Raw genomic sequence first — 558,824 nt, forward strand, 5'->3', positions numbered from 1 at the left:
GTTCGTTGCGGGCACAAGTGTGCCGAGATAAACAGTTTGCTTTCAGAGCCTTAATTAAGTCAGCGTGCTGTCCCTCATGTCGTCACCACCGCGTGACACCTGCTACACTTTTACTGTCGGTTAATTTAATCAAGCGCTCAGAGTGTGCATGTAAAACTCACGCTGCCAAGTGCTGACGAATTGGAAACGCTCGAAGAGCAGTCGACCAGCAAGTCGAGCCGCGTACTTCACCGTCAGATTTAAAGCGGCGTGAAAAGGAAAATTATGAAAACTGAGTAATGAGAGTTCTGATGCTTTAATTCAATAACGGTTAATCGATTAGCCAACGGCAAGATTTTAATCGAGCTGAGTATTGATCACCTTCATGCCTAAGTAACAAAAATTCTTGGGCATTGATGAATGGCGCAGGTTTTCCTGTTTTGTTTGCTTTGTCATGAATTGCCTACAGTCATGGAGAAACGAATGCAGCCGTGGCGTACGTCCTGTCATGACTCACGGCCGCACGAGCAAAACAAAGAGGCTCTAGTGTGTTCCATCTGCCTTTTTTTATTCATGACACATTTTATATATTTATTTCATGCATTTGGTATATAACACAGAGTAGATCATATAGCACGCATGCACGGAAGTCGCACTGATGCCTTGAACTCTTCCAGCTTGGAGTTTATTCGCCTGAAAAGAGAGAGAGAAAAAAAAAAAAAACAGGACAGACTGTTTTAAGCATCGTTGCATATATAAATATACTGCGGGCGTGTTAAAACGCAATCGTCATGTAATGAACTCAATGAGAATGTCATAGAAGCCAATGACAAAGTAAAATGCCAGGCTTTGTTCGTTCAGATTTCGCAAAACTTCGACGACGTTTGTCCGCTCCAAAATGATGGAAAAGGCCGAAAGTTTTGAAAGCGGTTTCGTGACCAGGCTTTCCAACCTTCAAAGCAGTGGTTTTAGAATATATGTGCTTTGTGTTTTAGAATATATAGAACGGTGCTTTAGAATAGATCGTAGTGAAATTAGGTAAAACTTCAGCAGAAAGCGTAATTAAATTAGGCCCAGTAGTTTTTTAGTTATTGCTGTTTCTAAACACAAGAGGAGCTGGAGTATTTAATCCATAGGTTGTACAGGAGGATCGAGTAATGCCGTGTTTCACTTTTTTGTGGCTAATGTTTGCCACGGAGTTGGAAAAACCTTCGGGAATTGTCGTTCGCTTTCCACTTTCCGCTGCGGAAGTGGGTGGGCGGTACCACTGACGTCATGATTTTGCCATTTCCTGTTACCTGCGCAGTCGAGTGAAAGATCTCGGGACGCTCGACGCCTCGTCTTGGACAGCGGTTTGAACAATCGCTTCGTTATGCTTCGACGTAAGCCGACCAATGAAGAAAGGCGGCGCCTAATAAATACCGCTCATTCTTTGCGTGCTTGCTTGCCTTGTGTTGTCACTCTCATTGGCGGCCTACTTTCTGTACAGCGTTCTTGTAGCACAAGTGAGCACCTTGTGCGTTTGCAACAGCCACCAATACCTGATTCGCATATCTTGAACGTTCCTCACAGCGTTCCTTCCTGCATTTTTTAGCAATGAGAAACTTCAGCGTATTTCGAAAAAAAAAAAAAAAACTGAGAAGGCACTTAACCTCCGCCTTAAAGGTATGACGCGAGAGCGTATTTGGTTGATTCCCATATATGCCGCACGTCATTCTCTAATTTACATTCATAGATCCCTGGGAGTCCCCATACCCCTCCTGGCACAGTCGTGCATCGGTTAAGCGATGCGCCACTGCCCTGCGATGGCAGGTGCTCCCAGCGGTGGGCCTTGTGCGGCCTAGGCTGCTCTTCCCGAGCGACCAATCATTAACTGCTACCTGCCACGGTGGGCAGTTTGCTCACAATCCGGTGGGCAGGTTGTGATGACGTCACAACATCACGTGACCCAGGTGGCCCACCTGCCTCCTAGGTTGCTCTCTGGGCACCACCTGCCGGAGTCATGCTCGTGATTTTCCGCTCAGAACGCCGATACCGACAGCGCCGACACCGTATTTTCCGGAGCGTCAAATATTGTTAAACAGCGTTAAATATCTCGTTAATATTCGAAGTCCCAATCCAGTGCAGCATGGTGTGGTTTGATGTTCGGAAGAATGAGATGTTTTCATAGCGCTCACAAGACGGGCGTAAGTTAGAATGGGCAGAAAAAGGAAAGAAAAATAAAAGTGGCCAGCCCAGTCCCCAAGGCGGACCGGAGGAGCGCACCTGTGCCCCTTCTCGCACCGCCCGTGAGCCCCGCAGAGCGCAGGAAAGCGGCCGCTGCCGAGTAGAGCCCGGCCACGAGGTCGCTGGCAGAGAACAGCGTCAGTCCGAGCCACATGCCGATGTGGCCCTCCAGGTACGAGAACAGCGTGTCGCCCTGCGGACAGAACGTCGGGGCCATATGAGTATTATTTGAAAGCCCAGGAACCTTCAGAATGTCATCATTATAAAACAGAAGGTACTGGCTAGTAATTGGCGGCAGTAGGATTAAAACAATGTGAGCATCTATGCTCACGAGACGCTTGTAGCTTGCGTAAGGACATTCCGCATGAGCAGTCAGTTTGGCTAGCAAATCTGACAGCGTTATTGCGGTCTTGCACAGTAGCGTCACTTTCTTTTATTCCGCGGCAGTAATGAACAATTAGGGTAGTGATGATGAAAATTTCTGGGCGCGAACAAAAAAAGGACAGCGAAGAAACCACAGGACAAGCGCCTTTTTCACAACTAGTGAAAAGCGCCTTTTTCACAAAGGCGCTTGTCCTGTGGTTTCTTCGCTGTCCTTTGTTGGATGGATGGAAACAACTTTATTACACCAAAAAAAATCTTCCAGGGTGGTCCCCTACTGGTCCAGGAGTCCACGGGCTTGCGCTTCACGTAAAGCCCGATCCACTAGCCATTTCTGGCCGGCGGGCTGAGTGGTCCGTAAAGCAGCCTCCCAGGAAGAATTGTTCGCGCCCAGAAATTTTCATCATGAACAACCTACAACTAGCCCAGCTCTCCATTCTGTTAGGGTAGTGATCCCTGCTGACAACACATTTTCATTCGGGTGGAACAACGAATATATAATAAACTTATTGCTCGATCACGATCTTTGAAATTTTCGCCGGTCGCTGTGACGAATTCCGAACAAGCCTCATAAAAATGGCGCAGAGTGCGCGTTCAAAGCGTGGTGAAAGTTCCTACAATTTGGCACCAATATTTTGACAATGTTGTCTTGATTGCGTGCTAACTTGACGCAACTGCATCGCCACCGTCGTGCTTCGTTTCGCTTCCACCATCGCCCCCTGATGAATGAAACTATGCGCACGTCAGTGGAGCTCTGACACTGTATTCATTTAGCCCAACGTTTAAGGGACCCCCCCCCCCCCCCCCAAGGCGGAGTAGATTTGCATTAAGGGAGTAATTACTCACTGGCATCCACCCACTGGCATCCACCCTTCCTTTGTAGCCATTCGGCTACAAAGGAAGGCTATACAGCTCCCACAGAAACTAATGAAAAACTCGTTCTGGTCCAGGACTCGAACTCGGAACCAACGCCTGCCCAGGGCAGTCGCTTCACGATCTGAGCTAACCAAGGTAGCTAGCAGACGGTAGCCGTGCAGCTTTCCTCTGTGGGCGTATGGCTGCGTTTGGGTGTATGCTAAGGAGTAATTACTTCCTTATTGCAAATCTACTACACCTTGGAGGATTCTCCTAAAAATTGGGCTAACTCTGTTCCCACTTCGAGTTATTGATCAATTCGCTTGCTCCCTACCATCTGTTAGTCGTGCTGGCTAGCTTCGGCGGCCAGGCGATGATACTGGGTTCGAACTCCAGTTCAGGACAAATTTTTGTTAGCTACGAAATTTCTGTGAAAGCTGTACAGCTATTTTTTTTTGTAGCCGTATGGCAGCGTTTGAGTGGATGCTAATCAATAATTGCCCCCCTTATTACTGCATTTATTACTGCTGCTTTGTTGAAGATGACAGTGCAGTAGTTGTCATATTGAGTCATTCCGCAACAGGGAATTTAACAGGTAAGCAAATGGATGTCAGTACGGTTACGAATCTCACAGTGCTTTATCTGGCGCAGGAACAGAAGTCTGTTTACCTTTCTCGCCACTCAATCTTCCTGCACTGGCTCGGCCTGGGGGAGAATTGTTATCCGCACTTAGTAAGAGCACTAAAGCGCTCTGTAATTTTCTTTATCCGTGATCAAGAGATTACAAAAATTTTCAATTAACGTGGCTTTGGCTCCAAATTGGCGCAGCTTCTAAACATGACAGTGATTCTTAACCGGATAAAGAAATTAAAGAAACAACAAAATTCGTTCTGCCTGGTCTATCGAATTGGCACAAAACCTGTGGCAGCGGACAAAAAATAAAAACCGGAAAGCCGTGTTCGTCGCTGGCACTCTGCGCTCTACACTGTGATACCGACACCTTTCAGGTGCCTGCTGAGTAATTATTCGCACCTCCACAGATCTGACTCGATAGGCGAACAACTAGGCATGGCGCTCACCTTGGCAAAGCACTGCGTTTCTTCCGCTGGTGTGTATCCCTCAAGATATTGCCCTTTCTTTCCTTACTGCTCTCTCTCTCGTTTCTCGGACGCACGCAGAAAAAAAAAAAAAAGAAATGCACGGTGTTTCTTGCACGAAGCCAGTTTTCTGTCCGCGTCTGATTTTTCTATTCGACACTGCGACTTGGTGACACTGAGACCGTTGCGTTAACATATATATAGCCCCGCCGCCCACTATCAAGCGCATTGCTAACGCTGGCGTCGGTAGTCAACGGAACTGCGTTGCGGGAACGCCGAGATGGCAGATTAAGCTTACACGTGCATGCTGCGCAGCGCGAAAGCTGCGCCCGTGTTTACGGTGAAGGCTGACCTTGCTTCGATTACGCATATGGCGATGGCTACACTGATAGCGGTGTGTTAACTGACGGCATCTGGATGGGTGGTCACCGGACACACCTTGTGAGGACTAGGTTTGGATTTACAGTGCCTTGCTTAAATGAGAGAAACGCTAAAGGACATTTACGTTCCTCCAGAGGTGGGCTCAGGAAAGGGGTGCGTGCCGCGCACAGTACATGGTTTGGAGCTATTTCTATCACCTTGGGTTTTTTAACATTGACCGAGAATCTCAACACAGGGGCATTTAAACTCTTCAAGGCGCTCTGTACACAACTGCAGATATTGCAAGTACGCAGCATTTTTTTTTTCAGAGCGTGCTCTAGCTAGCTGTAATATTTTCGTTTCAGGCGAAATTAGCATGCTTAACCATTAAAATAGGGCGCTTTTTATCACAACTAGCCAACGCAGCAAAATATATTTCACCATACAGTGCGCTTTTTGGCTCGCCTACCGCCATTTTCTTATTGACAAATTTTGTCATACTAAAGGTATTTTTTTTTTCTGTATCTCTTGCGTCATGTGCATCTTCGAAGAACACCATGATTCCACGATCTATAGAGTGCTGAGTTCATAAATCCTGGTGTTTTACTACAGTTTTCAGCTATTTTGAGAGGTGGTCAGAAGTTTTGTATTTCAGATAAATTCTACCATAGGCACTTTCCTTTACAGAACTAACGAACTTGGTTTCTTGAGGCCTGGATATGCTGTTTAGGCTGAAAAATATCTGTCTTGAGTCGAAATGATAAACAGAGAATAAAGGGGTTAGCATGAAGCGCTTTTACTCCCATTCTCGGCAAATTAAGGCGCACATGCATCGTCAGAACATGAAGCCGAAGTTAGGGGAGAACCTGACGCTGAACAGGAGGGCGAACTTATCCTTTATATTTCGAAACCTTCCGTCCGAAAGGTATCCATCAAAAAAAAAAAAAGATCACCCCGAGTTGGATTTAAACCAACAGTGGCGCAAACAGATTAGCTGCGGTTATAGTTGCCTTATGGCGCATTCCAATCGGCGATCTGGTCTCAGGATCCGCGAAGGAGCACGTGTCTATAGGTAGTCTGGAGACCATACCGTCGCGGTTCAGTCATGACAAAGAGTCTCAATCCAAATCGCCCATATAGACACGCTCTTCGCTCCAGATCGCCGATCGGAGTACGTTACGTCATAGGCCACTCGGACATCGTCAGAGTCTCTCGCGCCTCGTGCTTAACCGGCAGCATTTCGTGCGGTGATTTTGATACAGTCATACGATTATTATGCGAAGCATACTAGCCGCACAACCGAGCTCTTCCTTGCTGCGCCGCGCGCGGCCGCGTAGCTACCACTTGACCTACATCGGCGCACCACGTGATATGACGTCACAACAGCTGTGAAAGCTGGGGCTCAACTCGTGTGCTCGCTTGCGGACGCGCAGCCTCCACCGGCGGCTTAACTCCCGCTCCTTCCGCTAGGGGCGCTGACGTCACAACAGCTGTGACGTGACAACAGCTGGGGCAAAAGGACGAAGAGACGCCGGGATAATGAAACATAGGGCATTATGGGGGTACAACAAATATGAAGTACTAAGAGGTATTTGGAAAGGAATAATGGTGCCGGGACTTACTTTCGGCAATGCGGTTCTGTGCTTAAGGGCAGAAGTTCAGTCGAGATTAGACGTAAATCAGAGAGCTGTTGGAAGATTAGCACTAGGTGCCCACGGCAAAACCACAAACGAGGCAGTACAAGGGGATATGGGCTGGGCATCGTTCGAGGCACGGGAAGCTAAGAGTAAAATACTATATGAAGAACGCCTGAGGAAATTGGACGATAACAGATGGGCAGCTAAGGTATTTAAATATTTATACAGAAAGAACGTTGACTCACAGTGGCGGAAAAGAACTAGAAAACTAACCAGTAAGTATGCCGGTCATGAGGACGGAGAAAGAAAGAGCATTAAACGACAGGTTAAAAACGCGGAAGTTAAAAATTGGATGAATTCAATGGAAAAGAAACATAGTGTAGAACTATATCGATTCTGGAAAAAGCAGATCAGGAAAGAATTTTTCTATGATAACTCAAGAGGCAGTGCCCTACTTTTTGAAGCTAGATCAGGTTGTCTTAGAACGCGCAGCTACAAAAAGAAATTTAACGAAGAAGATGACACATGTGCAGTGTGTGGTAGATCTGTGGAAACAATTGAACACCTCATAATCAAATGTGATGGTATCCATCCGGATGTCGATGCAGGCACAGTCACTCTTTCTGAGGCCCTAGTGTTTAAAGATAACAATGGTCATGTAAATAAATCGGCAGTGGAAGTCAGCAAAAAGCGATTGGAGGATTGGTGGCTGAAAAGCAGAGATGTGGCATAAGGTTAGAATAGTAGGAAACCGTAGGAAAAGTTGATGGAGAATCTTAATGAGAATTGCCAACACAGTAAACAAAAAAAAATAATAAATAAAGAAAAGCTGAGCATGGTGGCAATTGCCACCACCCCGTTTCAAAGGGGGCGCTCCTATCCATCCATCCATCCATCCTGTGAAAGCTGGGGCTCAACTCGTGCGCTCGCTTGCGGACGCGCAGCCTCCGCCGGCGGTATGCTTCGCATCCTAGGCTTAACCATAAGCTAAGCCAGGCCATTTTTTTGCATACAGATTTGTAGCTGCCGCGGTGGCGCAGGGGTTACGGCACTCGGCTACTGACCCGAAAGACGCGGGTTCTATACTGGCCGCGGCGGTCGAATTTCGATGCAGGCGAAATTCTAGAGGCCCGAGTACTGTGCGATTTCAGTGTACGTTAAAGAACTCTAGGTGGTCGAAATTTCCGGCGGCCTTTACTACGGCGTCCCTCATAGCCTGAGTCGCTCTGGGACGGTAAACCCCCATAAACCGAGCGCACAGATTTGCAAATATTCGACCAACACTGTTCTCACTTCCAGTTATGATCGGTCCGCTCTCGCCCTACCATAAGCTCGCCGTCCCGGTTAGCTCAGTTGCTTGAGCGACTGCTGCGGTGAAGCGGGGGTCCCTGGTTTGAACTGCGGACCAGGACGAACTTTTCTTTAACTTGGTTTTTTGAGGAATGTAAAAACGCATTAACTGCCTCATTTCTTGGTGGACACCTCGGCCGTGCCTTGAGAGAAGGAGCGGAGGAGGGAGTTGAAGCAGGAAGAGAGAAGGCACCGTAGTGGAGGGCTTCGTAATCATTTCGACCACCTGGATTTTTTTTACTCTGCACCGACGTCGCACAGCATAAGGGTGACTTTCGTATTTCGGCTGCATCCAAAAGTGTCCGCCGTAGCCAGAAACTCGTCTTACTGAGAAGTGTTGTATGTTGGGCGGGTTGTGTAGTAGTAGTAGTGAAAACATTTATTTTCTTTTTTTTTTTTTTAAAGGAAGAGTCAGTTTATGCGGACGACATCACAGTGTGGACGACCAAAGGGTCGACGGGAAACAAGCAAGAAATATTGCAAAGAGCGGCGGATGAGATCGGTCAATTTGCTTTCTTTAGCGGCATGCAGTGGGCGGGTTGGTGTTTTCTACTTTTGGAAATATTTGCGCGCACACGACACAGCACATGAAGAGAGACACACGCACCGCAAAAGGCGTCCACGGGCTCGACAGCCGAACGAACTAATCACTAAGCCACGGCGGCGAGTGCCGTTAAACAAATTGTTTCTTTTTGTGTGTGTTTGGGGGGGGGGGGGGGGGGGGGGGCTGGAGGGGGGGGGGGGATAAGAAATGGTGTAGTAACTGCCCCACATCTCGGTGGATAAAGGATAGGGTAAAAAGGAGGTAGTGAAAGAAAGAAGGGAGAAAGAGGTGCCTTAGCGGAGTGCTCCGGAATAACTTCGACCATTTGGTTATCTTTAACGTGCGCTCACATCATACAACCAACGCCTGTTGCGTTTCGCCGCCGCGGCCGGGTTGGAACCCAGGTACTCCGGATCAGTAGACGAGTGCTGTATCAATGCCGCACTCAGCCGACGAGAGAGTTTCCCAATCTAATCTATGTTCTTAATCAATCTACTTGGTGCTCCTTCAGAATGCAAATGCATGCTGTACGAGGAAGACGTTACTTAATGGAGTTTTGTGTATGCGTTTTAACTGAATGTCTTAAAAGCCGATCTTGGCGCAGTTTCGCCATGATTCGAGTGGGCGCGTAGGATTCGTCGGAGGAGGCCTACGAGCGTTCAGTGCTGTTCGGTATAATTAATTGCCACTCTTAATGATACACGCTGCCTCGACAGCGTGCGTATAGACCGCTTCCATTTCTCTTGTCTCTTTTGCAAGCTGTATTACGCTAATGGTGTTGCGTTCTGTCGGCCTGGTTGATTCACGTACTCGACAGCTTCGTCGTTACCGCTAAGGGCGTGTCAGGCTGACAGCGTGCGCAGAGCGCTTTCGAAGGATTTTCGCTTCTAAGCTAGTTGTTGCGTTTTCTTCTCTTTATTTTATGGCGGGATGTACGGATTTTTTATGCACGTGTCTCGTGTTTAATGCTTCGTTAATGTCTTGGTGCAGTTCTTAGCATCATGACGTGAAGGCAGAATACGTTGGGTGACTTTTTAGTTTAGTAGCAGGACTTGCACGAAAAAGATTGCATAAAAATATTGCCTGCATTTTCTGCAAAACGACCTAGCGTAGCCTGTACACAGTAGCATTTTTATCCTTCGGTTTATTTCCGAGGGATATTGTGGAAATAGGATGACAAAAACACTGCGCCAAGAGTACAGCACAGAACGCACGGTAAGTAAATATCTCCCCACCCCCATGGCCCCCTCCTTCAAAGATTTACCCTAAAACTGAATTCTTTCAGCATCAGGGTTGCTCCGCGTGGCTTAAATGCTCAAGGTGGCAAGGAATTATCACGCCCTGAGCGGGTGTTTGTTTAAACAAAGTGGAGTCCAATTGTAAAGGAACGACTGAAGACTAAATCACTTGCTCAAAATCCAAGGCGGTTGCCTGCAATAGTCCTACACTTTGATCTTAGCCAAAAGTACCTATCGCATGGTTCGGGCCTGCCCCTCCAACCCCGCTATTCCCCCCATCCCCAACCCAACCCGGGAGGACTGGGAGGCGACCCTGCTCGGCTGCCACGACTTACAGGCCCAACAAGCCTTAGTCGGGCGCGCCCGGGCGGCGGCCACCGCCACTGGGGTCCCAGACTAGGGACCTCAACCTAGTGTTTGTAAGGATCGGTCCCTTACGGGCTGATCCAAACATACCTCCTGTCCCTTCTTAATGTTTTCACCACCACCACCAATAGTCCTATTTGAACAGGGCTGTATAGAATCGCAACGTCCCACCTACTGTCTACGGGCAAATGCTACCTCCGAATTCCCCTCTGCCGTGCGCTGGTGCACCTCTGGCATCGGCGGGCTCCTTCTTAGTTCCCTTCCTGCGCTGGAATGGGTTGCATGCGGCCGCTTCCGGGCGCGCCCCTCAGGGCGGAGACTACTGCACCCACAATGCCACGCACTGGGCGAGAATAAAAGGCCGCACCGAAAAGGAGCGAAAATGACCCCGAGGAGTCATTTTCGTGAGACAGAACGCGGCAAAACGCGGGCCGCCTCGACCGGTTCAATCCGGCTCGTGCCGGGCAGAGCGGACTCAACCGGTGTCGTCGGCTTTCTTCCTGTCGGCGAGACCGTGTCCCCTCTCCTGTCGGCACGCCGCAAGGAACCGTTAGCCACGCGCCCCTCGAGCGACGGAAGCGGCTCTGCATAGGTGCGCAGCTCGGAAGAAGTCTATACTTAATGGAGCAGGGGACACACTGCGCGCGAAGAAGTCGTGCCTGAGCTGACTCGACAGGCGCAACTCTCTCGTCCTGCGCCTGCGCGTGACGCGTCGTCAGTGGCGTTTTTAATGACACCCCATTCAGTGCATTCATAAGCAAGTGTTTGCGTTAAAAGGCTGGCGAATATGCAGCGAGCACTCCCGTGAGAAACTGGGCAGAAGAGGAAGTCGCGCATGGATTACGGCGACTGAGTGACTGCGACGACTGTGGCGCAGCTAACTCGAAATTCTGTTGGCATTCAAGGCTCATGATGCAGCATCATGGTGCCATTGCACTTTGCTTAACTGGATGTAGCGATTGTTGAAGAATGATGCATGTTAAGGAAGAGTTTTTTTCCCAATGTGAAGGTTTAACATCTTCCTCTAAATACTGCAGCTGACTCTCGACAACTCGGTGTCGAAGAAGACAGAATTTTAATCGTGTTATGCAGAGTTCGAATTAAGTGGAGCCCTTTTAATACAACTGATTTTGACGGCGTGAAAGCGTCAGTTATAATTAACCTAGATCAAATTGACTATGTTCCACAGCATACAGGTTTTCCTTTTTGTTTTTCCAGCTGCTGCGGCTTCTGAAGTTCGATCAAATTGTTTAGTGACCATAGCACCTTGGTAAGCGCGAAGATCGCACAGAAATGCGAGGTTACCTTTAACGTTTAATGTTGCACGCCGTGTATTGCTACATGGAGCTTGCGCACAAAGTTTTATGTCAACATATTTTCCGTAAAACTTGAGTTGGGCCTTGTTTTCCGTAACCAGTGTTTTTTCGATCAAAATCTTTCATGTCACTGAGCAAGCTGCGTAGCGAAAAAGGTGGCGCGAATGTGCTACTTCCAGCCAGCGTCCAATAAAATATCGTTTCTAATTCTGTGACAACTGTTGTGAAAAAATAGGAAGACATTTGCCTTACAAACATTTTCGTACGGTCTCTGGGCCTTGGAGCTGGATCAAGACCTTCGATTTCGTTTTTGGACACTTCGGACTAGCTGCACAAGACAGACCTAAAGCTAATTGTTGATAATTGGCAACAGACGAATTTCTCAAATTTTAGCGCCGCTAACAAAAGCTGAGGGACATTTAAGCTCCGCCTTGATGGTATGGTGCGACAGCGTTAATGGGTCCTTTCAGAGGCCTGCATGGGGTCCTCTTTGCTTATCACTTCACAGACACGGATACTGTTATTGATTTCACTATCTCATAACGCTTAACCTCCCTTCAGAGTACAATGCGATAACGCTAGAGACCCCTTCCACGTAAGTACCCCTTCTCTGTCGCCTAGATTTTGCCTACATGCCCATATATATGGAAGTGGTCATTCTCTACACTATATTTATAGATCCCCGGGAGTCCTCGTACCACTCATGGCGCAGTGGTGCAGCGGCTAAGCGATGCGCCACTGCCCCGGCAGGTGGCTTTTCAAACACAGCCACCGGTGATTGATTGAGTGATTGATTAATTGAAAACATCTTTATTTGCTCAATACTCTTAGAACATGCGGGTGGGCCGCCTAGTCCGGTAGTCCACTGGCTGCTGCTGCTGCGCTTGCCCTCCCCACCAGCCAGTGCTGACGGTCAGGATCGTCGCTAAGCAGAATAGCCTCCCACTGCTCCTCCGAGGGGTTTGGAATGGGGTCAACTAGGAGATTAAATTTGCATGCCCACACCATGCGGTAGAGGTTAGCTACCTCTCCACAGTGTGGGCACTGCGGAGAGTATAGTGTAGGACACCACTGGTGTAATTTAACTGGCGTTGGGTATGTGTTGGTTTTTAGTCTCCCAATGGTGTTGTCTCCTAACTTATTGAGGGATTTATGGGGTGTTGGGTACTCCTTTCTGGCTGTTCTGTATGGCGCGAGGTTTTCAGCATACACTGATAAACCTATTAGGTCGCGGCACCCTTCATGGATTCCCAGAACGCCTGTCGCAACTTCAATAACGGATTAATTCACAGGTCAGGGTTGTCATTGCTGACTAAGCATCCACCCAACCAAGCCTCAGTCATCTGGTTTCCCGGTCACCTGGAACTGCCAGGAGGAAACGAAGCCGCTCACAGGCATGCCCGAGCTCTTCTAAACCGGGCGTCTCCCCCTGATGACCATGAAGGGTGCCACCGGTGAGGATTGTGAGATCTAGGTTGCTCCTTCCCGAGCACCGTCACGGGACGAATCTTTAATTTTAACTGCCACCTGCCGCGGTGGCATTTTGCTCACAATCTGGCGGGCAGGTTGTGATGACGTCTGAAGGTCACGCGACCTAGGTGTCAAATGGGTGACTTTGCTTCTGTGGGGATATTTCGCTCGCGTCGCCGTCGTCGTCATGACGCTGGGATTTTGTTTGGGGATGACGTCACGACATCGGGTTTTCCGCTGAACGGCACCCGTAACGCTATGGTGTTAAAAATCTGCTATTAGCTCATGAGCGTGGTTATAGTGGTTATATTAGCTAACATAATGTGGAGGTAAACATTTTTTTCTTTGCATCGTTCGTGACTTGGATATTATTTGGATTTCGACGCCCAGCAAGAGCGTAAAGGCTGGTTCACATGCAAGCGACTGAGCGATTGAGCGGCGCGTCGCAGCGAAAATTTCCGACTTGTTGGAACCTCGCCGCTCACCGCCGCGACGACTCAAAACAGGCTTTTGCGCCGTGGCGGCAGGATTCGCCTGCATTTTCGCTTGCATGTGAAACTTAAGACAAGCGACAACGGAAGAGATTGAAGGTGCTTCTCCAGGGTATGAGGCACTTCTGCAATCGTCCGAGGCGGTGAAAGCCCCCGAGGAAAGAATAATTAAGACATTTTTATCTGATATCACTGTTTCGGATATGCACTTGGCATGTTCCCAGTTGTTTCAGCCTTCGTCACTCAAGGTATCTGTGAGGTAACTTTCCTTACCGGTTTCAAATGGGATGACGTACAGACGCTGAAACTGCCTGAAGATAAAGCGCATTTCGCACGCCACTCACGAACAAAATAACGCCGCTACAGTTGTCCAGATGACGGTTCCGGCTCTCCGCTCCAGAGCGAAAGGAAATATTTGACAATGAAAGGAAGAAACGCAGTCGGCTTCAGCTATGTGGCATCGAATCTTACCGTCAGCATGGCTGTCGACTCGATGATCTTCCTCCGGTATGATCCGAGCATGAGAACGACGTAGATTTCATGCCTGTGAGAATTGAAGAAATTTAAATTAAAATGTTTGGTTCGTACTACCTTGCTACCTTGCACAATGTCTCCTGCGAATTGTAGTTTTAACACCGGAGTATGTCTGTGCTACGTGGCGCTCAGGCCTCGACCCGTAGCTCATGCTCCGCACTTTATGGTTTGGGAAGAAAAGGGAATGAAAAAAAAGGAAGAAAAAAGGGAAGGAGGCAAGGAAAAGGGAAGGAGGGAAGACAGGAGGGAGAGAGGACGACGGGAAGAAAATAACGGAAACAAGGAAGGAAGGAAGGAAGGAAGGAAGGAAGAAAGGAAGGAAGGAAGGAAGGAAGAAAGGAAGGAAGGAAGGAAGGAAGGAAATAAAGAAGGAAAGAAAGAAGTAAGGAAGGAAGGAAGGAAGGAAGGAAGGAAGGAAGGAAGGAAGGAAGGAAGGAAGGAAGGAAATGCAGTCTATAAACGGAAAACTGAAATCTTCTATGGGCGGGTGATTATCACGAACCTCGCGTCGTCCGCGAGGGCTCCAAGGTGATGCAGTAAGTGAAAAGCGTTGCTTTGCGCGCGACTTGCTGCACGGAGGTTTGGTGAACCTTAACGAGAAATGGCTTTGGATTGATTTACTTTTCTTATGCAAAAAAAAAAAAGGAACTTGAGAGAAAGCCTCCGCCCTGGGGTGAAACCGCTAGTTCTGCGACTTCGCAAGAACGCAATAATGCAGAATAATATTAAGCGTCGGGAACCTCTTAAATTTTGCAGATTTGCTTCAAGCGCTTGATCCTCGGTTTTTCTGGCCCGGCAACCGCAACCATGGGAAGCATCATAAACATGATTCTAGCATTTAGTTACAGCATGCTTTTCTGCGGTTTCTATCTGTTATTTATTTTTATTTCACCCAAGAAGTTGGGAGAACCAGTAATGCTCCACGCTGTAAGCGATGATTCCCTCAGTTAGGCCTTTCAGATCCTTTTTCTTTGTAACAGCTTCTCAGGCAGTTAGGAAAAAGACAGCTTTGGCTCTTCAAATTTGTTAAAACATCGTAAAAATTTCCGTTTCGCCAGATTTTACTCTTAAAATTTTCTAAAAACAAGCAGGAAAACTTACCGAATGGGACGCCACTGGGGAAAACGAAACTTTGTTTCCCGTACAGCATTATCTCTCTCTCTCTCTCAGTTTGTAGAATGACTCTGCAAACTGGTGTTTAACTTCCTGAACTGTGAATCGTGTTTTTTTAATGTTAATAATATTTAACGCTATACAAGTTTAGAAAACAGTTGTGGCCGTCAAGCACCCCTACAAATTCAGCTGAAGAGAGAAAGATTGCATTGATGATGATGATAATTATGATATCGGAGACAAGTGAAAGCGCGTGAAGGAATCGAGTAATTGTACTACACGTAAAAAGAGCAGCGCAAGCCATTTTTAATTGCCAGTTTACTGTGCTAAACTACGCCCACGTGTCTATTTGGCGGTCTGCGCAATTTCGAAGTGTTGTCGAGTTAACCTAAGCATCTTTTGTTATCATCAAAATTCTCAATGTAATTTTTTTCCCCTGCACTTGTACGAGGTGGCGGAGTTTGCAAAGGAAAAAGAAGGAAAATCTTCATGATTATTTATTGGGAGTTACCTAACGTGGTCGCGCCTAGGGAATATTACTCGGATGGGTGGTTCGCTTTTCCTGACAACGCAAACTGCGTGGCGCCATTTCCCTCTTACCACCTATCGTGTGCGGCAACTCACGGTTCTGCGTCCTTGTAGTCGCTGCCAAAGATGTTCGCGGCATACACCGACGTCCTGCAAAAGAGACAAATAGATGGGGAGAGAGAGTGTTTATTGCAAAAGCGGACAGCTCGATTGCGCAAAGGAAGGCTGGAGCTGTTCGAACAACGCGCAAACGCAGTCGCGATAAATCCTAGGAGACTTTCACTTCGCCCTGCGTTCATTTTACGTGCACGCACGTGTCAAGCAACGAGAGCGTATATCTTCACTCTGGAGAAACTGGTTGGACTGCGGCCAATCAGCTTCGTAATTGGCAGTGTCACAAAATTTTGCACGCCTACAAGTAGCGCGCTTTGTCGCATGCGAATAACGCGTACTGGAGAGTGCTTCTCGAACAAAGCACACGTAGAGGCAGCGAAAACCCTGCGTTCATCATTTTCTTTTTTTTCATCTGATGGTACCGTCGGTGCAGACGCTGTTCCCGCCTCTGAAGTCTGCGCCTAAGCGGCCGTTACTCGTCGATATCTTTTGGAGTGGCGGTATTTCATGGTATTGCTCATTACAGACATGGTATTTTTGCAGTCATGACTGCGCAGAATATATTTTCACCAGAATAAGTGGAGTCACCGGCGTCGTCGTATGTCGTCGTCTAAAACTGCCATGCTCAAATCTTGGCTAAAGAGAATGCGACGTTTCGGTCACGTGATATGGGCGGGATTGAGTATGGACGTGGAAGTGAGCTGTGGTGCAGTTGGCACTTTCACTTCCCTCGGCCTTGAAGTCTGGGAGTTGGTTTATATATGTTCTTTACGTGGTCTCTCGGCACGCAAATAGATATAAAGCGCCGAATTTCTGCCAGTAATGAAGCGAAAGTTTTTCATTTACGTTATTAGAACCACCGGTAAAGCTTTGTCCGCGCTGATCTAGCCACCTCTACTTCCATGTATGCTTTTATATTGTGTGTGTCGTGTGCAATTTTCGTGATTCACGCTCCTTGCAGGGAGGACCCTGGTTGCACTCTGTGAGATCAGTGAACTGCTAGGATGTAGCCACGAAACAATAACGCCGTTGAAGGAAATCGACAACGACGTGACCATTACTGAGGAAGGACATGGGCAGTAGGAAATGAAGGCTCACCCGCATGGTCGACGGCACTTGATGCGGCACTCCCGCAGTTTCTCCTTCCGCGACACGTCCGACCAGCAGGTGACTGCGGTCACGAAAAGAGGCTTCGCTGTGGCACAGGAGCACCGCTACAGCGCTGCGATAGCCGGCGCCGGCTATGGGAGGTCTGACATTTGCAGACAAAGAGGTTCCTTTGGTTCGCCCTTTCGCCCTGGTATCTTGACATGAATGCTAAATACCTGACGCCTGAAGGCCAAGAAAAGGATGCATTCATTCGAGAAAAACGGACGAATTCATGGATTAGAAATAGCGAGGAGAAAACACGGCGGAAGACTATCACGGTGCGGATGCATAAGTATAAAAGTATATTTGCTCGTTTGTTCGCATATTCTTGTACCGGTTTGCTGCGGTAGTGTTAAGGGTCCCGTGCCGCAGAAAAACTGGCGTCGTCGGCCGTGAGCGAAAATCAAAGAAAATCATGGCCACAGAAAACTTCCCAGAGAAGCAACCTAGGTAGCAGATGGGCCACCTCGGTCGCTTGATCTTGTGGCGTCTTCACAACCTGCCCACCGTAACAGGTGGCAGTTAATGATCGCTAGCGAGAGGCTGCTCGGGAATAGCAACCTGGGTCGCACAAACCCCACCGCTGACAGCACCTGCCATCGCAGGGCCATCGTTTAACCGCTGCACCACTGCTCCAGGAGCGGTATGAGGGCTCCCGGGGATCTATGAATGTAAAGTAAAGATAGACCTATTCCGCATATATGGACGTTAACCCATTAATGCTATGGCGTCACACCGTTAAGGAGTCACCCTTCATTTTTGCCTTGCATGTTCGAAAAAGCTCATCAAGAACTGCGTCTCACGCCTTGCATATAATCGTGCACGCCACATGGTCTGCGAATGAAGGGGGATTTACATACAAAATAGCCCTACTTCCCGGCCACGTTCGCTCCGTAGTCAAATAATTGTAATGTCCAATAAGCAACGCAAATGACGGTGAATATACGTTTCAGTTAGTGCCGACACTGTGGCGTGAAAATAAGTTTTGAAGCAGCAGCGCGTAGCGGAAACAATCTCAAGTGCGGACATATAGATGCAGGCATCGTCTTCGAATCTAAAAAAAAAAAGAAAGTCACGAGGGTACTTGAAAATGTCGCAGCAAGAAACTGCTTATTTCTTTTTGTTTACTTTTTGGCCAAGGCAGGAGGAAATTTACTCGTAAAATTATTATCATTCATTACCCATTAAAACTCTTAGCCATTAAATTGTCCGACGAATACTTCCGTTCTGTTTCATTTTTTATTTTATACCCCCAGCTGTATCAATCAAGTCCCCCGGTCTCGCGTCGTCGTCGTCGCCCCGTTCTCATGCCACACTGCGGAGCAAAACAACTACGCGAGTGCATATTTACACATCTGCCTGCTTGTTGACACGGCCACTTTACCCTGGTCTGCATCCTCCGGCAGGGCCCAACTTCGGCAACCGAATTCGAACTGGAGGCGCTTCCCCAGACCATGATGCAGAGCATACTGCCCCTCTGCGACAAATCTGCCCTATCACTCATGGGCTTCTGCGGTTACCTGCGTTTTTTCAGTGGCAATTCAGTGGCATGGTAAACAAGTTCAGTCGGAGCGGCAGTCATACTCGCTTCATCATTGAGTTGATCACGTCGTGAGCCAGCCGGTGCTGGTCACTCCTCGTCACACTGATGACTCTTCGTCTCTAAGAGGCATATATATATATATATATATATATATATATATATATATATATATATATATATATATATATATATATATATATATATATATATATATATATATATATATATATATATATATATATATATATATAGTGTCCCCCTCGCGCAAAAGCCTTGGGTGCTCTAGTGGTCTCTTGGGACGACACCCTTGTAGGACAGGTGTTCGATCCTCCTCCACCTGTCGATGCGTCTCAGGTGTGGTGTCGGAAAGTGTGGGGTTCCACCTTGTCTGTCCTTTTTCTGGTGGTTAGTGAGGACCTCAGAGTAGCTAGGAGCTGCTCGGTTGGGATACTCCACGGTGGTCCGGGTGTAATCATCTGTTTCTGGCAGATGATCTTGCCACTCTCTCAGGCGATGCCGATGGTAGTCGACGAGAACGTTGTAAATGTGCCACGCCAACACCGAAGCCCCACAAAAACTTGGATGCACTCCATCTGCAGGCAGTACACTGATTGGGGGAAAGACCTCCGGAGAATGGTTCAGGAAAAAGACAATGTGGTCTCGATGACAAAGTTCAACAAGTTGACGACTGAATCTCTCAGCCTGACGATTGAATCTCTCAACTGAGTGCCAGTTACTAGAGCGTCGCCGGTGGTTTGAGGCACGTGGTAGACCCAACGTTGCATAAATTACTTGCATTTCAGGCCACTCCGTGCGGATGACATTGAAAGCTTCTGCGTACCGCTCAATCGTAGCATGGATGTCGTCGCTGTTCAGGTCCTTCGTCCCCAAATGGAGTATCAAACCGCTCACTTATAGAGATACGAAGTCCAGCAGGTTCCAAAGGTTGTTGATCTTCGCACCCGGCTGAATAATGAAGGCTGGGGAGCACCGATTCGAGGGATCGAAATGGTTGAACAGGTGTTTCGTCTGGGATTCTCCAATTACTGCCCATGTTGGCGGATGAAGGGGATATTTCCAAAAAACTGTTTTAGAAGCGTTGCTAGCAGCCTTCGAAGAGATGTAGCACAAAAAGATAAACGTACTTGATTGCTAGAGGTAAAATGCGAAATTGAGAAACGCTTTATTTAGGTAAATATTTATTGCGGTCGACATTTCGGACAGGACAGGCTCAGTGCGGAACGTCGACTCGCAATAAACGCTTACATAAGTGAAGCGTTTCTCAATTTCGCATATAAATAAAATCACCAGAAATTGAGAAACATGCTTTAATTTGCGACGTTTCGGCTGGAAGACCAGCCTTTTTTGAGTGTACTACAGCATTCGAATCACGCTGGTTTTAAAGCACGCGCCAGGTACTGGAGTAGCGTAAAGCACCAGGGAAAGCAATTGAGGGGGAGAATGAAAAAGACGAGAAAGAATTGATGACAACTTGAAAAGGTGATCCCCTAACGTGGATGCAGGTGTTCGGGAGGAGCGAATGACAGAAAATAAAAGGGGAAAATTCCTTTCCACACCACCTCATTGCTTTCTCAGAAAGGCAGGGGAGTGACCTTCGAGATATCGCTCATTACCGCATTTTAGAGACAAGCGTGAAGCGCTCGACCTCTGCGCAAGGAGGAGGCAACATTTCAAGAGAAACTAGTATGGATGTGGGTGAGTAGGAATGCCAACTCGGAAAAGGCTGGTCCTCCAGCCGAAACGAAACGAAAATCCTGTTATGTTTTTCAGTTTCTGGTAACTTTGTCTTATAGTGACAATCAGCTGCCAAGAAATGGCTTGTGTATATATATATATATATATATATATATATATATATATATATATATATGACAGAAGCCAACAGCCACAGACACCAAAGGGCACAGGGGTTTTTAATTTCTTTATTTTATTTTGTGGTGTTGATCAATTTAGAATATTACTGATTATGTTATCGCTTAAAGCTAATTGATTAGAAAAGCAGAAGAAAAAACAACCACATGCCGCCGATGGGATCCGAACCCACGACCTCCGAATTACGCGTCCGGTGCTCTACCTCTGAGCTACGACGACGGCTGTAAAATCTTCTGCTTTCGGGGGTATTTATGTTTACAAGTAACCTAACCTTGAGAGTGTTCATCAGCGCCACCCACGTTCATAAGCGGCGGACGCAGAACGCCCTGAGCTACCCCATGTGTGACGTAGAACGTCATCGATGGGAGAGGGTGGAACGGTTCTGGCAGCCTTGACGCCATAGGAAGCATAAGAGGGTTCTCACGCAGCTTCCACCCTCTCCGTTCGATGACGTTCTACGTCACACCTGCGGTAGCTCAGGACGTTCTACGTCCACCGCTTATGAACGTGGGTGGCGCTGATGAACACTCTCAAGGTTAGGTTACTTGTAAACATAAATACCCCCGAAAGCAGAAGATTTTACAGCCGTCGTCGTAGCTCAGAGGTAGAGCACCGGACGCGTAATTCGGAGGTCGTGGGTTCGGATCCCATCGGTGGCATGTGGTTGTTTTTTCTTCTGCTTTTCTAATAAATTAGCTTTAAGCGATAACATAATCAGTAATATTCTAAATTGATCAACACCACAAAATAAAATAAAGAAATTAAAAACCCCTGTGCCCCATGGTTTCTGTGGCTGTTGGCTTCTGTCATATTGTCACGTTGTAGTGACGGCAGTGCAGCGGTCAGGAAGACACCAACCAGTCTTGGAAACGAAGCTCTTTATTTGGGCTCACTTGCGCCCGCAAAAGCACTGAGTCACTCGGCGGCGGCGTAAGCATCAAGCGTGCTCCTCGGTCGTCGAACTACGAATGTCCGCCGCTCCCGGCATCGCTCAATTTAAAGCCGGCAAGGAAACTTCCAGATAACAAGACAAGATCATCTACAGAAATCTGGAAAAACCTAGATGCAGCCTTTGATGGCTGCGAACAATCGAGATTAGTCTGGTCGCTTCTCGCGCCACGAACAAAAGTGATAACGACCCTTTCCTGCTGCCTTGAGCGTGAACGAACACACACTGCAATGATACGTGGCATTACCCCCCTTCCAAAGAAGCATCGTCTCGATGCTTTAAAATGAAAATAAACACGGACAATGAAAACTTCCAGTCCTTCAGCGTTCATAATATGGCTTCAGGCGTACGACATGTACGACTTCCGGGCGTGTGCGGCGTCGCTGAGATGCTGTCGTGCCGTCGGGGATGACTTCGTAGTCGAGGTCACCGATGCGACGGAGAACCTTGTACGGGCCAAAGTAGCGTCGCAGCAACTTTTCACTCAATCCACGGCGGCGAACTGGCGTCCATATCCAGACACGATCACCTGGCTTGTAATCGGTGTCTCGTCGGCGCAGATTGTAGCGTCGGGCGTCGGTGTGCTGCTGGTCTTGAATGCGAAGCCGCGCAAGTCTTCGGGCTTCCTCGGCGCGATGAATGTAGGCGGCGACGTCGAGGTTGTCTTCGTCAGAAACGTGCGGGAGCATTGCGTCGAGTGTTGTCGTGGGCTTCCTGCCGTATACCAGCTGGAATGGAGTAAACCTGGTTGTCTCCTGGGCGGCAGTATTATAGGCGAAGATCACGTAGGGCAGAATAGAGTCCCACGTCTTGTGTTCGGCGTCGATGTACATGGAGAGCATGTCTGCGATGGTCTTGTTCAGACGCTCTGTCAGTCCGTTGGTTTGCGGATGATAGGCAGTTGTCCTCCGATGGCTTGTCTGGCTGTACTTTAAAATGGCTTGCGTCAGCTCCGCTGTAAATGCCGTCCCTCTGTCTGTGATGAGCACTTCGGGGGCGCCGTGTCGCAGGAGAATTTGTTCGACAAAAAATTTTGCGACTTCCGTTGCGGTACCATTAGGCAACGCTTTTGCTTCGGCGTATCGGGTCATGTAGTCGGTGGCCACGATGATCCATTTGTTACCTGATGATGAAGTCGGAAAGGGGCCGAGGAGGTCCATTCCTATTTGCTGAAAGGGCTTAGTTGGAGGTGGTATGGGGTTCAGGAGTCCGGCTGGTCTAATCGGAGGCGTTTTGCGTCGCTGACACTCACGGCACGTTTTCACATAATGGGAAACGTCGGTAGCTAGCCGCGGCCAATAGTACTTCTCCTGGATGCGGTGCAACGTGCGAGCAATCCCGAGATGCCCTGCAGTCGGCTCATCATGACATGCTTGCATAATTTCTTGCCTAAGATTCTTGGGCACGACAAGAAGATGTACTGTCCTGTTGGGCGCGAAGTTCTTCTTCAGGAGGACATTATTGTGAAGGACGAAGGACGACAGTTGGCGCTTGAACTCCCGGGGAGGCGATGCGGTCTTGCCTTTCAAATAATCAACTAGGCTTTGCAACTCAGGATCCGAGCGTTGCTGCTGCGCGAAACTGCTGGCGCTTACCGGTCCTAGGAAAGCATCGTCGTCTTCTTCTTCCGGTGCTGCGTCTACGGGGGCTCGCGATAGGCAGTCTGCATCGGAATGTTTGCGGCCAGATTTGTAGACTACAGTTATGTCGAATTCTTGAAGACGCAGGCTCCAACGGGCAAGGCGGCCGGAGGGATCTTTCAAATTGGCTAGCCAGCACAGAGCATGGTGATCGCTCACAACCTTGAATGGTCGTCCGTACAGGTAGGGGCGAAATTTCGACGTGGCCCAAATAATGGCGAGACATTCTTTCTCGGTCGTCGAATAGTTGGCTTCGGCTTTCGACAGTGAACGGCTAGCGTACGCAATAACTTTTTCCTCTCCACCATTTTTCTGAACGAGCACCGCTCCTAAGCCCACACTGCTTGCATCGGTATGGATTTCGGTTTCGGCGTTTTCATCAAAGTGCCCGAGCACAGGAGGGGACTGTAAGCGGCGCTTCAGTTCGTTGAAAGCTTCCTCTTGCGGCCTTTCCCATTTAAAAGGCACGTCAGCCTTGGTAAGTTGGGTCAAAGGTTCAGCGATGCGAGAAAAGTTCTTGACGAATCGTCGGTAATAAGCGCACAATCCAAGGAATCTGCGTATAGCCTTCTTGTCATTAGGCTGTGGAAACTCTGCGATGGCAGCCGTCTTCTTGGGGTCTGGGCGAACTCCATCCTTGCTTACGACGTGACCAAGGAACAGCAGCTCCTCGTAGACGAAGTGGCACTTCTCTGGTTTCAGTGTCAGGCCTGAAGACTTGATCGTTTCCAGCACTATCCGAAGCCTTCTGAGGTGGTCTTCAAAGCTTGAGGAGAAGACAACAACGTCATCTAAGTAGACTAGGCAAATCTGCCACTTCAAGCCTGCGAGCACCGTATCCATTACTCGCTGGAACGTCGCTGGGGCAGAGCAGAGGCCAAATGGCATCACCTTGAACTCGAAGAGTCCGTCTGGCGTAATGAACGCAGTCTTCTCGCGATCTCTTTCGTCGACTTCAATTTGCCAGTAGCCGCTCTTCAGGTCCATCGATGAGAAGTACTTAGCGTTGCACAGCCGGTCCAGTGTATCGTCGATGCGGGGGAGGGGGTAGACATCCTTCTTCGTAATGTTGTTCAGGCGGCGGTAATCGACGCAAAAGCGAAGGGTGCCGTCTTTCTTTTTCACTAGGACGACCGGTGCTGCCCAGGGGCTCCTCGATGGCTGTATGATGTCGTCACGAAGCATTTCCTCAATTTGCTTGCGGATAGCTTGGCGTTCTAGCGGCGATACGCGGTAGGGGCTCTGTCGCAGTGGTCGTGCGTGTTCGTCTGTGACAATGCGGTGCTTGGCAAGCCGGGTTCGTCGCACATTCGATGCTGATGAGAAGCAATCGGTGTACCTTTGAAGAAGACTGCGAATTTGGTCTTGTCTGCTCCGGGGTAATGCCGGGTTGATGTCGAACGTGGGTTGATGGCCTTGATCAGATGGTTCTGCGGGTTGGTCGGGTAGGGCAAATACGTCTCTGATGTCTGCCAGCTTGTCGAGGAAAGCGACCGTCGTACCTTTGTTTAGATGCCGGTATTCTTCCGTGAAGTTGGTTAGGAACACCTGGGCTTGGCCATTTCGGATTTCGGCGACTGCTCTCGCGACGCCCAATCCTCGATCCAGGAGTAACTGGGTGTTCCCCTCGATAACACCTTCGGCATTTTCGATGTCTCCAGTACCTATGCGGACGAGAACACTTGATCTGGGCGGCATGCTCAATGCTTCATCGAGGACGTTTAAGGCAACGTGATTAGTCGCGCCCGTCGCAACAGGTATGGCTTTTTCCGTGGAAAGCTTGATCGACTTAGATCGAAGGTCGATGATCGCCCGATGTTCGTTCAGGAAGTCCATTCCCAAAATCACGTCTCTCGAGCATTGCTGTAGGATCAGGAAGGTTGTCGCATAGGTTCTCCCATTTACAGTAACTCTCGCGGTGCAGCGTCCTGACGGCGTAATCAGGTTGCCACCTGCGGTGCGAATCAGCGGGCCATCCCAGGTTGTTGTTACCTTCCTGAGTCGGACAGTGAGTGGGCCACTCATGACAGAGTAGTCAGCTCCCGTGTCCACCAAGGCAGTAACCGCGTGACCGTCGACCGTAACTTCAAGGTCACTTGTTCGCGTTCTCGTATTGTACGTTGTCTTCGGTGTCCGATCTCGGCTTCGTCGAGTAGTGAGGCTGCGGTGGGCGTACTGCGACGTTACTTCACTGGGCAGCGGTAAAAGCTTCAAATCTCGCCGCGTCGTCGTCGTCGGTGTCGTCGTCGTCGTCGGTATCATCGTCGTCGGTGTTGTCGTCGTCGGTGTCGTCGTCGTCGGTGTCGTCGTCGTCGGTGTCGTCGTCGTCGGTGTCGTCGTCGTCGGTGTCGTCGTCGTCGGTGTCGTCGTCGTCGGTGTCGTCGTCGTCGGTGTTGTCGTCGTAGTTGAGGCATGGTCTTGAGTACTCGTCGATGGAGGATCTTTGTCATTGCGCTTAGAAGCAACCTCACCTCCAGAGGCTGCTTTATTTAGTTTAACCTTCGGGATTTGACATTGGTGAAAACAGCGCGAAAGAAGAAGCCCGAAGGCGAAACGAGGAAGTGACAGGAAAGAGCGCTGACTGACAACTGAATTTATTGAGCGAAACTCGCGCAGAATGGACCAACTAGCCCAGCAAAAAGTTCTGCTAGATAACCTTCGGGGGCTGGGGGAGCGTCCACGCAAGGCGTAACCTCGGCTAGGAGAAACAAAGCGCGGGGACGATGGCGACGGGGAACGTGATAGGCGGCTCGGCGATGAGTATTCTTCCCGACGCAAAAACTCCTCGATTTCGGCTGGTCGCTGGCCGGGTCGGGGTCGTGGAGCGTCGTAAGAGAACCCTCGGATGCCCAGTCTTCTGTATGGGCAGTGCCGGAGGACGTGACCGGCTTCGCCACAGTGGAAGCATAGTGGGCGGCGCTGGTCGGGAGTTCTCCACTCGTCGCATTTCCTCGGCTGCGCGCGTCGCTCGTAGGACGGGCGGGTTGGGGCGAGTGGGCGGCGGTCCAACGCAGCTGGCTGAGGGCGATAGGGGCTTGGGTCCCGTCGTCGAGGGGCAGGACGGCGCACAGCTGCGGCGTAAGTCATGGCTGGGGGTTGCAGAGGCTGCGTGGGTGTCGGCGTCACACCCAAGGCCTGTTGAACCTCGTCCCGGATGACGTCAGTGAGCGATGAAATTTGCGGCTGCGTTCCCGTTGGCAGCAATCGTCGGAGCTCCTCTCGCACAACATGACGTATAACATCCCGCAGGTCATTGCTGTTAGCGGTGTCCAGGCAGCTTGCTGAGAAAATGCGCTGCTGGCGGTCATACTTGCGGGCTCGGGCATCCAGAGTTTTTTCCATCGTGGATGCCTCTTCTACAAATTCCGCGACAGTTTTCGGTGGGTTTCGGACGAGGCCGGCAAAGAGTTGCTCTTTAACTCCTCGCATGAGCAACCTTACTTTTTCTTCTTCCTTCATGTTTGCGTCGGCACGCCGGAAGAGACGCTTCATTTGCTCAGTGTACACAGCAACGGTCTCGTTTGGGTGTTGTATGCGAGACTGTAGCAGCTGCTGGGCTCTCTCCTTTCGCACAACGTTCGTGAAGGTCTTTAGAAGCTGCTCCTTGAAGGTTTCCCAGTTCGTGAGGTTAGCTTCCTCATTCTCAAACCAGACTTTTGCTGGTCCCTCCAAGGAGAAGAAGACGTACCTAAGTTTCGTAGCATCATCCCAGTTGTTGAAGGCAGCCACACGGTCGAACTGTTCCAGCCATTCTTCGGGGTCGGTGCCAGGCGAAGCGTCGAAGGTTGGTGGCACCCGGGGCTGGTGAAGAATGATTGGAGCCGTCGGCTGGGGCAAGCTCATGGTGAACGTTCCTGCTGGTTTCGTTTCCGGGTAGGGTCAGGCAGAATCCCGAACTCAGGTGCGTCTCCTAGCAGACGTCGGCTTGCGCGGTGGACTGGACTCAGGTCCTGCGGTGAATGACTCGAAGGGCTGGCGTCACGGCTTGTAGGGGGTGTCCGGAACATGGGAGGCTACCCCGCACCTCCACCAGATGTCACGTTGTAGTGACGGCAGTGCAGCGGTCAGGAAGACACCAACCAGTCTTGGAAACGAAGCTCTTTATTTGGGCTCACTTGCGCCCGCAAAAGCACTGAGTCACTCGGCGGCGGCGTAAGCATCAAGCGTGCTCCTCGGTCGTCGAACTACGAATGTCCGCCGCTCCCGGCATCGCTCAATTTAAAGCCGGCAAGGAAACTTCCAGATAACAAGACAAGATCATCTACAGAAATCTGGAAAAACCTAGATGCAGCCTTTGATGGCTGCGAACAATCGAGATTAGTCTGGTCGCTTCTCGCGCCACGAACAAAAGTGATAACGACCCTTTCCTGCTGCCTTGAGCGTGAACGAACACACACTGCAATGATACGTGGCAATATTTATAACGAGCCCCTCATTCCCCTATATATATATATATATATATATATATATATATATATATATATATATATATATATATATATATATATATATATATATATATATATATATATACAGCGAAGTATGCGCTTTGTTAAAGGCAACATTTATATTTATTTGAGTCGACGTTTCGATCAGTCTTTGGTTAGAAACAGAAATAAGTAGGTAAAAGTAAAAAAAAAATATACATTTACAGATAAATGTGCAAAATGTATATCTTTTACTTCTATCTACTTATATCTGTTTCTCGCTCACCTGTTCTGTTTCCAACCCCTATAAAAGGGGAAACACCGGCGAAGACAAATCATTCTTGAAAAAGATCGGTCTTCGTATCGAAACGTCGAGTCAAATAAATGTTTCCCTTAACGAAGCGTATACTTCGCTACATACTCCTTTAAACAGTCAAGTACTTCATGCTTTCGCAACCTATATGCGAGATTCTGTATTATATCCTTGAACTTTGTTAGCAATAGTAGAATACGGTCTCTTCTTGCGCGTCTATCGCTTGACATGTCTTTGCAAAAAAAAAAAAAATGCGGTGACAGCACACATTTTTGTTCAAAGGTATTGCCAGAGCAGGACACGTATACCTTGTGCCTGTTTATTTTCTAACAAAAGCCCTTAAGCTCCGGAACTGCACCAACAGACAAGCAGAAAGCACGGCCCAACATGACTGACGGGGATGGTCCTGCACGGCCTTGGCGTTAAACCTGGTCCGCAATTCTATGGGCAGATGGATCCCGCATTAACGAACCGCCAGCAACGCAGCACGGAGACCTTCAACGTCTCGTAACGCGACGTCTTAAAGAACGACGAGGTGGGGCGGCCTGGCTGCGGCTCTTAATTGAAGCCCTTCACGGACGCGCGTTGCATAACGGCTCGGAGGAAGGGAAGAAAGCAAAGGTCACGGCGGAAGGCGTGACAGCGAAGCGCCGAGATTACGGTTCGCTCTGGGCGCCGCGGACTTCCCTCAGCAGTGCATCAGCGTCCTGGCGCTTCTAGTGACTTCATGTGTGATGCGGTGGACACGTGGCGTCCACGACAGCCGGTAGTTGTTTTTCTCTGCATAGCGTCGTCCGTAACCGTGTGTTGCAGAAATGTAAAAGGCTGCCATGGCCTTGTCCAACTCGGTCCCGAGGCCGTTACTTTTTTGCCAAAAGGATGTTGACTTGGGCTGGCTGATGCACACTGAGCTGGAATGGGAAAACATCACGAGAACAACAGGAAGATGATGACAAACCGACCAGGCGGGTCTCTTCCTTAGCTCCTTCAGTTGCAGTTACTTTTATGCAAGGCATCTCCTTTTCTTCATCCGTTATGTTTACACATGCGTACGTGTACTACCATCTTAAAATATAACTGGAGATAAAATAGTTTTCAAGTTTTATTTTTTCAATAGAGACGTAACGCACTTAGCTAACACCACATATAGAAGAGAATACACGAGATAGGCGTTGTTGGCCACGCTTAAGGTCGTACAACAATGCGAGGTTTTAAGAAAATAAATTTTGATCAGTCTTACGTGCTGTTACTTTGGCGGCTGATTGGCGTATACACGTTTTTAACGTGCAACATAAGATGCACCGTCGTGCCTCCAGTTATCGCTTAACCTGAAAGTCGCACCGATAAGTGACTCTGGTCATGTCTCCATGTTTTCTATTAGGAACTGCCATGTGTCGCCGTCATCATCTTCACCTAATATGTCTTCAAAAGCCCATCGAGAAGTCCATCGGGAAATTCCACCCGGAAAAGAATTATAGTAGATGGACTCGCCACACGTGGGGTGCAACCGCTTAAGAAACGCATTCTAACTGACCGCGATCACGATTGGAGACGAATTACTGCACCTTTGCTCTCTAATGCAAATGTAAATAGGTTTTTGAGGAAAGGAAATGGCGCAGTATCTGTCTCACATGTCTCGGTGAACACCTGAACTACCTGAACGGCGCCGTAAGGGAAGGAAGGTGGGAGTGGATCACTTCCTGCTGTTCTGCCGCCGATTCTCTTCTTTGAGGAGGCGCCTATTAGAAAATCCGTTTCACCAGCTGGGTCTGCCTGTGTCCTCTGAGGTTGTTCTTTCCTTTGGCGCTACTTCGCTTGGACGAAGCAACAGGAGTGCGCGCTGTGCAGTTCAAAAATTTCTTTTAGAAACACAGCGACTCCCATGCTAATATTATTTTTTTTTCTTTTTCTATTTGTTTTCATTTTTCTGATTCTCAAACTTTTAATTTATTATTATTATTTTTTTTTTTTCTGTCTCTCTTTCAGTCAATACAAAATTGAATCATTCCATATGTTGCATTCAAATTTGCACATAATGCCGTCCTCCCATCTTCGATCTCCCTGCTAACAGGTCCCCTTTCGTTGCGTCGTCCAATCTGTCAGCCTATACCCTATTAATTCTCCTTTACCTCTAAAACTCTTAATCATTCAAACAGTTCACCGCCTGTGTCTTGGCCACTCCCCCGTAGTGGGTATGTGTCATTCTACTAGAGGCCAACCAACCAAAGTTGCTATAGGGTCGTCCCCTTCAGTGGAGAACCCTGCGCAGTTCGCATCGTCACCGGTACGTGCGGAAAAGCCCGGTAGGTCTAGAGACTCGTGAGGTGACATTAAGCTGTGGAGTGAAACGCGTTTAAAGCACTTGAAAACTAATGATTGAAAGGTCGCAACATGAGTTAAGCGTCATTAGGACATGTAATTATGTAAAGCAGATAGATGCATTGCGCTGCAAAGAAGATTGCGCTCTCTATTCTGGATTCAAACACAGACCATTGGGTTGCGAATCAGACACGCTACCCCCTAGGCCACGCAGAAAAAAATTGTTTTTTTTTTTTTTTGAGGAAAGGAAATGGCGCGATAATTGTTTCACATCCCGGTGGACATCCGAACCGCACCGCATGGGAAGGGTGGTAGGCGGGAGGGAAAGACGAAATAGAGAAGGAGGTGGCGTTGTAGAGGGCTCCGGAATTGTGTCGACCACCTGACGATCTTTAACGTGCACTGACATAGCAAAGCACACGAGTGCCATTGCGTTTCGCCTCCACCGAAACGAGGCCGCCGCGGCCGGGTTCCCAGTGTGAGCTTTAAAACACGGGGGTGAGCTTTCTTGTTGTCAAAATGAGCTTGAACCTTAATTGTTATTCATACGAGGTTCATTGCTGTGCAGTGCTGTGCAGTACGGACGCAAGAGTGAGCAGAGAAAATCTGGCACGGAAGACCCAAACTGGATTTCTTCATAAAAAAAAATTCACTGGGACACACAGCTATTTTGAACATCATGAGAAGCTGTTCATGCCTGTGTCAGAAGTGACGAAACTTCCGGTCTGGTGACGTCACTTATCTTCAGCGAATGGGCGAATTTTATGGCCGACGACATATTTCTTTTTTTTTTTTTCCCTGATGAGTATTGTACTGCAATCGCATTGAGATATATGCAAAGACTGCACTCGCATCGTTCCACGGTGGAGCAGACCGGTGCGCTGATGGTGTGTCTCAGCATGTAGTTGGCGCTCACGCAGCCGCACAGCTTCTCCCACAGGTGCTGGATGCACGTCTCCTCGCACTCCTGCGGAGATATGGGACCACACACCAGGACGCTTGCACAAAACGACAAGCGAGTTGATCACACAGGTACTTGACACTCTTTAGTCCATGACGAAATGCGCATGCACATGCTGGTTGATTAGTTTTTTGGGGTTTAACATCCAAAAGCGACTCAGGCTATGAGGGACGCCGTTGTGGGGGGCTCCGGAAATTTCGATCGCCTGAGGTTCTTTAACGTGCACTGACATCGCACAATAGACGGGTCTCTAGAATTTTGCCTCCATCGAAATGCGACCGTAATGCATACTTACAACAGATGGAATTCGCTAAAGATGAAAACTAAACAAGTCAGCAGAAATTGCAAGAGTCGAATCGAAGGCGGTCGTGCAGCACAAGTATGGTATATTTGATTTCATCATAGCCTGATTGCTTTGATTAACCAGCTTCAGGGTACTGACAACTAGAAAAGGCTAGAAAATGTGTTACACTCGTTGCGAGCGTGGAATGGGAGCAGTATGATTAGTCGCAGCGCAGCACAAGTTGCGGTACCTTTCAATTCATTGTTGGAATAGCCCCGTTATTGGAATGGTAAAGTTCCTAGAATTAACTGCTGCTCATTTGTCAAGGTCAACAACTTCATCAGGCTAGCTAAAGCAGCGGCAAGAGAAGTGCTTCTTCCATATCTCCTCTCCAATTAATCCTGTCCTATGCCTGCTGTGACCACATTATACCCGTAAACTTCTTAATCTCATCCGGCCACCTAACTTTCTGCTGCCCCTGGAGTGCTTGCCTTCTCTTGGTATCCAGTCCCTTACCCTTGACGGTCATCGTTTATCTTGCCTTCGCGTTACACGGCCTGCCCAAGCACATTTCTCCCTCTTGGTTTCTACTAGTATGTAATTAACCCGTGTTTGTTTCCTGATCCCCTCTGCCCTCTTCTTGTATATTAACGTCACACCCATCGTTTTACTTTCCATAGCCCAGTGCGTTGTCCTCAATTTCTATTCAACCCTCTCCTTCAGCCACCACGGTTGGGTCCGATAGATGAATACCTATAAGACACCGCTGCTATACGCTTTTCTCTTGAGGGATACTGGTAAACTGCTAATAATGATCTGAAAGTACCTGCCAAATTCGTTCCACCAAATTTTTATTCTTCCGGTTATTTCGATCTCGTGGTCCGGGCCAGCGGTCACTACCTGCCCTATATAGATGTATTACTCCACCAATGCCAACGCTTCTAAACTGCTGTTCGCTTCCGATACTGTTGAACATTACTTTGGTTTTCTGCATATCAATTTCTAGGCCCACTGTCCTGCTTTGCCTGTCTAGGTCATTGATCATGCTTTGCAGTCCGTCCCCTGAGTTAATTAGCAAAACAATCTCGTGAGTGAATAGCAGATTACGAAGGTATTCTCCACTTGTATTCCCGGCTCTTGCCAATCCAGAGCTCTGAATGCCTCCTGTAAACACGCGTCGAAGGGTACTGAGGAGATCGTGTCTCTCTGCCAGACACCTCTTTTTGATTGGGATTTTATCACTTTCTTTATGAACGACTATAGAGGCTGTGCAGCAGACTGGAAGCTTTAGAGTATCTAGGACTTGCAACGTTGGAAGCTTTGTTGGTGAAGGTTCCTTTCTCCACTCTAATCACTGAGCCGAAGAGGTAAAATATATTCACTGCGGCAACGCTTGTTTTTTTTTCAACGTACGGCAAATGGCGACGAACCCTTGCTTTCACTGACATTAACGCCAGTGTTGGCGCAGTCTCAGTCGCTATCGAAATGTGCGACCATGAGCAGGCATTAGATGCGCATTCAGAGTTATGTGCGCTTTGTTCGAACTTCGGAGGGTGACGGGAATGTTCAAATGAATCCGCTGTTTAAAGTAATGGCGCCAGTTGCGTTTTGAAGCGAAAAGCTTCACTACGAGAGTCGAAGCTGAGCTTCGCGTGAGCCGGTGCACAGATTTGCCAGTTCTGCGCATGCGCGAAACCGAGTGACGTCACAAACGGTGCAGGTGGCGGCAGCCGTCGCCGTCGCCGCCGACTCCGTCGCCTGACCTTTCGCCGCAGCCGCGCGCTACTGCGCATGTGCGCCGCCGCTACCGCTGCGCGCGCTACTCCTCTTCGCCACCGTTTCACCTTTCAATGCGCTACTGGGCTATAAATGCGCTTGTCAGAGAATAGGCGATCGCACTCGCCATGGAAGGAGAAGCTACCCGGACGCGGCTGTAGAAAATCTACCGATCCAGAAGTGCTAGTTTGGGAGTTGGCCGAAAAGCAGCGAACAAATGAAAAGCGCAAAGCTAAACGGATGGCCGAAACGCCAGAAAACCGGGCGGAACGCCTCTCAAACCAAGCGTAAATGAAGATTTTCGCTTGTATATTCAGGCTTAACCAGAGCTGAGCCACTGCCATTTTTTTTTATAGACGCTGTGCAACTTAACAACCTAAAACCACAGTGCCCAAACAAAATTACGATGAAAGACGCGAGGACGCGGGGCAAGCGCGGTCTCGTCTCACGAACCAGTTCTCTTCTTTACTACCCAACCTTTTACGGATTTAAAATGGTTGGAAGGTAATTATTCTTCATTAACTAATTGTAGGAAAGGCACATTAAGAAGCGCAAATGATAGCGGTTAATCGACACAAAGACGAAAGCGTGAATTGCAGCGCTAACTGGAGTTTATGATGTCCTAGCGAAAATAAATGGACCAGGGCAGGACATGTGGTGGGAGGAACCAGATAGCGGGCGGTCCATTAGGGTGACAGAGGGGAGCGCAAACGATGAGAAATGTGTTGCCAGGGGTGGCCGAGAGCCACATGAGCAAGGTAGATAGATTAGATCGGGAAGGTGTTAGGATGGCGGCTGACGCCGGATGGAGCTAATTGGATTTATGTGGGAATAGGCCTCTGTCCTGGAGGGGGCACAACTAAGCCGATGGTGGTGTTTATGATTAAGATGTCAACTATACTGTGGTGTTAACTGCAAACCACTGCAGCTACAGTCTTGGTCAAAAGTCCTAAGGCTATAGCATTCACTAGTAGTGAAATGAATGTCCCTAGAATGTTCCGTGTAGCGGATCATCCAGAACACAAGTCAACCAGGAAGCTTCTCTACATCCAGAAGAAACCTTATGCTAGCATTTCAAGGTTGTTCGGTCTTTAATAGTGCTTTGATGGCTCTATTATGGGGCTGACCAAGACTGTACGTGTGAGTTCGTCCCACTTTCTTTTTATCGCGCTGGATGCTGCGAGCACTCTAACTTAATGGACAATATGTTCATCATCTTGGGTCCACGAAGTCCACTGCAGAGACCGCCACTTACTCCTGTCCCGCGGCAGCCGAAGCGACACTGTGCCAGTGAATTTATTTAGCTCATCACTACATCTGACTCTGTGCCGGCCGCGAGCACATCTTCCTCGCATCCGTGCTCGTACTCATGATCAAGTTGAGCACTTGTGGTGCTCGACCATACGTGCTCAGTGCGCGGCAAGGTGCCAGCAGTCACCAGAAAGCCACGACTGCTTTTCGGTAAACGTGGCTAGCTCCCCCGCCTGACATCGCCGTCAACCGGGCCATCGAAAGAGCTCGGATGGGGCGTGAAGACAGTTGGCAAGAGCTACACCGTCCATCTATGCCAACTGAGCACCCGGACTGCCTAGAATTACGAGCTAATCTATACGGATACATCGTGAAGTTATCGCTTCCTCTTGAATTTTAACCCCACTTGTCTGCGTCATCGAGAAGCCGGACCATTGAAAATGATGAGGAGTATATGAAATTGATAAGACCCAAAATTTATTCCATTTATTAAATACCTTCTGAACACAAACTAAGGCTGTAGATGACAACGTAGCCGCAAGCAAACGCGTTCTGCTTTCCTGTTTACAGTTATGGGCGAGGCCGCTGAATAAGCCAATAAAAAAGAACAGACGAGAGTTATATTTGGGAAGAAAGCGAACTAAACGCTTTCATCAAACTTTCCCTGGCAACAGCTCTGTCTCCATATTTGTGCGTTAGGACTTTGCAAACGACGTCTTACAAAACGCAAGGCGTATTCCCGCGCTTCCGGCAGCTGTATACGTTCCTCGGAAAGACGGCGAATATTCGTGGCGTTTCGTTGAGACCTCCTCTCTTTCTCGCTGTCGCGTGCGTTCGCCGCCCGCGGATATAAATACCGCTACAAGAAAGTTGTCCGTTTGGCGACAATAACTGAGACACACCCAATCCGATTGCGGGCTGCTTCGAGCGAAAGCAGCAGCTGCTATTACAGCTGGTCGAGGGGCGTGCTTGGATGGATTCCACGAGGCGGAGGGTATATAGTCGCGCAATCAAACATAATTGCGCGCGTCGATTGGCTGGTCGCTTGCGGCGCTACTCGCCTGGGAAGAGAGTACTGTGGAGACTGCCGACCGCGTCGAATCCGATCGTGAAAATTAGTTATTGCCGCCGTTATTTCCAGAGAAGTTGAGTTACAGAGGTAGGCGTTCGTCATTCGTAGGCGTCATGAATTAATGTGACCTTCTTTTTTTCTTAACGCCTTTTTCTTTTGAAGCTCTTTGGTACTGATGTATTGGGAAGGGACGTGCCCCACCCCGAAGTGCAGGAAAATACGCGTTGCTGGGCGATGCCCGCAGCTTCATTAGCCTACGCTTTGTCATCACTTCGTGTATCCACGCGGAAACGCCCGGGAAACGCGCGGCTTGTTTTAAATAATGTGTAAGAAAACGTTTTAGCAATACCAAAGCCATGGGCAGTGAGAACAATTGGAATTCGTATGATTACTGTCTTAATAATGAAGTTATGTGGGCGACTGATGGTATAAATACGCCGTGCACACATGACTGAGGAGTATTTGGCAACGTGTACTGATGATTAACCTAGCTTCCTCGGAGCATAACTCTGCTACAAGGTGTTTTGCCTGCTTCGGTATTCCGTCGTGACTTAGCTAAATCAAGACGCTAACTCAGGCGCACAATCAGGAGCACATTCCACCGCAGTGAAACAAAGATATTGCTAGGGTATCCGATATCCGACAACTCTGGACAAAAATGTTTGTGAGCGGGAAAGAGTTTATGAATGCATTTTTGTTTCATATATGTAAGATTTCACTACAAAAATCAATATATCCGCAGATCTCCCTTCGACAGTTTTTGCTATTGTGAAAAGCGTTCCCCATTCGTTTTCTATGGCAGTCTTAACTGCTCCATGCGAGCGATGGAAAATGTTTAAAAGAAAGATTTTGCTACGCATTGAAAGAACCAACCACTAGCTTAAATATTTCCATATCAGTAACTTACAATTTTCTAGTATTCAGAATTTCTGTCCAAGAATGTTGGACATGCAGCGCACTGGCTTCGATTGACATTAGCTTGCAATCAAACCTACTTTCGTGGCTTTTGGGTTTGAATTGCTGCTCTTTCTTTACATTAACATTGATAGCGAACCAAACAGATAGGTACACAGGAGAGAACAGCACACACGCGCTTGCTTGCTGTTGCGTTATGAGTGTTAACGTTGAGTACCCACTAGCCTGAACCTTCACACTACTCGTTCGCATTCAGCTGCTATCGTCTCATCGAATGGTGTTTACCTTGTCCTGGGTCTTCGAGAATCCAGTTCTCGTCTTGGTGTCGTTGAGTCGGTGGTAATCTATGCACGCTGTCTCGTAGGGCGGGGGCAGCGTGAACACGTCGGTCTGTGTCAGCAGAGAGGGAGATAGACAAAGCGTCAGTGCAGAGCTTGGGGCTACAGCCTAACGCGATACACCTCCCTGACCTCAGTGCATCTCGCACATTATGGGCTGCCATGAAAACTGGCCGCGTTTACATGGCTGCGACAGAAGCGCATCTCTGTAAATGCGACGTTTGCTTGGAAAAACAGTTGTTTCCTGGTGCGTCAAAGCAAGGACGTTTCATTGAACTCACTCACATTCAGCTGCAACGCAGTGGGGTGCCAACACGGCGGGCTCTTCGGTGTTCTTATGGAACTCCAGCATGTTGAAAGGGCTTTTTTTTTACTGACTGCATATTTTAAAGATGAAGTTGTCAGGAGAGCAGAATGCTGCGAACTAATGAGCGCGAGGAGGTTTAAGTATAGTGCCTAGAGTACATTCTAGGCACTATAGTTTAAGCGCAGCCAGTGCCATTTGCCAGGAAAGGGCAGCAGCAAAGCGAGGAGAGAGCATCCGATGAAAGCAGCTCAACAGAAAGCACGTCGGGAAGTTTAAAGTTTAATCGAAAGGGGATGTTAAAAAAAAAAGTAAAGAAGAACATGAAACGTTCGAAATGTAGCGACGAGGTGACGGTGAGCTCTCTACAAAACAGTAGGGCAGATGTTGCTGCCAGAAAGCAGGGGGCAGGTGGTGGCATTCCTTTCGGCGTCAGACGCACAGACGGTGTATCGAAATCGCGCAGAAATACAAGCATACACAAAGGTTTACTGCATGTGCCTGACCAATCAACAAATTTCGCAGAGCGGAACGCTTATTCGTGTCTTCTCCCTACGTTCGTCTTCCTCTCTGTGTTGCGCTAACATCAGTCCTTACAATTATTTCGGAGGGCATCGCAACCTCCTGAAACCACCGTGACACGGCTTTGGTTGCGGAGAAAGAGCGCTTGATGGTGAGGCTCGAACGGTGTGTGCCGCCGGCTCGCTCTGCTGGCCGCGTGCTTCCCCTCGCGGCTGGCCCGTCAGCGATGAGTACGTTCGCAAGCGGTCACCTGCTTGGCCGAGATGACGTATTTGTGGGTGGCCGTCATCATGATGGTCCTGGGCAGGCCTCCCGAGAAGCTTCCGGAGTCGTGCACAGTCGCCATGATGGCCTGGTTGCCCCCGGGGTCGCGACCGGCATGCACCGTCATCTCCAGCTCTGGGCGCCACCGCCGCCAAGGAGATAGATGCAGGATGGGAGAGAGGGGAGACTCTTAATGGCGTCTTTCGCAAAATGCGGAGTTTTAGTCTGGAAACAGGAAAACGGACCACACTGAGGTGCTCACGGAAAAAAACGCTCCTTCCTTTCGGGACCTTTTCGGCTTCTTTATGAGGAACGCGTGCACGATTTTGCTCTCCGTCGAGGACGCGTCTCCGAGCAGGGTAGGACTGAAGGCCAGCTTCTCACGAAGCTGCCCTTGAGTGACCTCTTTCAGAATAGCTTTGACTTTCTTATTAGGAATCGGTTGTATGCTCCTGTTAGATTGTTTGAATCAATGGACTTTGGCCCATTCGCTCTAACCGTAAGTCTCAGAAAAAAAGCAGATTATTCGACTTTGAGGCACAAACTGCGAGCCTCAGTGCTGAATATTGTTGAATCGATATTTCGTCGTTATTCCATCTAGGCATTTCCGTCATGATTAACAGTATGCGCGATAACTTTATTGCCTGGGCGTTCAGATTTTGGATCAAGAACTGTTTATTAGTCAGTCTGGTCAGACGTTTCAGGTCAAACTCGCGCTGCCTCGTCCGTCTGACACCGGCCACGCGCTTACTAATTCGTCAATCAATTGCCTCGTAGTTTTCGCGGTACTAGCCGACCGTGATAAATGATCTGACGTTAATTGAAAGCAACAGAGAATATAACGCGCTAGAGGTCCAGACAGAACTCATCCCTCACCCTGACGCTTCCGGGACATGCACACTACCGGCACAGGCGGCGTAACTCACTGTATTTCCAAGGCTCGGGACATTCGGCGAAAGCCGTTTCTGCTTCTTTGAGCTCGGCCGCCAGGTCGAAGTCCATGGAGTAGCAGACAGTGTGCAGCACGTACGTGTATGCGACCTTCCACCTGGTAGAGGGGAAAGATAGTATATAGGTTAGGTTGGGCTCCCAGAAAAGAACTAGAAGTAAAAATGCTTAGCCCGCGCTGCTTATGCCACAATGGTCTTAAATCAATCAATCAAACATAATGAATAAAAAAAATCAATGAAGTCTTTATTCAGTAAACATGGTGCAGTTCCTCAGGGGGCTAGCAAAAAAACGGCCTGGGGGACATGGATACTGTTTTTTCTTTCAACATCGCATAACGCTTAACGCTGAACCCTTAAGAGTAGAATGCGGTAGAAGAGTAGAATGTATGTGTGTGCGCCGGTGCAGGTGCAGCTGGTGCAGGTGCGATGCGCCACTTCCCCGGCGGGTGGCTCAAACACAGCCACTGGTGGGGCTCGCCAGACCCAGGTTACTCTTCCCGAGCATTACTGCACCCTGCTACGGTGGGCAGGTTGTGGTGACGTTACAAGGTCACGTGACTTTGTTGGCAGGTGGGCCGCCTGCTTTTTTTGCTCACCACGCCGACGACGACAACGATGACGCCGGAGTTTCTGCAGAACGGGAACCTTAACGCTACCGAGTTGAAGAAAGGAATAAAATATGCGGGAGCAATTGATTTACCACCATTGATCTATCCACTATCCCCAAAGGGAGGGCCCAGCTCAGCGGCATTTATCATGAGGTATGAGGGATACTCACGTAGAAAGAAAGGGAGGAAACTTATTGCGACGCTTTTAGAGCAATGAATCTTATCCTGACAGAAATGCGGGAGCTCAGGCGCAACTGAAGGCATGCGTGTAGAATGCGCTCAACGTGTTCTGGGTTGGCGGTAGAAAGCACGCTGTTGTGCCGCCTTCTGTGGTCGCAAACGCAATGCGGGTGACCGCGGTGGGTGTGCACAGTGTAAGCGGAAATCTCCTTGTCAATTCTCTATGCAGACGGTGACTCGAATCGTGGCCATAAAATTGCTTGGGCCGCCGTTTATAGCTGCCTTCGTTTTTGTAAGCATGCGTTTAAACAAATTTAAGCAATCTTTTAATAGAAAATCACATTTTCCGCTTGTTGCAAGCACTATAGACAAAGCGGTACGAAGCAATGGTTTCGCGTTCTACGCATAAAATGCGGTCACTTTTGGCATTAGTTAGCAGCTGTCGTGTCAGCACGACGTTATCACTGATGTTGCCAGCGCAGGTCGTGAAGCAAAGTAATTGGTAGACGCTGATTATGCGCTTCGTTACAACGCTGAAATAAATTTGCATGCAAATGAGGATTAGAGGTGAATGACTACGTATTCTAAATAGGCATGTCGTGGCTGGCGTAAGAGAGGAGTAATATGGATCAAGGCTGTTGTCATGCTGTGTGTGTAATGGGAGTCCTCATACGGATGGCGATGACGTAATTACGTGCTTTCAATAGATATTGCTGCTTTTGATGGGGATATATCCATCAACGCGGGTGTGATCTAGGCCATATAACATGATGAATGAACATGCATGGTCCGTAGGGTGTTTTCATTCCGAGGGATACATATATCGAAAACCTCCATGGAGGAAACCTATGCGGCCAGCTTTTAGCGCACAATAGATCAAGGCGTTAGCTTTATTACGTAACAGCAAGTAACATCTCTTATGGCAGCTTCGCTTTTAAAAGATGTAGGTGATGTAATTGGCTACACACTAACAGAACACCGGCAGAAAATTAAGCCATCTAATATTTTTCAGGGTACAAGCAAGAAGGCAACAGCCTCCAAGGATTTATACAAACGGCGTTATCTCTAACGCTCTTGTCTGTCCTCAAGCTTCCCGACAAGGCTCAGCACGTGTCGCCGCCGGGAGCTTGTTCGTAATCGGTGTTATTTTATGCGGACAGGGAATTCCTACGTAAGGTGATTAATCATGCTGCTTAGCCACACTGTAACTGACCTTGGCAGGGGTATATGACAAAACGGAGTGCTGAGTCGAAAAGAAAAAAAAAAGAGAGAACGCCGGAAAGCGGCGATTGGGATGCCCTCGTATGACTGGTAGCGAAGTAGGGGCCACTTAATGACCATTCTTGTTATTATGCGCGCGCTTATAATTGCCGAGACTGTAATTGCGCATGTCCCTGCGCTGCTTTTTCCGGCCCTCTGACGCAACTGACGCCCTTTGGTGGAAAGCTGCGGCCTGATCGGTGTGGCCATTAAAAGGCGACTGAACTGTTTGTGGCCACATAGGGAACGGCACGAAAACGAGCACTTCTCTCTTCTGCGTACGCACGTTCGGTTTGCTTTGCTGATTTCCGCATGTTCACTTCCCGTTCCCCTGCAGATATCTCGTAATATTGCCGTCACCCAGCGTACGACTCGCATGCCTTAAAGCAGTTGTGTTTCATGGTTGCGTCCAGTGACCGTCAACGGAGAGTTCTTGATTCTTAGATACGTGTCTACGTTCTTCCTGGTATATTTAGAGCTGCTGGAGTGACGTCCTACAGTTTGCAAGGACAGGCTGATGGAACTTCCGACGCAGTTCGAGCTCCCTCCCTCCCTCCCTCCCTCCCTCCCTCCCTCCCTCACTCCCTCCCTCCCTCCCTCCCTCCCTCCCTCACTCACTCACTCACTCACTCACTCACTCACTCACTCACTCACTCACTCACTCACTCACTCACTCACTCACTCACTCACTCACTCACTCACTCACTCACTCACTCACTCACTCACTCACTCACTCACTCACTCGCTCACTTACTCACTCATATATAAATCGATTCATTTGAGCTATCAATCCATCACTGAAAGACAGGAGTGATGAGACATAACATCCATAACAGTACTGCATGAAGAAAATGGCATTGTGCGCGGCACAGTGCCGGAAAAATGCAATCCAAGATCGTGGGTCAATATCGGCCCCACCCCCTAAATCCTATCCAGCGTACGAGGTGAACATAAGGTTGCCGGCCTGAGGCATGTGGTGGGCGCGCATAGATTCTAAAGAAACTAGCAAGGACAGTTAATACTTTATTTTCGTGGTGCCACGCAACTACATAACCTGAGCACGTTGCTATTCATATTTGTCATCGGCGGCCAATCCGTTTCTATTCGAAACGCAAACTCGCTCGTGATTGCAGCAGTGCACATGAACGGACTGTTACAAGGATGGTAAGCGGCGAATTTTTTATAGTGTCCTCATTCCACCTTTCGGTGAATATACTTGCTCTGTAAAGGAAACTCTGAGACAATACTGAGTTTATAACCTGAGTAGCTACACAACGAGCTATGAACTACAGGAGTTGCCGTTGATACAGTTTCCCTGCTGGATATTTTTATCACAAATATGATGTCTCCTGAAACGGAGGTTGGCCTGTTATCTTTTGAAACAAGTAACTATATCCCGCGCCGCCGCGGTGGCTCAGTAGTTAACGCTCGGCTGCGATTGTAATATGGCCTCCTTTCATTCCCGGGTCCAGTTTCTTTCTGCCTCGTAGATCACAACCGCGAAGTCCAAATGGACCTTTCGGTGTAGCGACCACGTTATTAGTTTACACTGCGCTTTGCTCCAGGCTTGTAACGCAAAGATGCGCGTTTCGCCCCGCTTTTTACTGAAGGGAGCTTGCGTCCAAATAGCGCCTCTTCGTCAGATTCTCTAACAATGTTGTCGCTGGGTTCGTCCCTGTAATACCTTGTGAGGCTAACCGAATGAACCCGAAGTTCGCTCAATGACGCCACGCGCCTCAGAAGCAGCGGTGTTGTTGTGCCTTCATGGCTTCGCACGAAGGCAACAGCTTCGGCGTGGCCTACTACACGCAAGCGCCGGTCGTCACTGCAATGAATGACTGTTATCGAGTGGTGTCAGAGCGAGAAAGACGAGCGGTTAATCTCTGGGAACCTCGTGGACACACTGTTCGCAGATAAGGGAACCGGCGGAGTCCCCCACGCTGCAAGGTGTCCCTTATCAGCGGAGCGTGCGCGCCCTCGTAATTGAACGCATCACACCCTCCTCCTCGTGGCCTAGTTCGGTAACGTCGGCACCCCAGACGGCGGCGGCACCACTTCTGTCGAGGTGATGGTGCCGTCGTGTGACGGCGCTGTCGAGGTAAACGACCTGCGCGCAGCCGTCGTCCGCTCCGGTCTCATCCGAACGGAACCGGAACGCGATCCTTCCTCAACAGGCTCTCGCTGTCGCGTCGGCTACTTCGTGTCCGGTCAAGCTTGCAAGCACAAGATGGCGCATTGATCGAAAGCCGACCACCGCTGTTCTGGGCTCTTATCGGCTGCGGGGGGCCAAAGTTTGATTGTGACGCGCGTTTGACGCGAGGGAGGTGGTACTCTGAACCAATCGCGCGCGCTTATCACTTCGCTGACGTATGGCTCTCAGCAGGCACCCACTCGGGCCTACTTTGCGTTCTCGCGCATGCATTGTATAAACAGCCTGCTTAAGATGGGCCACGACTCGGCGGCCAAAGACCGCACTCAAGGCCGAGTGGTAAAAGTGGCTTTAACCTGAGTTACCTAGCCAGTAATGGCGTCTCGAAACCCCGCGTGAGAGCACAGGCGCTCCACTGACAGCGGATCTTCTTCACTGGTGTTGCAGCGAAGGCGGCGTAAATAATTTAACATAGCCCAAAGGCTTTCAAGCATGGTTACTGTGGAAGTGTCGCGGTCTGTTGGGTCATTTAAAACGAAGCCGCTTAGATGGATGCACATGAGTAACAAAATACATGGACAATTCCTCTTTTCAAGGAATTTATAAGAACACACCGGGCGAATGTGGACAGGGGGGAAGTGCGTATCACCTGCACCACGATGCTGGGATTGCCGACCACGTTGCATAGTCGCCTAATTTTGTAGTCTTGTAGAAGTAACGTTTGTGCGCACTTTGAAAGAGCCACATCTACAAGAACATCGGAGGAGGCCTCTTCATTCCATTTAAGCACATTAAAAGCTCTTTTATCTCGCAGCGGCGAATTCTACGGGACAAGTTCATGTTCATTGCTGTAGCGCACTGCGCTGTCGTGATATTTTTCCGACTGTCCCAATTATCTTTCTGCGATGCAAACCATACCCTTGTAACAAAATGCTTACGTTTTTCTCACGAGGTGGGCAGAGAACTGACGAGTCTTTGTCCAAATTATAATTTGCCAGTACCAAAGAGTACTACTCTAACTTCATTTCAAGATGATGTTTAGCTTGACAGGTGCGCTAGTAGAACTGAATAAGCAACGTTTTGAGCAGCTCAGACATTTCATCAGGTTTCGCACTGTGGGACGGATGGTCTTCACTCCAACTTTTCTTTCACTACTTCCTGTCTATAAAAATATCCACGTGCATTGTCTTTACATAAGGGAGAGTGTCTAACTTTACTCCGTCATATGTTCGTGTGCGTATAGTTTCGGAAAAACAAGCACGAGCAGTAGGGTGAGATGTGCTCACAGTTTTCGGCACTCGAAGTCTCGGCACAGGTCCGAACGGGCCTTCATGCGGCAGTCGAGGATCATGTCCTGCGGTGGGAATGCCTGCTCGATCAGGTTCTTCAGGTGGTCGGCGTTGAACTGCATGGTCGCGTCCTGCGATGAACAAGAGCGAGCGCCCCGCAGCTTGTGTAGGGACCCTATTTGCTAAACTTTTATACGACATCCAAGTAGACGCTTCACGCGTGGCAATCAAATGCAGACTCTGTTAAAGACAGTTGGTGCTTGAAGCACCAGCGGCCAGAGCCAAAACGAAAGGAAGACCAGAATGAAGACGAAGCTGGCGAAGCTCGTGCTCGCTACACTGGCTTCGGAGCGGCAACGCTTGAGCAAAGATTGTGTCCGTCCACACTATCTGATTCGCTTCATTATACTTGGTGGAGGTGCTTACCTACGTTATACAAGACGTAAGGTAGATACAGTGGGGCATCATGCCGTTGCCTACTGTCTCCACTAGGAGACCTCTCCTTCAGAGCCATGGCGAAGACAAGTATTAGCGTTAAAATGTCGGCTCCCCTTTTTGGCCCCTTCATCCAGGTCACTACAATAGTCCACTCGTGAAGTCAGCTATCTGATGGTGTAGATACAGTATTCAGTCTTAGCGGCATAGCGTCAAGGGAGTCAGGTTATTGCGGCAAATATTCCGGCTTTGCCGCCAAAAACTTGATGAGGACCGAGGGTTTGACCGCGAGTGAGTGAGTGAGTCCGCGCGTGCGTGCATGCGCAAATTTTGCTTGAACAAGCAATATTTAGACAAGAACATTTTTGCAGTATCCACCTGGGCCGCTTCTAGCATTGAGCTGTAGCTGCACTTCGATAGAGCGCCACTTCGATACAGGCTCAGCTATACCAGTGTCTGACTCTTGACCCTCATAGACTGAGTTGCTTTGCGCGCGCGCGCGCACGCACGCACGCACGCACGCACGCACGCACGCACGCACGCACGCACGCACGCACGCACGCACGCACGCACGCACGCAGCCGTCTTTCCTCGTAATAGGACTAGTAATGCTTTCGCATTAAAACCGCCAGATAAATAAGTAGAAACTGGACGATCTCTTGTTCCACATGTGCCTGAAGGTACTGAGGAATATATTGCTACGTGTTTTGTTGACCTGCTTAACAGCCTTGATGATTCGACTATCGCAGAACATTTTGGGGATACGCAGGAATACCCCATCCCCCAGCAACTAGCGTGCGTATTGTTCAGGCGACATTATGAGCGCGCCGTTCGGGAGGTTTGCAGAGGCGGAGCGTACACGCTGCCTTTGACGCCGCTGATGTGACGCCACTGAAAAGGCCTTCCCTCTTTCTCCGGTAAAACTTGAGACACCTTCTCTGCATAGCTCGGGTGGAGCTCGTTTCTTCCGAGGCGCTCTTGTCTTTTGGCGGGAGCTGTGCTCGTGCACGATGAAATGATCAATCACTTATGGCAACCTGCTTGCGCTTAGCACGCGCATGAATCGGGCATCTGCCAGCGGGACCGCAAAACGTCACGGAATCGCTCGACTATCGCGCTCGACCACTGATCTCCACAAGGGAGCTGGATGGCGCATCGGGTGCCCGAAAGTGAAGCCACCGGAAGTGAGCGGCCTTGTCCCGGAAGTCAGCCTTTGGCAGTGCACGAAATTGGACCTCAGCGCGGTTTTTCAGTTTCAGTTTTCAGTTTCAGCATTTCGTCTTTTCGCCGCTCTCGTCTTTTTCCATGACAATGCCTACCTGTTGGGCCGTCAACTGAGCGAGGAGATCAGCAAAGTCTTCGGGAAAGACGTTTAAAAAATAAGGGTCCATTGCATCGCAATGGGACGACACTAGCAGACGACAGGACGTCGCTACAGGCAGCAAGTATGGAGCCTTGTCTGCTCAGCTCTATGTCCTTCCGTGGCGCTAGCGTCGCCAGTTCTGTTCTTTACTGTTATGCACGTTCCCGCGCTCAAGCCCAAATTGTGCTATCAATTCAAGAAAGAATAAGTGGAAGCCTTCACCAGGCAGCCGACTTTGCAGTGACCATTTCACATAATTATGTTTAGACCGAACCGGAGCGAGGGCGAGTCTACTGTCTGGTGAGTTGCCGGCGGTGTTCGGTTAGTTCACATTGGCACCTCCAAAAGTTATGGTACTGCTTTTTCGACGGAGCGTGTCATGTACTGTTTCGTACTGTAGCAAGTTATGCCTTAATGGGCTTTTATTCGTGATGCTTGGTGCAGTTGACTTCTAACAGCGCTTCTCATGCGCTGCAGCATTCTTCTTTCTCGTCAGTCGTTTCTCTCATAATGTGCATCTGAAACGTGGCTGTGCTTTGGAGTTAGGTTAAAAGCATGTCTGGAAGGTAAATGACACCCTAAAGCTATAAACATCACCTGCCATCGATGAGAAGAGTCACTGTCCGCCACCAACTCGAAACTGAAACTGCGGCAGCTGTATAACGAGCAGCCCTTCGAGGGTGAGGTTATCCGCGCCATCATTCGCCTTTTCTTTTCTACACGAAAATTCGGTTTCAAGATGATCAAGCCTCAGTGTCATTCCACTACATTTCCTTTACACTTGGAAGACAAGAACCAGATGAGAACATATTGTTTAATGTACGTGTCCCTTTGCCGCGGCAAGTCTGAGACCTGCATGCTTGTTTCCTTCGGTTTCTCTGAAATTGTAAAGCTCTGCACACAACGCTAACATTTTTCGCGTTCAGCTTGCTTGTTCCTTTCATACGACAGCAGACATTACACGAGAACAACGCAAAAAACTGAGAACGAAAGTGTGAAAGACGCGACTTTTTGCATTGAAATACACAGCAGACATACGACTTCCGGGACAAGCCGTCCAACTTCCGGTGGCTTCACTCGGCTCATCTCTGACAGCGGGAATGCGGCACCCAGCCACCTAGTGGAGATCAGTGTGCTGACCGACCGCCGCGGGCCGTCTCTGAGAGGTTTCTGGTTTGCTGGGTTGTTACGAGAATGAGCCTCGCAACGTGATTCGTTGAATCCGGTTTTAGATTGATAAAAAAAAAAAATGGCTGGCGCTTTAGCATGGCTAAGCACGAAATATTGTGCGAAAGCACAGTTTTGCAAGTGGACACTACTGCCATGTACCTGAAAGCGCGATTGAGGTGGCCACTCACCCAGGGTGCCATTCATGCGCGTCTTCAACTTTTTTCATCGCCAATGCCAATTTAACTAATGTACACCGGCGGCCTATGCTCCAGTGCCGCGCTTCTGCAGCAATGTTGCCAGAGCCAACGCGTATTGCTCTGGTGCCGTGTTTCTACCACAGCGTTGTCCACGCCAACGCGTGCAGCGCACATCTCTCTGTCACTACTGCCACATAGGTGAAAGTGCGAATATTGGTTTGATAGTGGTATTAGTTGATGAAGACGACGATGTGCAATGCAGAGAGCGAGAGTGTTGCAGTTTAATACGAGGCTTGTTCGGCTGCGGTGATAGCCTAGTGGTCTCGCGCAGCTGACCTGTTCGCGCCGCCGCGGGTTCGAATCCCAGTCGCGGATATTTATTTGCTGTGTTTTTATCCATTCCTTTCACTTGGCTCAGACCCACAAACATCGCAACATCTTGCTTGGTGTTTACCCATCGGAATAGTGCTCTCTCACCAAACTGCATCAGGAGGATCGCGCTGAAGATAGGGGAAACGGCACGCCTCGTGCAAATTTCTTACTCGATACTGGGCGACCCCGCCTTACGTCCTAATTCTTCCGCAGTTCCGTGCGCCATTTTCAACGATAAGTACGCTAAATAAAGCAATTTGAAGATTAGCTTCAAGCCTGCGCTGCAATGGCAACTATGTAAAAAAGGAGTCGCCGTGTTGCGCGGCTCAGCTTCCTTTTCCGTTCATGTAATGCGCCCGCTTTTCTCCCGTTATCTCGCTCTTCGCAATACGAGTGCGGTTGCGCGTTCCTTCCTCGATTATGGCATCTGCCGCCGCTATCATACCCGGGAGTCCGTGTAACCGATGTACGGAGATGCTGTTTGCGCGTCGGACACCGGATAGCCTGGAGCTCTTCCGCCTTCGCCGGTGAACGCCTGCTCTCCCACACAGAAACACAAAGCAACGCCGCGGCCTACTGGGAGCGCGGGAGGGGACGCGCGTCCCACTTGAACGCGTAGCTCAGGCGTTTCGCTTCGCTCTTAACCACCCCAAGGTCGGTCCGCCCAGGAATGTGTCGTCAAAGGCGCGCAGGCGGCTGGCTGACTCCAGACATGCGCGGCAATCACTGCGACCCGTGCAGCGAACGCGCGGCGAACGGCGAAGACATATAAACGGGAGAAAGCTTTCCAGCGTTAAATGCTAGGCGACAAATTGTTATCTGTAAACAGCGCCGTCAGCGAAGTGGTGGGAAAGAAAATGAATTAAGCGTGTCAGGCACGCCATCGGCTTTGGGCCAGCGCCTAACTAATAGCGATAATATACACGACAGCTGTGAGTAAACCTGTAAAACAGCCCGCCCTGTAACGTTCGCTTGGCATTCATGGCACACCACGTTGTTGTGACGCGTAAATAAGCTAAAGCGACGCAACGCAATACAGCGAAGTGTGTGCGATGGAAACCCGACTAGCGCCGGAGGTGTACCGATAGAACAAGCTGTCAAATAAATTTGAAAGACGCGCATCATTACGAACTCAAGTTCACTGCCGGGTGGCACGTTCCGTGCTGTAAAATTGAGGCCTGATTCCTCCATAAGCGTGAACTTGATGACCTAATTCATATGTAATATGACGACATGTTTAATATCTGTGGACAGGGACCTCAGAGATGAGGGCGCCATCGAGGGGGGTGGCGATAGGCGGAGGGGGGACTCTGGATGTGGTGCATCCACGGAGTAAGAGGAGGTTGGATTTATGAGGGGAGAAGGCCAGACCGTTTTTGAAGGCATGAAGGGCAACTGCATCCGCCGCCATCTTAAGGGTTTCTTCGATGATTCCATCATTATTCGCGGTGATCCAGGGGCAATGTCATCGGCGTACAGGAAGAAGGAGAGGTTGGGGATGTGCGCTAGGGTGGTGACCATAGGCAGGAGGGAGACGTTGAGGAGGAGGGTGGAGAGGACGGAACTTTGATGGGTGCGGAAGCCTAGCATCGTTTGTGGGAGGGTATGTATGACTGTCTTCGAGAAACGGTTACAGGCTGTTGAGGATGACGTTTTCCATGCGTTTTCTAAGGCAAGCTGTTAGGGAACATAGGTATTCGAGTGTGGTTGGTTTCCCAGGTTTGGAGGTAAAATTAACTGTGGCATGTTTCCAAGAGGAGGAAGTTCTCCTAACTGCCAGTATTTACTGAAGTAGTCTGCTAGCGTTGGATAGACTGGGGATCTAGATTTCGGAGGGCATTGTTTGCTACTCCATCCATGCCGTTTGCGGATTGGGAGTTTAGTTTTAGGATGGCGGCGCAGACCTCTGAGAGGGTGCATGATGTTTCATCTAGTGTTGAGTCTGTGTGTCCTTCATATTGCGGAAGGGGGTCGTCCAAAGGTAATTGGCGTTGAGGTCCTGCAAGAGAGCGGCGTCTGAGAATAGGCAGGAATGAAAAAGACGGGTGCGTTTATCGGAGTGTGCCGTTTTGGAGAGGGAGGGATCGAGGAGGTGAAGGAGTAGATACCAGGTGGCTTTGCTGCCTAGTTTGCCGAAATACATCCGGTTACAGAGATTGTGCCATTGTTATGCACGGGTTGGTTTTGGGAGAATTAATCGATCTTAGCGGCAAGGTTTGCAAATTTTACACCATGACCCATGGGCAATCTCGCCTTCGCATTACATGCCCTGTCCACACCCATCTCTTCTTTATTTCGGCTACGATATCATTAACTCGCGTCTGATCCCTGACCCATTCTGTTCTCTTCTTGTGTCTTCAAATTACACCTATAATTTTTTTCTTCCATAGTTCGCTGAGCTGTCCTCAGTCGAATTACAAGTATTTGCGGTATCCTCCGCGTTTCCGCCCCATAGGCGAGTGCTGGCAAGATACAACTGTGGTATGCTTTCAACATGAAGGATACTGATAAACTGCTATTCGCAACCTGAGAGTATACTTGTCGAATCCCGTCCAACAGCATTCTTACTCTCCTACTTATTTCACTCTCGGGGTTCGGATTTACAGACACTATAGTTGGCTAAAATAGACGCGTTTCCTGACTACATCCGATGCTTCACTGCCTGTCGTAAACGGTCGTTCGCTTTAGAGATTGTTTTAATTAATTTGGTATCCTGAATAATAATTTTAGTCCCACTGTTTTGCTTTTCCTGTAACCCATTGTGCCTCCAGCATGTATTGCTCGATAATCAACAAAGAATAAAGAGTACAGGTTCTCAAATTCTTTTCCCGAGCCGCTTAACCGAGCTATTTAACAAAAAAAAATGTGAGGTTACCGGGGTGTCATTGACTCTAATCCCCAGCTCTTCACAGTGCAACCATCTGACTACCTCTTGTAAACGTATCAGGGAATGGCAGAGGAGAGACTGTGTCTGCCTGCCTGACACCGTTCCCGATAGGTATTCTATCATTTTCCAGTGGCGGACTATGATCCTTATGCAGTCCCCAAATACATTTTCTAACACCCTTTAAATATGCCTATGTAACGCCTTGCTTGCGCAATTCCTAGGTTTCGTAGGCTATTATGCCTGGTTAACTTCCCTCCACTTCTTTCTAATCTATCTTTTTAGCTAGTTTGATACACCAACTGGACTACTGTTCAACTCTGTAGCGACCTATGTTACCTCAAATAAACATTCACAACTAAAACAACAGACCTTATAGTGAAATAGCTGCCGTTGTCCGATGGGGATACTTGGCACCACCATGCTACGGATTCCAAATTACTACATACTCGTCGACCAATCACCACATTGCAACGCTTCTGGCAGCCCATATCTCCCCATCAGCTCCTACCCTGTGGTATTCTGAAATGGAGTTGGCGCAGTTCGGTCAACAGGCACGCAAACTTCTGCAAGATACTCGTTCTTTGGGGCTGAGACCGGGCTGCTTGAGCTGAAAGCGGTCCAAGGTGGTTTGACTAGCAGAATTCGCTTTCGCCACATGTCTCTCCCATCGCCGAGCGCCACTTCCTTTGGGAAGACGGGTCCCAGCGTTGCTTTTTGTGTCTTTTGGAGCAAACTTCTTTCGGCTCCCCGCGTACTCCACTAGACACAGTGTCTTGGTGGAGGCACGTTTATCCGGTCATGTGACATCCGGGCAGAAAAATGTAAGGCGATTGCGGATTGGGGCACAGTAAAAATAGCGGCGCTTGCGTCACGGTTCGCCGGCGCGCAATCGCAGAAACCAGGGAAAATTGGCCGGACATTTGTTCTTCGCAGAAACGGAAAATTGCTGGGAGAGAATACAGGCGGCAACGGTGGAAAGTGAAACAGGTAGAGAGAGGGTAAAAAAGAAAGAAAAAAAACCAAACAAACTAAATTTCCAGCGAAAAGGCGTCGCATAGCTCCTTAGCGTTGAGCATTTGTCACGTGATAAGCCGGCAAGTCCTTGGCGCAGCGCGGCACTTGGAACGGCACCAGGGCGAACACGTGACCCGAGGGAAGTGAAATTCGCAGCGCCGGCCGCGTGTCAGCGAGAACGAAACGACGACAACTGTGCCCAGCACCTTTCCGCCTCAAGGTAGGATTCGTCACGCTATCGCGCAGTGTTATCGTCGCCGTGACCTCGCCCGGTTGCGAGCGGCAGCTGTGTGCTGCTGCCATGCTTCCCGGCCTGCGTCACGTGACTGCGGAGCAGCCTGATTTCGTTTGCCCAGAGAGGTCCGGAGAGCGCGCGCTTCCTGTTGATACAGTGACCTCGGCCGGACCAGCCAACCGCGCCCGAGCGGGGGAGGCCGAAAAACATGTAAATTGTACTGACAGGCCGGCTATTTTGTTTTGCTCCTTGCCGCCTTTTTCCTCCTTTCTCTCGGACGTGTTTGTGTCCCGTGTGCTTCACGTTTGAGGGGGGGCGAGAGTGTGCAAGGAGGGCAGGCTCAAGGTGCAGGCGACATTGTTTGTTCCTCTCTCCAAGTGAGCCATTCATGCCCGGCATCCAATGGCGGCCAGCCTTTCTTTAAATGCCATCCCCAGATACTAAGTGGCTTTCGGCAAACAAGCAAATATTGGGCTCAGTAAAGTTATTGCACGTAGCAAACAACAAAGGTTTCTTCCTTTGCTGCTGCTACTGCTGCTCACTCGAAGAAATTGTGTGCGTAGATGACGCAATGCTCGTTCATAAGACTTATTTATTTTTATTTTCTATACCTCAAACGCCCCTGTGAAGGGTTTTCATCAGGAATATTGTCTCTTATAGCGGAAGGCTATGAATGTAGCTTCCATCTTTCTGAAAAGTTTTAAGGCTTGAAAACTATATTAATGTGCAATATGTTGTGTGATCTGCTATTTTCTGCAAGTTTAAGACACAGGGTAACGATGTAACATAATTTGCAGCCATCAGGAGATGCCTTGTCATAGACGCTGCTTAAACATGTGTCTAGGGTTAATGCAGCACTGAAAGCGCTGTGGCCGTCGTGTCAAGGCATAGGTTCGTAAAGAACGACTGTTTGTTTTCATACACGAGGAATGGCAGCATAGCGTGGTATGTGCTGCTCGAAAGTGGACTAAAACTACCAGCGTGAAATGTCTAATTGCGCTTGTTAGCAAGTGCGGTCTTGTCGTTAACACTCGGAGAATCAAACCATTATTTCAGTTACAGATTAGCACTGCAAAGTTATAGCGCGGAAACATTTCCGTGGTTCTAAACAATCGAGTCACAGCAACCGGGAGTGTTGCTCATCCAGGGAGCTGAAAAGCGCAGCTAGTCGAAAAGCCTTGTGGTGGGCCACGTTGGTTTAAAGAACATAATTTTTTATCGAGGAGGCTAGGTTAGGTTAGTTTAGGTTTACTTTCGCTGTCCAGCCTTTAAATTCTGCATGCGGTGGAATAAATAGTCCCTTCGCAATTATCTCTCCGTTTCTCCGGAGGGGAAAGTGGTTTTAGTGTGTCCGCAGTATCGATCTATTTCAGCCAACGTGGTGCGTGCGTGCGTGCGTGCGTGCGTGCGTGCGTGCGTGCGTGCGTGCGTGCGTGCGTGCGTGTGTGCGTCTCGGGGAACCCTTCGGTGGATGGACCTGCGGACACCCACCGGTAAAAATGCGCCTACACCTACTCCTCCAGCCTCCACTAGCCCGCCTACCCTCCAGAAGATCCTCCCACCCATACACATATGTGCCCACACAGCAGCGGCGGCCCAGGGATTTGAACATCCACCTCGCATGCGCTAGGTGTGAGATTCGATCGCCACTGCCGCCGGGTACCCAACAGTGATAGAATGGGTACAAGCTTTTCCATGGTCTCGCGCTCTGCTTCTTTGGGCTGAAATGTCTGGAAATGGCTCTTCGACGCCCCCGTATGTAACGAAAATACCTTGCGTCATGGCGCTCGTTGGCCAAAGCTATCTCTGCGCCGTTAAAATTCAGCACCATCATCACATCTACCGTTCTCTCACTTCCACCCTCCATTAGGCCTCCACCCATTAAAGTCCACGCCACAGCTGAACGAAAAAGCGACGGCGAAATCAAAATCCAAGGTGCATTGTGAACGCGGTCAATGTAAAGGCGAAATGGTATGAACGCCTGCGCATGCTTAAAGCGATAGCGTTAAGGCCCCCGCTGTGCCAAAAAATCGGCCGTCGTCGTTCGGCGTTGTGAACGAAAGATCCCTGGAGAAGCAACCTAGGTGGGTCAACTAGGTCACGTGACCTTGTGGCGTCATGACAGCCTGCCCATCGCACTGTTTGAAAAGTTTGAAAAGTATTTATTCGAAGTGTGTCTCATACACTTCAGGAAGGAGGCCAAAAGGCGTGCTGCCTGACGAGGGCCTTCCTCCCTGGGGTAAGCAAGTTGTATGCAGAATATATACACACAAAATAAACAAATACAATAAATGTAGCGGTTGCCATGACACTTGCTGGCATGTTAAAAGGAAAAAAAAACTGTACAACAATGTTAAGGTAGCTTCAAAGTTGTTCAGATGCATGCTGTTGGGTTACAGGGAATTATAAACTCACCACCGTGTCAGGTAGCAGTTCAATTAATGATTAGTCGCGAGTGGTTGCTGGGGAAGAGCGGCCCGGGTCTCACAAGCCCGGCCGATGGCTGTGTTCGGAAACATCTATCTGATGGTGCACTGGTGCATCTCTCAACCGCTGAACCACTGCGCCAGGAGTGGTAGGAGGACTCCCAGGGATCTACGAACGTTCAGTCGAAAATGACGAATCTCGCGTGTATGGGCATTAATACGTTAACGCAATCGCTCCGCACTTTTAAGGCGGAGTTTAGGTATCCCCTCCAATTTTTTATTTTTTTTTCTTCAGAGGAACCCACTGTTAAATGACCAAGTTTGCCTTTCTCGCTGCAGCGGTCGAACTGCTACATCAAGACTGACAATTTATGGAGTCGCGCCTGCTGCCTCTGGCGACACCACAAAAAAGATTATTGGTCGCTTACAAACATGAAATTATCAATGCACAAAGGGAGCCACTTCATGTTATTAAGTATCTGCTTTTAAGAGGCAGTTTGTAAGCAGGTCAAATGTTAGCTGCAAACACGTGTGACACGTAGAAACGCTACTACCTTGAACAGGCATGTCGGCAGTGGCCAGCGAAGCTGTCTGTTCGCGTCGCCTCGGTCAAAACCTAGTCGTAGCAATATTTATTTTTGTGCACGTTTCTGAGAGGCTTTACACCGACATCGGCTTTTCTAGCATTGCTAGTAAAGTAGTGCTTTCGCACTGAAAATTATGTGCAGGTGTCGCCTCCAGCGGTCAGTTTCGCAAGTAAACTTCGGTGCGTCAACCCAGTTTCCTTGGGCGCGAATCCCAGAGGCTAGGCTTCACGGCCCTTCACTTCATAACGGCAATTACGGTGTCCGTTTCGATGTCGCCGTCACAATTCTGAACTGAGTGGGTGGGAAATTTTTAAATGCAGTTTTCTAAACCACAACTGCGCCTTCTGCTGCTGGACAGACACCAACATATCCAGAGAGAACCAAAGAATGAGAAAAAAAAATAGATTGACTTGTCCTTAGTGCCCCTTTAAGTGGTTAACGACTATGCTGACATTGAGAAAGTGTCCCAAATCAGCGTAAGACGAGACCGAAATCTACTCCTCGCATTGGCACAGCACACCGGGGCTCATTGTTGTTGACACAGATGCTGGAGGAACTACACAAGCAGCGCTCTCAGTGTCACAGGGGCCCTGGCGATTGTGCAGCCTTGGATGCGAGCAAGGCCATCGTCTTACGAGGCATGTCGCCTTGGGGAGCCCCTGATAACTCGGATCTGAGGTCTCGGTGTCGCAGAGTGAGCGTTCCTTGCGCAACCTCTCAGCCTCCGGCCGCGCACACGCTTCCTTCCCTTGTTTTGTCACCGTACCGAGACAGCGGCTGTTTCTCACTCCTCCTCTCCAGCGACACACACGTGTCTTAACCTCGGAGGCCGACCACTTGGGTGCGTCTCGAGGGCTCATTTTTTTCCACCTCAATATATAGCAGGTGTCCTTCACCGTCAAGCTCGAATCATTGCCGCCGAGCCCTTGACTGTCGCGACACAGGCGGTGCAGCTGCCCTAGAAAGAGTGCCATTTTGTGTCACTCGATGAAAGCCCATTTCTCCTTGCGTGGGCCGCAAACAGGCTGGCATCAAACGTGAGACAAAAGGCGCCTTTTTATAATTTTTAAGCAGCACTGGAGACATTGCTGACTACAAATAAAGCAGTTGATATTTTCTCTACAACCAATACAGGAGAGCACTTGTACCGAAATTTAAACAGGCCGCCCCTTTCTTTCTTGATTCTATGGGGAATTTCACGCCAGCAAGCAAGTGGCTTTTTTTATTTTTGATAGAAATGGAAAGCCATGAAAAATCCCGGAGACACACTAGCTAAAAGTCTTGTCAGCGCTTTTGTGGTGATTTAACATTTATCGGTCCTCTAAAGCAATCATTAAACTCTTTTATGGTCAGAGCTGCTATGGTGCTTGTTGGTATTCCGGGTGTAAATGATGATAGAAACAGAAGGTTACAGTAATGAACGTTGATGAAGCCTAGTAATTTCTGTGCATGTCTCTTCCTGTAATACTCAACGGAGTAATTGCACCATCGTAAATAGAGAGGTAGCCTGTTTTACGAATCAGGGGGAAAAAAAAAACTGCACTGAAGCTTTGAAGCGAGATTGTTTCTCTGTGCATAAACTGGTTAGAGATAAAGAAGACATGCGCCAGTTTTGCGGACCTTGACAACGTCTTGGAAGCGCTGAGATTACACTGAAGAAATTTCCCTAAAGAAATTAATGAAGTGTCTGAAACCCCAAATTTGCATGCTTGGACACCACCGCCAGTGTTTTATTTTCACTGTCTTTCTCGCCCTCTATTCCCTTTTCAGTTGCTGTTTCCTGTATGGCAACAGCCATATTTCTTTCTTTGCTGCCGCCTACTCGCAGGACAACGCACCGCTCACGTTATTTTTCACCTGCAGATCATTGCCGTTTGCCACGCACATGAACGAATGAAAAAGAAAAAAAAATTTACGGCGCGGGATCAGAGCTTGGATTGTCTTTCTGTCCCGAGCGCCCTTCAGCCCGGTGTTAAGACGATTAAACTACAGGATTATTCACACGGTAAGGGCTTGTTTGAGCTCGTGGTGTGAGTAGAGCTTGCCTCGTGGGCGACAACGATGACGCTGGTGTTGAACGGGAAGAGTGTCAACCACTGGTGCAAGAAGATTTGTCGTCACTCTGTGAAAAATGCACGCTTCATAGCTGAAATGAACCCCTCTCCTCTTCTTTAACCCTCGCAGGTGCCGAGAAATAAAAACAGGCGGAAATGGACCCGCTACGTCAAGAGGGCAAACGCTGAGACTGGGTTCGAAAAGGTGTCATCTGCGACGCCGTAACATGCTCAGCTTTCCAAAACGTCTGCTCGCCTCCAGTTTCGAACACAGCTTAACTCAATGGGGATATTTTAAGCTTCTAATTTTGAAAGGGTTCCGAGAGATTCTGCGCGGGCATGGTGATTATAATGGCCGATTCTCCCTCATCGCGGCAAAATTTGACCGATAGAATGCTCTTGCACTCGCAACAACTATTTATCACGGCCATAAAAAATCGATTAAATGTATCGTACATTCGAAACCCCTGCGAAGATTGTTGAGAGTGCAGCGCCACGCAGCACGCGGTGGCTGAGTGCAAACCGGAAGCGTCTTTCCAGTGAGGACGATGACGACAGCACCAAAAAAAGTATGTGTGTGGGAGGAGGGGTGGGAGGCTTGGCAATGCCACGGGTGGCGTCCTCAATCGGTGTACAAAGCGAACTGATTGAGCCTCCGTTACAAAATTGCTTTAGCGAGCCAGGAGGTACCGCTGGCAGACGACTGCAATCTGCGCGATGATTATATTTATATTGCACTTTATAAACGCGTCCACATGTTCTTATGCTCATGGTGTCACGACAATTGGAAGAGATTTCTCGGTATAATTGATAGCTAAGTTGCGCGGCATTTACAGTTCTGGAGAGCTTCATATACTACCATTAAAATAATAAAAAAGAAAACAACTAGCCGACTTACGCAATTCGATGTCTTTTAATCCGCCTTTTCGCTTACCTCGACCCAGTTGATAAGTTCCCACTTAATGTTTTTTTTTTTTTTTTTATGGAAATAATGCTTAATGCTTCGAGTTTACATTGAAACGTAGCTCCGTGGGAGATAATCGCCGACAGGTGGAACAATAGCACTGCGCTGAACATGTTTACTAAGCGGTTATAAAAAGTTCGAAATTTGGGTCAGTTGTTAGGGATCCATTAAGTTCGAGGAGCACCACAAATACTAATCACACCGAAACAGGAAGCACAGGACGAAGTGCTCAAGTGCATTTCTTCCCGTTCTTCCTGTTTCTTTGTAATTTGTCTGTGTGGTGCTCCAAAGTAATGGAAACCAATTAACTCCTCCAGTCGTAGAGCCTGCTCCTGCGGGCCCGGTTTATTTCAACTGGACCCGCTGCATGCAAGTCCGAAAAATGTCGCTTCCATGGAAAACCACGGAGACAAAGCGACAAACGCCCAGTACGAGCGGAATAGACTCACAAAGAGTGAAGAGGGACTTGCCACTGAGCAGAGGAAAACGGGACGGACACTTCATTTCGCGAAAACAGAGTTTTGTTGATACGCCAAGCGCACAAATCCGTCAGTCTACTGGAACGTTATAACGATTTGTGACCGGCCGGTGCTCTCTGACTGTCGTAAAACCGGCCGCTGTAATGGCATTAACTAATCACATGCAACTTTTTTTTTTTTTTTTACAGAATGCTTTGTACATGGCCTCATTCGAAAATTAGGCCCCTGGATAGGTGGTGTTTGGCGCAGAACGACTGTAATAATAATTACGCTGAAAACCTCTTTGCCACGACCAATCAATGGTATAATTCAGTTTTAGGAGGTCGCTGACAGTCGTGTACTACGGCACCTCCTTCTGTACTAATCTGGTTGTATTCACTATTAATAAATGCAATAAAGAATAAACTTGAACATCCAGGAAGAAAAGATTGCTAAATCACTGCCTGCACTAGGGTACGTAGAGCGTCGTTAAACGGTGCTTTGATGAAACAGTGCGGCCAGAGACGAAGATATCCAGGCACCGAGACCAATTACAGGTGACGTGGTAGGTAACCATAAACGCTCAGGACAGCTCTGTGTGGACGAAAACAACGTCGACCAGTCTTTATGCTGCAAACCTTTTTTAAATTCTTTTTAAAACAGGCGAAGGCGGATGCTGACAGCATTTGCAAGCATTTCAAGCCAATAGCGATTTTATTTGTTGAAAAATTCTAATGCACTTTTTAATTGGAGCTTCGAGAACTTGGATAGATTTTCCACTTACTAAGAAGGTAGGTTAAAAAAAGTTGACATAGTGTCACCCACTGCGGCGGACGTTCGACTGCTGAGGCGGACTACCCGGGTTCGAACCCGACCGCGGCGGCCGCGTTTCGATAGAGGTGGCAAGCTAAATGCGCCCGTGTGCTGTGCGATGTCAGTGCAAGTTAAAGAACCCAACATGGCCGAAATTATTCAGGAGCCCTCCACGGCGCACCTCTCCCCCTCTTTTCTTTTTGACTCCCACCTTCCTCCCCTCCCTCACGGCACGGTTGAGGTGTCCACCGAGAAGTGAGACAGTTACTACGCTTTACCTTTTCTCAAAACCAATTTTCAATTTTATGATGGTGGCAAGTCACAGTTTGCTTCACCACATAAAGGGTCTTTGTGCAGTGAAGCACCCGAATTGCACCAGCGTTTGTTTTATGGGCTGCAGGCATCTGATGTTGAAAATGGCGCTCCCGCTCGCATTTGATATTTATCCAAAAAGCAGTTGAGGCGACCGTTCGGAAACTTGACCGGCAACTGGTCGATGCCATAGACGCATGCAATAGAAGAGGAAGGAAGATATGCCTCAGCGTCGAGCCCGAACCGCCAAGGACATTATTCTTGGGCCCAACGCAGAACATCATACCAGCTCGATCACATGCGCACACAAAAAATACAGCTTTGATTGATTTACTTCAGGAGTACCGGGTCTCTTAAACGAGTGCGCTGTCGTGGTAGACTTACTGAATATGCCAATAATAGAACGGTTGGAGGCAGAATCTGCGAGTGTTGCTACCGCAGTGTTTCACCGTTGCCCTCATTTTTTATTTGGTTCGCATATGGTACTGCTAAAAGCAAAGGCTGAGTGTTACTAACCAAAAACCTTGCTTTTTCTCTTCTATTTTGGCAGAACCTACTCTTGGATTCCGGAACTAACTACAAAAACTGCGTGAAACGGAGCAGCAAAGAACTTAACGTAATTCCTGTTGCTCCGGTGAAGCTGCAATGCCAAGATTGCGCTTGATTTCTAACTGCGAGTGGTTGCTGTCTATCCCTGGCCTCACAGTAACCATGTGAGCAGCGCAGCTGTTGCTTACCTGCGCTGTTTATCATTTGGCTTCCGCTTGTCTCAATTACCTTTCTGCAAGATAAACGCTACACTGGAACACTCAAGATGCTCGTATTTGAGATGTAGATACTACATAGAATGTGGTTTGCCTTTCCTCAACGATGTCTCCTTCCGACGCAAAGAAAATGTTTCGCAACAGAGCTTGCACCTCGCATGTAAATCCACCTAGAGAACAGCGTATTTATGAAAAACTCACTCACACATGGGCACTCACATAAGAGCATTCGCTCAAGGGCACTTACACACTAGTCTAGACAGCAACGGCCCTTTTGTAGCCTAGTTGGTTACTTGTAGTTAGTTTGATTACTGCTTCATAATAAAACCGCGCTTTTATTTTACTTCATAATGAAAGTTTGAAGAATAAAGTTATCGCACTTATTATCAGCTTCCTCGCTGCGTAAACGTGCACTTCCTTCTTTTGTTTTTTTTTTCTGTTACAAGTTCTTAACACCGGAAGACTGCATCTGGCTTAACAATTAGGTGCTGGTCCAATTCTCTCAAAGCCATTTCAGTGCTCTTATACTCCAGAAGCCGACAATTCTAGACAGGGTGAGTGTTAGTAAAACTTGCGAGTGTAGACTACGCATTCCTTAGCCTTGTGAGTCGGCTTGTGCATGACACCGCGACATTCAGGAACGAGCAATTTAATCTGCGCGAGATTCGTCCTGATGCTTCGCGCTTTAACGCTTCGCTGTTCTCTCCTCGTCGCCTTTCGACCTCATTAACGACACTGTACTGTTCCGCACGCAGCCTTGTATCCTTTGTGCAAACCGCACTCGCTCGCAAAACCGCACTCTTTAAAAAGTTTATCCACGAGTCTGTCTTATCTCCTTACAACCATACCGCCATGCTCTGGCCACCTGTAGAGCGAGTCAAGATATCAGCTAGGACGATGTATTTCATCATTCTTGCCGTCTTCCGGGTTGATTCGATGAACGACAACTAGGAGTTGCGACGGTTTCTACAATATCATGCGCGGGAATGCAGCTGACCTTCTTCGCTTTCTATTATGGATGGCAACGTTTTTTTGCACCCCCCGCCCCCCTGCGCTGCCCTCTCTCCTAACTCACTCTCCATCTTTCTTGCCTCTTTGACCTCTCATTATGCGCAGGCTCTTTTTCATTAGTGCATATTTGATAACGTCGCGCTACTCACCATCCCTGTCACCTCCGTGACGTGATTTGTTTTCCCAAGATATTTATTTGTTGCTTACAGTGCGTTTGGTTTGTTAACTCGCTGTGGCTGTTCGTCCCGGCAACTTGCTGCTTTCGACACTATTTGTGAACGGGCTGCAATGAATCTCAGCTTTGCTTTGCCTTGAACCTTTGTATGTACCGGTTCGATGCATAATTTTTGTCTTCGCACTTAATATGTTTCTCTGCTTGCTTACACCTCAGCTACAAGTCAGCGCTTACGTTGCGCCAGTCTCTTCCTTCGTACCGTCTCCGCGCTGTTTCCTCAACAAGACATCTCTTTCCGCTCCATCACCGTGAAGTGCATCCATCCACAGTCGAAGGACGGCAGATTGGCAGCTGTGCACATGCGAGGTCCAAACACGCCGCTTTCGACCACTCGGTGAGAGCCGTTCATCTGCCGCTATCAATGGCTTCGGGATCAGAAGCCGTGTCCTGGAGGTCTCGTTGTTGGGGGAAGGGGGGGGGGGGGGGACGTGTTTGTCGAGCTCGAGTGCTTGCTCTGTCAACCCTCGTCCCGCTCAGCTAAGAGCAGAGGTTCCTTCATTGTCCGCGCGTATCGTTGTTAACGAGAGTTGATCCTCCGCGGGCGCCCTCCGGTTACTATTCGAAGCGGCGGGCCCGCGCACGGATGGCAGCCGCTCAAGGTCGCCTCGCGAGCGGCAGCTGATAGGCGTTGTACGCCTTCTGAGAAAATGATATGCACCGGACAAAGGGCCGACCGCAACGGCTATATATGCGCTGTAAATGCGCTGTAAATCTTCTTTTTGATGTCACTTTCTCTCTCTCTCTCTCTATTTCACCCTCTTCTTTCAGCCTCATCTGGAGTAGCATGCCAGGCCCATAACCAGGCAGACCTCTCCATTATTCATTAAAGTCTCTCTCTTCTATCTTCTAGCAGGAGTTAACACTTTTTATGCACTGAAGAACAATGCGAAATAAAACGCACTCACCGAATCGTGCATATACTTTTAGTTTATAGGGAACAGTCTATAGTGAGTGAAAGGCGAATACTGGCTGCGAACAAATTAAAAACAAATTAAATGTACGTTAAGAGGCTTATGTGCGGGTCTGACAAAAAAAAAATACGACATTAAAAAAATGCTGTAAAAGACGAAAATTCTCTTGAAAAAAGAAGAAAGGAGCAGCCGTGAAGATAGCTCGTTACTAATTGTTGCAGTATATCTGCCCACCTATCCTGTATACAAGAAGCCCTTTGTATACAAGCAGGAAACACGTCCTAGTGTAAGGGAGTACCAGGAGGAAAGCAACAGAAGGCTTTAATCCAACAGTCCGCCTCAGGGGAAAGTCCAAGTCCGTGCATGTACTCGTCGATCATCGTGTCTCATTTAATCGACGATACGGGCGCTTGACGATCCGGGGCCCACAATCAATCTCGGAGCTTGTCCGCGCTCCCCCACAGAACGGATGCACTCGCGCAATCTTGCAAAACGGCTCCCGGGTGGAAGAGAAGGAAATGAAATGAACTCGGCGCCAATCGCTCGTTTGGCTGCGAATCTGGCGGCGAAACGTCTGCCAGCGGCCACACCTGGCATAATCGCACCGGGAGTGCGTTCAAAAAGCGGAGAGGACATCGCGCTGCTGTCGCTACCGCGCGTGCCTGCAGGGCGTTCCGAGGCAGACCCCCGCGGGCGCATGCCTCGCAAATGGAGGGACGCCCACTGAACGCCTCCGACGAGGTCGTCCCCCGAGGGTCGTTCGACAACGCGGTCCAAAGGCCCGCGTGCGCATGCTACGTAGCGCGACTTCCCTGAGAGGACGGTCAAGGCGAACGCGCACTGGGAACGCGTCGCTGGCTTCTATTAACGGCGCACAGTTGAATTGGCTGGCGGTGAGTGTATGATAGCCACAATACAGAGGCTCGCTGGGTGGCACTACTGTACGGCCTCCAAGCGACTATTCATTAGCCCGCTGACAATTGTCATCGCGCCTATATATGGAGGGAGCTCGTAATTACCTCTCTAGAACTCGGAGAGCTACACTGTACCCTGTGTTACGTCTCGTTAAAACGGCGCAGTGAATGACGGGCCGTGTCCTCAACCCTGTTAGCATGTCAGGTTCAATCGAAATCGAGCGCAGCGAATGAGAACCGTCCTTGCATGTAGACCTTTCCAAAAAGAGGAGCGCCGCCATATTGGGCACTGGGCTGTTCTTGTAGTACAGGAAAGTGTTGAGGATTAAGATTCCCCACGTTCCCCGTACAGCCCAGAAAACCTGTTTTCCTGAGGGTCGTGAAAGTGTGTATACATGGCGTCAGGGCCACACGTGGGGATATTTGAAGTGGATTGGAACCTCAGTACGCAGGCTTTGTTGTATTAGTTTGCATCGATCGAAATGCAACCACGGCTGGAGTCAGACCCCAGTCAGAAGCCTTGTCTGCAGTGCCTCGGTGTCAGCACCCAAACGGGATAGCCGCTGAGCTGCTGCGACGGGTCAGTGCCAAAGAGGCCTTGAGCAGGGCTTTCTGGCTCTGCTTTCGAATTTTTCAATGAATTCTGTGTTTCGTGTTGTGTGTAAATATCCTGAAGACAGATAATTCATTTGTGTTGAAGTACTCGATAAACAGTATTCCTTCGAGGGTTTTCATGCCACTTCGGTGCCCTACTTTCCTGGCGCGCTCGCACTAAGACCCACACTCACCGATTTCGCCACTCCGATTTCGTTCCGCCGGTTACCCACCTAGATGGCCCCCTTAGATGGCAGCTGGGTCACTTAGGTTACTTGACGTTGTGACATGTGTTGACCTTGTGTTGTGGCGCTGCACCGCTGCGCCAGGGGTGGTATGGGGACTCCCAGTGATATGTGAATGTAAAGTAGAGAATGACCCATTCCGCGTATATAGGCACTAACCCATTAACGCTATTGCATCGTACCTTTAAGGCGTAGCTTAAGTATCCCCCCCCCCCCCCCCCTTTCTCAGTTTTAGAGGACTAATGAACAGTTGGTCGGTCTCTTGACCGTCCGCCTATTAACCGTCCGGCAGTGTGCCACTGGCTACTGCAAACGGCGCTCGCGATTTCCGTTTGCACTAGCCCTTCTACTGATAATTGATTAATAACGTAGAAGTCACAATGCATCGCTGCACGGTTCGACACCTGTACCAGGTACAGCTATTTAACAGCTTGGTATATGAAACTAGTTAAGCGTATCAACACACTGCCCTCTGAATTCACTTGCTACGTGTAAAAACCCGTACTCAGAACCGAGCTGGCGAGAATTAAATTTACAGCGTTTTAGAGGAAGAGAAAAGTTGGATTTGGTTTACACAACTCGCAGTCTTTCGGTCTGGTCCAGGCACGTAGCCAGCGGGGGCCCACCTCCTGAAATCAAGTTCATTCACCTCCCCTCCCTCCTGGCACTGTTCTTGGTGGGCGTTCGCCGCACAGCGTCCCCTGCACCCTCAAACGAGATATTAAACAACCCTGAGCACCCCTGAAAAAAAAATCTTGGCTAAGCATCTGGTCTCGACATAGCGGAAGATGCAGACCATTGTTCATGGCACAGAACACCAGGTCGAGTTTACGCAATTACCTTATTATGGTAGTTACCCAGTTATGGTAAAAAAAAGAAATTAAAGAAATCTCGTCTGCGTGCCTCGCCTGCCAACTTAAAATGTGTTCATAACCCCTCCTCAAGCATCCAGCTTTATAGCTATCACAAATTCTATGGATTAAATGCTTCAATTCCAAGCATTTCATTGTGTTCCCGCCCGATTCGGTCTCGGTTGTTCATCTAAGTCCCTTCCTATCCGCGGCTTGAGACGTTAAAAAGACGAGGAAGAAAAAAAAAGATCCAGCAGACACAAGCCTCGCTTTTGCACTGCTCCTGACAACATTAAAAAGAACAGTTGCAGTTCGATGAGCCTAAGCACTCCTGGTATTTGAACTCTCTCAAGGACGCTTTCCACTGCTTCGGAGAACCAAACACCCAACCCGACACTTCACAGCCTGGGAACATGTGCACCATGCGCAATCCTGCCAGCCTTCCTCCCTCGGTGCAACGACGGGCCTTGCGCGCATGGACAGGTGGGGACGTTTGTGCACTGGGAATTCCAGTCTCGGCGTCGAATTCAGTCGTCTACGCGTATTGCAGTACGCATTGAAACCAGTTGTGCAGTCGCTTTGGACACAAGGGCGTTCCCCTTCGCTTTATCTTCCTGTCTGGTACCTGTCCGCCTTCCCTGGTCATGAAGTCGGAATCAGTTAAGCGCTGTTCTCTACTGGTGGCCGCTAGGTGACGCTAGTTATTGTACGTATAGGAAACCCGGGTATGAGAGTGAATGGAGTAGGGTGTGTTCCGGCTCATTCAATCCGCGCATGCAACACCATCGCATTGGTGCGGTCGGCGCGCAGTTGTCAATCTGTTTTTTTTACTTCGCCTTTTGGAAAAATCTTCCCTTCAAACTTAACGGCTGCCCTGAATGCACTCTGTCAAATTATACCTGCAATTGTTTCTGTGGTAGTTTCAGTGGTAGCTGTTTCAGTGGTATTTTGTGAAGTGTTCAGCGCTGTCACAGTAGTATTAGCAGCAGTAGTTGTAGCATAAGTAGCAGTAGCAATAGTAATAGTAGTAGTAGTAATAGTAGCAGTAGTAGTAGCAGTGGTAATAGTAGTAGTTCTACTAGTAATAGTAGCAGTATTAATATTAGTAGTAGTAGTAGTAGAAGTAGTAGTAGTAGTAGTATATTAGTAGCAGTAATAATAACAATAGTAGTATTAGTTGCGGTAGCAAGGATTATGGTCATCATCATTATGAATTTTAATGGCGCATGGGCAGCTTGGCCAAAGAGCGCCATGACACAAGATGTCTTGGTCTACACAAGGTGGGATCAATGACCCATTTCCATGCCAGGGGAAAGGTAGTATCCAGTGGAAAACCGGTGGGTATCCGGCGGCAGTGGGGATCAATAATTCCGCGCCTCTCGCATACGAGTGGCCGTAATGGTGGTGACAGTAGTAGTGTGTCTGTCGTAAAGTGTCACCACCAGATCCTGAAATCATGACTATAGTGAGGATAGTGAACTGCTTGCTGGCTAATGAGAACGTACCAGCTGTGGTCAAGTTATCAGGTTCTATAGACGGTGGACCTGGAATCTGGCCCTTACAGAATGCGGGGGAGGTTGGGAGCACACTGTTACGGGACAGTTGCCGCTGCTGGCAGTTTTTCGCCCCAGCGCAAGAATGCCCTTTCTTTCACATCCTCCACGCTGAAAGGACGACAAAGGCTCCTTTAAATGGATGCAATGCATAAAAACCACTACACTCTTTACGATTACGTCACTGCTCCACGACTTCTGCGGCGAGATGCAGCCCTTCGTTTGGCGAGCATTCTGGCACTATAATCTCAAAGTTCCACTTCACCTGGTCTTCTTCCTCATCACTTCTTTACTTGACCTATCTAATGCACAACATATTGCATCGTGCCCACCTGTGACCGCTCGTCTGCGTGGAGAGTCGGGAATTTCCGGCAGCCACTGACGGCGGCATGCAAGCTTCATTTCATTCCCGGTACGGCTCCATGACATGATTCCTAGTGGAACAGCCCAACGGCACGATGCCAAAAGGAGAATACGGGATGAACCGCGGCGCTGGCCTCGTGCCGCTGCGCTGTTCTACTAAGAATTATGTCTGACCGACTCGCCCACCAGTTCATTTTGTACGTCCATGGCATGGTATCACCAACAACGATTCTTGCGCGAGGCTTATGTGGGCTCATCACTTGGGACCTCATGGGGAACGAGGGAGCAGCGTCACTCAAAGGCGTCACTCCGCCAACCCAGCCAGTCCCCGAGCAGGAGAATTTCAACAAGAACGGCCAGCCGAAACCCAGGACAGAGCTGCAGCAAGAGAGCACAAAGTCTGGAAACGACAGAGGACCAGCCCGCTAGAGACTCCGCGCCGCACCGCTACACCAAGCCCAGGCGATGATGAGCCTCTCTGCAATCCCGTAAGCGACAAGCGAGGCTGATGATTTCTTTATTAAAGAGGCGCAAAATCATTAGCGTGGTCTCCTCTTTCATCTCCTCGTGCCCAATGAGAATCCATATTCGATACAAAGCAAACCGGCTTAGCACACACCCTACATCCCTCCTCCTGTTTTCTTCTTCGGCAGTTATGGTGTCTGCGGCACCCTTTGTTTCCATCAAACAACCGCTACTACCGCTATTAACGGCGCGCGCTAGACCCGGCTGTACCGCCAGCGCCGACAGCGCGGCTCCGTCTAGCTATATATACCCGTCGCGCGCGCCTGTTTTTCCGGCGTCGGCGTCTCGCGCGGAGCAAAGTGTGCCAAGGCCGGCCGACGGCGCCCCTTCCCTCCATCCCCGAGTGGTGCCGTTAGCCACGCGCAGTTGCGTCAGCGCCCAGGAATGACTGCCTGGGAGGAGGAACGTCGCCGTTACGCGGCGCCCGCTTCCCCCTCTTCCTCATCGTATTTCGCCGGCGCCGATTGTTGGTGGTCACAGTGCGGCGGTTGACCGTTAGCGTAATCGAGGAGGAAAGCCCGTGCGCGACGCTGGGAGGGGCCGCGCACCCCGCCACCTTTTTTTCCTTGTTTACACACACACTCCTGAGCAGAGAGGTCTGTCTGGTGACCTCCATCGTTTTTATTTATCGTTTGCTTATTTGCTTGCAGCACCGCATTCACCAGCGTGGGATGACTGCAGCGAGAGCGTAACGCGGAGGATGGCCAACAAATACACGTGTAACGAGAAACTGCTCTCGACTAGCTTTTCTTTAATGAGTGCAAACAATGGTGCAAGCAGAGAAACCGAAACGAATAAAAGGAATAGAAAGTACACAGAAGAAATAAAATATTGATGACTAGAACAGAATATGTGCATATTTGTTTCCGTTGTCGCTTTAATCCTTCCCTTGGAAATTCGATGATTTTTAGTTCGCACAGCGAACTCGTATATTCCATGGCAGTGTTGGATAGTCAGACCTAAAAATAACGGACAAGCGCATTTTTTCAATGGGAAGTCGTTTATGAGCGCAGTTTTTCGCTGATCGCAAGGATACACCCCAGCAATCAATATAAGATCCCCTCCTCGGGGCGCTTGTAGTTTTCTTCTGTTTATTGTCGAAAGCGCGCAGCATTGGTTTTCTATGCCAGTCTTTGCTCGATGTGAGCTCAGGACAAACTTTAAAGCCAAGATATCACTACATAACGTAACATTAGATCATTCCCACAAATGAGTTCATAACAGTATTTTACAATATTCTACGGTTGCATCAAAATTGTTGCCAAGAACGCATCCCACTGGTTTTCTATGACAGTCTTCGCTATTCGATGCGAGTGCAAGACAAACTTTAAAAGCAATTTTTCGTTTAGACCATTGCCATCAATTTGTTCATAAGAGTACCTTACAATTTTCCACAGCTGCCTCACAGTATTAAAGAGACGAACAAGGAATGTGGACCTGAGCAAGGCAATGACAATCTGCTAACGATAACACTTCTGAGAAGAGAATAAGAACAGAGGAAAGGAAGGGTGCGCCTTAGTTTGCGTTGGGGAGGAACTCCCTGCGGTAGGAGCTGCGATGGAAGAAACACCGACCGACCTCAAGAGAGAGAGAAAGAGAGACAGGACGGATCGGGGATGGGAGCGGATCGCGGCAGAATGTCCGGTTGGATGCTTGGAGAACACGAAAATTCGTGGTGCGGTAAAACGCACGCATTAGCGATTTGTAGTCCTATTAACGAAAAACAGATGTAAGCAGGAAGGTGGACATGAAAGATCACTGTGCATGTCGGTTAATATAGATCTCATTCTACGTGCATGTCGCAGCGATAACAAACGATTGAAAAGCGATGCTTGTTTACCGCTGTTCCGCCGAGTCCGATTTCAATGGTAGTTTCGACCTCCTGGCGGACTTCCATCCCAGATTTGTTGTAACTGCGAGAGAGAAGAAGAGAGGGAGATACGCTGGGGGTGAGGCTGTGCGCTTCCTTGAGCATGGTGATCAGTATGCATCCAGAGCAGGCTTGAACACACAGTTGTATGAGAAGCTCGCGGCTGCTTTGAGCGTTGCCATGAATGTTGCGCAACACCAAGCATCACAATAATTGCACAAGAATGGTGTTGCCATTCATATAACATATTACATATTAAAGCTGCCTCTTTAGCTAGCTGTTGGCGGTTACACGCCTCGCTTAGTGTTATTCATGCACGGAGTGGCATTCACTTGAGCACAGGAACTCCGAAACTTTTTTTTTAGTGGTGGGTAAGGACTTTGATTTATGGTTTTGTCTATGGGGTTTGACTTCCCAAAGCGACTCAGGCTACGAGGAACGCCGTAGTGAAGGGTTCCGGAAACTTCGACCACCTAGGGTTCTTTAACATGCACTGACATCGTACAGCACGCGGGCCTCTAACATTTCGTCTCTATCGAAATGCGACCTCCGCGGCCGAGATAGAACCGGCGTGTTTTGGGTCAACAGCCGAGCGCCATATATAATCACTGAGGCACCGCCGCAGCCTTCAGGATTTTGAGTTTGTTTAGTTACGTGTTTATTTATTCCATGTTTTATTTAAATATTCAAATTAATTTACTTTATGCTTGTATTTTTGTATTTCACTCTTCAGAAATGTATTTGTTAAGGAACCCCTTCCAGCAAGTGGCGTCGGCTGATTCTCATGCGCCTGGTAGCGTGACAATGGAGGAAGCGGCTCTACAATGCAGGAAGCTATCCCCTTTCGTCTGTCACGCCTTGCATTGCCACACTAGCAGGTTCATGAGAATCCGCCGACGCCACTGGCTGGAAGGGAGAAAGCAACTTCATTATTGAGTTGTATCCGACTGTAGCAAGGAGGAGGCAGTGAAGAAAAGAAAAAAGACGATAACGGTCGCACTCATGGTGGACACGGCGCCTCTAAGCCGCACTGTGCTCGAGGGATGAAAGTGGTGAACGGATGTGGGAGAGAGAAAAATAAGTGATGGTCAACACCACCGGCGTTCCAGTGCAGCGTGGATCACGCACTAGCGTCTGCGATAGCAGCTTCAAAGACACCATAGACCTTCATAGACCGCAAATGCATCTCCAGGCAGTCTTTCTATATGAAACAAAATGATACGTTTAATTATTTTATATACGTTTTTAAATGTTCTAGTCTCATGCAGGAGGATGTTGGTAATGGCACAGTCCTGTACTTGGAAGCAAAAAAAAAAATACAAAACTTTTGGCTTCAAGTCTAGTTCATTTCAGCTTTTGTCATACAAAAACCGTGGGTGACGAAAAAAAAAGCGGTTCGCAATGACCGCTTGATAAGCTTCATCTCCCATAGAAGTTGGCAGCATTAGCAGAGTCGACAGGTCATTCTATAGGAAGCAAAAATGAGAAAAAATAAGCAATTTCAAATTATAGCCCCTTTTCCTATTCCAAGTCTGACAATGCGTGCGAAAAAGCATCCAAAGATGTGCCGGTTGCAAAACTTCCAGTAGATTCCAGTCTCGGATGGTTTGCGAAAAGAATGAAATGTGTTTACCCGTCGGGGAAGCAGAGAGTGAGCACGGGGAAACGCACGTCCTGGTCCTCGTTGTACACGACGGCCGCCGGGAAGCGCCAGTAATGGTGCACGTCCTCCAGAGAGTTGCGCACGCACAGCACCAGGGACCCGATGCCCACCACCAGCCGCAGGAAGCGGGCCACGCTGGACACCCTGCGGGATGTGCAGTGAGCACCAGAACTTATTAGACCTCTTTAGCATACCGTTTATCGTGTTACCGTTAGCGTTATAGGAGTACCAATTTTCTGCGCACCGCCACTACGCACGCGCTGATTGGTCCCGATGCGGCAGGCGTGCGTGCAGCTGCCAGGTACCTGTCGTCATCTGGCGCCCTCGAGGCGGTCTGCGCATGCGCACTGGTGGTGAGCGCGCTCCCGGTACTCCGGTAACGCTAACGGTAATACGATAACACGGTACGCTAAGGGTATCTATTGCCGAAATCTGGGGATAAAGTGCTACGGCCATTTATTGGGAGCTAGCAAATGCTCTCACCGCCCATATCCGTGGAAATCTGCTACAACCAGTGCCACGAAAGTTTGCTTTCTCCACCATGTCCACGCTTTGAGTACTGTTTGAATGCCGCAGATGGGCAGATAGTCGGCCAATTGCCGAGATCCTGATAAATCAGAAGGCCAGATTTTGATACTAAGGCTTTCAGGAAAGTTTCTCCGGTGGTGTGATCGAAGAACTGTGTCACGTGGCAATGGTACTGAAAATCTATAAAGAGGTCCACACGTAAGGCATCCAGGCAGTACGAAGCGAGATGTTGACGATGGAATAGTACGGCTGCAAGTGCACGACATCAACAAGGCTTCTCCTCCACTCACTCGGCGGCGGCGTACTTGGAGCGCTGCAGGCGCCGAAGACGCTCGAAGCACCAGTCGATCAGGATGATGGTGAACGTGCGCAAGGACAGACCCAGCCAGATGCCCAGGTATCCGCCCACCAGCGCCAGGATCTGGGTAACCTGTCGCGGGATGTCAACGTCACTTTTTCGTGCTGCCAGCTTATTACCAGGGACTTGTCATCATTGTTCTCGCTCAGCCTGTTAACCGAATGTATCAGTCTCATGGTGTTCTTCTTGCTTAAACGGCACTTCTTAGGGAACCGCACTCTAGAGGCATTGTGAAGCCTATTGGGGATCTCATTTGGCTATCGCCATGTTTCGTACGAACTGGCCAAGGCGCCGAATTTCTCGTTGCGATCGGACAGCTTCCAGCCGTGTCTCTTGTGTCAATGGCTCAGGACTAGATGCCGTAATAGGGATTTATTCGCGGAAATCTAAGAGTTTTGGAGAAACTTTAGAAAGGAAAACAGAAAAAGGGGATAGAAATAGGGAAGGGAGCCGTAGGTGCATTGGCTAAAAGGTGGAGGGTAAAGTTATAGTCGCACACGTTCGGCCTGCACTCGGCATTCCATAGAGCGATGATTTAGCGCATTACTGTACAGATACGGGGGTCTATAAGACCCGTTGTTGGGCTGGTTGTCACCTATTATGGCAGTAAGATCGAGCATGACAGCGCTGATTTGCACATCGCCATCATCATCAGCCTGACTACGCCCACTGCAGGGCAAAGGCCTCTGCCACGTCTCTCCAATTAACCCTGTCCTTTGCCAGCTACGGCCACAGTACCCCACAAACTTCTTAATCTCATGCGTCCACCTAACTTTCTGCAGGCCCCTGCTACGCTTGCCTTCTCTTGGAATCCACTGAAGTTATCTTGCCTTCGGATTGCAGCCGCCGCGGTGGCTCAGTGGTTATGGTGCTTGACTGTTAACCCGAAATACGCGGGTTCGATCCCGGCCGCGGCGGTCGAATTTCGGTGGAGGCGAAATTCTAGAGGCCCGTCTACTGTGCGATGTCAGTGCACGTTATAGAACCCCAGGTGGTCGAAATTTCCGGAGCCCTTCACTACGGCTTCTCTCATAGCCTGAGTAACTTTGGGACGTTAAACCCCATAAACCAAACCAAACCAAACCAAACCAAGGATTCTGGTTGCATGCCCTGCCCAAGCCCCTTTATTCCTCTTGATTTCGACTAGGATGTCATTAATCCGCGTTTGTCCCCTCACCCACTCTGGCCGCTTGCGGTCTCTCAACGTTACAAATAATTTTCCACTGCATAGCTCGCCGCGCTGTCCTCAATTCCGGATTGGGGACCGCGTCTTATAATTCCTGCACAAGCGCGCACAGAGCGTCCGAGAGGCGTTTCGAAGTGCTTGGCGGTGTCTAACGACCGTGCGTCCCACCCAACGACACCGAGTGACGCACGAGACGCAAAGCACGAATTGCGCGCTCGGGTCGGTCACCTGATCTCGGGGGGAGATCTATATGCAATCATGTGATCACTAGTGAGCGCTTACCTCGCTCTAAGTCGACAAAAGTAGCCCAAGGTGCTCTTGGGGGTTGTCACGTAATTGTGAACAGACGCACGCGTCGACCTCGGGGGACATCCTCTTGTACAGCCCTCGTTGTTAAATGGTATGGTATAATGTGGCGTTTAACGCCACCAAAACGACACGGGCAATGAGAGACACCGTAGTGGAGGGATCTGAATTGGTGTCTACTGCATGGGGTTCTTTAAAGTGCACTGACATCATACAGCATGCGCGCACCTTTAACCGCCACTGAAACGCCACCGTCGTGACCACGATTGAACCTGCATCCTGGGGCTCAGCAGCCGAGTGCCTAATGAAGGCAGATAAACGCAAGCTTCAAGGTATAGGACGAGGGAACAGCTACGAGAAACTTTGAGAGAGCGGCATGCGATAGCCGACGCGAGAATAACTCACGCAACTAGGTTAGGAAAAACGAGGGTCATCAGGCGAATGAAATGTGTCGTGAAGACTATTTCCAAAGGAATGGTAACTGCCGTACTTATACACTGAAAGTCATTTTCTCTCGTCACACATACAGTCTTGCTACGTGCTCGTTTAAAAGAGCACACACGATGAACGAAATTTAGAACGGCCAGGTAAGTACACTGACTCGAAAGGCAGCCTGCGAAGAAATTTCCAACAAGGAGTATTGCGAAAAATCGTCAGACATAAATCTCAAGACACAAGCCGTCGCCCGGCCCTCATCCTTACTAGGACACTGAATGGTGAAGATGTCTTCGAAGTTTTCTCGTTGAATCCCACATCTTTAATGAATAACGGCGCGTTAGTTTTCGCGTACGCTTCCTATGCATCAACATTATTTTTTCATGTCCAAGTAGGCTCACTGTTTGCACAGCTGGCTCACAGTTTCTGTGTCGTTGTGGCGCCGTATACTATATACTTCTTCGCAGGTAGCATCTCACACTGGAATGATCACATGCGCCACATTGCGATTAAGTGCGGGACCGAGGATGTTAGCAGCGATTTGCGCCCGCTCCACTGTCACCGCGCCTTGCGATGGAAAGCAGTGGACTCACCTGCAACTTCTCGATGAACATGAGGACGTTGACGCTAGTTGACGACATACTGAACTTGACGGATACCATGTGGTAACCTCTAAAAATAAATAGGAATGAAAAAAATTGTCAGAGACTCCTAATTACGTTACTTGTTGATAAAATAGCACTAGAGGCTGTTGATGCCTTTAGGAGTTTTCGTGTCATTCCTGCATGTTGATATTTGCGGACCCCGCCTGTCTACACGCAACCAGGCAGCCCTTCGGGTCATCTAGCAGGTGGTTAGTTTCGCCGCAGCTGTCTGTAGGTGGCGACAGGGACCTATAGTTGCCACTTCCGGTCTGGTGACGTCAATTCCAGCCAGCCAGTGAATTTTACTAACATTTTTTTTCCCATTGAAGCTTCTAATTCTAGCGCATTAATATAACTCAATAATGAAAGCATGGAGCAGGCTTTGAGGAAGATTTTGATAATATGACTTGGATCGACCTCACCCGTCTTCAAGGATAAGGCCAGGGTCTTCTCTCTTCACTGGGTTAGCGTCGTAGAAAACTTCGCTGCAACGGGCAAAAGATGAAAATTATATCTCCTCAAATCAGATGCCAAATAAGAGCATTGATGTTGTCGTCTGTGGTCTAGGCAATGCAGGGGGCATAAATTGTAATTCTGTTTCATTAGCTGGAAAACTGGTGAATGCCTACTGCAGCAAGGGGCAAAGCACTCGCACTGGCTTCATGCACCAAAAGGATGCAACTGCACGTTATATGCCCCTCGCGACAGGTGCAGTAGTGAGTCGTTGCTTCCTTTATTCAATTAACTCTAACAAAAGGTTGTAACTATTCATAACGTGAATGTTAGGTACAGCGGACAGCCTTTGGACAGAGAATAGACGAAAACAATTCTAATAACGTGACATGGAGTAACACACTGCGTAAAAGCCGGTAATCTCGGAGTGAACAGAGGATTACGAATCCGCAAAAAACAAAAAAAGTTCCCGAAGGCAAGGAGCAACGAGGACGGTGCAACAACGACGTACAAAAACGACGAGGTGCAAAAAAACAAAACAAAAAAAAAAAACAACACGGTACAGAAGCAACGCTGTCACGCAGCACTCACTCGCATGGAACCCTGCAGCCGGCCGAGCAGACTTTCTCGTACGACTGGCGCCACCTGGAGGTGCACGCTGGTGTGAGAGAAGAGCAGAACCGCCGTGTCAGGAAGTTTATTACTCTCTCTTCTTATATTTTAGTGCGATAGCACTACTTCTCGGGTTGAAACCCAACTAAGACTCTTGTGGCGTTCCTGACCTTGAGGGTGTAGAAATAAAACAATATTGCCGTGACTACGTTTCGAACACGTGGCGGCACGAACATATCAGCTTCGCTGGCCACTTCACGAGAGCACCCGCATGAGATGAGTCATTTCGACTCACGGCTACCACGGGGTCAGCTGCTTGTTACAACTTATAACTCATCTGGACTCACTCATCTCGACTCACACATTTCGCTTCACGACTCATCTGTACTGACTCATTTCGACCCTTGAATCATTTGGCCGCACTCACTCAATTCACGACTCATTTGGGCTCACTCACTCGTTTCCACTGAAGACATACATGGACTGACTGATGCGCCCAAGTGATATGTCCCCAAGCCGACGACAAGGGACGCCCGCCTCTCGTACAGAGGCATGGTGGAACTCAGTCAAAGCTTCCGACACATTCCCACGTGGTTCATTACCGCATCCGCGTAACCTAGCAATGGAAAAGGGGCAGAACGTAATCTTCCTCGCTTCCGCGGAATCCTCTTCTGCGGTTTCCCACAGACGTCGCCAAGCTGCCACGGCCTCAGGCGTCCTTAGAAGAGGCAGTAAATCTTTTCTCTGCTCCGCTGTCAGCAAACCAGGAAGAAAAAAAAAATTAGCTAAACTAGGCAATGGCCCAATTAAGCAATCGGCGTGAGCCGGTGGCTTGGCGGCGGCTTATTCGCACCGACGCTTCCTACACTCTCGCTCCAGCGTGGTCGTCCTACCTCGAACATCGTCCGAGATGGCAGTTCTGGAAGTTGAAGGTTCGCCTTTAACGCGTTGACGGCGCTGCCGCTCTCGCTCCAGCGGGGTCTTCGTCGACCACCATTTCTCGCTCGGCGGAGAGCACAAATGGGTCTTGTCGACGGCGAGCCTCGCGATCGTCCTTCGCTAGCAATGAAGCACGGCAGCTACTGCGCCATCCGCGCGGGCTGGTTTTTCGATATGTTATTTTGTTTCTGCGGCAGCCTGCAGAGGAACTCTTGACTGAGCTCCCTCCCACCGAGCACTTCGCTTCAGAGATGCAGTCGCTCGTGGGGAGAAACACAGAACCGACTAGACCAGCTCACGGGGTCTATGGGCTGCGCACGCTTGAGATTCAGGTCTTTCTATTTCTGTTTCCGCAACCCTTCATTTCCACCTCTTCCTTGTCTTCTTTCTCCCTTGGTCTCTCTCCTGTCTCTCTTGACCAGTGTTTTTTATCTCTTCTTTCAACCACTCTGTCGGCAAGAGCTTCCCTTCATTTCCTCCCCATATTTCTTCCCTTCTTTCTTCCACTGCCGCCCCTCCATTCGTTCTCATCTTTCTGTCCTGGCAGCTGCTGTCAGGGACCTTGCACGGACTTGATCCACGCGACGGCTCGGGGTGTGCTCCGAATAACGGCTCACGCCATAAAAAAAACTAAGCGCCCACCACCGTCGCGAAAACACAGACCATGATATGGGCCTGAGCCTGGACTCACGTTTCAGATCATGATCTGAATGAAAATCCGCGCTCATTCACAGCTCAAATATTGATCTGATTGTGAGTCCGCACTCACTCACGACTTAGATCATGATCTGAATGTGAACCCGAGTAAGCCCGAGTGAGTCGACTTATGAGCTTGACCGCCAACATATGGCAGGATGCCGTTTTTTTTAACAGAACCTGCGATGGGCAGTTATACGAACACGAGTCCTGTTCTTAGCACTGGCCGGCCTCTCTGTCCTCTGTAAATAAACTTCTCTATCTCTGCTCTGGGTTCTGGCGAGGCAGGGTACTATATAGGAAGAGTTTTACTGCTTAGTCCCCGATGGAACGCACCGCGCTGGGAATTCTGGTTATTTTTGTCCGCCCTCCCCCAAGGAGCTAGAATTTATTTGTTTAAGTTTGATGGGAAGTCATGCAATGGTCTGTGACTGCTTTCGCCTCACGGGCGGCTGCTAACACAAAGATGCGAGAAAGGCAACGGCCACTGGCCGCCTACCGAGGAGCTCGGTGCTCGCGCAGAACGTCTCGTTGAGGAATCCTCGGAACGGGTAGTCGGTAGGTGTGCAGCCGCAGTGGCTCCTTGTCTCGTTACGAACGCAGTCGGCGAAGCACGTCTGCGAAGCGCCACCAGGGAAGACTCATCTATACCGAAAGAGTCCAGAATTGTTTTTGAGCGCAAAAGCACGAGGACAGTCTAAGTTAGACTAAATTTAAACACCACGCCAAAGTCACATTTGTCAGGTCACAGTCAATCTTTGCGGTTGCGCACCTGATTCTTCCACGCTATGACAGAATTGCATCCTGTCATCCACGTCTTTCAGCGTTCTTTCATCATTTTTGTTCTCCTTTTCCATTTACATCTCCCTTTTCTCTTCCCTATCGAAAAGTAGGCATATGGGACACTCTTCTCGTTAATATGCCTGCCTTCTTTTCTCTCTCTCTGCACTCTCATGAGGAACATTGACAAACGCACCCCGATGGAGGTTTTCTGACTGAGCGCTGCTGAAGAGGGTGTGGACTTTCTATTGATGCTCAGTTGCCCACACGTATGCGTATGCACGACCTGTGCTACCTGTCAGCTCGGCCGCACTTATTTGTTGTTCATTCTGTGTTTTTTTTTGATGACTGAAATCCTTTCCATTTTCTTATCCCTCAGCTAAAAGACAACGCCCCCTCTTCCCATAATTTGTCACCGCCTCTTTGCGCTTGAGGAGCGAGCATATACTGGTCATAGTTTCGGCTTCCACGCTAAACCACCGCGGGCTAGGCATTGACAAATTCCCCTGTAGGGATCTCTTTGAGGCTGCCCAAGTTATCTTTACATGCTCAAGAGTAGACAAAAGCAGCAATTTGTAGCCCAGTGCAACTCCTTCAGTTCAGGGTTAGCCGGGGATGGTCTGTTCGTTGTTATACCTGGTAAGACGAGTTAAGTGCGCTTCATCGGCCTCTTTGCAGGTTTTATAGTGCAGCGCAGACTACCACTGTTGCAAAGAGGCTACGAAATCCACATTATTGATTTATTTATTTATTTATTTATTTATTTATTTATTTGAAAACAATCATTCATTTTACGTCCATCGAGATTAATAGCGGCACACACATAGCTTTAAGCGTGCATATTAACCCTGACATAATAAAATATTTCTCACTCGTTCATTTTAAGCGGAAGGGTGCACGCCATTTTTTTCCTCAAATAGGCCGCACGCGTAGGCGCCCCCCCCCCCCCCCTCCCTCTGTCACTAACATATGTGCTTACTTCCTGCGTGTGATAGGCCGGGTAATGGGCCAGCTTGTCCAGCTTCGCATAATCGACGCAGTTGGTGTCATATGGAAACTCCAGCCTCTTGAGCATCCTCTGCAAAAATGAATGAATGAATGAATGCATGAATGAATGAATGAATGAATGAATGAATGAATGAATGAATGAATGAATGAATGAATGAATGAATGAATGAATGAAATTAACTCTAACAAGAAGAATTATAATCTAGTTTTCGTTAAAGTTTCGAGGTGTCAACTTGAAACTTTTTACCCAATTCATCCTTACCTGGCTTTGCCTGCGTTGGGTGCAAAAAGCTCGAAAAAAAGAAAAGATCGCTCGCAAGATACAAAGGTAAAATCGTTAGCCAGGAGGAGAAAAACTATTGATCCTTTGCGTCAGAACAATCATCGCTTGGTTCAGCACTTTCACCGTTGGAAGGGTCAGGAAGAAAGTTTGGGGGAGGGTATAAAGGAAAGCAAAGGCGCATGTGTAATTCTTTCATGCGTAGTGGTGGGCACCAGAACCGCGCCTGAATGTACAACACTAGGAAAGCTACCCTTTTCAATGCAGATTCTCATAACTTCTTCGCTTCCTACAAAACTCTGCATCTTCTCTCTTCTTGTTTCGATTAGGTGCACTAAATGAAAGATGGCCTTTGCGTTCAGTTTTCATAAGGCCTCTCAACAACTCGGGTGGCCGCTCCTTCGACGCCACTATTAAGCCCATCAACAGAGAAACAACTACTGCGAAAAAGAGGGACGTTACTGGCAAATTCTACCTTTTTACCTGAAGAGTCATGTGGTCTTGTCCGCTGAAGAGCTACACTATTTGTAGTGAAACCTTCCGTCACTCGTTATTTTGACCGTAGCTCTTTTTCTTTATCGACATTATTTATTCTCGAATTTCAATTGCGTTCCTTGTGAAAGCAACTTTTGTTACTTCTGCGTCTTCTCCTCGAGTGCACGTTGACACATTCCCCTGTCCCACTCCTGGGCGTTATCTTTGCCGCATTGCTTTGAAGCTTTGCGTCCTTGCAGCTCTCCGTGCAACGCACTCGGTTTCCTCCTGACGCGCAGGCAACAAGCGCAGCGGCATAGCGCCGTCACAGCTGCCCGAAAAAGTGGGTCAGCGAGCATCGGCCGCTCTTATGGGAATCGCTCGGGTTGAGCAACCAGGCTTATCTGTCCTTCGCGTCCATGTACCGCCTCACGAGGAACTGCTGAACCGATAGCGACAAATCAGATTCCCGCTGCTCACGTCTCTCGGCGATGGAAAGGAATGGTGGCGCCATCTTTCGAGCAGCAAGCGAAGCGTTAGCGCGTATCAGAATTTATGGTCAGCTACACTAGAGCGGGTGTTCGCCTATTTTGCGAGGCCTTGTTCGATAAGGCTATCCCGCACCAGCCCAGCATAAATCTCCTGTCAGCTCTGCGCTTTTGGCATCAAAAAGATGCAAATGCAGCACAAAGATGAGGAAGGGTTATATAATATTTATTTCAATATGCTGGAATTGCAAAATATACAAAATATTACTGAGCAGTACTTTTTATTTTCATGGGTCACTTCGGTATATTGGAAGGCAGTCCCTGCGCCGCTGAGGCACCATTGTAACAACGCGCTTCCGAAGGAATTTTCATTCTCTCTAAACCGTAGAAAATATACGACAAATCTTCCCCAAGTAACCCGGCAAGTAAACAGTTCTTGGAATGCAAGATAACGGGTCCTCGGCCGCCAGTATCGTAAAAAAAAACCGGCATGGGCGCAACACTGAACTGTAAACAATGACGGGACAGTCCCGACAGTGTAAAGGTATGAGGCACATTTGGCGCTCCCCTTAGATGACCGGGGGGAGGGCAACGCACACCCACCCTGTCTGTGGGCATGCCTAAGCTTAAACCGATACACCAGGATAAAAGCGCATCTTCCTCGCAACCGGAACACTGAGACCGCTTCAAGATACTGGACACGTTATCTGTACATTATACACTGTTTTGCTTACGTTCAAAGGTCTCGGGGTTCATACGCATTTGCATATCCCAGACCTGAGCTGGGGAGGTCTCCTTTCAAAAGCTACACGATCGATCACATACGTGGAAGAACAATACGAATTATAACCCACCGATCTGGTGTTCTATTCGAGTGTGGGTATAAAGCGCAAGCCTCCGCTCCAGTGAGGGAAATGTATCCTTGACTTGGGAGGGTTGCGTTTGCCGTGGCTGTCCCGAGGAGGCAGCACCTGTCGCGAGCGTAGCGGTCGATCGGCTCACCTGCTGCAGGCTGTACTCGTAGCTTCCCGAAGGCCGCAGCAGCAGCGTGTGCTTGGTGGCGGCGCTGATGCTGTCCACGTGGTGGAATGTCATGTCCATCTCGTAGCGGGACAGAGCCGGGGACCCAGTGGGGTACCAGAGCACTATCATGCTCATCTCTGCACGAGGGCAAAAGCAGCCGCAGGCAACGATGAAACGCACGGTACAGCTCCAAGGGATAATTGAAATGAGGCAGTATGAGTAGAAAGACCTAATTGCTCACCTGCTCCCCTTCGTAAGTGCTTTCCACAATGGCGGTGCCCTGTTTCGAACGTTTGCGCGCGAAGCTGCCAAAGTGACTGAGTTTCGGGGGACGATATGTTCCGGCTTAAGGATATATGACGCGATAGTGTCAATTCCCATATATGAGGAATTGGTCGGTCTCTACTTTACATTCATAGATCCCTGGGAGTCCTCATACCACTCCTGGCACAGTGGTGCTGCGGTTCAGCGATGCGCCACTGCTCTGCGATGGCAGGTGCTGCCATCGGCGGAGCTTGTGAGACCCAGATTGCTCTTCCTGCGAGCAGTCATCAGGGATTTTTATAATAGGGTGACGCTATCGGTTAGGGGCACAGGGGAATAGCGGGGGGGGGGGGGGCAGTGGGCAGGCGCAGGTCAGTAACCGGAGGGAGGGGCACTGGCCCCCCGCTCTCCCCCTATGCCCCTAACCGATAGCGTCACCCTATTCTAAATGTCTTTATTAATTAACTGCCACCTGCCACGGTGGGCAGTTTCCTCACAATCCTGTGGGAAGGTTGTGTTGACGCCACAAAGTCAACTGACCTAAGATGATGTGACAAGGTCACGTGACCGGCCGATTTTTCGACCATGGCGGGTCGCGTGAGGCCGAGCGGAATCTTGTGCCCCAGGTTGGCCATAGGGTGGCTGCCGTGGATGGATAGGGAGGCCACCTGGGCCGCCCTACTCCGAGAGATTTTTCGCTCACAACGCCGACGACGACGCCGGATTTCTGCACAACGGGAGCCATAACTTTGTCGCGTTAAATATTTTTATACATGGAAGAAAGCGAAAGAACGGCAGCAGGCTGTACCTAACCGAGTGACCTGTGGTGGGTGCGATTTGCCTGGAAATGTTGAAGCAGGGGCGGAGTAATTGATGAATAATGGAGGGGGGGGGGGGGGGGTCCATTTGAATCACGTATTTTTTGAACTTTTATCGCTGAAAAAATGCAGTTCACCCCGATTTTCCTGCGTAAAATTTGTCGCTTGGGAATAGGGTGTAGGGGCGACCACCCTTGCCTCCTCCCACCCTCTCAACCGTAAATCTTTCCCAGTGTTGAATCTGTGTTAATTAAGCCGTGGTCCAGCGGTTTGGGGTGTCTACTCTTCCTGCGCCCTTCGCCTTCGTGCTCGTACCATGTTTCATCGTATCAAAGACGACTATAACTGCCCCAGCTGTGTGCTCTTTGCCGCTGACGCGCGTGAGTGCAGTACAGCCGCAGCTGCTTTCTTTGCGAGAAAACAAGCTCTTGTTCGCGCCATTATAAGAGCGTGATGGAAAGATGTAAGACTTGTTGCAGGCTTGTCATCCGTGAGAGTTGCTGCTGCCGTTGTAGTACTCCTCAAGCGAAAGCTGTCGCGACATCTGATAGCCAGTATATTATCCTGGCCTATCTGAGAGTGGGGTCTTTGAAAAGTGCGCCTTGTGCAGGTTATGCCGTACAAGTGGACGGGGCGCACGCATGTCTTGAAGTGGATATTCTCGTGGAATTACATCATCGCATGTTTCATCTTCAGGAGCGATTAGCGCTCCACAGTGCACTTATCAAGGCGTGTCTCACGAGCAGTAGGCTTGCCGTAGGCCTTCGTATTAATCGGTGCTTACAGGCAAATATTTATCCTAATGCAGCGTTTTACAGCAGCCTGCTTTAAACAGAGCTGCACAACAACAACAACAACAACAACAACAACAACAACAACAACAACAACAACAACAACAACAACAACAAAAAACTTGAGAGGACACTTAAGCTCCGCTTTAAGGGTATGACGCGATAGCTTTAATGGGTTAATGCCCATATATGCAGAATTGGTCCCTCGGAATTGTAACCGGAATTGGAATTCTCGACTTTACATTCATAGATCCCTGGGAGTCTCCATGCAGCGGGTGCAGCGGCGAAGCGAGGTGCCACTGCCGTGAGATGTCAGGTGCTGCCACCGGTGGGGATTGTGTGCTCTTCCCGAGCTACCAACTGCTCCCTCCCACGGCGGGCAGTTTGCTCACAATCTGGTGGGCAAATTAGGATGACGACACAAGGTCACATCACCTAGGTGGCCCACCTAGGTTGCCGGAGTGGCCGGTTGCTCCGGCTGCGAGGCTTCAACTGGTCGGCAACGCCAACGCCGGACAAGTTTTTCAGACATGCTGGTACTAAGGCTGTCGCATCGGAAAATAGTAATTCAGCATTGTGTTGTTAACTACATATATGCAAACGCGCGCCGTCAGGGCAAGCTTAGGGCGCTTATCAAAACTTGTGGTGTAGTTATTCGCGCCTGGAGCCATTTACACTGCGACGCGGCCCTACTGTGTTGCTTCTTGGGCACACCGCTTTATAGGACTCCGGAATAATGTTCTTGCCGCGCGCGAGCATTTTGTGCAATGACGAAGGTGAGCGTCCCCCTGTGTTCTGACTTCTTTCACGTTAATGGAGCGGTCAATACATGGTCTGTTCTGAAAGTAGTAGGACTGATTTTTTTATTCAAGAGAATACTACAAACGATTACCATTTTTCAAGGTAGCACCCTTCCGAACCTACACGCTGCTGCCTATGAGTTTTACATTTTTTGTACGCCTCCAGGAACGCCTGGACCGGAATGCTGTTTAGCTCCCTCGTCACGGCCTTTTGAACCACCTCTACCGATCCGTGATGTTTCCCCTCGAGCGTCGATTTTATTCTCGGGAATAGAAAAAAGTCTGGCGGGGCCAAGTCGAGGGTGTAGGGGGGCTGAGGCAGCGTTGCCGCCTTGTGCTGGGCAAAAAATCGGGGTCCTCATTCACATGATGAAGAAGATCCTACCGGTTGGCCTTTTCCTCCTCTGACAACACTCCCGGTACCAACTTCGCGCACGCTTTCCTCATGGATAAGTTTTCTGTCACGATCTCAAAAACGTGGGTTTGAGGAATACTGAAGTCATAAGCAATTCTCTGATACTTATTTTACGATCACTGTTAAGTAAATTTTTCACTCGCTACACATTTTCGTTGGTCTTGCTTGTCGAAGGGCGTCTGGAGCGGTTGTCTTCCTCCACTCTTTCCTTACCTTCTCGGAACAGCTTGTGCCACTCAAAAAACATCTGATCTACCCATGGAAGCGTCACCGTAGGCCTCCTTAATCATATTGTGAGTCTCTTTGCCCATTTTACTAAGATTTACTCAAAATTTGATCGCGTATCGTTGATCGAGCAAACGCTCGACTATTCTGCGTGACGAGACGTTTCGACAGGGGTTCACAGTACAAGCGACCTCCTCTCTTCAGCGGCCGAGAGCCTACTGCCGATTTTCCCCAGCATTCCCAATATCCCCCTTCAACGCTCCTGCACGCGCAGACCACCTCTCGTCCGCCCGTTCGCCCAGGAAAAAACCAGTCCTACTACTTTCAGAACAGACCCTGTATGTATACTGATTGGCAACACGCAAAGCATCAACTCTAACCACGGCTTTCACGGCTTTAGCAGACTAGGTAATTTTATTTGCAGATATAAAATGAACATTGCAACTGCATCAAGGCTAGAACCTACGACACAAAGACTCCGGACACAGGGTGTACCATAAAGCCCACACTATCGTAAATCTAGCTTTTTTGGACATCACTTTTAATTGTTGTGCGACCGTAGAATATTGTAAGATACTGTTACGAACAAACTGATCAGAATGACCTAATCTTCTGATGATGAGCAAATTCTTACTTTTAAAGTTAGTCCTCCACTCGCGCCGAGTAATTAAGATTGCTATAAAAAACCAGCAGGATACGTTTTTGATAATAATTAGCAGAAAACATCTGGTGTCCTGAGAAGGGATCCGCTGATATATTGATTTTATGGTGCATACTAACGATATGCGAAAAAACTTCGTTCGTAAACAGCTTATTATTGAAAAAAATGCACTTGTCCAGACTTTCCGGATATGAATGCAACTCTCTAAACTTTTTCAGCGCTAGCTCTGTTAGCCTAGCTCCTCCAGTTTCGTCTCCTCGTCGTCGTCGTCCCGTCCCCAAGTCCCATACCTGCTAGCATAAGAAGGCTCACAGCAAAAAGACGGGCAACTGTATACACATGTACAAAGCTGCCTGCTCGTGAACGCTGCCACTTTACCCTGGCCTGCTTCCTCCGGCAAAGGTCAGCTTGGGCAACCGATGCCACCGGACGCATAAGCCGGACCATGGTGCAGGGTGTACATTTCCCCCTGCCGCAAATCTGCCCAGTAATTCATAGGCTTCTGCGGCTACCTGCGTTCGTTCAATGGCGTGGTAAATTAGCAGTTCTGCGCGGAGTCATCACTGCGTGAACCATCCGCGGATCAGCGCGTACCAATCGTACCTTGTTGGTCAGCGGCTGAATTTTTTTTTTTAATCTGAATGTTGTGTTTTTCAGGGCTATCATTTTGAGGAAGTTAGGCCCAGGAGGGAAAACTTGACTGCATCTTGCCTCTCTCAGAGGCGAGATGCAGTCTCTGCATCTCAGAGGAGCTCGAAAGCTTGCAGGTAGACGGCTACTCACCGTAGGTGAGGGGATCCTCCTTGAAGTTGGCCAAGCTGTTGCTGCCTCTCCAGTCAAAGGTGTAGCACATGTAGTACGGAAGCCTGGAGAACGACTGCACTAAATGCCTGCATGGGAAAGGGAATTGAGCGCACATGAGGCTTTTGTAACCGCCAGCGCGTGACCCTGCTCCTATTATCTCTCTCCGTTTCACTGCAAGGGCACTGGACTCTAAGTTTCATTGATGTTCCCCATGTCAGAGAAGTACACAGAGATAGACAATGTGCGTGACCGATATGTGCATGACATGCTTTTTAAAGTTGCGTACGCAAGAACTGCATGTTATCAAAAATTTCGTATCAAAATTGTGACGCAGCCGTTCGTCGTACGCCTTTGCGGGTGGTGCCATACGATTTCTCGTTGCGTATAGCATACACCTCTTAGTGAGGTTGGAGGCTAGCTCATGACAGGTATTCGAACCGAGTGTCAGAGTGCTTTACTTGGACCTTTGTGGATTCCGTGCTTGTGGAATCAGCATTTGGAGGAGTGTCTTCGTTTCCTTTCTCAGTGCTCAACCTGAGTCGAGGTCGAACGCTCACGATGTCACGCTAAGGCTTTCGCATTCACAGCACGTAAGCAGTGTTAAGAGGCCTCTGAATTTTTTCGTCTGCCGCTTTAGTGCTGTACTGCCAAGTCCTAAAGGGGGACAGGACCTCTGTCAAACTTGCGAGCTTTAGTCCTGTCTCCTTTTCCATTTTAGAGAAAATGAAAGTTTGCTTGCTTGCTTGCTTTATTGATTGATTGATTGATTGATTGACTGATTGATTGATTGATTGATTGATTGATTGATTGATTGATTGATTGATTGGTTGGTTGATTGATTGATTGATTGATTGATTGCTTGATGCTGGAATGCTGGCACTTTTGTATGCCCAATTCCGCAGTCTCATAAACGACATGCGTTGTCTATTCATTACATTAAGCCACATTCAAATAACAAAAAGGAACATTGTTATGGGGGATTTAACTCATATACATAACAAAAAAGCAAAAGCAAACAAGATGACATATATCCATTCTGTGTGTAACGTATCCAGATATAATAAACACATACTCATACGTACGATCGCATTGTTCCTGCGACAAGTAATGATCTCATTATGGGAAAATAGAAGCAGGAACAGGTGATCTCACTGCTTGGCGAAGCCGCTGGGAAATATGGACATGCCGGGATTCTCCATGACCACCTGCAAAATGGCGTCGCTGTCCATGGCCACCTCTCCCAGGTTGCCGGCCGTGTCGAGGAAGCGCAGCAGGCGCTGCTTGTCCTCCTGCAAACAGAACGAGGCGAGTGCAGGAGCTTGTCAGTGAAGCCATCGCAGTTTAATATAAAGTAAAACTTCCAACCATTTCTTCGTTCCCCACCTCGCGGAAGCGACAACGCTAGTTGCACCGCCGCCGCGTCCCACCTGGGTCACAGGGCCACGGAGAGACACACGTGGACCGACCACGTGTACACTACGTGCGTATCGTGGCCCTCTAGAGGGCACCCGGGTACGAGTTGAGTACAAAGCATTCTCATCGACCAGTAGCTGAGCGCGGCAGTTTTGGGTTACAACATACGACGACGATGGAGGCGATATGCCAGTCAGCTCGGTTATACTGAGATTGCGAAGCACCTTGAAAATCCCGAAGTGGCCATCATTTACCTTCTTTCTTCCACCACGGCGTGCCTCGTGACCCACTGCGCACCAATGGCACATTGGACTTAAAAGTCACATCTGATCTGAAAGTCCAGTGTGGTTCACAGACACCAAGGGGATTAGTAAAAACCAAAATGGAGCTGCGCTACGTTTAACAGCCGGTATTAGTCCCTGATGCAAAGTGGTGAGAAATACATTAAATATCACCTATTGCAGACAGCAAACGCATGCTCTAGACGAGGCGTTGATCACACGCACGTGTTTAAAACCCATGTTTATAAGCAGGAAACATTGAGAAATTTCACGGACGGTGGAAGTCATGATTCAGCTAACCGTCACGTCAGTTCCAAACCAATGTCAGATAACCTTTCACTGGTAAGGTGTATTAAATAAACAAGGAGACGGTATAACATAAATTTAGGAATCGTACTTTTCGGTTCAGACCGAAATAAACAAAACGCAAAAAGTACGCCTTACTCAGTTTAAGAACTTTGGTTCTAACAGAAAAAGGTGAGTATTTCCCAACAGCATATAGGACACTGACACGCAACCGTGCATGGAAGTATCATGTTATAGCTACCGCGGCGAGTAGCGGTAGTTCCATCGCTACCATCAACACGCAGACCACGTGATGCCTCACCCTTCCCAACCTAACGACAACCTAATGATGTGTAAACCAATTCTTACTGAGAAGCAAACTTTGAATCGTTTTTTTTTCTGCCAGCTGTGTGACTTGACTAGAGTTACTTTTTTGATGACGACGACAATTCCTTCTGGAAGCACAGCTCGAAATACTACCATTTCTGCGTTAATTACTGGTTAATAAACTGTTCATGCTAACAAAAACGCCTAGACAGACTCTAAGCCCCTTTTGACCACATAGCCTTAAATCAACAAACAAGTCAGCAATTTATTAGTGGAAAATAATATTCGCAGGAAACAAAATTTACTTGCGGTCTGAAGCAAACACCGAAAAGTCCTCTGAAGTTTAAAAAAAAAATAAAAATCGAAGGTCCAAAAAGTGAAAACCCAAAGCATAATCTGTTGAAGAAGATTGCGACACGTTTCAATCTGAAGAGAGAGAGAGAGAGAGAGAGAGTGTGTGTGTGTGTGTGTGTGTGTGTGTGTGTGTGTGTGTGTGTGTGTGTGTGTGTGTGTGTGTGTGTGTGTGTGTGTGTGTGTGTGCGTGTGTGTGTGTGTGTGTGTGTGTGTGCGTGCGCGTGTGTGTGTGTGCGTGTGCGTGCGTGCGTGTGCGTGCGTGCGTGCAGCCCATTTGTAATTCAATCGTAATAACACACTAATTGAAGGGGGAAGATTTATCTCCTCAATAATTTTGTTTTTGGCCGAACACAAAATACCTTAGAAGTCCGTCGCAAAGGCTGCGGTCCTATAAAAAAAATTACATTACTACGTATTGTCCGGAGCCTCCCTTCTGAATTAGAACCTTCCCAAAATATAATTTCCGACTTGAAACTCGAAAAGCGATCTTGCCCCTGTCCTTGCCACAGGCTAAGCAATGCCACCAACGGTTCATGAGGTCAGAGCAAACAAAAGTTTCTCATAAATTAGCAGTAGCCACGACAAGTGTATCAAGGCATTAATAAGACGGCCAGCTAACGCTTAATAAAATAGCAGACAGTCTGCCAAGATTGGAAGAATGGCCATGAAACAGCCCCTCACATTTAGCCGCAGTGTGTTAAACGCCTCTTGCGTTTCCTCATCTGACTGATCTTAGATATGATAGAAAAGGCACGTATAAGTTTAGTACGCCTATTTCTCATTGTGCGAATCATTGCCTCATGAATACGTATCTTACGATATTGTATAGGCACCTGGAGCGAAAAGATTAACAAAAGTAAGAAGAGTTGTAGGAATTTCGAGGTAGTCGTCCGTCTGCAGAGTTCAGCGGTGGTTCTACCATAGAGCTGGCTGCACTCCACACGATTGCCACCAATGTTTTCTTTTCTCGGCGCTCGACAAAATTCGTTTCGAAAACAACCACTTGGAATATTGCGTGGTATAAAACGAGCTTGAAGTGCCTGAGAACGGAGCCGCGACAAAGCAGTTTGGAAAAAGATGAATGCCTGGTTCTGTTGATTAAGTGCAGGCCCGTAGGTGCTCTTCTAAGCATTGTCAGAAAGCGCAGATCGTTTCACTCTCGTCTGAGCGATGCAATTCTGTCGTAAACGGAATTTCCTGCCAGCGAACTGGCGCCTTTGTGCGCTAGTGTGTGTGCGGGCTTAGGGGGGGTTCGTGCGTTAAAAACGCTGTGAATAAAAGTAAAGTTCGATGCTTCCTCTCTTCAACTGCATTTCCGCCTCAAGTAATGACGATATTGATGCTTTCAGTTGCTCGCGACGCGCCTTACTTCGTAAAGAGCGCACTGTATAGAGAGCAAAAGCAACCTCGACTAACATGTTTTTCGAGCCTCAACTCCAGCCCGAAGCAGGAGTGGCTCCCGCCAAGTTCAGTCGTGGAAAAAAAGAACATCAGCACGGCAGTGTAGTACGCAAGCGACAGAAAGAAACTAGAAAGAAGATTCAGGTTATGAGCGCTAATGGCTTGGCTAGTTTTCAATTACGACTCGCGATGCTCGGATTTTTATGTCACTAGACGAGTCAGATCATTGTTGGCTCTTAGTAAGGCGAAGTCCTTGCTTTGTCTCAGTGGGGGCTCATTCACTACACCACGATAGCATGTCCGGCCCATTTTCTTTAGGGGAAGACGACACCGAGCCATCGAACGACTGGGTTTACTTGTGTGGCTTCGCCGTTAAATATAGAAAACCCAAAGGAGCCTTTGTTTCTTGCCCTGTACGCGCGGACAGTACTTCTCTGGTTTGTGTTTTGTGTTCACTATTCGTGCTTTTCAGTCTTTGTAATCACGCTATATTTCTTTCTTTGAGTGAAGGGGGGGGGGGGGGGGGGGGGCACGCCATCAACTAAATAATTTCGAATGAACAGCTCATAAAAATGGGCAGAACCAGGAATGATTCGGGCTAAAAGAAGAAATCGCACGGTTGCGAAATGATGAAAAATACGGGAAAAGTATCGGGCAGTTATACATCGTTCGGCGTGGAACTCAGCTCGATGAGCAGATTGTGCTTCTTGCTCCCGGAGTCTTTCTCTGGATCGCCTGCAGCTCGATTTCCAAGAGCGAGTCAATTCTGCGCAAATTCCGACGGGGGTCATATTTTTTGAGTGCGATGGACGGTTTGATTATAACAGCGCTGCGAATGCCCCGAGGAAAAATGACTGGCTCCCAATTTACCCGGTCCCATCTACGTTTTATGGCTGCCGACGTCATCAATTTCCCTTCCCTCTCGCGCAGACGATACGTTTCGGCGGGAGGCTTGTTATACCGCGAGGGGAACTTTTCATTTCTCGCTTTCCTTCTTCACCGCCTTAAGCTCTTACTCGGCTGTAAAATAAATAAAAGAAAGGAGGGAAATGGGAGGAAACACTGGGTCCTGCAAGTTGCTGTCTTTTGCTAAAATAAGCGATATTCTTCTACAAGCTGCTCATGCGTTAGGGAGTGATAAATGAGGGAGAATGTAGGAAGAAAGCCGATTTCGCAGCGACCTCTACAGCCCCAGGTTTTTTTTTTTTTTAAGCGTCTTTGTCGGACCTCTTTCTTTGTAGAATCTCAAGTTCCTCCTTATACTAGGTGATTCTGTGCCAACATACTCACCGCGCAATGTGATATAACGCTCTTAGTCAACATAACATAATGGCTGTTGTATTTCCTTTTAAAATTCCTCGCCACTGACTGCTCCTCCGTTCGACCGGCTTCCTACGCCATCTTCATCCGGAATATTTTTGTCATTGCTCGCTCTTGTTGCATCCTCATCGCCGTTAACATCAGCAGTGAGATTACATCCACTGCAGGACAAAGGCTTTTTTCTCTTTTCTATTGCTCAGTCACCCTTCGCTTTACCCTTCGTCAGTCGCAGCCACTCTACCCAAGCAAACGTTCATGTACAACCATGGTAAAATATCTGCCCTCGTTGACTGTACATTTATTTTAAAATGCCATGCGGTTCCTATATATATATATATATATATATATATATATATATATATATATATATATATATATATATGGACTCCGCACGTATCATTTCAGATATATGTGGAATCCAGAAACAGAAACACGGCAGCATTTCTGACCATTTCGTTCACTTAGTGATGCCTTTCCACAGATTTCAAGAACTCGCTTACAGACGGCTTTCAAACAAGCAAAAGGAGACATTGCGTTAACAACGTCTGGTTCAGCAATGGGCGTGCACCATTAGCTCGTGCCTTGCACCATGAGCTCGTGCCTTGCATCTAAATACCTTTACTTTCTCTCGTCGTATACGCCGTTGGGCGCGGAAGATCCGTTGCTTCAGTGCGTTCATCCACGCTTTCCGCCTGAATTCCAGTGAACAAGCGCGCATGTTGGAGCCAACATTCAAGAATCCAGACTCCAACACTTGCAGAGTAATGGCGATGACAGCTTGGCAAATAAATTATTTCCGTACTCCGCACTAGACGCCGTACTCAGCACGTGCCACCGCTAGTCTTTTCAAGAACACCAATTCGACGTCAGTAGATTCGTACAATAAACGTTACGGTTTTGGGACCAAAACAAAACGATCCAAGCAGCATTTCCTTTCATACAGCTCGATTTCGGGCCCTGTTTTTCAACGCGATGCGCACCCTTCAGATGGCCGCAAAGGCAAGCCAATTTACGAATCACGCCTCGGCGCGAGCATTTTGACCCTGATGTACAGTGATCCAGTTGTTTAGAATGTTGATTTCTATGTGATACACGTTTCGCATAGTAAAATCATGCAGAGAGACTGACCTCGAAGATGTGCGTTCATGTGCTTCCCAAGAGAAGAATTTTTTCTCACCTCGCTGTCAGTGTAGTTGCAGAACTCGGGTTGGCGAGCGCATAGCTTTTCCTTGCTGATCCTGAAAGGAAAGCGCAAAAAAAAAAGACCAATGAGATTAATGCGGAGGCATGTACGAGTTAACATTAGTGTTCCGCCCGGACAGAGCAGTCACTGCCGCTGACAGGTTCAGTCCATGCTAGCGGGTGGCGGGATCCAGTCCGTCAATCACCGTGTGGAACGCCATATCCCCGCTCCACTCTTCCGATCCAAACCAGCAGTCACAGTGGCACATGTCGTGTCATCTCTCCTCTCTCCCTTTGTCTTCATTCTCCTCTTTCACTCTCCCTGGAAGAGGATTTCCCTCTCTCCACTTTGCCACCTGCCAACCGAGGCTTGGGACGGATGGGCAGACGGTCGGACAGATTTCGCCAGCATGGGAGTGCTAATGCTGACATATTAAAAAAAAAAAAAAGCACCTCGGACATTGAAAAAAAAAATTGGTTTTCGATGAAAGGAAATGGCGCAGTAACTGTCTCACTTCATGCTGGACACCTCAACAGCGCCGTGAGAGAAGGAAGGAAGGCGGGAGTGAAAGAAGAAAAACAGAAAAAGAGGCGCTGTAGCGAAGGGCTCGGGAATAATTTCGACACCTGGGGTTCTTTAACTCGCACTGACATCGCATAGCACACGGGCGCCCTTTGCGTTTCCCCTTACACAATTTTTTCTATACACTGTCTATAGACTTCTTTCTATAAAGTCTAAAGACTCTATAGACTAATCCTAGAGAACAGTCTCTGGGTAATATAAATGCTATAGACAATCTATAGATAATCTATAGACAATGTATAGATTAATGGGTGTACAGTTTTAGTACACTTTTGTCTATAGACGATGTATAGACTATGAGTGAACAAAAAGAAATATCTATACGAAGGCAACAGAATCTATAAGAAGTCTATACGCTGCCTACAGACCATTTTTTATCCTCCATGGAAACACGGCCTTTGTTGACAGATCTGTACAGCGTCCATCTGGAAGTCACTGTGTTCTGTGAAAGGCTGTGTGGAATAATATTTTCTGTAAGATCATATTATCAATTTGGACTACCTAAGACAGTCCCGTTGTAGGTGTCACTCTCAATGGCTGGAGTGGATGGGGGTGAAGCCGTTGTTGTCGTTTCTCTTTTCTACCGAAAGCAAAGGGCTGAATCCTTTTAATTTATACTACACAATCGAACAATTAGCTTTGTGCGAAAGGAAAAAAGTTTGTTTTATAACTAAATTTGGTGAAAAATTGAGAGCTAGAATGGGTGAATATGGAGTATAAAAAGAGTGCCTTTTAAAACGACACTTGCTGAAATCAACGCGAACTGATGGTTTATGCACATAGGCTGCATGTGTATCATCATGATCGTAATAATTTATTCACTCTTAAGAGGGCCTAACGGTGTTTTTACTTAAAGGGGGCTAGAACAAACGATACGGTGCGCAATAAATAAAACACCTAAATATGAAATAAATCACAGACACTAGTAAAACATAGTTGTGCGCATTGTAACAATGTAATATAAGATTTTCACTAGAAAAACAAAGAAGCAAGTAAATAAATGAATAACAGGATTACGTCCGATTGCTGACATATTGAGATCATCTACCGCATGAAAGGACGAATTTAGCAATTCGTCCTTATCGCCGCGTATAGCCTTTGTCAACTCCCCGGAGCCCAGGAGGTTTGCTTCTGAGCCACACCTTGCGGCTCGTAATTTCATCCCCAGCATTTCAAATCTCCTGAAGGTAAGATCTCAGGCTCTGCCTCCTGCAGTGTTCATTTTGAGTAACAGTGCGAAAAACCGGACAAAAGGAAGACAAACAAGACGGACACAGCGCTCGTGTTGTCCGTATTACTTTTGGCCCGTCTTTCGCCCTCTTTTTCAAGGTGAGCTCACACCAACTAGCTCCATTGTCTATGTTCCTCCAGTGGGTAGGATTTCCAGGAATGCTACAGGAGCCCCGCTACAGGGCTTAGAAGCGAACTCCCTGGGCTGTAAGCTCTCGGCAAAAGCAGCAGTTTTAAACATGAGCAAGCGACGTCGTTACGACCTGGCGGCAGCGTTGGCGGTATCGCATAACCACGGCGCCGCATTCCGGTGTCGCTCATAGCGTCGGCCGCGAACCCGACAGCGCGTAGCACTTGATTCCTTCCGCGTACACGTGCACAAACGCCCGCGTGCAGAGCGATCTTCGCTTTTTTGAAGCGCCGCTTCGAGAGAGAGAGAGAGAGAGAGAGAAAGCTATTTACACATCCCCTCCCACGTATGCAGACGAAGCGGTGAACGTGGGCTCAACTTCGCCCCTGCATTGAGCGCTGAATCTTCTTGGCAGGGGGAATCGGGGGCAATTAAAAAGTGCGCGTACAACCTGTGCAGTGAACGACCTTTCTCCGCCCCTTCAAGTTACGCGCGCTCAGCCGAGAAGGGTGGTGTGCAGAGCGGTGAAGGAGCCTCGAAGAAGTCCCGTCGTCGTCACGGGAGCGCTAAAGAGCTTCGGCACTATTAATCACCAGTTTTCAACTCCTGGCTGGCTCGGTGGGAGAACGAGCTGCACTCGACACCAACGCTTTGCAAGACGCCGAGTGAGTCATGGCTCACTTTTGGGCGTGGCAAGCCAAGAATGAGTTCATCCGTGAAAAGGACTTCGCCGCAAGGGCGTGACGCCTGCAAACCCGCTACAGTTATGTTCCGGAGCTTAATCTTTATTGCATTATCGGAGTTGTATTTATTTTCTCAAGTTGGACTCCTTATGATCATTCATATTTTCTTATCCTGAAGATGACTGCAATTTACTGAAACAATCTTGTAAACAAATAAAAAAAGTTCTGCGAAACAAGCCCGCCGCGGTGGATCAGTGGTTAGTGCGCTCGGCTACTGAGCCGGAGTTTCCGGCTGCGAACCCGGTAGTGGCGGCCGCGTTTCGAAGGAGGCGAAACGCAAAAGGCACCCGTGCGCTGTGCGATGTCAGTGCACGTTAAAGATTCCCAGGGGGTCGAAATTCTTCCGGAGCCCTCCACTACGGCACCCCTGTCTTCCTTTCTTCTCTCATTCCCTCCTTTATCCCTTCCCTTACGGCGCGGTTCAGGTGTCCGCAGGGGTGTGAGACAGATACTGCGCATTTCCTTTCCTAAAAAAAAAAACAATTACAATTACAGTGCTGTAGCAATCGTGCACTTCATGCCTCCTGATTTCAGATCGCTCAGTTATCTTGAGTGGGACGAGCTACGCCCAAAAGCGCAGTTTCGGTATACAACAGATGCTCTTGCCCTGATATTAAAGGGATGCGTAAAGAGCACAAATTTTTCAGGGATATTTTAATGATAAGATGAATCGTGATTGGCAGATCCAAAGGCTATCGCGATAACCCTATTATTGAACCCAGTTTGCGCACAGTTGATCGGGAGCACCTTCTCACTCACTAAAACAAAGGAAATACGCAATTAATTCGGTACCCAGCGCCGAAACCGGTGAAATACCAGCACAGCTAAATAATCTAAAATGGAGGAGCCTTTACATTCACGAAGCAGCTAGTCTACAAGAATGCAGTGAAAAGCAGAGCCGCTACATAACGAGGAGGAGGAGGAGGAGGAAGCCGATTTCGCACCCTGCACTGAGGAAAGCGATGAGGGGATATGAAGGTGAAGGACAAAGGTGGTGGTGGTGGTGGAAAACATTTATGTACAGGTATAATACAGGAGGTTATGCATGAGCTGACCCAGAGGGGGCCAGCCCTTACAAATACTAGGTGGAGGTCCCTAGTTCGGGACCCCAGTGGCATCGGCCGCCGCCCAGGCTCGCGCGACCAAGGCCCGTTGGGCCTGCAGGTCAGAGCAGCCGAGCAGGGTCGCCTCCCAGTCCTCCCGGGTTGGGTTGGTGTGAGGGGGGATAGCAGAGTTGGAGGGGCAGGCCCACACCATGTGGTAGATGTCCGAAGACTTCTCCGCACAGTGCGGAATGCTGCCCGAGAAAGAAGGGTCGAAGTGTTTCAGAGCTGCCGGGCACAGCAAAGTATTAGTATACAGGCGGAGCAGAAGCCGCTCCTCCGCCTTTGACAGACCTTTACACGGGCGGGGATAAAGACCATGACCAGATTGATAGAGTAAAACGATGTCTTTGAAGGTGTAAGCTGGAATAAATTCGAGTTCCTGATCGTCAGGGTCGGAGGGGAATGTCCGGTGAGAGAGCGCGCGGGCGGCGGCGTCAGCTGCCTCATTTCCCTCAAGGCCCATGTGAGCGGGAGCCCGAACGATACGCCGGTGCGCGGGGTCACCGGTGTAGACGCTGTTTTGAAGAATGCGGTAGGCTAGATACGGTACCCAGCCCTGCTCGACGTTCCGACATGCCCCTCGCGAGTCGGAAATAATTGTTTTTGAATTGGAATCAGATGCAGCCAACGCAATGGCGACCTCCTCCGCGTGTGTTATGTCACGGGCTCGGAAAGTAAGGCCGTTCACTGTTTTGGATTGGTGGACGACTGCGGCTGTGTACCATCCCCCATGGTGGGGGCCTGAGGCATCCACGTAGAATACGCCGGGTTTCGATCCATAGTGGCGGGCCAGGGCTTCCGCCCGCGCCAGGCGCCGGCCATTATGGTCCTCACGGTTCATGTTCGCGGGAAGAGGGCGCACGTGGAGGGCGCATCTCCACTGGGATGGAATACGTACGCGCTCTTCCATGAGAGTGGTATGTTGGATGTGTAGCCGGGCAAGGAGGCGGCGACCCGACGATGTCTTCGAGAGACGTGTGTATTGGTTAGTCAAGTGGGCTTCCCGGAGCTCCCGAAATGTGTTCACCATGCCTAGGCCCAGGAGGCGCTTGTTGGAGGTGGTCACGGGGAGGCCTAGAGCCCGCTTATTAATTTTGCGGAGGATGACTTCGAGTGAATCCTCGTCTTGCTTCCGCAGGTGGAGGTATGGAGTCGAATATAGAATTCGACTGGTTACAAATGCATGCGCCAGCCGCAAGGCGTCCTTACATCGTAACCCCCCGCGCTTGTTAGAAACCCGGCGGACCAAGCGGCCCACCTGGTCCCCCACCTGACGGAGTTTGGCCAATGTTGTTTCTGACCGTCTGTTTTGATGTATAAAGAGCCCCAGTACCCGGACTTCGATGTTTTCAGGGATTGGACCTGTCTCAAGAGACAATGAAATTTTGGCTGTGCACTTTGGTGAGGGGCGTATGTGCACAAATTCAGACTTTTGGGTGGAGCATTGGAGGCCGCATCGGCGAGCATAACGGTCCACTATGGTCGCCGCCTCCTGCAGGTTAGCCTCAATGTCTGCAAGGGAACCGTGCGTGGCCCACAGGGTGATGTCATCAGCATACAGCGCATGCTGCACACCGGCGACAGCATCCAGCTGGGCCGGTAGGCGCATCATAGCCAAATTGAATAAGAGAGGAGAGAGCACCGCGCCCTGGGGTGTACCCCTGGTTCCTAAATGAAAAGGGCCATGTTCTTTATCCTGGATCCGAATGTAAGATTGTCTGTCGGTTAAAAATTGCCGAATGTATTGAAAGGCATTTCTGCCGCAGTTAGTTTGAGAGAGGTGGGTGAGAATGATCTCGTGGGTAGCGTTGTCGAATGCACCCTTCAAATCCAAGGCGAGTACGACCTTGTCATTGTGAGGGCATTCCACGGGGTCGAGGACAGCCCGATTGAGTTGTAGCAGGACATCTTGTGCAGATCTGTGTGGGCGAAATCCGAACATGGTGTCTGCGAAAAGGTGTTTGGATTCCATGAACTCGGACAACCTGTCACGTACCATCGTCTCCATGAGTTTGCCCACACAGGAAGTCAGAGAGATGGGGCGGAGGTTGTCCGTGTTGATGGCCTTGCCAGCTTTAGGAATGAAGGTGACCAGGGCGGTCTTCCACTCGATGGGTAGTGGCACTTCCCCAAGCCAGATTGAGTTAATGTAATTCAATAAAGACATGTATGCTGGGTCGGGGAGGTTGGCTAACAATTTGACTGTAATTTTGTCCCGACCCGGAGCGGTGCCGCGTTTCATTTTTGCCAGGGCCGCCTTCAGGTCGTGGAGCTGGAACGGTTGATCCAGCTCAACGTTCTCAGAACCTGCATAAGAGTACGCCGGCCCGCGGGAGTCCTGGGTGGTGCACAAGTACTGGTCCCGGAGCTTGTGCGCCAATTGATTTGTGTTGCCCTGAAAGCTGTGTATTGCTCTTTGGAGGTGTTTTTGAGTTTCCGTGCGTGTTTGCGTTGGGTCAATTAGGGCGCGAAAGAGTCGCCAAGTGTTCCGGCTGGACATTTGCCGCGCGGCCGTATTGCATCGGGACACCCAGTTGGAGTCGGCGAGTTGGGCCGCATACTCAGCCGCTCGTTGAGTGAGCTCGGCGATGCGAGCTTTAAGTTTCCGGTTGTGCTTTTGCCGGCGCCACCGACGGACGAGGCAATGCCGGGCCTCCCAGAGATGGAGGAGGTGGTTGTCCACATCCGAGACCGCCTCTGAGAGCTGAATTTGAGTTTCGGAGGAGCGAAGGCCAGAGACCAATTGTTGTGACCAAGACTGGTAGCCCTGCTCATGTATGGGTGTGACATTGTTATAATTCTGCCTGAACTTGGTCCAATCTGGGAATCGGGCTTGTGTTGTTGGTCGCGCGAAAGGAAGGGTCCTAATCGTAGTATTCAGGAGGCAGTGGTCGCTGCCGAGGGTTTCCTCGGTGTTGACCTAGTCTGCATATTGAATGTTGCGGGCGAAGGTCAAGTCCGGACATGTATCCCTAGTCACAGAGTTGCCTATACGAGTTGGGTGGACTGGGTCAGTGTGAAGAGTGAGGCCCAGCGTTGACGCAAGCTCCGCCAACTTGCGTCCCCGCTTCTCTTCACGGCAGTAACCCCACATCCGAGCGGGAGCGTTGAAATCGCCCACAATCAGGAGGGGGTCTCGACCCGCAACTCTCAGTGCGCGGCTAAAGAGGTCCGCAAATGATACATTCGGCAATTTCGGATTGCAGTATACATTGAGTATGTGTAGCGGTGGGTCCTGTTTGCGGAGTGGGAGGAGGGTCACCATTACATAGGAGTATTCAAGTTGAATGTCTAAGTCGACCTGGTTGGCTGTATAATTTCTATGGACTAATAGACAAGGCGAGGGGTCCTGCTGGAACGTCGTATAATTTGTTAGTACGGCGCCTTTCCCTGGCTCTTGGAGGGCAACTACGGCAGGCAAATGCTGAAAGGTTGAAAGGAAAAGTCGGAGGTCGGCCCGCTTGGAACGGGACCGGAGCCCCCGACAGTTCCATTGAGTAATCGTAATGGGGGAAGCCGATTTGGAAAGAGGGGAGCGCCTACACCGGTGGTGTCCCGCCATGCTCAGATTTAGAGGTGAGAGGTGGAAGTGAGGTTGCCCCCGAGCCAGATACCAGGGGCTGAAGCTCAGCAACTGGAAGGGGGCAGCTATCTTCGTCATCGTCAAGGTCATTTACTCGGCGGGACAATCTGGAGGGCCGACCAGATACGTCCTTAAGAGGACCGGTTCTTCGAGAAAGGCGGGTGTTAGTCGCGACGTGTTGAGCGATCATAGAGGGGATGGCCTCCATGACTCTAGCGATGAGGCGTTCCATCGCAGTTTCCAATAGGGTGTCAAATTACAATTCTGAGATTGTCACAGTGCACCAATATTTGCGCACTATTCCGGCCTGCAGTTTGTGTGGAACTGTCGGCCATCGGGCGGACACTTGTCCCAACCCAACACAAGACAAGTGTGGACAGCAGGCACCCATAAAAGAGGGGGTGCGGGCCCCTCACCAGTGTATGCCAAAATGTGCGGTTTGTGGTGGTGGCCATGCCACGAACTCGCGGGACTGCAGTGCTAAATATCGGCATACCAAACCAGCCGCCCCTAAGGGCGGGAAATCCAGCGTGACGGGCAGGCAGCCACATCACCCTGGTAGCGTCGGCACCGACGCTTCAAAACGACAGACGCCTACCAGCGGGAAGGACATCAAGGGCTGTCAAGTGCCACCCCCGCCCCCACACGGCGGCCAGGAGAAGCAAGCCCGCTCCCAAGACAAGAGTGGCGCGGCCGGTTCCTGGGCCAACGCTGTCAAAAATGGCAAACAGGTGAGCGGTTCAGGCAGGGTGGCCTCCTCCTCCCACCCCCTCTCCCCTCCCCCTCGCTCGGCGGCTGACGCTGAGCTCCACAACCTTGTAGCTTCTCTCCGGGCACAAAACGAGATGCTACTTGCCAAAATTGAAGCCTTAGAAGCTAAAACAACTCCCCCTCCCCCTAGTACCCCCGACACGGACGCTATGGAGAGCGAGACGGCGGTGGCGCCGGCTCTGGAACCTTCCCTTGCCGAACTCGAAGGACAAAGGGCCGTAACAGGAAAATTAGGTATTGCGCTACAAAAATACTGCGCTACAATACCACTACATCTTTTGTAGCGCAGACAGAAGCACGGGACGTTAGCATGAGAACCAACACATAAGCGCTATCCGCCTTTATGTCCTGTAGCGCTAATCCTGTAGCGCTTATGTCTTGCAGCGGTAATCACCTCCCCCAAACCATCGTGCTTATCGGGTAATTGTTCAGTTTGCACTGAGAATGGCAGTAAGTGAGCGATATATTTTTTGGGCATGAAAACCAGGAATTAGGCCGTAGACAGCTCATGCATGCAAGCTATGGACGGTATGGTACGGTATGGTATGGTGCAGTACAGTAAAGTATGGCACGGTATGGTACGGTACGGTACGATATGGTATGGTATGGTATGGTATGGTATGGTATGGTATGGTATGGTATGGTATGGTATGGTATGGTATGGTATGTAGGATTTAACGCACCAGAGCGACACATGGACTACCATGGGCGCGATAGTGAAGGGCTCCAGATTCATTTCAATTGCCAGGGATTCTTGACGTGCACTGAGACCGAAAAGCACTCGGGCCTCTTGCATTTCTCCTGGAAACGTGACCGCCGTGGCCGGGATCGAACCCGCGTCCTCAGGATCTGCTAGCAGCCGAGCGCTCTAACCACTGAGCCACCGCGGCACGCGTTGCTACCCGGATTTCCATATGCTTTCAGCGACTCTAAGATTACAGCGAGAAAGGCTTTTGTTTTGGGGACGGATTAAAGGATAAATGTATGTAAAACAATTCAATGCAACTACCCATGCTTCTATTTTTATTTCACGCGAAGTTGGTCCATTTTGGCGTAAAGACTAGAATTTTCTGCTGTAAAATAAGGCGAAATGGTGGTGTTGGAAGGCAAATAAATATGTGCATACTCTGAAACTTTTTCGCTAAAGATTAGAATTTCAGAATGGCGTCACATACGATCCGCCAAGAGCTGACAGTTAAGCCTCGGTTACACAAACTGAATAACTCTTTTTTTTTTTGTTTCGAAGAACTGGGCAGAAAGCAGAGCATAGGAACCTGGCATGGTTGTAAAAGCTTTCCTCGTGGAGAAAGAACGACGTTGCATTCAAAAGTTATGTTTCGGCTATTTGATGATAACATCGAGGTCTGTTGAGGGTTCCCTTCGAAATCGCGCTCTCCACCCATCCCCTGATACAATTTAATGCTTTGCCACCCTCACCCCTGAAGATGAAAACAATTCTTGCTATGTGCATACTGATATTTTTCGTCGGCTATTTGAGAACTGGCATTCAGTTGTTCGGAATCGTTTCCGAGCTGTACGAAAAAATACTCGGCAAGCGCATTTTTTCAACGGGAAGTTGTTTGTGAGAGCAATTTTTTCGCACATTCCGTAAGAATGCATCATAACAATCAATATATCCTCATATCCCTCCTCAGGGCGCTTGTATATTTTGGCTATCCATTGTCAAAAACGCACTCCATTAGTTCCCTATATCAATTTGGACATATAGTCCAGAGTTTGACGGAATACCGTCTGGCTAAGAGCGAACATGTGGAAATAACAAACATAAACTCGCCAACAAATTCTTCAAAATCAGTCTGGGCTACTTGGTGCGAACGCAGGGCAAACTAAAATAAATATTTTGCTACGCATCGGAAGATTAGAGCATTCCCATCAATACGTCTACATGAGTATCACAATATTCTACACTTGCCTCATAATAGAATGTGATGCTCATGAAAGCTGGACTTGCGTTCTGCATTTGTTTGACTTCAGTGTTCTCTTATGCCTCATCTCCTGAGCTGCTTTCTGGAATACTATCCTATCTGTCGACGACAACTATGAAAGCTTCCACGACGCGCTGAGCTTCTGCACCGTATTATGGCACCCGCGATTGTTGCACTCACCAGTTGGTGAGGCATACGGAGGCAGCGGGCATCTCCAGATGCTCGGGTCCCTCGACGCGCACGTCGTTGGTGGTGGGGTAGGTCAGGTAGTTGACCACCACGTCCGACGCCTGGTACAGGAAACCCAGCACCAGGCCGAGGTAGACCAACACGCGCAGGAATCGCAGTCGCCGGCGCCCGGCGGTCGTCTGCGCGCCGTGGCTGGGAACGTGGCTGCAAGAAGACACGGTCTCGATCGAACTGCCGCACAGGCTGGTCGCCATTTCGACCTGATCGCAGTTTGAAAGCGTTGGGTCTTTCTTGGGCAGAATTGTCCACTCACTAGGCCGCCTTACTTCAACGCTTTCAGAAGTCATAAAGTCTTCCAGCCACCTAACACCGCGTATTCGGTTGCACAGCGAGCAAATTCAGTTACCTCTGGACGGCTCAATGTGGCCAAGCCATTCGACCGAAATTAAACTGGTATCTTTGATATAGTTATTATATGTATCACGTTTTTGCGTGAAGGCTTCATCTATTTGTGTATTTAAATGTGGACAATACAAACGCCTTATTTGCTCTGTAAGTACCATAAGTGATCACCTTTGGTACGACTTACTTAAGACAGCATGCTATACTGTGGACAGTGCGCAGCTCACAACACTGGCCAGAGCCAGATTAAAAGCATTATGGGCGGACAGCACAGCCGATTGACGTAGGAAAATGACGCGCTGAGAGAGAAGTGGCATAGGCGTTGGTGGAGCACTGGACTGGTGTCTAAACCTTAAAATAAGACTCTTTGTCTATCTTCGAATGGGCAAGGCGGCACGAATGGGACTGCGGATCAGTGCCAGCATCTTGAGCCCTAAGACAAAGAGGGCCGGAACACTGCAGCGATATTAGTTCAGTGATATTAATGCATCCATGTTTGCTTTCACTGCAGTGCTGTGAAGTGACCCATCGTACTGGTGCACACACTGTGATCCGCTCCTGCTTGTGCTGTGTTAGTCCTTGTGTCGTTGTCTGTGCTTGACGATGTAGGGACATAGACGAGAGTAGCGAACGTTGTTTTTAACCTGACAGGCATCGCGCCGTGCTTAGACAAGCGTTCACCATACTTGCTCCTCCTCTTTGACCCAAGATGCGTGCACTAAAAAATGCGTCTCCCGCATCGTGCGTCGACGGACTATCGTCAGCATTTGGTGCCACAAGCGCACTAATGGGTGAGCGTTACAATAGAGAAAATATCCCCCAAAACGTAGCCTTTATAGTTGCAGTACTGCTGCGAAGTGATCCATGCTAGCAGAGGATATTTCTTCAAGCAGAAACTTGAACGGGAGCCCCAGTTCGTTGACAGATGTTTCGGGAAAAGCATTTTTCTTCTACTGAGGCCAGACGAGCACAGCGGCTCAAAGTGATCAGGACGAAGTGATTAGCGGAATGAGGCTTCTCTCCTTGCCGCTGTTCAGGTTCGTTCTATGGTCCAGGTTGGTATACTGTTCAGCTCTCATCGTTTTATTTTGATCGCGCGTCTGTTCCGATTTTTGAGTGTCAGGAAAAAGATATTTCGTTTTATGCGCAGCCACCGTCGTCCAATTCCCTCTCTCCATTGATCTGCTCATGCTTCAGAACGAAGCATTCCTGTCTCCATCTTGCCTAATTCACATTTCTTCCAGCGGACTTCCGAGGAACATTCAGACTAAATAAGGTTTGGTTTGGTTCATGGGGTTTATCGTCCCAAAGCGACTAAGGCTATGAGAGACGCCGTAGTGGAGGGCTCCGGAAATTTCGACCACCTGGGGTTCTTTAACGTGCACTGACATCGCACAGTACACGAGCCTCTAGAATATCTCCTCCAAAGAAATTCAACCGCCGCGGCCAGGATCGAACCCGCATCTTTCGGGTCAGCAGCCGAGCACCATAACCACTGAGCCACCGCGGTGGCCCAGACTAAATTAGGATACATAATGGAGTCCGTACGCTGCATTCATTGGCTGTTCCATAAACCATTTTGCGCCGTGAAGTTTTGTAGAATGAGGTACCTAATATGGGCAGTAGCGGGCTTCTCAGCGAAATATCGCAACTTTACCTGCTTCACTGCCACAAAAAAAATGAGAGAGCAATGTATTTTATTCTAAACAAATTGTGTTGGTGCAGAAAACGTCCCCATGGTGAGATGATATATAGAGTTATAATGGTATACCAAGCGCAGAACTGCCTCTGTAGTTGCAGTTTCGTCGGTTACTCTGCGGTACAAGATTCCGCCGATTGGTTGTCCTGTGATTCAGACGTCAACAGGACTCTGCCATGGGTCCCGACCATGCACGATATGGTTCTTCATTTGACTGTACTGTGGTCAAGCTTTGCGGCACTAAATGCTGTCTGGTTGATACCAAGACAGCTTAGTTGTGAGTCAGCGCTCGTTCTGTCCATCTTTCTTCTTGTCCGTCGCTTTTTGTGCTGTTTCAGCATCATGAACCCATACAAACTCGCCCAGCTCAACGTTTCTCCAAGACAACCACTTTAGTATAAATTCAGGTAAACAGGGAAAGTTTTTCCGCCGCCACAGTTATGATAGGTGATTCGGCTCCTAAAATAACAGTCACCTTTATGCTGCCTACTTAGCAATTTAAATATTTTGTTTCGCAGGTTTGGTATATGTAGACATATATGTCCTCTGCACTGATCTTGTAGTCTCCATTGTTTGGTGCCCGGCGTTGATGAATGACTATATTGCCTTTGACGTCTACACTGCATCAAAGCGGGGTAATACTTCGTGTAATCCACAGAGCACTGAAATTGTACCCACGTAACTGAATGGTCTCGTAACTCACTCATTTGTCGTCGGCATAACCTTCCTGCGTCCAAGGCTCTGGTGCACTTGACAGCACGAACGTCGTTCGCGCGAATGAACACGCAGATGTATGGGCAGCGCCGGGCAACTGTTGCATAGGTCGCTGCCGTCGCGACGACGAGCCAAGAAACAAAAGTGAAAGAGCTGCACCATCAAAAAGGCATATGTTGAGAGGACGACGCACTACCACGGATTGCTACTAGTATTCTCGCAGGCTGTGCATCAGCGAAATTAAATTGAACCCCCGCATGCAGTCTTCATGCGTACGTGGAAAACGAATCTCCCTGATTGCAGTGTTCCAACAGGTTTATAGCCTGCTTGCGTGTTCTGCTGGCCTTCGTCTGTGTAGCAGCACGCCAGGAAAAACAGAAGGAGCGTGCGTGCTCGCGCGTTATTTCGCATCGTTCTTTGTCATAACATTCACCTGCTTACGCGTCTCGTGCGCAAGCTATTGACGCGTGTGTCATGTTTGACGGACGCATGTGCCAGTGTTGGCACATGCACACACATTTAATGCTGACAGCGGGACAACCAAACACACACAAAAAAACTATCCCACATGTAGAGAGCAAAATCGCATGCTATAGAAGCAGGTGTGAGCGCCGGCAAGCGCACTTACGAGGAAAGCCACAAACGCGTCATCGAACGTTAAAGAGAATGCATAACAGAGAAAGACTCTGCGCGCTAGTAGGATGAATGGCTGTCTTTTCATTAAATTGAAACCGACAATGTTAAATTGCTGGCATCTCACCTCCAAAATAGAGTTCGAATGCAGCTTTGCTCTAGGTGCGTTTGGCCTGCCGTCGAGCGACAGGGCGTTGGCGACGTTAACGCTACTGGTAAAAGGCAGAGACGGAGAGAGAAGCACGTCATTAAAGAGCGCATATTAAGCGCTCAAAAGATCTTTGGCATGGAGCACCAGGCCACGCTGGTCGTCCAGTTGGTCCGACGCCAGCCAGGTACTGCAGTCAGGATGGGGGACTGGCCACTGAAAGGGACAGTGCACCAGGTTGGCATAGGAGCAGGAGGGGTCAGTCTGTATGCGAAATAGGTGCAGTTGAGCTGTAGTGAAAAGGGTGTTGGTGTGAAGCTTGCGGAGAATATGAGTCTAAGCGACGCTGAGTTGAGTGTGGGGTATGGGGGGAGTGTCCGAAAGCCCTCTCCGAGCTGTATGTAGTGTTCCCTGATGGTACCTTCGTAGCACGAAGCCTCGTCACAGGTCGGAAGGCTTGACCAGGGGACCGCAGGCATCCAGATAAGAGCTTCCTTTTTCCACAACCAGACGGCGGCGTACGCTGACGCTGCGGTCTCGGGAACACATGCAGGCACTGCAGCGTATGGCATCTACAGCCACCACACCCTCTCGCCTCACTTGCACACTTCCGGGCCATACAGTCAATCTGCTACCGCTTTCACGCTGGAAATTGTCCCCATTGTGCATGCCACCATGTCGTTCACTCAGCTACTCCCCACACCAGTATACACAATATACAAGGACTCAATAGACACCATTCGCAGAACCATACAAGCCCTGCAGACCTCCACGAAGACCTCACTGAGGCCCGTCGTGCCCTCTACATCTTCACGGTAACAATTATGTGAATAGCTGGCCATGTTGCAGGATTGCAGGTAATGAGCTGGTCCACAGGCAAAATATCTGCTCGAGAAAAGGTCGCTGTCACAGCTGGGCTTGACGTCTGTTGCTGCAGATGCGGTAGAAGGCAACGCGACTGGTGCTAAGCCGGCTGCGCCTCTTCCAGGCCGTGTTGGCTAACTCTGGGTTGAGAAACCCTGTAGAGAATTGCACAAGCGTCTCTTTTCTCGTGGCGTTCGATCTATTCCTCTTCACGTCAATGATGATGACGATGATGATGATCATGATGATGATGTCTTCAGGCTTAATGGCACATACCGACGGCGGGGGATTGGCCAGGGTGCATAGCGGATACAAACGCACACATGTACAAGTAACGGAGTATTTTGATAATTTTGGGACGTAGAGCTAGAATCTGTATCTCTATATCTCTTTTATGCATCGACGTTTCCTGTCTTCTTATATTATAACAACTGGCCATTTGTAAAACATCCGCGGAGTTACTGCGGCAACTCGCAATGAGGAATTAGCATCGACAATGGCGTATTGCCTGAGAGCGAGTACACAAATTACAGCTAAAAATGATAGCCTACCTTCAAATGATGACACATTTCAAAGGCTTTTCGCTATACGCAGGAGAGCTGAAAGGAAAGCTCTGTGCACAAAAAGCCTCGATGACCTACGTGCATGCCGACGGGCACAACGTCACATTCGACGCTACATGGATGAACTCAGTCGGCAAAAGTGGCGTGACTTTTGTTCTACGCTGGATGTGCGCCAACCAGTAACCAATATTTGGCGGATAGTTAGAGGTAAGCGCACGCCAATTCAACAACTCCACCCCTTCGCTGCACTCTCCCTTCACGAGTAAAAATCTATAAAAGAAGTCTCAGAAGAATACTGCAGGCTACTGTCGGCAGGGTCAGGGCATTCGACACTCTCCGCAGATTGTCAACCAGGCATCCCAAAGGCGACAGACACACGTCTCCGGGTCATGATGAGGTGACCTATGACGCCATTGCAAAGCTACCCCACACCTCATGTCTTCGACTCCTGGAGTATTACAATTCTTCCTGGATGGCTGGTGAGGTCCCCACGGAATGGAAGCTGGCGAAAATTGCGCCCGTTTTTAAAACCCTGTAAGCAGCCAACAAGCTACTCCGGCCCATTGCCCTACTGAGCTGCGCAGGTAAGCTCATGGAGCGCATGATCTGCAAATGCATAACTTGGTTTCTAGAAAGCCGAAAGGAGTTCCCCCAAGAAATGAACGGGTTCCGTCAAAACAGGTCTGCGACTGACAATATCATCGCCCTCGTCTCATCACTTGAGGAGTACCTTCATGCTGGGTACATCCCGACAGCCGTTTTTCTAGATATCAAGGCCGCCTTTGGCTCTGTCTTTCACCATGAAATTCTCGTAGCCTTTGCCAGTCTTGGCCTTGGAGGAAAGCTATACAAGTGGATTGGGCATTATTTAAAAGAACGACAAATTTTTATGCCACTCCAAACGGTCCAACACGCTTTCACGCAGTGGAGAGGGGCGTACCACAGGGAGCGGTGCTCAGCCCTCTCCTGTTCAATATTGTCCTTATACACATAAGAAGAAACCTTCCGCGAGTGGTCCGCATAACAATTTATGCTGATGATATCTGCATCTGGACTGCATCACGTTCGCGCTATATTACCCAGCAACGTCTTCAGAGAGCGCTATTGCGCATTTCGATGTACCTGGCTTCCAGAGGTCTTAGTCTCTCGCCAGAAAAGAGTGTTGCAATGACGTTTACAAGAAAAACGATGACCCGATATCCGCTGCTCCTAGGCGGACGATCGCTACCATATGTACGATCTCAGCGATTCCTGGGTGTTGTAATCGACAATAATCTGTCATGGTCCCCTCAGATAAAAAAAAACTCCGCGAGAGGATCACTGCAGCATCGCAAGTGTTCAGGTTCATGGCGGGAACAAGGTGGGGTAGCAACTGCCGATCAATGCTTCTGCTTGAAAAGCCTACGTTGAAGGAACCTTGCGCTACTGTCTACCTGTGCTTCAAAGATTATCTACATCAAGCAATAAGACTCTCGTTGCCGCACGGAACAACTGCCTGCGAATATGCCTTGGCCTCCCAAAGGGTTCCTCTGCATCAGGAACAGTAGCGGAGGCAGGATGTCTCCCACTAGAGGTGATTGCCGCCCAGGAAACTATGCGTACCCATCTCCGCCATGTCCTTCAAGGGAAGAAGCACTTCCTGCACCGTGTCCACCTAACTCACAGTAACTCTAGCTTTGGCCAGGCAGTACAGCTTCTGCCCCTCCCTACTATTAATCAGCCACAGAAACTACTACCTCTGGCCTTTCCTCCATAGACACTGTCTCCTCTAAAGGTGAAGAAGTTTGTTCCAGGTGTGAATGCAAAGAGCCGCATGCCACAGGCAGCGCTTCTGCAAGCTACTCTCGTCTACTTAACGGAGGAATATAGACAGCACACCCATATCTTCACCGATGGTTCAACTACTAAAGAAACCTCTTCTTGTGGCCTTTATGTGCCCTCAACAGGCCATGCCCTTTCTAACCGGCTGCAGCGGAGGACATCCTCTACGACAGCTGAGCTTCACGGCATTGAGGAAGTTGTTTCTTTCATCCTGCGCCGAACCGCCGGCCGTTGGGTTATCTTCACCGATTCAAAAGCATCTCTGCAGATCCTGGCCAACCTGCTGAAGAAAACGAATCACCAGCCAGTTTCCCTGGACATCGGGTATCTACATCATTTAGCTATTGCCGCAGGCCACTGCATAACATTTCAGTGGGTACCTGCTCACCGTGGCATTCAGGCTAATGAAAAAGCAGATGAAGCGGCCCGTAAGGGCCATCAACATCGGAGATACATTCGAACTTTTTTCACGAAATCTAACGCGTCGCAAATGGCTAAAAGTTTTGCTTCCGAAGAAACGTATCGGCTTTGGAGTTTGCCGACACATCAGTACCAATTTCTTCACTCAATCGACCCACATCTTAGATCAAGACTCTCAGCCAGAATTCCTCGACATCTGGAAGCACTTTATCATCGACTTCGTCTGAAAGCTGCATATACAAACGGCTTGCGATACCGTTTTGGACAAGTTGACAGTCCGCATTGTGACAACTGTGCCTCGATAGAAACTGTGGAACATATCTTGCTTGAGTGCCCTGCGTATGCTAAGGAGCGTGCGTACTATGAACATTGCATGCAGAAGCTCTGCTCAGTGCCCCTAACAATGGACAAAGTTTTAGGGCCCTTAGCCTGCCTTAGGCAACAGAGACTTGCAATGAATTTTCTATTTACATATTTAAAAGACATTGGACATCAAGATAACCTTTAAATTCACTTGCACGTTACCTTCCTGCATTCTTCATTCAGTGAACTTCGTCAGCCCATTTGACGGACTATGCACTCCATCATTCCATAGGTTACATCAATACTCGCCATTGCATCCTTAGTACCCATTTCATGGCCGCATTTTATCTTCGTTTTTTTTTTACCTCTTCCACACTGCTCTCCTTCTGTCTTTATCTCCCAAATTCCCCTCCCTACGCAGAGTACCATGCCAGTGATTTTTAAACACCGGCTAAATTCTCTGCGTTTCATTAAAGAGTTTCTCTCTCTCTCTCTCTCTCCATGCCATCGTTTCCTTATTACGTAGACGGAGATACTATATGGAAACATCAAACGGAACCCTTGCGGCAGTGGCCGAGTGATTATGGCGTCAGCCTACTACTGTTGGGTAATTTTCTTCTGTTTATTTTATATTTAGCGAGTTTTCAGTGGTGTGGACGGAAGAAAACTGGACGGACAAAAATTTGCGAACAAGGGAGGTGAAAATGTAGCCCTCAAATGCATTCCTGCATTAAAAACTGGACTAGTCCTTGCACTACGGTCAACTCCAAACCTTAGACGTAAACGAAAAGTTTCGTGAATGCAGATAAACTAAAGGCGTATTTTTCCATAAATGTAATAAATGTAATGATTTACAGCAGGGCAATCCAAAGTCTCGAGCCAAAAATAAAGCTCTGCTCGATGGAAACAAGGACAAAATAGGCGTCGTCATGGCCTGTTAATTTATTTCGCCCAACTTCAGCGGCCTGAGAGTATCTGTTGATAGGTCAGAGACCCGATATCCTCACCACAATAACGAGGTTTCTTTTACCAACAGCTTGCCTGTATTTGGTCAAGTAATTAACAGAAAATTGTGATTCCCTAATCTCGCTGGCTTTCCATTCTTCACGTCTCTCTCTCTCTCGCCGCGCTCATATGTTGGTGCATATTGATTATAAGTTGTTAGCGCAAGCCGGGCGCAAATCTTAAAAAAAAATTGTTCCGATTATTACTAAGAAGCCCACAGCACCCCTTCCCTGCTAGGGCGTTCAGACATAAAATTGATAGGAGGATCACGTTGCGAATGAGTACCCTCGCTGAACAGCACCATGGCGAGCGCCCGTCACCGCACAAGAAAGCATAGATACGGCGACTACGAGTATTTCGGAAATATATTCAACCGCAGGACAAACATGGGCGCACGACCATCTGCTGTAGACCAAACTTCTGCCAATCGTCAACGTACCGGAAGGAGCGGCCGTGGATCAGCCTCTTGTGGACAAACCTTCTGCCAAACGTCGACGTACAGTCGAGGACAAAAGTCTCCGGACCACGTGCTCCTCCAACGAAGCCGATAGCTGTACTATTAGTCGGCGGCTAGAGACCACACTTGTGGAGGTAAAAGATAAATTTTTGTTCTTTCATCTCCACAAGTGCGGTCACCAGCCGCTGTCTCATAGCAGAGCTATATGCTTCGTTTGAGGAACACGTGGTCCGGAGACTTTTGTCCCCGACTGTACCAGGAAGGAGCTGTTGTCGACCAACCTTACCTAAATCATCGGCCTGTAGTCAGCTCTTGTGGACCAACCTGCGAAACGTCGACGTACCAGGAAGGAGCTGTTGTGGACCAGCCTCACCTAAATCATCGGCCTGTAGTCAACTTTTGTGGACCAACCTTCTGCCAAACATCGACGTACCAGGAAGGAGCTGCCATGGGTCAGCCTCACCTAAATCATCGACCTATAGTCAGCTCTTGTGGACTAATCTTCTGCCAAACGTCGACCTATCAGGAAGGAGCTGCGGTGGACCAGCCTCACCTAAATCATCGGCCTGTAGTCAGCTCTTGCGGACCAACGTTCTGCCAATCGTCGACGTACCAGAAAGGAGCTGCCGTGGACGAGCCTCACCAAAATCATCGGCCTGTAATCAGCTTTTGCGGACCAACCTTCTGCCAAACGTCGACGTACCAGGAAGGAGCTGTTATGGACCAGCCTCACCTAAATCATCGGCCTGTAGTCAGCTCTTGCGGACCAACTTTCTGCCAATCGTCGACGTACCAGAAAGGAGCTGCCGTGGACGAGCCTCACCAAAATCATCGGCCTGTAATCAGCTTTTGCGGACCAACCTTCTGTCAAACGTCGACGTACCAAGAAGGAGCTGTTATGGACCAGCCTCACCTAAATCATCGGCCTGTAGTCAGCTCTTGCGGACCAACCTTCTGCCAATCGTCGACGTACCAGTAAGGAGCTGCCGTGGATGAGCCTCACCAAAAGCATCGGCCTGTAATAAGCTTTTGCGGACCAACTTTCTGCCAAACGTCGAGGTACCAGGAAGGAAGTGTTATGGACCAGCCTCACCTAAATCATCGGCCTGTAGTCAGCTCTTGCGGACCAACCTTCTGCCAATCGTCGACGTTCCAGAAAGGAGCTGCCGTTGACGAGCCTCACCAAAATCATCGGCCTGTAATCAGCTTTTGCGGACCAACCTTCTGCCAAACGTCGACGTACCAAGAAGGAGCTGTTATGGACCAGCCTCACCTAAATCATCGGCCTGTAGTCAGTTCTTGCGGACCAACCTTCTGCCAATCGTCGACGTACCAGCAAGGAGCTGCCGTGGATGAGCCTCACCAAAAGCATCGGCCTGTAATAAGCTTTTGCGGACCAACTTTCTGCCAAACGTCGAGGTACCAGGAAGGAAGTGTTATGGACCAGCCTCACCTAAATCATCGGCCTGTAGTCAGCTCTTGCGGACCAACCTTCTGCCAATCGTCGACGTTCCAGAAAGGAGCTGCCGTTGACGAGCCTCACCAAAATCATCGGCCTGTAATCAGCTTTTGCGGACCAACGTTCTGTCAAACGTCGACGTACCAGAAAGGAGCTGTTATGGACCAGCCTCACCTAAATCATCGGCCTGTAGTCAGCCCTTGCGGACCAACCTTCTGTCAATCGTCGACGTACCAGAAAGGAGCTGCCGTGGACGAGCCTCACCAAAATCATCGGCCTGTAATCAGCTTTTGCGGACCAACCTTCTGCCAAACGTCGACGTACCAGGAAGGAGCTGTTATGGACCAGCCTAACCTAAATCATCGGCCTGTAGTCAGCTCTTGCGGGCCAACCTTCTGCCAAACGTCGACGTACCAAGAAGGAGCTGTTGTCGACCAGCCTTATCTAAATCACCGGCCTGTGGTCAGTTTTTGTGGACCAACCTATTGCCAAACGTCGACGTACCAGGAAGGAGCTGTTGTGGACCAGCTTCACCTAAATCATCGGCCTGTAGTCAGCTCTTGTGGACCAACCTTCTTCCAAACGTCGACGTACCAGGAAGGAGCTGCCGTGGGCCAGCCTCGTGTGCATCGTCGTGTGCAACGATCAGCCCCTGAGGACCACCTGTCTGCCAATTGATGGTGTACAGTGAGATGTCCTGGACCAGCCTAGTGTAAATCGTTGGCGCGATCAGCTCCTGTGGACGAACCTGCTGCCAATCGTGTGCAAGCAGCTGCCGCGAACCACCCTCGGGTAAAACATCGGCGCGCAATCAGTCCCTCTGGTCCAGCTTTGTGCCAGTTGTTGGTGCATATAAATCAGTCCCTGTGGACCAACCATCTGCTAATCGCCGTTGTACAGGAGACAGTTGTTGATAAGCCGTCTGCCAATGGACGGCGCACAAGAAGCTGTCGCTGTTTCTTTCCTGGTCGTTAGACTGAGTCATTACATGCCATATTTTTCAATACTTTCTATTTCCGAACTTTTATTCTCTTTATGCAGGCATTAACTTCCTTATATTCCAGACACAACGAACAAAATATGGATTTTACAAGCCATATCTCTCTCTCACTGCGTTATTTTTGCTTCGCTTCCTTCATGGCAGAAACTAAGTGATTACTCCCGCCTCGCCAAACGCGCATCACTGACTTCTAAGTCCTAGCTCCCGTCTTTCCGACACGCGTCTTGGTCTAAAGCCTCCTGCTTATCTTCACGAAAATGGTAAGCACACGGAGCTCATTCAATAGCCGCAAAAACCCTATACCTCCCAACTTGACTATACAAAACTTGCGAACCAACCGTCCCGTCCTTTCCTCGAGTTCAATGCCAGGCTGGTCAACTGGCTCCACTCAGAAGCCGTATGCGCAACCAACGGCGGCGCCTGCTATATGCGCGTAAGAAAATATTGCGTCCTCCATATCGAGGCGACGCTCAGTGATTGCGAGACGCTTGTCGGCTGCAGATACTAGTTGAATACAGAGCAGGCGGGTGTGCCCTCTTGCTTCACCCTTTTGAGTGTCTGCTTCTTGTAAAGGTTTACTACAACGTGATCTGGCGCGCATCGAATGTTTTAATTAGCCTTGGCCGTGCCACCATAAAACGATGCCGCAAGCTCAGAAGGCTTTTCGGTGTCGAGACGTACACTGTTGCACAATGGCGCTCTTCTGTGCTCACTTGTTCAAGTAAATGCGTGCAGGGCTGCCGAGTGCTGGCGCGGGTCCAATCTGAAAAGAGAACACGACCGGCCACTGTAGCACAACGTGGCATCGTGAACCAGTGCCTGAGACACTTCGCATCGCTTGGATGGTTAATTTCTGGATAGCGACCCCGCGAATACATATATCCTAAACATAGTGTTCACGGATTCGGTATAGCGAAAGCAATGCTGTGCCGTTCCCGCAACAACTCGGGATTGCCGACAGACGCCGGCTTTCTTTTGAATTTCTTCTCGACGAAAGGGAGGCTGTTGACATACGGACGTCATTATCCGCGGCACATCAGTCACTGAGGCACTCGCCTGCGCTCGAATTGTGGCGGCACTCACCGCAAGGCTTAACCTCACTTCGCGTTGCACTTATCCGTCGGTCTAAAAAGGGTGCCCATTCAGAAGCGTCGATACGGGCCGCGGCGGTCCTCCAAGAAACTCACGGTTACCGCAACGATAAACTCGCTAGCGCTGTCGCTTTTTTCGTGTTCATTTCTAGGACACCGCTGCTGCCTGTATTAAATGTGACCGAGTTGGGTATTTATGCTTCTCGCAGTGATACTAACTGAAGGAATTTTGTCGACCCGAGAAGTAGCACTGGTCGAACATGTTCACACGAAACGTCACTTAAAAATATGGGTACATGAAACCCTAATCAAGTAAACGTGTTGTTGGGCTAGTTGCTGCATGCTTGTAGGAAACGTACTACCGCCTGGTTACGTGCGTCTTGTGTCGGGATAACTCATTACCTAGAACTGAAAAGCTGGTATGTCTACAAACACTCGGGACGCGACTGTTATAATGCAATAAGAGCTCGTACGCAAACAGACTAGTGATCACACGGCAGCGATCTGAGCCGAACTCCGGGTACTACAATCCAGAAGCAAAGCGTACACTCGACCTATGCAAACACCAACAATACGCATGTTGTACATTATACATATATCCGATTCCTTCCACCGGGGCCCTATTGCATGGTACTGCTTCCGTGAATACTGCGCGTGGTTCGGTTAACGCCGTTCGAGACACACCCAGCTTGCGCGCCGATGCACCCAATAAGCTGCGCGGACGGCCGCTGAGCGTGAGAGCAGCTGCAGTTCCTCACACGGTCCGGCGAGGCGTCGGACCACACAGACTGGCCGGGCGCAGTGACTCCTCTGTTTGGAGAAGCGCCGACGGGGACCGAAAACCCGAGCGGGTGCCAGCGGAGCGCACTGTTTGCTTTCCTTCCTTGTCGCCTGTCCCGACGCGCAGCACGAGTCGAAGGAAAGAGAGGGGATCCAGTATAGGCTGATCCCCCCAGTTCGCGCTTTCAAGGATCGGTGTCTTTGCTGGCGTGTTTGTTTGTTTCTGTTCTCATCCGAATATACTGAGACAGATTGTAATAGGGGGTAGGTTTTACTGATAACCAATCGCACGCTGTACAGCTTGGCTGCGCAATGCAAATTGGGTGCCGATTTATTGAAGCAATTATGCTATTCCCACATTTCACTAGCTGAAAAAAAAAATGTTGAAATTAATATCTGAAGCCGTTATCATTATATAGGCAGAGGGCTCTTAAGCCGACTGCCTTGTGGAGTACTAAGATCGTGATTTCTTGTGATGTTTAGTTATCACTGTTTGTTGTTTTTTCCAGGCGTATGCGACGTCGTAGGTACGGCTGAGGTCTTGCGTGCTTGAGTGGGTTCTATATATAATCAGCTTGTAGGATCTACCCGATACCCTTCTCATCCATCCAATACTCGTTTATTCGTTGTCTGAGTCTCTAGATCTCTGCCGGGGGCTACATAGGGCCGTGTCCAGTCTTGTGCACGTTGTAAAGAAAAATAATATTAATAAAAAATTGGCGAGGGGGGGGGGGAGCACTTAAGCTACGCCATATGGGTATGACACGATCGTGTAAAGGGTTAACTCCCATATATGAGGAAGGCCATTCTCTACTTTACATTCATAGATCCCTGGCAGACCTCATGCCCCTCCTGGCGCAGTGGTGCAGCGGTTAAGCGATGCACCACTGCCCTGCTGTGGCAGCTGCTCCGAGTGGTTGGCCTTGTCCAGCCCTGGTTGCTTCCCGAGCAAACAATCATTAATTTAACTGCCACCTGCATGGTGAACAATTTGCTCACTATCGGGGGGGGGGGGGGGGGGGGGGGGGTAGGCTGGGGCGGCGCCGCAGGGTCACGTGACCCAGATGGCCCACATGCCTCCTAGGTTGCTATCTGGGCACCACCTGCCACAATCATGCTCGTGATATCGCGCTCGCAACGACGACGCTGGATTTTCTAGGTAACCGGGCCTTTAACTCTATCGCGTTAAAATTTAGGGGACACTTAATTACCTTACGTGTTGAGAATGCGATAGAGTTAACGTCTGCAGTCCATTCGGCCTGCATCTTAAATTGCCAACAAATTGCGCTCGCATAAAAGGCAGACACAGAAGACAAAGTTCACGGGACTGGTGCAAACTTGCAACTGACCAAGTTTGCGCCAGTCCCGTCAACCTCGTCTCCTGTGTCTGTCTTTTATGCTAGCGCAATTTGTTGTCAGTTCGAGAGCCATTCGCTGGCTCTCGAATCAGAAGCGGGGCTGACCAATGGCAGTCAGGCAAAAGAAACGGACCGGGAAAAGAATATTTAGTCTCTGGTCACCGTTAATCTGTGTCGGCGTTTTGTCCTTCACGCTATATAGACGTGGGCTCTCGGTTCTACTGGGTCCTTTTAGCCAGGGCGAGGTCCTAAGGTCCCGTCTCGGAAGGCTGCGGCTGTGGCTTGACGAGGAGGCACGGGCTTCCAGGATCTTCGAGGATTTTACATATTTACAGAAGTTCGTGAGAGATACAAGCAAAAGTCAGAGAGTAATTCGCTTCTAGCACACATGCCGGCCAGCTGCTTAAATACAGTTCGAGATCCCGAGATCCCTAGCCGATTAATCTCTGTATTTGATCCAAGCCCAATCAAGGCGTATCTCAAGATGTCTTCAGGAGCCGCCCAGGAGTGTCTTGTGCTGCCATGGAGATTCAGCACTATGGATAACAGACCCTGGTGGCACCGGTCGTTGACCAGGGTTGGCCAAAAGTGCTGCTTGCAGTGAGGTCACCAACTTTGAATCCAGGCGCTTCGTGGAGATGTAAGGGGATTGCCGCCATCGTTAGTCACTTCACGGAAGAGGGATGATCGGTTTCCAGACAGGTCGGACCAACGTGCCCTGTGGAAACGTTATGATACCCTACTTTCGCCACTACCAGTCCGCACGGGGGAGGTGGTTTCTGCTCCGACAACGCGATTAGCCCCGAGTGGTCGAGTAGAGTGGCAAACTGGGCTAGTTAGTGGAAGTTCAACTTGTAAAGCGGCTACTGCGCTAACGAACAAGGACAAAGGAAGAAGATGGCAGGACGCGCGCAGAATCACAACTGAACTTTATCGGATGAAAGATGACATATATACAGTGAAAAAAATTGGAGAGGATACTTCAGCTCCGCCTTAAGACGCAATAGCGTAATGGGTTAATTCCCATATATGTAGAACAGGTCACTCTACATTAACAGGCCCCTGGGAGTCCTCATACCACTCCTGGCACAGCGCTGCAGCGGTTAAGCGATGCGCCACTGCCCTGCGATGGCAGGTGCTACCGCCAGTGGGCCTTGTGCGACCCAGGTTGCCCCTCCCGAGCTACCAATCATTAATTTAACTTCCGCCTGCCACGGTGGGCAGTTCACTCACTTTTTCTCAACCCTACTGCCTGGTACCCACCGGGCGTCCGGGCGCGGGTAAAAACACCCCCTTAAGAGAGGTCTGGCCCCTCTGGGCGGGAATCAACGGATGGGGGAAGCTCGCTAACTCAAATTTCGATGCTAGCTGCGGCACCACGGGTTCCCACGATTGAGCGCTAGGGGAGGGCGATAGGCTGACAGCTAAGTCGTGGAGGTGCATCTGGTGTCTATACGTGCAGATATACGGTGCATGTAAAGCACCTCACGGGAGGTTCCAAGTGAAAATTTCTCTCAGGTTGGTGGTTTCTGTTGAATGGTACTGCAAAACAGCGCTGACGGACGGGACGGAAGAAGATGAGACAAACACATGCGCTGAACTAACAACCAAATGGTTTATTGCGAAAGAGGGGTGCAATATAAAGCATAGAAGGGAAAACTGCGGTGTAAACATGACAAGGCATACATTCGGGATATCATCAATGATTAAGAAAAGCGATCTCCTGTGGGAATAGAGCCACCGATGGTTGGCTTGCACATGAGTTACCTAATGTGTGAATGTGAAAGGCCTCCGATATCATTTGGTTGTTAGTTCAGCGCATGTGTTTGTCTCATCTTCTTCCGTCGCGTCCGTCAGCGCTGTTTTGCCGTACCATTCAACATAAACCAACCAGCCCGACTCAGCCCTCTCCTTGGTGGTTTCTGTTCCGAACACCCAATAGAAATCTAGCCCAATGAAAAAGCCATAATGCAAGCTAACTCTACTAACTTCTGCTTTCAGAATCTAATCAGCAGAAGATAAGCGTAATGTTCCGCCTACTTCCAAACGCACCCACATTCTGCCTTCTTGCTGCTAGAAAAACGCAGTTCATGCCTGCTTTGGAGGCGTTATTTAAGGTTATATGAGTACTATTAGTGTTGCCAGGTGTAGCAATTCTTAAGCGGCTATATACATTGTTTCAAGTTCCCATCCGCTCTATCTCTCTTCTGCAGTGGTATTTCGAGTGTCGTAGCTCTTCGATGGCTTTCGCGTAGCCCTACTATCTGCGCTCCTCCATGTATAGTGCTGTTTCAGCAGCATAAAACAAAGACCTTATCCGTAGGCCGTTATCTCGCACGATTTCTGCGACCCAGGCACAAGGTGGACAGATATGTACGGCGGCTGTATATACCCAAGTAGAATAATAACAGTTACCCTTGCTGAAACAAGATATATGTATATACGCTTCCTATACCATATGTTGTCGATTGAAAAAAAATTAAATACACCTGGGTATATATTAACCTCACGTTATACACTAACGCGACAGCCTTAAGGCTAGTTTTCGGCATAAAATTCTGCGTACTTGGCGGTGTTGTCGTCGTCGTCGGCGGCGAAAAAGCAGGGTCACCTGCCACCGAGGTCACGTGACCTTGCGACGTCATCAGAACCTGTCCACCATGCCAAGTGGCAACCTAGGCTGCTGAACCGGAAGACGCGAGGTCGGAGGTATTCATCACTCAGTGCGCCGGGCCAAACGGGCAGAGGCGCTAGAGAAACGCTTCCGCTCATACAAAGACGAGGACGTGGTCTACGTGGATGCAGCTGAGTATGGTAAGAACACGATGACTTTCGCGGTCGTCAATAATAAACAACTCCTCAAAATAAGTGCCTCCATACTCTCGGGTAACCCAGAGGCTGCAGAGGAAGCTGCCATAGCACTGTCTTGTGTAGGCACAAAAGCGAGGTACATCATCAGTGACTCCAAAGTTGTCATTCTAAATTTCAGCAGGGGCCGGGTCTCCCCTCTAACGAATACAATTCTAAGCCGTCATGTAATAGACAGGAAAATTACACTGGTCTGGACACCAGCACATGCATCCCTGCCTGGTAATGAGACGGCCCACGAGTTCGCCCGAGGCTTTTCCTTCCGGGCGGACCCGAGTGAGGTGGTCTTTACAGACAGGGATCGCATGGTGACCTACAGAGAAATTACACAGCACTATCGTTTGCAACGAGCTAGACTTCCTCCAGCGGATAGATCCTTGTCCAGATACCAAGCCATCAACTGGCGCCGGTTACAAACTTACACCTTTCCAAACCCGGCCCTCTGGAGTCTTATGTACCCAGGGCAATTTTCAGACAAATGCGCAAACTGCGAACTTAGGGCCACCTTGGACCACATACTATGGGAATGTCCTCATGCCCCCCGGGAGAGACGAGGTATAAACACAAAAGATCAATGGGAGACCTTACTACTGAGCTCCGACCCGGCGACTCAGTTACAACTCGTCCGACTGGCCGAAGCCGCCGCCGAGAGTCAAGACCTTTCGGCCGTCGTCTAGGCGGGTAGCCCTCTCGCTACCCTCTGTCTGTTGGACATTAAAAGTTTCCTATCTTATCCTATCCCCGCCGCGACGGTTGAATTTTGGTGGAGGTGAAAATCTAGAGGCCCGTGTGCTGTGCGATGTCAGTGCCCGTTAAAGAATCCCAGGCACTCGAAAATTCCGGAGCCCATCACTGCGGCGTCCCTCACAGCCTGTTTCACTTTGGGACTTTGAAGCTCCATAACCCATAAACCTAACACTGGATTGTCAGCAAACTGCCCTCCGTGGCAGGTAGCAGTTAAATTTATGACTGTTCGCGAGAGGTTCCTCGGGAGAGTGACCTGGGTCTCACAAGCTCCACCGGTTGCAATGTTTGAAAGAGCCGCCTACAGGGGCAATGGCGCATTGCCAAAAAACTGCTGCACCACTGCGACAGGATTGGTATAAGGACTCCCAGGGATATATGAAAGTAAAGTAGAGAATGGCCAGTTTCGCATGTATGGTCATTAACCTATTAACGATGTCGCGTAGGCTCTTAAGGCGTAGCTTAGGCGTTTCCTCTAGTTTTTGGATATATCAGAACTGTCACAAAAGTGGTACGCATTTGTATATTCTCAATTTCGGGTAATTAAGCATATGTCAGTTCTAGAGTTTGTTGATATCACATGTCAATGTATCCTGTATGTCTGTGCCTTGGTCGATCGTCGCAAAAGCGCGAGTACGTGCGCGTCGTCTTCGCGTGTTAGTTTCCGTCCAGTTAGGCAGACCCCCCGCAGTGCGCGAGCGGGGAAGCACACCCGGCTTGTTGTGTATATGTGTTAGGTTTTCGAGCTCAAAGTCACCCCTAACAGGCCCAAAGCTTTGGGCTTCCTTTTCAACTTTTTAACTTTCCTCGCCTGCAAGGTGCCCCCTTGCAGGACAGAAGATGTTGGCGTACGTGACCATTCTTTTGGTTGTCCTACTTTTTTTTTCACCCTCAAAATGGCGGCCATGCATAGTGGAAGGAGCGGAGCCTACGTGCTCCGTCCTTTGTGTATCGACTGCATGGTGCGCTTATGGGTATTTGTTTTATGGGGGCTGTCCCTTAGAGTGAATTATTGGATGGGAGGGAGTGTCTTGTGCGTTGACAACCGACGGCTGGACAAGAACCCGAGTCGGACACAACAGTAGTGCGCCTCTCGCCTCCGAGCACTCCGGACTCCCCGAGCCGCCGCCGCATCGCACTCCGAAGAACGCCACAGGACTCCGGAAGGACCGTCACCTTCGAGAGCTCCCCTTCTGCGTCGTCTTTGTGAGTGGACTGCCGCCGCGCTCGCTGGACCGTTTCCTAATTGACTGTGAACTTTCCCTTCACTCCTATTGTGTAATTTTCGATATCTGTGTGCAACCTGCATGTAACCTGTTAGTTAAAATTTGACTTGTATTGATAATTACTAGTTTTCTTGTCCGTTAGTTATTGTGCTTTGTTACTTTCACTTTTGTTTGTAAATGCTTGCTTCTGAGTCTCCTGCAGTTGATACTGATAATACATCTTATTTTCGGAGACTGACTTCGTGGTTCTGTCCTCATTCACGACGGTGAACATAAACCGGCTACCGCTGGGCGTCAAAGCTCCAACCCCTTTGCCTCGGTTCGGGAAGGTGCCTCGCGCTCCTTTCGGAGCCGTGACAAATTCTGGCGTCCGCGACAGGACTTTGACGTAATGAGTAAGCGTTGTGGATGGTGACCGAGCCTCGAATTACAAGTGATTTCGAAGAGTGAGTGAGTTGAGAAGTGTGCATTGCTGATAGATGGTTTTTCAGTTTTGGTAGTTTGGTTTGTCAGTTTTTGATTGTTCCTATGCTTTTGTGAACATGGAGCTAGAGAAATTAGTATCCATAGGTGGGCAGTTAGGTCTCTCAGGAGTGGAACTGAGAAAATGGATAGAGGACGAGCAAGCTCGGCAGAGGGAGGAAAGGTCCATCGCACGGCAAACCGCAGAACAAGAACGCGCGGCAGCAAAAGAGGCAGGTGAGCTCGAAGCCAAGCTTCTTCAGCTAAGATTATCGCTTCGACAGGCGGGAGACGAGTCCGTGGTAAGGGCCGACGGTCGCGACGTGGTAGCAGAACCCAGTTTCCGACTGAACCCCAGCCGGCTGCTTGTTTCCTTTGACGAGAGGAAGGACGACCTGGATGCCTACATCAGGCGGTTCGAGGGCATAGCCCGTAGCCAGAAGTGGCCTGAAGACCAATGGGCGACGGCACTGAGCACATGCCTAAGCGGGGAGGCGTTGAATGTTTTCGGGCGACTTACACCTGAAGACGCCTCCGATTACAAGAAGGTCAAGGCGGCGCTCTTGAAGCGATTTCGATTTACAGTCGACGGGTTCCGAGAGAAGTTCCGGGGCGGGAAACCAGCCGACGGCGAGACAGCCGCACAATATGCAGCGCGTCTAAGCCATTACTTAGACCGCTGGGTGGAGCTGTCTGAAATCTCCCTTGAATACAAGACGCTTCGCGAGTTGTTCATTAAGGAGCAATTTCTGAGCAGCTGTCACGCGAGCCTGTCATTGTACTTAAGGGAACGGAAGGCAGGAACACTGCAAGACATGCTAAACCTTGCTGATCAATTCTTGGACGCACAAGGAGGTGCCAACCTAGCGAAGGGAAGGAAAGAAAGCCGGGAGGAAGCAAACAAAGCGGGAGGCGACGAAAGAAAACCCGGCGAGAGGGGAGCGTCGAGATGTTATCTCTGCGGCCGGACGGGGCACACTGCCGCGCAGTGTCGGAGCCGCGTCCCTGCCAACCACCTCCCCCACTGCTTCAAGTGTGGCCGAAAAGGGCACAAAGCGAATGCGTGTCGACAAGGCGCGCCTGAACAGAACCAGGCAGCCTGTGTGTACTCCCCCTCGAGGGAGGTCGAAAAAAACATTTGCGACGGCTATCTAGAGTTGAAGGATGGTAGCCGTATTCCCGTCGTCAGTGCGGTGCGAACAGCGCGGAAGAGGTTTTTGGTGGAAGGATTACCCGTAGTTGCGGGAAGTTTGAACGGGAGGGCAGTCACTGTGTTGCGTGACACCGGTTGTAACACCGTGATTATCCGGAAGGATTTGGTAACCGATGACCAGCTAACGGGTACGAGTAAACCCGTGTACTTGGTCGACGGCACAGTGAAGATGCTCCCAGAAGCGCAGGTGCAGGTCCGGACCCCCTACTACAGCGGAAATCTCGTAGCACTGTGCATGCAGGACCCTATATATGACCTTATACTGGGTAATATCGAGGGTGCCAGGGCTCCTGATGATCCCGTTGAACCAGTCGAAGGGGCTACTGTGGAAATGGATTTAGTCGCCGAAACCACCGCCGCCGTAGTAACTCGCGCTCAGGCCAAAAAGGGGCCCCCGAAATTCCAGAAACTCGGCACTCCGGACGCGGAAGGACAATTCGAGGATGGCGAAAGCTATGCAGCCGATCAAGAAAAAGATCGAACGCTGCAATCGTGCTTCTCACAAATCGACAAGCAATTAAAGTGTCGGGATGGTGAGAGCAGTATTCTGTTCAAGAAGGAAGGCGGCCTGTTGTACAGATGCTACATGGAGAAGGACGGACGACAGGTGCGACAGCTGGTCGTTCCCGAACGGCACCGGGAAACGGTGCTCAAGATGGCTCATGACAGCATGATGGCAGGACATCTGGGTGCCCAGAAAACAAAAGAGCGGATTTTAGAAGAGTTTTTCTGGCCTGGCATCACGGCGGATGTCAAGAGATTCGTGGCATCATGCGACATTTGTCAGCGAACCACGCCGAAGGGGAGAGTGCCACGCGTTCCCCTTGGGAAGGCACCAATCATTGACACCCCCTTCAAACGGGTGGCTATTGACATCGTCGGGCCAATCTACCCTCCGTCCAAACAGGGCAATAAATACATCTTAACGCTGGTCGACTATGCCACCCGTTACCCGGATGCAGTGGCTTTGCCAAGCATAGAATCCGAGCGTGTTGCCGAAGCTCTGGTGGCGATGTTTTCGCGATTCGGTGTCCCCAAAGAGGTACTCAGCGACCGTGGTACAAACTTCACCTCAGAATTGATGAGGGAAGTGGCCCGACTGCTTTCCATCCGTCAACTTCACACCACTCCATACCATCCCATAGCTAACGGGTTAGTGGAGAAGTTCAATGGCACATTGAAGATGATGCTGAGGCGAATGTGCGCTGAGAAGCCAAAAGACTGGGATCGGTACCTATCCCCTCTTCTTTTTGCCTACCGGGAGGTTCCCCAATCCAGCCTGGGTTTCTCGCCGTTTGAGCTCCTCTACGGCCGACACGTGCGTGGGCCACTGGCTATCCTAAAGGAGGTGTGGACGAACGAGAGCCTAGATGAAGAGGCAAAGACCACTTACGAGCACGTACTCGACCTTCGAAACAGACTGGAAGAGACGTGTCGTTTGGCGCATGAGGAACATGAAAGAGCAGGTACTCGTTATAGGAAGTTCTACGACCGTAAGGCGAAGGACCGGAACTTCGAACCTGGCCACAAGGTGTTAGTGCTGCTCCCAACTGATAGCAACAAGCTGTTGCTGCAGTGGAAGGGCCCATTCGAGGTCACCGCCAAGAAAGGAGACGCAGATTACGCCATTCAGACGGCTAGCGGGTCAAAGATTTTTCACGCAAATATGCTAAAAAAGTACGAAGAGAGGGGAGACGCACACGCCAACAGACTGTGCCTGGTGATCAGCAGCCTGATTGAAACGGATGAGGACAGTAAGCTGCCGGTTCCAGAGTTTAAGAAAACAGAGGGAGTGGCAGAAGTGAAACTGTCCCCACACCTCGATGCCGCGAAGAAACAGCTCCTTTTGTCTACAATGGAGAAGCACGCGGCTATTTTCTCTAATGTTCCCGGCAAAACTGAATGGATGGAGTGCAACCTCCCGCTTACGACAACCACACCAGTTCACGTCAAGCAGTACCCTCTACCGTTCGCAACCCGGCAAGGTATCGAGAGCGAAGTGCAAGAAATGGAGAGGCTGGGAATTGTTGAGAAGTCCGTGTCCCCATATAACTCTCCCGTACTCCTGGTCAAAAAACCGGATGGAAGTAATCGCCTTTGCATCGACTTTCGGAGGCTGAATGACGTTCTCGTCGGAGACTCGGAGCCTATGCCCAGAGCCGATACCGTTTTTGCCACGGCGGGAGACAAGAGATATTTTTCCAAGGTGGACTTCGTAAAGGGATACTGGCAGATTCCGCTGTCCCACGACGCCAAGGCTAAGACAGCGTTTTCCACCACGTCGGGACTCTACCAGTTCCGCTTCATGCCGTTCGGCATCAAGACGGCGCCCGCAGTTTTCGCCAAACTGATGCGCAAGGTGGTCGGCGGCATTCTTGGAGTAGAACACTACTACGACGACATACTGGTCGCCAGCTCGACCTGGGAGGAACACATTACCGCACTACAACAACTTTTTGGCCGAATCAAAGCAGCCGGGCTCACAGTGCGACCCAGCAAGTGTGAACTGGGGATGACCGAAATTGATTTCCTCGGCCATCGAATCGGAGCAGGAAAGCTGGCGCCCCTGGGAAAAACTCTGGACAAAATACAAGCAGCCGAGCCACCAAAGACAAAGCGCCAGGTGCGAGCTTTCCTGGGATTGACAGGCTATTACAGGGAGTTTATCCCCAACTATGCAGAGATAAGCGCACCCCTCACCCAGCTGATCCGGAAGGGTAAAAGTAACGCTGTGAAATGGGAACCCGAGCACGAGGAAGCCTTCCGCAAGCTCAAGCACTGCATCTCTAATCCCCCTATTTTGCGGCTGCCGAACTTCAAAGAGGCCTTCGTGCTGCGCACCGACGCCTCCGACACTAGCTTAGGCGCTGTGCTCCTACAGCAGTACGAGGGAATGCTACACCCTATCGCGTATGCAAGCCGAAAGTTGCTGGCTAGAGAGGTAGCCTACAGCACTATCGAACGAGAGTGCCTTGCTTTGGTCTGGGGAGTCCAAAAGTTTTCGACCTACCTATATGGTGTCGAGTTTCTTGTACAGACAGATCACCAGCCGCTGGCCTATATCCAGAAAAGTAGGCAATTGAACAGTCGAGTTCTTCGCTGGAGTTTGCTCCTCCAGGAGTATAATTTCCGCGTACAACATATTAAGGGTAGTCAGAATGTTGGGGCGGACTACCTTAGCCGGTTGTAGATTTCATGTGATTTTGCTTGCATCGTTGAATATCGTGTTATACTCCTATGTGTTGTCTGAACTTCGTTTTGTTTTGTGTTGTGAACTTTGTTTTATGTGCTACTTATGGTATATTGCATCTACATGCATTGTGTTGGCCTGCGTGCCACGTTTTGTTAGTTAAGAATATTATTACATAATATTCTGAAAGTGGGGGGCCGTGTCACAAAAGTGGTACGCATTTGTATATTCTCAATTTCGGGTAATTAAGCATATGTCAGTTCTAGAGTTTGTTGATATCACATGTCAATGTATCCTGTATGTCTGTGCCTTGGTCGATCGTCGCAAAAGCGCGAGTACGTGCGCGTCGTCTTCGCGTGTTAGTTTCCGTCCAGTTAGGCAGACCCCCCGCAGTGCGCGAGCGGGGAAGCACACCCGGCTTGTTGTGTATATGTGTTAGGTTTTCGAGCTCAAAGTCACCCCTAACAGGCCCAAAGCTTTGGGCTTCCTTTTCAACTTTTTAACTTTCCTCGCCTGCAAGGTGCCCCCTTGCAGGACAGAAGATGTTGGCGTACGTGACCATTCTTTTGGTTGTCCTACTTTTTTTTTCACCCTCAAAATGGCGGCCATGCATAGTGGAAGGAGCGGAGCCTACGTGCTCCGTCCTTTGTGTATCGACTGCATGGTGCGCTTATGGGTATTTGTTTTATGGGGGCTGTCCCTTAGAGTGAATTATTGGATGGGAGGGAGTGTCTTGTGCGTTGACAACCGACGGCTGGACAAGAACCCGAGTCGGACACAACAGTAGTGCGCCTCTCGCCTCCGAGCACTCCGGACTCCCCGAGCCGCCGCCGCATCGCACTCCGAAGAACGCCACAGGACTCCGGAAGGACCGTCACCTTCGAGAGCTCCCCTTCTGCGTCGTCTTTGTGAGTGGACTGCCGCCGCGCTCGCTGGACCGTTTCCTAATTGACTGTGAACTTTCCCTTCACTCCTATTGTGTAATTTTCGATATCTGTGTGCAACCTGCATGTAACCTGTTAGTTAAAATTTGACTTGTATTGATAATTACTAGTTTTCTTGTCCGTTAGTTATTGTGCTTTGTTACTTTCACTTTTGTTTGTAAATGCTTGCTTCTGAGTCTCCTGCAGTTGATACTGATAATACATCTTATTTTCGGAGACTGACTTCGTGGTTCTGTCCTCATTCACGACGGTGAACATAAACCGGCTACCGCTGGGCGTCAAAGCTCCAACCCCTTTGCCTCGGTTCGGGAAGGTGCCTCGCGCTCCTTTCGGAGCCGTGACAAGAACACATGTGAAAAATGGCTATATATTAACTGTTGAGAGTATTTTAACTAACTACATGTTGCTATATTCATCCGAACATCAAATTCGTTATGAAGAGCCCCAGCTAATACCGATCTTGAACTTCTTCCTATCAGGCAGTTTCTTAGCCAAGTGATTATGCCGGCAGCTCACTCGCACTTAACGCGTTAACAGCGATTTATCGTAATAAATTACATTTTCTTAGAATTTTGTAACACTATGATTACTCTTTGTAAGGTATAAAGCTCTCCTTAACCCAATTAATCTAATATAGTGAAATTAACTTATATTTTAATGACACGGAAATTACCCGCGTTAAGGAACAAAAATTCTTAGGTGTATGGTTTGATGAACATATTTATCGTGGGGCTCACATATAAGCCGGTTATGCAATGATCTTTCTAAATCCGTAAGTATTATTAAAAGAATAGTCCACCTAACTCGTCTTTGGTTCAAACAGCAGTTATACAATGCCCTTTTTTATTCAAAACTCTGCTATGGGATCTTGGTATGGGGGACAACAACAACAATGAACTACAACAAGCTAATTCTTTTACAAAAACGCATCCTTCATATATACAGCAATTACCACGGCCGTTACGCAGAACTTGCAACAGCTCCATTATTCCAGCGTTATTAACTTCTTCGCGCCGACAAAATTTAGTATAAGAAGCTTCTGCTTACAGTACACAAACAGAAATTATTCTCTAAAACATCAAATCCAGATACTTCTCGGCACATTCTACGGCGAAACATCAGACACATGCCGAATACTAGAATAAATTGCGGAAAGCAAACATTCTTATATAAGTCAACTGAAATATTAAAAACAAGGTTGAGGAACTGTTAGATTTTTAGCGCTTCATTGGGTACTTTCAAAAAAGAGCTTACCACATTGCTACTAGCCGATGTCCTTTCCTTTTCTTGATCACTGTCATTCTGTTCTTTTTCTGCTTGTTTGTACACGTAGTACGTATATCCATCCACAAAATGAATATGTAGAGTGCAGTTGTGCTATGTGAGCATTGTGGCTGTGTAATGTGTATTATATACAAATGTAATGTGTGTGTACTTATGTAAGTTCTGTACTTTTGCTGTTTATATGTATTTCCTTCTGATAGCACTGCTATCGAAACTGTTTACTGTAGGGGGCTGGGACCTCTCGTCAGGTACTTGGTACCTTTAGTCCCAGTCTCCACTCGCGATGACGAGAAATGAAGTTCAAGTTCACTTGCTTGTCTCAGTAATCGGTACAAGTAATCAGTTACTTTCTTATCCCAAAAAACAAATTATAATTAGTGGTACAAATTCTAGAATCTGAACTCGGTCACCAACACTGCATGGTACAGCACGGAATTCCCTTGCGTTGGAGCGACAGCCGAGCTTCAGAGAAACGCGCATCGGAGGATGTCCACACATGCATGCAAACCCGAGCGGGTCCGCATATGACTAGCCCCGTGTTCGGCGCTTCGCATTTCGCATTCCACCCCGGCAGCGCAACGGAATGCCATGTTTGGTGAGCTTGCGCTTTCTCCCGTCAAAGCGTGAACGCAAGTGCAGCGCGAAGCTTTGCGGAACTTCGAGGTGTTATACTCTACGTCTTTGCATGTTAAAGCAACGCACTTCCCACCGGCGCGTACATCGAGATTCGTTCCAGTGTCGCTACTGATGTGTTTACAAGGAAACATGGAAAAAATTCCAGAGAAAATTTCCAAAAACAACTGCACGTAGGTGAAATTACCAACCTACATACTGCAACAGGCTATAGATCAAGCAAGCCGCGCCAGCTCATTCGCGTCCGTGTATATTAGGGGCGGCAGAAAGTTAAGTGGGCGGATGAGATCAAGAAGCTTTGCGGTGACAAGGTGGCAGAAGCTGGCCCAGGACAGGGTTAATAAAAGAAGGATGGTAGGCCTTTGTCCTGCAGTGGACGTAGTCTGGCTGATGATGATGATGATGAATAAAAGTGGGATGAAAATTAACGTTTCAGTAATTGATTACTTCTCTGTAATTGTCCAGCTACATTTCATAGGCTGTAAATGAGTATTCAAAATGAGTCGCATTTCAGAAGAAATGTTGTTTATAATTGTCTTTCTTCTGTGCCGTGTACAAGACTAGCCTGCAGTACGATCGAAGTCTTAACCCCCGCTCGGACCTGATGATAGGTTCAGCCATAAAACGCGATGAGCTACGACACCAGCACTGGGCCAGCACCAGGAGGCCGGCGCGGCGCACTGGCGTCGGGGCATCTTTAGACTGGATATACGATCGCGTTTTCCAGTTAGCAAGCACAAAAAAAAATTACCGAAGACACTTGGAAATTCTAAAGTGTGCTTGGCGAAAACCTTGTGGTCAACCCACTGCCGCTTCCCACTACCGTTTGGCGCGGAATCACTGGGCCACTTCGGAGTTCGACTGCAACGAGACGTCTGGAGAAGGAGCGGCGGCGCAGCTGCCATCGCCGACGCGCGCGCGCTCGTTCTACCGCTACTGTGTGACGTCATGGTTGCTATGCACAGCTGCGGCCCCCACCGGCGCGCCGGTTCCTGAGGAGGGGAGGAGGTTGCGCCGTTGCGCCGAGGAGAGGCTACAGTTGGCACGATTCCAGCGCACGCAGGGACACCGCGAGCATGGACGGACACCGCGAGCATGAGCCATTAAAGGCTTTCGCCTTAATATTCGGTTTCTTAGGACCAGGAAGCGCTGTCAAAGTTTCAGCGCGCACGCGAAAACGCCGGCGTTCGCTACAGTGTTTTGCTTCATTAGGCTCATCTGTATGCAACATAAGGGCGCCGGAAGTGCGCCGTGGACGGCCGCGCGCTAAGTGGGACAAGGACTGCTCGGCAAAGCAGCACGCAGCGAGCCTGTGCGGTGAGCGAAAAGAAATCCCATCGGCCTGCCCTTTCCTACTGCAACGTGTGCCCCGTGTGAAATACAAAAGGGAACAAGCATTTTGCTCGAAAGAGCGAATTTTATGGTTATATCTTCTTTAAATCTCAGAATGACACCTGGATATTATACGGCGAGGGGAAAAGTACTTTGAAAATAGGAAAAGAGAAGTGCTTGCCGCGCATAATTTAGGAGCAATCAATAAATGAATGCTCATACTTCATTTCCTCTCATATTGCACAACCCCCTGGTAGCGCTGCAACAGGCTGTCGCGTTCCACTCCTTGGGTGCAGCTTAAGCGTCTTCCAATTTCTCTAGTTCGCGTTTCATTCGTTGCTGATAACAGAGGTGGTCTATGTTAGTTCCAAAGTTTTTTATCTTCAAGCTGGTTTCGCGCCGCTTCTATGCACCGCTGCAAACACTAATCTGCCCTTTCCTGGCAAATAGAATCACTTGGCAGAGATAGTCGATGTTATCCTAGCTGTAACTAAGTGTAGGAAATGAACTTAGGCGAGGTGAGGTATGCTATGCGATAAAACGGGGATCTTTTAGCGTATGGCTGTCGAGTGGAATATTAGAGAAAAGAAGGATAGCCGGGGGTCGTCGATGAACCAGGTGTGGAGGAGAGATGAAGAAACTAGGACATGGTGGTAGCGGTAGGCTTTGGGTTCGGCTGTTCTGGGATAGTTCCTCACTCTTGCGTTTACGTTACCGGGCTGGTGATGACCATGATGAGTAGAGCCCATTTTCATTCTAGTCCAGTCCGGTGTTGTGCAATCTGAGAAGGCGGGCGGAACACCTCGCCGCTATCACTGCTGGCTGTTCAATGAAAGTACGCGGAATCAGAGCCTGCGCGGAATGTGTAATGGCGCACCACCCCCTGGCGACGGAGTCGCGCCGCAGGTGATTTCCGCGTGTGCGGTTGAAGGCGCCGCAGCGTGGTACATCCGGCCTCCGCGGATAGTGCCGACGTTTCTCTGCAGGAACCCCTTGAGTGCCGCTACGATTCGCCGGCTCCCGCTCGCATCTGACCTCGCCATCGCACGGATGCACGTGCTGGGAGCTCGCGCAACAAGCGCTGTGTGTCAGTTAGCAGAGCAACTCCGAAGCGACAGTGATTTTTCTTCCGAACGACCTTTAGACGCCCGCAAGTTTCTTTCTTCAGTTATCTTGCTACCGTCGAGGGCAGCAGTCACCCACTCGAGTGCAAACCCATTTCTCCAGGAAAGGGGTTTACGCAGCAAATGTGGGAATAGAACAGATAAATTCGTAGAGAACAAAAAAGCAACAACGGCTCTTACAGCAATACGAGTTACACAATATATGTCTTGACAGTAATCGTACAAATTCAGTTAAAGGCGTGCCAGAAAAAATGCACAGGAAAGCATGCAATAGAAAATGTGATAGGTTTTAGGAAAATATAATGCAGCTGTTCTAAGCGGAACATCATCAGGAACTTGGCCTTATTTTTGTGGTGATCTGAAAGAGGACAGCTTGTACAGCGTCGATGCGAACATGTTCGATGCAAACGCGTACTGCTACGGTCACCGGCACATATGCAGGACGAAAGCTGGTCTATATATATGTCTCTGGTCTATGTTTGTATTGGGCTCGACCGCAGGCAGCGTAGGCGTGATGAGAGGACGACCAAAGGGCAAGGGTTGAGCAAGAAAGAGACACTCGTCCGCATCTGCGGTTCATGATGCTGTCTATCATACGTTAACATTCAATGTTTGGTACTTCAGAAGCGCGGCTTCCGTTCTCTTTCCGAATTCCGAATAGTTGTGCATGTGTTACCTGAGTAGGGGGGAAAAATAGTTACCATTTTACTGTCCACCTAATTTTCATTGGTTTATTTTAGCATTACTCGTTAGTATACGGCCACTACTATGATGATTACAGCTGACATCAAGCGCGTATAAACATGTGTAAGTCCACTATTTGGGAAAATTTATCCCATGGTGTGGCAAATGTCAAGTGCAGAAAAACTGGTCGACAGTGGCCTCCTTGGGTCGACAACGCGCTTCGAACGAGCCTGATATCACCTGACTGATCGAGAATTTCGACAGCGTTCTACCGTTCAGCATTCGGTTTCAGAGCACCTTGTGCAGGAGAGGGAGGCACAAATACATTAAATGGTTTGGTTTGGTTTATGGGGTTTAACGTCCCAAAGCAACTAAGGCTATGAGAGACGCCGTAGTGGAGGGCTCCGGAAATTTCGACCACCTGGGGTTCTTTAACGTGCACTGACATCGCACAGTACACGGGCCTCTAGAATTTCTCCTCCAAAGAAATTCTAGCCGCCGCGGCCGGGATCGAACCCGCGTCTTTCGGGTCAGCAGCCGAGCACCATAACCACTGGGCCACCGCGGCGGCAAATACATTAAATGACATGTTCGAACAACGGGGGAGCGGTGTACCTGCTAGTTGCTCTGGTTGCAAGTTGCAAGCGATGTGCCTCGCTCATTGTGCTTATAGATGACGTTGAGGTCAGTAAAGGGGAATGGTCCACCTCTTTCTCACCCACGGCATCGCTAAGCTGGCGCGTCGGGTTAGTTGGTGTGACATCGCAAGACATTGACAGTCTAAAGTCACTGTAAACTTTCATAATAACCCTCGGTCAAAACGCATGCGAAATAAATCCCGGGGGCTTAGCGACTCAGCAGCTTCTTTCCAGTGCGCTCTCCGAAGCGGAAGATCCGGCGAGCACTCCCGGGTTAACGTTGCGCACTTCGGGTTGACTCGGCCTCTGCCACACTCGAGTAGGATGTTCCAGTCGTGCCTGCTGTCGTTGCCGGCGTATTCGCCACCCCGACTCTCTCCGCAGGGCCAACCGGTTTCGCTTCTCCGGCCGGACTCCCTTCCCCCAATCTCTCTCTCTCTTCGATCCCGGTCCAGTGTTTTCTTTCGCATCTTCTTCCCCAGCTTCTCCGTGACAAGAACGCCGCTCCTGGGATGGGAGGGGGTGCGGCGGGGACTTATCAAAACACACCACGTAGCTCACGTGTATAGAGCGGCCATTAAACACCGGCGGTAGGTACGGCAGAAGAAGACGCAGAATAAACAGAAGAGATAGAGTAGAAAGCCGCTGCGTTTTAGGAAATAAGCGCGCGTGCTGCGATAATGCGAAGAGGCGGAGGCGGAGGAGGGGGCCAAGAGGAGGAAAGGCACCGGCAGCGGCCGCTGTATTTGACGGGACGGTAGGGGGGCGCTGTACGCGCCGGCGTGCTCAGAGAGGGCGCGAGCGCGCCAAAGAAAGCGCTGGTTCAAATCTGTCGGCGGCAGCTCAGCGGCAGTCGGCGTGGTGCGTGTGTCGACGCCGGTTCAGCCCGCATTCGATGTCCCACGATGGCATCGCATCGCAGCCTGCTATTCCTCGGGCTGTTGTTGGTCGCCGCCGCCTGCCTGGCTCTCGGCAAACAGGTGAGTACAGGGGTTAATCTCTCATTCGTTTTATTCTTGGCCATCCGTTTCTTTTCTCTCCCGTTCTCGTCCCTTTGCTGTCCTGCTTCTTGCCCGCTTTTCTGGTCTTTGCTGCTGCGGGACGTAAACTCCTTCGTCCGGATTCCTGCACCAGGCAGCCCGCGGGTTTTCGCTGCTGCGCGTGAATAAAAGTGGGCGTGTTTTGCCTTGCACGTGAGGGGCTCGGTCTTTGGCGTCGACTCGGCGCTGGCGTTTCAAATGCGTGCCACAGGCTTGGTCGGCTAGTCGCGTACTACAAGATAACGCCCACGTGGCGATTCTCGGACATGCGGCTCTATCGCTCATTCGAAGAGGAAGCGGTCAGCTTTCTTCGTCCGTTCTTTTTTGTGGAAGGCGACTGCACGCGTATTTAGGCGATTGTTTAGAGCATAACTGGTACACTAACCGGACGTACAAAACCGCGCAGGTGACGCGGCTTCCGTGGTTGCTGAGCAATTTTCGGGACTGAATGAGAACTCGCCGCAGTCTTTCGCTTCCGGTAGTAGTGTAGTTAAGGTCAGCGTTGTAGTGCCGCCAAGTATGAGGCGGAGCGAGAAACGTCCGAAGACCGCGCGCGGCTTTGGCTCGTGTCGGGGACGGGCAGGTCGGGAGCCTTTTTATTTTCTTAGCGCTGCAACAGCGCTAGTACTGAACTCGTACGTAATTTTCGCCTCCTGGCGGTGAAGGAAAAGAAAGCAATGGCCCTGCTCGGAAAAGCGGCGACCGCGCCGGCTAGACAGACACGCGCCCCGCTCCCTCCGCCGCGAGCGAACCACGCCCCACGTGCTCCCTTGGTTTTTTAGGAAAGGATCTTGTTTCCGCGTCCTCCTCTCTGCCGCTCGTTGCCGCCGTCGCGCTCTCGCCCTCTCTCCTAATGCCCCGTACGCGGCTTTTTGCTGACGTTTCTCTAAAATGTGGTTGTGCTCTTTAAAACAAGCCAGACGCGTGTAACTGCCTCGGCGGCGTGGCTTGCCGGCGCGTTAATTCTCCCCGTTCTCGGCGGCATTACGCCCAGTCACTCGGGCCGTTCTGCTGCTTTCGCCGTCCCGTTCCTGGAGGCGTAGAACTGTGTGCCGCCTACGAGACAGACGAGCTTCGTTTGCTCACCAAGCGGAGCTGTTGAGCGCGGGTGTGGCTGTGCCTTGAACTGTGGTTTTGCTAAGTCATAGTTAGACTCGGAAGAGCCGGCACATGTCACCTTTCGAAACGTCACAGTCGACCCCTTTGCTTGAAATCGTTGCATGGATGGCGTTGAGCACGCTTTTCGCGGACAGGTGACATTGGCTAGCTTTAGCAAGGGATCTTCGTCAAGCGAAAGGGAGCTGAGGCTTTGTCAAGCTCTATCTAACAGCTTTTTTTTCTGCATCTTATCTATCCTTCCTAGGCAGAAATGAAGAAATTTAAATTTGATTGTCTGCGCGGGAAATCAACGTATGCAGTTACTATCGGTCTTGGCATAACTGGAGCGCGGGCTACGGCGCCCGTTTAATCTGACAGTGCCACCAACACTGAGGTGCACCGCGACATTCTTTCCCCTCTTCCGCCCCTGTGTAGAATGCCTGCTCCGTTAGCGGGCCGTCGATGCATCACCTTCTTGGTTCCTTGCCCGCTGCATTGCTTCCGTATTCGGAGCCCCTTCCACAGCCCGCCTTCAGTCTTCCTCCCCGCCTGTCTTTCTTTCTCGAGGGTGACAGCGGTTCGTCCGTAATCGGCCATTTCTCAGCACGGATAATTGGGTGCCTTTTCTCAGCGTTCCTCCGCAACCTCCGTGTTCGCCACCGCTGACGTGACAAGCAGCGCGCGTGTCGCACGCCTGCTTTCCGCGCGTTTCGTTCCCTCGACGCTGAGTTCGCTGCTATTTGCGCACCTTAGCACACTGCCACGTGGAGCCATATTCCTAGCTGCGCCTGCTGTCCTGGTTTCGTTCTATGTAAACGGAGTAGCGAGGTGCTGGAAGTGGTAAGGAAATGAGTCTACTTAGGGCTGGTAGTGACCGCAGATCCGGGTCACGAGTTAAATAACTAAGAATATGAATGGAGGGCGGGGATCTCTCGGATAATGAATGGCAGTTTAGCAATATCACTCAATAGAAAAGTGTACAACAGATGCATCTTACCGGTGCTCACCTATGCATGGGGCATAAAGGCGGAGGCTATAGCGACAAGGGTTCAGCTTAAGTTAAGGACAGCACAGTGACCTATGGAAAGAAAAATTATATTCGTAGCGTTAAAAGACAGGAAGAGGGCACAGTGGGTCAGTGATCAAACACGGGTTAATGACATCCTAGTCGAAAGCAAGAGGAAGAAATGGTCTTGGCATGTAATGCGAAGGCAAGATAACCGGTTCTCCTTAAGAATAACGGACTGAATTCCAAAGAAGGAAAGCGTAGCAGGGAACGACAGAAGGTTAGGCGGGCGGATGAGTTTGTGGGGATATGGTGGCTGCAGCTTGTAAATGGCAGGGTTACTTGGAGTTATGGGCCTGCAGTGAGCCTAGTCAGGATGATGATTGACAAGAGGGAGCAATATGAAAGGGAGAAAGGGTCTGCGCATTGGCAGGCAGTTAATTGCTTCGAAAGTAGCGAAAAATGCATTTATTCTTTCTAGGTATTTTCTTCTACAGTCGGGTACAGCTCCAGAACGAAGCGGCGCAGATGCCACTCAGAGGCCTCCCAGCCAATGACGCTGACAGATTTTCGTGACGCCGTGGTTAATCACGTCGCATCTGCCACCCTCTGCGATGTCATGCATGCTAGCAAGTCCAAGGGGATTCAACACGACGTCATGAGAATCGGTCGACGCCATTGGCCGGACGTCCTCCTTTGAGGGGCATCTGTCGCTCCGTTCATGAGTTGTCAGACGGTAGGAGCATCATCAGCGCGATTTCAAGTTCGACGAAGAAATAGAACTAAGTTTGGTCGCTGTGGGCTATGTGTTCCCGTCTATACTGCTCGCGCCTGTATGTGTGCGTATGGGTGAGTACAAACTAGAAGCTCGCCACCGAACGCGCCCAAGGTCTGAAGAAAGTCGAACAAACACAACTGGTGGACGACCCTGCCTTTGTGCACAAACCTTGTTGTAGCCAATATACGAAATGCCGGCAACGGAGCCGCACTCTACAGTACGTGCCTCGACAGGGGCCGGGGGCTCGCACACTCAGCGAGTTGATTGTCAGGTGGCAGTTAATATGGTTAAGACGCGTTAAAAAAAAAAAAAACTTTCGCTGCGACGAATCAAAGCTCCTTTGGTAATTTCGCGGCTAGACTCTACACAGCGCTGTCGGTGCTCTTGAGGCCACACCCAACTGATTAAGGATCGGAAGAATTCTGTACCGCTCACATGGCGTGGTACATGGAGTTCTCTGATCGTTCGGGAATAGTCGTTCAGAAACATAACAAGGGAATTGAGCCCATGATTAGCAATGACTGTCGCTATTGCCTTCAGAGAAGCTTAACTGGACTCGCTGTTAATAACTAGTGCTAAGGCTAGTGACACCGCAAGCCCGTCCTGGAGAGTTGGTAACATGTGGAGGCATGCAAAGCTCAAGCGCCATTCGAGTGAGTCGTTCTGGATGCAGTGCGAGTATCGATACCGAGAAGCGAATGGGCCATTCATGCGTCGCCCTTCGGCCGATAATCGATTCGCCGGCGCGATACGCAATAGTACACTAGTGCAACGCGATGCGGCTGCGATCGCGTATGGTGCGGGGCTCGACGCCCAGTAACTCGAGACAAGTATATAGCCTCCGGGACTGCCCCCTCATTACGCAACACGGTCGCAGGCAGGCGGGCTGAACTGGCTGCAGCTTCCTACCTTATTACAGGGGGTGCCTCGGACGGCTACACAGTTTTCATTCGTGTGCGAGCGCCGCCGCGTCCTCTGCGACTGGGCGCGACGTGGACGGTCGGTCGCCGCACCCTACGCGATGGTGTGTACTACGACCACCGGTCATTTCGTATGGACGTCACGAAGCGGCGTGTTTGCGGAGAAGCCAAAATATTCTCGGGCCTCGGTGTCGTCCGTACAGACGACGGCGGCCCCAGCGACCGCTCTTATGCTGCGCCCATCGCTGCAGCAGCTCTAAGCCGGTTCTTCTTCGCTCATCTTAATGTCTGCACTGGATACTCCACCTCCCCTCTCCGCGCTTGTGCTTTTCTTTTACTCTGTTTCAAGTTTTCTTCGAGACGCAAGGCTTGCGTCATACGCCCCTCGTCTGCTCTTTCATGCGGCCGCGTCGACCCTGGTTTTCTTTCTTTTTCGTTCTTTCGTGCTGGCGGGCGGGTTTGAAGAGGCTCTTCCGTGACTCCGCCGCTGTCGATGTCGCTGGCTGGCGCGCAACAAGAGGCTTCCGAATTTTTTTTCCTTTCGCGTCTCGAAGGCGCTGCTTCGCTACCGGAATCCCGTCGCCTCTGGACCCGCTCTACCTCTTGGTTTGGTTTTTGTTTTCTTCGCCAGCCCGACCGGAGCCTCGCAACGTTCCTTGTTCGCACCCGATAAGCCTCGCGACGCGTTATCTACAGCTCTATGCTCCATTTTTTCATTCACTTAGAGCTCCATTTGTAGGACCTTTACGTAGCCGGAGAGGCTTCATTTGTTGGCGTACGCGGTCTGTAGGTGCCGCTAACTGCGACGCTTTAAAGCAGAGTGCTTCGTCGCGCCCTCTAGCATGCTCCCGGAGGAACGAACGTGACCGAAGGGACCAGACTTGCTCTTTTAGACATTGCGTGTGGTCTGTATTCGTTCAATAAACCTGCCGGCGGCGTCCTCCGCATGACCTTCAAAGGCGCAATAATAAGTTCAAAGCATTAACAGTAAGTTCAAAGAACGAGCGCTGCTCTCTTCCGTGTTGTAGGCTCCTTCCATCCGCAATTTGCTTTTGCTGAGTACAGGAACTAGCACGAGAAAATCTCATTGGAGTGTAGGAACTTTTCCCAAGGGTTCTGGCATACCAAGCTTCTCCGCAGGTCTACAGCGCCTTGCTTTTACTTTATTGGGTACTGGATCTTGTCCGAAGCGTGGCAAGCCGATTGGGACTAGTCGCATTAGTCAACTGTCTTATATACGCGTAAATATGCTTCTTGAATGCCACTGAACTTGAAGGAAGACCGTAGCCGCGCCTTGCACGTCACAACAGTCGCGGCACTTGTTCGTCGTAAATTCCTCGGTTTACAACCAGGTTTATCACGTACACGCCTGAGTTGGAAGGGCGTTCGTTGGCCGAGCAGCGTCGATATGCAAGCCGCTCTGCTGATTTCGCCTACGCGTCTCAGTTGCTCTCGGGCCGGCCACTATGCGGTAGTCCTTTTGTTAGCACAATATTAAGGGCTGAGCGTGTCGCTGGTTTGGAGAATGGGAACTATCTGATCGTCCCAGACCGACGTCAGCCAAGCGCGCCAGAAAGGATGGAGAGGTGTACGGAAATATCTTGACTACAGACGGAACAGCAGAACGTCGTAGATGAAATAACATTAAGGTATAATGGGTCTATACGCGGGCGGTGTAGGCAAAATGAGCGGAGTTGGCGAGTTTTGTATTTTGCGAGCGATGTGTGATTCGCGTGTTACACACCGCCTTGGCTCGGAAAAAAGCAGAATTGAACATTTCGGGGAAGGGTGCTTGACTGATGTGGTGCGGCCGGGCAGTCGAGGAACCATCGACGTGTGGACATACTCGAGCAAAGTGTTTTCGAGAGCAAAGCAGTTGGGGTCACTTCAGTCGCATTGCCAAGCCCGAGTCCTGGCGGACAGAGCAATAGCAAGGTTCGAGCCAGCGAGTCGGCTCTGGAACGACGCAAAGAGCTCCATATTTCGACTTCATGCCATTCGGCCACAATACCGGCGCAGGGAAAGCCCACAAAAGGCATTCGAGTGCTTTACGTCGACTCTCGTAGAGATTCCCGTCTCGTGAAGCAGCTTTGTCCTGTGTCCACTCCTTGCACCGGTATCTCTGACCGTACGAGAGTTCCTCCGCCACTTTTCTTTATTCGTTCTCGCCCCGCGTCCTCCACATTGCCTCCTCTCTCCGTCCTTCTGGCACGCCGACGATGCAGGGAGCGCCGCTGCGGCGGGCAGCTCCTCTCGTAACGAATGTCCCGCGTTATCTTATCACGGTCGCAATTGAGCGGCGCAGACCCGCACTCGATTCCACCTCCTGGGACGATGGCAGCATTGGCGTGCCGCCGCCGCCCTCCTGGCGGCGACATTGCTTGTCCCGCTGGGGACCTGGTCCGCGTTCCTTTTATGCACACTCATTTCGTGTGCCGCGGATGCCGGAGGTTGGGGAACTCGTGTGACAAACACGGCGCAGTTCGCACGGGGCGCAACAAGCAGCAATTTCTCTTCTCCCCCGCCACCGAAAGGCTTGTCGTGTATCTGCACTCTTCGCAGGAACACTCTCGTGTGTCCCTATCTGGCTCTCTGTCGAGATTGAGGGGCCTCTTCAGTGTGGTTTCGCTTTCTGGACTCCCCGACAAGAAAGTCATTGCTAGTCTTGGGGCAGCAAAGAAAGTATGTCCACAAGGAACTCCTTCAGTGGCGTGCGCGCTGCGTTTCTTTTCATACATCTCTTCTGGCCGTCTACGCGACGATTTGCCTGATCCTCGCCATCTCGGCACCGGCTCGTCGTCTTGTCATCCCCTTCCCCCCTCCCCCCCCACCTGGAGCGCGCTGTCCGCGATAAAAGGGCCTGGGCGGCGCGTCAAGGCGCTCGCGCCGGATGCTGCACGTAGTACACACAGCGTGCCCTGGTGCCTTCCCGTGGCGGTCACGTAATCGCGCGCCGGCACCTGCGACGCTATATCGCGCTGCCCGTGAGGTACCTCGCATACACTGCTTGTACGCCTTATCGTCCGCCACTTGTCTCCGAAGGTGAAGGCTATAACTATTCACCTTCGGGGCGTTTCGCTTCTTGCAGTGTTGCAGTTTTTTCTTCTCATATCACAGCGTCTTGCGGTGAGCCTCGATCAGTGTGATAACTGACGCGCAGACTTGAACAATCTCATCGCGTATGCAACTTGAAGCTCGTGATGAGAAAGTATCGGTCACGTCAAAGATGACCCTGAATGCGAGATTCGTAGCGTGCACATTCCGGTATATAGCTTTCTTATCGCCGATCAATTGAGAAGACAAGGCTGGGGACATGAGCGCGTTTGACATGCATTTCATTTGAAGGAAGCCAACAGTCACAAAAACTAAGAAAGCAGAAAGAATTTTTTTTTTTTTTACTGCAATAGCAGTAAGAGTGGCACTTGACGAAAATGCCGGCGTTATCTGTATCAAGACAAATTTTCTGTGAAGTCTCCGCCATCCAGAAGCCTACTTCCAGCCTCCACGAGTACTCTGCCCGCTCAGAAGTGAAACAAAAATGCGGCGGAGAAAACGTAATCAGAGGCTCGGTGGGAAAGTCAATTGCCCTCCAGAAGCGCGAGCCACCTTCCAACCCCACTCCACCACTCCCTAGCTAGAGCTGTGGCCACCGTACCCACATTCACCCTCTAAGAATATTCTGTTGGTGTGAAGCCTAGGATTACAGTAAAAACATTCAGTACAGTAAGGATCACACTGCTATAGCAGCTTTCGTGATCACGCTGTCACTATTTAATTTGGGCGTTGATAAATGAAAATTTAAATATTTTTTCCCTGAAAGATAACAGATTATGAAGCAAACGGATAAAATCTCTTAATACGATTACCACTATAACGCGTGATTCAATATTTTCATTTCGCGCTATACTAAACGTTGAGCGTTGAGGGCGGCACCTGTGCGAGACCCATGTTAATTATATTCTTTTTACTGTTCCTGATTTTTTTTTTACTTTACCATCCGTTATCTTTCAGGAAAAAGACGTTAGAATAATTTCCTATTCACCATCACTAATATTTTAAAAAAAAAGAAAACATTCCCCTGTGCTTTCTTCGGTTTCCATGACTGTTGTCTTGCTTGAAATGTATCGCCGGGCAAGTTACACTGGCATCGCGCTCTGGAGTGCAGACTCTGCCTTCTTTCCTTACTATAGCCTCTCGTACTCCCGGGTGTTAACTCGCTTTTCTCGGAAGTCTTCGGAGAAGCTTGAAAGGGTAGGCTGCGTGAAACAAGGTGTGCGCAAGGCTCCGTCTCGTAGGCGCTCCCGTAGGTCGGCTGCCTAGCATAACCAGCGGGCTGCTTGTGAGGTCGCGGAGTCCGCATCAGAGCACATGATTTCGCCCATCTCCACACGTCGGTCCACGCCACTTACTGCACTCTTGAGGTATATATCGCGAATAAATGGAGGCGGTATAGGACAAAAGTCGCTTACAGACGGTTCTGTTCTATTCTAAGCATCTGACGCGTCTCCAGTCTCAATGCCAGCTTGTGGCTTCAGAGCAGGAGAGCGAATCTCCAGGGTTTCCCTTGAATGCCGCCGGGACTGTCGGTAAACACATGCAAGTTCTGTGCCAAGTAGTAGGACATGGAAACTCGCGCCCTTTGAATGTCTCCTAGTTCTTCACGGATTCGTGCACAATGGGCTAACTGATGCTGGTTTTGCGTAGATTTTCTAGTTCCTCCGTGGGCTGTACAGTCGTGAGCAATTACTTTAATTTCTCCGAATTAATTAGCACTTTGTTTTGCATTCTGTGTTATCCTCTTATCGTATTGTACCCAAGTCTCAAATATAGGGGAGAAATAAGAAAATTCACAATTCTCAGCAAAACCTTTATTTCCTCTATTATTGCCCAGGACTGTACACATGTGCGTATCAGTGCGAAACGCCACCGCTGGGAACTTTTCTCTCGCCCACGCAGGCCCTCTCAGTTTGGTATTCGAGCCCATTTATGTCCGCACGGGGTGTATATAGCTTCGATTCCCTCCGAACGAGACGCGGCTCCTATAGGACTTCAATCTGCATCCGTTGCGGCACGGTTCTCGAGCAAGCGAACCTTAAAAGGACCGCTATAAAGGCCCGCTTTGTAACGGACTATGCACTAGCCCCGCTCGTGGGAATTGTTTCTCTCCCTCGCTTGCTCTTTAAGATCAGTGTCCGCGTATAATTGCGTGACGACGCCGGAATGGCGGGCGCGCATTACGATAAACGCGTCATCCTTATACCTGCGGTGTTTTTGGCCGGCATCCTCCAAGTTGAACGCGGCGGTGGCTTGGCTCGGGGATTGAAACGTGTGGGCGCGCTCTCTCTCGTCGCGGGGACGATGAACGAAGCTCTCTCGCAACTACGCGCCAGTGGCGACACGGTTCATGCATACGCACAAGGCACCACCTCGAGAGGTGCAAACTCGCCGAGCCTACATAGCGTGGCGTATAATTGCGCGGCCGCGGCGAAACCCGCAATTATCCTACGTTCTCGCTCCCGCGGTGACTTACGCGCGGCGCCGCTCCTCTATAGCGGGGGCCACTCGCACTCTTTGCCCGCGCCTGCGGCTGTATAACGTTGCGCTGCGCTCTTCTGTTCATTAGGCCGTGCCAAGTTTCCATTCTAACGCCGGGTAAATGCGCCCGCGCCTCCTACCTGCCGGGGCGTGGGGGGCACTCCCATTGCGGGTGTCGCTTGGACTCCTTATCGTTGTCCCTTGGAGCTGGTTTGTCTTTCCTTGCTTAATCTAACCGAATGGAAGGGGAGGATCTGTTTATTTACTTGTGCGAGAGCCAGAAGTGCGATTATGGTCTCGCATTTGGTGCGCATGATTTATGTGTACTCGTGCTCGCTGCGTGAATATGCTGCGAGGCATACGTTGCAAGAAAATGGCGCACTTTATTTCTCACATCACTTGGGGAAGACTAAAGACGTTCTGACGACGTTAAAGTTCAATCATTTGGAACGACTCCATCTTAGCAATTTCGACGAAGATCACGCTTTGAGTCGAATAAATATCGCAGCAGACGCACTTCCAGCAGCATCCATATATCGACGGCGGTTGTACGCTGTCGCCGTGGGGTTTTGCTGCTTGGATGGAAAGGATGGGATCAGAACGACGGCCTCGGTGCCTACCAAAGAATTAAGTGGCGGGTTAATGAACCACCTTTGGCGACACGCGGGAGAGATGTTTTTGAACATTCCGGGCCCTCAATTAGCCGTAGCCCGACCAAACGAGACCCACGACGACCTCGCATGGAAGTACGAAAGCAGACGCGGCGTTCGTGTAATGGCTGCTGCAAATGAGCCCGCTGCGTTCGGTCGGGGCTGCAAATGACCTCCTGCGTGGCGTATATGGCTCGCCCAATCGGCGCTTTCCTTCTCCATGCGTTGCTGGCGATGGGTCGTTTGTTGTGTAGGTGCACGGGATCTGATCGCCAGGGAAATCCTCTGTGGGCGTTCACAGCGGACACGACGAGGTGCCGGTTACTTGTTTTTTGCGTGGATTAATCAAGACTATAGGTACTGGTAAGTTCAGCTCCCCTGCATGCGCTATCCTTTGCTGAAGCACCGCGTATCGGCAGAAGCTGGTCGAATTCGATGGAAGCGAAATTCTAGAGGCCCGTGTGCTGTGCGTTGTCAGTGCACTTTAAAGAACCCCAGGTGGTCGAAATTTCCGGAGCCCTTCACTAAGGCGTCCCTCATAGCCTGAGTTGCTTTGGGACATTAAACCCCAATAACCAATAACCAAACCAGAAGCTGATCATCAGTTTTAATGTGACTGCTCCAAAACAAGGACAGTGCTTTCCCATGCATGTTTAGTTTTATCCTTCGTTTAGTCATGTGTACAAGCATCGGGTTTCCTTCGTCGCAGTGTGATATGAATTCTCTCCTTTTGAAAAGTTTGCGGGAATGGTATTTGTTTACATTTCGAGACACTCCATTTTCCTTTAATGATGATTAAATCGTTAGATTTGATCGTATTTTATCATTTATAGCTGAGGCAGTGTTCATCTGCTGTTTATCACTATTCACATTTTGCGTATAATTACTAAAAGATTAGGGTTCTTACATATGTCCAAAGCCGTAGTCCCCTTGCTATAGTCAGGTGGGCAATAAGACAGCTGGTCAAGCAATTTTATTTCACCTTCCCGTCTTTCCTTCATTGGTTTAGATTGCTATGCCTACGCACCAGTCTGCAAATGGCTTTTACAAGCATCATATTCGTATCATTACCGCTGTGTAAACCACACATTAGCCATGGCGTCCTCTGGCCAAGCTGTCCTGATGCCATTAAGATTAATTCACCGCTTTGAGATGAATGGGATTTTTGAAGCAATTTATGCCACTCCTGGGGGGATGTAGCTCTGCAGCGCTGTTCGGTACGCGTTTATTGCACGCTCAGATTAAGATCCTTGCTGCAAGGCGCCTCGAGAGCTCTCGGACGTCGCTGAACAGTGCGCGAGATGCGCACGGAACAGATTTTCTCCAGTTCTCGTGTATACCTGAGCGACTTCGTGAAACCACGACTTGTTACCGCTGTTTAATAAATCACGACCTAGCCCTACCTGCGCTTTTTTGGCATTTCCTTCGTTTCCCTCGACCGTAGTTTGCTCCCTGGCTAATCTTTGATGCGTAAAAACCTAAGTGAATAATGGTAACCTCCAAACGTACGGCAGGTCGCCATCGTGAAGTTGGTATTCCGCACGCAAGTCGCTCATGCAGCTATACCGTCGAAAAAGGTCTGCTTTGAAAGTGGTTGGAAATAAGCGCTGCTTCCTTAGCGTGAAATTAGCATGTCACATCGACGCTCGTTCTGTGTCTGGTCAGTGCCAAGCAGCCGATCTGCGCCTTACACTTGATCTATCCTCGTTTCCCAGCATCCATGTCCCAACTAGTCGGAGACGAACTACCTCCGAACATGGCTTCGTTTATTTTTTTCGTCCCCTTCCAACGCGTTCTTCAGTGTCCCGTTAAAAGAACCCCCTGCGGGTTCGCTGGCGTTCGAGTAAATAAACCGTCCGACGCTTGTTTGGAGAGGCTGTCTCGACGGCGGAGCAACCCGCGGCTCCTCTGGCCAGTTGTTTCGCTTAGCTTGCACAACAGCCCTCCGAACTTCTCGCCGCGCGGCTCGGACTCGCGTCGGGGCCACCGTCTTCCGGACCGGCGAGGAAAGGACCGCGTCAGCGACCGGTCTAGTTAAGCGCGGACACTTGACGAATGGCAAGTTGAGGCGCTTCTCCGCGGCCTTGAGCTTGTGCGAGCGGTCAATTTTAAACCGCTGACGTCATGGCCGAGTCGGTTTGTCACCCAGCCTTCACGGTCCGAGAAAGTTTTCAGCGAGGCCCTTCGTCAGGGTGCAGCCTGCCAGTTTCTCTCTGTACTTGAGCGCTTTCCACCCCTTTGTTGAAACATTTCACTCGGATGTGCGGAGGATGCATCAGCTGTGTTGATTTCACAGCAATGTTAATGAAGTGACTAGTTGCACCCGTCAATGTTTTGTGGAAAGCCGAATTTTCTGTCAGGGGCCGGATGAGCAAGCGGAAAGTTCATGCATGTATGATCATTACAAAAGGTGAAATGGAGAAGGAACGCGCTTGCTTGCTGGGAGGCGAATCTGGGCCTAGCTGTCACGCCAGAAGTCTCCTTCGAGGAGACCAATGCAGTTCAGTCTGGGTCCTTTCGGCCATCGGACTGTTCTCGCAACAAACATCCGCGCCCATACGCCCCTCATTGAGAATAGAGGTCACCCCCCTACGGCCCTCGGGTGGCTCCCCTGTCCGTGCTGGGGAACGGAGATCACGTTTTTGACTGCGCGTTACGAAATTTCCGTGGGAGTATTAACCTCCAGCGCCCATTACGAGCCAGGCAGCATTCATCCCCCCTCCCTCATCTCCCTCCTTCAAAACGGTGCGGGTTTGCGCCGCCGACAGGCCTTCGCGCTTCCCGCGAGGCCCCGTGTGCCCCTCGTTCCACGATTCTCCGAGCAGTCAGTTCCTCCCTCGCGTGTGCCTTTGGCGAAGCGCATATGGCTCAGGCTCAAGTTTGTGCGTCCGAGTTGGCCGCCGGTTCCGGCGTTATTCCGGTTACGAGCTTCTTTCTCTGGGTGGTTCGAAGTATTCATTCATGCCAGAGGCGGATGCTATACGTTCGAACAAGATACTTTGTTTCCGCTCTAGCCGGCTATGCATATAGCCTCTTGTCCTTGAGTTGCTGAGCCGCTCGACTGACTGAAAAACTTTATATTGAAAATATGTACAGGGAGCGAGTGGAGCGGTCGTTAAGGAGCCGTTCCTTACAAACGCTAGGCGGGCTGTTCATTACAGGAGTCTGTTGGCTGTAGCTGCTGCTCGTGCGCTGCCGACCAGGGCCTTTTGGCCGCTCGACGCATCGCCATATCGCAGCGACTTTTTCCCCGCTGAACGCTTGCGCGAGCGAATCTTTACAACCTTGATCGATATGCGAGGCGGTGTAATCCCGTATTTGCGTTTGCCAGCAAACACGATCGACGTAATTCCCATAGTGGAGCTGGCACGAGTGCGGAGATTCCGAAGCCACGCTGTGGTATTACCTTGAAGTAGAGCACCGTCCCGCATAACATTTTGTAGTTTTTTATTTGTTGTTCCAACCCCAGCTATGTCGAGGTCAGTTTACGCTCTCACCGTAGTTCCTGTCTTATCTACATGTCGTAAGAGAAACCGTAACGGCGTTAGCTTTCGTGGATCGCGTGATCACTCTGCGATGCCGTGTTCACATGCTGGCCGATGAGTACATCCACCGGCTGCGGTCAGTGTGTACTTCACTGACCACTGACATGGATCATTCTCGCGAAAGGAGGGTGACCGCTATCACTGTCGCATCTCCATGTTTTGTCGGTCTCTGCGATTTTTCCAACGCCCGGGGCACATTAGTCTCCGTTTCTCTGGCGGGTTGCTCTCACTTCGGGTTCGATCCCGGCCGCGGCAGTGGAATTTCGTTGCAGGCGAAATTCTAAGGCCCATGTACTGGGCGGTGTCGGTGCACGTTAAAGAACACCAGGTGGTCGAAATTTCCGGAGCCCTTCACTACGGCGTCCCTCATAGCCTGAGTCGCTTTGGGACGTTAAACCCCGTAAACGAAACGAAACTTCGCTTGGTGCTGTCCATTGGCACAGTGAGTGTGCGCCGTCACGGCGAGGGGGAAGGGCAGCCGAACAGCACGGCAGTGAACCGGCTACGGACGGACGCTCGCCTGTCCCGAAGGAGTCGTCCGCAGCCAGGAGGCCCGGGTCCCCCCCAGGGCTGTGGGAAGGAGGAAGGGGATGGGCGGAAGCGCACCGGAGGTGGGAGAGGCGAGGAGGACAGGCCCGGCCAAAAATAAGGGTCGGCGACGCGCCGCTCCTCTTCTCGTCTCGGCGGCCGCTGCAGCGCTGCACGGTGGCAGTGTGCTAGCGTCCCCTTATTTTCGGCGCCGCTGCAGTGGCCGTGTTTTTATTTGGTGGCGCCGGCGGAACGGTGCGATCACGGCGCGCTTTAAAACCACTCGGCGTGAATGCGTGAGCGCGCGTCCCGAAGAGCCGGGCTCCATTTCCCCTGGCTCCTCTCTCGAGCCCAGGCGGGCGGTGGCTGTCCGGCCCTCAAGGTACGACGGCGCCGGCGTTGCCTCCCTGGCAGCGAGCCCAGACGCACGTTGTGGACGGTTTATGGCTTCAATTAGGCTCCGACCAACTCCGGACACGCGTGGCTCCTCGGTGTGGCTCGTTACGTCATCCCTGCTCATTTTATCTCGCTCGGTCACAGCGGTTCCGCGATCTCCGGAACAGGGAAACGCTGTTTGGTTGGGACTCGGTCATCACAAATCGATACAACGCCGCTTTTATTTTTCAGTGTTTTAAGGCTGAAGACCGATGATTTTGACTTTGTACATTTACACTCCGAAGGAAATCCCTTTCTCTCTCTCCTTTTCCGAAACGAGGAATAAATTTGAGGAGTAATTTGTTTCTCCGCAACTGCGTTGCCCTGTTGCATAGCAGATTGCTGCGAGTAGTCTGTTCTGCTACCCCTCTATTAAAGAGCGACGTTTCTGCTGCTACAAACGCAAACATAGTCTTTGTCAAATATGCAAGCCACCGAGTTTGCTTCTGAGCTGAGATGCGTTACTTCTTTTGCGTCGCCAGCGTTCCATATCTGAGTTCTCGTCCGGGCCATTCCGGAGCATAGAGGACTTTTGTGGCTCCTGCGAGAGCCCAAACTCCGCGGTTCAGAAACTTGTTACAACCTTCTGCATATGTCTGACAAATGCTGCGCACTGTACCAGGTCTTTCATCCACATCGCTCGCTTCTCTTTATTTCCTGTCTAGCTTCAAGCTTTGCTGCTGAAATCCCTCTGTCACCGGGGAAGTCTGGTTATCTTCGTCGCTCTGGCGATTTCCTTATGTTAAACATGCCGCTTCGCGCTGTTCAAGAACTTTTTGTTTCTCGTTTCTTCCCTGTTGAAAAAAACAACAAAAGAACCGTGTAAAAAATCTGAATATTTTGTAGTTTTGTCGTAATGAGGTCTTTGCTGTAATACTTTTCTATAGATTCAAGTTCTGTAGAATTTTTCTCTAGTAACGAAACAAAATTGTGTTACTGCAAACATTTGTTCTCCCGTGTCCGTGGGACAAAACATCACAGAACTGTTGTGACGACACTTGTTTTTCGACTGGGTTGCTTCTTTCTGTTCTCACCGTGTGTCCAGGACAGAAGGACGAATCGTTTCTGCCTAGCGAGAGCATCGTTAACGCCGTGAGCAGGTTTTGCTCCGTGCAATCAAGCTAATCCGGAAGTGGGTTGCAAATGTCTGAATGCTTTGACGACGAGCTCTGTGCCTGCTCCCTCTTATCTCCGAGTCAGCTCTGTGCACTGACAAGAGCGATGAAGCAGCTGCTGACGCATCGGAGATCCTATTACGTCTGCGCTGTTCTTCCACTTACTGCCCGCGTTTACAACTGATGTCACCCGACAACTTTCGCCTGAAGTTGACGCTACGTAGCTCTATGTAGCCTTGGTGTTGAAGCTGTTACAGATCTCTTAACGTTGTCAGTGGCTTCGTTTGAAGCCTGTCATGCTGTTTGGCGCATGAGCGGGCCTTTCATGGAACGTGTACATATGTTGCTTGTGCAAAATGGTCCTTGCCAACCTGTTGGATGGCTGAGTTCATGGAAGAACTGTAGTGAAACGAAACACTACTCGCAGTGACAAACACGGACAGCGCGGACGCTATCAGACTTTTCCAGTGAGGGATGAACGGAGCCCGGAGCGGGGGGCGTGCCGTAGTCAGCGGTGTCAGCGGGCGTTTTCCTTTTTACCGATTCAGACCAACTGGGACCGTTGCTGCTTCCTGAAATCAAAACCGGAACTCTCTAACTCGTCCCGGCTGCCAGTAGCCTGAATCGGATTTTAAACTGTGCGGCAGTGCAGTTCGCGTATTCTCTGGAACATTTCCCTTCAACCTCTGCCTTTATCAGCCTCCTCCGATGAATTACTGATGACACTACGTGCGCTTAAGCGCTTTCATTTGCGCTTTGACCTTTATCTCGAGGACGTTAAGCCCCAAGTCGAGCTTGTCTTGCGAGTTCTGTCGTTAGATTCTTAACCGTGCTGACTATAATAATCGGCGGCTTCGCTTTTCTCCTAAGATTCGCGGGTCGTAAGCGCTTCAACACTTCTTCAGCAGACAGTGCGTTTGCACCGATCTTCCTGCGCCCCTTATGTGCTCAACTTCGCTCATGTGCAAAAGAAAAAAAAAAAGGCGCCTGATTTCTTTGTACTGCCGAGCTTTAGAAAATCGCTTTTTCTTCGCTTAAAAAAATGTTTACCATCTTCATGTCTGTGCACGCTTCGAACTCCCCATTGTGACTAACCGCCAGACTGTGAATTTTTTTTTTGTTAATTAGCTAGCTTATGGTTATTTTATAGTGAGTGACGGTCGTTGCGGCTGACATTTTGGTCCTGAAAATATTCTCATTCTCACCGCATATTTATGATAGAGGGCTGGAAGATGGACCTCTTGATAACGCAAGCCAAAGGAAGAAAGGGTTGAGGGGGAGTTTCGGGCTAGCGGGCTGAGGCTCCGTTTGAACCCTTGCTGACTTTCGTCTCTCTATTTACAGGAATCTTGGAGTTCTCGCTGAAACACCTGATATTATAGGCACTCGCGCGCACTGTGTTCCCCCTGTAGCTGAAGCGCTTTGACACAGGATGGAAAAAAAGTGCCAAAGGAGTCGGTCCTCGTGGACTTCGTCGGTTCTGCGATCAGACAACTTCAGCCTTTCGTGCCGGGTCAATTGCAGAACTGACGCCTTTTAGTTTTACCGGCATTATTTCTTCACCCACGATCACAGATGATCGGGGCGAGCACAGTTCACAGCTTGTCCTCTATCGTAAAAATAACTCGTCGCACACGCGACCGCGTTGCAATGAAAGGAGCGCAGGCTTTTAGGAGCGTTCGACACGGGTTTCCTCAACAATACGGCATACTGCGCAGTGTTTGCAATTTGTCTGTACGCTCACCGCGAATATGCCTGGCCGTGTTACGACAGTCTGTGTACTGTTAATTTTATCAGTGCGCGCTTTCAGTACTCAGTCACTGTTCTCTGGCCAGAACAAAAAAAAAAATTGTCTATACTCTCCGTCACCACCCATGCACTGCGCGACATTTGCGTCAGTGCCCTCCTTTGTGAGAAGGTCTAGCGTTGCTTTTCGGGCAACTCTGATGGCGCAACCAACGCCAGCGACGTACGTCACCTCAATCGATGGCACTCGCGTGGGGTGTTTATATCCTCCGTCGGTACTCCGAATGAAAGCCATGTTTCTGTACTTCTATACCCTTCTTCGGTATCGGGGTTAACGGTTCTTATGTGCTGGGTTTTGCTTGCCGCGCATGCGTACATGATATGGCGTTACGCAAAGGCCGCTGTCGTCGAGAGCAATTGTAACCGCTGTTCCTTGTGCTATGAATCTTGGTGACGGTGATTTCTCGTATATTTACGCCTGTTCCCCCGCCTTGCGCTATGAAAACATTGAGAGATGTATAGAGTTGTATATTCGTCTGTGACGGCTGTGCGTCCCACCCTACACACGGCACCGTTATCGTGCAACAGTCGTCTCGACTCTCTGGCGCCTTGCTTCTTTCGGGACCAGCTTCAACGGCTGCATCTTCCAGGCTGGTTGCTGCCGAACTTGCGCAAAAAAGCCGCCGCATTCAAACTTTTTGCATCTTGTTGCAAAGTCCTGTGTGCATAGTGGTAGCCAGTTGTGCCTTAGGCGGTGCTGGCTGGGCAACATTGTTTCTTTCTTTTTCTCTGCCCACACTTATATGTATGCGTAGAGGTGTGTAGATGAGGGGAATTTTCATCGTTTGAGATTCCTCTTGTTGTCGCCCCCCTTTAAGTTAAAGCGGTCTGCTGCTTCACTGTATCAATCCATTCTTTCAGTTGTTGTCGCACGTAACATTTCAATTAGGGTTTATCTCACTAGTGTGCGTATGCTCCAGCTCCGAAGTGCGTTGAATTTCGCGCAGTTCACATATTTTACCGCACAAAGGCAGCTTTGAACACTCAGAAAAGCGGGATCGAGCCAAAAATCTGCGTATCTGAATAGAATTTGCACCAATCGGTGGGTTCGGTTTTGGGGAGGGGACCTGAGTTTTTTTTTTTTCTTCGAAATTTTAAATTCTGGCTCCGGCCATCTTTTCAATTCTTCCGCAGCCTGCGATACTGAGGTGCAGCAAGGAACTCACAGGTCATTTTATTCGCTTGGGATAATTTCTTTCGGAGCCTTAATCACTCAGGTCAAAATCTGTTGTCCTGATCCACGGCACTCCGCGCAATCCCGTACCTGCCTCATGATAGTGGTTCCTTCCGAGTTTGGCGCCCTGGCGCGACACCCAAGCGACGCAGCTTCGCGAGACACGTGGCCTGCGGAGTGTGTATACATAGCGTCAGGGGCTGAGGATGACGGACGTGCCTGCTGGAGCGTTTTCTCACGCTCCGTCGCGGCGTCTGCTATTTTATTGCGACCACCGAGAGTGGCTGCTGGCGTCCTTGGGAGCGCCTGTCTTTGTCACCCGCCGGGCACACCGCACCACGCCCTGGAGGGGACACCGTACCGTTCTCGTCGGTTCGTGCCTGGCGCTGCCGGCTGTTCGTCGCCCGGTTCTCCTTCCGTTAGAAGGACGCGTTCGCCTTCAACCTTGCCTTGATGCGACTGTTCGTCTTCCCTCCGAAGCGAGCGCAGCGTGCGGATGGCGCCGATGTCAATGTCAGGGCGCAGCTAGCGAATTGCGCAATCCGTCACTATACTTGGCGGTTCCGTGTGGCCCATCTTTCCCAGCTTCGCGCGTACACATAAAGCGTGCGACCTCTTGACGAACCGCCGCCGACGGGCCTTGCGTATTTCGCAAGCGGCGACGAGGCCTTCGTAGCAGGCCCGCCAGTCTGCAGCAGCTGCGGCGATGAAGCGACGGGCTGGCTGGAAGCAGGAAGTCTGATGCCTTGCGGGGTCTCCGCTATACCGACAACGAGCTGTTGAAGCGAAGAGGCACAACTCTCGGGATGTACACGCGGAAAATTTTCGCTGCATTCTGACTGGGAGCCGGGGGCGCCGTCAACCGACGCGTCGACCCCTTTTGAAACTTATCTCCATTAGACTTCATTGCTGCGCCTTAAACAGTGCATATGCTAGTTTGTGGCAGCGGTTCGGTTTAAACTGTATTCTGTTCTTGATTCTTTTAGTTTCTCCAGATAGGCCAATAGCCATGGGCCTATTGCCGCTGTTATGAGTCGGTCACTGAGACTGTTGAGAATGAAATAGGATAAATGAATCGTTGCCAGTCAGCCCTAGGCGGCAAGCTGCGCTACTCCTGCTATGCTCGCCGGCGGGGCTTGTCGCGATGAGACTGCGATGGGGGCCGGAGGCGGACCGTGTGAAAGCGCGCCGTGGGTCGTGGCGTAATCTTATCCCGCCGGCCGACTCCTCGCATCGAATGTTTCGGTGGCGCCGCAGCAGCTCGATGGACGGTGGGGGGCGAAGGACGTGTATCGACGGTCGTGCACTCGGCGCCCGACGAGCATTGTGCGAACGGGGCCCCACGTCCTCCTCCGCGGGCGCCAGCTGACTCGCCTCAGCGCCGCCGGCGCAGGACCTCGGGCTGCACGGCGTTTAGCTGGCAAGCGAAGTGCAGAACTCATGAAAGCTTCCCAGGTCTCTGAAAAGAGAATGCGCAGAGGAAGCTTGATTAGAAAGTAGAGGGTTCAACCAATGATCGGAATGTTTGCGATCGGGGGCTTTATCCGCAGGTCCGTTCGATGCGAACAGTCCTAAGAGACGTAAGAGCGAGCTGAAAGCGACAGTGAATACCGCACAGAATGAAACAACTTGTGGGGACACTTACGCTTTAAGGGTATGACGCGATGACGTTAATTGGTCCCTTCAGCGGCGTGGGGTCCTGTCTGAGTCTGGCTACAGACAAGGACAGTCCTATTTCTTTCACATCTCTTAACCTGCCGTTAAGAGTTCAGTGCGGTAGCATTAGAGATCACTCCCGCAAGTACTCCTTCTTTGTCGCCTAGGCTCTGCATACATGCCCATATATGCATGATTTGTCATTCTCTACTTTGCATTCATAGATCACGGGAAGTCCTCATACTGCTACTAACGCAGTGGTGCTGCGGTTTTCAGCAATGCGCCACTGCCCGGCAGGTGACTGTTTCTAACTCATCCACCAATGGCGCTAAATAGTAAGACCCAGGTCGCTTTACCTGCGCAACCTCTCGCGACCAATCATTAACTGCCGCCTGCCATGGTAGCCAGGTTGAGAAGACGCCGCCAGGTCACATGACCTAGGTAACTGCTTTTTCGCTTAAAACGCCAATGCTGGGGGCCGGATTTTCGGCACAACAGGAGCCTTAACGTGATCGCGTTAGAATTTGTTTTATACGGGAGCTACGCTAACAAGCTCGCGCTGTATTTAATACACATAGTAAATGCGTACGAAACTGTCGTGTCCGGTCGCTGTGTTGAATGCAGCGAAAGACGCACACGGTACTTTTAGACTTCGTTTATTTAAAGCTGAAGAGGGTGCGACCAGCGTCGACCGAGGCAGGAGCCGAACTGGCCGCCCGAAGAAAGGAGGGAGTGGAGAAGCGTCCACGGCAGGGAGTGGCTTCCCAGAACAGGAGGAGGGTGCGGGGGCGCACCGTGGGGGGGGGCATACTGTCGACAGCGTGCGACGAGGGGCAACTGTCGTGGTCGTTAGGAGGAGGATTGAGTGGTCGTTAGGAGGAGGATGCGAACTGTCGTTAGGAGGGGAATGCGAGTGGTCGTTAGGAGGGGGCGCACACACACAAAAGCGATAAGGGGACACAACACTTCCTTCCCCCTTAGAAAGTTGCCTGGTATCGTGCAGGGGGTCGGCGCTCACGCGTGGAGGCGCGCTGGCTTTGTGCGCTCGGGGGAGAAACACTTGTAGGCTGGCTGTTGTTCGCTGTGTCTCCTAGGTCTGTCCTGGGCGAAGTCTCTTCTTCCGGGAAGAGGTGCCAGGCTATGTGGGAAAATGGTGCACGTGTTCTCTCCGCTGGCGGACAGCTCTCAGACGGCGTCGTAAATCTACGCAGCTGGTTGAGATGTCGGCGTGCTACTGTGCCATGTATGTTGACGAGCCAAGAGCGCAGGCCTATGCGTCTGACAATTGTAGCTTCCTCCCAGCGTGGCTTTTTCAGAAACTGTCGGGCGAGGACGCGCTGCCCCTCATTAAGCGTGCCGCAGCGCGGAATTGCTTTTTCTTCCCGGAACGTCTCTGCCTTTGGCTCGGGGAGGATGGCTGTGAGCTGGGTTCGCATTTCACGCTCGAACATCATTTTCGAGGGGGTCTCGCCTGTTGTGCTCTGAACCGTCGTGTGCTGCTTGAAGAGAAAGCGCGCAAGGCGGCGCTGCAGCGAGCCTGTCTGATCTCTTTCAAGGGCGCGTTTTAGCTCGGCTACGTAGCGCTCGGCTTGTCCGTTTGTCGCTGGGTGGTAGGGGGCCGATGTAACTGATGAGATCCCGTTGTCGCGATAAAACTTGAGGATCTCCGCAGACACAAACGGTGTTCCGTTGTCCGACACTACCTTGCGCGGCAGGCCGAACGTTGCAAATAGTGATCGGAGGTTGTCAATGACTGCTGCCGAAGTCGTCTGTCCCATTTGCCTTATCTCAAGCCACTTTGTGTAGGCATCTACGACCACAAGGAAAGTGCAGCCCTCAATTGGTCCTGCAAAATCAATGTGCAGTGTGTGCCATGGTGTGTCTGGCTTTTCCCATTCTGGGACAGGAGCTTTCGGCGGGGCGCTCCGGCTGCTCTGGCAAGGCTTGCATTCTCGCACCACTGTTTCGATGTCGTTGTCAATGCCAGGCCACCACATGTAGCTTCTGGCACACTTTTTCATTGCAACGATGCCCCGATGTCCGGCGTGGATGAGAGACATAGCTTGTGCGCGTAGTTCTCTCGGCATCACAACTCGGGACCCAAATATGATGCAGCCGCGATGGGTGCTCAACTCTGTAGCTCGCCTGCGGTAAGCGTCGAAGTTGTCCCCTTTGAGTTTATGCACGTTGCCTTGTTGAACAGCTGTGTAAACTAGCCGGAGAGCTGCGCACTTCTGCGTAGATGCTGCAACTGTGCCTGCTGTAAGCGGAGGTTCTGGCAGTGCTTCGAACATCAGAACGTCTCCTGGTGGAAATGGTTCGTCAACAGTTGCGTCTAGTGGCAGACGGCTTAGCGCATCGGCGTTTTGATGTTTACTCCCATTGCGGTAGACCAGAGCGTAGTCGTACGCTGAGAGTTTGATGCACCAACGTGTCATTCGCGGAGACAAAGTTGGTGGCATAGGCCTTTGTGGTCCCAGAATGCCCAATAGCGGTCGGTGATCGGTTATAAAGGTCACCTTCCGGCCGGCAATGTACTGGTGAAAATGTGTCGCCGCGTAGACGATGGCTAGCCCTTCTTTGTCAAGTTGCGCGTAGTTGCGTTCTGCTTGCGACAACGTACGCGAGGCGAAGGCGATGGGAGCTTCCCTTCCTTGCTCGTCAGTTTGCGATAGAACCGCGCCGACTCCGTACGGTGATGCGTCGCAAGCCAAAAGCAGAGGCTTCCTTTCGTCGTAGTGGCGGAGGACTGTACATCTTCGAATCAGGTCTTTTAGGGCATCGAATGACTGCTGATGGCGTGGCGACCATGTCCATGTCACATCTTTCCGAAGGAGTTGGTATAAGTCGTTGGCCACGGTAGCTCTTTGTTCCAAGAACCGGTCGTAGAACGTCAAGAGTCCGAGAAAAGCCTGTAGCTCCTGCTTGTTTGTTGGAGCTCGTGCTTCTGTGATCGCTCGCACTTTGTCCTCGGTAGGGTGAATGCCTTCCGCATCAATTCGGTGTCCCAGAAATTGCACCTCTGGCACCGCAAAACAGCACTTCGATTTGCTTATGCACAAATTAGCGTTTGCTAGCCTTTCGAGAACGAGCTCTAGGCGCACTGCATGCTCTTCAGTGGAAGTGCCACTGATGATGACATCGTCAAGGTAGACACAAACTCCTGGGATGCCCTGAAGCACTGTCTCCATGAATTTTTGAAATATGGCCGGGGCTGCAGCTACGCCAAAAGGCAGTCGCTTGACTTTGTACAAGCCTTTCAGTGTGTTAATTGCCAATAATTCAGCAGTTGACTCGCTCACCTTCAGCTGCTGATACGCCTGGGTGAGGTCCAATGTGCTGAAGACTCTTGCGCCACGCAGTACACTGAATACTTCTTCAGGTGTCGGTAGCGGGTAAGAGGACGCTTTAGTCGCAAGATTGACGGTGCTCCGGTAGTCTCCGCAGAGGCGTATGGTTCCGTTCTTCTTGCGAACTACGACAAGTGGTGTGGCCCATTCTGAATGCTGCGTCGGCTCGATGACACCTTGCTGCTCCAGTTTGTCCAACTCTTTTTCAACTGAATCTCGGAGAGCAAACGGCACCGGCCTGGCCTTCAGAAATTTGGGTTGCGCGTTGTCCAACAACTCCAGTGTGACCGGGGGCCCTTCGTTTCCTGGAATCTCTTCCGAGAATACTCTTTTGTATTTCTCTTGCAGTTGCTCAACCATGTTCTGGCTCGGCGTCTGGTGTATGCCGCATATCATCACGCCTAGTGGAGAAAACCAGTTTCTCCCTAGAAGGCTTGATCCTGTGCCCTTCACAACAAGCAGAGGTAGCGTATGGGTCTGGCCGTTGTAGTTAACCTGCACGTTGGCAGAGCCCAATAGTGGCAGATTCTGTCCTGACCACGTTCGCAGGTGCGTGTCGTCTTGTTGCAGGGCGGGTGCGTCAGATGGCCATGAAGTTCGGAACGTGTCCTCACTGATCAGAGTACAGGCTGCGCCGGAGTCCACCTCGAACTTAATCAGCTGGTGATGTACGCTTACTTCTGTAAAAATCTTCGGTCGCGTGCCGAGATTCATGGTGTTCAGGTCGTACAACACAGATGGTGTTGCTGATGTTGTTCCATGGAGATCAGATAGCGGCGTATTCTCTGAGGCGTTGACGCTGTGATTAGGCTGGGAAGGTGACTTTATCTTGGCAAGTCTCCGTTTCGTAATGCATGCTCTTTCGATATGCCCTCGCTTGTGGCAAAAATTACACGTGGCTGACTGGAATCGACATCCCTGGGGGTTGTGTTGGTCGTCACACCGCCAGCAGCGTTGTGCCTTTTTGACCGATTTTACAACAACAGAAGGCTTGCGCACCTGGTTGCTTGTCTGGTGTACCGGCTCGGTGTTCCGGCGAATCCCTCTCTGCTGGTGACCGGCGCTCTCCGCTCGAACGGCGATGTCGTAAGCTTTGCTGAATGTGAGGTCCTTCTCAGCGAACAGGCGCTGCTGCAGTGACTCGTCACTCAGTCCGCACACAAATCTGTCGCGTAACATCACGTCCAAGGGAAGCATGGTGGTGTTAGCAGAAGAAGCTGCGTCTCCCTCCTGCCCGGTAGCTGTTGTCGACAGCGTTCCAAAATTGCAGTCGGCAGCGAGCTTCTTGAGCGCTGCTACGTAGGCGCTCACTGTTTCTCCTCCCAGTTGATCTCGTCGTTGGAAGCGAGCCCGGCTGTAGACCTCGGATGGCCTTGGGTCGTAGTGCTTTTGCAGCGCTTTTACGATGTCGTCGTAAGACACTGCCGCTGGTGTGCTTGGCTGAATAAGGGCGCAGACAGTATCGTAGGTCTGCTCCCCGCACAGCGTCAGCAGGTTGGCCCTCTTCAAGGCTGGGTCTGTGATGTTGTTAGCTTCAAAGTAGAACTGAAGGCGTCCAACCCACGATGACCACGATGAGCCGTTGAACTCTGGTATCTGATTGGGAAACCCTCGCGTAGCCATGGCTTGTCAATAGCGTTGCGTAGCGCGGGTCGAATCCACTTTCTCGTCGCCACTGTCGTGTCCGGTCGCTGTGTTGAATGCAGCGAAAGACGCACACGGTACTTTTAGACTTCGTTTATTTAAAGCTGAAGAGGGTGCGACCAGCGTCGACCGAGGCAGGAGCCGAACTGGCCGCCCGAAGAAAGGAGGGAGTGGAGAAGCGTCCACGGCAGGGAGTGGCTTCCCAGAACAGGAGGAGGGTGCGGGGGCGCACCGTGGGGGGGGGCATACTGTCGACAGCGTGCGACGAGGGGCAACTGTCGTGGTCGTTAGGAGGAGGATTGAGTGGTCGTTAGGAGGAGGATGCGAACTGTCGTTAGGAGGGGAATGCGAGTGGTCGTTAGGAGGGGGCGCACACACACAAAAGCGATAAGGGGACACAACAGAAACTAAAGACACCGTGGCGAGTTTAGTGCCTGCTGTGCTCATTCATATTCGTGCTAGTAGCATTTAAACCCGCACATATCAAAGTCGTGTTCCATTTTTCGGCATGAATGATGCTAACCTTCGATCAAAAATTTTACCGCTGAATGGAGCTCGGGAAGTACCACGGGACCGTGCGTACGTGGTCAGCCACGTCACATCCGCTGGAGGACGAATAATTGTTTTATACGATTTCCGACTAGTCCTGTAGTACGCCAGCCGAGGCCAAATCTATCGCAGAGAATTTCTAGATACGTGTCAGCTCCGATAGTCTGAGGGCCTACGGTTAATCTGCTCTCCATTGCTCGTCTCGACGGCGTCCATTTCCTTCTGATTTCAATTAAGATAACCAATCTTATATATTTAATTCTACATCTATGCTCTCCCAACAACCCTTCTATCTACCTTTCCATATCTTTCAGCGCACTGGAATATAGGCTTGCTTAACTATGGCATGAAAACTTTAATACATTGCTAGCGGCTGTCTTAAACCAATCAGACTGGTCCAATATTACCTAACCCGAGGATGGACATGGTTGTCATTGCGGGGCCAGTTTGCTATGCGCTGGTCAAACATGCAGTTACAAATAACCAGGATGTAGTATTTCTTGTCTATAATCACCCCATTCCACTTCATCAGAAAAGTGCGCAATTTTCTGAGGAAAAAGGAACGCGAATTGTCTACTGCCGCACAAACTTCTGGACTGGATTTCTTCCGAATGATTCTTCCCGGCAAAATTCTGCGTTTACTGGTGGCATCACCGTCTTCGGCTGTCTATACTATCGACGACGCCTCTTGATTCGTACGGCCTACCCGACGGCATGTCTTTTCTTTGTGCTCCTCCTCCTCCTCCGTGTGGCCGAAATCGAGGACTAGACGCGTCGAATGACGACGCCTACCCGCTGCGCGCAGTGCTTCCTTCCCAGAGGCTGCCGTTTCCTGCCTTCTGTCCCCGAGCGACCGCATCAGTCTGCTGCTGCGCGGATTGACGGATCGCCGTCCCCCGCGCGTGGTGTGATCAAGTGATCGTCTCTCGCGCGGGGCCCTCCGCGAGCGGCTCGTCTCGTCGGGGCCACATTGGCGCGTGGAGAGAGAGGTCGCCGCGACCTCCAACTATAGCTCATCTTCCGGCGGGACGCGCAGCGTGTGTGCACCTGCATCTGTGGATGTCTGGTGAGCCCTCGCGTCTGCTCTGCGCGAGAGCCAGATGCCGGCGCGAGGTGTATTACCCACGCGAAGCATGCATCTTCCCGCAGCGGCATCATTGCAGCATTCCGAGGGCATAAGGGGCTCGACTGTTGAAGGGAGCCTCGGTTACGCGTAGGCCTGCTCCCCTGCGACGGGAGAGACTATTTCTAGCCTCCATCAGACGTAACCTTCCAACAAATTACACGTGCGACTAGAAGACTAGGCTACTGTTTTTACGACGGGCGTTATGAACAAAATGTCCACGCATCTTTTCGTAATTCCCAACGTGTATTCAATGCAGCTAACATGCGTGCGGGTTGACGTCGCCGCCACTTGGTGCCTCGCGCTAGCAGACATGGTCCTCGATTCGCGCCTCTTCCAACTTGTGCCATATGCGTGCGTCGAATGATATTCTATGCCGCAACCAAAAATTCCTCGAATGGAACGTCATTGCGTGCTTCCGGCAACCCGGCCCGCCTATCTTTCGTCTTTTCGTGACACGCGCAGCACTTGCGAGGCAGCTTTCTCCAAATCTTGTTTCTGGGCAGAGCCGCGCAAGAAGTCTGGGCATCAGTGCCGGTGAAACCAACAGTTGCCGTGCAATGTGCATTCTTCGTTCACCACTTGATCAAAAACGAGTGTGGACAGCGCCTATTGTTGCCAAGTAGACTCGGTATTCGCCTTCGCTATCATTTTCTGATATACCAGCTCGCCCACCAAGGCTGCGTTCCCCGTGGAGGCGCTTATCGTCAGCCCACCGAGTCGTCGTTTCAGACAAAGTAACGCATTACTGGCGCCACTGTAGCACGCATACCATACAGCACTGTCGTCCAAGGCTGCGTCGGCCACGATCTGCGCCACGCGCGAATTAGTACCATGAATCGACAATGGGCCGATAGCTCAGCACGCTAGTGTATTCGATGACCTGCTTCACCCGCAGCCTGACCGTGGAGGCAGCGGATGGAATCCTGCCGACTGACAGGTTCGCTTTATTATACGCAACGTGTTTGCTTCGCTTCCCCACTCTTCGCTCCCTCTCGCCACTCCTCCTCAGTGGCCACGTGGTGTGCCTGAAGCACTGTGCCGCCCCACTGGGCAGTGTGGTTGTGCAGTGGAGCCAGATATACATTTAGGCCCAGTTGTTTCCTTTACCACTCTAAACTTCTTCCGCAACGAAAAATCCGCTACAGCGTCCTTTAGTAAAACATTCTACCACGTGAAAAAAAAAAATCTAGAGCAGACGGCGCTTCTAAGGCGTACAGTAGAACTTCGCGACGTACATCTTATTTTTGTTGTTTTTCAATAGCGATCGTTTTCATCGGCACGAAATTAATACCGTTCTGTCCAGCAGAGATTTTAAATCTAGCGAGAATCGCGAACTTCATGAACTCGAGACACTTCAACGAAAAGTTGGACAAGTCGAGTCCGCAAAACGTGGACAGTGGTTCCGCAAGGGGTGAATACTTGAAAAACGTCAAATGCATAGTCAGTCGCAGCAAGTCGCCCCCAAGAGCTGCGCTGTAATAACGCATTACCGAGTATTGCAGTCGTCTTGTGTGTTTTCTCCTTTTACCCCCTCCCCACGTTGAAAGCAGCCTATTGCACATCATTCGCTGTTAGCCTCCCCGTCTTTCGTTTCCTGATTTCCGTCTTTCCGCTTGCTGTCAGCCTTGTTCGCCTTGCACGATGCTGGGAAAACGCCACTTTGTTGTTTTTTTTTCGCGCTCTCCGCAAAAATCACTCGCCGGGGATCTGGCGGTGGCCTCGGAAGTTTCTCTAATCGGCGGTGTGCGATTCTGCCTGATTATCGTGGCTGGCCTTTCGTATTGCTTCTCGCGATGTGTTCGCTGTCTGCTCTTGCTTGCAGTGTGTGGCCGTCCGTACCTGCACTGTGCGGCCTTCGATATCATCCTGGTGTCTTTCCTTTCTGGTGAATATATTACACGAGTGACGGACGGGTACGCCGACTAGGCGCAGTTTCCGATTTGTTACTTCGGCGACACTTGGGCGCCTTGTAAAGCGCAGGGCGAAGCGAATATCGGCGATGCAATTCCCATAGGGATGAATTCGGCGCTGCTTTTCAGTGCCTGGAGCATACAAGCACAGATATCAGGGAAAGTCTTGCGGCTATTTCTGGTTGACTGTTCTGTATAGCACTGGGGGCCCGATTTCACCCTGCTATGTCGCCAACGAACCGTTTGTTTGCTCACTGGTGGTTCTGCTGGCGCCTAAAGTGGCCAAGATGTGCGTCATCCAGCGCTCCTCGTCCGCACTAGGCGGCGTCGACAGAGCATATTGTGAGCGGACGCTTCATGCGGGCTGCAAAAAAAAAAAAAAAACATAGCACACGATGAAAACGGTGTCCGCATCATCGCAACGCCGACGGTGGCGCCCTCCTCTCGGTGCCTCGACCGGCGCATGTATAAGTAATGGCCCCGGGGGTCAGCGCTGTGTTCGGACGAGCCTGCCTATACACTGCGCGACGCGAAGCCTCTGCGGGCACGCCCGACCCTGTCGTATACGTCCACGGCGTCCCTACGCGTTTGTTTGAGCCTGTCACGGCTTGCAAAGCGACGGGTTCTTCTGCACGGCGATTTTTTTCGCCCTTTCTGATTCCATCTCGTTTTGCATGAGCGCCGTGTGGTACGAATCCATTCTCCTCGAGCGCCCAGATAAGGTATGCAAAATGGACGCCGCGAGGCATTAATCATCGCCTACCGACGCGGCGTCTTTTCGATCACTTTTTGCTTACTTCGTCCTTTTCTCGCAATGCGCAGACCTCTAATTGAGGACGGAACGTCGGACGAGTACGGAACCTCTTCTTGCACGAAACGTGACGTCCTCGTTGGCAAATTGCATTACGGCGCCGAGCCGCAGCGAGTTTGCGCTAACTCTTCTGGGGTTGCCCTGCATTTTCACTTTAATCTTGCTTCATCGCTGCTTTTGCCCGTCGCCATAGCGGTCCGCCTGAGCTTTGTTAATTCAGGAATGCAGGCGCTGTTCGCGGTGGTAGCAGCATTTTGGGGAACTGCTGTAAACGTAGTCTTCTACAAGAAGGCGGCTGCTCTTTGAGAGATGGTTTGGCCGCAGTCGCTGGTTATCGCCCCGAACTGTGCGGTACACCTACAGGCTTCTCTTGGGTCCCTGGCATTACATGTCGCTTGGCTGTCGCTATAGCGGCGACTACAACCGGCGCTTGATGACGTCCTGTTCGGAAGTGGACTGTACAGTTTTAAAGCGTTGTTATTAGCTAACACTATTTTACGGTTTCATTGTCGCCGTTGGCGTCCTCACAGCGACCGACTTGCCTGCTATGCAGTCTTCAGCGTCCACAGGTAAACGGTGTGGGAAAAAAAATGCTCTTCAAAACTCCCCATTCAAGCTTGCGCCTCCACCTCGAACACATTGCGAACAACGGTTGTCTAGTCCAGCCGCTGCTGCCTCTGTTGAGAGTGTTGCATCATCAGCCTGCCAGATGAGTGGAGCCGCGTGGTATACCGCTCACTTCACCACCTAACCTCACTGCCACCTACATCCAACCACTTGGCTGGCCTCGCCAAACTATCTGCTGCTGCTGCTGCCGGTGGCCTTTCTCGAAAAAGCCTGGAGGGGAGGAACGCCGGATTGAGCGTTTTTGAGCTAGTTGTTCTCTGCCCCGGCAGAGACAAGGGCGCAGCTCGCAATCCGGTCGTCTGAGGGTGCACTGCGCCAACGCTTAAATCCGATTATGCCCGCGGCGCGGCAGGAAGCGCAGCGACGCCGAGTCGCAGGATTCGCGACCCTCCGAGGGACGCTCGTTTGCCGTCTGCTTTAATTCGTCTTGCTCGCTGGCGAGGGAGGCCTTCCCTTCCCTTCTTTCCAGCACTTTTCCTTTTGCCTTTCCGTCGGAGCGCGGCACCGTTCTGCACTGCTAAAGTACTTCCGGTTCCTCCCTCCAGTTTGCCTCTGCAGACTCGGCGCCTGCATTGCTGGTCCGCCGCTACTGTGCCCCGTTCAGTGCAGCATTGCAGTGGTGGTAGGGGTTCGAAGCCACGGATGCTATACTCCACAGGGCACGCTGCGTTAATGAACACGATTCCCAATCGTGGAGCTTAACTGGAGCCGCCGCGGTGGCTCAGTGGTTATGGCGCTCGGCTGGTGACCCGAAAGACTTGGGTTCGATCCCGGCCGCGGCAGTCTAATTTTGATGAAGGCGAAGTTCTAGAGGCCCGTGTATTGTGTGATGTCGGTGCACGTTAAAGAACACCAGGTGATCCAAATTACCGGAGCCCTACGGCGTCCCTCATAGACTGGCTTATGGTTTATGGGTGCTTAACGTCCCAAAGAGACTTAGTCTAAGTAAAAATCGATGGTTTTATTTTGTTGCTCTGTGTTCGGTAGACCAGTCGGTTACTGCTGAGAAAATAAAAAAAAATGAATATTCTTGGCCATTTGTGATTGGCGGAGTCGCCAATGCTCAGAGTCGTCTATGTGCTTCCTTCTTCGTGGGCGTTCGTTTCCGTGCAGTTCGCGCTTCCAGGTAGCGACGGCTCGTCCGCGAAGCGCTGCAGGGAACTACAGTCGCTCAGAACTCGGTCGCATGGCCTAACGTTAAGGCCGAGTTCTCCACTGTTTGTTCCGCGCACAGCCTCACGCGCTGTCGGAAGGACGACTATTTGTTTCCCGCAAACGGGTCGAAGACCTACAGGTTAGCTTGGCGGCTGGGGTGAACTCGGTCGCAGTTTAATTTTCTTTCGTTTCCGGCCTAGTCTGCTGGCATATCTCCTCTCATTACGTCTAGTTATAGCCGGAGCTTCCGCGAAGCATTTTCTTCTTTTAGCTGCCTGTTTGCCAGGGCACTTCGGCGGAGCTCTATCGGTCGTTCAGGCGCGCCGTGAAGACGTTCGTACTCGTCGCGTTAACTCGCCCTCCGCCCTCTTTGATCGGAAAGCGTCCAATCTTGATGGGTCGCCAAGACAAGTCAGTGGCACCTTCAGATGGGGCGTCAATACCTTTATGCTCGTTCGGCCCAACCGTCAAAACTCCAGTGCGGCAAGGAATGAATGAAGTGGAGCGCAGAAAGTCGTTGGATTCGGACTTGCAGTGGCTACTGCTCACGCGTTGGTCGTTATGACCGGAAGGCACTGGTGATCACATAAGCGCCAGCCTTTGCTTTCGGATGTAAAAGCGAACATTGCCATAAAACGAATATTGCCATACTGTTATGCATGTATGTCTGTGTTTCGCTTCACGGTTTTTGCTGGGCGTTATGGCTGCGGACAATAACCCGAGAGCCTTATTGCTTCCCATCTTTGCTCTTCTTTTAAGGAACAAGACAGAATGAGCCGATTGTATGCCACTCGGCGTTCACGAATCCCACGGCGAGCTTGTGACGCAGCATGGAGGCCAGACGAAACTGGCTCGTCGCTGTGCAAAGAATCCTCGTCACTTGCCTGGGGGGAAAAAAAATCCCACAACCCCGGGGGCTTATCCCGAGGCTTGCCGGTCCGGTATATTAAACCCGCAGAGGATTAAGCTTCTGGTCCGTGCGAAATGTCTGTCAATAAACAAGCAGCGCAGCTGTGCGAGTTCGGCGTTCCGTGTAAATGCACCATTTTTCCTGATAGCGCAGGGGGCTCGGCGTTGAGCCCCACGGAAGCGGCAGTCTCTCTCTCGGTGCTGGTCCGTACTGCAATGAAGCAGCAGCCGTTCCAAGAGGTGGGATTTTCAGGACCCGTCTCCGCCGAGGAGAGACGTGAAAGCGTTTGGGGATGGTGTACACCATTCACGTGCCCAGCGAAATGAACAGCGGGCCTCCCCATTCAATTCCCCACTGACTCGTTACGTCGAAGCTGGCGCGTCCGTGCCCCCAGCGGCAGTGTATTTCCTGCTCTCACCTGGGCTCTTACTTAGTTGTTCCAGCCATTGAGCTTCATACAAGGCTGAATGCTATCCTCTTCCGCATTGGCTCCTGGATGCCGTCTTCCGGTTTAGGACTCAATGTTTCTTTATCTCATTCCCGTTTTCTCTAGACTGCTTTTTTTTTTTTTGCTGCTGGCCGTCCTTTTCGTCTTTGGTTTCAGTGGTAGCCGTGATTTTAGGTGCAGTGCATTATGGGAAATATTTGGCTCTGGCGTCGTACTGTAGTATATACGTCGCTTTGTCTCGTTTTTCCCTCAGTGGAAGAGCTCCGGATACTTGCTTGTCGGTCGAAATGGCCGCAGGCGTTCCGCTTTGTGCCGCTGTGAGCAGCTCAACCGATCACTCTGCCGATTGGGAGCTCTAGGTAACGCTGCTTCCTGGAAGTCGCTGCAAGCTCCCAACGGATGCGAAGGCTCCTTATCAGGGAATAAACGCGATGTGCATGGTTAGAGTTGCGCAGAGAAACTGCAGCCTAAAGCCGTGCTGTTTAATAAGAGGTGAACAACGTCCCACATCTCCTCTCATTCATACCGCTAAATGCACTGGTAGCTTAAATTTAGCCGAATTAGCTTTGCTTACGTACGCACTGGCCCGCTGTTCGTATCCCGCGCGGCAAACAAAAAAAAAACAAAAACAAAAGCCCAACGCAAAGGAAGTAGCGGCGCTCGTGCAGTAGCGTCTGTTTCCACGTGCCACGTTCGACGTGTAGTGGCGCTTCACCGCCATAGCGCGTTGACCATGCAGCACTCTGTGGGGCGGACTTGTTTACAGCAGAGCTATATGCAAGGCGCTGACCGCATGGGCTTCCCGTATTACCGTCCTAACGGCTCTCTCCCATTTCGCGTTCCGCGTTGGCCCTCTAATCCGTTTAATGGCAGCGCGTGTCAGCCATTGCGTTATGCCACGTTCCGAGGGATGCGGCCGCAACACAATGCTTCGCGCGTTCCGCATAGGCCGCCGACTGCACAGCCATGGTTCTGGGGCATGGTAGGCAGTTGGGTGCGTATCTGGCGGAACATCAAAATGAACTGCCACGGGAACTTCTTCCAGGGCAATATTCGCCCAGCATACTAGAAAAACACATAACGTTAATAGTGTTCGCACGTGGAAATGAACGAAACTTGCTTCCGTTCCCTGCTCGTTGCCCCAGCTAAGCCTGTGAGGTCTGAGTTATTGAATGGCTGTGAAAGCTTTCGGGAAAACTAATTTTGAACTAATCGCACACACTGCGTTTGCATTCCTGTGTTAATTCCGCCGTGCTGGTGCGCAAGGCTTGATATCTCCCATGTCTCGCCTTTGACGGCTTGGCGGGAAAATAATTTGAAAAGATATAAAAAAACAAGAAGCTGGTTGCTTTCGCAAGATTTGTGGCTTACACAATACCGCGGCGCGTTTTTCCATGGCTCTTCTCCTTTTATACACAGTGCCTGTTTGCTTTCCAGGCCCCGTGCATTATTCGGCTAACTGCATTTTTGACTCGCAATAAGCTGGAAAGCTTTTGGTCGCCTCTGCTCGCACAAACAAGCTGCCAACTCCGTCTCGTGATTTCGGGCTTCTGACAGCCCGAGTCGAGGCACGCTGCGGTCGCCTGACCTTAAGGCGCGTCGCCCATTCCTTGCCCTCCTCCGGCTCATCTGCAACCACCACTGTGTGTGCACGCCCGGCGCAAAGCGGGAGCACTTTCTCCGAAATTAGGGCCCTCAGCTCCCCGGAACCTGCCGGCGTTTTCCGCGTAAGCCTGTTTATCTTCCCCTTGAACCGCTCCAAGTTCGCGGCCAGCAAAGTTTTTAGGCCCCGTGCACTTGGGTCTAAGCCGTGCGCGCTTCCGTCCCACCTCCTTCCCCCCCCCCCCCCCCCCATCTCAGGGTTAAACAAACGCTGCGCCGCCACCCCCGCTTCCTGCCGCCTGTTCGATTTTGTGCCAGACGGGAGCCGTCGGTTTGCTGTACTGAGAGGCTTTTTTTTTTCGCCGAGTTTACGTGTGGTAAACAAATGCCGTTACTTCTGTTGCGTGAAATATTGCTTCGGTTTAGCGTGGCGGGGTTGAAATAGCGACGGGTTTCAGCGACACTCTGCAATGCTGCATATTATGACTGCATTGTCCTTGGACGTACTACAGCCTTTGTCAAAAGTACGCAGACCACCCGGTTTGCATACTGGCGTACAGTAAGGCTGTCCTGTAACACCCGCAAGCTCCGCATGCGTAGCGGGTTTCCCCTTCTCCTTGTGCGGTTAGTTCTGGCTGCGCGAAATGAGCACTATACTACCAGGAAGGAACCGGGTGGCCTTGTACATTTTTGACAAAGGCTGGAACCACTTAGCTGTACGCGGTATTGACGTCGAGGTACACTGCCATTCCCGCTGGGTTCCAAGGCCCTTGTCGTGCCATTTACTCACCTTTTAGCATCGAATCCTCCGTCTTTTGTACAGTGGGAAAAAAAATAAACTCGATTGGCGTACGCGCCGCACCTGTCCATCGTTTTCATGGTTGCAAAATTGTATAAAACACAAAACGCTCATAAGCCTTCGCGGGTATAGAGCGTGCCCTTATCGAATCCAGCTGGGTCTTGCATATGTAAATCCAGACTCGTTTTCTGGCCGACGCCGGCTGCACTGACAAGAGGCCGTGTTGAGTTTCCTCTAGGGGTCGCGAGCCTACAAGTCGAGCATGCTTTCGTTTCGTTAGTGCGTTCCATTTTCCTTTTTTTTTTTTGCATGCTTGAAGCTTCGTTTCGAGGCCATGTTGAGCGAGATGTAAAGCCACGTGACCTCTTAATGTTCAAGGCACGTTCAGAAATATGATGCGGTTCGACTCCCGAAATAACGTTTCCGGATGAAATGCAAAACGGCGCGTGGTTTCCACAAGAGCAGCAATGACGCCAACCGCCGCAGCGGGTGGCCGCTGCTCTTTGTTACTTCGTGCAACCGAGCGCTCTGCTTTCCTTTCCCTGGGCAATGCTTGCCAGTAGCCGCAGGATGTTTCTCTTGGCTGGACGGAAGCATTTTTCTCCTGTCAATGCGTCTGCTAGTTATAACGGGCCGCCTACTTCGCAGCAGTCGGTCTCTTTTCCTCCTTCATATATGCGTCACCAGTCTGGCTACTTCTGCTTCTTTGTTACAGTTTAAGAGCCGTTGCGTAAGGCTTTCAGTGTGGGATGGGTCGCGCCACACGACCGCGTCAGCGGGGCGCGCCTTTGCCGATCAGATTTCACCACGTCGAGAACTGCCGCCTGTCGCCTTTGCGAAGGCGAGGTTTTTGTTTCTCAGAATGGTCTGCGTCGAGTTGCGCTTACACTACAGCCAGTTTTCCTTGCAGTGCGTGCGTCTAAAGAAATTCGCTGTTGCACTGACCGCTAGCGAATTGCGACCACCGGCGACTTGACGCTGTGCACTAATCTGTCGAGCCAGTTTCTGTCGAAATTTGACTTTACTGTACAGGGCCGTTGCAATGCGGGGGAGGGTAGGAGGAACACTGCAGTTAAATACAGATCTCTCCGCGAACTCTGGCCATCAGAGCCGACCCGCCAAGCTTAGGGGTTTCATGACGTGTGTGCATATGTTGGCACCGGGCCCAAATTGGGTGGTCGAGGCCAAACTCTCGGTGATACTGGACGCACCTTTAACGACAGCTCGTATACGCTGTTTGTGTACTATGCATCGCTTTTCATGAGCATGTGTAGTTTGTTGGGTTACGACTTTAATATCGCTGCTGTTATCAGTGTAGTGCAGACAGAGGCCGCTCGTAGGCCTCAAGCCACATTCTGTACTGTTCATTGCGTCCTTGGCTGAGTAAGTACAAGCTGGTGTCTCGCGCGTGATGTACAATTGGATTTATCGTGCATACGCGGGTATTCTTTGCGGAACGTACTATCCATGTCATCTCTGATCATGTCTATTTGATCCATGTCTTGAACTCTCGTGTCACAGCGTATATCTTTCGTTTTGGTTTGGTTTAGACTTGCGAGCTCAATGCTGGCCTGCTTTCAGGACGTTTTTATTCGTACGCGTTTTTAACTACTTCACAGTTCAGTGCTCTTAATGCTGTTAAGAAGGCGGCAACATTTTCCAACTGGCGTAGGAATTCTTTGATTAGAAGGACGACGGTATTAACGCCGCGGGCAGTACCTGACGGCATGGTGGCTGTCTTGTAGTCGGACGGTGCTCTGGCTAACCATCTGCGTTGCAACACCGGACATACCAACGCGGGCGCAAGTTATCTGTAACGTGACGCAACTTGGCACTACCGCTTCATTCTGTTCGCGCACGCACAGCTCTCGGCGGGCGGTTGGATCCCACGAGACACGAGTCGCGCTGCTAACCGACCGCGATGCTATCGCGAATGACAAACGGCGATCGGAGCTGCATGACTGGAAAGTGTCGAGATTTTTCCTCGAGGCACTACGCGCGTGCTAACTCGACTGTGTGGGTTTAGTTGTCGCGTGAGTATATGATGCATGAACTGGGTGGATGGTTAGCCAGGGCCGAAGAGTGTTCGAACAGACTACGCAATCGACAAAAAAAAAAAAGTTCAAGTATTGGCATTAACTGCACCTTTGCGCTGTTCTCTCACCGGCGATCGCCTTTTTTTTTTATTCTGTGCCTTGATAGGTCAGGTGGTGCTTCTTAACTCATGTTTTACATATGGCTGGCGCGTATTGTTACGACTCTGTGGTGTCTTTTTTTTTTTTTTTTTGCGCGCGCATCGCCATAAGACCACGCCACACACTAGCACTTTGGAAGTTTCAAACGCTGGCACTTTTTAAATGATCTTTCGGAATTTCAAACGATCAGGACCACAGAGCTTGGCCGAACGTTTGATGAAACTCCGTCACTTATAGGCTGCTGGATGAAGGGAATTGAAGGCCTCGGTAGATCTAGCTTAGGCTATTGTCATTCGTCTGAGTTACGGTAGAAATTACTTAGTCGACATGCGGCTCGTTGTCGACGTAGTGACATTTTTTGTTCTTGTTTTGGCAGGTTCAATTAGAGCGTCCGCCGAAGGCGTGCCTCCTTAATCGATTCAACGCGCTGAGGCTGACCCGATCGAAGGCTAGCCCCGGCCGGCAGTAGATTCTGAGCTAGTAATTCTGTCGGGGCGCGCTATCGAGCTAGCGTGCAAACACGGCGTGTCCTCAGCGGGCGCCGAGTGGGTCGCGTTTTTTGCTGTGCTTAACGCGGACACCGCCTGGTCACTCGTGCTCCGGTGTGGCTCCGGTCGATGTTGCCGGGTGCTCCCGCTTCGCCTCCAGTACAGGCGCGCAGCAGACAGAGCGGAACGTGGTCCTGTTGGTCTTCAGTGCCCGATTCTCGCACTGCGCAAAAATCTGACTATGCACCGATTTTTGTAGAGCTCAACGCATTTATGGTTTCGGAATTTAAACAGAAACGAGTGTTCAGTAGGAAAATCCTATGCAGTCACCTCAACTCTCGAGTCGCACCGAACTGCGAGCCGATGACGTCCTTTTTGTCGGTTCAGTGCTGTCTCTAAGCTCATTCTACGCGTGGTACTTGGAGAACTCTGAATCGAGCTCGGCGCAATGTGCCCTTACCGTTTTTGCATAATGTCTCCCTACGCAACGTTTTTTGCGCAGGTAATGTTTGTCTTGAATCCTGTAGCTTCCCATAGTTAGTCTTAGTTGGCACAGTTGCCCCGTCCTTCTTCCACGCGAGCAGGCGCGTGGAAGCTCTTCTCTTGAACTCTATTTCTGACACTTCGTACATGCCGAAGCAATTATCTGGCTGTGAGGAGTTTCCGATCGTCGCTTCTATTCATTGGTCACTTCTGATAGTCTAAGCTAGAGTTACCAGGACACAGTCGCACGTCTGTAGTTCCAGTAGTTTTATAGCCTTGCACATCGTACTGAAACTGTCGCTTTCGCTGTGTGACGCTTTCGCTGTGTGACGCTTTCGCTGTGTGACGCTTTCGCTGTGTGACGCTTTCGCTGTGTGACGCTTTCGCTGTGTGACGCTTTCGCTGTGTGACGCTTTCGCTGTGTGACGCTTTCGCTGTGTGACGCTTTCGCTGTGTGACGCTTTCGCTGTGTGACGCTTTCGCTGTGTGACGCTTTCGCTGTGTGACGCTTTCGCTGTGTGACGCTTTCGCTGTGTGGCACTTCTGATCGATTTTTATTTCCCAGCCGTAAAGGCGCTATGGTAGAGTTTGCAAAGTTTCGGAACGATCGACGTTCAGTCGCAAGGCCAGGGCTTTACACGTCCTGCATATCAAAACTTTGGACCGAAATGAACTCTCACTTCGACCCATCAGTAATAAGACTTTAAGCGGCAGCAATCACCGCCAGATCATTTTTTCCAGGACGCTGTTCTAGCTAACGCCCGCGTCTTGTTTCTTTTCATTGTTAGCGTGTCCGGCGCAAAAGTTCTCGCGACCTTTAATGCCGCATATTTATCGGCGCGCTTTCTGTTCCCTCTAACGCTGCTCCGACAAGCGCTAACTTATCGCGGTAAGAATGTGGGAGACTGGGAAGGAAGGGGGGGGGGGGGGGGGGGGGTGACTTTCTCTTTCGCAGCTGCTTGTGTGTGCACGCGACTTCGTGCCAGTTTCTGCCGGTGAAAAGCTAATTAAGTGAGAGCCGTGCTTTTAATGACTCTCGCCTCGTTGCGACCAAGTGTGTGTGCGTGCGTACTCCGGCACCCCAATGCTCGAAGGGCGTATTCGTCGCGTACATTGTGTTCATGATAATGTATAATCTAATACGTTTATCTAGCGTTCTTGCAACGGAATGGAGGCGGCTTAATTAAAAATTTCGCTCCATTCCATACCCCCCTCCCATCCCACTCCCTCGCTCTCCTTCGTTCGTGGGCACGCGCACGTGATTTTTCTTTAGCCGTTTTCACGTACCACTTAATCGAGAAGCCAGGGTGCAAATGACTCCAGAATTTCACCGTCGTAACTGCAATTTCATGACGTTCTTTCTGAGCAAGCTAAAGTTAGAATTAGTTTTTCAGAGGGACGTCATAAGCATACAACGGGCAATTCTTATAAGAGAGCTTGCTTTCCCATGTGGTGTATTTATATTCCAAACCCTGCCTTGTCAGAAAGTTAAATCTCGTGTTATTCTCTGTCGTTCAGACCAGCATCTTTAAGCGCACTATGCGATATTTGCCAGTTTTTTAGTCGAAAAGAATGCATGTGGGAATTTTCTACTGCGGTCATTGGAGTCATATCTTAATTTGCGTATCGCGTTTTGGCCTATACACTGCTTTAAAATGTTTATTTGAAATGTAATGCAAAAGGAGGCGACATTTAAAAACAGTTTATTTATGCCACCACGGTTTTGTGCGGATATCTGTTGCCATCAAGTAATTTTATTCTCGAAAATTTTTATACTTGCGGTCTGTTTTCAGCGAACTTCGGTCAGCAGGATTATGAAGCACCTGTGCAGTTTCCAGCTTTTATACTTTACCCTGGTGTGTTGAGCGATTTGTCCTTGCTACTTTATGGCGTTGCCATCATTGCCACACTAACAGTCACGTAATGGCGCGCACCGCGCAGCGCCGAGAGATGATTTTCGTAGTTGGCACATGTCGAGCAGTTTTATGCTTTTTATAGATTTCGAAATTGTTTCTCTGTGGCCTATCTTCCGGTAGTGCCTTCTAAACGTAGTCTTCGTGCGGATATAAAAAGAGGGTGCGCGAACTTGCGCGTGTTCTGCGTCATGAAATTCTTCAGAGGAGCGCAAAAATCTTAAAAGGGCGAACTAAAGTAGCAAACACTTAGTACACCTCTTCGTCCTGGAGTTAATCCCAGAAAAGCACGAAGTAATCAGTTTGCCCATTTCTTTCTGCCATGTTTTGGCGCCTCTTCGATGATATGCTGAACCAACCTGCCTAATGTGTTGTTGACCTGTGTCGCGCAGACTGCGGCGAATGTTGACAGTATGTCGTCTCGAATCGCGTCGCATGTTCAGCAGTTCTGAGCTGCAAGGTCGCGCAAGTTCTAACAGCGCGCGTACTATGCATTTGTTCGGTGACGCGTCATTAGTGCGACCTTTGGCCCGACCTATGCTGCGACGTGATTGTGCTCATGCTTCCTTTTTCTTTTTCTCTATTCCAGGTAAGCGAAAAGGAATCCTCCCTCTTCTCCGTGCGTCTCTTCCCATGGCTGTCGGTAAGAGGACTGGCTCTCAAGGATACCAGACTCGTTCGTTTCCGATGAGTAATGGCTTCCTCCTCCCGCTAAGGCAGGCAGACATTAATCGCCTTCCCGCAGCGGCTACAGAGGGCGCTTCTTTCCCCCTTTCGTCCCGCGTGCGCGTTGCTGCAACGCTGAAGGACTCCCAACAAATGAGCCGTTTTTAACGAGGAGCACGCTGGGCTTTTGTGGGCCCTTTCATTCGTTTTTCTAGTCTTCCAGTCTACTTCAGTTCGCGATTTGTCGGTTGCTGGCAAGGAACATTTGCTGCTCCCTGCGGCTTGCTTGTTCGGCGGGGAAGTCTATCTGCGCTGCCATGCGAGGATGCGTTGTTTTTGTTTTAAACAAGTCCGTCCGTGTTTTGCTTTTGAAATGGTCGACATTGTTTATCGAGAGAAATCTTAGAGGGCCGCGCGCAGTTTTGTTCTCTGCAGAGTGGGAAAACTGGTCGCGTACAGCCTTTGTCAAAAGTTTAGAGCCCAGAGGGGGTTTGCTTCTAGGCCGTGTAGTGCGGTTTTTGCAGTACCCGTGGAAGTCCTAACCATTGGAGGGGGAGGAGCAGAGTCCCTTTCACCTCGAAAAGATTTGGAGTGCTCGGAATTCCTAACGAGCCACGCTGCGTGGCTCGGAAGCGAGCCATCGGGGCTTTACTTTTACGTTACTGCAACTGCATAACATTTTATGTTGCACTGGAACGTTCCATTAATGTTAAAACTTGACAATGTTACGTTTTATCGGAAACGTTGTTTTAAAGCTCCAAATTACTGTTTTCGTATCTTTTCAACGTGATTGTTTGTACCATAACTAAATCATTGGATGTATTTAAATCAGTGGGCCCAAACAATTTTCCCAGCTGTTATAGTAAACGTTTTTTAAGTAGCAGCGCTTCGCTAACGAAACCTTTTAGATTGTGACTGCCATAGGTTGCGTTCAGAGCCCTATTATTTCGTCACAAAGCTGTGCTTATTATTCATTCGCCATTATCATTTATGGGACACTGCTTGGCTATATAAGCTATTGTATATAAGCTAAGGTGAGTGTATTGGGACACTCCTCGGCTATATGAGCTATTTTATGTAAGCTAAGGTGAGGGTATTGGGTACTCCTCGACTATATAAGCTATTGTATATAAGCTAAGGTGAGTGTAGGAGGTATATGCTGTGCGGCATTGTGTGGAGCTCCAGTGTCCCCCTCTTTGTTGGCGACCTTCACTGGCGGGCCTGCATGCTCGTGCAGGGTTGCTTTGCATCTTTGAATTTACATTACAGAAGCGTTAGGAAAGACATTAATAACATTGAAATGACGCTTGACCAAAGCAAGTTACTTGTTCCCACGTGCCTCTCAATTGTGCTTGTTTCCGCGATCCAGTAAGAAAAGGCTGACAGGTACATTTGAGTACCGAGAAAAATTATAATCGAGTTCATAATGAGTTTGCAGTTCCCGTGGCGTATAGCCGCACGCAGATAAAAGAAAGGCGCCAAGAGACAGCAGCAGCTACAACTTCGGTTTGCTTCGCCGCTAGTCGTCCACACTGCGACCTCTCGAGCAAGAAAGCTCGAACTTCAGCGCCAGTTCAAGCGCACACTTCACTGGGAGGCAAACTTTCGCTTTTCAAAAACCGACGGGCACTTTATTCGCGACAGCTTGGCGCGAACTGAAATGCGCACGAACTGAGGCGAATCTTTTGTCGTCCCAAAACTGCTTCGCTTTTCTCTCTCGGAGAGTCAATATAAAAAAAAGGCGAACAAAGGCAAATGCCATTTAGTGGTGCAGGCGTTTCGCACGCAATTTCTGGTCGTACATTTCTTTACCGTCACAGTCCGTCTGTTCCCTACGCTCTGGTATCGACGTCCTTGGGAAAGCGGGGAGGGGAACATTTAAGTGACCCATCCCGTACAGAAGTGGGTGGTCGCTCTCTCTCCACACGGGCTCCCGGTCGCCTGAAACGAAACTTCCGAATGCGCAGAAGAAAGTTGCTGGGTCCGCGACACCCGCACCCCCCTCGCTTAATGGAGAAACTGGCGCGCGCCCGTCCGCTAGAACTTTTCTTCCTTTCTCGGCGCTCGTTTCTTCGTCCTTAAGCGCTCCTCTCCGCGATTGCCGTCGTGTTCCGTTTTTTCCCCTTCCTTACATTATATCTCGCTCCTTCTTTTATTCGCCCTTTCTCGTTCCTCTTCTTGGCGGCACGGCACAATTTATTCCGATTGGGCGCGCCCTAATCGATTCGCCTGTTCGTCGCGCGCGGCAAGTTTCTCGCGCGGTACCGTTTGTTGCCGCCAGGGTTCCTCTCCATTCATTCTCTCCCTTCTTGGCACTCCTCCTTTCAGCTGTGCTGTCACCCCGTGGCAACCCGTGGCCTGACTGCTACAGGCGAAAAAAAAAAATCAAAAGAATGCAGTGGAAGTAGAAGTAACGGTTCTTTTTTTTTTTTTTTCCCCGCCGCTCGGGTCGTTTCGAATGGTTAGGCAGAACACACGGGGAGGCATGTCTTTGTGAGCGTGAGCTTTAAACCTCGGAACTCGCGCATGAACCGGGCGCAGTCCAGCTTTACGCGGCGCTCTCCTTGCGCCCCACTTTCGTGCCTCAGCGTTCAAAAATTTCTTGCGTTGCCCTGATCGATGCCTAATCGCTCATTTCCAGGAAAGAGAGATCTTTCATTTCCGGTGTAGCTGCCTGAACCTTTAGTTTTGTTTCAACTTCCGACGTTGGCCCCTTCATCAAGAATGTGTGCGTTAAGCCGTATCCCTATTTTTTTTTTTTTTCCGTCTCCTTGGTTCATCTTGGAGTACGAGACTTTCAGACCGGCAAAAATGTTCTGGGTATGCTCCTAGATAGTTTCAGTCGTCCGTGTTCTTTGCTGTGCGCAGTCGTGCGTATGTCATCCCCTATTCGTTCTCAAGAAATTTTGATGCCGTTTAGTTCTCGCTGTGGAAGATATCTTTGCGTTCCGTTCTCGTCTATCGAACCATCCGCGCGTCTGCGATTTATTTATTTTTTTTTTTGTCATGTATGCTAGTTTGAGTGCAGCTAACGGATTTTTTTTTTTTTTTTCAAGTATGTCTCGTCTCCTCTCGCGCTCATTGGATCCGCTCGAGTCCACTTTTTCCTTTCTTTGTATTTTCACTTTCTTCCTCTGCAGATGTACGCGTCACAACCGCAGTGAGAAGAACTTGTGCGGCGCATTTCACAACTTTGTGAAGCGCGTTCGTTTTCTTTTTTTTTGTGTCTTAGTAGATATAACGGTAATTTTCCCCGCTTCAAGCTGCATTGGCGTTAGCGTCGCGACGCCATCGTAAGAGCCTTGTCGTAAATAACAAATCTTGCATTGGTTCTAACAAGAACGCCATCCACTTGTCGCGAAGAGTCTTTACGGGTCCACCTTCTCGCGTTCTTTCGTAAGGAACTGTATACCAGCGTTAGACGCCAAACTTGAACCGCTGTAGTGATTTGAGTTCCCGCAGCTCTGTACCTTCCCCGCCTCCTTCCTTCCTTTCTCGAGCAGCGGCGAACGTCGTAATGTTGCGAGGCCTCTGAAAACAAAAAAAGGGCAATTCCGGACAAAAACTGCACGATTTTTCCCCCGAGGGAGGGAAAACGAGAAAAAATCGGACAGGGCCTAGAGGGCTCAGTAACTGAGGTATTTCAGTTGTTCCAGTTAACATTGGAAATGTGAAGGACAGCTGTATCAAACAAAATCAAAATTCGAAGAACTGGGTTTTAGGGGGTTTAACGTCCCAAAGCGACCCAGGCTATGGGGGGCGCCATATAGTGCAAGGACTCCGGAAATCTCGACCACCTGGGGTTTCTTAACGTGCACTGACATCGCACAGTACACGGGCCTCTAGAATTTCGCCTCCATCGAAATTCGTCAGCTGCGGCCGGGATCGAACCCGCGTCTATCGGGTCAGCAGCCGAGCTGCATAACCACTGATCCACCGCGGTCCGACGTTAAACCCCCATAACGCCCAAAATCTACTTTATCGCTTTTTATTTTCTTTGATACATCTCTTCACTAATACAATGTTTGTTTCAAAAATTGCGAAATGTTAAAACTGGTATCCTTAATCGGAAACTGTCTCCTAGCTACTGCATATCGATGGCTAAAATTTTGCTTCCTCAGTGAAGAGTTTGTAGTCTTTTTTTTCTTCTTCTTTCGGTCTTGCAGCATTACAGCAGTAGTTCTTTCTGAAGAGAAAGAAAATAATTGTCGTCAAGTGCTAAGCGTGATGATGGTAGCGAAGCCAAGTGCGATTACATCAGAGTACTCTCTTGCACTGCAACTTTTTGCTACGTTTTGCGTCAAGTTTATTTTGATTTTTTCCTACTGCTTCCCTCATCACCCTGTCAAATTCGATCATCGAGAATCGGGCGCTTAGCGAGTGCAATTGACGGCAGCTCGAATGCGAGCCGTCGAAGCTCGAAGGCATCGGTTCTTGTCAAGAAAGCTGCCCCACAGGTGTGTATCGTCTGTCAGCGCCTCATCAAGCATCTTCTGGCACTGTGATGCAATTTGCTCAACATGTTCTCAAACCTTAGGGATCGGCTTGTCACCTTTAGTCTTTCTCTTGGTGCAGCCAGCTTTGGACATTATACTCCAGAATCTCGCAGCTTCATTACACTGGCTTCTGGAGTGACTGTAAAGGGGTAGGATCCTCGGAACACCATCATGTATAGACTGATCAGACGACCCTCCGGTGGCCGCTTGTCGCACCTTTCAGTGTTGATTCGCATGCGCCTTCTTTGCTTCGCCATGGCTGTGAGTGCAGACACAAGTATACACCATCGATATTGCAGACCAGCAAATCTGTAGCCTTTGGGAAGCAAAATCATTTGATGCAGCATATACAGTCAAGCCTCGTTACAACTAAACGGTTTATAACGAAATAATGCGTATAACGGAGGAATGATTCCCCTAGGAAGCTCGGTCATCAGGGGCTATGACGAAGATACGGCTATAAAGATGTAATCGCCGTGCCCCTTCAACTTGTTTTAAAGAGCTTCAGCTGTATGTGAACAAGAATTCATGAAAATGCCTTCGGTGTGCCACATCGGGTGTATCTGGATATAAATTACCTAGGTAATGTTCCGAGTACCTTCCCATTGTTTCAGACATTTGTGGCGCTGCTTTTTTTCCCTCGTTTCTTTTTTTACATCGCCAGAGCGTGGCCGTATCGGCAGCCGATGCCCGAAGAGGGCTTCGCACACGGCACCCCGCGTACACGTAGCCAACCGGAAGGCGCGTAAAGTGATCGATTCCCGAAAAACGATCGGCTCCGTCGGACACGGCTTCCGCCGGCGGCCGTGCGCAGCACCTCTCCCCGCGTCGCTCGGGGCCGCGGTGGCGTCATCGACGGCGGCGGCTCGCGTGAGAGCTCGCTTCGCTGTCTGGCGGGGCTCAATGAAATTTGAATACCTGGCCGCCGCCGGGCCGCACCAGACGGCGGATGCGCGAAACGGGAGGCGAGGCAGCAGCTCTCTTCATCATCGCCGCCGCTGCTGCCGTCTCGTGTTCGGCTACGTACGTGCGTGACCCGAGTCTCCACATCGGCGGCGGCTACCACTGTGCGGGACGGCCGGCTCGCGGTTTGACGGCCGCTTTCCCCTCTTCCACTTGCTGCTCCTCCTTTCCTACTTCTCGCGCGACGAGGCGACGATCGTTTCTGTGCTCCGGTTTTGCACCATCCCATGCGCGTTATTTTTGTTCGCGCCCCTTCCTCTCCCCCTCTTGTTTCTTTTTTTTTTTTTTGTGCTTGTCAGTCCCCGTAGGTGCTCTGCGTTCATTGACTCCGCGTGCACCGCGCTGCACCTACGGATTCATCTTGTGTCTGGTCGCTGTGATTGTGTTAAATTATGAGGCCGGGTGGAGCGAGGGGATGATTTGTTCACAAGCGCAGAGAAAAGGGCTTGCTCGGCCCTCTCAGCTATACAGCCTGCATTTTCGTTTAATTTCTTACATTCGACAGGAAGAATTGGGGAGGCAGTGTGCCTTATCCTAGCCTCGAGGTAATGCCGCATCCAAAATACATATAGGTCAGTTAGGGCAGCGGAGGAGTGGATTCCGAAGGAAAAGCGTGTAGGGAGCACCAGAGTCGGGTGAATGGGTACCAGAATTTCTTGGATAGGGTGACCATAGCTGGCAGATTACAGGCCTAATGTTCACTTCAGGCGCCGAACATTACAATCTGCCTCAACGTGCCATAGTAGATTATTTACCGAGGTTCTCCTTGCAGCACTTCTGGAAGTCCTAATCTTTGGAGGGTTGTGGGAGAGTCCCTTTCACCTTCAAGACATTTGGAACGCTGACGCTGCAAAACGAGCCACAATTATGCTCCAGAAGGAAATTCGATGAGTTTATTTTTTATGGAGGCGGGTTGTGAGTTCGCATCGTCTTATTTTAACGCGACAGCGTTAAATGACCCGTTGTCCGGAAAATCTAGTGTCGACGTTGTGAGCGAAAAATCGCGAGCATGATTACGGCAGGTGGCACCCTGAGAGCAACCTAAAAGGCAGGTGGGCCACAAAAGTCACGTTACCTTGCACTGTCATCACAACCTGTCCACCGGACAGTGAGCAAACTGGCCACCATGGCAGGTGGCAGTTAACTACTGATTGGTCGCTCGGGAAGAGCAACCTAGGCCGCACAAGGTCCACCGCTGGAAGCACCTGTCATCGCAAGGGTGTGGCGCATCGCTTAACCGCTGCACCACAACGCCGGGAGGGGTAAGAGGACCCCCGGGGACCTGTGAATGTAAACTAGAAAATGAGCTTCTGCATATTGGGAATGAATCATTGCAATACACTATCGCACCCTTAAAGCAGAGCTTTTTTTGAATTTTTTCTTTATTTATTCTCAGAAACAGTACACAAACTGTCGTTTGGACCCATAGCCTTTACGGCTAGTGAGGGGTCCAAATACAAAACAAGTACAATATTACTGCAGAACGTGTAAAATAAAAAAAACTTCAAGATTAACACGCACAATTGAATTCATTCCTACATTTCCATGGAAATTAAATAGTGTTTTAAAGATGCCGAAAAGTTATTTTTTCTTTAACTTCATTAGGGATTTCATTCCACACATGGGCTCCGTTGTATTCTAGGAGTCTCCGGCCGTACATATTGTAACAAGGTGGTAAATTAAATAGATTGTTGGTTGCAGCTCTTGTCTGTTTCATTGGTAATCTAAATAAACTAAGGGGCAGGGAGTTGTTAGATTTTATTACATTGTTTACTATTTCAGCTATCTTCAGTTTATATGCCAATGATAGGGGTAAGATACGAAGCTGCTGAAAGAGTGGCCTGCTGGGGTATGTATTATTTGAATAAGTTATCATACGAATAGCTCGTTTTTGAAGGCGAGAAACAGGATCTAGGTATGTTTTATATGTACAACCCCATGCTTCCAGGCAATAAGATAATTGACTGTGCACAAAGGCGAAATACAGAATGCGTAGAATTGGACGATCAAAGCAGTCCCTGGCCTTTAGTAAAATATGACAACCATAGGCTAATTTGGAGCAAATATTATTAATTTGTTCTTTCCAGTGCATATCAGACGCGAACAGGACACCAAGATACTTGTATTGAGGCACCCTCAGCAGAGTCGTGTTGTCGATAGTTAGAGATATATGTTCGTAGTTCATGTTCTTCCTGCGCGAGTGAAACACGGTGTACTTTATTTTCACAGTGTTAAGGGTTAGCCGATTACTTTTAAACCACTGCGAAACTTCACTAAGCTCTTCATTAATTATACATTTAAGTGCCTCTAAATTTTCCCCTGTAAAAAGTAATGCAGTGTCATCGGCATATATTACAGCTTTCGAATATTTCAGCATTGATGGAAGGTCATTAATATACAGGGAAAAGAATAGCGGCCCAAGCACGGAGCCCTGAGGCACACCTAGATTAATGCTTTGTGGTAGTGAGGCTAAATTGTTCACGACAGCATATTGTTTCCGTGGCCTCTTAAGTGCTTAAGTGGCCTCTCTAATTTTTGAACTATAATCGCCTTGCATGCCTTTGCTTGGTAACCACCTTCTTGCAATGAGGGAAAAGTGAGCTTTCCCTCGTAACTTGCAATACGTGGTATGGGCGCAGCATGAAGTTTGCACGTCTAGTTGTACGCAGTTTTCGAGCCCGTCTGTCGCAGCACTCCACTTCTTACGCCGGGCGTCAGAAACGTACCCCGTTGCGGCATGCGATGTACCGCGATATGCAAACGGCGGAGCTTCGTACGGCAAGTCTTCGCGCGCAGCGCAGCAAATCTCCCGCTTGTCGAATAAGGCCGTTATCGGCGTATCTGTTCTGTTCTTGCATCGAGGCGTCGGTACACCTCGATAATAGCGGAGCTGAAGTGTCTCTTTAAACCCGGTATCAACTTGACCTTATCTCGCTCTGTCTTTAGCGGCGCCCGCGCCGCCTAATCTAAAAGTGCTTTCTTTATGCGCCCGGCTGACCGCATCCTTTTTTGACTCGATGTAGCGAGTTGTGCTCGGCTGGCTCTCACAAATGCGCTTAAAGGTCAAGAGCCGGTGCCGTTACGCGGGCAGATAGAGCCGCGGCTTCGCCCTTTCGCGAATAGCGTCCCGTGAAAGGGCGCTCCAGATGCGTCATCCGGAGTTGCACCTTGGGCGGATGTCTCTACTCGAGAGCAGCAGACACCGCGATAACTTTGTACTGCTGCTGCTTGCTCGGCGCGCCGTTTTGGCCAACCCGTTCAAAAGAGCAAACGTCGTCTACTTTCCCCTCGGTTTGTGATGCTGTCTCACTCTCTCCCTTTGTCGCTCAAAGGGTCTGTTGGAAAAGAAAGCGGAGATTGGCCTGGCGCGCGCATTAAGTTCCTCTTTCAAAGGGGTGCATCAAAGACGATCTCCTAGAACCGCTGGTGTTCCAGAACGTCTTCATCCACAGCCGCGTGCAAGTGGCTTTGTTCCAGGCGTTCGTCTGTACGTGCAGTTCATATGCCAGACCCTGTTTTCGCGTCGTTAAGGGGCCAGACAAGGCTTGCTGCGCGTAGGGAGCAGTGCCCGACCATTAAACGCTTCTGTGGCGAAGCAGAAAGGATGCAGCATCTACATGGATGGGTGAGGGTAAGGGGATGACACGCGTCATTCCATATAAACCGGCTGTCTGGAACTTTTTTTTCTCTCATAGCGCTGCAGCCTAAACTAACACTCTCAAATTACGTCAATGTTCGTTGACCCGCTCCCTCCATTATTGCCGTCTGGACTCTTGGAGCTCGAATTAAGGAAAGGGTAGACGAGCATGATTCTGGCATGACGTGTGCGCAGCCTGCACACCCACCTAAGGGACGCCGTGATTGAAAGCAGCTGACTCAGGGACGACTGCGCTCTCCGTCCCTTCGCCGCGCAGCGCCCCGGATGAACGCGAAAGCCTTGTCGAAGCCGCCTTTCAGCCCGGGGCTCCAACTAATTGTGACTGATCGCGTCCCGTCGGCACCTTTTTAGCCGCCGTCCCACGCTGGAGATGGGACCGCGGCTCTCGGCGCACGGCCGCCGGCTGGGCTTGTTTCCACAACTCTCATTACTAGGCGGAGCGCAAAACATCCCGACCGCTGGCTGATGGGATTGTGATGGGGAGGTCATTCTTTTTCGCCCTTTCTTCGGCGCTCGATACGCACGAAACCCCTGAAGACCGCGCTCTACGCGGTCATTGTCGAAGAGGCGTCACTGCACGAAACCCTGCTGTCGTCTCGTCTTCTATTTCAGTGAAAAAATGTCAACTTTTAGAGTCTTGTGAGAATACAACATTGTGTATAAAAACCAATGTGGTTAATTCGATTCGCTTGATGATCTTGGGTACGGCACAGTCTTGCGAGTCGCAGATTCAACTCATGGCTTTGCTGGACGCATCTCTTACAGCTAGAGCCGAGAAGAGTTCGTGCCCGTATTTTTCGCTGCACGTTACTGAATTCGGGGCTGTCGAAATCCTCCACCTCTGCAGATAGCGTGGTTCACTCACTGCGGTCCACAAGAAGCATGAAAGTATTGCGAAAAGTTCTGATCTTGGTGACCTCATTTCTTCGGTTCTCCGCTGAAATCTTCATTTAAGCGTCGCTTGCAGCTGTGCCGATGCCGTGTACATATGTGGCCTCACTGCTTTTAGTAAACCTGTCCAGCGCGTTCTGCAGTACACATAAGTAGTTTATGGCGAACTACTTTTAGTATCGTAAAAAAAAATGCGCGCTCGCAGACCAATGCTAGAATCATCAACATGAGCTCGATGGAAGAGGTGGTTTCATCCTGGCCTTTGCTAAAAACTTAGAGAAGTGCTAACTTCAGGAGAGGTGAGCTTTTCTCGACTTCAAGAGATTTGCGGCGATGAGCCCCGCAGGGTGGCCAAGGAGCACATCCTTTCTCTTGTAATGTACACCCCCCCCCCCCCCCCCTTTTTTTTTTGTAGAGCCAAAATGATGTACATTAGTGAGGCTACGAACTCGCGTAGCTTGTAATCCTAGCGGCGTAGTTTATTGCAGCTGGGCGAGGTAGCCGAAGCACAAAGGACACACTACAAGCGCTTGTCGTCGTTATGCTGGCTTCGCGCTGTCCTCAGAACCTTCGCGTGAGTGCCGAACGCGCACTATTTCAGGCTACGACTAGTGTCGGTATCCACTTGATTTTCAAACACTCGCCATTGCATTTTGGTCGACACTGGTTCCTTCCTCGCTGCGCGCTCTCATCCGGTCATTTCTTCACATCGAGCACCACTATCGTTTCATCGCGGTCTGTTCTCGTAAGATTGGTGCATTAACGCGTATGCGGATCGCGAGAATGCTGACATCTGCTTTGGAGTGCGCCGAGCCGGAAGCGCGCGCACCCCTCGGCACCGGCCGTTGCAGAGCGCGCTCGTTTCGGCGCAGACCTCGTGTCGTGCCCTTGTCGCTGTGTGTCGAGACGAAACAAGAGTCCAGTCCACCGGATCACCCTGCAACCAGTCTTCACTCTTCTTGGACACTGTATTCACGCTGTGACCCGAATTGCTGTTACCCCCTCTTAAATGGAAGACGCGTTCGTCGTCTGGCGCTTTGAAGCTTCGGAGGCAGCCTTAATTCCCGCCCTGGCTGCCGTAGTTCGCAACAGCTTGCTGCTTCTTTAGTAGAGCGGTGCGCGGTCTCGATCCTGCGTCCCATTATGGCGGATCCCGCCCGAACAGCAGCCGCCTGCTGTCTTCGCGCCGCTGTCGAGAAAGCGAGACCAAGAGAGAAGCACGACATCCGTCGCCTACCGCTGCCAGAGAGCACTGCCGCTGTTGCCTTGAGCTCCGACGTTGTGTGTTTTTGCTTCGCTCCCCCTTTGCCAGCGCCTTTCTCTCTCGTCTCGTGCGATGGCGGGGCCGTCGTTTGTGTTCATTCGCGGCCCGTGTCGTTTGACCGGACGGTTTTCGATTTTTCTCCAACTCTCGCTTCGTCCGCCGTCTTCTCCTTGTGAGGCGGGGGAGACTCTTCTCAAGCCGGCCATTGTCGCGTCGAGTCTTTGTTGCCGGAAGTTCGGCGGGGCGTCAAACATTTCGAAGAAACGTCGGCGAAAATTTTGGATCGATGCCATCGCGGGATGGGGTGGTAGAGGGCGGGGGAGGGAGGGGGGTCGAGGGGGGCGTTGCTCTTGCTGCTGCTGCTGCTGCGCCGCGTTTGGAGTGCACGCAGCTTGCCCCCCTTCCTGCCGCCTTCCATCCCAACGCCGACGCTGCCGGGGCAGCCGCAGCCGCCGCTGGCCTACTTTTCGCTTGGGGCGCCTCTCCTATATCTGATCGGCGAGTGCCCTCCTCCCTTACCCTCTGTGTACGCGTATATAACGCAGCGTCATCTCCGACGATGACTTTATCCCCGCATTTGGTGGACCCATACGAGGCGAGTGTGCATTGCGCCAGTCTGTTTCGCCGTCCGGATTCTATCAGTCACACGGGGAGCGCTTGTATACGCCGGCTGTGCTGCGAAGGCGATTCATTTCTTGTAGCTTTTGTCGCCACCAGCGCTCGCTGAATGGGGTTGGTCTCATTAACTTCCCATACTGGTGGCGAGACGCCCTGGAGCGATGAGCTCTCGCTGCTGTCGGAGCTGTGTTGCGACCAAGGAACCTCGACATTTTATTTGACTGTTAACCCTTGCTTGAGCTTCTTCACAGCAAGGAAATACAATAAACAAATTTTACACTTAATAGCCTCAAGGTAATTTAGACGCCCCCGTACACGAAATATTAGTCGAACATTGCCTTGTTCCGCTGAGCCGCACTTGCGCTGTAGGCGTCGGGCGTCCCGGCAACATCGGGTCGTTCTCGGACCAATATTGGCACTTCCCTGGCCGGCTTCTGCTAGCCGCGATGCACGACTGACATATGGATTCAAATAAGCATAATCCTGTGTTCATGCCTTTGATAAGAGACAAGAAATAAAAACCAGTGAAACTGAGTACGAAAATTTGCGTCCTACTTTTTTTCAGGCATTCCCTAGATAAGTTGTTTTTTGGAAGCTAACGCCGCTTGAACTTGCACGGTGGCGGCGCTCGATAGCGGAATCAAAGCCCACTGCAACGCAAAACGCGATTAGCTATAGACTCTCTGGCACGTCTGTGGCATGAGTCTTGTTCTGTAGATTGTCTCGAACTGTGGAGACCGACAGTCAATGGTGTATGCACCAGGGCATAGTTCTGCATCTTTCCACGCCCTTAACTTCCCCCATAAGCCGGATGTTCGCCAGTACTCCCGCACGCTCCAGGTAACCACTCAAAACACTTTAGGGGAAATCCCATATGTGTCACCGTGACCTTTTAAGCACTAATGTAGGAATTAACAGACGAAGCCGCCCGCTCTCCAAGGTGTGGCGCTGAAACCGAGTGATATTTGCTCAGTGTGAGGCTTTCCTTTGTTTCGCGTCTTCGAGGGAGTCGATTTCGCAGGTTGTCGAGGCAACAAAGGAAATAAGAGGGAAAACCGGCAATGCCAACAAGTGTGCCGAGTGGTACGGTACTACAGACGGCGGTCTTTGTGGCTCGCCGCCTTCCGTCGCCTCACCTTGAGACTACGCGGCAGAGGCGTGCGGAGAGCGTCTTCGCGTAAGATCACGTTGTCGGCGTCGGCGCGTTTGAGCGAGCAAACGTATCCTTTCCTGCCGGCACGCCCTTGCCTTAATGGATGCCGCGACGACTTGCAGCGCAACTCGGCTCAGCGGCTCGTGACGTCGCATTAGTCAGCCTGGTTACGGAGTGAAAGTTAAAAGCCTGTTCTTGCAACTTCGTGCCGGAGAGTGTCCTTGCACTGTAAATAACTCGTTTGGAGAAATTCCAGGCCCCTGCTAAACCAGGGGGCGCGATTCCGAGGTCGCCGAGGATCGCTAGCTCGCTCAAGACAGCTTGTAAAATAAAGAGTGTCTGCATTCGCTAATCGGCCCTATACGTCACCGGGCCTCTCCTAGCTCGCTTTCTTTGCTTACATTTCGGTGTCGTTAGGTAAAACGAACTAGCTTGTCTTTCGGACATCTAGTGAGAAAAGCAGTGGCGTATGAGCTGTAATGGCTCAGTTCTCCACAACTCCGTTTTATCGCCACTGATATAGCTTCGCGATAAATGAAAGGCGGATAAATAAATCTGTTTCATATTTGCAAATTCATTCAAGAACTCTTCGCGCGCGCACCACAAGAATGACGCTTGCTCAGGAAACTAAAGTGAGACCAGAATTTGTTTACGGCTTCACGTTCTTGGCACAAATCCTAGCGCAAACCGGGCTTTGAAAAGATAATCGGGAAAGAGCCACCCTCTTACGCGTAAAACCACACAAAACAAGTACTCCCCCCCCCCCCCCCCCCTCCTCTCCTAATCTACTGCTACCCAAATGCAAAGCTGTCTAATTCGTATAGTACTCTCATCAAGCTGAGATGCTCACGCAATGTCTGCTCTAACGCCTTGTTTTGCCCGCCAGGAGACTCTGCTTCTGCAACGACCTGACGCACTGATTTCTTGCGCAACGTCTCTCGCCCAGGTTTATCCATGCGCGCAGTCACGTGAATCACCTTGCGTGGCAGCGGTCTCTCTGATCCGTTTGCATTAGACTCCCCCTCGATGAGCTCCCACTGCTGACACGCCGGCGGTGGGCGAAAGGTCTGCAGACTGCGTTTTTAGGGCCCCCCTCGTAAATTCTCGTCGAGCTGGTATAGCGCTGGGGAGCCTGTACCTGTTCTCGTGTTAGCCCGCTAACACCGTGGGAGCATTTGCGAACACTGCCCGGAACGGGGACTTTATCCCTGTCCAGTCATTCTTTTTTGTCTCCTCTCGGCGCAAACTGAAATTTAGCCGCAGCCACAGGGATTACGACTTGTCGGCGCTACATAAACCTGGACACTTAAGTGCACCTGCCAGGCAACGGGGATGCCGAAGCACACAACGGCCTGACACACCTCGTTCTGGCCGGTAACGGTGCACATCGTCAGCAGGGAAGGCTTTGGAAGTCTGTGAATGCAATTAAATGCTGGTTCTCTCGCTCATCGTCATCCTTGATGATCTTGTTATCCTGAAGTCCGAAGCAGTGCTGTCTTAAACCGACGGTAAACCCCTACGATAGTTGCGAGCAGAAAGGATAAAATACTAAAAGCCCGTATACATGGGTTTAGAAAAGACTTATTTTCACACCGCCACTCCCAGTCGTCTATCCTACTGCTCTTCACCTGTACACCTTTTCAAATTTGCCCTTCTGGGTGGAGCCATATTGCCTCTGGACCATGGCAGGAGCGGTCAGATTGGCGGATATCAGAGGCAGCTGACGGCGCATGCGCGGAGCAGTCTTGTACGTGCGCTGAATAAAGCTGCAACTAATGAAAAAGTCTACAGTCTGTAAGTGTCTTTCAGCAAATTATGTAGGACGAAGTGTCAGTGCTGTTTCACTTTACTAATCAGAATTATTTTCTTTGAGGCTTCGATGATTTTTGCCTTCTAAACCACAGGCATTTCACAGCTGGAAACTGGCCAACGCGCTTTCAGCTGACGGTAACCCATTTATTACAAAATTATGAAGTAATCAGATCATGGCCTCCGCATTATGAGAGTGACATTCAGAAGCCAATGATTTTTCTGAACTTTAGTAATTCAGACATCGATATGTCTCCAATTAACAATTAGCATTTGGTCCAAATAGTGTACCTAGCTGAGTTACGTGAAAGATGGCAATTTTTTTATCAAACATCTACCTTCCTATTTCTCCCGCCAATGTAGTCACAAAATTATACTCGATAACCTTGGACGCTGGCTGGGAGTCGCACATTCATGGCCCGTTTTTCTTCACCCAGGTTTCTCACAGTAACGCCACATTTAAACCGAAAAGCTCTGAATAATGAAAAATATACGTCAAACATTGTATGAAAACTCCATTTAGTGGAGTACACGACGTCCAAACGGCATGGCGCTACAGGGTTAATTTGTGTCTTGAAATTGGCGAGAAAGCCACCAAAACCTTAAGCCTTGCGTCACGAATGTGTTTTAAATAGGCCAAGATGAGTGCGCGTACCTGCGTACTACGCATGCGCACCTGCCACCTGAACGGTCCGAGGCATGTTTGCTCTAGATCAGAACCCTATTGCGCTTTTCCCATTTTCTGTGTAGCAGCACCTCTCTCTTCACGCATTATTCTTAGCTCCTAAACAAGCGCACACGCTACTCACCGATAATTAAACGCGCTGTGAACCGTACATTCGAGTGTCGTATCATGAACGGCACGACCACCAACTGCTGGTGTCGCAGCGGGATCATCCCAAGCCTCTCATCGCACACTGCCGCCGCCACCCGGAAGGCCGTAATTCCCGTCCGGCCGTTGCTTCCCTTCTTTTCTCCGAATGGACCTCTGATCGTTTTAATTAGACTAATTGGGAGTTCGGCTTTCTTCACTCAACGCCCACTGGGAGACCCTTCTCTCGACGGCAGCGCGAGAATCTCTCTGCGCTTACGCCCCCCCCCCCTCTCTTGCTTCCTTCCTTCCGGTCTCTCTCTCGCTCCTCCAGGCGCTCGAGTTTCGCTCCGTTTCTTTTTTTTCTTCCTTCCCTTCACGCAGCACTGGCAGCGCTCATTGAGAATGCTTCGCACGTTCTCACATTCTGACGTTGGGTGCCTTGTTTAACACTTGCTGGTCCACGAGGTGTCTGTTGGTAGACACGTGTACGTCAGATACGTAAACAAAGAAACGGCCATACGCCAGTCTCCAATTCGCAATAAATTCATTGAAGCAGGGATCATCTTTGGAAACACGCCTCCCTTTTTTTGAAAATTGTAAAAAAAACAAGCAAATTATTTGAATTGCTAGTGCAATCGCAGTTTCTTAAACTTTATTCGCGTGATGCAAACTTCCTTCGATGGTAAAGTTTATGTGCGGAGAGAAATGCACTGACTCCGTAGTAATTAAGTCGGTAGCGGAGAGCCTCCTTCAAGCAGTTGAGAGCACTACAAACGCAGTTCGCGCAGCAACTCTCGCAAGCACCTGAGGTGTTGCAGCATATCCAAAGTTTTAGAAGTTGGGGAAGTTGGGTTGTTGCGCTGTTGCGAACTATGGGTATCCAAAGTTTCCCACAACCTGAAGGCCCGCATTTCGAACTAGCCTTTTCGTTGTCGTTGGCTGCGCTGCACACATACTGCGTTCTGTAAACACGCAACCCGCAGGGCACCCTTGCGAACGACCCAAAAGCGCGCTCTTCGTGGGCCGTGAAACGGGCTTCTCTGCATCTGCAGTCGTCGTTTAGTTTGGCCCCACGGGTGCCATGCTCGCGTCGCAGTGTTTGGCGTTTCGCTCGAGGATTTGTGGGGCCGTAGTTTCCTGCGGACGATCCGCGTGCTTGCGCGTGGGGCCGCAGCGCCTCGAGACGGCGGGTTAATTTATTAGCGCCGCGCTCCGCTCCAGCCTCAAATATCCCCGAGTAATGTCCGCCGCGTATCCTCAAACATGCAGGAGTTACGGCGATACAGTGTGGCCCATTCGTCACTTTTATTTAAGGCGAGGCTACGTAACGAATCATTGTGGAGAGCTACGCGAGATTTTCTGAGAAGTAGCACAAGTTAGAACGGTGCACAGAACGCTGAGCACCTGCGGCGGCTTCAGTGTTGTGGATATAAATCCCGTGCGCTGCTTTCCTGAAAATTCGGCATGAACCATCAGCTACTCCGAACCTATAGGTTGTGGTTTACGTTAAACTTTGTGATGTTGCTCGGCTCGACGTTTCGACGCTCTAGGTGTGTTTGTGATTTGCTCAGTGCTTCGCAAAGCTAATGGGCATGCAGTCGCACCTAAGCATCCCATAATGCGCAAGATAAAATGCTGAATGCGGAGCGAGGCTGGCAGTCTTCGCTCTCCGCGCAGTGGGAGTCGATGGTTGCTAATGTCATGCCGTTACGGAGTTGGCTGGCTGCAGCACCCTTTCCGATATATGCACGTACTATGTGCAACTGCTACTGGCCATAACAGCTCATGTATGGACACATTTGTTTCTTGGTTGGAGCGGCAAGACAGACATGAAAACGTTAGTGGCACTCGTTTTGAAAGTAATTATCGGTGGGAATGTAACGCGCTCTATGTGAGCTAATCAGTGTTGGGGATAAACGAGAAGAGTGCAGCGTGTGGAACATTGCGCCCTGTTTTAAGCGAAGGCGACACGGCTGTCATCATTTATTCCGACGTTGTGGGGAAACTGGCAGCCTATTTTTTTTTTCATCGCAACTATGTCACTACAGTTTAAGCATGCGCCCACCACTTAACGGGCCCCCCAAAATGTCGCCAGCTTGTAATGCGGCATTTCGTACTTCATCAATCGATCTACCACGAGCGCGAAAGCCTGTGAGGTTTCTCCCCCCAAAACAGCAAAACAGGATTGGTGAAGTTGGCTTCTCCTGGCATTAGCGGGCACTGCAAGGAAGCCCGCAATAGGCACTAAGAAAATGCGCGGTTCGCACTCGCATTCCCGTCAATGATTGGCATTATTCTGTCGTATTTATTTCTGAAGTCCAATACCAGGTGATTGTTCGCTAACGCATACGATGCCGTTAAAAGCTTGTTCAGTTGGAGCAAATAGTGCTGCCTTCGTGCCCCTTAGTCTTACAGCGCTCGTGTTCCGAGCCTCTTATCTATGCATGAAGTCTGATTGAAACAAGACAACGGTTGTTTTCGAAAAATTTGTCGTTCACGAGCTAAACGAAAGTATGGACTTCCTCGGAATCTGCTGTATTCGCATGGTTTTTGAGGCGCCTTACTTGGCTTGCTTGTATCAAGGCAGAGCCATGCAGGTCGATTTTTGTCCTAGGGAGCAGGGCTCAAGTGCTTGCGACGGATGGTACAGTCTTAAATGTGATCATCAAAAATCTGAGGCTGCGCTCAAACAGGTTCGAACATTGTTAAAAGGAATATCTTGATTGCATTCAGCCAATAACTTTCTCGATGCCTAGCTGAGACCAGTGCCCCCATTTTATGTCAGCAGTTTTCCCCTAGCTTACTCCTTTTATTTTTCGCGTTGTATGCAGGAGTAAAAAAGAACTATTTTGTGAACTTCCTTTTGTATAGTTGCACCTGCACAAAACACAGCCAATCCGTCTTGGCCTGTGAGGCTACGTAGGTCGCCCGAACGTCTTTTCCATGACAGAAGTGACTAAACGTTATTGAGATTCAAAACACCCTCGACCTACTGCTGTATTCAGGAGCCACTGTTGAAACGCTACGGCTGGCAGTCTGTCGGAAAACGTTCCTGCGAAAAAGAGTGGTACCTCGACACTTCCTTCCACTTCTGACTCACGCAGACTCGGTTCAGTTTACGCTCGTCCGCTTTTATTTTACGGCTCTGGTAGCGACGTAAACTTTACACAAAGGAAAAACTTTGTGCCACCCTCTTCTGAAGCGCTTTCCTTTCTCCGCTCTGTACATGCGACCATTTGGAAGCCGTTCAAGGTTGCACCGTGTTTATCCTTTGCGCCGCTTGGAGTTTACTTTTCGCTCGTCTCAGACGGCGGCATTCGAGGAAAGGAAAAGAGTCGTGGCCATTTGCGTTTCCCCTCTTGTTGATCTTTTGTTTCTTCTCTCGCTCCGGTACACTCTAGAAAAATAGCTTTGGAAAGGAGGAAAGTTTCAGTGTCAGAGCCACGCCGAATCAGTTCGGCATTTTTTTTCTCGCTCGCTCTCTTGGCTTTCTACTCTATGCCCTTCTCTAGCGCTATTTCGAGCTCCATCTTTTACCACTGCTGCTTTCGTGGAGGCCTTTACGAAAAAGTCTCCTCGGTCGGCGCTTTCTCTATTTTCTTGTCTATCATCCGTCCATTCGTCGCCGGTATTTCGTCTGGTGCTGGCCTGGCAGTCACTCTCCCCTGCGCTCGGCGTGTTTCGAAACAAAAATGGTTTCGCAGCCCCCAGGTGCGGACGCGCGGCGCCTGTCAAATAGGCGCCCCCGTAACGATGTCAGAGTTGTCACGCGGAGTCTTGGACGGTATTTCAGTTCGTAGGCGGTGAGCTTTGAAGTAGCCGAAAACTTACTTACCCCATGGCTTGTTATGGTAGCATTGGTGCTTGCAGCTAATACAAGGCTGACTTATCGCTTGCCTTCGGGGCACGGAAGTAACGGCGATAGCAGTTAACTGTTGTTCCAAGTGTGCCAGCGTACGTCTCGCTTCTCGCTAGTGTGTAAACTTTTACGCTGAGTCGCTTCTGCGAGGTGCATCTCTCTCGGTCGACACCTGGCCTGACCTGGCCTCGCCACGAGGAAAGGTTAGTGAGAGGGTAAGCGCAGGGAGCGTATTTGCGTGCTTCAAGGATTAAAGCGCAGGGGTGTTGGGACCTCCAGGCTTCCCCTAGCCACCATCGCTGCTAAGATGGGTGTGCTCCGAGTGAACGCACGGACATTCGAAGAATTTTAAGCCCATTTTTGGGGCCCAGGTCTTGCTCCACCACTCGTTTTCCTCTGAAGAACGCGTTGATCCTCTCCACGAATCATTCCTCTCAACCTCTGATCTCATCATTCATGTCAGCGCCTCTTTCTACTTCGTGTAACTGTTTTTCTTAGCCCCAGCTCTAGATTTATTTCTTCCTTAATGATGCGCTCTCCTCTCGCCGCTGCCTGCTCCCCGTGTCTCCTCGGGCCGACATTTCACTTACTGGGCGTTTCAAAAAAAAAAAAAATCCCGTCACGAAGGCTGCGCCCGCTCCGTGCCTTCGGACCGTGGCAGCCCTTGCCGGGCCACCGGCCCCGCTTCTGACACCGTCGCCCAAAGGAGGAGAGCCGCGGCGTCGGCGTTTTCGCGCGCGAGCCGTGTTTTTCTTGGCCGACCACTTTGTTTGTGTCTGGCGCCTCCCTGGGTGCCGGTGGTGTTGGAAGGAGGTGGCCCCGCGGCATGGTCCCTGCCTGCGCGGCGCGGCCGCGGATGACGAGCGCGGCGTGCCACTCTTCTTTCTGCAGGGCGAACAACCCCGGCACTCCTCGGCCTAGCGCCTCCTCATCCTTCGCCTCGCCGTGTCTTTTCACGTTTCCCTCAGCTGCTCTAAGTTGCGTCCGACACCTCTGGCCCTTCTCTCTCCTTTGATTCCCAGAAAGGCGGCGCTGAAGTTCTCCTTGGAGGAGGCCCGGAAGAGCGACGTTCTTGTGCTCAGCTTCCTATCGGAAGTGAATCTAAGCGGAACTCGGCCAGAGATGTTGTTTCCACCGGGCCTGGCGCCTTTAATCCGCAAATAACGCAACGTGGAGCCACGCTGAATTAATCTACTGCGGCAAATTTTATGCTGTGCGATTTGCGCGACAAACGAATTTTATATAGCATATTTCCCTAGCCTGGTGGGGTGCCCTACGGGCAGTAGTTATAGCGGCCGGACGACATGCTGCGCTCGCCTTTCGTGAAGAGGCCAGCAGCGCGAGCTCTAATAGTGCGCACTTTTCTGCGCATCTTCAGCGGACAGGAGGGATTCGCAGCCGACGGCTCAGCGCCGCTTACGAGCGGACGCAACAGCGCGTCGGAGTTGACATGATGTAGGGCAGTTTTTAAAACATTTATTTCACTAGTTGCTGGTGAATAAATGCATTCTCCTTTCCTATAGTGTAGTTAGCGGAAGCACGGAAGCGACGAAAGATCGGGGCTCCGTCTGTCTTCGATTTGGTCACTTATCTGCATCTTGGCCCCCTAAAGAGCAACGCTCAGACGTGTCCACATCGCTTGTTCACACTGCGGGCGCCTTTTACGGCATGGGTGGCAAACGACTTTGTACATATCCCCCTTCCTCCTCCTCTAGACTTGCACCTATCGACCTTCTTGGGCGCGAGCAGGAACATACGTCATGCCGTTGCAGACGTCTTACGCAAGGTACCTCGCGCACGCTTGCGACATTTTGTTTATATTCCCGGCCCGTATTCTCCCGCCTGTCTTGCGGAAACATTAAAACTAACGTTCGTTTCCCGCGGCCATAAATTCCCCCCCGCGCGCCCGAGTTCCGTGGAGGACCTCGCGCAGCCGTTATTCGGACCGGCACCGGTTTTATACCCGACGTGCTCTTCCCCCACCACCCCGTTCCGCCCTGCTCGGATCGCACCACCCTCCGGGGCTCCCCGACTTCCTTTTTCCAGACTTCGACGGCGCTCCATAAATCAACGGAGCATTCCGAAACGCGAGTTATGACCTCCGCGCGTGACACTTCGCCCTTCGTGGCGCGGGCGCTTTTCTTTCCTGCCCCTTTTCACGCCTTCGTTCACTCCCGTTTCAATTCTTGCTCCTCAACGTCCGGCGCAGTCTCCGTCGCTTTTGGCGACCCGTTCGTTTTCCCTCTTCGGGTTGTACACACTTCTGCATTGCGAGGCGAGCCCACCTTAAAGCCCGTAACTGTGAAGAGGGAAACAGAAGAGCTCAAGTCCTCCATATCCTCCTCTAACTGGCGCTCTTCGGCTACGTTCGATCGCCTGGCACGGCGATTTCGCCACCCTTCTGGCGCGCTCTTCGAGAAAGGAGCTGGGCAGCGGAGGACGCAGGCACAAATCAGCCTGGCTTCCTCGGCCACCCAATAGGGGTGTTCTCAACCCCCCACACCTTCCCCTCTTTGCTGCCTGTTTGTAATACACGCCGTTTGCACACGGCGGCACGACGTGCCTGCCCGCGCCATCGGAACAAGTCTCACATCCTCCAGTGTGTCCCGCGCAGGGCCGGTCGTGCGATAAGCTGCGGAGCTCGATACAACTGCTTTCTCCATCTCGAGTGGCAATAAAACCAGCCGGCCGTTTTTCTCTAGGGTTTGTGCCGCTAAGATTCGTATTATGTTCCCAGGAGGCAGGCAACAGCCCTGCTCTATCCTCGTGATTATTATTTTTTTTTTACTTATGGCACTGGCCTCTCTCAGGTCTGATCTCGCAAGGATAGCATTCGGGTTTGAGACTCTACTGTGGCGCGCACTCTGTTCTCCCGGTTTTCGTTTGTTTGTTTGCTTTCGCTAGCGGGCCACATGCTTTCCCCGACTCCCACATAAAGGAAACGGTGGATTCGGGGCGGCTAGTAGTGTGTTTATTTGTAGCATTTCAACGCTGTGTAGGTCGTGTGGGAAACGGTCGAGCCGTTCCATTGAGAACTTGCCCCTTCTGAGGCACTGAGGTATGCAGGTTGGTGGACGTATTCATGACGTTTCGCCCCTGCGAAGTGTGATGTAGCTCGTCAGGCGTCCAACTTTTCTGGCTTCCATCTTCCTGAACGCAATACAGGTAAAGTCGCTCCGCGGTCACACTACTTTACCTCGACGGTTAACTAATAATGGGGTGTTTTACGCTTCGCTTTGTTTCAGTCCTTCCCCAGTAACGGCAAAAGATTTCGCGAAATAAATGCCCTCACAACACGCTTCAGTTTTTTTGCTTTGACCTGCCGAGGTGACTTATAGCTGTTATTCAGCTGCTGAGTCGCACTGTCAAGTGCTGACCGAAGCGGCCGCATTTATATGTAGGTGAAGTGCAAACACCTGTGCTGTGGGATACCAGTGCACGTTACACAACTCCAGGTGGTATAGATTTCGAATTTTGGGGAATTAGCCTTCAATTCCGCCGTATCTCGTAGTTGAGGTACTTTTCCTCCTCCTGTACCACGCAATACCGCTGGCTTCTCTAAAGCGTCGTAGGTGTCCGCCGCTAATCTGTATTCCATTCACCAGCGCCGTGGCAAGGACGAAGCTGCGAAAACTCGATGCATGCAACTGAGTTTGTCATTTTACAAATAGGCTCCTGACAAACGACCTAAAATTCGGTTCTTCCAAATTAAGAGTTCGATCCGACGTCGTTACAATTGCGCTCATGTGCACGTACGCGCAGGAACAGGCCCCCGCAAGCAGAAGCCGCACCCGCCCCTAATCGACTTTTTCCCTTTCGCGCGAACTCGTCGTCGCTCGCGGCCAGAAGCCAAGTGTGTGCGCCATAATCGAGGCTCGCTTATTTCCTTTGCTTTTGCGCCCGCACAGCAGAGCCCAGCTCGCGTCACACGAGGCGGGAGCATAAAAATCGCAATCTCTCATTATTCTTTTCGAGGCCAGCGTGCGCGCCTTCGTTAGCGCAAGCGTGCAAACAAAAGATCGCATTGCGAATTCCGCTGCGGACCTTCATATGCCGCCTCATATTTGCGTTTGTGCGTTCTCCCCGACGCGCTCGCGCGCGGAAAGCCAGGCTGGCATGCAGGCCTGGCGATGCGGCGAATTATCGGGCTGTGTGGCGCAGATAAGCGCGCGCTTTTCATGGCAGCGCGCGGGCGCTTTTCTGCCGGCCAGCAGCTGCCGTTCATTTCTTCGCGCGTCTGCCACCGAACTGCTGCTTTGCGAGCGCATGCGATCGAACGTGCAGCCGGCCCCGCTGGACTCCCGGACAGTTTTCTTCTCCTCCTCGTTTTCACCGCCCCATCCCCGCCTCTGCTGTTTCTGTTAGCGCTCCTAATAGCGGTTGTAATTCAGATTGGGCGCATCTTGTTTTCACGGTTTACAGCTCCGCTCGCTGCGGCCTGCCACTGCGGCTGCTCGGGGGCGTGCTGCTTGCCGCGGTGCGGCGAGAATTAATTCCGTGCACCACTGCAAAAGCTATGGCTCAGCGCTGTGGACGGAGGCTGCATCAAGTAGGGCAGTAATAGTTACAGCCTAGGCGTGTTGAACGCAATTATTTCGCGCTGAACGCATGCAGTCAACGCGTATGTCTTTCCAATTCGCATGCTGGCCCCGGTTGAGGTCGCGATAGCGAGTACAGCAACGCTGCCCCGGCGGGATTGCTTCCTGTTGAGTTCGCAGTATCTAACTTTGCCCGCTATTTAGGTCGCAGAGTGACAGAAGTCTCGTTATGGTGTGATATTTTACCCTTCATATGAAAGCCTGCTAAGCCTGAGCTTTCAAAGAGAATCTGGCTTCACAATGGTGCATACAAAGCTGGAGGGAAGTTTGAGCCCTGAGCGCCTTTGGAGGAAAGAATGGTTTAGGCCATCGTAGGGGTGAATTTTGGCGAAAGGTCAAGGGCGGTGCAGTCATTTACACTTATACCACTAGCGTGCTAGGAGAAATACCCGAATTTTCCCAGCCGATCTCTGGGTGTCGCATGGTGACGCAACACTGGTGAATATTTGGTGCCCTTTGGTCTTCAGTGGTCTTCAGATGGCCTCGCGCTGTAAGAGAATAGTCCAAAAGATCAGGCCCGCTATGATAAATTGGCTTTCTGAGCCCTTCTTCCCAAACCTTGATGGCACTCCAGAATTCAGTGTTCCTGAGGTTTCGTCTGATCCGTGGCCAAACTGCGTCAACGAGTCAGCACTTCCTTTCGCCGACAAGCACCCGAACCGCACTTTGTTATAGAACGTAAGGCAATCTTTTTGACTGGGGAGCATACGCACTGTATGTGGTAAGTATTGGATTCAAATCCTCGACATCGGTAGTGACTAGCCGGCTTTTGTAGTGGTCTACCTCGGCCAGGTGGTCGGATTTCGATTGGTGCAACGCATTTAAAAGGTGCCGCCTGGCTACTAACAAAACTGTTCATCGGGTTGTACAGTTCGCGCCAAAAATACTGCCTGTGGGGTGTGCTTTTAAGCCGTGTACTAAGGCTCTCTGCACCCCCGGACATCCTCATCCACAGAGGGGAAAGACGAAGGCGATCCAAATCAGGTCAAAACAAACCTTCATTTTCAGGGATTCTACTTCCACAGCCACAGTCGAGGGGCATTTCTCGCCAGCTGCTGAGTGCTTCTTTCGACGAGCGGACTTGTTTCCTTCTGTTATCAATCAGGTGCAAAGCGATCATTTGCCTCCTTTGGTTTATCCTTTTCAAACCGCCACTGCGACAACACCGATCGGCGTTCGCGAGCGGTGCGTCGTCTTCTTCCGGCCAGTTAAGGGCGGAAGGAAGAGCGAGAAAGGGGTGAGCCCCCTCAGCAGCGCCCTTTGAGCGCGCCGTCCTCTCTCGGTGGACCCGTTTGTTTTGTCTGCGCGGTGTTCTTGTTTACGCTGTGATGAAGTATAGCCGTTGCTGCTGCCAGCCTAGCCGGTCGCCCCTCCTCCCCCCATCTCGGTTTGGTTGTAAGCCCCCCTTCCCCTTGCCGGCATCTCCGCGGCCGCACCGCTGCCCTCGGCGTGTGCTTTGCGTTCCGCTAGTCTCCCGCGTAGTCTTGTTTGTTTGAAAGGCGGCTGGGCGTTGTTTGCTGGTGTTCCGCAAGATGGCGCCTCATCGAGAGGTTGAGCGGGGATGAGGAGAGGCGGGTTTAGGCGAGCAATAATTCCTCTCTGGGTTTCTTTTCCGGGACGCTTTTCGTTCTTGCCCCGGAAAATTGGGGCGCCTCTCGCTGCTTTCAATTGGCGGACAGCTTTTTTACGTTACCATGCGTGGTTTGCCCGGAAAGGCCGCTTTTTCTGGTTAAATAAACCTAAAGCACTATGGCATTTTTCCAGAGTTCGAGACTGAACTCTTTCTGCACAAACGTTATCCCTGTATTTGTCATTTTCAACCGAACTTTAAATTGTCACGCTACATGTACGTTTTCTCTTCCACTTGTTTTTGTTAATGTCCACCTGTAGTCCCATGGTGTCCTTGCGTTTAGTTTCCTCCAGCCAACTAGAAACGCGCTCGTTAGAAAAAAAGTGGAATTGCGTAGAAAAAATCTTGCTGCTTTCACGGTTCAGACAGTCCGTGCGTTAAACTAGGTCCATGGCACTGCTCGTTACTATGCCGGCTTCAACCAACCAGCAGCTGCCCCTAATTGACCGACCTAACCCAGACCGTGTGGGCCAGTTTCTTTCACTACACGACTGCGAATCCGAAGCTCGAGAACCAGTGGACGCTTACCTCGAATTGCATGAATTCTCTCGATCTTGAAAAGCGTACGCCCGTGGCAGTGCAATTTATGACTGCATTACGGCAAACGTTCGTGTTTTTATTTGTATAGAAATCTGGGGCACACTTCAGTAATCTCCTCGCATTCTCCGCTCTTTCCTCTTGGGAACACTTGTATCCCTTTTGCCAATTTTTTTTTTCCGCCACCCATTGTGGCTTGCCACTTTCGATGCAGTTCCAACGAGTGATTCATGAAACTTGATCCCGGCATTGGCGTCGGGATTATGATATTGAATATTCTTTAATAAAACGTTCAGTTGCTTTTACAGCCCATCCTGTCCTTCCTGAGTCATCCTGTGTTTCTGTGCTAAGCACCCATATCAAACCGAGTATTTCCGACGCATTGTACCGGAGTTAAGTATTTGATAATCATACGACGCCATCTGTACCATCAGCAACGAATAAACTGAGGTGGCAACACAAAAATTCGAACATATTAGCTCCTGGAGAGGAAATACTAGCGAGGTTGATTAGCACTTCCGACGAACTCTTCGCGCATTCGAGGTTAAAATAATCCGAGCCAGTATTGAGCTTCCCGTGGCTAAGAGCGCCTTATTTTATAGTTCGGGTCTCAGCTCTTATTCGTGTTTCATTTCTTGCTGATGATGCGTTCTGTAGAGCTAGCGTAGTGGCGTCATCTTCAATGTGGTCCCTATTCGAGCAGCCACTTATAGTCAGGCGAGCTAGTTTCGAAAAGTGAAACCTGACTAACGAGCTCACATTTTACTATTTGTCCCCTTTTTGTCTCCCTCCGAAACAAGAGGGAGCATCGCGTTTCTCTCGTATGCGCCTGTACAGACTACTGCTTGACCTTTTCCTGTGCTCTTCCCTCCACTGCGCCGTTTTCATGGTCTTTGTTAGGTAGTTCGTTTGTCCGTCCCAGAAACTGCCGTACGAGAATAAAGACTCGGAGGAGTAGGGGCGGCGAAGTGCGGATTGTGCGGATGCGATAAACAGATCCCGAAAGGGGAGCAGCCGGGCGGCCCGCGCATCCCGAATAGGGAGAAACAGTATGGATCGCGCGCCGCGTAGATGTATCTCGAGAGGAAGGAGGGAGGAATGGCGGTGGTGGTGGCGTAGGATCTCCGTGGTGTCCGTCGCGGCCCAACTTTATTTCAAGGCCCTGCGGCGGCGCATCCCCATTCGGGACCCTTTTCTCTCCCCTCCTCGCCGTTCTCTCTCTACGCCCTCGTCCCTGTTTCCCTCCATTCGGTTTTGTCTGGAAGTGGGCCAGTTCGGCGCCGGAATGTCGCGGGATTTTCTTTACTCCCTATTCGTTGCCATGGCGACCAGACGAAGGGGGAGAAGGAACTTTGGAGAGGGCAAGGAGCGGGCCATGGCTGCTCGTTCGGGCCGTTCCCTTTGGGTGTGAAGGACACAGCCCGTATGTAGGGGGAGAAATTTAGGACCTATGCATATAGCTGCGGCAGCACTGCCGCCTTCTGACCTGATGAGTTTGCCACTTGTTTTTTTTTTTTGTCCTCTCCTTGAGTTCGCATGGTATCGTTCCTGCCCGTCAACAAGACACTTCAACGCCGCTTTACTGCTGAAAATGAGTAAAAGCCAGGTGCTAGTCGTTTTCTGCGCAGTTACCTCTGCCGCCATGTCTCAGTGACGTACTAAACCGCAAAAAGTTTGCATCAGTACGCAGACTCAATATGCCCCGTGTCTCCATCACTTCAACTTGATATGCGTGCCGCAAGTGACTCACTACCATTAGGGTGCACTCAAGCAGGCATTACACGGGTGTGGTGGGTGAGAGCTCGGAATTCAAATAGCACTACAGTTGCCTATTATATGCATGGCTTATTGCCTATAGCGTACCGCTTTTTGCGCACATGTAATTTGTACAGCCTCCTATCAATCAGCGATCCGTTGGTCGCGGCCCTCCGCATCTCCAAAAAACTGTGCAGAGGTGTTTTATATATATATATATATATTTTGCTCGTGACACGATTGTCTTTAAGTAATTCAGGGGAAGCGGTTCTAGGGCAACTGTAATATTCCTCGCTCGGATATCGGGCTGAGTTCGAGAACAATCTCGGTGTGTATCTCAAGTAGTTCGACTATGTAGCTGCAAGAGAAGTGGGTTGTCTATGTCGACGATAGTGCGACAATACACAGCGTTATCTATCTGTTGCGGTGACGTGGGGTTTTCAAGTATTTCGGGAAGTTGAGTATTGTACTCCACCTCAGCAGATGCGACGCAAGAATTTGAGCTCTTGTGCAAGAGCTCAAGTGTACAAGAGCTCAACTTCTTGCGATACTCGAAAACGGCAATCACCGCTACAGATAGACCACGCTGTATATTGTTGGTGCGCCACAGAGCGCGCAGATGCCCCGCAAAGTGCGCCGTATTCTTGGTTAAATAGTGACATTCAACATGCAGTATTCATTTAAGGCTAGGGCTGCTCCTCGACGTCTTTCTGCAGATTCTGAGCGAAAGTCTCTGAAATCTGTCCGCAGCTGTCACCTTCGCCTCCTGCACAGGGTCAGTGTTGCATTGATGGGCCTGAACAACAATAAACATGTGTACCTGCAATGGGAGCTCCCGATAGTGTGCCTCCCGGTGTGGTGCGGTCCAGGTCATCCTGGGAGTTCGTGCACTTATGGTTCCAGTCGGTAACGTGGGCGCTAATCAAGTCAAGGTGGTTATAGCTAAAAAGCCCCTTTTGACAATGACTTGTCAGCCTCGGACGACGATAGACGGCGTATAAAATTCACGAGGTAGGGCAGGCAAATGCGTTCTGCAGCCTACGGAATCAGCTGTAGAGTAACGAAAAGGAGTCGTCTGATTTTTGGTCCTATATAATACCCACTATTATAGTATATAAGTTCATAATAACATGCAATATTCAGTAAATAATAGTCGAATCTTTGCAGTACTCGCCTGTAGGGCAAGTAACGATAAAGCTGGAGTTCAAATTTCCTGCAGCGTCAGTGAGCTGTGGAGATTAAAATTATAGGTTTATCTGAGAATGGCAGAGAGGTCAGCCTAAGGGTGGTTACTGGCCTGCTACTCGTCACTGGTGAAAAGGAAGGGATTTGTGATGGACGTCGTGGATAGAAGAGATGGAAACGTGTGGTTTGTACGTACACGAAAATGGTAGGTGTAGCTTTAACAGGAAGGAAGGTAACTAAGCATTTTAGAGAACAAACGAGAGTTCATTAAATCCTTCAGATGAAATCAAGACGAAATGAACAATAGGCAAGCAATACAATGCGGAGTAGAGATAACCGGTGGTCCCTTGTGGTAAAGGTGTGGATTCCATGAGGGCAAGCGCAGCAGGGGTGGCGTCGAGTCGGGCGTCTCGACGAGGTTGCGAAGTTTGTTGACAACGTGGCCGCTGCTGGCGCGTTACAGGATTAAAGATCAGTAGGGAAGACCTTTACCCTACAGTGGTCGTAGTTAGGCTGACAGGGATGATCTTCACCCAACAGTTTTTGTGGCTGTGCTGAAATCTCGCCTTAAAAGCTGTTTTTTTTTTTTTCTGGTACCCTCCGTCGTACTGCGCACACCAGAGCGGGCCTGCCGCCCGAAACCGGTCGATGCTGCGTTGCGGCCTAATCGGCCGCTGCGCGCTCCGCTCTGCTCGACGCAGTGCGGGCACTACGGGGTGTACGCGTCGGCCGCTCTACACTCCGCGCTTTCATCTTTTTCTTTCTTTGTCGGCCGCTTGTCGTCGCCTAAATAGGGGTCGCTCGCGCGCCCATCGGAAGCGAAGTGCGCGGCCTTCAGCCTCGACAGCGGCCTTCCGAAAACAATTTAGCTTGTGCGTCTCTTCCGCGTCGTTCATTATTTTAATTGCTGTCCCCGCTTTTATACGCGACGGTATTCATATGCCTCGCCGCCGGCAGTGCTTTAGTTCTCCTCTCCTACCCCCTCCCGGAGAATGCGTACATGCCACGGAGGAGACAATCCGTTCGCGGATGCGTCGCCGCGCTCTCTGCCGCGTCTTTTTTTTTTTCCTCGTGTAGGCCGCCGCCGTACACGTTGTTGGTGTAACGAAGTCGCATTGTTCGTGTCCCCTGCTTCTGCAGTTTTGCCCCGGAGCGCTTGTTAACAGCACTTCGGCCAGGTCGCGAACAATGGCGCTGTGCCGCCTGAGTGGCATCCGCTGTGTCGAACACGCGCAACCGCCTCGAAAGCACGCATAATTTTTGGATAATGAATACTTTGTTAGCGACACATTCAGAAGAGGAAAGCGCCCTTGCCTTCCTATACCATAACGACCCTTCGTGCTTTGTTCGGAGACTTTATGGCGTCGCGTTGCGCTCATGTGTGTAAACGGCAGTCGCGCGACGCAGCGTAAATGCTTTCCTGCTCCGTCTCGCCAGGCAGGATGTTGCAGTGTACCTGTTCGTTTCTTTTTAGGGCACCACGTGCGCGTTTCTTGTGGTGAATTAATGCCTCTTAGATACCTGGTCCTCCTTTTTTACAACGGCGATATTTCGAGAGCGTCAATTTAAGGCTACTTTCGCCTGCTATGTATTCTGTGCACGGCGCGAGGAGTATAAAATTTCACTTCTCCGCTGTACTCGCAAGTGCTCGCTCGAGGTTCGGCGTTACGAAAATGAGAGCGTTTGCAGTCCACTACACTGTCCGACATGTGCTGCATGTTATATGGTTAGCCTTGTATTGAATGCCCTTTTGTTTTCCTGTTTTTTGCAGGTAAGCAAATGTGTCCCGGTATTCGTGGGGCGCACGGGGCTCATCTGGATGACCGTTCACGCAAGCCCGTCGAAAGACCCAAGGCGAATGTCGCGGGTGTGTTGTGAGTGGATCAGCGGGGTTGTTCCTGCGGCTCAGGTTTCTTCTTTTCTAGCTGCGTTCTCAACTCTGAAGAAAACTCGCCTCGCATCAAGTTAAGCACTCGAGCCAATTCTAGTTCTGAGCGAGTAATTTTGATAAGTCTTTCCATATCTACATTGGTGATCGCCTCAAATCTAAACTGCTTAAATCGCTAGTATGTATACTACTAGGTCCTGCGACATTTATCGACGTCGCTGTAACCGTCCTTGATCTAACGTGCAAAGAACCCTTGCGAGAACGCTTAAGGCACGTCTCGAAAATTTTTAGTGTATATTGATAAAGGCCTTGATAGCGCCAAAGAAACCTCTCCTTCATCTATGCAAATTACGTCCACATGTACGAGCGCACGAAAGGGTCCCGTGATCAGTTGAGAGTTGTATTTAAATTTATTTATTTTATTTATTTGGAATACTGCCAGTCTCTGGTTGAGACCTTAGCAGGTGGGCATTACATGTATCATACATAGTAAAGGATAACATTTCTAAAAGCGGCTGCGCAAAGGAAAACTATAATCTAGACAACTCATAGCACAGAAGAACTAAAAAGAAGTTTGACAGATTTCCACAAGTAACCTAAAGAAAAACATGCTAGTTCAGAAACATAAACATAATATAAACATGGGCACAACACATCGTATACTCCTTGAAATAGACAAAAATTTAGAAAAGTTTTCTAACCACAACTCTAGTTTTAAAACGCGCCTTCTAGTTCAGAACAAAAATTTTAAAATGAATCGACGTTAGTTATGGATGCGTCAAGACGGTTCCATTCTCTTGTTACTAGCGGGAAGAAAGAATCTTTGAAAGCGTTACTGTGATAAGGGTATTCGGTTAGCGTATATGCGTGCTGGTTTCTTAATGCACGTTTTTGTGGCAGCGAAGTGTACTTTGAATCGATCTTAAAATGTTATTAAGCTGATAAAGGAGCCCGGAAATTACAGCTAGTTGTGTTGGTGAGTCAGTTTTTTTGTACCTGTTGTAAATAAATCTCACTGCTTTACGTTAAATTCTTTCAAGTCGTGAAATATTGGTTACACACTGAGGAAACCAGTGTTAGCCTATTCTAGAACAGGTCTAACAAACGTTTTGTAAGCTAAAAGTTTAGTTTATTTTGGCGCAAGACGAAGACACCTTTTAAGAAAAACCAGCTTTCTTAATGCAGTTGGAGTGATGTTGTCGATGTGTTTGCCCTGGCTAAGATCGTTAGTTAATGTAACTCCTAAGTGTTTATGTTCGTTTACGAAGGCCAGTGGAGTACCATTGATGTTATACAAGAATTCTGATGGTTGCTTTTTTTTCTAGTTACTGCAATTGCTAACGATTTCACCTTTTTTATTCACATTTTCCAGTCATTACACCAGTCCGCAAGTTTTTGCAGTGATCTTAGTATGGCATGATCTCCATGGTATCTGATTTCTCTTTAAATTATACAATCGTCTGCAAAAAGTTTGATGTTACAGGTAATGTCGGGGGTTAATGGCGTTAATATGAGAAACAGTGGCCCAAGGACAGAGCCTTGAACTCCGGATGTGACTGTTCAGATTGAATGTTATGATACAAAATTCGGCCTCCTATCGCTGTACACCGCACGACGGAAGTAATTGCCCTGAAATTGGTTTCCACCACCAGCGAGTTCCTAGAGTTGCATCAAGATCTTGAAATCGATGCATATCTGGAGTCCCGCGCGGCCGCGAACATCGCGTTCAGTGCGCTCGCTCGCTCGGAAATGGTCTGACGGTCTGAGTAAAAGGGTGAGAATGGGACCATATTTGCTTTTAGTTTCGTCGTACCTGCAAGCAGGCACTGTGACGTCACTGCAGGCGAACACCACAAAGCCTTGCTTTAGGCGCTTCGCTTGGTGTTCGTTCATGTGGTTCGTTCCACGCGAACAGTGCCGCCGCTCCTAGTTGTCATTGCTGCGCTTAGGGTCTTCGTCTTCGCAGTCGCCGCGGGGATCAAGGGATAGCATGAGTGTTGGATTGCGGACCTGTTTGTCCGCCGTGCCTGTGTTAACCGTCGCTGTAAGTGCGGTCAAGCACACGCATGTCTTGCCGAATATTCGAAGCCTTGTTATTGCGGTGTATGTGCCCCGTTCCTTGGAGTTCTCGAGGGATGCTATAGTTCGCGCTAGGGAGCACACTTGAAAGGAGCCGCTCGTATAGGTTCCCGCGTTTTCATTTCGGTGCCAGAACAGTGTTGCAAAGCAGTGTCCTCGACGAGCTTTGTTGGCGTGTTGCAGGACGGCAATAGTGTGTTGCGGGAAGCGCGATTCACGCCTGAGTTGCACAGCGATGCGTCGTCGCTCTTAACGTGCGTGCGTGTGTGCAACCCTAACTTGTCGCTGGCAGCGTGAGGCTGCCGACTGGGTGTCAATTAGGGAACAGGGACACTTTCCCACCGACGCTGCCGCTGCTGCTGCGTCGGCAGCCGGCGCTAACAAGGGCGCGTACGGCGGCGCCTTTTAACAACTTGGCCCTCGGCCGCGCGCGCGCAAAAGCTGCAGCAGCAGCATCAGCGGCATTTGCGCGCCTTTTGTCGTTGTTACGTTTCAGCGTCTGGCGCAGTTCGTTTTCGCTTCGCGGCATTTGGCACTGCCTGTGTTCCCAGTGGCGCGACGATGCGTGAGAGCACGTAGGCCAGCCCCCGGGTGCGCGACGCGAGTCGACACCCAAATGCCAAAAAGCACGAGTCGAAACGTGGGCATTCCTTTTCGGTTGATTTTTGTGACCTTGCATGCGTGCCTAAAAACGTGCGCACTTCTTTTTTTTTTTTCATCCTGCTGCGCGGCGGAAACGACCGAGTTCTGTCTTGGCAACGCTCGAGTCGTGTACCGTTATGTGAAGGCGTTGTGCAATATGAGGTCTGACAGGCGTGGGCGCAGACGTTTGCAGCTGTCTCCTTGGTTCCTCTTCTACGTGGGAATTGACACGCTTATTAACGACTTAACGAGGCCATGACTAGCTTGCAGCGGTTCATTGCACATCGTTGATCGCATGGTCCGTCCCTCACTTTCTGAGGTCGAAATGTTAACCGGTGGCATCTCGACATACAGCCTCATTGCCTGTCACTTGACGCTGGTGCCTCCGAGCATTTTGGCCGGCGCCAGCGCATCTGTAGAGCCTGTTTCGTCGAGTCTCGAAACCGGAGGGCGGGTGCAGGACCTCCTGGTCGCTCGCCTTGCCAGACACCTCGTTGCGTCCGATTACGCAAGCGTGTAAAGGGCGAAGCCGCCACGGTCAGACGAGACGCGGAGGGCGAGGTCTTTCTTTCTTCGCGCGTTCCGTTACTTTGTTGCTAATTCCCGCGAGCTCCCCTGCCAAGTATAGTATACTTCCTTCTGACTGAGCAAACTTGCGCAAGAGACTGGCTGCTTAGTTATACGCCGTATAATTGACCCCAGTCACACGCAGCCCGTCCTTCCGCGTCTGGAGAAATGTCTGGAGCTCCAAGAGCGCTTTTTTTTTTTTTGTTTATCGCCGCCGCCTGGCGCCTCCGTGACGCGCCCGCAAGCGGATTTCACAACTTTCCTCCGGAGCTTCTCGTCGAGAGGGCTGCCTGCCCCGTCCGTCCGTCCCTCCGTGTGCCGCCGGTCTACGCGCGCTGCTCGCCGTCGCCGACGCCGACGCCCATTCATCTCTCGTCGCCGGTGCCGCAGTGGCCCGGCGTGTAGCAGCCAGCGACGAGCCAGCTGCGTGTCGTGGACTCAATGGTGTTAATTGGATCAGCGATGTGCGGCGGGCCGGTCGCGGAAGCGGATGCTGCGCTTGAACTGCCTGGCTCGACGCCCGTGCGACACCGCGCCGCCGTAGTCGACGCTAGGGGCTGACGTGTCCCCGCGGGGGGGACCTTGAGCTTGCTCGTTGCGTGATGAATGGCCTCAAGAGCGGCGAGCGTCCTCCAAAACTTGCACTATATGCTGGGCTCGCCCCCTTACTTTTAAAGCATGCGGTCTCCCACGCGGACAGCCGAGTTGGGCGAGGCGCGCGACTCTCTAAAAGCCATATCTCGATCTCGACTTCAGTGAAAGTGGCAGCCGAGTCCGCATCGTCTAGCGAGGGTGCGTGCACGTCACTGCGCACAGGGCTGTCCACGAAGGAGTATCGTGGGCGGGCGCTGGAGCGAAGCCGTTAAGGACGCCATCGATCAGAGTGCGCCGAAGGGAGCTCTGCCTGCCGAAGGTATACACAGCCCAGCGAATGAGGCGCCTGACACTGAAGCCCTCTTATGAGCCTCATTGTCTCGCGTGCCTTACCCTCCAGGTCGCTTTCTCGCGTTGTAGCCATCCCCGCGTTATCTCCTACCGTGCCCCTCGCCGGAGTCTCGCGCGCAGTGTTGGCTGTGTTCGGTGCCGCTTTGTCGGAGCCGTTATTTGAAGCACAGTGTGCGGCCCTCCTTTCCCAACTCCTCCCTCCTGTTTTCCGCGACCTTAGTCGATGATGCGCGGATGATGCATTGCGCTCCTACCGCACGCTTATTTTGGTGGCGGCTATGGCTGTGCGCAGCCATACGCCACGCGAGCACTGGGCGTTCTTCTCCCCCGAAAACAATTCGTCTGAGTGCTCTTCCCTCGGCCTCTAGTGTGTGCGCATTATTTTTCTTTGATGTGTGTCCCTCTTGTTTTTGCGCGTATCTTCTTCGTCGCGGAGCGTCAGGCGAGATGACGTGAGAATGGACGTGCGTTCCGGAGCTGGGGCGACCCGCGGTTTTAACGAGCCCGGCAGTGGAGGATGCGGCGTTCCGCTGTCTGCGGCCCGTCGCCGTGGCCGACCACTGCTTGATGGATGGTTCCCGCGCGGCCCATCACCCCCACCCCCTTTTCTCCTCTTCTGGTCCCCGGAGTCTTCGCACGCGACGCGAGCGTACGGCGTGGCCTGTCATGCAAGGTTATATACTCCGCGAATCTTCGGGAAGCAAGAAAAACAATGGCGGGTATCTTAAGTGCGGTTCTCGCCAAGGGGATGGAAAAACAGATGGCCCTAGTCAGCACACAGCAGCGCCACTCACTTGCTGTGCCGATCAGTTTATTTGTAATAATTTGATGCATTGCAGGAACAGTTTCTCGCCATTGCTGAATTTCTGAATTTTGCTTTGGCTGTGTTCGGTACATCGGTGCAGCCTTAATCTACAACCTATACATAAGCGCTTGCGGTCATTCCCTCCGAGCCATGGCTTCTGCAGCAGCCTGATTATAGGGGTTCTCGGAGCATTGTTGAAGGTCGCCTGGTTGCTACGAGCAGTGTACAGGCGGCAGCCTACAGACCTTTTCCTTTGGTGGCACTGATGAGAGTATAATTGGCCTTCGCCTCGTTCAGTGTCTTCGCGTCCATCTACCCCGTGGCTGGCAGCTCTGACAAAGGCAGATCACAACCCAGTACCAAGGCTTGTCTCGAAAAAAAATCGTGCCCAGCTTAACTCGTTTCGTAGTGGCGCCGTTCCTGAGGGCTTCCACAAGATCTGAGGCCGTCGCGTCGCAACTCTTTCCCCACCGCGTCCTCCTCTCCTTCCTGGTACGCCCCTTTAGAGATTTAGATAAGGCCTCTTGTTCTATGTAAAACGGTGCCTCGCATGCATCTTCTGTTTTCTGTGAACTCTCTTTCGCTCCGTCCTACTCGGCGTCGACTTTTTCTTCTTCCCGCTAGTCGCCTTGGCTGGTTGCTGAATGGCCCCCCGCGGGGCCTTGTATCGCATTAACGCACGCACATTAGCGAGGAAGGCTGACCGAGGATGGTGCGTGATGCTAAAGGAGCCTGATCTATGGGAGACCCCGTTATCCCAAGAGTTGACGTCAGCCTGCTTAAAAACGCAGCCTGTTTCGGGGGAAGGAGTGGTGGTGGCGAGAGGCGCGCGCGTGTTCTTTTCAAGGTTGCTTTGCTGGGAGGCATACAAATCCACCTCTTCATGGCGTGGGGGCTGGCTTCGCTATGGCGAAGAGATTCCCAGCCGGCTTCGTCTGGCGCCGCGAGCCGACGCTGGGTTCTTGCGCCAGCGCGCGTTAATGTGACAAGGTGTTGCTTTTGCCGGCGCGCACGCTGCGGATGCATCCTGCGGCGGCTCCTCTGTAGCAGATTTTTCTTTTCTTTGCTTCCTCTCGTTAGCGCGCGCCAACGCTTCAACGCTGCAAGGGAGAGCTGCTTGCTCCGCATAAATGTTTTTAACAAGGCCCTGTGCGACGAGCAAGCGACTCCATGCACTGAGCCACGATCATGTCTCGCTATTATGACTGCTTAGGTCCGCTGCCGGCCTAGTGGCTACGGTGGGTTACACTTCAAGATTCACGACAGAAAAACGCAGCTATGGAAGTTCTTGGATTAAAAAAAAAAAAGTGGCACAAAGTGATTTCGGCGTTAGTGCTCGTTGCAGCGCAGTTCAGGACGTTGTGATCGTGCTTTCTGAGCGCCAAGATGCAGACGCGGCTGAGTAACTTCGCCAGAAGTGAACCGGTTGGGTCGTAAACAGCTCTACGCGGTGTTCGCAACGCTTGCGAGGAGGACGGTGTTCTACTGAGCCTTTTTGTGAATAGTCATGAAGCGGGTGGGCACAAGGGGTGTCATTTAATTGAAAACGACTTTTTCTCTCCGGTATGTCGTGACGCCACTGACAAGTTTCGTTTGTGTCGAGGTCTCCCTTTTTTGGCGAATTAACTTTCGTCACTTCTCCGAGAACAAAAGGAGTTGGTGTCTGCGCTGCTCCTGAAGCTAGATAGCTGTGCGTCGATAGCTGTGTGTTGGTCAAGTACTGCCGGAGTCCGCGATGAAAGGTGACCGAAGGGACTGGGCACCGAAACGTGCCTTTAATCATAACATCCTCTGCAGCCCCGCGTGTTTCTACCGCACACGAGTTACGGTTGCGTGTGCATTTATGGCGGTGCCGTTCGTTTGGCCTCTGTTGCGAGTAGCGCGGTATCCCGCGAACGCGTCTGTGCATGACGCGAGTTGCGGGGCGACGGGTAAGAAGCCCCGCGGCACGGGTGGCGACGTGCGCAGCAGGCCTGCTTCGGGGAAACCCGTCAGGTGCAACGCACCCGGTCTCTCTACCGCACGAATGGGCGCGCCGCTGCCTTAGATACCCCGCGGCGGAGTACTACTCGCTCGTCTACTACGCGCGGCCCGGTAATCCCGCCCTCCGCTCCTAATTGAAGCTGGAACGCAGCTCCCTCCTCCCTTTCGCGGGTAGGATGCTGTGGTGACGAACTCGACGGAGAATGCCCTGCCGACCGCGTTCCTTCTTGCATACCGCGCCGGTGTAACCGGAGGTCGTCTTGCGAGGCGCGCAACCCTGCCAGCATTGCGGGCGGGGCACCAAGTGTCAGTGGACCATGCGCCGTCGCCGCCGTAGCAGCTGCGGCCTGGATGATGTTTGCTCCTGTGCTCGTGAACTGCCTCGTTCTCTCCCCCTTGCGGTAGCACCCTTCGTTCGTTCCGCCCTGCCCTTTCCCTCTTGCGGCTAGTTGCAACGACCGCTGGGTAATGAGTGGCCCTTTTGCCTGTCAGCCCTGCGAAGTCAACCCACGTCGAAGCCGTGACTCATACGGCGAATTGAACTTGCCCGACTATACTCTTTATTTATTAACCGGGGAATGCCGGCCCACAAGCCCTGCCATCCGATGATCAAGGCCGCGCTTAGAGCGAATGAGAAGCGGCACCGATCAGGTGCACTGCGAGATGGCCTCTGACCGAGTCCACCGCTTGGCTTGTTACGGAGAGCGAAGAGATAAATAAACTGAGTAGAAAGCGGCGGGACTGTTCGAACGTGACGCCGCACAGTCTGTGGACGGCGTGCGTTGCAGCAGTGTTGCAGGCCAGCGGCGTCCTTGGCAGCAGCAGCAGCCGTGGCGGGGAGCCAACGAATTCGGGAGCCGGCGGGCAGCCCTCGGTTACGGCGGCGGCCAGACGGGCTCTCTCGTCTGTGCCGGTCAGCGACGCTCCATGAATAGCAATGAAGAGCCGGGCTGTTGGCGGATCGCGTGGCGGCGACTGCAACACGCTGGTTCTTACGGGATGGGAGGGGAGGGGGGGGGGGGGGGATATTTTCTCTTTGTGTTTATGTGAGGTCTCCCCCTCATTTGTTCCCTCTCACTCGTTCCTGTCGCTCGGAGCCCGTGTTGGATTGTGTGCTCTTCAAATTGGGACGTTGCCGGGATGGGCACACGGATGTTTTGCTCTCCTGGAATGTTCTTTGGCTGGTTAACGAGTCCGGTTTGGTTATTCCCGCTTCGCGCGCCTGCAAGCTTCCTCGCCCTCGTGGGCAGACGCGACGTGCGCGCACGTTCTCGATAACCCTGTCGATTAGGTTATGACTAGAGGCCGCAGTAACTGTGTTACTCTGTGTACCGTAATCTGCGTCGCGAGGAAAGGGACAAAGGAGATAAGGGAGAAGGGCAAATAGTGATGCAACCTTTGTCAGATATACGGGCCAAAATGTTGTTTCAGGACAGCGCCTTGGGGTGGCTATTTTAGCGCATTTTGAGTTCCTACACACTCCGGGAGAGATTCGGAGCGCTGACGATGCGGAACGAGCTATGCATCATGGGCTACTTGCGTGATGCGTACAGTCGTGCGCAATATGAGCGGGGAACAATTCGAGCATTTATTACTCCATAATCATGTTTCTTTTTCTTTGTCACTAGGTTTCATCTTGGCGTTTAAATTTCCGAAGCCCTTCACTACGGCGTCTCTCATAGCCTGAGTCGCCTTGGGACGTTAAACCCCAATAAACCAAACCAAACCATCATCTTGGCGTTTGAGGTCCAGTGTCATTTCCATATTTAGTGGACAAATAACCAGAAAATTCTCATTTTTTTGTGTAAGTATGGTCCCTCTTACTGCTGACAACTGCACATCAGTGAAATTATTCCACTGACTTCTGTGATCACATCAACGCCCTGCGACTAGCGACATCAGCACTGACTGCAAAATTTAGCTGTGTAAGCAGCACAGCTGTTTTCGAGGGCGCGGACTATTCAGTACACCCGCACCGCACCCGTTAGCCCACTCCATGCACTATAAAAAACAGCCCAGGCTACCAGAACAGGCAGTTCGTCTACAGTTGTACGCTGGTGTATAAATCTACACGAATGAAGCAAACCATCACGTGGAACTAATAAGCGAACTTCACATTTTTCGTTTTTTTGCTAGCATTAAACCTGTTCGTCATCAAACCTAAAACCCTAACTTTTATACTATAACCTAGGAGTCAACGCGTCAACAGGTTGCGCGCCGTGGGAGTGACCGGATGCGCAACAAATTCCCTTTTCGCGCTTTGTGCATAAAGAGCCATCCGCCGTCTCATGTGTCGCGCCGCTCTCTCGCCCCTTTGACGCATGTCGCAGAGCCGACTATTGCCGCGGCCAGCGGTCTCTCGTAACCACTTTCACCCATTGCCTTCGTCCGTTTACTCAGGATTTCGCGCATGGCGTCTTTTCCAGCGCAACTACAGCGATTGTCGTTTGAAAGCAGCTACCGAGAATTTGTCTTCTTCCCATAATATTAATTAATTCGTAAGTCCAGGTTCCACTGCCAAGGTTCGAGAACTCAAATACGTTACAAAATGAACACGGTGCTACATGTTAAAGAACCATCGAAAGGTGGGCAAAAATGTACGCAGTGCACACAAATAAGTTGGATTTTTAATCTGTTGTAAAAAATTGCTGCGCTTGGGCGACATGTTTCAGGTGGCTTTTGTTTTAAGAAACCAAACAGTCCATTGTGTATTTCCTGCGTGTGTGCGGACTGGTTTCTTTGCGCACACATAATTAGTAACGCTTGCATTGCAGATTTTCATCCCCGGACTCCCGCATTTATATTTATGCGCTTTATTCGTTCGCATTCTCTTCCTGTTGAGTCAGCCCGTTTCACCGCCTTCACGCGGCCTCACGCAGCGAGCAGAATTTAATCGCCAAGTCGTCGTCGCAAGATTTTAAACGCCAGGGGAATACGACAGCCAATTTCGTTGCTGCTTTGGCGCATCGCTGCCTCCGCGTTACTCCCTCGCGCCTTTCTTGTTCGCTTTTGTGACCTGTGCCCTTTCTGTCGGCGCCGCAGCCGGCTACTCATTTCCTTGAGCTCGCGTCGCGCTTAGCAGGTTTCTTCGCCTCCACCTTTAGCCAACGAGCGGGGGCGACGTTTCGCGTTGCGTCACGGCAGCGGTGGCGTTTGCAGGCTCTTCCCTTCCAAGGCGCTGCCGGCAAGTGCCGCTTGACCCTGGTTGTCGGCGCATTTCCGCAGACAGCTCGCGAAGCCCTTCTAGACAGGCGGCTTACTGGCGCCAGCAATAACTGCTTTTCTGCCATTGCGCTTCTTTGGCTTCACGAGCATCCAGGTTCTGGGTGCAGCTATACACTCGCGGACAACTTTCTGTGGCACAGCAGCCAAGGGAGGAGGGCCGAAGCGCAAGTGTCAGCCCGCGTAAGAATATAGCCCCGAAGACTATACGGGGTCGACGACGAGAAGTTCACACAAGTTTCTACAAGTCTGTTCATGAATGAACGAGCCCTCGGGCTGCCCCTCGCAGTCGTGAAATTAGGTGGATGGAAAGAAAGCGGGGGTCAAGAAATTGGGTTGGTGACCGAAGACCGAACGTTTCCGCTTCGGTGTTAGAACATCGAAGAAAACGTTTTTATGGGCCGGACTACTTGACGTAGTGTCGTGTGGGCACAGGCCAGTCTTTCTGCCTTTCCCGCCTAGCCTCGGTTGCAGCGCCCCAGAAAAATTGTTCCCTAGTGTAGCAAACCTGAACGTTCGTGCAGGAAAATTGCGCAAACAATCGGGAACACGAATATTTTAGACCTCTTAATCCCTTCAGCGCTGTTTTATATATACTGCTGTGAACGCTACGGATTAGGAGGTTCTGTGTCGCATCCCTTTCTTCCCCAGTCGCACGATCAACTGCCGCCGTTCGGCTTGATGGCTTTCATAACGTACTTGAAAAATGAAAGGCTAATCCGCTAGCACATACCACCAACGCCGGGGTCACCACTCACAATGGCACCTGTATTCTGTATGCCTGTCTCAATCGAATATTCGTCCACAAAATTCTGTGAATGTATTTGTGCTGAAATTTCTGCCTGTACTGCGAGAAAATATAACGCTAGTGGCGTGCCTTGCTCGCCTGTGAGCTGTTTACCCGCATCTGGGTTTTGCCGCAGCGTCGTCCGTCGCGGTCGGCACATTTTAGCGTGTGCCGCCAGTGTAGTACAGCGGCGGCGTGACGAGGGCGTAGGGTGTCGTCGCTGGGTCGCCCCGACGGAGGCGAGGGTTTCCTGTGCCTGGCAGCGACGTCTGCGCGAAACAAAGGAAGAGGCCGATCTGTTTGATCGGCCGCCGCCGCCGCGGCTCCGCTGTCTGCGGGGTGCGCGGCGCCAGCAGTCTCCAAGGTTGTGACGTCGCTCGCAGCGAGTGTTCAAAGGGTGAGGTCCTCGCGGGCGCCCAGCGTGAAGCTCAGAGCGCGTGTGGACACTCGTAATGCAAAGAACACAGCCGTGAGGGACAATACGGGCGGAATAAGGTGCGACTACTCCTCCCCCCTTTCTCCGAGCGAAAAATTTGTGTGGAAAAAACTTCAGCGTGACATCGGAAGGCGATCACACAACAGTTAACGCGGTGAAGCAACGAAACTCCGCCCACATTCGGGACCGCCGCACAGAATTCTTCCTCGACAAACTAGTAGTCCGTAGTTAAAACTTTTCTTGGTACCTAAGCAAGAAGCTAATCACAAAAAAAGGCAAGCTCTAGAATTCTGATATCTCGCTTGTTTATAAAAGCTACACATTAAACAGCTAATTTCGTTTACTGTTCTGATTGGCTGGCGGAGTAACACAGGACTGCTCGGACCGTGACCCACTGTTAACTGCGGGTTTTTTTTTTTTTTTAGTTGTAACCTTTTATGAGTTGCATGCGGTAATGATTAGGCTAAGAAAGATTCAGCCCGTGAGGAATGCCCCTGCTGAGTCCCTGCGCCATTCTTCTCCTCCCTCCCTTCACGCTCGGCTTCAAGGACGCTTTTTGGCGGCGGCGACGACGACACACGCTTTGTCTGGAAACCTTCACGCTAACAGTCGGAGCTGTATAAAGCTCTAGAAATGCATTGCGTACGAGCAAGTAATCACGCACACGCAAACTACGTCGTCCCCGCTGTCTTCTAATAGCTATTCATTTTTGCATTGTCTCTCCAATCCGCAGACATCGATTGGTTCATTCTGCGGACTACGACTGCTGTTTTAGCAGCGCCACAACTACAGTGTCGGCAATTGACTGATTGGGCACATCAGCGGCTTCTGAAACTTTTGTATCAAAGGATTCTTAGATATGAGACCAGCCTAGAAGGCATACCGGCCGGTTCAGTTACACAAATTGCGCAAACGCACGCAGAGAGCACGGCTCACTCGAGGCACGAAAGAGGCGCAGGATGTCACTTCCGTATCCGCCGTCTGTCCTTTCGCCAGCGCCTTTCGTTGCGCAGTTCGATCGCCGTACAGCAGTAAACCAAGTAGCCCGAGAAGTAATACCGAGGCGCGTGCAGTTTCAGGTCAGAGTAGCGCGTACTGCAAAGGCGCCAAACGAGTCCGTCTCTAGACGTTCCCGCGCGTCGACGTTGCTCGCCAAAACTGGCAGCAGCGATGGGGAGCCCAGTCTCCCCCGGGCGGTAGTGCGCCCACGACGGCTGCAGCTCCGCCGGCGTGTCGTTTTCAATTGGAGACATTTGTCTCCATGCGAGGCAGCGCGACCCTAATTCGGCGAGCAGAAAGCGCTCGACTGACTCCGGGGACTGAGGCAACCCCCGCGTCTCGGGGGCTGCCACCGCCCGGGTGACCGCGTCTCGTTGCGCCGGCCGAGAGACTGCGGTGACTAGGTTGTCGTTGCCGCGAGCACGGCTCTCGTTCCGTGAAAACCGGGCGCCTTCCTGGAACTGCCACTGTGGTCTTGTCAGTTATCGTTAGCGCCGTCCTTTTCACCCTGCGCTCCCCGCCGCGTGTGTTATGTGCTCGCTTCTCTGTATCTCGCCTTCTTTGTTGCGTGAATATAGTGTGTCGTGGTTGCGGCGAGGCGCCCGGATGAATTTGTTTTTGACGAAGCGAGTCCACTCGCTTAACTGGCGCCGCGCCCCTTGCAGGAGGGTTGCTTAGCAGCGCGGCGGGGGTTAACCACGTACAGCTTGTTGGCGTTTGTTAACTCCGTGGGAGGGCGCCCGAGATCATTCGGGAACAGCTGGCCGGTCATGACCGCAAGAAAGGCCGCGGGTGACGAGTAGGCCGCGCAGCCGCTTCATTCCCAAGAAGAGCCTCCACTATCCGTCAAGTGCGCAAAAGCTATGTTCTGCCAAATTTACTTTACCCTGCTTACCAAAGACCTGACCAGAAGGCAGGTCGCTCACTGCAGTTCTAAGGCGGAAACCTTTAATGCCTCATCGTTGTGAGGAGGGGTTGTCGACAGAAACGTCACGCTTTTCAATTGGTCGAAATGGTCTTGACGTCACAGTCCGCGAATTTCAAACGGGGCCAATTGTACTTTGGCTAGTAACCATGCTCTCCGCGGTCTCCGGTGCTGAGAGCCGGCTGGGAGGCGCCCCCTCCTAATTGCTGCGCCCCGACCGTGAGGCCCCATGATGACGGAAATAAAGTTCATTCATTCATAACCATGCAACCGATTAAAGGGATGGTATACTGATGCTCCAAGTGAAATAAATAAATAAATAAATAAATAAATAAATAAATAAATACAACCGAGTAGGACATTGGTCGAGTTGGAGAATCAAACAGGGGTCTCCGGAGTGCGAGACGAGCATGCTAACCACTACGCCATGCCAGCTCGATGGTTTGGAATGAACAAAGGCGCGTCTAGTGAATACGGTCTCTTCGTTCGCTCCCATCTTCCTACTTCCCTTACGGCGAGGTTCAGATGTCCACCGAGATATGCGAGACAAACATTTAATTTCCTCAAAAACCAATTTACCGACGAGCAAGGCGAAGAACCGAACGGGCGGTGGCGTTCATGTGGACTGCCTGGCAGCGTTGCAAAACGCTGTCACGTTCCACTCTTAGAGGCGAAGCTTAACATCTTAGCCACACATCAGTGACACAAGAACCAACACCGCGCTTAAGTCTAATCGCCCGTTAGGTCAACAAAGCGCCCCCCTGAGTATTTTATCTCGTGAAAGTCGGAGTAAACATCCATGCGAATCGTCAGGGCCCTTAACATTATCAGCTGCACTTGGACATGTCACATATGTAATAAGTACTATCGCGGTGAAAAGAAACGCGAACTGCGGAAAGCGTGGCCGTCCGCACAATCAGCGCAACGAGGATCCGTGCGCAACTGCGATATGCCTTGGCTGTTACAAGGCAAATCGGCGGTTTCAGTCGGCGCCGCCGTGGCGCTAGAATCTTGCTCAGGGCCGGCGCTATCGCACCGCGTGGATGTTCCGAGCACCAGGCCTGACTGGCGGATGGTAAGCTTTCCTTGGCGTGCAGTGTTTCACTTGCTTGGCGTAATGACAAGGAAAGCTAATCATCTGCTAGACACGCCTGGCACTCGGAACACAGGCGCGGTGCGATAGCGCAGGTCGGAACTAGACTCTAGCGCCACGGCGGCGCCGACTGGAAGAAGCGACAGCCAAGGCATATCGCAGTTGGACACGGACCCTCGTACCAGCGGGCCGGCGCTAGGCTGCGCTGATTGTGCGGAAGGCCACGCTTTCCGCTGTTCGAGTTTCTTTTCATCGCGATTGCACGTAAAACAAAGCTATGCAATAGTTACACGCACAGTGGAAAAAGATAAAAGCTAAATGCACATAAACCAACATTTATTTATAATGGCGTAATTTATAAGGCCGAATTTGTAGTTCTATTTTGCTTCTCAATCTTGCTGTCGAAGTGGTCTGGAAAACGAGCGTGATGTCACTAGCACTAGTCTATGTACCAGACTTGGTTCTACACGAATACCGGACAGGTTGCGTACGGGTATGGCCAGACGGGCTGTGGACGGGCATCGGGGTCAGAGCCCGTGGGAGCACGAGCACCAGGGCACTGCGAACAAGTTGTTGTGAGGCGAGACTTCGTTGCATAACACGTGCGAGCAAAGTTTGGCTGAACTTCGAAAGCTTTGCGGGGTCTGCGATGGCGCTTTCTGCTCCAGGTCGACAGGTCGATTTAACATGTTTTCGCGCTCCCTCGCCATACGTAAGAAAAGCGCGAACCCATGTTCGGGGTTTCGCTGCCTGGAACCCGGCACTTCTTTTTATAGCGGAGGCCTTTGAGCGGTCGCACTGGCGCCTTCGCTATGTACCGCGGCAGGCTTCTCCTTTTCGCGCGCTGTTCGACGCGTGTGTTTGCTTGCTTCCAATCGGTTCTCTCCGCGTTGCTGCAGCGCGGCTTGCGGCCGGGGCGCGGAGGCGACGGAAAACCTCGGCGGCGATGTTATTTTTCCCGCCGCCGCGGCTGGGTGAAATATGGGCGGCAGCGAACGTGACGCGACGACAAGGAAGAGGGGAGAACCCCGCGCGAAAGGCGTCTCGTAGGCGGCGGCGGCCAACCCTGCAGCCCGCTCTGAGAAGTCGGAAGAAGGATTTGTGCGCCGCTGTCCTTGGCGCACGCCGGCCTTTCGTGCGGTTTTTATTTCGCCTCTCCGCATTGCGTGCGTGCGTGCCTACTATTCGCTGTGCTCGGCTCTTGTCTTCGAACCCCCCTCCCCCGTCGCATTCGGCGCGTCTCTTGATCGCGTCGGTCGTCCTTTTCACCGCCTGTCCCGTTTTCCTCCGATCGAGCCGGCATCTCGTCGAGGTGCCTGTCCCTTTCCTCTTCTGGCATAGGCAGTCCTCGGTGCGTTTGGCTGCGTTTTGTATGAGGAATCTTCTCTAAATGGAACATTAATAGTAGCTGCCGCTCCGTGTCTTCGTTAGGCGAGGGTGGCATGCATTGGCATGTGCTGGATTCCTTGTCTACGCGCGACTAACGCAACGTTAGAAGTGACAGTATGTAAGTACATCGCAGTCGCAGCGAGAGTTTATCGTGTCACGTTGAGTCTGTCGCGACCGTTCACTTTAGTGGGGGTAATCTTTAACCCAGTATTGGTGCGATAGCACTACTTGCCACACCAAAATCCTACCGATGCCCTAAAATTGGCTGGTTAGTCGAGAGGTCATGTGCTCTTGTCACGTCATCACAATCTGCCCAGCGGGTAGTAAGCAACCCTAGTTTCTAGACCGCAGCTTAGACAATCGGAATCAAAAAGCGGGAAAAAATGAGACGTATGCAAATGTCGGTACCGTCACAGCATAGCGAATACCTGCTACTGCAGCTAGCACTCCCAATATGGAGATTGGGGAGCTTCATCTGAAGCTCGCGCCACGTCGTGGCGTCCTCGCTTGGTATGATGGGTGGGGCGGTGGAAGTGTTCTTCGTTGGAGTCTGTAGCATTCGGGTCTGTGCCTCCATCACAAGCACTCCTTCTTCCAGCCACAATACCCCTCACACTGCCCGTCAAGCAGCAGCGCCCAACCGCCCAACCCACTCTATACCACTCCATGTGGGAATTCTGGAATTCCCTATCCCCCTCCCACGACAACCAACTATACCCCGCCCTACTACCTCCTCATGAGAAGCTGCTCTATCCAAGTCTAGACCGCAGGATAGCAGCAGCTGTCGGAGTGCTGTACCACGGCCGCTTGATGCATGCAAAGCGAGCGGCCGTGCCTGTACTGAGGATCCCGCTCACGAGGACGGGTCTCCCACTCACCCTCTCTGGTTTTCCTCTTCCTCCTCCTCCGGACATGGTGGTCGATGTTCCGACAATTGCAAAGGAACTGCGGAAAAAACGGAAGCTGCGGCAAATATGAAATCGTATGCTACCTAATTCCTCTCTTCAGGTGACGGAAGTGACCCCACAGTTTTTCTTACTCCCATCTGGCAGCACATTTTCAGTTTGTGCAGCGGCGTAACGCTTCTTACTTTGCATTTACTCAGTTTTCGTGGACAGCAAGGGGAGTCGGAAACGCTGGGAACTCGCTTTTTCGTCGCACTGCGTTGTAATATCAGTACAATCCAGTACACGGAGCAGTATATCAGGCACTCTCGAACGCACCGCCGTCCTCTACACTTCAAGCCATGTGCGCCATGACACGATGCTTGCGCCACGTACATTATGAACAGTAGCAGCTCTTCGACCGAGACCGCATCGAATGCATTTAGATGCCAAAGCACCTGCTATTTGTGCTGTTTCGAACAGGTGCACAGTTCGCGCCAACGACCTTGCGCCGTGCTTGCACTTGTGCACACTACAGTCGTCCGGGGAACTGGTATTGGATGTCGTATACTGGCAAGGCGAGCAGAACGAGCCCGGCAAGTTAAGCGTATGCAAGACTCCAGCCAAGACGCTACACTTGCAAGCTCCTGTCAGTCTCTGTCCGTCTAACCTAAGTAATCTCCGGCAGGTTCAAGGTTACGGCTCATCAAATGCTTAGAAAGAGCTCCATCACATGTTATAACAGCACCGTTCACGGCAGTCTCATTCGGAATGCAGATTTTCTGTGAATCTATTCAAATCACTGTTCTGTTGCCCCGCTGTCTTCAAGGGGTTTCTGAGATCCAGGCGGTCAGTTCCGTAGGCTACGGCGATTGAGCACCGTCGCTGTGTCCGAAGTGGCACCGTTTTTTCTATCGTGCACCCGTGCGATTCCCCCGACGCGGCTTTTCAGGTGGAGTCAGATGCAATGCCGGTGGACATCTTCCGAATCACTTCCTCAGGCTGTCAGGTGGAGATTGAATGCGGAACAAGATTTCTTTCCGCTCGGCGTACGTCGTCTAGTGAGTATTTCTCGCGAACGCGGCGGCGGCGGGAACTTGCAAAGCGGGGGGCTTCCGAGTGGCGTCCCGGCTCTTGAATAATATAGCACTCCCCGCTCTGGGCGCGGTTGCTCAGATTGGATGGGCGGTTTCCTCGAGTGCTCTGCCCCTGCAGCTGAGCGCTGTGCCGCCCGCCGCCGTTTCTACCACTGATGAAAAGTAGAGGCGGGGGTATCTTCGTTCGAGCCGACGTCCGCGCTGCTGGCCCTTCGCGTCTTGTCGTGCCCGACGCGCGCCGTGGGAACGTTTTGCCCTCTTGCGTAACCTTTCTCGGAAACGAGAGGAAGGGATGAGAAGAAAGGGCTGCGTACTCGGAGCGGTCGATGCCGCCTCGTGTTTCGCGTTTCCAGGCTGGCCGCTGCGCTGTCGGCTGATGTAAGCGTATGTCTACGACTGCACGGGATGTATCCACGCGAGATCGGAAGGAGGACGGATGTTGGCGTTTCTGCACCCCTGGTGGGAGTGTCAAAAAACAAAACAAAAAAATTAACGCTTCGGAGCTCCGGGTCACTTCAACGTACACAGTGAAGTCAGAACGCGACTTAGCGCTGCCTACTAGCGTGGGGCGCCCGCGTTGCGGGATGTATCGATCTAGTGCAACCCTCTCCGGAACGGTACTTGCACCACATGATTACACGAATGAAATCTATGTGGCGTCTCGGGTTCAGTGCGTGGGTGCTTCTCGGAGGAAGAGGTGGTGGTGGTGGTGGTTGCGAAGAGAGCAGAAGCTCTGTCTCTGTCTCGCTTGGGATGCCTCATTGGCTCCATTAACGGATTTAAGGTGGCATAACATGAAATTTAGACCATACACGACCCACTGTACACGCAAGGGGGATCCTGCTCGCATATTCTCTGGTTCTAGCGGAGTTGCGCCTAAGTTGGGCGGGCTGGCAACGTGTCCGAAGCCGGCAGGCATTCTTTGGCTTTTTACCCGTCTTTGAGACGAACCAGGAGCGCTAACTCTGCTTTTTTTCCAAAGCTCCAAAGCCAGTGTTTGCTGCTGGACTGTGCCGAGGCGCTCTAATAGCATCAGCTCTGACTTCGTTCTCGGTTCCTAGTAGTGTGCGCTGAATGCACGCCTAAATGTAATCGTTACGTGCCTCGCTGACACGTTTCAGCGGTGGGGCAGTACTTGGGCCGTTGAAATTGCGAAACTGCGTATTGCGCTCGCATGTATATGATCGCGCGCACCTGCGTTGCTTCGCGACCTCACGCTGCGGCGAACAGGCGTCGACGCAGCCGTCGTCTCTGGTGTGTCCGTTTGCTGCTGCATTCCCGTATTCTCTTGACCGAAGTTCAAGGACATTCTCTTCTCCGCTCAAAGGGTGCCCTCGGCCAGTCGCACCGCATCCACTGCTTTTCCGCTGGGCCAGTTTCCTGCCTGTTTGCTCCGAGGTTTGGTGGCCCACTCACTACAGTGGAGCGCGGACGGGCTGCCCTGCAGTGGTGTGGGCGCTGTAGTACCGGTTGTTGTAAGATTCCTATTGTTACGCAACACTCAGCTTTCGCATAAAGCACGGTCGCCGCGTGATGAACAGCCATGTTCTTAGGCCTAGCGTTAACCTCATTCGCGCGGATTAGGCCTGAAATACGCCACACATCCAAAGTTTTTTGTACAGTCGTGGATGAAAGTTTACGGGGTGCGAGTTCGCGCAGTACAAGTTCATTCTGTAAAGTGTTGTAACGCACAATAAGTACTGAAGCACAGGGAATCATGTATGCTCTAACATATGGAAGAGTACCAGCTGACTGGCAGGGCAGAATTTTTTTTCTGTGAATCTGCATTCCGCATACTTGTCCATCACTGTATACATTTAACAGGTGGTCAAAATGTTGATGCACATAACGTGCTTCCAGTCGATATTCTCGCGCGACATTTGCGACATTTTAACATGGCCAAATAGGCATATAGTGCGCCGTAAAAGTGCGGATATAGAGTCGCGTCTGGTGCGGAACTTGGAGTATACCGCACCGCATGTGGCAGGACTCGCAAATCGCAGCTGGCCGTCCGACAAGTTCAAAGCCATGCCAGAAGAAACTCCGCCGGTCATTTGTGAGCGATGGGTGAGCACGGTCCGACGGTCGATGCGTCGTTACTGTGCGCCGCGGTCGCCGGGCGTATATAGGCGTCGATTAAATCGATGCTCCTTAGTCGTATCCGTCTTTTCACTAAGCGTTTTAAAAACGCCTTCGGCACGTGATTTCCGGCGAACCTTAACTTTCCCTGCTCCATGAAAAGGAGCTGCCACTATACGCCGGTCGTTGCCGAAGGCGGCTTCACCTCCCCCAGGTTTAAGATGGATCGCCGTCGCTTCTGCTGTGCAAACCTTTCAACCTTAACGCCAGGCGAGAACGCCGCTTTGGTCATTAAATTTCTTGCATGTCGCTGTCTTCGACTGCTGTGCTTTTACGTAGGAGCCTTACCCTCGGTGCGGCCTGCGATGGGAAAGCATTATCGACGCAATCCTATCTATTCCGCTTCATCGCCCCGGTCTTAAGCGGGCCGCTCCCTCATGCCCCCTCCTGCGCTTCTGGCCTCATCGGCAGCTATCGGGTTCCTGTTTCGAGCCCGGTTAATTAAATCTGCCCCTTGGCGGTGCCACCGGCCTCCTAGAGGTCGACCCGTATACGTGCGGTCGTAATTTAGATATCTCCTCTCCCCTCCCCTTCCTCCTTTCCCGGTCTTACTCCGCACCAGTTGACTAATCGCCTCGGAAGCTCCCGCTGGTCTGCCCAGCCCATTCGTTCCCTCCCCCTCCGACGCTGGTCGCGTTCCCCGCGCCACGCTCTCTCTCCGCGCGTGCAGTAATAGTAGTTGTACGAATGGCTGCTCGCGCGATAAGCCGGCTTCCTCCTCCGAACATGCCCCCCCCCCCGACTGTCTCGAGCGAGGTCTGCGGGACAGCGCGGCTAATCGGCCGTGCTGGACGACTCGCCGCAATGTCGTTAGCCCATGCGCCTCCCGCGCGTACTTCGTCCACTGCGATGCCTTCTCGCGCAAGAACAGATTCGGGGAACGTATTTCATAGCGCTACATGCACAGGGTTTCATTTTGTTAAGTACGAATATATTCGTTAATTCGTATTTAACTAGTTCTCTTCACCTCAGTTATTATCTAATTAAGGTATCCGCATGTCCGTATAACTGTACCTCAAAGAGGTTGTGTGTAAATATCATATATTTGCCGTAGCGGGTGGAACGAAATGCCCTGCATACACCAACGCCAGTTGGTGTATTATGCCGTAGCCCAAAACTTTAATCTTGCCGGTAGATGAACCTGAGCGGTGCGGGATGACCTCGGTTCTGTTCAGAAACGACTTCCAAGAACTCGCAGTTGCGTCTCATCGGTGAGACAAGGAAAGCGGAACGAGACGTTAGCGTTTGATGTGCGGTAGCCGAGCTGCTCTAAACCTGCACTGCTCCTTAGAGCAATCAGCGGTGGAGGAGTAAACTTCGCCAGTTATCAAAGTTATCTAGGCTTGTATGCACACGGAGGAGGATTAAACCGACGTTCTCTACTACGAAGCGTCGTTTCAGTCGCAACAAAATACGTCGCTGATGTAATAACGCATCGCTACTGTTTTTGCCTCGTGTCGGCGTAACCTGTACCGGAATTTTTACGCTGGCATGTCCCGCTCTTTTATCAGCAGAAGAGGCTGATTTCTTAGCCTTTTCGTGCCGCCTCCGTCCTCTCGTCTGAGAGCTTGCAAAATTTCCGCATCACCGGTCGCTCACCGTGGAGCAGCGAAGACGTGAGACGTAAAACCCGCCTTTGTTCCTTGATGGAGCGCTCTTCTTTGTCTCAAGGCCCACCCGTTTCGCCCAGCTTCCGCTACCCCCCTCCCTCGCGCCGCTCCCTTCTCGCGTCGGGAACAGACTCGCTCTAATCTGCGCACTAACAAAGCGTCGGAATTCTTGCAACCACGTGGACATTTTCTTGCGTTCAGCGCGGGCGCGCGTACCTGCTCCTTTACTTACGGACTTCGTGGCTGCAATGCAAGCCAGTAAAAAATCTCGGGCCTTTTTGTCTTCGCCGTATATGCAAATTGGTGGCGTACACGTCTGTCCGTGGCAAGTCTCGCCTCGCCGAGAATCTCTGAGGCGGGGTCTCGTCTCGCTTGGCTGCAGCTTATCAGGCCTCGCGAAAAGCACACCGAGACTGTCACCTTAACAAGCCTGTTCCCTGACACTCGCATCCGCGCCACGCGAGCCGTGAACGAGACGAAGGCCTGGCACTGGGCCTTATACCTTGTTAGCTGCTCCGCCTATGTCCCCCCCCCCCCCCCCCCCCCCCCCCTTTTCTTGGTTGTGTGCGTGTCTCCAAGAGGCGCCGCTGTATGGGAGCCCGGCGCTCTTGGGAAGCGTACGAATGCGCTCTTCGGAGTCGCTGGAGCGGCGCCTTCTTGTCGTGCGCGCGTCAAACTCCAGATTTATTTGTTCACGCCTTGTCTACGGCAACTGCGGGAGCCCGCCGATGACTGCAGGCGCAACACGGCTGAAGCAGTAGCGCTTGGAGTGACATGCGGCCTTGTGACGGTTGGCGCAGACGGTAGGCCCGCCTTGTGGGCTTTATCGCCACCGAGTTCAGTTTTTCGTGGGTGCAGGTGAGCCCAATAGCTTATTTGGCAGCCTTTCGCTGTATTCCTGCTCGTCGCACTGCTGTCACTACACTGTGACAATATCACTTCATAGAATTCCGTAGACGTGATTACCCTCGCCTCTGTGGCTCAACAAATTTTGTCCGTCACGGGCGCTTTTCGAAGATCGCGCGTCTTTGGCGCGCGCATACCGCGGCGCGCACAAGTTGATCCAGTCTCATCACGTTTACTCCGGAGAAGCCAGCATATCAGCTCAAGCGGGAAAGAGTCACGGGGCACTTCCGCCATGAAGTGACAAGCGGCCCGCTCATGACTTAGTCGGCGATTTCATGAGATATGAAAAATGTCTTTCATCACAGTCCCAGCTTAATTTTCACTTCCATCCTTTTGTGGTGCGGGTGGAGCATAGAGGTCGTCAACCTGTTTCTTGGTGGACTCGTCTGCGGGAGAACGGGCTCTGCACCATCGCGAAGTAACTCCTGAATCACTCGACTACTTAGCCTTCATGCTTGCGCCACACAACCCTCCATAACTTTCCCTTTACCGCGCCAGGAATAGTCCCTGGGCGCAGTTTACGTCGAGCATCTGTTACGAACGTATAGCCGGCTTAATCAATCAGTCTTGCTGTGGCTGACGGCATCGCTTAGCGCTGCTTTCGTCCTCACGACGCATGATGGCCTTCCTCCGGCTGCTTCCATGCGCTTCCCAACTTCTCCGAACCGTCACTGCAAAGCTTCTTAATAGGCGTTTGACTTCCCTTGCTGCGCGCTTGGTTGATTCATTCCTTTGATCAGCGTCGTTATTTGACCAGGGCCAACCCTTCACTGTGTACCTTAGCGACCCCTCCTTCGAGAGCAAGCGCCGACATGTCGGAAAGAAAACTGGGCTTTAGTTTACATTCTCGAGCCTTTGAAGTGCCCGCTGCGTGTTAAGAAGACGTATGTGTTGTGGCGCTCGAGCTTTCGTATAACGCAGGAACGCACACATAAAAAAAACAAAAGGACCAGCGCTGAATGAGGCTTTGCAGGGCCCTCTCTTTGGAAATAGGTTCGGCGTCGCTCGAGCTCCAAAGAGGGTAAACTAATTAGGCTGAAATATGACTTGCGGCTGGCGGGGAGCCGCTAGGTCCGCACGCTGATGAACAGCAGGCCTGCGGCGGTTCCGCCTGAAACGTGTAAAATGTATTGCCGCTCCCCACTTTCCAGCCGACGTTGTTTGCTAAACTAAAGTCCCAGCCATAACATTTAAGCTCGCTCGTGCTTAGCTGCTAGAGGTCGCGGTCATGAGTGCGCCTCGGCTTGTAAATATTTCTTTCTGCTTTTGCCGTCGTGTTTCGCTCACAAAAAATAAGTCCGTATTATGGGGTTTATGGCTTACAACCGACAGGCCTTGGTTTCGTTCCCTCCCCACCCAGTCTTCAGGTTTTTTTCGACTGTTCTCGTCGCATTACGGTCGCGCACTTGGCTGACTTTTAACGTTGATGTGATCAGCAAGGGTAATGAACGCAATTTTCTCGTGAATATGCTTGTGCACCTATGCCCCTTACTGACGGTTCACCCGAAGCGCGCTCCAAATACGCGTAGCTTAACCGAAAGCAAGAAGGCAGACCATATTGTAGCGAAGCGTAAGTCGGGACGGAACGGTGGCTCCGCCGCATCGAAGAAGGGGACCAGCAGGCGTCGATTAGATGCATTGGCCAATTTAATTTATTGAAGATAGATGCGAATCACTGGTTAGACTTGGAAACTGAGACAAAAATATAAGAGGTCACATAGTAAAACAGTCAGTCATACCCCGGGGCGTGCAGCATCTTTGGAGCGGAGGTCCCGAGCAGCAGCCGGGAGGCAGCCGTTCCTCTCTCGAGTCCCCTCTTCGCGCCAAAACTCCGCTCTTAAATACGTTTGCCCAGGATTCTGGGGACACTTTTAGTAGCCAATTGGAAATGCTGTTGTCGGGGCCAATGACAAGGATTTCTTTAAAACAGAAGCAGCCAATAGCACGCCGGTGCCCACGAGGCTGTTTACTCGAGAGCACCGCGTAAAATTCCCCGAAGACGTGCGCATTTCCACTCGGCACACAGATACAAACACACAAAACGACACCCGAAACGCAGGGAACGCAAACCTCGCAGTCGGTGCACCACGCGACCCGCCGTCCGCGCCTTCAGCCCTCGCGGCTCGTCTCCGGCATATCTGGTCCGCCGGGCAGTGTGCCGCCCGAGGCAATCACTTCGCGCGACTCTCCTGCAAACCACAGGGGGTCCGCGCGCCCGCTCTGGTGGCCCGGACGCGGCCGTGGGCGACCTCTTCCCCTCGCAGTTTACTGCGTTTTACTCTAACTAAACATTCACACAAGGCCGGGGAGGAGACGCACAATGCCTGCTTACAAAGAGCCCCAGAGAAAACGGCTCTGCCAAATGTCGGAGTGTGAGCCCCTCTAATGGCTCCTCGCACAGCAGGGAGCACACGGACAGCAACAGTCGCACGGCGGGGAGCAGAACACATTCAGCTTGTAGAGAAACTGGCGCGCGAAACCTGCGAAGCTCGCTACGCGACAATATGATGGTTACGCCTGACCGAAAATTCGTTGTCCCTTCCCTTCATAATATTTCTTCTTAATAAAGCTTCTTAATATTTCAGCTCGTAAGGTTTTTGGAATGACCATTGCGTCGTAGTCTTCCTCGAATCCATTCGCCCTCCTGTGCAACACACCGTCGATTATTCGAAAACACCGTGCCGTTCTTCTCAGCGTTCTGACAACGGGTGAATCCGGGTTCTCGAGGTGTTGGATCATCTCCTTCATCCAAGGGTCTTCCCTCTGCTTCCTACCTATATCCACGCGACCCAGCACAAGCAGCGGTGCAAAGTTTTCTTCACTAACCGGTGCCGGTTCATGTGGCAGGCGAGAAAGAGTGTCGGCATTTGCATTCTTCACACCAGGGCGGTGTTTCAGCGTCATGTCGAACTCTTGTAATAGCAGGGACCATCTCATGAGGCGTCCGTTCGGATTCTTGACATTCATCAGCCATGCGAGGCTGGCTTGATCGGTGACTACGGTGAACTGGCCTCCCAAAATGTACGGGCGGAACTGCTTGCAGGCATACACGGCAGCCAGGCATTTCTTTTCTGTTGTGCTGTAGTTGGTCTCTGCCTTGTTAAGATGACGGCTGGCGTACGCGACGACATGCTCTCGACCGTCTTCCCTCTGTACCAGCACGGCACCAATGCAGTAGTCGCAGGCATCGGTATGGATTTCGACTGGCTTGCCGGGCTCGAATTGACGTAAAACTGGCGATGTAGTCAGCTTTTCTTTGAGCGCTTTCATTGCCGCCTCGCAGGCCGCATCCCACTCAAACGGAACATTCTTTCTGGTCAAGTTAGTCAAAGGCCGGCAAATTAGAGCAAAGTCTTTGATGAAGCGTCTATATGAATTGCAAATTCGCAGGAAACTCTGAACTCCTTTCTTGTTTTTCGGGGCTGGGAGCTTTTCGATCGCGGTTATTTTCTCCGGATTTGGTCCAATATTGTCGGAGCCGGTGTCAATCAAGTGGGTGGTCTTCGAGTTGTTAACCTCGACTGGGACTGTGAGAAGCTGTTGCTCATTCATCACACATACTGACCGGCTGGGCTGACCATCTAGGCCCGGCCGTTCCCGTTTCCCGAAATGGGTGCTTGATCGGCGCGCACATTTCTTTGCTCGTGGTCTTCGTCCCTCCATCGCTGGCGACAGTTACGAGCTATGTGGCCGCTTCGGTTGCAGTAGTTGCACCGTGGTCGCTCGTCGTCGGCACGCGGCGTTCTCGGGGGCCGCGGGGCACGGGCACGAGAGAGTTCTTCCTCGATCCTCGTTAACCGCGCGGATAACGACTCAAGGGAGGCGGCAATTGACTCAAATCTCTTCTCACCTGCGTCCGCTTGTTGTTGCCCGTTGGATGTTGCGGTGAAGGTGGGCAGCACGTGAGGCTCTCCGGAGACGGCGTGTGCTGCAGGGATGGCCAATCCCCAAGCGTTATGCTCGGTTGTCAGGTAGGCGGCGTTGGCTTGGGTCGGCAGTCCTCGAGCAGTGAGTCCCATCAGCGCAGCTTGGCTGAGGCGCTGCAGTGTCTGCAAAAAATCTGCGCATGTGCTCGGGTTGGCGATTATCTTCTCCATGGTCGCCGGTTGGAGGCCCCGCAGCAAATGACGCAGTCGATCCTCTTCCGGCATCTTGGCGTCCACCCTCGCACACAGCTGCAGAACGTCATAAAAATACTGCTCCGGAGACTCTGACGGCAGCTGCACTCGATTTTGCAGGCGCAAGTAGGCGATTTCCACAGCGTGGCGGCTGCTGAAGCAAGTTTTGAGCTTCGCCGCCCATTCGATCCATGAACTTGGCGCACCAGTCAGTAGTTCCGTAGTGTACCATTTTTTCGCATCGCCGTCCAAAGAAATATAGAGGAATTTCACCTTTGTGTCGTTGTCCCATGAGTTGAGCGAAGCGACGTGCTCGTAGCAGGTCAGCCATTCCGCCACGGACTCCTCCGGGGTTCCCTTGAAGACAGGCGGGGCGATAGATGGTCTCGGTTGGTGGCTCGTCATCGTAATGAAGTCTGCGGGCTTCCGGCTTTGCTCACTTCTCAGATTGGGGCGCATTTCGAGTAGAGCGGGGTCTTCGATACCTCGCAACCTCCACCACTTGTAGCGAAGCGTAAGTCGGGACGGAACGGTGGCTCCGCCGCATCGAAGAAGGGGACCAGCAGGCGTCGATTAGATGCATTGGCCAATTTAATTTATTGAAGATAGATGCGAATCACTGGTTAGACTTGGAAACTGAGACAAAAATATAAGAGGTCACATAGTAAAACAGTCAGTCATACCCCGGGGCGTGCAGCATCTTTGGAGCGGAGGTCCCGAGCAGCAGCCGGGAGGCAGCCGTTCCTCTCTCGAGTCCCCTCTTCGCGCCAAAACTCCGCTCTTAAATACGTTTGCCCAGGATTCTGGGGACACTTTTAGTAGCCAATTGGAAATGCTGTTGTCGGGGCCAATGACAAGGATTTCTTTAAAACAGAAGCAGCCAATAGCACGCCGGTGCCCACGAGGCTGTTTACTCGAGAGCACCGCGTAAAATTCCCCGAAGACGTGCGCATTTCCACTCGGCACACAGATACAAACACACAAAACGACACCCGAAACGCAGGGAACGCAAACCTCGCAGTCGGTGCACCACGCGACCCGCCGTCCGCGCCTTCAGCCCTCGCGGCTCGTCTCCGGCATATCTGGTCCGCCGGGCAGTGTGCCGCCCGAGGCAATCACTTCGCGCGACTCTCCTGCAAACCACAGGGGGTCCGCGCGCCCGCTCTGGTGGCCCGGACGCGGCCGTGGGCGACCTCTTCCCCTCGCAGTTTACTGCGTTTTACTCTAACTAAACATTCACACAAGGCCGGGGAGGAGACGCACAATGCCTGCTTACAAAGAGCCCCAGAGAAAACGGCTCTGCCAAATGTCGGAGTGTGAGCCCCTCTAATGGCTCCTCGCACAGCAGGGAGCACACGGACAGCAACAGTCGCACGGCGGGGAGCAGAACACATTCAGCTTGTAGAGAAACTGGCGCGCGAAACCTGCGAAGCTCGCTACGCGACAATATGATGGTTACGCCTGACCGAAAATTCGTTGTCCCTTCCCTTCATTGAATTTTAATCTGGAAAACGAGGGAAGGGAGGGGGATGGAGGGACTTTCCTTAACGCCGAAAGTAACTGGCCCTATCTGCCCGCAGTGCAGATGCTGCGATGTAAACACGCGCCCGCTTCGAGATCTTCAGAGTCCCACTTCCAACTTTCTGGCGGCCGTGAGCGTCGTGTTACGCGTTCAGCGGCTCGGCAGCTTGCTTACTTCAGCTGAAAGTGTACTGTCGTGTTGCCGTAAGGAAGCATCGTAATAACCTAGCTGACAGTGGTCTGAGTGCTGCTCTCTCCGTACATACATCAATCATGTGCCACGCGTTGCCCGCAGCTAATCGATCACTGCAGTCGCCGTGATGGTGGCCTCACACGCGCTCGCGGCAACACGTGCGTGTAGGCGCTTTCGGGGCAGTGAGCAAAGGTGATCCAGCTCTGGCTGTTCGCGGCCGCAGCCTTGCGCCGAGTTTCTCGCAGCTAACTTTTCCGCGCCTGTGTAAGTGCTAATCGGGTCTCTTCTGCTGTTTCTCCCCACATCACTTCCTCACGGTGTTCCCGAGTCCGTCTTTTCGTGTTCCATTATACCGTGTCCGATCGATCGCTGCCGCGCCTTCGCATCGGAGGATGTATGGTTTTGTTTGTCGGGTGATCCGCGGAGACTTCCTCCGTCTCTCTCTCCTTCCACCACTAAAGGGCACCGGATGGAGCTTTGCTTGCGGTAATGACTGCCGGGATTCGCGGGCTCCGTTTCACCGCGCTTTCACCACAGGCGTCGTACTCTCCAGACAGCTTGGAGTACCGTAAGAGTCCTGGTGTGAGTAGTAGTAGTACGGGGCGCTTCGTCTAATCTGGCCTCCTTTCTTCCTCCCCGGTTTCTCTTCTCAACGCAATTGCGTCCCTCGGAGCCCTTCTCTTTTCTCGACTCTTCTCCCCCGGTTCGATTCCGCCCCGGTCCTTCGAGGCCTGCTGCTTCTCGCGCGCGGACCCCACCGAGCCGCAGCTTGGCGTGGCCGCGGTGATCTCAGAATAACTCTCCCAGGGGCGCGTTGCACTTACTCGGCGGGGAATAAGGTCTGCGGCGCCGGTGCAGGAAAGGGAGATTCTGTCAGATGTGCGTGCCCAACCCAAGCAGACCACAGCGGCCAGCGACGAAGACAAAGCAGCGCCGGCCGGGGGGGTCTCAAAACGAGATTCAGCGAGAAACGTGCGTCTTGGCCGCGCGCGTGCGTACGCTGAAGCGCTTAGGCGGAAAGAAAATGTGGGCGAGAAAAAAAAACGCGAACGAACAGCGAGCGCGGTGGATATCTAAAGTTTGTAGCCCGTATGGGTGGGTGGCGGCGGCTTTTTCGCTCATGTATTTTTTTTTTTTTATTCCCCTCCTGCGCTCGTCCCCTTTCACCCCTGACTCTAACCTCCGCTGGAAGACGTGCCGCTGCAGGGGCAGAGACCACGGCGCGAAGGTTTATGGTTTCTACCCGCGGCAGATTGTCCGTTTTTCTTTTATTTTTTTACTTTATACTAGTTTCAACATGGGGCGTGCGTTCATTTCCACCAGTCCCGGGGAAAACAAAGTTGATACCGCGCTTCTTTAAACTTCTTCGCACTCGTTGCTTTTGCGGGGAGGGGCAGGAGGTGCGCACAAGGGAGTCGTGTTTCGGGCGCGTGCCCTGCTCGGGCGTGTTTCCGAGGCAGGCCGGGGCCGCCATTCGTCGTAACTCGCGCCCCCTATATAGCTCGGAGGTTGCGTAGAACGGCCTCGCTGGGGGAGGGGAGCCCGTGTTTCGTTTCTCTTCCTATCTTACTTTTGTTATTTCTTGCTTTTCGGTTTCTACCGTCTGCTCAAGTGTGCGCGTGTTTCACGTTGGGCTTCTCCGCTTTCCAAGCAGCGGAGTTGCCGCCCTGGAAACTTCTCTACAGAAAAGTGCGCGCACAGAACAGAGCACGGGGAGTACTGGATTAGATTGCCGGCTGAAAGGGGTCGCGTTCCAACGTCCGAGGACCGAGTACGTGACAGCTCTGCAAAGAGGCCAGGGATTTGCGGCGGCCGCCAAAGTTCTGGAAACTCTTTTAGCGCTGAAACTGTGGCAGGTGCGTTGTAAATGTTTACTTTCGCCAGGAACGGGGTTTGTGGATAGACTCCGCGCCATGCCCGGCACAGCAAACCGCGCAGTCTTTGATTAGTTTGTGCGCAGAGAGGCCCGAAATCTGCGTGTCATTAAAACTCTTCCTCGCAAGCTATTCATTCGGTTAGAAAATGAAGACGAACGGAACCGCGGTACCAGGAACGCAATCCTAAAAGGGGCTAATTAGTTACCCCGTTTTTTTTTTTTCCGGTTGTGTCGCGTGTATAGTTTCCTTTGCCAAACAGTTCGAGTCTGGAAGGATTAACGTTCCGCAAAGCCTCCTAATCCTAGTCCCACCGGGTCACCTGCTCCGAATCCCTTATTTCGCATCGATATGAAATATCGTCCAGTATTAAACGCGCGTTGAACATATTTTAGGTTTACAAATTTTTTTTCGTCGGTACTATGACTGCTCTATTGGGCTGCCTGAACGAATGGTTGAGCATTTGAAAAATTGTTGTGCATGAAATTGGCCTAATGCTTCTGAATGCTCGTAGCAGCTAAGGGAAACATTGGGTGTTGTGCGTGAGTTTTGAGAGCATCTTGCCAGCCCGGGTTTGCCTTATTAGCATGGCTTGTTATGTATACGTGATGTGGATAGCGTTGTCCGCTCGACGCAGCTTGGGTTATTCCGTAATTGCAGTTTCGGTGCCGTAATTCAGGCCGCAGGCTTCTAGTGATGCAATGCACTGACCTTCGACAGTGATCTCTCTTGGAAATCGCACCTTTCTTTTGTTTGCCAAAGGCTTCGTGCTGTATCGTGTGTCCTGTATAACATTAGATATTTTATGCCTTTTTCTGTCCGTAAATGTGTTGTACATGCTCTAGCCTATAGTGTACTTAGGTACGGAATTACTGTTTATGGTCACTGCACGGTTCGCTGGCAACATAGGGTGAATTCGCTTTTGCGTTTGCTTCTAAAGAATATTGCTTACGAGCTGTCCATTGGTAATGACATTGATATTTTTAGAAGACTAAAGCTTCCAAGTTTTAACTCTTTATTAACAGAAACTATTGTGCTAAAACACTTCTGGTACAGTCAGTTCACCGTTCCATATGTCCCTGCTCGGGATTTAAGACCAAAATACCGCTACTGCATTCCTCGCTCCTCAACCCGGTACGGTAAGCGCACACGTCATTACTATGCACCTGCCTGTTTCAATAGCTTGCCTCCTACTGTACTCCGCATGAAAACTAAATACACCCTGAAAAAAACTTTGCGGTATGTCTCCGTGTTGCTTCCTGCCCCGTAGATATTTCAGCTATTTACTGTATTAATTTCAAATCACTGTAATCTTTCTTGATGTTGTAATAGTTATATATTTGTTTCATTCTGTTTGGTGACCATTTTCTTTTTTTGCAAAGTTCATTGCAACGTCTCTATTTTCCTTTGTTTTGCCAATGTTAGCTGTCTGCCAGGCGCTGCCACTCAAGCCCTTTGAGGCTTTGGTAGGCCTGATTTATGTTGTCTGGCAATTGACGTGAATAAAAGTTCTATCTATCTATCTATCTATTTATGTATATATCTATAGCAGATCCAAACACTGCGATAATTTCTCCTTTGAAAATGACAAGGCCAGGTTCCCAGATTCACGCAGATTGTACAGCACAGATGTGCGACGCGAATAAATTCAACCTCCTCGAGTGCCCTGCGTATGCTGGCGATCGGGCGCATTGCGAACATTGCATGGAGAAGCTCTCTCCAGTGCCTCTAACAATGAAGTGCTCTTGGTCCCTGCCTTAGGCAACGGAGACATGCATGGAACTTTTTGTTTGCATATTGAAATGATATTGGACATCTTGAAAAGCTCTAATTTCACCTTGCATGTTAGCCTCACGCATTTTTCTCGCAGTGAACCTTGTTAGCCCATTTGTCGGTCTATGATCTTCATCGTTTCATGCGTTAAATCGTTACTCGCTGGTGTATCTTCATACGCATTTAATGGCCGGATTTTTTCTCCCATTTTTATTTCTTTTGTTTTACCTTTTCAGCACCGCTCTCCTTCAGTCTGTCTCCTGAATTCCCTTCCCCATGCAGAGTGGCATGGAAGTGATTTTTAAAAGCCGGCTAATTTCTGATTTTCATTAAAGGGATTCTCTCTTTCTCATCTTTGTTTTTGTATTCAGTGAAAATTACTTCTTGTCGGCGTAACGCCACAGCACCAGTTGTGCTGAGTGTAGTGTTGCGCTTTTTCCCTGACAATTCAAACAAGCGCATAAGCGATCCACGGAGCTGCTGCTCAGATACATGTCGACTATACTACTATTTAATGGCTTATTCCTACTGGCGATTCGGAGCAGCTGTCCGAATCCGCGAAGTAAGATATCCGTCCCGGTCCATTCAAAACTCATAATCTGAATGAAAATCACTCTCTGAATCACGCTCTTTGGATTCACGGAGTAAGAAAACATGCTGCTAATCGCCGGTTGGAATTCACCGCAGGTGGAGCCGGCAGCTCATCCAGAGCATTCGTACGCAAGCAAAAGGCGGGCTCTTGTCAAGAGCGTTAGCCCTCCCTAGTCACACTGGTCAAACAAAGCAATGGTATTACCGTCTGCTTAATTACTTGCATCAAACTGCTGCCTCTGAGCTTATTCTGATTATGAGCGCTAAATATTGCTCATAATCAGCAAAACGGCTGAATGAGAGCTAAATAACTCGAGTTGCTCGAATTCACTCTCTGCCTATCATGTGCCAGCCGTCCCGGTTAGCTCAGTTGGTAGATGACTGCACCGGCGAGGTGGTGGTCCCAGGTTTGAACCCCGGACCAGAACGAATTTCTCAACGGTGAAGCTCCTGTGGAAACTGTATGGCTGCCCTTTGTCCGTATATGGCTTTTTTGGCTGGTGCTAATGTGTAAATACTTACTTATAACAAATCTGCTTCACCAGGGGGTTCCCCTAAAACGACTAACGACTACTTTTATCTTTGTTTACTTCACAGCTCGAAATACACAAGGATGATAGACATAAAACGAGAGGGTCTCGTCCTTGTGTACTTCGCGCTGTGAAGTAACATGAACGGTCACCAACTCGTCCAAACGAGAATACTGATCCAGCATAATTTTATCTGCTCTCTTTCGCGCTATGACGTAGTAATCAATCGCAATGCTATTTTTGGTCTTTGAGGAAAGGAAATGACGCAGTATCTTTCTCGCATCTCGGTGGACACCTGAACTGCACCGTAAGGGAACGGGTAAATGAGGGTGTTGGAGAAAGAAGAGAGGTGGCGTAGTGGAGGTCTCCGGAATAATTTCGACCACCTGGGAATCTTCAACGTGCACTGACTTCGCACAGCACACGGGCGCCTATGCTAGTTCAGCCTCCTCTGATTTTATGCCTCGCCAGCTCAGTTGTTGCGTTTTTAATGCGCGTTCTCCCAGCGTATACGCTCTCCGAGATGCTTCTTTTATAAGTACTTAATCATAGGCACGCGACGCGCCTGCATCGCGCCATGCTCCAGCGGCGATTCCGTTTAATCTTAATAACGGGTGCGCTTCGCGCTAGTCGTCTGTCTGGCTGTTGGCGACGTCTCGGCTCCCGTCCTTAGTGCATTGCAATCTTCGGAAGCGCGAATACTGCGACTGCCATCAATCACCGTTCGCCCCTCTTAATCGCCTCTCAGAATGTGCTAGCATCAAAAGTGCGAAAGGCTCGCCCACGCTCTCCTCCGTGGCGCCAATATATCTCCCCGCGTTCAACGCTTGGCCGTTATGGCGCGCGTTGTTCCACTTCCTGGGCTTTCCACCGAGGAGTTCACTGGCCTCGGCTGGTGTACGTTTGTGCTTTGTCGTGTCGTTTTCGTGTCGGCGCGTGGCTCTAGAGTCGCGCTGACTGCCTAGATGGATTGGCGAAAGGAAACTAACAGCCTTGACAGGTTTAAATTAGGCTTAGTAAGCGCCGGCCTCGCATTGTGTTGATTGATCATCGCGGTCTTGTTCAACTGAGACGGGGGACAGCTGGGTTGTCCTCGCGTTCGTGGCCCTGTAGACTTTTTGGTATTAGAGGAGGCAGCAGACAGGGTTCGACCTCGGCTTTTCCAAACTCAGTGGTGGCTGTCTAGCGCAACACATGCGCGATTTGCCAACGGTCCAGCTGACGCGCTATGCGGTCAGATGAAACCAAGGATCCAGTGCGCCCTTGTTCAACCCTTTCGGTAGCGTTTTCGGCGTCCAAGCGTGAAGCGGCGCGGCGAAAACCGCGCAACGCACGCCGATGTCACCACCTGTCCTTGTGGCGCCCCGTTCCCCTGGACTCTTCTGCCTTTCTTCTTTTGTGTGTGTGCAGATGTGTGTTCGAGAGAGAGAGATGCCCGTTTTGACTGACGACTGTTCGTGATTTCATGGGAAAACGTGGCACTGCCGGGAAATAGCGTTACGTCTTTTCAAGAGCCTTCACCCCCCACCCATCATCCTGCCGTCGCTTCGCCTGCCTTTTCTATAGATGTAGCCCTTGCAGAGCGAGTGGATTCTCCTCTTCGACCTTATTTTATTCTTCTTCCGTCTGCCCCTGTCGGCGTCCTCATCGAAGCGCTCGTTAGCGGCGCGGGCTGGCGGGCCGGATGTTTGGACTGAGGTCGACGACTTCGAGAAGTACTCCCTCGCAGCAGCAGCAGCAGCGGCGGCGGCGGCGACATCGTCTCGCCAACACGCCGGTGCCCGCAGCCCCCGCTATAGGCCCACGCATGCGGCAGGGGCGGCGCGTCCGTTCCACTTCCTTTTTCCGCCGTCGTGGTTTCCCTCCTTCGCATGCGCTCTTAATTGATCTTTATTCCGTTTTTCGAGGGTTGGGCGTCGACTGATGCCGCCGCCCCGAGTGGAGCGGCCTTAAAATGTCGAAACGATGTTATGCCTCTGATTTCCTGCGCTTTCCGTCAAGCTGTGCGATCAATGCAGAGAGGAGGCACCGCGGCGGTGGCTCAGTGGTTATGGTGCTCAGCTGCTGACCCGAAAGAAGAGGGTTTGATCTCGGCCGCGGTGGTCTCATTTCGATCGGGGCGAAATGATAGGCCCGTGTACTAAGGGAGTAATTACTCATTGGCAGCCACCAAAGCGCAACCATACGCTAATAGCTTCCGCAGAAAGTTCGTAGTTAGAGTTCTGCTCCACCTTGGGAGATGCGCCTAAACGTTTGACCAGACCCGTGCAGTATGAAATGTCAGTTCGCCGTAAAGATCTCCGGGAGTTGAAATTATCCGGCGTAGCCCTCCACAACGGCGCCCCTCGTAGCACGAGTCGCTTTTGGGCATTAAGCCCATAATCCAAACAAATGTTCAGGAGAGGCCACCGTAAGCTGAACTTGTTGGCGCATATTTCCCTTCTGAAAGAAATTTGGCGCTAAAAGCTCACTCGGCATTCTTGCTTTCTTTCATGCGCTACATCTGCGCTCAGTTCCTTCCAAGAAAGAGGCCATCTCCTCGCTTGCGTGTCGTCTTTGCGTCTGTTCTGGGCGCTCGCGCGTACTTTGATCACAATACGTCGACTCCGGCATCAAGTGCTCAGTGCTGCTTTAGCGCTCGGCAGCTTCGCCCGTCGAACTTGCCGGTCTCCGGCAGGCGTTAAACTGCCATACTGGGGAACACACTAGGGTGGTACAGCGACGCGTCTCGTGTGGAAGGTCTCTCTGCGCCAGTGGTGGCGACTGCGACGATCAGTTAACGTCCTTTAATTGAAGGGCGGGCTCTCGTTGGCGGGGGACGCAAGGCCCTCGCGTCCACTGCCCGTGGAATGCCGTGCCCTCGATGAGGGCGCTTAATGGTCCGTGTCTCCCGGTTCGCGCTGCTCGTCACTCGCAGTGCGCATCGCCCGCGACGGAGCCCAGTGGGTTCGCTCTGGGGCACAGGGCCAAATTGTTAACCGCACTGGCGGTGGTGTGTGGCGCAGACGTCGTCGCATGGCCAGTGTATCACTCCGGGCAATCTCGGCCGGATCGTTGACACTTCGCCCGGCAGAGACGCATGTTTCACCCCCTTCTACCTCCCGTGCCTCGGTTCGGGGAGAACGTACTCGCGGTTTCGAGAGCGCGCGGCGGCAATTATCGCGTAGCCTGCGGCAACACGCCACTTTGGTCTTGCGTCTGTGGTTCAACCCGTTCCCCCCTCCCCCTTTCCCCTTCCCTTTTTCTTTCTGACTCTGCGCCAAGACGTCACTCGGTGTTCGCCGCTGGAGCAGTCTGTCTGGCGTGTTCACTTGTAAGCCCTAATGACAGCTCGTCTGAGCCGGGTGGGCCCCCTCAAGAGATCAGTAGGCCGAGCGATACGTCGCGGTTCCTGCGATGAACTCCGCGAAATTGGTGCCCTGTGGCCGTAGACGCAGCAGTCACGTAATCCAAGTTTCTGAGAAGGCGAACTTGGCGGTGCAGAAAGTAGCAACTTGATCATTAAGATAGCAAACGCTATAGTGCTTCAGACAGCTGTCCTGGTAGTTTAGAGGCGGTCACTTCTGCAAGCACCACACTCGGGGCGCTTCATCACGCTATGTGCTCTGCGGGATGGATTGATTTCCGCGAGTGCAGCGTGCGCTTCTATTTTTCTGTGCCGTCAGGGACGTTAGTCCTTGTGGTAATCGTCGCAGACGTGCGCGCGCACACATATATACTCTGAAACACCTGTTTCATTCAGCAAAGAGGACACCCTTGAAACCTGACTAACCTGATGGCCAACTGCGGAAGACTCGTGCTGCCAAATGGTTGGTGTCCAGACCTGGACAACAACAACAAAGGATGTTAAAGGATGAGTACAAAGAAGGTGCCGGCACAAAAAAATAAAAAAGGTAGATCTTTAGGCTTTGCGTTTGGTTGGAGTTCGTGGTTAGTTACCGAAATCTGTAATGTTCGGTTCTTGGCAGTAGTTTCTTTCGCAAGCAAGATGTATTTTTCACGAACATAACCTTCGTTACATTTGTTTCTGGAGCTGGCATGTGTGCGATTTCAACGTTTCCGTGTCCGCCTATTCGTTTTCGCCTCTTCGAGACGCACTCCTGAGCGCCAGTGCTTGACAGGACCTCGACAGACCCGGTTAGCGTAGTCCCGGCCAATCGACGTTCGTTGGGCGGCACGTGATCTCGACGTGGATACGTGATCATTCGGCTCTTCCGGCCTCGCCCATGTAGTGTATACACTCCGTCTACACGAGCGAGCATTTATTGTGGCTGCCCGTGATGTGCCCTCGAGTCCTTTCGGCTTGTACACGCACACTGGCGCACTTCACTCGACCCAGCTCCAACTCGAGAGCTGCGGGCGGCAGCCGTTCTCGCGTCGCCCTTTTCAGCGGCTCTCTCGAAGGTACAGCCTACCTATCCGGGAACGTGACTGGCTAGTTCCGAAACTACCCGGCGGAGACGACCTCCGGCCACCGCACGATCCGAGACCGCGGGCCAACTCTGCTCGGCAGCACTCGGGTCGCTTCCTCCTCCTCCGCTGCACGCACAAGGGCTGCTCGAAAGAACCCAGCCAGCTGGCAACTCAAGAGGGGGGCACCAATTAGCTCAATCCACGTTAATTAGGGAGCGGTTAGGGTTTCCATTAAACCAATCCTCCCCTCCTCTCCTACTTTCTATTCTCGCTCTCGGTGGAGAGCTGCCCGCCTGGCTTCCTGCGCGCGCTGGATGCGCGGTCTGCATAATGCGCAGCTGATACTGGGTGGCCTGGCGCAGTTTTTTCTTCTCTCGTGGTGAGGTCGGCGGCGGAGGGGCGCTTTGAAAGCGGTCCGATCGTAGCAGCTCATTGAAAAAGCGCGCGAGCGCGTTTCGGCGTTCCTTGGGCTCAAAGCCAGCTCCTTGTCGTTCCGTAGGAAAAGCGCGCAGCTTCTGCTACATTCGTCGTCATGGGCCGCGGGCGAGTAAGGCCGGCGCCGCGGTTAGTGAGCCGCGGCTCTTTCCTCTGAGCTTTCCTGAACGCGGCCGTAAATACGGCAGTTCGGGCCGGCCGCACGCTGCTGCCCTACATACATGTGCGCGCTTCAAAGGAAGCCGACTGTTTGCGTTCTGTCTGGCGTTCGGCCCCGCGAGCTGTGCACCGCTTGGTCTCGTCGTTGTGGCGCGCTTCGCACAAAGACTCTATGGTCGTTTCTTTCTCTCTCTCGCCCTCTGGTGCAGTGCAGTCTTTGTGCGCCTTGCTGGCGTTATCGTTAGGTTCGCTCCAACGTTTTGCATCTGTCATTCAGCGCCGTCTGGCGGTGGCACGTTTTTTTAGCTTGTGAATCGTTTTTTTTTCTTTTTGTTTAATTTGTGGCATGTGAACGAGCAGCCGAAAAGCGTTCCGCGGTAAGCAGAGAGGCGCTGCGCGTTTGAACATTTGTTGGTAGACATTTAATGAGCGCGGCTATGCAATTAAATGGGGGAAACTTGCCGTATCGTGGCTCTAGAACGCCTGTGCGCAGCCTACGTGTGTCAAGGACCGTGCTGTGTTGTGCGCAGGCGATGCGACGTTATACGGCCTCCAATCGCTGTAAAGAGCACAGTGTGACCTTTCGTAATGTCGTGGTATTCGAAGAGGTGCTTCTCGAACTTATGCGCGATTATGTGTAATCTTCAGAGCCGTGCGTAGGACTGCAAAGGCATGGAGGTTTACCTGAATGTACTAGCGTCATATTAGCTTGCTGCCAAGAAGTCTTGTTATATTTGCATATCGAGCATCTACATGGGAGTATGTAGCAGCAGCACAGCTCGTGTAGCGAACCTGGCAATTGAACCGCCTTTCGTTAGGCGTGTTGTCCTGGGGCTATGGTGCCTATGGTGACGGAACATTTCTACAATGTCATATTTCGAGCTCACTAATTTTCATTTCTTTCAATTTGCCAACAGCCAGCAGCCAGAGGACCTGGCCTCGCGCCCCGTGTGTGGGGTACCACCATCTATGTGAGCCGTCTTTATCTGAGCGATGCCTTTCCACATGCTCTTGACGATGACGCAGACCGCATACTCTGTCCAGATCCTGTGGGGGAACATTTTGCACAGATCCTTACGCCCGCTTTCGTTCGTCGGTCTCGGGGATGCGCGCCAGTTTCCCGCGACACGTCTGTCTTGCGCAGAAACGTGTTCCTTGGACTGAAAGAAGCTCGCTGTGTGCGTCAGCCAGCTCCGTGCCACACACATCCCTTCGCGTCGGCGCGGATTGCGAAGCCTGCGCGAGCAGTCAGATACCCGATACACGGCCCCCTCGGCTCCATTGAGACCGCTTTTGTGGCCTTTGCGATTCGACCATCGCGCAGTTCCAGTGCGAAACCTGAGTTGCGAAACGATGGAAGAAAAGAAAGCGGACCGTCGTTCCTCGCACGGCTTTGATCAAATCCCTTTGGGAGATGGGCGAGGATAGCGTATCTCTTCTGCGGGCTGTCTGTTTTTCTGTTGTCGATTTGAATGCCGTCTTCGGAAAACCAATCGCCTGGATTTGTCTCCCCGTCTGGCGAATCTATAGCCGCGCCTCTTTTTCTCATTTGCTTTGTAAGGTACGCCGTTCTTTTGTTGCGGCAGCACATTGACTATGATCGGCCTCTCTCATGACCCTTTTCAGATACGATGTATGTTTGAACATCCTTGAATCTTTTGTGCGGCAGTATTGACGCTCCCGTTCATCAAGAAAATCGTTCATGATTGGAAGGCAAGTTCATCGTCGGGCGGTTTGTTTCACCTTCCCGATGAACGCGGTTTCCTCCTTCGCATATGATACGGGCAATCTCAAATCGCCCTGCGTCTGCATATCTTGTGGGACCGCTGAAACGTGAAGGTGGGTGTAGTTTTATCTTCAGCTAATTACTTTGCGATCGCGCAGTAGTGGCGGTGAATGAAAGAGTAAATGCTATCGGAAGAAAAAAAAAATGGTACATGATTTTACTCAAGACTTCACTCGTCGCCATGTATCAAACTATTTTGCATGCCCTGCCTGAGTGCTACGACGCGGTATAGTATTATTGGGTCCCTTCAGCGGCCTGGGATCCGCTTTGCCATATCACTTGGCACACACGGACACTGTTAGTTATTTTATTTTTATTTACCACAAGAAACGCAAGGCCTCGCTTAACCAAGTCTTACGAATGTTCTCTGGCGTTCGAGGGGTAGCGCGCCTGTCTCACGACCCCGAGTCTCGGCTCGACCATTTTTTTTTTCTGCGCAATCTCTAATTTTTCTTCAGAGGCATTACATAATAGTATTGAAATGACGTCACGACCCTGTCGACAAATAAGAAATTATATAGTGACGTCATCACTGTTGTACTTCGTCTCAGACACCGGGTTTCAAGTCGAACGGGAGGTATTACCCTATCGCGTTAAAACCGTCTTGCAAGCCGGTGAGGGCACTAAACGTTGAATCCAGCTTGCTCTGAGATAGCCTCGTAAATGTACATACAGAGGGGGACGCGAGGACTACTTGATTTTCTGGATTTTTCTCCACCTGTACATACAATGTGTCCTTAATTTGAATGCGTTTTGTTAAGCGTGATGCGTACGCTCAAAAAATAACCCTCGATACTATCGGCGAGTAATCATGGTCCACATGGAAAGGGTGAAATAACGGCTTCAGCGAGGTTGCGCTTCTTACTGCTGCTCGCGCTTCTAAAGCATCTGCCGAGACATCTACGCTTCACCCCGGAGGAGCGACAGCTTTTGAATCCACACGCTCGTCACGGCTTATCTTTCTTGCACAGCTGCAAAGGCGTGGAGGCGCGCTTTAGTTGTGAGTTCATGGCACGTAGACAGCTAATGACGTTGACTGCACGCTTGATGCCTTTGCAATGACTTACTTTAGCTGCATTCTGCTTGCAGCCAGCGCGAAAGAGAATCGGGCGACAAATTTGAAGGGAAGCTGAAATGTTTTGTTGGTTTTTTTTTTTTTAGAATTGGGGTTATTCAAGAATTCGAATGTATCAGGCTTCTAAGTAAATTATGCCAAGTAGTTTGAGCTATCGTTTTTACTGGCGACATAATCCCCAATTAAAACCACGACGATGTTCAGGCTTCTCCTCACTGCTACTGAGAAATGCGGCGAAACACTTGATGACGTCAGTATTGCCGAAATTTCAATGTCCGCCCACATGCTGCCGTGTGTCGTACGATGCCGCCAAACAATGCTTCGTGGGCTTCACCTTCGGTGTCGTTGGTTTGCTTCGCTGGAAACGTAGCGCCGCCGTTCGTGACGTGGTCATTGCGGCGCCTCTTCCGTTCGCTGTGCACTGCAGAGAAGCCTGAACGCCGGCGCGTCTTTATTGTGCGATTACGTCAGCATTTCAAATGCTAGTGCAAAAATACTTCGCATGCTTTATCTGCAAGTTCCACACTCCACCCGTTTAAACTCGTCGAATTCTAAAACCTCGTCAGTCGTCCTTTAAGTGACCGAGCGATAGTCTCGTTGGATGGGCGCTTCTCGGATGTATTTTTCACTTCAGTAAAAGAGCAAGCTTCGCGAAGAGTAGGTGTAAGCTTTCACTTGCCCGCCGCTCTATCCCTTTCGGCCCTGAATTTTTTATTTCGGCCGTAGATTTTTTTGCTCCGCGTTTTTACGATGCCTAAGGCCCCATAACCACGCAGTAAAAATTTAAAGCTTGTGGTGCGAGTATTAATCAATTTACAGGTATGGTGTCAAAATCGGACATCAGGGCTCAATGGGTGTAAAATGCTAGTGGGACCGTTTTGGTAACCGTAACCAACAAGGAAGAAATTAACGAAAACATTTCTTATTTTGCAGTGTGGAGACCTATAAAGAAACTTTTTTTACTTTGTAAGGGATAGATAATCTCGCAGTTTCCACAAAAAACTTCGCTAGCTCCTGTTTACCTTGCGTTTTGTATCATACCTCCACGTTCTTCTTCCTGCCAGGTTTGTGTTCCAGCTTGTGGAAGTCACGTCAACAGCTCACATGTTCAAAACTTGCGCAGCCTTTCTGGAAGGCGACTGTGGTCAAGATAAAGGCTTTCCTCGAATCTGTAACGACCTCCTCTATCGAGCTTCACGAAGCACTTCCGTAGCGCCCAGCGCGAAGGTCGGCAAATCTAAGTTATAAGCTTGCGCGCGGCACACTGCATCTCGCTTGCACTTGTTTTCAAACCAGCTGCTTGCCATAGAAGAATTCATAAAGTGGAACAATCTTGTCGTGTCTGTGCCTTGACCGAATGCTGTTCCCTTCAGGTGACAGGAAATTCCCTCTCATCCATAGGCTTATGAGTCCAGGATATCTCTCGGCCGGGGAGAAAGCAGAAGCTAATGTTCAGCACACCAAATACGCTTTCTCAAGAAAACACAGCCAAACACGCTGCATTGATCCGAGCGTCGAGGGCGCGCCACACGTGCTGCAAGAGCGGCAGAGCGCGAGTTTCAGTGTAAATACCCCGGTCGCTTCTTGAAGCTCAGTGCCGATGCTCACAGGAGGAGGAGAGAGGTAAAAAAAAAGGAATAAAAGCGCAAGGTCAGGCGTGCATTTGCTCTCGCTATTCCTTGGGTCCGGTTGCTGTTCGCCGACATCCGCATGGTTTTTTCCAGGTTCAATCCGAATATTCACTATGTATGATAGCGAAAATTTCCATTTCTCGATCAGAAAGCAAATTTTAAGATTTTGTCCATTTTCTGTAATGAACATTCATGTCAGCAGTCCAAAAAGGCCGTTAGTATAGGTGCATCTGCTAAAATACTAGCAGATTCTATTCTACAAAGATAACCTATCATCACTCAATGGCCACCGCTGGCAACCGTTGAGCCCTGATGGTGTCAAAATCGCACATGTCAAAAATGTGTTCAAGCGCAGCGTCTACGCATTCAGTAATATTTACGACGGGGATGTGAGCGTGGATAGGCGTTTCACACAACATATAAAAATCTGAGCGCAGAAGTGCGAATGGTTAGTGAGAAAAAAATGCACAAATTTGCTACACCTCGGCTTCTTCACTCCATGCCTCCCATGCCGCTACGTCTTCTTCCTTAGACCTCACAGCTCAAGGGAAGTCCGTGAACAGCGATATCAATAGCAGCAGGGATCCCTAAGGAACTACTGTATTAAAAATTAATAGTATTTTCTTCTGCTACTGAGGCGTGAGCGTAATATTTGTGTTGTGGTGTCAATTGACACCGCCAGGGCCGAAAGGGCTATTCTGAATGTACACTGACCAGCTAGTCTCGCTGCGAGATTGATTGGCTGGCGTCTAGACGATGTTCCGGGGAGCGCCGTCGGGTCACGCGTCGCCGCTAAAAACGGCCGGCCGTGCTGAGTTGCCCGATGCGGCCGCAACAACCCGGCGGGAGACGCTGCCCGCATTTGCCTCGGGACAGGCACCGTTTGAGTGATGGCCGCAGGGCCTTCTTTCGGCCGATAAGCCTTCTGCGGAGGCGGAGGATGGTCTAGACCGGACGCCGCCGCTTCTGCTGCTGAAAGATGCGGCTTTCTTTCTCGGGCCTTAAGTTCAATGCGAAGCGAAGTGCGCAGTGAAGGCAGCTGCTTGTGTGTCTCTGGACTTTCACGGCGAGAGGGGACTTCCTCCGCAGTTAACGGCGTCGTAGAATGTCGCGACTGAGAGCTCTCCCGTTCTCCGGCTGGTTAGTAAGTTGCAAGCAGGCCCGGATACGGGTGCTCTCAAAAGCGCGTCCTGTGCCGGCGGTCCACCTAGAGCGACACTTAGTGCGTTTTTTTCTACCACTCCCTCCCCCACTGTCTTCCATAGGCGTAGTATTAGCTTACACTGGCGTACTATACCCGGTTGCTGCTGCTCCCATTCACAACCGTATTTGGTTAGTTTCGGCTTTCAAGGATGCTTTCAAGGAATCTGGAAAATGGAGTGACACCGGATGGAGTGATGTTTGTATCGCTTTTATTTCTCAATTCCTCAGTGAAGGGAAGGCCGGGAAATTGGAGGGGACACTTTAAGCTACGCCTGATGAGTGTGACGACGCGATAGCTTCAATGGGTTCATGCCCACATATGCGAAACTAGCTATTCTCTACTTAACACTCGTAGATCCCTGGGAATCCTCGTGCCACTCCTGGCGCAGTGGTGCAGCGGTTAAGAGATGCACCACTGCTCTGCGATGGCAGGTGCTGCCGCAGGTGGGGCTTGTGTGGCCCAGGTTGCTCTTCACGATCAACCTCTCGCGACCAATCATTAATTTAAGTGCCACCTGCCACGATCGGTTCCTTCTCTGGGGATTTTTTGCCCACAGTCAACGGTGCCGATGCGGGCTTTTCTGCGGCGCTGATTTTCTAAGTCACAACTTGGCAAATTATAAAACGAAATTGTAGGCATTGTAAATTGCGGTACTTGCAGAACGTCACGAGGTACATTCTTTGTGACTGCCCTGCCTACAGCGCCGAAAGGCGGTCTCTCAGCCGTGCGCTGGAGCGTCTAGATCCACGCCCACTGACGGAAGCGAAGATTCCCGGCCACTGGCCGCGGCGATCGTCGGCGGTGAAGGCAGGCCTCCAATGCACCGCTCCGCTCTTCCGAACTTCTGGCCTGCAAGATGTGCTGTGACTTCAACGAACACTGACTTTTTATAGTGACTTCAATTTTCTGCGACTCTCCTTTCCCTTTTTTTTTTATCCCCTCACTCCTTTCCACCTGTGTATAGGGTAGCAAACCGATTATTCTTCCGGTTAACCTCCCTGCCTTTCCTCTTCTACCTCCTCCTCCTCCTACATTGAGCGCGCCGCAGCTTTTCTGGACTCGAGGCTCAGCTGTGAACGGAAGTCTCGGCGCGTGGACTTTCACTGAAAGGCGAGAAGGGGAAGTTTCGGGGCGACATCCAGCCATGCATGCCAGTTCAAGTGTTAACGCCGCCTCTCCGCACCCGACAACAAGCTCATCCGTCTTTCAAAGCGCTTCCGGGACGGACCTTGACACGCTATAGGAGACTTGACGAGCGAGGGCGCGATATCGATGTCCGTCGAAGGGAGCACCCACTAGGGTTGCTGTAGTTTTGGCTTCACCCCTCCTGGTCTTCGCACTCGTAGACTTTCAGCAGCTTACTGATTTTCCGGGCTCGCGACCCCTCCGCGAGTTCCTGAGGGCGCGAGGTTTCTCCGGGGAAGGGCAAGCTGCTCACTTTACCGCCCCTTTCCTCGCCATATCGTCGAGAAAGCGATAGCAAGACTGAAATACACAAGGGCGTGAGAAACGGTGCTCGCAGCGCAGTTCGGTGACCCAATTTTCGCCCCGGCCGTGTGCGGGAAAGATTTTTGTTCCAAGGAAAACAGTGGACTCGCAATCGAACTGGTGCGGCTACCCCAAAACGATAAAGAAAAAAAAATGCACAGGTTTGCGTTATACTTGTATAAGAGATCGTATTGGCCAGTGCCATAATGAACTTTGCGCCAGATCCTTTGCAGTCTTTGTGAAAGCGAGCTTGGCAGAGGTCCCACGAGGTCCCAGTAGGAACTTATGGATCGTCAATTGGGGTTCCGTGGTGCTATCGCGCTAACCTGGTTGCTGTGAGCGAAATCCGGAGCTTTTCATTGATCGGTGAGCCCTGGAAGCGCGGTTTCTTCCAGTCGATAAAGAACTTCTGCGAGCCTTGGGAGGCGTAGTGAATCGTATTAGCCCGACTGCACACAGAAAGTCTGTCTGCTTGCACCCAGCGTTAGCCTTTTCAGACATAGCGTTTGTGATTACTGGGTCCTAAATCTGTTCATATCTCGACCGTAGTGAAGTTACCGCCAGTTTACTCGGTTACTCTACGCCCGGTACTCCCTGAGGATTTATTCATTTCGCGAGTGTAGCTGCTCGGGCGTATCAGTTCAATTGCAAAACGAAAATTCAAAGTATAGCTGAAAGAGTTGCTCCTTACCGCATTTTTAGTACTTAGCTGCTTGCTTCTGGTTCATCGAAAAGTGGTTGCGTGCGCACTTGAACCAATACACCGGGTGTTTCAGGGAAGAAAGCGACTGTCTTTTAAAATGCTTTTCTGAGCTAAAGAGAAGCTTTCAGCGGCATAGTAATACCAGTGTTGGCGGACGTCGGAAAACAGGTTAATTACTTGACAAGTTAAAATGATTAGATACATTCCGATAGTTAACTTTTTAACTTACCGATAGGCGCCTGATTTAAATTAATTTCCTAGCCGGCCGTTAGCAATAGCTAATTCACTTTTTAGTTTCAATAACACTATTACGCTGGCCGCCGGGACTCAAGAAATTTGGGTCATTGTTCATGCCATTCGAAAATCGTGCCCCTGCATTGAGCACAAAGAGACGTCCATCAAATCGCGTCTCTCCGTGGCGGCCATGTCACTCGCCATTCGCTGCCGTGCCTGCGCTGGAACAGCGAAGTGGCGAGAAACGGAGCACACCGCAGTGGGGGCGGGACAGACGGTCACGTGGTGCATGCGCCAAGGAGTGACGCGATTTGATGGACGTCGCTTTGAGCTCCCCGCAGGGGCGCGGTTTTCGAATGGCACGAGAAATGGCCAAAGTTTGTTAAACCACGGCGGCGAATGTAATCGCGTTTTCGAATTCTAAAAAGTAATATGGCTATTACTTACAGCTGGCCACAAGGCTACTTGTAGTCCGGCGCCCATCGGTAACAGTAAAAAGGTAACGATCAGAATTTAGTTATTCACTCTTAACACACACAATTTTCCTGTTTTCAGACATCCGCGAATACTGGTATTACTATGCTGCAGAGACCCTCATCGGAAAAATCCTAATTTTTAGAAATTAGTGGCGGGCTTCACTGAAACGCATGGTGCATAGTACAAGGATAGATGCTTGGGCATGTTGGTGCATACTGGACAAACATATGTAGCACGAATAGGACAGAAGTAAAGTACAAACAAGCGCTTAGTACGATCATCATTTGTCTTCTTTTTCTCGTTTCTAATCAGGCGTTCTCATGGCTTTTGCCGTGAATGCAATGGTTACGTATCGGAGAACACGCCGCAGCAAAAGTCTGTGATAGGCCCGGCGGATTTAAACTGAACTTAGGACTAATACGACGAATTACGCTCGAAAAATTGGAGGGGAAACTTAAGCTGTGCCTTAAGGGTATGACGGAATAGTGTTAATAGGTTAATGCCCATATATGCGCAATTGGTCATTCTCTACTTTACATTCATAGAACCGAGGGAGTCCTCATACCCCTCCTGGCGCAGTTGTGCAGCGGTTAAGTGAAGAGCCTGTCCTGCGATGGCAGGTGTTGCCACCTGTGCATCTTGTGCGACCCAAGTTGGTCTTCCCTAGCAACCTCTCGCCATCAATCGTTAACTGCCACCTGATAGGGTGGTTAGTTCGCTCACAATCCGGCAGACACTTTGTGATGACGCGAGCCGCCGCGGTGGCTCAGTGATTATGGTGCTCGGCTGCTGACCCAAAAGACGCGGGTTCGATCCCGGCCGCGGCGGCTAGAATTTCGACGAAGGCGAAATTCTAGAGGCCCGTGTACTGTGCGATGTCAGTGCACGTGAAAGAACCCCAGGTGGTCGAAATTTCCGGAGCCCTTCACTACGGCGTCCCTCATAGCCTGAGTCGCTTTGGGACGTTAAATCTCCATAAACCAAACCAAACCAAACCAAACTTTGTGATGACGCGACGAGGTCACGTGACCTAGGTAGGCCACCTGGGTTGCTTCGCTGGGGGTTGGCCGCCTGTGCTACCCTACACCGACCTATTTATCGCTCACTACACCGCCGACGCCGCCGGATTTTCTGCGCAATGGGGACCTTAACGCGATCGCGTTAAAACGTACGTACTGCAATGCGGACCAGCGTAGCCTAACGCGGAAACCTCCACGCCACGATTTCCGGAGGCGCGAGACAGGCAGGCAGGCAGTGCAGGCGATAATGAGACTACCGCAACATCGTGCGTGTACTGTAAGGCAGCCTGCTTTCCATGCAAATCACGCCCCCTGCGCGTGAAATAACTCGATTCTCCGTTCCGCGGGTGCCGACACCCGCTCGGGACTCGAGCTGCGCTGCTCTACTTCCCTCTCCCGCGCGTACGGCACCGCGGGTTGCATCGACCGCGCAGCCGCTAACGCTAACCGCTCGACGCGCGCGCGAGTGGTCTGCGCCTCGAGCTTGTTCGACGCGGTGCGCCGCATCCGTGATTAGCATGCTAATGAGCGATGGAGGGGAGGGAGGAACGGTTTCTCGGCGCGATGCTCTTCGGAAAGTGAGCCCACCTGTTGGATCGGCGCGCGCTCATCGCGAACCATGCGTTCAGCACGCGAGAATGATGGAACCAGCTAATGCCGTTGCAGCTGCTCCTGCTTGCTATGGCGCTTAGACTACAGTTTTGCTGTGAATCGCGCACGAGTCATGCGTGCTGCACACGGCGTGCTTTGAAGGACGAGGCCGTGGTTGACTACGTGTCTTCGCTTGGGCCGAGTTAGGTTGACGCCTGTCGCGGATGTCGCCTCCAAGCCCCGCGGCGTTTTCTCGCCGTTCGGGAGGAACGGGCGCGCTTCGATGCGTCCGATCGCCCGTGTGCGTGAGTTCGTGCTCTCGTGCGTGCGGTATTTTCGACTCTGACGTGGCCTGCCTCCTTCGTTGGCGCGCAAACGAGGAAAATTGAATGCAATGACGCGTCTCCGCTCGGTGGAACTCTCTTCATCCAGTATATAATAGACGCCCCCGTAGCACATCGACTGTGGGGCGTTCTTGTACGCGCAAAACCATTTTTCGAGGATTGTGCATGTAGCCTAATTCTGACCTATTTTTTCGGCATATTATCTGGAAAAAGGTTCCACCGGGCTAAGGAATTGGAAACGGTTTAGTGAGATTTGTGCGTTTCTTTATACTCCAGCTGTCGGGGTACGCTTTGGATTGCGATGAAACTTGCGAGTCCCTGTCCTTGCTATTGAGCGCTTTGAGTTCCGTCGCCATCTTGGATCCTGATTACAAAATGGTTTTCTTTTCCGGATACTCGGACAAAGAAGCAATTTTTCGACAGTTCGCGTGCGTTCACTCGCTTATGCTTCGGTCGTTCCTTTAATCTTCATACCATTTGGCTACCGTAGTTTCCTGCCTCTCAAAGTGTCGCAGTATACCGTGGACTGCTCGAACGAGGAATTGCCGAGCGCTTAGGCTAAAGGCTCCCTCCTCCGTGCTCCATCCACTCCGCCGACGCAATAACGCGGCGTGTGTGGTGCGGGGCACTTCCTCGTCGCCGACTTGTAAACGAGGCACCGCAGGTGATGAGTCAGCCTGTCGTCGAGTGGGTGCTCGGGTCCTCTGCTTCCCTCTCCTTAGAACATATTGGCGGGCAGAGGAACACTCGGCCGGCGTGGGCTCCGCCGTACATGGTGCACCGACGTCAGCTTTGCCGCGCACTTGACAGCGGCCGGCGCCGCCGCGGCGCTATCTTCGCGCTCCGGGGTCGTTAAGCGCGCCGAGGTCGAATTCGAGCTCGTCGCCGCAGACTTGGTGTTGACGACGAGTCCTTGCCGCGTGTGCGGGCCGCTAATTTAAAGCGCGAGTAATTGTGGTTGGCAGGATGGCCGGCCTGGCCGGCCCCAGCGCTGGCACCGGGCACAGCGGGATGGAGATGTTAATGAATCGCGTCTCCCGCGGTCGCCGGCGGCGCGCCGCTGATGGGGCGTGTGCTCGGACTCGCGTGTGTTCGCGCGCGCCGTGCGTCTGGCGTGTGCTTGTCGTAGGAGTGTTTATTAATAGCTTGGCGGCCGTGATTTACGGCCGGGGTGGCCGCCGCGGGTCGCTTCTTCGTGCGGGCCGCGCCTCCCCCCCTTTTGTCCCGTGGCGGGCGTGTGTTTCTGGGACGCACGGGGCGAAGGCTCCGGACGTGGACTGCTGTTGCCCAACTCGCCGGTCGCTGCAGGGCGGCCAGGTGAAAGCGGCGTAGCTACAGAGCTGTCGAGACCCGATGGTGCTTCCTTTGTGAGGGCGGTCGATTGAATGTCGCACAACTTCACTGAAGCTCAGTGTGCAAGTGGCATCCAGAAATTAAAGTAACGCGCTTTTAAGCTTGAAGCGGAAACTGCTTCCACTTTTTTCACGAAAAAGTTCGAAGCTTGAAGGACGTGCACCCATACCGCGCCTAACAATGTATCAGGCGCAACACTGTTCAGGAGGCGAGCTACGAGCCCGAGTTTCGCTTTGCAAAATGGCGTAGTTTGACCACGGAGCCGTGCCCCGTTTGCATTTGGTTCCGCGCGAGGAAGCTTCTGCGCGAGCTAGTTTGCTCATATGCAACGCGGTCACTAGCGGCTCAGTACCCTGCGCCGGGCATCACTGGAATCTTGGGCCCTACGGTGTGGCGTTTGCTATACGTATTTTACTTTAGCTGTGGTGCTGCTTCATCGCGAAGGTGTCGGCGTACGTTCAAACACGCCAGCATTTCGGTACGGTCTGACGAGCTTTTCGATAAGCCGGGCCGCCCCATGTGGAACTTAGCTCGGTCATAAAACTGCAGCTACTCAATGCAGGTGTTCTGCGGCATCATGTTCACGCTGACTGCTGGGAGCAATTAGTGCGCATGAGCTGAGAGGGCGTTTCAAGACGGGCCCGTAGCTTAACAGGTTGTATTCTCGCTCTCATCTCTTCATAAAAATACATCAGGCATGTCGGCTGCCATAAGATGTCCGAGAATTCTGCGCTGCCGTAGGTCTCTGTTTTTTCGGCGGGTAGAGTTTTCCGTGTTTCCTCTACCAGGGAAATGCGCGGCTTGTTCCCGCTCAGCCCAGACGGCGAGAATATTCCACCAGCTGCCTGCTTCACCGTGGACCTGTTTCCATCTCGAAAAGGATCCGGGGTTCGCAATTTAGCGCTGTTGTCAGAATTTATCTCCCAGTGTTAGGGCGCGGGAAGGGAAAGAAGGGGTTCTGAAGAATCAAAACTTAGCGGGGCACGGAAAGGGCAGTAGATGTCCTCCCGCCCCACGCGTATATGGATTGAGAATCGTCTCCTTCTTTCCCACTCAATCTTGACTTGCTGCGGGTAAGTTTCTTCTTGCGCTTCTCTTTTCCGAGTGCCATGCGGAAATATAAAAAAAAAGCATAAGAAATCTCCGACTTGATCAGCGAGGCCTCGAGAGAGGTAAACGATGAGAACGCGAAAATATTACTCGGCGACTCATGCCAGGCAGGCACCGGAGCAAATACGGTGTCCAAAGATCTGCGGGAATGGCTTTCCTTCAGCGGAGACGCATACGGCGAGAATACCGGCTGACAAGACCCGCGGAGAAGCACCAAGGAGTAAGAGAGGGATGGGGGGAAGGAAGGGGGGAGGCGGTGCCGCCCAAGACAATGACGAACAATGCGGTGTAGGTAGAACGGCGAACAGCGAGAAGATCTCACGTCGCCGTCTTCGGCGGGGATTTGATTATAACGGGGAAGCGAGCGCCCGGCGCCGGCACTCCTCGCTCCGTTGTTACCGGCTCTGTCTCGATTATTCTATTCCCTTCTCCTCTCGAGCCGCGCTGCGCGTGTAAAACTGTGAGCGCTCGTGTACATATGTGCGCGGGCGCGAGGAAGGTTCGCCTTTCTTCGTGGCCGGCCGACTCCCACTTCCCGGCGTTCTGAAACATGGTGCCCAGAAGCGATTGCGAGATGGCGACACCGACCTTGCATGTCGCAGATAACGAGGTGCCGTAGAGGTGGAGGGGAGGAGAGATGCTGATAATATACATTCGCCCTTCTCTTCGCCCACGCGTGTGCGAATCCGTTTAATTTTCGTTTCCCTTCCCCACGCCGCTTACTCTTTTCGCGGTGTGAACTCGAGCGTGTTATTGCTGTACTGGTTTTCGTGATGAGAAATGAACGTGCACCCGTCGCTGCACCCTCTCTCGTCTCCACAGTTGCACAACCGAGCGGACCGCATGGCTGCGTAACGATCCGTTCGCTGGCTCGCGTGCGCTCTGTAGACGGAGCACCTGCTCCCAATATGTCTTGTGATACGCTGCGCAGCTGCATACTTGATGAGAATCTCAATTGGCTTTGCATATTTGGACGAGCGCTTGCGGGATTTTTTTTCTTTGGAACGTGCTTTTATGAGTTTCCTTCATTGCAAGGGAAAACGGGAAGGTCTTACGGTATTTTACGCATACGGGTGCGCCAGGGCTTGCCGTTCTGCGGCGACTCCGCTTGTGTGACGGGTGAAGTCACTGCAGGCGCTCTTTATGGGATGTCCACTGCTGCGCTCGCATTTTAGGTGCTATGCCTCGCGGCAAAACTCTTCACAGGCCGCAGCGCACTCGCATTAAGTGACGCCCCATGTGCGAATATGACGCAGGACGGCCGTGCACGCCGCGAATGCCGAGCTCGAGCTGCGAACGCAAACTCGGCCCGGCTGCTGTTATCCGGCAAAGCAATTTCTCGCCTCTGCCGCCATCCCGCTCACCCGCGGACGATTCGGCCCGCGAATAGACGGGGGGAGGCATGCAGAGGAGAGCGCATTCATTCCCACCGGTGCGCTATCGCCCCGATTGATCCCGCGTGCGCCACTGCGCAGCCATCCTCTTCCTCCAGCGGCCCGCTCCCCGGCGCCTAATCCACTCACGTCGCCGGCGATGCCGCGTATGTCTCCTCCGTTTCTCATTCCTGTGGCGTCGCGCCACTTCTCTCGGCCCACTCATATTCAGCAGCGACCCGAGAGTTTATCCTGCTCCCTTCTCATCGCTCTGCTGGCGCCCTTGTTCACAGCATTACGTGGCGCGCGAATTGGACAGCCGCCGTTCTTGCGTTGCCGCCTTCGGCGTTCCTGCCATCGCGCCCTCAACTGCAATGCGGTGCTGATTGCACTGTTTAAGCCTGTTTTCGGGACCTGATGCATCCTGTATTGCTGTTTTACTTTTTCTCCTGCGTTCCATCGTTAGTCATCCAATTTCAAGCACGTCTTAGAAACTGGCTGCACACTGTCAAACGTGTGAACTGTCAACTCTGTTGCCATCGCACCTCTAATCGCACTGTCGAGAACGGTCGATTTTTGACAGGCGCGTTCGGTGAGCGCTGTCGCCGCTGCTCGTGCCTTTAAACTTGTGAATCTGCGTGGGTACACCGTTTGTCCGCCAGAGGTTGCCTCTCTGTACAAGGCACAGGTGGCTTTCTTTGAACACCCGCCTATAGATACATGGCCGCTTTAATTAACCCGAAATACTTACGAATGGGCTGAACAGCACCAATGTGATCCTGAAAGTTGCAGAAAAGTCAGACAACGTGCAAAGTTGCGGAAAACGGGTTTCTAGCGCCTATAAGTGCGTGTTCAGAAATGGGTGCGAAAGGTTTGAAGCGGTACCGTTCTTTCCAGCAGTTCTTAGGCAATCGGGTTTTCCTGCCGCATTGCGCTGTAGAACTCAAGCAGCGTCTCTGGTATGTTCAAGACGTGGATAGGTTGCCTTTTAGAATTTAAGCTCGGTTATCATGCGGAGGCAGTACTTGAATCTGGTGGCCTGGAAACTTCTTGAAATTGGAGGCATCTACTTTACTGAAATGGCAGAAAGAATCCGCTAGGTTTCATTGATACTGTGGTCCAACCAGACCAGCTCACCTCCGGTGTAAGGTTGGCGTGAAATTAGATACCATTAATTAAAAAAAAAACTAAGGGCCAGTCATACGCATTCATTTTTTATTGCAGTCGCGAAAGTCTCGACAGGCTCCAGGCTTTCTTGAAGCCCCGAGCGTTGTTTGGTACAAAGTCTAAGGTGGACTACCCACGCGCTGCAAGGTGACCCTGTTAACTGGCACCACTGCTGCAGCCGGGACATTCGGAAAATGGCAGCTGAGGGTGCAGTTATTTTGACTGCTCCCGCAAATGGTGTGACCAGAGCTCGAGACATCGCCAACGAGGATATCGTTTCCGTCGGGTAGCTTGTCACGATCAGAATTAGCTTCGTTTTCGCGATCCAGCGAAGAGCCAGTCTTTGTGCAGTTTCCGACCAGCCGCTCGCGCTGCACTCCACGCGCCTACGTATTTCTCTGCTCCCGAAACCTAGCCGCTCGCAGAAGTCCGCTTTTCGTACGCGTGGGCACACACCATTACTCTGATTAAAAATTATGCCCTGTACTTTTGCTAAATGAGGAAGGGAGAGACCACAAGAGAGGGGAGGACTGCTTGCAGAGTGCTACATTCCCAAATCTCTTCCTTCATGGCTCGTTTAATTAATTGCACCCCGTAATTGCTCTACAAACACGCAGACCTGTGCGCGCCCTCGGTATGCAAGTCTCTGTGCGGGGCCCCGAAAGCCAGAGCCGCGTGGCCTGCACCGTCTCCCTGAATGGTCCTCTCTCTCTCCCGACGCTGCTTCCTTCCGTTGGCAATGACACAGTCCAGTTATCCCCTGGCACGCGCTTGGAGAACCCGCGAGGCCTCCTCTTCCGCCGCCGCCCACCACCCGCCTTGTCCCTTTGCGGTGCCTTTTCAGCTTCCCACCCTCTCCCGCTTCTCACAGGGCCTGTGTTTAGCGCCGCCTCATCCGTCAGAAGTGTGTCGTGTGCATTCCTGTGCTTCGCCGACGAGAACTACCCGGATGCTGCACACTCGCCCGCCACTTCCCTCTCTCCCTGCGAAATATGTGTGCAGGAAAGCTTGCGGTACATGGCTACAGTGGTCTGCAGCGGCTTTCCTCAAGTTTCTTTGGGCTGCGAGCCAGAACTGCGTTGTTTTCAGTGCGGTCTCCAGCAAAAAGAGGAAAATATATTGGCACGACACTTCCTGTCCTATCCTGGTGGCTGTCTACATGTTTTTGATACCTCTTAGCGCTGTCACTTTCTACCGTCTTCGTTTCGTCATCCGTCTGGTGGTGAAAAAAAACGAGGTTGTTTCTCAACGGTGCAGCGAAAGCAAGTGTTTTGTGGGTCACCTGCCAGTATTAGCAGCAAGTCGGGGAGGGTTTATTTAATTCTTTCTTAGCTGATGTCTCGGCCCTGGACGTGTTGGCGCGCCGGCGCCGCTCCTTCTGTCTCAGCGAGTGCGCTGGGATTCCATTCCACCTATCTGTGTCTGCCGCTGATCGAGTATGCGCAAAGACGGGTAGGAGCCTGGCTGTGTCTGACGGCGCCGACGCTTTTAGCGCAGTCTCGCAGCCGACCAGACCCTGCTGACTTGGCAGCCGGCTTTGTCTCCGGCTTGTTTTCTTTCTCGGTCTGGCACCTTGGAGAGCGAGCTCGAGCCCACTGCTTCATTTGTTGGCTGTTCCGGCATCGAACGCACGTAGCGTTGGTAATGATGATATTCTTTGGTTGAATGTATAAGAGCCAGGACGGGACAAGTCCTAGTTAAGCCACGGAATAGTTTTCTTACCATCTTTTAAATAGTTGCGGCAGTTCAAGAAAATATGCGCAGGCTGGAAGCTACTGCGATTGGGGAACGTTTTCACTCCGAAGAGTTTTACACAAATCTACACAGTAGCGATTGCAATCAGAATGCTACTGAGGGAGGCAGTAGAGTGCAGCAAGGGGAAATCCCGCCAGTAATGAAGGAGGAAGTAAATAAAGCCTTAAAGCCGCCGCGGTGGCTCAGCGGTTATGGTGCTCGGCTGCTGACCCGAAAGACGCGGGTTCGATCCCGGCCGCTGCGGCTGAATTTCTTTGGAGGAGAAATTCGAGGCCCGTGTACTGTGCGATGTCAGTGCACGTTAAAGAACCCCAGGGGGTCTAAATTTCCGGAGCCCTCCACTACGGCGTCTCTCATAGCCTTAGTCGCTTTGGGACGTTAAACCCCACAAAACCAACCAAATAAAGCCTTAAGAGCAATGCAAAAGGGGAAAGCAGCTGGTGAGGACCAGATAACAATATATTTGTTGAAGGATGGAGGAGAGATTGCGCTCGAAAAACTAGCCACCCTGTATACGCAATGCCTTGTGAACTCGAGCGTACCTGGAGCTTGGAAAAACGCTAACATTATCTTAATTCATAAGAAAGGAGACGCCAAGGACTTGAAGAATTAGACACATCAGCTTACTGTCTGTTGCCTACAAGGTATTTACTAAGGTAATCGCTAATAGGGTCAGGACAACCTTAGACTTCAATCAACCAAAAGACCAGGCAGGCTTTCGTAAAGGATACTCGACAATGGACCATATTCGCGCAATCAGTCAGGTGATGGAAAAATGCGCAGAATATAACCAGCCCCTATATATAGGTTTCATTGATTACGAGAAAGCATTCGACTCAGTAGAAACTTCAGCAATGATGCAGGAATTGCGGAATCAGGGCGTAGAAGAGTGTTATGTGAAAATATTGGAAGATATTTATAACGATTGCACAGCTACCATAATTCTCCATAAAGTCAGCAATAAAATTCTAATAAGGAAAGGTGTCAGGCAGGCAGGGGACCTATGCGACACAAACGTGGAGGCTAACAAAGAGGGTTCAGCTTAAGTTAAGGACAACGCAGCGAGCTATGGAACGAAAAATGATAGGTGTAACGTTAAGAGATCGGTAGCGGGCGGAGTGGGTGAGAGAACAAACGCGGGGTAATGACATCTTAGTTGAAAGCAAGAGGAATAAGTGGGCTTGGGCAGGGCATCTAATGCGAAGGCAAGATAACCGCTGGTCCTTAAGGGTAACGGAGTGCATACCAAGAGAAGACAAGCGTAGCAGGGGGCGGGAGAAAGTTAGGTGGGCGGAGGAGATTAAGAAATTTGCAAGAGTATGGTGGCCGCAACTGGCGAAGAACAGGGTTAATTGGAGAGACATGGGAGAGGCCTTTGTCCTGCAGTGGGTATAGTCGGGGTGATGATGAGAAAAGCTATATAAAGAAACTTAGCTTGCAGTTTTGCTCAGTTAACTGCTTGTGTCCCAAGTGCTCCCAGGGCTCGTTTTGTTGTTTTTGCCCCATAGCTTCAAAGTGCAAGGAGAAGCGACCTTTCCGTGCCCAGCGTAATGCGATCGTGGGCTTTATCGAGCGTTTGAGTGAGGTCGCAGAACTAAACCTTGCATTAGCGATTCGCATCGTGCGGCTACCAGTGGGAGCTTCGAAGGTTATAGTTCCTTGTCTGAAACGTGTAAATTTTGATTCCGTAATTTTTTTTCTCGATGGATGCATGAGATTTTAGTTCAGGTTGTCGTGAGTACATGCAATCGAGGACAGAGTTTTAGTGGTTGAGTTTAAACAAATTTAATAGGACTCGACGCGCCAAGTTCTCAGCGGTAGCGTAGTTCCCATTAACAAATACGTGTGTATACGTTGTTATAGGGAACATTTCGGGATGCAAGCATTTTAAGGTTGAATACTTCCTTCGAACATAAATTGCCATGCACGTCTGTCGCTTCCTCGCAAGGACGGGCACCGAACTGCACCGCGAAAACACTTACCTGGAGAATGATAGTGCCTTGTTTTCACTTCCTCTGTTTCTCTGCAGACCAGTTCAAAGTGGGCTGGCATTGAAATTTGGGCACAGTAAACGCCATTCTCCGTTGAACGTACTTCTCCCTGCGCCCTGACCTTTCTTTTAACCCACGCCACCGCCGGCGGTGATTTGCACCGTCCTTTGCTCTGCATACAACCTGACCACCGCGCGCCCGTCTAGCCAGTTCTCTCGACGCGCGTCCTTTCTTCTCGCTTTCGGCGTCCCCCCCGCGGGCCAACAGCGTTCCCGAGAAAATGCGTGCCATCAGCCGGAGAGCCGCGCCCGTCTCGGGTCCTCCAGCCCCTCCCTTGAAGGGCGCACCTCTGCCAGGTTCACAGGCACGGTCACCCCCTACTTCTGCTGCCCTTGCACCCGTCCGCCATTGATCCGGATAGATCTCGAAGCAGCCTCTCCCTTTCCCTTCCTTCCTCCGATCACGACTCCGCAGTTCCTCTTGATGCCCCTCCATTTTCTCCGCGGCCGTCCGTGGACAGGGTCCGCGTCTCCATTTCGATGATGAGTGCGGTTGCACCTCCGCCGCGTCGCCACCGCATCTCTCCCCTCTGGCTCGGTGGAACTCATTGCGCTGAGGATAAGGGTATGGTTTCGCAGTGCTCGCTTCTCTGTATCTCTGTGTGTGCTTGGACCGCCTGCTCCGCCCTTCGTTTTCGTCGTTCTGTGCCTTGCGTGCGCGATATCGCGGGCAAACGAATCTGGTGCACTCTTCGTTCGTCGGCTGCAGGAAGATGGCCGTAACAGTGGCCGCCGCTGCCACCCGCTTATTCTCGGTCGACTGGCGTGGCAGCACCATTTCCCCACTGGCTCTACCCACTTGTGTGCTGCTGGCACATTTTCCTGCGTCTCCTTCTCCTTCGATCGCTCACGGTATCCATTCCGCTCAATGGCGCACGGCTCCTCTCTTCTTGATGCGTCGGCCGGATGTTCCTTCCCTCCACTGAGGCTCGAGCGCGCACAGCTGCCCGCCTTTCGCAACGACCCATGTATCGCCGCCGATATCGATGGCCGGGCTGCCACTTAGGGTTATCTGGCGCTCGTTTGATAACCCTAGTTTTTTCACTCCTCTTTGAACGTTTACTTTGTTGCCGTCATCTTTTTAGCCCGAAGAGAGAATCCGTTAGACCTTCACTCCGACCAGTACGGGTTTCCGAAAGACGTTTAGTACAGGCAAGTCGAAATAAAAAAAAAAATCGATGCATTGGTGGAGGCGCCGTGAGAAATATGCGAGGCGAAGATCTTTTTTTTTTTTTTTTTTTTTGTCTAGCGGGGCTCGGTTTACAGTCGCAGAGCCGTAGCGGCAAATAGCCTACTCTTCTTGCGGCGAGAAAACGTCGATGCGGCTGGTGCCGGAGATGGGAGGGGGAGGGGAGTAACCGAGCGGCGGTTGTAATGGAGGGCAGCCGCTTAAACAAATGCGTGCACATTCCCCTAATGGACTCACAGGGAGAGATGCGCGGGACCTCCAGGTCGCCGGGAAGATGGCGTAGGGTAAACCCTTTGCTATCGTATCGTCCTTCGGGTATTTCCGCCGCTTTACGAACGCGTGCTGGGATGTCGCGTGCAATGCTTCACAAACTGTGCGCTTATTGCTTGTTCCTGCATATGCTTTCTTGCACAAGCTCGTTACGGCGGACGCGCTTCGCGACGATCTCAGTTTCGTTACGCATGCATTATACATGCGCCAGTCTTTCGCACTTATGACCGGTAGTCACTTCACCGCGATTTTCCTCTGGAGAGGGGGCGTCTGCACATCCTGGATGGTTTTGTAGCATACTGTTACGACACTGTCGTGAAAACAGCTCTGGGTGCTTCGAGGTGTAGCTTAGCCGAGGACGGATGCATGACAACTCCTTCACGACCCCTCCAAACATTGCACGGCCGGAAGAGGAAATTGTAACGTTACTCGCTGTCGATACTCGGCAAAGCATTGGCGCGAACGTGGCGCGGTTTCACATTTTTTCGAGAAACTTTTACGCGAATAGTCGATGAAGGATACCAAACTTGGTCTTGTGGAACCGTGCTTTGGAATAGTGCACATCGAGTGACTTATGTACGTTTACTGAAAACAACACATATTACACAACTTCCCTCTTGGATGACCGTTTTCCTGCAGAGCGTAGGTGAGGCTTCTTGATAGCAGAACCAAAAGCACGCAAATAAAATGTACCAGTCGCATTTGTTCGGTGCTCGGTGCAACTCTCATTGCAACGCGATGGACGCACTTTTTTTAATCTTCTGTCAACCGACTGCGCGGTTACCCGCAAGGCCGTAAGTGATGCGCTCTGTCGCAAGCTCAGCGAAAAATTGACGAGCACCAGAGTTCGTTTCTGCGTGGTGTTTCTCTTCGCAGCCATCACCCTTTCGCTTTATCTCTCTCCATCAAAGTTCTCCTGACATGCGCGGAGTATCTCGCCCGTTCGTGAGGGCCCACGTACATTCCTGTACCTTTTCTCCTCCTTCCAGGCGTATGAGCGATGAACCCGCGAATTTCTGAGCCCACGCGTAGTGCCGGGGGAATTTCAAAACTTAGACGCGCTTTCATTTTCACCTCTACATCCAAATCAACCAGGGCTGTGGGCGCGATCGTGAACCACTGACGACGAAGAAGAGCGTCCGAGCTTTTTCCACGCCGCTGAAAACCTCGTGGTGTCTGACAGAGCGAAAAACACCGCCGGATTAGGCCTTTCCGCCGATCGCGCGCTCGCGTGTCGCGCTGTGCCTGTAGTACAGAGCGTGTCGCTAGCTTTCCGAGCGTGGACCAGCCCTCACGTGCCGCGCCCTGATACAGGTGTACGCGGCGGCTCTGGTGGAGAGGCGGCTGTCACCGGCAAGCCGGGAGAAGCACTGCGCTCGTAGTTGCTCCGTCATCGCCTGCTCGATCGATGACCCTCAGGCCGTCCGCCCAGATCATGCTCCGAACGACAGTCTACAAAAAAACACGCGATCCGCAGCTGCTTGCTTCGCCCCTTCGCGTCCTCCCGACTCAGATGATGACCGACGACGACCGCTGCCACGAGGGGATTCGTTTCTGCCCTGTAGGCTCTCTCGCCGATTGCGCGCAAAGCTCTGAAAGCTGTGGAGGTGGTTCTGGCTTGTCACACTGGAATCGCGAAGCTATTTCTCCGGTAACGACGGTTCACGACTGACTCGCGCATTTTTCTCAAGAAATTAAATGGGCTAGTTGAATTTAGTTTAGAAGTATAGAGCCTACTTCAATTTTATTAACTTGGAGCATGCAGCGATGATTCTACTCGATGCAATTCAACGCAATGCAAGAAATTGAACGAAACACACAGTACGTAGTGGCGTATGCTCGGGCTTCTTTCTCATCGTTTTTTTTTTTTTTCTAAGCGTTGCAAACATGCTTGAACTGCGTAACTCTTATACACTTACGAATCGGGGTGTGCTCCGACACGGCTTAGTAGCCCGCCGATCGCGAGAAGTCTCGGCGCGCCAGCAACAGACCCACGCTTCTGTAGCTTCCGTAACGCGGAGCGGATGAACCATCTTCGCCAACCATTTTTCTTAGTGCTACTGAGAGCGTACGTTGGTATTAGCGCGAGCGAACTCTTCCGGCTTACGCAGGAGTAGTTTTTGTGATGATGATGATACTGATGGTGATGAATAATTTTAATGACGCAAGGGCATCTGTGGCCAAAGAGTGCCATGGCAGAAGGTTGGTAGCTTTTGTGTTGGTGGCGGCACAAAAGTACCTGTAGTTTGGTGGTCCGCTGATCCGTGAACAAACATTTCGGATGTGTTTCAGTGCGGACGCCAGCCCATCGTAAAAGGACTACCGAACAAGCAACCTGTCCCCTCTTTATGTAAGGCGTCGCATGCAAGAGACAGCAGGCTGAACAGACTTGACTAACCGAATTTGAAACACCCTTACCCCTCCCCTGTCCAGCGCTCCCTCCAACGCGTGCATCTGGCGGCAGTAGGCTTGCCTTCAAGTAGGGAAAAGGGAATGCACGATGCGTTCGTAACACCTGCTTTTACAGGTAGAGCAGCAGGTATGTCGATTCGTACCGAGGCTGTAATGCCGGCACTATTAGACGGTGCGATGCAGTCGGCGTTTCAAAGCAGTCGAGCATGTCTGGGAATCAACTTGCTCTTGGCTTTCTAACTCCAACCACTCAAGCCTTCCGCTTTTTTTTTTTCTTTCGGCGCCTCTGCTATACCTAGCTTACAGGTTTTCAAAATTCTGCTCTTGTTTTCATTGCTTTCGCGGAACTGTGCTTCTTCCGAACAGCTTCCCTCTTACGGATCGAAACGGGAGACCACGATAGAGCGCAGGGATTTTTCTCCTGTTCATTCGATCATCGGACCGAGACAGATGTGCCAGGAACCTCTTCGCTTCATTCCGCCAATGCTTTTTTCGTGCGCGATCGCTTGTTATCCGCGTATATCACCGCGCTTCTGTGGGGTGTTTCGGTGTTCATTCTCGTATTTTTCGTGCTCAAAGGCGTCGGAGATGGTTCACTTTTCTTTACCTCCTTAGTGCAAATTTATTTCCACTCCAAGGAAAGCTCCGGTGATTCAGAATTTTCCGCGACCATATCGTTTTTTTTTTTTTTTTAACAAAACAGCACTGTGTGCGCGTGTTTGCGGACTTTGTCTTGCGGTTTGTTTCGAGAATGGCGAAATGCCGCATTTTCTAGGTTTAGGAGGCCCGGTTCGAAACGAAACGCGCGAAGTAGAAAACTTTTGAAAAATGAAACTTGGCGAGTAGAGGAAAATCGATTTTTCACGTTTGCGTCGAAGCGTGGCCGTCCGCAGTGGTCGAAAAGACTGCGAAGTAAGACAAATGGTGCCTTAATTCTTTCGCGAGTCTTTTTTTCTTCACATTTACGTTTTTCTTTTTCTTCCCCCGCCCACATCATGTTCCATCTTTCTTAGAACTGCCTCGTTATTGACCATTACTTTTCCAGAATACTTGAGTTCGATCGTTATTTCAATCCGTCTGTTTAAGCGAGCCTGCTGTTCACCTTGCCGATCACCTGCGTTACGTTCTCTTAAGACCAAGCGTCGAAGGCGACGACAAACCAAAGATTACACAGCTTCTTTTGCAACTTCTTCTCCAGGCGCTGTAGTAAAAGCCTCTAGGAGTATGAGGCTTAGTCGTCCAGTTTTGAAAGCCGCGGATAGCGGCGCAAGCTGTGCCATTTTCCACACCATTTACACGTCTACAAAGGCAGCACGACTTTCGTATCAAACGGCGGCGTTCAGCAAACAGGATTCCTAGCGCATGCCGGCTTGTCTACACGCGCGTATAGTTCCATTGCAGATAGTCTCTTGTTCGGCCCCACGGATGATGGTACGTCTGGCAGTTTTTTTCGTCTGTCGGGATGGACAGGCGCAAAACAGAGGGGGATGTCGCGTTTCTTTTTCTTTTTTTGTTACTGGACTGTGGAGACCTCTGTGCAGACGTGTCTCTGCGTTCTCTGGGTCCCGTCATTTCGGTAGGATTGATCGCTTTCCGTCTTTCGGTATGTCGCCACCATCCCGGCGCCGCGCCAGTACAGGCCCGGGTCGATCGGCCGGCGCCTCGGCGTCGCCGTTCTTCGGCGACTAATTGACGAGCAATTGTTGCACACGCTAGACGAGTGTTTCGGCTGCGGCGCCGCCGTATTGCAATTGGATCCCGAGCTGTGACACTGTGTTCGGTAGGATGCCCCTGAACGTGTAGAAATGAGCACTTCTAGTTGTCTAGTGTAGACGGGTGGTATGCACGACGAAGAGGCAACGCAACGGACCGGAAGAGTTTTCTTCCAAACTGCGCCTGCGCGGTCCAGCTTTTGTGGTTAGGTAGGATTTAAAGCTGACATCTACGTGCGCGATTAACGCGCCGTTGCGGAGCTTTAGCGTTTTAAGCGGCGCCGAAGCGGGTGGCTGTACTATCGCGCTCAGTATCACTGGCAACACACGAGCGTGTGTCCGCAGCGCTTTCCGGACGTGTCAATAAGCAGCGTGCTTGAAAGCAGTCGAAAGGATTCTGCTGTTCCACCAGTTAGCCACATCTCCCGCGTCGTCTCCTCTACGCAATCTGAGATCAACTGCGACATGCGCCTTGCATTGACACACAAATGTCGCCGCTCTAGCGTTGGCGATGTGTTAACTCTATGCTTCTTTCAAGAGCAGACGACACAGGGGAGGAGGGTCACTGCTGAAACAGCAAAATCCTTTTCCTTTCGTTTTCAAGCGCGCCGCTTGCCGGCCCCACCATGCTTCCGGTAAGCGCTCCGGCCACGCTTCCCGGCGTTGCAAGCGGGTGGCTGTATACATCGCTTCGTTGAGAATCCGTGTTCGTTGTGCCGTGATCCTTGAAGTCCTTTACCCCACGCCTTTCCTTGGTATTTCAGCACTTCGAGCTGCGAAGACCAATTAGCGCTCATTCAGCGTTGTCTGCCTCGGTCGCAGTCCGGATGGCAGTTGTCTACGTCGGACCTGTGTTGCATGTGCGCGAGTCTGCAGCGCACGAAAGCCGGTTTCATTCACGCCAAATCGCTGCTCGTCATCGTCAATGTAGCGGCGTGTTTGTACGGCTCTTTTCACGGCTAATTAGCTTATCGCCTCTGACGTCTAATCGGCAGTTGGATCCCGAGAGGCAGACTTCCTGCTTTTGGGCTTGTTCTGTAAGCACGGCACGCTCGACGCTTCACTGGCTGCGCCGCCTCGAGCCGTGGTTTTCGCATTTGCAGGCGTCCATCACGCCTGCTTGAAGCGAGCCTCCATTCGATCAAGCTTGTCCGAGCGCGCATTCGAGCGTTGCATTCCTTTTGCGCGCGCGAGTGAGCTCGATGTAATCTTTCTTACCCATGTTAGCGGGGGCAGACCTTGGTTTTACTTAAAGCTTATGCGTACAGCGGGCGCGAGATTCCTACCTTGACACCTGCCGTAAAGTCTGCATTGAACGTGCCGCAAGAATCCGTCTGTTGCCTGTCGTTAGTATGTGCTTCTTTTTCTCTGTGAAACCTTGCAAGGGGCACCTTTCTTAACGTTACACTTATCATTTTTCTTTCCATAGCTCGCTGCTTTGTCCTTAACTTAAGCTGAACCCTCTTTGTTAGCCTCCACGTTTCTGACCCATAGGTGAGAACCGGTAAGAGGTCCCGTCCGAGAGCTTTACGTATACCAGCGTTCTGCTGCGTATGAGAGAGTGTGCCACGTTCCGCCCAATAGACTGAAACCGTTAGCGTCACACGTTGCCGCGGTGACTAAGTGGTTAAGGCGTTCGTCTGCTCAGCCGGAGAACCCGGGTTCGAACCCGACAGCGGCGGCCGTGTTTCGATGGAGGCAAAACGCAAAAAGCGCCCGCGTGGTGTGCGATGTCAGTGCACGTTATTCCGGAGACCTCCACTACGGCACCTATCTCTCTTCTTTTACCCCCACCTTCCTCTTTTCCCTTACGGCGTGGCTCAGGTGTCCACCGAGATATGTGCGATACTGCGCCATTTTCCTTTCCTCAAAAACCAATTTACCACAGGTTGGAAACTTTATTTCTGTTAGAAAATTGTATACCTGGGCTGAGACAGATTCAGCAGTGGAGGGCTCCACACTGACGAGTCGCGGAGGCCGCACCGCAGCTTTAAGCAGATTTGTAACTCTCCCTCTCCGCTTTCGTAGCGCTCCCGAGAACTGCTGACTGACCGAAATCGGTCGTGCGACGACTGCGACTCGTTAGTGTGGATTATGCCTTTATTTCGATCACTAAGAATTCGTTAACGTGAACATGAATTTTACTGGTTTTCGCTGGTCCTCGACAAACCACCAAGTCCTCTTGGTCATTGTTGCAGATGTCAAAGCCACGCGCGTCCGCATTCTTCATAGTGCTTTAGTTAAGGAAATCTACGATTTCTGTCATGGACGAGAGAATGGCATCTGCTGGAGTCCCACCTTTTATGCTACGCTGCAACTGAGTGTTTCTTCCCATCGTCCTTTAGTATAGCTTCAGTCTAAATGCTTGCACTGCAGCCTAACTTCAATGCCTACTCCTCAATAACTACTTGTAAGGCTGTGCTCATTAAGACCTCCCGAGCAGCCCCTACTAATTAGCCCTTTGTTTCTCGTAGATAAGGTCTCGGGCGTCAGGTTAATTCCTCGTCCGTATTGTTCACCACCCGGGAGGAAATAAAACGAAACAGCGCGAAGCGGACGCCGATCTTGCTGATCGTGGTCTTGAGACGCAGTCTGAAAACGTGCTGGGGCCGCTAATTGCAGCCCGCGACCTCGGCGACGCCGGTCTGGGACTGGAAGGTGGTAACCGCTCCGCGCCTGTAATCTCTGGCTGGTCGGCCCCTCTGCAGTCAAAACTAGTTCGCCGTCGCGCGTTTCTTTTGCTTCATTTTCCTTTAGCTTTTTTTTTTTTTTGATCTCCAGCGTCGTCTCTAATGCATCGTAATGAGGGGGTTTCCCTTCCCAGAAGGAGCCCACCGCCAGGCTTGTCGTAAGTGAAGCAGGACACGCATACTGGTGCCATCCCGCACGAAGCGGGTGTAGTTTGTTGTTAGCTGCAGTATGCAGCTTTACACGACGCACAGTGCCGTTCTCGCGGTATCCCCTGTTCTCGGGGCTTTGCATGCGTCGGCTTCCCCTTACCTTAGCTGGTGACGAAGGTACAGGTGCAAGTAGTACGACAGGGAACTCTTGTCATACTGCCAACTACCCCTCCCTATGTACCAAAGTGAATATTTTATTTCTCCGACAGATGTAGCAGCGAGTGAGATGTCGGTGCACGTTAAAGAACCCCACGTGGTCGAAATTTCCGGAGCCCTCCACTAAGGAGTCCCTCATAGCCCGATTCGCTTTCGGATGTTAAATCTCCATAAACTAAACTAGATGTAGCAGTGACTTTGAGATTTAGGACATCGGCCTAATGCGAGTATGCTGCAGGCGTAAACTCTCATCCTCTTGCCGAAAAGCTTGCTATATAGGGGTGCGCCTGAGTCTTCAGGCAAATGTTGTGGACCCCAGAGAGTGGATGTGCTTTCGAGAATGTCGTCTCATGGCCACGTGGGCGCATTCAGATAAGTAAAATGAGAGAAGGGGAAGGGGTAGAACTCCCTTGTGATGGAAGCACTTACACCCTCCAGCACTTACACTCAGTTTTACTGTTTTTTACTTTTTATGGCTAGGGTTCAAGGCTGTCGCCGTACGCTCCCTCCGCAATTTTTTTTTTGTTGTTGTTGTTCCTTCATGCGGGTTTGTAGGCATGTGCCAGAACAGAACGCGCTGCGGAAAGCGTTGTGCAGACGACGCGACGCCAAGGCTACGCCCAACCTTCTCCCGTCAGTCAGAGCGATGCACCAATGGAGTGCCTTTAGCGAGAGTAACCCCCATGACGTCAAGGGGGTTCAGAGTAGTGGGGCGGGGACGTTTTTGTTGAAGGAAAGAACGAGCGGGCTTTGATTTGAATTTTCGCAGCTTTTCGGGGCGCGCGTGGCTCTAATATTTTGCAGAGGTTATCTTTGATTCCTCATCTATGCAGTGGGCTTGTTTTTCAAAAATGTCCGGACCTTGGTCAGTGGCCCTTTAAGGGTAACGAACTGTATGCCAAGAAAAGGCGAGCCCAGCGGAGGGAGGCAGAAAGTTAGGTGAGCGGGCGAGATTTAGAAGCTTGCGGGGATAACGTTTCCGCGGTACAGGACAGGGTTATTTGCAGAACAAAGGCCTCTCCCATGTGACTTTTTTCGCTGATATTGCCTGCTATAACTTTTGACAGCACCTGTACCTATTCTCGGAATAAGCCCTGAAAAAAAAAATGGGTGTAACAATAGAAAAATAGCAGCTACATCGAGTCAGTCGCATGAGGTGCTTTAAATAAGCACAAAACTTCGATCGCGCAACAGCCTCGGAGGCTGTGGTGGTACGTATTAAATAAAAAATGTTGCGAAGACGCGGAACCAGGACTTCATGTTAGCTTTCATTAACATGCTGCAGGATAACGCCTCGCTCTCGATTATCCTACGGCTAAAATGCTGCCAGCTTCCGTTGCACTCCAGCCGCTTTCACCCATCCGCATACCGGTGCTTCCTCGCTTTGTCCCAGAAGTGAGAGCAGGGCGTCCAGCGGCACAGGGAGCGATCCTGTGCACGCGCGCTCGAGTCGTCCACTCGTCCCGGTCATTGTGCGAAGCTGTCGCCGCGCGCGTTTATCTCGCTCGCTTGGCTCCGCGTGGACGCAATCGTTTCGGAATCTGCCGAGCTGCGCGATCCCTGCGTTTTATGCGGTCTCCTGAAGCGAGCAAACAGCCCGTGGAAGTAGGATGTTTGCCGTCGGCCGAGGCGCTCCCTGGGGCGGAATGCTTACGACAGTCTTCCGGTGCGCGCCCGCGGTTTGTGTGGGCTCCCACCGAGGGATCGTGCTAGCCCTGCATTGTCCAGTCCACTTACGCAAGGCGATCCAAAAAGCACGGACCGTGTACAAAACTAAGGGAAAGTACAAAATCTAATTTCAAAATTATAGACATTAGCCCGATACGGTTCATGCAGAAATGCACAGAAACTTTTTTTTTTTCTAACAAAGAAAAACTGCACCACCAGAATAGTCACATTTGCCACAAAAACGCAGTGCTGCAGTTGTATCGACGTGGTGGCACATCCCGTGTCAAAGGGGTAAGTTCCTAAAATCCATTCATTCTAGTTTGTACAATAAGCTACAACGCCATTTCCCGGTCACAAACGTGGACTGACTTTTTTTTCGTGAAGTCTGTGGATTTCTGTGAAAACAGCATCGCGCTGCTTTGATACGTTTAGAATTATCGAGTATTTACTTTCTGACTTCTGGATCTCCCTGTACTACACACACATGCAGTGCGCGTTCCACGTAACGTGATCTAGGAGCTTTTGCATCTAACAACTTGCACATTACATGCAATACTGGCATCGTATACCTCTTTCATCATCGCAACATGTTGCATGCAACAACATGCAACAATACAGCTGTAGCAGTAATTCTGATTGTCTGGGTGGAGTGGGGTTATTAACCTTGTTGGCAGCAGTTAATTACTTCCACTGTTAATTCTATTAGCAAAAGCGTAATGATGCTTCTGCTAACTGCAGGAAAGAAGTCACTGCTACGACAGTTTTAGTTTCGCGAGACGAAGTTTTCTTTTTTTTTTTTCTGAAACCCTCGGCTCGCATCTCGGTAAACAGTCTCTTAATTTTATTTTTCCTCGAACGGTGCTAACGATCGCTTCCCTCTGCGTAGTTTCCATGTTCGCTCTTTCGCCGCTCTCTCTACCGTTTAAATGCGTGTGACTGCTCTTAGCCGAGGTAGACTTGCCATTACGTTCAGTGTATGCGTACTTACTTTAGAACATGCTTTGCAAATACACCACAGTGTCGTTCTAAGGTGTAAAACATCTTAAACAGCATGAATTTTCACCATAGCGTTAAGAGGATTGCTTCTTGCCCTAAAACTTCTCAAATGACTCGGCCAGTTTTCTGGTAAACTGCTCCAGGTAGTTAATGAGTTCGCGTGAGATGTCCGCCGTCCTCATGTGGATGCTACCGCAAGCTCGTACGTGACAAGTCGATTCACAAATGAGGGGACATTTAAAAAAAAAAAAAACCTTACACTTTCTTCTTCGGCGATACAGAGGCAAAATCTCTACTTGGAAAATGGCTTAAACGCTTTGTCGCGGTCTATTTAGGTTCGGACGTACAGGCATGGCCAAAATATTTTTCCGCGCGCGTCGCTAAGAATAATGGTGGTTTCTCGGGTTCATACACGCGCGCACCTGCGGCATGTACTAACATATGTATGCAGTACTTCGTAATCTTCGTTAGGTAAGGCGTAGCAAGAGAGTGATCGCCGAAGCCGGCTGCGCAAAATTGTTGCTGGGACTGTACGTGTTCTTCTGTGCTTCATTGCGTACTCATCTTTTCATTAGACTGCATCGCAGCTTCGTGTCGGAGCATCGAGTGTATGTTGTTTCACAGCGCAATGACATAAATGCGACTAAAAATGATGCGAAGATGTCATAGTAACCAAATTCTCGGAGGAAAGTGCTTGTTCACATACCGTCGGAAAAGGTCGTGCTCATGTTTTCCGCTTTCCATTGCCAGAGCAATGCAAGTCAACCCAAAGCTTGAACCTCTAGTAAATTTCATGTTCAGGGTCCCCATTTGTGCAAGTTGCGTGTATTCTAAAACTAATTGTACAGGGATGACTCTGCTGACACGCCTTACAATTTTTTTATTTATCTAAGATGCGGCAATGAGCGACCACCAACGATAGTTCGAGCAGTATGCTCGCAATGTGGTCCTGGGCGCCATAAACCATGCCTCCTTTCCTCTATGACATAACTGCTCCATAGAAATGTTAGCGTCGTTGCGATTCTTTTTGTTTACACGTGTTAATGGGAGTGAGACATCAATTCCTCTTTATTCAACACTCCCCCCCCCCCCCCCCCCCCCCCCCCCCCCCCCCCCCAGTGACACTCGTATATCCATGCTTTCATTCTCGCTTTTACAGCGCTTCGGTGTGCCTCGTTAATGTTTCCGTGGGGGCATTTCTGCGCATGACCTGTTTGTGCGCATAACCCAGCTGGATCGCGTTCCGAGTGACCGGCTGCCATTCGCTGCTTTACGAGCAATAAAGAGGGCTAATTTCGCGACGCGTAAAAAGGGCACCCAAAATGGGCGCCCTACATGCGCAGTAGCGCGAGGATATACGTTCACGTCTCTACGTTTACGTACATGCGCGTCTGTGCGTCCGCTGCTCCCGTTTCTTTTGTGCTCCTTCGGCTTCCCAACGTGGGCAGCTGCCATACGTGGCCCGTCGCTGACGGGATCATAGACGGCAGCCATCCAGGAGTCTCGGTCGTAAAATAGCAAGGTCGCGTCTTTTTGTTGCACTCTTGTATGGGCGCATGGAAGCGTATAGATGTTGCCCAGACGACGGTGCACCGTTTGCTGTGGCAACTCGAGAAGTGTGTGTTGGCCACAATAAATAGACGGCAGCTGTTTGGCGCAATGAGTCTTATAAACGTCTGGCTGTGTACACTGCATGGCTCGTTCGTTGGCAGTTGCATATCCATCAGCATCTCATTTGTGTTCAAGCTTTCTGATGAACTCGTCTCTGGAGAACATGATGACTGCGTGAGCACTTGGTCTTCTCTGGTCGTATGAAAGCCAGTTTTTTAGGAGGATCTTATCGGCGTCTTGCGTACAGACTATGGGACCCCTCCTCCTATGCCGGGCATTCTTTTCTCCCGTTCTTTACTCGACACCAGTATGGAGGTGGTAGTTAACGCATATGTCACGCAAATTCGGAGCATGCTGCTTCCTAAGCGTTGTCGTAGTCCTCGTAATCCTCAGATACGTAGTCACTGCGCTCACGTTTGTTATGCAAGAAGCATCGAAAGCATCGACAATGTGACGCAGTGCCATCATTGCTGCTTTCAGCGCTGTGTTCTGTCGTCCTTCCTTGTCCCGTCTCTCGCGCTAACTATGGCAGATCGTGACCAACTCGCCCAGCAGCTTGCTTTAACGTGTTGTCGTTAGTGTGTTACAATGTCTGCAGTTAGCGTAGTTTTTACTACGTATGTACTGGCAATTATCTCACTGCCAAGAATTCACTTCCACCTTCACTTGACAAGCGCTTTCTACTGAATCTGTCTTGCTTTTATGCGTCACTAAGTTTTGCGAGGAAACAGTAGATGGTAAGGTCATCCTATATGTTACTCTTTCCCGTTCCCGTGTTTATGCTCTTCCTGACTTTGGCCCGACTGCGAACTCGAAAGGTGCCTCGCGCGCCAAGGTCTGCCCACATGTATCACCGAGGCGACGAAATAATTCAGTCTGCCGGCGGGCGGGAAACGCCCTCGCGACCTTAGCGGACTGTAAACTTTGTGCATGCAAATTGCTTCCGCAGGCTTCTCCCTCCCCACTTTCTTCTCTTCCGGCTTTCCGCCGGAAAAACAACCCACGCTTTTTTTTTTCTTCGTCTCCTTGCGACTGCTTGCGCGAGTGCACCCACGCCTAGCCGCCCGCAGTCGCACGGGTATCAAAGGCGCCGCTAAACGGCGTCGCGACCTGCTGCTACCTCTCCGGCGTCGTTTTACCCCGTAAACGTGCGCTTTTAGCGCGCGCGACCCTGCTGCGCTAATGCTTGTCGACACTCGAAGTAACTGACTTGTCGCGTTCACCGCTCCTTCTCTCGGTATCGCTGCCGCGTTCTTGGCCCCACGTCGCCACAAATGCGGTGGTGACGGTTGGCGCCTTTGAATAATTCACGCGGCTCTCGGCAACCGATCGACGGCACTGCGCGCTGCGTGTGGCGCTCCTCATCTGCGACTGGGGTTGCGCAGCGCTTTCGTGATGGTTGGCCCCGAGGAAGTCTCATTACAGCCGAATTGCCGTCGTGTCGCAGCTGGAAACTGGTGTGCATCTGCTGCCGGGAAATTAGTTTAGCCAGATGGTCTTGGCCCCGTAAGGTCTACGGCGGGGCGGGCGTTCTTGTGGTGGGCTCAGTGCGCCTATCACGGCCGCTTCGGCGCGTAGGACAGCGTGCTGGTTTTAACGCGGTATTGCATTAGACGTCTGCACTAGCGCTCTTTCAGCGTCCGTCACGTCCGCAGCCTTTGTCGGAGTACACCATCCGAGGATATAGCGTGGTGCAGACAGCGCCAAGGTCACATAATGCGCGTACTGGAGGTGCCAGGTGCCTGCTCCTGCTGCAGGATAGCCCCACTCAACATGGGAAAGAAAGACCGCACGCGCAGCGGTACGTCATGTATTCCTGCAGTAACTGAGGACATAAGTGCGTATTTTAGGCCAGAGCTGTATCTAGTACTGTTTGTGGTCTCCTGGAACGAATTTCAGCGTAGCCACTGAAGCCTGTCCGAGCGTGCCCGTCAGCCGGGTGACGCCAAACCACTGCGTTGATGACTTCATACGTCAGGATTCAGAAGCCACAGACCCGGAGCGCGCGCACGCGGCAAAACTGTTACCGTTGCCATTTAGCGTGGATAAGCAGCAGCACGACCTTTACACCATTTAAGCTAATCAGTTCCCTAATAGCTCTGATGTAATCCAACGTAGCTCCGGCTGTATTTTAACCATTAGCTATACCAGAGCCTAGCTTACCCGCATTTTTTTTTTCAACGGAGCTGTTACTCGCTCACTTGAGCTGTGAGCGACGTCGTCGGCGTGACACATCACGTGACAATCTCTTGTTCACGTGCTCATGCCATCACCACTACGTGGCCGGACACGGGGCGTTACGTGACAGTGCGACCATGATGCCGGCAGGGAGGAGCAGTCCGAGCACGCTATGCACAGATGCTGGAGTCTCTTTATTGATTAGCAAACAGCAAAAGAACAAAATTGTAAAGGGAAGAACAGTTGCACTGGTGAAATGCATTGATGATAGCACAGTCATGTAGCCATTTCATTTTTCTTTTTACACCTCGTATTGCTTCTCATGCGAAGTTGATGTAGACAGGGGCCAAGGTATACAGGCCAAGGTTTTCGCGTCGACCATCGTTTCCATCGCTTGGTGTGCACTCTTCTTTGTTTGTGCTTGCACAGTTACCTGCGTGATAACGAGGTGCGGAAGTACAGAATCACGAGGACACAGCACATAAGTGGACGTGACGAGCGCTCGTCTCCTGTGCTGTGTCCTTGTGATTCTGTGCTTCCACACCTCGTCATGACTTGCCAACAGGCCCAACAGGCCTGCAGGGGCTGTGCGCTGGAAGAAACTTCGGAAATGTCACGCCTTGTGTACTTGAGATGTGCTCAACCATGCAAAAGCCTTTCATGTCCAATACGTTTGAAAATTCCTGCTTTGACAAGAGCACGTGCGAATCCGCTGGAAAAGCTCCACGGTAGCGACTTGTATCGCTGCTCTCTGTCCACAATAAGCGTCAACAAGGACCCCTGCCAGCGTGGCTGTTGCCAGCAGATTCTGGCGGTTGTTGCTCACTGCTCCACAAGCGAGAACGCCCGCACCGCGAGTATACAGGGCTATCTATGTACAGCCTTTGTCAAAAGTTTGGAGCCCAGGGGGTTTTCTTTTGAGCCACACTATGTCATTCTTAATGGATCTTTAGCGCTCCAAATTTCCTGGACATAAGATTTCTGGTGCTGCCTCCTGCAATAAGTAGGACTTCCATGAATGCTCCTGGAGTACTAATATAAAGCTTAGAAGTGAACCCCCTGGGCTCTAAACTTTTGACAAAGACTGTACTTGTTTCCGCCAGTTCTCCCGCTTCACTTCCTGCGCAGGATCGGAGCTATTCCGTTGCAGTGCTGCTTTTGCCACTACGAGCTGTGAGCTGTACTGAATTCGGGCAGTTTCCGCGCTTTCCGTTTTCTGGCGTCATCGCTGCGTTTATGCGAGCGAAAACTTTTACAAAAAAATAGTCTGCGAATGCTTCCCAATGCCGATTTTACGCCATGCTTGCGAGGTGGCCGCAAGTTTTGAGTTCACAGCTGTTTGTTCACCTGTATAGAGCATTGCATGCTGGAGCGTGTACGCGATAGCTATATTTGTGTTGGTATTCTTGCTGTCAGCCTTCACAGGGAAGATTCCGCTACTTCACCTGCTTTACAGTCGTTTTAGCGGCTCTGCGCGCCGTTAAAGAGGGTTGAATGAAAATAAGGGAGGAGGAAGGACGCTTGCATTGCCGTCCTCCTTCTCTTCTGAACATTGTCATCACTCTGGGCGTCCGAAATCCGCTTCTGTTTTCTTTTCTTTGTTGCCGCCCATTCTATTTACGCGAGCCGCCTCCAGGGATCGCTCACCTAGGCGTGATTGCCCATGCGGTGTCGTGCCAATCGGGGAAAGCGGGAGCACTTTCCGCGCTGCAGGCAGGAAATTATTCTGGAGTTCTTCGCCCCCTCCCCCCTCCCCCCTTCCTTTTTTTTTTACTCTGGCGACGTTCACACTCGGCGTTGTGTCGGCGCGTCGTCGCTGCGTGATTGCTTAGCGTTATTTTCCTCGCTTGCTGCACATCTGCCTCGCGGCAAGAGCTTTTTTTTTTTTTCGGTCGGCTAAACTTGCTCACATGTTCGCGCTCTTTGCACTTGGTGAGCTGGAGCAGTGGAAGTTCGTATTGTGCCGCTTTTAGATTGGCGCGGAGGCCGTCAGTTCAACTACCTGACACTGGAGTTCACGCTTCTGCGAGGCACTGTTATCTAGATGCGGAGGCGTTTCTTAAGCATGTAAGCTTAGTGGAAAAGCTGCGTTGGCTGAGACAGAATGAGTCCAGCGTTGATTAAAGAAACTCAAGTTAATGATAAGCTAGCTGAGATCGTGAGGACGAAGCGCACTTGGGCGGGACATGCAATGCGAAGAGCAGGTGACCTATCGTACTTCAAGATAATCAATTCCACTGAGAGGGAAGCGTAGCTCGGCAGGAAATCAGGTGGGCAGATGAGATTTCGGGATTATCCGGGTGGGTAGGGTTCTCACTGCTGGCGTGTGGGACACGGTTAATTGGGGATTAGTGAGATGCCTTTGCCCTGCGGTGGATAAAACCGGGCTGATGACGCTGTTAGGCATAATCCATGGACACTGATAGGGAGGTTTTGTATTGACGCATCTAAGAGCCGTAAGTCCCCGAATGGCTATGTCTCGCTACTGCTTCCCAGCAATGACGCAATGACTGGACCTTCGTTGGTGCGGCGCTCTCGAAGCCAGGTGAACCTATTATGCCCGGTCCGTCTCGGTGGCGCCGCGTCGGCGTCTGCGAGGAGGAAACCTTGCCGGTACACCGGTGGCTTTTTCTCTCGTTTTTGCTTCGCTCTCGGGACGCGAAAACCACCTTCATCGAAACGGGGAAAATGGCTCCCGCGGCTCCGAAATGGGTTCCGCGCCTCCGGGCAGGTTTTGCGCCCTCCTCCACTTCCTTCTTGCACCTTTCTGTGCCCCCCATCTCCGGTTATTGTTCCCGGGTTGCTTGTTGCCCGCCGCGTCTCGTTGGCCCGTCGGCGGCGTCACCTCTTTTTTCCTCTCCCGGGACTCCTGCAATCCCCCCCCCCCCCACCCACCCACCCACCCACCCCCCTGCTTCCCTCGTTTTCTGCGCATTTACCTTCGCGTTTTTCGCTCGAACGCGTCCTCCGTCTGGTGGCGCTTTCTTCGTCTCTGGTCACGGCTGGTGGCCCGGAAACGCGAGATGGTCGCTGTTTCGGAGAGCGACATCGTTCTTCCTGTCGCACGACGGAGTGGTGCGCCTATTTTGCAAGGGCGGGCCATGCCTGCTTCCGTAATTGAATTCATCCCGTAATTACTTTGCCTCTCGGTCGACCGGAAATGAAATGGGAGCGACTGGGGAAACGGTAGGTGCGGTTCCTGCTCGGTGCGTGGGTGATGTCGTGCGGGATGGGGCTGACCAAAGAGGCGGGCGCTGTGCTTCTGTACGATGCCACGGTTGCATGGCCAACAAATACCCCGCGAAATAATTGACAGTAAACACTCCTTTACACATGTGGCGTGAACTTAAGCAATCGGCGCACGGAAGGCAGTCCCCCATATACCGACAAAACTTCGTGCGCTCTGGGCACGGAAAGGTTTTGCGCCCGTCGTCGTCTGTCAAACATACTGCCACAGTTTGCTCCCAGATCACGTATATGGAGGAAGTATAGTAGCCCCACTAACTCAAGCTTGTTTTCCACGGCCAGAGCACCGAATTCAATTACTGCACACGCTTTAGAAGGAGACTTGGTGGCAAGTGTATTTTGAGTCTATATGTTTAACCAGTTCTCTAAATTCTAAAGGTGGCGCTCCGTACAAAAAGCCGTACAAAGATGGTCGTTTTGTGGAATTGTTTAAAGTTACTCAAAGCGAAAATATTGACAATATCGTGCATTAAGTTTTTCACTTCGCGAAAAAATAGCTAAATGAAGGCAATTCGCTCGGATATATAACAGCAAAGTTGGCAGCCAAAAGCGTGCTCGTAGATGCATCAGTCGCTTGCGAGTGGTCACATAAAGCGGGCGTGTCAGCGTCATGAATTCTTGCCCACAAAGTAACTAACGTAGCTGCAACAATTAGTTTTTTTTTTGTTTTCTTTTGCGAGGACTCAGCTGAGACTTTTGCTATAAAGCGTGCACGAGAGGTTTGCGGGGTCATGTGTAACTTTGACCTGCAGTATTTTGATTGCAGAAAAAAAAAAACAAAAAAACTTAAGCCGCGTATCCGACGAGTGCCATACGAGCGAGCTTACTAGCCCTGTGAGCCGCTGCCTTGTGCAGCACTTTTCGGTGACGTCGTGACTCCATCGCTGCACGGGCGATTAGCTTTCAAAGCTATCTGATCCGGAAAGCGTGTACCCCGGGCGAGCGATTCTTTGAACGCGACTGAAAGCCTTTTATAAACAGCCGCGCTTCGAGCAGCACGACGTTGCCGAGCAACAAAAAGTGTACGGCGCTCTCGCTCGCTGGCGGGCGCAATCAGTCGCGCCTTTTCAGAGCCTTCTGGGAGCGCGCGCGTTCCTAATTTATCACTAACGCGCGCTACACAAACGGCCTTTCCCCTCTTCCCCGCGATTCCCCTCTTCCACATATCGCGTGCACGGGTGTGTGTGACCTTAATGCCCCTAAAGATCAGCATCTATGAATGAATGCTGTCGATGCTCGACAGCGGAAAACAAAACGCTCGCTCCTCCTCTGACGCTCCCCCGCCCGGCTTTCCGAGCGCTCCGAATAGATGGCTGCGAAGGCGGGTTAATGTCGCCGAGGGCTGGGTGCAGCCTTGCGACTCTTCCTCCGACCTACCATACATCGACACGCACTGTGCGTCAACGTTGCGAGGGAACTTTTTTTTTTTTTTACCTGCGTTCATTCTCGATATTATTCTCGGCATGCTGGAACGCAGTTGTATGTAAGGTGGCCCAAAAGTATCGGAAAAAGTAATAGTACGAGTAGTATCAGCAGTAGCAGGATGTGGTTTTCGCAGAAATGCACAGAAAAACATTGGAAGGTTTTTTAATGAATTTTTATTGCCCGAATAGTAGTACATATGCTACAAACAGGTGGCGCATCAGTTTTAGTGTTTGTACAGTGGCAGTACGTAGCTCCACCTGTTGGTGACGAATGTCACTTTTCTGTCGAAAAATTTTTACGTGATTTTTTTACTAACGCATTTCTGTGAAAACCACATCCCACAACTGTCATTGCTTCGTGAATGATTGAATTTTTACTTATTCTGCCACTTTTGCGTCACTCTCTACTTCGATGATTCCAGATCAATTGTTAAAGCAGGGAAGTTAACAAGTGTTTCGGTGGGCTACCTTGAAGTGGTAGAAAGGAAAGAGGAGTGTAAATTGGAAAGAGGGGAGATCGGAAGGCAATTTGGAACATGCGGGCGGCAAATGCACCTGTTGCGCAAGCGCGACACCCTCTAGAACTGGAACAGTGCCTGGCGAGCCTTCAGATCAATAGAACTTTTCGCATACAGTGTGCAGATTCAACTGGCAAGGTGTTCGCGAATTTGCAATGTGTTCGAGCTTAACGCTCAGCGGCAGCTCCGCACGCTGTGGAACGCACGAAGTTTTTTGCCAAGGCAGTGCTGTAATCAAGAAGTCGCATTTGTTTATCGGTCTCTCCTCAAAGCACGGTCACCATTGCCTCCAAAATATGGACAGGACAGTGTACCCTGAAGAACAATCTATTTTCGTAAATAAGCAAAATCTGTTCCCGCTGGCGTCTTCTGAGCATTGGCTTTGCCTCATAAAGACAGTGTGTGAGGTGAAGCCCACATAAATGCAACAATATGTGCGTTATGGTATTTTGCTGTTCGTATTTCACTCGGACTCAGCTTATTATTTAGAGCGCAGTAATATTTTCATATCACAAACTTTCAAGCCAATGTCTTTCTTTGTTTTTCAAACTCCAATCGGCTCATATGTCTCATCATCCGCTCTTCTTCGCAGGTGGACCCGGACATTACCTTTGACGATGCGAGGGACTCCTCGGACCACAAAGCGGTGACTCGGAGGCGTTACGTAACACCCGAAGACGGCCTCACGGGGCTGGCCCATTCCATCCTACGGCGCGTGCGGAGAGCCTGGTTCTGGGGAGGTGACGAGGACGGTGCCACCTCACAGAAGCCGGACGTCGTCGATGACAGCTCCTCGGTGTCGTCCACGACGGAGTCGTCAGTGACCTCGTACACGACCCGGCGTCACCCTCGCAACACGGACGACGACGGGTTCGAGGCGTCTGGCGACGGCTTCGACGGCGATGACGAGGACTTCGATGGTGCCACGTCGGCTACACACAGCGGTGCCGGGCCCTTCGACCAGGGCGTCAAAATCCACCCCCCGCACGTGCCCACCCACACTCGCAAGGTCCCCACGGACGACGTTCCGCGTAAGCTCCCGCTCTCGTCTTTTGCTGAAGGCAGCTCGGCACTATTTCGGCCCACGTTTTAGTTGCTTTCTAAGTTGCCCGTCTTTATCCCAACATCTCGAGTATTCCTCGTGTGCTCATTCCAATGGTGAACGCTCGCATGGCGACGATTTAGTGCCGTTTCGCAAAGCACGGGCCTTGTGTGAACAAATAGCGCATTTAATTCAATTGGGGTGGGTTTGTCACTAGTCGTCGCCATTATTAGCGTTTCGCGTGGCGTGACCGATACCTTGACCTCAAGACCGATCCATTCATCTTTTGGTATGTTCCACAGGAGTTGCCTGTTCACGTTAACCAACGCACTGCTTATGCCCAAGAAGGTTAAATGCAGAGGTCGTTTTTCCGCCCTAGCTATTTATGTGTATTGGGTAAGCACGAACAGGCTATCATGTAGGGTCAATTCCTTCTGAACCCGTTCTGCAGCTCTGAGTGTCTTGTTACTTTATGCCCATGACTGCTATTTTTTAAATTTCGCAGCCTCCATTACCATCCTGTGTACAACACATGTTATTGCAATCGATCTAAAGGATTTTATGTTCATACTATCTCCTTTCTTTTTATAAATCATATTCATTTCACCCTGTCACCAGCTGAGCGGAGTTTGCTTATTTGTTATGACTCTTTCCAATGTTTTTAACGTTTCCTTGCTTCTTCGACCAAGTTCATTAATCAGTTTGATTGGAATTCCTGGCCAACCGACGCGGGTACTTCGGGACTATATGTATAACACAATTACAGGCACGTCTACTCATCAGCGTTATGCTGCTACCGAGAACACAGGCAGAAACTCATTTGCAATACGTGTAGTGCAGGATATTGAAGGGATGCCAGGTATCCGCACTCGAAGACTACCAGGCCCCGCACGCGCTAGTGAACTGACAGCCAATCGATCCTCTTGTTCTTTGTTTTGAGCCCCTTTTTCTCAGGCACTGTCGATTCTCTAGCTCCGCTGGCGACCTTAGTTGCAATAGTTGCTGTTCTGCAGTGGAGGAACTTGTCTGGTGCTGAACACATGCGCTTGAGACAGCCTAACCCAAAGGAGTCGACGAACTCTGCGCAAGAGAAATAATCGAGCTGGCACGAAAACAAAGTGTGACGGAAAAACCACATGGAGCTTACGGAGAAGACGTGCCGATCGGGATTATTCTGTGAAGCAGATGCAGTTCAGTGTAAACAACGGGTAGGATGTGCCAGTAAAGACACCCGCTTCGAAACTAACGTTCAGAATCGAAACCTCTTCCGCGGCTCAGGCGTCAGCAGTGCTAGGTATGACACTAGCTAGCCCTGTTTTTATGTCAATGTGAAGTTCGACCACAAGGCGGGCGAAGACCCACTAGGAACGTATTAAGTTGTCTGTATTGACAGATTACTGCATTTGACGATAAAGACGCCATTTTCACTGGAAATCGGCGGTTTTTGGATGTGGATTTTAACGGCTAGTCTTCACCGCCATTCTCATCAAAACGGTTAACACTAAATTATTTTTGGTGTATGCGTCACGAATTTCAATCGAGTGGCGGGAAAATTTTAATCGCCATTTTCTTGGCAGTAAACGAGCCTTTTCCTGCCGGACAAACATCAAAGTACCGAGATAGGTATAGAATTTTTTTTTTTCAGTGTCATTTTAGTGAACCATAAATTTAAGCGACGTAGAAATATCCGACACTATTGCCTGTTTTTTTTTTCCTTTTTTGTGGGGAGGCTGCTTTTAACTGTTACAATACTCGTATCGCGGCAGCTAGGTTTTCTTCTCATTGCAGTAGCCAGTGTAATCAAAGTTAATGAGAGGTAGTACTGGACAGCAATGGGACATCCCGCCAGTAATGGAAGAAGAAACAAAGAAGGCCTTGAGACGAATTAAAAAGGGAAAGCTGCTGATGAGGATCAGGTAACAGCAGGTCTTTTGAAGAATGGTTGGATGATTGTGCTAGAAAAACTAGCCATCCTGTATATGCAATCCCTTATAACCTCCAGCGTACCGAGAGCGTGGAAGAACGCCAACATCATCTTAATAAGAAAGGAGATTCAAGGACATGAACAATTGCATACCGATCAGCTTACTGTCCGTTGCCTACAAGGTATTTACTGCGGTAATCGCTAATAGACAGGAAAACCTTAGATTTCAATCAACTAGGTAATCAGGCAGGCTTTTGTAAAGGCTACTCTACAATCGACCATATTCAGTATCAGTCGGGTGATAGAGAAACGCGCTGAACATAAGGAACCCCTATATTAGTCCTCATCGATTACGGGAAACCATATTCCTGGTTCGAAACCTCAGCTGTCATGCAGGCATTGCGGAATCAGGGTGTAGAAGCGCGTTATGTAAAAATACTAGAAGGTATCTGACGGCTGCACAGCCACCACAGTCCACCATAAAGTAGCAATGCAATTCCAGTAAGGAGGGATCTGACAGGGAGACGAGATCTCGCCAATGATATTCACCGCTTGTTTACAGGAGGCATTTATAGGCTTGGATTGGGAGCAGTTGGGTCGAGTTAATGGAGAATACCCAAGTAATCTGTGATTCGCTGACGACATTGCCTTGATAAGTCATTCAAGACATGAACTGCAAAGAATGATCAATGAGCTAGACAGGCGAGCAGAGAGGTGGGGCTTAAAATTAACGCGCAGAAAACCAAAGTAATGTTCAACAGTCTAACAAGGAAACAGCAGTTCAAAATAGCAGTCCAAACTAGCAGTTCACCAGTGCCTCTTAAGAGAAAAGCATTTAACAGCTGTATCCTACCGGCGCTCACCTATGGAGCAGAAACGTGGTGGATGACGAAAAGAGTTCAGCTTAAGTATAACGCAGCGAGCTATGGAAAGAAAAATGATTGGTGCAACGTCAAAAGACCGGAAGCGGGCAGAGTGGGTCAGGGAACAAACGCGGATTAACGACATCCTGGCCACAATCAAGATGAAGTGGGCTTCGGCAGGGCATTTAATGCTAGGGAAAGATGGGTAACTGACTGGATTCCAAGAGAAGGCAAGCGTAGCAGGGGGTGGCAGAAAGTTTGGTGGATGGGCGATATTAAGTAGTTTGCGGTAGATAGGGCGGTCCTAGCTGGCACAGGACAGGGTTAAGGGTTGTGCGCTGGGCTTAGTCGGACGTTGACGATACTAGTTGTGATGGTAGTGATTATGGTATTAAGTATTGCAGGCAAAGGATAGCCAAAGTAGAACGGCCTCGGTAAATCAAAACTGAATAAAGGCCTTAATGGTACCTAATGAACCCACTTTTTTTCAATTTCATGGTCATATTTTCCTCTCCTATTTCTTTTTTGTTGATGTGATAAACAGCTTCTCGAGCGACAGTAAGTTTGCGTTGCCGGTCCGTAAAAACCGTCACCCTGCATAGCTGCTCCGCCCATCATGTGGCTCAGAATCGTACACGGGCCGACCAACAATGAAGCGCCTATCTCACTGATCACGCCTACTGCGCGAGCCACGGGGTGGACTGGCCCATTGAACAGTGACTTTCGTTCAATCCTGAGATTCTTCCTGAGCATAGACATCCTGAGCATAGACGTTTCTCTGCGTTCATTGCCGACTAATCAATTTTGGAAAGAGGTGACTAAACCCATATTACTAACCATATTTCTTGACATTGTTGTATTCAAACGCTCTATAACCCACCCGTGCTACGACATTACAGCAGTATCTGCAAACAAAATAAAGTCCCTTTAGGGATATCTGTCACGGGGCACTTTAGCCGGCCCAACAGCCGGAAAAGTATTCAGCAGCTGTCGGTAACTGTTTCCGCGTGGAGATACAAAGGCTGCAAGGAATGCCTTCGCGTTCTCTGGTATTCCATCTCGCCCACAAAACCCGCTCACATTCACGACACGAATGTCTTTTTGGCCCTGACGCTGGCTGTGCCTTGCGGCAGCAAGGAGGAGGCGTGCTTGGGCATTCCTACGGCGCTCGCGCGCGGGCCAACACATTGACCGAGTGGCCCGGCAGCGGCGCGGAATGCCAATGTCGCAGCAGCAGCTCGAGTTCGCGCCTGTTTGCAGTCACGTCCGAGGCGCGGATCCTCGGACGTGTGGAGTGAACAGCGCTTCCCAGTTCTCGATGCGCATCGAAATGGGGGTGCTGCGGAGGAAATGGATGGCTATACCCGAGAGAACGCGGGATCCTCCTGCGACTGGCGAGAGGGAGTTTGGAGTGCTATAGATTTGTTTTCATTCCACGCGTTCTGTCCTCCCCCTTTTTTTTCTAATACGCCATCACTTCCCCCCTCTCACCATCCTTCTTTCTCCTGCGAACGCGGGTCTAGGCGAACTGAAACGGAGTTGACGCTCGACTGCCGCGCCAAGTGGCCGTGCGGGAATTTGGCAAATGCTCCTGCACGGATAGCGCGTTAAGCCTCTCGGAGTTTGGTATTCTTGTAAGACCAGTGTTGTAGTAAGCTTTGTATTAAAAGGCGGGGCCGGCTTCGTTCTTCTGGGAGAAGTTTTTTAAAACGAGGGTATATTCCGTTTATACAGATGAAGCTGGCCATGACTGCTTGTCGACCCCTCGCTACACTAAGCCGTTGCGCGGAAAATAATTTGCGCAAAAGAAGTTCTAGGTATGGGAGCGGAAAATGCCAGGCCACTGTTTCTGAGATCGAGTGGGAGGGCGTCCTGTCATTACCGCGCAGGAGCAGGAACGTTCAGCCGGCAGCCAAAGTGGTCGCTTGTATGAGCGATAGGAAAATCGCAGGGCGGTTACGAGTTTTTAACGCGAATTATCCAGCGTTAGCTCTCGTGTGATCGCGAGGAAATGGATATATTAGTTTGTTATAACTTAGTGTTTAGGTTAGTGATGACGACTGTGTTATCACTGAAACGCGCTACGTTTTGCAAGATTTTGATTGGATCCGTTTTGAAAGACGTGGTTGAAACATGTTTACCTGGATGTAGTGACTGATTTACGGTCAGTTGTGAGTTGTAATATTAGTGGGTGTTTAGGGTCATTGAAGAAATCGGCCTTACTTGCCTTAATATTAGGCTTATTACGAGAAGCATGAGACAGTACTGCAGGACGGCTGGATCGCTGAATTGGCCACGACAGCGGTGTCCTAGTGATTCAGGCATCCGCCTCGTATTCGTGCGGGAGGCACTTGGAGTATCTGGGCTCGTACGTGAGGCGGTGCTTTTTGACCGGTGGGTGCTCGGTGCTGGGCGTGTCGACGCCAATGGCGCGAAACTGAGGAAAGAGGTAAGAACAGTTAAGGTTGTAAAAAACGCAGTTGGAACGAAATAAGTTTTCTCTCGCGGACTTGCGTCTCAGGGAGGTCGTGTACTGGTTTTCAAACTCCCTTCAACAAGTTGAGTGCCTTACATCCTTCGACATCAAGGCACACTGTTTCCTCACTAGACCCAGGAAAGGCGATCTTATTTTCGCTGCTGCTTTGCTATTGGTCATATGCGCCTGAGACTTTTTAGCCGTCATTGGCATAATTTGCTTTCTCGGACAAGTTTCTACTACCCTAATGGCAATCGAAAATAGGACAGAGCCGGCGCCAAAATAGATTTGTGTCGCCTTGTCGTTTCGACAGATTTTGCTGTGGTATTGCGAAGTGTTCTGCTGTCGCGACAGAACTGGCTCGGGCGTTACGACAGAGGACGGCTTAATACTAAAGAAAATCCGATTGTACTACAAGAATTTCCGTTGTAAGGTACTAAAATACAAGAAAATCTGTAGTGCACAGCAGAAAATGTTTGTTATGCTCGACAGTGACTTACTCGGCAAAGCTTCCGTTGCCGAAAAAATTTTCTGCCCCAGTTACATGGTGGGATATATTTTGAACGATAGCAGACACGCGTTAGCCCATGGCGCTAGTGCCGGACGGCGGTAAAACATATCGTTGCGCGTTTGTCGATGCCGTTCAAAACCCACCTGCTGCCCCAGTGACCGGCGCACTGAATCGGCTTTTAAGAAAATCCCCGCATCCAGAAAGAAAACTGCCTGATAAACACAGAAGCGCTAAGTTTGCAGTCGCTTTTTTTGCTTTTCTTGTTCGCCAAAACGAGAGAAGCGCGCGTTTTCTCCATTTCCGTTTCCGACGGCGTCTGCTTGTTCGAGTGTGGAAAAGGATGTGTATGCAGCTTCGGTCGGTCGTGGCGGTTTCATAGCTTGACAGGTTCAGACTCTTGTCGTAAAGCTGCGTGAAACGTTTGGCACTTGGGTTCTCTTTCAAGAACGCGAACGACATGCGCTATTGAACAGTACCAGGCAGCACTGTTTACTTTACTTGCTGCGCGCGTATTTTGCCCTGTTGAAAGCGCGGGCAAGTAGCTACTACTTTCCGAATGCATGTTCGGTCGTGTATCCGCTCCGAGCGGCATAAGCTACCTCGCGACGGACCGTTCTACCCCTTCTCTTCCCTTCACCGGAGCTTGCCGGCATTCCTCCAGAATATATGGGGAAACGGTGCGAGGCGAGGAAACAAAAAGGGAGTGTGGAGGGGGCAACGGAGACGGGAAGGTGCGGAAGCGGCGCCGCCCGGAAATCCCCTTTGTGCGTGCGTGTGCGTACGGGACCGGCGAAAGGTGACGTCTCACTCTGTCACCCGCAGCGCGACGCCTCCGAAACAGCTCGCCGCTCCTCCGAACTGCCCAGTCGCGTACCCCCACTCCGAGTCCTTTTCGGCGAGCGTGGATAACGTGCTTTGCAACGGGGCATCAAGTGGGAAATGTCTTCTTCCCGGGCCATTCACGCAAGCGCCTTCTTGATTCCTTCTCCCGCGTGTCCCTTCCCTTACCGAGAGAGAGAGATTCGGAATCAGTTTGGCTTCCGTTGTGTGGAGCGCTCCTCTGCACGCTCCTTGTTTTCATTTCTTTCCAGCTAAAGCGTGTGACGCGACGGGTAGGAATTTGTTTATTCTCTGGAGCCTCACTCTTTGGCGACGAAAAGAGGATCGAAGGTTGTTTTTTTTTTTTTTTTCTGCCAGTGAGTCTCTTTCACTTGGCTCGTACGAACTGTCGTCGGTTCCATGGTTTGCCGTCTCCCTCTCGAATGCGTTCCGGCAACCTGGCACTGTTTTTTGATTACCTGTTTGTTGCTGCATTTCTTTCTCCGCTCCCGCCATTTACTGACCCGAGCCGATTTAGGCGTCGCATTTTTCCCTCATTCAAGCGGGTGGCGGGTCTGTAGTTCCGATCCGGAAATCCACTTTTGGTGCGTCCGTTTCGTTCTCTGTACGGTGGCTACGTACGCGAGACGCGATCTTTTCGTTTTGATTCGGTGACTTTCACTAATTTGAATTGCAAAGCGATGATACCGGTTACTCCAGCGACGGAATTGTGAGCGCAGGAAGTAGAGCCTCCAGACAGACTGAATCGTGCGACAGACGACGAGGATGACAAGAGGCGCATTATATGACGTATGCAGTGTACAGAGAGTCGCCTGCATAGTTTTTACTGTTTCAAAAATCTTGATGCTACAAAAGCAGTCCCTTACCTACTTTGGCCGCTCCTGCGGATTTGGAAAAGCGGTGATGTGGTGCACTGCAAAGTCCTGAGAGAAAACAAGATCGCCAGGAATCCGCCTTTTTCGCACCACCGCTCTGCGCATGCGCACCTCTCCTCGACCTTTACTGGTTGAACACAAACGGCCAGCTTCTACTGTGCATGTGCAGTTGGCGCCCGCCTTTTAGAACCGGATTGAGTCTGCGTCGCACAAGTGCTTTTTTTTTTTAGCCAGTTTTTGCGCACTCACGAGAGTGCGCCCCACCTCATGAAAACGGCGGACTCTGTCCCTCTCGCAACCTGGAGCGACAGGAAAGTGTCTGAAAAGTTAAACAAATAGACAACCGTTTGGTTACCGCGCACTAGCGGAAGAAGGCTAAAAAAAAAGCTAATATATGAGCACCGACAACCGAGCACACTCAGGACAAAGACAATATCAGTGCAGTACTACGTGCTGAGATCAGTGGACTTTAAATACTGTTTGGATATTCGAATGTTTTTTGTCGCTTGGAAAGCTGCGGCCTCTGTCCAGTGCCCTTCAGAACGGTATCTTTTTTTTTTTTTTTGGTGTGCGTGGTTTCCGAGCGGGTACGGTCAGTTGCGGAACTGTACAGAAAAGGACAGCCGCGGACGAATTAAGTTTTCACCCCCGGCCTTTGCGCGAAACCGAGATCTGGGAGTGCACTGTACTGGTCGCACATACCGGCACGAGCACAGAAATCGCCGCACTTGGCTTGAAAGTGCATCGACTCGGTACCAGGAGCGACTGGTGTAATTTTGGCTCAGGGCGACGCCACACTGACTGGCTCAATAAAAACAGCGCGTTGCGAGCAGCTCGGTCTCCTTTGGATTTCGGAAGGCGGTTCTTGCCTTCGTTGCCGACTGCAGACCCGTAGGAAGCGCTGCAATCTCAGCTCGCTACACGAGGTCGCCCTCTCCGTCCTCGCAACCCTTTCATCTCCGCGAACCTTTCATCGCCTCGTGCCACTTCACGGGCCGCACCGTTTACGCCTCCTTACTCTTCCGCTCCAATTGAACCCTCCGAACGAACGTTGGAGGGAAAGGGCGGGAGGAGGCAGTAGCAACCAGCAGCTGAACTCGGGTCGCGACCGTTCTTCACGCGTTTGCACCCTCTCCCCTTTTCATCCTTTTCCTCTGCAGTTTCTTCTCGCGTGTGGCCGGGGATTCGTGACTGTCAATGAATTCTCGCCCCTGGCGCCGCGTTCCTTCTCTGTCGCCGTCAGCCGGCCCATTTACGAGCTATACGTCACACTCGCACAGCTTTCCCTCCCGCCTCTCTCCGTTGGTCGTCGTTTTGTCTGCAGTCACGTATCGCCCAATCCTTTTTTTTTTTTTCGAGCCCCTCGTGCGATTCACTGTTTGCTTTTGTGCGGCCTGCAGCCGCCCTCAACCAATGCCAAGTTCAGTGACCCCCGCCGCGTGTATGGGAAGAGATTCCGGAGGGCCCTTGTGTGCCGAGAAGCGGTGCGACTTCCGCACTGCTTTTGTGCGTCGCGGTGTGTGTACAGCGTGGTCCAGTATAAAAGGAAACAGCTGGTTTATATTCAGTCAAGCATTACATTAATCAAGACGTGAGCTTTTCTGTGGAATATAAATTTAAGGTTTGTTTCGCTAGTGAAGCTCAGTAAGAAACCTGGGAAAACATTCGCAATTGAATGCCGCCTGTTCCCTTTCATGCAAGGCCGGACTATTCGAAACTTCGCTCAGCTCTACTTGCGCTTGCCTAGTGATCGTGATGTAAATGTGTGCAAGTTCGTATTCACTGCTTGCTCTGGTACTGTTTGAAGTTACGAGAGTGGTTTCGGCGAGAGGTCGAGCGACAGTGTTTCTTGAACTGCTACCATGGACTCTTGAAATCGTTACGGTGGTATGGTGAAAAAAAAAAAATGTCGCAACGTGTAGGGGCTAACGAATGGCGAGTGGCGAGCACTTTCTATTGAGTACCCAGCGCGATTTGAAACGTCCCTGTTTCAAACCTCGCTGTAATACTCAATAGATTACCAACTCTCCCAATCTTCAGTTCCAAAGCACTTTCTATCATACGGCAAAGTTGCAGGGGCGGCACAGTCTTTAGATATTGGCCGAATGTGCACTTCGTTGAATCTGCCACAAATGTTGCGATCGAATCTTTATGGACGTGTCGCTGCAATTTTCTCCTTCAGCCGAGTTCGCCAGACGTCGCCGCCTTTCAGCGCTGCCCACAGAGAAACTGTTTTGGTCCTCCACAGCTACCCTAGTTACGCAAGCCTCAAGGGACATGGCCTCCCTCTGATTTGTCTCTAGGATTGCGAATGCGCTGCAAATAACGCTTGGCTAAGCGTCCGTGACCGCACATTTGGTTGGCTACGTGCACCCGACGCCCAGCGAAAAATTGCGCAAAAACAAAAGCTTCGGCCTCCCTCTCTGGACTCCACTTTTGTTTTTTGCGAAAATGCACGGACCGAGCTCGCTTTCTTAGCACCCGCGCTGGTCCTTGCAAGCCCTTCGTGCCAAGTTTGCGCAGGCCTTGAGATTTATCGTCGACTGTGTTCCTGTGTGCAGTTTTACCGAATGGCACAAGCTGTCGCGTTCAGCCACGCTGTCCTGACCATTTGTCATTATCTGCTGCAATTTTGCTTGAAAGAGGCTTTTTTCTTTTGCTGCTGGAAACTTATGCAAGTGTGCTTCACGCTTTTGCCGCTGTATGAATAGATGCCTTCCTTGCAAAAGAAATATGGATCACTGAAGCGTGCAAAAACGCGGTGCTGCCGCGGACGTTGCTCCCTCTGCTTGTTAGTTAGCAATCGAAGCTTTCAAACATTTGCCTTTTTGTTTTGCTCTTTTTAACCAAACGCAGCAGCGTCAGCTGTAAATTAACTTGCCTTGCTGGTTAAGCACTGTCGAGCCGGACGGAGCGATCAGAGGCAACGTGCGTGCGTTCAAGATCCTGTATAAGGTTGCCATTATATATGCATCCCGCACATTCTTCTCTGTGCGTTGCATCTCTGCCGTCCACAAACAGACTCGAAACTGCCGAAGACAGTTACTCTCGTTCGCGCCTGGTGGAAGCTGCTGGTCCTGTCCAGGGTGCTAGCAGTAGTTGTCTGGGCTGTTTTTACGTTACGTTCAGCTGTTAGGTTCAGCTCTAGCTTTACATTAAAAGCGCGTCGTTTCTGTTAGCAGCGCCCGCTGTAACGTTTCGCAAAGGTGAAAACCGGTTTTGAATCGCACCTCGTATGATATCGCGTACACAGTGCTTCTTCGAACTGGGTTCGCAGACGAAAGTGGAAGTAAATATCTAAGTTTCCCGTTGCCTCCTCCTCACCCTTCTCAATTTCTTTTTTAAATAACCCCTGAGCCATGCTTCTTCAAACATTAGTGCGTGTTGGTGGAAGAGAAGCACCTCTGCCGGGACCAGACACATGGGGAGTCCTAGTGTGCGCTCAGTGCTTGGAGCGTCGTATCTCTGCAGCCGACCGCTCTCCCCCTCCTTTAACGCATTCCGTTTGGGTTGGAATAATTAGCTTTTTGCATTTTGCATTGACGGTGTGACACCACGTATAGCAGTCCAAACAAAAAGGAAGCGCTTGTAGCTGAAGATTTGCTTAGAAAACAAAGAAAACGCGTGCACTGAAAGCGGCTTACGAATACGTAGAAGCTGTGGACTGCGTATTCCTACTTGTCATCTGTTGTTCCGTCCTCTAAAGTTACTTTTCGCGCCGGGTGACGTCGCCGGTTATACGGCTACACACTCTGCACCTACATCCTGGCGCACCACATCGGTGACGTGCGTGCCGCAAGAGCAGCGCGCGCGCGGAGGCGGCGGCGTTTGTCGTCGTCGAGGCGCGCCCTTGCAGGCCGGGGCGACCTCGGAGGGACATCTTCGTCGCGCCGTGACCGCGAGCTCCCGGAGGGGGGAGCGCTCCTCTCACCCACGCCGCATACTTGTTCGTGGGATGCCTCCTGGGCCAAGGTTGGCTTTGAGTGCCGCGGTTCTTCGTCCCCCGCCCCCCTCTCGAGTCTCGGGCAGGTCGGCTGTAGCGGTTCGCTTCAGACACCATTTTTACGAAGTGCCGAGTTCGAGCAAGCACTGTAGGAGCTAGGTTGGCTACTGTCGTCATACACGTGTCATTGCATGAAACCTGGTGAAGCTGGACTTTCGAAAAGGCCAAAAATATTGAGCCAGTGAATTTCGATGCGGGACCGTTTGGTGGCGACCCGTGACAGGGGTGCAGAAATGGCTTAGAATTTGAACATAACCGGAGATGTCGATATCCGGGGCTCATTTGTCGACACTGCGGGGTGCTGATGTCGGAAGGTCACTGGTTGAGGACGTATGTAGGTAGTACGGTAACAGACTGTATACCGTGAGGAATCGTTAGCCTTGCAGAGTTACGGTTTGACAGTAGCCTATCAAACTTCACCAAGCCGCGCATAACTGGTCCCCAGCTGGAGTGCATGCCGGCGAGGTCAGCTACAAGACGCTATGTTATGTTGGGCAATAAATGTCGTAGATGTGCCGAGTGCTCGGAGTTAGTGAGGCTGACTGGCCGCTGGGCTGGCCCGTTGTACTGGCTAATGACATTCCGGTCAACTGTTTCCTGGCGTTTGTCTTCTTCTGTCATTTCTCACTATACCAGTAGGTTGTTGCAGCGGATAAAGCTGTCTCCGGCAGCGAGTCGATTGCATGCGCTCTTCTGTAGTTCGGTTTTGTGATGGTCAGGGCAGTGTGAGTGCGACGGCGTGACTTCGTGAAGCCGCGAGTACAGCAGACGTCCAGATGCTCTGCGTGGGAGCTCTTTTTCCCACGGGGCTCTTGCGACACTGCCAGTTGTCCTCTGAATAAAGAGCCCGCAGTAAAGATCCGAAGGGACCTCCCGTGTACAGACAAGGGAAGCTACGCTTTCTGCGCAACTGAAGACTAAATAAGGCGCTGCATTAACCCAGCCCAGAGAGCACATTTACGACAACGAAGACCGTAAGTGAGAGAGTTCCGTACAGCGCGTTCTTTTGTGATGCTCCGTTACGTCAGACATCGACTGGGACAAGCGAGAGCGTTGCTCAACAGCATGAACAGCTCAAGTGATTCAGTTGCAGCGCCACCGTCGCACAGGCACGTAAGCAAGCACAGACAGCTTCAGAGGCGCCCCTTCACGTCGAGACCACCTCGCGGCCAGCGTCGAAGCATCCACTTTATGATGCGACCGCTTGCCCAACCTGATTGAAGAGCTGTTCGTCTCTGCTATATCGAGGCTTCGGAGGCGAGGCCGTTCATGTTTGTTCTTCACCCCCAGCCTTTTCTTTTTGTCTGGGGAGGTCTAGACTCCGCCTGCGCCTGTACAGCGGCGGCAGCTTGCCAGGACTTGGGCAGAGGCACCCCATTTTTAAGGTCTATCTCTCAGCAAGAGGCGCCAGGCCCAGAGTGAAACGGCCGGCCTTGACACGGGGGGACGCCGCCAGCTCGCGTCTTGCGTATGCGCGCGGTGTGTGAAAGGTTCGGATCATTCAGGAGTGGCTGTAGCCATTTTTGTCTCACTGCGCGCAAGCAATGTCTGTTCGCAGCTCGCGCCCGAGTGCGCGTGTGAGCGTGCTGGTGGGATTACCCGCTATGCGTCCCAAAGGTGGCGCGGGCGTCGGTCCTATGCGCAGCGCTTTGTGCTTACATGTCTTTTTCAGAGCTGTGGACAAATTGAGTCGTCGGAGTATTTATTTTCGGCGGAGAAGGGGAGGTGGTTTCCAATTACCACGAGTCGCCGCGCAAGAAAATTTTCAAGAGCGTGCTGCTGGGGTCGCAGCCAGCCTTTGGTCAGTGAACAGCGAATGCGTCGTGCGCGCTCGTCTGATACAGCTTGCATAATGCACGGCTGTCGTTGGCGCGTGCATGGCCTCGCCTGTCTCTAGCGAAGCCCAGTCGTTGCATAAGCTCTTTGGAATGCGGCATACTGCCTTTATAGACTGCACGCGCCTGGGCATTTTGAGTAGCGCCGCATTCGGGACAGTCACGTCCTGAGCGTGTGCTCCATGCGGATAACAGTCGCTCCGGGAATTTCAACCGCTATTGGATAGCGGCGGCGCGGAGGGCACGTCCTGCGGGCATGCCAAACAAGCGCTGGTCATCACTGTCAAGGCCGGTTTGACTGGTCTCGGTGCCGCCCATATCTGACTTACAAAATTAGGTCTGGCGGCTTGAATCTGTTGCTCTGTCGCAGCTAACACTTGCTGCGCAAAAACGCATTGAAAATTTGTGTTCTGGGAAGGAAAGCGTGCAGTAATCGTCTCGCTTCTCAGTGTGTGCCCAGACGCCGTTGGGGAAGCGATGAAGGGGGAGAAAGAGCTGCCGCAGTGGACGGCTTCGGGATAATTCTAGCCACCTGGAGATCTGTAATAAGCACTGAAATCCGCAACGTTTCACCTCCAATCAATTGTCGCGACCGCCGCGCCCGTACTAAACAAAACAAGTTGGTTTCTAGGAAATGAAAGGCGTAGTAGCCGTCTCGCTTCTCTATGGACGCCTCAACCGCGCCGTGAGGGAAGAGAAGGTAGGAGTGCGGTAAGGAATAGGTACCATAGTGGAGGGCTCGGGAATTTTGACTACCTGGGGATCTTGAACGTGCACTGACGTCGTACAGCACAAGGGCGCCTGTAGCGTTTCGCCTCCATGGAAACTCGGACGCCTAGGCCGGTTTCGATCCCCGGTATCCGGCTCCGTATTAGAGCGCCGTATTCATGAAAACGTGGCTGCCTCGGCTGTGTAAAAAATGATTGGTTATCAGGATATTAAAGGCACAGTAACTGTCACTATTATGAACAAAGGAAAGGTGCGCTTAACTATCGTTTCACTCTGGGTGGGGCACCTGGCCTGCACCGGCACGGAGACGGTGGAGGGGGCGTGGGATGTCGGAAAGCGGGGGACATTGAAGCCCCAGCTGAAGAGGCGAAGGACAGCGTCCAGTGGAGAGCGCGTCCGTTGCGCGCGCTCGAGAAGGCCCCTTTAAGCGGGAGAGGGTACAAAGCGGGAGGGGAGAAGCGGTGCTCTACACGCCCCCCCTCCTCTGCGTGTCGCCGTTATAATCCTTACGACGCTCGCTCCGCGCCGTCCTGGGCGCCTTTGCCGCTCGGATCGCCCAACGAGTCGTCGGTTCTCGCGCATGCACGTGCCGCTTCATTTGCGCGGTTTTCGGCGTGCCGTGGTTCGATGAGCCGAAACCTGGGAAGCTGGGCCGGGCCGTGCCGGGTGCTGTGAGCGTATAGTGCGTCCGTCGTCGACCACGCCGGGATGGTGGCCGACAGTTTGCCACGAGTCGTGGCGATGTCCAGCCTCGCCGGAACGTTCTTCGCTCGCTTTTCCAAGATTCGCCGGGCGTCGACAGCTCTCGTTGTCCTGCTGGCGTTTTTCGGTGAGTAAAGTGGGCGCTCTCTGGGCGCATCGAGGCTAGGCTGTTCACTTCCCATTCGACTGCTGCGTGTCATTATCTGACGTCTCAGCTTTCACGTCTTTGTCTATTTCGGTCCACGCCTGTTCACTTTTCACGTCACGTTGCTACGTTGTTAGCACAGCCTCAGGATATACCCCTGCAGGAGGACTCATCTAAACAAGCATACATGTCGCCGAGTACGAGGCTGAACGGATACCATACTGTTTTTTAAAGAAATGATAGAAGCGCGAGGTCTTAGAGGGTGACGCGGAAGATTGCGCGGCTTCCTGCACGTCCTGCTGCCTTGACCGCCCAGCGCATTGAGATTCCGCCATATGTAAGCACAGGCTCTCTTGAAGCCCCTGTTGATCGATACCCTTTTGCTGTTACCGAACAAGGCCGCCTCAGAATGGCAAGGCGCTAATCGTTTTTTGTCAGACACTTAATCTATAGTCACGATGGCTTTCACCGCATGCGCTTTGACTTGCACTGATGCGGTAGATCTGGGTGGCCACGCCTCGCTGCAGCAACGATTGCGTTTCTTCCGCCCAGTGTTTTGCGTAGTAGCTGACCAATTTAATGTGTGTTCGTCAAAATAAAATTGTACAGCATTGCATATGTCATCATTATCAGAGAACTAGGTCCAGGTGTCTGAAGCGCTCAGTCAGTCGACGGTTTTCATTTAGCTGTAATCGCGCGCATTCCACGGCTGCGCCTAAGGAAGTGCGGCACACCTGTCCAGGCTTCGGTACTTGAAACGCTGCCATATATTAAATAAGCTCGCAGTCGCATCTAAGACACCACTTAAGATATAGCGCTGTATTCGCTTAAAAGTTGCAGAAGGTATCTTCGCCTGTGTGTATGCGCCCCTCTGGACTGGCAGCAGTACACCATCGCGAATGTATTGAGCAAGATGCCGTCCCCGATAACGCGGCTTCAAGCGCTGCCCAGGCCCGATGGGTCCGCTGCCAAGCAACTTTACTTTTCAATTCTTAAGCGATCGCACGGTGCGCGCATTACACGCGTATAGCCCGCAGTTCGGCGCAGGAATGCGCGTTTCAAAAGGACGCTGAGCGGAGTCGTTGCGTGGGTCAGAGACTTTGTCGAGGTCGGCGCCGCGCATTGGCAGGAGGCTGCGCTGTGCCGCACTATAGCGCGCGCGCGCACATACCTAACCCTGCTGCCTTGCAGCTCGAGTACGCCCCGTCTAACCTCGCATGCAAATCGCGTACGCGTTGCCTCCTTAGATTGCCCGCATGTGTTTACGTGTAGTACATTCTTTTGTTTTGCCTTCAACCCCCTGTACGCGTTGGAAGGTGCGGCGCACGGAAGCGGAATTGATTTATCCGGCCTCTTGGACCGGTCCCGATGGCAAGTTATGCGACGCCTGGGCGGTACCAAGCCACTCGTATATGGCCGTCGCTGCCTCAGACCCGTTGGCAGGGTTAGCTTGCGTAGTTTGCCCAGTAGGTAGGACAGCTTGTGTACCTCCACTTCGGAGGTCTGCAGCTCGCGGCGCTTATGGTGTTCGCAATTTCTTACCCGTGGAAGCAGTCGCCGAGAGTCGCGTCATTCTCTGAGCCACGCCCTTGCAGAATTCCTTCTTCTTGCCAATTAGCTGGTCTTCTGGCGTGCTTCAGCCGTCATAAGGTATGGAGTGAGACTTTGGGGCAGAAATTGAATTTCATTGCATTCAGAGCGCAATGCTTGAAATTCCAATGGTTTTTGATGATAACTCATCCAGTTTGTTTCTTCGTAAAAATTGCTCTTGCATGTTTGCGGTTACGTTAATTTTTCTTCGGCACGGAGACTCGTTTATCGCTGAGAAAGTGAAATAAAATTATCCCGCCAACCGACTCACTCCTAATGTCAAGAAAACTCCGTGATCGCCGTCTGGCAGTGAATTGCGGTCTAGCCTATAGCCTCAGGGATCAGCAAAGAAACGGTATTGAAGTCAATGCAATTTGTTTGCGAAAACGGCCGATGTATGGCGACACCTGCATTTCATTTTTCTCCCTTATCTGTCGTTTTGTGAAAGCTAAATTTTCTGTGAAAGTAACCTATTTGTCGTTCAATTTTTCTTGCGGCCTGGAGTTGTCAGTGAAATTTTGTTCACCTGGAGAAATCAGGTAATCAGGGGGGTAAGTATTCACGCTCAGCGTTGAATACTACCCCCCCCCCCCCCCCCCCCCCCCCCCCCCCCCCCGGGTAAGTATTCAACGCTGAGCGTGCAGTTTGATATACCTTTCGCGTCGGCCTCTTTTGCTGCTGCCTTGCTGCCTCTGAATCTACTTTCAATGCACTGAACAGGTGCCCCCAAAATTTTCCTGCATCCTTGTAGGACTGAGTTCCGTTTTATGAGAGTTCGCGCCCAGGCATGAACATTCGCTGAACGCGGCCGAAGTTATTGAAGACAATGTCATTCAAATGGCTACTAATGAGAAGTAGCATTTGGCGTGCATTGACAGGGCACCACGTTCTAATCGGGGACCACTCTCGCCAAAAACGGAGCTTTTATCTACTATAAAAGGCCAAGAAATTAAATACTTGGGCCGCCATCGGCGGCCTACTTCGCAAGTAAAATGTTTGCGTCTACACGGGTTTTTGGGCGTGAATCCCGGAGGTCACCCTGCACCGCTATTCACATCAAAACGGTGGCAACCAGTTTCTTCCGGTAACGACGTTGCGGGTCTGAATGTGCTGGCGAAGAATTTTTTTAAGTTTTCTCCGCAAAAAAAAGTAGTCTTTTGCTGCCTTACAAACGTCAGCATACCCAGAAAGAGCCAAAAGAACGATTTTTACTTAACAGTAATGGCAGAGTTGTTCCCGGTGCTCATTTAATCCACAGGTCCTTTCGATACGAAAGGGAATAACCAGTTTTCAGATTTTTGTTTTTTTTTTCTCTATAGTTGAAATTGACTTAAGGATATTATACACAATCAGCAAAACCAGTTGAAGAGAAGAAACAAGTGTGCTTCTCGCGCATAATTATGGCGGAATTAAATGCTCAACCTTTGTTCCCTTCCTTATTGGAGCGGTCTTGACGAGACCTTTCAGCTCCGTAGGATCGTGCTAATTTGTCTCGATGCGAGTCCCCCGATAACTTTTAATTTTTAATTTCGACGAATGGCGTATGTCTCGGGGAAAATGTTTAGAAACTCTTAATTCGATCAAGGCAAGATGCGCGCGTGTGCATCGTTTGGCCAAAGAATAAATCGAAGTTTGCCCGCGAGAAAAAGAAGGTAATCTCTTTTGATGCAGACCGCCTAATTCTAGTAAAATCACCGCCCGCCGGTGCGTCTTTCCCAGCGCCGGCTCTTGCCTTCGAAGGCGTTAATTTCTCTTCGCCAGAATGCGCTATAAACGGCACCCTTAAAAAGGGTGCCCCAAAATTACAAAGCAAACTACCAAACCGCGTTTCTCATTCCGAGTGTACGGCCCGTGTGGCGGGGCCTTTGTGCCGGCGCCTATAAACAAAATTCTTGTTTGCTCCAAGTCAGCGCTTTGTGCGGGCTTCTACGCGGTGCGTGAAAGGCGGGGTGGAGGATAAGTCTCCAGTTTGCGAGGAAGCACTTTAAATGAATACTTTCGGAAACTACGCAATTTAAGAAATACCGTTTGCACTGAAACACATTACGAGTGAACCTACGGGGTGCCCTATTAGCAGGGTGCAGTTACGTTTCTCATGTTTGGGCACTTAGCGTGCGTATGGCGATAGTAGGTGGGAAGAATGCAAGCGAACAGACTGAAAGGGAAATCTGCATCAGGTTGTGTTCCAGTGGGAAGCTAAGGGAACTCAAGTGCGAGCAAGGACGCCCAGATTCCGCGGGATCGGATGAAGCACATTGACCGAAGCAAGCAGTTAGGTGTAAACAATGAAACAAACAAAATACTGCACTTAAGGCTGGCTTTTTCGCATTATGTGTGGCTCTGTGGGAAAGAAAACTTCCTTTTTTTTTTTTTTTTCAAGCATGCATAAACTGACCTTTAAAGCATCGAAAACGGTTACGACGCGAGTGTTTGGCATCAGTGTTTCCTCTGGTTATAGCGGTGCGCACGGAAGTAACATGCTCAAGAAATTTTCTGCTTCATGGAAGTTTCGCACAACTCTTGCACCGCTTCCGAAGTCTTATGCGAGTGCTTTGACTATAAGAATCGAATATGTTTTGCCCCATTCTCTCGCTAGACGGAAATAGCAATGCCATAGAGATCCGCAGCTGACGGAAAAAATAGTTCTCGCCCTCCTCATTGCGGTAGCGGCTGACATGATCACTGCGAAAGCGCACTGCTTGCCCAGTGCTCTTATTTCGAACAACTCTTCGCGGTCACCGATTCATAACTCCTCTAAAAAAAAAAACTCGTCACAGCCACGTCTCACTGCCGTAACGAGCCGATGTTTCATCATCAGCCTGCCTGCGCCCACTGCAGGGCAAAGGCCTCTCCCATGTCTCTGCAGTTAGCCCTGTCCTTTGCCAACTGCGGCCACCGTAATCCCGCGAACTTCTCAATTTCATTCTCCCACCTAGCTGTCTGCCGCCCCCTGCTACGCTTTCCTTCTCTAGGAATCCACTCCGTTAACCTTCAGGACCGCCGGTTATCTAGCCTTCGCATTACATGCCCTGCCCAAGCCCACTTCTTCCTCTTGATTTCAACTAGCATGTCATTAACCCGCGTTTGTTCCCTGACCCACTCCAACCGCTTCCGATCTCTTAACGTTACACCTACCATTTTGCTTATTCTAGCCGCCGCGGTGGCTCAGTGGCTATGGTGCTCGGCTGCTGGCCCGAAAGACGCGGGTTCGATCCCGGCCGCGGCGGCTGAATTTCTTTGGAGGAGAAATTCGAGGCCCGTGTACTGTGCGATGTCAGTGCACATTAAAGAACCCCAGGTGGTCGAATTTGCGTAGCCCTCCACTACGGCGTCTCTCATAGCCTTAGTCGCTTTGGGACGTTAAACCCCATTAACCAACCATTTTGCTTATTCTAGCTCGTTGCTTTAGTATCACTTGTTCTTTCGTCGCCCTTAGGTGATCCGAGCGCGATGTTGCGGCTATGAAGATCAGTAGTTGCTGTAAACCGCTTTCAGTGTACAACAACGTAACGTGCTACGATACGCGGGCCCAAACCAGCATCGGGGACAATGAAAGGGAATCCGTCTTTTCACTTAGCTCGAGTTTTGACTTGGCCACCGACGAACGCACCGCACAGTGTTTTGTGAAGCGAGCGCAGCACTGAGCATGGCCGCTTCACATGAAAGTGCACTGAACCCGCTTTGGCATCAGCAAAGCCTGTGCGCTGCGGGTTCGTACTTAACCAGTTGTGCTGATACTGGAAGGGCTCCTATAGCGCGCTTGAATATTTCCCGAAGGCCCGGTTCACATTCTGGGTCAAGCCAGCGGGCCCCGAAATAATCTCGGACAGTAGATGTCTCAGCGTAAGCCACGGAAGAAGCAAGTGCCTGCCGCTGCAAGCTTCCTAATGCGAAGGGGCGTGTATAATTAATATCCGAGGAAAGGTGGTTGCCCCCAAGAAGCCGCCGTTTGCCGCAGGCAGGTATGATTATATCGGGACGATAAGCGAGTGCCTACCCCCATTCGCGTGCCTGACTCGCGCGTATGGTTTACAATCGGTTGCGACAAGTGGGACATAATTGGGCCGAATGGACGCTGAGCAATAACTTCCGCCCCGGCGCATGCAAGCTCCCCCAGCTAGTGCACCCCGCCATTAAAACGGCACTCGGTGACATGAAAACCGCTTCGCCCACGGGGAGAGCCTGCCTACTGAAGCGGAGAGGTTCTAATGAGTTCGACACGTAAGCCAGCTTGCGTGTGTGTATAGTTGTTTTATTGAACTAAAAATAACTGAATCGGGGCAAGATAGTTGCCGGCTGCGCCAACCATATAAAGCGTCACCTGGGACCGGCGGAAATAAAAGGGACAGGGCAGAAGATAAGACGAAACAAAAATACTAATACGGCAACGTCTTTTCCATACTTTCGAACTCACCATTAGCATTAATAATCAAATTGTGCTAATTACAATGTTGGTGAATTCAAAGTTTTTCTGGGTCTCTATAGTCGCGTGGAAATCAGCGGGAACGAGAGCGCTGATGCATGGGCCGCACGTGCTCGTAATGAAAAAGTAAAACAAGTAAACATACCTCATAAAGACTGCGTGAAGTTCTTTACAAAATAAATGGAGCAAAATGTCAGGCTTCATGGGACAACGAAGTTAACAGGCTGCACTTTGTAAAGCCCGTACTGAGTGAAAGGAAGACCTGCAGGCACCAGGTATGTTTTATAGCAATTTTATGTCGTCTCCGCATTGGACACACACGCAAGCGCCTTACGCACAACTTCCTACTGACAAAACAAGAAACATGTTTGTGAAAAATGGGGAGATAAACTTACAGGAAATCATTTTATTCTCATGCACGGAACTCGAAAAACTAGGGAAAAAGTAGTTTACCCAGTCTTCAAAGGCCGCATTCATTTTCATCCAACGCTGCTCTTAGGTGATAATGCAATTGTTAACATGCCATATTTTTAGCTTCTTAAAAGAAGCAGGTTTTCTTGAAAAACTGAATTTTTACATATTGCTTTGCTTTAGTAGAACATGCCTCAGCCACTCTCATTCCTGAGAATATGGCTGATAGGTTTATTCGGTTTGTTCGGAAGCTCCAGATCCTTGCCCAGCTGAGGATGGTCCCCGAGTTTACCAGACTTTAAAGCTTTACTATTATAGCCATTTCTAAATTTTCTTTCCTGTTACCACGAACTATTACCAGTCAACTTTTTAGGCCTTTTACACCAAGGTTTTTTTAATTCTTATAGTCTGCCGAAAACAATTCTCCATATATCTTGACCTCGGCTCATATCCTTGGATGCTTATGCGCCAATAACCCAACGCAACACACATCATAGGACAGCACATTACTGAATTCAGTTAATTATGTAATTAGTGATTTTTATAGTAACCTACGTCCGCCGCGACTAAGGGCTCCTGAAAAGATTTTCATCCTTCGAACTTCCTATTTTTAGGAATTTGAGTGTCAGCCGAAAAGCTTCCCAGTATACATATATGTACACGGTAAGCACGCCGCATGCTGTCACCATGTACAGGGTCGGCGTTTAGGCATGCTCCCGCTCGCGCTTGAAAAGTATCCATGCGTTCTGCATTGGAGCTCTGGATGGAGATGAGTGGAAGCAACTGGGTCGACACATTTTCTCCGCCACCAGACGTGCACCTATTGTGTAATAGAACATGACGGTGTGTCTGCAGAGAGGACAAGGCTAAGCAATGCCCTCACTTGGCTCTGGCTGACTACGTGCATCCCAGCTTGTGCGCCCTTTCTGCAGAAAGGACGCTATCGGGTCTGACGACCGCAAGAGCTTTAGACGCCTCCTTCCGCACTCCAACGTTCCTCTCTGACAGCGCGTGGAACGTTGCACCTACCTGGGGCTAGCGCCGCCGTAGCCATGCTTCAACAGTACAGTGAGGTCGGGGGTTCTATTCCCGCGGCCGCCGGTCCACCCAGCCGGTTAATCCAATGGGAACAGGCGGTCCCCTGGCCTAGCGCTCGGCTCTCCAGGGGTGCGCCGCGTGGGAAGGACAGCCTGCGCCCCGAAATTCCCGTCGAATGTGGGCAAAAAACGACAGCGGTGAAAGGCCGCCACAAAACTCGCGCCTTGTGGTAGTTAGAAAACCTACTGACGTTCTTGTAACGTTCAACTTAAAAGGACCACAAGTTGGGCTTCTACCGCACGAGGCGGACTTATGGTTGCTTGGCGGGGGAACTTATCACTCATCCGTCAAGGCAACTGTTTGGTCTAAGACCCTTTTCCCAAGCATCTCACCCTAGAAGAGCCGAGCACCAGGCCAGGGGAAGTCTTGTACCCATTAAAGAAACCGGTGGGTACCCGGCGGCACTGGGTATCGAACCCAGCACCCCCGAATGCGGGGCGGATGCTCTACCACAAGGCCACGCTTCAAGAGTACAGAGAACTGGGATTGTTGGTGATTGTTCAGCATGACGCTTAAGCGCGGAGATAGAAAAATGCTGTCCTTCTTTGATAGTGTTTCATACTGTCGCGCTGGGACAACATAGGTAAGAGCAGGCAGCATCTCGTCCAGGTCACCGTTCAGCACGCTATAGTGCATGTATATCGATTGCCCAGTGTAGCGACGTGCATCGCCAGGCCGTCGCAAATTGCGTTTTCATCGCTGTCAACGTACAGGCTCCCTGAAGCATGCGGAAGCTGCTCACTTTTGTTTGGGCCCGTCGCTGGCCGTAGCAGGTCGACCTTCGCGACGGACAGTCGTGGCTACTACGTATACAATGAAGCAAGCAAAAACGGTTGCGGAACCAGTTACGTGCGCGCCAAATTTAGCTCACTCCTCGCGCAACTTGTATTCGTGCTTGCGCCGCGACATGTTTTGCTTAACTCGCGGAGGCGTAAAAAATAACTCAGATCTTTCTTTGGCTGCCCGCACTCATGTAGACCCGTGTACATGTGTGCGCGTTTGAGCACAGAGACTCGCCCGTTCCAGACACGCTTACTCGCGTGTGGTCCGAAGGTCGCACTAAATTATTCAGCGCGAAAGGACTGCTGTGAGTCAGAGACGAAATCTGGCGCGAACCACCGCGCCGACTGCACAGCTCAGTCCGCGGGTGGGTCCCACTCCTGCCCCCGTGTGTAGACTCTTCACAGTTCCGCGTTTTTTTTTTAATTGAGCACGGGGACACGGCGCGTAATTACGGACAGTCGCGTTCGGTTTGCGCTGACGCACCATGACGTGCAGCGAAGCCGGACGCCTCGTCCACTCTCGCAAGAACGCGGGGCGTGTGCTCCGACGAGGATGTCGTTAATCACGCTTACGTTCGGTTGAGCTGGGCTCTATATATACATATAGTGCGCGTTTTTTCCTGTATGGAGCGGACGATGAGCATGTAGTAAACTCTGCTGGGGCTGACCGGGCGCGCCACTCATTGCTTCGACCTAATCCGAGCGTAAGCCACCGAGATAGTGGGCCATTTCTTCGCTTGCATGCTCCACCGGTCTCGACTCGTTTCCCGTACTAGCGATTTCCTTCGGCTCCTCAAAGAGTCGCAGTGAAATGGCAGTGCTGGTATTAGTTGTATACAAACGGCTTGTGCAGTTTTAAAACGAAGCGGCGAGCTGTGCGCGAAGGAGGGGTACGCTAAGAGACTGGAAGAGAGCAGAGCGGTTTGGAGAACGAGAGCTAATCTAAAACAGAAAGGTGACACGGGAAGGGCATGTAATGCAGGGACAGGTAACCGGTTGTTCGAAAATATAAGGTAACGGAGTGGTACCAAGATAAGATGTAGACTGGCAGTCACGTAGGCAGGTGAGATTGGGAAATCTGGAAAAGAGCTGGCACCGAGCAGGACCCAGGAGATATCAATGGGAGAAAAGGCCTTCGTCCTGCAGTGAGCGTAGCTGGAGCGATGGTTACGGTGTGTACGAACGTACTGCGCCGTGCCATGGCATCGACTCGCAAAGTGCGGTCATCTGCCTAATGCGAACGTCCCGCAGCCGCGTATGGGCACGTGCTCGTCTCATCAGTTCGGAGAACGGGTCGTTTGCGTTATTAATAACATCGCGAGCGAGCCATCCATGTTCGGCACCAGTGTCTGATTTCCCCGGCGCCCTGTTTGGTGCTGTCTGGAATGAGACAGCCGGCGGAGGCCTTCCGCGATCTTTTCGTCCCTCTGCGAGGAGGGTCTATCGCAACGTGACACCGTATACAGCTCTCCCGGATTTCAGGTCATCGCTTCATTGTCTTCTCCGGATTCATCGCTCTCGTCTTGTGCGAGGGGACACCAGCGGGCTGTACGAGCATGCGAGATGACAGCAGGGCTTTATTAATGTGCCTCCCATTAGTTCTTGCGGGTCAGTGAGCGCTCGCATCTTGTCATGCGCGTTGTTTTGACAACGCTTTCCCCTTTCACTTTGTTGGTTGCTGCGTAAGCGTTGAGGGCTTCCTTTGCGAGCGAGAAGCGAGGCGCTAACTGCGTCCACCATGCGCCATTTCGTCTTGTCATCCGCAACTATGGGTCAATCACCAGACGCGGTTTTAGTAGTCTCTAGTTCGGGGAACCGCGCATGCGTGGTTTGTGGGGCAGGGTCGCCACTCCGACGCGCCTATATTTCACTGACGAACGATTGGTTTGGTTTATGGGGTTTAACGTCCCAAAGCGACTAAGGCTATGAGAGACGCCGTAGTGGAGGGCTCCGGAAATTTCGACCCTGCCTTCTCAATCGTGTTACGGAAAGTAGCACGAACGGCCTTAGTCATGTCTACGGGCCGTATAGTTTGCTTTTGAGCCCTATACTGGAGCCCGTACGACACCTCTAAGATACGAGGACGGAGGACCTCCTTAAGCACTATATCCTCACCCTGGACGAGCTTCAGGCGTGGTTGCCAGATGCAGCTCTATACTCGACTGAAAAACCACCTGGACGTGGCGAGGGTGATCAAGGGTATACATCGTTTGGCCCAGTACTGGCGAGTCGTTGTGCTGAGCTTTCCCGCGAACGCTCAACTTGAAAAAGTAAGCAATTCCAGAACAGTAGCTGCGCGGGCTGGCTCGTAGTTTTCGCAGGAAGGACGCGACAAAAACAAGACGTTAGAAACTGTACGCGCGCGTGTCGTGTTCATTAATTAACCTACCGTAAATGTAGCCCACTCGGCGACGTTCTGTGGGGCAGTTGCGATGACCTCCTTGATAGCGCCCTTGGAAATGGCCGCCTCCGCCGTGATACACGGGCCAGGCTGCTATTAGCCTTATTCGTTCTGCGCGTATACGAACTTTCTTTTTTTGCCGCCGCCGCGGTGGCTCAGTGGTTATGGTGCTTGGCTGCTGACCCGAAAGACGCGGGTTCGATCCCGGCCGCCGGCGGTTGAATTTCTTTGGGGGAGAAATTCTAGAGGCCCGGGTACTGTGCGATTTCAGTGCACGTTAAAGAACCCCAGGTGGTCGAAATTTCCGGAGCCCTTCACTACGGCGTCTCTCATAGCCTAAGTCGCTTTGGGACGTTAAACCCCATAAACCAAACCAAACCATCTTTTTGATGTGGAACTGGATTTTGCACACTTTTGTTCAGTAAATATTCTCTACTGTTGTTTTCAAGCTCAGTTTATAAAAATAATGCTTAACTATTTTGCTACGAATACAACTGAAAATCAATTGGCACATTCATTGTGTGCAATCGAGGGCACTGCTGTATTTCAACACAAGCTTGTACATGCGAATAGCAAGCTTCTGTCTCAAGCACTGGCGTGACAGCCTTCTTTTCTAGTGTTGACGCTTCCGCAGCTAAAAAGTAAACGAGCCAGAATGTATGGGACCTAGAACACATTTTGCTTCACTGCGGCATTCTACCTTCTCTATTAGCTAAACGGTACATGCGTACAGGACTGAAAACGGCAGGGCAACAACTAGTGTTGTTTCATGTCTGCCTCTGCTATTTTGAAAAAGCCACTTCCAGCTAGCCCAACTAAACGCTTTAACGTGCACTGTAGCGGAGGTTCATCATTGTTTCATCGGCGACGGGGCTAATGATATCATCGTTATCGTCGTCTTGTGGGTCCATATCTTATGCCGATCTCTTCATAGCCTCCGTATCCGATGAGGAAGCAGCACTTAAGCGATCCTCGGTGGATCGTGTGAATGCGTTAGCAGCCGAACGTTCGTTATATCCGAGGTGGTACTCTCGTGTTTGCTGTATCCGAGGTGGTGCTCTTGTGTTTGCTGTGTCCGAGGTTAGTTGTGTCCGAGGTTCACGCATTCTATTCTATAAAAGTAGGCGTTTGGATGACGCACGTTCTGTGTCCGGTCTGTCGTAAGAGGCCACCTTTGCATCGCGGCCAAAGCGGTGCTCGCGTGGTCCTTGTGCTTGATGCGGAGGGGTACCCGCTAGCATTGCGACTCACTCTGAATTCAGATCAGCACTAATCGGTCACACTCATACGACAGTTTTGATTTGACAAATTTAATTGTGTGTTATTTATATCAAATGTTCAGTAGCCATCAGTTACCCTCTTCGGTGGTGATTCTGAGCTTTGCACTTCCACCGAGGCTTCCAATCACTAAAGGCACCCGGTTTTGCCGGTGATCCTACTGATGCTGGCAATCACTAAAGGCACCCGGTTTTGCCGGTGATGATCCTACTGATGCTGGCTTATTAAAACGAGCTTGACTTCCTATGGCGGTTGATGAATCGGGATGTCGTGGCATCTGTTGCGGCACGTGGAGCTTCAGGCCATTAAGTAGGGAGATGCCATCTCTGGTATAAGCCGGTCCTTTTAATTGCCAGAAAAAGAAGCAAAAAAATTCAGCAGATATACTTAAGGCTGCTTACGCGTCGAAATTCGAAAGCATTATTGTCCCTGGGTGCACTCACTGGGGAGTGTATATGGACGAACGACATGCATATGAGTGCGCTTGCTTGCTGTGTGCGTCGTACGGCCGCTTGGTGACGTCACTCTTTTTGCTTTCCATCGCTGGGATTTTCTGTACCATCTGCGAGTACAGACACGCGTGCGCGCCGCCGGCGCTTCTCGTAATGGGACTAGTAATGCTTTGTCATTAAAAACGACAGTCTACTGGGCTTCAGCCCGAGGCGACGCGCCGTTCCGTACGCACGAGATCATTTTCTGTAGCGGCGTTCCCCATGCATCTCGCTACAAGACAGATGGGGGACACTATTCAGAGCGGCGACGAAGCATATAGAGGACCGTTTTTAAGTAAATTCTGAAATGCTGTGCGCAGTGCAGCCTTCGTTGAGCGGTGAACCGGCATCATTTCAAGCGCACCTTTTGAGCCAATGCCTCTTTCGCGGGCAGTTTGATTTGTTTTCTTAGCGTTTATATTGCAAGGCGGGGCATCGGGTCGCATGTCTCTTCAGTTTGCTGTACAACAGTACAGTTTGCACAAACCGGCTGCTTAAATAATGAAACGCCGTGTGTGTGCGCGCGCTCTTTGAATTCGCGTCCACCTCTTATAACAGTGCTCGGCTGAACACGCGTGAAATGCCTTTCGAAGAGACGGGCTTGACCGTGCGCGGTCTTCCCTGACGGCCCTTTCAGTGCATCGGGCTTGACCCGAGGGCTTTTCGGGATTGAAATGCATTATGTATGAGACGGGCCGCTCGGACCGACGTGCGACGCCCTCGGCCTTCTTTTGCCTCTTCAGCTCTCGCTAGTCCATCGGTTCGCCAGCGCAATAGAGCTGCCGCGCCTCCCGTTATTGTTTCTTGTCGTGCAAGGGCGCAGCTGATCTATATACCTATGTCACTGCACCCCTATTCGCGGCATCTGAGGTCCTGGATAGAAGTTTTCATACATACACATTCTGCGACTGCTACTGTTCATTCAGGTCACACATTCTTTAGCCGGCTAAAATAAACTCCTCAAAGGGTGCTAAAAGACTCTAAGCTTAGCCCTCGTAGCCAGGTTTGGTGACTGGCTGCAAGAGCCCCGTCGGCTTCTACTCACGCTCATAATTAAAACTGCGCGAACAAAACAACGACACGAGCAAGAAACCAGACAACACACACAAGCGCAGTTGCTCGTGTCGTTGTTTTGTTCGCGCAGTTTTAATTATGAATGATTCTTACCAACTAGCCCGCCAGAAGATTCTTTTTTCTACTCACGCGCTCGCAAGTCATGTTGCATAGCTTTGACGTTTGTAAGGGCCAGTGTGGGTGGCACCATCAGGGGACACGGGGACGGCTGGCAACATGGGAGTAGGGGATGCGACCCTGTGTACGGCTGGCAACACGGGGTGTAGGGGACGCGACGCCGGCGTGGTGCGAATGTGACTGTGCGCGGTGGTGATCGAGTGGCGCGGTAGAAGTGGGCCCGAGTGTGAGCTCGGTGCGCGTTGTGTACGGCGCGCGAACTGCGGACGACAAGTGGGTACTCGGGCGCGAGGGACTGAGTACGTGCAAATAAAGCATCCCTTGACACGTTTATCTTCAAATAGGGAACACATAGGTATATCTTAAGCCCACCTTACTTTCTCCCGCCCTCTGCTACGCTTGCCTTCCCTTTGAATCCAGTCCGTTACTTGTATTGCCGGCGGTTACCCATAACGACTATAGGTTATCTTGCCTTTGCATTGCATGGCCTGCCTATCCCCAATTCTTCATATTTTCGACTGTAGTTGGATACAATTCAAGAATGAAGATGCCCCTCAAAGAAGGCCCTCTAGCTAATGCCGTCGACCGATTTCCATGGCGCCGCGGTTAATCCAATCAAGCCGTGGTTATTCCCCATTCATCTGCCACCCCCTACGATTTCAGGCTAGCTGGCCCAATGTGATTGGTCCAGGACGAGTGAGGGAAAATCGGTTGACGCCATTGACTGGGAGATTGGGGGGGGGGGGGGGGCGGAGGGGGGGGGGGGGTCCTACGAGGGCGGGGGGGGGGGGGGGGGGGGATTTGCCGCTTCGTTATTGAGGTGTATCTCTTTTAGTTTCATTTTATTTTGTGTCCATTTACAAGGAAATGGAAGAGGCCAAGGTAAAAGCTGCTTTTTGGCAGCTTGAGGTGTCCTTGGCCCCCTTTACATATTGGCAGATGGGTGGAAAAGAACACTTTTACAAAAGAGGACCAAAAAAATGGTTACATGTATCACGAATACTTAAATGATTGCTGTTAAAAGAGAGATGAGCTCCGATGGTGTTAAGGCTGAGATGTCAATTCCGGCTTCTGAATAAGAATTTAGTAGTCGTGGCAGGGTGTTTCCTATCATTTGATGACCGTAATTTCTTCTGGAAACGGGAATGAACCATTTTTCAGTGCTGCGTGTGTCATATGTGGGCATGTTCCTTTTTAGGTTTGCTATATTTGTTATTACGTTGCTAGTATCTTTTAGGTGGAAGTAGTAGGTGCGTAACCGAGGTAGTTTGTAGAGATGGCTTTTTGGATATGTTGTACTTGGTGAAAAGGTGTTTGGTTTGTGAGGTATAGGGCACGTTTTCAATAGCACGTTTTTTTTGTTTTTTTTTTTTTTGCATGAGCCGTATTTTAGTGAGATTAGAAGCTGATGTTGTATCCCATTCAAGATGGCAATAATTTACATGTGAGGCAAACAGTGCAGTTTAAATGATCAATTTTGCTGACATGGTATGAGGTAACGAGTTCGATGTAAGATACCTGTTATGCGGCTTAATTTCTGCAGTAGAAAATCGACGTGGGCATCCCATTTCAATGTGTCGGTGAAATGTACGCAAAGTACTTTTACTGAACTAATGATCTCTCTATTCTGGGCGTTATATGAATTCTCGTGTGCGTTTGTGCAAGGCACGTACCTTTTGTCTTAAAGATGACTGCTTGTGTTTCTTGGAGTTTACTATAGAATGTCATTAACTCGCATTTCGTCCCCGACCCACTCCGCTCTATTCTTGTTTCTTTACCGCTACTTATTTTCCTTACCGTAGCTCGCTCATGTTGAGCACTTTTCGTCAGCCTCCTTGTTTCTGCCCCATGTGTGAGTACCGGTAAGATAGTTATTTCTAGTGGTCAAGCGAACTCTGAAAAATTCGAAAAAAAAGTGATTCGAAGTAGAACGCAGATATTTCTTTAGGAACATGCTATAGCCGCGGAGGACGTCAGTTGCTTTGAGTGCCACCCTAATTGGATCTAAATTCGTTTTGTTTATGTTTAATGGTCAATACCAATGGGGGGGAGTTCGAAGCGTGCATTGACATGATGCCATATCAGTCTTTCAAACTAAGAAAAAGCCTTAAAGCTCTGCAGCGCGAGGAAATCCGCTGCTTACTCGCGCACAAAACTAAAACAGCACGTGAGAAGCGCAGGAAGTTCGGTGCAAACGCAACGTCCGCCGATTACTTGTTGCTATGACGACGGCGCCGAATTTAAACTGCCTGCGCCATTGTTCCATGGCATGCGCTTTCTCTTGCTCCGTCGCTATCAAAAATAAGGGGCAAAAATAAGTTTGTGATGACGATCCTCTTCCTTTCACCAAGAGACGAAGCAAAAGAATGTGCAGGCAGTTTGAATTGGGCGCCATAGGCAATGCCACACGTCATCAGCTGACGTTGCGTTCACACCGAACTACTTACGGACCTTTTGTGCTTAGTTTCTGTTTTGTGTTTAAATACACGCAGAAATTTCTCGCGCTGCAGCGCTTTGGAGAATGACTTTTTCTTCGTTTCAGAAACTGAAGCCATGAACAAGACGACGCCATATCAAATTCCCCATTGGCACCAACCACCAGACTTAATTACAAATTATTAGTAAACTTCAGTTAAATTAATTCAGTTAATCTTAAGTAGTTTTTGAAAGTGTTCGCTGGAACCTCCCAGGTAGCACCGGAACTTCGCAATTACTTTTTAAGTAAATCAGTGTTCTTAATGTCTTATTTTCTAACGTTATTCGTAATTTTAGATACGCCTTGGTACAACCTTTCTTACCATTCACTGTTGCATTTATGGTATCAATGTAAAATAGTAAGGCGACCCTGCATGGGCATCAACGTTATGGTTCAACGTTTTTGACGAGCTTGACAGCCCGCCGGTTGTGAAGGTGCACAATTTAATCAACGCTTTGCAGAGACAAACATCTAGTGTGACGCTTGAACTCCACAAGAGAGCACAAGATGCAACTTATACACAAATACATCAACGTTTTTATACATCAACAAATACATAAAAATTAACATATAACGTTGTTACATCTAAAACATTAGCATTGAAAGTTATTCACTACCACTCCTGGGACATATCCCTCAGTAATTGGTATATAAGCTTGACTACATTGCATGCCCTTTAGGAGGTGAGTTAAGAGTTGCATGTTGTGCTATATTGTGTTGTGCTATAGTGTCGCCCTCATGCCTTGTCCTTGCAAAGCGTTGATTAAATTGTGTACAGTCACACTGGCGGGCCTGCATATGCTCGTGAGGGATCAGTTCATCATTTCTGTGCTGACTGGGGATGCTCACTTTCGAATAGATATCATGGAGTCAAGCTTATGTCGTCATTACAGAAGGATGTCTTATGAGTGAGTGTCGATAGGTAATAAGCAAAGCTTTCTTACAAAACAATGGGGCTAGTTGCAAAATTTTTCCCGTAAGAATAGGGGGAAAAGTTCCGGGTCCCAGGGCTTTAAATACATCAGGTCTTTTAATGTACATGCAAACGTTACGACGTTTAGAAGAATATATTTAAGCAATGTTTATTTGGAACGTTAATCTAACATTTACGATGCAAACAAAAATTTTGTTTTTAACATATTTAAGACATTGGAATGTTTAATTTGTTGTTTTAGGGATATCATATAACGTTATATTTAGCATTAAAGCAACGTTCCAATGAAACATTATTCTAGTGCTCGGTGCTACAGATCGAGGCGCTGTTAAGATTCGACGTGCGGCACGAGGCTTCTGCGTGGGAACCCTGTACACGCTAGCTACAGTTATACAGTCACCCTAGTTGCGAGGTTCAAAAATAAACATTCATCTGTTGCTGCTCGCGGGCCCAAAAGACCCTGGATTGCCTTGCTCGTGGGGCCGCGATAGCCATCAGTCGTGACGCGATGCGGCCACCACCTCGTTGCGCGCAACGTTTGTTGCGCGTCACATGGTTGCCTGCACAGACGCGCCGTGCAGTGACATCGCATGAATAAGCCAAAATGCACTCCACCCTATTTTATTTCACTCTCGTAGTCCGGATCTGCGGCAACTACCTGTTTATCCCGCATTCCCTTACAACAGTTGCAGAAATAAAGCGCAAGCTCTAGAAGGCCTTAACCTTTGGTCTTTGGGCAAACTATTTTGTATAGTATAGCTTGTGTACGTATGACTTCCGTAGGGGCTCAGTGGTTATATATGGTGCTCGGCTGCTGACTGATGCGCAGCTTCTTAGGAATGAGCAGAAAAGGTTCGCTGTTTGTTGAAACGGCTGCAGCAGTGGTGATTGTGACGGGCCATGATGTGTTTAGTTTTTCTAAGCTCTTTGCTTTGTTATCGATTTTTTTTTCCAGGCGATTTATTTTTCTGGCTTCAGTGTTCAGCGTGCCCTTCATGACATTTCACTTCATGACGGAAATAAAACCAGCCCCTCAACCCCGCAACAAAGCCGGAACATCGAATCGGGTTCGCGGCCGCTCTGAACGCGGCGGAAACGTCGGCCGCGGTCAGTGTGATAGTTTCGGTTTCTCTCTCGGAATGCCGGTCTTCAGAGAGGGCGCTGCTCGAGTTTGCCGCACTTACCGCGCCAAAATTGTTTCCTGTTTTCCTTGATTTCATGATTGTTTCACTCTCTGACACCGCTGCAGCTGTTGTCGCCGGATCAGCACCCCAGTTTCGGATCTCCGTGTTCATTGTGAACCATGAGTTCGACCCCAACCTGATGGACCGGAGCAGCGACGCCTTCAAGCACCTCAGCGCAGATTTCAAGCGAGATCTGTCCCATGCCCTGGCGCGCCATCTGCGACTGCGGCCCCCGCACCACATCCCATCCGTGGAGGTTCTCCGTTTCGTGCCGGCGCCCGAGCCCGGTGCGCTGGCGGTCACCTGCGACATCAAGGCGCTTCAGGCAGAGCCGCAGGTTCTGCAGCGCGCCATCCGGTCTGTTCTGGACAGCGGGAACATCGGCAGCTTCCGCATCTCCGGCGAGAAGTCGACCTTCTCTCAGCTGGGCGGTGAGCATTCTATTCTACAGCTATTGCAGTTTCAGTGCGCTAGCACGAATGCCTCCCACTCGGATTGCGCCACTGTCTGGCGATGTGGGTTGCTCTGGAAGAGCAGGGGCGCTGGGAAGAGCAACCTGCGTGTCTGACTGGATCAGGCCGTAAGGGGGAATGGCTGCATCAGTCATCAGCTGTATCCAGCCAATTTTTCTTTAAAGTCATTTCAAACACTCGTGTTGCTTTGGAATCTCGTATTGCAAACATTGCAGTAACATATATGCCGTGCACATTATCAGTGCCATTATGGTGCACAGGTGTGGAAATCTTAAAGTATTATATTTGTACGGTATATAATGGATAACTGATGGAGCTGGGTACAGGAGACAAATGGCACTGCATTCATATTTGTTCCTTGACATGTGCCTTGATGTTCCTCTCATGAAAAATAACTCCAGCTGGCATGTGCAGTGTCTGTATCGGGCATATAACCTTGGCCATATTGTGCACTTGTGGGCACAGATACTAGTGAGAAAGAATCTGAAATGCTGCTTTGAATTCAGCTAAAAGGCACAGTAAAGCAAACCCTAGGTGTGGTGGCAGCAGCACTGCTTAGCATCCTTATATAAACAAGTTTCAGTTTAACGTGACTGTGCTAATTTCTGAGCCAAAACTGACAGCCTTTTCGTGTTCCTTTTAACAAACTTTGTCTTTGTCAGTGCAGCACTTTCTGTTGCGTAACTGCAGGTGTCCATAAGGTGTAATATCGTGGGGGAAAAGGTACTATGCATGGTGCTGAGCAACACATGCTTAGTGTCTTTGCCTACATTACTCAGTTTAGAGCAGTTTCTTGGCATATCAGAGGCAAGGAGGAAAGGATAGACAGTACTTTTCATGTCAACATTATTTCCAGTATTTTACAGGTACTGAAAATGAGCTAATTAGCAGTATTCTTTTGCTTTTAAAGTTGAAGAATTTGCAAACAATATTTAATGGATGCCATCAATTCCATCTTCAGTGCAAACTCCTCATCCTGGTGGCATTCGTTGTGGGGACAGCCAGTTTGCCTGCGATGACAACAGACGGTGTGTCGATTCATCGCGCCGATGTGACGGGCATCGTGACTGCAATGATGGCACTGATGAAGAAAACTGTGTTGTGACAGGCCCTGAGGGTAATGATTTTTTTCTGTTGAGCCATGGTGTTTCAAGTAACTGTTCAGCAAATATGTCGCCTTCAAGGTACTTGCAACCCGATTTGAAGTATGCAGATTGGTTGCTAGCCAATTTATTTACTTTACATCTGAATTAAATATTTTGAATAACAGCTATATTTTTGTCAGTATGGCTACTATTAGGCTCTCATCGATGCAGCACTAAAAACTGCATGGTTTTGGCCTTGAGGAACTCGAGCAGTTGTTGTGCTGCTTTTTAAGAAGTGTCAAGCCACACTACCTCGTTTGATTGCAGAAAACTTCCTGTTTGGTTGTAAAACTTCCCATTGTGTTGAGCACATTGAGGACTTCAATGCATTAAGATGTGCATTTTGTGTTGAAACTACGCTCAGTTAATACCATTATAACTGAAAATTTTCTTCCCTGCGTTTAAAATGAATCGCACAGGCCATCCCCCACACCATGGATTCCAGTGTGCACCTGATCAGTTTGTTTGTGATGGCCGACGATGTCTTGAGAAGTCTCAGAAGTGTGATGGTCGTCGAGATTGTGCTGATGAAACTGATGAACAAGACTGCCCACCTAGAGAAGGTGAAAAGGAGTGCACTCTTCAGTTTGCTCTCAAGATATATACCATGGCTAGTGGTTGAAATACGTCAGCACGGGACTGCCTTTGGCATGACATTGCTTCACCTAAGTAAAATTCGATGTCTACCGCTCACGCTTGTGCACTACTGCTCTTCTTAGTCCCCGCTCCTTTCTGCTTGTGCTTTCCACTGTCAGTTTTGATGAATTTCCATATCTGGGGCATCTGCTAACCTCGTTAAGGCCTTATTCTGTGACAAATATTGGCCCTGTTGTGACAGCATGCTTCCTTTGCTGTGTTTGACGGCCCTTGGTCCTAGATCTTATGAACTCCTGAATTGGGAATTTATGCCTGAACAGTTTTGAATATGGCAGCTTTGGATCATATCTAACTTCATTGCACTTGTTTTTGTGCTTGTCTGCTAATGCTCTAGTTAGCGTCTCTAGGTGGCTTTCTGGTGTGGTGCCTAAACCTGAGGCTTCTCTCCTTTTGTGATGGTCTTTGGATTATTCTGGCCTGCCCTCACTTTCTTAATCTTCCTGCCCACTACCATGGTTGGTTGTTGCTTGGCGAAATTCGAAATGAACATGGCTTGCTTTGGCTTGTCTGCACTGTTGTGGGAATGCACAAATTTGGTGGTCGCAATATTCTTGGACAGTATCTGTACTGCTTTCCTTAGTGGGCTGACCCCTACTTCCACTCCTGCTTCGATTGGCTCCCTATACTACTCAGAGGCATTGCCTTTTGTTGAGTGTAGATGATTGTTGAATTTGCATGCTAAGCTTTTGAGCTGTATGCATATTTTTTACTGTTTCTGGCTCGAATCTAGATTTGGTCTGAAATCGCTATAAGCTACTGGAATAATCTTCAGTAGCTTGCTTAGGCTTCGCATTGCTGGTTTGTCCAAGAGACTGGCTCTAACTAAAGACGACTTTCTACAGTACCTCCTCACCACACTGATGGGATCCAGTGTGGCCCTGGGCAGTTTGTTTGTGATGGCCATCGATGCGTGGACTCAACAGGCAAATGTGATGGGCGCCTTGATTGTGCTGATGGCACCGATGAACATGACTGCCCATCAAGAGAAGGTAACTACACATGCGGAGCTGTAATTTTTTTCTGTACCAAATTGGGATGTGCTGCTTCTGTCTTAATGGCCAAACATGATTTGCTTGCTCCTGAAGTGACAAAACATTATATTGGCACAAAATTCTGTGCAGTTCCAACTCATTGTGGACCCAATCAGTTTGTTTGCGATGGTCGTCGATGTGTTGACTCTTCTGGGAAGTGCGATGGGCACCCGGATTGTGCTGATGGCACTGATGAACATGACTGCCCATCAAAAGAGGGTAACTACACATCAATAACTGACATTATTCAGGTCTGAATGGACACATCAAGCTGTCTTATTGGCCAGAATGATTTGCTTACTACTGAAGTGGCAAAAATTCTTTATATCGGCACAAAATTCTGTGCAGTTCCCACTCATGAAGGAGCTCATTGTGGACCCAATCAGTTTGTTTGCGATGGTCGTCGATGTGTTGACTCTGCTGGGAAGTGCGATGGGCGCCCTGATTGTGCTGATGGCTCTGATGAACATGGCTGTCCATCAAAAGAAGGTATTTACACGTAAATAGCTGCCATTATCCAGCTCTAAGCCGGCACATAAAGCTGCCTTATTGTCCAAACATGATTTGCGTGCTCCTGAAGTGACGCAACTTTTATATCGGCACAAAATTCTGTGCAGTTCCCACTCATGAAGGAGCTCATTGTGGACCCAATCAGTTTGTTTGCGATGGTCGTCGATGTGTTGACTCTTCTGGGAAGTGCGATGGGCGCCCTGATTGTGCTGATGGCTCTGATGAACATGACTGTCCATCAAAAGAAGGTATTTACACGTAAATAGCTGCCATTATCCAACTCTAAGTCAGCACATAAAGCTGCCTTATTGTCCAAACATGATTTGCGTGCTCCTGAAGTGACGCAACTTTTATATCGGCACAAAATTCTGTGCAGTTCCCACTCATGAAGGAGCTCATTGTGGACCCAATCAGTTTGTTTGCGATGGTCGTCGATGTGTTGACTCTTCTGGGAAGTGCGATGGGCGCCCTGATTGTGCTGATGGCTCTGATGAACATGACTGTCCATCAAAAGAAGGTATTTAAACGTAAATAGCTGCCATTATCCAGCTCTAAGTGGGCACATCAAGCTGCCTTATTGGCTAAACATGATTTGCGTGCTCCTGAAGTAACGCAACTTTTATATCGGCACAAAATTCTATGCAGTTCCCACTCATGAAGAAGCTCATTGTGGACCCAATCAGTTTGTTTGTGATGGTCGTCGATGTGTTGACTCTTCTGGGAAGTGCGATGGGCGCCCTGATTGTGCTGATGGCTCTGATGAACATGACTGTCCATCAAAAGAAGGTAACTACATGTAAATAGCTGCAGTTATCCAGCTCTAAATACGCATATCAATCTGTCGTATTGACCAAGAATGATTTACTCACTATTAACTGGGTAAAATCCTGACGTTTCCTTATCTCGGACCAATATTTTGTGCAGTTCCAACTCATGAAGGAGTTCACTGTGGACTTGATCAGTTTGTTTGTGATGGTCGTCGGTGTGTTGACTTGTCTGGGAAGTGCGATGGGCGCCTTGATTGTGCTGATGGCTCTGATGAACATGACTGTCCTTCGACTGAAGGTAACAAAGTTCATGAAACCTCCATTATTGTTTGGAACCAAATAGTAATTAGCTTTGCTTTCTGTATGCTACCAAAGCAAAGTTCTGCTGTCAGTTTTTTTGGGCAGCTTTTACTTGTGGACAATATTTTATGCAGTGCCCTCTCATCCTGAAGATCAGTGTGGACCAAATCAGTTTGTTTGCGATGGCCATCGATGTGTTGACTTGTCTAGGAGGTGTGATGGTCATTCAGACTGTGCTGATGGATTCGATGAGCATGAATGCACCACAAGAGAAGGTGATGTTAGATGGGTTGCTTAAGAGTTCTTGCTCCATTTTTGGCATGCACTGTGACTCTGCGGTTGTCCACTCATCTTTGTGAGGACTTGTATGCCCTGTCATGAATCGTTGTTTTAAAAGTCTGGATGCAAGACTCTTAAAACCTCAGAATCCAGTTTACATGCATGAGTAGGAAAGTACTGCTTTGAGGAATATCTTGCTATTTAATTGCAAAAGAGAACATCGAATTGTAAGGAGCAACCTCATTTAACAAGAATTGTGCATGACTATATACATGCCCAATGAAAAACTTCATGGAATATAAATACCCTTAAATATAGGACGTTGGCAACGTGCTGTTCATTTTCTGATACCATTTTGGTAGAGGGCTGATTGCCTGGTAGAATGAGATGATGATCCTCTGTGGATACACTAGTGTGAAATCATTGAAGTTCTTCTCACTGTTCCACATGATTTGCAGCTTAATTTTCTTAATGCCTTGATGGAATATTTTATCACCGGTGGTTTTGTACATCTTGTGTACATCTTCCACATTGCTTGTGTACATCTTGTGTACATCTTGTGTACATCTTCCACATTGCTTATATCCACAAGTGCATGGTTGCATCTCACTGTCATGGTCTTTTTCACAAGTGCATGATTGCATCTTCCCACTTCTGTGTACTGCACCAATTTTGGGTCCATAACCTTCAGTGATGTGTTGCACTGGTGAGCTAAGCGCTTTGTTTTTGTGCATAATTATATGCCCTACTGTGGCTGATGAGAATATGAAATTCTTTTGTGGTCCTTGGATGTCACTGCTTCATGACTCAACGTAAAGCTGCTCACAGTTTTTCTCTACTTACAAGTGCAAAGGCCTTCCCATTCTTTCTTACAAGCTTCTGAAGACTGTTGGCCTCTAATTCTCAGCACAAATTTGCTTGTTGGCACATACCACAATCATTAGAGATATTTTTCTTGTGGTCTTGGCTGCTTGTTGTTCCCTTTCTTCAAGTATAGCTTTCCCATCATGCATGATTCCAATATTCCATAAATCGGAGCATACCAGGCTGCCGCTTCATGCATTCCTGTCCCGGCCAGCATGCGACTTTCTGCACAGACGAAGAAAATTTTGAATGAATGCGAACTTCGTTGATGACTCTGCATGGATCACATGCATCTGCATTTGTTCCAGTTCTGAAAGATGTCTGTATTTGTATGGTTACCTTCAATTAATTCGTGGACACTTTCTACAGTTCCTTCTCCAGACAGCGAAGGCATTCACTGTGAACATGATCAGTTCGTATGCGATGGTCGACGGTGTGTTGACGTGTCGGGAAGGTGTGATGGCCGTCCCGATTGTGTCGACGGAACTGATGAACATGACTGCCCATCAACTGAAGGTGAAAAGATGTTTTTATAGCTTGGCGTGATTGATGAAACAAATTGGTACAAGTGGCAAGCTTGTGAAATGCTTACCACTTTCATTTTGATTGCGCCTGGCACTGGTGCATATTTACTGAAACTTCACATTTCTTCAAACTGGTTTGCTCTGTATAAATTGTTGGATATAGGCTTTTCTCACATTGACTTCATGTGCTTGTTGGAGTGAACGGTTGACAACTGTACCTTAATACTATATTGTGCCAGTACAATCTTCTTGGTCTTGTGGCGTGTGCGTGCACTGCACTTCTTTTGTGTTCACATGTGACAAACATGTTGCAGCAAATTTCATCGTTTTCGCTATTTGAGTTCCGTATTTTAGAGCTTGCTTGGTGGCATGCTCAACTGCTACTGAGGCCTTTGGGATACTAGTTTCATAAATTCCTGCTCTTCCTGTCCTCGAGTTTTGCAATAGTGCACTTGGCTTTCGCATGGTCTTGGCCCAGGGCTTGTGGTCAACCTCTTGACAGGAGCTTCCAGAAATGCTCTTGTGGGGTTATCTGGTATGCACAGGGAGTCATCTCTGAGCACGCTTTGTTGATGGCTGCTGCTGCTATTGTCACAACTCTTATCTATTTGTGTTCCTTCCTTGTTTCCCTCCTGTTTCGCTTTATTTTATGACCTGCCGCTGCCCAAAGGGTGTTTGACCGGCTGCCATTCAGCCTTGTTTCCGAAGCTTCTGGGCATGACTGCCACATGCGATGGCTGTGCAGTTCTTTCCATGTGCTTCACCACTGTCATCACATACATCTCTATAGGCATGGCCTCTGCCTTCAAGATGAAGAAATGTGCAGCTCAATGAAATATGGCTGGATAGGCTGTTTTTGGCGCCTGGAAATTCACTCCTGGATTAAATTCTTGTTCTGACTGGCGAGCAACTTTCTGATGACTGGAATGAGCAAATTGGGAAGCCACTTTGCATGTTTCTGCATGAAGAGGTGTCAAGGACATTGATGAGGCTTTGAATGGCTTTGAAAGCTCCTGTAGAGGTAGGGTGGTGTGATGAAAGGCCTGCTGAAAGGATGCTTTCTTAGTTGTTATTGTCTTAAATCCAGACACCTTTCATGCAGTGCATCCACTTCATTGGGATGGATCCCGATGTGGACCTCATCAGTTTGTTTGCGATTATCGTCGATGTGTTGATGTGTCCAGAAGATGTGATAGTCGTCCAGACTGCCATGATGGGTCTGACGAGCGAGATTGCCCAACAATTGGAGGTTGGACCACTTCAGTGCTATATTGCTGTGCTCAATACAGTGCTTGGCTTTCTAGAATTAAGGCCTTGGCAATTTTGACACACTCGAGGGTCTGCTTGGCAGTTGTGGCATTGCAGAGTAGTGATTTTGGTGGGTCGACTTCTCGCCTAAAATTCAGTTGATTGAAACCAATCTTGGGGGCTGTGTAACTAGGAAGTCTTGGTAACATCTTGGAGATCATAAATGGTGTTTCACCTTCACAATCACATTTTTTTTGCCTTCATCTTTGGGTGGACTACTGGACGAGGAATTCAGTGCTAGATGCAGAGATGCAGAGGTCTTGTGTAGCACAGGTTGATTAACTGAAGAATGGCCATGCATTTCTTATAAAGGGCTTTTGTTCACGTTGCCTTGTTTTGTTCTTCAATGACACTTGCTGCAGCTTTCCCTCACCATTCTGAAGAAATTCTCTGCGGACTTGATGAGTTCGTTTGTGATGGTCGCCGGTGTGTCAACACATCAAGAAGATGCGATGGTCGCCTTGACTGTACTGATGGAAGTGATGAACATGACTGCTCACATAGAGAAGGTGGTTAGTCTTAAGTGGCTGCCTTGTTCCTGATTCGAGCACCATAACTTTTACATGCCTCATCCACATTCTTAGTTGTTTTATTATTTTATACTTCAGCTACAGCAGTGTTCATGGCATCCATGAGACATCCTGCTGTGAAAATTGAATCTGCACAGCCAATATCTGGATTTTGTGCAGATTAGAATTGCTGTAAATTGGAAGTGACTTTTCCTGTATTTATTATAGTATTTTTTTCAGTGTGGCTTAATGTTTTGTGCAGACAAACCTGACGGCCTCTGCTGTATTAAAAATGAGGTCCTGCTCTATATGTTCAAGCCGTTTCTCACTGTGGCAATAGCCTTGGTGCTTACTTTATGAAATGCAAAAGACTCCCATGTGCTGTGCAATGTTGATGCGCATTAAAGTACTTGGCCTTCAGGTAGTCAAAATTTTCAGCTCTCCGCTATGGTTACTTCTTTGATCTCTCGTTTTTCCCCTTCTTTAATCTTTTTTCACTACATGGTAGGAGTGAAATATCGATGCAGTTGGTCATTTTACTGAAAGGTTACATTTACAATTAATTGTGTAGTCTATATCTGCAGATATTTCCTTTTTATCATTCTCTTTTGCTCAGAGTTGAGCTTCAGAGGCTCACAGGGCTACTATTAGGGCCTTTCACTCATGTTCAAGAAAGTTGTTCTGCAGTGGTATCACCCAGTTGTTCTCTTTAATGCATCTATGCTGTCGTGTAGCAAATCGGCATCTGGCTGTTTGATTTGTGGCATTGGGCTGGTTTGGGTTTTGCAAACTAATCGAAAATCTGTTTCATAGTGCGAATATTGATGTTAGGCTTGGCTTGCTTATGCAAGTCGTGTGGTGCAAAAAAGGAATCTTATATTGTCAAGTTCCAGAGCAATCACCTTGATCTGAAGGTTCAGCAAAAGCGCATTGAGTGGTCTGGCATGGGAATCAAATGCTCAGTTTCAACATGTCTGTTCTTTGCGTAACATCATACCAGCCAACTTTAGTTTTGAATAACTTCTTCTGCACTATCCATGAGAAAACCCAGTGCAGCTCTGGAAAATTTGTGGTGGTCGCCAATGCATTGATGCACCAAGAAGATGCGATGGCCACTTCAACTATGCTGACAGCACTGATGAACAAAAATGCCCACCTAGAGAAGTTGTTTGCTATGGGCTAATGCAGCTTACTTCCCTTTGCACTTACGAAGCTCAGCAGCATGTTCTTTACATCAGGGGCAAGAAGGCTTTTCTTTTGTGCTTGAGCCACTTTCCACTTGCAGTTGTTACTTTTGTTGATCATTTGCACATTTGTGAGCAGAAGTGCTTGAAAACTGGCAAATGCTTGCCCTTTCCTCTGCTTATTTTTCCCTACTTCGGACCTTTTCAATCCTTGAATTTCAGTCCTTGAATTTCAGTCCTTGAATTTCAGTCCTTGAATTTCAGTCCTTGAATTTCAGTCATTGAATTTCAGTCATTGAATTTCAGTCATTGAATTTCAGTCATTGAATTTCAGTCATTGAATTTCAGTCATTGAATTTCAGTCATTGAATTTCAGTCATTGAATTTCAGTCCTTGAATTTCAGTCCTTGAATTTCAGTCATTGAATTTCAGTCCCTGAATTTCAGTCCCTGAATTTCAGTCCCTGAATTTCAGTCCCTGAATTTCAGTCCCTGAATTTCAGTCCCTGAATTGTTTGTTTGAGGAGTGCTTGTTTTGTGCTTGTTTTGTGCTTGTTTTAAGATTGCTTTAACTGTTGACTTTTTGTTTGGTTTCTTTAACTCCATGTTCTTCATGGCTCTTTTTTTTGTTGTAATATTTTTTTTTTCATGCCTTATGCGTTCACTTTTTACTTAGTGTCTGTCTCATTAACAATTGTTTCTTTTGTTCTTTTCTTCTTTTTAAAAAATGTGTCATGCAGTTCCCCCTCATCACCCTGATGGGTTCCAATGTAGTCCCAATCAGTTTGTTTGTGATGGCCGTAGATGTGTCGACCTGTCCGGAAAATGTGATGACAAGCCTGATTGCATTGATGGAACTGATGAACACGACTGCCCGCCAAAACAAGGTGCAAGATGTTTAAAGTGGTTATGCTTGCAGCCTTAACTCTGTAGCATGTTAATGTTGCATAAGTATACATTGTTTCGCTCTTGTGACGATGCCAGATTGTCTTGCATCGTCAAATCAGAGAATTAAGAGCAGCATCGCAGATTTTCAGTTTAGCTACCTCTGACAAAGACAATTTATAAAAGCCATAGAAGGCTGACCTAAAAGTACTTCAATCTTTCGGTGCAACTAAATTCTTTGTGTCTAAAGTGTCTCGTATTGACTGGAGTAGAAATGCCATGAAGTGTTTAAGGAATTTTTGATCAATAAGCAAACTTGTTTCTACTAGTCCAAGTGATAAAAACAATGAGGATTGCGATGAGTAACTGGTGAAAGGGGGGAAACCATAAAAACTTGCAGCTGAAAGAACACAATCTTTCAATGAACAATGCAGCTAATTTTGGCATGTGACTTCAGGACTGTTGCATTCATTCTATGCTGAAGCATGCATGACTGTACAGTTTTTATGCTTGCATATGTACAGGTGTTAAGTCTGCCACTACAATAACAGTAACTTGCTCAAGAGAGAAGAGAAAAGTGCTACTCAGGGATGGGCATAATGTTAACAAGCTGTATGTAGTGTGTGTGCCAGCCAGCTGCAAAAAAAAAAAAAAAAAATGTGGGTCCTTGTTATGAAGGCAACCATCATTCTTCTTTTCTATGCATAAATGCAACTGCAGCATTAGTTTTTTTTTTTTTTTCATAACATTTAGCATGCGCCGAAGAGTGCAAATAGTCATAAAATGTGGCAAAAACCTTTTACATGACACATTGACGCATTTAACAACTATGTTGTGTACACCAATATGTAGTCACTTGATGGGATGCATCAGTAGTACCTGCTTTACTAGAGTTGCCTCAGCTAGTTTTGAAATTTTCTGTCTTGATGTTACCAGTTAGGCAGTTTTAATTCATGTTTCACCATGATCCTGCAAATTGTGGTCAGTTGTCAGTGCCTAGGAGAAACATTCACTAGGATATTTGTTGCAGTGTTGAAAGCACAGTAATGCTTCTGTGAGCCTCTTATCAAATTTTTGTCCTGGGGCCAATGTCACTAGGGACGGTTAGAATATATTTTGTAGAAATTCAAGTCTTGTTCAATTGCTGGTTATACTAGGTTAGAAATGTAAAAAATCGGTTGTAACACAAAACACTATTACAATTTGTTGAAATTGTCATCTTAGGGAAGTCTTGTTTTGTGCAATATCGAGCTTTGTTTTTTAATGTTTATTTGGAGAATGGTTACTTCAATGTTTAGAGATTTATTGGAGCTGTTTGTTTTACTGCACTCTAATTTGATTCGATTTTTTCAAAACTTTAAAACTGTTTTGTGCTGTGCATGCCAAAATGTACAGAACCTAACGATATTGTAGCTACTTCTCATTTTGACTAACCTTTGTTTTTGTTATGGTTTGTCAAGCCCTATCATAACAAAATTAACAATTGTAATCAGTGATCTGTTCATTTCAGTTTGTGTTTGTTTCTGTTCATATTTGTGCAGTTCTTTCCCCCTGTCCTCCTGATCACTTTGTATGTGATGGTCGACGGTGTGTTCCTTTGTCGGGAAAGTGCAATGGTCATCGAGACTGTGTGGATGGCAGTGACGAACAAGAGTGTCCTAAGCGTGGAGGCGAGGGTATGGCATGCAGAACTTTGCCTAGTCCTAATGCGCTGCTTTCACACTAATAGTGTGGCCCTTAATGCCATTGTTTGTGTACCTCTTTTAATAGTGGCAGTTTCTTATTCTTCAAAACAAAGGGTGGCATAAGGTGCATTACAAATGTAGATGGTTTTCATGGATGTAAGTTTAGAACAATTCTTTAACAGTTTGCCATGGTTCAGGTATTTCAAAATGGAATGATTGTATTTGAGACTTTATTACTTGTTTTAGGCTTGCATTAGGGTAATGACTAATGTCGTTCATTACAACCTATACAAAAAAAATTGTTAGATAGGTTCGCTGCTGCTGTGAGACAGCCCACATCAGAAGGAAAAGTAAGCGAATTAAACCAAATGAGGATGCACTAGTTTTAAACCACTTTGTGTGTTGAAAATTTGGCGGGCATTTTTGTCCACAAAGCTCTGTAGCAATGAAACATTTCAATTAAGCAAATATCAAACAGCTACTTTAAGTCTGATGTCATGCAGTTGGAGTTCCCAAGCAGTGGAGCAAATTTTTAGTACTTATTTGCACTCATGCAAAGCTCGCATTATTTATTCTTTACAATTTTCATGCAGCTCTCTTATTCGTAAAATTTACTTCCTTGCTATTACCTGAATTTTTTGCTCATACTAGCAATTTTAATGCTGTGCTTAAGTCTGGACAGCAGTAGCAGAACTATTGGAACCAGACATTTTGTTCCAAACTGTCTGAAAGGTTTGTATCTGTGTCTCATGTGCAGAATGAGCATGTAGAAGGGGAAAATTTTCTATTAGTATAAGTGTGAGTTGACAACCAGGCAATGTCAAATTTAGCATAGAGGGACCTGTGGAGGTTTGTGTATTGATGCATCTTGTGGCATAGAATGCAACCTTCTCTCAGTGCTTTGCAAGAGTGGTTGTCTTCCAAGCCACAAGAAGCTGCTAGCTGCAACACATTTGGCACTGCCGTGTAGTGCCAGAGAGTGGTGCTTCGTTTTTGTTTTTCCTGACGCCTTAGCCTGTCATGTGTGGGAAATCTCGCTGCTTACTTCATAACAATACATAATTTTGTGTAAAGTCCATCGACCAACGTGCTAAGCAATGTCCTTCTGTAGAATATAGAAGGTCCTGCCTTGTCTGTCTAGCCACGCTGTCGCCGCTACGCAATTGCAAGTTGTAAATTTGTTCACAATGGGAAAAGTCGAGCACAGAGTTCGTCATTTCTCAAAAAGAGATGGTAGGCAGGCAAGGCAGTCCTAGAACTTGGCTGATTGCCGTGAACTCTTGCAGGAGACACAAACCAGTGTGGCCCTCATCAGTTTGTGTGCGATGGTTGGAGGTGCGTCGACCTTTCCGGAAAGTGCAATGGTCGCCGTGACTGTGCCGACGAGTCTGATGAAAGGGACTGCCCAGGGGTGAAAGGCAAAGGTACTGAAACTTTGCATTTTTCTATAAGGCTGATCATGTGCTAGAAGCGAAAGGTTTAAATGTCTGCAACAGTGTCTGAGAGCACAACTGGAAGAAGGGTGCAGCCAGAACAAGTCCTATGTAAAGCTGCTAAAAGGCTCTGCACTGATTTCTGTTTACTTAAAATGGCCATGAAAATGTGTGGTGACAGGCTACTTGCCTTGTCAGTCTGCCTTGTTAGCATGAATCTATTGTCTTTGATGCAAGATCCGCTGGAAGCTGAGTGAAATCTCTTGAAAGGTTGAGAGAATATCTTCAGCTTGTTTCTGCTTGAATTCAGCACATGTTTAGGTACAAAGTTACAGCCAGCAGGTGATTATGAAAAAATAAGTTCAAGAACAACCTGGTGATGCTGCTATCTTAACCTTGCAGCTTCTGCATGTTCGTTCGGCTGCTTTATTCGGTGTTGAGTGTGCCTCTGAATGTCTTGCCGCCAGTTTTTACTGAGCTTATAACGCATGTAGGAAGCTGAATTGAATTATCTAGCACTTGCGCAGTTGATGGCACGTTGATGTCCTTTCTTGTGAAACTGGCATGCTTTCTTTGTAGACAAAGTCGTGAATGCCTCTGGAAGCCCTTGCAGACCATCAGATTTTCGTTGTCATGATGGCTCATGCATTGATCCTTCATACGTATGTGATGGAGAGGTAGACTGTAGTGACAGCTCCGATGAGCTTTGTGGTATGTTGTCATTGATGCTGTGTTTACTGTGTGCTGTGTGCTCTGCTTTTGCGGCGACAAAGCATGACATCTCCCCACAGCCAGGCAGCCAGCACGAATTCAAAGTTCTCAGGTCTACACTAGATTGGGCATAGGGTGTGAAGCACACCACTTTTTAAGTTTAACACTAACTGAAGGGATAACCAACAAACGAAGTTTTTATTAAATCCAGTCTCTCTGCATTGTGTAAAATACTGTACAGTCACTTCGGATAGGACACACTCGTACTGTGGCACTTCCACATATTCATTGTGGAGCTCTTGAAAATTGTTACTTTGAGGGCCAAAAGGCATGAAGTATATTTTGAGCCAAGGATTTTGTTTCATTGTTAATCAAGGGGCCAAATTGTTTCAAAGGGCCAAGGGCCAAGGGTTTTGCACATATTGTGAAGTGATTAAAACAGTGTTGTTTTAGATGTTTTTTTTTTTCTGGCACTCGACTAAAATGGCCACCCTTTGTTTCACTGTTTTAGCATTTTTTGCCTGAAACTCTACATACATTCACACTATACATAGATTTTCTGGGGATTTTTGTGGACAGTTGACTGTCCACCCACAACTGGCTTCACATTGTAACAGGGCCTTAATGAGACTTTTTCTTGTTTTCCTTTAATGCATTCAAAGAGGATGTGAATGATGCAGCATACACATGTAAGTTACTTTTAGGTGTACAGATTACATGTGTAAGGCACAAGGCTTGTAATGATCCTTACTTTTTGGGATCCTAAAATGGCTTCTACCTCTTCCAATACAATTATCAGTAAGCATTAAGGTAGTAGTTTAATAGATGCAGCTGTAGTTTCACCTGAAAAATCAGCCTTTTTTTTTTTTTCCCTGCTCACGGTAGAAGTGCGATCAGTTGTAATATTTCTTAGCATTGCTGCTACAGGCACATGTTTTGCTGAGGCTGGTCACTGAATATATTTTTTAAGTTCCCCAAAAAGAAAGTATGTAAAACTTAAAAACCAAGTTTATGTGAGCTTTTTCTTCTTTTTGTTTTAATTTCCTCATTGATCATAATTATGTGGCATGTGTGGGAATTGATGCCAAGGGGAAAACATGTGCTTATCTCATACTCCCTACAGGTTACCTTAAATCATTCAGTTCTTATTTTAGACAGCCCTTTAGTTTTCCTTTGCACTGCCTATTCTTAGCTTCCAATATCTGCTTAGATAGCAACTCCCGTCACAGTAGTTTTGAGGTGTCAATTTTCTTATATCTTTTGGATGCTAAACACACTTGCAGTTAAATTATTCATCCACTTGCTAAAGTAGTTGTTGCACTTGGTGGCCAGTGTTGCTTTTGCTACTAATGCTGCAAGTGTCCAGCCAATACTGATCAATGCATGCTGTCACCAGTGCAGACTTGCACCGTAGTTGTAGTGCATTAGAATAGAACGTGGCTTGCATCGCTGTCCTTTCTTCAATATCCTGACATCCTTCTCTTGCTTTGCAGACGAGTGTGAACCACACCAGTTCAGATGTGATGGAAGACGATGCGTTGACAGTTCAAAGAGATGTGATGGTCGTGCTGACTGCGCTGATTACACTGACGAGCAAGACTGCAGGTCAACAGGTAGGCCACAGAATGACTTGTCTAGTATCTTCAAAGTTTCACACGGGAAGTGTACTGCACTTTATAAGCAATTGCAAGGCAATAGAAGCTGCCGACTCTATTTAGTAAATCTGGCTAGTGCTAATCTGCTAGCTGCAAAATGCCACGTGTTTGTGGTGTAGAGGTGTGCAATCTGTATTGGAATTGCCACCACTGCTTTTCTGATTTCAATGTGAAAAAAGCTTTGCAGTGCGATTACATGAACAGTGCGATTGGCTCGTTAGCACTGCACAAAATGGGGTGTGTACTAGCACTGCATAAAATTGGCTGTGTACTTACTTGGCAGTGGAGAAATTGTTCTCAAGATAGACAGCCATGTGCATGAAATTTGCTAGTTGTCAAGAACTTTTCAATGAAAGGCTTACTCCATTTGCTTCCTTAAGATGGCAATTCAGTCCTTGGTTTAAAATTTCACTTTAAATTATTCACTTTAAATATTCATCAACAAATGACTCTACATGCTAGGCTGCTGATTTTTGGATAGTAGTTTTCATGCCAGATGATGCTAGTTGCACACTAGTTCTGAAAATGTATTGCAGAAAAAATTTTCTGACCGCTTCTCTTGAACACTACCATGGAGCCACTGGAAGATTGTCGTTCCTGGGGTACTGAAATGCATGCGCTGCTTTTTGGCAATAAAGAGTACGCAGAGTGCAAATAGCCTAATCTTTTAGACATATTTAAAGCAGTGAATGTGACTTGACCCGCAAGGTGAGGATTACTACTTGGACTCTGAACATGGAACATCAGACGTAGCTTGAGCCCAGGCTTGGAAATTCAAAAGCGTTGAATGAAATATTTGTCTGTGTGATGTATTGGGCAGTATATAGCAGCTAAATATTACACCACAACTGTTTGAAAATAATGTGCTACACCGGAAGGAAATTTTTGTGTTGTCAAAGATTTTTCACGTGGCTGTGTCGCCCCTATAGGAGAGCACAGGAAACCAGCTGTAGCTCCATCCCAAATGCCTGTAGAGGCTTGTCGGTGGCACCGTTTTCATCGAAAAGCTCCTCCCAATGATGTTTTTGCAGAAAGCATCCTGCAAATGTCTAGTGTATGAAGCGCAGGAGAAAAAAAAACTGAAAGGTGCCGGGAGTGTGACAGGTGGCGCTTCGCACTTCACACGCCTGACACCGAGATTTTTCACAAAACGAAAAAATGTTACTCTAGATTTTAATTTGTCTTTGGGAGGCAAATAAAGCTAAGATTTCTCATGTTATCCTTTCACGTGAGTTATTGCTAATTCTTTACAGCAACACAGGTCATCCTCTGCAGTGAAGAACAGATCATGGAAGTGGATGAATTAAACATTATTGGCCTAAGTGTGAAAAACTAAGCATTCACCTGTGTTTGTTGCAAAATTGTAGGTTGTAAAATGATTCATGTAGACTTGTACTCCCTCCTGTATGAACTGGTAGAATGCCTATGGTATTCATAATTTCGCTAATGGCATCAGTTCTGGTGGTGATTTGCCGGTAGTCCAGTCATTAGTTGTCTCATTTTTTGAATAAGTAGAGTAGAATCCTTGATACTAATTTCACGGGGTCAAGAACGTTATTTGTGTCATTCGAAATTGATATCATCCAAAACAAACAAAATTCGTAAGCAGAATTGCAAAAAGCTGTCTTTGGCTGACGGGATTTGCTTGCGTGCGCCATCGCTAACACGATATGCACTGGCAGCAAGCAGTTGGTGCTTGAGTGTGCGGTCTCTGCATGTGCGTTCCTATCATCCACAGTGGGGTGGGGGTTGTCCATAACATCCGAATGTATGCCCATTGCACCCAGTGCACTCTGACAATGGAATTTTATGAATTTTTATCATGCAGAAATTCATAACAAGCGGGATCGTATCATTGAAATTCTACTGTATGCCGGTAATCTTGTTTGCACTTTTATTCAGCTATTGTCTTTAAAAAAAATGAAATTAAAAGTAAAGGTACCTACTAATAGCATTTTACGGAGGTTTTTATTAAGTTTGTGGCACCTCAAACTTCATTTTCTATTGTAAAGCATTGAACTGCGAAAAGCTCAAGTTGCTGCACAACCACATAGTGGAAGCACTTTGTATCTTTGGAAGAATATGTGCAGATCCCTCTGATTGAAATCCAAATCTCTGGTTGTTTGCGCAATACATTTACGGAAGGGTACTGTATCTATGCTAGAATACATTGCAGACAGGAAGATTTTATGTATACCGCTTTGTTTTAACGTAGAACTACAGTTTTGGCGGAGGCAGGCAACACGTTCCTAATGATCTCTGCTGTTTCAAAAGTTGTCTTCTACTTTAGCCCACCTTCTTGCATCAAATGTTGCCATGTTTAGGGGCATGGGTTCAGTTGCACAGTATATACGTATGTAATCAAAATATTGTTGCATTAGTTTGTTGTGCATGCAGTTGGAGCATTCATAATTCAGTCATTTACTGTAACCGTGCAGCTTCTTGTTCTTTATTGGCCAGCTGTTAATGCTTGCCTATGTTGGCTACTAAAATAATTTTGTGCAGTTGATTCTCTACCACTGAGAAGACTGGAGTTCCACAACACAAGTGACTACTTCTGTTAATTTGTGATCATTTGATGTCTGTGAAGTGTTTTTATATCAGAAACGCTGCTGTATGTCAGTGTATTTATGTAATTAACCTTGCTCAAATGTGGCTCATGAAGTCTTAGCACATATGTTTAACACATGCATGTTGTAATGCTTCTACCAAGCCGCACATGCCACTCGCCTTTTGTTAACTCTCTCCTTTCCCAGTCAGTGGTTTTTAAACTGACATCGGCTGCCTTTATTCAAGACTGTAGGACAGTTAGCATGTCTCTTCTTGCACCCTTTTACTGTGTGCTGCTTTTTCAGCTTCAAAGAAGTCACTAGCTTTATAGCTTTTAAAAGATTATAGAAGTCAAAATTTTGCTTGTGTGCTTTCTTTCAAATGCATTAAGCATTATTGTACATGGATCATACCAGTAATTCCCTGTGACTGCGGTCAGTAGTCCTTGAAGAGAATTCATCTGCATTTTCAGAAGAGCAGATGTCAGTGCAGTTATCAGCACATGTTTTTGTGCAGAAAGTTTCTTGTGCTCACAGTAGTTGCATCTGAATGTTGATTATGCCCCGTGCTGAAGAGAAGTACCGGAAAATCGTGTATTCTTCGTATGTTATTGGCAAGCATGAACATCATGCCTCTAAATGTAGCAGCTAAAAAAACATTCTAGACACTAATTCAGCACCATGTTCATTTAACGTTCGCAGTTGCTGGACCTTCTGAGCTACATTTACAAACTTCATTCAGAGTTGCTTTGCTTCATAAATGGGCGTTTTGCCCTGTACTTTATTCGCATTCCTCCCACTTGGCCTGTTATTTTCCTTTCACATACTCCCTGCCCTCTCTTCTTATCCACTCTCTCTTCCCCTCTTTTTTTTTTACACGCACTAGGCAGTATGCACAGCCTGAGAGTGGTGGTGCAAATCTGGCACTTGCATTGCAAGGTCACTTGCGCTGCAGTGGCTGGTTAAATTGCCCATATGACTGTTGCGACGAACGAGAGTGTAAACTCTAATAAGCAGTGACACTTGCCAGTGTTGAAGCGTGCACTGGCAGGCACGCATACGCATACATGCATGCCTACACTCACATATACACACGCACACACAGGCACACAGATCAGTTTCTCCTGTTTTTCCTCTTGCCACACCTGGACTTGCATGTGGGATGCATTGTTGCTATGGTTAGCATGTTTGTGTTAGGCATGAGCATAAACGAACTTTGCCTGCTGGTGGTTGCATGAAAAGGCTTGTTAAATTTGCACTTTTTTATATGATCGGTAGGAAAGCAGTGCCACCCTTGGTGTGAACTTGCATCACAGGAGACTGTGACACTATCATAGTCAAAAGTAGCTCCAAATTCCTTAATCTTGAACGTTGTCCAAGGCACTTTTTTTGCATGAAAATGAGCAAACTTAAAAAGCACTGCTGGGTTCTCTAAATCTTTCGTTGTGATGCAAATACCTATGACTGGCATCACTAACACCACATTCCTGTGTATTGAGCAATGGAAGTTCAGCACTTCCCCAGTAGGCTCTGAAGTGTCTGTTCGACGATGAATCTTCATCTCTAAGAAAATGACAAGAGCATAATTTGTCCCCTTCGGCATATTAGGCCACTTTTATGCCTCACCTGGTGTGCATGCATCTTTCAGCATTCTTGGGAGCTTTATTTCCTTTAGTGCACCCTGTTTGTGCATGTTGAAGTGGGTGCAGCCTGGGAAGTTTGGGGAAGCTTGCGTGTGTGACACGTCTTTTGTCCGCTTTAGCTTCTCCGCCTGTGCAGAGGTGGGGAGGGGTGGGTGGGCAGGGGCGCATGCACAGGCTGTGGGGGCGCGCGCTGCACACCGCACCTTGGGTGGACGTTGCCGCAGCTGGATCTTGTGGATGCCGCTTTTCCAGCACCGCCAGCTGTGGATGACTGCACTGTGGACGAGTTTCGCTGCGGTAGTGGCACGTGCATTGCTCGGGCGTTGGTTTGCAATGGCAGGCGAGATTGCACAGACGGCTCTGATGAGAGGAACTGCCGTAAGAGCACTGTCTCTCTCTCTCCCTCTCTCTCTCTCTCTCTGTTTACACTGAAAACAGCACTGCTAGACCATTTCAGGTTTTTGTTAGTTTCACAGGGGCATGGCCTGGTTTTGGCGAGGCAGCCACAGATTCTTGGCATGCCCGCCATTTCCTCTGCATTTATACTCTCGAATCTTTTCTTTATTAGTTTTTTTCTTACGCATACTCATCTAGTTTTCTTTTTTTTTTTTTTAAAGGGTGCTGGATCTTTTGTCGCATATTTAGATCTACTTCATAACTTACAGTATCATTCTTCAGACATGGCACAGTGGTTTGCCTCCAGTGTTAAGGTACCCATGGTCCCTTCATATTGTATGTAGCTCAGTATTTAAGCAGAAACCATTCTCATGTGCTTGCACATAGCCATAAGACGCTAATGCGGAAGTCTCTACCTATTCCAGTGTGCGTGTCGCAGTCGCCTATTTTAAGCTGGCTTTGCTGAAGATAGGTACAGGCCTGCTCTTAGGCAGTGAGCCTGGGATGAAACTGCTGTATTCCTGGTGCTGCATGCAACCCCTGGTGATATTCACATGATGCAGCTGAACTTCTCCTAACACTAAAGTGCCAGCTAGTATTTTCCACAAGACCTAAAGGCAGTTGTAGGGCACCTCAGGCGACAAAGGCTGGCATAGGTCTGAGCTCCAAAAATAGGAAATGTGGCATGTGAAGGCATTGTCAGTGATAGTGGGCAAAAAGCCTTATCATTATGTAAACCATTCAACGTTCACCACATATGTAGTGTGATTTGCAAAATATAAACTGCAATAAATTGCTCTGTAACGCTATAAAAACAATAGGTTTGTGTGCACACAAGATGCTCAGCATGCCCTTGATACTCATGTGGTAGAGCATTAAGCACAGAATAGGTATCAAATCCATATCTTGTTACACAGACATGTGGGTCTGCTGTATCAAGCACTTAGAAAGTTAGTTCAGAAAGTGGACCTAAGCAGTTGCAATTGCAAGCAGTCAACACTGTACCTAATTCTCTATTAAGTAGCTGCTTAACATGGGTAGCTGTCATTTTACTCATGAGCTGCTGCTTTTGCAGTAAAGATTATGGCAGCACTCCATTGTTTAATGCAAGGCACCCTCATCACTGTTTTATTAGTTTTTTTTTTTTTTTTTTTTTGCCTAGTCTTATTTCAGTGGAATGGCCTCTTTGCATCATGGTGACAATCTAGCAGTGCTGCTTTATGAGACTTCGGTGCTGTGCTTCCGTAGTGGTTCAGTGTCCTGAGTTGCTTTACGCTTCCGGCCTCAGTTCTGTTGGGTTGCTTGGTGTCACAGTTGCATCCTGCAGCTGTTATTATTTGTTCTTCTTGCTGGCTGCAAAGCTGAACTGAGCCCTTGCTGTTCACACTGCAGCATGCCGGCAGGGGCAGTTTAGGTGCGGAAATGGCATTTGCATCAAGATGGAAAGGCGCTGCGATGGCTACCATGACTGCCAGGATAGGACTGATGAACTTGATTGTCGTAAGTGCTTGGCGGTTGGCTGTCTCTTCTGGCTATCGTGGTGGAAGTGAGAGGTGTTCTGCCTGCAGCCTTTGGCACATGTGGGCTGCGGCATTGCTTAGAGATGTGTGGGTATTGGGCTGTTTGTTTGACACAGTGGCATGTTTGCATACAGCATATGAAGTCTGTGGTACCTGTGAAATTGAATGAGGCATGTGAAAGTAGGTGCACTGTCTTCGTAGAGCTCAGTTTTAAACTCCTTGGCTTGGCTCATTTAAAGGTTTTTTTTTTTTTTCAAGCACTTTTCGGTACCTTTTTCTTACATTCAGACCAGTAAAGCACCTTTGAAGCTATTTGTGGGCCTTTGTCATGCATAGTTTTTGTTATGTTTGAGCAGTTTAAGATAACTAAAAATGAATTTTAAGGGTTGCTTTGACTGAGTTTTTTTTTTAATGCTCTATCCCATTGGAACAGCTAGGTGTGTAGAGAACAAGCTTTGGCGTGTATGCCAAAGCCTTTTAAAGGGCAGTGTCACTGCACACCGTTCCAAATTTGTGTTGTGAGCTTGCATTACATGAAAACAGGACGAAGTACAAAATATAGAATACCCTGGCATACAAAGGTAGACTTGAATTCAACCTGCACTGCATCCTTGTAAAGTTCTTGTGGAGTCAGTTGTGTGGTTCGAACTTGCAATTTGAATATCTTTCATTCATCTTTGTTAATCAGCTATAAACAGGGCATTATGCAGGTTCAGCTGGCCCAGCAGCAAGTTCTCTTCAGCTGGCAGGTTTGGAGGCTAAAATTTGAGGAATATGCTGAGCTATGAACAGAATCGCCATGAAGTTTTTAGCAGCATGAATTCGTCTGCTTTGTTGTCTTAAAAGCCTTGAGCCATGCTCTAAAAAGCTCTGATGAGTTGTGTGCACTAAGTTGGCATACACTTTGTAAGCATTGCATATTTGTTCAAGACTGTAGCTTGTACACTGTTACAATGTTTCAGCTGGGGTCTGCAAGCCCCAAGAATTCCGGTGCCACAATGGCACATGCCTCCCTGAACGAGTTCGCTGTGATGGGCGGAGAGACTGTCTTGATGGATCAGATGAAAGCCAGTGTGGTGAGTTGCATCTGTGAGCTGTTCCACTCTTCAGGAGCAAAAGGCTGCATTAGTGCTGAGAGGGGGAGGGTTGTGGGTGCTGTATAAATTGTTTGCAAGGTTCTCATTTCACTCAGAGTTGTCAAGAGCTATTCTTCACTGTCCTCATTTCAGCGCCCAGTTGCAGGCCCGATCAGATTCGGTGCAGTGGAGGTGGTTGTCTGAGCATCACCCGAAGGTGTGATGGAGTTTCTGATTGTCCCAATGGAGAGGATGAGCTCTCCTGTGGCAGTAAGTTCTACAACCAGTTTGTTCCCCTTTTCTTGCCTGTGGTGCAATTAATAGAGGATGAGTCTGAAGTGCACACCAAAACAAAGTGAAGCTTTTGAGTAATTGAAAACTCTCTCATGGTTTGTTGGAAATGAGCTGTCTAAGGAATTATTGAGGACTCGAGCCGAAGATTTAAAAAAAAAACTTCCTGAAAGATCTTCCTACATTTGAGAATGACTGCATAGCATATTTGAAGTCTTTTAAAGGAGCATAGACACCTAATTTTTGTTGCATGTTTTCTTCCTTGCAATGACGCACAAGACATTACTGTACATCGATCACCACATGGCATTCGCATGAGACTGCTAAATAATTTTCAGTAGCACTTTGACGTCAAAGATTCATATTGATCACATGAGGCACGAAAAACTGCAGTATAATCGCTGCTTCTCTATTCGTGGTCATTCCGGCTCTTTAGGCAGGTTGGCTTTAATGCATGACCTATACACACCTTTGACGTCACAGCCATCAACCAGTGGTTTGAAACCGAAATAGCATGAGAGAAAAATTCAATTATAGATTATTTAGCGGTCATAAGGAAATACCTAGTGGTGATCAATGTATGCATCTGTCTAACGCATCACTACAAAGAAAACGCACCAAAATTATGTCTATAGGGAACCCAAGCTGGAGTCTTCTCCGCGACGGTAGCGCTGGATTTCTTCCCTGGTGGAGACACCACTGTAAAGGCAGGACTGCTGGTTCTCTGCGAACACACATGGAACGTGGGCATGTGAAGGGGAGGGAGAGAATCGCATGCAAAACCATTGTTGTTAGCCAAAGACATGGGTTTTTGTTGCATTCTTAGATTCTTGGGCTTACAGAAAAAGCATGCGTCTTGTGCTTTTACGGCCTTCACAAGGACACTCACGCAAAACAGGCACTTTTTGCTAAACAAGTGAGGTTTCTTATTTTTGTAATTTTCGATTCTTGGGCTTAGTCTAATTGGAAACTTGTTTTTATCTGTGCTCCAGAAAAAGAGAAATAGATTAAACTACAGATAGTGACCAATGCATGCTGCTTCAAGTCTGGAAAATTAGCTGTGAACATATATTTTAAAGTCTGCGTGTGAAACACGGAATGCAGGTAGCGTGGCTTGCGGGCCCTCATGAAAGGTCAAGAGCACTAACATGAAATTTCAAGGGTGAACATGAATTTCTAGAAGTATTGAGGCCTCAGTGGCTAGAGAAATGAAATCAGAGATGGGGGTTGGTGCTTACTTCAACACACAATCAAGCATTTTTTACCTGCCACCGCATTTGTTAGTCACTTTGGAAGTGTCTTGATAGCCTTGTAGATTTTAATGTGTATCTTCACCCCGAAAATGGTATCTACGAAGAAGACTCCTTAAGAATTCAGAAGAAGAAAACTGCATCGGTTCACCGATGCGAGAGGCGAGCGTAGTAGCCAGTGCGGTTAGGCTGATGCGACTTGCTTGTTTGGCTTTTTTTTTTTATCAGAGAACAAAGCACCACCAGTGTTCAGTATCATTCTCGAAAAAATTCTGGAACATGGGATTGTGACTGTTGTAGCGCTGTTGCTGAGGGTGTTTATAATACATCACTCAGAATACGCATGGATTTGTGCTGTCATAAAACACTAACTTCTTGAGCAACAATACCCTCTGAAGATGCATAACTTCTGCCGGAATGAACACGCACTTGTAAAATTCAGCAGAAAGTGTCTCCACATTTAATTAATTATATGCAGAAAGTTCCAGTCTAAATGAGTGAGCTTCAAAATTTTTTAGTTCGCATTCCGCTCAAGTTTGGATACTCACTAGAGTAAAGCTGGGTGAGTTGGCACATAGTTGCAGGATTAAAGCCAGTAGAATGAACGCAGAATGCGATGAACACAGGATGACGCATCATCCAATTTTCCAGGGCTCTCCACAGAGGGCACTGATGCAGATGGCGCAGTGCCCTCTAGCCCAGGTTGTCTACCCTATACTGTTTTAAGCTATAGGTAGCTAACAGCATAGCGGTATTCTTTTGGAGACAAGCAGGGGTTTCAAAATTCAGATATTTTCAAGATAGCAGATCATGTAGTTGTTGGCTGATGCAAAGCACGCTGTGGGCATTGTTTGTTCCTTTAACCATATGCTCCCCAGCTGGAATTCACACCATTTTGACGTGCGATTTAGGGGATTTTTGATGTGTGTAAATCACTATAAACATTACTCTTCAGCCAGAACTGAAGAAATTTCAAGATTGATTCATGCTTTTTTTTCTAGATGGGGGTGCTTGCCGGCCTCATGAGTACAAGTGCTTATCTGGACAATGCATTGATTCTCGACAAAAGTGTGACCGCTTGAAGGATTGCCCAGATGGTGATGATGAGGAGAATTGTGTCGACACTAAGAGTAAGCTTCTGTATCACATAACTATTTAATTTCTAGTATACACTACTAATGACTGCCACGAGTAATTTGTTGAGAGGTTAGGGCTCCAGAAGTGGTTGAGCTTGTGCTTATTTTATTTGGTTAGCACCTGAAGAGGTTTCATACGTCCTCTTACATTATTATCTGTTTTAGTTTTCAACGTCAGTACTGTAAGCTCCTTGGGTAGAGGCTACATTGTCGTGGAAAACAGCGCCTCTGCTCTATATTTGTGCAAGGTGCCACTGCATGCTGTGGCAGTAGACAGAAGAGTAATTGCCAGCAAAATAGTTGAAAGGCTAATTGCACCAGTAGCTAGCAACCTCAGCCTCTTAGTGGTGGTTGTTTGTTGCAAGGGATTTCACTTAGTCAAATTTGTATTCTGTTAACTTAACCCTGCATCTGTTAGTTTTTGCATTGCTTGCTTGTTTTCATGCATGTTCAAAAAGTTTACTTTTTGTAATTGTTGGAACTAGCCACTTTCCCCAAACTTAGGCGAAAAAAGGCGTGGCAGAAAAAGAAGAGGACGAGAGGCCATATTTGCCCATACCTTTATGCCTCCCCTGAATCTTCAACAGCGAGAGGCACCTTTCCTCATCCAAACTAGCCACGTTTGTGGCCAGTGCCTATGGAGTTCAGCTGCTGAGCTCAAGGTTGCAGGTTTTTTCCAGCCCACAGCAGCTCAATTTCACTGCAGACTAAATGTACAAGTGTTATTGTGGTGAGATTTTAGCACAAATGGAAGGGACACTGTGGACAAATTGGAGTTGGCTTGTATTAATAGAAAACGCTCGAACGACACACTACTTTTGGTGAAAATGGAGATTTTCTTGGCTAGGAAAGGTAAAAAATGTGAAGTGCGTTCAGAAATAATTTAAGGAACTGATCCGTGAGGCTAGGCAACATTGCCATTCACATCCAAACAATGATCACTGGATCTTTCATTATGGGCGTCACAAATTTGAAGTAAGTTGTGGGAAATTATAAAATCTAATTTTTTAGGCAGTAAATGAGTCTTTTCTTGCCTAGAAACACCTCAGCATAGCCACAAAGAGCCACAGTGTCACTTTTTATGAAAAACAAAATTCCTTCTCTCGCAGAGATCAGCGCATAATTCTTGGCTGCAGTGTTCAATGTCTGTGTTCTAGAACTTACTGACATGCTTATGATTGTCCCCTTACTAGTGGTGTGCAAATAGTACTTTTTCCAAACTGAATCAAATATGAATCGAATAGCGATAGAGCCGAATCGAATGCGAATATTCAAACAAAACGAGCAATCTAGCAAAACATTTAAGTGTTGGCCAAGGTGCTTTGATATGGTGCTAAGACTAAGGACTTATCTCCAATAAGGATTCGCAACACTAAGTCAATATATTAACTCTATTGCAGTCAAGTTTTGCATATCAGAAAATTGTTTAGTTCCTCTTTTGTCTACTAGAGCAAGAGTGGCTTATGGCACTCGGCTGCTGACCCAAAAGACGTGGGTTTGATCTCTGCCACGGTGGTCACATTTTGGTGGAGGTGAAATGCCAGAGGCCAGTGTACTGTGCGATGTCAGTGCACATTAAAAAAACCTCAGATGGTCGAAATTTCCGGAGCCATCCACTATGGCGCCTCCGAGTCTCTTTGGGGCGTTAAACCCCTTCATCCCCCCCGACCTCTCGTAAACCAGAAACTAGATTGGGCGACAGCTACACATGAGCCATGCCCTCAGAAATGAGGCATCAGGGCACGGTTTGCTGAACTTGCCTGAGCCCTGCTGCATCATCCAATGCTAGAGGTCCTGTGTGATCATTTTGAACGCCGCCACACAAATGGACCGCATCGTGACACTGAACCCTTCATCTCGCACATACTGACAGCATGGCACACGGCGTCACTGTATGTCTTTTCTGTAACGGCAGTCAAAGATAAATGTGCTGATTATTCAAAAAGCATTCGGAAAGTTTAGAAAATATGCGATTAGATTCAAATAATTTCGAACGTACACTGTTTGATTCGTCCAAATAATGGAATCGGAGTGTATTCAAGTTTTTGAATATTCGCACACCCCTATCCCTTAATGCATGATCAGTGCACTTTCAGCTGGCTGAGCAAGCCTTCTTAAGTACTTTTTTGAAGTTGACCACAATAAATAAATCTGCAGTCTCGTATAGCAGTTATGGTGAAGATTAAAGCGGATGAAATAAATGATGAGAGACCTGGCGTGGTGGCTCAGTTGTTTTGGCATTTGGCTGCTGATCCCAAGGTCATGGGATCGATTGACACAGCATAGCACACAGTTTTTGTACTTTGCCTGCATCGAAATACGGCCGCTGTGGCCATATTTTCGACGGAGGCAAAATACAAAACTCCTTTGTGCTGTGCGATGTTGGCACACATTAAAGAACCCCCAGGTGATCGAAATTCCTTCATGCTGCATCTTTCGCAGCCCATGTCTCTCTTTGGGATGTAAACTCCACAATTTACTAATTTACTATTCAAATGATCCGTTATTTTGTGTTGGTTGTAGAAATAGCAAAATGCACAGCAGCACATGCAAGCAAATGTAATTCTTGCTGCATGATAAAGCTGTATTTATTTTCTGGAAAATTGCACTCTATTCACATTCAGAGGAGTTGGTAGAATAGTTTGGTGCTAGCCACTTATCTTTATTTTGTATGTCTCTGCATTTATTTGTGTATGAAACCTGTTTGCTTTGTTTTGTTTGAATTTCTGGTCCTTTCTTTTTTTTTTTCTCAGCATGTAGGGAAGATGAATTTCAGTGCCGAGATGGAACTTGCTTGCCCAGTTATTTACGCTGCAATGGTCGCGCTGACTGTAGGGATTCGTCGGATGAAACAGAATGTCGTATGTTTTGTTCTCTTGTTTGTTTCATTGGTTATTGGTTTCAGATGTTGCAACACTGTCTGGATCAGTAACTGAACCTGTGAGAGCTCAAGCAGTCTTGTTATAAGTTGCTTAGTTTTGATTCTTTGATATTGTACATTCTTCTCTGGTTATTGTTTCTTTTGCCTTTTACTTGCTGTTTTTTTATGTGCATGCTTAAACCAGTAGTTTGTGCCACACTTTACGATCTGCTTTTAGACTTGCATGCTGCTTTGGAGAGTTTGTTGACTGATATGCATACTAAAGTATAGTTTGCATGTGGAGCTATAATAGGTGCAAAGAAAGTTGCTGTTCTTTGTATTTGATATGCTTTGTTTAACGAGAAAATGAATGCAAGGTCTTTTTATAGTGGTTTTAATAACTATTGCCTTATAATTTGGAATTGATAACTTTGTTCACAATGCAGTCTTGTTTCAGTAGGTCAGTGCAGATTGCACTAACGTACAAAGTCTGACAGAAGCATTAAATATTGTCACTATTTAAACAAGAAACATTACATGTTCATGCTTAAGATGGGGGCTTGCACTGTGGTTTTAAGTACTGCATTACATGTTCATGCTTAAAGGGGCTGCGAAACACTGCTTGGGGGGATACCGGCTATACTTCAGGTGGGTTCTTTATGTCACACAGATGCTGACTTAAAAAGAATTACAGGAATCGATGCACAGGAACGGGAGTTATTCAGTGAAGAAATTTCAAAATACAAGCAAACAAAACGCTGCCCTCAACTCGATTTTGGCGGGGCTTCCCACTCCTATTTCGCTCTCCCAATGACGGCACCTGGCGCAACCAATCAAAACAGCCAGCCAGAGCACGTCGCAGAAGTTTTTACTCCATGGTTGCCTGCTCTCTGTAACTCGTTCTTGCTGCCAGAGCGCCCCTGGTGGTGTATTTTTATTTTACTTGCTTTGCAGGGCTTTTATCTAAGACAAACAAGTTGTTTTTGTTGATCTAATATAAAACGCAGACAGGTGACAAAATGTGTCTTTATTTATTCACACAATTTGCAGTATATTTACTGTTTGTCCGATCATCAAGCTCGCGCCAGGTGATGTCATATCCACTGCTAAAAACCCGCCACTGTGTGGCGACACCATCAGAGCCATGAAGTTGTTTTTGGGAGGACATAAAATATTAAAAAACGGAATATACGCGGTGTTACCGACGCTAATAGCACCATTATAACTCACTGTATGCAATCAACAGGCAAAACAGTTAACTAAAATTGTGTTTCTGGGCCCCTTTAAGATGGGGGCTTGTACTGTGCTTTTAAGTATGTTGCCATAGATTCTAGTGCTTTTAGGCTTGCATGCTTGGCTGTGGGGAGCTGGTATACATGCTATATGCTTGTTGGAGAGCATGGTGTGCATGTAGTGCTTGCAAACCTGGCATGCTTTTTTTGCAAACATGTAGATGACCCCCGGAAGCAGCAGCATGTATCAGTCTTTCAGTGCCGTACAGGCGGCGTATGCATTTGCCAGGAGCATGTATGTGATGGGAAACGTGATTGCTCTGATGGATCGGATGAGTTGTGTGGTATGTTGTTGCTGATGCTTTGCTTTTGCCTTCTTCGCATTTGCATAAATCGATAAAGCCCATATTTGAAGTGCTCCTTTTCTTCCGATAGTTTGGGCCAATTGGTGTGAGTGGTACTAAATCTTATCTCACTGGCAGCTGAAATTTGCTATTTCGCTAAGATTGAACAGCATTCCTGATGCTAGTTTGCATAAAAGGGGCTCCAGTGTTATAATTTAACATTAATCATGTGCGGACTTGTGCAGACAAGCACAAAATTATTTTAAAATGTCTAGTGCAGATATCCCAATATATACTACAGGTTTTCTATTCCCGTAAACTGCAGTGAAAATTGAGCTAGACTATTGCTAAAGCATAACATTTTGTTCCTTATCTGCAACGCGGTTTAGTCTACTTAACGCAAGGATGCTTGAGTTGCAGTCTGAATGAGTCTGCATTGTTTTGAGATGGAATAGATTTGCCGGATATGTTGCACAGTTATGGGAAGTTAATGTGTTTACACATTGGCTAGTCGCGCAGCTTGATCTTGTTTCTTCAGTGGGTCATTCATTTTAGAGGTATACAATTTGCTTATTCGGCGAGATACACCATTATAATAGGTGCGAAGAAAGTTGATATTCTTTGTATTTTATATGCTTTAATGAGGAAATGAATGCAAGGTCTTTTCCTAGTGGTTTTGATAACTATTGCCTTATAATTTGGAACTGATAACTTTGTTCAGAATGCAGTCTTGTTTCTGTAGGGCAATGCAAATTGCATTGACGTATAAAGTGTGACAGAAGCATTAAATATCACTATTTAAACAAGAAACATTACATGTTCATACTTAAGGTGAGGGCTTGCACTGTGGTTTTAAGTACTGCATTATATGTACATGCTTAACATGGGGCTTGTGCTGTGCTTTTAAGTGTTGCCATAGATTCTAGTGCTTTTAGGCTTGCATGCTTGGCTGTGGGGAGCCGGTATACATGCTGTATGCTTGTTGGAGAACGTGATGTGCATGTAGTGCTTTTTTTACAAACACGTAGATGCCCCTCGGAAGCAGAATGTAACAGGCTTTCAGTGTCATAATGGTGATGGATGCATTTGCCAGGAGCATGTCTATGATGGGGAATATGATTGCTCTGATGGATCGGATGAGTTGCGTGGTATGTTGCTGCTGGTGCTTTGCTTCTGCCTTCTTTGCTTCCTGATGCTCTGCATACATACGTAGGACGGAAGGGAATATTTAAAGTAGGAATTTTCCCTCTTGCAGCTTTGATGGGTTTGAGCATGTGTAGTCTCTGACAAAACTAGACCCCACTTCATGGCTGTCCAATGGAGGTTGGATACATTATCGGGAGGACTGCTGCGATGTTGCTGTTCAGGTGTTGCAGAAGGAAACATGCATTTTAAGAAAAAAGTGATTCTTTCTGCAGCTCAAATGGCGCCCATAAATCTCATAGCACAGCTCACAAACTCCATAGGCCAAGTGAAAAATTCACTTCTTGCTCTGCATAGGCTAATATATTTAGCAAAATTAAATTGTTGCAAATCTAGCAGGTTATTTTTCTGTGGTAATGATAGTGTAGTAGACCCCTTAAGAGCTGTGAATATTATTTACTTTTAACTGGCTGAAGTATCAAAGCTGCTCATTTGTAGGTTACCTAAATGGCTTTTTGCTACATGGCTGAAGTCATGGCTAAAGCCGTAGCTGTTTCGAGATCAAAAGGATTGGCTGGGCAGAAATTTGTTTCACAAGTTTTGTAAAGGAAGCTGGAAAAAAAAAAGCTGTGGTATTGTTTCCATCTGTTACAATTTTCACTGCATTCAGCATTTGATCACTGCAGAAGCTTAGTGCAGCTTTCGGCTTATGCGATTTTTCGCAGATAAATGTTTATGTGGTTTGCGGGACCATTTCAGCCTGCAAGGACAATGACTTATTCCTGTGTCATGCATTCATTTCACGGACCTTTTGTCCATGCACTATGAAGTGCTGCATGCTAAGCAAGTTGAAACTGCTAACTTTGCATCTTTGGTTTTAAGATTTCCAGTGTGTGTGCTTTTGCTTTTAATTAAAATGTATTTTCGCAAGTTGATTGACATTTTGTAAGATTTTATTGCCGGCTACCTTACTGTATGCTTCGCGTGTGAAAGGCTCTCACCTTCAGGTGTTTTTTTGTGAAGAATATTCTACTCTGTTGAGACATCATTGTATGTAGGTGTAAAATCAGTTGCCACTTTTTTTTTTCATACGTTTAATGAATGAGCTTTGTGCAATGGTAGGTTAATAGCATCACGGTAATTGTTATTGTTGTTTTGGCTGCATTTTGTTTTCTAATTTATGGCCCATTCTTTTGTTCAGAATGCAAAGACAACGAATTTCAGTGCGGCAACAAAAAATGCATTGATATACGGAGGAAATGTGACCGGCGTGTTGACTGCGAGGACTTTTCGGATGAAGCCAACTGCGGTAAGAATCTCATAAATAGGATGCATAACAGTTCTCTCCAAACAGATAGCACCTTGCAATCAAGTCAGCAATCTGAAAGGCGTCAAAAGTGTAGATAGCCTTATTGGATTTTAATAACTCGCAATTAACAGCTTTTTTTTTTATATATACCAAATGTCATGGATGAGTGTTTGTGCTTATATATACTTTCTTGAAGTGTGCAGGAATCCATACACTTTCTAGTTCCAGATGGCCTTGTGTTATTGGAAATTGAAAGCATATAAAGAGCTTGCTATGCCATGTATCTAAGTGGTGTAGTGAAGACTATGGTATTGATATTTTTCAGAGTGCCAAGACAACGAATTCCGTTGTGGAGATGGTAAATGTATTGAGGGCAGAAAACGGTGCGACGGTACAGCCGACTGCAGAGACTACTCTGATGAAACTAGCTGTGGTGAGTGGTCGCCAGATGGCACGAAAAGTTTTTATTGGACATTGCTTTTCTGGATTGTGGTGGGTTGGCCTATTTTTTTTTTTTTTACCCTCGAAAAATTGGGCTAGTTCTAGTTTATCACTGAAGGGTTTTAGGTGGTTGCAGAATTTTTATGCTGTGGTATTGTTTACATCTGCTACAATTTCCATTGCATTCAGCATTTGATCGCTGCAGATGTTTCTCTTAGTGCAGTTTTTGGCTTATGTGATTCGCGCAGATAAATGTTTATGTGGTTTGCGGGACCATTTCAGCCTGCAAGGACAACGAGTTTCGTTGTGGAGATGGGAGCTGCATTGACATTCGCAGAAAATGCGACGGAACTGCGGACTGCCGTGACTACTCGGATGAAAGGAACTGCAGTAAGCAAGTTTGCTTTGCATGAGAACTGATGTGTGGTGTACTTTCCTTGAGTCCTAATGAATTCAAAGCTGACGTTGATAATGCGCAGTTAATTTTAAAATGGCCTCTGAACATTTTCAGCATGGCCTTTACGCCACAGAAACCTTGCTGATTAATTGAACGTAATTGCATAGTTTTTATTTTGAAGAACAAGGCTCTTCGAATGCATCTGATGTATTTGTGGCATGGTTGCCTTGTGAAAATAGTGATTTTGAAGTCTCTGTACCTTCCTGTTGACTCTTGAGGGGACAGTGCAGCCACGCTGAAGGAAAGGGTCAAATGACCACACGCCCCGACTGTTTGAGGGGCTTCTTTTGGTGTCTGTGGTAGGCCCAAAGGTGATTTGTTTAGGCGACAGTTACAACATATGAGATTTTAGTGGTACAGAGTAAATTTTTCGCACATATTTTTCACGTTCACTGACTTTGGCACAGCACCACTTAATGTATCATTTGGCACAAATACGAGCTTGCAGAAGTGTACATGCACATTTACGCTCACTGTTAATAACATCCTTACCTTGATGGGAGTATTCTTGTTTAGTTTTGTTCTAGTATAATGTCATATCCAGCACTGTTGTTGAAAAGTGAATAGCTTCATTAGCAATTTTTAAGCATAACTTGAAACGGGCACCAAATGTGAAGTTAACAAAGCACAGGTTTTTGTCGCCGCTTTTGTATTGGCCACATCAGATGCCCTTGGGATCTTGAACAGAGTACAAGTTTTGGAATTGTCATTCAGTTCAGCATGCATTGAAATGGTTCCTTCAACTAGTTACAAATATGTGAAGCTCATGCTGTTCAAATTTACAGTGCAGAAGAATTCTGCCTTTGTAGATGCTTTCTGGTCAACCGCATGCTGTTTCAGACATGCTGCACCACTGTTTTTGTAGTTCTGCATTTTCCAGTTTCATTCAGTTTCACGACTTACGGAGTTTCATACTTTTTGCCATCGTGCACACTCGGCAGGTTGCAAGAGCAATGAGTTCAGGTGTGGAGATGGAGCCTGCATTGACAAGTCCAGACAGTGTGATCGCACACCTGACTGCAGGGACCACTCCGATGAGCGCAACTGCCCTGGTGAGTTCCTGACAAATTCTACATTGCTCTCTCACCAACCAGTTGTAGCATATCCCTAGATATTAACTACCTAGTATGCATATTCTTGTTTAGTGTTGCACATTTAATATGGATGTTAGATGTTTGTTGTGATAGCAGGCAAACCTAGATTCACTCTAGGGGGAGGGGGGGGGGTAGCGGGGGGTGCTAGTCTTTAGCTTATATCTAACAATTTACTTTTCATTGTTCCATTAGCCATGCAAGGGCTAATGAATGTGACTGTATACAGAAACTACATGAGGAATGAATATGTATAGGACTTTGCAGTGTCAGTGGTTTCTGGATACTTCCTCAAAGAAATGGGCAATCAGTTTGCAACAGTAATTCAGAAAGGGGTTTTCTAGTTCAAAATTGGGACTTTTCTTCGCCTACATCTTGCAACTCTCCTTGCACCCTCCTTAAAACACTTCTTTTGGCCGGTGGTTTAGCATTGCTAAGCATGGAATATTGTGTGAAAGCAAGCACTACTGTCATAGGGAGCCAGTTATACGCCTTCACTTTCCTCAAAATCATCGCAGTCTGCTATGTGGTCAACACAGAGGCCAAGGCCGAAATAGTCATTGCAAATTTACCCAAAGAGCGCCAGCGGCTGTTGCATTTCTGCCAATGCATGCAGCACGCATCTGTCACTACTCACTTGCACTATGTAGCTAAAAGTGCGAATGAGGGGTCCACTCTCCAAGGAAGCCAGTTATGAGTGTATCCTTTCCTTTCGTGATTGCCTCAGAGGCTTCATGTCCTCCTGTAGATTTTGCAGCGTAGGAGGCTAATAGTGGTTTTTGCACAGGGATGGAAGTTAGGGATGATGACAACATGCAACTGGAAGTTTAACAGGAGGCATGATCGGCTGCGGTGATAGCATATTGCTCTTGTGCAGTGGCCAGCGAAGATGATCTGTTCGCGCTGCTGCGAGTTCAAAACTTAGTCGCGTCAATATTTATTTTACTACTGCAGGTATCTGAGAGGCTTCAGACAAATATCGCCATTTTCAAGATTGCTAGTGAAGTAATGCATTCGCACTAATAGCATTATCTAGAATGGAGCCTGCTAAAATTGAATGTCCACTTTAGAAGTGCATTTTTACTGTTATGTAAGTGGCTTCAAGCAGCTATTTTCCACAATTGCATTCTTCACTTCCTTGACATTACAAAAATTTATTATTCAGCAAAGTACAGTTGGGTGTGGCCTTACAATCTGCTTTAAGAGCCTAAAACCTGACTGGCTTGGGATTAATTTCTTGCTTATGTCTCATCGTGCCATAAGTGTTGACATGGCCCCTTAGCTGCTTAACATGGCCCTTTAACACTGCCCCTTAACTGCTTTGTGGAGATGTTGCTTTGAGGTTGTTCATTTCATTTTCCTTTTCAATGCACATTTTTTTTTTTTTTTTCACAAAGCTCTTTGGTTCCTTTAAGGTTCCAATGGTAGACACTGTTCACACAAGGCATATCTGATAGTATCTGACATTCTCACGTATGAGCGCATACCTACTAGCTGAGTTTCAGGTGCTAATGCTGGCCCTCTGCAGTGCTGCTTATGGGTGCGGTGTAACTTGGTGGGATTTGTTGCTTGCTGGTTACTGCATGTGAGAGGTAAGCATGATGTATGTCCACCCAGTTCCAGGTTGCTCTGCCTCGCAGTTTAGGTGTGGTGATGGGCGATGCATTGACATTAGCAGGAAGTGCGATGACAGGGTAGACTGCCCAGACTTCTCTGACGAAGCTAACTGTGGTATGTACTAATCTGTTTCCCGTGTGTTAAGCTACAAAGGCAGAACTGCCATAGTGCCAGTAATGTGTATGGGCACCTGCACTTTTAGGTGCCTGCATAATCCTTTCTAGTGAATGAAGCTTGTTTAAGTCATTAACATGTTTCAGAAGTGTCGTGCATTACTCTATAAAACTTTAAATATAATCTCATGCCTGGATTCATTTTCAGTGTTAACGTTGTGCTTTGTTGCCCACCTCACTCTGAAGCTAGTCGGTATACTTTCACCGAGACTAAGGCTCGCTTACTTTCTGAAGCAGGGGGGCAGATTCTTGGCTGCCATAATAAAGGTGCTTGCATATGACTTTTTCTTTTTTTTGCTAATTCACATTTTCTTTTTTAGTGTCTGATGCTTGCCGATCGGACGAGTTTAGGTGTAAATCTGGCCAGTGCATTAGACTCGCTGGCAAGTGCAACCGCCATAGGGACTGCTCTGATGGAAGCGACGAAGAAAACTGTGAGTGACATCATTTTTCTTTGCCACAAGGAGCCACAGTAAGAGCATGAGACATACGTCACTAATCTTTGTGATGTGCATTTTTACTTTAGGTTGCACTGCTGATGACTTCCAGTGCAAGACCGGAGAGTGCATAGCGAAGAGCCACCGGTGTGATGGCCAGCATCAGTGCCGGGATGGGTCAGATGAACTGGAGTGTAGTAAGTACTTGTCATTTGTTTCTCCTTGTTCTTTGCAGACATCGGACACTGAAGGACATGAGACACGGATGTTACTCATTCCCCTAAAAACAGTTGCTGGCTGTTAATTCCAGGAAAACGGTGCCATATTGTATGCCAGAACTACTGTAGTTAGCTCTGGAGCCGCTGTAGTTAGCTCTGGAGCCGCTGTAGTTAGCTCTGGAGCCGCTGTAGTTAGCTCTGGAGCCGCTGTAGTTAGCTCTGGAGCCGCTGTAGTTAGCTCTGGAGCCGCTGTAGTTAGCTCTGGAGCCGCTGTAGTTAGCTCTGGAGCCGCTGTAGTTAGCTCTGGAGCCGCTGTAGTTAGCTCTGGAGCCGCTGTAGTTAGCTCTGGAGCCGCTGTAGTTAGCTCTGGAGCCGCTGTAGTTAGCTCTGGAGCCGCTGTAGTTAGCTCTGGAGCCGCTGTAGTTAGCTCTGGAGCCGCTGTAGTTAGCTCTGGAGCCGCTGTAGTTAGCTCTGGAGCCGCTGTAGTTAGCTCTGGAGCCGCTGTAGTTAGCTCTGGAGCCGCTGTAGTTAGCTCTGGAGCCGCTGTAGTTAGCTCTGGAGCCGCTGTAGTTAGCTCTGGAGCCACTGTAGTTAGCTCTGGAGCCACTGTAGTTCTATCAGTAGTGGAAACTGACTTCTGTTGCTGTCTGCATTGAAGACATTGTTCTGCCGTGGGCTTGTACTACAGACACCATGCATTGTCATTGTGTCGGCCATAAGAGCGCACATAACAGCATGAGCTCAGAAAACTTTGACTCATTTTGATTCTCCAAATTTAAAACAACTGGCAGCAGCTAGTACAAGTTGTCTTTGCTTTCTTCTTTAAGCAGTCAGAAATTCTGCTCATAGAAGCACGTTAGAAATTAGTTTTTGCATCTTTACACGAGTGCTCAGAATATTTCCATTGCATCGCACGGTTGTAGTAGTGCGAAGTTTCCGCGATTCCTATAGCTTAATTTCTACGCTGTTCTTTGCCCTGCCCTCTTGCTGATCACTATTTCTGCTCATTTGTTGCGTTGTTCACTCACACATTCTGCTCTCCATTTCTTTCCTTGCACGCTGCAGGGGGATGTGGTCACAGTGAGTTCGGATGTGGCGATGGGAAGTGTGTGGAGGATTTGCTCAGATGCGATGGTTACTATGACTGTGAGGACTTTTCTGACGAGCAGAACTGTGGTACTGATTGAATCTACTTAGTCAACACTTCTCTTTACAAAATTGGGAAAGGTGTAGAATTGCTGGATAGGTGCCACACAATCTTGCCTTCACTCAGGCTGTTCATGACCTGTTAGCATAGTCACATAAGCCTTGTCCCTTGTTTTTTTTTTTTTCTAAGTGTGCTGGCATTAGAGCTTCCACTCAGCTGCTTAGCCATTGTCTGTGTGGTCCCTCAGTGACTAACGGCTGAGTTGTTGGCACCCACCCCTAAGGCGGGTACCCCTAAGGCAGATCTTCAGTGCCCCATCCCGTTTCAGTGCGCTAGCACGAAGGCCCCAACTTGACAATTTAGTATCCTTTGTCTGATGTCAGCTTGACATTGAAAACTGAGCCTCAACCCAAAACCGAAGTGAAAACCAAAGTGCTAGCATGCCTAATTCGCATTTGGCGTAACCACGCTAAATTGTCCGTCATTTTTTTTCAGTGTACTTCAGGCAATGCAAAGTGTTACCTCCAATGTGAAAAAAAGTTATAAATCTCCTGACTAGGAGTTTTACTGCATTTTTGGCTTAAAATTCTTACCTTAAAAGCATGCTGTGCAGAAGACGGGCATACTGCTCTCATTTCATGCCATCTACTGTGTTACTGTTTAAAGGTTGAGTGCATGTATTACACCTTAGTGCAGTCTGAAGCAGTTCAGCATGCTAGCATGTTGAAATGTGCAGTATGCCTGTGTAACCATGTAACTTCATGATGTTTAACCTCTGATGCTTCATTTCTAACTTTCACTTCTGCCTTTCTCCTGTCACCTCTTCCTCCTGTTGCCTTCAGAATCTCACCTCTGCAGGCCTTCACAATTTCGATGCCAGTCAGGCCTCTGCATTGACAGAGATGAGTTTTGCGACGGCGTGCCTCATTGTCCTGATCGGTCAGATGAGCTTAACTGCTGTGGGTTTCTCCCTGTTAATTTATTTGTGTGCTCTTTTACAAAAATTGCCTGCAGCTGTGAATGAGTTTTTTGAGGTTGTGTAGAGCATTTTGCATTTAGTGCTTATATTTTATACTGTTCCAATTTTTTGTTCTTTTTACTAGCTTTGTGTTATGTTGGTCTGCAGCTTCAGTAGACTTAGCTATGCCTTGTGCGAGTGATACCATCTCAGTTATCCAGAAATTCTTGTTGCAGCTTATTTTTTTTATTGACTAGCAATATTAAGATGCTAAGTCACGAAGTGCTTTCAGCACTAGTACTTGCTATCCACAGGTGTTCATGTGCTTTGCCAAGCTTATTAAACATGGCTTGGTTTAAGTAGTCTCTTAGCAGATGTAGTATTAATGAGAGATTTCAAACAGCTTGAGGTGCTACTGCATTTTATTTCTGCCGAGGGTGCTGCCCATGTTGGTGTCGTTTCATCATTGCCCTTGTGTAATACTTTTTCACTTGTACTCTGTCATGCATATTCTGCTCAAGGCAAAGGCGCAGAAAAGAGGGTCAGAGGGGAAATACAAATGAAATGCAGTGGGTTTCATAATGGCAGTAATTTGACCTTGTTTACAGATCTGCTTGCTTCACAAAACATTAAATACTAAAAGTACTTAAAGCGTGTAAGAAAGTGATTCTGTTCCTGAGACTTGCAGAATGAAAAAAATGAATCCTTCTGCTGCATGACTCTCTTGATTTTCTTCAAGGTGTTAAGGTACAGCATGTCAGGTCACCATCAAAAAAAAAAAAAAAAAACGCTGTTAAATTTTAATTTGCTTGAGTTTATCTTGGTTCCATATTTTCTCTTTAGCTGTGACAGAGTTGACTTGTATCTTCCTAGGTTCACTCAAAAAGTGAGAAAATTGCAATGCTGCAACGAAATTTTCGTTTTTTTTAGGGACATGCCAGCCTGGACAGTATGTATGTGCCAATGCACAGTGCATTGAACGATCCCAGCGCTGTGATGGTCGTTTCGACTGTACTGACTTTTCTGATGAAGCAGACTGCGGTAGGTACCAACATTAAAAATGTCCTTCACCTTGATGGTTAGGACAGTGTAACATTTAGCTTGCATTCACTTTCTTTTCACCTTTTACAGCTCCTGATGCCGGTGTGAACATCAGGGTGTACCCAGAGAGGCAGACAATCAGACAAGGTGATTACTGTTTATTGCTGGCATTTCGTAAAATGAAACATAGAAGTTCGTGGTACTGCTATTTTGATGGTTTCCAACTGCTGTGACTGTTTGCAGGGAACTTCAAGAGATGACAGCCAATTCTCCCCACTACATTGTGACCTTTACTATAACAGAAAGTACAGCACTTAATCTGTTTCAGTTATAGCTTAGTGAAATGTGAATTCTGCTAATATCAGGTTTGCTGTTTTGTAATTTATAACTACGTAGTATCAGGTGCAGGTATGCATAATTGGGGCACAGACTGCCTCTAAATATATCAACTTTCATTTCCTTAATCATTTAAAAGTGCTAGGCAATGGAACTCCTTGATGGGTTGTGCCACAGTTCCAAGTTTTTTATGTGGCTATCCAGAGTGCCACTGGTGTGTTCAGCTGTCTTTTTTTTTTTTTTTTTCCCCCAAGGAGTGCAAGCATTTAAACGCATTCAGCTGAATTGCAAGGGGTGGTGGAAAATTCGAAAAGCAGTTAAAATGGTACTCTGTGTTTCGCTTTGCCTGCACACTTTAGTTCATGCAACTTGAGATGGATTAGAGAGAAGGAAACTCATCAAGACATTCATTCAAACTAAATACTTCTTGAAGTAAAACTGGGCTTTGTCTTTCTGCAAAGTTCATAGGTAAGTTTGTGCCGCCGCGGTGGCTCAGCGGTTATGGTGCTCGGCTGCTGACCCGAAAGACGCGGGTTCGATCCCGGCCGCGGCGGCTAGAATTTCTTTGGAGGAGAAATTCTAGAGGCCCGTGTACTGTGCGATGTCAGTGCACGTTAAAGAACCCCAGGTGGTCGAAATTTCCGCAGCCCTCCACTATGGCGTCTCTCATAGCCTTAGTCGCTTTGGGACGTTAAACCCCATAAACCAAACCATAGGTAAGTTTGTAATAAAAAGGTTAAATACAGCCTTTGGCTTGCTGTGCTTGTAATTTTGGAAGTTGTGTACAGGGCTGCTAAAAGTAACCAGGCAAGCATTTGAATGCTGTTGTGAAGGTTCAAGAGATAATTTGAAGTGGTCAGATTAAAAAAAAAGTGGTAGCTGCCTCTGACATTTGCATATTCTGTTATCATTGATGCCTATTTGCCAGGCGGTATAGGCAGGTCTGTCCGCAGCCCTAAAGATTAAAGTTGGCAATATTCATAAATTTCTCTGCTAGCATCAGAGCAATTTTTTTTTTTAGACCTGTTGTCTCAAGTTTTCATTGATCACTTGTACATCAAGTTCTTGTCCAGTTCTGTGTTCTCTTATCTGGGAGCACTTGGTGAGGGATGACTGTTTTTTGTGCCTTAAATTATGGATCAACAAACTCTTATTGCCCTTTTAGGTGTCCTTCATTCACTAATTCTCATGTGCTGGAGTTATTCATGGAGCATAGACTTGTATGCAGATCGCATTGCAGCTGTGGCAACCGCATTTCGATAGAGGCAAAATGTGAGACATCAGTGTACTGGGCAATGTTGGTGCACATGAAAGATCCTTGGGTAGTCAAAATTAATCTGGAGTCCTCCACTATGGTGTTGCCTATAGCCCACATGTGGCTCTGGGACATTAAACCCCTCCTACCATTACAGGAGTTAATGATCAGATTCTGTAGGTCGATGTGAATGACAGTCCGCTTACACAGTGCTACTTATGCAATCGCTATGCATAAATGCCAGCAGGACTTAACAGCTTCCTGTCATGTTGTTCCTGCTTTGCGTAGTGCCTTTTGTAGTTTCCTCCAGATGATGTGGCAAGCTAACTAGACCAGTTCGAACACTTGCTCACAGAGCAGACTTCCGTGGCTGCCTTTGCTGTGTCACTGCCTGCGCCAGCTCACGTTTGTCTTGGCTGTGTGCTTGCAGGCCAGGAGGTGGTGTTCCGCTGCCGAGATGAGGGTGCCAGGCGCTCCCAGGTGAAGTGGACCCGGCCGGACGACAGCCCACTGCCCCCACAGTCGACCGATGCCCGTGGCAGGCTGACCATGTCCAACGTGCAGCCTGACCATGGTGGCGTTTACCTCTGCAAGGCCGTGGGTGTCCCAGGTTCCACGTCGGGGGCTCAGAAGGCTGCTTACCTCACCGTGCAGCCATGTAAATATCCCGATTACTGTGCCCCTGCACCACGTGTGCTTTGATTTTGGCATCCTTTTGCTGCCACTGGCTGGCTGGCCCTCTTTGGTGCAACTATGGCGGCCTGGCGTGTGGCTGCTTCCTTACCCCCTTGGCTTTTTAAATTTTTTTTTGTAATATTTACCTGTAAGCCTCATTTCTCTCTAACCTCAAATTAGTGCCTAACCTGAGATGTTCCAATCTCTATTAGCAGTAGAAAACTGAGAAAATGCAGGGTTGCTTTTTTTTTTTTTTTGACAGTATTAGGCAGTGCTGCATGCGCTGCTCATGTCCTTATGTGCAAGTGTTGCCATCATCATAGCTATCTGCATTGAAGCCATTCTTTTGTTGGCATGCTTAATACTGGTCCCTAGTTGGCTGTGCATAACCTGCAGTAGTTCACACCTTTATATGTACACAATATTAAATCTTATATAACAGTTCCTGCTGCATGCATGCAAATCTGTTAATGCCCATTGATTCTTGGAGACGGGATATGTCTATCAGTTTATCGCTGTGCCACCTGACACCCTTGCACAAGTGGTTGACCTGGGTTGTGCGGGTCATCTATAGGTGCCTGTTGGTATCTTTAACCTGACCCTGAAAAATATCTCTTCAGTCAGGACATTGCACACTGTCATCACAATGGTTAGTGATTGGGACATCATGCATCCACAATGTCCTGTTTTATTTTTATGCTTGCAGACTTTGACCAGATTAGCCTGCACTCATGTAAGGGATTCTAGTGCAATGATTACATGCTGCCACAGGCTACCTTTTTTTTGATTCTGCAGAGCTTCACACCTTCTGTTTAGTACCATATAATGGGCTTGCATAGGTGTTATGACAAGCAGTGTATGTGCCATGTAGTGCCATTTCAAGTGATCCTCTCTGTGGATGGCACAAGTGTACCTATAGAATTGTGGCCAGGCCAGCCTTGTGACTCGGTCGTCATGATGCCAAATATAAATCTATATGCATTACTTAGTGCTTGTTGACTTCAGGTGCCATCATAGGTTGTACATTCAGTGTATTGCCTTTTGAGAAGCTTATTTACAGTGGTTGTGGTTTTATTGGATGTGCGGCATTTTTGTGCCTGACCAGATGTGTGGCCTTTTTATACGTATGTGTGAAAGTTCCTGTCATTCTTATTAAGCATTCCATTGTTTCAGTGGTCTGAATGGTTGTGTGTGTGTGCAGTTGGCTGCCAATGTGAAGTCTTAAATTAGCTGGCATTATTGAGCATTACGTGCATGGCACAGTCTAGCCAAGTTAAGAGGTATAACCTACAGAAAGTACTTATGTGGTTACACATTTGTGCTATGGGACAGTTCCCCAAGACAGCTTCTTTGATATCTGTAGAGGCCGATGCTTTATTTCAGTTACTGTGTAAAATGTTTGCATTGAACTTCTGATTAAAATCAAAATCAGATTTTGGCACCTCACTGCTGCAGAGAACCCTGTACCCATTTCTGCCTGGAGCTGTACAGAGCCAGTACATGTCAGAAAAAATGTCTATTTTCTTCATATCCTGTGATTCTGTAGCCGTTATTGTTTAATGACAGCAAAGACTCATGATTGCTCTTGGCCTTGTACTGGCATTTGTTTTACTACGTCCTTTATTCTCCATAAATTGGCATTGACAATACTGCTAGTCATTTATACAGCTTCTTGTAATGCTGAGGTTACACTAAAATAAATGGGTTGTGTGCTTGTATTTGGATGGCTTTGTTTTTGACAGTAGAGGTACACAGTACTATTATCTAAGCTTTGCTTTTGGAGGCGTTACTAATGATTGTCTGTGTTGGTGCATGGAGGTTTGCTACATTATAAAGTATTTTTTTTTTAACATGTTGGCATATCTTCTTCATTGAATTAATGCCTCAGCTGAGCCCTACTATGGAGACTTCCTACCAAAAATCGATCCAAATACCTATGAAGGTACTTACACATATGCATTGAGCTGTACTGCATGTATGTCTTGTGCATGTTGTAATAAACAGTACTCATTGTAAACCATGTTACTTGAGCTTTTTTTACTAGTTGCAATGCTACCTTCACATGCTGCTTATGTGTGCCACACAAGCTGACACTAAAGCAACATAAAGAGCATAACTTTTAAACACCGTGTGGTTCATGCCTAATATATGTATTTGACTTTTGGTGCTAGCATTCACCATTAATTTGTGCTTTTTTTTTGCATATTTTTTTTTCTAGCAATAAAGCTCCAGAGCAGCTTCTAGGGCTGTCTACTCAGCACATGATCTGTAATTAGCACATACCAGTGTGCTCATTCCATCTTTCAAGGCTTTTATTTAATACCTGAAATAAAAAGCAAATGTCAACTTGTAGTAAAATCGTATGTGGATGAAAGAATGTTGAGTTCAGTCATTTTTTATTTGACCATGCAGATTTCTGTAAGTTTACAAGCATCTTTCTAAAGTTACTAGTCCGCAGGCATTGATCTGCAGTGATACATACTTAAAGCAGATACAATCAAATTTACTGGTCTAAAGTATTGTCTTTAGATACCATTACTTTGCAAGAAATTGGTTTCACTATGGTGTGTTTGCAAACTTCAATAAAAAATATTGTATATAATTATCTCGACACTACCTCTACATTATTTTTAAACATTAAACTTTACAGTTGAGCCCTGATGGAATGCACAACTACACACAGTTCACCACGGTGCTAGTTCTTGGCTTACAAATGTAAAAATGTAATAGCTAGGCAGGAAGCTAGTAGCATGCAACCACAAGCAAATTTAATGCATGTTGCTTTCTCTTTTTACAAGCTTGGAACTCCAAATGATTAGTCAGTTTTGAACATGCATCCTCAATTGAACTCTCACCATATAAGCTAGCTTTTTACAAATGCATGACTAATTCAGCAGCAGAGTAAAAAATTGCATGCATCATTGCATGGCAACTATTTGGCAAATAGTGACTCACTACTGCTGCTCAAGGTGCCTTTTAATTGTGGCATTGTGTGTAGAGGGAACACGGGCATTGCACGGGTCTGTTCATGCTGCCTTTGAATACACTTGGAAGTGGTAAATTTCCCTTACGTTTATTTTAGTTCACTGCATGCCCAGTGTTTGTGGTGGCCTAACAAAGTTAACATGCCATACTTATTAACTGCTCTCTTCTTTTTTTTTACTTGTACCTGGACTGGCTCGTATTGGTGAGCACACTTTTCTCCTGCTTATGCAAAGCATAAGGCTACTATTGGAAAAGTCGCTGGATATTAGGAAGTATTTCAAAAATTATTCACAGGCTTTATCATAGAAATTTTATTTAGCCTTTTTAGCTTGTATGGTCCGTGAGAGTACTGGAGCTTTACAGTGGAGTTGCTTCCATGCCGATTTCAAATTAGTGTATTAACTCTGAGGCTGAAGTACAGGTCCCTCTAATACGAAAGGGAACAACAAATCATTTTGGTTATTTCTCTACTAAAGTTAAAAATCAGTTTTGGGTATTACATGGCAAGAGGAAAAGCTAGTTAGAAAACAGGAAAAACTTGCTTGATGCATATAGTTAGGAGTAATTAGTTGAATGCTTAAACTTTGTTTCCTTTCACATCAGAGGGGCCTTTACATACCAAATAAGATTGAAGTAGACCTTTCAAAGGTAGCAAAGACAGTAGTGTAACAGCTTACAAGTACTATCATTGAATTGGCTTCTGTGGATTCACCAAAGCTTTCCAGCCGGTTAATAAGGTAAAAAATTTCTGCTCCTTGCACCAATTTTTTTATGCAGAAATATTTAGCACGACTTTGTTAAATAGCTACTGTGAGGTAACAGGTTAGTGTACTTGTACTATATGTAGTTTTAATGCCATCTTCCTAAAAAAAATCTGCTTCAGCTTGCTGATCAGAAAGCTGCTTCGTAAAAAATGATGAAGAGACATGATTGGGTGTTATTTTCTTTGCGCAGACACTCCGCCAACTCCAAAACCGGAACGGCCACTAGGAGCTTGCAAGCATGATGAAGCTACCTGTCAAAACGGAAAATGCGTTCCGCGGAAGTACGTCTGTGACGGGGACTATGACTGTGATGATGGCTCTGATGAAAACAACTGTGGTACGTAGAAGTGTGCATTTTGGAATAACTTCAAGCAGGTCTTTATGTGCCCTTTGTGAAAAACAACCTGGCCGAAATAACTGAAATATTGAAATATTCCATTTACTCTCGTAATAATTGCGATTTTTTTTTCCCAGAAAAAAGTTGAGAGAATTTGAAGGGTGTGTTCATTATGTAGGGTAAATGCTATTAGCAAAAGTTTATACTCGGACAACAAGCTCGCAGGTTTTTGTGTTGTCCTAGTGTTCATTATGAAAGCAAATATGGTGCATCACGAAGACTTTCTTGTTGCCGCGGTGGCTCAGTGGTTATGGCGCTCAGCTGCTGACCCAAAAGGCGCGAGTTCAATCTTAGCCGCGGCAGTCACATTTCAATGGAGCTGAAATTCTAGAGGCCTGTGTACTGTGCGATGTCAGAGCACATTAAAGAACCCTAGGTGGTCGAAATTTCTGGAGCCCTTCACTATGACGTCCTTCATAGCCCGAGTTGCTTTGGGACATTAAACCCCCATAAACAATAAACCAAGACTTTCTCACGAGAGGAGTCATTGCAAGGCTTTTTCTAGCAGCTGCCTTTGCTATTTGTTAAATGGCGTGTGCTTATTCCATGTGTAGATTTTTCTCACTTGGATTTTGCTTCTCAGTTCAGTGTCGATCAGTTTTATAGAATATTTGTATTGCTGTGAGCATTGCCTTCAAGACCATGTACTATTTGCATTGAAAGAAATGCGAACAAGATCATTGCATCAGGAACAACGAAACAAAAGAATCTTAGTTGTGGGAGACTGCATACTAGCATACTTTGCTCTCATTGGGATGTCAAGAAACCGCTCTATGGAAGTGTTAATAGACCCTGGCCATAGTTCTTTTCTGTCAGGTATTATGTTTGGATGCTTGTTTTTGGGTTTCTGTTTGTGTTTTATTTGATGCTGTCTGTACCTACTTTAGTCTTGCATGTTTAGTGTAGGTGACCAAAGTCCAGAAGCTGTGGCCACAAACGTGCATTAACGGCCTCATTTTGTTCCAGCTCAACCCTCTCTCTGTGAACCAAATGAGATGCAGTGTGACAACAAGAAGTGCATCCTCAAGGTATATTTGTGTGATGGGGATGACGACTGTGGAGATGGCTCAGATGAGAGAAACTGCCGTAAGTGAGCTGCACAACACAGCTTTACTTTTGTTCATGCTGATATGGCTGGTTGGAATATGTAATCCTTCGTTGATTTTGCCAGTGTTTCTGGGTGCAGTTTGTTGCTTAGATTATTCAATATTGTAAGAGCAAAGTGTGCACTCAGTACATGCTGCTTTGTGGATTTTTTTTGTGTTTGGGATCAATTCTTGTTTATATAGTTTAACTTCATAACACAGTCCACATGGATTGCATGGTTTTTTTTCTAGGTGAAAATATTCCAGGATCTCCATGCCGAATGGGAGAGTATCAGTGTCTGTCTGGAGACCAATGCATTCCAAAGAGTTTTCATTGTGATGGAGAGTTTGACTGCCAAGACAAATCCGATGAAATTGGATGCTGTAAGTTGCTGCCTTGAGTCTTTTAGCTGCAGTACCTGACTACACCATGAATGCCTGCCTTTTCTCCTTTTTGAATTTGTCTCAAGCAGAAAATTAGATCATAGAACTTAAAAGGGTGGCTGATCTTTTTTTCTGGCTGGTAAATGTTTTGCAAGGGCGTCATTATACACACTGCCTCGTCGTATAAGGAAACACTGATCACAAATACTAAAACTCTCCTGTTGTCATTCTTGACAGGCATGTTGTTGTATGGAAGCTTATGCGTTTACTGGCCTATTTTTGGTTGAGACTTCACTGGGAAAGAAATCATGTGTTCTGGCTTATTTTTGGTTGAGACTTCACTGGGAAAGAAATCATATGTATTTCTTTCCCAGTGAAGTCTCAACCAAAAATAAGCCAGAACCTTTGGCAGCAGTTTGTAACAGTTCAGCTAATAGTACAACAAATAGTTCTGCGTTCGCACAAACCTTGCGTTGCTTTTCTTTGAACTCATGAAATCTTTAGAACATCTGTTAGAAATCTGTGTGCGCACCCATTAACATTTTTTTTTCTCCCCCATAGCACCACCAACGATCACACAGACTCCACCGGAGGTTGTTAATGCAATGGAAGGAGAGACGGTCAACATTACTTGCCGTGCAATTGGCAACCCAGTGCCACTCATCAACTGGCGCCTCAACTGGGGTCACATTCCACCAAGGCCACGGGTGACAACCACGAGCGAGGGCGGTTTTGGTGTAGTCACCATCCGTGATGTGCGCCAATCAGATCAAGGAGCATGGTCATGCGAGGCCATCAACAGCAAGCAGAGTGTCTTGGCTACTCCAGATGCCATTCTTGTTGTCAAAAGTAAGGAGAGATTGCTGCTTATTCAGCATATGTTTTGTGTTTGGCATTTTTAAACCAAAATAATATATGCAAAACTTGTCTGAGAAACAGGGATGGAAGCACAGCAGTTATAAAATATAGTTCATTCAATTTCTGTTTGTTAGACCTTGTTGGAATATGTGAAATTGGTTGAAGTTTTTGAAGCTTGAATTAAAGGGTATAATTAAAACTGTATCAAATTAAGTGTTTGTCCTCGTTCACAAATAATTGCTTTGCTTTTATTCTAGCCATGGTTCCTGGACATTTTCATCTGCTCAGGCGGGGAGTTTGTGTAACTAGTTCAGGCACACTGTGTCTCTTGGTTCAGACTGTGCAACCTGACAATCAAGGTTTTCTGTTGGTGCCCTCAGTACAACTGGCAGTGCTTGTAATCTGCTTGCTAGCAAACCTCTAGCTTGAATTTTCCAATATTTTTTGTGTTTAGTTTGAAATAATAAGCTTGGTCCGTCATTCGGAAACTTGGGTAGCGTTGTGATTTAGAGCGCGGCTGAAAAATAAAATATTGACTATTAATACAATAAAAGAATTGTTGGTGCAAAAAGGTATGCATAGGAAAATAAATAACTGGATGTTTGTTATGCACTTTCGAGTAATTGCAAATGTGTGCTCGACAATGTGTATTCTGCTGTGCACGCTAATCCAGCTTGGTGTGTGTTACGTCGCTACAGAAAAATCTGTAATGGTTAGAGGGCTGCTACAATTTGCTGCAGTTATTTTTTTCTCTAGTAAAGTTTAGTTTTAAAATTGCTGCTTGTGATATTGTACAGCTGATGGTTACGCATGATGGTTGAGCTGTACAATATCATCAGCCTTGACTGCTGAGGCCATATGCAGGATTGAGGGTAGTTTTTTTTTTTTTTTTTTTCAGCAGATATGTTAATCTAAAATTTTAAGGTAGAAAGTTTAGGCTGAAAAGTTAGGCTAAACTCCTGCTGGAAAAATAATTGCTTTTATGCAAAATTACAAGAACGACTCAAATACATAGACAGATGAAATTTAACCAACATTTAACCTGTCTTTACATCTGAGTAGTGGCATGCAAGAGCTTCCAAATGCAAGCACGGCAGTCTAGTCACCCTGTATGGTCTGTTCACGCCCACCCTTTCACTTTCAGATAAAGGTGTCTGCCATCCGCCACTCTTCAATGACAAGGCCCAGTCTGGCTCGGAATGTCTTCGCTGCTTCTGCTTTGGTGTGTCTCAGACTTGCCATAGCAGTAGCTTGAACAAGATAACTGTGAGTAATTCTGCATGTTATATTAAAGGATATTCATGAATTTATAATATAGGTATTCTGCTGCCGCGGTGGCTCAGTGGTTATGGTGCTTGGCTGCTGACCCGAAAGACGCGGGTTCGATCCCGGCCGCGGCGGCTAGAATTTCTTTGGAGGAGAAATTCTAGAGGCCCGTGTACTGTGCGATGTCAGTGCACGTTAAAGAACCCCAGGTGGTCGAAATTTCCGGAGCCCTCCACTACGGCGTCTGTCATAGCCTCAATCGCTTTGGGACGTTAAACCCCATAAACCAAACCAATAATATAGGTATTCTGTTTTTGTGATCAGAATCTCATGAAGCTTGCAGCTTGCATATAAGGATAGAGGTCAGATCTTATCTCTGTTCCATAGTTTATTTGTTCTTATTGTGTGTGGCACCGGTGAATGCTTCCACAACTTGCCAGCTAAATTATGTGCAAGTTGTGAAAGAGAGCTTTTCTATGCTTTGTAAGGTTGGAATGGTTAGCATCGACATATAATGTGCATAAGGTTGGTGTAGGTAAAACCACTGAGAAGGAAGCGATTGCAGTATGCCATTCAAGACCTGAGCTAAACTTAATATGATTGGATCTTGCACTGTTGCTACTAAGAAGCAGGTCTACTGAACGAGCATATCAGAAAAAGTGTCCTTTGCACAAAGTGTGGGCAGTATGCATGCCAGAACAGTGGGCAGAAGAAAACTGTGCTTATTTGAATGTGAATGTTTTTCTGAGCATTTTTAATAGAACGGCACCGCCACTATATGAGAGTTGAGAGCATATGCTTAACTCTCAAAATAAATGTAGCTTATTGGTTTGCAGTACTCCAAGTAATTTCCCTGCAGGGCTAGGTGCCAGTTGTGTAGCTCATTGTTTCAAAATGTGGTCTTTGTTGCATCCTTGCTGACCAAGTCAAGCGCTAAACCTGAGTCTGACAGCTCAAAACTTGCTTTACAACCTGTACAAGTGTCATGTTCGAGTTCTGAAGGAGATATTCACTGCTGACATATTTCATGCATTTGGAAACCTCTACTCTAAGTTCTTAATATTTGCTTTTGTTCTGTGTTTTTTTTTCCCCCGTCATTGCCAGATTCCACTAGCCCATGAAGTTTCTGTTGCTACCATGAGCATTCTTCCTGATGGGAGCTACATGGATGTCACTGAGAAATTCAGGCCTAACCAAAATGCCGTGCGTTCTAACCCTGGCAATCGCGAGTTCAGGATAGACAGCCAAGTGAAAACTTCGGATGCACCTGTCCACTACTACTGGAGCCTGCCAGCAGAATTTCTTGGAAACCAGGCAAGTGACATAGTTACATCAGTTGCATGAGTTCGTTGAAACTTTATTCAGCTTTGGTGCCAATAATGAAAATGCACATTGAAGGCTTAATTTTCACAGATGCAGCAAACAAAGTTGCGCAGTTTTTGTTGCAATTCAGAAGACCAAGAGTTAATGTTTGGCACTCGTTCCTTCCAGGTGAACAGCTATGGAGGCCACCTAAAATACACTTTTAGGTATCAAGCATCCTCAAGGCCTGTGCAAGCTGCCGACATTATAATCAAGGGAAATGGAATCACACTGTACCACACACTGAGGCAGTCTTATGGACCTCTCAGGGACAATTCCATTGAAGTGCAGTTTGTGGAGGTAAGATGTAGTGTTCAGTATTTTTAGGGCTTTTTAGCGCGATAACTTTAAGGAGCTCGTGTCACAGAAAAGCCTGCGTCGGTGGCATTGGAACACGAAAATTATGATTGGATGTTGTGGCCGTGAGGTCATGACCCTATAACCTCGCGCAAGAATTTCAAACATCCCACAATGCTCACGTGAAATGTCACATCACACGTGGAATGAAAGTGATTAAAACATGACATGCAATGCGAACTAAAGGTTGCTGCTTGTCTAAAATGATTTACTTTTTTAAAGTAACTCGTTCGGGCTTTTAAAAAAAATTTTAAGGATTGTAAGTGGGATTCGGACCCACAGCCCCTTGGTTGCAAGCCCGACATGCTACTGACCAGGCCACTTAAGGCACGCTTTCACGGCTTGGGAACAAGCATGAGTTCATATGTATGTTGTGTGGTCCTGCACATTAAATGTATCTTACAACTGCATGCTGATGAGTATGTGTGTAATTAGAGAGGACCACAGGCCGCTATCACGTCGTACCCGTAAGGTGCAGAGCTTATGTATCCCCATAATTTTTTCTTTTTCACATAGTACCTGCTGATTCCCTACAGCGTGACAATAATTAGCTCTGCCTCTTGCTGCCTCTTGAACTTTGTGGCATATACGAGGCACTGGACTGCAGTTAGCAAGTTGTGGGTTTGCAGCAATGATCAATTTGCATTGAGTTTAAAAAAACTGGATCATATAGTTGGTGCTTCCCTTATCCTTTGGCTGCCTGTCATTGTCTGTGATTCCAGGGTGAATGGCACAGAGACGCACGACACAGTGCTAGTGGAAGTCCTGACACAGCTACAAGGGAAGACATTATGCTGGTGCTGCAAAATGTGGAAGGTGTCTTTATTCGGGCCAGCTTTGACAGCGAACTAGCAGAATCAAGGTATGTGATTGCATATCATGGTCTCCAAAGCTCTTCTTCTCGCAATTATGGCTCATCTTTTATGAAGTGGATTGGCCACGTTTAATGCCTGGTACTTTTGCAGATAGCTTCACATGATCGTAGTTGCTTCACATGTGCACTTTAATGCAGATTTATTTCATTTGGGTACATGCTGCCGCACTCATTCATCTCATGAGTCATAATCCTGTTCTCTAACGGCTGCTGACAATTTTTATAGAAATTACTAATGTCCCTTGCTTGGCTTGTTTGGATGCTCAGCAGAAAAAAAAAATACATGCAGTATCTCTTTTTGTGGCTTTTTTTTTTCTGCAGCATACACGGCCTCGAGATGGACTCTGCTTCTTATTCAAATCCCAAGAACCCCCCTGCTGCCCTTGTGGAACAGTGCTCTTGCCCAGCTGGCTACACTGGGAACTCTTGTGAGGTGCGGTTTCAGTGGAATTTGAAAGCGCATGCAGCCTACTTAAATCTAGAACTACCTGTTTGGAAGTTGAGCACCAGGTGTTGGCCTTTTGAGAACACATTTCATTTTGCTGCCAATTTGAGTGAGCAACCTTGAGCGACATTCAGAGTGCCCTTCAGCGAAATGCAATCTAGTCACTTTAATGTGTAATACAGGCACATAACAAAGCTTTTCGGTCATATCTATATTTTGGTAGTCATGCTCAGTAGCATTCTCAAGACATTTTCAGGACACTAACTGTCAAGGCGAAGGTTCCCGGCCTAAATGCAGTAGTAGTTGCCGTGAGCATCTAGTGTCTGTGCAGCCAAGGGTGGCCAGGGCCATGCGGTGGCAATACAGTAGCTGTAGGGTGGCACCCTGCACACTGCCACCCTACAGGCGCATGATTATGTGACCATATCATGCACATAGCCCGTGTTTTGTGCCTCACACTAACCTCTCCAAAACAAATGCAATCATCTTGCCTTGGCCGTGGCAGACGTAGCAACAATTGCAAAAGCACGAGGAGGAACAGCTAGCATTGATAACCCACATTACTAGTAGAGGTGTAATCGTCATTAAAGTTTTTTTGCTGCCTTGCAATGATAACCTGCGGGTTTTGATTTCTTTTTTTTAGAACTGTGCTCCTGGCTATATCAGACGACGGTCTGGGCCTTACCTTGGCGAATGTGTGCAAGGCGTTCTTCCTTGCAACTGCAACGGCCATTCCAATTCGTGTGACCAGCAGACGGGTCGCTGTCTGGTAAGAAAAAGTTTTGCCAGTTACTGTGACTACTAGACATGTGCTTTGTCCTCCCCTCCTTCCTACCCTTTTTTTAACTTATGCAGCAAGCAGTGCTGAGCACCAAAGTCGAACATCACATCATGTTCTGTAGCATGTGTGTGCTGCTATTAGCATATGCAAATAATTTTGACCTATAATGTTATCACATCAAGAAATGCCAGTCTTTTTTTTTCTTTGCGTAAAAACATAATGTACCTCTGAGTGCTGCATTGACACCACTTACGAGTTCAGCTTATTTAAGAGCTGCAGACTTGCTGGCAATGTGCTGGCAGTGTTCAAAAGGAATCAGTTCTTTTAATCGTCAAATTTATTTGAGAGATAATCTCCTGCCTTCTTGTCGTGAACAGTAAATGTCTTATGTCTTCCATATGCTCAGCAGTTGTGGCATTCTGGCAGCGACCTTGTATGCATCTTAAGTTCGCAGGTTCGACTCCCAGTCATCAAGCTTCACACCCGCATCAAGTTTCAGTGAACGTAAATGCACCATTTTCATTGTAATGGAATTTGGTCACACACCGAAGAACCCCTAGTGGCCAAAACATTTATCTGAAGCTTTCCACTAGAATACATACTTCATGCTTCATGGTTTTAGTGTAGCTTTGGTGTGCAGGAATAAGCAAATCTTGAAACCCCACTTTTGTAAACTGCATTCATTGTTTGTTGTCACAGCCCTCCACTACGACGTCTCTCATAGCCTTAGTCGCTTTGGGACGTTAAACCCCATAAACCAACCAACCAACCCGCATTGTGGATCACTTGGGCTACTTAGTTTTTCTCACGCGTTCTCATTCCTCTGCAGAACTGTCAGCACAACACTGATGGCCCAAGCTGTGAGACATGCAAGCGTGGCTTCTATGGTGACGCAAGGCGAGGTTCCCCCAATGATTGCCAGCCGTGCCCCTGCCCAATGGTTGATGTGCCTGGAAAGTAAGCACAGAGCTTTTTGCTACCTGCATTCTGACCCTTTTATTATACCTTTGGAAGTGGAGGCCACTGCTTAGGAGGTCACTGATATTGCCATGGTACAAAAGCACAGGAGATGTGGTGCTGGTCGTTGCTTGCCTTCGTATGAACCACGTGTTACTTGCTTGTGTTAACATAGTGATGTGCCTCTTGTCACTGAGGTCAGTTAAAACAGTATCTTGCAAAAATAACGATTAGCACATGTTAAGTTTTTGCTTTTGTGTACTGCTTAAAAAGAACATTTTTTTTTAGTGGTAAATACTAACTATGCAGAATTTCATGCCTAAAAGCTGGATGAAAGAGGCTGCACTACATTGCCATTTAACTTGAAGCTTGTTTTGGGCATTGGCGTATTTTAAGGTGTTAAAGCAGTGAACCACAGTGGCACAAATTACTGCATGAAAAGACGATCTATAAAAATTTTCATCTGTCTTGAAACTTTACTTTTTGTACGTATTGGTACTTTTTTCGAACTACGTATTTAATAATGAGCTGGTTATAACTGTTTCACATGTGTGCATGAAAAGCTAACCCTGTGCACATGGCCATCTTCAAGAGCTACCCAAGAGTGCAAGAAGCAGCTGTAGTAATTTTGTGCATTTATTAATGCTCTGTAGCTGTATGCTTTCATCCATGCATTTTATAATCTGGCTTCGTTCCAAAATGCATGCTGCATGCTGGTGCAGTTCGACGTTGCTAATTTGGGTTTTAGTAGTTGCGGAATCATGTTTTATAGGGTAAATAGTACACCAATAAAATTAAGAAAAATGGGGCTCCTTCATATTTTCTTTTAACTTCATGTTAACTAAAACTGTTTGTCTCTCTAAGCATCGTAAGCAAAAGGAATAAAGAACAAAAAGATAGGAATGCAAATTGACCTTATTCAAGTGTCACATTTTCTTCGAAACTAATTAAAGTTTGGTTCAAACATGAGAACACAGGACAGAATTTTTTCAAATGATAGCTTTATACATTATACTGAATGTGATCTTTTTCACCATGTAAATATTTTGCCACATTCTCAAGCTTGAGCATCCTTGCTTATGACAAAGTTTTGATCACATCAGTACATATCTTGAGCCAGAAGCAAAGCCTTGTCTGAATACTGCTATCAAGCATGATCGAGACTGCACCATGTTGTACATAGTGTAACCTTCTTGTAGCCAACCTGCTTTCAGTAGCTATTTGGTGCTTAGTACTAATAAGAAGAGTTGGCTTGTTAGTAGTGTAGTTTGTTAGTATTCCTTTCCAGCATGTGTGTGTGGATGCTGCATTCCCAATACCTTGCTCTCTCTCTCTCTCTTCCCTCCCTACCAATTCCTCATTCAGCCTAATGACCTCCCGGATTGCTGGTTTCCCCCCGGAATGGTAACCTCCTCCTTTCCTACTAACACTTTTCCCTGTGCTCTTTAGTATGCTACTGACTAACCTACAGCTGCTGTGGACTAGTATCCTCCACATAAAAAAGCCCTCAATTATATATATGTATATTTTCTTTCAGGTCAGCAGTTACCCTTTGCAATTTGCCATATTTTACAGTCTGCATGGTTATTTTGTTTTATTTCACAGTCAATTTTTAATTTTAATTCTGGCCAAGGGCACCTAAGTGGTGCCAGTGCAATTGGACCATGTGTCGGTGGGCTTCGCTTGTTGCGTCCTGAAGCCATCTCAGATGTTTTGAGACTGTTTGGTTGCTGTCCTAGATGTCTTTGTTTAAAGGGAGCGGAAGTATTAAACTTCATTTACTTTAGCTTTAATGAAGCAATTTTTTATTCAGAGTTCAGTTCCTGTGCTGAACTTGTAGGAAAGTAAAAAATTTCAAGAGATAGGCTTATTCACTCTTATAAACTCTGGTATGTTCCAGAGTTTGCTGAAACATATGGAGTAAGGTCTTGTGCTGCATGTTAAATTGGCAATGTCATCTAAGCAGGGGTTTTTGTGTTTGTGGTGGATTTTGGCATATAAGTGTTGGGTGATAAGATCAATGGCTGATACCAGATCTAGTGAAGTGAAGAGTGGCATTGTGCGACTATCATAGGGAGGATTAGTGATTATGCGAATAACCTTTTTCTCCAATTTATGCCGTTTTGATATATTTGCAAAAGTCGTGGTTCCTCAGACCAAGTAGAAGTACATCAGTTTTATCAGAAAAAGGGAGTTGTATGTTAATTTATTAATCCCAGGAGGCGAGAGAAAATGTAGTTTAGAAAGCATGCCAGGAACACTGCACAACTAACTTAAAAGACGATTTACATGACTGTCCCAGGACATGTTTTCATCTATATAACACCTAGACATTTCATCGAAGGAACTGTTTCTATATTGGTATAACCGAGCATGAGGGTAGGCAGAAATTCTGGGTGTTTGTTTCTTGGTCAAAATAAAATTGCTTTAGTTTTCATGGTGTTTATTTTTTGTGACGTGGTTCTGCTCCATGTGTGTTGCTCTCTTGTTGTCTCTCTTGTTTCTTGTTGGAGTGTGCCCTCTTAGTGCATAAGATAGTTTCTACATTCACCGGGGCTGTGAGATATACCTGCCAAAACTTATGTGCATGAAATTTATTTGTTCAGCTTTGCTGTTTAATTACCAGAATGCAAGTAGTTTTACTAATCAAGCATCATTTAGCTGCAGTAGGTTTGGAAGCCAAAATGCACAGAAAAAATATATCCTGAAAAACACTACAAAAGTGCAGCACAGGCAACGTGAAACAATGCATGCGTAGCACTTTGGCCACTCTTTTTGCTTCTTCAGTACCCCACACAATGCCCCGCTTCATTAAAACCTGCACTGCTGCTCAATTGTCAGCTCATTTCTGATGTGTATACATAAAAGCAGGATAACTGCCAAACAAGTACAAACTGAAAAAAATGCTGACAGAGTGCTGAAATGACAAATGAGAGCACTTTGCTGCTTCAGGGGTCATTTTACTAGCACTTTTTGAGTTATGGAGCCAATATGTTTTCTACATTAAAACATGTAGAGCATAGAAATATCTAGGAGAACTAGATATAATAGTCTATTATGATATTTTTTTCCTTTAATGTGAACTAAGTCACTGTTCACATAGGCTGTGGTCATTTTATGCAGTGTACACAATTGAGGATTTTGGACCGCTGCTGGATCACGGCAATGGGCAGCAACTCTTTTTGTGTGAATAAAGGGTGCATGTCTGATTTTTTTTGTGCTTTGAGCATTAAAAAAAATTTTGGAGAGAGGTAATTCTGAAACTACTTTCGAATTATTCAGAGTTAAAGGAGGTGTTTCCTTTAATGCTCATGAACTTTATGATTGTAGTTATTATTTACCTCATGTAAATAAAATATAGAATATTTTCTTTTCTTCAGTAATCATTTATACTAATAATAATTGCTGCTACTCTAACCCTGCATTCATTTCGTACTTCTGAAATATGTTATACGTTAACCGTACTTCATTAGTCATGAGAACTCTTGCATGTCATCTCTCTAGGTTTTCACCAGCTTGTGTGTTGGAAGCTGATGGCCAGGTGACCTGCAACACATGCCCGATTGGCTTTGAAGGCAGGCGTTGTGAGCGTTGTGCTCCAGGCTATGAGCGATACCCGCCCGGTTCTTCAGATGGAGCTTGCCACTTGAAAGGTGTGTCCTGTAGGCAAAAAGCCTGTTGTGTGACACTGAAAGAAAAGGACTATTGTCTGTCCTGCTAGCTGATCTGCATGAGAACTGAGAATACTTTATAAAATGCTCTTTTTCTTCTGTGCGGGGTGACATGAGGAAATGAATAAAAATTTCTGCATGCATTGGTTCAGAGTGTAGGTTTGTCACAGCCACGAGGCAATGTCTCTGACCTGAGCTGTGATGCACACTGCAGTGACTCAGAGGCACAACATGATGGACATAACTTGGTTGACAGAGACATCCTATGATCGTTATTCTGGAGATCTGTTTGCTATGCTCGAATGCTCATTGAGAGCTGAAGTCTGGCACATCGTTTAATCTTTGCACTTAAAAGGCCTTATATGGTCATTTAATGAGCATTACCTTGACTGCAATTCATCATGGAAAGTTCTCTGTGGTATTTTGAATTTGTCTGAAGCTGTCTAGTAGCATCTGCAGTTTTTCCTCTCTCCCCCCCCCCCCCCCCCAACCTTTCATTTTTTATCTTTGTTTTTGCTTGTTTGGTAAATGTGTAATGTTTAAATGTAAATACCATGTACACTCCACTACTGATCACAATCTTCGGGCTTTTTTTTGCAGAATGTGAACCTGGGCAGTTCCAGTGTGGGGATGGGTCGTGCATAGATTACAGGAGAAGATGTGATGGTCATTATGACTGTAGTGACTACACTGATGAACAGAACTGCGGTAAGCAATTTGTGAGCTCGTGTCACCTTATACATCTTGGGGCTGCAGACATTAGTTCTAATGATCAGCGTTTATCGGAATATTATGCCGAACAAAGCTATTGATTTAAATATTAATTACATATATGAAGCTCATTTTTAATCTTTTCTTCTAGTAAGCGTGGTTATAATCGGGTGCCATCATCAAGTGTTATTGAGCACCTTCTAGCACCATCTCATTCAGTAACCAATTTGCAGATGGTCTATATCTGTAAAGATTATACATTTATTCATCATGAAGCATACAGTGCAACACAGACAGCGAAGGATGGAGTTGTTGCACCGTCTGCTTCATGATGTTTATGAACCAACTAGCCTCCAACAACAGCTTAATGCATTTATTACTAAGTACTTCACAAATATTTAGGTCTGGTTGCTTGTGGCTATGGAACCTACTTTTCCCAGCAGTATGAGCAAAGTTGTTGTATTATGGAATGAAGTTTAAGCTGAGAAACGGTTTAAGTTGGGTGGCTGTGAGGTGCTTTTAGATTTTTTTTTCAACTGTCTTGCTTTATCTTGACATAGTATTTGCTGGAATGACTCAGAGGTGCGACATATTTAGATTCAAATCACTGCAAGTATACTGCATCTGTTTAATGAATGCATGTTTTAATATACTGGCCTTGCTGTGTTAATGTCTTTTAGGTCTATAAATGCTTTTTTCCCCATCTAACTTGCGGCCGTGTGCTTGCTTCTCTCCATTAATTTTCATTAACATGAAAACTAAAGACACTCAGAGCATAGAGTAAATAATGGTAGTACATATATTTCCCAAATTGGCTACTTTGCTTTGCCTCGGCATAGATTACTAATCTATGCAACGCAGTAGCTCTCATATATGCTAGAGCATGTACTAGGAACGTTATTGCATCCACAGTTCAGCTGTTAAATTGTAGCACATGCTCTTCTTCTTCTCTGCATTATGACTCTTTAGACTGAGTTTTTTTCCTAAGTGTGACAAATATATAAAATAAAATAAATATTCCCTGAGGCCTCAGTGGCAGCTGCGTTACATGTCATTCCTTAAATATGGCTCTCGGCTTTCTATCCTAGTCTTACATCTGGTCTTTCCTTACTTCTGTGTCCTGCCACTGTGCTTTCTGTTATGTGTCTCACTGACTCACGCTGTTCTCACTCCCAGCATGTGGTTATAACCAATTCAGATGTCCTGATGGAACATGCCTCAGTGTTCGCAAAAGGTGCGACGGCAAAGCAGACTGCATAGACATGTCTGATGAGAGCAATTGTGGTGTGTGGAATCCCGCTTACTAACCTTGAGCATGTGAGGATGCTGTGTACTTAATGGCATGCTTATCCATTGCACCTCTCTGTCTGTCCATGCCTTCTTCACTTTTCTTTGCTTGTCTTGACATAAATATTGCAATACAGATAATGGGACATAGCCTTTCATCTCTTTGCTTCTCATTGTATAGCATCTATAGATCGTGCTGCAGCAGTTTGAAGTCTTCTCTGAACAATTTTCATACAAATGAATATGAGCAGTTTGCTTGGCAAGATGTTTGCTTGCATGTAATTGAAGTCAGGAGGCTGGGCTGTTCAGTCTTGACAGTAAAAGAATTTCTGCAAATATCTCTATCACAAAATTGTGGTTTAATGCATTTAAAATATTTTAGCTATATACATTCATGAAAATTCTTTTATCTTAAGCATTACTGATACTTAAGGCCTTGAGTGAACTTCTAGATATTTAAGTTTTGTTTAGGAATAATGCATGGCTTGTGCTATTAAGCAAATTTTTTTTGTTTGTTTCTGCTGCTGTTGCTGCCTGAAAAAAACTGTCTGCAGTATGACGCCTTTTAGTGTTCAGGCAGCTTTAATTCTTTTATTGTTATTGTGATGCGAATACCCTACTACAACTGCTCGCTCACTGAAAGTGTTTTTGCATTTAATGTGTGTAGGGAGTAATGGTCAACAAATTTTGTAGGACATAGTAAGTATTCATGAAGTTGTTATTTTAAAATGGCTTATGTGCCAGAGCTTGCATATATGAGGTAACCTCAATTTGAATATATTTGCATTTGCATGTAAATGCAAATAGTGTTTTTTTTTCTTTTAAACTTATTGACAATGCTTTCAAATGCTTTGACAGCTGCTCATGTAAGCTGCTCATCTGTAAGCTGCTCATGAGAGTGGCCTTGTTATGGATATCAGTGCAAGTAGTTTAACTCTATTTTTGTTGATGCAGTTAGGATGATGTATTGAAAGCGAAAACGATTTTTTCCTGATGTAAACTACAGCTCAATCTCCTGCACTGCATCAGGCATGCTGTTTTGTGCATGTGTTTGTCTAGTTATCCTTTAATTACTTAGATTGCCTCTAGTTGATTGTAAAAGTGTTATGGAAATAAGCACTTATTTCTTTCTTAGCAAAAGTAGGCATTTGAAAGAACACACTTGCTAATAGTGGTGGCAACTGCGTCCTTCCAACAGGTGCACCACGCTGCGATGTAGCTGGCAGCCTGAGTGCAGATCGTAGCCCATCCACTGGTTTGTGCCAATGCAAGGTATGTGAATGCACCTTGCCAACCTTTTGCCTTGTACTTGAGGTGATTTAAGTTCGTCAGTAGCTTTGACATCAAGTCACATTGTTGACAGATTTTACTTGACATTAAACAGCAACAAATGCGATGAAAGACAAACAGTTACTACGGCTCAACATGGTGATATATTTAGTGATGTTGGAGTGTCGTTTAATGTTGAACGTTGAGTCTTGCTTGTGCATGCATCTGACCTCAGACAAATGCCAGCATGCTTCCAGCTCAGTGATTCTTTTCCAGCCCCTGGTCACGGGAGCCTCATGTGACCAATGCAAGGCAAACTCTTTCCACCTACACCCAAGCTCTCCTCTTGGATGTGTGGAATGCTTCTGCATGGGCATCACGAAGTCCTGTTCCAGTAGCTTCTACCACAGAGAGCAGGTGTGTTTTCTTTGTGTTGTCACCCTGGGAGTCCTTAGTGTCTTTGCACTCACTGTGAGCACTCACAAAGTTCTGTTTGGTATGATAGGCATCAAAGCAATGGTAATGGTAAAGACAGTATGGTCGTCATCATCATCATCAGCCTGGCTGCACCCGCTGCAGGGCAAAGGCCCCTCCCGTGTCTCTGCAGTTAACCTTCCTTGAGTGGGGATGCACGCTCACCCATGGTCATGTGACTGGGTGACCACCTCGTGCCACATTACCACCTCAGTAGCAGACAAGCAGTGGAAGAACGGTACCATGAAACTTGCTGTATAATTAAGATAATGTAATTATAATCGTAAACGTGCCACTCAGGCAGGAGTGCAGCACCGGCTTTGTCAAGATCCATCTGCAAAAGCAGTTTTAATACTTCAGTTTGCAGTAAAAGTGCATAAATAACAAAACTAACCTTCTTCAAAGAATTCACCTACAACAGCTGCACTGTAATAACATATTACTGAGTATTGCAATCATGCTTTGAGTATCTTTAGTTCACCACTTTTCTGGCCACGTATTGCTAAAGGCCTCTTTGCTGTGGTAAGCAGCTCTTCTTTGAAGCTTGTTTTTATTGAACAACAATTCAAAATATTTGAGTTATGAAGGGTCTTTTTTTTTTTTTTTTCATGTAATGGCAGACATGTAATGGCTCCTTTCCCTCTCCTCTCGTCACTTTTGCAAGCTGAAAGGTCGATGCTCCTTTCGCACCACCGGAGGTGGAGCTTCCTTACCTGCCGGAGCTGCGCCACTGATTGGCCATGGCCATGGTAGCTGCCTGACACTTTAAAGACTCTAACCAATAGCCATCTTTGAACTGGTATATGCAGGAGCAGTGCAACAGAGGAGGGTGTGAGCATGAAAAAGTCCCCAGAAAGGGCTCGCCAACTTCTGTATTGTGGGTTCTCTACTGCATGTAGAAATGCATTATTTGGCTCAGGTGTTCATGAAAACACAAGGCAGTTATTGAGCAAATTGATGTGCTCTCCTCGAAATGTGTTTTCTTCCTATCTTCATTCTTTGAAGGCCGCATTCGTGCTTGGAACATTTCTTCCTTCGAGATTCTTTCTAAAATTTTGCTTATATTGTAAAGGTATGATGATAAAGCTGCAACTTTGTTTGTTGCTTCCTGTAAACTTTCTCCAGGAGTTGCTGAGGTTCTCCACTAGCACTGAAGGAGTCCACCTGACAACTTTGGATAGGGCAACTACAATCGACCGTGGACTGAAGCTGGATCCCAGGAGCAAGGAGCTGGTTTATCAGGATTTCACTTCACATCCCCGACAGTCCTACTACTGGCAGCTTCCCCAGAGGTTCTTGGGTGATAAGGTAAGCATTTATTTCCCAAACTACTGCATAAATATATGTTAAAGAGGCGTTGTAAGAGACCAAACTTGGCTCATTTCCACATCTAAAACTTTTATTAGTAAGAAACAGCAGTTCATGAAATTCGGATACAAAACAGACACATGCACTAATTATTGTTATTTTTTATGAGTGTGCCATTAGTTTTCAACATATAACTAATGCTTTCATCGGTCACCTGAAGATAGTGAACAGTACTGTTGAATACAGGATAATACGAACCAAGCTTTTGTGTTCCAGTTTTTTCCTTGCATTATGTAACAAAAATAGATACATTTGCTGCCTGTTTGAATAAGCTCACAAGTGGTATTTACTTTCAAAAATATCAAATACCCATTAATTTTTGCTGCGTAACGCATCCAAAGAGTTTGATCACTGAAGCATGGTCTATATTATTCTTTACGAGTAGATCTCATTCCCTTACTCACTGTGCCTGTAGCTCTTATAGGAGCTTGGTATACTAAAATGGTCTTGTCTTAGCTTCAACTTCTTCAGAATGGCTGCTGGCACAAAGCAATATCTTGCTTTTGTGGTGAAGCCGGGCAGCTCCTGGCCACAGTGGCCTTACTTTGGTTGCGAAATGCCAGGTGGTAAGGTGCTGTGCGATGCCAGTGCACGTTATAAAACCCTTAATAGCTGAAATTGATCCAGAGCCCTCCACTACAGTGTCCATTATAGCTCTTCTTGCTTTCGGATGTTAAGCCCTATATTCCGTACCATACTTCAGCATAGTGATTCCCACAATATGTTCTCCGCTTAAAAATTAATCTAGCACATAATGCATTCTTGTGCTATCGTTGTCAACAGGTTACTGCGTATGGAGGATTTCTGAACTACACTATTAGAAGTGATGGTACGGAGAGGCAAAGCAGAAGTCCTGATGTCCAGATCACAGTAAGTTTTTTTCTGGGCCTCCCATTTCTGCTTTGGCTGGTCACTGTGCATAGCCATGGTTGCTTATGGCACACTGTATTCACTTGCAGGGAAACAAGATCATCCTGATCTACAGGCACCCCGAGAGGCTAAAGCTCAGGTTCCCACAAACCGTGTCCATTCCAATGTATGAGGTGAGGGATGTTTTAATTCATTTTGTTTGTACAATCACTTTAAAAGGGCTTGTGCAATAAATCAACTACAAGAAAAGGCAATTTTAGGTCTAGTACTTTTAATTGAACTTAATGCATGTCATAGAACAAAAACCGCCATTTGACAACCATAATTTAACTGCCTGCAATTTTTACCTGAACAAATTTTGCAGAATTTCATCTATGGAACAGGTATTAAACCATTTAAAACATAACTTTAGGGTAGTTATAATGGATAATGTTGATAGTAAGAAGAAGAGAAGGCTGGGCGAGTTGGTTGTTATTAATTTTTTAACAGCGCGAAAAAGACGATGACGTTTACACACACAGCACGAGCGCTGACTTTCAACTGAAAATTTATCAAAAATGACATTTATACATATTCCTGCCAAAAGATACACAAAAACCTACTTATCCAAGCTTAATCTTCCGGCAACGACTTCTCAAGAAAGGTTGGACAAAGCAGGTGGATCAAATTTAGCTCTGCATTGCAGACAACGTGAACACGCCTGCACTCCTTTGCTTCAAGAGACGTCTGTAATTTTCAAACACAAAGATCAGATGGTAAGAGAATTAGTAGAGGCATATCACATTCGTAAGGGGGGTCCTGCGTGTGTCGCAAAACCATCGTTGTCATTGATTAAACGTGAATTTGCCTTTCTTGAGAAGTCGTTGCTGAAAGATTAAGATAGGATAAGTAGGTTTTTTTGTGTCTTTTGGCGGGATTATGTATAAATGTCGTCTGTGACAATAAATTTTCAGTTCAAAGTCAGCATGTGTGTTGTTGTGTGTGTAAATGTCGTCGTCTTTCTTGCGCTGTTAAAAAATGTTGATAGTAATAATTAAGTTGAATGCAAAGCATTATATTCAAACTTTACCCATGCGTGTTCTTGGGTAATAGCTGTAGCTTTTATGATTAACAGGATTTCAGGAAGCCATGACACTTGTATGCACTTGTGCGCCATTTTGAACTCAGATCTTTCTTGAGTTAGACCTGTATGTTATATTCATCCAACCGTGTGCAGGGGGAGGGTTACACTCTGCTTTTTTCCCCTTTCAGACATCGTGGATCAGAGCAGATGGCTTACCAGCAACCAGAGAGCATTTCCTGATGGTGCTAGCCGACTTGAGCTCCATTCTTATTAAGGCTACCCTTAGTGAAGAGACAGACACTGCCAGGTGAATTTGCATGTTCTCACATTGTGGCTGTGCAATTACTTTTGAAAGAAAAAAATTTTGTGGAGTAGCAGCACTGAAGTTTCTGCCAATCGTGGAGGCTTGGACTTAATCTCCAGCCGCTCTCACTTGCTTCATGATGACTGGTTTGTGTGCCAGCTCACTCAGTTTGCTCAAAGGAGTGCTCAAACACTTTTTTTGGTCATCACAAGAAGCGCATCGGAATTACTGGGCAATGAAAACAAATATGGCTTTTGGCAAACCTTCAGTATTGGGGCCTTGTAGGTAATAGGTATCTTAAGAACATGGCAAAAGCATTGCACTGGATGGTTTATATGGTATTGCATGCGACATAACAGTCAGAACAAAATGAAACAAGCATGACCATATTGCAATGTTAACTGTGAATGTGGAGGCTAATGAGAAGGGTTCAGCTTAAGTTAAGGCAATGCAGCGAACTATGGAAAGAAAAGTGATAGGTGTAACGTTAAGAGACCGGAAGCAGGCAGAGTTGGTCGGGGAACAAATACAGTTTAATGGCATCCTAGTTGAAATCAAGAGGAAGAAATGGACATGGGCAAGGCATGTAATGCGAAGGCAAGATAACTGCTGGTCCTTAAGGGTAACGGAGTGGATTCCAAAAGAAGGCAAGCGTGGCAGCGGGTGGCAGTAAGTTAAGTGAGCGGACGAGATTAGGAAGTTTGCGGGGATAGGCTGGCCTTAGCTGGCACAGGACAGGGCTAATTGGAGAGATATGGGAGAGGCCTTTGTCCTGCTGTGGGTGCACTCAGCCTGATATTGATGATGATGAACTGTGGTCTCTAATATTGCTGTTACACAAGTGGGGCATAAAATTTGATATACATTTGTTGCATGCTAACTGAGCTAGGCTTGATTCCTGCCTAATACTGCACCACTATTAGGTCCTTTCCTTTCACTCAGTGGGGTGGATACTGCTTTTTAATGCTGAAAAATGCCTCCTGAGGAAATTAATGTTTGACTGCAGCCTTGTGGAAGCATCCCTGGATGTCGCTGTGGAGTATCCAACCGGTCAGGCCCTGGCCCATGCTGTGGAGCACTGCCGGTGCCCCATTGGCTACAAGGGACTGTCTTGTGAGGACTGTGACGCCGGTTACACGCGCTCAGGGGCAGGCCTCTACCTGGGACTCTGTGTGCCCTGCTTCTGCAATGGCCATTCCAGTGACTGCGACCCTGAGACTGGGGCCTGCAATGTGCGTATCCAGAGATGTGGCTGACTGCGGCATGAGCCATGCGCTTACTCTCATTGGTGTCCACAAAACAAATCGGGCTTTCTGTTGCTCTTTGCTCCTGTTTTGCAGAACTGCCAGCACAACACTCAGGGTGAATACTGTGAAGAATGCCTACCTGGTTTTATTGGTGACGCTACTGGAGGCACTCCCAGTGACTGCGAAGCTGTCCACAGTAAGCGGTTCATTGTTGTACTGAGGCTATATATATTTAACAGATACCGTGTTAGAGACTGCAGCTTCTCTTTGTCTCAGTCCCATCATGTGAATAAAGCATAACCTCTCGGCCACTTGAGATTTTTGGTGGTTGATACAAGCTGCTTTTGAAAACTGCTGTGCTTTTCTCCAGTATGTTATCTGCGAGGAGGAAACTGGGCACACAGCAATCTGCTAAACTCATTAGTCCATTTGCACCTCATTTTCTTGGCAAATATTGCACCTCTGAAGTTCGTGCATGCTTAATGTGCATATTACAACATAAAATTTTATGCAAGTAGACTCATCTGAACGGGTGTAACTGAATGCACTCGCCCATTTCTGCAGTTTAAGCAATTACTCTTACGTATGAAGTTGGTGATGTGTATTATCTTCTTTTGCCCTGCATTGCACTTATACCTTTACATGAAGGTTAAAACAATATGCAGACTGCGTAGTGTGTGCCGTAGTGACATTTATATCTTTCTTGTGTGTGCGTGTGTGACTGGCATGGTCAATTTTTTGTACTCAGTTTAAGTAATTTCACAGTCACAAAATAAAATTATGAATCTGGCAATGCATGTCCCGAAATGAGCACGTGTGGACAAAATAACAAGGAAATGGGGTAGATTGTGTACAAAATGTACTGTTTTAACGCACTATAGATAAACATGCATTACTTGGAGTTTGTTTTTCACTTTTTATGCGCAACCTTTTCTTTGTAGTGACCTTTAATTATTACATAATGGCCTGGACACAGTTGCCATTGTGCTTATGTATTCGATTCCAGAAGCAGCTTGACATTAGGTTCTATTCTGTATTTAGCTTGCAGCCTTTTACTATTGCCCATGACTTAATGCAGGACAAAATGAAAGCCACTCGTTTTCAATGTCTCTTGCACTGCCAACTTCAACATTCGTCTGTCTTCCCCTCCCCCTGTCTTTTTCTTTTTAGTACCTTCTTGCAGATGTGACAACAGGGGCAGCAAAAGGCCGGAGTGCGACGCCAGAGACAACTGCCCATGCAAGGTAAGCTAGCTGCATGGCATGGGTATTAAAACAGTGGTAGTGATACACTTTTACTGAATAGGTCCAGTATGGTCTGGCGCGCCATAAAGGTAAAATCGCTGACTCTGCACCTGAGCACTCTAAAACTTGAGCCCCTAAATTCTGCAATGGCTTCTGCTCTGCTCCCGATTTCTGGTTGCTCCAAAACATTCCGAAGACAATAGTATTTGAGTGCTTCAAAGGGTTCCATAAGCCATTTCTGAGTGCTGCAAAGTAACCAGGAATGTGAACTTTGCTGCTCCATAGTTTGCATGTAATCAGGCAGCATCGAAAGCACAGGGAAGTTTTGTTTCACCCCGATATGATTCTCTTGTTTCAGAGCAATGTGCAAGGCAAAAACTGCAATCGCTGCAAGGAAGGCTACTTCAACCTGGAGGCATCCAACCCAGAGGGCTGCTCTCGCTGCTTCTGTTTTGGGGTCACTGAACAGTGTAGTAGCAGCTCGTACTACAGGAGTGAGGTGCGTTGCCAGGCCTGAACTCTGAGTGCCTTTTTCTGTGTAAGCAATGTGGAGACCTTTAATCCTAAAATATGTTCGTCTTTTCATGCCAATTTTAGGAATGGCTAAAAGTATCATTAGCTCTGCAGGACACGCAACTATAACCTACATACTAGTTCTTAGTTAATTTGTGACAAAGACTGAATAATATTTTGACATCAGTAGTATTGTCTGGTTGAGCAATGTGACTGCTGATGTGCAAAGCAAAGAGAAAACTGAAATACTGATTTTCTTCTGTCAACAGGTCAAGATGCTCTTGCAGGATTTGAGGGACCCATATGCTCACAATTTCCAGCTGTCTAATCGGTACCATTCCAATGTTGTCACGGAGACCATTGTTGTCAATCCATCAAACAATGAAGTCAGCTACTCGTCATTCCCTCACGATCCAGCTGAGAAAGAGACCCTGTTTTGGTCACTTCCAGCACAGTTTTTGGGAAACAAGGTAACCGGCTGGATTTTTGTCTAATATCCTAAAGAAACTGTTACAAAGGTCATAAACGTGCAATGTGCATGGTATATTGCGGCGTACAAGTCGACCTCGCAGCTCGCATCCCTCACTGGCAAAAAACAAGTAGAACCATACCTACCTCCCCCTGTGACCACCCCAGATCCACATTATGTAGTTCTCGTGTGATAGCATGATGGCGTGTGTGCAGCTGAAAGCAATAAACACTGAATGATGCAATTGCAAAGCCAGCAGTTTGAAGTAAATGGAAATACAAGGTGATAAAATACTGCCTTCCTTGCAAGCGGCCCAGCTGAGTAGTGCCAAACAGAACAACCAATGGTGAAAAGAGTAGTAGATAAGAGAGAATAAAGAGATAAGTAAAAGGTAGAAAGATTGCAGAGAGCACAGAGGAAAGAGGCAAAGGCTATTTGCAACGTGTATACATACATGCATGCACATACGCACACACACACACTAACAAGGAAATACGTGCGAATTGCATGTGAACGATGAAGAGCATATCAGTTCTGTCATATTGGTTTGCACATGTCATTTTAACCAGCTTCTCATAATGTTAGCAAAGTAGTCTGGACAGTGCCAGCACAACAGTTGGCTTCGATTATAATAAACACGACGAAAGACTAGCCAGTCAGGGCTTTTACAATCATATCTTGGATAATCTTACCTGTCTCAAGGAGAGCATCAGAAGTTTGAACACTTTAATGGGGATGCAGGTCTTGAGATCACAAAAAAATGACTGGAAAGTAGATTTTTAGAAAAAGCTTTCATACTTATATTCTTCAAACTCTATCTCCACAAAAGATCCCTACTCATTTTCCATACTTCATTCTTTTATTCACAGGAAGCATCCTATATTGGGCTTTGTCTTTGTGCTATGTTGAAGTTGGAAGTCTGAAGGAAATGCCAGAAGTCTACTGCCATCTATTATAACGTGGCTTTTGTTCTATGCTTTTCAGCTCACTTCTTATGGAGGAGTACTTCGCTACACCCAGCGATTCACTGCTGACTCTGATGGAGAAACCTACAGTGATGCTGATGTGCAGATCACCGTAAGCGATTTCCTCAGATTAGGTCCTGCTTCAGGCTGGGCCTTGCTAAAGGTTTATGGCTTGTCTTCATTGATGTACGACATTTCTGTTTCAGGGAAACGGCGTTACCATTTTCTATGTAAACATTCCTCCTCTCCCACCCTCTGAAACAAGAACCTTTGAAATCGTCTTGAGAGAGGTGAGTGAAGTTTTTAAACACTATACATAACTTGCCGTGAGTGTTAATCCAGACAGTGCTGCTGTGACTTTTGCATCTACATATTTGAATTTATTTTTATATTTTTGTTCACAAGGGCCCTTTTCATTGTCCAGAAGTATCGGCTAGTGCGCATTTGTGCCCTTCTGTGTTAAGGGGTGACACAGCTTTTAGCAAAAAATTTCTTCATTTCTTGATGTATCTTAATTAAAATTTTTTCTACTGTTCATATCAGAGTATACCTAATATATTATAATACCTATTTTATTACGTAATAATTTCATGTCTACTCTCACAAAGTTTCACTGTTGTATCTTCAGAAAATTGTTTTATAACATATATTTTTCCTTTGAATCTTGGAAAAGTCTGCAAATTTGAAGTGTGGCAGAAGATTGATTCAGCATTCGTTGCATTCAGACTGGAGTGCTACATACAGATCAAGACATTTTAGAATTTTTTTGCTTGGCAACACACAGATTTTGGTTTTGAATTTTTGCAATGCAGTGTTTGTTGACCTGTCTAGAGTGAGAACAAAATTTCATACAAGAAATTTAAAAGTCACAAATTTGAAAAAAAAAAAAAGTCTTCACCTGCACTATGCTCCTAAGAGTGAAATAAAATAAATAGGGCCAAAATAGGTGGAGCAGTCAATAAATCTGCTCTGCAATGTGAGCAGATAGGCATGAAACCATGACTGAGAAAAACTTCCATTGTTCAAGCATTTCACTGCAGTTCACAAAATGTTTTTAAAGTACTTTCCGCTCGATTTTAGTGATGAAGGAATGGGACAGCATAAAAAAACGAAGTATACAGGCTGATACAACATTTATAAAAAAAATATTTTGCCAGTTTTCAGGATATCAAAGCCATGTCCCCCTTTAGGAGCACTGTTCTTTATAAAACGTGCTTTCATCATGCCTGCACAAACAGGTTTGAATCTACACATGATTCCTGCAGGATATAAAAACCTGTACATTTTTGAGATCGAAGGAAAGGACTCAACTATTTACATGGCTATGTATGTTTTCATCAACTTGAGAATACTTGGATAAAGAGAATGTGCTCAGTAATCAGCTTTCGCTTCATATTGAACTAAATTGCATTAAAGGCACAGTGTGAAGCTAGCTGTCTCGCTCTATGTTGAATGAGTTCTCTGTAGTGTAAGTACAAAATTTTGGCATGGTTTCTGCACTTGGCTAGCAAAAGTAGAAGATGCCAGGTGATGCAATTTTGGGGGCATTTAGTTTTCACTCTGAATGAACATCCTGCTGCTAGGGAATATATGGCACAGTTTTGTTTGCAGAATTGATGATACTGGGGGTTCTATTGCATTAAACTTTGGAGTGCTGTCCATATTAGGGATGTGGAATGTCAAATTAGCAGTCAACTCTATCAGCTGCACGTGCCGTGCAGCGATGCAAGCCCGTTCAACCTCACTGTGAGCTACATTCTGTGTTGGTCCTCCTGTGAACGTGAGGGCAGTGTTAAAGAAGACTGTGTTGCTGCAGGCCAAGTGGCAGCGAGTGGACTCCCGTGGCCCAACTGTGGCAACTCGTGAGGACATCATGAAGGTGCTGGCCAACATAGAAGTACTGTTGATCCGGGCCTCGTTCAACTCGCGCATGCGTAGTTCCAGCCTGAGTGACGTCTCTCTTTCGACGGCCGTCCCTCTGCGTTCTGCCGGTCATGCCATTGCCGTGGAGGTAGAGCAGTGCACGTGCCCACCGGGATACAACGGCCTCTCGTGTGAGGTGAGAACAGTGTTACCCCTGTGTCCAACTTGCTTAGGGGCCGTAGTTGCATAGTTGGCCAAATTTTTGTAGCAAAAGCTAGGGGCTGAATAACACAACAATCTATTCCAGCTGTTTCAGTTCTATCCTTTTCTTGTTTTGATTCACACAAAGCCATGCCCTCATCGTTGCTGGCCTTTGTCACTAGGCACAACGGACAATAAGGTTGGATCAGAATTAAAGACAAAGAATAGCAGCATCATACCAACACAGATAGTCCATGCACCTTAAACTTGACTTCAAAGTTGCTCCAGTTAACAGTGGTTTAATGGTTGAGACCAACGTAGCAGTCAGTTAGCAGACACAGGCCAACCACTGCTTAATTTGAACACTGATATAGCAGGCAAACTACCTGATCGTTTATTATATGATGCATTGTACACATTAAAAGATTTTTTTTTATTTGGCACGGCACATTAGTGAGATATGCATAGCAACCTACTTAGGTTTGAATTTCAATGCCTGAACGTACACTTAAGTAAATATTGCCATTAGTCTACCAAGCATCCTTTAACATCTATGCTGCAAGTAGGAATAAGCGCTCTAAAAAATGAAACACACAAGTACTGCATAATCTTACCTGACTGCCAGTGTGTACTATGCTGTTCTATCAATGCAATGGAAAACTGTCTACAATTTGTAACGCTTTTATTTTTGTTTTTGTAAACATTTGTTGATGCACACAACATATAAACTTGCAGTATCATTGGACTTGCGAAGCAAGCAGTATGTTGCAGTCCATTACTGAGATAGTAAATGAGTCTGACAGGAACTATGCCATGAAACTAAAGTCATATTATTTTCGTTTTGCTACACGGCTTTGAATGTCGCCACTCACATATTGCTTCGATTTTTCAACTTTTAAACCAAGGAATGTGCACCAGGATACATCAGAGACATCAGCGGCCCCGGCCTTGGAAGATGCACGCGTTGTCGCTGCAACGGCCACTCAGAGTCCTGTGATGCGGCTTCTGGAAACTGCGTTGTGAGTCCTTTCCACCCCCTTAAAAAAAAAAAAAAACAATGCTGTTATTATGTTTTTGTCGTGAACTGCGCTGGAGCCATTGCATTTTTTTTTTTTTTCTGGGTGGGATTGCGCTTCACTGAGTTCTTGGATGTTCCGCTCACAGAGATGCAGGCACAACACTGTTGGAGACTCCTGCCAGAGGTGTGCTGATGGATTTTATGGTGATGCAACTAGGGGCACACCTGAAGACTGCAAGCCATGCCCATGTCCTCACACCATGCCATCCAACCAGTAAGGCACCCTTTCAGAAGGATTTCATGGTTTGATCATCTGAGGCGCTGGGCTGCAAAAACTTCACTGCTGTGCATGCTGACCTCAGCCGACGAGATAAACTGGAACACTGAGAAGTAATTGTCCATTAGTTTCCCATGAAAAACTTATTGTGTTAAGACTCCCATTCTGCAGAAAATCCAGTGTCGGCGGTGTCGACGTAATGAGTGAAAAATCCCCAAAGAAGCCACCTAGGTGGGCCACCTAGGTCAGGTGGCCTTGTGGCGTCTACACAACCTGCCCATAGGATAGTGAGCAGACTGCCCACCATGGCAGGTGGCAGTTGAATTACTGATTGGTCGCTTGGGAAGAGCAACCTGGGTCGCACAATCCCCATTAGTAGCAGCACCTACCATCACAGGGCAGCGGTTTAACCACTGCACTACTGCACTAGGAGTGGTATGAGGACTTCCAGGGACCTATGAATTCGAGAATTACCAATTCCGAATACATGGGTGTCATAGCTTTAAGGTGGAGCTTAAATGTTGCCTCCATTTTTCGCATTCTTTTTGCTGCAACACAAGGTTCTTTCACCTAGAACTGCATGTGTGTGTGTGTAGCCTTGTTCAAATCTCGGTTGGGTTCTTGACTTTGTTGCCTTTTGTCACTTCTGCACAGGTTTTCTCCAACTTGCTTTTTGGACACTGACAACAAGCCAACGTGCAATGCCTGCCCACCAGGCTACACAGGACGCAACTGTGAACAGTGAGTTTACACACTGCTACTTGTCATGGTAAAAAATAATAATTTCATGAACTGTATGCTGTGCTGAATTTTGCTAACATGGTGTACAGATGTGGATGAGTAAATGAGGCATGTGGGTGCATCTCACTGTTTTCACAGTTTATTTGGTGGAAATCATCAGTCATTTTTTGTTCATACATGACCATATTGATGTTGTACATGCACTTTGCCTCCTAATTTCTGAATGCCAAGGCAAAAAAAAAAACACTGTAGCATACTTTAATTTGTAAGCATCCGTTGCATCTGTACGCTAGTTGTCATGCATTTATATTTTTGTTTAGGGAAATCATACTGTTCATGTTCGTATTATGCCGTCAAAATGCAGATTATTTTGTGGCAGAGGGTACTATAACTTGCATTGCATTTGTTTTTTGTTTTTTTTTTTCAGATGCTCTTCTGGCTACAGTGGTAACCCTCTTCAACTTGGTGGTCGCTGTGAACCTTCTGGAGGTAACTAGCTGCATTTTTATTTTTGAGGCTTTAGTCAAATCACTACAGAAAGTGAAGTTTTGAAGCAGAGCTAAAGGAATGGAGACAAGCTTTGGAGCAAGCCATGAGTGGTAACATCTCATGGCACCCTGCACGTAAAGTAAACTGCTTGCCAAAGCTGTTCAAAGAATGTTTCTAACCAACCTTTATGGGTGGGGCAGTGGAGCCATGAATCTGTGCGGCTGAGCATCTGTGAATTGCACATGCACGGCTCTTGCTCTCACTACTTGTGCACATTTGCATTTTGTCACCCTCATCATCACCACCCGCGAACCAGGCACTCCGCCGTTGCCCCAGACAGTTGCAATAACTCCCAAGAACCTGGATGCATCTCTGGGTGCAAGCGCCAGCCTGACATGCTCAGTGTCTGGACCACCTCCTCCATCGCGGTTCATTTGGATCCATGGCACTACTCCGATCGATGCGTCGTCTGACTGGGTCATCAATTCAGTGTCCAGAGAGATAAGCAGGCTGTCTGTGCCAGCACTGAAGACACAGCACGATGGGACATACACGTGCAGAGCCGTGTGGCCCACACGCTCGTTTCAAGAGGTGGCGTTCATCCACGTGCGGGGTAATGGCCGCCAGTTGTGTGTCGTCACGCTACCTTCTTCCTCTTTCCCTGCCTCTTCTTCATTGTGGTCTCGCCTGCTATGCTCAGTGTGGTGTTGTCGTGCTGACATCCTTGGCCATGAAGCAAAGGGAATGATCTCCTACTTGTTTTCTTGGCTGCAGAGACGAGGGCAGCTGTGTCCACTGACTGATGTCCCATAGTTCCTCTTTCGTTCACCTCCTTCTAGATTCACTATTCAAGTATAAACCATTGTTTGTGACATCCCTGATGAGACAAAGCCTTTAAACTGCCCAAGGCTTTGGAACTGCCCTTTTTCAGGCTTGAAAGAAATAATGAACCTGCAGGGAAGGAACCTAGGCAGGTTTTATAACTCATGCTGCCATAATTCTTATGGCAGCATGAAAAATTTGTCATGAGACATTTTTAGGGCGGACTTTTGCTTTCAGAACAAAATTGCTGTGCGCGAGACTAAAACTGACTAATTTTAGTCACGGGTCTTGGTAAAAAAATTATGGCCAAACAAATGTCGCAGTTAATGGAAGTTGATGGCCCAAATTGGCATAAAACTTTTGTGTTTTTTAGTGTTATAATATATTACCTATGAATAGGATAATCTGCTTTCTTTCAATGCAGGTTTCATTGTTTTGTTGTGCATGACTAGCATTATGGTATTGTCATTAATCTGCATGTAATGTGTGCGTCACGTGCTCCTGTAAGCTGCTTGCATTGACAAACGTACGAAGGCTGCATACTTTCTCATGTCGCTATCCTCCATAATCAGTTGACAAGACAGCTCCAGGTGCCACGCCTTCTTGTGCAGTGTGAAAAACACTTTCTTGGTAGCAGCGGTACTTGTGCACATAAACATCGCATTTTTAACTGCATTGAAAATCCAGAAGCAATGCACTAGTATCATTTTCATCTGACAAGGTTGGTGTATCAACTGGCAGAGCCTGTTCATGCCCACATCATTCATCATCATTGTCATTACATAATTTTTGGCACGTGCTTGAATTCTCATTATTGAAAAATTGAAGAGTGCACTTTTTTTTTTTCGTTGAAGAAGCCACCTGATCCATAATATTGTGATGTTTTGAAAATACTTGACAGTGGAAGAATTAATCCGAGCATCAATAAATAAATGACATGAGGTAACATGTATGCCACTTCATGAGAACTGTCATTTTATGTGCTCATGTGAACATTTGCAACATTTTTATACTTAGCCTAAGTTCAAGTATGTACTAAGGTTTTGGACCATGCAAAATCTCTTCTATGCTGACAAAAATTAAAATTAGTTGCAAGTCATCTGGTCTAGATTAGTGCGCTGACACATGTAGAATTGGTTTTAGTTGTGGGCTAAAAGGCAGAAAATGCAAAGGACATTTAATTTATGAGAAACAGGCTATTCAAACAGGCTATTTAAACAGGCTATTTGCACCATGTACAAGTTATACACTGCATTAGATCTGAGCTGTTTCTTTACATGATACTTACTCAGGTTTAAAGCATTAACACACAGAAGCAAAAAGCTTCACTAACACGCTTGTGATTCTTGTCTTGTTGGCACTAAACTGTCCTTCTGTGCACACTAATATTTATGTTGTGCCATTGTGAATAACTTTCATAACACAGAATTTTTTTTCATGGACAGTATGTTTTCTGTGTTTGTATGCTTAAAAATTCAGATTCACCATTTTTAATGCAACTTCATCAAAGTGTACCTCAGTAGTGTAAAGTTATAGTTTAACAACCATCTATTTTCGTAATCATATGATGGATACACTGCAGAAAGATTTCCTCTCAGATGTCTCAGATTTTAAAAATGAAGATTGCCTTTCAAGAACTTCTTATCTATTACAGTATTGATGTTACCTGCAGCACAATTCTTATATTTGGAGATAGGTTGTTGCTTCTAGCTTAACCTTGGTACTACTAATCTGGAAGCAGACAAATAGATGTTGGGGTCACTTACATGTGCATCCCAACTTTAGTACTTGCAACTAATGCATGAGAAAAAAAGCTATGACTGCACAGATTGTTTTCTTATTTTATCTGCTTAGCATTTAAGCACACAAAAAATGTTCCTGGGTTGTGTGGGCAATGCAGTGACAGCACCTTACACTAAGTATTATACGTATGAGGCTGTTCTAGCAGCTAGGCATTGCTTGCTTTATTTTTTTCGTTGAAATCAGCTCAATGAAAACTAGCAGATATTTCCACTTTATGGTGAGACATTTTACAACAAGCACATTTAATGTCTTGCCTATATGATCGTTGTTACAAGGATTTGGCACAGTCACATTTGCTTTTCTAACTAGTTGCTGCTGGCATGCGTAAGGTATAAAATATCCAAAGTGATATATACTCTTGAAAGAGTTGAGCTACAAACATTTAAAGTTATCGGAGGCACACTTGTGGGCACACTTGTGGGCACACAGTTCCTTGATGGTTGCCGTTTCATTTTAGGTGGTGGTGGGCAGTCTATGAGGGTTCGTGTTGAAGAACCTCGAACGCAAAGGGTACCAGCAGGATCAACTGTGACGATCCGCTGTACTGGATATTCTCAGTCAAAGGTAAGGACAATATAATTTTTGCACTTTTTATAACCTATAAGAAAACTACTTTTATTAAAGGTGCATGACCTTAAAAGAAAAGTTGGGCGTGCTAATCATGCCAATTGCAGTTAGGAAAAGTTAACATAGGGATAATAAAATACTTTTGTCAGTGCTTAAGAAATTAGCAGAACTGCTGTTGATGATGAAGTGTTGTAAGGTATGTGTTAATGATGGTAAAGAGTGCTGTGTTGGTGTTCATTAAACCAAAAGGACGACCCAGGAAGAGGTGGCAAGACAGTGTGGAGATCCAAGAGTGAAGGAGATCATGAGGGAATGGGTTAATGAAGGAGTGAAGTAGAGGCCTTGTCAGAAACAATGATTCCGCTTAAAAATGAGACAAAGCTGTAAAGAAGATAGTGTCTGCTCACTTGTCACTGTCATTGTTTTTTTTAGACACCTTTCTCTTTGGTTTGGACCAAGGAATCTGGTAACTTGCCTCTGAGAGCTACTGAAGCCAGTGGAATATTGACTGTGCCTGATGTTCGAGTTGAAGACAATGGCACCTACGTGTGCACTGGCTCAGATGGTTCAGGTGTTGCCCAGGACAAGGCTGTTCTTCTTGTTGACGGTAGGAACTTCTTGCTGTAGTTTCTCGAAAAGTCACTTCATTATTAGAGTGGTGTTGACCTTGTGTCGTGCACCAGTAAGTGCCTCATGGCTGTCCAAATCAAACAAGTTTCATTACAGTCATGATATCGATGATGGTGTGGCTTACAATAGCACTATGAACTAACTTTTAAGTACCTGGGAACTTGCACTTACTTCAGTGCAATAAAATAACCGGCACTCTAGTTCACAAACTTCTATTTGGAATGGATTTAGGGTTTATGGGGGTTTAAGATCCCAAAGTGTCTCAGGCTATGAAGGACGCCGTAGTGAAGGGCTCTGGAAATTTCGACCACCTGGTGTTCTTTAACGTGTACTGACATCGCACAGTACATGCCTCTATTTGGGATGATAAATATGAAGTTGGCTATGGTTGCCTGTGATTTTACAGAGACTTGTTTGTATCATGTCACATGTGCAAAACCTTGCTTGGGAACTCTATAATTTATTTTATTGCGAAAGCAATACTACTCGCACTTTCAAGCCTTCGCGTGACCCAGCCGCAGTTACGTTTGACCTTTAGCGGAGTGAATATGGGCGACCAACTCGCTCCTTCAGATAGGCCGGCTGCAGTTACGCCGTGCCGCGCACCTGTGGCACACCGCGCAGTGACGCTACTGCCGCTGTGATGTCATACCAGCTGTAGATTATGGCCGACCAACTTGCTCCTTCAGAGAGACCGGCTGCAGTTACGGTGTGTGTTTGCCGCGCTGCACACCTGTGGCACTACTGCCGCTGTGACGTCATACCAGCTGTAGATTGTTTTCTTTCTCTCAGTCACAACAACATCAAAAACAAAATATAAAAAAATTACCGAAGACGCTTTCAGTCGTCGCGCAGCGGCGGCCAGTAGCCACGCGTGACCTGTAGACGCGGCGCACTGCGTTCCTTCAGTTGGAGGCGCTGCGCTTTTGCTTTCGCAACCTACCAGGCTTAACCAAAGCTAAGCCCCCACCAATTTTTTTTTAAAGCTTGGTAGGTTAATAATTCAGACTTGTTTACTTTTTTCCTTCTCCTGTTTCTTTAAACTCCAGGACTTGACCAAAAGTCAGCCCCACGAGCACGAATTGAGCCACACTTCCAGGAAGTTAATGTTGGTCAGCCTGTTGAGTTCCGCTGCTTGGCAGATGGCTTCCCTGAACCAAAAGTCAACTGGACAGGAGGCCGCAATGGTTTTCTCAACCCTGAGTCTACATTCATTGATGGAATCTTCAGGATTCCGGCTGCTCGCAAATCAGATGAAGCAGAGTACTTCTGCACTGCAAGCAGTATCATGGGAACAGACACCATTAGGACTGTGCTGTTTGTGAAAGGTGGTAAGTGTACATTCGAATCACTCCTACTAAATGAACTAGCGAAGCAATTCTCTGAACTGCTGTCACTGGCATGAAATGCATTAATAGTACTGCGAACATTTCTTTTATTAGTGTGTCTACGTATTTAACTCAGCACTACAAAAATATTTCTGCCCCACCTTTGTTTCCCAGTACTGCCAGTGTTCTCTTTCTCTAATTTTGCTTGATCGTATTTTCTGCTTCATAAAGCGACACATCTGGCAATGTCACCTGTCTAGTCTGTGTGGAAATAATGAAGAACCAGTTTCTTGGTGAGCTGAGCCCTCCAAGAAAATCAACAAAGCCAGCCAGTGAACTGATGTAGCTACTGCCAGGGAAAAAAAAGAAAGTGACTGATAAATTTCTTATTTGGCTTTCTCAGCAGACTTTCTCAATTTTCTCCAGAGATAGTGTGGCTGGGCATTTTAATGGCAATATTTGATGCAAGTACCAAATACAGAATGCAAGCAGTACAAAAAAACAGTGATAGATGCTGAGCTAGATACACAGATTATTGCACCCACAAATAATTCTGGCTCTCAATGGAAGTCGTACAGTTGAATAGTACAGTGAAACAGTAGTACTTTGTTTCTTCGGGTCTTTCCACTAAAATGGCCTAGTTTATTGGACTAACCATAAGAGGTGGTGTGTGTAGCCTCTGGAGGGAGCTTTAATTTTAACTGCCTTCAATGCTGAATGCCTAAGTGTGAGCAGCATGAGCAGTGTGAATGAGGCTCTGAGAGTTGGAAAAAGCCATATGATTGCTGTGGCACTAACACAGATATGTTTTGCATTTACACAGTAACTGAAAGATCAACTTTTGGACCATACAGTCACTGCTGTGCATCATCCTTGGCATCTTTCTCTTTAACTTGATTGAATTGTAAAATGATTTTTGTACTGCAGTAATCATCTACAAGATTTTCTTTTCTGTGGAATTTAAGTAGAACCAATAGCTGTCCATAATTTGAAGTTATGGAAGTTTTCAGCAGTGTTGTACACTTTCTTTTTTTCAATAACAAAAGGCTGAATGATGTACAAACTTGATGTTCACATCTTGGTTACTGCATCATTAGAGCACTACAGTCATTCATCGATAGCAAGGAATAAGATTGAAGTTTTTCACACCGTGCTTGCAACTGTCAGAAATGCTTATAGACTTTGTGGAGCATGAGGGATTATTTGTCTGCTCACTGACACCGCGTGGAGGAGGCTGAGAGTCTAGCAGCCAGTCGAAGTGAGGTTATTCACCCGAGATAGTACAGTAATAAGGGAGTAATTACTCATTGACGTCCACCCGAGCGCAGCCATACGGCTACAAAGGAAAGCTATACAGCTTTCACAGAAACTTCGCAGTTAAAGAAAAATTCGTCCTGGTCCGGGGTTCGAACCCGGGACCACCGCTACACCGGAGCAGTCGCTCTACCAATTGAGCTAACCGGGACGGCAAGCTTATGGTAGGGCGAGAGCGAATAGATCTATAACCATAAGCTTGCCGTCCCGGTTAGCTCAATTGGTAGAGCGACTGCTCCGGTGTAGCGGTGGTCCCGGGTTCGAACCCCGGACCAGGACAAATTTTTCTTTAACTGCGAAGTTTCTGTGAAAGCTGTATAGCTTTCCTTTGTAGCCGTATGGCTGCGCTCGGGTGGACGTCAATGAGTAATTACTCCCTTATTACAAATCTACTCCACCTTGGGGGATTCCCCTAAATATTTGGTCAAGATAGTACAGTGTGTTCATGACATGGCGATCGCAGTTTGCAGGCAAAAGATTTTTTGTAGAATCTGTCGCATGCACATAAAATAGCTTGGCAAGCACTTCACCAAAACTGCACGAGAGATTGTGGGGCCCAACGGTCACAGCACACATCTCATAGCGTGGCTGTTGGGTTGCCCCTTGTCAACAAAAGTGCGCTCAGCACTCAATGTTTTGATGAGAAAGTGCACAAAGTAACTGCACAGAAGGGTCCCAGTGGATCAGTCAGGATAACGCCAATATGACATGAACCTGAGGATTTAATTGTGATTTTTTGTGTTCAGTGCGCTCTCCAGCACACTTGGCAATGTTTCCAAGACCGTGGCCTCCTGCAAGTGAGCCAACTGACTTGGGGGTGCTGGAAGGCACCCTCAGTGTCACTGCAAAGAAAAGGACTGGCATGTCAGCACTCGGGATCATTTTAATTGCTTTCACCTTATCACCCTGGAACTGTTCAACATTTACATCATATGACACAACATTGCATGATACTTCTATTCGATAATGACAAGGAAGAAGGGGTCAAGTTGCACCCACTACTTGTTGCTTCAGTGCCCTCCAAAGTACAATCTCACGAGCTTACAAATGCCCAAGTTTAGCTTTTAGCTTTATTATGTTGCATTACTGGTGACCATCTTTTGCTCATGTTTTTGTTTGCTTGCATTTTGGTGTTGGAGTTTGTCTTGTCTTTTGGTATCTATCACTGCATTCCCCTCCTGCTTGGGCCTCAAGGCCGGCAGTATGTCATATATAAATAAATATGTGCATGCCCAAGTGTTGAGGTACATTAGTACTGCTGCTGAGTTTCGCCAGCAGTGAGACTTGTCATTGCTCCACACTGACGTAAAAAAAAACACTTCTGCATCTTGTTTGGGGCTTCTGAAGCCGATAAGTACTTATTCTGTTTTGTTTTGGAGTTTAACTGCATTGATTTTTTTGTGTGTGATAATTTCTTTTTGTTTTCTCTCATAGTGCCTGCTACTTCGTTTTAATTTTTGGACTTACGTGCATGCTGGTTTCTTCTTACTTACATTGAGTGGCTCTTCTTTCTCAGTAGTCTATTTCACCATTCAACCTAATCTTGCAATACTTGTTCTAAAGTCTGACATAATACACACAATACAAGGTTGAGGCCACACATGCCATACAATTTAACCACACAGCTCTTTTACTTTTCTTGATTGCTATTGATGAAACCACTTTTACTAACTTTCTTTTCACTAACCTTTCTGAAGAAGAAACAAAGGCTGCCATTATTTCCGAAGATGACTCAGGTCCTGGAGAGGGTCCCCATCTCACCATCCATCCCACAAGATTCGAGGCCAGAAGAGGTGAAACTGTGCGCTTTGACTGCCGAGCTTCTGGACGACCGACTCCCAACGTCACATGGTCATTCTCCGGTGGTCCAATGCCAGACAATGCTAACCAGGTTTGTGCTATGAATGCAACTCTGAGCAAAGTGTTTGTGACTTGTGTTATATTATTCTTTTGAAATTACTGGCATTATTGAAGGCAGTTTAAAACTCAATGCTAACATTGCATCCTGTGGCGATTGATGTTTGTTGAAGTGCCCTCCCAGTATCTGTGCATTCTACTAGACGTATCTTATTGTACAAGGAAAAATAGCTGGAATGGGGCAGGCTGTATCAGGCTAGTTGGTATTACATTGGTTTGATGAAAAAATACTCATTGAACTAGAAATATAGTTGAACAGGCAAGCTGTCGGGCTAACGCTCATGTGTTGTCATGTTTCTTTATGTTTCATGTTCGTGCTGCTGAAAAAAGTGAAAAGTATCTTACAGCTACAGTGCAGTCCCAGTCGCTCGTCAAGAACCGTAGTGTTTCAAATCACGACGTGGTTAACTTATACTAACAATTAATTTGGGAAAAAAGAAAAACTCACAGGAGATGCCTATGAGAAATGCTGAAGTATACTGAGCATATTGGCTCATGTTGAATTAGGGAGTTTGCTGAAGAAGACCTTGAAGGAAGTTGTTGCATGCATGATGGCTGCTGCTGTTATCAAAGTGAAGCGCTATATCATGTGCACAGTGGCCGCTCCTGGCGAAGTGAAGCAAAGTACTCGCAATAGGCAGTGGTGGAAAATGGGAGACTCGTTTAATGCCATTTGTGAGCGTTCACGGTTTCACTCCTTTACAGCCAGCCTGTTCTCATTGGTAAGCTTACTCAGTGGTTACGGTGCTCGGCTGCTGACCCAAAAGACGTGGGTTCGATCCCGGCCGCGGCAGTTGCATTTTGATGGGGGTGAAATGCTAGACACCCGCGTACTGTGGGATGTCAGTGCATGTTAAAGAACCCCAGGTGGTAAAAATTTTTGGAACCCTTCACAATGGCATCCCTCATAGCCTGAGCTACATTGGGATATCAAACCCCCATAAGCCACAAACCATCAGTGAGCTTGCAATAAACATAAAAGAATGTGCAGTCAGACCAGGAATGAAGGCTTGCTGTGTGTCAGATCTATATCCTTTATTTTTCCTTCTGCCACTGCTGCCAGAGCTGTAGAAAATGGGGGACAAGTGTGAATCACAACCCCTTTTTTCATCTGCATTGTGAGGTTGCCCTCTGCCAAAAAAAATTCAACTTGTCATAGGTATTGTCACCTTTATAGTCCAGAGACCATACTCCTCCCATAAAAGCGCATGCATTAGAAATGGTATTAAAATGGCAGTAATTAGCTGCTTCACACAATACACATAAGATTGCACTAAAATGACCCTTATACCTCAGTTTCAATAACTTATCTCTACTGAAACATGGTGTAAACTGCCATCTCCGTGGTGCTTCATGAAAATCTAGTCAGTGAGGTTCCAGAAAATCACAGGGGACAGGTGTTCATGCACACACGCTGATGGCTCATGAACAGCACTGTGTTGTATGCAAGCAGATTCAACTGTGCAAACTGCACTGTTACTATCAAAGTTGCGCGTAATGCCTTTGACTTGAACTCTATTAACAGCATTTTAGCGCTGTCATTATTTCTGCTCTCACCTGTGTCTTTTTCTCCTAGGTGGGAGGTGTGCTGACCTTGCTCAACGTTGATGAGCAGAACCAAGGAAGCTACATGTGTACTGCAAGCAATCGTTATGGAACTGCACAAGGCCAGGCACCTCTGCAGCTAACAACAAGTATGGCTTTTATTCTTGCATCTTTATTTGCTGCTAATAAGATGCACTGCATGTCACAATGGCTGCCAAACTTCAATATTTCACTTAGCCGTAGTAACTTGATGGCTTTGCCATTCAGCCACTAATCTGCAGGTTCATTCTTGGCTGCTGTGGACAAGTTTTTATCTCCATCAAAGCGTAAAATTGTTCTCGTAACAAGGATTTCAGTGCATGAAAGAACCACACGGCAAGAGGGAAAAGAGAAATACGCATTATGTTAAGAGGAACTGTGAGTGGTCTAGATTAGCAAAAAAGTTAATCTGTGAGCTGGAATTAGGAAAATTAAATGGACTTGACCAGGTCATGTAATGTAGAGGCATCAGATAATCTGGTGGATGAGAGATGCAAAAACTTTTTTATATGTTGTGGCTGCAGCTCATGCAAGACAGGCATAATCGTAAATTACTGTGAGAGCTAGTCTTTGTTTTGCAGTTGCTAATTTTGTCCAGTAATGATATCTGTATGTTTCATGCATGTCATTCACACAGAGTTCATGCATTTGCTTGTAGGCACCTGATATTGGTGACCCAACCACACTTTGTGAATTTATATATATATATACATGTGTTCAAACCATTAACTTTACTTTTTTTTGTCATTACTGGCCTGTTGGGCCAGCTCAGAAATATGACATCATTTGCCTGTGTCCTTCCTTAGAAAGAAATGAGAATGCATGAAAGTGCCTCCTCCAGAAGATACAGTTGCAGCATTTTGCCATGTAATTGGCTCAGTGTGGAGGATACAATGCACATGCTGCACAGGTGGTAGTGTGCAATCTGCATTAGACATACTGCAGCAGCTTCCAGCTTGCTATGAGTACTCAGTAAGAAGCCTCGAGAACAGAAACGCAGACTTGGTCAGCGGTCCTTTAATGAGCAGTGGACATTATATGACGACCTACTTCTTATTTTATCACTGTTTTCCTCAATGCTGTGTCATACATTCAGTTTTTTTTTCTAATGGCTGTTTTGTCTCTCGTTTGCAGGAAGGAACATTCCTTCAGTGCACATTGAGCCTGAGAGGCAGACTGTGCGGCAAGGAGAGGATGCCAAATTGCGCTGCATCGCAACAGGAACGCCAACACCAGTGATCAAGTTTGCAAAAGTTGGAAGCAACTTCACTCACAGGCACATTGTGAGTGACACTTTTCTTTCGCTGCTATCGGGGCCCTTGTGCTGTCCCCACACCCCATGCAGTATAACTACAGCCAGCTTGTGGTTTTCCTAGCGTAGTAATATGGGACTAATTGAATCCACCCAAGCATACAGCTATGAAGGAAGACAGCCATACAGCTATGAAGGAAAGCTATAAAGCTTCCACCGAAACTTTGTAGTTAAAGAAAAATGCATCCTGGTACGGAGTTCAAATGCAGGACCACCACCTCACTGGGGCAGTTGCTCTACCAGCTGAGCTAATCGGGACAGCTAGCACTTAATGGCTTTCATGTGATGCGCCTATGGAACATGTTTACCATATTTACTCGCTTAACTTGAGCAGCTTTTTTCTTAACATTAAGGCTTCAAGAAATGGGGCGTGTAAAAACAACAAAGGTCATAACGAGCAATATATACTATATATTGCTGCCTATATGTTGACCCCCCAACTCACACCCTTAGCTGGCCCCCCCCCCTAGAAAAGTTAACTCCAAATATAAGACGTATATCTCCTCCACGTAACTCAAAGCAATAAATGTGCAATGATACAATCGAAACGCAAGCATTCGGAGTAAAATGGAGATGAAAGGCGATAAATCAGTGCCCTCGAGTGCGGCCTGGCTGACTAGCAAAGCCAAACAAACGGTTCAGACCAACGACCTCTGAATTTCATGTCCAGTAGTCTAGCCGCAGCAGCGTCTTTCCAATCTTCTTCATTCGAGGGTACTAATTATGTTGCGTGTAACTTGACCTTTAGAGTGTTCACCAGCACCACCCTTGTCCATGTCAGGAGACTTAGTGCATCCTGTATTAACGCGAGTGCCACATGGAACATGCTCGAATGGGGAGTGCGGAAGCTGTGCCCAAACCCTCTTATGCTACCTAGGGCATCAAGACTTCCAGAACCAAGGCCCCCTCATTAACCCTTTGAGGGTCGAATTATTTTGAAGAAAACTTTCCCAGGTGGTCAAATTACTTTATTGCGGATCTTGAATCTACAAAATGTATATAATCGAGAATAAATAGTAAAAAAAAATTGGGAACAGTACTTTGGTGACAGCATCACTCACAACTGGAAAATGTTCAATAGAATTTCACGAGCGAAGGTGATAAACAAGCTAAGAGCAGCACCAATAAAGATAGAAATCAACTTCCGCCGCCTCTGCAAGAGAGTGCCCAAAAAGAGAAAACAAGTTTCGCGCGACTCCGTTGCGATCCTGCGGCGGAATCAAAACCGCGTAGGCGCTTTGCCGCAGAGAGCGAGAATACCTCGCGAGCAACGGTGATAAGCAAGCTAAGAGCAGCGCCAATAAAGATAGAAATCAACTTCGGCAGCCCCTGCAAGATAGTGCTGACAAAAAGAAAACTCAAATTTCGCGCGACTCCGTTGCGATCACGCGGCGAAACCAAAACTACAAAAGGGTTGTTGCCGCAGTCTGTGCCGCCGCGCTAAAGCTAGACATAAGTTCTGCTTATCTCCGTAAGAAGGCAGCACAAAATTCAAACACTTCTTGTAAGTCCTAAGAGGTGGCATTGCTCTTTTGGCGCAAAATTTCAAACGGAAGATCGAAACCGTACCCGTACGGCAAAGACCTTGCGGGACAGAAAACCGCCGCCGTACATATACGGCAAAAACCTTCAAAGGGTTAAGCTATTGAGCGTACAAAGAAATAGAAATTTAGAGGTCGTGGCTTTGGATCCCACTGGCTACATGTGGTTGTTTTCTGTTCTGCTTTCTGATCAATTATCTTTCAGTGATAAAATTATTACATTATTAGTTTCCCATTGATCAACACCAGGAATTATGAAAAAAATGATTAAAAGACGATAGAAACATTCCTCTACGCTCCTAGGATTCAGTGACTATTGGCTTCCTTCATACAAATGGTTCGTTCACTAATTTTGGATTCTGGCACATGCTGGAGGTTTCTGAAAGTTTTTTTTTTTTTCGCAACTATTAATCTTGAAAGTGACTGCCAGCGCGAGCGACCCGAGTAAACAGCGCGTAATTAATCCCCCTATCTCTCACACCTTTCACAGCTGCACATGTCAACGTGGGCATGTCGACCTTCTCAAGCCTGCCTTGCATGCAAATTAGGGAGTGCACAAATTATGCAAGGGTGCAAATCGTGCGAGTAAATACGGTACATGCTGCAGTACGGAAATGTTTCAGAGGTCTTTTAATGAATCGGCTGTACTAATATTGCTCAACTCTTTTGTGCTCCTGCAGGTACAAGACGACACACTGACAATTGAGCAAACCGTTGTCCAGGACCGGGGTCACTACACCTGCTTGGCAGAAAATAGGGAAGGCATAGCTCGAGCTACTGCTGTGCTGGAAGTTGACCGTAAGGATTGTTTTCCCTGAATCTGTCCTTTCTGTGCTAGTCCTTTAGTTGCTGCTATTCTGCTCGAAAGAAAATAAATGCTTCCTTTCAGGCTTGTAGAGTGGTCACTTGTATGACATATGACATGCATACTAGAACTAAAATTTCACAACAAAATTTATTTTCTTATATAGGATGCCAAACATCGAGTATCAGCTGTGTAGTTTGGCTTTGGCATCATTTAACTCTTTCGCTACTGCAAGAAAATGACCGATTTTGAGTGTGCTAAAATAAAAATTATTTCTTCAAGAAGTGCTGAGGGCACTGCACGTTGTAATACATCAAACTGTAGCTTATTGATTATAGTTCCAAATGCCCGGCGGACTCCAGTCAGTTTCATTTTTCACGTTGGCTGCTCATGTTAGAAAATGAAAAAACAAAACTGAAACCAAAGAAATGGTGTTAGAGAAGCAAACAAGATGCCACAGCTTATCCAGGAGGGCTGCCTTAAATTTTTGGTGTCAGTTTCAAAACGTTAGTCATATGCGATGGCCTAGCTAAGTGCAGTAATAAAAGATAAAAAGGAGTAGGTATTGATGTCTGTAAAGAATTCTAGTCTCTAAATAAAATCATTAGCAGAGGCATTTATTGTGCCGTGAATCAGCCATGTTCTGGTTGATCGTGATGATGATGGTAAATGTTTACTTTCATTTGCTATCATTGCAGAAGAATTTCTTATAAGAGAGATGCTGTGAATCGAAGTGGAAGGCTGAAGTAATAAAAAATGCCATCTGATATAATACACAACCTTTAAAGATGTTAAATAGCATGCCACCCCAAATCTTTAGATTAGTGTCAACTGACTGAGAAGCACTGGTCATTCAGTTTTAAATTGTTGAGAGCTTCTCATAATTGAGCATGCAACTTCTTGTGTACTTTCAGGAAGGGAAGTTCCACTTGTCGAAATCTACCCAAAACACATCCCACCACTTCATCATGGAGATACTGCATTCCTACAGTGCAGACCCACAGCTGGAATACCAACGCCAACAGTGGAGTGGACACGTGCTGACGGAAGTCCCTTCACCCCCAGCACTGAACTGACTAGCCCTGGAATCATTCGGTAAACACTTCTGGTCACTGTAATTTTCTCAGTTGAAAGCTATATGTCCCCGGTTAATAAAGGTTCATATGAGAGAGAAAGATAATTCAGAGGGACATACGAGAGTCATAAGAAGTACAACATTTCCGTGCAGATAGCTGTGTACAAAGCGATAATGAGGGGAAGCGAATATTGGCCCTGTCATTAGCTTGCATGTGTCACAGTTCCACATGTTTGATTCTGGGTGCATGAGGTGCATGATTCTGGGTGCATGATTTGTCACAAAATCACTTCGATGTCTGGATGAAAAAGGTATTGAGTGCACTCAATGCCCTTGTTTCAGTTTTTTGCCCCTTCCCCTTAGTATTCCCATAGTAGCATGCTTACTGAAGCAACAAATGAAATGGCTTCCTGCTCTACCTGGGAGCAGTCTTGAAGGTGCCTTGATACTTGGATCCTTTCTGAAATCATTAACGTCGAAACTTGGGTTTGTTCTAGCGCACCAAAAGATGAAGGGTGGTGTGTGCCTCTCTTGTGCACCGTCCCTTGCTTTTAGATGCACTAAAACACGGAAGTATGAAATTGTGCTCCTGAATTTGCATCATTTCTCAACTCTGACCAAAAATTTGTCATCTGCCGGCAAAGCTTGTATACGAAGTGTGCATAATGCAAATTTAACTTTTATTTTTTTTAATCTGCCTCTTTATCTTATTCTTTTACTCTAGTTTCACAAGGTTTTCAAGAGATGAGGAAGGGACGTATGTTTGCTCTGCTGAAAATGCAATGGGCAAAGTGACCGCACAAACAACACTAAAAATGGAAGGTAAGTGACCCTTGCATTGCAGACTGCAGATTGTCATTTTAGAAATGACATGAAAGGACTGGCCCTGATGTTATGCTACGCGAACACTTCACCAGGGGCATTGAAATTATTTTGATGACACCCATCTAAATGTAGGTATTGGTAGCCATTTACACTTTATGGAATGGCCGCTGCAGTATCTCGGTGGTTATGGTGCTCGGCTGCTGACATAAAACACATTGGTTTGATCCCAGCCATGGTGGTCGCATTTCGATGGAGGTGAAATGCTTGAGGCCTGTGTACTGTGTAATGTCAGTGCATGTTAAAGAACCCCAGGTGGTCGAAATTATCTGGAGCCCTCCACTACAGCGTCCCTCATAGCCGGAGTCGCTTTGGGATGTTAAGAACTAAACCATAGACCAAAACTTATGAAATGGTATGGTTGTTTCGAGCAAAAACCACATTATTTATCTGATGATGGTTCTTAACATTCTAGAGGACCATGTACTGTGCAATGTCAGTGCACGTTAAAGAACCTCAGGTGGTTGAAATTTCCAGAGCCCTTCACTACGGCATCCCTCATAACCTGAGTCGCTTTGGGATGCTAAACCTCCACAAACCTAAAACCTTAACATAAAGAGCAACCACTTCTTGAAGTCATGGTGGGGTTCGGGGTAAGATGTTTGCATCTGTGTGTATGTCAATTCCAGTATGAGGTTCATTTAATGGTTGGGCCTGGTTGTATTTCGCAAGCTTTTTTCATTCATGTCAGCAGTGGACCTGATATTCATTGTGATGGCTGCTATCGAGATGCACTCGTTTAATAAAACTTCCTTTCTGCATTTCACAGGGAGTCCATTCGTGCGTATTCTCCAGCAAAACCCATACGCTGTGAGGGTTGGTGACCAGATCAGGCTTGACTGCATTGCCGAGGGTGACCCAAAGCCTACGGTCACATGGGAGCGCCTTGGCCAACCCATCACCACGTACTCCAACACGGAGGAACTGCATGGGGGCACCACTACCCTGTTCATTCGACGGGTGGCACCTTCGGACAGCGGCATCTACATCTGCAGGGCGGCGAACCACGGAGGAGTTTCTGAGGGGAGGATAGAAGTGGCAGGTGTGTAAGCCCGTGAAAGCTGGGAGGGAGCCTGAGTGCGATGGAGAGGGAAATGAGAGGCATAATTTGGAGATGCATAAAAAGATCAGGAGGGATTAGTGTGCAAACATGAGTAGATGATATAATTCTAGGAGGAAAATTTAGGCTTGGCCATGATGCATAAAACATGACCTGTTGGTTCTAAGGGAGGAGGAATATGATTCAGGACTACAGATTTCATACGTGTCTGGTGGGCACAACTAGCACCGGACAAATGTGATTGAAGATCATGAGAGAACCCTTTGTCCTGCAGTAGGCTTAGTATATTTATCCAAATGTAAGTCAACTTTTTTTTTTTTCAGAAATTAGGGATCTCTTGACAAATGGGATAAATCTGTTATGATCAAAGTGTGCCAGCCTGTTTTTGTGGCAAAAACCAACCTGGCCGACCAGCTAGCTCCCTTTTCAACCACGAATTGGAGCAGCAGTCATTTGGCTGTTGCTAGCTTCTTCACCCCACCTCCAGAAGAGATAGACATGTGCTTATGTAACTTAGGCGAGGGCCATAGTGAGGGTTACATGTTTACATGTTTGTTCCTCACGTGGCATCATTCTGGTTGACGATGTCTGTGATATCTGAGTATTGCCATTCATATCAAGGTGCTGCCTGCAACTCTCGGGTTCATTAATCTACTAAATGCACATCAAAATAGAGGTTTGTCTTTAAATTAGTCCCCATGAAGTTATAGGTTGACCTACACATTAGACATCCTTGATATAAACATTTGGCTTGTGAGAGTTTCAGCTTAAGAGAAGTTAATCAGATCATATGAGAGTATATGTAGGTACCAAGAGTAAACTGGACATTGAGGTGAGCATTAATGAAGAGTAGTTTGCGAGGAGACAATTATCAAGCATCTCAAAAAAATGTTAAGAAACCTTGAGCACCACCTGCAGTTAACCATCCAGTTTTTGTTTACTACTGTCATATTACTAAGAAACCACCCCTGTGATAAAAGATCAGACTGTGCCTAATTGCATGGTGCATGCAAGACCAATTGCAACCTCCTGGCAGGCTGGATTGCCTGCATGCACAAACTCGTTCAAGTATGCTACAGTCCTTTTTTTTTTTAATTTGTTGCAGTCTTTCCTTAATGATGCAACCAATTTACGTAAACTGATTGGCCACCTGTTGCTACAGGGTGGCAGTCGGTATAGCACTACTAGAGTTTGTGTCAACCAATGTGCACTAATAGGATGGTTTGTGTTGACCAAGTCTTTTTACATTGCATCGATAAGGATTTAAGTATTGGTCCCTGAACTGTTCCACATTATCAGAGAATCCACTTTAACAGAGTTCATCTAGAAGGGAGTCTTCTGTATTTGTACCCTTTTACACTCATGTGGCTGCTAACTTAAGGAGTCAACCTCTATTCATGGCTGACATATGGTTATATGAATGTAGGAACTTGAGTGATGGTGATGCTCATGAAAAGTGGCCAGGTAATACCTTTGGGGAAAAAAGAAGTTTGTTTAGGGAAATGGACAAAAAAGAGTGAATGTCCTACCCTAAAACATGCCGATGTGGATGAATAGTAAACTAAGGTTTGTGGTCATCGTGGTGCAGATGCAATGGTATTCCACGCTTGGTGCAAGGGTCTAAAGTCTTGACTCAGCTCCACAGCTTATTTGGGCTAAGTGCAATGATTCCACATTTTAATGCTGCCACCAGTGTATTGATGCAATGCTTTGATGTTCAGTGATACCTCATTGATTGCTAATGCACCCCAAGTGTCCTAAATTAATCCGGCGTCCTTTAGAGCACGTCTCTCATTGTGCTTTATTGTAATAAGCTGAGTGAACATAAAGTTCCAGGAGCATGGACCTTATATGAACTTAAACAAAAAGGGGGCACATTTTTAACATTCCTGCAGGACACTGATCTTGACTCTAAATGGTGACAGCAGGGATGGTCTATGGTCTACTGGGATTTAATGTGTGCGTAGATGGTGTCTTCTGGAGTGGACTATGTTATCCTGTGAGTGAATGGGTGCATGCATGGATGGTGGCACTGCAATGGACTATGTTCTACTGTGACTTAATGTGTGTATAGACGGTGACTTCTGGAGTGGGTTATGTTCTGCTGTGAGTGATTGTGTGCATGGATGGTTACTGCGGGAGTGGAGTATGTACTATTATAAGTGACTGTGCGCATAGCGGGGCAGATCTAACTGGTTTTAGGACATTGTTAACATATAAGTGACGCTACGGTGGAGCAATTACCAGCAGAATAAGCAAGGCTAATCCCACCTATAGCATACAACAACTCAACTCAACTCAATTGCTAAATGTAAACAGATAACTAGTGCGTGTTGCATGCGCAGCTGAGAAACCATGCTTAAAGTGAATGGTGGCCAGAGAGTTCAGAAGGTTAGGATTACTGTAAGGTAGAAGGCCATAACAATGTTTTCCAGCTTCGATTTTCAGTACACAACATTATCTTTTATGAAATCACATTCAGCCAAAAAAAAGTTTTTAGGGGTGTGCTATTATAATTGATAGGTGATTGCAGTTCTCTGTGTTGAACATTTTTTTTCTGTATTGTGCTTGTGCACATATGGAACCATGTTGGAGCTTCCTTGCCTATAGGGGCTTCTGCACCTGCTGAAATACTGCATGCACTAGAGTTCTGGTTTGGGCTTGTAGATCTGGTTGCATGCCTAGAGAAAGCCATATGCACACTCTATTTAACCTCTTAAAACTTACTGTCATGCTGAGGGATGTATTAATTAATAGCTTGTTTATTTTGTTTCCAGTTGACGGCAACCGGCATTCTCATTCTGTTCCAAAGCTGGTCGCAGATGATAGAATTGTGACAGCTTCGATTGGAAACCGGGCAGAGCTTCGCTGCCATATTGAAGGTTTGCCAATCAAATTTTTTTTTTTTTTCACTTATACTAAACACCGATTAGTCACCTGTCTCCACCTAATTTACACATGTTTAGACATGTGCTGACCACACACAGTTTTCATTCGCTCCAACCACTAGCAGTGCTAGAATCTATGAATTGAAGCAAAATCATTTGAATTCGGCTGCCTTCTCTACAAAATAACACTTAATTAGGTTTTGTTCATAATTTTATAGACGGATGAAAATGGGCTGGAAACGGAACAACTTGTGAAATGGCTGAGAGTAGCTATACATCATTCCTTTTGACTGTTTCATTTTTTTTGCTGTTTTTCATCTGCCATGAAGTTTTAGTACATCTGCATGGGTGGAAATTCACAGCTCCAAACTGTAAAAGACATACGAACATGTGGTTGGCAGCAGCTGTTGCACTACCTCGAATAGCCACTCACATTATCAGCGAGGTAAAAGATTGCGCTGCAGGAGCTGTGTACTAAATGTGTACTTTTATCTCTTGATGTGATAGAATGGAGAGTGCTTGCACGGTCTGTGGCAGCAGCAAGTTACTTTGACGGCCAGCTTATGTCACTGGCAGATTTTGGAGAGCTAAGTCTGTGAAAGTAGTGTATGACATTAGATCTTTAGGAATATCCAGGGATTGTGCAGTTCTTGCATCATTGCAGTGGTAGCTTCATGAGGGTATGAGTACTGTTCATACTTCTGAGTCTTAAACTGTGCTCTAACTTATTACTGGTACCCTGTTACTCCAGAGCATCTGCGTGGCCCCAGTGGTAATGTGAGTTATGGCAGCACAGTGCTGCACATATTGTTGCGGGGAGGTACATTTGTGCCTTGCTGGTAGCAGCTGATAAAGAGTATTACTTCTAATGCTTGGTGCTTTTAACTGCCCACCTTCATTAGCAGCGATGTTGACTACAAGGTCAGGGTTTTATACTTTAGTTCACTTTTAAGGGCAGTACAACAACTTTGGCAAGATCTAAACCACAAAGATAGTGCAGCTGAAGTGTCAAGCTTTATATGAGTGCAGGCATTCAGCTGTAGCGCATGCGTTTTTTTTAGCTCTGTTGGAAAAATAAATTGCAGCAACTGAAAGCCTTGGCTGTTTAGGCAATGCTAACATGGCAAGTGAATGTTCAATCCTCCAAGCTTCAGCAACACATGTACTGAAAGCTTGAGAAAAATTCCAGAAACTGACGCCAGAGTCAGAAGCTTCATCAAGAACATTTGTTCACGATGTTTTACTTATTAATCTCTTTTTCAGGAACGGCTCGTCCAATTCAGATTGTATGGTCTAAAGTGCTGCCAGATGGTAATTTGGCAGAGCTTCCTTCAGACAATGGCATTTTGCACTTCGAGAGAGTGCAGGCAACTGACGCTGGTGTGTATGCTTGTCAAGGCAAGGAGGATGGGGCCGCCATTTTGGACACACGTGTTACGCTCGCTCTTGTTGGTAAGTCTATTTTGCTATTGTAGTGCATGCACCCACCACAGTGGAAGCTGTTTTTTGTGCGTCTGTATGTCTAACAAACCATTGCATCTTTATTACTGCTTTCATTCAGGAGTATGGTCGAAAGGCAAGTGAGTTCTTTGCTTGAAAAATACTCTTGCTTTCCCATTTTGTTACTTGTAAGCTGCCTGCAAGTACTTCACTTTAAAATGTAAAGGGTAGAACAGCATTGTGTTGCCTGTTGTTGCATCAGAGACTTTGCTTTAGTGAACTAGTTCACGTCATATCAGTCATAAGAAATGTTATTTCAATGGGAATAGTATAATCTGGGGGTTTAATTTAGACTACATTGTGATTGGTTTGTCAGCAAGTCTTAAATTTAACAATAAAAAGGAGATGTAATGAGCTCACTTTAGGGAAATGTTGGCATTTCAGGTTTTTTTTGCTTTTTACTCCCGCTAAATGTTTGTATGCCTCACAAAGCAATGGACAGTGCGGTCTGCAGTGTGTGTGTGGCCAGGCTGAAACTAATTACACAGTTAGCACAAAACGTGAAGGTGAAAATGCAGGAAAATTCTTTTCAGTGATGCAGGTGCCTTTACTCTCTTACCACGGTGCATGTCGTGTTGTTTGTGAACAAAATGTTTTTTTTTATAAATGAGTACATATGGCCACTGCTAAGGGGACACACTCAAACATGGCGGTGGCACTTTCATGTGTACTATTTAGGTTAGGATGTGCAAAACTTGTTTTCTTGCTATTATTTCACATACTAATTGAGTTTTAGGGGTGCAAAAGTATTCAGTATTTCTAATTAGAAATTAGTGGGGTTTTACATCTTGAAGTGGCAAAAAATTTCAAATATGAATCTAATGTCTGTTACTTGGCTCATATTTGATTCAGGAAATTCATGTTCGAGAATTTCCTAATATTTTGCAGTGATCTAATATTGCGCCGACTTTCATAAATGCAACCATGGCAAAACCACAATTTCTGGGCTGATTATCCGAAGATCGAGTTTAAGGTGTCAGGAAAAACCCTACAAAGGCGTCCTTATTGCTTTTTTCTTCATCATTTATTGCATGGATCGACCACATTCGGATGCTGTGAGGTTTCGACTGCGAAATTCAGTTAGTGGGCTTTCTCTTTATGGCACCCAATAAGAGCAAGATGGTTGACCACCCACTTTGAACATTCACAACATGAATGCACATAGTTTTTTTGTAATCTTAATCTAATTCACAACTCCTGTAGTGCGAGCTCCACCACCTCACTTTGGTCAACTATATGATATGTGAAAGCCCATTTGCAAAATTTCACATGGGGCTCCCGAAGTTTGACAGTTGAATCAAGCTGTCACTGGCAGGGCAAGCGATCATGCAAAAATCTTGCCTATTGCATGGTGAGTTGCAACCCGCGCACCAGACTTGCGCATAACGGCAGGTGTGACGTTGGTAGGAGGGCGTGTCCGGCGATAACCTTGAAGCTTAGTCATAAAAAGTAAAAAGGAGAGTCGGTCCCCTACATGGTCACACCATGTGATAGCGTGCAGTGGTAGGTATCTATCAACGCTGTATGCGTGCATGCACGGACCGGTGCTGCAAACTGTCTGTAGACATGGGCTGCACAGATGCACACACTAAAACATATGGACACCAGAGCATTAAGGGCTTCGGGGAGTGAAAAAACCGGAGAAGGAAACGGCTTCTTGAGCACTTGGCTTGCGAAAGCTGGCCGCATGACTTCATGCTCTCTCCTGAGTTTTTTTCCTCCATAATAGGAGGGACTCTGGCTGCGGCTAGGCCGAAAAATAGCCTGGCCGTGTAGTTTCGGTATATAGTTTGTTTCTGAGCTTCGCCATCCGCCTGCGGAGACGGCGTCCATCAGCCGCTCATTCACCAGCCACTCAAACCCAGTGACCGAGTTCAGCGCTGCTTTCAGACATGTTTCAAACGCCGACCCAATGGCAGGTCACTGGTCATTTCTTTTTCATTTTAGAAGCAGTCTCGCTATTCCATCGCCAATGTGCATTCCCATCCCTTGCGTCGTTGCTGTTCTTCTAGCATGGCAGAACTACACGCTTGTCATGGACATTTTGCTGTTTGTGCAATGGAGCCTCCTGAAAAGTGTTGACCGCATTTTTGGCAGTTTCTTTTTATTATTTTTTCGGGGACGGAGGGCAATCTAGACTGTCGGGCATTTCTTCGACTTGTGAAGTCTGGTGTAATGTTTAACTACTCATTATGGTATCTTTAGTTGGCAGTCATGTGTCAATTCATGGATTTCATTTTGTTACACATTTTGCATCACTACATTACAGGTTCCTTACTGTTATGCTGTTTAATCAGGCAGTATACATACCTATGGATGTCATGTTTCTTTTGTATGGCGCTGTGTCAGTCTAGTTTTGTTTCTTTCAGTTGCAAAGACCATGCATTATTTTGAAAAACAAAAGAGACACTACTAATATTTGCCTATTTATCTTTCTCTGAAAATTTTTTCATATTGAGCATATATTCGATTCGATGTCTGAAAGCACATTTTTTCTTCATATTCGTTTTCGATTCATAATCGAAGATCTAAGTATTCACGCACCCCTAGTTTTTACCATATCTTTGAAAATACTAGCTCGGATCTGAGACTTTCTTAAAATGTCATTTGCATGCCCTTCTCCTTTTCCTTTCCTTGGCTCATTCTTTCCAATGTTCATTACAAATAGCACCACCCCGGATTCAGCTGAACCCCACCCAGCAGACAGTACGTCCTGGCCACCATGTCTACATCCAGTGCTCGGCTATTGGCGAGCCGCCCATCACCTACCATTGGTCGAGACAGGGTGGGCAGCTGCCTCCAAGCACTGTTCAGAGAGATGGCTTGCTTGAGTTCCGTGGAATCTCAGTCACGGATGCTGGCCGCTACATCTGCACGGCTGCCAATGCAGCAGGACAGGCTGAAGGGGTCGCTGATGTCAGAGTCTCAGGTATGTGGCCGTCTGCTGTCGTCTTTCATCCTGAAGTTTTTTTCTTGTGTTTGTGTTGTGTGTGTTCTATGGCACATAGGCAACTAAGGCCATCATGTGCCAAACGCATACTACAGTGGTGTGCTTGCACATAAAAACATGCTACGATTGATCAATACAGGGATCGACAAATGCTTTCAAAAGGGATTAAGACACATGAAGTCAGTTTTAACAAGCAAGTATTCAATGCATCTTATCAATGTCTGTGCATAGTTCAAGGAACAAGATGATATTCTACTCAGACAGTCAATCTTCTGAGGTATATATGTCGCTGAATCATTGTGCTTGTGCCAAGCACCTGCATAGGTGTCTGTTGGACAGACAGCACATATCAGTTCAAGTGTGCACTAAATCCATTTGTGCAGTGAGGCTGCAAGGTAGAAATGTGTCATCATAGCTGATAGCAGCTTTTTGGTTTTGGCTTTCTATGTGTCCGTCTTTCCACATCCCATATGATGGCTGCTCTTGTTCACCAGTGGCGCTTGTTAACTGTGGCAAAGTTTGCTGCTAATGTTTCGCAGCAGGAAATCAAAGCAGGGGATGATATCGTGCTGCTGAAGACAAGGGCAAGCAGTTTAATTCGCGTGTGATTACCTCTTGCTTTTGTTAAAATTGAATCTGCTACTGAGTGCCCATTAGTTCATATATTGTGCACTGACACCTCTCTTAAGAAAGACTACTGCTATTTCAGAGGGTGTTGAGATTGGCTCCCTGCGGAAAGAAGAGACTGCATTCGTGGGCTCAAACATTGAGTTGCGCTGTCCGCTGACAGGCTCCCCTGAGAGGATAGAATGGACAAAGGACACCCATGCCCTGCCACCAAATGCAAGAGAAGTGAACGGCGAGCTTTGGTAAGGCTTTGTATGAGTATCAGCATTACAACCAGCCCATTGATGTTGCATAAATAACTGAAGGATAACAGCTGGCAACCTTTAGCTGGTACACTAGAAATGAAATACAGGTAAAAGGCAATGAGTAGGAGTACAGAACTGTGTGTAGGCACAGTATAAAGGTGAACGTACAGCACAGAACCATTTGCATGCTAAAAATGTGAAGCAAAGACTTGGGCATAATTATGAACCCCTTGAGGTGAGACAAGATGAGATCTATGATTGCAGTGATGAAACAATACTGCGCGAGTCATGAACAGGTGGAGAAACAGTTTTGATAAGATGCGGCCCGTATACAGGACCGGCACTTTTCAATTAAATTTTTCTCGCTACAGTAGAGTTCCGATTATGTGTCCTGTTTATGCTACGATACATATTTTTATGACTAATCAGCGCTGCCCCGGCAAATTCTTTCAATATATAATGCATCGAAAATACGGATAGGGCATGTGCCTGACAACTGGCACGAATTAACCGTCCAGAGTAAAACAGGTTTACGGACGGCAAACGTCTGTGATTCTAGGTTATTAAGATCAACCTAAGAGTCGCTGCTCAACTGACAGTAATGATGCCTCAGCCAACAGTTTGAAGCGGCGCTCCCCACACATGTGACCTGTCACTGTGTGTGACCCGTGCATTCCACCGTCAAAGGCTTGGCAGAAATCAATTATGTGTTAATTTAAATGCGAAGTTATTATGTGGTGGCAAACTGGTAAAAAGTATGGACCTTTTGTGATAAACTGTGACTACATTCAAATCACCTTTGCTGCGGCTTCGATGCGAAGCACGCTAGCGTGGGTGCACCCCATTCTAGCTTCTGTGCAGCATAACATTTTGTCCTTTCTGGTGGGAGTGCCAAGTGCACAAGACGAGTAAGCATGCATCAAGGCTCCATGTCTTTGCGGTTCCAGGCGGAGTCAGAAACGTGGGACGACATGTCCATGGTTGTACGAAGTGTTGCAGGCAGTTATCGCCTATTCGCTCCCAGTGGAATGTACCACACAGGCAGAATTATACATGCATGAAACAATTATTTTGGCTGAGATTTTTTTTTTCAAATATCGGTTGCCAAGTTGGGAGTGCGGCCTTTACACGAGTATACAGTTAAACCTGGATGTAACGAACTTCCACATAGTGAATTCCTCTATATAACGAAGTTTCTTAATTCCCCAATGCTGCCCCCATTGAGGCGTGTGTATTTGAGACCTCCATGTAACGAATGTGATGCGGAGGTTGACCTTGATATAACGAACTTGCTAGGCCGACTATCTTTTAGCTTGAGCTGAGTAACAAAATTTGACAGAAAAGTTTCATGAAGATAAAGCACGAACTGACATAAGAGGAGCGTCAACGATCGCATCAACAGTTCATGCTCAAAAGCAGCGAAATATGATAGGACATAGCAAAAATGAAATGGCACGAGCAAGGCGCATTCATTTACGCCTGCCGGTTGCTCGTGTAATTCCGGTGCCAATAGCTCTCACGCGTGGGGACTCCTGAGCGGGGATGCCAGAGACCGCCAGGACGCCAGGGATGCAAGGTGAAGAGTCTGTTTCCTGGGGCAACAGCAGCGACCAAAAAGAAAGAGGGAAGACATGGAAAAAAGAATGTGCCTCCGCGGCTGCCGTTCAATCTACGGTGCCGACGTGACTGCGTGCGCTCTCCTCTAGCTCGGCCGAAACAGCCGCGGTGCCCCTGCCTCCCCCACCCTCTCCACCCCACTCGTAGCGGTGTTGCACGAGCCGCGGAGGAGGTGGCAGCGGCTGCTGCTGTAGTTGTGCTATCAGACATCGAATAATGAGGTTTTCTGTAAACATTTTCAAGGTGATTTCATCTACATTCGTTTCTTATTTTGGTTTCCATTCTGCACTGCCCTTTTGGGTCTTCTTGCGAAAACTGCAGGTAACAAAAACCTGGATGTAACGAAAAATCCCAGACTTTTTTCAACTTCGTTATGTCCAGGTCTGGCAATCAATTGGCAGCAACAAATTTATTCATGGCATGTGTTTTTTAGACACATGCATCACCCCTTCACATTCATTCCACGTCTGAGTTACCGTATTTTCCGGTGTATAAGATGCACCCTTTTATAAGACGCACACGCCATATATGCAGGCTGTCATTGAAAAAGTTGGTATATAAGATGCACCCGTGTATAAGGCGCACCCCAATTTACCCAGTTAGGCTTGTGAGGCTTAATTAAACACGCTTGCGCGAACATCACGAAATTCACCGTACCTGTGAGAAATTCTTAAGCAACGCTAAGTGATCAAAAAAGGCAACACTGACGCCATACCCGCCCACGTTTTAGAAAAAAGAAAAAAAAAACAAAAGAGCTCTCCCATATGTCCATAACATTTTATTTCTACTTAAAACCTTCCAAGTCTTCATCTTCGAATGCGCTATCAAAAAGTTCGCCCATTTCTCGAGGCAACGCGGCTGACACATTCTTTTCGCACTACGTACACGGAGCAAAGAAAGTTGCAAAGGGTGGCTGAAAAAGAATGCCGGCTTGTCTTGGCTTGTCCTGACAATGGCGAGAAGCGCGATTGTCGCCATCTTTTTGGCATTTCACATTGCTTTTGCTTGGGGCCTCCGAAACGGTCGCGTGTTTGTGATCCCGGAAGTCGTCATCCCTGCTGTTTAATGATAAAGTTCACTTTAAAAAAGTGCCGCATGGCGGTCCCCGTATTGAAGTATTAACCGTGTTACAACCGCGTCATTGGTAGTGATATTTTTTCGGTGAAAAAAACTTGAATATGAACCTGAGTAATTTCTGAACTCGCAAAAAAAAAAAACAAATAACGTATAACGAACGTATAAGACGCACCCTTGTATAGAACGCATCAGCAAGATTTTTGAAAAAAATCCGTGTCTTATACACCGGAAAATACGGTACACATCTGGCGTTTTTAGGAATCATCATGCAAATAACTACTCGCATTTTGAGACATGCTGTAAAGTACGTCTGTGCCCTGCAGTGACCTAATACGCAAGTATTGTGGTTTTACCACACAATTGCAGGATCAAAGATGTGCAGCAGAGCAATGAAGGAAGGTACATCTGCAATGCCATGACAGGTGACCGGTTGACTTCCAGGGACTTTGTCATCCTTCATGTCAGAGGTATGAAGCTTGTTGGTGGATTCACTGTGCTGCATTTTTTCGACACCACAGGTCAGGTCACAGTTTTTTAAGGGCTCTCCACTGTGAGGGATGATTGGAACAGTTTCATGATGTTTAACTCTTTCAGATATGTGTTATACTCCACTGTCGAGAAAAATAGAAATTCATGTGTGTATATTTCCATGTGTGTATATTTCCAAAAAAACTAAGAATTCACACTTGGCATACACTCCCATGCTCACGGAATTTCAGCCGTGTTCTTAAAAAAACACATTTATGCCCAACTAATGGTTGTCTTTATCATTCAAAGCAACTTCCGCTATGAAAAATCAGCTACAGTGCTCCTTAGTAAAACATTTCATAACGTGAGAAGAGAAAAAAGTTACTGCAGGCAGCACCAGGCAGCACTTCCTAGGCAAACCATAGAACTTCGCAATCTTTATCTTTCTAGGCGTGAAATGGCACTGCCATTCTGTCCAGCAGGTAGTTCAAATGTTGTCAGCATCACTGACTTCATGGAAACACCCCTAGACGCTGCGAAAAAAAAGTGTGAAAAGTCTTGTGCACAATCGTAGACACTGTGCCACGAAAGGGTAATGCCAGCAGAACGTGTAACATTACTTTGTGGGTAAATCTTATCGCAGCTGTGGCTCTGCACAAGTTGTCTACATGTGTTTTGTCTCCATGCCTGTGTTTTTTTGTGTAATTTTCTTTGATGTTATGTTTGCCACAGGGAATGGGAAATAATGTAGGCATAGTCAAAGAAGACGAGGCAAAGAAGAAAAACTAGGAAGGAAGGATTTTTCTTTCTAAGGAATGACTCAAACGTGTGTTTCTTCTCAATGTAACCTTTTTCTTTCGTTCTATTTACTTCCCGGACAGATGTTCCCAGCATCTCAGTGAGGATCCGGGCCAACAAAGAGGTTGTTCACATGGGTGACAGCCTGGACCTTCACTGTGTAGTGGCAGGCGATGGTGCGGCCTCTGTGAAGTGGACCAAGCTTGAAGCCGATGACCACTTTGCTGAAAATGTGCGAGTGCGTGGAGCTGTCCTTCAAGTTAATGGCGTTCGCGCTGAAAATGGTGGCGTCTACCGCTGTTCCATTGACAGTCCTGCAGGCACACACAATGATGACTACGTCCTTGCCATTGAAGGTATGCAGTGGTATCATCACAAACGGGGCTAGCTCATTTTCTCTCCCTTTCATGAGTTTAAACGCGTAGAAAGGTTCAGTCATTGGCAGCTTTGAACAGGGTTAAGTGGGAAAAGTATGGAAGTGGCCAAAAAAAGGGTTTGGTTCACTTGAAGCGTAGCTAGTCTTTAGAAGGAAAAACCTTTCTCCCTCTGTGCTACAAATACAACTAAGCTGAGGGTCTGAAAAATATACACAAGTTGGTACAGTTTGCCAACTTTTGCGATAAAAGCTTCCAAAAAACATGGTCTCATAATTGTTTTTGGAAAGCAAAACATCAAGCCTGGAAATACAAAAAGCAAGCTTAAGTCTCATCTACGTTAAATTTTGAGCCTGCTGACATCACAAAATCATCGAAAATTAATTCTGAGACTGCTTCAAGAGACTCTGCCTGTTATACGCTACCTGTGACTACGCTGTAACAGAACCATTCTCATGGGTGTGCCGAGCTCTACTTGTATGTGTGGTGGCTGAATCAATATTCAGGGCGTCTACTTTGAAGTTGGCAGCTGTTTGTCTAGCACCTCGCAGGCATAAAGCCATTGATATGGATGTTGCTCAGCAAAATGCTGCTCCTTTTGCATAGCCGTCATTGCAGCTATCTTTTCTTGCCTGATCTTAGTGTAGCAACACTGCACTAGGTTCAAAGTGCACAAGGGGAGCTATAAAATGTGCGTGCTCGGACTCATCTTCAACATAATTTATACATGCCCAGAAAATCCTTTATGCATAGGCATTAACTTTTTTTATAGATTGTAGGCATTTGTTGCCGACACTATCAGCCACTTGATGATACAAAAGCTCAATAAGCTTATTACAGCCTGACAAACACACGGGTGCATTTAATTTTTTGAACGTAGCCCCTCCTTATCTAGTTTGCACTTTGTGCTGGGAAGTTAAAAATGCATCACTACATATGCTGCAAGTTCAAAGTCGCTGGAAGCTGCAAACATGGGGAGAACAGCCTTTCGTGTACAGTATGGGAGTGCTATTAAGAACGTCTGCAAATAAGATCAAAGCACGCACGTTGCAGATATGAACCATTAAACTGCCTTATTGCTCATGTAAATACTATAGTAGTTGTCACAAAACTTAAGAACAATGAATCACACAAAATGGCTGCAATGTCAAGCTTGCATAAAAACTTTCATGCAGTGCATTCAGCTAGCTTACACTTCTACCATTCATACCATTGCATAATGTTTCTAGCATATCACTTTATGAAAATGTTTGCACCCTGTTCACCACTGCCATGAAAAAGATATTTGGTAAGCTGCAGTTTGTTAGCAGTGATAGTTATACGGCCTCATTTGTCTGGAAATTCACTTCAGCATTTGCAGACGTTGATGAAGATAATTGTTATAAAGGTCTTGAATAAATAGAGAAGATAGGAACTCTTGTACTTTTGTATATTTAATGGAGTTTATCAACAATGTTTGAGCATGTTATTTGATCTGTACAAATTTGAGGCAAGAAGGAACATTTTATGAATTTTTACAAAAAAAAAATTCATTATGTAGGATGTAATCTTTTCGTTCCACTATGTACACTTTCTAAAAAATGTACATAGCTACTCTAAATTCATCTTTAATTTTCTTTTTCACGTGGCTTGTTGACTGATCATGCCGAATGTTCCTGTCCTGTTGATGGAGAAATTTATGTTTTGTTATTAAAAACTGAATGTCCTTGTTTCTAACATGCTAACACTTGTCTTATTTTCTGTATGCTTTTGTTTGTTTCTGTGGCTGTTGTAAAAACACACGTTTTCGCCATGCGTTCTGTCTTTTCTTTGTGTTTGACAACACTAACACATTGTGCATTAATCTAGTTTTCAGCTAAATCTGCATGTATAACCACAGTTAACACTGCATGTTTGACTATTAATACTGAGCTCTGTTGTGATTACAAGGGTGGTGGGCTCATTGCTGTGTGCTGTGATATTAAACAGTAGTTGATAATATCAAGCACTACTTCATTTGGTCCAACTTTTCTTGCTAAATAATTTCTACTCAAAGGCCTTTTCTTATTTTTTAGTAAAATGTAATGCTAGGAATAAGCATACAGAGGGAAGGCGTGTTCCCTTTTTTTTTTATCCCTTAAAGGTTTGCTCTCGCTGTTGCTTTTATTTCGGCAATACTAAAGATTATTTTTAGTATGGCTGTACAAGCCTTTCAGCTTTTAGTACCAGTATGTGAGCCCATTACCTTCAATGCAGTAAGCATTGCCTTGTGGTGTCCACTAGCATTATTGGTAAAATTATGAATTATGAGAGCACTAAGGCAACCAGCCCTGACTGCTGATTGGTAAAGCTTTCGCCTTGTGTGGAACAATGCTGAAGATGTAAGGTTTTTTGCCTTTCTGTGGCTTACTAATGCTCGAACAGTGACTGTATACCAACAGCAGTTGCTGGCAGTAATGAGAAAACAAAAGTGATTAAAAAAATCTAATTTCTTCAGTTAGTCCAGTTACCATATATACTCTTGTAATGAACCCACTTTTTTTTCCAGAAAAGTTGACATCAGTTTGGGTGGAGGGTTCATTATGCAGGAAAAAAAAGTTCTGACTGGTTTTTTTGAAGGGTCAGAATTTTATATACATCCATCCGTCCTTCCATCATCAACAAACACACGCGGTCAGATGCATTCATGTCGCTGGTGTTTAGCATTGTTCACTTTGGCGCGATCCGACGATTTTGTGGTGCGGCGAGATAAAGCGAACATGCTGAACACTAGCCCTGAATGTCAGGTGCTTATTTTTTGCGTGAGGGAAAAAAACACACAGGACAGTCACGCGTGTGTAATGCGAATGTTTAAGACTTAGCTTAGGGCACACAACATCTTGGAGCTCTGCCAAGTTTGCCAAGCACGCCGCACTGCATCCCTACCCCTGCCTCACCCAATCCCTCAGGCAGGAGCTCTCCTCAAAAGATAAACAAATGCGTTGTGATGCCGTGATGTTGTGAGGCTATCGGCGGGCAGCATCTTAACACACTGCCAAGGCCTGCACTGCTTACGGTGCGAAAACTGAGGAACCCACTGCAAAAAGCTAAAGGTTATAAAAAAAATAAATTCTGGACAGCAAAGAGGCAGGGGGGGGGGGGGGGGGGGGGTTATACCAGTGGGTTCATTACGCAAGTATATACGGCATTAACTTTGCACTAAAACGATGGTCTAAGTGTGTTTCTAGGCATTGTTTTCACACATCATGGATTTGGCTCCATAGATGGTTGCTGTAGAGTACACAGCTGTGTGTCTTGAGCATTATGTGCCAAGCAAAGTGGAGGCTGCCGGGCAGCAAGGACCAGCTGTCACACTGATAATACTGGAGGTCACCATGGGTCAGGGCTGACTGGGTCAAGGGCTACATGCTCACGTGTGCGGATGTCACAACTGCCTGTAATGACATCAGCAGTAATGTACACCCCCTGTCAAAAGTATACAGCCCAAGAGGTTAGCTTCTACGCTGTTTAGCAGGGCTCCTTGGAACGTCTAGCAGTCCAAAGCTTGGGACAATTGAGGACTAAAAGCCATTAATTGTTCAAGAGATTAGGGTCATTGAGTATGCATAACCAGACACGCTGAAGACCTCGCTAGCGAACCCCTTGGGCTGTATACTTTTGACGGGGGGTGTACATCATGTACAGTCAAGCCTGACTGAAACAATGGGTTCCTTTCCAAAGGGTTTATGAATGTTTTCTTCAATAGACCCTTTACCCAGAAACATGAGTCAGGCTAGTTTAATACTGCACCTGAGAGTGCGAAGGTAAATATATTGTTTTGTTCGCAAGTGCTATTCACATTTCATTCCAGCCTGACTGTACATTTGCCCTCTCCCCTGGTGTAACAAGTGCTATTAACATTTAGGTAAACAACAGACTGGCTGTCTAGTAAAACTGGAAAATTTTGGGACTTGGTGCCACTGGAACTTTTAAATAGTTTGCTGTTGACCCACCCTCGCAGAATGTTATATCATATTTCTTCGTTTGCTTAGCAGGACATAAATCCTCGCAAGGTGGGTGGTTTTAGCGAAGTGCTTTTACTAACAAAACTTTGTCTTCCACTCGATTTGCCCAACTCTCGGCTAATGGCAACTCGTAAGTAACACAACCAGTTTCATTTCCTGTGTGTGCATAGCAGCACCTATGTTTTCCCCTTGCACACTTCCTGCACCAACCCAGTGACAGTGTCCCTCCCTCTTGGCCTGCACATCGAAGCACTTCCATCCTTCCTCCCTGTAGGTTGGTGGTGGTCTCTAGTCCGCCTCTTGTCTGCATGCTACTACGACACAGTACCCTTAGAGAATGCCAAGGTTCTGGACTGCTGTCAGTGAAATGCACTCACTCACAAATGGGACTCGCACTGACCTGTGAGCGTCAAGTAGTTCTTGCAAGTACAGCAATGATGATGCCAGCTAGGAGATCCAGCCTTCTTTCAAGGAATGAACTTGTTAGTTTTTGGCACAGGTTCAATTAGATAGCTGATCTCATACTTGATATCTAATATATTGTAAAAATGCCTGTGTAACCATTTGGCAGAAGCGTGCAGAAGTTGAAGCTCTGCTATGTTAAAAATGTTCAGAATATCTATTCATAAAAAGGGAACTGTTTTCAACAGCAGCTTTTTTAATGAAAATTTAATTTTATAGAATAAGTAATCCAGATATGCCATCTGGCATGTCCACTTTATGTGCACAACTTGTGTGCAACTTGTGTGCAACTTATACATAACTTATGTGCACAAATGGCACTGCATCTTTATTGTGAAAGGCTGCTACTGGCAGTTTTCTACACAACTTCTATAGGGCATTTTTGTCATTTGGCATTAACTACCATGGCAAATATTACCGCTGTGCAAATTCAAATTTAACTTCATCTTTTTGCTTTCATCTTTTTACCTTTTGTAATATTTCAAAATTTTAGGAAATTGTATGATTATTTAATTTGATTAGCACACTGATGCAAGTGTGGAAAAAAAGTTGTTTCGTTCTGATTAACTAGTCAACAGCTCAAGCCTGGATCTTTTTTACACTGATTCATGCCAAGATGTGTTGCACCTATATTGGATCAGCCTGCACTCTAGTATAAACATGAATAAGTGTCATAAGCAAAAGGTTTGGGCACTGTAATGGCAGTTTGCATCTGTCATGAAGCCCACTCACAGCACTGACATTTTATACACTTGCAGAATGGTGACTAGAATAGCCAGCGCACAGTAAAGAACCTCATGTGGTATAAATTAATCAGGACCCCTCCACTGCAGCGTCCCTCATCGCTCAAGCGTTGCTTCAGGATGTTAAATCCCACAGTTTACAGTTTACAGTTATCATTTTCCTCAAGAAGCCCAAGGTCTTCTCATCCTTCACTAAGTCATCATCATCATCATCAGCCTGACTACGCCCACTGCAGGGCAAAGGCCTCTTCCATGTCTCTCTAATTAACACTGTCCTTTGCCAGTTTCGTATCCCCGCAAACTTAATCTCATCCGCCTATCTAATTTCTGCCGCCCCCTGCTACACTTGCCTTCTCTTGGAATCCACTACGTTACCCTTAAGGACCAGCAGTTATCTTGCCTTCACATTACATGCCCTGCCCAAGCCCATTTCTTCCTCTTGATTTCGACTAGGATGTCATGAACCCGCGGTTGTTCCCTCACCCACTCCGCCCGTTTCCTATCTGTTAACGTTACACCTATCAATTTTCTTTCCATAGCTCGCTGCGTTGTCATTAACTTAAGCTGAACCCTTTTTGTTAGCCTCCGCATTTCTGCCCCTTAGGTGAGTACTGGTGAGATACAGTTGTTTTGTACTTTTCTCTTGAGGGATATTGGAAAACTTCCATTCATGATCTGAGAGAACCTGCCATATGCGCTCCGCCACATTCTTATTGTTCTAGTTATTTCACTCTCATGCTCCGGATCAGCGGTAACTACCTACCCTAAGTAGACATATTCTTTTACTACTTCCAGCACCTTGCTACCAATTGCGAACTGCTGTTCTCTTGCTAGACTGTTGAATATTACTTTGGTTTTCTGCAATTTGATTTTTAGCCCTACCATTCTGCTCTGCCTGCCTAATTCATTGATCATGCTTTGCAGTTCATGTCCTGCGTGACTTAGCAAAGCAATGTCATCAGCGAATCGCAGATTACTTAGGTATTCTCCATTAACTCTTATCCCCAGCTGTTCCCATTTCAGGCCCCGGAATACCTTCTGTAAACAGGCAGTGAATAGCAGTAGTGAGATTAGGTTTCCCTGCCTGACGCCTTTCCTTATTGGAATTTTATTTCTGACTTTATGGAGGACTATGGTAGCTGTGCAGTCATTATAGATATCTTCCAATATTTTCACATAACACTCTTCTACACCCTGATTCCGCAATGCCTGCGTGACAGCTGAGGTTTCCACTGAGTCAAATGCTTTCCAGTAATCAATGAAGGCTATATATAGGGGTTAGTTATATTCTGTGCATTTCTCTATCACCTGATTGATAGCGTGAATATGGTTTATTTATTTTATTTATTTATTCACGGACGTACTGCAGACCATGATTAGGTCCAGGTAGGAAGAGCGCTTTACACAGCAATAAAAAGAAGCAAATAAATTTATACAAAATATAAAGCAAATCACGTGACAATTCACAACTTAAACGGCACTTGCAACGTAGCGAGTTTGCAACGTAAAGAGAACCTTAAAACTTACGAGGAGCTTTGAGGTGTAATACAAAATATATTCAAAATTTGCAAGCAACCAGTCAACACAGAAGGCATTTGAAACAGTTGAGGAGCCTGCAGCGCAATAAAAAAACTGCAACACATAAGGAGCTATGAGACAGGTGTAGTACAGTTAAGGAATGCATGCACTAGTCCACAGTGGTGTAATTAGACTTGGGCAAACAGTTCCGGTCAGCGATGGTGCAAGGGGAAAAAGAAACTTTTGCAAGTTTGTTTGTGCAGATTATGACAAATAAACTAGTAGGAAAACAAGCTTTCAGGAAAAAAAATTATTCACTTGTGTTTTCCCAATTGTGTTGGTGTTTTCAAGAAAAAACAAAGAAAGTAAAGGGGGTTAGAGGAAAAAAAAAATGCGAGTTGCTGAAATCTTGCTGAAATCGAATTGCTGAAATCGAGGAGAGAAAGTGGACATGAGCAAGGCATGCAAAGCAAAGGCAAGACAAACTATGGTCCTTAAGGGTAAAGGAGGGGATTTTAAAAGAAGGCAGATGTATCTGGATGGCAGAGAGTCAGGAGGGCAGATGAAATTGGGAAGTATTCAGGTATAGAGTGACCACAGCTGGCATAAGACAGGGTTAATTGAAGATGTATCATTTGGAGATCTTTATCCTGCAGTGGGCAGAGCTAGCTGTTGATATGTATTTCCAAAATCCATTGTTACTATCGCTAGAAACACACACTGGACAAACACGGGCACAAAGACACGGGACAAATTGAATTTGGAAGCAAATACTTACTATTCCAACTACTTTTATGAACTGTATCGGTACTACATGCTGCTTTTTTCATTTTATTCCTGGTGAATTCTTCGGAGTGCTTGTGGAAGCTATGGTGACAAAATAACTCTTTCTGAGTACCTGACCTGGCTATAATTCACAGCCATGGGATGGCCAGAGAAGCAACCTGAACATGCAGCGCTGGCAGACGAGGGACGAAGGAGAGACTGCACACACAGGGCGCTGAACTAACAACTTCAATTTCGAAGGAGGGCGATCCGCACGTTTTTATTGTTATTATGTCTTTCCCCCTGCCCCCTTCACTGCCGATCTTTGCTGTTTGTGTCCTCCGGGGTGTACCTGGCACCTGGCCGACCAGAATGACTGTATCCTTCTTGGGTTTTTTTGCTTCTGTACTGTGCGGGTCAATACGTGCTTGCGTGCTTACCCTGTTGCTCTGGTTTTATTGTTAGTTGCCTTGACTTGCACATGTGCCTTACAATCACGGGTTTTGGGTGTGGTATAAAACGTGCGGATCGCCCTCCTTTGAAATTAAAGTTGTTAGTTCAGCGCCCTGTGTGTGTCGTCTCTCCTTCGTCCCTCGTCTGCCAGCGCTGCATGTTCAGGATGTCAAACCAACTTGCCCAGCAACACACCCTGCTCAGAGAAGCAAGCATTGTAATGACTTTTGTATGAAAGTTGGCCCATATTACAAATAAAAACAGCAGGCATGCTAATGATGTGTCCATGCAAATTAAGCAGTGGCATCAGAGGTGGCACTGCTCTGGGTTTACAAATTGGTTCAGTGGTACATGAAATGAAGTTGCAGAAGCAGAAGGAACACTAGATATACCAATTCCAAGCAACCAAGTTCTGTTAGAAAGTTGGCACTTTGTCTTATGCTTTTTGCTGTTTTTTTGCACTGTTAATAACTACGAAGTTTATTTAACTTTTAGACTGCTCAGTATCCTTTTGATGACTACTCTGCAGTGTCTTTCTGAATGACCGTGCGCAGTCCATGGTGGTTAAAAGGAAGCACAGGGTGCACATCTTGATGCTGTGGTTGCTTGGTCCATGCAGTGATCCTTGGGTGGTTCCTGAAGTATGTGCATGTTAAAAAGGGATGCAAGAGCATTGTTTCGAGCTCCATCTGATCCTCTCTGCACGAAACCATCTTTGTTCTCCTTCATGTCAGTTGATGCCTCCCCACATACAGGATCACTAAAAGTGGTGTGGTCAGCTAAAGACCTCAGAAAATAGTGCTCAAGTATAAAAATAGCACTCACTCCTTGCATGACTCCTTGTAAAACCTTTCTGGTAACTTTTTCTTCTATGCTCTTTGATGTCATATGTCCCTAGAAGACAGGAAAGTCTGATTCTCATTGAAAGGGACATCGAAATGAATTTCAGTTTTGTCTTTATGCTGTAGAATAAGCTCTGGAGTTACTATTAGACAATTCACCTGAGGTTTTATTTGTTCACAATACATAGAGCCCCTCTGCAGTGCCTCTTGCCCTGAGTGTAATAATTAGATATCCCCAGAGAAATGTAAGCAAGAGATGTAAAGCATGTAAACTAGAAATGTAATGCAAGATAGATTCCTTGTTATTCGGGCCCTTTTATGTGTTTCTCCACTCCAGTGCGGTGGTGTGCAGTCTTTTCTTCATCCTTGTCTTAAAGTTGCGCTGTGTTGTATTCCTAGCTGTCATGAATTACCAACTAGCCCAATCACTCTCGCATGGATGATGTTGCTGTGCTGTACAAATGACCCCGCTGAAGGTGCCTTTCCTGTGAAAATTATATGAATGGGTGCAGAAAAATGAGCATTAAACACTTTCTAGGGATGAATGGCCAACGTAAGCAGCTAGTCTTTAGTGTCCTTTAGCCCTAATTTGCCCGCTGCTGACCTTTAACAAAGTGCATAATCTCTTGTGTATATCATTTTAGAATGAGTCAACATGACAGTAATGCACAATTCCCTAGTTTTGTGGTGAATTTTTTTAGTTTTTCATATGACAAAGTTTCAGCTTCACAGTCATTTTGGAAGTGAAAATTTGAGTGAAGCGGGTAATACTGCCACAATGTTTTTAAAGCTACTTGTGCATTCATAAATGGCTCCCCTCAATGTATATGGTACATATTCTTGCCAATGCAGGGTCCTTGTGCATGGTTTCTGACCTAGGTTTGATGCTCCATGTGCAGAAACTCCGACGGTGCCACCCAATGAAGTGGAGACCCGGACCATTCCATACGGTTCTACTGTCGTTCTGGACTGCCGGCATAACCTTGAGCCGCCTGTTGCATACAGCTGGACTCGTGACCACGGGGATGTTCCTCACAAGGCTGTGCCCCGTGAAAGCAGCCTGGTAGTGCCAGATGTTCGGGCCAGTGATGCAGGCACCTACATATGCACAGTAAAGGGTGACCGCACCACGCTGGAGGTCCCCACGATTCTTGTGGTCACCGGTGAGGCCTCAGGTTCTTCCCATAAAGCATGGGTTCACAAACTGAGCTCTGCAGAATTCCTTGGTTCTGCAGAGCTCAGACGTGCCCTAAGCACCTAAATCTATGCATGCCTCAACTCCTCTTTCCTTTACCTACTTTTTTTTTAACTGATCACATTGTAATTGCCTACAGGAGACTGTTTCATTATATAGACAGTCATTATTCATTGAATTTCGGCATTATTCAAGGGACCTTGTGTCCACATGCTCTTTTTTTGCATGCATGTTAGGCAGGAAGAAGTGGAAGCCAGTACACAGAGGGTTCCCCTGTTGAAAGTCATTGGGGTTCCCCAAGGATAGAGACTGAGAACGCCTGTCATACAGACTGAATTTAAAAACACACGGGAAACCTCTGACAGTCAAATGAAAGCAAACATCTGTTATGTCTCATGCATAATTGCCATTCATCAGTAGCACTCTTTTGGAACACAAACCAGTTGGGCACTATAAAATCATTTTTATCTGGGCTATAATTGTCTTCAGTGCTTAAAACTGAGCAGAAATCTGCAAAAGGAACAGAACAAGGGTGTAACTGCAGGAAACTGTATGCAAGGTGACAATTGTCATTGTCCTGCTCATCTCTCTTGCATCTTATGAGAAGTTAGTGTTGTGGCAGACTCTGTTACCACTTTGAACTTTGTTTCCTTTTTGCCTCCTCCGCACTTTTTTTTTACAGGCTTGCTTCCAAGGTTCACCCAAGCTCCCCTCTCGTACATGAAGTTGCCAACCATTGTGAATGCCTACATGGGCTTTGATGTCCAGATAACATTCAAACCTGAAAAGGATCACGGTAAAAGTTTTTTTCTACCTTTAGCGGGTTTTAATGTGTGGTGTGAGGAAATGATTTCTGCTCAAATTTCCAACAACCTGTCTTCGCAATGCATGCTGGTGTTAATGTGTGAACAGCTACAAATTTTTAGTACCCTCTCGTGCAAAAGCGGCAGCCCCATATGGGTTGCCATGCCAATCTGGCTCGCAATTTTGATTGGGCTTTTTGGGCAGTGGTAGTGTGGCCCTTAACATTGGTGCCTATATCGTTTGTAAAAGAGGAAATGGTTTTGAGCGTGAGTTAGAAAATGGGGCTGTTGCAGCAGTTCTGTACAAGCTGCAAAGATGCATTTTAAAGAAAGTTCCACTTTTGTAAGCACTCCAAAAATATGTGCGCAACTAAACGTTTTATGGTTTCGGGTTTTGTGGCTCTTTTTGTTGCATTCAGTTTTTAACCAGGCCTGTAATTTTGAGACGATGTTCTTAGCAGCATTCTCACCCCCTAATCTATCAGTTCTGTCAATGAAGAAAGAGCCACATTATACACAGAATCTGTATGTGTCAATACAGTGTAAAGAAGGAGACTTGCACTTGCCTGAGGATGTTTATTAAGCTAAGAGCTACTTCATCAGCAGTGATGTTACCAACTCAAGCACAGAAAAAGTCTACTAAGTGATACCTCTGAACTGCTCAGTTATAAGCATTCAGACGCGCTGCTTATGCTTAAGGTAAGCAGGATTTGTTAGTCTCGAGCACCGTGTAAAATAATCCCGGCAGTGGCATTTCTGTGAAATTTCTTTCCATCTGTACAGTCTTTACAAAGCGCATAGCACCAGGCTACCATATGTTAGCCAGTCACTTGAATAATGTTGTGCTCTGTCATCAATTTCTTCTTTCTTGTGCAGGGCTACTTCTGTATAATGGCCAACAAGAGGATGGCGGTGGAGACTTCATATCTGTGGGTCTCTCCAACGGCTATGTGGAATTCCGCTTTGAGCTTGGCTCGGGGGTGGGCTACCTGAGAAGCCACACACCGGTGGAGCTAGACACCTGGCACACTGTTCAGATCAGCAGAGAGAAGAAAGACGGTGGGTTTCCTTTCAATTGTGTGGTGCTTGTGGCGTGATTGGGTGATGTCATGCACATGAATGCACTGATGTCACAGCTAAATGCAACCAAGCAGACCACCTACAGCATAGATTTTCTTTTTATTGGTGTTACTTATATCACGACATCAAAGGGAAAAGATTATGGGGATGAAGCAAGGAGGATGGTTATATAAATCAATAGAGTTGGCTGATTGAATGAAAACTAGGAGTGATCAATGGTGCTGTCCCTGTGTTCAAGCATCCTAGGATGCAGAACTGTCTGAGAAAAGACCTGCTGTGGCCAGGTGCCAGATTAGAACTGTTGTCTCATTCCTTGTAACTGGCATGAGCATTAAATTTTTTATTTGGAAATGTCTCTTGTTGGGACACGAATGCACGCTAAAGCCCTCTCAGTCAAAGAACGGGTATTGAAAAGCTTCTTTTCTCTGGCTCTTGACTGGGCACTCAGTTGTATTCTCATTCACTGTCCTTCTGTGGAAGTTCTGCAAGAGATGCACAAAAGTTTAACCAGCTGTGCAGTAAATAGCATAACCAGAGAAGTGAATGCTTAAGATCTAGGCATCAGTGGTGCTAAAAAAAAATGAAAGCAGGTTTCTTCAGTGTTTCATTCTTCAACAATTTTTGGCTTACGATTCCTGGTTATCAAACATTTTTGAGCTGGCATATTTAAATTTGTTGTGTTTTGATGTCTTTTGCAGCCAAACTTAAAGTTGACGATCAGTCAGAAGTTACCGGAACATCTCAGGGACGAATGATGGGACTGGACTTGACTCAACCTCTGTTTGTGGGGAGCGTGCCAAACTTTGACAGAATCTCACGTGATAATGGCTACAATGTCGGTTTCGTGGGTAAGTGAACTGTGTCTGGCATGTTTGGTGAATTTATATTTTGTTTGGAGCTTATGGCTAAATTTTCGTGTACCTAAAATTCATGTGGGCACTTGAAATGGGTACAAAGGCAGCAGCCACAGATGTAGTGCTTAGTTAAGTTGATTGCATTGTTTTTCAGTGCTGGTTCGTTAATGTGGCATTATCTTTGCTGTGCACCCCTCACACATTTGATACCTTGTCGCAGGTGGTATCATTATGTCATTATGGTCATTGTGGTCATTATGTCTATTTACGTCTTGCTCAGTACCTTCCATTTGGCACCTCTGTAACATGTCTGTAATGCAGACTCAACGTACTCATTTTAGTGCAGAAGTCCTGATTTCTGTGGCTAGTGAGGTCTTAGCAAAGAAGTTCTACATGCTTAAAGGAACACTGAGAACTGCTCTGTTGAATTGTTGTTCTCAGTAAAAATTTATTCTCCGGTTCTTTCTAGCTATGTTGACATTTCTATTTTGACAAAAAATGCATTTATCGGCAGGAAAGTTGTATTTAAACATCTTCGATTCAAACTCTTGACATCCTTACTGAAAAGGATCAGTTGCAACCGTTACGATGTGAATGGCACTGAAATGTAGCCTCTGGGATCCCCGTCAAAAAAAAAAAATTGTTGTTGACGCACACAACTATACTTCTTTATTTTTCTATAGCTATTATCAGCTTCATATTAGCTGAGAGTGGCCTCTTTGTGACTAGAAAGTGGTATACTCTAATACTGGCCACCTTCTATGTGTCCTCATTGTCAATTTTAATTCAGAATAATGCTAGTAATGCTACCCAATAATGCTACCATAGCTTGTGGTTTGTTGGCAAACACGTTTGGTAAGCTGAGGATGCGCTACCTTTTTTAGTGCCTAACTAGGAGTTTGGGTCATGAGAATAGGTGCTGGCTAGCTGTTGTCTACCACCTTATTTTGCAGGGGATGACAAAAGGTTTTAGAACATTTGAGTTCGTTTTGTTTTTGCAAATTTGCAATGCCAGCTTGCCCATATGGTGGCTTTAGTGGTGTTACTTTTATGAATACCTATCTCTCTCTTCCTGTAACTGGTAACCTTGCATATTTATCATTGTTCTTTTCCTTTGTTGGCTTTCTTTTCTGTCTATACAAGGTGTAAAACGCATATCTTCCATGGTTTACTGAAAAAGCCAACAGTCATTGACACAGAGGAAAGTGTTATAGCGGGACAATCTTTAGGGCCAAGCAACCCTGAGCTACCATGTGTCACGTGTTGGCGGCTTCCCCGCCAGTCTGTACCCTGCCACCAGCAATAAAGGACGTAACATATAATTGGCGACGAGGTAAAAATGGCAACTGCGCTGGGCACGATTGGGGAATTCGTTCCAACAGAGGCGACGTCTTGGCCCTTGTATTTGGAGCGCCTCGAATTTTTCTTTCAAGCAAACGACATCGACGGTAACGAGAAGAAGCGAGCAACGCTCTGCAGCGTTTGCGGCCCAGCAACGTATGCCATCGTTCGCTCCCTTTGTTCTCCGGATGCGCCGTCGGCCGTGGCCTACGATGAGATCGTCAGGCGTCTCTCAAACCACTTCTCGCCGCGACCGTCGGTGACAGTACAGCGTTTCAAGTTTGGCACACGTCAACAGCAGCCCGGTGAGTCAATTGCCGACTACATCGCAGAATTGCGACGTCTCTCGGAACACTGCGATTTCGGTGCGTCGCTCGATGACATGTTGCGCGACCGGCTAGTGTGCGGGGTGCGAAGCGAGACCCTTCAGCGTCGGTTGCTGGCGGAGCCGGAGCTTACGTTTGCTACAGCTCGGGAGAAAGCCATTGCAATGGAATCTGCGCAGCGACAGACCGAGCAAATTCGCGGCAGTGCCGCATCGTGTGAAGTTGGCAGCGTGAGCGGGCAGCGTTTCGACCCGTGTGTTGCGAAGGTCTCTGCGCCAGTGACAGCCAAGGAGGGTACCCATAAGCAGGCTGGTTCGCCTGGAAGCACAAGCATATGTTTCCGCTGCAAGGGTGCGCATTCGCCAAGCAGTTGCCCATTCATGAATATGCAGTGCCACTTCTGCAAGCAACGAGGGCACATAGTGAGAGCATGCAGGAGGAAGGCGGCAGCTCGCGCTTCGGCTGAACCCAACTCTCAGAACAAAAAACGGGCCAGTGGAGGCCGTCACAAGAATGCTGCGTCGGACGTTTACGACGTGTTCGTGCTGTCGGGTGAAGAGCCAGCCGTGAGAGTGGAAGTGCGCGTCAACGGAAGTCCCCTAGAGATGGAGGTGGACTCTGGTGCAGTGTGTTCAGTCATCAACGACCGGACTATGCAGAAGCTGCGAATATCGAAAAGGGCGTTGCGCCCAAGTACTCTTCATCTCCGAGCTTACAATAACAAGGAACTACGAGTGTTGGGTGAACTGACCGTGAAGGTGGAATTCAAGGGGCAGGAACATCGCCTGCGATTGGTGGTGGTTAAGGGTGCTAGTATCGGACTTCTCGGTCGGGACTGGTTCAAGTCTTTGGGAATAAGTCTGAGTGGTGTTCACAGTGTGTACGAGCCGAGTCGAACTGGCAGTAGGGGAACGACAGCCTTGCTCAAGAAGTATTCTTCAGTCTTTGAGCCTGGACTTGGGACAAGTAAAGGGCCTCCTGTACGCATAGAGGTGAACCCGGCAGCTCCGCCGCGATTTCTGAAGCCACGACAAGTACCGTTTGCATTGAGACCGAAGGTGGACGAAGCACTGGACAAGTTGGTGAGCCAAGGCATTTTCCAGCCTGTGCGGCACTCGAAGTGGGCAACACCTGTCGTTCCAGTTGTCAAAAAAGATGGATCGATAAGGATCTGTGGGGACTACAAGAGCACAGTCAATCGCGTAGTGCAGTGGGAAACGTATCCCCTGCCGACACCGGAGCAGCTGTTTGCCAGGCTGGCAGGTTGCTCGAAGTTTTCAAGGCTAGACCTCGGACAGGCGTATCAACAGAAGACTGTTGATGAAGAAACAGCTGACTTGTTGACGGTTACAACACATCGGGGACTGTTCCGCGTAACCCGTCTTCAATTTGGCGTGGCAGTGGCAGTGGCTATCTTTCAGAGGTACATGGAAGAACTGTTGCATGGAATTGATGGTGTTCTTGTGTTCTTGGATGACATCTTGATCGGTGGAAAGGATGAGGTGCAGCACAATGCTCGTTTACAAGAAGTGCTCAAAAGAATTCATGAAGACGGTCTGCGACTAAAGTTTGACAAATGTCAATTTGGTGTTGAGGAAGTGTGTTACTTGGGATTCCGTGTGAACTCTGCAGGTGTGCAGCCGACAGAAGACAAGGTGCGTGCTATTCACAAGGCCCCAGAGCCGACATGCAAAAAGGAACTTCAAGCCTTTTTAGGAGCTCTGAACTTTTACAACAAGTTTCTTAAAGGAGCAGCTCATGCCTTGGAGCCACTGTACCGGCTGTTGGACAAGGGTCGCGAGTGGCGTTGGATGGAAGCTGAGGCGGAAGCATTTCGCCAGGCGAAAGATCTGCTACAGTCATCACATGTTCTGGTGCACTATGATGTCAACAAACCCCTAGTGCTGGCCTGTGACGCATCCCCGTACGGACTGGGTGCTGTGTTGAGTCATGTGTGCGAAGATGGCAGCGAGAGACCGGTTGCATATGCGTCGAGAACTATGAGTGCGGCAGAACGGAATTATGCCCAGACAGACCGAGAAGCGCTCGCCATCGGCTTTGGCATAAAGAAGTATCATCAGTTTCTATATGGGAGACATTTCAAAATTGTGACAGACCACAAACCTCTCTTAGGACTGTTGCACCATGCCAAGCCCATTCCCCAGGTGCTATCACCACGGATGCTGCGTTGGACCCTCATGTTATCGGCTTATGACTATGAAATTGAGTATCGACCAGCGGAGAAGCTTTCCAATGCTGATGCATTCAGTCGTTTACCACTGAGAGCCAGTAGGGCAGAGGAAGAGGAGCAGCGTCTTGGGGAAGTAGGGATGCTGGAAATGGCGCCGGAAGTAGCATGGAACTCTAGGAAGGTGGCAAGATTCACGTCAAGGGATAAGCTGTTGGCTAGAGTCTGCAATTGGGTGCAGCATGGGTGGCCAGAGGGTAAGCTGCCAGAAGAGTTTGCAGCGTTTGTGAGCCGCAAGCATGAACTGTCGATGTACCAAGGTTGTTTGCTGTGGGGCAGTCGTGTGGTCATTTCAGAGCCAGCTCGACCGTATGTCATGGACATTCTTCACACAGCTCATCCAGGAATTGTCAAGATGAAGGGGCTTGCCAGAGGAGCCGTGTGGTGGCCAGGAATCGACAGAGATGTTGAGCAGAAGGTGAGAGACTGTGCACGTTGTCAGGAATCCAGGTCTGCGCCAGCAGCTGCAAAGATTCACCCTTGGGAATTCACCAAGCGTCCTTGGACAAGACTACACATCGATTTTGCTGGGCCCTTCCAAGGCAAAGTTTTCCTCATTGTGGTGGACTCTCACTCAAAGTGGTTGGAAGTGTGCCGGATGAATTCCATGTCGACAGCTACAGTTTGTGCGAAGCTTCGTTTCCTTTTTGCTACCCATGGCATTCCAGAAACTGTTGTTTCTGATAATGGCACTGCCTTTTGTTCGGAGGAGTTCAGAGACTTCATGTGCCGGAATCAAATCCGACATGTGACCGTTGCCCCATATCACCCTTCTTCGAATGGTCAAGCAGAACGCATGGTGCGCGAAACCAAGGGAGTACTCAAGCGAATGGTTGGAGGCGATATCGACACACGTCTGGCTAGGTTTTTAATGACCCAGCATATCCTGCCTCATGCTACAACAGGCAAGAGCCCGGCCGAATTGCTAATGGGCAGGAAACTTTCAACTGTGTTAGAGCGTCTGCATCCTGACCTGCAGTCCAGTGTGCAGCAGAAACAAGAGCAGGTGATGCAGCGCCGTAGCCAGGCAGTGCGACTGTTTGATGTGGGGGATCGAGTGTTTGTGCGCAACTATCTCTATGGGCCCAAGTGGTTGCCGGGCATTGTGGATGCTGTCACAGGACCAGTGTCGTACTTGGTCGTCACCAAGGACGGTCGTCGATGGAGACGTCATGTTGACCAACTCAGAAGTCGTTCTGCCAGCTACGCATTGGACAGTTTCGCTTCTGGGATGTGTGAAGAGGAGGAACCGCTGGTTGCTTCCCCGGCAGGGTGTTCCGGGCTTGGCATTCCTTCAAGCCTAGAGGACCCTGGAAGACGGGACCAAGGAGAAAGACTGGAGGAGGCTGCAGCGCCTAGTACCGAATCTGCTTCCTGTGGTGAGGACCGTGAAGCGAGTGCTTCCCTTCAAGTCCAGCGACCACAGCGCCAACGCAGCCGCCCTGCGTATCTGAAGGACTTCGTGACGTAGGGGGGAGGAGTGTTATAGCGGGACAATCTTTAGGGCCAAGCAACCCTGAGCTACCATGTGTCACGTGTTGGCGGCTTCCCCGCCAGTCTGTACCCTGCCACCAGCAATAAAGGACGTAACAGAAAGCATAGGGAAATGTTTCTTTTTCATTTGTTGTGTTGATGATTGGGAAATTAGGAGTGCAACCAGTTTTTTTTTACTTGGAAGATAACTGATTAGAAAGTAGAAGGAAAAACCTCCTCATGCCATCAGTGGGATCTCAACCGATGACCTCTCCATGTTGTGTGCAGTGCTACACCAACAGAGGTATGATGGCAGCTCTCCAATCTTCTACTTTCGAGGGGTTTTCAAGGGTATACCTTTGAAAATATAAGATTTGATAGCTGCCACTGTAGCTCAGCTGGTACAGCACTGCACACTATATGTGTGCGGATGTCATGGGTTCAGATCCCACTGGCAGCTTGTACTAGTTGTTTTCCCTTCTACTTTCTAATCAGTTATATTTCAGGTAAAAAAAAAAACTGGCTACACTATTAATTTCGCATTGATCAACAACACAAATAAAAAATATTTCCCTCTTCTCTCCTCAGTTTCAGTGATTGTTGGCTTCATTCAAATATGCGTTGTAATGAGCCCCTGAAAGTTCCACGCAAGCAGACTACTTGATTGACCGTATCAGAATGTAACTGAGTTTTCTTGAAGAAATGCTTTATTTCAGGGATCATTTGAAGTTTTTCCTTCCTCTCATGTCTTCAGGTTATCAATGCGTTCTGGTGCTTTTGTCATCTATCTGCATAATGTGAGGGAGTGGTCTTTGTAAAGTTGCTGTGTTTCTGAGTTTGGATTGTGTGGTGTGATGAATTTTCTTTCAGTAGTGAAGAGTTTGGCTTTGTAAAAGTGAAAACTGAATTCCTCCATTGAAAGACTCATTTACTCAAAGGCATTGACTGAATGTTATACTTGTGCGGTTGGTACCGGGGGCCATATTCTGTCACAATTCATTTCCTTTCCATTCTATATGGTCCTCTGCCATTGGTCTCTGCTCCCATTTCCCTAGAGTGTTTTAGCAGATGTCACGCTGGTCGTGGCAGAAATGTGCCCATGATGCCACCTTGCTTGTGTAAAACATGTCTCTAGTCCATGTCGCATTGGTTGACCTGCATCAAAGACGAAGAGTGACGGAGCAGGACAAATTTTACGCACCCAAAGACCTTTATTGCTGCTAATTTAGTCTTGTTAAAGAAACTGGGCATCATTTGTGCAACAAATTGGAGCAGCATGGTCTGTGTCACTAGGCCGGATTATATGTGGCGACACGATGTTGGCTAGCGATGGTGTCGCGACAGACCGGCATGTCTGGGATTAGCAGTTCGCTTTCCTACCTGCTGTTGTTTTTGTCATACTGATATTGCAGCCGAATGCAATGAAAAATAAAATGGATTGTTGCAAAATACGGCCCCTGTATACTTCCTTACATGTTTATTTGGCTGACTTTGTGGAGTTTTTTGTGACTTGTTTTTCTTTTTATTTTTTTCAACATTCACAGGCTGTGTTAGTGAAATCAAATTTGGCAGCCATACCTTGGATTTGGTAAAGGACTCTGAGCAAGTGGGCGCTACTCCATGCGAGACGTGCTCTTTGAACCCATGCCTGCACGACGGTGTTTGCCAAGAGGCACCTTCAGAAGGTGGTTATCGATGCATCTGTCCACCGGGTTTTTCGGGCCGAGACTGTGAGAAGGTGGGTGAGGCCTGCTACCCTGGACTCTGTGGTGAGGGCCGCTGTGTCAACCGACCGGGTGGAGGGCTGGATTGCTACTGCCCTTTCGGCCGAACTGGTCTTCGCTGCGAAAAGGGCAAGATATTTTTTGCTCTGTTTTCCAGCTTTTAAATTAAACAGAACAGATGCTTGCTATCTGATGATGGAACTGCCTTGACACAGCAGTACTACTGCTGATAAGTTCGAGAACTAGCAGCACTATATTGAGAACTACGATTAAGGGCAGAATTTTAGTTTGGTGGTAGATTTGATTTGTCTAATCATGAACACGTGTTGTGCCTTGTACAGAGGTAAATATTGTGGAGCCTGCATTTGCTGACGACGCTTACGCGGCCTACCCAATGCCCAAGAGCACCCAGAGCAACCTGAAGGTGAACATGAAGATCAAACCCAAGAGCTTGGACGACTGCCTGCTTGTTTACTGCGCCCAGTACCCAGAACGGAAAGGCGATTTCACCTCCATTGGAATTCGCAATGGAAGTTTGGAATTCCGCTTTGATTCAGGCTCAGGTAGGCAGTCCTGCTGTTTACAACCATTGTTGATTTTGTGTATGATACAAAACCCACAGTGTGGTTGGAGCATTATTTCCTTGCATGTGTACATGCATGTACACATTTCTTTAAGCCTTTGTACTCAAGAAGTAAACAAGATTACAGCATGTCATTCATGTTCTCACAGCATAGCACATTAGTTCTGAAACAAGGATTGCAGCGTGATTTTTGGAATTTTATGCTGCTTCTAAGTTGGACTCATTTGTTTCCAGGGGTGGCACTAGGAAATTATTTTCGTAGGGTGGTGCAGACTAGAAGACGATGTGATTCAATTTTAAATAGGTATGATACCTCTGTGGCATAGCTCCTCAGAACGATAAAATAAATGATCAAAATGCAATGGCGAGAGCTTCACATATTTACCAGCGAGGGGTGCCTAATGGGCTGCATTATCAGGAAATATCCTCCTTGTCAGCATCTGAAAACAATTTTTGACTGTTTAGGATGTAGGCCACTGCCCCACACCTCTCCTTGGCACTGTCAGTGACAGTTGCTATGAAGGACGTGACATCCTCTGCAGCTGTCATAAGCCCCCGAAAGGATCTCTTTTGAAACCAGAACCAGTGCAGGCAGCAAGGATGCATGCCATACTGCTGATTAAAACTCTCATATCAAATTAGTTTTAGAGGTGCATTGAGTCATATCTGGGTTAAATATCAGTTTTCTTTATTCAATTTCAACACTTTCCTATGTTCACCTGGCAGCTCCCCTATTTCGAATTTTCCCTTGTCGATCCTTTCTCTTTGTCTTGTCCTTCCAAAAGTACAACCATAGCAAATTTCTTGACTGTCGCTGATTAGTCAGTGCTGTTACAGTTGGGTTGCAGTACAACTGTTGTGTACACGGGTCCTTGCAGGGCCTGCGATCATCAGACATCCTGAAAGGCTTCACCCGAATGAATGGATCACGCTGTCTGCGTCAAGAAATGCTCAGAACGGAGAGCTGGTGCTAAATGACGGACACAGAGTTACAGGGCGTTCACCTGGACCCTCCCAGGGGGTGAACCTCAACACCCCCATGTATGTCGGTGGAGTGGACAAGAGCAAAATCAGGGTGCACCCGGAGGCTGGTGTATCGCATGGCTTTGAGGGATGTGTCGCACATGTAAGTGTACACACTGCTTATTACAAATGAGCAACGTCTTTTTAGGTCAAGCTTAGTCAATATTTTGGGCAGTCACCTTTTTTTTTTTTTTAGTGTCACATTGTGTGCATTTGCAATAGAACCTCTGTAATAAGTACTTGCTTAAAGTGCAGCTTCATTTCAAACATAACTGCGCTAAAGGTCTTGCTTCGTCATCATTGGACGTAACATCTTTCTTGCACACTTCAGCTTTGGTCATGTATTTGGAAGCTGAAAGTTAATGCAATCCATGATACAGCCATAACTAATGCCCGCTTAAAAACAAACTTTTTTTGCTTATGTATGGTGCAGTCTAGGCAGGGTGTAACCATAATGGCAATGTCAATTGTTGGTACAGCCGTAATAGAAATTTGATCTCCTCCGTAATTTCAGAAGTTTGCAGATTGAGGCTTTGTCTTCTTCCTGAAATCTTGTAACGCCATTGCATACTTGAAGGCAAAACATGTGCAGCCATTCTGCCAATTATTAAGATGAAATCAATCTTGCATGACCCAGCACAGATGATTACACGTCACAGTCACAGCTGTGTAGCATTTTTGTTTTATTTCGGTAGAGGCTTTTGAGGACAGGAGGCTTAGCAACATATTTCTGCTGTAGCTTGATAAAGTTAGTTACTCTCAGACAGCAGTGGCCTCAAAGAGTCTGGCATTGGCAGAGGACAATAACTAATTTTGCCTTTTTGAGTAAAAGAGCAGAGATGCCTAATGTCTTTTGTAAAAAAAATGTGAGGTTTAATGTCCCAAAGAGACACATGGGCTATGAGGAGCATCGTAGTGCAAAGCTCCAGATTACTTTAAACCACTTGCGGTTCTTTAAAGGACACTAAAATCGCACAGCACATGAATTCATTTTCCGTTTGGCCTTTAAGCCTGCCACAGCTGGGACTGAACCCAGATCTTCTGGCTCATTAGTCAAGCATCCTAACCAAAGAGCCATTGCAGTCGTTGCAATGTCTTTTGTCTTTTGTATTTATACTGGTTTTATTTTAGACTTGGTAGGTGGGTGCAATATTTTTTGCAACTTGGGCTCTTTTATTAGTTTCACGATGCCACATGCAAAAGCCTTTTTTCTCCTCTTGTCGATATCGGTACATGTACCCTACGTGGTACATGCTGTGTGTGTCACTTCTTTCATTACAATACTTTTAACAGCTTGTAGTGGGCCACCGCGGTGGCTCGGTGGTTATGGCACTCAGCTGCTGACCTGAAAAACGTGGGTTCGACCGTGGCTTTGGGATGGTAAACCCCCATAAGCCAAACCATAAACCAAACAGCTTCCAGAATTGTTATAGCAAATGCCATTTTAATTGGAATTCATGGTGACAAACAATCATTAAGGATAGGATGTTAGCTGTAACACTTGAGTGAATATTTATAGCACAGCATGTGTCCATTAAAAAAGCACTAATGCAGCCATGCTGAAGGAAACCTAACAGTGGTTCCCATGCACTCCTCAAATAGTTCTGCGATGGGAAGCCATTCATTATGCTGGTCCAGCACTTGTTGCTTATTAAATGCATATCCTGGAACACTAGCACTGTATTTGCTCACATATTGGATGCGCTCACATAATGAATGCGCCTCCCTACTTTGGCTGCCAATAAGTGGAAATTTTTTTCCCTTGCTTAATAAACACACTTTTTTCTTTTGGCATGCAGTCTGGTTATGGTGATATAAAGTGCTTTTAGTAACCCTTTTTAGAACTCTGAAAGAGCTATGCACTACTAAAAAGCGCTAGGTGTCGAATGTCAACCTATGCACCTAACCCTGCAAGATGAAGAGCTTATAAGAATGTTTCTTGTGGAATCCAAGAGCCAATAGAAATCAAGCCTGGTCACTAAGAGCTCTCTGTTTGATCTGCCATATCAAGGATTGTAGAAACTTGTTGTGGCTGGACTTTGCACTGAATGATGTGAGTTGTGCTAAAATGTACTCTACCCTGTGCTGCGAGTCACACGGAAAAAAGAACCTAGTGTATTTTCTTATGTACTTTACAACACAATAATATCTGTCAGGTTGAAAAATACAAGTATTTGGGTGTCGCATTCAATAACAAACTCTCTTGGTCAAACCATATTTCCATTACATGTTCAGCAGCATTGCGCAAGTTGTTCCTGAAAAGGAAACTTAGAAACGCACCTGTAAATACCAAAATGTTAGCATACAACTCATTTGTCGATTTGAAATTGGAGTATGCAGCAGTTGTATGGGATCCTCATACTAAAAAGAATATAATGAATTTAGAGCGTGTTCAATGGAAGGCTATCAGATTCATCTTTGGTAAATATAAAATAGAGGATTCCCTGTCTTTAATAATGCTTACAAATAAAATCAGTACACTGGAAAACAGGCGTAAAGTAAACAGTCTGCAATTTTTACATAACATTATAAATGGAAAGAGCGCACTTCAGCGGCCTCATTGCGTAAAACCTCTAAGTTCACGCCAGACAAGACACAGACATAACCTTTCACTTACACCAATATTTTCTAAAACAAAATCCCATATGAATAGTTTCTTTCTGTGTACTATACACGAATGGAATTCTATACCTGTTGAGGTATTGCAGTCACAAAACTTTGCAGAAGAGCTGGAAAAACATTTTTCTTCTATAAACTAACTGAAACAAAAGCAGTATTCACAATCTACTATGTTTCCTAACTTCTTCACTCTGTGATGCCTTTTTTTTTTCCCCCAAAACAGTACTATTGTTTCGAGTAAAAATTGCCTGCCTGTTTGTAATTTCACATGTGCGGCTCTTCATGTTTTGTTATTTATTGTGCTGGTGCCAGAATGTACTTGAGTGAGTAACAATGCTACACCCAGCATTATTTTTCGTTGGTGTTTATTGTTGTTTTGCATTGTCACAGCTTTTACTGTATTGCCCCTCCTGCTAGGACCAGTTTTTTGGCCTGCAGTATCAGTAAATAAATAAATAAACTTCTCTTTGGACAACATTATGGGCTGCTGCATAAATTATGCATGCAGGCTTATGGTAAAAGTTGTTGGCCATGTTCCCAAGAGCAGAAACCATGCCGAAGAGTATGTTTTGTTTTATTTAGAAGGTGTCTCGTACCAGGTGAAGTGTTTATTTCACCAGCCTGCCTTTTAGCCGTTCTGCCACTTCAGAGGTTTTTCTGAATATTTTAACCCTGCATAATGAACGCACCCCGCAGATTTTGTGAGATTTTTGGGGGGGAGAAATAGTGCACTCATTATGTGAGTGAATAGGTTAGGCACATTTGGCTGGCATGCCAGTGCTTTTGGGCTCTTTATGATTTGCCATGCACAAGCTTTGGCAACTACTCTATTGAGAGCTAGATGGTGCTGCCCTCAAACATTTTGGAAGATAACAAAGAAGAAAGGGTTTCACCTTTAGAAAATTTCACGCCACCCCGGTTTTAGTGCGCCACTTCCATCTCTTTTCAAAGCCAGGGGCAGTGTGGACATGAGTGATAAGGCACTTCATGTATCAATACACATGATCTCATGGCGGCAACATTGAACAGTCATAGTATTGAGTCTTGTTCTATTTCTTATTTGCTTTTCTGCTCTTCATATAGTTTTTTTTTATTTTTTTTTCTCAAGACAGCAATGTAATGGCACTGCCGCCGCGGTGGCTCAGCGGTTATGGTGCTTGGCTGCTGACCCAAAAGACGCGGGTTTGATCCCGGCCGCGGCAGCTGAATTTCTTTGGAGGAGAAATTCTAGAGGCCCGTGTACTGTGCGATGTCAGTGCACGGTAAAGAACCCCAGGTGGTCGAAATTTCCGGAGCCCTCCACTACGGCGTCTCTCATAGCCTTAGTCGCTTTGGGATGTTAAACCCCATAAAACTAAACTAAACTAGCAATGTAATGGCATGATCGCTGAATGGCAAAACCTCCTCCTTCTTTCCTGGCACACCTTGTGATGGTGCCCCGTACCAACATTCCCCAGAGCGTCCCTTAGCCACACCTCATGCGTTGCAAGCCATACCGAGCACAGTAGTAGAAGGAAAGGTAACTGTTATGGCGAGCTTCGTTTTTAATGATGAAGCAGCATGCAAATACGACAGCAACTTCAAGAATCAGGAATATGGAAGATTTAGAGACAGGTTACCACGCTGAAATATACTGCAGCCAGTTGTCTTGAATAGCAGTAGTTAGTGTAAAAGAACAATGAGGTGACTCGGCAACCTGGCACTTGAGTCATATGACACTATTTTGGTTCATAAATGTCATCAGTCTGTTTTGCAGCACGCTACCCATTTGTGCCATATGCTCTTGCGGTGGGCCTATCTGACATTAATGATAATTTAAAAATTATCATGATTGTTATTATCAATAATTCTTCAACATTTCACTGCTTACAGATTGAAGTGAATGGTGTCAACGTGGACTTGGTTGGTGCGGTGGTAGACGCTGCAAATGTGGATGACTGTGGTGGGAGGGCACCTTGCGAAAAGAATCCTTGCCAGAACCACGGCATTTGCAAGGAACGAGGCCCCAAAGCAGATGATTTTGACTGCATTTGCAAGGCTGGTTACAGCGGTAAGTAAAGTGAAGTGCACACACATCTTTCGCCGTTTGTCTTTGCTGAAGCATTGCCTCATGAGGAACCACTGACTGGGAACCTGGTAGCGCTTCAGGAAAAGCTGGTCTGTTGTTGGCATGGCTAGTTTCTTGGAATTTGTTATGCAAATATGTGAGTAGACCTTGTGGGAACAAGATACTTTTCAGAAAAAAAGAGAGCTCTTGGTACCAGTTTATTGCTCTTCATGGTAATTCACATTGTATGTATGCTGCTATGGGTGAGCATCTGTAAGGGTTTACTTTGGTGTACAAGGTACTAACATGGGTAAAAATATGTGGCTACGAGCAATAAAGTCATTACTGTTTTGCATTTCTACCTCACCTTTATACATTGCTGAGCCAATTTGGCTAAGTGTAATGATAAACCAATAATTAGAAATACACACAAAGTTCTATCTTTAGTATACTGATGAAAACTCATTACTAAGACCTCAAACTTTCTGCGGCAGAAAATTTTAAATTCCACGAATTGAGACTACAGAATCCGCAAAATCACTGGAAGACCTCAAATGCTTCAAAACTGGCTGTTTATATATGGTTTATATTCTGATTCAAGGTACGAATATAGTGTTTTTTTTGTTTTTTTTCTGAGCTTTCGAAGGTAGCTGAAACAACCTTCGCCACCAGGCTTTGAATGCTGCCAGGGGAAGCCAGCATTTTTGATGACCTTGGGGCAAAGTGTGCAGCGTTCATATGCAAAGGATGGAATGGATGGAATGGGGCTATGTGTATGGAAAGGAATTGATGTGTGGGTTGTTGATGAAGAGAAGGCACTGAGTTGAGTCCAGTTGTGAAAGAGTCGAGTTGAGTAGGGAAAGCAATAAAGGGTAAACGGACGCAGGCCCAGGCAGCTCGACACACCGAGTAGTGGGGGCATGGCAGTGATGGCTGCTGTGTGGGAGGCTGCGGGCAATAAAGTAGTGGAGACTTTGGTTAGCTGTATTGTGGCACATGCATCTGACGCATTCCCTCCTAAATATTGTTGATATATTCAGTGCTTCTGTATTTTAGCGTGCCATCTGCATTTCTTTGGAGGACACTCTGCCTATGGCTGGCATGAATAGTTTGAGATTGCATTTTATGCGAAATCATTCATTCCTCGCACCATAACAGGCTGGAACAACCTGCCGTCACACATAGATACTGAGGTTAACTTACAATCCTTTCAGCATTTGTTAAAGCAAACAGATTTTGTATTGTTGTTGTATTATGTGCATTATACTTTTACTTAGTATTTTATTTTGCATTGTTGTTTTGTTTGTGTACTTTACTAGCTTTATTTCATACTTCGTTATTACATGCATTATTTGTTTTATTTCAAGTGCCTGTGCTCTATTTTTATGCTTATATCCCCCCCCCCCCCCCCCCCCCCCCCGCTATGTAATACCCTCACATGAGGGCCCTTAGGGGTATTGTAAATAAATAAATAAATATGTTGATATTTATTTCGAAATTGTCAGGAGCTCTTAAACTTCTATGCCTCATTATATTCATATAAATAAGGTAGAGTACCGTATTTTCCGGTGTATAAGACGCACCCTTGTATAAAACGCACCCCCCATATATGCAGGCCCTCATTGAAAAATTTGGTATATAAGACGCACCCATGTATAAGACGCACCCGTTAGGCTAGTGAAGCTTAATTAAACACGCTTGCGTGACCACCGCGAAATGCACCGTACCTGTGAGAGTGATCGAAAAAGGCAACATTCGCGCCATACCCGCCCACTTTTTAACAAAAAAAAAGAAAGAAAAACGAATGAACTCTCCTTATGTCCATAACATTTTTTTTTTTACTTATAACCTTCGAAGACTGCATCTTCGGATGCGCTATCAGAAAGTTTGCCCATTTCTGGAGGCAACGCAGATGAAACATTCTCTTCGCGCTACGTACGTACTACGTACACGGAGCAAACAAAGTTGCAAAGGGTGAACGAAAAAGAACGCGGGCTTGTCTTGACAATGGCGAGAAACATGATTGTCGCCATCGTTTGGCATTTCACATTACTTTTGCTTGGGGCCTCCGAAACGGCCATGTGTTTGTGATCCCGAAAGTCGTCGTCCCCGTTTCATGATAAAGTTCACTTAAAAATGTTGCACGCGGCGGTCCCAGTATTCAAGTATTAACCGTGTCACAACCGCGTTATCGGTAGCGATATTTTTTCGGTGAAAAAAGCTTGAACATGAACCTGAACAATTTATGGACACGCAAAAAAAAAATAAAAATTTGCGTAAAGACGCACCAGCAAGATTTTTGAAAAAAAGGCGCGTCCTATACACCGGAAAATACAGTAGTCATTTTTCCGTCATACTGTCGTTCCTACTGATGTCCATAACGGCGATGGCATAAAAATCAGGATGTGAAAACACACAATTCCACGGAAAATGCGCAAATTCGCAATTTTTCACGGAATCGCGGTAAACCAGGGGCCTTACTCATTACATGAAGTTAGTTTTTGAGGTCATTTGGCCGACCAGTGCTTTGGTATATAAGAGCCATGCCTGAATCTCGTTTCAGCCTCTCATACCACCACAAAATGATCAGGAATGTGCATTTTATTTGTAAATTGAGATGCTTTAAAGAGGTGCCAGCACATATTCAGCATGCATTTTATCCATGAAGACTTTTACATATACAAACTTTTTCCGTGACAGTTTCTCAGTGCCTGCTTCTGAGGGACAGTTATAGCAGCTTGAACTCAATACGACCACTGCCTACCAGTTGTTTGTTTGCAGTGGCAATAGCACCTGCAGCCTAAATTTCTGTGGCCTAAAATTGGAGTTAGAGCAGACCAGCAATACGCGTTGTGGGGCTGGTTGGTTTATTCTCAATTCTTTTTTTGCGCAGTCAAAGACGACACAATAAGACAAGGGAGACAGAACGAAGCGCAAACTTTCAACTGTTTTATTCACGAAAAGTGCATGTTATCTATACAAAAAAAAAACAAAGAAATGGTTAATCATAGATGCCACATGCAAGCCAAAAACTTGGAAAAAGCACAAAAGAAGGGCACAGGTGACTCACCTCTTATCTAATCTATTTAGAAAGGCAAAATCTTTGTCATACAATGTCGCAGGTGGTGTACTAACACATGAACTACCACCTTTCTTAATATGGTAGGCCTCAGCCAGTTCTCGCGTAAGCGTGTCAGTGCTCCTGCACAAGATGGTAGTGCCTTGGAGCCTTGCATCACACATTGGTTTTTTTGCTTTGTTTTTTTGCCATTTTCTTTTTCACACTCACTAGTGTGTGCCGGCATGTGTGAACCGATACCGTTCCTCAAGGACAAATTGTGCTCCCCTAGGCACTCATTAACACATCGGCCCGACTGCCCAATGTACACATTCCCACACTTCAATGGAATTTTGTATGCTACCCCTTTTTCACACTTCACAAACTGGTTCACATGTTTGATTTTGCAGTCTGAGTTGTTGCTACTATCCTGCGAAACTAGACGACACAGTGAAGAGAGTTTCCTTGAGGCCGAAAAAATCACGGGTACCTTAAGTTTGTTAGCCACGTGCTTGAGGTTGTGAGCCACTTTATGCTGATAGGAGATGACTACAGGTTTCACTCTCTTCTGTGGAACTTCATCCATTGACTTGTTCCTTTTCCTTCCTCGTTCAGTCCTCTTGAGCAGAGCTTCGGCAACTGAACTCACTGCTATCAAGGGATAGCCTGCCTGTTTTAGCTTCTTGATCTAATCGTGAAAGCTTTCCTGCACCATGTGACAACAGGACTTTCTTAGGGATGACTGAAGGCGCATCAAATCACTGTTTTTGATTGCTTGGAATCAAAAGGCAATAATTTCTTCTGTGCACGCGGTTGGTATTTCCAGCAAAAGCCCTCGTCCCTAAGGGTTATTTTCAAGTCTAAAAAATTGCAAACAGCTGTCATTAGCGAGTTCAAAAGTAAAATCCAATCCTTTGGCGAGTCGTCTAAAATTAGTAAGAACGTCCTCCACGATTTGCGTATAGGTCAAAGGTGAGTGTTTCTTCGAAACAATGACAAAATCATCTACATATCTAAAAATCTTTAGCGTGCTACTGTTTTCAAGCGCCTCAGCCAAAGATCTGCCTACACTGGCGAGAAAAATGTTGCAAAGCTCCGGGGCCACGCATGACCCGATACAGATTTCATTCTTCTGTACATAATCACATTCTTTAAAAGAAACAGTGGTGGAACTGAGATAACTCTGAGAGTACTAAGAAGTTGTCAACCGAAATGTTGTTCATGTGTTAGTACACCATCTGTGACATTGTATGACAAAGATTTTGCCTTTCTAGATAAATTAGATAAGAGGTGAGTCACCTGTGCCTTTCCTTTGTGCTTTTTCCGAGTTTTTGGCCTGCACATGGTGTCTATGATTAACAGAGTACACTGTGGGGCCAGTTGGTCATACATAATCTGAACGAACAAACATAGCGTTTAAACAGGTCCTGTTTAAACGCTACATTTGTTCGTTCGATTGTCTATGATTAACCTTTTTTTTTGTTTTTTTTTTTGTATAAATGTCATGTACTTTTCGTGAATAAAACAGTTGAAAGTTTGCGCTCCGTCATGTCTCCCTTGTCTTATTGTGTTGTCTTTGTGTGCGGAAAAAAGAATTCTTAGAACTAGAGGTTTTGAAAAATGTCAAAGGCATTTTATGCAGCCCTGCACAAAGATTTGTATGCTCCTGCGCAGGTACTGGAAGTTTATCTGCTCAGTGCTGATAAACTGTCAGTAATTTTGCGCTGTTAAGTGGTGCCACAGAATACTATGTTGAAATTTAACTTGTTGTTTCACCCTGTCACCTTACAGGCACGACTTGTGAGACACAGGAAGACTTCTGCTTGCAGATCAATCCCTGCCGCAACAATGCAGAGTGCGTTGGATTAGCCAACTCTTACAGGTGCAACTGTCCCAGAGGCTTTAAAGGCCCCAACTGTGAATCGGGTGAGCACGCCGTTTTGATTTTTAAACAAGATGCTTTATGTGCACTGCAGCTCCATTTCAGTGCGCACTTATGTTCCAACTATTAAATGAGTTAACTTTTGCGTACTCCAAAAAACCGTAGCATCATAGACAGCAAAACTACTAGTGAGGTTCTCCTATCTACTTGCATAGCTTGTGTTAAAAAAATGATGGAAGCTGAGTTCAGCTGGAAACTGATTGTAAGCAGTTCACTTCCATAAGCATAGTGTTGGCTTTCAAGAAGCATTACCAACAAGCAGAAAGTGCTACTAATTAACACATCATGTAGCCCTGCTAGTTTGTCAGAAATTATGCTTGTAGTGTCCTTCTGGTGTGAGGGCACAGTGCAAAGTTTCAGCCACATTTTTCGTTACTCAGTCATCAACCTTGAGATCACAAACTGCATGAGTGCACAGCCATTTATTTATCATTGCAAGTGTTCCCATAATGCTCTGGCTAGTCAATAGTTTCTTTAGCCACTAGTCAGCTGTTGGAGTCGGCCCTTCTGCAATGCTTTTATGTTTCTTGTACTTTTGTTGTAGGTGATCAGGATGCATTCTAGAAGAGTTAGAAAACTTTCTTTGACTGGCCAACATATTGTGCATCATGATAAAATATGCAAACAAAAAGGCTGGTGTCTCAAAACTTAATAAAGCCATCGCATCTTGTACTTTGTAAGCTATTTGTATAGCTTGTCTTTAAGCATTGCTGTATTACCCAACGACAATGTTTCTTTACTTTGCGTCTTGTGCTTCATATTACTGTCATCCTTGCTAACCAAAATTAGTTTTTTAAGATCTTGGATTAGTTTTTTATACATTCTGAATATGAAAATGCCATTATTCTACAGAACTAATTTGCCTTGCTGGGAAAGCATTCGGTATGTGCTTACAGCTTGCCATCAGTAAGCACAAGCTTCAGTATGCACAAGTTTTTGTGTGCGAGCACTTATAGTGGCCATTCCCCACATTAGGCATTGTTTGTTTGTTTCAAGCCTGTTTTATGGCAGGCTTCCCAGGGTGCGTGCGTGCGCGTGTGTCTGTGTGTGTGTGCACGTGTACTCATGTACTTACACAGACAGCCTGTTCTCTGGATTGCATACAAACTGCCCACTATGGCATGTGGCAGTTCAGTTAATGATTGGCTGCCAGAGGTTGCTCAGCAGAGTAACCTGAGCCACACCCTATCGGTGGCTGCACTTGCCATCGCAGGGCACAGGAGCATCATCGCTTAACCGTTGCACCACTACGCAAGGAGTGGTGTGAGGACTCGACTCCCAGGGATCTATGAATGTAAAATCAAAAATGAACCAAACACCAGAACTGGTGTGAAAACTGAAGTGCTAGCGCACGTAATTCGCATTTCCTACCTACGCAAACTGCCATTCTTTTCCCTGTAATTCATTGGCATTTGAAGCGGCGCTCAAATTTTATGCAAGGACTCGAAGAAATATTGTCGCATTGTTCTCTTTCCTGGCGAGCAAATGTAAGTCTAATGCTATGGCAGCAGTTGCCAGGCTATGCTTATGTACCAAATTTCAAGTAATTGGCTACAAATTTTGTATTGGAGTACAGCCAAAAGTTTAAAATGCAATGCTGGAGTTCCTTATTCTTGAAACCATATCGGTATTTTCTGAGCTGTGTACTGTGTTCATTTTTTTTTTATGCAGTACTAGCTGTGCCAGCAAACGGGCCACATCATATTAACATCAGTGCCCCTGAAATGTAGTTAAGTGTTGCAACTGCGCTTGTACGCATGGAGCCGAGGGCTAAGATACTGTGTGACACACCCTGTGTGTCTCGCCGTTTGATGTCACCGTATTACAGCTCTGAAGTGCCATTGAAAAACCCTGCATTGCACTATTAGGTGCATGATTTCTTGCTAGTAGCCTTATGAAGGAGCTGACCCTGGTCTGTGCAGGCACCACCTTTGACGAGTGCGCAAACTTCAATGGAGATGGCTGGGTTACATTGAGCAAGGAGAGACTGGTGCACACTGCAAGCAATGATCCCGAAGTGATCAAACTCAGCTTCTTGGCCAAGGACCGCAATGGAATCCTGCTTTTCCAAGGCCAACCACGTGGCGTTGAAGCAAGGGGCCAGGACTACCTTGCACTGGCGCTTGTTAATGGTCACCTTGAGTTTAGGTATGCACGAACTTGCTTGTTGTTTTTATACAAAGTCAGTTATGTTACTAGAGTTTGACATCTAGTCACTGTGGAACATAATTAATGATTTTGAATTTAAGGATTGGCCTGCATACTGAAATATAAATGAAATTTAATGAGCGGTAAATTTTTTACAGGGAATGCAGATCAAAATGCATAGCAGCAGTAGGTAAATCAGTAGCAGTGAACTGTCAATGCAGTGCTTTATTCAATATTTTTACCCATAATTCTCAAGTCTTGTGCTTTCTCATCTGCTGCCTGGTTAGATTTTTCTGAAAGGCAAGGATAAGACTTGTGGTATCATTCTGCATGCTTTTTGTTTTTTTGTCTAGCTATGAAATGGGAAGCGGTCCTGCTGAAATTCTATCAGAAGAAAGAGTTGACGACGGACGAATGCATACAGTGGAGCTCATAAGGTAAGCCTTAGAAAGCCTAACTAATGCTGAAAATAGTTCAGTCTTGACTGGGAAGCTGACACATGCACCTGGCTTTGAAGCTGCCCAATACATTCAAGCTTATTACACTGATCCCTGTAAGGCATGCAGTGTGCAGTGAAGAATTTCTTATAAGGTAATAATCCTTGTCTGTTCTCATTGTATCATGCAAGAGCTCTCAAAGTTGCATTTTTAATTTATGCATGGAGGCTTGTAAGCCCAGGGCAGCTTGAGAATTTCAGCAAATGCATTGTTGGGGTCGCTGCTCAAAGTTGGGGTCGCTGCTCAAATAAAAAGAAAAAAACCTTCCAAAGCTCTTGCAAAATCCTTGCATAAATATGGCTTGGGAGCAGGCTACAGAAAGTTAGCTTTATGCATCCATGCCCCTTAGAAGTCTTGGCTATCTGATCTGCCTACCCATTGAGGAAGACTGATGCATCTGCATCTTAGGTTTCCCAGTCTTGACTCCACGTTGAGGCATAAACACAAGCAAGAGAGAATGTTCTTGTTGGGCTTATCGCAAGCAAAGAGTAGTCACTGAATTGATGGGCTTCTTTACCGCCCATCCATTACAACCCATTATAGCTGCCGTGGCGGCTTAGTTGGCATGGCGTTCAGCTGCCGACCTGAAAGACACTGCTTCGATCCTGGCTGCAAAGGTTGCATTTTGAAGGAGATGAAATGCTAGACGCCCATGTACTGTATGAAGTCAGTACATGTTAAAGAACTCCAGGTGGTCAAAATTATCTGAAGCCCTACACTGTGGTGCCCCTCACAGCCTGAGTTGCATCGGGACGTTAAACCTCATAAAAAAAGAAAGAAAAATGCAACCCATTAACACTTATTCCCTGTTACAACCTCTTCAATAAAGCACAATCTTTATCTCGGGCAGCTTGCTGAAGGCAGGGAAGGCTCTAGTGTTTAACACCCCAATGAGTGTTCTACATTGCTGCCGCTGAAAGCAGACACTGCACCCTTTTTTTAATGCTCCTGCAAGGTTGCGAGCAGCATTAGGTATGCTCATCTGAGTGTTGCCGCTAGCAAGTGCTTCTGAGCCACTCAAATAACAACCCTGCCTGACCAAAATAATACTTGAAAGATTTGTTGGGCTAAATCCTCTCCCGTGAGCATGCGCTATATGCGAGTTTCATGGCAGGCTGCATGCAACACCTTTTTTTTTTTTTTATGGGGGAGGGGGGGGGGGGGGGTTGCAAATCCTTTTGCGCAGCTTTAACGTTTCAATTCAAGGGAGAACTTTACAAAATTTTAAGCCATGCAAAGCATTTGTCATGTACAGTTTCAAATTACTTGCTGTCTGTAAGTTTCTAATGAATGTGTCATGTGCAGTTACTGCGACCTACTCAGAGAAACTGCGCATTTACCATTTTTATAAATTAACTTGCAGGACCAGCATCTATTTAACAAATTTTTTGTTAGAAGTAATGCTAAATGGTTAAAAGGATCTGTCTCTCTCTCTGTATCTCTAATTATCCTGAGAATTTGGATTATGTCCACACTTTCTTTGCTTGTGGGTTGCGGAGGCATGTCCGAGCTCACGTGATGAACAGACCTTGAATGCTATTAGGTGATACTGACTGGAGACTAAAAGTAACCCATGTGTTGGCAAATACAGTCTGTACAGTCTTCTCACAGTGCCAGGATCATAGCAATACCATCAAAGCATGGAGCCATCACAGTTACCCGAGGCACTTGATAACAATGCTGTACCCTTGCTCAAGCTGGTCCAACTTTTCTTTGTAGCTCATGAGTTTTAGTTGTAGATTCGTCACGCAGTCAGCACCTCAAGAACATGTTATTTTGTATCCTGAGGACTTGTGCTTCTTGCAAATTCCTTGAGGCTTTCGTTCATAGTTATTCTTTTTGACAATTTTAGCCCCAGAATCTTGAGCCAACTTCACAGGACACTGCCAGTTGCAAAGTTGCAGTGTATGCAGAAAAACACTGCATTGGGTGTGTGTGGACAAGGCTATGGCTTTTAATGCAGATAAGCACTCAGTGCACAGCCAGGAGATACTATACGCTTATTCAAGGTGCTATTGTATCATTGCAGGAAAGGAAAATTGGGCATACTGAAAGTCGATAACAAGGAAGTCCATGGCGAATCTGCAGGCCTCTTAGTAATGCTGAACACTAAAAGTGACATCTTCATTGGTGAGTTGTGTGGCTTTTCCTGGTGGAGCTGCAAAGGAGCCATCGTCCCAATGTGATTTCCTTTCTGCAGGTGGTGTCCCTGAACCAAGGAAAATGACAGCAGAGCGATACCAAAAAGGCTTCACTGGCTCCATAATGAATGTACAGATCCAGGACTCTGGTGTTATTAACTTATATGGAGACTCACTCAATTCAGCCAACGCTGACGAGTGTGAAGGGTAAGTTGTATTCTTGTGTTAGTCAAGAGCGGCACAAAGTTAAAACTTCATCTGGTGGTTGCAGTGGCTGTAAATTTTAAAATCAGAAAGAGAGACTTTAATGAATACAGGAGAGGTCTTCATGGTTGTTAGCCTAGCATGCTAACAACCATAGCTGTAAATAATAACTAACAAGCTAATAACTATTAACCAGTGAGGCAGGCTATTGCTAACTGAAGTGCAATTAAGCATATTTTTTCCAACAGAGAAAGTTGTGTGGAGTAAGAAAGGCATTTGACCTCTCTCTTAGAAATAACCGCTCTTTCTCTGGGGGTCGTAGCAACATTTAATGCAGAAATGCATTTTAGGGCGATGCTGGCATCACTTTTACATCTGTGATGCAGAGCTCACTTCAATAACAGTCCAGACCCAGCTCGTTTAGATAACAAAAAAGAGCACCCATGCACATGGCCCGCAGGGGCACCTTGTGTAACGAGGTGTTGATGCTTGGCACCACCACGGACCCTTAGCCCCCATACCGAAGCTGTCATCCGTACCGTGGCGATAGGTTGAGAGGTGGAGGGAAGAAACCATGAACGGTGGCGGTCGAGGAAGTGGTCAATCCTCGGCCGATGGGCTCCTCGTCTGTCTAGCGGGCGGGGAGTCCCGGGACCTTCCTCTGTGTATAAGGGTGAATCAGAGGCGACAAACTATTAGGAACCCTTAGTCAGTACATGCCGTATGGATAAATCTGCAAAAAAATCTGATTGGCCCCCAAAAAGGGGTTGCACCGATATGAAAAAATTGATGCCACAGAAACCAGAAACGTTTCCGAAGTTTTTCATGGTTCACTCAAATACTGATGAACCGGCAGCCAACTTGTCTGCATTTGTCATCGCCAGCACCCTAAAAAGCTGTGTAGGCAAAGACTACAAAGCAAAAAAGCAACGAACCGGAGATCTCCTTGTAGAAATATGCACAAAAGAACAAAGCAACAAACTGATGTCATTACAGAATCTTGGTGTAATGAGTGTGCAGGTAACTGCACACCGCACCCTTAACCAGTCAAAGGGCGTCATCTCCGAATATGAACGCCTACAGAGTACCGATGCGGAAATGGAAGAGGAACTAGCTGAACAAGGAGTAATAGCAGCCCGACGAATAACCATCCGGAGAAACAATGCTGAAATCAAGACAAAACACATTGTCCTAACTTTCAATAGCACAACTCTGCCTGATTCCATCCACGCCACATACCTCCATTGTAAAGTCCGCCCATATATACCAAATCTGAGACGATGTTTCAAATGCCAGCGCTTTGGACACAGCATGTTGGCTTGCCGGGGTAAACCCACTTGTGTCACATGCGCAGAAGACGCACATACCGAGGAAAGATGCGAACGCACACCGAAATGCATTAACTGTAACTGTGCACATGGCGCGTACTCCAGGTCGTGCCCAGTCTGGAAAACAGAAAAACGAATTATAACTTTTAAGACCACAGAAAACATGTCCTACCTTGAGGCAAAAAAACCTCTTTCCAGCAGAAAGGGACATACTCCGAAGCGGTGACGCGGGGACCGCCGCCGCCTTCAGTTTATGTCGGCACACAGGTTGATCCGATGGACCTGGTGTCGACGCCCAAGTCCCCACCCCAGAAGCCGGTGGCACAGTTCACAGGGCTGAAAATTTCGCGAGAAGACCACGCGATCCTCGCCGGAGGCCCTCAGGCCCTACTTTCAGCAGCGGCATCCTCGGCAACAGACACCCAGAACAGCTCTGCTGAACTGGACCTGTCGCCCCACCCCTCTAAGAAGGCAACTGCTGGTCCAAGAGACTCTGCCGCTGTAGCAGGGCCTGGTTCAGCGGTGCCAACAAAAAAGACGAATGCGAAGGCCACGGGCCATCGCAACCAAGAAGCATCCTCCACGTCCACCGTGGAGGATATGGATGTCAGCGAAAGCCCGCCGACATCTAAAACTCGCACATCTGCGGCGTCTTCGCGGAAATCCGGCGCCACGACAGTGGCGATGGATTCAACTCCTGGTTCGCCACCGCTGCAGCAGCGGCGCGACTCCCTAGAGAAAAAAGGGAAACCACTCATCACTCCTCCTGAAAATAAGTAACTATCCCCAATCCCCAGCTTATCACAATGGCGTATCTAATACAATGGAACTGTAGAGGTCTGCACAGAAACTACACAGACATAACCGATATGCTCAAAACAATGGCACCTACAGCTGTGTGCTTGCAAGAAACGAACCTTGGGCCACAGCACACAAACATCCTAAAAAAATATAATATTTTCCGGAAAGACCGAGTGCAAGCTAGCCGACTCTCGGGAGGCGTCACTATCATTGCGCAAAGCGATGTCCCTGCAAGAGAGGTATCATTAAAGACAAACTTAGAAGCGGTCGCAGTAGACATCATTAGCCATAAAACAATAATAATATGCTCTGTGTACATACCACCACACTACACAATAGCCATGCATGACCTAGAAGAACTTCTGAAACAGTTGCCAGAGCCATATGTAATAATAGGGGATTTTAACGCACACTCCTCATTCTGGGGAAGTGAGCATACTGATTCCAGGGGTCAGCTCATCGAGGATTTTATTCTTTCGAATAACATATGTTTAATGAATACGGGAAAAGCTACGTACTGCTGCCCCAGCTCTGGAAAAATGACCTGCATCGATTTAGCATTTGCATCACCATCTGTTTTTAATGATTTTATTTGGGATGTTTTAGATGTTAAAACTAACATCAGCTACATTCATCCTCCCTACGAAGCCACGGCGATGGAAAATTCATCTCGCCGATTGGGCACTTTTCAGAACGAAGGCCCCACTAGAAAAAGAATATGCCGAAACCCTTACTATAGAAGAACTAAATGAAAAATTTGTCACATGTTTAATATCTGCAGCAATAGAAGCCATCCCACAAACGTCTGAAATTGCACGAAAAACACATAAAGTTTGGTGGTCAAATGAATGCACATTGGCTAAAAAGCAGCAAAACAAGGCTTGGGGCAACCTTCACAGATATCCCACTGCAGGAAACTTGCTCACCTTCAAAAGGGCTAGAGCCAAAGCACGATATATTAGACGCAACGCAGAAAGGGCATCATGGCAACAGTACATATCCTCAATAAACAGCTCAATATCATCAAAGAAAATGTGGGAGCAGGTGCGGAAATTCACAGGGAATTTTACTCCTTTTACATTTCCAATGCTAACAGCCGGTACTCAAACAAGATTAGAAGAGCAGGCCAAAATATTGGGTGAGCATTTTTCCACAGTTTCAAGCTCATCCAACTACACACACACATTTCAAAAGCACGAAACAATAGTAGAAAAACAAAAACTTCCCTTCAGAACATGCATACATGAAGACTACAATCAGCTTATTACAATGCAGGAACTAAACACTAACATCCGGTAAAAATACAGCACCAGGCCCAGACAATATATATTATGCCATGCTTGCTCACCTCTCTGAGACTGCCATAGAGACTCTCCTAAAATTTTTCAATAAAATATGGATGAGTGGAGAAATCCCCCATGCATGGAAAGAAGCAATCATAGTACCCTTCCTAAAACCTGGCAAACCACCAACTAGTCCCACCAGTTACAGGCCAATAGCACTCACTAGCTGCATAGCAAAATCATTCAAAAGCATTCTAAACATCAGACTAACCTTCATACTTCAGTCCCGGCAACTTTTAGATATATACCAATGCGCGTTTAAAAAGACATGTTCCACAACCTATCACCTTGTATGCTTTGAGAACACAGTCCGGGAAGCGTTCATCCACAACCAACACTGTATCGGGGTCTTCTTCGACCTAGAGAAGGCTTATGATACCACGTGGAGGTTCGGTATCCTCCTTGACCTAGCGTACCTAGGTATCTGTGGCAGGATGCCGAGCTGTTTGAGCGACTTCCTGACCAATTGCACGTTCAGAGTCCGCCTAGGCGCAACCTTCTCCAAGACTTTTTACCAAGAAACTGGTGTACCCCAAGGGTGCATCCTCAGCACGATCTTATTCGTCATCAAAATGAACTCCATAGGAAAAGTAATCCCAAAATCCATAATGTACTCAGTTTACGTAGATGACCTCCAAATAGCATGCATGTCTTCCAGCATACCTACCTGTGAGCGACAGATACAAATAACAATAAATAAACTGGCTACCTGGGCTGATAGAAACGGATTTAGATTTTTCCCTCAGAAAACAGTAGCGGTTCTGTTCTCTTTGAGACAAGGCCTACAGGCCGACCCCACACTACATCTAAACCAAACCCCATTACCTGTCAAACAAGAGCATAAATTTCTAGGGATAACTTTCGATAAAAAGCTCACTTTCTTGCCACATATAAACAGCTTAAAGAATAAAGCTTCCCAGGCCCTCAATGTGCTGAAACTACTGTTAAGAAAACGCTGGGGGTCTGATAGGGCTTCCCTGTTACATATATATCGTTCTCTGGTTCACTCTAAGTTAGACTATGGGTCCATAGTATACGGCTCAGCAAGACCGTCCTACATGAAACGACTGCATCCTGTCCACAATCTTGGTTTGAGGTTGTCTTCCGGTGCTTACAGAACTTCCCCAATAGCAAGTCTGTATGTGGAAACTAATGAACCTTCCTTAGAAGATCGAAGAACTGCAGTAACTTTTACATACATCCTCAAAATCCTTTCTCACCCCAAACATCTCTGTTACCCAATTGTCACGAAATGCCCATCCCGAATACTCTTCAACAACAAACCCCACGCGATTAAGCCGTTGCTCTTGTGCTTCGAAGAAAAATGACAAGCTCTGAACATACTAAATGAAATTAAAAATATTGCCCCAAGACACGAAGCGCTACCACCGTGGTACACTTTCCCCACAGTGTGTGACGTCACACTAACACGACTCAGGAAAACCTGTACACCACACGACCATATAATACAAGAATATCTAGCACTACAAGAAAAATACAGAAATTGTACTGCATTTTATATTGATGGGTCAAAAACTCATGGTCATGTAGGAAGCGCAGTAATACGAGGAAAAAATAAAAATGCAGTACGACTGCCCTCATGTGCTACAGTTTTCACTGCTGAGTGTTATGCCATTTGTGTTGCGGTACAGAAAATAACAAGTGAAAACATCAAAAACAGCATCATTTATACAGATTCACTGAACGTCCTTACAGCATTAAACTCCAGAAATGCCACGGAGCCATTGATAGGAAGCATCATACACAATATAGTAAAGGTCACAACACAAAAACATGTTATAAAATTCTGCTGGGTTCCCAGTCACGTTGGCATTAGGGACAATGAGAGAGCCGACGTGTGTGCTGCACAAGCCAGAACCATGGAAATAAAACATGTGAATTTGCCTCCTAGGGATTACATAAAGTTAGTACGTAGCAAACTGAGCGAAATGCAAGCTTCCTGGGGAAAATGAAGGAAACAACAAGCTGCATACTGTAAAGCCCATTTTAAAAGAATGGAAATCAAGCCGCCGTAAAGAGCGTTTTATCGAAGTAATTTTATGTCGTTTACGCATAGGTCACACACACATCACCCATAACTTCTTATTAACAAAAAATGACAAACCTGTGTGTGAAATGTGTGGTGAGGAGCTCACAGTTAATCACATTTTAATTTCTTGTTCGCATCTCGAAGAACTTAAAAAAAAAAATTTTTACTGCATGTTACTATGAACACATTCTATTTCATCCCGCATTGCTTTTAGGTGAGCAAACACTCAAGTTTTCACTTGTTTGCAAGTTTCTAAAGAAAGCCAACGTTTTAAGTCTAATATAATGTATCATCTATACACTTAATATAACATCATCTAACCTTGTGTTTGGCGCATGATAGCCACAGTTGCTTATGCGCCATAAAACTCCATATAACTAACTAACTAACCATGCACATGGGTCTTAGGTAGGAGGGTAGTTATCCATGCTTTCCGGTCGAGATAGTAAGAAGAGGAAGGAGCAGTGGACGACAAAGAGGATAGCCGTGATGGAAAGTACAAGGCTTCTGTGTAAGCTCCCGTGAGAGGAGAAGTTGCAGTGATCCTCACTATACTCAATTGCCAACTTAAATATTAGAAAGCCAAGGAAAAAACTGCTTTTTTTCGCAACGAATTTGCTAGGCACGTCTTGTTACAAGAAACTTCCGTGGATGGTGCCAGCTGCACCTGTGACAGAGAAGCTAGTGGGCAGAGAGCAGCGCACTAGGACCGCCACGGTGGCTCAGTAGTTACGGTGCTCGGCTGCTGACCCAAAAGACACGGGTTCAGTCTCGGCCGCAGCGGTAGTATTTCGATGGAGGTGAAATGCTAGAGGCCCATGTACTATGTGACATCGCTGCACATTAAAGAACCCCAGGTGGTTGAAATTATCCAGCGCACTCTACTACGACGTCCCTCATAGCCTGAGTCACTTTGGGACGTTAAACTCCATAAAATCAAACCAATGAAAACCAACCAATGCACTAGGTGGCCAGACACAACTTTGTGTGGTCGAACTATTTTGCGGACTGACGCAGATATGGAGGCTCCACTCACATAGCCTTCGCTTTACTGCGAAGAAAAGCTGTCGCTGGATATAATCACTAGCACAGTCGATGGAAAGGAATTTCCATAGTAGTAACACTCAGCATTCATGCGTATATCAGCATATATTTTTAATGCTACGATAGAAGTCTGGTCTTATCAGCACGTGGCTCTAAACTGCAAGTTGAGTTCACATTCACTTTAGTGCCGCAAATACGATGTTCATTAAACACTCACCTTATCAAGAATTATATTCTGTGTGAATTGTATTTTCTGACACTGAGTTGGCAGGGAGTGTACTTCTGACACCATGCAACAATCTTTTTCTTTTTTCAGGCATGTGGGAAGTGGAGATTACTTCACGAACTTTGGGATGAGCAACAAGTGACCTTCTGCAGAGCAGCTATTTTCCCAAGCTTTCCATTAGCTTTTTTTTTTCTTCAATCATGGCGCTAGAGCAAGACTGCTTTATTCAGTGGGCAGGGGAAAAAGCCAGTTTTCCCCTCTCCAGATGATAGGTGTCACGCGTCAACGTTTTTGTTCTCCTGTTCATCTAATAGCAGCCGATGTGTTTTTCTTCCTTGCAGAGAGCGAGTTTTTGTGAAGGCAAACTATTTTCATAGCATGATATCGTTCACTCTAGTCTCGTGTATTTTTTAGTTGTGCCTCTTTATTTTGAAGCGAGCAGCAAGCTTCATTCAAGCACTCTAAATGCATGCGCATCTTTTGTTCTGAAAGGGATGATAGCATTGCTGCAAGATCCTGCCGCAAGTGAAGGTTGCTTCTTATGCTTCATTCTAGGAAACAGCCTTGAGGTTTGCACTTCATCTATGCATGTCAACGTTGTTTCACAAACACATGGAGTGCATTTAGTTCACTCATCACAGATTCACTGCACCGTCATTTTGTTTGTCTGGGAGCCTTTCATTTTTGTTTTGTTTGAACTGTGAGACAGGCACTCATCGTTGGCATATCTGCATCTTTGTTTGATGGCGAGACAACTCACTGTTTCTGCGTGGACCGAGACGTGTGCACGAGGGCATTTACGGCCATGTTTCCAACTGCGTCAAGCTGCATGGTGTGACCACAGTCTGCTTCTGTGCATAGCAGTTGTGCCAAATGTTTGTTTGCATGGTGGTGTCCTCATACCGGTGAACCCCCCTTTTGCTGCCCCATTTTCAGGTTTTTCTTTCTTTTTGTTTCACTTTATTTCTGTACTTGCAAAAAAGATATATATATACATACACTGCTTTATGTACTGCTTTTGACCCTCGTAGAATGTGTGAATGCACATTTGTCCCTTTTCAGGACAAGTGCCAAGATGGGTGCACTTAGAAGAGGAGATTGTATAAAATTGCTTATTTATGATGGCAAGCTTTTCTACTTTTTTTATGCATATTTGCAATGTGTAGTGCACGTGACTAGAATGCGATCAAATACAGGCAGCAGTTATTTTGTCTGGTTTAATGTTCTCGTGAGTTGCGTTCAAGTTGATTTCACCACAAAATTGTATCGTTAAGCTGCAGTCAAGGTTTCTTTGTTGCCTCTGCAAAGGTTTGTCTTCGCAAGAGCAGTGTTGGTGGTTTTGTTGAGAATGGACTACCAAGCATTCAAGAAAGGTGTCTGATTTCGGTAAAAATCTTAAGTGTGTACATATTCAGAGTGTTGACTGCAGCTCTGGTGGTGTCACTGCCATTTACAATTCTCTTTTTGTTTTCATTGCGCTGTGCTGGTTACTTTGGAGACCCCAACAGCAGCTGCAATTACTTGGTTGCGCCTAGTTTCACCGCTGCTACTGCCTCTCGAAATTGCAATAAAGCTGATGTTTGTTAATGTTCGGGTGGGTTTGTGTGTACTGTCACTTTCACACAAGCCAGCAACAGGCTTTTAATGTACATGCACATTAGTGCAGTTGAAGAGCTAGATGATGTTCTACAAATTATATTAAGCAGCTACATTTTCTCTACATCACATAAAGCTTTTGTGCTTTTCTTGTGCAGTTAAAATTCGTACACTTATCATACTTGTTTTCCCATGTGGATAATGGCCAAGGCACACAGTAAAGCATGCTTTTTATGAATGATGCTGTCTGAAATGGCAATGACAAGGCTATTGTTTGATTGAAAGGTCCTTAATTAGACTATGAGCTGCCCCATATGTCAGTGTTGACAGCACTGTTGCTTGAGGTTTAGTACTATGTTTGTGACGGTAAGTGTGCCGCACGGCATAAAACATGGTGTTAGTGACAAACGGTATAATACGTTATAAAAACGCATGAAGCCCGGTTGCGTGTACAAAGTCACATGAGCTTCGGGCGTAAATGTTTTTTGTTAACCGCACGTGCAAACTAGTCATTGTTTGAAGACAGGCCTGCCTCTTGAACTCGAGCGCGCACCAGCGAAGTTCCTGGGCATGTCCATAGTAGGTGGTGGACATTGGTGTTGGAAGCAGGTGCTTCGCAGTGACGGCATTTTTGCGGCGCAGGAATCTTGTCACTTTGCCACTGGTTGCGAACGGCAGGCGTAAGGGCCACACCGACACGCAGTCTCGTCAGAGAGACCTCCTCCACCCGTGATAGGTTGGGGGGAAGGGGGTAGGTACACGGGGGAATAAGAGCACATGTACGCTGCCTGAGGGAGGCTGAAGATGTTAGATGTGTCAGAAGTGGATGTGGTGGCAAAGAGGCAGGTGGAGTTTGTGGAATGTCAGTCACACGAGATATCATGTCAGGTGCGATGGTGTGGACATCCGTGTGAGCTTGAACCCGCTGGATGAGTATAGGCACCGGGTAAGATTTACAAGCAGCATGTATGGCCTGGGAAACCCAAAGGGTACCACGGACTTTCTTTAGCTGCTTCACAGCTTCTTGTGAATGGGTACATAGGTGCACCTGGTTATAAAGAGGGTCGTCAGGTAAAGCTGCTATGGCATTCAATATTGCTTGCAGCTCCAAAGGAAGAGATGAAGTGTCAGTAGAGTAGGTTTGTTGGCCATAGAGTTGAGGGTGTGTCGGGCTTATAAAAGCAGTTGATCCTCCTGTTGGGGTTATGGCGACATCTGTGTAAAGAGTACAGCTGTCATGTTGCGTAGAAAAAGCTTGTGGTAACGGCGGTGAGGAGAACTGCGACTTCTTATGACGAGCAGGCTTGTTTGATGTAATGTGACAGTAGTCCCATGGAGGTGGTTGGGGCTTGAACATCAGACGATGGTTTAGTACTAGCCTTGGCTTTTTAAGCACTCCGTACTGCATGCTACTGCTCAACAGTAGCGAGTGCAAGTATAAACAAAGCCAGTTTTGTGCCCATATCAAAGCTTTCTGTAGAAAAACTTCGAATTCACATACCATTCAGCAGATTTGGTTTTTGCTAAAATGTGTAACATATAAAGCTCTTGTAGGCAACCTCCCAAAAACAATGCTTAAATGAGTGGCCAGCTAACAATTGGTCGGAGACTGAGGGGCAACAGTTGTTTGGAGGATTAAGTCGGGCTGCAGATTCCTGTGTGTATTCACACAAAAGGAATTCATAAAGGTTTTGCCAGTGTCTTGCCACAGAAGGCATGCTTTTCTGTACAAAATGTCAAGAAGATAAAGCACTGACAAACTTGATGACAACAGCCTAGCCATCAGTGTTGCATCCTTTTATTCCACAGCAACTTGTGGAAGGAACCACTGCCATGGAAAACTGTGCAGTCGTCGGCTGTAAGCGCCCCATTGCACGTTTAACCTGCAAGAGAACTAACTACAGCTGACAAATACCACACAGTAAAGAAGATGTACACGATGCACCTGCAATTCCCTTGCATCATGAACCACCAACTAGATCAGAAACAAATCCTTTTACAGATATCCTTACTGCCAGTGGAAGAGTGGGAATTGTTCCCCCTCGTAGCACAAGATAAATTAGCATTAGTACTCGGCGACTTTTCTGCAGTGAAATAATTTGCTGAATTTCGAAGTGAAAGCTAAAGGAAAGCCATGCATGCATGGTTTGAGGTCTGTCTTGCATACCTTGAAATCCACTTTTTTTCTGTTCATAATTGGTTGCATACCACATTCACTAATAAAAATGTTGGTGCATCGTAGAATGTAAGACCACCTGACAATGCTCTGCTGCAGGTACAGGAGGCACAGATGGTCAAAACTGTCCAGTGACGAATTTCTGGCACTTTTCTTCTTTCTTGGGAACACTCTCTCCTGTCATTAATTTGATTTAAATCTCACCTGTGACACTGTCACCGACAAGCAGTCTTTGGAGTCTTCAGAGCCCCAGAGGTTTCAATCTTTTTTTATAGCAACCGCATTTTAATGAGCTTCATCTAGGGTATGCAATGTCAAGGCCGAAGTAGTGAGCTACAACTGCAAACTTTTTGGTTTACCAATGGGCCAATGGAAACGTAAATCCACAATGTGGGCTGCAGACTGGGCACTTGCAAGAGGTTGCCCTGTCTGATCTTCTGGTCTGAGTGGGCTTGGGACATCTGGCCTTTAAAGGGACACTGAGGAGAGCACTATTAATATTTTTTTTACAGTAAAATCCGATAGTTCGGCATGTCATGGCTTTGTTGCCACTTGGCCGGCAGCGAAAGATGCATTTATTGCTAAGAAATTTGGATTCGAAGTTGAAAAAGTTTTTCCCGCCGCTCTGATTCAAACTTGGGATTCGTCTATGACGACAGAGGACTAAGAGACGTGAAACATGACGTGCACATGACGTAACGCAGACTCCGTGATTTCTGGCTGCCAGCAGTGCGGCCTAGCAGCAGCCGAAAAGAAAGCTACCGCCGGCCGCACGTTGAAGGCATCTATCGGCTATTGTGGTCGTCGCTACAGTCGCTTCGATTACGTTTGCACTGGCGTTTTGCCAGCGTTACGATGGATCTCGTTCTCGAAGTCGTCAACGAAGTTCTCGCTAATAGACACCTTTAGCATACCGTGTACCTTGTTACCGCTAGCGGAATACCGGGAGCCCGCCTACCGCCGGAAAACAGGCGCTGATTTGTCCCGATGCTTCAGGAGCGCGCGTAGCAGCCAGGCACGTGGCGCCATCTGGCGACGTCAAGGAGATTTGCGCATGCATTGGCTGAGCCTCAGTGATGCATGGTTTCTCGGTTCCTGGTGTTGCTAGAACCATTCGTTCTAGCAACACTGTTTTGTTCTATGATCTCATCACGCTTGTACTTGCGAGTTTGGCCTGTGGCGGCGATACCTGTATTTTGGTTCTTGCTCTTTTCTACGTTACAAGAGCTTTGTTGTCAGTATGAGTGGCGTTTTTGTAATCAGGAGCTGGTATTCTGTCGATACAAGCCAACTTCAATTTCTCCTCAGTGTCCCTTCAATATGGGTGCTCTCTGAGTGGTGCACAGTACATCCGTTGCTCTCAAGTAAGGCAAAATGTCCAGGGGTTTGTCATTACTTTGTCATTACCTCAAACAGTACAAGGAATGCTTGGTTGTTCACACCACTGAGGTGCATAAGCAGAAGTGAGGGCACATTATGGTCTATTCTCAAAGGTTGAACTTGACTACACTACACATGAAGGTTAATAACACTAAGTTTGGTTCAAGAAAATTTATTATGATTGATGGCTGTTGAGTCGAACATTACACTTACCTATAGGAGCCGCACATGCAGATGACAGCACATGCATGTGCCAGTTTATTTGATGACAACCACTGAATGCAGTAGAGATGTCCGCAGTTATACAGGTATTGCACAATCGGGGCTTTGAGGAGGTAAGTGTGCTTAAGTATTTTTGAAGGGGCTGCTCCCCAACCATAGATTTAAGAGTGAAGGACCACCAGAAGGGAACGTTGTCAGACCAAAAGGTAATTACTGCACCTTAGTGAGCATTCATGGCACTAAACTAAGCAGCACTAAACCTGCAATGTAATACCTTCACTACAAAGCCCTTAGGGGTATTATGAGTAAATAAGGTAAGCCAGCAATAAGAATTAGTGAGAAGCCTTTGATTTGCTGATGGCATTGTCTTTCTAAGAGTTGGGATATGTAATACAGAAAACAACCCAGGATCTTAAATGCAAGTATAGCAGTAAGTGTCAAAAACAGGAAAACTTAGGCAATGCTTAGCAGGTGGGCTCAGGGGCAAGTATTTACAAATCGAAATCAAAATTGGAAAACTACGACTATGCTGGAGTTCCTGGGGCACGATGATGCGTGTTGGCATCACTCAACACTCGCCAACATGCCAGAGCGTGACAGCTTGCAAAAAATTGCGGAATGAGGAGTGTGCCAGCACAGAGTGTGATAAAAAAAAATTAAGAGAGAGAGCAGCACGGAGTGAAAGCTGAAGGTTGAGATGTCCTTACCAGAAGTAAGAAGAAATGATAATAAAAGGAGATGGCATGGAGCAAGTGGAGAGCAGGTAGCCATTGCCCTATTAATGTGAAGAGAGAATACAACGAGACACAAAACAATTGGGAATGGCAGGATTATTGGGTGATGAGTGCGGAAGTCAAGAAATTTGTTGTTGGTGTAGGACAAGGATCACAGAGCATCACTATGAGGGGTTTTGTTAATGTGTCTGCTTTTTCCAGCTGTGGAATTCACCGAGCTTGCTAATAATGAAGATTACTTCGAAGGTGTTTACTGTCATGCCCAATACATAACAAAGCTGCTAGAAACATCTGCATACTGAGACAATGCCTTACAATGCAACGTGCCTTACAAAATGTTAAAAAATTTCAACTCGGTGCTCTAAATAACATAAAAACCATCCCAAAGAAATGAATGGATTTTTATGCAGCAAAGCAACACAAAGTGATACACGTCACAGTGGAAGGCTCTGAATTCATTCTGGCTACATTCAAAAACATAATTTTGACTCTTTCAGCGAACACCTAAATCTAAACACACTGGCACTTTTGCATTTGGCCTTCATTGAAATGCAGCTGGGATCAAACCAGTGAACTTGTGCTCAGCAGCTGAATGCCACAGCTTCTGAGCCACCACATCACATTCAAAATCAATTCATCAGCACACAGGTTCACCACATTTCCTTCCATTTAATTTCACAACATAGATATGGCACCAAATAATGACGTTACGTCCAATGTGAAGGGGATGCATGGTTCCTATGTGAAAAACTGTGGTACTGTAATGGATGCTAAATGCACTGAAGCATCATATCATTCTACTGTCGCCAATAAACCCCAATAAACCAAACTATTCTACCGTCTCCTAGCAAGTAGCCTTTATTTAGTAGACTTATACAAACCACATTTCTGGCTCATTTCCACACTAAAAAGGCAGCACAAAGTGGCATTATGCACTTAGAAGACAAGAGACTGCTGCAAATGTTTTGCACAGAGCTAAACATCACCCTTATATGCAAAAATGGCCGGGGTCAAACAAACTGCACACCCGTTTTTAAAGACACACTCTGCACAATAGTATCACTGCACACTGCTAGTGTCTTGTTAAGCTTGGTTGGTGATTAATTTGTTATCAAATGTCAGTGCCTCTTTTAGGAGTTCTTCCACTTTGTTCCTTTTTGAAAGAGCATTTGCCTTTCCCTGGAACTTTCCATGCTTGAGGAAGCCTTTCCCATCCAACAGTTCGCACACTTTGGGTCCAACAGCAGAGATAATATTTTCTGGTCCAGAGATCAAAAACTGGCCGCAACCTCTCTCATCGCCACAGGTCGCAAATAATAGGACCTTTTTGTCTGCAAGCTCATTTGCAAATATTGCAAGAAATTCAGCATCTGCTTCTCGCCTGTGAAACGCATGAAATGCTGGCAGAGGTTCCTGCTGCTTCAGCAGTTTTGCTTCAGCTACTGCCAGGTCACGCAGTGCAGACAACGAATTTTTATTGGCCAATCTTAGAGATTTGTTTAGTTTTTCAATCAATGATGCATGATCGTCTGGACCACACTTCAGCAGTGAAGTTATTGCCTTCTCTCGCCGCACTGTTTTATCCACATAGTTGAGAATTCTGTTTCCAACCAGAAAATAAAGGTTTGTTTTTCCCTGCTTGCCTTTCTCCGTGTAAAGCAATTTAATCATCTGGAGATGGCTCAGGTTAGAGACATGGGTCCCGCAACAAGTGTTTGTGTCCACACCTTCAATGCTCACCACACGAATCACGCCGCCTTCACCGTCGGGAAGCTTCATCAGTCTCGTCCGTACTGCTTTCAGGGCCTCAGATCCAGGCTCGTAAAGGCTGACCGTTAGTGGAAGGCATTGCCTTATTTTCTCGTTCACTAGAGATTCCAGCTTCTTCACATCTTCAGCCTTAACTCCTTTGGGCGCATCTAGCTCAATGAAGCTCACGTCTTCACCTAAGCTCCAAGAGGTTGTTGGAAAGCCGAATTCCTTCTCTGCCACCGCAGTGATAAGGTGTTGGCCGGAATGCTGCTGCATGTGGTCGTAACGACGGTTCCAGTCAACCTTCATCTCCACTTCGGCACCAACGGCGATGGGCGTCTCAACGATATGGACAGCTTTTCCGTCCTTCCGAAACACTCGTAAAACAGGCACGTCGCCGACCAGACCCCGGTCGTCGGGCTGTCCGCCTCCCTCAGGGAAAAGCACAGTGTCGTCAAAAATGACTTCGTAGCCATCTTGAGCTGATCCTTCAACAACAGGATTACAAGCAACTACCGTCGTTTTGAGATTTCTGAGGTAGCTGTCTTTCTGACACGCAAATATCATTATTACACGCAGCCGCCAGCAGCCCCTCTCTGAGCGGCTCCAGCAACGTGCAGCGGTCGTGCAGACAGCGCGTTCTGCGCGCACAGAAAATTACTGCAGTGCAGGCGGCGCGGAACCACCTTGCACCAGATACTTAAGGAAGAATGAGCAACTGAACTGCACTGAACCAGTTTAGTTGATGCAGTTGTGTTCGCTGTGTCGAACCTGGCTAACAGACGATGTCTGCAGAAAGGCGGAGGAGCATCGAGGAAGGAGAGGAGGAGCGTGGGGGTGAGGGGCGATCGGCCGGATCCGGATACAACAGCGATACGAGCGATCGCGAGTATCATCGTCATCGTCGCCGGCACCATCTGCGCCGCGGTTGTATGATTGCGTTTCTCTTTGATGTTTGCGTTGATGAGAAACTGGGATGTGTGCGAAGGCGACACGTGATGCGGCAGCATACTTCCGCTACAGCCAATCGCGCTGCTCACGGTAATCTCGACAAGCTGTAACGAGACGTCTGAAGAGGCACGTCTCAAGTGGCGTAAAGTGGTCGTGGCGCGTCGCGTGGGCTCCTCTTGAACTCGTTCGTGATTATGATTCTTGTGTAATCGAAATCTTTCGCGCTGAGAATTCACCGCTCTACTGTACTCTTAGTGTCGGACGGTGCGACTGTGCCATGGAACCTGAAAACGGACACCGCTGGTAACGTTAATTCGCCTTCATCCGGCTCAATAATGCGCTTACAAAGACAGTCGAAACTACTGGTTTCATACGTGTAACCTCTTTCTTTCCGCAGTGTTTACCTGGACTACAATGCGACTGCGCCAGCAGAGGAAGAAGTGCAAAAATCAATTATATACGCCCTGCAGGTTGCTTGGGGAAACCCGACAAGCAACCACGAAGGAGGTGAATGAGCCAAGTTTCGACTAAAGAGGTTCTAGGGCAGCACAGTCAATTTAAAATTTTCGGATATTTATTCTGGAAAGCTGAGGGGGAGGGAGAATTTTCATGAAACCAGGGCCAGTTATGTTTGAAACTGGGAGCATGTGCTTATTTTAAATATTACCCGCTGCGACCAGATGTAATCAGGTTGTTAAGATGATGCAGTACTCGAACTTGAGCATCGTTTTATGTAAAGAGTTTAATTGCATATTACTGTTACATTTGTGCCTGTGCAGCCATCGATCACTGCTGATCATTACAAGAGTTCCAGCTTAAGCATTTGTGAATGTTAAACAGTAGAAACTGAAGTCTTGATGCTAATTCACCTGCTCGGTCCTGTGTTAATGGTACGTGGATTGTCAAGAAAAAGTGTTCTGGAAACTTTGTTAAGTAGTTGCCTATCAGCAGACGCAGGTAACTTTACCTGGTGGGCAACTGATTCCAAAGAAGGATCCCCTTTTTTGTACTGACAGGAAGTGAAGCTCGCAGGATTATTGATGAAGCCCGTGCATCAGTCGCAAACATGATTGGAGCACTGCCACCAGGTATGTGCGGCCTATAATTAGTTGTATAAGTTGATGCGATTGCTTGAATGGAAGCTAATTTGGTTTTGTTGACACTCTTTCAGAAATTGTCTTTACATCAGGAGGGACGGAGGTATATAACTCGTCTTTTGCATGCTTTCCATGCACCTGCATGCACAGTAGGATTATTGGTTGACAGTAAATGATGTACTTACATGTACACTAAACCTTTAAGTTAATTGCTCCTGATTCTAAATAAACTGCTTTCTAATGTCATCTTGGAATTTTGCTTTGTATTTTCAGAGCAACAATATGATTATTCATTCACTTGTGCGTCATTTTAAGAAGACAAGGAGCAGCTTTGCTTCCCTCTCAAACAGCAAGATTCCTCATGTCATCACAAGCAACATTGAACACACTTCCATCCTGTTAACCTTGAAGGATTTGTACGAAGATGAGCGCCTGGGTAAGCATGGCGACACATCCATGAACCCTGACCTCTGTATGCGTTTTATGGCAGTAGATATAGATACAGCTATTACTTTCTCTTCTTTGCCCTTTTAGTGGGCAAAAAATCTGAGTTCTTTTTCTTTTGGTCTGTATACAAGGCTGGGACAGCCGCCGCGGTGGCTCAGTGGTTATGGTGCTCGGCTGCTGACCCAAAAGACGCGGGTTCGATCCCGGTCGTGGCGGCTAGAATTTCTGTGGAGGAGAAATTCTAGAGGCCCGTGTACTGTGCGATGTCAGTGCACGTTAAAGAACCCCAGGTGGTCGAAATTTCCGGAGCCCTTCACTACGGCGTCTCTCATAGCCTTAGTCGCTTTGGGACGTTAAACCCCATAAACCAAACCAAACAAGGCTGGGACATCTTGGCCCTACTGATGCAATTGTACAAACTTTTAGATGTGCTGATGTTTGCAGGACATTGTCTGAATTCGGACATCCTCTTGCATATGCCCTGTGAAAAACTTGGTTGAGGGGCATATTTCGGAAGCGTGAATTTTTGGTACAGATACAAAAGATTGAGATTCATTTCCCTTGCCCTCGTCTAGCACTTTAACATTCCTTCTTGTATACCTATATTAAAGCTGTACCAATGCACTGCCCTTTTGTTTGTTTTTGGTATCCAATGCCTCTGACCCTGACCATTATGTCATTGGTTTTCCATCGACACATAGCTAGCACCGTTAAATTCCCCTTCATTGTTGCCTCTAGGCTAACTGCATGCTATTGCAGAAAAGAACCTCTACTGACAGACCAGTCATTTTTATGTGTATGTTTACGTAAGAAACTTGACTCTGTGAAAGTTCTGTGGTATCACTCAATCCTTGCTTTGAGACATTCATGAACATTTGTGATTGTTCGTTAATTCATTCATGTTTCTGTGTGGTTACTTTGCTGTTTATTTTTTTCTTTTTGGCAGATCTCACAATTGTGCCGGTTTCGAAGGTTACTGGTAGTGTGTCTGCCGAGGAAGTTGTGGCAGCCATTCGTCCTGAAACTTGTTTTGTCACCATCATGCTGGCTAACAATGAGACTGGAATTATTCAGGTATGTTTAAAAAAAAAAAAAAACCTTTGTTATGGTTTAGTTGTTCAGTTGTCTTTAGCAACAAAGCGAGTTTTGATGCATGAAATTCTTTTTTAAGTGCTTTTGTGTTATTTTGAGCCTTACATATGAATTTATGAAAGCTACTGCTATATATCCTGTTTATATAGAGGCGGTTTTGTTCAGGGCAGTGGCCAGGGCATGCTGGATGTGGCCATGGGAGCTAGCTAACCTTCAGAGCTGGCCATTGAAGGTCAAGCTATCTTTGCATCATCTGTCAGTTTCAGTGTTGCATCATCTTTCAGTAAGACCTGCTTTGTGTTTGGTTCATTCTTCCATGAACTGGGTTCAGTAACAATATTTACGTTGTAGATATGGCATTGTTAGATAATGGGCTCATTATTTTAAGGACCTCTATGGTAACATTCTAGGCATATTGCTTAGGAAACGAGAGAATCCTCACCGTGTTCTAAATGTCTTGCACTTTTTATATGAGCACCCGAAAGTGTCTGTTTTTTTGTTGCCGATATGTGATCCTGCTACAAAGGTCAATTTTCCTGCATGTACTTTCCTTTTTCTAGCCAGTTGCCACTATTGGAACTCTGCTGAAAGATGTCAACCTGCAAAGAAAAAAAGATGGGCTCCCAGCAGTGCTGTTCCATACAGATGCTGCACAGGCACTGGGAAAGGTGGCTGTGAATGTGAATGACCTGAATGTGGACTACCTGAGCATTGCAGGACACAAGGTGGGTGGGAGCCCTGCTTTCTGTATGTGTTGACCATCACTATGCCACTAAGCACCTGTTTTTGGGGGGTCATTAGCAGTGACAGCAGACATAATTGTCATGATAGTGTTTTGCTGTTGTATTTTTAGAGAGGTCCATCATAAATATATTTCTGAGAAGCTTGCTTTTGTGTTTATAGTGTTAACAAGCTCTTCAATGTACCCAGAGAGAATAGCAAAGGCCACTGTATCTAAATGTTGCTGTTCTTTTAGAATTGCCTTGTCAGCGTTAACATCCAATGATTTCCCGCTGGAATGATTTCTCATAGACTGTAGGAGCACAGATAATCTTGATAACCTGGAAGGAATGTTAGATAAGTTGGTACAAGTTCATCAAGCAAACTGGAGTACGTAGAATGGAGTCAAAGGATTTTTTGAGACTGTGCCAGTTCACAAGTGATGTCTAAATTGAAGTAATAAAAACACATTTACAAGCTACTCACAGAACACTCCCAGCATGAAACACACTTTTTAGATATGCCTTCATTGTAAGCTACCTGTTTTGTGAATAGTGGAATGGAATATTGACGGGTGGATGCAGAGCCCGTATGCAGTAGCATGCAGATGTATCGCACCTCCTCATTTGAACAAGTGCACACTTGGAGGCATTTGAGGCATAGCCCCATTTTCCTTGAGTTCTGGTTACAGCTGTACAACATGTGCAGTTTCCTTTCTTCAGTGTTTGAAATTAGTTTGGAATTGTTATTATTTCACAAAAGTGTCCATATCACTAGTGGGGATTGGTAGTTCGTTATTGCTTTATTGATAGAGCATTTGTATCCTGCAATGCCATAAATTGTGTGTCAGTTGTCCTCTCAGTGGTAGCAAGAAGCAGTATTGGTAATGATATGCCTGTTAACAAAAAGAGCAACGCCATTTTATGCACCCTGCAGAGGGAAGATACCTTTGTTCATCTAGATTTTGTATGGACATGATGACACGTGCCTTTGCACTGATGTATGTTCGGATGCTTATTTTGTTCTTCCACCCGGTGGTCACATTGTGCTGCCATTCAAAATGCGTCATCGTTGACTTTGATGTGTTTTTTTTTTTCTTATTTGTGATGTGCCACTTTTGGTAGGGGCCTGATTGCTTCCTTTTCAATGCATCTAGTTCTATGGACCCAGAACGGGAGCCCTGTACTTTCGGGATTCGAAGCCGCTGTATCCTCTCCTGTTTGGTGCTGGGCAAGAGCGTGGTCTTAGACCAGGGTAAGGGTGCCTGCATGCCATCATTGCGCTTGTATTTTTGAAGGAGCTACGCTCTTGATGTAATGATTTTTCGTGAAAGCCTTTTCTTTTTCATTTCATTCTTAATTTACTTAAATGATATCATTCAAAACACACAACAGTTATTGGACCTAAAGCCACTGGATAGTTGTGGATCCAAGCTAAAACAAGTTTAAAATTCAAGTTGTAGTATACTTACAAACAGAAATCATTTTTCATGAACAGCCCATGTCATGTTGAGCGCAAAACCAAAATACCACTGTTATATATTTTTTCCATGCAGCAAAATGATGCAGAGGTGCACACATTAGTACATTCAGGGACAGTGTTATCACACTGTCTAAATGGAGTGTCTCCTAAATTGTGTTAAATAATCATTTGGCAAAGCTATTAGTTTGTAGTTTGTTTCAAGAAACGTTAAAATATACTTGTCAGCTGTGAATTACAATAAATAGTCGTCAATAATACTTCTTTGCAGCTGACTTGGACTTAGGAGCCACCTTTGTGTGTACTGGCAGTGAATTCTAGATTAAAGCAGCATTAAATTTTGCAAGCTTTTTCTCTCTTTTTTTTTAAGTATCGATTAACAGATGGTGGCAGATTAAAATTCTGGTTAGCTGCAGAGCTTATGTTTCATAACTTCTGTATTTGAGTGCATAAAAGGATGTTACTGCAAGAAAATAGTTTTTTCTTGTTAATTTTATTCTGTGTTCAGGAACATTGGAGATTGCGTATTAGTAATTTCATTGGAAAAAAACAAAAAAAATCGGCACAGGCTTTCATGATAAGTGAAGGCCACCTTTCTGCCTGCCGAACAAATCAGCATACTAATAGAAGCTGGTTGGTTTGGTTAGTAAAATCTTTAGCAACTTGAATAGCGTGCTGAGATATAACAATAGAGAGTATTAGTATTGTGGGCTTTGCGTAATTGCGTGCATAGCGTAATAGCGGGTCCAGAGTGCGCATGCGCAAAACGCTAACGGGGAAATAGCGTTAACGTACACACGCAATTTTCAGAATTTAGCGTTGCGGCAGTTGCGGCTTTTGCGCCCTTAGCGTGGAAACATGGCGGCGTCCTTTCAAGCGAGAGCCGCCCGCTTCAGCCAATTCAGCAGCTCTTGCGATTCCGGTCGGCATGTTTACCGGCAACTACTGGTGTTTTTGCTTTTCGCTATGACTTCCCTTGCTTTGACGATAAAGTTTAACCTGCAATTCAGAATAGTTTTTGAGATACGCTCTCGATTCTGGAGCGCGCAAGCCTAATGGAACCTCAAGCTGCACTGCTACCGTCTGCAACGGCCCGAAACGCAGCAGAAGCCTAGCAAAAACGTCTGGAACGAGACAAAAATAGATTTGGAAGTTTTTCGCGATGTTTTATGGACTCGAATTATGTAAAGAGAGTTTATATTAAATTTTCCTCAAGTTTTTGAACATTAGACGTCATGTGATGGCAAATATTCTTGCTCCAACGGCTTGTAGTTAACATTGCCTTTACTAGATGGTGCCACTATTTTACGTTTTTATTTCATTTTATTTCAATTCCGGGGTCATTTTGCAGACGAAAATGAACGCTGCACTAAAATTCGTTTAAAAAACTCGGAAATCGTATACTTTGGCAAGTTAGCGGCAATGTCGACCATTTTAGAAGCACCGTTGGCATCCATGTCAAGCAGATGGCGTTTAGCGTTTTCAAAACGCTACACTAAAACTGCCTGTGGGGATAAGTTGCTTGCGACACGCTAACGTAATTTCCCTTAGGTTCGCTATCACGCTAACGCTATACTAAAACTCTCAAATGTGCTCATACCAAAGCTGGTGTTAGTAGTAAGTGAAAGATGTCAGTATGGCACAGCTGTGTGGTTTGCTTTCCTTGCTTTTTTTTTCTTTGACCAAGTGGAAGCAGCCTTGTCTTATAATAACAGTGCAAGCATGCACAGTAGGCTATGATGTATATTAGTGTGCCAAATTATGCTTGTATATTAAGGCAAGCATGCCTACTGCTGTTGCGTGAGGCATGCATCAGTGTTGTTTTGTACAGAATGCGTTGTAGGGCTGAAATAAGTACTGATGGATTCCATAAATAGTGCTGTACAGTCATTGTCTGCACTTTGTTCACAGCTTTGCTCCTTTCTTTCTTTCTTTCTTTCTTATTTTTCTCCAGGACACCCAACACTTGCATGATTGCCGGACTTGGAACCGTGAGCTGTTTTGGTCCTTTGAAGATGCATGAAATATGCTTGTAACATTTGTTTCAATCACTTTTTTTTGTGTGTGTGTCCAGGCAGCAGCACTGGTGGTAAAGAATTTGGACACGTACAATCAGTGCTTGAAGGACATAAGAGATTATCTAGAACAAAAGCTCAAGGTGAGCACTTTCCATTTCATTTCTGACTTGTTTTCCATGGTTTTCTGGGCATGACATTCATATAATTGTGCATGTACTTTCAGTTTGCCTTCATTTAAAAGTACGTGAGATTTTACAGTGTTAGCTCTTATTATCCTGTTCCTCAGTTTTGTGCCCTTGGCATCTGGGACGGATGAACGAGCAGACAGACATATAGTTGGCAGGAGAAAAAAAATGGACTGAAGGAAATTCTCCTCTCCACATTTAGTGGAAATATGACGGAAAGAGGGTGGGAGGCAGCAGGTAGCCTAGTGGCTTGGGCATCCACCTTTGCTGAGGGAGGTGTTTCGGTCGAAACCCACCACCGAAACCCACTGCAGAGTATCACTGCAGTCCTGGGCTAGTCCGGATTCACCTCCAGCTTGCTGACTTAAACAACATGACATGTCAGTGAAAAATTCTTTGCTCTCACACCTCAACTAACGCTCGAACATTTGCGTTACAAAATCATTGTGATTTTTTTTCTTGGTAACTTTGCATGTGTGTTACACAGATGTATATTATGGCACCTTATGGTTTGGAGCAAACCACTGGAGTTGAATATTTTAGGGGTTTTTAATCACATCAGGAAGGACTTGAGCAGCTTTCAATGATTTAGTATATATAATTATATATATATGCTGTGTACATATGTTCTTGTTTTTTTTGTTTTTTTATATTTTTAGGAAGCATTTGGTTCGCTTGTCTCTTTCAACCATCGAAAAGGGGCCCAGGCCCTACCAAACACTTGCAGCGTTTCATTTGCTGGAATGAAGGGTCCTGAAATTTTGACCAAGGCAAAGTATGTCCTGGCCAGCACAGGAGCAGCTTGTCACCACACTGCTGCGTAAGTGCATTTCCTGATTCTTAGCTGTGCAAAACCACACAATAGCTTTCTTAAATTTCTTTATCACCTTTTGCCTCATTTTTAATCGTATATTTTGCTAGCCAGCCATTATACAGAGCAAGGGCTGGGCTCTTTAGTAGCTGTAAGGGAAGAATCAACCATTTATAAGGAAGGGCACTTGCTATTCGTTGTTAGTCACTGACTTTCTGCCTGTCAGCGGTAGGAGTGGTGGTTCTGGTAAAGATTCCCGAAGGCAACAACCTATGGCAAAACGTGCCTTGCAAAAGCATGCTTACATTATGGCCTTCTGGGCCACTTTTATGCATCTTTATTTGCAAAGCACAGTCTTTATCGTGCCCTGTGTTTACGGGAACATGAGAACATAACACTGAAAAGAAAACTATGACAAGAAAGGGCACATACACTGCTGATGCATCAAGACTTCTGAGGTGAAGCCAGATGTTTGGAAAAGCCTTGGTTAAAGTGATGGTTTGGGCTAGTTTGTTGCACACTGTGTATGCAGAGGAATGCATTCAATAGACATATTAAATGTTGAGCCTTCAATTAACGTACGAGATGGAGAATAGTTCCATTGCTGGCAGTTCTGGCATTTATTGTCTGGTCTCATTACCTGCTATGGCCACTGTTGGTTTGAGTTTTGTGACTGCACATATAATTTCACAATGTCTTGATTCTTAAGCACTGTAGATTAATTTCAGTACAATGAAGAACTCGCATGAACCTGGACGAGGCTTCCAGTTTCTCTTAATAAATGCTTGATGGTATGAACTAGTCAGAAGTCATGAACAATGGCAGCATTTTGTGGAGCAGAAGTGTGGCTCTGTTTCATGCTGGCAGCCTTGCTTTTCTCCTTCTTGCTTATATAAAACGTGTGTGTATTGCCAGGCCCTCGAAAGTGCTCCTCAACTCTGGAGTTACGGAAGACAACGCTCGTGGAACATTGCGGCTGAGCACAGGGAGGAAAACAACGCGCGAAGATGTAGACATCGCAGTGCAGCTGCTTCAAGAAGCAGTGCTGGCAATACGGAAGCAGCAGCCTTCTGTGTAGGAGTGCCTTGTTCTTCCACTTTTAGTGATTGGTCTGGTGACACTTGGCATTGGTGGGCTCAATTCGAAGTACTTGGTGCATCTTGTTTGAAAGTTAAACATCTAGAGCATGAAAAGTATTATATACTGTTTCGCATAGTGTGAACAACAATTGAACTTTCTGTTGTTGGTACGAAATGGATGAGTTCTCGTAATGTGTGATCTTAGCAATGAATTATTATTAGAGTTTTGGGGAAAATAGTGGAAAAGCTGTGTCACTGTAGTTTCTTTTTCCTCCCTGCTTATTTCTTTAGAGGAAGACACTGCTTAACGTGATGATGCTGGCTTGAAATCTTTACTCTTTCTAAACTTGTTTTGTCATTTACATTACGCAGGTTAATTTACTTGCTGAAAAATAATTCGTGAAAAGTCGTGCTATATAGCTGTAGTCATGAAAATTGCTTCTATTGGTAGTGTACCATGATGCATTTATATTTCATATGTATGCTCGTCTTCAACTTTATCAAAAGCCATTTGTAGCAGTCATTGGATGTGTACACATTTTTACTGTATGTTTTGGCTTTTGTATTTGCATTTATTTTGAACTGACTGTGTTGCGTTTGTGTATAGCAAGTACGGGTAGTTGTTTTTCTAGCAACTTTTATATTGCTCCGCACTGAGCGAGAGTGAGCCCATTATCTGACCTTCTTATTCTTTTCTGATTTAGTCTCTGTGATTTGCTTTTTCTGCTCTCATGCACCCCAAACTAGAAAGTGGTGCACATTTTTAGCATTGTTGGTGGGATGATAATGGGGATTGTGTAGTGCGGGAAAGGTCATGTGTGAAAGTTCGAAATATTGAAATAGCCCAGATTTCCTGTTTTGTACCTGGCAAAAAAAATAGATAGGAACGTAACAGTGGTTATGATTTATACCTGCAAGAAAAAAACTAAGTAAAGGGGCCATGTTTCTTTATATGACAGACCTGTACTGTTTGTGGCTTTGTTTACACAGATAGTAAACTTTATTTATGGTTTGCTTAGTCTAGCTGAAAAGGGGGTATATATTAGGTATGGAAATCTTTCTGAGGCATCGGTGTTCATTTCTTCATATGTCACCTTTGACACCATTCTTTTTCCCATAGATTTGGCATCACTGGATTGACTGCGTGCTTAAGATTTTCTGTTTTGTGTAAATTTTATGATGCTTAGCCCCCTTAAACAAATTATCACCGCATGCAAATGGTTACAAGTATGAACATAAGTAAACAAAGCACACTATTCTGTTATAATTGTAATCATGCCTTTCCTATCGGACCTGATGAAATATTATTTGCCGATCAGAAAGCGCAGTGGTGTCCACTTCCAGCCTGCACATACCACAGCTGCAATTAGGCAGGGCATGAAAAATGTTATAAGGCAATGGCATGCTCTTTTTGCTTTTGTCCGTGCCTGTACATGAACATATTTTATGCCTGGCTTTGTTTCTAGTCCAACAACATGGCATTTACTGAAAGAAACTTTGTCTGTCCCCTTTGTGTCGTTGTTTGCTAACGCTTGGATTTTCCACAATGAATATTTGTAATGTTGTTCTATTGTCACGATTCAAACTTAATCACTAGGCTATCTTAAAACAATATTTCGAACGTTAAGCGTCAGAAGCATTTAGCATTGAACTGCAGAATATGGTCTAAGTGCATGTATGGTTCAACATTGCCTTGCGATGGTCCTCCAACGATGGTAGATGCTATCTTATCCTAACCAACCTCTGAGCATGGCGTTAGCAGAGAGCGTGTTATCTCGACCAACTAATGGGCACGTTGCTGCAACGTTGAAGTATGTTGCACAGCTGCACAGCATTGTAAAACATTGCCGGAATTGCCGTAACATTCTGGCGACATTTTGTGCTACTATAGGATAGATACCAGGATAGGTTAAACTGTACCACAAAAACTAGCGAAAATAGTACTGTTGGCATGGCTCGCCACCGCCGCCAGAGAGTTAACGACTGGCCGCTGAACTGCTGTTGGCGCATACTGATGGAAATAAAATTTCGTGCACCCTTGACCTCCTCGTCGCATCAAGCTCTTTCACGCCATCAGCATGCGATCGCTTCCGCGGTAGCCACCAGAGGTGCTGCTGTACTTGCGTGTCGGGGGTGCTTGTGGCCGCGGGCAGAGTAGCTTTCTTCACCAGCCAGCACAAGACCCTGGACCTCCTGTATAGTCTGCTGCAAACCGGTTCTGCTGGTGCTTCCACCTTGCTAGCGACAAGTGCACACAGCAGTCCAGAGAGCAACATGGTGGCACTCAGGGAGCCCTTATTGGAAACGTCCATAAGACCGGACTGTCAGGACGGTCGGCGAGTTCCCAGCAATGCACATTCCAGATGGAGAGCCTTGTGTGTCCTTTTCCGACTTCTCAGAGTAGCCTTTTCAGAGTAGACTTTTCAAAGAGAGAGTAGTAGAGTAGCACGGGCTGCTTTATTAGCGGCTGAATTTTCTTCGCTTAGATTGCTTATATGCTATTACTGTTTCAAACTTGTTCAGCAACCTGTTCAGACAAATTGCAAAGTAAACGACCTCCGTGCCATGCACGAAAGAGAAATCAAGGTGGTCTTGGCTTCATTTTATCATGCCTTAAAGACCCTCGTCAGAGGTTATTACATACACTGTGGCATACGTAAAAACGTACAAACAAAAAAGGCAGAATCATCTTCAGACGCGTTATACATATGACAAATTTTATTTCTGAGTGCATTCGTTATGCAGTCTGGAAACAACTACGGCGACCGGCGGCAGCAATTTCTCGCGGGAGGCTGTTCCAGTTGCTATGGTCAAAATTAATCTGGAGTCCTCCAATACGATGCCCTTCATAGCTCAATTAGGCAAGTAAGAATCAACGATACACCTTCTTCCTTAGTGTATATTTCGCCCACATCTTCTTTGTGGCCGATGCTCAGGTGCCAACCTTCGATTATGCAGTCAAGGCACGAACAGCACACTTCTTCTGTTTCTCGAAATGAAGGCCCGTGTACTTTAAGCGAACAGTTTCACGACATCGAGTTCAGCACACACAGCACAGAAGACGATGCAGGCCGCGAACCCGCCACGCCACCTGTTTGAGCCGCTTCCACCGTCGGATGCGCACCGCGATCGTCACGGACCGCCGGGCAGGGGCCGAGGATGGACCGGGCAACTTTCACGTTCAATCAATGCGCGTTTGATTCGGGGGACGAGGCGGAGCTAGAAAGGAGCCGAAGGAAGGGAGACAGCGCGTTGAGAGAGGGAAGTGAAGAAGGGAAAGAGTCTGCGGGAGAGAAGGGACGACGCTGGCGGAGCAGCAACAAGCGGCGGCCATGGCGCGCGGAATCGTTTACGTCGTTTCTATGGCGATTGAAAATAATCGAGAACGAACCGCCACAAGTGGCTCCCTGGCGGGGAGGCGCACCGATCGAGGCAGGCGCCATTCTGCCCAGCCACATGCAGCATGTGACGCTTCCTCCAGAGGCCGCTGTCTATGAAGCCGCGCAGGAGGACGTGTCTCACCTGCGGGAGACTTCGGCCGCATATTCCCGGACAGCGTCTTGAAGTCGCCACTGCATGTGCTCGTTTGAGTGACATTGAAGAACTAGAGAACCACGCGGGTCCGCTTTCGAGTGCCGAAATTGGCTGTCGTGCTGTGGTCGCCCTTACTTTGTGCACTGCGTCCAAGCCTTCGCCGTATTGACAGTACGTCCAGGGCAGCTCGCGCGACATCGTCGGACGCCTATGGAATACTCAGCGTCATGGCGGTAGGCGCTGAGGCCGGCTTCAAGCATCCGTCGTCCCAGAACTGCTAGCACTCGCGAGAGACCGGGCTCGCAGACGCGGCGCATGGACCGGCTAGGATGGAGGCCGCCGGAGAACGGGTCGCCAAGGCTCCGCGGATCCGCAAAATCAACAGCACACATTCGCGCTTCCTCACCGAAGCAGCGCAGCGCAAGGCACTCATGGTCACCTTCTTCGCCAACGGGGACCCCTTCTCCTCGGGCGTCAGGGTGTCCATCAACCCCGGCCGGGACTTCAAGACCATCGAGTCTCTGTACGACTACATATCGCAACGCCTGGACGTCAGCAACGGCGTGCGCGTCATCTTCACGCTGGACGGAAAGAAGGTGCCCTCGCTGGACGAACTGGAAGACGGTGCCTCGTACGTGGCTTCAGGGACGCGAGCGTTCGCTCCGCTCGCGTACGGACAGGCGCGCAACCGCGTCGCCGCCCAGCAGCGCTCGAACGAGGACCCCAGCCGGCTGATACACCCGGTGGGGAACAGGAAGCTCCCCGGCAAGGGCGGCTCCGTCAGCCTTCCCGGCTCGGGCGGCAGGGACGACGGTCGCGTCATCGACGTCGTCAGCAGCCTCGACCCGGAGCACAGAAGTCGCGTCCTGCTGAACCTGAAGACCATGCAGACTTTCGAAGAGGTCCTCCGTGATCTCGGCGAATCATTGAGCATGCTAAGCGTCAAGAAAATGACCACCAAGAAAGGGGAAGTGGTGAGTACACCGCTGACAGCCACTAGGTTAGCTGTCAATAAGACGGTTAAAAAATAAAAGCAGTCAGGTCGGCCTAGGCGTCCATACGGAGTCTAGTCAAAATGATGCTGCCGAAGAGAAAGTAAACTTGGAAGGCAAGCGCAATGTCGGGGAGCGCGTTGCGTTTTGTTTCAGCTTTTCATTCTGTCCATTCATTCCTCCCGACTTCTTTAACACTAGCCGTTTTGTACTGTTTCGTTGTGTACTGTAAATATGCGTGTGAGATATGGCCTTTAGTTCTTTTGTGTCCATCGAAACTCGCTCGAGCTTTCTGTTCCTGACGTTCGAAATTCTAGAGGCCCGAGTACTGTGCGATGTCAGTGCACGTTAAAGAACCCCAGGTGGTCGAAATTTCCGGAGCCCTTCACTACGGCGTCCCTCATAGCCTGAGTTGCTTTGGGACGTTAAACCCCAATAAACCAACTATTATGTGGTTTCTCCGCACACTGATTGCCTTTGTGGCAAAGTATCCTTTACAGTAAGAGATTTGGGATGTTTGTTCTTTAGTTGGTTTTGGTTTGGTTTTATGGGGTTTAACGTCCCAAAGCGACTAAGGCTATGAGAGACGCCGTAGTGGAGGGCTCCGGAAATTTTGACCACCTGGGGTTCTTTAACGTGCACTGACATCGCACAGTACACGGGCCTCTAAATTTCTCCTCCAAAGAAATTCAACCGCCGCGGCCGGGATCGAACCTGCGTCTTGTCGTCGTGCTTAATTTCGGGCATGTCTTCAAACTGACAACAGAGATTAGCCGAAGGGCCGTTATGTTTCCGAGGAAGCTCGTACGTGAATTATTCATATATTCGCAATATCCAATCTCCTTTCTGCATGGAAAAATGGATCGTTAACGAGCGCGTTTTTCTCGACTGCCGTAGCTGTGTTTTCTGACCGTGCCGGCGGGCGTGGAATTCTTGAGCAGAATTCGGGCCAACCTTAAAATAACTCGATAGAAAATTTTCTTACAGTTTTCCCATTACTCCTATTTACCAAAGTAGTGAAAATACATCACTGAGCAGGCATAACTGATTACATATAGGATACTGAGTATAGAAGAACACCAGGGGCCAACAATGTTCGCGGCACAGTGAGCGCGTTCGTGAGCTCAACCCGATGTGTATCCTTGCCTGTTTTCATTAATAAGATAACGCATGGTTCCGTACATGGCCCTCTGGTCATGCGCTCCTACACTGACAGCCTTTGTAGGGCATGAGGGTAGTCCTTTCTCACTACCCACCCTCACCCCTCTTCAATTTGTCTGGGTAATGGCGTTTCATTCATGGAAAATGTGCTGTACAGAAGCACTCATCTTGTCCCAGTGCTGCGCCATGAAAACGAATCTTTCTTAATTCGACGCAAGACGTGAGGAATTCATACCATTCAATGCCAACGCAGGCAAGAAGCAGGCTGGAGAGCAGGTAATGGGCGACTATGGCATAGGCTCCAGGAATAACGGGGTGGGGGGGTGAGTTACTGTTAGAGTTCGCAGAGAGAAATAATTTACGGTTACGGATCATGAATACATACTTCCGCAAACGAGAGTACAGGAAGTGGACAAGGAAGAGCCCTAACGGTGAGACTAAAAATGAAGTAGTCTTCATATTGTGCGCTAACCCTGGCATCGTGCAGGATGTGGAGGTCCCCGGAAAAGTGCGTTGTAGTGACCACAGGGTTGTAAGGTCTCGAATCAGCCTAGTCTTGAAAAGGGAACGGAAGAAATTAATGAAGCGGAAGCCATGCATTAACGAGTTAGCGGGGAGAAAGAAAGAGAAAAGTTCAGGATATCGCTGCAGAACAGATAGATATTCATCTTTAACTGAGGACGACGATCTTAATGTTCAAGCTATGAAAGATAATCTCGCAGCTATCATTACGGAGTGCGAATGAGATGTAGGCGGCAGGATCTCTCGACAGGACACCGGCAAGCTCTCCCAGGAGCCGAAAGATCTTATTAAGAAACGACAAAACATGAAAGCATCAAATCCCACACACATAATAGAACTGGCAGGGCTATAAAAGTTAATCAACAGGCGCAAGGTAACCGACGTAAGGAAGTTTAATATGGATAGAATCGAGCATGCTCTAAAAACGAAGGTAGCCTTAAAGCAATGACGAGGACACGAATCGTAGGCAAATATCAGATGTATGCTCTGGGAGACAAAGAGGGCAATGTCATTTGCAACATAGGTAAGATAGACAAAGGAGCTGAAGAGCTGTACACAAATCCATACAGTAGCAAGCCCTAGGGTGCGATGCAAAGAGGGAAAGCAGCTGGTGAGGATCAGGTAACAGCAGATCTGTTGAAGGATGGGGGGGAGACTGTGCTAGAAAAACTAGCCACTCTGTATGCGGCATGCCTTATGACCTCGAGCGTATCAGAAGCTTGAACATAATCTTAACCCATAAGAAAGGAGATGTCAAGGACTTAAAAAATTACAGACCGATCAGCTTACTGTACGCTGCCTATAAGGTAATCGCCAATAGAGTCAGGACAACCTTAAACTTCAATCAACAAAATGATCAGGCAGGCTTTCCTAAAGGATACTCGACAAAAGACCATATTCACAGTGTCAATCATGTGATACAGAAAGGTGCTGAATATAACCAACCCATGTGTATATCCTTAATAGACGCCGAGAAAGCATTCAATTTAAACGAAATCTCAGCAGTCATGCAGGCGTTGCGGAATCAAGGTGTAGAAGAGCCTTGTGAAAAAATATTGGAAAATATCTATGACGGCTGGACAGCTGCCATAGTCCTCCATAAAGTCAGCAATAAAATTCCAATATGGAAGAGTGTCAGGAAATGAGACGCGATCTAGCCAATGCTATTCGCTGCCTGTATTGGGAACAGTTGGGGATAAGAGTTAATGGAGAATACCTTAGTAATCTGTGATTATCTGATGAAATTACCTCGTTAAGTCACTCAGGAGATGAACTGAAAAGCATGATTAATGAGTTAGACAGGCGTAGCAGAGCGGTGGGTCTAAAATTTAGCATGCAGACAACTAAAGTAACCTCAAACGGTTTCGGAAGGGAAGAGGGTTTTACCGTCCATGTCCTTTCTCGTCCGTGTCTTTTTAGCGCAATTCCCTTGTTTAAGAAGCTTTACAACTGGTAGCGAGGTGCTGGAAGTAGGAAGGGAACAAGTCTACTTAGGGCAGGTAGTGACCTATCCTGAGGTAGGCAGGTAGGATCCCGAGGGAGGGCAGTTAGGGATCTGAATCCCGAGAGCGAAATAATTAGGAGAATAAAAAAGAAGTGGAGCGCGTTTTGCAGGTTCTCTCACATCATGAATGGCAGTTTACCAATATTCCTCAAAAGAAGAGTATATAACAGTTGCATCTTACCGGTACTCACCTATGTGGCAGAAATGCGGAGGACAGACAACGAAAAGGTCTCAACTTAGGTTAAGGACAAGACAGCGACCTATGGGAAGGAAAATGAGAGGTATAACGTTAAGAGATCGGAAGCGGGCGGAGTGGGTGAGAGAACAAACGCGGGTTAATGACATCTTAGTTGAAATCAAGAGGAAGAAGTGGGCTTGGGCAGGACATGTAATGCGGAGACAAGATAACCGATGGTCCTTAAGGTTAATGGACTAGATTCCAGAAGAAAGCAATCGTAGCAGGGGGCGGCAGAAAGCTAGGTCGGCGGATTAGAGAAAGAAGCTTGCGGGCATAGAGTAGCCGCACATGGCCCAGGACAGGGTTAATTGGAGAGTTATGGGAGAGGCCTTTGCCTTGTAATGGGCATAGTAAGGCTGATTATGATGATGATGATGAGTTTTTGAGTGCACCCGTAGCAGAAGCACAGCGAACGAATAGAGTAGTCACAGCCTACAGTGTTTCCTCTACTTCTTTCCTCTACTTCTCCAATGTGTTCCTGCTTTGGGTGTTCGATGAGGCCCTTCCAAGCTGCGGCAACGAAATGGAATGTCGTGGTGTGGCAAATTGGTTTTTGAGGAAAGGAAATGGCGCAGTATCTGTCTCACATATCTCGGCGGACACCTGAACCGCGCAGTAAGAGAAGGGAGGAAGGTAGGAGTGAAATAAGAAAGAGAGAGGTGCCGTAGTGGAGGTCTCCGGAATAATTTCGACCACCGTGGTGTGGCTCTGGAACCTAGATGATCATCACTGCTACACAAGAGCGAGCGCCTTATGGTCAAGCTAGGTAATATGTTCTCACAGGGATTCTGCTACAGACCGCGAGCCAATGACCAGTCTCCCTGCAGTTCTTTCCTTCTTTTAGCGAAACAGTGGTGAAAAATATTCGCCACAGGAATAAGGTAGCTCTTCTTTTTAATGATGATTTTTAAGACAGCGTAGATCCTAGCTAGGATAATTTTCACTACTGACCATACTGTCTGCAGCTGGCCGGATCGAGATAGTTCTTTGGGGATGAGTTTGCGCGGCACGCGATGACGGTAAAGCCTCTTAGTTCGAGCGAGCCCCATGCAGACTTTTATCAAAATTAGCTCGAATAAAACGGTTAACGTGTTTCCGTGAAGCGTGTCGTATCCTTTACGCGAGGTTTCGAGGAGCTGTGAAGTATGCAGTGTATTAAAATGTGCCAGCTTGGCGATCAGACGTGCGACACACTTCATTCTAGAAATATGCTTAGAATCGCAGCGAATTCGATCGCTGCAAAACTTAATAATCTTACGTTTACATTGCGCCTGCAATGCCTCATGTCTTAATCCATATGAAATAAAGAGAGATTTCTCAAATTTGAAGATATCAAACAGGCTTTTGATCGCATATGACGAGGAAATATGACCTCTTAACACACCATGCAACAAGAAACTAAGAAGAATAATGTTAGTGGATATTGTGGCGATCTCACACGCGTTCTGTCACATTCTTCATTCCTTGTGTCTTGAGCTCAGTCGTTAGAGAATGAAAGTGCGGATGCTGATGATGATGATGGTGACAATGATACAGAATCGACAACGGACGTTCCAAATATCGGAAAACGTCTCCCGCAGTGGTTGATAAGAAAAACAACCAATGAAATTCTTGCATGTATGTTCTTGCATGCGGCACACACTGACTATTCGTCCTCTGGCTGCCTGCCGCCGGACGTGGTTGTTTCTTCAGTGCCAGCGCGAATTGTTTTAGGTACAGGCTTCCGTACTGCATTTTTTGTTGTTGTTATCCGGCACCTCTTTCTCTGCGCAGTCATCCGCATCGGCCGGTGCCACTTGAGCAACCGCGGGAGCCCGCCTGGCATCTCGCTCGCGCACGCTCCCAGCCGCGGTGGACGCGCACAAATCGAGGCCGTGTCGATTTTCGATGGCTGTGGTTGATCGTGATTTAGGGCCGGCCCGCGCCACGCAAGTGGCGACGTCGTATGCGCCGCCGCGTTTAAATAATTTATGACCGACAGAAAACAAGGCCGGCGGCATTTGCTGCCGGCTAAGGTTTATTTTATTCTCCCCCATCCCCTTCGAGCAGCTTATCAGCGCAAGATGGGTGGGTACGTTCTACCTTGCCAGTGTTTTTAATGGTCACGCGCACCGAACAAGCTGCGACGGAGCAAAAGAGCGTGATTGGAATAGCTCTGTGAGACTACCAGACTAGACTCATCATGTACTGGCTGTATTGCTGTCTTTTCTTCGTTCATAGCTATTTTTCTAGAAGTAAAATTTATGTCGCCTTCCATGGATGTAGACTCGCCGCCATTGAGCTTTGATATATATTCTTGTGGCGAGCTTAGAAGCCTTAGCTACAATTGCAGTTCAAGCTGAATTTTATTTATTATTAACGCCACGATGTCAAGCGGCGTCACTAACGTACTTAAAATGCCTTTCTGGTGTTGAAAGGACCGTGAGGATAAATTAAAGATCGCTAGTATCGATAATGTATCCCGTTCTTACCTCACAGAGACCACTCTCACCGAAAACGGCGCTTTTATAAGCTAGAAAAGTGCAAAAATCTACATACAGGTGTCGCTATTAGCGGCTGATTTTGCAAGTAAAATGCATGCGTCGACATCACTTTGCTAACGTAGCTCCCAGAGGCTACGCTAAAGGTCCATTCACTCGAAAGCGATGACGACCCGTTCTTCTCGGTGAGAACGCCAGGTGTTTGAGTCTACTGGCAGGAAGATTTTCAACGCCATTATTATCCGCGAAAAATGCTCCTTTTGCTGCCGGAGAAACGTGAAAATACACAGAAAGAGCCAGAGTATCAACTTTTACTCAGAACAATAATTGCACGAAGTTGTCCTCAGTCTCCTTTTGAATTCTCAAACTTTGTAATTCTCTGGTTAGTCAATATTCATTTCGCTGGCATTGAATTGAAAACTGGAGGCCTGGAGTGGTGAGGCGGGCCAGTGTGCTGATGAAAAAAATAATAAGAAGACAGTAAGATATACCTTGTGCATACCCCCCAACACTTTTAAAGTAAACACATCAAGGGTACTTGAAAATACCGCGAATTTCAAGACGAGAAACTAAACAAACAGAGGTGACAGACACGTGCGCAACGAAAAACTTCCGCGCTCAATGTCAGGCGAGATTTTTACAGAGGGCCCTATAGGCAGCCTGCGCATCAGTTTGCAATGCCAACCCCAGCGCCGTAACACAGCCTAGTGAGTGGAAGAAGAAGCTTTGACCTCATGATATTGTTCACAGCGCAACAAGAACGGAAAAACGAAAGACGAAAGAGTAACACAAACAAGCGCTGACTATCAACTAGTTTTTATTGAAGAACAGAAGGGGTATATATAGAAACACTTATCAAGCACACAGACGTTTTCTGGAAGGCACGTGGGAGTTCAGGTACCTCAACTCCCTCTCAGATAAGGCAATCGAAGGGCTGCTGATACATAGACTGCTTTTCTGATGAATATAAAAGGCCTCCATTATCTCTCGTGCGACCTTATCGCCGTGTCGGAACAGGATACGCGTGTTCTTATAATCCGGTACGCATTTGCATTCCTTGCACAGAAACGTAGACTGTGCAAGGAATGCAAATGCGTACCGGATTATAAGAACACCGGATTATAAGAACCGGATTGTAAGAACACGCGACCAAGTGGTTGTCGGCGGGAAAAAAAAGTTGATTTTTGAAGAGAGTAACTGGCGTAGTAACTGTCTTGCATCTCGGTGGACACTTCAACCGCACCATAATCGTAGGGAGGAAGATGGGAGTTTAAAGAAGAAAGGTAAAAGTCGGTACCTTAGTGGAAGGGGGAGAGAGAGAATAAAATTTATTTAATAGCAAAAATAAAAACCTGCCCAGGAAGACTCATCAGTCCAAGAACCCTCCGGCCTTACCCTCAAGCCTAGCCCGATTAATCCGCTTGAGTTGTTCACCGGCTCGTGTAGGCAGAGGGAAGCCTCCAGGAGGTCCGGGTGGGTGAGTAAATGGTTGGGTTCCGAAATAATTCTCGCCGCTTTTAGCGTGCGATGACATCGCACATCACACTGACGCCTTTTTCGTTTAGCTTCCATCGAAACGCGGCTGTCGTGGCCGGGTTGCAATCCGCGCTCGGTAGCTGGCTCAGTAGCCGGCCGAATCACCGAGCGCTCTAACCACTGAGCCACCGCGGCGGGTGGTTGTCGGTGGAGGTTTTAGGTTGCGCAGCGCAACAATCGCAGCCCCGCCGGGGCAGCTCAGGCTTCCTATTTGCGAGTGTTCCTCAGAGGTACTTTTTTGCACCTTTCTTGAAACGCTTTCTGCTGGGCTAGTTGGTATTGCATTGTTTATTTGGCAGGCACCGACCATCTATACTTCTGTCAGTCCTTGTCCGCTGCAAGAACCAACAATGCCTTTTTTGAACAATGACAAGTGTGGCAAGATGAAGAATGTACGGCGAGAAAGCGGGGGAAGGCTCTTAGATATCAATGTCGACTCACCGAGAACGTCACTCTACAAGTTAAGATGAACAAATTTTGCAGCAGCGCGGCATACGTGCTGTGAACGCAGTGCGACGAGAACAACGGAGGGCTACAGGCTGTATAGACGGCTACAGCAGCATTTCGCCTTCCCCCTTGCGGGGTATTACCTTCTCCTCGCGAACCTCCTCCTCTCCTTTTCTCTGTCGCTGCAACACAGCTTGTAAATAAATCCACCACTAGAGCACTTCTTCCTTCTCTCTCATTTCACTCCCTCCTCCATCCCTTCACCTACGGAACAGTCCCACGTGAAGTGAGACAATTACTGCGCCTTTTCTATCCTCAGAACCAATGTTCGAACTTGTTTTTAACTAAATGGAGTATGCTGGAGAGAAATTGTTTCTCCAGTTGTGCTCCACAAATGCCTCATATTCACTGAGGTATGGATAGTATAGTTGCATTTGGTATGTTGTTCGCTTGCTGTCGCTTCTTTGTAAGCACAATGCTAACAGCTGTGTGCTCGTCTGCCCAAGAGGCAAAGCGAATTATCGTGTTTTCCGTGGTTCACTACAACGGTTATTGCCGCCGAGATGCTGTATAAAGTACCGTGCTGAAGGCGACATTATAGAAGACAGCAAAAAACGTCTAAGGTGCGTGTAATCCGAGTTATTAGCACTTGGCTATCGCAGAAATAAGCGTCATAGCGCAGAGGAGCTGGTTTGTGTAAATATCGCGCGTTCGAAAGGCGTGACACGTAAATGGAGGCTGCTTTCGTTATGCTGCACACGCGCACATTTTATAAGGCACGCGACTTTAGCCTGACTCATACGCGTTTAAACACTACGTAGTACGTGTCTTCTACTACCGAAAGCCGCACTGGCTTTTGTGATTTTTGCATTGTTTCCATTAGCGCTTGTATGCGCAATGCGCGGTTATTTCTCGCCGACGAACCATGGCGTGCAATCGGCTTGCAGTGAAACGTGATCGAAACGGTACGCGACTAGTCGCGTAAGCGTTAGGACGAAGCAGTCGATGCGGTTGCGTAGGCCGGTTACGGATCCGATATTCAGATTAGCCGGTTTATAACGCACGCTCTCCTGATGACTGCAGTTGTCGCGTTCAGTTTGTCTCGGCAGTACTGCTGGGCTGTATTCAAACGCAACACTGTCATGCGTTGTTTTCCGAGTGCGTAGTGCGATATCGATATTTAACTTTTTAAGCGTAAACATAGATCACGCTAGCTGCTCACTGTGACTGAAAAAAAAAACTAAAGAAACGAAAGGATATATTTTGTTCATAGGCATTGTTCGCGTGCTTGAGTACTGTAAACATGTATTCTCTCTTCACTTTAGACGTTTGTTTTCACTGCCTTCAGTCGTGTAATTCCGCGTACACTTGTTATTATAGACGTCTAACTCAGTCCACAGATAATTCTGATGTTTTTCTTTTATACCGTGTTATCAGCACTGCTTGCCCTCTCATATCTTTTTTTCTTGGGCTCAATGCTGATGATTGATTACTCTCACAGTACTTCGTTTGTAGCTTCTAATTATTTTCTCTGAAGCAATTTTTTGCGTGTGTATTTCCATTCTGTTATGAGTATATCTTTCCTTTGTGTGTTGACTTAGCTGAGGAGCCTATTCCACTCTGCTGCCTTGTATTGGTTCCCCCACCACATTGAAGCCGCGTATGTCTTTTAGGCCAGTGTCCAATGGCAGCTGGATAAAAAAAGAAAATTTAGGGGCGATCAGTTGAATTCATGCGGAGGAAGCGTGATAGTATCTTTATTTCACTCGACAGTCTATTCCATTTATGATTCCACTTGTCTTTATGTAACCATCATCATCATCATCATAATCAGCCTGACTACGCCCACTGCAGGGAAAAGGCCTCTCCCATCATGTCTCTCCAATTAACCATGTCATTCGCCAGTTGCGGCCACCGGACACCGTATCCCCGCAAACTTCTTAATCTCATCCGCCCAACTAACTTTCTGCCGTCCGCTGTTACGCTTGCCTTCTCTTAGAATCCACTCCGTTACCCTTAAGGACCAGCGGTTATCTTGCCTTCGCGTTACAAGCCCTGCCCAATCCCATTTCTTCCTCTTGATTTCGACTACGATGTCATTAACCCGCCTTTGTTCCCTCACCCACTCCGCCTGTTTCCGATCTCTGAATGTCGCACCTATCATTTTTCTTTCCATAGCTCGCTGCGTTGTCCTTAACTTAAGCTGAACTCTCTTCGTTAGCCTGCAACAATGGGTTCTAATTCTGATTCTGTTAAAATTCAATTTCTGTTCCAGTTTTTATTTTCTTATTCTTATTTTGTCCCGCCGCGGTGGCTCAGTGGTTACGGCGCTCGGCTGCTGACGCGGTTTCGCGGTTTCGATACCGGCCGCGGCGGCCGAATTTCGATGAAATTCTAGAGGCCTGTGCACTGTGCGATGTCAGTGCACGTTAAAGAACCCCAGGTGGTAGAAATTTCCGGAGCCCTTCACTACGGCGTCCTTCATAGCCTGAGTTGCTTCGGGACGTTAAACCCCAATAAACCAAACCAAACCAAACCCAGTTCTTATTTTAGTTTTATTCCGTTTGTATTCATAATTGCTTCTTTTATTCGTATTTGCTGAGTCATTATTAGTCCGACCGCTTTCTCCTCTCCCCTACAAGTGAAGAAGGGCAGTGCCCTCATTACCTTACACCTGCCACGGTTGGCACATGGAGGCTTCACACAGACGCCGCCGCCGACGCCGGACCAGTTCTCGCATACATGGGCCTCCTAATGATGCTATCACATAAAAAAAAACTGAATTATTAATTTTAATTCATTTCTGCGTGGTGTACTCCCCACGTGCTGTGTGGACAAGGGGGTCAACACCTGCTGAACTACTGTCGCTTCACTGACGAACATTCGACAGAGGTCTGCCGTTCGTGGCGCTCGCGCCGCGAACTTTACCGATGATCCCGCGCGGTGTGGCGCAGGTCCGGAGCTTCTCTCAGCTCAAGTACGACCTGCGGGACGAGAACACCTTCGTGCTAGAACCCGGCGACGACGACCCCCTGGTGCGTCGCCGGGCGCGCTCCTTCAACGGTGAGCGGAGCCCGGAGCAGCCGGAGCAGGAGCAGGACGGCGAGGAGCCCCGCAGCGACGGAGAGCGAGAGGCGAGCCCCGACCGGGACGCGTTGTGGTCCAGGGCGTCCCGCCGACGCTCCGTCATCAGTGCCAAACCTCTGTCGCGCCCAGAGAGCGCCCGCAGCCAGCAAGGTGGGTATTCCCCTTTCCCTTTGTATTATGCTACAATACTTTCCGTCAAAAAATAAACCGATGCCCCTATGGATTATTATCTTGGCCCCGTGATCTTCTATGCTGTAACTGAAAATTATCTCACTTAGACCTAAAAATCTGTCTTTCCTTCCAGTAGTCGGAAATTCCTAGCATTTTTTCTTTTGTTATTTCATAGCATTTTTCATTAGTCATTGCTGTTCGTTAGTAATGATGAAGTCTGGAAGGGAGGAATCTGGCATAATAGTCATTGCGTGTCTTAGTGTTTTTTTTTTCCGCGCTCCACCAAGTATTTCAGCTAGGGGTGACCCGTGAGCAAAGTTGGCCACCGTCACCACCTGAAGCTGCATTTTACAGCAAAGAGTTGTTATCCCGTTTCAAGCTTTAGTTGAGCAGAATGCTGTCCTTAAGTGAAGAAAAGGAAACAAGAACCTACGTTACTGTATCCCGTACGTGGCTTTTACAACACATAGTAGTGTGAACTGAGCATGACGAACGTATTATCTCAAATTGGTCGGTCTATTGTATAGACCGACACGCTAACTTCAGGAACCAGGGAAAAATTAAATTTGAGTTTTTAATGTCGTATAGATCGTCCAACGAAAAGTGCGTGCCACCAATATGCGATTAAAGGGACCCTGAAATAATATTGACGGTAATATTGTAATGTAACAAACCTGTATGTGTGGTCTTTATAAGTATTCGGGTCAAGTTTAAAAGCTCTGCGTGAACGCTACAATTTACAAATAAGTTTTAAAAATTGCTGCCCTCAACCGATCAGGGCGACGCCTCTCCGCGCGTTCTTGGGCGCCCTTACTCCGATGACGTGAATGGGCAATCGGGCGAGCCTTCTCATTGGGCGTGCCTGACTGACGTGGGCTGAATGGGGCGCGGCGCGGTGCAGTCCCGACCTGTTTTATTATTATTTCTTTTTGGCGCGTTGGCGTGTGTGATTTGAGAGAGAAGCGGAATGGCGTCATTTTTAACCGCCAATTTCTAAGGCGTTCACGAGGCTAGCTTTGCACAGTGTATTGCATATTGTTGATGCAGCGGCCATCCTTAATTTTCTTTTCGATGCGGCATGACCCACCAGTTAGCCTACGGCGACGCAAACTTCTTTGAGCAGCAAACAAATACCAATAGCGAGATGGCATCTGTGCCTTTCGCAGGATCACTGAAAAATCTCAGCTGTCACGCTGCTTCATCTCGTGGTTCAGTATTCGGGCTGCTCAACAGGAATTCACATGGCCCACGGTGACCTAAGACGCAGTGAACTTGTTAAGGCAGTAATCACTTATTAGCCTCCACACGAGCACAGCTGTAAGCCTACAGAGGAAAGCTGTTCAAATTTCGTAAGAAAATTGGCAATTGCAGAAAAATAAGCCTTTTTCCAGGGATATAACGCAGAACCAAAGCCTGCCCAAGGCAATCGCCTTATGCGCTCAACTAACCTGTACTTCTCGAGATGGCAGGGCGAGGCCAAATTGATCAACAGCTCTAAGGGGAGCAGGTTAGTCTAGTGTGTTTAAAAGAATCGGATTCGACTTCGGGGATGATTATTAGGAGATATCGCACTGCTCCAACTGAAATTAGTATTGTACTCAACTTGAAAAACACACAACGACGGCCTGGTGACCTACGGTATTCGTGAAAAGACCGTCGAAAAAGAAAGATTTCGGCAGTGGACACAACAACAAAAAGAGGGGTTTTTCAGAGGAAAAGCGCGGATCTTCTGAAGTACAAGGATGTCTTTGGCATCGCCGTCTGCTGTTATAAAAGCTATTTGGGGTACACTCATCATCACAGTTAAAAACACTGTCTGGGCAAAAATAAAAAGAACGATCACTGCCGGCCATTAGTGCTCACAGTGCCGCATATTGCATTTATGATTTTGCTGGGGGCGTTACGGCGTTATCATCATAATTTTTGCGTCTTTTTTGGCGGGGTTCCATTTAGCGGCATACTTGATTGGAAAACATGGCTCTTAGCCTCTTCAGTGCACTCGATGGTAGCAGAAGACACCGGATAATTCGCAAGTTACACAACCGGCTCGGCAAAATGGATATAGTTGCCGTATTCTTAACCGGCTCAGCCACATGAGTGGCTCGTCGCGACAGTGTCAGTCCCCGTAATGCCAGCTTAAGCAACATTGCATCTCTTCCGTCCGTTGCGAAGTATATGCTTGCAACCCGGCTGACATTCAGGCGGCCTCGCCCAGCTGGGTAGTAAAGATGCTTTCCCGGCACAGCTCGCGCCCGCACGCTATGTGCCAAAAGCAACGTCGCACGACACGTGCTTTCCCGTCCTCTTCCTCGTTACGCATTAGGTTAACGCAGCGCCTGCGAGATCCCCGGGCCCCGAAAGGGCACTTCTTCTACGAGTGCCTTTTCGCACAGTGCCGATGTGACTCACAAGAGTGTATACACTTCTGGCTAGAGACGGCCCGCCAGAGGTGAGCCTATACTTGATCATCTCAACTCGGAACAGCGTGTGGCACGCAACGGTGCGTGACCCGTGACTGTTCCTTCTGTACCGTGCGCACGCCTTCTGCCTGCGTGTGTGAGCCTGTGTGTGCGCGCGCCAGCGCGAGTATTGACACCGGCGGCTAATGCGCCGGCGCCGTAGTGGAGTCGGCGGGCTCTCTTCTCCGGATACGCAGTACAGTAGCGACCCGAAAGAGTGTAGAAGCAGGGAGCGCAGTCGGCGTGCGCGTCATGGAGGCTCTCCCGTGGCATCCGGAGCTGTCGTGACACGCGATGCCAATTGTCTCCCGCCCCGAACCGGTCTGAGCCGCCCCTCGTTGACTTCGAGCTCCTCACGCACGGTGGACCACGGTCGTTCCGTTCGAAAGTTTTCTTCGAGCGCTCGCAGGCGGCTATCGTTGCTACGGATCGCACTGCTGGAGGCCCCTGCGCCTTCGCGTAAGTCTCGCTTTATGCCGAGACGTGTTCCTCCGCTAGATAGGCATCGCCTCGGCTCTCCGGGCGTCCCCCTCCTCGTTATGTTGTTGTTCGTCTCCTAAACGTGGAGTCGTGCGGATCGACCCGAGTGGCAAGTTCATTGATGGCGGCCGGCCGTTTAGCGTGTATGTACCTCTACGCTGAGATGGCCCGTTATGATAGCGCTGCTCGAACTACGCTCGTTGGCGGCCGCCATGTTGGCTTCCCTTCTCTCTTTCTTCCCCGCTTTCTGCGCTGCAGTCTTGAGCAGGCTTCGTCTCCGTGCTTCCGTACCAGAGCGTCCTCTCCAGCTGCGCTAAGCTCGGCCGATTTTTTACCTTGCTTGTTGAGCTGTTTTAGTGCGCTCTTAGGCGCCCGTTCCTGCATTGCGCGTCGTAGTCGTCGGCGTTGTCGGCGCAGTCGGCGTAGCACGCCACCTGACAACCGTGGCAGGCAGCAGCAGAGGGAAACGCCACCTGCCACTGCCAGGGCGGAGGAATGGACCTCGCAGGGTGGCTGCCACGGGAAGATCCCCCAGGGTGGCAACATATGTATATAGTAGAAACATGTCTCTCTGAATTTCTTTACCAGCATATCGCAAAACTGAGATACGTGAAGAGTTGCTCTCAGATTTCGCTATACCGACTGTCGTAATCGTCTGTCAATTTTCTTCGTGTCTTAGGCTATGGCTTGGTCTGTATGGCTACTGCAAAGAAGTAGGTGGCAATCCTGTGGGGCCGCGGTTTCGTACCTGAACGCAACTCTGGCCAGCCATATTTTCCAGCACTTTTAACGGCGGAGTTCGCTCTTTGGCGATTTTCCATGAAACAAAAAAGCTCCGTTTCGCTTTTCGTGCGCAAAGCCTAAAAAAAAAAAAAGCACGCTCACAGGCAGCCGGTGCTTGTAAGCAAACAGAAGCGTGGGGCGAAGCTTCTGGAGAGGTGGCGTTTAATTTTCAACGATATTCTTCACGTGTGAGCTGAAACCATCGCATCTGAAAGCGCGTTGCTGTCACCAAACACGGCAACATACTCAGGTCTCTCACTTTTCGTGAGCAATAGGTGTCGCTTTCTTCCGACCTATACTTTGCACTGAGGGCAGCTTTCCTCCTAAATATCGAGAGAAATATGACGCGCTCCTCGCTTGGAAACAAACAAATGAAAGAGAGCGTAACTGATTCTGCGCGTGTTAGGAATTGAATATTATGGGTCGGTGCTTTGATAATCAAGTTATACGCAAGAGCACCACAACTCGTCTTGCTCTGAAAACAAACAAAAAAAATAAAGGGAGGGGGGGGGAGAGGATACGTAAGCTTAAGCGCCACTTGAGCTGAACAAAAGCTCTAACAAAGTCAGTTCTGCATGAGCTCGTGTCGTTATCATCGCATGAGCCGAAACCAGCTGTGAGCTTGTACCTTTCCACAGCACTATGTGTGGGTCCGAGCTACGGGTCCGAGAATCTGTGAGTTTGATACAAAATTCCTTACTCTTTCCAATTTCGAAACTTCGAACTAAGACTCAGGCATGACGTGCGATCAGTTGCGCCGCAGGGTGCAGGGGTCAACGGACTCCCGATCATTTAGTCGATGTCGAAAGCTATAACCACCAAGGCCCTTCGGCGTAGCCACCTGAGTACCTTGGGCCCAGGCTTTTCCATGTGCGCCGGTGTTGACCTACACTCAGAAAAATCCCTGCCGAAGAATCCTTGCCGATGATGAACGCTTTGCCCAGACGAAGACAAGTCCCCTTGTCGAAACGTTGGCTCTAGCAAACTGAGGTTTTCCCCTCCCTTGTTCATTTTATGATAACTCAGAAAAACGGTATTTCAACCTTATTTCTCGCATGCGTGTCCTCTCGATTTCTCTGTCCCCCTTTCCATCTACCTCTCCTCATCCTCTCACCTCCCACCTACGCTGCCTGCTGCTAGTATGGACGAAGAGATGGCAGCATCAAAGGAGAAACGACATGGTAAAACGCTGCCTATCAACTATGACTCTCCCAAAACGGATATATGTTACTGAAGAGCATATCAATCAATCAATCAATCAATCAATCAATCAATCAATCAATCAATCAATCAATCAATCAATCAATCAATCAATCAATCAATCAATCAATCAATCAATCAATCAATCGACATAACCTGCAAATGAACTTTAATAGGTTAAATGAATACAATTATTTATCCAATTACTTAACCAAATAACCCGATTTTCTTTTCCTCTAAAAATCGAAACCTTTACACAAGGTCATGGTATTAATATTGGCAGCAGACGCGGGAACAAGGTGCATTGGTGCTTAAGATTCAGAAGAAAGGCCGTTATCCTCGTGTGGCTAATTGCAGTGCACGAGGAGTCTCGTTAAGAAAAGAATAAATGTCGGCGCGCTGGCGTTTCTTGTGGCGAATGGCGACTAAAGGAGAAACGAAGATGAGATCGGCCGTTCCACTTTCCTTGAAAACGATCTATTGATCTCACCGCTGCCCACTGTTGTTGGCATTTACTAGTCGACTTTATTTTTTCTATTTTGTCCGAGTTTTACATCGGCTAAAAGGACGAGCAGAACGTGCTTGCGAAAGGAGATCGAAATCGTCTGCTGCTCACCGCAACGCACGGTATTAGGCCACGGAAAATAATATATCGCGGTTTTGAACTCATTTCTTTACCGACCAGTTTTACGATCTCAGTATATTCCCCGAACACGTATGTGATCGTTTGTGATTTTTTTTTCTTCGTAAGTGAATTTAACGCTAATCGATACACTCGCCTGTCCCTTCTTGTTCATCACTTCGTCGTGTATGTGTTCGTATGCCAGCCTACGAATAACATAGTTATGGCTTTCGAAGAAGACGACGCGAACACCATTTTTCCATTAACGCTTGTGGTCGCAAAATGGGTCCTTAGCAAAACATTCATCTTCCTCTCATCTTTCAAGGAACTTTGTTCTGTCGTTTGAGTCATCGAGGTCTTGGACAAACATGGGATATTCTCAATGTATAATGTAGCCGAAATGTTCTGAACTTTGTGAACAGAGTGCTCAGAAGCCATGCTGTAGAAAACTGCACTTTTAACTTGGGTCTGCGGACAACTGCCACGCATCGAATAGCTCGTGTATGTTTTAATGCAAGCGTGTAGATTTCACAGGGAGAACGTCCGCTCCTGAAGTTATCGTGCTTACTATCCAGGATTGAAGAAATAGATTGCTGAAGCTTCTACAGCTATCTGTGTTGATTTTCTCTGGAAGTAGATGCAAGCCTTCTAGGCAGCAGGTTTTTCGCCTACTAAAGAAAGTATAAAATGAGATGCTGGTAACTTCTTCCCGTTTTGCATAAATATATATTAAGCTGTTGTTAAGAACGAGTTGCTCATACATAAAGATCAAACACAGGAAAGACGCTGAAGACGAAAAGAGCGCAATTAAATGGCCAAGTCGTAGTAGTCGAATAAAAGCATTAATAACGTGCGCGAGATTTCGTCTGCGCCCGTGCAATAAGAAGTGCCCTCTGGAACAAACGCCATTCAAATGAACGTACAGTCTTGATCAGAAGTCTTCAGGCCAAAGGCTTTTCGTTTGAGCGAAGTGCGTTTTATTTTTTTCATGAAAAATTTCTCCCAGTGTTCACTCATCGCTCAAAATCCAGCCTGGATGGCCTGATTGTTATATACCATAAGTACGGCGTCTTTCTAAATCCGCTTTTCTTTCTTTTTAGTAACCTCTAATTTTAAAAACGTTATTGAAAACCGTAATTAATTGAACGATCTCAGAAGTACAGATTTCCTTCCTTTGACTAAAGGTTTATTTTTTTTTACATTTATTTTCCTCGATAAAAATGCGCTAACAGCATCACAAAACAACCGTCATGATGATTGCGCCGATGGTCACTTCTGCACATTATACGATTTCAAAATTATATTAACCGAACCTGAAAGAATACACTTTTGATAATTAATTACTTCAGCTGCCACGTCTACGCAGGTCATGGTGTTTTATCCTGCGATTTTTTGGCTTACCACATACAATACACTCACCAGAATCTCTCCGGAATCGTTAATTATTAGCCGAACGTAATGATTAGTCAGTTGTGGAATCATTATTGGAATAAGGTGCACAAAGAAGTATGAATGTGTTATCTTTGGCGCAGTTGTAATTCGATAAACCCATTCGCGCCACTGCTGTGATTTTTCCCGGCTTATTGAAACCTACCCGGTGGCCGACAGGCACCGCGAAGCCAGGTCGAAGCAGACGCGCGGAGCCCCACGCGCCGGCTATTAAAAGCGCCAGCGATCTGTCGCGAGTGCCCGTTATCAACCTCTTCGACAGCGAGCCGGTCCATAATGTGTGCCTGCGTTGTACAAACGGCGCAACAACGCCGCCGCGAGCAGGGCCGCCTAGTCGATAGAAAAATGGTGCAGCACCGGGCGCGTAGAGCCACCGGTTTGCGTCTACCAATGGCGCCGCTTATCTCTCGGACAAGTCTACTTTTCGAACGCCGAGATAAGCGCTCTACATGGCGCGCCCTCAATGAGCGTAGCACAAGGAGGGAAATGCGAGCTGTCGCAAGAATGAAAAAAAAAAAAAAGTAAGGCAGGGCAAAGCAAGGAGCAAGCTCCCATTCGATAAACGACGAACGGACCACCGTCTTGACTGGTATCGAGAATCCATGCAAGTTGCCGTGCGGCGCTGTTTGTTTCTGGGAGGTCTTCGAGGCAGATTAATGGCCAAAGCCGCGTGCTTTATTTTCCGCTCGTTGGTCCCCTTGCTGTTTGCGTCAAGGCGCTAAGATCCAGAAGGAAACGCCGCAAATAAACAGCCGATTGTAAAAAATGAGGACAGTGGAAAGCCTCGAGTTGTGTGCGGGCACACGGCACGCAACTCAAGGCTGCGGCGAGAGTGGTAATGCTTGCTAAAAAATAAAAAAAAATAAAGAACGTGCAAATGTGTACAGACTATTCGCTTTTTCTTCGCGCCTGGAATGTTGGTTCGTCTGGGTGCGCTTGTTTATGTACGCCATTCGAAGCCATCGACTGACCCCGACATCATAGGTGAGCGGCCCGTGGCCCAACGCTATCGTTCTCCCGCCATTCCGGCCTTCGCGTGAGTTTTTTCAACTCTTTTTGCCTGGTAACTCCGGTAATTCGCCACTGCAGTGGAGGGCTTGGACGGCCTGGCTGAAGCCGGGTGACGACATGCGCTGCACTGCCACCCATCTGCCATGTGCGGGCCTTTGCAAAACGAAGGCTTTGTTATGAACTAAACAAAGCGTTGTTTATACCCCCGTTGTTTTTAAACATACCCCCCCCCCCCCCCCCCCCCTCCCTTGTTCGAGTCGGAGGCAACAAGCCCCTTTATGCGCACCTAGCATGTACTTCGCATACAGACGAAAATGATGAAACAGAAGATGGACCACTTTAAGTTGATGTTCAGGCCTGAATCAACAAAAGTAAACGCCCTGGAAATTTACCACTTATCGCTGAGCGGCGAATACAAAGAAATTTAAATAGTGACGCATCTAGATACCCGTAATTAAATATCTCTGATTGCAATACGGTGCCTAAAGCGTAAAGCACCTAATAAAGTTGAAAAGTTAGTTATCCATTTGATTTTGGCACTGCCATACCAAGGAAACGATCTGTTTGCCTCAAAATTCACATTTTTGCGTGTATATATTGAACGTTGCTTATATACCAGACACAACACTGTAGTATATACTCGTAACTGTGCAGCATTGACTTACGCTGACCTTTCCATGGCACGCAGGAGGTGCAAGCACACACTGTTGAATGGTTATTATTTTAACACTGATATGCACGTTATATAATACCGGAATGTTACTTTGAGCTTCTCGCTTCCGTGGCACTGCTCGCGGGCTGAGTGAATGATCTCAAGTTAAACACTAAGTCTACCGCCAAAAGGTCAAATGTTTTCCGCGTGTGCTTGCAGGGCACAAAACAGCCCAGCCTACTCTGAGCAAATACAGTGCAGAATCAATAGCATTTCTTGTTTCTGTACAGTGCTATGAATGATGTTTTTCTTTATTGCTGAGGGCGAAAAGGTCGCTTCGTTTTCCAAGTCTGCTCAGAGAGGACAAATTATCCCCTTCTGAGCAAATACGGAAGCACAGAATCAATTTTTTTTGTTACTGTCACAAATAATGTCTTTGTTGAGCGAGTACCATTCATTAATATTTAACGCTGCAGCATGGTCACGATGTACAAGGGTGGGAATTGCAAAATATTGTTTGGGATATCAGAGGAAGCAATGGAATTAGCTGATCAGTGGCATTGTGTCTATTTATTTAGTATTAATTAATTGCTTGATTGCTTGATTAATTATTGCTGTATTCACCGCGCCAGACATAGCATTACAGTGAAGCGAAGGGCGGGGGGTAGAAATTATAACAAAAAAGGGGTAAGAGAAAAGCCCAAATCTGAACACCCGTCAGGTATATCAGAAGCAGCGGCTTATATGGACAGCTATAATGATAATAATAATAAAAACTGGACGATGTTAAAGGGTAGCTCGCGGTAGAGTCACTAGCTCGCGGTGACGTCTTTGTTCTTTTGTTTGCTACTCAGTTCCTTGGTAACAATCCGCAATGAGCGTTTTCACTGTTTACATCCCACGTGCTGTAGTATACCCTACACACGTCAGAACTTTATGGAGTCATGACAAGGCGAAATGACTGGCCGGGCTGTACTCGGCAGGCTGCGCAAGAGAGGCAGTACAAAACAGTGCACATAAAGATGCAAAAACCACCCAGCAACAAAGAGTTGGGAGTAAATAAGTTTGCGATAAACTTTTTGAGTGTTTAGAACAACTTAGAGCAATAGAAATACGAACCTAGAACAATCACTGGCAGCACTGCCATCTGCTTTGTTCAGGCCAGAGACGGTGCGTGCGTATATGCTGAAAGATCATACATGCGCAATGAACATAAAAGAAATGACATAAACCACCGAGAAATGTGTCACGCAGCCGCATTATCAGCAATACACATTCAAGAAGCGACACTCTGCCAAACACAGGTCTAACGAAAGGTTGCTTAAATAATCAGCAGGTAGCTTTTTTTGCATTGTGTGTGTGTGTGTGTGTGTGTGTGTGTGTGTGTGTGTGTGTGTGTGTGTGTGTGTGTGTGTGTGTGTGTGCGCGTGCGTGTGTGTGTGTGTGGGGGGGGGGGGGGTAAGTTTTTTCTGATAAGCCTTTTCGTTCGCGCGCCTGCCTAGAATCTTCATTGGGGTAGCGGGAGGGATATGCGCCAAGAAGGGTAATTCGGGTGGTAGCATGTGAGATAAAAGGTGTGCCTGAGTGCAAGACTGGGGGTGGTTTTAGTCTGGAGTTGGCGCTAGAAGGCAACCTCCTCTCGGCAAAGATTTTTATTAGGTGGAGAGTATGTTCTGCGCTACAGTCGGTAAGGCTAGGGTACGTGCGAATAGGCGAGTGGGATGAATTCCGCCTCCACTTGGTTCAGGTGGCCTTCTCCTGGTGCCCGGAGGATGAGTCCTTGGGCTGTCGCATGAATGCGCTCATTGTCATAGAAACACATTTCCAGGTGCCCGGAAGAGGCAGGTTTACGGGATGTGACGGTTCGATGTAGGATGCTACGCGCGAAAAGACAGATACGTTTGTGCATAGTTGCGACAGACAATTTGCGGGTCAGGAATGATAACTAATGAATTATCTAGAGGCCTTGTTCGTACTGCGAGGGCTATGGCACATTCTTCCGCTTTTGTGCTATTTCAAATGCGCACTGTTGCTGTGGCGATTGTGTTACTGTTCAGGTAGCCGCCGCCGCCATTACTGCCATATATTGTGTGCTGCGGCGTCCGCGTAACACGTTTTTTCTTCGTTTTTACCGTAAACACAGTGCAGATCTTTTGCTCTTACCTTGCGTTTTCCCTCGGGGAATTATTCGGGATGCATGTTTCTTTCTATTGTGTTGCGACTGAGATGTTGACTGCCTACCCAGGTAGAACACATGACAAAACTTCTGAGCTTTAGATGCCCGGTGCAGTTCTTCTTTTTCCCTCTGACCACTTGAGAGGATTACAAAAGCAACAGGGTGGTTTTGGAATCGTAGATTTCTTGCAGCCTGTGAATTTCTTATCCTGTATTTGCTTCTGCAGGCAGTTTGGTTTCCGAGGAGGAGAACGGAGAGGTAGAAGACGAAGGCGGCGAGGAAGGTGCGTTGTTGCACGCAGGTAGCGATCAATGTAGGATCAATGTAGGGTAGGGGGGTGGATGTAGGATAAATGTATTGATATCTCGCACTAGCCACTTTCTAGGTATTGCTTTCGGGGAAATAAATGGCAAATTATGTAGTGAGCATCCACACTAGTATAGTTTTTTACGCACATCTTCGTTTAAGCGAGCAGTCTAGCAACTTAGCATTCTTCTGTTTGCTTGCACGCTTGTTCTGACACGAGTCCACTGATTTTGCAGAGAATGTCGTCCCCGACAACACAGAAAGTGGCGACAATAACGGTGAGACTGTTCACCGTCAACAATTAACGATGGAGTAGTGCTTGGAGCTCTAGTCGCTTTTTGTCATGCAATTTAGAAATAGGCGTAGTCGGCATGCTGTAGACTAGATATGAGTTGACACGCATATGCCGGACCGCTTTGTTGCAGACGAAGCGGGAGAAGCGGATGACGACGTACCTACTCGCGATGGTACAAACTCTGAAGGTGAGGCACGCGACAGGGATTACTATAGTGCGACAGAAAAGTAGCACTGCTGTCTAGAGAGAGCATCTAGGCACCACTATTTGCGGTCCTTTCAAGACTTTACAGGTTTATTAGGTCGGCCTTATTGCTTCTTCAGCCGTGCTGATTCGTCCGGTGCGGAGCATACCTTTTTCCGTACACACTGGAGAGAGAAGATGCGTGGATAGTTGATTAAGCCAGCTGGCTCAAATTAAGAGCGCAGGGCAAAGAGGGCATTGAAGAGAACACTCAGGCACGGGCGACGCTGGCAGTTTTTGCGCAGGTATGCGCGAGGGGTATTCAATAATCATGGCCCAATAAGCTGTAAGCTTTTTTTTTTTAAAGGAACAATTAGGATAAATCAAAATTGGCCTGTATCGACAGGAAACGCGTCCTAATCGCAAAGAGACTACTCTCACCGGAAACGGAGTTGTTAAAAACTAGCAAATAAAAAAAAAGTAGCAGACGGTTTAGTATGACCTTTACCATGAAGGAATTTACCTTGAAGGCCTCCCAGGGGAAGGCCGGCCAGGTGTACACGCCTGCCAGATTGCCCACAAACCGGTGGGCGGGGGGGGGGGGGGGGGGGGGGGGGGCGCCTGCCACAAAGCAGGCTTCAGACACTTACAAGTACGTATGCCTGAAATCGGAAAATGCGCCTAGTAGTGCTACCGCACTAAACAGAATTGAAGCTGTCGCCACCACCGGCCGATTCCGCAAGGAAAATGTGTGCATCGACGCCGATCTCGGTGCACTGATCGCCGCCGTTTACTTCTTTTCGGGAAGGACGTCACGAGTTTGAATCGATTGACGGAGAGACTTTTAAATCTAATTGTCTCAGCAATAAATGAAATAAATGATTTATTGTTTATGGGGATTTAACATCGCAAAGCGACTCAGGCTATGAGGGACGCCGTCATTGAGGCTATGAGGGACGCCGATCAGAGTGGGACTAGAGCCATTTTTTAAGTAAGAGTTAGCGCGCTGTCATCGTTTGTTCTAATTTTTTTCATTCTTGTTTATTCGCCTGTCTGCCGCGCTCTGGTATTGAGGGTGACGACAGCGCACGGCCTAGCTTTAAACTGCTAGACATATGCTGTGTGTCACTGGTTCATGGTAGCGAATCAGAGGTGGCCATTTTCCCAGGTCACAGTGATGAGACGGAGCATGAAGAACTCGAGGAAGAGAGCTGTAAGCAAACGCTCTTGTATGCATGCTATACGTTCTACAAATCTTTAAATTTGACGCACTGTTATTCTTAATCGACCTATTTTCCGTCTAGACCGCGAAAATATTGAGGACGGCGAGGACGACGGACAGGGTAAGGATGCAGTGTGTCGCTCCCATCTATCTGCGAATGATCTTGTACGTAAAAACAAGGAATATCACTGATGGCCAATTGTCGTTTAGGTGACAATGTTGAGCCACAGCAGCAAGAACACGACGAAGAAAATAGTAAGCAAACGTATTTGTACGCATGCCACACACTACAAGCTGTTGTAAATTTAACGCAGCCTGTCCCTTAATCACGCATTTTTCCATCTTTAGGCCACATAGTTGTTGAGGACAGCGCTGACGAGGAACATGGTAAGGACACAATGAATACATTTAGCATAGCGCGTACTGCCACCGCTACCGCTTAACGGTAGGTGCTGTGATAAAAGTTTATGATATGCAGGTTTACCTTACTGTAGATGATTCCACATGACAAAAAATTAAAGTTGTAGCCTTAAAAATCACTAGTAAAGCAACTAGCCACGTAAGATACTAAGAACGTCGATAAGTAGCTAGTTATTAGGTAGCGCGTATAGTCGGATACAAGTCGAGGACGAAACGGCATATGTCCATCATAAAGGACGTCCAGCCAATAGCGACGACCGATTGTCACGACGTCGCGGTTAATCCCCTTACTTGATAATATAACGACATCGCAGGTGGCGGGAAGGTGAAAGAGGATTAACCGTGACGTGATGACAGCAGATCGACACGATTTACTGGAGAGACTCCTTTGAGTGGCATCTATTGCTTTGTTTCGGTGTTCTATCCGGCTATAGTTACTTAGCTTGCTAGCAGTTTCATTTCATTTCATTTTATTTCCTTAAAGACCCGATGACGGGTGTTACATAAGTGGTGAGAACAAACATCGGGATGACCAAGTGCTAATACAACGAAAGGTGATTTGCAACATTTTCTGGGAACGCGGATGAGGACGTGATGGTAGCGATGTCGTTGGATAGGTGGTTGACAATTAAGTAGCCTCCACATTAAAGTTCTTACGTCTAATTTTTTCTTTTTATTGTGTTTTTAGACGAATCCGACGGGAAGGTCTTAGTCGACGATGCCAGAGACGGTAAGATACTATAGGTGTAGTTGTTTCATTACGCCATATTTGTTATAATACTTTATTGCAGCGAAAGCTGTTAAAAGCCACCTCCTGGAAAAGCCTGACATCACACCGTATTCGTTTCGCACAGTTCCCTTCGCCCTTTAGGCTTCTAAATTCATTTTTGTTGCATACCGTTCCCAAAAGCTATTATAAATTAACGAGATAGCAGCCGACTTGCTGTCAGCACCTCGACACAGATGGGAGGCAGTGTGGCGGAGCCACTGCCGATTGTTGTAGTAGTTAATGTTTCCCGCAAGTGCCGATGCTCTTTGCTTTCGGTGGGTTCAGCACGTTACGCAGCAGAGCGTAGACACTTGGCAGTTTTACTGCGAGAGCAGTACCAGTGTAACGACGCGAAGATTCCGGCTTCTGTCTCCTCACTGGGCCAGTCGGCGGTGTGAACAGCGAAATGTTGTTTTTCTCTCTTTTTTTTCTAGCGCTTTCTAACGTGTGCCTGTCCGCAGCCCGGGATAGTGAAGCCACCAGCCACCTTTCCACCGCGCCCACTAGCTGGGGGGCTGCCCACTCACCCGCCGCCACTTTTCTCATCCTTACGCCGCCCACTTTCACCTTTCAAAAGAGCCTTACGCCACCGACCCGCCAAACTCTACCCTCCGAAAGCGCCACCCAACACCAATTCACCCATCTCCGTTCTCCACGAGGCCTCCACTAAAAGTCCAAGCCGCAGCGGAGCCAAACAGAGCGGGCAAAATTGAATTCAAAGACACAGCGGGAGAGCCACCTTCCCTCCAGATGCACCACCTTCCAGCACCACCTCCCCACCTTAACCCACCAACTAGAGGGCTGCCACCACCGCCACCGCCACCCTCGACCCACGTACGGCTCCTCTAGAAAAATTCTGTCTTGTGTGAAGCCTCGGCTTGGAGTAAAAACTATTCATTTCAGTAAAAGCGTCAAAGTAATCACCGTGGGTAAATCCCTCCTTTCGCAGAATTGTCGAAAGAGATGTTTGATCGCCGTGTGATTATTTTTTAATTTTGTATTTAGTATCACAGCAATAATATGCATAATCTCTGCTGTCTAATTATTTTGATAACGAAGCAGCGAAATTGCAGCTGCAGTTACTGACCGTAATGATGTCCTTGATTTCTGCTGATCTTTCAAATAATAAACGCGCGTGAAAGGTCAGAAACTAACTTTTAGCTGGATATGAGCCCTAACATTTTCCTGGCGAAGTCTTGGCTGGCGATCGAGGGTTTAACCACATATGCTTAGTCTACGTTTGGAAACGAAGCACGCCCCATTGAAATCGTGATATAATTAACGAGTAAATTATGTCTCAGGAATTTACAGGTGCTGATTTATCCTGTTTTATGGAGTGAACATAATTGTATTTGTGACAAACTAAGGCAGGGAAGCATCTCATTACAGTGTGGCACGGCTGGTGCTCCTCAGGCTCTGGTTTCCAGCGTTTTAAATTTAAACTATCACTGAAAGCAAATACACATTTAGGTTTTGACTGTAAGCGGAACTTTTGAGAACGAAATGCATTTAGCCCCCCTTCTCGGCAAACATCATCGCGAAACCGCTTCGAACCAGATGTCGAACATGAAACACAACGTATCCGAAACATTGCAAATTTTGCCAGCCGAATGGCCTCTTCCGGAATAAAAAAAAGTTAAGCATAATATAGTCCCGAATGGTATTCAAACCAGCGGCAGTGTATGCAGAACAGCTTCGTTTTTCGATGCGTCAGACCACTCGGCCATCGCCGCATTTTTAAATTTACGATCATGCTGCATACAAAAAACCCACATATGCAGTGCTTACATCACTTCACAAGTAAAAGGAACGGGTGGCGCTCTGCTTAAATCACACGAAAGGATTAAAAGCGTTTCACTTCAACAAGCCCGTTCATCACTGGGAGCCACTCTGGTCACTCCTTTTGAGCCTTAAGCACATCTCTTATATAAGGCACGCGCTTAGCAAAATACTGTAGCGCGGCAGAGGCCATCGCTACGCTTGAGACTACCGCCGCGGTCTCACGCGCTAGGAGTTCTAACTGGCTGCCCCTCGTGCTGTGCATTTCAAGTCGTCGTCTTCGTCATCGTTCATACTCTCGCCCTCAGCCGCGAATGTTTACTGTGGCTGCAGCTGAAGAGCGGGAGAATGCAGTGGCGCGTCAGACAGAGAGAGCAGCGAGAGACGCTAAGCGCGCTGTTGAGCTCTAAAAAAAGAAGCGGCACGTAAAGCCCCAAAAAGCGGCGAAGGAAGCCCAGCTAGGAAAAGCAGCTCGTGGCTATGGCTCCTGAAGCACTGAAAGCATAGCTAGAAGAACACAAGCCACCAAAGTTGGGGGCATGTTCAGGAAACAAAGTACCTGGCCAATTATCCAGTTAAGACACCAGCATCTATAATCTGTTTGTCTGTACTGAAATGCTGTAGTTACATGTACACCTCCTGTTAAAAGTAAAGAACCCAAAGGATTTCGTTTTGAGCCATGCTGCCTTATTCGTTGTGCATAGCCCTGTTCTCAATCTCTTGCATGTGAGAGTAGTCTTCGTCTTCGCTGCTTCCAAGCTTAGGATTTTCGGGGATGCATCTACAAGGCTTAGATGCAAAACCTTTCGGCTCTTTACTTTTGACGAAGGCTATACCTTGAGTAAAGCGCTTACCAGGCGTCAATAGCACAATGACTTCATCACGCTGAGAGGAGTGAAAAATAAAAAAAAAATTGTGTCTTAATTTTTTTTTTGTCCCTGGTAGAACGCAGTGATATTCCGGCTTGCACGTATGAGGCAGCAGAGCAAAGCAAGCAAAGAAGTGAAGCTGCATTGCATGAAAGAGAGATCGTTGAGTTTCAGCACGCCATTCGAGCATTGACTCGACAACGCCGGGCCGCCGAGGTTCTCGGACGTCCGTTCCCGCTGAAGCGCGGAGATTTGTATTCCCGGACCAGCTTTGTTTGCCGAGCGTTCTTTCCTTTCGTTGAAATGGGCGGCGAGGCCGCCATAATGTGTGTGGGTCGTTTTGAGGCTTCGGTATCGACTTCTGCGCTCCTGTCTGCGGGAGACGCGTCCCTTTTTTCCTGCGCTGTTTGCGAACGTCTTACTTCAACGAAAATTCGACATTCTGTTTGGTGAGGTCTGGTGTCGTATTTGTTAAACATTCAAGCCCTCCTTCATTCACGTCATTCGTTGCTGTTACCGCTCAGCGTTTAGTACCTTCAAATCTTTACTGTACTGTTACTGTATCTACAGCCACTGTACTGTACTGTTCGAGTATTGTACGTCAGGATGAATGCATTGCACGGTTAGCCCGCCAAATTTGCGTGGCTCCAATCATGCGTCCGCCCTGCAGGGCTCACCTCGATAACAAACCATGGGTAAGGTAACCTGCACGGCGATACTATGTCTTCGTAGATGTACGCCATATCCGTGTCCATATGCGCTGTACTCTGCAAACATGGCCGCGTAAATAGGAGGATGTAGGTTATCCAAGTTATTCAGTTATATTTGAAAGAAGTGGAAGAGGTAGTGGACGAAAACGGTTACCTCGACGGAATACGTTGGCTTCTTGGAGCTGAGCAAACGCACGGTTATTCGTTTACGAATCACAAGCGAAATCTGCAGGAATGCATTCTGTAGACGTTACTCCCAGCGTTTCGCGGTGTATTCAGTTTTTCAGGCTTTCATACTTTCTATGGCGTAGACGGTTAAGCCGAAAACTTTGCCGTGAATCATGGCCAGTTCAATTCATGCAAACGTGAAGCCTTGGTTGTGTATTATGAGCGATCGCATAGCAACAGTTAGCCGCTTCTTTATATCTGAGTGGTGATAGTTGTCAGATTGCTAACAGGTGCAGCTCCTAGCATGTATTGTTCGTCTCCTGATGATGATGAGCTAAACCCTTTGTAGCTGGCGGGCACAAGCGTATAGAGCCCTAGCCATTGTGTTTGAAAGGGAAGCAAAAAAAATGTCGAAAAATACAAAAGGAAAACACAGAAATAGCGATGGAAGAAGGAAATAGCAATTAGCGCAAAACCGACTTTGGTCCCAGGATACCGGTGTATGGATAGTTTTCTGACAGTCGATGCTCCAGCCTTGCTGCACCCTCTTCTTGCGACTGTGCGAGCATTGTGCGAGAGGACGGAAGCGTTGTGCCACTTCCAGTATTTCGGCGAGTGGTGCCGCTAATCGCCGAATTCTAAGCAGTTTTCATTGTCGGTAAAAAGGAATGTTCTAAATAACTGCAGGGTTTGGGACAATTGCGGCGTGTTGTGAAGTGTCGGATACGGTAGATAAAAGAGCGGGCAGGAATATGGAGTGATTTCAGATGTGTTCGTCGAAGAACGCGTAGTTGCGTGGTCGTGAGAAATTTGTTCACAGCAGGAAGTCTATAAAGAGTTTTTGTAATGTTGTCATAGTCAAAGTTTATTTCTTGTTTATTTTGGATGGTAGTGTCCCACGCTAATGGATGATGGTCTAGGTCCCCAGAGCCCTGACAGCAGTGCCTGAATGTTCTGACGGGTCGTCCACTATGCGTTTGGCATACTGTTTGGCATAGTGTTGCGTTCCTTAAAGGGCAACTGAAGCGGTTTTAGAATACGATGAGTTTAAGGTTGCCGAATGTGCAAAATAATCTGGTAAAGCCTGCGAAATCGTTTTCCTCTAGCATTATAAATGGTGGCGTAATCGCCGAATAAAGACGTCGTCCGCGTTCGGGCTTCTCTGAAGAGCACAGCGACGGGCAGAGGCCACGATAATGACGTCACGTATGACGGCACTACGTTTCCAGCGGAGAAACGTTTATTCCATGGAAGAAAACCGACGCCATCGAAGGTGAAACTCACATTGCACTGTTTGGCGCCATCTGACGATGCACAGCAGCATGAAGGCGTAAGCAGCGGACACTGAAATTTCGGCAACAATGACGTCACTGTCGAGTTTCCTCGCACTCCTCCAATGTAGTGAGGAGAAGCCTAAACATCGTCGCGGTTTTAATCGACGGTTATGTCACCATTTTAAATGCTAGTGCAAAAATACTTTGCATGGTTTATCCAGAAGCTTGATAGATTCGAATTCTTGAATAACCTCGAATTCTCAAAAAACTGTTCCAGCTTCCCTTTAAGATTAAGCTGACGAGGATGGTCTGCAAGCATGCCTGAAAGCAATTTAAAGAAAGCGTCGTGGAAAAATCGTGCGGCATATACACTCACCATCGGAACTTTGGTGAAGAAGCTTAATGTACTTGCAGCCAGGGCGCATTACTCGAGATCTCTTGGTGCTCCATGGAATTTGCACGCACAGAATTATGCGGCATGTATCCGTTCTAGGTTTTCGTGAAGATGGTTATGAAATTAAGTCTTTCCGCCAATATTATGTGCCACAGATTTTTGACTGCGGATGTGCGCAAGACGCACATGGACTGCATGCAAACGCCTGACACGCTTTGACTGTATGCACGGGCAAGTTAAGCACATGGTCCCAAACTTGGTGTGATATTCAGACACAGGTAACAAGGCTGCCTCGATTTTCTTCGGTGTCGCACCCATTTCTCTCGGAGAGTTCCACGCAACCTTTAAGTTATATGAGTGCTTGTGCGTGTAATGACCAACCTATACACACGCTTGGTTTGATAGTAATACTTTGTTCATCTTGAGTGGCCGTGCGTGTAATGACCAACCTATACACACGCTTGGTTTGATAGTAATACTTTGTTCATCTTGAGTGGCCGTGCATTGTATCGACGGGCTTCACTTTTCCTACTCTTGCACTTCCTGTCCTCTCTGGCTCCCATTGCCTCCTTCCTGAGACGCAGGTATTAGGCCATCCGGACACCCTCTCCAGTTAACATACCTGTACTTTTGCTTTCTTTTTTTTTTAATTTTGTGCTTCTTGACATCGCGAAAGCGAGGGAATCAAGAACCTGCTATGTGACCTCCTACCCATCTTGTCATGCTTGTTTGATGACATAACTTTCGTAATAAGGGAGTAACTACTCATTGGCATCCACCCGAGCGCAGCCATACGGCCACAAAGGAAAGCTATACAGCTTTCTCAGAAACTTCGTAGTTAAAGAAAAATTCATCCTGGTCCGGGGTTCGAACCCGGGACCACCGCTACACCGGAGCAGTCGCTCTACCAATTGAGCTAACCAGGGCGGCAAGCTTATGGTAGGGCGAGAGCGAATTGATCAATAACTCGAAGTGGGAAGAGTGTTGGTCAAATGTTTAGGGGAATCCCCCAAGGTGGAGTAGATTTTGTAATAAGGAAGTAATTACTCATTGGCATCCACCCGAGCGCAGCCATACGGCTACAAAGGAAAGCTATACAGCTTTCTCAGAAACTTCGTAGTTAAAGAAAAATTCGTCCTGGTCCGGGACGAATTTTTCTTTAACTACGAAGTTTCTGAGAAAGCTGTATAGCTTTCCTTTGTAGCCGTATGGCTGCGCTCGGGTGGATGCAAATGAGTAATTACTCCCTTATTACAAAATCTACTCCACCTTGGGGGATTCCCCTAAACATTTGACCGACATAACTTTCGTTAGTAATTTCCTATACTAAAAGTGCTTCATACCGCACACCCCTCATAGCTACCATTTGCTATTCATCAGAAGCATTATAGCCTTAACAAATATTAACTGAAGAGAAAATGAAGAAAAGGTGACTTGATCTGGTTGCAAGGGTTACCTCATATGTGGCGCAGTCGCTAGGCTGCATAATCAAAAATTTGAATAGAGGTGACAGCAGCAAAGGAAAACTCACCAGTTTGATAGACAAAGTCCAAAGGGGTGTGCGGAAGTACGCACTGGCTACGAATATTATTTGAAGAGAGCCGTTAGGAAATGAGAGAGGAGATGTATATTAACGACAAGAAAAGTAAAAAAAAAACGGCAAGAAGAAATAGAATGCTTCGGGCTACGGTATTTTCTTTTACGTTTCGTAGCACGGAATGTACATGTATGTTATTCAAACATTGCATTTGAGATAGCGATGCAATTCGCTTGCTTCAGCTTTTTTGTGCATTATTCATGGCACTAGTGTGAACCTGACGATGTCCACAAGACGTCATGCGTCGGCTGTGCTGTATTAATGCATGCTTTATTGCAATACATTATACGTATGCATTTACACGATAAGGTGCGCTTGTTTTGTCTAGTCTCCCTTTTGTCCGTGTTTGCTGCTCTGTTGTGAATCATGCATGTGTGCACGTTCTCGCTTTCACGACCGCCGCATGGATTAATTTACCTAAATCTGTGCACGCAGTACTGCATAATCCGTCTCTGCAGTGACGTAATTATTCAACATCTCCTATACTCCTTCTAACGAAAGACTGCAAGTTAATTTCGTGGCACCTGTGTTATTGTAAGCCCCCTTTTGTGTACCGCTTGTATACCTGGCAGATCTTTCAAGACGCGCTAGGCAGGGCATTGCGGAAATGACGCGGAAGCATTCACAGCGAAAAGAGTTTACTGAAACCCGTCACTACAGATATAACTGTCTTGTCGGAAAATAAAGAACAAATCAAAATGCCTTACGCACACGAATAGGCGGCAATTCAACGAAGTTGTCTCTGAATTTCATTTCCAGTACTCCAGAGACAATGTCAGCGGCAATCACTGCCTGCCCTCACATATTGCAAATACTTGAAGTGTTTCTCTTTCGAAAGGATTTATTAGTTCTTTTTAATTACTTCTTCTGAACGGTCTGTTCGTTATTTAGGCGATGAACCAGGTTCTTATGGCATGGAGATGATAATTCGATTATAACAGCTTGTTTGTGAACATCATCGTGTTTTCGTCGAAGGCGTAGATTCTGTTGTGAATTCCGGGACCCTCAATAGAAATAGAGGGGGGGGGGGGGGGGAGTACGACTGCAGGAGGGGCCGCGTCTCGTGCTGCAAAACGACTACTGCACCTCAGCAACAACACGCCGAAGGAATTATACGTACGAAGAGACATGAATATTTGAACTGTGCTATAGGTGAAGCTAGCCAGTTGTTCTAAATACGGGTGCAGAGTGGGGAGATAGTGGTTAGGGGTGTTGCCTTCGCGTCCATACGACTCTTTGAGCCTGTGCTACTGCCCGAAGTCCGAGCTACACCATGAAGTAACTAGCTCGAAACAGGAGTGCCTTCCACTGTTTATCAAATAATAAATTTCGAAAATGAAAGAAATATAAAAGTTTTCGCATCACTGCACAAAGAAAGGGCAATGGTTGCTTTTTCTTTTTTCGCGACGTAGGGCCGTGCCCATCACGCACACTACAATGCACCAATGTTCTGTGGCAGTCACATATTGAAGTGGGGTCTCTTGATATGATTAGATTTCTGGTTTCTGGTTAGTTGCATGGACAGTGACGTCGTACCAAGGCAAGCCTTCCTCAGGCCTTCCTGTGAAATAAAGCGGCCACTTGTTATGCGCAGCTGACGGCGGCTCGCTCCTGGACGGGGAAGGTCGCGCGGACACGCCGTACCCAGGCCTCCACGGCGACGAAGGGGCCAGGAGGGAGGTGCCCGACGAGGCGGACGAAGAGGAGGAGGAGCGTCAACGCGTCGACATGAACGGCAACGACAACGGGGAAGATGGGAACGGCGACGACGGAGCGGAAGTAGGCGACGGCTCGGCTCTGGTCACCGATGACACGGCCACGGCTGTGAACGACGCCTCGTCGTCGGCCAAGCGAGCGTCGGCATCGAGCACGCGGCAGCCGAACGGCACGGCCGAGAGCCCCCACGGCGGCCAACGCGGCAGCCCCGTGCACATGGAGCAGGCGGAGCTGGGATCGCAGGCGGCAAGCGGCAGCACGGCCACCACGTCGACCAATTGGTCATCTCCGATGTCCGCGGAGACCTCGTCCACGTCCAGCCACAAGACGCCCACCAGGAGGCTGGAGAGGCGGCCCGAGATCTGCTGGGTGTATCCTTGGCGCCCTGTCTACAGCTCAGCTGTTAATGGCCCGTTTGCCGTTTGAGCGGCGTCCATGTTGTAGCGAGATCGCATGACGCATACAACGCACCTTATTGGTTCTCTGAATAATGACGTTATCACTGACGTGAACTCTTCGACGCCTCTGATTGGTCTTCAAGATTCGTGAGGTCAAAACGACGGTTATTCAAGACGCCAAGGCTCTTAACTGGGTTAGTGGGTCGCTCTAACTCGACATAGTGGCTAGCGCACAAGGAAGACGCACACAAAAGGAATCCAGACAATACAAACGCTAGTGTCCTGTCTGGACTCCTAGCGTTTGCCCTGTCTGTATTCCTTCTGTGTGCGTCTTCCTTGTGCGCTAGCCACTACGTCGAATTATTCAAGGCGGCGTTCGCCTCCTCGTCCTCAGTTCACTCCTGTTAGTTTCGTGGAGCTGTACGCTCGTGCGAGTCTCTCTGCAGACGCAGGCAGCTGCGCCACCCGCACACAGCATGGCGCAGCCAAGATCTAGAGCAGAAATCACCCACAACAGACAGCTGCGCTGTAATAACGCATTACTCTGTATCGTAACCGTCCTGTGCGGTTTTTGAGCCGCGTGCCAACGCGGCTTCCCGTTTGAATAGCTATATTTCTAGCGCCTCATTCAGCATGTTGAATAGTGTGAAGGGGTCACAAATGAACAAACTGAGAAAACTCGTAAAAAAATCAGGACATCGTACAGCTCAAGATAACAAAAACGCATGAAAATAATAATGAACAATAACAATAATAAGATGGGTTATAAAGTAGATAAAAACAATTGCCAGAGCACTAACAAGCGCTTGAATGTCGTCAATATACTATGGCCGATGAAGACTGGTGCGTTTCTTAATGTTTTCAAAAAGAAAGATGATCGTTAGGGCGTGTGGCTCGTAGCGAGGTATATGAAGAGGTTGTCTGACATTTTTTTGCCATGATAATCGTGCATGTCTGGATGTCACGGTGCTCAAAGAACCTGTGGATTCCTATGTCGCTAAGTTTAACTAGTGGCTAGAGCGCTTACGCCGTGAGTTCAGAAATTGTGACAACAAGCAAATCAATATAAGTGCAGATGCAAACGACCCGTATCGCGCAGCCAGTTCGTGCAGAATCAGAAGACCGCGGTGGAGGCTCTCAGCTGTTATAAACACTGCTTTCGCTTCTCGCGTGCAAGAGCTTAGTGTTACGTGGTCGTATAAGAAAGCAACATGCATAATAGTACCCGTGCGCTTAGGCGCTGGTTCGTTCACATGGTGCTTCAGTTAATTCCTCAAAAGAAGTTTGTTTTGCATTTTGCTGTTAACAATCAATTATATTATCGGTAACAAATGATATGAACGTTGCGTAAAAATGCACGTTTCTCGAATAATTGTCTTAGGGGCCAGTTTTGGCTTTGTGTTACAGAAAAGTGGTTTGCAGTCACATGGCAAATTAAGTCCATGACGCAATGTGGCCGAGTAGTAGCCCGGGCGTGCTTGAGGCACATCCTCGCATAAGTTTGGTACTAAGGAAGAACGGCAATGTCTTCCTTGACGGCGCCGCCCGCAGACATGGGTACCGGGGCAACGGTTCTTTCCGCAACCTTCACGTGGTGCGTTCTGGAGAGATCCTGTACAACGTGGCGGCGCTGGCGGTCCTTTTCAACCGGTCCAAGCACCAGCAGCGGTTCTACATGGGACACTCGATGGACATCGACTGGTAAGGTTAATGCTGCGCTGCAACGCGACCTCTGGGGCACATTTGCGGCAGCAGCGTTGCATGTTCGTGGCACAGGTTGCAGCGGCCTCTATCCGCAGTGATATCTGCTGCTCTTGCTCCGAGATGTGAACGAGGCTAAGGTGTAAACGCCACTCTGTCAGCGACTGTACGCGACTCTGAGTTGAGGAGGCTGGATGTAAACAAAACAAGCAGAGGCGCATTTAATGCGCGGGCTTCATTATATTTTTGCCTAATGGATCGCATTTCAGGCTTGATGAGGACACTAGTCAGAAAGACGAAGGACGTGAAACTTACGAAGACGCGGCGAATCTGGACTAACAACTCTGAGTCACTTAAGAAATTTGTTCTCTGGCAAGGCTAAGAGATTATGCGCAAAGGAACCAACAACAAAAATGAAAATTATAGTGGAGACACAAGCGTACAGTGAATCTATCGCTTGATGTCTAAAATAGAACGCAGGATACACGACGCAGCATGACAACTTTTCCATGATATGGTGCCACGCGTGTGGTGTGTACGACTCCTCTGAAAAGGTTTACATCGACCAAACAAATTAGTGTATCAATAGGCTGCGCGAAAGCTATGCTTCTTAGGATTGTACTGACGGAGCATACACGAATCTCCACTTCCGGAAGTGTGGATGCCACCCACTGTTGGTCAAAGAGGCTGGGATAGAGAGGAACGCGAGCTTCTAAAATCATGCTACATTAAGATGCATGGCAGTGATTGCACCTGTTAGAGAAAGGATTGGGGTTTTAGACGACAGACGCAAGACTCTATGTATGCTCATACCTCCCCGCTATCAATGTTGTTTTTCTATTTGTTTTTGTTGGCTGATCTGCACGTGACCTGTTAGCCTTGTTGGGGGACGCATTTGTTTAATTAGGCACAGTGTATGCCTCTCTTTCTCGTTCTTCGTCCGTATGAGCATGCACCAACTTGTCCACCAGATCTCAGCTCTTCGCACTTTATATGTGACTATCTATGTCTGCCGCTGCTCTTTTTTCTCTGTAGAGTGGTAATTTGTCTTCAAGATTTCATTCCTCCAGAAGCGAACTTAAAGGCGGTGTGGCGCGTCCTACCATTCGCAACTCCAATGGGAGCAAGAGTTCTGCATCTCTCTCATAGACATGCGCACTCATATATAAACCTCCGCGTCGAAGCTTCAGAGCTACCGCGAGGAAGAAAGCTTGTGTCCCTTTCCGTTTTCTTGCAGAACACTAGGAGGTTTTCTTGCAGAACACGAGCGTGTTGCACCAGTTGCAGGCTCTTGAGAAGTTTGTTACGTGTTTCGAGAAAGATCACGGCTGCCTTTTCCTATTATTGCAAAAAATTGTGTTCACAATGCTCGTAGCGTATGACCTTGCATGCAAATAACGCACCAATGTCCCCATTTTAATCTTTTCAGCATTGCGTACAACTACAACGAAGACGTCGCTGCCACAGGACAGGGAGCCGGTTTCAACCACGCGCCTCCGGTAAGAATTACCGGCGATATGGATGCTGGCGAAAGTTCATGCGAGCAGCGATGCATTTAGAGCGCAGCTGACTCGTAACAAGCACCCTCTGATTCTTTAGCCGCTTTTGTAAGTTGGGGAAATGTTCTGCGCCACTTTAGCCACTTTAGTTTTCTGTCTACATGCGTCGGATGCGTACCGCGTCGCACCATCGCCGTAGCTCGTCTGATTGCGCAGGCGAAGATACGTGACGCTCTTTTTTTTTGTACCTTTGGATTTCAACTCATTAGCCCCGTTGTCAGAATGCCTGGCTACCGCGTGACGCATAACCACCCAAATCCCTTCTGCTCTTATAGCAACGCGGCAGCGTTAAAGGACAACTGAAGCGGTTTTAGAATTAGATGAGTTTAAAGTTGCCGAATGTGCGAAATGGACAGACAAAGCCTGCGAAATCGTTTTGCTCTAGCATTTGAAATGGTGGCGTAATCGCCGAATAAAGTCGTCGTCGGCGTTCAGGCTTCTCTGAAGTTCACAGCGGCGGGCAGATGCCCTGATAATGACGTCACGTATAATGGCACTACGTTTCCAGCGAGGAAATGGTTATTCCGCGGAAGAAAACCGACGCCATCGAAGGAGGAGCTGACGGTGCATTGTTTGGCGCCATCTGATGACGCACAGCGGCATGCAGGCGTCGCTGACGTCACTGCCGAGTTTCCTCGCACTCCTCCAACGTAATGAGGAGAAGCCCGAACATCGTCGCGATTTTAATCGACGATTATGCCACCATTTTAAATGCTAGTGCAAAAATACTTTGCATGCTTTATCTAGAAGCTTGATAGATTCTAATTCTTGAATAACCTCGAATTCTCAAAAAACCGTTCCAGCTTCCCTTTAAGGGTCCAACAAGGGAAAGTTTTGCGCCAGTTGGTCTGACATGATGGAGAGGAGGAATAACCGCGAACTTGGACGAGACTGAAGAACGAGAAGAGGACAGGACGAGCGAAGGGTCTAGTTCAGCAGAGAATCCGGTGTCGACGTTGTAGCTGCTAACAAAAAATCTAGTTTGGTTGAAAAGCTGGTTACGTGACGCGTGAAGCGGCGAATTTGAGAGATGATCACAACATTAGAAAGCTGGTGATTAGAATTTCGTAGTATGACTCAAACGCCGTTGGGACATGTAAGTATATGAAGTAAATGAATTGCGCTAAAAAGTAAATTGGTACAATCAGTAAGGAATCGAACCCTTGACCCTTGGGTAGCGAGTCAGACACGCAACTACTAGGACACGCGGGCATGTTTGTGCGGCTTGGTTAAATCGGCTTTATATGCATGTCATATTGGTAATTCGCACAATGGTTGTAGCTGTGAAAAAGGAAATAGTGTCCATGTCGGCGTGGGCGAGAAGAACCGCTGAAGGACCCATTAACGCTTTCACGTCATACTCCTTAAATGCCCCCCTCCCCCTTTTTTTTCCCCATCTCCTCATTTCATTCTCCTTGCAGCGCTACCATGCTGTGGCTGTTTTGCGTGTCGTATTCTCACCGCACAGTTATGCGCGTATGAGTCATATACAGCAATGCACTTTACCGGTAGCTCTCTGTGGAACTAGTAAATTGATCTCTGCAGTCGCTAACTTGCAACCGCTTGCGAAACGTACACCGTGTCGTGACTAGCCGCACGTGGGTCTGCCCAGTGTCGACGTTTTGCAACCGCCGCCAACGTTCTTCGTTTGCGAATTGGAGGTAATCTCGTCTCACACCAGCCGGTTGCTGCGCTCGCACTGCCACCAACGGCGGCGCTATTACCTAATGACAATGGGCACATTGTGTGATAAATGAACGAATGAGCAGTTTATTTAGAAAGAGAGGCTCAATTCTGATTGTTGGGGATATACCATGCTGAATACGCCGGTTCTCCCCATTGCGGGATAAATGCGATTCGCGCACTTCGGAGACACTCGCTGCTCTGCGTTAGAAATCCGAATTAAACCGACTACTCTGTTGTCAGCAAGTAATCACATGTTATCAGATTTTACGTTTAGTGCTCAGCTAGTTCAGCGTACTCGCGAATTCAAAGAAAGTGCTGGAGGAAAAAGAGACCACTGAAGTACTCGATTCACAACTGCTTGCAGGTGTGCAGTGGAAGGAGGCAGCGTGTATGCAGGCAGGAATGGTACTTGAAATAAGCATTGCTGTACTCTGCATTCATACGCAGAAACAAAATGACAGAAGCTCAAATGGTCTTATGTGATGAACTGCGTTAGCAGGCTGATCTTTTAGGGTAATGCCCTTTCATTTTATGTCTTTCTCTTCCGCCGCATCTCGGTGCCTGAGCGTTGTGTCAACCAACTTCGCATTACTTTGGTTGGCTTTTATACCTTGCTAACAATTTCTTGGTTTACATTTTCCGCAGTTGCACTTTGCTTTACTTTACCGCGCTTTATGGCTCGTTAATGATTTTTTCTACTTGTACATTTATTAAATTGTACGCCTTTTTTGGCCCACCGCTTAGGATCACTCGATGAGGCGCGCTCGCTTTCGGCGCCGCTTTCTCTTTCTCTACGCTGTTGCCGCTCGCTCGGGGGCGTCGCTCATCCCGAATCTCCGCTTCCGCCGATGCATATTTTCCCTCTAGACTCTTATCGAGGTGCGGTTCTCGCTCTTGGCGCGCAGCAGGTGCTAGAGGCTTCACTCGGCGTACACACACAGACTCACGCCGGAATTTTTGCCTAAAGGCACTCATACCGCTTACTCAGTTAATGAAGAAATTTAAAGGGGCTGCGAAACACTCCTTGGGGGAATACCGGCTATACTTCAGGTGCATTCTTTATGTCACACAGATGCTGACTTAAAAAGAATTACAGGAATCGATGCACAGGAACGGGAGTTATTCAATGAAGAAATTTCAAAATACAAGCAAACAAAACGCTGCCCTCAACTCGATTTTGGCGGGGCTTCCCACTCCTATTTCGCTCTCCCAATGACGTCACCTGGCGCGACCAATCAAAACAGCCTGCCAGAGCACGTCGCGGAAGTTTGCACTCCACGGTTGCCTGCCCTCTGTAACTCGTTCTTGCTGAGTCTGGCAGCGTCGTTTCCATGCCAGAGCCCCTGGTGGTGTATTTTTATTTTACTTGCTTTGCAGGGCTTTTATCTAAGACAAACAAGTTGTTTTTTTTTTTATCTAATATAAAACGCAGACAGGTCACAAAATGTTTCTCTATTTATTCACACAATTTGCAGTATATTTACTGTTTGTACAATCATCAAGCTCGCGCCAGGTTATGTCATATCCGCTGCTGAAACCCGACACTGTGTGGGGACACCATCAGAGCCATGAATTTGTTTTTGGGAGGATATTAAAATATTAAAAAACGGAATATACGCGGTATTATCGACGCTAATAGCACCATTGTAACTTAGTGTATGCGATCAACAGGCAAAATAGTCAACTAAGGTAGTGTTTCTGGGCCCCTTTAATACCCGGGTGTTGCAGCTCTGTCACGAGTATCCCCCTATATGAGCACCACCTCGCAGAAAGACTTCCAAATTTAGAGTCGTTTTGTTTGTCTCTCGCAGGCACACATCCGTGTTTGGAAGACGGCAACACTTGAAACACTGGCAGTGTTGGGAGCGGGAATCATAAATGTGGGGCTGTCATGTCTTGGATTCTCGTACCAGGTGAGATAAGTTTCACATCTCTCGAACTTGAAAAAAAAGAAAGGCCGAAATGGGAAGCTACGCTTGGGACACACTTTCGACGAAGTCGGCCTCGTTTCTTGTGCTTCCGAACTCACCTTTCCTTTTCAGCCTCTTTTTCCAGGTTATTCAGTTTCGAAGGATGTAGCATGCCTGTTAGCCTTCTTCCATGTCTGGTTAACCAAAAGTGTGCTAACACGTAGACCAGTGGGCAAGTCCCTGCATTTTATCCGAGTAATGCGTGTTTTTACAGTGTATTAAGGCTACCTTCTCTGCCCTGACGTCTTGCAATAAAAGGATCAATTTAATTTTTCTTCTTGTCACGACAAAAAGCTACAACTTTAGAAGTGAATGAACTCTGCAGCTGTTGACTGCGGCAGCGGAAGCTCAACTTTGATCGCTTTCCAGGCTGGTGCCCGGGACCTGCTCCTTGTGAGGCCCTCTACCGCTTCTTTTCGGTGTCGGTATTTGTGCTAAATGTTGACTCACCTCTTGTTGATTTACTCATTTTGTATACAATTTTTCTTTCGGAACCATCGCAAATTCTACACTTGAAGAAAACAAAAAACTGCTGTAAACCAATGGCTTACGCAAATCGTGGTTATGTGATAATCGAATGCGTCATGCTAGGAAATTCTAGCTTTTTTGTGCACTTTGACCTCCATCACCTTTACGAGACGTTGTTAGTCTGAAGACGTAGCAGTTTTCGTAACGATGTCGGGTCATGAAAATAGCACACTGCTTCTCTGGGTTAAACCTGCTTTTGAACAGTCAACAAAGCCAGAGCGTTACCTCAAGCATCAACAGAAGGTGGCCCTCCTTACCTAAGCCTCAGACAGGTCGCCCGTATGCAAAAAAATCTTTGGCTGTCATCCAGGTGCTTTTGATGGAAAAACCGAACAGATTTGTAAGTCTCGAGGCGCCCGCCTTTCATCAGTCACTAGTTGGGGTGCCATCTCCTTACAAAATAGCTGCAGTTATTCCCTAAACCCGCGATCCCACCGCGTTGGTTCCGTGTCTTTGGCGTTCGGTTGCTGATCCCAAGGTCGCGGGTTCGATCCTGACCTCAGCGTTCGTATTTAGATGAAAGCGAAACACAAAAACGCCTGCGTGCTGTGTGATTCTGAAGACACAGCAAAGATGCGCACTTGGAATACACACAAGGTAAGGCACGGGACGGGCGCAACACCCCGTATTCTGTCTTGTGTGTGTGTGTGTGTTTTTTTTTTTTTTGTGACGTATTTACCATGCCTTAAAATTTACACCAACTATTCTGACAACACGTTCTACTCAAGTGCTGTGTGCTGTTAGCGCGTGGCAAGGAACTTCAGAGGCCGAATTACGGAAAGATCACAGTGTAAAAACAGTCACAAAAGGGTCACAAAACCCCGCTTTTATTGGTTGGCACGTACTGGCGGACATGTCGACCAATATGAGTGGGCTAATTGATACGTTTGTGACAAGTTTCTGATCTTATCTTTGCATATTTTGGCTTAAGGTGGTCTGAATTAATCTGTAGCCCTCCACTACGGCGTCCGTCACAGCTCATGAGTCACTTAGGGGCGTTAAACTCGATCACTTACTGTTTTAATGCGATACCATTAGAGCTGTCATCACAAAAAACCTCGACGATGACGATACCTGGTGTCACTAAATTCGTTGATTGGTCGAGAGAAGTCCTGTGATCTTTCGATGTCATTAGAACCTGCCAACCAGGCTGTGAGCAACCTAGTTTATTGACAGCAACCTGAATAGAGGCTTGAAATCAAAAATCAGAAAAGAAACTGTGATATATGCAAATTACGGTACCGTCATAGCATACTGCAGATAACAGTCCCAATATGGTGGTTTACGGACCGACAGTTGCAAAGAAAGTGACGCAAACAGACACAGAAGTTGCAACAGAAGCTGGGACAGATGCAAAAATTAATGCTAAGCATCCCTGTAGTTTTCCTCTTAATCCCGGCCTCCCTCTTTTTCCTCCTCAGGGCACACTCCTGGTCGCAGTGGACTCAAGCCACGACCACGAACTCTCTTTATGGGACTGGCAGAAGAACGAGATCCTTGGCAGAGCAGTTGTGAGTCCGGTGCCTCCCGTTCCTTTCAGTTTCACTGGGAATTTTTCACCCTGCCAGTGCAGTAACAAAAGTATCCTATTACTGTGACAAATAATTTTCACATCACGACAGTATAAACACAGCCATAATTCTTATGCAAACCGATGAACACAAACCATTGACACTGCAGTCTGTAGCAACCACCGAAAGTGCGCTTTCTGCCGTGTCCGCCCGCTTCGTGCATGCAGGCGAACCCGGCTCCCGTGCTTGGCTGCCACTTCCCTCCTTCCGAAAACGAGCTTTTCCTGACGTACGGCGTCCAGCACCTGTGCTTCTGGAGGAAGGGAAAGGAGAACTACCTGGACAGGCTGGACGCCATCACCGCTGTGAGTGCTGTCGAGTTGTGGCTGTTGCAAGCTACTGGTGGGATTAGCTTCGCGATTATCCTTCCGGCAACTGTTTCACCGTAGAAACACTAAAGTGCTAATTAAGCTCGGGAATTTGAGTTAGAGATTTGTGAATTGAAAGATCTACGTCGCCACGCGCACGATCGCTCACAATGGTCATAAACTGCGGCTGTCACCATCTGGAGTCGAGATCAGAGTCTTGACGAAATTTTAAAAGGCGGGAAGCCTCCTTCCTTTATGACTGGTTTCCGCGCGGGCAAATAATGTCTTGAAGAAAACCATGAGATGCTCCTGCTTTTTTGAGGGAGGCGAGTAGGACACACCTCTCCGAGTTGTAATCTGGGCAGCACATAACATTATGTTCAACATCTTTGCATGCAACTCACGAAGAACATAGGCCACCCTCCTGGCCTTTGCATGGACGCCGCTTCCTCAGCACTCTTTCACAGCTCCTCTTCGCTTTACCATTGTCGTGTTGCCAACGCTATGTGTGGTGCCCTCCACGCGCAGGAGCACGCGCCGAAGACGATCACGGCCGTCGACTTCATGGGCACCGCTGGCTTCGTAACCGGCGATGACGCGGGCTACGTCACCGTCTGGTCAGCCTCCAACGAAGGAAGCTACTTCTTCATCAGCAAGGAGTTCAGGGCGCACGAGGTGACCATGGTCGGCCGCTGGTTCCTCGAGCGAGAAATTGTGGCGTCACTTTCTGTGGAATTTATTCTTAGCGAAATTAAGTAGCACGCACCGCTGTTGGAAACCTCGTTTATTTATGTAAACGAAAAAAAAATACCGCGCTTCGTTTCAGACGAGCTAGCAACTAAAATACGAGGTCTAGTTGCTGCGAAAGAGTTTGCCTCTTTTTCCTATCTAATTTCTTTTCCTCGCATCTTAAAAAAGAACAGTAAGTTTTTTTTCGATCGCGGTTGGAGCCATGCAGTACTTGTAGCTGGTGTCTAGCAGTCTACTTATATCTAACAAAGAAGTTGCGTTCTGTTGCAAAGGTATGGCATCACATATTTTGAATAGAATGCTAGTGCGGAACGCATTTATGCTTCTGAAATATGTTATGAAATAAATAATAGTAGGGCAATGTGAGGCTTCGTTTGGGGCGACAGATAAGTTTTTGTGCGCCAGAAGAGAGAACTACTGCATAATTTGACCGGAACATGAGCAGCACCTGTTGCCGTTACGTTTCATGTTGAGCAACGTACAAGCAGTAAGAGTAGTTTGCTGCATTCTGACCATCGTCGAGTCGTAAATAAATTAATATTCATTGGCCATTCTATACTTTTGAACGGCTTCGTGCATAGAAATGACAGATGTTCAACGACACAGAAGTTTTCTGTTGGTTTTTGCGTGACCGTAAAGCGCACCGTAACTTTGTAGGTCCTCCGTAAACTCTATGACACGCCTTTTTCCCGCGTGAGAAGTCGTTATGCGCATTTTGGACTAGAAACCTGCGCCATTCTGCGTTCTATCAGATCTGATGAAGACGCTTGCTTTTATTTTGCCCCAATTTCTTCCCCTGCATGCTTGATTCCTGCGCACTTGGAAAAACGACCAATTTTTAAGGCTGCTGGCCTCATGTCTAACGAACAGAAACTAGTTTTTTACATGCATTTATGTCTACAGAGCGCGTTTTATGAATTCTTTGGTAGCACAGAGATATCATAACTTGAGGTTACTCTCGAAACGCTTTTTTTTTTTCGCTTTTTTAGCCCCACTTGTTTTGTTTACTATGGGATGTTTTAGGCCATGTTTTTATAAAAGCCCTTTAAGACCCCTTTAAGACCTATTTCATCATGTACCTCAATACCCATGAAAAATATGCTTAGAAGCTAAATATAACATTTCCTTTGCTTCGAGAGCTGCCGAAAAATCGGCCTCAAAAGCGAGAATCCAACTACCGGATCATGAGCGCTCCCTTTGCCAGAGATGTATTTGTTGCGAAGCCATTCAGCCGAAAGGCGATAATACGTTACCAGAAATGAGCGCCTTCTATCCAGTGTATTTCAGAGAAATCGCCAGGGTGAAGTAGAATTCACTTAAGGGAGCAAATGCTCATTAGCTTCACATGAGCACTGCCTTACGACTACAACGTAAAGCTACACAACCTTTTTAGTGTCTTTTACTCTTAAAAACAAAATTATCCCTGATCATCCAAACTATCAAGTTATTGTGTTCCCTTCAATAGTTACCGTGGGCCAGCACTCAGTGAATGTTAATGAATAATTATGCAGAACACTTCTCATAGACGAGTAATGCTTTTATGAACACGAACATGTCTACCTTGCAGCCACTAAATGATGCTAATATTCTCCTCATAGAGTTAATCGGCTGACTGGAGTTCCCATTTTTTTTTTCCTAACATGTACGAAAACCTGCATGTCCAACTTGACACAGCGACCCGGAGCACAGTTGTAAAATAAACGTTTCTCTCTCTGCGTGTGAAGAATACGGAGAGAATGAAATATTCGTCACAGTTCGACAACTTACCCAATTTTCTGAGATAATACAAATTAAACATCTTTGCTAGGCGATCACTCTTGCTGAACCTGCAGTTACGTTGAGAACACCTTTTCTGGACGAAATGGAAATAGTGCGTTTTGCTCATAGATAGTGCTGCTCACAAAAATGGCATGTGGTCAGGGAAAATTCTATGCCGAAATCGATGAGAAATTTTCGCGCTTTCCATTCTGGCCTTATTTATAGTTGGCTGAAATTATGTCAAGTTACTTTCATGGAAAACTCGGCTGCTGACCCGAAAGACGCGGATTCGATCCCGGCTGCGGCGGTTGAATTTCTTTGGAGGAGAAATTCTAGAGGCCCGTGTGCTGTGCGATGTCAGTGCACGTTAAAGAACCCCAGGTGGTCGAAATATCCGGAGCCCTTCACTACGGCGTCTCTCATAGCCTTAGTCGCTTTGGGACGTTAAACCCCATAAACCAAACCAAACCACTTTCATGGAAAAAGTAACGGAAACATCATTAAACGCTTTTTAACATCGAATTGTAGCGTCACTGAACCTACGTATAGGCACATTCGAACGGTGCTTTAAGGCCTCGTCATATTAACGAACTTAAGCGCTTTTTTTTTACGGACACAAGACAGCTACGCGGATAAGACGAGAACAGACGATACACCTTAATAAAATTAAAATTAAGTTTTTTTTTTTTTTTGGGGGGGGGGGGGGGGAGGAAATGACGCATCATCTGTCTCACATATCTCGGTAGACACCTGAACCGCGCCGTAAGGGAAAGGACCTTCGTTTATGCTTTGAGTATTGAAACAGCACTTAAAGATCCTGATATAATGCACCAACTGGACGGTCTTCTTGCATTTAGGAATGATACGACCTATACGGGAACTGTTAACTGGCTAACCGATCCTGAAGCCAAAGAAAGTCATGATGACATCATGGTGACATGAATCGGGACAACCGACTGAAGTGACGTTTTCATTGTTCCTTCTATCTGCTCTTATTTCAGAATGACGTGAACGTCCTGCTATTTTTGCCTCATAATCTGCTCATATCTGCGTCGGCTGTCGACCGAGAAGATCAGATTAAGGCTTGGGATGCTGACAGAAAGTTTCAGAGGCTCGGAGTCACATCGGCAAGTATACTGTTTTGGGTGATCTTGTATACACGCAGATCTTGCTAAATCTTCTGCCCGTAGTTTTAATAACATTGGCACCTGATCATCGCGTGGATGCCAGAAACACAAACCCAACTGCTTGAGGATCAGGTTGTTTTTCTGGACAAAAAGATTTGTGACACGAACTGCTGACAGTGTGCTCTGGGACTTCAGAATTCGTGGCAGCTTTTGCGATGTCACTGGTGTCTCCAAACCTCTTCTTCCTGAACGGCGTAAATCTCAGAATAGCCCATTTGATCTTAAACCGGACGAAAATGCTGGAAAAAAGTTCACGAGAAAAGACGAAAAGGACGGCCGGTAGAGCCGGTCTCTGTCCTGCTGGACTGCACTGGATGCAAGATAGATAGGAAATAATAACGCAGAAACGGAGGGTTATGATGACGGTGATAGCGATTAGGGTATATTAAGGTGCGTATAGGTGCCCACAGAAGTTCCCGAAACGCAGAAATTCAGGAAAAGTTAAATTCGTTGCCTGTCCAGTTGCGTGGCTGCTCACTGACGGATAAGTTGTGCAGGTAGAGCAGGGAAGTTCAAAGCAAACCTTTTATTTTGTGGCTATATGCTTAGACTGCCAAACAACTAACTTTTTTTTTTAGATTCAGTGTTCTGTAAACCTTTGTGGACACCTCTACATATATAAGCTATATGATAACGAAAGCACATTAGCATAAAACCTACGACCATTGCTCGAGCGATAATGAGTAGCATACTTTCTTCTTTTCTCTAAGTACCGTTTGTCTGGTTGAATAATTTACGAATTATTTCTTGAAGTTTGATGTAGGAGTAAAAGCCATTTTGACAAAGGAGAACTAAGCGTTTTCCTTCGTAATGCTTGTTTTTCTTCATAGAAAACACTTCATCATCCGAAAATGAAGCAGGGCTTGGTCTGACTAAACAAGTGCTGGATCAAGTTTTTTACCTTTTTTTTTTTTCTATTGAAAGAGCAAATTTCATGCTCCAGCGCCAGTATTCGGCTGTAACTTGTGGGCTGAGAGCAACTTTAAACTATCGTTCTGCCATTCGCTCCTGCGTGGGTAGCCCTTGTGGCCATTCACTCGAGAGTGTCTCGGTTTCACTTATAGTTTTCGAAATGTTGGAAAATGTTTACGAGTCCGCTGTGCTGAGTCCGCGTTCCTTCCCGCTGCAGCTGCCGAGAGGCACGGGCGGCGTGCATGCCATGTGTCAACACCTGCCGTTCGCTGCCGACGAGAACGTCTTCGTCGGCACAACGCACAACCTGATCATGGAGGGCTCCTTCAAGAGGAGGTTCAGGCCAGTCATTCAGGTGAGCGAGTTGTTGATATTGTCACGTTGTAGTGACGGCAGTCCAGCGGTCAGGAAGACACCAACTGGTCTTAGAAACGAAGCTCTTTATTTGGGCTGACTTGCGCCCACAAAAGAACTGAATCACTCGGCGGCGGCGTAAGCAACAAACGTGCTCGTCAGTCGTCGAACTACGAATGTCCGCCGCTCGCGGCATCGCTCAATTTAAAGGCGGCAAGGAAATTTCCAGATAACAGGACAAGATCATCTACAGTAATCTAGAAAAACCTAGATGCAGCCTTTCATGGCTACGATTAATCGAGATTAGTCTGGTCGCTTCTCGCGTCACGAACAAAAGTGATAACAACCCTTTCCTGCAGCCTTGAGCGTGAACGAACAAACCCTACAATGATACGCGGCAATATTCAGCAGTGCACAGCGTGCAACTCTTCAACTGCGTTTCAGTCTTTCAAATAAATCATCAGATTTTGTCTCCGACATACTGCTGCGGCTGCCCTGATTTGCTTATTTGCGATGGATGCTTCTTAAATTGGCATCGAGACTTCCCACCATGAAATAAGTTCGTTAACATGTGGGAAGCATCTGAGTCCACTGTCAGCATCGGCTGCACGCAAATTAGGCGTACGCACGATAGTGCTTCTTCAGCGACCATCTTCGTTTTAGGACAGTAATGCCATACTGAAATCCTAATTGATTTTTTTGACCTGGAATAAATCATGCTTCTACGCACTGGAGTGCTTCACCCACGACCTGTTTTTGTGTGCGTACTTTCAGAGCCACTATCGCGAGGCGGTGAGTGTGGTGGTGTCTCCTTCCGAGAACGTCTTCTTCACGGTCGGTCGAGACAGGGCCGTCTGCCGTTGGAACGTCGCGAGCCTCGTCTGGATGACGCCTGTCGAGGTGCTCGCTCTTCGATACGGCATGCCGAAAATATTTGCACGCCTTCTGACCACACTCTTGAACTTTTTCACCACAGTTTAACGTACGTGGGAAGGCGAATCTTCAATAAGCGAATTGAACTTCTTGTATTGTTTTACTGATCATTGAAAGTTTGAGCTCTATGCAGCAACGAACAAATATTATGGTTCCCGCAGAATATCTTCGCATAAAAAAAATACCACAGGAGTAGTTTGCTACTGTTTCTTTCGCTGCTGTACTGTCAGTTACATGTTTCCTACCGCCCTGCGGATTCTAGGCAGTATTCTTTTCTTAATGCAGCAACACCAGAAAAATAAGACAATGAAGCCCCATTGCATGCTAAGGAAGAAAGATCAGTTCCCGGTGTAGAGAGAACGATTTCGCGTTAAACGAGAACTGTAATTGAAAACAGGCAGTCACAAACTAAAAAAAAAAAAAACCTAAAGTGACTCGTGTGAACTTCACAACCATGCGCAATAATGCCACGTGTCAGTTTTCCTATTTTCTTCAGTTGGTTTTCCTGGCACTTGGTTTTCATTCGGAAGCAAATGAATTTCTCTCAATTTCTCCTCAGCAAACGAATTCCATTTAAAGCAAGCGATCAACGCCCTTGAAATTTTTAAGAGCAGAGTGATCAGCGTCTTTCCATGCAGCAAATTTGACAACAAAGTATAGGCACCGACTAGCCGGCATTTCATTTCGACGTGAGAATATAGCGATATAGAACGAAGATGAAAGCGACACACACAGGAGTTCGTCGTAAAAAGGGTTAGTTTTTATGTAACTAACACACCAGGAAAGGTAGCAAACCTGCTTTTTGATTTGTTGAGGGAGACACAGAGCCTGAAATTCCTCGCATGCTCACCTCCTCGCAGTCGGAGTGCCTGTCCGCCTCGATGCACCCTCGGGGCACAGCACTTGCCGTGGGCTGCGCCAATGGCCGCGTGTCGGTGCTGGCTGCTGACACCGGCGCTATGCTCACCACGTTCACTGTGGCCAACAGTGCGCTCAACGCCCTGGCCTATTCACCTGGTGAGGACCTCCTTGTAACCTGCCGGTACATCCGCGCACTCTGGGTGCAAGAGTTATCAGGCCGTTACAGAAAAAAAAAAAGCGGCAAAATACAAACAGCCAGCACCATGCAGGAGGCTCGTTTACTCTTTATTGGAGTGGGGACAAGCTGCGCTAGTTATTTCGATCATAACGGAAAGCAAAAAGAACCAAAAAGAACAAGGAATCTATTTTTTTTCAGTCAAGTACATGACAGACGAAAATGAAGAGAAAAACCTGAATCCCTCAAATCCCACCGCTGGCTCCGTTTGAGACAGCTACCTCCCGGGGCAATGGCGCATCGCTTAACCGCTGCACCACTGCGCCAGTAATGGTATAAGGATTCCTTGCGATCTATGAATACGGTTGAGAGTATTGTGACGTCATCAACACTGCGTGACCACCAGTGGACCAATCATAGGGCACCTTCAAATTTGAAAAATCTGAGGATCCCCCAAAATTGGATGTTAGCCCACCCGCAAAAGCTCCCCCGCAAAAAAAAAAAAATGAAAACAAGGCCGTCCCAGAAAATATATTAAGATAGAATAGAAGAAATCAGTGGGTGGGTTAAGGTGAATTATTGGGTTGGATCAGCATAATCTCATATCATAATACAATGGAAGCTACTGGAACATTCTAGACGATGATTACTTCATGCATACCATATACGGTCAATGGAACCGGTTTCAACAGGTGTTTTAGACGGAAAATCAGAAGAGCACCAGACACTCATTAGAGATTAGAGAAAATTTGACTAAATGTTATCGCATTTTTCTTCTTTATGAATGTGATTAAGAAAGCCCCCAAGTTTTTTAGCAGTAGTCCTAGCCTCCTCACGTCAGTGTCTGCAATGTTGCCAAAATATTCACTGTGCACTTTCACGCTTTTTCATAGCCTTAACAGCAAAATTTATCACAATGCAAAAGGAAATATACTTAGTACATGACGCTAGAAACGTTTTAAGCCAAAAATAATATTATTTATTTTTAAAAGTAAAAGCTTTTTTATCATTTACTCTTCTATCATCAGCTGTCACGTAAACCACGTGAGAAAAAGATATCTATGGTTCATCGCTTTGCTCTGCAGATCTCTTGTGTTTCTAGTAAACGCAAAGGAGCGGAACTTACTTGTCAAGTGCGACCGCTCCTCCTCCTTTTGCGGTAACATACAGTGTATGCCTCACAGAGCATCAAACAGCTTCTGAACGTCGGGTGAATTTCCTGCATGGGGATATCGCTTATGAAAGTTTACAGTCACGAACCTCTGCGTCCCTTCCTCCGACACCTGTCCATAGTTGCGACTGCCTTCGTTGATTGCACATCAGCTGCAAAAGGTCCACTATCAGCTTTGCAATGACTTTTGTATTTTCATTCCTTTTTACTCGACCTCTTCTTAACGTTTACTTGTTATCTGACTCTACATAAGGCTGATTATAATCATGGAGAAGATATATATCTGGACCACGACGAAAGAGATTTTATTTACAAGACAGATTTTTACCGTTATGCAAAACCGCATACGAACCCAATTCTCTATTTCATATTCCATCCTATTCAGACGGCATGCTGATGGCGGTTGGAGCCAATGACGGCTTCATTCACGTACTTCTCGTGCAAGACCAAGGGCAGACAAATCAAAAGGGCGAAGTCATCAGGGTACGTACCTGCTGTTACTGTTGCTGCCAGTTTGTATTATTTCGCGTCGCTGAAGTAATTTAAACAAAGTTAGTTGACGTAAACGCACGAACGGATGAGCCAACTCCATCACTTGCGTCTTAAGTAGCGGTAGCCGTAATGGGGAAAGAACATCTGGACGCTTCGGGTGTGACGTATCTATTGTGCGTCTTTTCTAGCGGGGTTCCATCGCTGACAGCGTTGCTGACCATTATTACGCGTGCCTGTAAAGAGACTCCGCCACGCATGCACATTAATTGCAAAGAAGCCGAACTTTAATGTTTCTTGCTTAAGAGGTTTTAATTTTTGCTATTTTCTAATAAATAGCATCAAAAATATTTGTGGGCGATTTTGTTCTGTAATTGGGAAATTTCATTACAAGCATTCAAAATAGCATCAACCGTAGTGCGTAGCGCCATGGTTCTTCTACTGTCGCATACCACGTCTTGCCCAGCGTGGTGCCGTTCTGTAATAAAACCGAGAGGTGAGCTAGTTGGTGCAATGCACAGCGCCTTTCCAGTCTATTCCCTCGTCCTTTGTTCGTTACGCTGTTTTTTTTTTTTTAAGGCGAAAGCCTTTCTTGGCTCATGAGTGACGTGGACGGAAGTTTGGTGACAGAGGCTGTCCGCAAAAGTGTCTGCACGAACTGTCAATCATAAGTTGCATGATAATTAAAATAAAATGTAAAAGTTAATTACGCAACAGTTGATAAGTAGCATATATGTAATGATAGTAGTGATAGTAGATAGTGAAAATAGTGATACCGATAATTATAGCTACTGAGGTCACAGTTAGTGCTAGAGATAGATAGTCGTAGTGATGGTAGTGATGGTGATAGTGCTAGAGATAGATAGTGATAGTAATGATGACAGCGATAGTGATAGTTGGTGATAGCGATGATGATAGTGATGATGGTGATAATAGTGATGATGATAACAGCGATAGTGATAGTAGGTGATAGTGATGACGGTGCCAGTTGTGATGTTAGTGGTGATGATAGTAATGATTATGATTGCGATAACAAAAAGGTCGTGGGTTCGAGTTCCGCGAAAGTTGGAGGTTCGAGTCCCGCGAAGTTCGTTCGGACGTCACTCACGGTAGCCATGAGCGTCCACATAGTTTGCCCGTCTTGGAAATGGACGTCGAAATAGCCATGGACGTCGACATAGTTAAGCCTACTCCTCATAACAGAAAAATGAAAAAAGGGAGGGTGAAAGAGAGGCAAGAAAAAGGTTATCGCATTTCCGTTCTTAAGCAGACTTGTAAACCTGTAATTTTTGTTTTTTTTTGTCAAATTATCCCCATTTCAATTGGTTACTTGATTAGTTTTCCAAACAGTAAAAAATAATAGTAATATTTTCCACGGCATTTTCTAATTTCAAAGGCTGCTGGCCTCTGTCGTATATTTTTGTGGTTGTTAGCGACTATTTATTAATAAAAATAACAATAGTAGGAAAAACGTTGCTAGTCGCCGCATCTGCCATCGAAACCTGAAGCACCTGAGCTGCGGCCAGCAGGAATAAAAGGACAGGGAGAGGGAAAGAAAAGATTTTTGGCCGCGACGAACTTTGGCGCTGTTGTGTTAAAAACAAACCCTGAGGACCTTAAACGCAGGGCAGAGACTCGCTGGTGAACATCGACTGGTCCGCCGACAGCCGCCTACTCCAAGTTGTTACGAGTGATGGCCAGTACCAAGAGCTTCTCTGCTGTAAGAACTTTTCCAACACTCAACCGAAATTTCGTTATATGATCGGTGCTTCGCGTTCATTTGTTTGCTCTCCTTTCGTCGATTTCTTTCGCACTGTTGCCTTTAAATTGTATCAACCAACACTGATGTTTTGATATAGTGTCGAAATTTATCTTGCACTGCTGAACGACGGTGGCATGGGAAGTTTAGCTTGTAAACACGACTCGCGTATTTTCCGATTATGAACTGAGTCACAGCCTTTATTTTAATTTTTAAAAATCATCTTTATTTAGATTAAAATGTTAATTTTTAAGCAAATAAAATGGATTGACTGCAGAGAACGCGCAGTTTCTTTCCTCGCTCTCTTTGGAAGGGGTTGTCTTGCCTTTGCGTGCAAGAAGCACATCCAAAACAGACGACGTGCCCGCACTGAAGGCCTTCCACCTACGTTTTCTGTGATTATTTAGTAGCAGTTTCCGATAGGTCGAGCTAATGACAACCCATGGAACCAACGGCACGATAGAGTTTACATTTAGTGACGACGACTATACGAAGGAGAATCGAAACGAATGAATGATTTTTCCTTGTGCACATAAACGAATTTATCAACGCAGGTTGATCGGGCTAACTCTGCCAACCTAACTAGAATTTGTAATCATCTACTATAAATTTTGAGAACGCCGCAGTTCATGGAGTAATGCGGTTTATACAGCGCAGTGAATTTGAAATAAATGTGAAAATACAGCATGTGTAATGTCCATTTTTCACGATGTTGTCAATAAAATCACACTTGCAGTTTATCTAGTTTCTTCTGGGTGGTTATTGTCCCTGGAACTAGTTGCTTTAAATTAACACACGTGCCTTGCGTTCTTTCATTGTAGGGGATGTAAATAGTTTGAAAGCCAAATCACCCACAGTTACGAAAGTTGACTGGTACCAGCTCACCTGCACGCTGAATCCAGACATTGTCGGTAAGTAATTTTCACAGTTTTAAAGGCCTTCTGCCACGTTCAGACTGAAATCATAGCTTTAAATGTTAAGGAGTGCCTAGATTGTGGCATCTTCATGTGAGATGGTACGTGGGGTTTAACTGCCCGAAGCCGCACGTGGTCTATGAAGGACGAAAAAATGGTGAAGCGCTCCGGAGTAATGTCTACCACATTGTTTTCTTGTTTTACACCCACTGACGTGATACAGCACATCTCCTTTTCTAAAGATGTAACACTAAGTCAAGCTAGATTGATGGGTTAGCGTGCTGTGATCACGTAAAAGTGAAGTGCACATGGCGACTCTCCTTGCGTATTCCTACAACTGCGAATGGTGACGCAATTTTTCCGCCGGCAAAGATTGGTTCATAGCTCTCTCATACAGCGCTATTTTTATGGCAGTAGGCAAGTAGCGTCGGAGAACCGTTCACTAGCTAGTACAGCGTCTTATTAGCAGTGCGCTTGTAGAATTGATTTAGCTTGTGGTTCGAGAAGTTGGTGCTCTAATCTCAAGCGAGCATGCAGCAATGAGAACGCAGCCATGAGAACGCATGCAAAGACGCGCGGTACACTATTCCTTCGATCGCAAGGACCACACTGTCGGCAAGTCACGCTTGACAACGGAGAAAACACTGAAAAAAAGTGCGTTTGTCCCCATACCTGAACATAATGAACTGTTTTCCTTTGACATGGCAATAGTCCCAACGCCAAATCACTCCGCTCGCTTGCTATGCCATGTCTGTGCTAGAAAATGCCAACCTGGCGACATCCACATGTGCACAGGACACTGATTCATCGATGAAAAAACGAACCACTGACGGCGGATCACGTTTGACCATGAAAAGTTACTCAGCATGACAGCGCAGAAGCGTGCCACACACACAAAAAAGGCTTATTAGCCGCCGATCACCGCCGTTTCGAGACGTGGCCTACATCAAGTCACTTGACGGTGGTTTGGCACTCTCCCTGTGCTTGGCCGGCGAGCACGTGTCATAAAAATGATATAACTTTCGCCATGTTTCGCGTGTGATTTGGATGCGATAGGGTTTCGGAAATTTCCTTTGTGATTTTCTCAGCAACGAAGCCATGTTTCCGCTTAGACAGAACGTTGGGAGAGTCTAGGAGAAATATTATGCGAAGCATATTAACGTAGGTTTCGGGCCTTCGCGCGACGCCCGGCGGTGGCCACCATTGACCTTGAAGTGAGATCACATGATGTGACGTCACGTGATGACGTCACACCGGCTGCAGATGGGGCCTCATATCGCGCCGGAGGCCTCCACGCTTCGGTTCGCGCCGTCGCGAGCGACGCGGCGGCGGCGCCACCATCGCTGCATCACGTGATATGTGACGTCACGCCAGGGATGAAGCGGCGCGCGCCCGCCGTCGCGTCAGTCTCTGTGCCCGCAACCGCGCCAGCGTCTTTGCGCCGGGCGTGTATGCGGTCAAGATGCCTCCAAACGCTAAGGACGTTAATAATAAGAATGCAAAACGAAGGCTGCTTCGCATCCACTGGGCTTAACCTTGATAAGCCTCCAACTTTTTTTCTATTCATAGTGCTTATTTTGCTATTTTCTTTTGGTGTCCCTTTAAGCGTGAAATGCATTGTACAAAGTTCTCGACAAACTCAATTGAACATTATTAGGAAATCGCGGCGAAGTTGGTATCTAAACCAGCGCCGCGGAGCGCGTGCCGAAATCATTGGCCTCCAGAGCCGTACTTCTTGAGTTTGCTTGAAGTAATAATAAATGGTATTCTTCAGTGATGGTTGTGAGTGACGAAACCATAGCGCGAATTTCTTGGAATGTGCACGTGGGCACAAGCTCAGTACAGCCACTGTGGCCAGTGTCACCTTCCGATGGATTTCTGTTAAAGTGTTTTCGCACCTTCTTTTTCAGGTATCTGGGACAATGAACACTTGTCGGACGTAGTCAATCTGACATGCCATCGTTCTCACAACAAGGCCGTCGTGGCAGCCGGAGATCGGTCGGGTTTCCTGAGAATCTTTAGGTTTCCCTGCACCAACACGAAGGTATCACCCGCAAGTACAAAATCTGGGGTTTGAGGAGTGGGCGACGGCCTTTCTTGAACTTATTAACAATGTGCACGGCCAAATCTCCTTGGCGACTTCTTAAATTATAAAGAAAAGTTTTTCAAACTAATCTCCAGATCGCCCCTAAGTTGCGCACCTGCTGTTGAATAAGCCCAAGGACATTGTGGTCAAAGAGTATTATCCATACTGTTTTATTTAGCGTATAGCTCTCATAGCCCGGGAAAGCGTCTCCTGCAGTGCTTTTTCGGGAGCAAATGTTCGTAACAATTATATTTTTAATTTACGAAAATGCTTGTAATTAAAATGAGGACAGCGCAGCGAGCTATGAAAGGAAAATGAGGGGTGTACCATTAAAGAGACGAGAAGAGAGCAGAATAGGTCAGGGGACAAACCCGACTCAATGACAGCATAGATGAAATCAAGAAGAAATGGGCACGGACAGAGCATGTAATCGGAAGGCAAGATAGCCGATGTTCATTATGTGCAACAGACTGAATTCCAAGGGAAGACGAACTGAGCAGAGGGCGATAGTCAGGTGGACGGATGAGATTAGGAAGTTTGTGGGGATAAGGTGGCCGTAGCTGACACAGGACACGATTAGTTGGAGGGCAGTTGGAGAGGCCTTTGTCTTGCAGTGAACTTAGTAGGCCTAATGATGGTGATGTTGACTGTGTTTACGGTGATAATGAAATTTCTTACATGAATGATAAACGTCGCTTCTACTGTTGGTTAGTGGCTGTGACGTCATGTTTTTGCAGGCGGGGTTCACGGAGCAGAAGATTAGCACCTCGCCCGTGATGTGCGTCCGGTTTCTGCATAGTGACAAGTACCTGGTCACCCTCTTGGCTCAGGCGGGCTACTTCGTTGTCTGGAAGATGGTCCCCAACCGTGCCCTCGGCGACGCCAACCGCGCCACGTGAACTCCTCATGCACTGCCTGCCCCCGCCCGCACCTTTCGAAAGAACTTCTGCCGAACAGTTTTACACCGGTTCCTTTTTTCGCGGTCCAACCTTCCGGCCCTAGAGGGACCTTTGTACAACGACCATTTTCACTGTGGCAAGACTGCATTTTTAAAGTGCCTGTCGGACAGATGGGCCAAAACTAGCACACGCGGAGCAATTCGTAGCCAGCGCTTCGTCATTACAAACTCACATGTGAGCAGCAGAGACCGCGAACCTCCGACGCGTAAGATGGCTGGTGCGCGTGCAGGCCGGTGTGTAGCGACAAAGTATTGAGAACAACGCGCCCGGTGGATCGAGGATCTGTCGGCAGAAAACGTGCGTAGTGTTGTGGCACAAACAAAACGAATGAAAGGCAAGCTACACGCTTGCATCCTGACATGTACAACACTGCAAGACCTGCGCAACTATCGCCGTTGATGAACCTAGGCAGCTTCGCCACATGCCATCACGTGGCGCCTCTCTAAGATTGATGCAACGTTATTTTATTGGGCATATTGCGGTTCAATTGTTCTTTCTAACGGCATAATAATCCAACGTTAAGCGGATTGAAAAGCAGCGCCTGCTTCCTAATGGGAGGCCCGTGTCTAATTTTGCAATCGACGCATCGGTTGAAGAGGTAACTACAGCTTCGTTCCGGCAAAAACAAGCTTGACGCCTCACGCACGTTTTTAATTGAGCCAAAAATTGATTTCTCTGCATCACGAAGAAGCCAAAAAAAAGAAATATGTGGCGTTATATCCTTTTTATCTCGTTTCAAGTGTTGCTCTTTCTTACGAAGAGTAGAATGGTGAGATCGCTAAAGGTGACGAAGGCGTTTGCGCTGGCACTCCTCTAATAAAAAAAGAGGAGCGATTGTTATGAAGGAGGGAAAGCGTGGCAAATGCCTGCGGTGGGTGATGACTGATGCGAACTGATGTCCGCGACAATATGTGCAGCGAAAGCTATGACCATAGCAGGGCTGAGCTGCAGGTGTTTAGATTATGCCTAAGGAATTCTGACAGCGTAGCCTACAATAACTGAGGGAAATTCAGGGGTCGGAAGATCAGTCGAAAACTTTGAACGAATGGGCGGATGTTATAAACACAGCAATGTACTCCTCCAGCTCCTCAGAGGAGTGACACAAGGTGTCATTCATGTGAAACTGCGGCCGAAGCAGTTGGCGTCACGGTGACTCATATTATCTCATCTACCTCTTTAAAACGCCGCGATTACGCTTTGTTTATCTACTTTATAGTTTGTTATTGGATGTAATCTAAAACAGACAGTTCGCATAGCACCGCGGTATAACAAGAAAAACCCAGCTGCTGAATGCTTTAACATGAAGAAGCACATTATACACTGCTGCTACTAACCTTGAAAGGTTGTGCCTCCAAGCGCAAGAATGACAGAAAGCTAAGTTTTCAAGACAGAACGAGCGAGATTAGTTTCGGAACATTAAAGAAAGGAGACGAAGCTTAAGTCACAAGTGGAATAACAACGCCGCAAATGGAATACCAAGGTTTAACATGGCGATGTAAATCCCAGGCAAATGGCTCTGTGGCATCAGAGCATGGAAATGTGATCAAGCTTTCCGAATTCGGAGTAATAAACCACATTCATCTCATGGTGACGGGACATCACCAGATGGGTCGCGCTATAGCAGCTTTGCTAAGTCTTCGACAACAAAGCGCATAGACGGTAGAAATAGAGGCGCGCGAACCGGTTCGAGGAGCAACATAATTCATAGTGAAAGTTCAGGCAGTGAGGACGTACTTGCATGCGCTCGATTGCAAGTCACCGAAACATCACGGCTAAAAGCAGGACAAAGCTGAGAGGCAGGTATTGAAGGGAAACGTTGCGCTGGTTGTTACAGTGTAAGATGATGTTTAATATCAACACTTCGTCAGCCGCTGCTTCTGATTTGCAGGGCAGGAGTGTAAGCTGCAAAAAACAAAGAATACCATTCCACTATGGTGTCTACATTGTCATCAGTCATTGGCCAGCAGGATGAGATAAGTTGTAGATAATTCTTCGTGTACATAAACATACACTACACCTTAGCATCGGGGAAAATTCTCCGAACACCCGCGTGTAAAACTGCAATAGCAATAACTTCCAAAATAAAGTCTTTCACTGTTGTTTGTTCTTAGAGGCATATCTAGAGTCTATCGGCACTCGGTTTGAATAGTGAGTGCAGTAGTTGTCGACGCAGAGCTTAGAGATATATCCCCTTTTTACTATTTAATCATTTGCTCTGTATGCTCATAGCGCCGACCAAAAATCGACGTCTGCATTTAAGTGTTTGTAGTGCGTTCTTAGGCAATGATTTCATATCAAGTTGCTGAATGGCGGGCGCCTTTTTTAATGCCAGCATTTATGGCTTCAAAAGAGCAATACAGGTCCCAGCACCCAGTCAGTTTTCTTACAGTTCTGAAAACTTTCCACAACGCATGTTATGTGGCATGTCGCCATGCGTGGTGCAAATGATGCCACCTGTGTTAACGACTTGCTATGTCCCTGATGGCTGTGCACTGAAGATTATTTAGCAATAAACTCCATCTTCTGCATTTATTCAATTAAATATTGTGCGAAGTTTTATTATGTCCCTCTCCATGGTGACTTAGAGCATACATAGCTTGTTGAGTGCCAGACAAAATAATATAGTCACTTTTCATGTTTACGCATCGACAAGTTATACTTTTATATAAGAGTCCTGCATTTGTGCAAAGTATATTCTTGTTTACGCAAAAGCAACTCCTCCCGCACCCCCCCCCCCTCACACACACACACACACACTTCCTCCTCGTCAGATACAGTGGTCGCGTCCTGACCCACGCTATTGGCAGCCTCAAAGCCACAGACCTCGCATTTTTTTTTCATCTTCGGACTGCCCAATCGCACAGTTACCTACTGCTGTCTCTCAGCATAGATGCACGGCAGTCCTTCTGTTACGTCGTTGGCGACTAGTATTATCGCAAAAAATTCCTTCGTGTCACACAGCGAAATATCTTGGCGAAGTCTTACAGCTCAGAGTTCTTCAAGGTTTAAGTGTCATGTTGGCCAAAAGTGACCGGACTACAAGGTTTGCTTCTCATTCGCATAGTGGAGCACATATGCCATCCCTCAAGCTCTAAACTTTTTTAAGGTAAGGAAAATACCTGTCCTCATTTTTAAGGAGCATTTGATACCTAAGGAAGCCATTACGGCTCCACTGTATAAGTGAGAAAAAAACCATGCTGGCTGGTTACTTTTGGCAAGGACAGTATGTACTTTGCCTTGCAAACCGCATCTGCATTTTTTACTTCTTTATTGGAATGCTTGCTCGCGCATTTTATCAACAAGTTCTGTCCACTTCCGTTTTCTTGTTGTCTACGTTTGTTAGAGCAGTACACTTTTTAACAATGCGCATTTTGTGTGCAAATTCAGCAATTCAGGAGGCTTCTCTCACCGTTGCTTGTAGTGTTGGCTAAAGTAAACAAATTCGCTGTGCAGAGGCCCGATCTGCAGTGACCGCTTTTGTTAATGATTAACATGTGTTGAAGATGAAAAGATCATCCACCAGACATACAAAAGTGCCAATCTCGCTATATTAGTCTTTGTTGCCATTGCTTGCGGCAAAGCGTCCTGCTGAAAGTTCTTTTTTTTTTTTGTTAATATTGAGGTTTTCCTGAGGGACTTAGTCGCTAGATTTATTTATGAATATAGGCGGCTATGTTGTAGAGCTGACATCGCATGATATAAATTACAATATATTTCACGAGAAACATATTGTTTGCCTTAACATTTACTTTATAATGTTTTTGGCATCAAAAGGTCTCGCCGCTTTTAGGACTGGAACAAGATGAACAAACAGAGAACGAAGTCGCTAAAATACGTTTAGGTTTGTTTCATCGCTGCGTATGCTTGATTTTGGGCACATTTTTACAGAGCGTCGATGCATCCTCTTTCTGTAGTAACGGCTCGTGCGATGCTTCTCGAGCATAGCTTTTGCCACGAAACCACCGCAGTGAGGCTACACACAGCGAAATATTTCAGTAGTTGGCATTTAACAAACTGCAAATCTACTGTGGACTGTTTTATTGTTACAGTTTAGAATTTGTTGTACCATTCCAAATGCCAATAAATTTTCTTCAAGTTCTAGTTGTTGCTGTATTTCACTGCATACGCCCCTGTGTGTTGCCCTCAACAGTCCACCTGTTCTTCTCGCGAATGAACCGTGAGTTAGCGTTGTGAGCAGCTCTGAAATATTCTGGAGTACGCGTGAGCTTAACATTCGACATTAACCCTCCTGACGACAGATTCTTCCAGCGTTGTGCATCCGATGCTATTAATTTATTCGCAGTTATTACGAAACTTTCGTGAGTAATTCAAATGAGGTACCGAGGCGTTATCTTCGTCGGAAAGGTGGAATGAGCTGCCTAGCTCCCACGATACGACGACTGGCGCGAAGCCAAACCGGGAAAAGACCGCAGTGCTTTGGCAATCAGCTTTGTGTGCTACGAACAGAGATTAATGGAGAGGCTTTACTTTTTTTTTAATTCGACAGAAAATAAAAAAACACAGTTGCGCGCGTGCACGTGCGCACACACAGACGCACTCGTAAAATGAAAAAGAAAAGGGGAATGGCGTTATCACCTTTCTGTTACTCGAACAAAGAGGAGAGAATAAAGAGTCGCGACTCCTGATCGCAATAAAGCCTGGGGGGAACCGCGAACTGCGATAAGAAGAATAATTGATGAGGTCTGTGTTTTTATTTTTTATACAAAGAAATATATCAGTCGGAAGAGACCATTGTTCAAGGCGCTGAGAAAGATGCTCATAGGAATGATTGAGGTTACTACTCTTCAAGAGAACCACCTTAACTAAAAGATTACGTTTGGGACAAACTCATTTTGCTGATATGGTGGTCGTAATACCTTGGTGACTTCTATATTTAGGAGCTGCATAATCTCGAGCTTCCTTCACGATTCTTTAGGTTCCCTCTGGGTCAGCAAGAGCAGTATAGTTCGTAATTATTGGCATCTGAGACAAAACCATCTTTCAAATGATTACTGGAAAAATCTAACCTGTTCAGCATATGAACACACTTTTTGTCTTTAAGAAACCCTTAGCGTCATACTGCTTATTAATTCTGAAGCATTCAATTACATCACTTATAGCTCTGCTAAAACTATGCACTGGAGTACGGAATATGCTGCACAGTATGGGCGGCGACACCGTTGACAGTAACTCACTCACTCACTCACTCACTCACTCACTCACTCACTCACTCACTCACTCACTCACTCACTCACTCACTCACTCACTCACTCACTCACTCACTCACTCACTCACTCACTCACTCACTCACTCACTCACTCACTCACTCACTCACTCACTCACTCACTCACTCACTCACTCACTCACTCACTCACTCACTCACTTTTTTTCAGCTTTTTTTCACAACGCATCATGCTCTTTCTTTTCGTTTTGCACAATAAAGACATGCTGACCTGTTTTCTGCTGTTGTAAAGCTTGTTACAAAACACGAACTGTTATTTGCAAATGCATGATTCGGCACGGCAGTCACCTCGACAGAGAGTTTCTTTCATATTGTCGTTATTTATGAGGACAGCAAGACAATAACCTTTTGTCAACAATATCCCTGTTGCAGATGATCAGAAAGTACACTAACTAGCCCACTAGATATGCGCGTGTCGCGAAGCGTGTCACAGGGGCAGGAGCTGCCATCGAGCGAAGGTGGATAAGAACGCGACTGGCATACACAAGTAGGCACAGTGCAGTCCACTCTCAACGGCAACGCGATCGCGAAGCCGTGGGACGAATGGCGATCCGGTCTCACGTTAAACTATCCACTGACGCTCTCAGTTCTCGCTCGCTGCAGAAAAAAAAAAAACGATAACGCAAACAACGGCTCAACTTTTGTTTTGTTTCGCCCTGCCGTCATCGCGCTGACCGCGTGCCCTTTTTGGACCCTGTCGCTCGTTCATGGAAATCAGGAGAGAGGGCGTGGCGAACGCCCGAAGGAGGATAAAGGGAGGTAGACACGGCGTGTCCGTTTCCCGAAAATCACGCCGCGCGCAACACGCCCTCTCGCGTCCGCCGGGCCCATTAAATTTGCGAGCCGCTTCCAAAGCACGTATCGCACCCCCCTAGACGACGCCGTAGCGGCGTGATTGATGTCGGCGCTAGATCCTGGCCGAGTGCTGCTGCCGCCGCTGGACGAAAGACAAATGGCGAACATAATCGTCTGCTGCTGCCCTTGTCCCAGAGAGACTCACCAACAAGCCTTCTCGCGACTGCTTCTTCTTCTGGACATAATACCACCCCTCTTTTTTTCTCTTCCATTCTTGCTCTTTGTTTTGATTATATTTTCTCTCCATCTCTCTTTCAGACTCTCTTGCTGTTCGTCCACACTTCTGCGCCGTCTGATTCTCATCACCCGTTACCTTTCGGCGGCTTTGTGTTCCTCCGCGAGTGGTGTGCAGCTCGTCTCGTTTGTGCTTTTGTTTTTCCTCGGGTGTCAGCTTTTGTTGAGCAAGCAAGTTCGGAGAGCTTCGCCGGGAATGCGCGCCGCACTTCGCTGGCGGCGGCGGGCAGCGCGCAGCAGAAGTTGGCGACCAAGACATATGAGACCCATAGATCTGAAACGTCGCTGTCTTGCAGCAGCAGTTACTTGATCGTTATTATCGCTCTTTGCGGGGCATGTGTCGGCTCCGCCACCTCGTCGGGGTGTTGTCCGATGGTCGAAACACGAGTGGCTCCTGTTCGGTGCTGGTCGAAGCGTAGCTCACTGTCCTCTTTCCTTTCTCGTCGATGCTTTCTAAAACAAAGGAACGCTGTGCTGGTGGATATTAACGCCACAGCATTAGAAGGCTCATCAATCCAAACTGCGTCGTCAGTCATAAAATTAGTCCATTGGCTGGAGCGAAGTGACGTGACGTCAATTCAGGTAAAGGCATCAACAGCTTCTAAGCCTATCGCATTCCCACCGCATAATTTAACTAAGTCTGCCTGTGAATTTTTGTTTTGTTTTTGCGCCCATAGGGGTTCTTTTTAATTGGAGATCTGAGTGAAACTGGGAGCCGCTGCCCGCGCGCCATGATGGGCTCCTGCACCAGCGACACATGGCAAGTGACAACTCTAGTGACAACTATTTCTTCTGTTTTTCATGTGGATGGACTAAGCAAAACGAAAATTCAAAGCTTTTCTAGGAAGTAGCATCTAGGTATAACGCTTTCCTGCCCCTGTTTTATGAGAGTTTCCACCTCGAAGCCCATGTAGCTCAAGCTCGCTTGGATCGCCAGGTTAAAGTAAGACATGATGTTGGGCTAGTCGGTTCATGGTAAGAGCGAAACAAAACTGCGCGAAGACGACGGGACAAAAGAAAGGCACGAATACACACATACAAAGCGCTGCGCTTTGTATGTGTGTATTCGTGCCTTTCTTTTGTCCCGTCGTCTTCGCGCAGTTTTTTTTCGCTCTTACCAGGTTAAAGCTGCAGATTTCGTCTACGAAATACTGCGACGGTCCCGCTTCCAGTAAGCATTGCAAAACGTCCACAATAATTTTTTTTTAATGTTTTCTGCTCTTCCCCCTTCTCGATTATCATGAATGAAGTTGCTTTAATCCCTGTGGTTTCGTTTGGTTCAAAGCGCTGATTAATGCCAGCAGAGGAGTAGCTCGTGGCATCAGGACTTATGAGACAATAAATGTTTTCACCTTCAAAGGCACGAGAGAATGCTGAGCTCAACAGCTCGGCCCGTTTCGGGTGTTCCCCGAAAATCGGATCCTTGAGGCTGAGCCAAAGCTACGAGTTTAGATCTCCGACTCTTCTCTGCGGAGGCCGCGCGCTACTTTGGTGTCGCCCTCCCTCAGACGCCTCCCCTGTGTGGTGACCAGCCCCGCAGAAACCGGCGGCCCGCCGTTTCTGTATGTCTACGCGTTCTGGATATGAATAGAGCTTCATTTTCACTTTTCCTCCTTTCCTCTCCCCTCTCCATCTTGCTTTCTAATAGTGAACGTGTCTGGAGAGACACCGTGGAAGTCACCTTGCGACAAACAGCTTTTCCACTTTCATCACACGCGCGATCAAGCTTACTTTATCTGCCCGCAAATCCATCGCAGAAGAAATGAGCATGAGCAGGGCACAGTAGTACGAAGAGGAGATAACCGACGGTTCCTTTAGTACACAGCGGGCTCCAAGAGAAGGCAAACATAGGAAGGGGTGGCAGAGAGTGAGTCAGGCGAACAGGCTAGATTAGAAAGTTTCCGGGAATAAGGTGGCCGCAGCCAGCAAAAGAGAGGGCTGAATAGAGACTGATGGAAGAGACCTTTGCCCTCCGGAAGACATAACTGATCTGGGCTGGCGATGACAATGATATCCACCGCTTTGCCCGGCATTCTATGACGACGATAGATTACACGTCTCTTTCTTCGTTCCCACGTTTGAATGCTTGGTTGACTGCCATTCATCAAGGGTAAAAAGATCACAGTTAGTGCTGGAATCGTTTACAACGGCCTCCACTCATGTCCTTTACCAGCGTGAGGTAGAGCTGATTGAAAATGAACTGTTCCTGACCTTTGAGTCGTTCTCTTCGTCGGTCCCAGTTCCAGAAGTTATAATTTCAGCTCCGAGAAACCGCTCCGCACACGACATCCAGAAAACGCTTCTCGTAGAAGACAATTGGAATCATATTCCGCGCTCTTTTCGATCTGACTCGAAGACCTGTTCAGTTTTCCTTGCGCTTTGCTTCATAACAAACAGGCGCAAAGGACAATTCTTCTTCTCCTTTATCTTTTTTTTTTTTTTCAGCTTGCAGCACGCGGGAAGGACCCGAAGCGTGCTGAGCCTCTCAATCCGGAAACTGGAGTCGGAGGACATACAATACGCTGGAATTTGCGAAATATACGGCCGAAGGCCATCCGATATGTTTTTCGCTGAAACATGAAGGGCGGTATGGCTCGGATTAAACGGTTGGGTGCAAAGCGAGAAAAAGGAGAAAGGAGAGTCAAGGAGGGGGGGGGGGGGGGGGGGGGGGGGGGGGGGGGGGGGAGAGAATACCGAAAGAACAGGGCTGAAACGAAAGCCGGTGTTTTTCAATTTTCCCGTTACGAGCTTCGGTCGAGCCGAAGAGAATGCAGACTCGCATAAATAATGCGTTATCGGATTCAACGAACTGCACGGGGTTCTTTTTCCTTGTCCTTTTTTTGTTATCGCTTGGCTTTTGCGTCACACTAGCTCCGCACTTTTCACCACGCTGGAATGACCACGTGAGCTCTCGTCTAAAACGGCACCAAACTCGACCCTTGCAGAAGAGCAACTGCACTTGCACCAGCTTCCATACGCCAGCTGACTCATTTTTAATGTAGCCGACGTGTACTGCTCACTGTATTTGGGCATCGTGACTTCCTTTACTGCGTTTTTTTTTATTTTACTTAGCAGCGTTGTCTCTCAATATATATTCAAGACAATAGAATCGTAGTATGCTGAGCAGTAAAAATGTGTTGCAGCAACAGCTGCAACACATCTTTACTGCTCACACCTTTACTGCTCTACACACATCTCCTTTACTGCTTTACACATCTTTACTGCTCACATCTTTACTGATGTTTTACACATAGCACACACCAGGGAGAGGGCTGATTTATGCCCCTGTATTCTTGAGAATACGAGTTTTCAAAAGCGCTTAATTCGGCACACATTCAGAAGTGCGAAAAAAAATGAAGCTAGAGAATTTTTATAACTTCACAATTAAGAAAGATAACACAAGAAAAATTGATTCAACGCGATTTTGCTTTACAGCAGGTACGCTGAGACGCACCGGTGGCTTTAAGGGATACTGAGGGCTACTTTCTCCAATTATTGTATTCGCTAAGAATTTATGTTCAGGCTCCTCCTGATTACGTCAGCATCTGTCCGGCAGCAAAATACTTGTTTAGGGCCAAGAAAATTGTAGTTAAAAACATTCCCAGCTGCCTACTCAAACTCATGACATCCTTGACAAAAAAGACGAGTCTCCAGCGTTTCTTTAACTGAATGGCGGTGTAGCGTAGCCTCGGAGATCCGAGTTGAAAATTGGTGTTGAAGCACGAGTTTTACTTGCTGAACCGGTCAGCGATGGCGACGCGTGTATTTGATATTTCGGTCCTTCCAAGCTTATAACTCCACCATTTTCGATTAGAGTGCTTTGTCTGTGATTAGAACGCGGTACCTTGGCGATGCAGGCCAACTTCTGTGCGTCCTTCATGTCCATTTAATGCCCGGGCTCGCTACGTGTCATACCTAGTGATTTATGAACAATTTGAAGGGCAGTTACAGGTGAACTCTCTTTTCTTTTTAGCGTGGTGAAAAACTTGTGGCTAGAGTTTATGACATAATATTGCTGTCTAATCAGTTGCTTAACGGCCACCGTGGTGGCTCAGTAGTTTTCAATGGAAGCGAAATCCTAGAGGCCCGTGTACTGTGCGATGTCAGTGCACGTGAAAGAACCCCAAGTGGTCGAAATTTCCGGAGCCCTTCACTACGGCGTCCCTCATAGCCTGAGTCGCTTTGGGACGTTAAAGTCCCGTAAACCAAAACAGTCGCTTAACGTTCATTAAGCGTGATTCTTCGCATTGTCCATGCGTGTCTAAACGTAGAAACCTAAAAGAGTGTGCGGTTTTACACATCTGAACTGTTCGCGCTAAGTGTTTTACAGTACACGAAACGGCTTTCTGTCATCCAAAGCTATCCGCTCGAAGGTGCATTTCAATAGAGGCGAACCGCAAGAGGCACCGGCGTGATATACGATTTCCAGATCATCAAGGGGTTGAAATTATTCCGGAGCCATTCACTGCAGCACCCCTTCCTCCTCTTTCACTCCCACCTTCCTCTCTTCCCATGCGACGAAATTGAAGTGTTCACCAGCCAGTTACCCAGACGTACGGCGACATACTAGACCACCTTACGGAATTAAGGAGGGTCTATCCCCACCTCAAAGTTAACTGACTAAAGAGCAAACTGTAATTTGGAGATAACTCAAACACATATCCATGCTTACTTATTCTAAATAAAATACGCCCCACCACATACAATCCCGCATGCCCATAGTGCGGAGAGACAGCCACACTATACCACACCACATGGAGATGCCAACACAACCCTGCAGTCTCAGTCATACACAGTGATACGCCGGAGCAGTGGGAGGTAGCGTTGCCCAGCTGGCAGTTTGGAGATCAGCTTTCACTAGTCGAACGGGTCCAAACTGTCGGAGCCGCCTCAGGAGTCCTGTACTAGGGATTCCACTGAAGAAGACTCCCTAGACCCTAGGAACAATGCACAGACGTTTTGCCTCTCTATCTAATAACCAATCAATTTTAACAGAAAAGACAACTGCGAACTTGCTTGCGGTGCGCACAAGGTGTGCTTGAATAGGAAGGATCCCAACGGCACACTCCCACTTGGGAATTCAAGCTGCCTATGGATGAGGTGTGTGTGTGCTTGAGTGTTTATGGGCACTTCACTCAGATGACGGACATTTTGATAAACAACAAGTGCGCATGTGAGAGAGGCAATGAAAATCCCCATGACGCCTAATATCGCTTGAGCGTTAGACGTACGATAGAGCAGTATGGTTGAGGCCCAAACTATCTGTGAAGCAAAGAGCTTGGGGGTCTTAGCCCCATCGATAAACGGCGTAGTAAGCGACTAGAGGGCTCGTGCAATACCGAAAGTCGACAGGTTTCGAAATCCGGTCAACCTGCATGCGCACATACTCTTTTCGCTGTATTTTCGCTTTGCTTTCTCTTCTATCTATTAGCTATGGTCCCTCTCTCACTTTTGTAGGTTAGCAATTGTTTATATGTTCAGAAACATACCCGAGAAGGCCTAGACGATACCGGGGACACGATTAGCGGAAAACAGGATTAGAAATTATAGAGGCACGTGTACTGTGCGATGTCAGTGCACGTTGAAGAACCCCAGGTGGTCGAAATTATCTGGAGCCCTTCACTACGGCGCCCCTCATAGCCTGAGTTGCTTTGGGACGTTAAACCCCCATAAACCATAAACTTTATTGCTGTGTTCATGCACATTGCTTCTAAAAAAAACGCATGCTGCGCGAGCTCGCCCCCCGCCTTGACCTAATATTTCTGTTTTTATTTTACCTACCGCCCCGCTGCGCACTGAAAGCAGGATGCCCCTCCGTATAAGATGCCACCTCGTATGAAGCTGCGAGGCATGCGGAAATGCAGAACGAGGTTATAACACGCTGGTGAAGGAGGAAAGGGAAATTTAGCATCGCGTACCACCGAAATAGAGATGCACGCTCACGGCGACGGAGGCGTGGGGCTGCAGAAGAGAGACGCTCTTAAAACGCAAAGCGGCGGAAACATGGGAGCCGAGAGGGCGCATATGGGAGTCTCCTCGACGGAGCGCACGCAACACGAGGTGAACGCACGATTTGCTGGCGCGCTGCAGTCGGGGAGGCTGGGACGCAAAGAGAGGGGGGGGGGGGGGGGGGGGGAACCTTCTGTCGGGAGCGAATCGAAATATCACGACGCGCGGGAATAACGCGCGCGCCGACTTTCAGCCGCATTCCCTCAGTTTTTTCCCGCTGCATCTGTTTCTGTGGCGAGGGACTGTCTCCCTCGCCTCGGCATTCGGTGCACCTCTGTCAGTAGCTTCCACTTTGAAGCTCCGATTTGGTCTTTCTCTCTTCGCTTTCTTTTTATAAGGAGTAGGGAGTTCTGAGCTCAGTACAGGTTTCTCTCTTTTTTGTTTTGTTTATCTCTTGTCGGCTCGAAGGAGGATTGCGTGGTAGCGCAGTGCTCTACAGCCATCCCGGCGCTTTGCTTCGCAGCAGCTCCTGTTTTTCCATCTGCTCCTGAATTGCGCGCGATTTATTCGGGCTTCGAATTCCTCTTTCTCATACAGAAGTACGGCACTGAGACAAGAAGCCCCTGCGTGGCGCGTTCCCGAATAACGCGTGCTTCGATAGCCTTCTTTCCTCGAAGTTGCCGTATTGTTTTGCTTTCTTCCACTTAGGAGGATGTTTAGTTCGCAGCTGTTCGGGTTTCTTTTCTTCATTTCATCCTTCAGTTTCTGAACTGTAGCAT

The 558,824-nt window shown here is 47.8% G+C and overlaps 5 protein-coding genes across 47 annotated transcripts; 3 read left to right on the forward strand and 2 right to left on the reverse strand.

Annotated features, from left to right (window-relative positions):
- Positions 1 to 543: 543 nt before the first annotated feature.
- On the reverse strand, positions 544 to 105,475 carry LOC149364998 (uncharacterized). The gene is made up of 24 exons (XM_089570229.1): positions 105,377 to 105,475; positions 102,564 to 102,776; positions 92,287 to 92,347; positions 86,881 to 87,017; positions 85,708 to 85,814; positions 80,930 to 81,087; positions 78,657 to 78,755; positions 77,397 to 77,514; positions 75,242 to 75,308; positions 74,620 to 74,682; positions 74,147 to 74,225; positions 71,559 to 71,698; positions 70,711 to 70,884; positions 69,048 to 69,120; positions 43,952 to 44,085; positions 38,445 to 38,566; positions 37,505 to 37,653; positions 36,376 to 36,480; positions 30,685 to 30,799; positions 16,698 to 16,770; positions 15,582 to 15,635; positions 13,782 to 13,854; positions 2,245 to 2,398; positions 544 to 672 (listed from the first exon to the last, which is right to left on the reverse strand). The coding sequence occupies exons 1-24, from the start codon at positions 105,391 to 105,393 to the stop codon at positions 665 to 667; spliced, it is 2,493 nt and encodes an 830-aa protein (XP_089426355.1). The 5' UTR covers positions 105,394 to 105,475; the 3' UTR covers positions 544 to 664.
- Positions 105,476 to 134,427: 28,952 nt separating this feature from the next.
- Positions 134,428 to 467,382, forward strand: LOC149364999 (basement membrane-specific heparan sulfate proteoglycan core protein-like). 38 transcript variants are annotated; one of them, XM_089575062.1, is made up of 105 exons: positions 134,428 to 134,611; positions 285,059 to 285,497; positions 318,736 to 319,101; positions 320,105 to 320,260; positions 320,708 to 320,851; positions 321,788 to 321,934; positions 322,067 to 322,195; positions 322,325 to 322,465; positions 322,594 to 322,734; positions 322,863 to 323,003; positions 323,132 to 323,272; positions 323,411 to 323,551; positions 323,688 to 323,828; positions 325,066 to 325,212; positions 326,323 to 326,469; positions 326,891 to 327,037; positions 328,961 to 329,107; positions 330,647 to 330,781; positions 332,077 to 332,214; positions 332,803 to 332,934; positions 334,428 to 334,547; positions 339,034 to 339,159; positions 340,570 to 340,677; positions 341,660 to 341,773; positions 341,927 to 342,043; positions 344,316 to 344,444; positions 347,204 to 347,311; positions 348,764 to 348,886; positions 349,915 to 350,034; positions 351,231 to 351,338; positions 351,664 to 351,771; positions 352,062 to 352,169; positions 353,178 to 353,288; positions 354,945 to 355,058; positions 355,438 to 355,551; positions 355,644 to 355,751; positions 356,838 to 356,948; positions 357,762 to 357,878; positions 358,808 to 358,918; positions 359,009 to 359,065; positions 360,940 to 361,167; positions 365,124 to 365,270; positions 366,297 to 366,416; positions 366,668 to 366,799; positions 367,361 to 367,648; positions 368,802 to 368,923; positions 370,028 to 370,237; positions 370,415 to 370,585; positions 371,365 to 371,504; positions 371,838 to 371,949; positions 372,605 to 372,730; positions 373,572 to 373,699; positions 377,204 to 377,352; positions 377,971 to 378,078; positions 379,258 to 379,365; positions 380,567 to 380,640; positions 380,914 to 381,054; positions 382,237 to 382,419; positions 383,263 to 383,349; positions 383,439 to 383,522; positions 384,601 to 384,719; positions 385,723 to 385,948; positions 386,057 to 386,159; positions 387,134 to 387,207; positions 387,566 to 387,706; positions 387,990 to 388,190; positions 389,174 to 389,266; positions 389,361 to 389,444; positions 390,971 to 391,213; positions 392,124 to 392,237; positions 392,383 to 392,510; positions 393,168 to 393,254; positions 393,682 to 393,743; positions 394,060 to 394,356; positions 396,826 to 396,932; positions 397,368 to 397,542; positions 398,615 to 398,896; positions 401,908 to 402,098; positions 403,701 to 403,818; positions 404,843 to 404,991; positions 407,242 to 407,359; positions 408,281 to 408,461; positions 409,166 to 409,263; positions 410,093 to 410,365; positions 413,161 to 413,265; positions 414,535 to 414,723; positions 414,833 to 414,847; positions 417,440 to 417,700; positions 418,431 to 418,590; positions 421,654 to 421,754; positions 422,637 to 422,909; positions 432,593 to 432,856; positions 433,571 to 433,684; positions 434,568 to 434,750; positions 435,470 to 435,619; positions 442,558 to 442,866; positions 443,079 to 443,300; positions 444,199 to 444,446; positions 448,835 to 449,012; positions 453,859 to 453,993; positions 455,932 to 456,157; positions 456,511 to 456,594; positions 458,684 to 458,784; positions 458,855 to 459,002; positions 465,882 to 467,382. In XM_089575062.1, exons 1-105 carry the CDS (start codon positions 134,537 to 134,539, stop codon positions 465,931 to 465,933), a joined length of 15,567 nt encoding a protein of 5,188 aa, XP_089431188.1. In that variant the 5' UTR covers positions 134,428 to 134,536; the 3' UTR covers positions 465,934 to 467,382. The 38 variants fall into 38 exon arrangements, with proteins under 38 accessions (XP_089431188.1, XP_089431151.1, XP_089431157.1 ...); XM_089575025.1 differs by lacking the exons at positions 326,323 to 326,469; positions 348,764 to 348,886; positions 349,915 to 350,034; positions 356,838 to 356,948; positions 394,060 to 394,356 and adding exons at positions 363,073 to 363,126; positions 375,065 to 375,103 and having other exon boundaries at positions 134,429 to 134,611; positions 365,160 to 365,270; positions 401,905 to 402,098; positions 432,620 to 432,856; XM_089575021.1 differs by lacking the exons at positions 326,323 to 326,469; positions 348,764 to 348,886; positions 349,915 to 350,034; positions 356,838 to 356,948; positions 394,060 to 394,356 and adding exons at positions 363,073 to 363,126; positions 375,065 to 375,103 and having other exon boundaries at positions 134,430 to 134,611; positions 365,160 to 365,270; positions 401,905 to 402,098.
- A 5,359-nt stretch (positions 467,383 to 472,741) lies between these two features.
- LOC149365000 (alanyl-tRNA editing protein Aarsd1-B) lies at positions 472,742 to 474,559 on the reverse strand. Its single transcript, XM_089575069.1, has one exon. It carries the CDS (start codon positions 474,216 to 474,218, stop codon positions 472,983 to 472,985), a length of 1,236 nt encoding a protein of 411 aa, XP_089431195.1. The 5' UTR covers positions 474,219 to 474,559; the 3' UTR covers positions 472,742 to 472,982.
- Position 474,560: 1 nt separating this feature from the next.
- Positions 474,561 to 485,572, forward strand: LOC149365001 (selenocysteine lyase-like). Of its 2 annotated transcripts, none has more exons than XM_089575068.1 (12): positions 474,561 to 474,910; positions 475,000 to 475,109; positions 475,619 to 475,690; positions 475,774 to 475,802; positions 475,973 to 476,135; positions 477,093 to 477,220; positions 477,799 to 477,963; positions 479,115 to 479,212; positions 481,392 to 481,428; positions 481,512 to 481,595; positions 482,300 to 482,460; positions 483,367 to 485,572. In XM_089575068.1, the coding sequence occupies exons 3-12, from the start codon at positions 475,669 to 475,671 to the stop codon at positions 483,527 to 483,529; spliced, it is 1,050 nt and encodes a 349-aa protein (XP_089431194.1). In that variant the 5' UTR covers positions 474,561 to 474,910; positions 475,000 to 475,109; positions 475,619 to 475,668; the 3' UTR covers positions 483,530 to 485,572. The 2 variants fall into 2 exon arrangements, with proteins under 2 accessions (XP_089431194.1, XP_089431193.1); XM_089575067.1 differs by having other exon boundaries at positions 474,561 to 474,905.
- Positions 485,573 to 486,199: 627 nt separating this feature from the next.
- LOC149365002 (echinoderm microtubule-associated protein-like CG42247) lies at positions 486,200 to 548,307 on the forward strand. Of its 5 annotated transcripts, XM_089575063.1 has the most exons (26): positions 486,200 to 488,038; positions 498,899 to 499,181; positions 510,261 to 510,317; positions 510,577 to 510,618; positions 510,766 to 510,822; positions 511,987 to 512,031; positions 512,123 to 512,161; positions 512,251 to 512,295; positions 512,389 to 512,427; positions 513,149 to 513,190; positions 521,615 to 522,107; positions 523,686 to 523,835; positions 525,265 to 525,334; positions 528,892 to 528,993; positions 531,000 to 531,089; positions 531,317 to 531,454; positions 531,986 to 532,132; positions 534,967 to 535,092; positions 536,282 to 536,419; positions 537,193 to 537,318; positions 538,212 to 538,368; positions 539,944 to 540,041; positions 541,674 to 541,767; positions 542,628 to 542,717; positions 544,631 to 544,764; positions 545,544 to 548,307. In XM_089575063.1, exons 1-26 carry the CDS (start codon positions 487,394 to 487,396, stop codon positions 545,703 to 545,705), a joined length of 3,609 nt encoding a protein of 1,202 aa, XP_089431189.1. In that variant the 5' UTR covers positions 486,200 to 487,393; the 3' UTR covers positions 545,706 to 548,307. The 5 variants fall into 5 exon arrangements, 4 of the variants coding, with proteins under 4 accessions (XP_089431189.1, XP_089431190.1, XP_089431191.1 ...); XM_089575064.1 differs by lacking the exon at positions 510,577 to 510,618; XM_089575065.1 differs by lacking the exons at positions 510,261 to 510,317; positions 510,577 to 510,618.
- The last annotated feature ends 10,517 nt before the right edge of the window (positions 548,308 to 558,824 follow it).

The sequence above is a fragment of the Amblyomma mixtum genome, chromosome 2 (genome assembly GCF_055824585.1).
Source record: "Amblyomma mixtum isolate Tamu chromosome 2, ASM5582458v1, whole genome shotgun sequence".
In the NCBI taxonomy this organism is placed as follows: Eukaryota; Metazoa; Arthropoda; class Arachnida; order Ixodida; family Ixodidae; genus Amblyomma; species Amblyomma mixtum.

Bases quoted from the DNA above. Each gene is read 5' to 3' on its own strand.
- LOC149365002 (XM_089575063.1), top strand. From the start codon at position 487,394: ATGGAGGCCGCCGGAGAACGGGTCGCCAAGGCTCCGCGGATCCGCAAA. The intron at 531,455-531,985 runs GTGAGTGCTGTC...CTCCACGCGCAG, and splicing joins GGCTGGACGCCATCACCGCT to GAGCACGCGCCGAAGACGAT. The intron at 538,369-539,943 runs GTGAGGACCTCC...CATCCTATTCAG, and splicing joins CGCCCTGGCCTATTCACCTG to ACGGCATGCTGATGGCGGTT.
- LOC149365000 (XM_089575069.1), bottom strand. From the start codon at position 474,218: ATGATATTTGCGTGTCAGAAAGACAGCTACCTCAGAAATCTCAAAACG.
- LOC149364999 (XM_089575062.1), top strand. From the start codon at position 134,537: ATGGCATCGCATCGCAGCCTGCTATTCCTCGGGCTGTTGTTGGTCGCC. The intron at 350,035-351,230 runs GTATGTTGCTGC...TCTTTTGTTCAG, and splicing joins TGGATCGGATGAGTTGCGTG to AATGCAAAGACAACGAATTT. The intron at 370,586-371,364 runs GTAAGATGTAGT...CTGTGATTCCAG, and splicing joins TTGAAGTGCAGTTTGTGGAG to GGTGAATGGCACAGAGACGC.
- LOC149365001 (XM_089575067.1), top strand. From the start codon at position 474,880: ATGGAACCTGAAAACGGACACCGCTG. The intron at 479,213-481,391 runs GTAAGGGTGCCT...ATTTTTCTCCAG, and splicing joins GAGCGTGGTCTTAGACCAGG to GACACCCAACACTTGCATGA. The intron at 482,461-483,366 runs GTAAGTGCATTT...GTGTATTGCCAG, and splicing joins GCTTGTCACCACACTGCTGC to GCCCTCGAAAGTGCTCCTCA.
- LOC149364998 (XM_089570229.1), bottom strand. The intron at 37,654-38,444 runs GTGAGTTACGCC...GGTGGCGCCCAG, and splicing joins TCCCGAGCCTTGGAAATACA to AGCTGGAGATGACGGTGCAT. The intron at 13,855-15,581 runs GTGAGTTGCCGC...CAATTCTCACAG, and splicing joins GACTACAAGGACGCAGAACC to GCATGAAATCTACGTCGTTC.